At 44.5% G+C, this 485,523-nt stretch overlaps 6 protein-coding genes and 1 long non-coding RNA gene across 27 annotated transcripts; 5 read left to right on the top strand and 2 right to left on the bottom strand.

The window, feature by feature from the left end:
- The first annotated feature begins 58,210 nt into the window (after positions 1-58,210).
- VWA3B (von Willebrand factor A domain containing 3B) lies at positions 58,211-184,274 on the top strand. The gene is given in 28 exon segments (XM_045519631.2): positions 58,211-61,590; positions 64,346-64,576; positions 71,141-71,235; positions 73,065-73,315; positions 75,332-75,491; positions 81,437-81,606; positions 83,413-83,528; positions 100,354-100,479; positions 106,696-106,886; positions 111,592-111,746; positions 113,464-113,602; positions 114,678-114,809; positions 122,839-122,937; positions 127,803-127,985; positions 133,319-133,446; positions 135,805-135,962; positions 141,642-141,755; positions 143,187-143,274; positions 143,360-143,516; positions 150,926-151,044; positions 154,201-154,251; positions 158,179-158,362; positions 166,883-166,994; positions 170,866-170,990; positions 172,671-172,808; positions 175,375-175,475; positions 183,156-183,398; positions 183,400-184,274. Coding segments are annotated over 28 exon segments (3,972 nt in total). The 5' UTR covers positions 58,211-61,541; the 3' UTR covers positions 183,557-184,274.
- Positions 184,275-202,479: 18,205 nt separating this feature from the next.
- On the top strand, positions 202,480-237,382 carry CNGA3 (cyclic nucleotide gated channel subunit alpha 3). Of its 2 annotated transcripts, XM_045519632.2 has the most exons (8): positions 202,480-203,246; positions 210,054-210,190; positions 217,748-217,861; positions 220,110-220,289; positions 229,405-229,476; positions 230,770-230,877; positions 231,720-231,826; positions 234,346-237,382. In XM_045519632.2, the coding sequence occupies exons 2-8, from the start codon at positions 210,090-210,092 to the stop codon at positions 235,746-235,748; spliced, it is 2,085 nt and encodes a 694-aa protein (XP_045375588.1). In that variant the 5' UTR covers positions 202,480-203,246; positions 210,054-210,089; the 3' UTR covers positions 235,749-237,382. The 2 variants fall into 2 exon arrangements, with proteins under 2 accessions (XP_045375588.1, XP_045375589.1); XM_045519633.2 differs by lacking the exon at positions 229,405-229,476 and having other exon boundaries at positions 202,512-203,246.
- A 14,379-nt stretch (positions 237,383-251,761) lies between these two features.
- On the top strand, positions 251,762-369,069 carry INPP4A (inositol polyphosphate-4-phosphatase type I A). Of its 9 annotated transcripts, none has more exons than XM_074354451.1 (26): positions 251,762-252,021; positions 314,243-314,313; positions 315,237-315,445; positions 316,036-316,080; positions 322,574-322,692; positions 324,901-325,017; positions 325,285-325,364; positions 326,919-327,030; positions 327,819-327,909; positions 328,373-328,520; positions 330,920-331,050; positions 332,894-332,998; positions 333,504-333,612; positions 334,924-334,941; positions 337,438-337,621; positions 338,927-339,145; positions 340,132-340,270; positions 344,011-344,043; positions 348,177-348,349; positions 349,195-349,318; positions 350,189-350,315; positions 350,566-350,706; positions 352,844-352,941; positions 355,035-355,147; positions 357,719-357,873; positions 366,411-369,069. In XM_074354451.1, the coding sequence occupies exons 3-26, from the start codon at positions 315,340-315,342 to the stop codon at positions 366,541-366,543; spliced, it is 2,820 nt and encodes a 939-aa protein (XP_074210552.1). In that variant the 5' UTR covers positions 251,762-252,021; positions 314,243-314,313; positions 315,237-315,339; the 3' UTR covers positions 366,544-369,069. The 9 variants fall into 9 exon arrangements, with proteins under 9 accessions (XP_074210552.1, XP_074210547.1, XP_074210549.1 ...); XM_074354446.1 differs by having other exon boundaries at positions 340,132-340,387; XM_074354448.1 differs by having other exon boundaries at positions 314,243-314,370; positions 340,132-340,387.
- A 10,199-nt stretch (positions 369,070-379,268) lies between these two features.
- Positions 379,269-388,068, bottom strand: COA5 (cytochrome c oxidase assembly factor 5). Of its 2 annotated transcripts, XM_045519636.2 has the most exons (4): positions 387,850-388,068; positions 381,959-382,042; positions 380,214-380,323; positions 379,269-379,798 (listed from the first exon to the last, which is right to left on the bottom strand). In XM_045519636.2, the coding sequence occupies exons 1-4, from the start codon at positions 387,946-387,948 to the stop codon at positions 379,732-379,734; spliced, it is 360 nt and encodes a 119-aa protein (XP_045375592.1). In that variant the 5' UTR covers positions 387,949-388,068; the 3' UTR covers positions 379,269-379,731. The 2 variants fall into 2 exon arrangements, with proteins under 2 accessions (XP_045375592.1, XP_010957353.1); XM_010959051.3 differs by lacking the exon at positions 380,214-380,323 and having other exon boundaries at positions 387,850-388,058.
- A 37-nt stretch (positions 388,069-388,105) lies between these two features.
- Positions 388,106-396,100, top strand: UNC50 (unc-50 inner nuclear membrane RNA binding protein). Of its 3 annotated transcripts, none has more exons than XM_045519643.2 (6): positions 388,106-388,253; positions 389,394-389,677; positions 390,480-390,600; positions 394,217-394,356; positions 394,446-394,547; positions 395,732-395,913. In XM_045519643.2, exons 2-6 carry the CDS (start codon positions 389,398-389,400, stop codon positions 395,770-395,772), a joined length of 684 nt encoding a protein of 227 aa, XP_045375599.1. In that variant the 5' UTR covers positions 388,106-388,253; positions 389,394-389,397; the 3' UTR covers positions 395,773-395,913. The 3 variants fall into 3 exon arrangements, with proteins under 3 accessions (XP_045375599.1, XP_045375600.1, XP_010957354.1); XM_045519644.2 differs by having other exon boundaries at positions 395,565-395,861; XM_010959052.3 differs by having other exon boundaries at positions 388,107-388,253; positions 395,758-396,100.
- A 580-nt stretch (positions 396,101-396,680) lies between these two features.
- On the bottom strand, positions 396,681-483,814 carry MGAT4A (alpha-1,3-mannosyl-glycoprotein 4-beta-N-acetylglucosaminyltransferase A). 9 transcript variants are annotated; one of them, XM_074354459.1, is made up of 16 exons: positions 483,670-483,804; positions 478,972-479,300; positions 440,419-440,586; positions 436,116-436,256; positions 428,193-428,326; positions 420,889-420,935; positions 419,141-419,254; positions 417,642-417,717; positions 413,036-413,150; positions 411,803-411,933; positions 408,547-408,654; positions 408,234-408,427; positions 407,101-407,179; positions 405,695-405,761; positions 402,764-402,876; positions 396,681-402,630 (listed from the first exon to the last, which is right to left on the bottom strand). In XM_074354459.1, the coding sequence occupies exons 2-16, from the start codon at positions 479,063-479,065 to the stop codon at positions 402,604-402,606; spliced, it is 1,608 nt and encodes a 535-aa protein (XP_074210560.1). In that variant the 5' UTR covers positions 479,066-479,300; positions 483,670-483,804; the 3' UTR covers positions 396,681-402,603. The 9 variants fall into 9 exon arrangements, with proteins under 9 accessions (XP_074210560.1, XP_074210562.1, XP_074210563.1 ...); XM_074354461.1 differs by having other exon boundaries at positions 440,446-440,586; XM_074354462.1 differs by lacking the exons at positions 396,681-402,630; positions 402,764-402,876 and adding an exon at positions 402,883-403,677.
- LOC123618053 (uncharacterized) lies at positions 404,742-406,905 on the top strand. The gene is made up of 3 exons (XR_006726403.2): positions 404,742-404,776; positions 404,924-405,027; positions 406,139-406,905. It is a non-coding gene; the product is annotated as an uncharacterized LOC123618053 (long non-coding RNA).
- Positions 483,815-485,523: the final 1,709 nt, after the last annotated feature.

Here is a 485,523-nt window from a genome sequence, read left to right as displayed (position 1 = left end):
GACTTATTATTAATCTTATGACTTTTTGAGATGTTTCGTGTGGTTTGGTGGTCTTTTCATTAAAAGGAGGGAAATAATGTTCTTGAGGGGAGAGGATACCACCAGTATTTTCCCTGTTCCTCCCACCTCCTCTATCATTGTCCTCCCTCGTACTCAACGAGAACTTTGATACTGAATTTTAGGCTGCCCTGAGTTTCTGAACTTTCCTAAATACCATTATTAAAGAAGCCTACTTCAACCATCCTTCACCAGTATTTCAGATGTCATAGTTGGGTGTGAATTAGCAGCCCTGGAAAGCCACTTGGGGGGAAAATAACATTGAACGAAGTATCGACAGACTTCGGTGTTCCTACCTCTCCCTATTATTTAACTGTAACTGTCAAAATTTTGGAAATACTCAGGAAAGGTGAGGACCAATATATTTAAGATGCTCAGATGAAGACAAGAAATGATTAAAAGATTAAAATTAAAAGATTAACGTACGACAGTAAAATAATGACATTTGCTGAGCTGAAGATGCAGCAGGAGAGACAGAAGTCTCTGTGCTGAGTCTAGCGTGAGTTCCCTAAATGAGGAATTGCCATTGTGTGTGTGTGTGTGTGTGTAGCCAGTAATGGTGGTTGGAGAGCAGGTATCACAGCTATGACACATACACACACGCACGCACGCACGCACACCCATGCATGCGCCTAAGCAGTGTTTCCGTAAGGTGAATTCTACCTTCTCTAAACGTCATTACTCTAATTTTCGATATTTTAAACGCAAGTTAAATTTGGTATTTTAAGTCTGGTATTTTAAAGCCACACAACGTGGCTGGCAAAATGTCTCTATGACCGTGAGTTAACAAGTCTTTGAATTATACTTAAAAATGTCAGCAAAGAAATCATCTGTGCAAGTTCTCAAGGGGAATATTTATGTTTCAGAGTTAGAATGCAGAATGGTTGGCATCTGTTTTCTATCATAAAGGTCTGATGCTTTGAATCTCTTTGATAGTACACAGGCCAGGGAATATTAATAGCAAAGTCCTTGGTCTTCATAAAATATGTGTTCTGTCACACAATGGAAAATGTGATTGCAAATAAAAACAATTCTTTTTGTTGGGGAAAATATTTTCCTTTGGACAATATGGTTTTACTCTTTGTGAATAACCTCACACCAAAAAATCCACAGGATTTTAGAACAAGAAGTGGACCTTAAACATTTAGTTGAAGCTGGCTTTGGAAGTATCCCCTCCTCTTCCAGCTATAGTTTGACAATTACGCAGCCTCTCTGTTTCCTGTTTCATTTCATGTTAATGGTAAAAATAACTACCAAAAGCCAGTTGTAAGGACTGAATAAACTAAGCTCCATGGAACTATCTGGCACACGGGAGATGCTCAATAGTGGCACTGTTGTAATAATGATTATCATTACAGAAAAGGAAACTGAGGCCCAGAAATGAAGGGAGCTGTCCAAAGTGATGGCCGGGCAGAGACATGACTCCATTTCAGGCCAGGATTTCATCTTTTGTTTCATCTTCAGGTCCATTTAATATTTTATGTATCTCCAGTGTTTTAACTGGAAGAGTGCTCTTTGAATTATGGCATTCACCTTATAATAATGTCAAAGTCTGAAGAATTAAAATTCCCCTGCTCTGTCTAAACCATGGCACAGATCAATTCAGTAACATCATAAGAGGTGTGTCCAATGATTCCTCAAGAGGGCTCTCACTAAGCCAGAAAGAGAAAGAAAAATGCCATATGAAATCACTATATGAGGAATTAAAAAAAAAAAAGGCACAAATGAACTTTTTTACAAAGCAGAAACAGACTCGGAGACATAGAGTTCAAACTTACAGTTACCAGAAGGTAGAGGGGATGGGAAGGGATACATTGGGAGTTGAAATTTGCACCTGTTGGGGAGTGATGGAAATGTTAGGTATCTTGGTTGTGGTGGTGGTTTCATAGGTGTATTTATCTATCAAAATTCATCAAATTGTACATCTGAATTATGTGTAGTTTACTGTACAGAAATTATACCACAATAAAGTTGTTTAAAAACTTAAAAAAAAAAAAAGTAAAGTGCAATAAAATGAAAAAAAAAAAGGAGGGGGCTATCACGTTACGAGGCATAGCTTGACCTACCCTGAAATCACCTGCTCCAGCCTAAGCACTTTACATAAGTCAGGGTGGGCCAGGTTATGCTGTGATAACATACAACCTCAAAATCTTAATGCCTCCACACGACAGATGTCTCTTTTCCACTACCTATTTATCCAGGCCCCTGGCTGATGGAATAACCTGGGTCACTATAGCAGAGTGAAGAGCATGCTCCAGAGGGGCTCATAATGACATTAAATTATCTGATGAGAAGTGACGTTTCATCACTTCTGCTCACAACTCATTGGTTAAGAACAAGTCACGTGGCCACATCTCACTTCAAGGGACTGAGGAAATGTAACCTTTCCTGCAACTGAGAGGGGAGTGGGCAGGGTGATTTAATAGCCCTAATGACTACCTCAGGCTTTGACCTTTTTTCTTTATTTCTTGGAAAATAAGAAACAGCAACCTGAGAAAAGATGATGGAAACTGATTTCAGCTTCTCATGAATTATCCAGCTGTAAAGAACAACTTCAACTTTTTATCATTTATACTTTTTTTGGTTTGGTGGTCTAATATATTTTTATTGTCAATATTGCTGCCAGTGAAATATGAATGCTTTTAAAAGCAGTTAGGGGAATTTTAATTCTAATTGTTAGAGTTTGTACATTAAAAAGGCAAGAACAGGGACTATTTGAATGCTGCCTGAATTTTTTGATGAGGAATTTTTAGTTATCTTAGGTGTAACAATGGTTATTGATTTTTTTAGAAAGAGACTTTATTTTTTAGAAAAACATCCTGAAATACTTATGAATGAAATTATATGGTGGAATTTCCTTCACAATAATCTACAGGGTAAGTGGGGACAGTGGGTAGGGTTATAGAGAAAAAAGATTAGTTGTGAATTGATCAGTTGAGGCTGGGAAATTGATGCATAGGTTTCATTATGCCAGTCTCTCTACTTTTAGTTATGTTTGAAATTTTCCATATTAAAAAAAGCAATAATAGGTTTTCAGCTGCTTCAGCCCCAGGTCTAGCTTCTCTAGGTATGGCTAAGAGGGGGTCCTAGACCATCGCTGGTGCCAGTAGGGCCTGGCCAGGGAGATCAAGCCATCCATCCCTGGGAAATACTTCATCCAAAGAGTTTTTGGATGTGCCAAACATTTGAAACAACCAAACTTAGCCCAGGGTGGGAGCAGATAATGCCCATGCTTTGCAGCGTCTCGTGGGACCTCAGAGCCATCTACTCTTGCCCTTTAAGGAGGCCGCATGCTCAGAGCCTTCTGGCACCACGGTTGCTGGTACAGCCTAACACGTCAGACTTGAGTCCAATTCTGAGCTAAACTCCTCTTCTCAGGTTACTCTGTGACCCTGGCAGGACACGAAAGTTCCTTTGGTCATTAACACAGTGCACAGAGACTTTCGATCTCTTTGAGGCATGCAGAAATGTGTGGGGCATGAGCCTGGGCCACAAACAGACCCCAGGAAGACACAAAGGCTACAGTGAACGCTCCTCCCTGCCCCCTGAGGCCCCTGGTCTTCATCCCAGATCTTCTCCCCAGAGCCAGGCCACTCTTAGCTTTAGCCAGTGCCAACCCATTCTGACAGAAGTGCTCGTTGTGAGCGTCGCCAGGGTGACATCTGGCATATTACCTGTCCTCTCTCTGTGAGCACTGCTCCCTTGCCCACAGGGGTGGCCCTCTGGTCATGGGCTTATTCTCCATGACCTTGCTTTCCCTGCCATAGCTGACTGGCTATGAACTCCTATCCCAGGCTGGTCCAATCAGATTCTCTCGAAATTTTTTACTAAGAAATATGGACATCGAGGATGACTTCTGAGTGATGTAAATGGCAGAGCTTACACATGACCATCTACAAACTTCTGCTGCAGAGTCTCCAGAGCTGCCTTGAGCCCCACTCTCCTGAAGACTGGTTGCTCAGCATTTCCAAGGATGCCATGAAACAATCCTGTATCACCAAATATATATTTGCATACATGTATAGATATTGAGCCTTCTTTCTGAGTTGAGTGCCTTGAAGGGTATGTAGGATGCCTCTAAGATGACCTCCAATTATCTCCACGTCTTTTATTCACATCTTTCTGTATCTTCCCCACCCTGACCTTGAGTATGCGCTGACTCTAATAACACTTCTAATGAATAGAACATGGGGGTGGGGTGGGTATAGCTCAGTGGTAGAGCACATGCTTAGCGTGTATGAGGTCCTGGGTTCAATTCCCCAGTACCTCCATTAAAAACAAAAAACAAAACAGTGAATAGAATATGGCAAAAGTGATATGACTTTATTTCAAGACTAGGTTACAAAAATCTCTGTCCCCACAGTTGGAAGAAAGCTGCCATGTTGTAAGTACCCCTGTAGATAGGCCCCCTGGTCAGGGCTCTAGCCCATAGCTAGCAAAGACCTGAGGCTGCCAGTAGCCACATGAGTGAGCTGGGAAGCTAACTAGGAGCCTTGAGATGACCTTGACTACAGGCCAGGTTTCGATTACAGATTTGTGAGAAACCCTGAGCCAGAAGCACCCATCTAAGCCATGTCCAGATTCCTGATAACTGTGTGTTGTTTTGAGCTGGTAAGTTTGGGGGTAATTTGTTACACAGCAATAGGTACCTCATACAAGGGGTTGTGAATATTCAAAATAAAAAGGAAATCTTAAAAACTGATGAAAATGAAGGGAGAACTAGACTAACCCAAAGTTATGATGCTAATTTTAGTACTCTGCTATCAGTATTTAATAGAAAAAGTAGACAGAAATCATAAGAACAGAGATTTACACACAGAAGAACTTGCCCTAACTGATGTTAATGGGACATTCCAACTAAGAAGAGCAGAACACAGAGTCTTTTCAAGTGCTTATGAGTTCAAGAGACACCATCTGCTGGGCCATAAAACAATCCTTTTTACGTCTATCAGGACTGAAATCATACAGTGTATGTTCTTTGACCACAAAAGAATTAAAATAAAAATCAACAACAGAAAGATATCAGGAAAATGAAAACCTTAACATGTTTGGAAATTAAACCCTTTAATGCATGTGTCAAAGAAGAAATCACAAGAGAAATTAGAGTATATTTCTAACCGAAGGACAGTGAAAACCTGGCATATCAAAATCTGTAGGATGACATTTCAGTATTGCTTATAGGGAGAAGGATAACTTTAAATGCTTACGCTGGAAAAGAAGGAAATTTTCAAATCAATGATGTAAGCTTCTGCCTTAAGCAGCTATAAAAGCAGAAAATTAAACTCATAAAAATAGAACGAAATAATTTATGAAATTAATGAAAAAGAAAACAGGCAAATGACATAGAAAAATCAGTTAATCTCAAAATCGGTTGTTTGGAAAGATCATTCTCCTGGCTTCCTGCATTACTCGCTTTCACCTTGGATCTCATCTTGACTATAAGACGTGATATTCAGCTCTGTCCACGTGACTAAGACTTCAGCCTCTATATCCTGTATCCGCTCTAGCTACAGGTATTAGAAAAATCACAGTGTCCTTAGAAGAACTAAAGGGCCATACTGGGCTGAGCTTTTAGGGACATTGTCCACAACCTGTTCACAGAACCAAGCTGGAAGGGAGATCCTCCCCAGAACCACACTGCCTCTCCCCTAGCACACAGGCAAGGCCATTGCTCTGGGTCCTGCCCGTTTCCTCTGGGAGTTGGCTTCCAAATGGTGTCTCAGACTGATTTTGTATGATTGTGGAACCCAAGTCAAATATCTATGCCCCAGTGGAAATGGAGGCTGAGAAAGTTAGGATCTGGCTTCTACAGTTGAAGGTAAGTTCACAGTCTGGGAAATCATCAAAATACAGAGAGGATGTTTAGAGGATTTTGGATGGACTCCCAACTGCCCACATATACGGCTTCCCCCCTGAGTATATTCTCTTGGATGACTATCTCCACATTCCTTGTCATTACATCACAAGAGAAATTAGAATATATTTCTAACTGAAGGACAATGAAAACTGGTCATTCCATCACTACAAGGATCCCTCATGCTACAGTCACCTCCCTCGTTTGCAGCTGAGAGGAATCCCACTTTCCATCGGCTGTACTGTCTGTTTCCCTATGGAAGCCTGGGAAATGGTGGGACCATGAACTTCTAAACCTTCTCTTAACATTTCCAAATCAATACGTTGATTTGGGAAAATACTATTCGGAAAGGCCAGCTGGATAGTTTTAGGTAGTTAGATTTTGTCATAATCTTATTCTTTGGTTGAGTAATTTTACACATGTTTTAAGGAACATTGTTTTGAATGGAAGCCCATGTCTGCTGTGGCAGTTTTTATTTTTCGGTCAGTTTCTCTGTTTTTCAGTGAAGATATGCATCCAGGTGGCGTTTACCTGTCTTTTAGAAGTCATTTGATTTAGCCTTAGATTGTGGCAGGGCCCTGGGTGCACTGCCAAGGGAACAGTCCCCCTGCTGTGCCAGTTGGCTGATTATCTGTGGTTATCATGTGTATAAAGCATCTTTATAAGTTCACATAGCTCTCTGCTCAAATGTCAGCTCAACAGACAGGCCTCCCTGACCACCTCTAAAACAGCATCTGTCCCTCTCATTCCTCTACCCTGCTATATTTATCTTTGGAGCACTTGTCGCCACCTGACACAGTATATATTTATTTGTTTACTGTCTGTCCTTACCTTCAGAATACAGTCTTCAGGCGAGAAGGAACTTGTCTCTTCCCTGCTATATTTCTGTTGCCTCAAGTGGTCTCTAACACACAGTATCTTTAGACTGAATGAATGAAATGGAGAGAATGAATGAATTCTCCTGCTGTTAATGGAGGGAGGGATGTGGGGGCAGTTTATACCTGGAGAAATGGAAGGAGGGATGGTAACGTGAGCAGGAATGACAGCAGGGATGGCAGTAACACAGGTATTGACAGCAGCTGCTCTGCAGCAGGGATGGACCGCAGGCCACAAACTCCAGTGTGCGAGCAAAACAGCTTTATTTTCTATGATCAGCCCAATTCCCATTTCGAGACTTAATTTTGGCAGGATGGGGCACTTAGCAGCAGTAGATGTACTGTCCTGTCCAGCCTTGCGCAGAGGTGAGAGCTGGGGGTCCTGTGTATCTTCCCTGCGGTGATGTGGAGGGTTGACTTCACTCACAGATGCCCGAGAGAGTGCTGCTGCCTCTCTGCTAGGACTGGAGAGACAGGGGCCCTTCAGTGTTCTCAGTCTGTCCCACCAGGATTTCTCATTCATCAGCTCTTTCTGACTCACCCACTGGGTTCTGCTACAGGGTGATTTCCCTACAGTTATGTTCTGCTTTTTAACCATGCCTGTAATTTCTGTTCTCAATTCCACAGTAAGTTTCAGTTCTTTATTCTCATCCCCAATATAAGAACTTTCCTCTGATTCTCAGCCTTAAAGGTTTGGTAATAAAATGAGGTAGTTTTGCTTGGAGACGCTTACACTGCCCTTTTTCATCATGAACGTTATAGAGCATCTCCTAATTAAGATATCTCATTTATTGCAGTAGATTCTTCCCAAATCAAGCACTTAGTTCATTTAAATGACGGGTATGTATTAGAGCCACATAGATTAATAAGGCATTACTACTTGGGTTTCTTTTATCATAAACGAATTACTCATCTGAATAAAATGTCTCCTGGAGAAAAATAAAGGATCCCAGTTTAAATGCAATCATAGCCAAAATTTCATGAGAGAAATTTTAGCACACTTATTAGACAGGTTTTACTTTAAGCACACTGGGGATGTTAATATAAAAATGTTAGGAATTAAAAGAATGCAAGGCAACAATCAGCAGCACACATTGGAATCATCATGTAAAGCCTTCCTAAAGTATGTAGGCCTGGGTCCTACCCTCAAACACCCTGATTTGATGGGTTGACCATGTGGCTTGAACATGTGAGTATCCTTTACTGCAAGCTAAGGGTTGAATCCAGCCCCTTTATTTATTTTACTGATGAAAAAGAATTGAAGCTCAGAAAAACGAAGTGATTTGTCCAACCTCACACGTGTGAAAGAAGTGGTTTCAAGGCCGTGACTCCATGACCAGGGGTAAAGCTTTCCCGGGTAATGATATTGAAAACTCATTACAAAACTCCACTTTCGTCATCACCTTGTAATTCTGTAAGTAAAAATGAAGAAATTCTTAGTTCCTATTGGAGTCAACCCTCAAATATTCAAGTTAGTGGTTCTCAAAGGTCATACTTGTGTATGTAAGAGTAAGTTGTCTGAAAAGAAAATGACTGGCAGCCCCATCAGAGAAGAGGCTGAGTTTACAACAGGGATGCAGGACGGGCAGTGGACACTATCATGGTTCCAAGAGGATGGAGAGAGAAGGGAACCAGCAACTATCACAGACGGTTGAACCTAAAGGGACTCAACTCAGAAAGACACTTGTCATATCCTAATGGCACAATGGCTGAGTTCCTTCAGGACAGGAGATCTGCCAACACAGGACTCATCTGCATCATTGATGTTACTCTCCTGAGAGTTTAAAACAAGAAACTTTGACCCTGCTGCCTCTTTCCAGGCAGTTAACTTCTTATATCCCTTTTACTATCAATTTTATCACAAGAATAGTGCAAATTTGCCATCTTAATCTCCTCAACCCCTACAAGTCATCTAGTTGGGCCTCACCCCACTATCTCTTCTGCAAAATAACATTGTTCCTTCATTCATCAAATTAATATTTATAAAGTGCTGAATTTGTGCCTGGCACTGACCTAGGCTCCAAGTGAGTATAAAAGACAGTCCTTATCTCATAGACCTTCCTTTCTGGTGGGGAGCACAGATCATCACATAGCTACCTTCTCTGATGGTGCCATCATGGAAAAGTACAGAGCATCAGGAGACAGTACCATGGGGACCTAAAGGAAGGTCTCTTTAAGCAAGTGGATGGTAAGCTAACACCTCACAAGTAGTAGCAACCGGCTTGCAAAAAGGGAGGAAAAGGTGTTCAAGGTAGAGGAACAAGAGTCAAGGGCCCAAGCCAGGAAAGAGCATGGGCAGGCAATTCATAAAACTGAAGGAAGGTGGGCCAGTGTAGCCAGAGCTGGGTAATGCATAAGTGGTGCCAAGTGGGCCTAGGGAGACAGGGCGGGGTGAAGTCACGGAGACCCTCAAGGGCCAGCTGAGCTCTTTGATCCAAATGCACAGGAAAGTCATTGAAAGGATTTGAGCAGGGAAGAGATATGCTCAAATTATATTTTAAGAGTATTGCTGTCTGTTGGCTGGAGACTGGATTAGAATGAAACAGGAAGATCATTAGAAGTCCACTGCAGTGCTCTAGGTGAGAGACGATGGTGACTTCGAGTAGGTGGTGGACTCGGGGATGGAGGGAAGTAGAAAGACTCAGGATGTATTTTACAGGTTGACAGACGCTGATGCACTGGATGTCTGGGAAGTATGACCTGTAGATTTCCGGCTCTTGCAATTGCATGGTTTAGTGGTGCCATTTACTGAGGTTTAAAAAATTGGAAGAGTAAAAGGTTTGGAGAAAGGACAAGAGTTCCTCGTTTAAGGTGTCTGTGAAACATCAAAGGGGAGAGGTTAGGAAGGCAGTTTGATCTGTGGGTGTCAAGCTCAGAAGCGAGGTCTGGGCTGAACGTAAATGCGGCAGTCTTTGGTGTATGGTTGGTATTGAAAGCCTCAGGAATGTGGAAGATCGTCTGGAGCAAGAGAGAAAGTGACAAGACAGACCTCGAAGAAACTTCACAATATAGATCTCAGACAAAGAAGGAAGATCCAGAAATGAAAACAAACAGACTAGAGGAGGTAGAGGAAAATAAGGGGGTATGATGTCATGGTAGCTAAAGAAAGAGACAACTTCAGAAGGAGGCCATGGTCAACTCTGTGTAGTACCACTGAGGGCTCAGCTACGCTGAGGACTGCAGAGGGACTACTGGACGAGGAGGTCGCTGGTGACCTTCACCAAGAACAGTTTTGATGAAGTCATAAAACAGAAGTCAGACTGGAGTGACCTGAAGAGTGATGGGAGGTTTGGTCAATCATAATGAGCATTTAAGAAAAAAGAGAAATAAAGAAGGATGAAAAAGATCAGAAAATCAGACTACATCCCTTATGTTAAGCATGAGAAATGTTTTCTGAAACTTCTGTTTCCAGGATGTGAGACTGTCCCGCTGTGGATCATGATCAAAGAACCTGAGAAACAATGGGAGATTGATTTGGAGACAGTTTTCATTGTCACAACTGTGGGTGGGGTTCCTTCTGACGTCTATTAGGTAGAGGCCACAGATGCTGCTAAACACCCTGAAATACAAAGAACAACCCCCACAGCAAAGAATTATCTGACCCAAAATGTCCATAGTGCAGAAGCTGAGAAACCCTGTTCTAAGATCATGGAGTTCAACTACGGTACATTAGAATCAGCTGGGAAGCTTTTCAAGCATGCACATGTTGGGCCCAGCTGGGCATTAGTATATTTAATATTCTCCCCAGGTGATTATTGTGTGCAGCCAGGGCTGCAAAACCCTGCTCTAGGGTTTATACACATGAACTAAAAAGGAGGAGATGGACTGCAGATGATTTAAGATTCCTGACGTCTCCCCACCGCCACCCTTGCCCCTGCCGTGAAAGTCCACGCCTGTATTATCATCAGATCTCAACAAAGAAGCCTTGCAAAGTGGTTTTAATTAAACTAACACCTTCTTTTGGACCCGATCTTTCTCTCAAATCTCTCCCCCATTCACTTGGAGAATAACTGTCTATTTCTCAGGTCTTGCTCCTTTCTCTGGCTAGAAGCTGAAGATCACCAGACAAGACAGGATGTGGCTTCTCAGTAAGCTACTTTAGTTCCCTTTCTTAAGAAAATCTTAATGTCTTAATGATGCTCCTTGGTTTCTCTGACGTGACTACAGGTAGATTTGTCTTCACTTATCCTGCCCATAATCCAGTGTGCTTTTTTCAGTCTGAGCCTTCATCCTTCTCCAATTCTGAGAAATTCTCTGCCATTATCTCTTCAACGTGTTGACTCTCCTTCTCTCTCTTCTCTCCTTTGGAACTGCTAGATTCATACTGGAGTTCATCCTTCTATTCTTCACATTACACTGATTTAACTTTCACAGTTTCTGTTCTCTTTCTCTGTCCTTCAGTGTGATTTTCTCAGACCCATCTTCCAAACCACTAGTTCTCTCTAGAGTCTAGACTGGTTAATTCATCTATTCAGTTTGCAAAATTTATGACTATATATTCCATTTCCAAAATTTCTACTTGCTTCCTTATTCTCCCTAATGGTCTCTTCCTGCCTTGGGGTTCTGTTCTGCCTTTCGAACATTTAAAATCTCTCAGACTATTTGATCATCACTTGTTCTTGGAGTGTTGAGTCTCTTCCTTACGATCTCATGTAGACGTGTGTAGTAACCTAACACGCCTGCAGTGATGTCATCCCAATGTTGCAGCATAATATTCCCTGTCTTCCTACACTTACCATTCACTACACTTCCTACACTCAGTTGAGAGTATTGTTCCCACTGGTGTCTAGATCTCCATTTTGTATGTGATAGCTCATGTTGTTTGAAAGCTCTGATCTGAGGAGAGCACTGTGGGCTGCTTTGTTTATAATGAAGCCTGGAATGGAGAAAAGGAGGCAAAAGAACCTTTCCAAATCACTTGGTTAACAGTGATTTGACAAAAGGTAATTTGATAAAGAGCCTCTTACTAAGCTGTTGTAGCTATGTCACCATCAAGGCTAGGTTTTAAAGGTCAGGAAAAACTCTAACCATCTCTAGTAAAGGACATCATAGTCAAATGTCAAATGTTTTCTCAATTGAATATCTTCAACTTTTCCAGCTGTTCATCTTCTGGTGCCCTCACTTCCCTCCTTTGCATGTGTTTGGGAATGCCACGATCCATCAGTGTGCAAGGATAAAATACAACCCGTCACACTAGCTGGGAGGGCACAGAAATCTTGCCCTTGTCCTAGACCCTGTCCTCTGTTCATGTAACTCAAGACCATCAAACCTTTTTAGATAACACATTACACCACTGACTTACAATGTTCAGTTATCTAAAACCTTGAGTATCTCACACACAAACCTACTGTCTCTGTTCTTTAGGCAGCTGAGAGTATGTAACCTCTGCTGTACAACCACTGTGACCCCAAAAGGCATCTACAGAGGTGGTCTGTTGCCCTACTGTACTCCAGATAACCTGCAACAGCCCTTCCCTGGGTCTTGAGTCTAGGAGGCCATCACAGAAGGAAACAGAATGAGCTTAGGCCCCTTCCCAGAAGGACTGTACTCTTTCTTGAGGAAAGGGTACTTACATATATGAAATAATGGAAGTACACAGTCAAGTGTCAAATCATGTGAACCATTCAAGAAGAGAAGAGAAAAATTAAGAGGTGGTAAAGCTCTATGGGCAGACTCAGATCTAATCTGGCCTTGAGGGATGGACTGGGCTATGCATAAAGCATCCTAGGTAAATGCATGCCAGCAGATGACGACTGCTCATGCTGCCCTTTAGGTATGAGCTGGCACACAGGCTTTGGCAAGGGGTGGTAGTAACAGGTAGAGGGTTGGGTGGGTAAAGAAGCTGGAGGAGAGAATGCTGATAATGGACTGATGCTTAGGAGGGGAGGCGGTGGCAAGAAGGTGACAAGCAAGAAAAGGCAATAATATAAACAGCCACTGCTCACTGGGTCCTCTCTATGTGTGGGGCTTTGTGCTACCTATGTTACATGAACCTCTCATTTAATCCTTACACAGCCAGTGAGGTAGAGTGTGCTAGTATTCCCATTTTCCAGATGAGAAGTCTCAGGCTAAGGAACTTAATTAAGTTGCCCAAGGTTACACAGGTAGCAAGTGTTATAGATTTAAACCCTGGCAGTCTGGCTCCAGAGTTTGTGGTCCAAATCACCAGGAAATACTATGTCTCAGAGGACTGGAGTGACTTCCCTGAATGCTACTAAAAACTGGAGTATGTATCATCTTGGTCATTGCTTTCCATTGGTTGTCATCTTCTGTAGTAAGATATTGCTCACCCAACAAATACTTACAATGCTGCCACTCCCTCTCCTTGCATTGTAGGCTGAGGACATGAAGATGAGTCAGATTGATCACTTACTTCAAGGAGGTGACAGTCGCCATAAGGAGGTCACAAGAAAGAGAGTCATGCAAACACATAATTATAATGCAATATGGCAACTGATGATTCAGTGGATGTTTCTGCTGAGTTCTAAGGAATGTCAGAAGATGGAGTAGCTAATTCTATTAGAGGGAGTTTGGGAAGGCTTCAGAAGGAAGAGGATATTTAAATTAAGTTTTAAGGGGCAAATAATTAGAAGGATGTGGATGTGTGAAAAGTTTCAAAGTAGAGGAATAGTGTTCCAGGGCACAAAGCTATAAGAGTGCATGGAAGTCATGGAATGAGGACAGGTAGGAAAGATGGGTGTATAAAGTCCAAGGGTAATCTTGAAATACGTTCTGCAGACCACAATTCCTGGGTGATGCGAGTTCTACAGTCAAGTATGTATGGAAACCATTATATTTTGTTTATTCATATGTGTATAAGCATATTAAAGACTTTAAGAAGTATTGCAGTAAGCCAATCTATTAAATTCTTCTAAAATAAGATTCCTAATTTAATTGTTTACATAATCTTTTTTTTAAAACCTCAAAATGTTAATTTTACTTTTCACTTCAAGATTTTCCATTTTTCATAGTTTGCATTTTTCTGTTGAGATTCCCTATCTGTTCACTCACCAAGATCATATTTTCCTCTAATTCTTTGAACAGAAGTTTAACAGCTACTTTAAAGTATTTTTTGATAATTCTTGCACATCTTAGATTTTGTTTAAATTAAGTGCTTTCCTAAAAATGTTGCTATGGATCATAGCATCCTGTTTATATGCCTAACAATTTTTGATTGTTTATTAGCCATTGTGATAGTACATTTTAGAGACTCTACTTTTATTATTTTTTTCTGAAGAGTGTTTGTTGATTCCTGTTTTAACAGGTTCATTAATTAATGAATGATCACTGTGAACTTATATGGGTTTAGTTTTACATTTGGTTAGCACTGATGGAACGTGCAAGATGTTTCCCAAGCCATTCTAACTTGGCAGGACTCAGCCTCTAAACTCTCTTTATTCCATGTGAACTTTGTTGGGACTTGGCTTTATATTTTGTTGGGGGTGAATTTCAAGCAGATGTTACTCTACAGCTTGGTCCTTACTCCTGAAGTGCAGGCTTTCCAGTGTTTCAGCTGGTTGCCAAGGATGTTACTGAGGTGTAAACAAGATCTCTTCACTTCATCAGGGCTGAACTCCAGTGTCCTCAAGTACTGTTCAGTTGCCACTCTCTCTGTTGCACTCTCAAAATCATAGCAGTTACTGTCTGGTAAGTTTCCAGAAGTCTTTCCCTGCACATGGACGGCCCAGCCCTCATCAATGGATGCATGAGGGCTCCCCATATGGACTTCTAGGGTCCCCTCCTTTCATAGGTCCCTCCTTTGCTATGTCCCACCCCACAGATTCAGCCTGCTTCAGCTTCCCCTGACCATTATCTCTACCTTCGCAGTTCAGATAGTCCACAGTGTTCTGCTTAGACTCCAGCTCTCTGCTGTCAGTTGGAAAACTTTCTCAAGGCAGATTTGGGCAATCAAGAGGCTCACTTTGTAAGCTTCCTTTTTCTCTGGGATCACAGTCTTGTGCTATTTGTTGTCCATTGCCTACAAACAGTTGCCTATCTAGTTTGTCCAGTTTTATAGTTGTTGCTGGAGGGAGGGTTATCCTGGTATCATTTACCCTATCACGGTCAGAAATGCAAATCCAATATAATATTAAATAGCACATGAAACTAGCAGTATGTGAAATATACTTTGAGAAATACTGAGATAAGTTTATGTTTAATTTTAGCTCCATTCTTAGTAATAAGGACTTCTATATTCCAGCAGCTTCCTTTAAACTGCATTTGGATCTCCAATAGACCTCTTAAACTTACCACAACCAAAACAAGTCTTCGTTTCCAAAGACTTTTTTTCCAAAGCTGCTCTTTCCCTAATATTCTCCCCACTTCAGCAAATGGCAACTTCACTTGTTTAGTTTCTCAGCCCCAAATGCTTGTTTCCCTTGACTGTCTTTCTCTCATACTCCACATTCAATACATTAGCAAACCCTATTGCTCTATCTTCAGAATACATGCAGAATCTGACCACTTCTCACCACCTCCACATACCACCTGAGATCAAATGACTATCATGTCTCCCGCACTATTGCAATAGCTCACAAACTGGTCTTTATTTCTTTCTTGGTCTCTTTAGTCCATGACCCTCTTAAAATGTAAGTCACTCATGTCATGACCTTGCTCAAATTCCTCTACAGGCTTCTCATCACATTATGAATAAAATTCAAAGTCCTTCTCATGGCCTAAAGAGCTTTAATTGTTTTGAGCCCTGGATATCTCTACTTCCCCTCCTCCTTCTCTCTCCCTCTGTCATGGTCCTTTGGCCTTACTAGCCTTCTTGATGATGTCTACTGAATATCCAGGCACACTCCCATTAAAGGGCCGTTGTATCTGCTGGCTCCTCTTTCTGGTATGCTCTTCCTCCTAATATCCACATGGCTCACTCCCTCACTCCTCATTTACATCTTCAGAGAAGCCTTCTGAGACCACCCTTTGTAAGATCCTATCCCTTGTCATTCTCTACTGCCTCATTCTGCTTCATTTTCTTCATAGCATTTATCACTGCCTGACATATATCTTCATTTATTTATTTTCCCCTACAGTGCCTGGCATTTAGTAAGCTCTCAATAAACCAAGTCAAATAATAATATGAATGATAATAAATGTATTTAAGTTTAATTTTTGTGAGGCAGTTCAGAGTGATAAGGAAAAACTGAAAAAAGGTATCCCAAATTGCAAATATATTGGAAAAATCTGCATATTTTATTGATTCTTGTGAACAAAGGCCATCAATGCAAAAGTACTTGTAGGCTGTTGTACATCACGGTGGGGAAATTATCCTGTTTATCTTTATCTAGGTGAAGTTTCCTAGGCTCAGTCATCTTCTCCCAACAGGTCAATTTCAATAAAAGTCCAAACAGAGGAATATATAAAAATTTTTTTTAAATGTAGCACCTTGGGACAATGCTATCACACCATCCATATCTTCCAGAAGAATCTATCTTTCCTCCTTAAACAGAAACAATGGCATTCAGAGCCAAAAATAGCATCTATTGCATGAAAAATTTGTTATGCACAGGTTTGATCTGGAGTACGAAAAAATGTGTCTGGAGAGGAAAGCCTCTTGTGTTTGTGTCCACATAAAACAACCAAACAACTATAGATCCTTACAGGAAGAGATTATCTGATGGAAATCCGCCAAGGTATTTCAATCCTCCTACGTACTGGAGCTCTTGTAAGGCTAAAGGCATCTCTTGAGGCAGAGATAGGGCCAAAGAAGCAAATGCATTTTAATCACTGCCTTCTTTGATGTGGATTCTCACTTAGGGCTGTTCCATTTGCTCAGTATTCCAGGAGGACATACTGTGGTAATGGTGAACATATTATTCCACATAATGGTGGACATGTGATCCACAGTTCCAAGAATATTGGTTTCAATTCCCATAGCTTCTTAAAGATCAAGAAAGGCCCTTAGGTACTTCCATTTTTTGAGTTTCCTGATACATTAAAAAAGGATGAAGTTCCAAAACAGGGTTACAAAAGCTATGATATAGTTTAAATGCTTCCACTTAACAAAGTAATACTTCTAAAATAAGAACATAGAATGTGGTTTATTATGCCATTTGGGTTATATCTGTGACTGTATAGAGAACCTTAACTGGAGATAATATCAAAGATCTAAGCTTGAGTTCCTTCAGGAATGTAAATCCAGTCTAACTCTCCTGTGATGGATCCTGACCACCTCCTGGGTGTTGCTAAGGTCTTTCACTGGTCAGCTAATAGTTCTGAGTTTTAGAAGCTGTCTCTTTAATTCTCACTCACTTCATATCCGCTTGATGGATAAATAGATGCCTCAATGTAATGAGGACTGCCTTTTTTCTTATCCAGAAACATTAATTATTTAACCAAATTAGTCAGTCTCAGGAAAACGACCAACTGATTTATTAACAAATCTATTCCTAAAATTTCACTACCTACTATATATATCATAAAAGTGGACAAAAGATTAAAAGCAGGACTTATAAAAATAATATTTCCCAGGGTGTTTAGGATGTGTAAGGTAAACCTCAGTGAGACCATAGCTGTGTACACACAGAGGCTTGTGGAAAATGTTAAGGCTTGGAGTAAGAGAGTGATCAAATAAGGGAGGGGGGGGAATCAGGTGGTGCAGCACTGACTGAGGAGGTTAAATAATTAGTTCATCCATCTGTCTAACAAATGTTAATTCCATTCATCACTCATCCACTTCAATATTTATTTACAGGGTGCCTGTTCTGTGCAAGGCACTATGCTAAGTGTCGAGAATACAGAGAAGAAGGGGACAGGAGCTCAAAGAACTTAGTCAGGTTGAAAGTAGAAACACAAGCCACAGTGGCAGCCCAGGTTGTGAATGCCCTATCCCATGTGAGTAGGCTGCTCTGGTGCACAGGGGACAGACAGCTAGCTTAGCCTGGGGAATGAACAAGAGCTATAACTCAATTCCTGCTTTGCTTCCATTTTTGCCTTTCAAGAAGAACGTTCTTGGAATTCTTCTTCAACAGAATATTGGTAAGAAGAAACTGAAGGCTAAGATTTAAGAGGAAATGAAGGAGAGGCTCATATTTACCTACACTAAACAAATTTAGATTTCTTTGAATGGTTTATGGAGTCTTGGGGGAAAGATGTTGTATTTATTCTGTGTATTTCCAGGGGGCAAAACTAGGACCAATAGGAAAAAGTAAGAGGAATGGAGACTATAGCTCAGTATATAAAAGGGCCTTTAGGTAAACATGCCTTTGTGTTGTAGAAATTATGTATATATCTTGTAGAAAAATTGGAGTACATAAGTAAAGTATTAACATAAAGATAACTAAAATTAAGCCTAATCTCACAATTTAGTCATAAGCATTGTTGACAGTATGGTTTTTTTTCCATCCTGTTTTGAGATGCATTACATGGTCAAGATTATGTAATATAAGCAAATTATATTTTTCTTTTTTACTTGACATCAAGTATTTCCCACAACATTACAGATCTTCACAGAAAGTATTTTCAGAGCTCTGGTTCCAGCCAAGATGGAACAGTTGCATTCCTCCCAGGATTTCCCTCTTACAACTAAAAAAGTCCCTGCATATAATACAACAAACAAGCATAGAAGACTCTGAAAGGAAGGAAGAAGGCAGACTTCCTAAGGATGACAGGACTTGAGGAACAATATGGAAGTGAGTTCTCCAGGTTTTCTTCTTTCTCCCACATGTTCTGAACAGAGTGCTGGAGAAGCCTGCAATATGGAACCACCAACAAGCACACTGAAGAAAAAAACCAAAAAGCTCCAAGAAAAGCCTATTCCCCCTGAACAAAGGACCAAGAAAAGAGATGCATAAGACAACAGAAAACCTTTCTGATAACTCCCATACTTCAGCCAAACATTAGTGGACAAGTATCTCCACCCAAGCTTTCTGCCAGGTCCAATAGGGAGCAAGTCTTCCATTTCCCCATGACAGCCTTAAGAAAATGGGAGTGAAGTTCTGATTTATCCACCTGGTGGTGTTGGCAGGAAGCTAATATTCCATCTGCACCCAGCAGAAGCAGGTAGAGCTGTGATTTTCCTGCGCTGGAACTGTCAGTGGGGCCCAAGGGGTAATTGAACATCTACTTCCACTTGGCATCAATGAAACTGAAGGAGGCAGTTTGTGGTGGAGCCAGTCAGCCCTTCACAGCCCCTCACCCTGTGTCGGCTAGGCATAGCAGGTAGCTGAGCTAGTACCCGGCTTGGAGACAATGAGGTAGAGTGAGTCAGTGTTAATAGGGTTACTGAACTTTCACCCCACTCATTTGCAGTCATAGGCAGTACGAGTCACTGCTCATCCTTTGTCAGAATGCTGTCAGCAGAGCCCAGCAGGGAGCTGAAAACCCACCCACACCTAGACCTGTGGGCTATACCTATATGCTAAAATGGGTGACTGTCTGCTTAAAAAGATTAAATGAGATTCAGTGTCTCACAGTAGTCAGAATGTCCAGAATACAACTGAAAATTTCTCATCATACCAACAACCAAGAAAATCAAATTTTGAGAGAGACCATCAACAGATGCTAACACTGAGATGACTCAGATGTTGAAATTATCTGACAAGGACTTCAAAGCAGCCATCACTAAAAAAAAAATGCTTCAACAAGCAATTACAAACATGTTTGAAACACATGAAAAAATTGAAAATCTCAGTAAAGAAATAGAAGCTATTAAAAAAGGAACCAAAGGGAAATCAAATTATAGAACTAAAAATACAATAGCCCAATTAAAAAAAACCCTGACTGAATGGACTCAGTGCCAGAAAAAAAATATATGAGAGAGGAATGAATCAATGAGATTGAGGATAGGACAACAGAAATTACTCAATCTGAACAGCACGGAGAAAATACACTGCAAAGAAAAAGAGTCTCAGGGACCTAAGGGACTAAAATGAAAAATACCAACATTCATATTATTAGAGTCCTTGAAGGAGCAGAGAAAGAAAATGGAGATGAAAAAATATTTGAAGCAATAATGACTGAAAATTTCCCAGTTTAAGCAAAGAACTTAAAATAACACATTCAAAAATCTGAGTGAACCCCAAACAGGATAAACCCAAAGAAATCCACACCCAGACACATCATAGTTGAACCAAAGGACAAATTTAAAAATCTTGAAGTATCCAGAAAGAAATGGCACTTCATCTATATGGGAAAAACAATTTGAATGACAGCAGATTTCTCATGAGGAACAAAGAAGGCCAGAAGGAAATGGCATAACATTTTTTAAGCTAAAAAAAGAACTGTCAATCATGAATTCTACACAGGGCAAAACTTCTAGGTTGAAGAGGAAATCAAGACATTCTCAGACAAAAAAACTGTAAGAACTTTTTGTTAGCAGATCTATCAAAGGAAATTTTTCAAGGAATAGGTAACAGAAGAAGGCTTGGAACTATAGAAAGGAAACAACAATGACAAAATGGATTTTTTTAAAAAACCGATAAAGGTGAGAGGGTGATAAATAGATTATCTTACTCCTCATGAGTTTTTAAAATAATATTTAATGGTTGAAGCAAAAATCATAACATATCCGATGTGGCCCTCCATGCATTTAAAGGAAATACCAAATAATTATATTTTTTAAGTGGACAAATAGGAGAAAGTTTTCTATATTTCACTTAAAGTGAAAAAACAAAGAAGACAGGCAAATTGTCCCAAAGGTATACAAAGTGATGACCAACATCACTAATCATTACGGAAATGGAAATCAAAATCACAATAAGATGTCCCCTCACACCTGTCAGGATGACAATTATCAAAAAATAATACTGGTTTCTGAACTTATTTACAAAACAGAAACAGACTCACAGACGTAGAAAACACACTTGTGCTTACCGAGGGGAAGGGGTTGGGAAGGGTTAAATTAGGAGTTCCAGATTTGCAGATACTGACTAATATATATAAAATAGATAAACAACATGCTCATACTGTATAGCACAGGGAACTATATTCAATATCTTGTAGTAACTTATGGTGAAAAACAATATGAAAATGAATATATGTATGTTCATGTGTGACTGAAGCATTATGCTGTACACCAGAAATTGACACAACATGGTAAAAAACAAAAATAGTGTTTTCACTATTAAAAAAAGGTACTGACAAAGATGTGAAGAAATTGGAACCCCAGGATACTGCTGGTGGGAACATAAAACGATGCAGCCACTATAGAAAATAGTATGGAGATTCCTCAAAAAATTCAAAATAGAACTATTATATGATGCAGAAACTCCATTTCTAGGTATTTATTCAAAAAAATTGAAATCAAGATCTTGAAGAGATATTAGCACCCTCATGTTCACTGCAGCACTATTCAAAATAATCAGGATGTGGAAACAGCCTAAATGTTCATTAATGTATGAATGGAAAAAGAAAATGTGGTATATACATACACTGGAATATTATTCAGCTTTTAAAAAGAAGGTGTTGGGCTGCACCCTGCAGGCCTGCAAGCCTTGTCGTTGCCCAGCCCTGAGAAGGAAGAAAAAGCCTGGATATGGGGACAGAGACATCAACGGTTTATTGAGTAGGGAATCATACCAGTCTGAAGCAAGAAGTCCTGGACCGACACCCCACCAAGTATGACAGATGGCAGGCAGGACGCGGCAGCTGTCCCCACTACTCAGGAGAGAAGGAGGCTACCATTCATAGGAGGAACTGATGTCAGAGTGGCTCCTCAGTTACCAGGGAAACCAATGGCTGGGGCAGGGGGCAAGTATGTAGGCAGTTACTGACTAAGCCCTATAATTAAGAGAACCAGATAATCATGTGAGTGATGCAGGGACTGGTCAAGCAGGGGACATACAGAGAGCAAGAGAACAGCCATCTTGAATGGCCTGACCACACAAAGGGAAATCTTGCAACACGTGACAACATGAATGGACTTTGAGGACTTTATGATAAGTGAAACAAGCCAGTTACAGAAGGACAAATCCTGCATGATTCCACTTCTGTGGGGCATCTAAAATAGTCTAACGCTTGGGGCAAAGAACAGACTTGGGGGTTGGATGTTGAGTTGCTAATCAATGGGTATAAAATTTCCATCATGCAAGGTAAGTCCTAGAGAGCTGCTCTACAACATGCTTGTAGATAGCAATACAGTTCTGCACATTTAAAAATCTGTTAAGAAAGTAGTTGTCATGTTAAGTGTTCTTACTATAACAAAAAGTTAATTAATTAAAAATAAAAACAAAAAAGCAATTAAACATCACTAACAATAGACTGTGATAAGTTATGTATATCTATAGTAGACAAATATTACAAACAAATCCACGAATATACCTGGGCTGCCAACACTTCACTCTCAGCAAACGATAGAGCTACTAGAAAATCAGCAAAGATACAGATGATCTGAACACCACCCACCAACAAGATCTAATTAACATTTATAGGACGCTTTACCCAACAATAGCAAAATATACATTCTTTTTTAAGTGCCCATGAAATATTCACAAAGAAAGACAGACCATACATACCCTGGGCCATAAAACAAACCTCAGCACATTTAAAAGATTTGAAATTATACAAAGTAATTTCTTTGAAGATAATGGAAACAAGGTAGGAATCGATAACAGAAAGTCAACAGGAAAATCTCCAAACACTTAGATGTAAAACAACAGAATTCTAAATTATCCATGGGTTAAAGAGGAAGTCTCAAAGGAAAAAAGTCCATGTAACTGAATGAAAATAAAATATAACATATCGATATTTGCAGGATGCATCTAAAGCAGTGCTGAGAAAAAAAGTAATACAAATAAGCCAGAAATCAATGAAATTAAGAAATGTCTGCAAAAATGGCAGAGTAAGGATAGGAAAAACTCCATAAAAGCAAAGAGAAAAATGTCAGACTTTTCAGAATCAATGTTTTTCAGAACTTTGGAAATTAACCAAAGGCTTTTAGCAATCTTGAAGTGTTGATTTCTTTTTTTTTAAGAGGCTGAATTAGCGTAAGAACAATGATTTTTCTGGCATTTTAACTTGCCCTATTTCCATTCATCCACCTCCCCCCACTACCTCCCAGCTCTGTGGCAGCCTTGAAAACCAAGTGCCCAGAATCATGGTGATAATGATTTTAAATCAGCTATTTTAAGTATGTTCAAAGAACTGAAGGAAACCACGTTAAAGAACAAAAGGAAAGTATGACAATCAGGTCTCCCCAAATAAAGGCTATCGATAGAGAGAAAAATTATTGGAAAAAAATAGAAAAGTGCAATAATGGAAATGAAAATTCACCAGAAGGGCTCAACACATCTAAGTAGGTAGAAGAAAGAATCAGTGAACTTGAAAATGGGTCAAATGAAATGATCTATTCTGAAGAGGAGAAGGAAAAAAGAATGAGGAAAAATGAACAGAGACTCCTAGAATCTTTTGGAGTTCCAGGAGAATAGGAGAAAGAGAAAGGGGCAGAAATAATATGTTAAGAAGTCATGGCTCAAACCTTCTCAAAGGTGATCAAAAATAATCTACACATCCAAGAAACTCAACGTACTTCAAGTAGGATAAACCTAGAAACATCGCAATCAAACTTGTCAGCTAGACAATAAGTGAATCTGGGAAGCCACAAGCAAGAAGCAACACATCACGATCATGAGATTGTCAGTAAGATCTGTTGATTTCTCATCAGAATCCACAGAGCCAGAAGGCAGCAGGATGAAATATTCAAAGTCCTGAAAGAAAAAGACTGTCGACCAGAAATTCTGTATCCAGCAAACTGTCCTTCTAAAGATAGTTTTGAAAAATGAAGGTGAAATCAAAACATTCCTAGATACACAAAAACTGAGACAATTCATCACTAGCAAATCTGTCTACAGGAAATACCAAAGGAAGTCCTTCAGACAGAAGTAAAATTTAACGGTGAACGTTTCTAGAGTTAGTCACTGTTGCCAAAGCACGCATCTCTCACTCAGGCACTCTCTGATATACAGTCTCCCTGGGACCTTAGCCCCACTTTGTAGGCCCAGCATCGCACACATTCCCAAGCTAATTAGGACTCAGAGTCTTCCCCGCAGCATGTTTTGAGTTGGGGTCTGTATTAGTTTCTCAGGGCTGCCATCACAATGCATCACAAACTGGGTGGCTTAGAACAACAAAAATGTATTTTCTCATAGTTCTTGAGACTGGAAGTCCAAAATCAAGGTGTTGGCAGGGCTGTGCTCCCTCTGTAACCTCGAGGGGAAGGATCCTCCCTAAACTCTTGCTAGCTTCTGGTGGCCTGCTGGCGATCTTTGGCGTTCCTGGACTCGCAGGTGCATCACTCCAATCCCCCATCTTCACATGACCCTCTTTCCTCTCTGTGTTTGTCTCTGTGTCCAAATTTCCCTTTTTCATAAGGACACCAGTGATATTGGAACCCTTCTGATCTCCTTTTAACTTGATTGCATCTGCAAATATCCCATTTTCCAATAAGGGGCTGGGGGTTAGGACTTGAATTGAGTTTTTAGGGGACACAGTTCAATCCATGACAGGGTGCTAGGACACAGATTTCAGTTATATATTCTCGCTTCCGGCACTTATGGAACGGGGAAGGCTCCGTGGTACTGCCTTCCTCAGAATCACCTCCATCTTTGGGCAACTGCTTGGTCAGGCGCTTCCTGGGGAAGCCTGCCCAGGACCCTGCTGCTGTGACATCGTGTGCCTTGGACCCCAGACGTCAGCACGGGCAGGGATTCCTCCATGTGAGTAACGCAGCTGACAGCTCACCAAGGATGGAGACAACCCAGAAGCCCTCTGGGTTCATCTTACTAGTTGTCCTTAATTTCCCTTCACTCTGAGGGCTTTCTATTTTTATTCTATTGTGCTCTATATTTGTTCTTACAATCCTCCTTAACTCTTTTGGGGATGAAATAAAGTATAAAAATAAATTAAATGAATAGCAATTCCCTACCATGGTTTGGTGGCTTAATTAAACAGTAGCACAAAGGGTAGGCTGTGATTTCCAGGGCCTCAGTGTCTCCATGGCAACCACGGGGTGTAGCCTCCTCCACTTGGCCCTTCCCCAGCCTCCCTTACTAACTCCAGCTCATCCTCACGCCTCAGCCCAGCCCCCACCCTTCCGAGAAGCCATCTCTGAGCAACAGACAGGACCACAGGACTCTCCACGTGCTCTCACAGAATCCTGGGTTCCTTCTCTTGCTGCACTCACCTCGTGGCATTCCGGGTGCCTGTTCAGTTCTGTTTCTCTCTCTCTTGAGGACAGGGATCATGCCCCCTTCATCATTTATTCCCAGCAGCGTCTAATTCGGACCCTTGCCTTCAGGCATTTGCCATAGCAGTGGCTGGAAGACCCCTGACGGCCTGTCTCTGGAGCTGCCATCATATGTCACCAGATGTACCTATTTAAATTTAAATTTAAAATTTAATTTAAATTAAAAATTCAGTTCCTCAGTCCCACTAGCCACATTTCAAGTGTTTAATGGGCCACATATGACTAAGCTGGACAGGAGACCTGAGAACATTTCCATCCATCATCACAGAAAGCTCTACTGGACAGGGCTGGCTTAAGAAGGTCCTGTAACCAGTGCCCCCGGGGGTACTTTTGGTGTTTGTCCCCTGCACTCCTCGCCCAGCACAGCCATGCCAACTAGTCTGAGCCCTGGGAACAAAGGAGAAAATGTAAGCAGCATATCTTTGTTAGGATCATGAGCTAATGCCCTTTCAATAAAGAGAGGAACACATGGCATGACACAGCCCTCGTCAATTCCTACACAAGCCGGGACCTTTCTGCCTCTGTGCTTCTGCGCTTGCTGCTCCTCTGCCTGGGATGTCCACCGTAACAAGAACTCCTGACGTCGTGTGCATTCTTCAGGTGTAAGTGCACGTGCCTTCACATACATCAATCCTCTCTCCCACCCCTCCCCCTCAGTTGTGCGTGCGTGCGTGCGTGCGTGCATGCGTGTATAAAATCTTTCTTCTCACACTATATTCTATGTATTATTATGCAGTGGCATCAGAATCTATGAGCAGATTATGTTCTGCAGTTAGTACAGAAGGCAAAATCAAGTAGAACCAAAACCGCCCACAAAATTCTCTGAAATCTGCCGTACAGCACAAATACTGGGTTTCGTTTACATAACCCTACACAGAAATCTTCAGGGACACCGAAGTGTAAGTACTACTGAGTTAGACTAAGAAGTAAGAAGTGGAAAGAAGGCCCAGGAGCAGATATGGAGGCATCTAAAGCAGCTGCCCGTAGAGACAAGCTCAAAACCCCGGGCAGGGAAGGGGCATTCAAGATGGACCCTGATGGCCGGCAGCATTTTCTCCAGTGGTTCTCAAAGGATGCTCCCTGGGGCCAGCAGGATCAGGATCAGCATCACCTGGGAACTTGTTAGAAATGCAAATTCTCAGGCCCCACCCCAGACCAGTGTAATCGGAAACTCTGAGGACAATCCAAGTTCTAACAAACTCCCCACATGACTCTGTTGTGTGTTTAATTTGAGAACCACTGGTTTACTCCTTCTGTAGCTTATATACTACAGATCTGCGAATGGGTTTGCTGTGTGAGGATGAAACAAGACAATAACTGTGAAAGCAGCCAAGTCAGGACCTGGCACGTAGTGGGCCCTCAACACATTTGTGCTGGACTGTAATCTGCACACTCTGACCGTTGCACTCTTGGACCAGAACCCTCTCAGGAGCTGGAAGAGAGCTTGGCCGCCTGCCTGTGTCTTTCCCGGGTGGTGTTTCCAGTGAACAGTGTCGTGCCTGCCTCTTTGGACATCAGTCTCATCTCAGAGGAATGAGGGGAAAGAATTAGGTTTTAAAGTCTTCTCAGAATTGAAGGGCATTTTGGCTGTACCACACATTCCAAGGCTTTCCCACTCATCCTCGCCACGGAAGGCTCTGTGTGAGGAAGATGAGGTCATTACTGCCGGCAAGAGGGGCAGGAGTGCTGACTGTTGCCAGCACTCTTTGCTCCAAGGGCTTTCCATGTACCCAGCAGCCCTCACAACCATCAGCAGGGCACAGATATCATTCCCACCTCACGCAGGAAGAAATGGAAGCACAGGGGAAGGTTCTAGAGCTTGGGCTTGGTTATCAGCTGGTTTGAGGTAGAGTCGCTATTTGAACCCAGTCTGGCTCCAGATTCTGGACTCTAAACACCAGTCTCTGCTACCTCTCATAAAGACAGGGTCAGGTGAACTTTAAAGAGATGTTCAATGGACAATAAGGAGCATACTAATGTCCGGTCATGGGGAGAAGTTTAAGTAAACTCTGCGGGATTCAGAAAATGACATACTACGTGGCCATTAAGGGTGCTGCTATGGGGTTTACTTGATCACATAGGAAGATGCTTTATCTAAAAACAGTGTATACACATACATGCATGTATTAAAGAAAAGTGTGTATGTATAGAAAAAAGACCAGAGGGTCACTATAATAGTTTCCTAGATTTGCTAGAACAAATTACCTCAAACTTGATGGTTTATAACATTGGAAGCCTATTCTTTGACAGTTCTGGAGGCCAGAAGTCTGAAATCAAGGTGACATCAGGGCCACGTCTGAAGGCTCTAAGGGAGGCTCCTTCCTTGTCCCTCCTGGCTTCTGTTGGTTGCTAGCCATCCTTGGTGTTCCTTGGCTCGTAGATGCATCAGACCAGTCTCTGTCTTCACGCTGTCTTCTCCCCTGTGTGTATGTCTCTGTGTCTAAGTCTTCTCCTCTTATAAGGACACAAGTCATTGGCTTAGGGCCCACTCTGATCCAGTATGACTTCATCTGAATTTAAGTAATTACATCTGCAAAGACTACTTCCGAATAAGGTCACATTCTGAAGTTCCAGATGAATATGAATTTCGGAGAGACACTATTCCGCCTCGTACAGCCTGCCGCCTGGCATCTGAAAGGTTCAAATCTGTTCCACATGCAAAATACATTCACCCCATCCTAACATCCCCAAAGTCTTGACCTGTTCCAGTATCAACTTTTAAGTCTCAAATATCATCAAAAAGTTCCAAATCTCATCTTCTAAAACATCAAAATCAAATATGAGTTAAGACTCTGGGTACGGTCCAGCCTGGGGCAAAACTCCTCTATCTGTAGACCTGTGAAAGCTAGAAAACAAGTTATCTTATCTTCTTCCTAAATACACTGATGGAACCAGCACAGGAAAGGTAAGGAGCATGCCCACTAGAGCACTGGCCCAAACGCCACAGCTGCTGCCATCTGACACTCGCTGTGTAAGGTGACAAGGACCAGACAGGAACGCCTCCACCAGCTGTCCCAGAGGACCTAGATGCCTCTACTGCTGCTTTCCAGTTGATGCCAATCCCTGTGCCTGGCTGATCATCCCCTGCTGCTGACTCGTGTTCCAGTTCTTCTATTGATGTCTGATGAAAGGAACTTTAGTCCCATGCGTTCTAGCTGTTCTGTACTAGAAGTTGACCAAGGTTGTGCTGAGTCAATATGAAGCATTGATTGCATTTTATTATTGGAGGCACAGATATTCACAACACTTCATTAATTGCACAATTTTGCTATCATGAAGCGCTTTTCTTTAGCTTATAAATGCTTTCTGACCTAAATTTTCATTATATCTATGATAAAGATCGTGATCCTGGGGGGAGGGTATAGCTCAGTGGTAGAGTGCATGTCTAGCATGCGCAAGGTCCTGGGTTCAATTCCCAGTACCTATGTTTAAAAAAAGTAAACAAATAAATAAACCTAAAATTACCACCACCCCCCCCAATAAAAAAAAAAAAAAAGATTGTGATCCTGCTTTCTTTTTCTTTCCCTTTGCACTAATTTTAGGCTTTAAATTTTTTTCTTGCATTTTTATTATGACATTGATTTTGCTCTTTATTAGGTTCTTCATTCTGTTCCTTCTGGTTTTATATTTATGATCTTTTTCTAGTTTTCTTGAATTTGTTAATAGATAAACTGAGATGATTTAAAAATTTTAAGCATTTATCTGAGTAAAAACTGATTCGAGGAGGGCCCCACCAAACCTGAGGGGGTTAGGAGCATTCCACAACAGGAGCTAGGAGAAAGGCTTACAGAAGAGACGCAGAAGTAAAGCCAGGACATTTTTTTGATTGGCGGTGCCTGAGCATTTGCCTAGTTGGCTGTTTGTGATTCACTGTCCTTAGGTTTTGATTTCGTAAGTATTTCACGCTTAGGTTTGGTTGCTTACATCATAGGTAAGGTATTAGGCTGATAAGGTATTAGAACCACAGTCTAATGGCCTCCTTGTTTGATTAACATAACAAAATGAATGCTTACATAATTAACTTTCAAGTGTTTTTTTTCTCTCATCTATGCATTTAAAGCTATAAATGTCCCCCAAGCGTAGCTTTAGTTGAACGTCACATTCTTTATTTTCATTGTCATTTACTTTTAAGTATTTCATATTTTCCACTGTGATTTCTGCTTTGATATCTGAGTTATTTAGAACAATTTCATTTTCCTGTAAACTGATCTTTTTATTACTGTGTAATGTTCTTCTTTATCCTTAACAATAGTTCTTGTCTTAAAATCTACTTTGTCTGATACTGGTGTAGCTACTACAGCTTACTTTTGGTTATTTTTGATACCATATATTTTCCTATGCCTTTATTTTCAACCTTTCTGATTCTCTATACTTAAAATGTCTCATTTAAGCAGTATAGAACTCGATTTGTTTTAACCATGCCTGACAGTATTTTTGTTTTTTAATTACTTAATTTCTTTACATTTAGAGTAATTACTGGTGTATTTGGGTTTAAATCAACTAATTTACTATTCCTTTTTCTGTCTTATATTTTCTTTGTTTCTTTATATTTCTCCTTTCTTAACTTCCTTTAGATTAATAAAAATTTCTTGGTTGTGTTTTGTTATTTTATTCCACGCTGCTTCCTTTATTGTTGGCTAAACATTCCTTTATTATTCATTCATATTAGGAATTGCAACATGCTTCTTTGACATTTTTGAGTCACCTTTAAATTTTCACCATTTCTCAGACAGTGCTAGGACCTGAGAATACTTTAATTCCATTACTTTCTTCCTGACTTTGTACTATTGTTGTCATATATTTTAATTGAACATATATTTAAAACTCATCAAGAAAAAATACTATTTTCAATTCAATATTTATTCAAGTTTACCCTCACTTTTATTTTCCAGTTTTCTGCATGCCTTCCTGCGTCTCCAACTGAGATCAATATCCATCTAACTTAAAAAACAAAAAACAAAAAACAAAAACCCTCCTTTTACTTCTCAGGTAGTCTGCTGGTAATATAGTCTTTCAGGTCTTGTTGGATATTTTTGTTTTTGTTTTGAAAATGACTACGTATTTCTCTTTCATTCTTGAATGCTATTTTCCCTGGGTAGAGAATTCCAGGTTGGCAATTATAATCTTTCGGTACTTGAACGATGGCAGTGCATTTCTTTGGGTTTTCATAATTTTTGTGGAAAGTCAGCTAGAGGCTTTGAATGTAAGGTGCTTGTATTATCTTTTTCTATTTAAAAATGCTTTTAACATTTGCCCTTAACTTTGGCCTTCAGCCTTTTAATGATGAGCCCAGGTGTGGTTTTCTTTGTACTTATTCTACTAGGAGTCTTGAATTTATGACTTGATACCTTTTATCACTTTTGGAAAATTTAATAACCAGAATTCTGCAACCACATTCCATCTCTTCTCTTTCTGGGACTTGAATTCCATGTATGTCAGAATTTTTTTTTTCCATGTCCCATATGTCTCTTATGCTCATTTCTCCTATTCTTTTATTTTTCCTTTCAGAATTTCAATTTGAGTATTTCCAACTGACCTATTTTACAATTTCCTAATTCCCCCTTCCGCGTGTAAACTGCTGTTCTCCTGGGGGAAAGGTTTATCTGATATAAACTACTCCCTCATGGCTGGTGATATCTCCAAATCATTTAAAATTCTTTGGTTATTTTTATTTCACTTGCTCACTTTTCTCAGTTCTCTCTTCCTTTTCCCTTACTGTGTTTTCCAGCTAAGTCTCCTCTCTGTGTGCTGCATGTGTTTTAGTCTTTGTCTCTGCAGTTGTTTTGCTTTTTATTTCACTGCTTGCCTATGCTCTGCTAACTCATATTCTGTCTTCCTTATCTTTCCTGGGCTCTTCAATCTGTGTTTTGTGCTCTTCTTTTTCATGAGCAAATACTTCGCTCATTTCTTTCTAAAATTCCTGGAACTACGTTTCATCAACTTTTCATCTGTTCTCTGGCAACAGCCTTTTTGGTAATTGTTCTTTACCAGCCACATCCCCACTGTTCCTTTCATCTTTTCCTTCATTGTGCTATCTTTGTGGCGACTCGGTGACTTTGTAAAAGAAAATTAATACTTTTTAATAAAGAGATGGATTCTGCCTGGAGGTTTAGATTGCAGAAGGGCTCATGCCATTTCCCAGGCTAAAGATGGTCGGTGTGTGTGTTGTTTTATCCTTTTTTTCTTCCTCCCCACTGCTCACACCATCCTGCTTCGCTATCAGAATGCTAAACGTGGCCTGTCTGTGTCCTTCCTTGTTCAGTTCCACCTTTCTTATTTGTCAAGACTTTGGATTTACCCACTTTACAGAATCTCCAGCCACAACCTGTACACTGGTTCCATTGTTCCAAAAAGAGGTTGTTGGTTTTGTCCTTAGGGTGTGTCATTTACTTTGAGGAACTAGGCTTTCCTGGATCTGATTGATGTTTCCAAGTTTGGACATCCTCTCTTATTATCTTCCCACATACCTACTTGACCTTTACTGCACTGCATCTATTTTGGTTCAGGGTTACAGATGTCTCTTCATTTCTTTCAAGATAGACTTTTGTTCCTGTTTCTTATACTCCTTCTTGCTTTTGGGTGATTTCTCAGAGAAGAGGGAAATTGCCCTCTTTAGGCCACATTTTAAAACCAGAAGTCTCACCCTCAGGGAGTCTTTTGCATGTGACACTATTTTTAGTTTCAGTTCTGCATCGCATATAATCTTTCAAGAGTCATATTAAGTGGTGCTTAGGGAACTGAGTTCAAGTTTAAATTCAATCTTGCCTAGTGCTACCAATGCAAATAACTCAACTGAAGAGACAATCAAATCATCGGAAACTGTCCTACATGGCTAAACTGGCATACGTGCAGGCAGTGACAACCTCATCACAGTATACTCCTCTGTCTGTAAGCTCATTTTAAAAAAATCTAGAAAAATGGTATATGACATTTAAGCTGGGCCTGAAGAATGGTTAGAATCCAACTGGCTGGTAAGAAAGGTGAGTTTCCTCCATGGAGAAGCATCAACTTTCGCAAAGGCTGAAATTTTAGCTTGTGTTCAGGAATCAAATAGTAAATAGTCCAAGCGGGAAGGAAAACAGAGTTCTAGAGTATGTGGCATTTCTTTTATGTGACGTTGAATAGAATGCCAGTTCTCTCTCTCTTTTTTTTTTTTTCACGTGCACCTTTAATAAACAGCTGTTGGATCGTGCTCCACACCATCTGCAAAGCTATCTCTAGATGGGTGAGGCCAGGGGGTGGTCAGCATGGGGACTTCACAGGCCTTCCATCCCGGCCACTTCTGCCCCAGGTCCACATGCCGCCTGCAGAGCCTCGCTCCCCATAACCACAAGGACATGAGGGGATGCCTGAGGGCAGAGCCCCAGTGCCATCAGGGGGTGCAGGGTGAGTGCTCAGGACAGGCATTGGGGGATGCGACCAGGCAGGAGGATCGTGGAGTGTCTCTACTTGACCCTGGGGGGCTCCAGAGGATAGACAGTGCCCCAAAGACAGGGGGACCCACCTGGAGACAGACCAGGCAGGGAGAGGTGAAGCACCCCACACCAAGGGCCAGCTGTTAGCCATGGAAGAGGCAGCGTGGCGTCCATTGCTGCAACTGCAGCCACTTTGTGAACATCTGTGTGCCCAAGGTCAAGTTTCCAGTTTTGGGGGTCTCTCAGGCACCCTTTCCTAGGGGAAAGAGCAACACCTTCTGGGCTGCCTGGGGTCTCCCTGCTTGAAGGCTCTGCCCTGGTGGGTCCCAGTGCTGCAGGGAGCTTCCAGGGAACCCTGGAAAGGACTGGCTCATGGAAGCACCATTCGGGCAGCCAGACACAGGAGGATTTCACCTGAGGGACTCAGGGACATCTCCCGCAGACCCGTTGCTTCTCTGGTCTTCACAGGATTTCTTTTTGGTGGAGGGGATGAAAGTCCTTTTCAAGATCCTCTCCTGCTCCACAGACCACCTGCCCACAGGCAAAAAGTGCAAGAACAGGAGGGCAGTGGGGGTGGGGGGTATCCGGGAGAGCTACAGACCATCACATCCTCATGGTGCCTGCCCTGTGGGAGAGCTTGCATCTTAGATGGGGTGCTGGGGCCCTAAGAGGTACCCACCCTCCTCCCCATCTTAGGTCTGGGTGCTACGGGGCCATCACTCCTCACTCAAACAGGGCCACCATGGGCGGGGGGAGGAGACTGAACTCCCCTATCCTCTTCTGGAAACTCTGGGGGCCCCCAGTTCACACGGAGACAGCAGAACCAGAGGGGTGGGTTCCCTCAGCTCAGCCTAATGGGTGATCAGTGAAGCAGGGCCCCAGGTGAAGGGAAGGGAGGATGGGTGGACTGGCCCTTGGCTGCTGAGCATCTCAGGAAGCCCAGTCTGGGCTCCACAGCGATCCGGCCCCAGGAAAGAAGCCCTAGGGTGAGGGGCATGCGCACAACCCAGATCTGACCCTCAGGCAGGGGCCCTGCCCGCTGAGGCAGGCGGTCCCTGTCACAGCCACACACCATGGGCAGGCTGCGTCCCCTGGGGTCTCTGGGTGCTAGGGTGCGCCTAGGCCAGGGAAAAGAGAGCCGGGAACCTGCTTCTGGGACCCAGGGACCATGTCTGAGGTGTGCCGGTCAGGCGTCCCCTGGAGGACCCAAAGGTTTAGAAAGCCTGGAGCTGGGGGGTGGCGGGGAGCGGTGTGCGGGAAGGGGGCACGCCCAGCCGAGCCTGCAGGCCAGGTCAGTTGGAGTAGGCGGCTGCAGGGCGCAGCAGGGACACCTTCCCCACCTGGTGGATGTCCCGCTCCAGCTCCAGGCCGGCTCACTGCCGCTCCTCACACTTCTGCTTCAGCCAGGCGCCCACCTGACGCAGCCTCTGGTTCGTGCCACGCGGACCCGGCTCTGCGGGTCGAGCTGCTGCCCCTGGGCCCCGGCGTCCTCGGCCCTCCCAGAGGGGCCTCGGAGGGTCTTCCCGGGTCCTTGGCGGGCACCGCCGGCACATCCTCCAGGAGCTGCTCCACCGTGGGGGGCGCCGGGTGGTTGGGCAGCACCGCGTGCTTCTCAGTCTCAGAGAGCATCCCTGGGCGCGGCCAGACCGGCCACCCGCCCGGCAACCACTTCCGCTTCCGGCCCGACCAGTGACTCGCCCTTCAGCTGGAAGGCCGGTTCTTTACCTTAGACGTGAGGTCTACCCGCAGCTTTCCAACAAACTCGTCTTCTCACTGTCCACAGAGCAAGGCTGAAATGCTACAAGCTGGCACTCAAAGCCCTCTGCCTCATGAAGACAAAACTAAACTGAAGGAATTGGGTTAAATGACCAATGACCAGTGCACCCTTAGGGGACTCAGGATGGAGAAAAGGAGGATACTTGCCCTAGATAGGTAAGGTGCAATCAAAAAAATGATTTCAGTGAGCAGAGACTCTTGCATCTTCCCACATATAGAAAAGCGCTAAATGCAGTAACTTAAGAAGTCTGGGTTTTGTTAGTTAGCAGTAGTCTTTGGATGTTTTGACTACCTAGGTTTTGTTGCAAAAACTCCCATATACCCTGACTCCTCCCTTTACCTCTCTGGAGCAGTCCCTCAAAACTATCTGAGAGGCTTCTTCCAGGCTTAAGTCCTCAGTTTTGTCTGCCGAATAAAACGTAATTCTCAACTTTTAGATTTTGTTTTATTTTTTCAGATGACAATTTTATGATTTGACAGCATTCTCCTCCCTCCTCTCTTGCTGTATCTGACGGTGTGTGCATCAAGCGTGCCTCACACCTTCCCATATCTGTTCATCACTCATTCTGATACCTCCACTTGGAATTCTTCTCTGCCGATAAAAGTCCTGCTTATCCTTCAAAGCCCCACAGGCCTTTCCTGATTCTCCAACCAGATATGAAATTGCTTTCTACGTCTTGGACTGGACTTTTCACAATCTTTTCAGACCAGGTACCACTCCCCAGGGAGGCAAGGACTATTACTATGACACCTCAGCTCATCCCTCTGCCCTTGGGAAAGTGTCTCTAAAATCAGCCTTCAAACGTTTGCTCATGTTTCCCTCTTTTGTGACCTAGCCTTGGAAGTGAAATAACATCATTTCTGACATAATCTCTTGGCTCCACAGACCAATCCTGATTCAATATAGTGTTGCAGCAAGGTGTGTTGCAGCTCAGTTGTGACAGCAACCTGGAACCAGGAGAGAGACCAAGCAGCACTCAGAGAGTTGGAGAACTCAGGCTTATTATGCTAGCGGGCCCAGAGGAGTTAACACTCCAAACTCTGGACCCCATCTGTAGGTTTACACAGCCTTTTATAGGCTACCAGTCTAGACTTTGCAACATTTTGTAACATCATATGCAAATAAGGTGTAACAAAGGTGACTAATTAGGATCAAGCTTGGTAGAAATGGACCAATCGGGAGTGAGGGAAATGGGCCAATCAGGAGTGATTGAAATGGACCAATCAGGAATGAGCTCCCTGCAAATGAAGCACTACAAATGAACCAATCAGGAGTTAGCTCAGGGAACCAATAGAATCTTAGGGGTAAGTTCCGCTTTCCTAGAAGTAAGCCATTTCAGAGTTTAAAAAGTGAATAAGGCCAGGGAACTGAACGGTGCTGGCAGGAGGATAGTGGCGCGGCCTGGGGGTCCTGCCGTCTTTTTCAAGGGGCTTCCCACCTCAATAGGAGGCTGGAACCACACAAGGGCATGAATTCCAGGAAGTAGGGCTTACTGGAGGCCATCCTAGAGGCTGCCACACCTACTTACCTGGGGTGTGTCTTTGTGAACCTTTCTAGGCCTCTGTTCCCCTCATTTATACATAATAATACTTACCTCACAGGGATTTGTGAGGATTGGGTCCTCACTTTCCACTCAGTGTACTCCTATGTCAGTCAATGCCCACAATTTGTTCCATTTGGTTTAGCTATTTTAAAAAGTCACTCTGCACCTTCAAAGTGACTGTTCACTATCTTGTGAGCAAAACTTGCCCATGGCTGAAGGCAGATTTCACACTGGCTGCCATACAGCAATTTAGGCAAGTTTGGAGAGACTTTGTTCCTGTGAGTATTATAAATATTTTCAAATTCATTCAATCTTTCAACAATCCTTGAGTCTCTACTGCATGCTGTAAGATGAAACATTCCACCTGACTGAGGACTTACTCACCTGGCTTGAAAACTTGAAATATTTGATATCTTCAGGGAGATATTTTAGCTCAAAATACTTTTGTCTCTGTGTATTTCTTTCCTTCTAGCTTGACTCTTTTTCATTTTTTAAACAATTAAGCATAGATAATGTAAAAATTCATTCTAAATTAGAAGTGAAATTTCCTCTTCCAAACTCATTACTAAGAAAAATATTATCAGCTAGGAGCCTCAGACTAATGAAGGAAAACTCGTCTTTGTCATAGAGATGCCATCTCACTTTAAAGAAACCACCAACACAAGTTTATTTTATTTGATTTTTAAAGAGGGGCATAGGATGATTCTCAAAAACAGTATGTCAAGCAAAAGAAGCCAGGCACAAAAGAGTACCTTTATATGAAATTCCAGAAGACTCAAAACTAATCTACAGTGACAAAAAGCAGATCAGTGGTGGCCTGAGGCTGGAATAAGGTGTAGAATTGACTGCAAAGAGTCTAGAAGGAAATTTGGGGGAGAACAGAAATGTTCTATATCATGATTGTGACAGTAATTACACAGGTACATACATTTGTCAAAACTCATCAAGCTATACATTTATTTATATGTAAACATACCCCAATAAAATTGATTTTTATAAACAGAAGGACATAAAGGCAATCTGGAGCTGGGAGAGGATCTGAATGGATCTGAATGGGAATTAATTCTTAAGGGAGTGAGAATACATATGCTTCTCTTTTTTTGTTTTTTCTTAAAAGAGCTTTATCAAGGCATAAATTATGTACCATAAAAGTCACCTACTTAAGTACAATTCAATGGCTTTTAGCAAAAGTACAGAGTTGTGCAACCATTACCACAGTTCAATTTTAGAACCTTTCCAACATGTTGGTGAAGTCCCTCATAGCCATTTGCAGTCGGGCTCCGTTGGAGCATATGTTTTATTGTGACTTTTGAGGAAGTGAGCTAAGCAAGTACCTTAGGTTGTCTGAGCTCGTTTGCCAAGACCCATGGAAGACTCTAGCCATAGTGGGCTTGGCTGTGGGTGCTGCCTCCCAGTCCCTCAGGGGCCCCCAGGGAGGCAGGGTTTTCATTTGTGTGTTAATTCTTTTTGCAAATCAAGTCATAAGTGTATTCTCTGTGTCCCTCCATGGACCTGGATGGACAGGCATAAGGAAGGTTGTGGTTGTCCTTTGAGTGCATCCTGCTGCCCTCTGTGCCCCGAGCTCTGCCAGTCACAGCGCGGCAGAGCCCCCTTCCCCCAGCTGCCCTGCCTGGCCCACCTGCTTCCCTTCCGTGCCCAGGCTGCTGCTAGGCAGGGCTCAAGTGCATCACCCCTGCTCCTGCCAGCTGTCCGAGAGTGGACCCAGGAGGAGCCTGTCCTACCGGTCAGCTGTTGCTGGAAGCAGCTACAAGATCAGGGCTGAAAATCCCCAGATCAACACAAATAAGTGGAGAGAACGCAGCAGTGATCATGGTAGACTTGGAGCAAAAATTAGCTCCACTTTGGACTGCAATGGTGTTTAATCTGAAAAGGCTGACACGTACTCCGGAATACGGAGTAAAACTGCAGCCTTCATCTGTGGAAATCAAGGGTAAAAAGCTGGCGGAAAGTGGAGGACAACTTGAGCATCTCCTCCCTGCTTCCAGAAGATTAAGAGATGAGCTCAAGGCTGCTTTTTATTTGCCTCCCCTGGAGTCTACTGATGGAATTTAACAAAGAACAAAATTAACATGATTTATTCATACATAGACCATCACAAATCGAACAGCATGTGTTCCAGCTCCTTCTCGGGAGAGGGTGAGCTGAGGCTCACTGTGAGGGAGTCTGTAGCTGGTTTGCATATTTCTGAGATGCAGAGCAATCCTAGGACTCGAGGGTGTTTGAGAGCAGTCTCTTTGGGGTCTTCAGATAGATTATGTGATAATGTAATTCAAATGAATTTTTCACTGCTTTAGTAGCCTGTAGACATTGATGATATTTGCTATAAAGCAAATAACTTTAATGTCTTAGCCCAAGAAGTAAGTCAGCCAGCAATTGCAGAACTCTTAGAGACACTGGGGGAGATATTTACGATTAGCTGAGAACACTGAATAATAGACTAGGGCTGGCCTGCTTTGGGGGAGAAGAATCTTCATCCCAGAGAACAGCTGTTACGTGAAGATCAGCGTGAGTCCGCTGAGTACCTGGAGGTTTTCTGGGCCAGAAGTGCAATTTTCAGGCACAGAAGCTGAATTTGGCCCTCTGGCAGGCCTTACTTAGCTAGCATTGCTTGGTTTTCGACAATTTGAATGCAAATGCAATTAAGTGGGGTCAGCCTCTTGTTTACTGGAAGCCCCACCCTCCCTGTTGTCTGACTGCCTCTTCCTTGGTTGTCATTAGTCCACATGCTCTTTTTAGAGGTGAGAGGTTGGTTTGGTTACTGAAAGGCCAAGGCCAGAGGGCTCTGCCCTGCCCCTCAGATCCTTTGTCAGTTTTTTGAACACTGGCCCAGCTGTGCCTTCACTCCCAGTAGCCAATACCTGGATTTAACCTGCTTGTTGTATTAGTTTTTAAAGGGTGTAAACTGGATGGCTTGAAACAACAGAAATTCATTCTTTCACAGTTAAGGAGTTTGAAAGTCCAATATCAAAGTGTCAGCAGGGTTGGTTCCTCTTGGAGACTCTGCAGGAGAAATTGTTCCGTGCCTCTCCTGGCTTCTGGGGGGCTGCTGGCAACACTTGGTGTTCCTTGGCTTGTATATGTGTCACTCCAACTTCTGCACCTGTCTTCACATGGCATCCTTCCGTGTGTGTGTGTGTGTGTGTGTGTCTGTTCTCTCTTCTTATAAGGGTAACAGTCATTGGGTTAAGGCCCACCCTAATCCAGTATGACCTCATCTTAACTGATTATATCTGCAAAGACCCTATTTCCAAATAAAGTCATGAAGTTCTGCTGGGCATGCATTTTGGGGAGATATTGTGCAACTCAGTACCCCTGAGCTAAAGAAGAACCCAGAATGTCTAGGAATTTACATCCTTCCAATTCCTTTATCGGGGGAGGAGGTATAAATACTCTTCCACCAGGCAGCACAATTTGCAGGACCCAGTGCAAAATGAAAATGGAAGGCCTCTTGTTAAAAAATTATTAAGAATTTCAAGGTGGTGGGAGCAGAGCATTAAACGAAGCATGGGCCCTTCTGAGTGTGGAGCCCTGTATGACTGTGAACTCCCATGACACAGGCCCTGCCCTTGCCTCTGGTTAGGACAACTCAGGGGGGACACACTCACTGTTTCCACTGCTCCCTGAGGGCTCAAGCCAAGGTTATTCTTTGTGGATAATTCGCCTTTGTTGGCTTCCTTCACTTCCCAGTCCGGCTTCCTTCACTTCCCAGTCCCACTTCCTTCTCCCCTACTGCCTATTTACTGCCTAATACAACCCTTTCACCTAAATCCCCATCTCAGGTTCACTTCTGGGAACTGAGTGTCAGACAGGCAGCCACAGCTCTGCCATAAATGGATGACCATTGAGAAGATCACTGCGAGGCAACAAGTTCTTATGTGAGAAAAGTTAATGTTTCCATTTCTTTTCTCCATATAAAAAATCTTCCAAAATAAATCTTAAAGATATACCAGGGAAGACAGAGTAGATGTAATTTACTTATTCCTCCCACTAAGTGTAACCAAAAGCCATTGACATTATATTCAAAACAAACATAAGAAAACTCTGAAGGGTGGAGAGGAGAAGGCAGACCAGCTTGGGCTTCAGGATTCAGGATCCAAGAAATGACATAGTGATGAGTTCTCCAGATTTTTTTTTTTTTTGCCTTATATATGCCAGACTTAGAGCAGAAGAAGCTGGAAGCCTGAAAATGCCAACGGTGCAGACAAAAAAAAAAAAGAAAAGAAAAGAAAAAAAAGAAAGAAAAAGAAAAAGAAAAAGAAAAAGAAAAAGAAAAAGAAAAAGAAAAAGAAAAAGAAAAAGAAAAAAAGCCTTAACAAAGCCTTCTCTTTCTAGCCAAAAGACCAGGAAAGGGACAGCCTACAAGACTTCTAGGTAACACCTGCTCTCCTCCAGCTAAATGCTACAGAAAACACCTGTGGCCCATTCCCACTGATTCCAGCAAAGGCTGAGCGCGAAGCCTAGACCTGCACCCCTACCAGGTGGGAAGAGGTGCCAACTCACCTGCTCAGGTGGTGTTTCAGAAGCCTAGTGGAGAATCAGGTTGTTCGCTACTGCCCAGCAATGACAAGACCACTCCCAGATGGGGACAGGGATGTCATGTGGGGAGCAGTAAATGACAAACTCCTTCTCCTAGCCAGGGAGGTACAGCCTAGTGGGGAGCCAGAATTTCCACCCTCATCCATTAGTAATGAGGAGCCCCATCACCCTTGAGTGTCAAAGGAAGCCAAGGGTGGAGTCTGGACTCTACCCTCACCTGGCAGTAAGAAAGTGGCAACCTCATATCTCCTGAAGTGGTTCAAAATAAGCCAAGTAAAACAAGGTTTAAATAAGATCCAGAGTCTTATGACATAATAATTAAAATGTCCAGGAATCAATTTTTAAAAATCAGTCATCGTATCAAGAACCAGAAAGATCTCAAACTGAGTAAAAAAAAAAAAAAAAAAGACTAAAGATGCCAACATCAAGATGACAGAGGTGTTAGAGAAATCTGATAAAGATTTTAAATCAACCGTGATAAGAAGCCTCAATGAGCAATTATGAAAATGCTTGAGGCAAATGAAAAAGTAAAAATTCTCAGCAAAGAAATGGAAGATATAAAGAAGAAACAAATGGAAATTTTATAACTGAAAAGTACAATAACCAAATATGTAATAGATAGGCTCAATATCGAAATGGATGAAATGAAGGAAAGAATATGTGAACTTGGAGACAGAAAAAGAGAAATTACTCAGTCTGAGCATCAGAGGTGAAATAGGCTGAAAACAATCAACATAGCCTCTGAAGCCTGTGGGATTATAACGTAAGATAAAATACTATTTCATTGGATTTCCTGAATGAGAGGCCAAACAGGGCAAGGCTAAAAAATTCCTGGAAGAAATAATGGCTGAAAACTCTCAAATCAAGAGATGGAAAATGACAGATTAAAGAAGTTGAGCAAACTCTAAATAGAATTATAAAGAAATAAACTCCAGGACTCAGTATAGTCAAAATCTAAAAGTCAAAGAGAAAGAAAAAATCTTGAAAGCAGCCATGAAAAAAACATCTTATCTATTGGGGAAAACCAATTTGAATGACAATAGATTTCTCATTAGAAACCATGGAGGCCAGAAGGAAGGGCCACAATATTTTTCAAGTACTGAAAGAATTGTTGACCCAGAATCTTATATCCAGTAAAAAAAATTCTTAAAAAATGAAGAAGAAATCAAGACATTTTCAGATAAAGGAAAACTGAAGAATTTGTTGCTGGTAGGCCTAACCTAAAATAATGAATTGTTCTTTAAACAGAAAGGAATGATAAAAGAAGAAACTGTTGTGGGACAAGGCGCTATGGGCTGGTAATGTGGGTTGGTGAAGGAATTTACCAGAGGTGAAGGAGGAGAATAGAAAACAAGTTGATTAGGGTGTGCTGCCATAGATGACAATGGGCCACAAAGATGAGAGGTGCCTCACATCAGACAAGGGTTGGTTGTTGGTGTCTTTTATAAGGCAGGGTCACCAGGTGCCTGATCGGCTTGTGCACAAGTCTGTGAAGGGGCGGTGGGGCTTCTGACTCTGATAAAGTGGAGACGTGGGCTGAAACAAACCAGTCTGAGCTATTGTGGGATTAGGCATTACCTAGGGCTATTCATTTGTTAGGGCAAACACACCCAGTAATGAATGTGCTTTATCTGTTGAGGGATCACAGGCAGACATCTGACAGCCCAGGAATGAGGGTGGTTGGACTTTGAAGGACGCCAGTTGGCCCCACAGAAACCTTGGAAAAGTAGGAAGTAAGAAAGAACACAGCAAAAATACAATATATTCTTCTCTTGACTTTCCTAAATCATGTTTGATGATGGAAGCAAAAACTGGAGGACTATTTGATGTAGTTCTAAATGTATGTAGAGGAAACTCTGGAGAAAATTGTTAGAGGAGAGTAAAGGGCTATAACAGGAAATACATTTCTATGCCTCACTCGGCTGGTGAAGTGAGAACAGGACACTGTGACAATTTATGCATATATAATACCTAGAGTAGCTACTAAAAAAAGCTATGAAAAGAGATACACTCAAAAGCATTATACATAAATCAAAACAGAATTAAAAAAATACACAACTAAACCAAAGGAAGTCAGGGGGGAAAAAGAAGGAAAAAGAAGACAAGGAAATGAAAAATAGAAAAAAAATAGAAAACAAAAAATAAGTGGCAGACTTAAGTCCTAAGATTTATCTTAATACCATGCTAATCAAGGAAACCTGAACGAATTAGTTTGCTAGGGCTGCTGTAATGAAATACCGTATGTAGGTGGCCTGAACAACAGGAGTTGTTGTCTTACAGTTTTGGAAGCATGAAGCTTAAGATTAAAGTGTCAGCAGGGCTGTTTCCTCTGAACATGCTAGGGAAGGATCTGTTCCAGGAGTCTCTCCTAGCTTCTGATAGGTCCTTGGTTTATGGCAGCATAATTCCAGTTTTCACATGGTGCCGTCCCTGTGTACACATCTGTCTCCAAGCTTTCTCTTTCTATGAGGACACTAAGGTTCTTTTGGGTTCAAGTCTTACCCTACTCCAGCATGACCTCATCTTAACTAATTATATCTGCAACAACTCTATTACCAAATAAGGTCCCATTTGGAGGTACTGGGAATTAGGACTTCAACGTCATTTTGGAGGACATAATTCAACCCATAACACTGGAGAAGCCATGTTAATTTCAGATAAAGCAGACTTCAGAGCAAGGGAAATTATCATGGATAAAGAGGTGCATTACATAATGATGTTGAAGTCCCAACTCCCAGTACCTCAGAGTAAAAGAGGAACTCTCAGGGGAAATTTAAAAATACATTGGATTGAATGAAAACATAGCTCAACATGTGTGGGACACAACTAAAGCAGTACCGAGAGGGAAATTTGTAGCACTAAATGACAACGTTAGAAAAGATGAAATGCCACAAATCAATAATCTAAACTCCCACCTCAAGAACCTAGAAAAAGAAGAGCAAAATAAACCTGAAGCGAACAGAAGAAAGGAAGTCATAAAGATCAGAGCAGAAATCAATGAAATTGAAATAGTAAAAAAAATACAGAAAAATCAATGAAACAAAGAGTTGTTTCTTTGAAATGATCAATAAAATTAAAAACCTCTGGCAATATTGACAAAGGGGGAAAAAAAAGATAAGGCACAAACTACCATGATCAGAAATGAAACAGTGGCTAACATTATAGACACTGTACATGTTAAAATATTAATAGGAGAATGCTACAAACAAGTCTACCCATATGCATTTGACAACTCAGATAAAATGGGCCAAGTTCTCAAAATACACAAACGGCCACAACTCACATTTATAAAATAGCTCAATTGACTAGCCATATAAATTTATGAAATCAAATGCTTAATTTAAAAATCCCTTGCCCCAAAGAAAAAATTAGTCCCAAAGAATTCTACCAAAAGCTTGGAGATTTTACACCAATTCTACACAATTTATGCTGGAAAGCTGAACAGGAGGGAACACATCCCAGTTTGTTTTATGAAGCTAGTATTACCCTGATGCTAAAACCAGACAAAGACATGCAGGAAAAAAGTTTATACCAATTCCTTCATGAATATAGATGCAAAAATCCTTAACACAAGATTAGCAAATAGAATTCAGCAGTATATAAATAGAACTATACAACACAACCAAGTGGGGTTTATTCTAGGGCTGTAAGATTACTTAATTATCCAAAAGTAGTCCACTATAATACCAGGCTAAAGAAGAAAATAGCGTGATCTTATCAACGGAAGCAGAAAAAGCATTTAAAATCCAATTCATGGTAAACCACTCAGAAAACTGAAAATAGAGAAACTTCTTCAACTGAGTAAAGAACACCTACAGAACCTTATAGCTTAGACTTTACTTAATGGGGGAAGACAGAATGGTTTCCCCTTAACATCAGTAATAGACAAGAATGTCCACTCACCACTCTTATTCAGCATAGTGCTAGAAGTCTAGCCAGTGTAATTAGGCAAGAAAAGGAAATAAATGGCATACAGATGAGAGAGAAAAGAAATAAAACTGTCCCTATTTGCAGAGGACGTGTTTGTCTATATAGAAAACCCAAGGAACCTACCAAAAGATAAAAACCAAAATATTATAACTAATAAGTGAGTTTAGCAAAATTGCAGGGTGCAGATCAACATACAAAAATCAACTGTATATTTAGATACTAGCAATAAACACATGGAAACTGAAATTTAAAATACATTATCATTTACAGTCATTAAAAAAGAGAGAGGTGTAAATAACACAACATGTTCAGGACTTGTCTACTGAAAACTACAAAACACTCCTAGTTTATTCTTCTTTTTCAGATTGTTTTGGATACTCAATTCCTTTCCCTTTCCTTATACATTTTAGAATAAACACTCATATATTGCTAGTCGGGATGTAAAACGGTACAGTAGAAAAGCAGTTTGGCAGTTTCTTAAAAAACTTAACATGCAACCACCAAGCAATCCGGCAACTGTACTCAGACATTTTTCCTAGGGGAATGAAATTTATATTGACACACAAAAATATATATGCATGTTTAGAGCACCTTTATTTATAATTGAATACTTCATTTGGAACTTCATTCCCAAAACTAGATATAACCCAGATATCAAAAGAGGAATGGTTAAGTAAACTGTGGTACATTCGTACCATGGAATTCTACTCAACAATAAAAAGGAACAAACTATGGGTACGCTCAACAACTTGGATAAATCCCCAGGGAGTTACGCTGTTTGTAAAAAGCCAATCCCCAAAGATTACATACTGCATGGTTCTATTCATATACTATTCTTGAAATGACAAAATTACAGAAATAGAGAACAGAATAGTGGTTGGCCAGGGTTTAAAGAATGAGTAGTTGTGGGAGGGAAGTAAATGTGGCTGTAAAACTGCAGCAAGAAGAATGATGGAGATGCTCTGTATTTGACTGTATCATGTCAATATCTTGGTTTTCATATGGTACTATACTTTTGCAAGATATTACCTTTGAGGGAAACTGTGTAATGGTTACAGGGGATCTCACTGTTTTATTTCGTACAAAATGCACGTGAATCTACAATTATCTCAAAATAACAATTTAATTTAAAAAAAAGGATGCGGTAAGGATTTTCAGTAATGTTCCATTCCAGGCTTTATTGTAAGTAGCCTTGATTTTTCTTTTTTTCTTTTCTTTTCTTTTTTCTTTTCTTTTTTTTTTTTTTTTTTTTTTTTTTTTATCTTTGCAGCCATTAGTACACTTATTCTGTGACTTCTTGGACAAGAATTTCCATAGGAAAGAGGTAAGAAGTCCACCTTAAAGAAAGAAGTCTATTCTTGATTAGAAAAAAAACCCCCAAAACTCCACCCCAGTATTTGTAAAAATGCATGCTTCCCAAGTATCAATTGCTCCAAAAAATTTGAGAGTTGCAAGATCTTGTCAGTGTCCCTATTATCACTAGCCCCTGAATGGCCTGGCCCTTTGAGTTCTTGTCAACCAGCTCAGGCAGGCAGAGGAAACTTCTCTGCTTCTCTGGGACAGGGGCCAAACTCTCACAGAGGCGACAGTCTCATTCTGGATCCACTGCCTGCTGCCAGGCCACCAGTGGACTCTGCGTGTCCTGTGTGGTGGTTGGCCTCTGGGTCATGACCAATTTTTATGCCAAGTTCACCTTCCTGTGCCTGATCACGAAAGCACTGCCTTCATCCTGTTCTCACCCTGAGGTGTGAGGCTCTGGGCTTCTCTGTGAAGGTCGGCCTCGCCCCATGGATGCTGATGGCTTTCCTGAGTGCTGTAGGCTCTTTCCAGAGATGGCAGAACTTGAACTCTATTATGAATGCTGTCCACTCTCCCGCAAGCACACTTCAGAATGGCCACCATGAGCTTTTCTTTGTGTTTGAGTCTCCTGAGCTTTTTTATGGTAGCAGCCTCCACAAAACCAAATAGGCCACAAGTCTGGAGGCCAAGAGGTAAGTTTCAGACTATATTTTTTTTTCACTATAGCAATATTCTTTTTGGTCTTTGGACCTTGCCCACGTTTTTTTTTTTTCCCCCCCTTAAATATCTTTTGGAAAGTAGGGAATGGGAATTGGATTTCTCTAAGAACTAGTAGCAGTTTTTTGGGTTTGGTTTTGTTTTCTTCTGGGCATCACCTTGCATTTGATGATGTTTGGAAACATATTAGATCTCGTGTTTTACATTCTGATTTCCAAAAACACTTTAGAAGCACTGAGGGCCTCGTCTATGTCTGTCTTCCTGAAGAGGCAGCATGAAGGCACTAGAGGAAGATTCTGCCAAGGCCACTGTAAAGTCATAATATAGCATTTCTCAAACTGAGATCCCCGGGAATTAGGAATTTATAAGAAATTTAACATATTTGTGTTTTTATTTCAATGTTAACGTAATGATACCTGATATAAGTATTAATGTAAACACATTGTGGATCACCCAGATGACCCCCTATGAAGATATGGCCATTATTGCAGTGTCATTTGGTGCCATATTATGTTACTTTAACAATAGATGGCTCAAGAGAAAAGAGCAAAGGAGGACATACTACGTAAACAGTGCATTCTTCCAAAGTAAAGGGCGAATGATGCCATGGCTTTGAAGAAAGTTTCACAATAGTTCAGAGGGAGAGAATGACGGGAAAACTGAGTCATCAAATCGAACACAGTGGTAGAGGCAGTGTTCTGGAAAATTATATTCTGGTTGTGAGCCGCAATTTCTGTCCAGCAAACCAGTGTTAGCTATCCTACTGAGTTAATAATGTCAATTATTAATGAATAAAAGTAATTGAAATTTAATAATCAGATACATTGGTTACAATTTTATTGGATTTGTTGTTTTGCTTGTTTCCAATCTCTAAAATTATGTGCCTAAGGAGTTTATATCTAGTTCTAAGTTTACATATTTAAGTAATGTTTTGATGAAAATAATAATTAAAAAAACCAATAGTGGAAGTCCATAAGAATGCTTTTCCTTTAAGCCCTATGCCGTCATGCAGAATCATTTTTGAATTGGAAGGTTCTTCAGACATTTAGTAGAGAGGAAACTTAAACCCCAAGAGATTAAAGGACTTTCCCAAGGTCAGGCAGCTAATCCTCAGCAAGGCTGGGAGAGCACCAGGTCTCCTGGTGTCCAGCCCAGGCCCCCTTCCAAGGCACGGCTGTTCAGAAAAGTGATCCAGGAAGCTGGATTATCCAGCCTCAGACGGTTGGATGGAGATGTCTTCTCTGAAATAGAGGCTGGATGCTTTCCTTTTTCTTTTGCAGGCCGCTGACTCAGAGAATACATCAACAGTGGGCCAGGACAGCTGAAAAACGAGAAGCTTAGAGACAGGATTGACTAGCAAGCCCCACCCTCCGGGCCAGGCATTACCATCTCCTCCACCTCGATCACATTCAAGTAAGTGCAGACATGACAGGTGATGTGCTGAAGTGCTATTTTTAACATTTCTAAATGGGTGCCACAGATTGTATGCAGTAGCAAGCGGGCTATGCCATGGTTCTTTGCTACAAGTTTCTCTTCTGCTTAAAAAAAGAGGCCTACTCCTCTGAGGGCATCGTCTCTGAAGCAGACTGATAAATTCTGAAATTTAAGTTTTTAACTTTGAGTAGACGGTGAAATGTTAGATTTTCAAGCCTTGGACTTATGCCGTTTGTAGACGAAACCCACCTGAAATAGTCTAACATGACATATGTTTCATTTGTTCATAGCTACCCACCAAATGATACAGGAATGTCCCCAGGTAATTTTTCGGGGTGCCCAGGGGTACTTTCCAAGTGCTTATATAGACATCTAAACATCCAGACAGTTACCAAATGGTGCTGGCCATTTCTACAGTTTAATTTCCACTGTACTGGCCCTGTCTAGCAGGTCAGCCCCATCACCTCCACTTCCCAACTGTTTCTTAGGCCCACTCCTGCCCTGCTTCCTGCTGACAATGCTACTGTTTCTCTCAGACCCTTATTCCTCCCGTCTCAGCCAAGACCCCTGGATCTGCAGCCTCTTCCATGGTACTTACAAGTCCCGGCCTTCCAGAATTCTGCAGTTAAACCACCTATAACCTACTTTAGGATGATTGAATTCAGGAAGTCTGTCTCTTTGGATGGGAAAAAAAAATTACATCTTTACTTTCATTAGCCTCTGACTGAAAGACTGCATTTCCCTCTACTGTGAAAGGAGGTGACCAACCGTGGAAGAAGGAAAGTACCAAACCCTCTGCCGCAGTGGGTACCTCAAGTGTTTACTGATGCTCCAGCTGTCGCAGACATCCCCAAATAAGGTTCATACTCATCATTACTTTAAGGTCACAGTAATTATTAGACTTGCCACTAGATCTTGTTATTTAAAGTGCTAATGACACTAATTAAAAAAAGTTTTTGAGAACTGTATTTTAATAGAATTGGTTTTCTTTACAATCCTATGTAGTTTATTTTGTTCATTTGAAGGCTTTTTTCCCCCCCTCGGAATGGGTCCATAGGCTTCCCAGGCTGCAAAAGGGGTCCAAGGTCAAGAAACCTTGCCCTAGAGGATTAATTAACATAAGAAATGTTAGAAATTATTTTTCTCCCATGTAATCAATCAGAGTTGTTCAAGTTATGAGTCTCCCAACTCCATCACGAGGGCACAGGAATCAGAAGACCCCACAGCCTAACCACTTGCCAGTTAGACCAACGTCTCGGGCCCCACTTGGTCTACCCTTTATAAAGGACGTTATTGCCTGGCTTAATCAGAAGCCTGGCTGGTCCTGCAGTCAGGACATCACTGTGTTGGCTTTGGAGTGACCCTTTCTGGCAAGGTGTGTGTCCTGGATGAATTGTGTCCTCCAAACTGATGTGCTGATGTCCTAATCCCTGGTACTTGTGAATGTGACCTCTTTGGAAAAAAGGGTCTTTGCAGATACAATCAAGTTAAGATGAGGTCATACTGGAGTCTAATCCAGTCCAGTATAACTGGTGTCCTTATAAGGGGAGGAGAAGAGGGAGAAGTCCATGTGATGACAGAGGCAGAGGAGGGAGTGGGGCAGCTGCAAGCCAGGGAACACCAAGGATTGGCGGCCACCATCAGAAGCCAGGGGAGGCAAGGAAAGATCCTACCCAGAGTCTCAGAGGGAGCAGGCCCCACTGACATCGTGGTTTCAGACTTCTAGCCTCCGGAACTGTGAGAGGATACATTTCTGTTGTTTTAAACCACCAAGACTATGGGACTTTGTTAGTGCAGCCGTAAGGAGCAAGCCCAGTGTGTGTCAGAGTGTCTGATAAATGGAGAGTGGAAACCCCACTGAGGTCACAAAACGGGTTGTGTGACTTTTGGAGCCTAGTTGCTAATCAGGCTTGTATGTGTGGCAGAATCCAGCCGGAGCCCAGCGCAGACTGTGTCGACCCATCTGGTTGTGAGGTTGTGGGGAAGGGCGTACATAGCAGCCACCCACTTCCAACTGGCAGAGCCTAGAGAGACGGAGAGTAGCAGTGCAGTTGTTGGGCCTAGGGGCTAGCTTAGCTCAGTTGAAAACAGAATGCTTCTCTCCCTGTGTTTCACTCGGCTAAAGCTGCCTTCGTCTCACAAACACGTCACGTGTAACCAACTCCTTACATTTTTACTCATCGCCCCTTCTTTCCCTAGAGCTCAAACACAAGTGTGGGGAAGGTGGGGTGAAGACAAAACTCACAGGCAGGACCTATGCTGGTTCCACATCACGCTGTCTCTCTCTCTTCCTTAGAATGAGTTCCCTCCCCGGGGAGCTCAGTCCCTAACACAGAGACGTGTGCAAGTCTACCTAGTGTTTGCCAGCCCTCCACCTGTCTACTTCCTGGGAGTGGGCAGGGTCCCTCTTCTCCATCAACATAATAGCCTATTTACCAGATAGGTCAAACTAGATTAGGGTACCAGTTTGGACCCCTTTATAGAAGATGCTTTGAGCTCTCAAGCAGAAGCATTCTGGGTCCTTGAACTTCTTACTTCCATGATTTGAGTGCTTAAGGAAGGGATGGGGAGGATGAGGAATCTGTAGGGGCAGGGACATTTCAATGCTTGGAGCTCCTTGTCTCTGAAGCTCCAATTTCCTTCATAGCTCTGAATGTCTCTATGTCCCAGACGGTCCTTCCTTCCACTGAGACCTCTGCCTTCTGCTCTTGCCTAGATGTGTTTTCAAGTCTACTTCTGCTCACAGTATATACCTAACCTTTAAAATGTATATCCAGATATATTTTATTTTAAAAGATATATCATATATATCTTATATCATATCTCATATATCTCATATATACATATATAAGTGATCATGTATATATCATTTATATATATCATTATATATGTATATATATATAAAGTACACTTTAGAGAATTCGTAAGAGCCACCCAATCTTTCAATAAATAGTTTCTCCCATACCAAGTGCAAAGTCAACATATTTGTCAACCTGCATACATTTGTACTCATGTAATCTAATCTTCAAATATCAGGCAACTAGCCCTTAACCGTATCCTCCATTCCAGACAGAGAAACTATGCAGCTCCTTTGGTCTCATTAAAAGCATCTTCTAAATGTCTACTTCTGCCCGCAAATCAAGTTTTCAGTTGAAGAGAAAGCTGTTCCCCCACATGTCTGTGAACCAGCCCTTCTTGTTACTAAACTACCCTCCTCCCTCTGCTATTTTTAACCTGTGAACTAGCTCCCATTTATTGATTGATTGAGATATCACACACTGTAAAATCCATCTGTTTAAAGTGTACAATTCAGTAGTTTTTTTTAGTATATTCACAGAATTGTGCAACCATCACCACTAATTCCAGAACATTTTCATTTCCCCCAAAAGCCCCCGTGCCCATTAGCACTCACTCTCCATTCTCCCTTCCCTCCAGCCCCTGACAACCACTAATTTAACTTCTCTTCCTTTGTGTTTGCCTGCTCCCTGTTATTTTTTTCGGCCCTTTTCCAATCCCAGTTCTAGAAAATTAGCACTTCTTCAGTGAAGGCCTACCATGCAGGGAGGCTCTGCACCAACTGTATTAAAGTCTCTTGACTCATCATGTAAAGAAAGAGGAGCAGGTGGCTATACAGACGGCAGGAGAGCCAGGAGTCAGGGGTTAAGGAGGTGTGGTGGCACACCACAGTTCCAGTGGAAGAACACCCAGCCCTCTGACTTTGTCAACTTAAGTCACGCATGCTTCATTAGCAAGATGGCTTTGATAATTGTGGAGAATGTTTGCCAAGCTCAGGAACCTTTGTTTCTAATTCCTGGAGAGTTGCTGGGGTGGTTGCTAACTTTCAGTGCGAATAGAAACAAACTTAAATGTTCACTGAATGCCTGGAAACTTGATTCCCTTGGGCACAGCTCACTTGGGCCCCATCTGTCCTCACAGCAACAATTTGTTGGCTCTGGCATTGCCCAATTGACATCACCTACATTCTCCTTCACGGCAGGGCTATTATTACATCACCAGCTAACTAAAGCCCTGCAAGATGAAAATAGTTTTAAAGACACCTTTGAAGAATACAATTTAGCCTTGAAATATATAAAAGAGGTCTATTCATTTTGCTAAGTTTTTTTCCCCCCTAAACTAATCTATAGTTATTTTAAATATACTTTAAATTGGGAAGTATAATATGCATTTTCATATAATAATATAAAAGGGCATTTGTTTGTTGTTTTAAAATAAAATTCCAAACAATTTTCAGCAGTGATTTCTTCTTTTGATAGTACCTACTACTAGTACATAAATGGTAAATATTTTTACCTCCGAATTTTTAAAATGCATTTTATTTTCCTGTACTTTTTCATATCATGGCCTCATTTATTATCTTATATACTTATAACAATTTATGCATTTTACACTTATTGATATGTACCATATTGTAAGTTGACTAAAAACTTTAAAAATATTTTAATTCATTAAAAAATAATGGTAAACTTATTATATGTTAACATAAACATATTTTTAAGAAAAATAAGGATATTTTCTAAAACAAAAATTTTAGTGAGAAGAGTGGCATTGTGTTACATCTTTGCAAATCTGTATGATGACTGTCTCAGTAGAAGGCAGCCAGATTCTCATATCTACTTTTTAAAATAAGAGCTTTATTAAGATATAATTCACATATCATACCATTCACCCCCTGAAAGTATACAATACAATGGTTTTCTGTATGTTCACAGAGTTGGGCAACCATCACCACAGCTAATTTTAGAACATTTTCATTACCCCGAGAAGAAGCTTTGTACCCATTAGCATTCATTCCTCGTTTCCCTTACTTTCCATCCTTATGGCCTTGCCCTCGGCAACCACCAGTCTGCATTCTGTCTCCATGACTTGCCTATTCCAACATTTTTTTATAAATGGAACACATTATGTGGTCCTTTGTGTTGGCTTCTTTCACTTAGCATAAGGTTTTCAAGGTTCATCTATTTTGTAGCATGTTTCAGTGACTCCTTTCTTTTTATGGTGGAATAATATCCCATTGTATGCATATAACACATTTTGTATATCCCTCCATCAAGTTATGCATATTTGGCTATATTTCCACATTTGGACTATTATGACTAATGTGGCTGTGAACATTTTTGTACACGTTTTTGTATAGATATCAATTTTCATTTTCTCTTGGGTATATGCCTAGGAGTGAAATTGCTGGGTCATATGGTAACTCTATGTTTAACATTTTGAGGAAATGCCAGATTCTCTTCCACAGTCTATTTTATATTCCACTAGCAATGTATAAGGGTTCCAATTTCTCCACATTCTCTCCAACACTTGTAATTATCTGCCTTTTTTTTTTTTTTTTTTTTGCCACTCTAGTGAGTATAAAGGGTTATCTCACTGTGACTTTGATTTCCTCACTGACTAATGACAAACATCTTTACCTGTGTTTGTTGGCCATTTGTGTGTTTTCTTTGGAGAAATGTCTACTCAGATCCTTTGTCCATTTTTAAATTGGGTTACTTGTTTTGTTGTTGTCATTAAATTATGAGTTTTTATATTCTAGATATAAGACCTTTCTGAGATATATGATTCGCAAATATTTTCTCTAATTCTGTGGATTGTCACTTCAATTTCTTGACTCTATCCTTTTAAAGACAAAGTTCTTTAATTTTGATGATTAACTACTTACGTATTTTTTCTTTTATTGCTTGTGCATTTGGTGTCATATCTAAGAAACCATTGCCCAATACAGGGTCATGAAGTTTAAACTATGTTTTCTTCTGAGAGTTTTATATTTTTAGCACTTGCATTTAGGTCTTTGATCCATTTGGAGTTAAGTTTTGTATACAGGAACTTCATTCTTTTGCGTGATGAGATCCAGTTGTCCAAACACCATTTATTGAAAATAATATTCTTTCCTCATTGGGTGGTCTTGGCAACTTTTTTGAAAATCAATTGACAATAAATGTGAAAATTTATTCCTGGACACTCAATTTTATCTTATTGAATTCTAATTCTATATGTCCAGCCTTATGCCTGTATCATTTTGCATTGATTATTGTAGCTTTGTAGTAAATTTTGAAATCAAGACGTATCAGTCTTCCAACTTCGTTCTTTTTCAAGATTGTTTGGCTTTTCTGCATCCCTTTCATTTACAAATGAATTTTAGGATCAGCCTGTTAATTTCTGCAAAAGCCAGCTGGGATTTTGGTAGAGATTGCATTGAATCTGTAGGTCAATCTGAAGAGTACTGCCATTTTAACAATATTTAGTCTCCCAATCCTTGTACATGGGATATCTTTCCACTTAATTAGGTCTTCTTTAACTTCTTTCAACAATGTTACACAGCTTTCAGAGTATAAGTTTTGCACTTTTTCCCCCTAATTCTACTCCTAAATATTTTATTCTTTTTGATGATAATTAAAAGCATCGATTTTTCTTAGTTTCACTTTCAGTTTATTTATTGTTAGTTTATAGAAGTTAAGTTGATTTTTTTATGTTGCTCTTGTATCTTGCATCTTGGCTGAACTTGTTTATTAATGCTAGTAGGTTTTTTTTTGTTTTTTTTTTTTAGTGACTTCCTTATGACTTTCTATATATGATCATGTCACCTGAAAATTGAGTTTTACGTCTTCTTTTCCAATCTGAACACCTTTTATTTCATTTTCTTGCCTAACTGACCCGGCTGGAACTGCCCATACAATGTTGAATATAAGTGTTAAGTAGACATCCTTGTCTTGTTCCTGATATTGAGGGGGAAAGCATCCAATCTTTCACTGTTAAGTCTGTTGCTAGCTGTGGGTTTTTCACAGATGCTCCTTATCAGGCTGAGAAAATTCCCTTCTGTTCCTAGTTTGTGGTGTTTTTATCATGAAAATATATTGGATTTTGTCAAATGCTTCTCTACACCTATTGAGATAATCATGAGGCTTTTGTCTTTTATTCTATTAATAAGGTATATTATATTGAACCAATCTTGCACTCCTGGGATAAATCAATTTGATTTTGGTGTACAATCCTTTTTCTACATTGCCAGGTTCAGTTTGCTAATATTTTATTGAAGATTTAAAAATCTACATTCATAAGGAATATTGGTCTAAAATTTTTCATTTACTGAGATGTCTTTGTTTAGTTTAAATATCAGGGTAATACTGTCCTCAGAATAAGTTGTGAAGTGTTCCCTCCTCATCAATTTTTTTGGGAAGAAGTTGTGAAGAATTGGTGTTAATTTTTTGAATGTTTGTTGGAATTCACTAGTGAAGCAATCTGGGTCTGGACTTTTCTTTGTCAATAGTTTTTGATTATTAATTCAATATCTTTAATTGTTATAGGTCTGCTCAGATCTTCTAGTTCTTCTCAAGTCAGTGTCAGTCATATGTATACTTCTAGGAATTCTTCCATTTTATCTAAATTATCTAATTTGTTGACTTATTGCTGTTCACAGTGTTCCTTTATAATCCTTCTTATTTCTGTAAAGTTGGTAATAATGTCCTTTCTTTCATTCCTGAATTTAGACTTCTCTCTCTTTCCTTAGTCAGTCTAGCTAAAGGTTCATCAGTTTTGTTGATCTAGGCCCACCTCGAATGCACACACTAAAGTTCATCCAATTCCTGCCCTAGAGATTCAAGTTCAGATACACGGTGTTATTTTAGTATTCAGTATTTGAGAATGGTAGTTTTGTTTTCTTTCACATTTGTACCTTACAACACCCAGAAAGTATGAAAGCATGTGTGTTTTATGACCCCTGTCAAGTGAGGCCTGTCATATGAGAAAGGTGATCAGAGAGGTTAATTACCTGGCCAAGGTCACACAGCTAGTGGGTGTGTTTTATTCAGTACGCTGGCCCATTGGCCCATTATCTCTGATTCCTATACCCTTCAAACTTCCTCTTTGTACACTTTGGATAGGATAGGTGTGGCCCAGGGGCAGAAATTATTTTATATTTATCTGTTTTCTGATGTTTGGCTTATAAGCCCCCTAATTGTAAGTTTTGTTTAAAACAAAGGGCTGTTATGCTACAATAATCAATTATGTAGTCACTGAGATACCCATGTGTCTCCAAATAGATGAGACAATAAAGAGCAATATGTCTCCATTCATGGATACATTTCAGTAAAGGGAGACACAATTATCTTTTGCTTCTCTTTTTAAAATAAATTTATTCTTTCACAGAATGGTTCTATGGGATTTTGTTTTCACATTAGTCATAATTTACTCCTTGTCCTGTTCTTTCAGGAAATGTAGTTGAAATCTTAAAGACTGAGGTTTGCATCTTTGCAAGGGATTAGAATTTGGCCTTCATCAGGAGGTTGGAAAAATCATTCATAGAGGGAAGGAGCCTGCTAATTACATATTCTTTTAAAGCCACCCTTTCCATTAAAGAGATCTTCAAAAGACAAAAAGTGGCGTAATGACTTTCTGGCATTTTGCTTACCGCAGTTAAAAATCAACAGTTCTCTGTTCATGATCTGTTAATGATTCAAGAACAGGGTTAGTTCATTATTCAGGAGGAAGGACAAGTGTGAAGCTGAGTGGAAAAAGCCAGGCTCTGGGGCTTGGAGAATGGAGGCAAGTTCCTGACAACCTGAGCAAAGAGGTGGGATCAGGGGGTCCCTCCTGTGGGGAGCCCTCCTGTGGGGGGCTCAGGGTGCCTCATGGAAGCCTTGTCATAGTGGGATTCTCTACCTCCTGCAGTGTGGGGAGCTGGGGCAAGGAGCCTCAAGTCTTAAGAAAAAGGCAGAGGCCTTTCCCCCCCGAGTTTCTGACTCTGAAATTGAGTGACCATTGGCCTCTTCCTGGAGGTGGAGGGGTCACTGCACCCCCTTACCTTGCAATTCCTGCTCAGCCCCTCCTAACAACTGCACAGGCCTGGAGGACATCATAAAAAGATGCCTCCATTTTTCTCTTTGAGGTATTATTTATGTCCCTGTAACTTCTTGAAAGGCACTCAGTTACAGTTCCCATATGCACCTACACAGTTGTTGAGATCAGAGAATAATACCAGTCGAAAAGCAAAAAGCAGGGAGGGAGGCTAATGATCTCAGACAGCTCTCTACATGAGCTTAACTTACAGTGGGAAAAAAAAAAAAAAAGAGGCACACATTTCCACAGCACTTAACTCCTAGAGAAGTTTGTTGGGCATTTGAATTGAGACTTATGACAACATAATTGTATCTTTAACAGATCCTTTAGAACATATAATCTTCAAATGATAATTATTATATTAGCATTTTGCAAAAGCCCTTGGCATATAATATTATAAGCCCTGTCTCTGTGACAGTTTCTATTTGAGTAGGAAAATCTTATACAGTTTTAGATGGAGCTAAACCATGTGTGTGTGTGTGTGTGTGTGTGTGTGTGTGTGTGTGTGTGTGTGTTGCATTTCTGTGTATTCCACATGGCCTTGTGAAGGCCATGTGAGTCTGCAACTCTCTGACGGCTGCTCCCCAAAAGCCCAAGCCTTGGTTTAAATGGCCGAGAGGGATTCCCACTGCCCAGGGATTATCCTGTGCTCCCCATAGTCACCCATATCTTAGTAATTGGGGGGTCATGTGACTTGCTCTGGCCAATGGGCTATGAGTGGAAGCAAACATACGAATGCACCAATTGTGTTTGTGTGTGCTTTAACATAAAATGCTTGAATTTGTTTTGCAACTTGATTAAAAACACAACTCAACAATGTATCTTGGAGATCTTTCTACATGATTGCAAATAAACTTATCTTATTCTTTTAAACTACTATCGTATCACAGTGAGCATATACTATAATTTCAACTGCTCCCTTACTGATGGACATATAGATGATCACCATTATTTTGCTGTTATAAGAACACTTTTATGTATTCTTAAGGAAACCAAGGAATGGGATGGCTTGGTGGAAAGGTAAGTACTTTTACAATTAAAAAAATGATTAAAATTTTTTCTGTTAAATTCAATTTACTGGTATTTTACCTGGAATTTTTACAATTATATTCAGCAATAAGAATGTTCTAAATCTTCTAATGTTATCCTCTTCCTCTCTCTCCTCTTCACTCCTCAAGAAGTATGAGTACTGATCTAATTGGTCAGATTCCAGGATGCTGATGGTGTCGAGTTTATGAGTGTGAAGTTACCCACTGGGTTTGTTTCACCATCTGGTACTGAGCGCTTTCTCAAAGAGGGCAGCCAAACAGGCTCACTTCTTCTTCTGGGAAGACCCTCTTCTTTCTTCCTCCTACATAGGCAGGGTCTCACACTTGCCCCTCCAGCCTTGTCAAGGAGCTAGCAGAGAGAGCTGAGCTCAGAAGGAGAGAGAGGCCCTAGCCTTGTGCTTGAGTCCTGTGCCCACATAAGGTCGCCAGGCCACCCCACCCTAGGGTTAGAGGGCCCTAAAATAAGGAAATACCTTGTTGCTCACTGCTGTCGTCCAGTGTGTCTACTCCTCCATAGGAACCACATGAGTGGATGACCCGGCCAAGGCAAGATTCAGGCTCATTCCAGAACAGCATTTCCATGTGATCAAAATCTCATCCTGGGGGTGTTGTCTTTGCAGCTTTTAGGGTAAGTATCTATTCTGAAGAGTGATTTAACATTTTCAAGTGTTTGGGATTTCTTATTTAGAAAAAATATTGTTGTTCAAGTCTTAATTCAGCCATTGGGATATGATAGTAGACTCGAAGGCATCCAGTTCCTTGAAAAGCGGCAGGGCAGAGGGGTGGACTAGCAGGAAGTGTGGGCGGATGGGTGATTTGAAAATGGACCTCTTTATGCAATTTAAAATTGAAATGTGTTCTGTTAAAAATTCATTCAAGTCCAGTGAGGTTTTCATTGTGGCATTAACATCCAGTTCTGAATGAACACTGTACAACGGAGATGGCAGAACATTTCTTTTGGAGAAAAATAAATCCAAAAGCTGATCATCACAACACGTCATTAAGAGGGCGGGGTGGTGAGGCAGGTGGCCTGGGTTCAAATTCAGAGCCACTATTGATTTGCTGTATGGCCTTGGAGTAGTTTCTGTCTCAGTCTATTTGCCTGTGAAATGGGGAGAATCATGGTAGCTCCCTCCTGGAGCTTTTGTAAGGATTGAATGAAGTGGTCTATTTAAAGTGCTTAGGGCCTTGTCTGGCATTCAATAAATTCTAGCTATTTTTTTTTTAAATGTTGATTAACATTGGACAGAGTCATTGCTAATGGGAGAACAGTTAGGCCTTCAAGCTGTTCCTCATGAAAGATATTAGATTGAGAGCCGCAGGCCTGCATTCACGCCCCCAAACAAAGAACAGTGAACTTCAGTTCATACATACAAAGGTCTGTTTGGACTTTGCCTGCCCTGATCGTCCCCTGCCTTCACGCAGCGCCAATGGCAGCCAAATACCTGGAACAAGAGTGCCAACCACGGTTCAAAAGAACTGCTGTCTGATTTAGGTCTTCACGCCCCACTTCCCTCTTCTTCTTCAGGAGTGCTTCTGTGCTAATTCCCTCTCAAAATCTTTCTCATACATACATACAGTTTCCTCAAATCAACACTCTACTTCTCTGGTTCCCGTTTTTGCAATGGGCTCGGGAAAGTCGCTTTTCCTCCCTTTGTTTCATTTGTCACCCTCCCTGCCCCTCACCCACCAAGATTCTAATTATCACCATACACCCGGTAGTGCCAGTGATAGACTTGTTTAAAGAAAGAGAAAAACCATTCAACCTGAAAAATAAACAGCACAAAGGTCAAATAACAATGTAAGGGCTGTCACAAGGCAGGACACTGTGCCAACAACTGATGCTTTGAATCTGGACAGGTGGAGAGATATGGTTGTGGCTGGAGTGTTCCTGAGGGCCTAGTGAAGACGGAGGAGTTGAGCTGGTCCTGCAGGCCCCAGGGGGCTGTGGTTCGCAAGCTGTGGAAATTCAGGCAAAGGGGGGTGTTGGAGTAAAGGCATGTGTGGTCAGAGGCAGGGTCCAGGTTAGTCTTTCCGCTGGAGGGTTTGACTTGTGGGCAATGAGGCTGAAAGTATAATATAGGCCCTGAATGATAAACTCGGGTTAGATATTACTTAAAGGATGGGAGTGATAATATTAAATGTTAATTACTGAGGTTGATACAAAATATCTGTAAAATGTAAATTTGAAACAGATGTGTGAAAGTTCAGTACAATGGCATATCGCAATTGCGTTAAGGTGTTCTTATTCCAGATCACTTAGCAAACAAAAATGAAATGAGCCCTCCTGTGGCTAGCTGGACTGAAGTCCATATCAGCTACGCAGTACTTCAAAATGGCCCAAACAATTGCTCACTTATCTGCCTACAATTTAAATAATTAGGATTTAACATTTTCCTAAGAATTTATGCTTATTGGCCCATAAACATAATTGATGGAAGCACAGAGTCATCTGCAGTGACTTGCATATAAGTGACAAGTGTCCCAGGGAAGGGAGAATGCTGGGAGTGAAGGAGGGGACAGGAGTGCCTGGTGTGGCAGCATGAGGCGGTGGGCTTGGCTGTGTGGATGATGCTGTGTGCTCTGTCTCATCCACGTGACCCGGGAATACATGTCTGGCAGGGTGTGGACAGCGGGGATGAATGTGGCTTTGGCAAACGTGGGTGTGGCTGCCGTACTACTGGCTTTCTGAACAGAATCTTCTGTACTGTTGAGTTTTTGTTTTTTGAGGGTGCAGTTGGCAGGTGTCATTTGCAGGGCCAAGGGTATACAACCTAATGACTTTACAGAATGATTTATGCCCTGAGATCAAACTCTTCAGTATTTTTAAAGTTATAAAGGCATCAAAAGAATGTAGGAAAAGTAAGCTGTAGATGAAACAGGATTTTTCTGTTGGGGGCAGAATTATTCTATTTTAATATTAACTATGTTTTAATTAGATCTTTGACTCAAAAACCTACCAATAATCTGGTCACTTCTTGAGTTTTAAAATCTAAAACATAGTTTAATATCCCAATATAGTAAAACAGTACTTGCCTGTGGGATCTTCTATTAAGGATTTAAAGACACTTTTCATAAGCACAATTTTATTTCCGAGTAACTGAAAAATCACAGGCATACATTTTGAGCTCCTTGCTTACTTGTTAAGGTACACATAAAATAAAAGTTTTTTTAAAAGGCCGAATCGAGAAAACAATGCTTATAAGAATACTCGTATCTAATAGATAGCAGGAATCTTGGTAACTGCGGCCCTGCCTCCAAAATTGCAAATTTACAAAAGTGCAGCCCACTGTTCCTCTTGTGTGTTTTGGCTCCAACCTCATTTCACTGCCAACCGATTTACCACCAACTGCCCCACCTCTTGAAGCTTCCTTCCCTCAACTGTAAAATTAAGACGATGTCTCTTCACAGAGTTGAGGTGGAAATTAAGCAAAATTCCTCAGGGGTAAGTGCTCTGTATCTGAGTCAACTGTAACGTTTCCCACAGTGTGCGGGCCTCCCCCTCCTCGCCTTCACCAACCGCTCGTGCTCTCGCCCTTACCAGGGCTCGCCTGTGTATTTATTTGTTAATTAAATTAATCAATATTCGCCATCGTTCTTAATCTTCCCGGTGACAGCTGCGCAGGGGACAGCCATCCGCCCAGTCCTCCTGTCGTCGGTCTCTCTGGGATAGTAGGCACCCAGTTCCGTGCGGCGCCCGGGAGCCGCCTCGGAGCCCCGCCCCTAGCCCCGCCCCCGCCAATTACCCCGCCCCTCGTGGTTGCTCGCCTTCGTGGGCGGGGCCTGCTCGGGGAGCCGCGCCGTGATTGGCGGCCTCCGAGCAACCGCGACGACGCCATGGTCAACAGGTCGCGCTCGGGTCACAGAGATATCGAATCGCTGGAATCTTTTCGCGCCAAACGTGACCCTTCGCCCGCGGGAATCGCTTCGCTGCTTTAGCAACCAACAGGATGCGTACCTCGCCCGTCCTCTCGGGCCCCACGGCCCCTAGAGGATGGGACGGTGGCCGCTGAACAGGAACCGCCTTGCCTTTCATCTGACAGGTAGCCTAGTAAGGGTGGGACGCCACCCTCTCCGCGTCAGAACCTCTGAGGTACCGAGGTTCCACCAAGCTGCGCAGGGAAACCTTGGAATTATATAATTCCCGAGCTAGACAACCCACAAACCCCCTCCCCTCCCCGGCGCCGCTTACAGATGTGGAAATAGGCCCAGAAACGCTCGGCGACTTGCCCTGACTCACTTAATTAATTGGCACTAGGGTCAGGCCAGAAACAAGGTACCCGCCCCTCCTACTTCGGAGCTCTGTGCACCACACCTCGCTCTCCGCTCTGCTGAGAACCAGCTTAGAAAAGTTTTTTGTCTATACTATAGGCCAACAGTAGTAAGAAGGTGAAGCAGGTAGAGGTTTACCAGATATTTAAAGTGAATTAATGGCCTTTAAGTCACGCACTGTCTTCCAGCCTCTGACCATATAGAACCTGCTCTCTTAAGGCATGAGGACTTCCACAGGGGCTCACCACAGGACAGCCCTGGGGCATCTCTTGGCTGCTAGTGTGGGCAGACCCTAGCAGCCCCAGGCTGGCTGTACATGGAGCCCCTAGTTACCTTGGTTGGGGCCTTTGGATTGTGCCAGCTTAATCATCTTTCTCTTTCCCCCCAGAATTCTGCCTGCCCGCCTCTGCCTTCAGCTTAGGCATTCACCACCCCCCAACCCCGCACCCTTTTTCCATTTATACATCCTCTTTCTATTTAGGAAACCCCTTTCTGTTTCTCCAAACTTTGGCTCTTGGGGTAGCTTTTAAAACTTAGGGCAGTACTCAACTGGGATTTGTTGTTTCTGACTTCTGGGTTCCTCTAAATTGTAGTAACCTCAGACGAAGAGACTCTCAGTTATAATAGTCATAATAATCACATCGTAATATCTGGGCAATAAAGTCTCTTTAAAGAGACAACTGTTTCCTGAATCTTTGCCTTGTTTGAAAAAGTCAGGATTCTCAGTAATTGTGCATAATCAATTTAATTCAGCTCAACACCTGTACAAAGTCCCTGCTGCATATAAGGCACTGTGCTGAGGACATTCATGTAGTTTGTCCCTGTAGTTACTGAATCTTCTTTAAGTCTAAGAACAAACCTGAAGTGGCCAAGGCCCTATGGGTGACGTATCAAAGCAAAAACTGGGGCGTACCCCAGGGTAGGGGCTGCAAAAGGTTGGTGAAGGGATCTGGAGAGACTTAATGGAGGAGGGGGGTATGAAATGGGCCCTCACGGCTAAGATTCCCTGCAGGAGAATGACCTGAGACCAGCTTAGAGGTGGGAAAGCAGGTGGGCTGTGTGGAAGGGTTGCTTTCTCAGTTCACTTGGCAGTGTTGCTCTGGAAGGTTTCCTTGCTCCAACAAGAGTAGCTCTTATCCCACTGGAGTAGAATGATCCTTTCTGTTGGAGATGCCCTTTCTCTCCTTCCTTCCTTGTTTTCTTTGGATAAGTTCAACTTTCCGGTTGCTTTCATTTCCAGCAATATGACTGTTCTCAGGCTGTAAAGCTGAAAGGTCAAGATCCGAATCAGAATGACTCACAGGTTCTCCGATCTGGTGGAGCCAACCAAACTTCTTAAAAAAAAATTTTTTTAAAGAGTCATTTGAATGTAAAAGAGACTGGGGCATACACCTGAGCTGAAGGATTCAGTTGCCTTTTGTCTGGAATTGAGAAACGTCCCTTTGGCTTGAAAACAAAGCCTATGACTCTTCTGAATTTTTCTTTTAAGTTTCCAAAATCCAGTTTAGTAGTCTTAGGAGGACAGTTTAGGTAGCTTTGCTCCCTTTTTAACCTAGGGCATTCTAGTAAGAAGCCTACAGCAGGTGGCTGGGTGTTTTCAGGAAAGAGAAAGATTAACTGGAAATGATGAAGTAGTAAAGAATCCTGTTCTGAGCTTCCTTTTTTGTTTGTTTGTTTCTATGAGAACCATTGGCCAAATTTAAAAATCCTTCAGCTGGCAGTCTCTGTTGGACAGATCTCAAAAAGAAAGTAGAAGCATGTTAGTCTCCTTGTTTTCATGTTCTGTGATTCCAAAGTAGGAGGAGGAGGAGTCCAAACTTCATAGCTCTGGGGACTTGGGGGAGGTTGTCAAAAGATGGTTGGAGAAAAATAGGTATATGAAACAAAGCATAGTTACTAAAGGATACTGACTTTTAAGGAATTTATGTGTACACAGTTCTTTCCAGTGCATCAATCGCGCATCCACACCCTAACTCATGTGTTGCCACATTTATTCTTTGCAGTAGCCGCAGGAGTTAGGGTGTGCAGATGTGTTACAGGGTACAGAGGAGGAGTCATTTGCCTAAAATTTAGGATGTCATTTAGAATTTCATTCTAAATTTTCCACTCCTACACAGTGCTCTCCAAATACTGTTGTAACTTTCTTATCAAACTGAGTCCTTGTAGAAAGAAGATCTTCACCAATGAGTTTGTGTACCTTTGGATTTCAACATATATGGAGAATACAAATTCACGTAAACCTTGAAAAATGGAAATCATTATCTTTGAAAACATAAAAATAAGCCAGGAAGCTTCTTGAGCCTGAGCTCTGAGAATGAAAGTTAGTGCTCTGTCTTTGGCGAGGGCCCAGGAGCCCTACAGAAAAGCAGGACCGTAGGACCACAGGCTGGAGGTCACTCACTATGATAGCAGAGTGGTTAAGAAATGGCTTTGACTTCTGCTTCTGCTTTACTGGCTGTGGTTCCTGGACAAGTTCTTTAAATTCCAAGTTCTCAGAAAGTCTGATTTTGACAATTGACCTTACAGGAGGTCCCTGTGACTTGGATCCTCATTCAGAGATGGAGATACCAGGTTCATCTTCTACCATCTCTGAGCAGCAGCAGCGGGAGAGGCGAGAGGGTCTGAGCGACACCAGAAAAGACCTGGCCAAGCAGAGTCTCATCTCATCCGAGGAATGGCTTCAACTGCACGGGCTTAAGAGCAACAAATTGACCTTGAAACAGGTTTTGTCGCAGATTGGATTCCCACATTGTGAAGGTATAAAACTCACAGAGGGATGCTGGCTGGAAAACCCAACCAGCAGGTTGCCCTTTAGCTTTTCAGTTCTGAAGACCCCTCAGAAGCACAAGCCTCTGAATTTGTTTTGATCTCACATCCTTAGCAGTAAAAAAGATTTGCGCATGGACCCCTAATATATGTATGTTATACAGATGTACAGTCATCCACTCGCATATTAAATGTTAGTAATTTCATACTTTTTTCTTTTAAGGATGAAATTAAAATTACATAGAAGTTATACTCGCAGATTCTTTCTCACCCCCTGAGATGTGCAAACCCCTTTTGGAGGCTGTTGATTAGGACAATAGCTGTGTGCAGATTCAGGGAGAAGATAATGTTTTTCTTTTGTGGCCTGCCTATGTTAATGGTACAGTGTTTCTAAGTGCCTTGGTTACAATATTGGTTTTCAACTCCCAGTAGCTTGCCCTCCAACAGGGAGTATGGAAATGTGTGAGGGTATGGGTTTTTGTTTTCTTTTCTTTTTTTCAATTACACGTTGTCTTGGGTTGCTACCCAAATATAGGGCATGGGGACCAGCGATACAGTGTGCCATTGCCCGCCCAGCGAGGCTGTCCTGTCCCACATTTCAATAATACCCTACCCTAGGAGCACTCCTTCAATCAGGGCAATTTTCATTACTGGGATTTTACTCAGTAATTCTGAATTTGTCCATCAATTAAACATTTGTTGAGCAGCCATTAATACTGTGTTTTTCAAGTTTTTCGGCATTTCCCTTGGCAGCTTTGTTCTATACTGTTAGTAAGGAAGGTCTGGGGGATGTGGGTGTTACAGACTCATCTGGAGGCCCACCCCAATGGCAAGGCTTTGCTCTTCAGGTCTTAGGTTTTGCTTTCTTATTTATCCTTCCACAAGGGCTGGAACAGCCGGCCCTGTATCATCGAAAGACCTTTTGAACGGGGTCTGTCAGATCCAGGGTGTATGGGATTCCTACACAAAGAAACAAACTGAAAGCACTTCTATCTTATATTTCAAGTGATCATACTTCAGTCATTACTGTTAGCAAAAATAGCAATTCTTCGGGGAGGGTATAGCTCAGTGGTAGACTGCACGCCTAGCATGCACGAGGTCCTGGGTTCAATCTCCAGTACCTCCATTTAAATAAATAAATAAACCCAATTACCTCCCCACTCAAAGAAAAAAAAACAAAACCCAGTTCTTTATACTTTGTCAAGGACTTTTCCACTTAAGATCATGAAGGATTTGACTCTGTAATTTTCTTTTCTTTTAATGTCCTTGTTAGGTTTTGGCATCAGGATTATGCTGGCCTCATAAAATGATTTAGGACTCCCTTCTCCTCTGTGTTCTGGTGGTGTTTGTATATGTTTGGTGCCATTTCATCTTTAGATGTTTGATAGAACCCACCAGCGAAACTTATCTGAGCCTGGAGTTTGTAGGAAAAGTTTGCTAAGAAGTTCAACTTCTGTAATGGACATAGAACTATTCAGATTTTCTGTTTCATCAAGCCAGTTTTGGAAAGTTGTGTTTTTCAAGGAATTTATCCATTTCATGAGTGTTTTCTAATATATTGGGAAAACATTGTTCATAACATTCCCTTAACATGTTTTTTTCATGCCTGTAGAGTCTGTAGTGATGTTCCTTCTTTCATTCCTAATATTGATGATTTATGTTTTCTCTCACTTTTTTTGGTAAGTCTTATTAGGGGTATATCATACCTCTTTTCAAAGCATCTAATTTAGGGTTTGTTGATTTTTTCATATTCTTTGTTTTCTATTTTGTTGATATCTGCTTTGATCTTTATTATTTATTTCCTTCTCCTTATTTTGAGTTTAACTTGTATTTCTTTTTCTAGCTTTTAAAGTGGAAACTTAGATAATTGATTTTAAGTCTTTTTTCTCTTCTCATATAGCCATTTAAAATTATAAGTATTCCTCCAAACATTGCTTAGACTGAATTGCATACATCTTGATAGTTAATATTTTCATTGAGCTCAGAATATTTTTTTCTCTTGTAACTTTTTTATTTGATTCATGTTTTTAAAGAAATGTATTGTTTGGTTTTCAGGTATTTTAGGACTTTTAAAGATACCTTGTTTTTGTTGGATTTCTACTTAATCTATTGAGGTCAGAGATTATTGCCTGTAAGATTTTAGTATTTTGAAATTGAGATTTGTCTTATGGCCTAATGCGTATCTTGGTGTACATTTCATACATGCTTGAAAAGAATGTGTATTCTACAGTTATTAGGTGACATTTATAAATGTTAATTCGGTCAAGATGCTTGATAGTGTTGTAGAGATGTTCTATGTCTTTAGTGGCTTTTTTTTTCTAGTGGATTTGTCCATTTTTCCCTTTAGTTCTGTCAGTTTTGTTCTTTGAGTTTGAAGCTCTAAATGCATACACGTTTAAGATTGTCATATCTTTCTGATGCACTGGCAAATTTAATAATTAAAAAAAATTGAACTATAGTTGGTTTACAATGTTGTGTTAATTCTAGTGTAGAGCATTGTGATTCAGTTATATGTGTATATATATGTTCTTTTTCATATTCTTTTTCATTACGGGCAATTACAAGAAATTTTTAATAATTCTGAAATGTCCATCCTTATCTCAGATAGTAGTCCTTGTTTTGTCATTGACTTTATCTAATATCTATATAACCGCTACAGCTTCCTTATGCTTCATTTTTATGTGGCATGTATGTTTACACTCTTTCACTTTCAAACTGTCTGTACTCTCTGTCTTTAAAAAGTGCCCCTTGAACCCAGTCTCACAGTGTCTGCCTTTTAATTGTAGCCTGGTTCTCTGCATTTAATGTACTGATTGACATAGTTAGTTTTAGGTGTACCATTTTACTCTTTTTTCTCCATTTATCCCATCATTTCCCTTCCTCTCTGTTTCTCCTTTCCTGCTCCCCATTTGGGTAGATTGAATATTTTTGTATATCATTTAATTCCATTTTTATTTTCCATTTAAATTTCAATAGGATTTTTAGGTATACCTTTTTGCATTATATTTTCAGTGGTTGCTCTAGTGATTCTATCAAAGTGACCTTTGTACTATGTCCTGTAAAATGCAGGAATCTTACAGCAGTGTAGTGCTACTTATCCCCTGCTCCTGTCCTGGGTGTTATTGTTTTAACATATTTTATTTTTACATATGTCACAAATTTCATAATCCGGCGTTATAATTATTGCTTTAAAAAGTCATTTTCTTTTAAAGAAATTGAGTAGGAAAAGTAGCATTTTAAAATCCACATATTTACTATTTATAATATTCTTTCTTCCTGTAAGATTTGAAGTTCCATCTGGTGTTTTTCCTAAAGAATTTCTTTTAAGCATTTCTTGTCATGCGGGTCTGCTGCTGACAGATTTTTCTCAGTTTTTGTTTATCTGATATTGTCTTTATTTCATTTTCTCTTCTGTTGGATGATTGATTGATTGACTTATATTTTTTATTCTGAAGTGATATATTCACAGGAAGCTGCCAAGATAGTATAGACAGATCTCAGGTACCCTTCACCTAATTTCCCCCAGTGGTTACATCTTATAAAATCATAGTATAATATCAAATCGAAATAGTGTGTGTGTGTGTGTGTGACTGATTCTGTGTAATTTTGTTTCTTATGTAGATTTGTGTAACCACCACCACAATTAAGACACAGAACTATTTATCACCACAAAGATCTTCCTTGAGATATCCCTTTATAGTCACACAAACACCCTATCTCCTAGCATCCTTAACTCCTGGCAACCACTCGTCTGTTTTCCATCTCTGTAATCTTCTCATTTAGAGAATGTTTATATATATGGAATCATATAGCATGTGACCTTTTGAGATTGGCATTTTTTCCCCTTGGTATCATTTCTTTGAGGTTCAGCCAAGTTGTTACATGTGTCAGTGGTTCGTTTCTTTTTATTACAGAGTAGAATTCCATGCTATGGATGTACAGCTGTTTACCCACTAAAAGACATCTGGGTTATTTCCAGTTTGGGGATATTACAAATAAAGCTGCAATGAACAATTGTTTACAGGTTTTTATGTGAACGTAAATTTTCATTTCTTTAGGATAAATGTCCAGGAATGCAATTACCAGGTGGTATGTTAAGTGTATGTGTTGCTTTTTATTTTGTTTCATTAAGAAACTGCCGTACTGTTTTCCAGTGTGGTTGGTTGGACTAGTCACATCAGTCATACATGGGGGATACAGTTTTCCCACATCATACCAGCATTTGGTCTTGTCATCATTTAAAAATTTGAGCTATTCTAACAGTTATGTAGTGATATTTCATTGTGGTTTCAGTCTGTATTTCCCTAATGTCTGGTGTCATTGAACATCTTTTCATGTGCTTATTTGCTGTGTATCATCTTTGGCAAAATAAATGTTTCTAAATGTCTTTCGATTATTTTCTAGTTAGACTGGTGTTTTAAATGTTGAGGTTTGAGAGTTCATTACATATTCTAGATATGAATCCTTTGTCACGTGCATGGTTCGCAGATATGTTCTCCTAGTCTGTAGCTTGTTTTTCCATCCTTTTAATTTAGTTTCTCAGAGCACAAATGATGAGGTCCAATTTACTTACTTATTTTTTCTTGTTTGGTTCTTGTAAGGTCTCAGAGTTTTTCTTGTATTTTTTTTCCTGAAAGTTTTATGATTTTACATCTTACATTTAGCCTGTGATCAATTTATGTTGGTTTCTGTGTAAGATTCATTTTTTTGGACTATGGATATCCAATTTCTCCAGGACCTTTTATTTAAAATGTTACTGTCTTCAGTACTTTTATTTTAGTATAGTCACAGATTTGTGTAACCATCACCGCAGTCAACTTGAGAATATTGTCATCACCTCTGAAGGACACCCTGTATTTCTTTGCTATACACCCTGCCCATCGGCCCTCAGCCTGAAGCAGTCTACTCTGTGTCTCTAAAGATTTGCTCGTTCTGGACATTTCATATAAATGGAATCATATAATATGTGGTGTTTTGTGACTGGCATCTTTCACTTAACATGATGTTTCTAAGATTCATCCCTGTTGCAGCATGTACCAAAACTTTTGATTTTATGGCTAAATGATATCAGGAGATGAATTGTATGGATATTCCACAGTTCATCCATTTAATCAGATGATGCGTGGCGAGCTGGTGCTTATTCAAACAAGCAGTTAACTTGGCTGGACTCAAACGCCAGACTGTCTCCTCTGTTAGATAAATGCAAATCTCACCAATTTCCTTCTTTCAAGGATTAATGCCACTCCAGTTTCTGCCTGTTCTCTCGTGCCTTCAAGCAGCTATTTTTATATTTTGTGCAGAGTTTATAATTTTTTCAGTGTGAGAGTTGACCCATAAAATCTACTTCACCATCGCTGGATGCAGAATTCCCACTGCCTTGCTTTTACCTGGCAATGCAGCTCATAGAGCCTCACACAAATTCACCTCCTTCCGTTCTCAAAAGACAAGTCTCCCCTGACTCCAGATAAACATCTTAGGTGAAGAAAGAATGCAGCTGGTGCTCTGAAGTTACTCTATAAATGTCAGTCACGATGTTGAGATCTTGGAAATGACGATTTTAAAGTTTGAGAGGTTTACTGAGTGAGGTTATTGCTGATGGAATTCAAGTAACCATTCTTTGCTCTTTACTGTAATGAACATTGAACTTCAAGACGTGTAAATTTGATTCTTCCTGGTGATTTGGGACTGAGACCGACGTATAAAATTCAGCCTTGTCCTTTCTGCCTTTCCACAGCAGGCTGTTACCCTGCCTCCTGAGAGAGGCAGAGGAAGGAAGGCACTGCATCCAAGGGTACCATCCCTCTCTCTACCACCTATGGCACTTAATAATAATAAAAACAACAACAGTAAAATAATCCTCGCAATGAAAACATCTCTGTAATGCCTTACCTCATCTCTGTCCTGCCAAGTCATAATTAGTCCTTGAAACCTTCTGTTAGTTCAGTGGAGGAGTAGACTTATGTGTCCGGAAGCATTGTACCCCTATCCTGTGAGCACTGTGCCAGCACAGAGGGGTTGCTTGATTAGGGTTTGTGGAATAGGTGCTGAACAGCTGAGCACATGCTCTGAGGAGAAGGTGGGTTTGATGTTGTGTTTGAGTGTTCTGACTCTATTACCTGCTGGCTTCATCTCACTCATTTATTCACGAATCCCCACTTGAGAAAACAATAGATAATATCTAAGTTTAATTTTTAAAACTCTGAGAACTAAGTCCCAGTCCTGAATAACAGACTTCCGGAATTACACACAACTTCTATGTCATCTTTTTGACCTCTGCCTTAATCATCCTGGACAAAAGAACCAGGAAACCAAGAAACTAACCCTGTTCTTCCTCCCCATTCATTCATGCATTAAAGGATTACACATGTCACAAAGAGTCGCATTTATCTTAGCACCTAGAAACACTTCATTATTTGGAACAGCATACTAAGCATCACAGATTGTTGGTGTCCCTAGGAATATAATTTGAATGATGTCAGAGAAAAGCATTTTGAAATAGAAATAGGAAGCACTGATAATGCAACTTTTTGACTGTTTTTCTTTAAAAACATGCAGAATATGTGACTTCTCTGGGGAGACCTGTGGCTTCCCGGTACGCCGATGGCTTGTTTCCTCGGACCTGCAGAACAGAAGATGGAAGGGTATATAATGTAAGTCGGAATCCCCTCGGTGACGAGGTCCCGGGATAAGCTGCTGGGTCTACCTGGGGAGGTTCCCTCTGCTTCAGGTTGGAGGAGCTGGGTCATGGTCCTATCAGGGCTGGAGGATTTTTTCTGACAGCGTGGATAGTGAGGAAAGTCATGGCCAAGGATCTGGGGAGGGAAGCACTTGACCCATTAGAGATGAGTGCAGGAAGCTCTTGACTAGAGCTAAAAACCTTTGCATATCAACACTTTGTCTGGAAAATTAAAAAAAAGCAGTATGACAAAGATTTGCTGAAGGGCAAAAGCAAGCTTCTATTACCTGACAGATGCCCTAGGAGGAGAGGGCTGCGGGCGGATCTAGTAGTGGGCAGAGAGCAAGCTGTGCCCTTTACCGGGGTCCTTCCTTCCCAGCAACTCAACACATGATTCACATGTCAGGCCCTGTGCCCACCTGGCCACCACAGGGAGCTCCCAGAGACGCACGTAAAATCACTTTGCTTTACGGACACTTGTTCACGTCACCGTACATCCGTGTACCACCTGGACTGTTATTTGTTGCTATTTTAAAAATTTACATTCCTTTTATACTTAGCCTGGTCCTAAGCGATAATATCCATGGAATCTTACTTTTGGTGCACTAAATGTATCTTTTATCTGAACCACATTAAGATCAATGCAGAAATACCGAAAATGCCTGCCTTTGCCATCTAATCCCACCCCCACAGCCCCTGTGACACAGTCTGGCCCTGGTTTCCATGTTGTCCTGGAGACTTGCAGGAAGTGCTGTGAACTCCGCTGAGGGAGTTAGGAATTCTGCCTTAAGGAGCCATGGAAAGCAGCAAGAAGTGATGCCTGAGCTTAAGGAATAAGCTTAAGAGACACTTGGGGATGAGAATGAGAGGAGTTGAAGGCAGAGGGGCCAGCACCAGTCAAGGCATGAAAACAGTTACATGATGTGTTCAGAAAACACATTTTTCTTAACAATTAGGTGTTTGGGGGTGTTGTGAGGGTTGTTAATTTGTTTTCAGGACCAGATCTTCTAAAATTTGATTCTTCACAGAATAGGGCACAAGTTTTTCTTACTTCTTTTGTGTGTCTCCTACCTCCCTCTGCTCTGAAAGGCCCTGGGTGATGGTGCACGATCTGTGTGAACAATATTTTAGTTGTGTGTGTGGGAATTTGCAGGACTCTGTCACCTTTCAGGGGCAGCCCCTAGAGTTTTGGTGGCAGCTGTGGGTGATCAAGTGATCCAAGTCCAGAGGAGCTGGGCCTAAGACACAAGAGGACACAGGACAAAGGCCATGGCAGGAGAATGAGTCACTAGGGTGGCATCCCTTAGAGGAAGGCAGGCAGATGTGCTGACATTTTTAGAAGCATTTTCAGAAATACTTTCAGCATGTTGTATGCAGGCAGATGTTTTCATGAGACTTTTTTTTTCTTCTGCCTTTGCTGATGTCTCTTTTCTTCTACCTAATTTCTTTAAAGTACCCCTGAGCACTTTTGGATAAAATAATTCTGTAACTATAAAGATTGAACACAATCTGGAAACACATTTTTTTTTAAAGAGGGCTATACTTTGACTAGGTCACATCATTGTCTTTTCTTATTTGGGGAATTATCCAAGGGTTTTTCAGTTAAAAGATTGGAACACTTATTCCTGGATTATGTGGGGTTTGGAGGGTCATCTAGAAAATTATTATTAATGCACAGTTCCTGATGGCAAAGGCCATGACTCAGTGGGCCCTATTATTCCTGGCTGCACTGTGGTTCAGGTGACTTATTTTGGTGTGCTTTTATTTATTTTATTTTATTTTGTTACTTTCATTTTCATTAAGTTGACAGCCAAATCAGAACTACTCCATCAGTTTGTGGAACATTTAACACAAGCTGTGGAGAGGTACAAGCAGAGGATGGACTGGCTCACCAGCGAAAGCCGGCAGATTTTTGGTGTCATCTTGGAACAGTGCATCGCCATAGTGCTGGATTTTGGCAACATGCTGGAGGAGGAACTTAATCTGTGCCGAGATGCTCTAATCATGGTCCTCCAGGAGCAGGTGGCTCACATAGCCAAGTTCAATATCATATGGTGAGTTCCCATAGGAAAGGAGTGCTCCTCTGAAACTTCATAAGTATTCATGTATCTGGAGTTAAGTAGCATAACTAACACGGTTAGCTCTGCAGGGAGGGAGGAGCTATTACTTTGTAATTTCCTAGAATATATCATTCCAGCAGAAAACCCACAATAAGTAAACCTTAAAAACTTTTATCTGTTTTCCATGTGGCACCTTAGTTTTCAAATTAACAGAGATTTTAAGACGTTCTTTTCTTCAATATATGGCAAGGTCAAAATATAAAAATATGGATTATATTGACTGTATATTTAAGGGCATAAAATTCCTTCACATATTTTAGACTTTAGGTTGGATAATGAACCCCAGTGTCACAAGTTTCACTGTTTTTCAGGCTGATTTTGCAGCTCAAGTTGATTTCCCCTGTAAGTTGACCCCCTTTAATCAGAACAACAGGTGGCTGGCTTTATAGAATTTCCCCTATTTTGGAGTTTCCACAATTGATTATTTACAGATTCTTGGATTCAAGAGAACTTGGACTTCAGCGCCAACTTCTCATGCTGAAGAGTGGCCACACCTCCCTGACGGAAAACATCTGGATGAGAGGGGCATCTGCCTAATTGAGTTTTTCTTTTTTAAGTAAAATACTTTCAGCTAAATAGATGACATCGTTGAGGATGCTGTAAGGATGTGGCCTAATTGTGTCCTCTCCCAGGTTCCTATTCCTGTCACAGACATATTGTTGGAGGAATTAAGTGATTACATCTGCATTCCTTTAGTTTTCTTGGAAATGTGTGCAATAGCATATAGCTGCTCAGCCAGACTCTCTACCCAGAGGGCCATACGGAGGTGACACAGAGGTGACAGCCTCTGCCTCTGAAGGTGGGCTGTGAGGGACAAATCAAGCTGATACACTCAGTCCATGATTCACAGAATTCTTTTTATTTTATTTATTTATTTATTTTAATTTTTTTCATTTTCAGTTTTATTAGGTAGAATTGTTACAATTTGACTGCACACATATAATATATTACATGTAAATACATATGCACAATATACTGCATGTATTTTAAAAAATACACATATATGTACTGTTGACTGTTTCTAAGAACGCTTAGAGCTTTAGCTCTTTAAACTTACATAGTTATCAAAGGAATAAAGCCAACCACAAAATAAGAATTAGTTCAAAAAGATACATACACCCCGCTATTAACAGCAACGCTATTTACAATCGCCAAGACATGGAAGCATCCCAAGTGCACATCAGCAGAAGATGGACAAAGAAGATGCAGCGCACACATGCAGTGGGACACAGCTCACCCATAAGAAAGGAGGATCATTTGCCATTTGCAGCCCTTCATTCACTTTTTTTTTTCACTTCAAAAACCAGAATTTTATAACCATGATTCACAGAATTCTTATAATTACAAATTCTAATAATTCATTCAATTATAAACACGGAGATAAATTCAAGTGGCTGTTGTTTTGGGGAGTGGTCCATCACATTTCCAAGCCCAAACTAGATGATTTCACCAGAATTTCCCAGGATTTAGAAACTTAGGCTCTGCTGAACTCAAAACAATACTGTTTTTAATCCAAAAAAAGGTAACTGATGGGAATCTTTCAGAACCATGAAAACAAGGCAATAAAAGAATTAGAAATAAAATTTTGGAGTAATAAAATTGCTGCTGATTTGCAAATCTTGAATCCTTAGAAACTCACTGTTCATAGAAAAGAGTTGCATCTAAACCTACCTGCTTACGGAAATAACTTTCCTCAGTAATTTGAACGTACTTGTTAATGCTCGAATGTTTGAGATTTTAAAATTCTCCTGTAAACGTTGCTTTTTCCCAGTCAGGACAGCTTATGGAAGGTCACGGTGCTTTGGAAACCTGCCTTAAACAGCTCACCCACCTTCTCAGTGACTTTCAGAGGGACAGGGTCTGCCTTTCCTTCCTCTCTGCTATGGTGACGTCGGGTGTCTTGGGGCTCATCCTGTGAGACTGGGGGGCTGACAGCTGTGGTTCTTTCAGGGTTTCTCAAGAGCCTGTGAAATGGCAGGAAAATGCTGTTCCTGTGACGGAACAATCCCTAGCCGCTGCCATCAGCTGGATTGAGAAGCTGCCTTTTGCTCTGGCCGTGAGCCAGACTAGCCACCTGGACGCTTTGCTCGAGGCTGGGAAAGACGAAAGCGTAAGTGTGTGTCCGTGCCGGGTCCCAGGTCACCAAGGTGGCTCCCCACTTATTCCTGCACACTCAGTGTCCTACCACCTTTCAGCTGAGCTCGTCCCTTCCCAGTGGCATCCCGCAGAGACCAGATCATTGGCCTTGACGAGCCCCAGGCATCTTAATCCTGTTCACCTCTGAGTCTAGAACCAATTGAGAAAGAGAGGACAGGCCCCATATGGGATCAGTAGAGCAGCTTTGGTGATGGCTGAGCTGGACCAACCAGAATGAGACTCTGCCCTCTGGAAGCCTGGGGATTCTGTAGATTTCAAGCTTTATTCTGCTGTATTAAGAAGTCCTTACTTAAACAAGGTCATACCCTACAGGACCGGGAACTATATTCAATAGTTTGTAATAACCTATAATGAAAAAGAATATATGTGTAACCGAATCACTATGTTGTACATCAGAAACTAACACAACATTGTAAATCAACTATACTTCAATTAAAAAAAAGAGAAGTCCTTTCTTGTGCAAAGAGGCCATGTATTGGCACCTTGAAAGGATAGCCCCCAGTGGTCAGCACACTGTGTTTATTGATATTGAGGGTGATGGTTTGGCATTGGAAACATACTGTTTATCTTCCCAAAGCCAAAGGAACAAATGTTTCCCATTAAAGAAGAACAAAATACAAGCTACTCTGTTCTTTGGCCTTTCAAGTTGGTTTTCACATCTGTAAAATTTCAAATGTCTGGACACCATAATAAGTATTCAAGAGATGGAATAGTTCACAGGTTCTTGGATGCGTGCATGTTTGTGTGCATGCGTGTGTGTGTGTGTGTGCGCGCGCGCATGCAGGCACAGGGTGTTCTCCTCCTTTGGCTGTTTACCTGGCTACCCTGGTCAGAGCTGACCCTGCCTACCTGATCTGACTGCAAGATTTCCTGGTGACCCTGATTTTCTATTTTACTTCCCTCTGGTTGGTGCCTCTTTCTCTGGGGTTTACCCCTTGCCCAGGAAATACGTAACCCTTTAGTGAGTTCCCGGGAAGTCGTACAGAAGAGAAAGGAGCGGAAAAGAAGCTTACAGGCACCAATCCTCAAATGCCACTTGCAAACTCTTGAGGAGAGACTGGGGTATGAGAAATGGGAAGCGTATTCAGACCACTGTGTTCTCCGCCTAGAGCTTGTACCTGGGTGTGGTCTCAAGGGAAACTGTAGTAAATGCTCCTGCCTTATACATAAAAATGCCAGGCTCTGTGTTTTATGGAGTAAAAAAAAAAGCACGTGTTTGTGTGGGCTGGGGAGGGAGGCGGGTTCCCATAAAGGCCTGCTCCCCTGCTCTGTGGCCCTTATGTCCGTCCACCCCGGTGAGTTGATCCATGTAGTTGCAGTTTGCCATGAAAAGAAAAGATTTAAGGCTTCAGAAACGTTTTGAACAGTAAATCTAAAGTCCCAGGCTTTTTTCACTCACCTTAACCTGCTGTGAGTTCACATCTCCGTCCGTGAGTGAGTCCTGAGAGGAACCAGGAAAGTGGGTATTTATTGTCTTGTGTCCAAAGATTAACACAGAAGTTGGGTTTTGGTACCAGTTCTGCGTGAAGAGGCAGGGCTGACTAATATGCTTGGTTCCCGTGAAGGAGGATGCCCAGAGGCCACTGGCCTCCTCCAGGACTGGGCTTTGTAACCATGGGTGGATCAGGAAGATTGACTGGAGAGAGCCCACTGAGGGTGAGCCCTGGAGTCCAAGACGAGCCTGGGCAGACTTTAAATCGTGTGTCTCATAGTGGCAAGTGAAGAGCGCTATCGATGAATGAATTACTGGTGGATCCTGTGACAAAGAACCTAGCTCATGAGAAGGGCAGCCTGCAGAGTATTGAGGAAAAGTTTAGAAAGGCTGCTGTTGTCCCCGGAACCCAGGTGTGTTGTCTGACACAGGGTTTCTACTCTACAGTACCCTCTGGTCCTGGCACACGTCTTTTGGAAGTTGGTAGCTTCCCTGGCCTTTCTGGGAAGGGGTGTTGTGCCTGGAGACCCTGGAAGGCCTGTTAATCCAAGATGGAAGGTATCTTTAGGAAGCAGAGGGCTATTTATCCAAAGCCTCGATTCCCAGTTGCCCAAGAGAGGGGCCCACATTCTGCTGTCAGATTTCTCTCTGTGTTCTCTTAACCTCACTTCCACCCACCTGATAGGCACACTTTTCTTTTTTACTTTAAAAAAAAATCATATTCACTGGGAGACTAAATGCATGAATTAGAGACAGACCCAAGTGATTCCATAAGGGGTCTTCCCTGCTGGACCGTAAGCTGCAGGACTGGCCACATCAGTCATGAACCTGGCATTTCACTGACTTCCTTGCTGTGGTTCAGAGAGGCATCACATCGTCTCATCTTTGCCTTGGCACTGCCTAGCAAGGGCTTGATACATGTTTGTTGAACACTGAAGGAATGGAAAGAAAATAATGTTGATATTCTTGAGGTTGGGGGTTGGATGTGGGTCTAAGAGATTCCCATCGCCAAGCTATGATACTGATTTGAGCTTTTTGAATTGGAGGGAGGTGATCTGCATGGGACCAGGCAGGTGAATTTGCTGAGCCTTGTATGACTGTGATGGGGATGGTGGGTGGGGACAAGGACCCTAAAGCCCAGGAAGCCAGAAAATTGGTGGTGATCAAGGGTGTTAGGAGGCATCTGAGAAAGGAAGCAAATCAACACCAAGGGGGCAGTCACCACCTGGGTGTGTGGATCAGAAAATCAAAATGGGCTGAACAACGAGAGGGCTGCCCCAGGTACAGGGAGGATCTGGATGTTAGATCCAAGGAGTGGAATTGACCAAGACTGTTGTAATGGTCAAAATGATGTGAAGGACAAGATGGGACTTTGCTGGAGCTCTCACTGTTGTTCCAGTTGACTTTCATTTTTGCTTCCTTGCAGAGTGAGGATTTTTATACTCAGAGGCCTTGGGGGCTTCTGATAGGCCACAGCAGAGGGCAGGCAGGGCTGAAGCAGCTGCTCTCAGCCTGGTTCTTCTCTTCCCCCAAATCTGTGGCTGGGAAGATGGCGGGGCCTCCATGGCCTGGCAGAGTGCAGGTTGCCGTGGGAAGCCTGCAGAACACATGGCCTGGACAGAATAAGACATTACAAGTGAAAACATAGAGGCTCCACCCTATTTTATTGGGTATAAAGTGGCAAGACTTTTTGACTCATGGTAAAAGAGCTGAATGGAACCCCACTGTCTTCTATGTTGAACGTTACCAAATTCAGTACGAAGCAGCCTTTAGGGCGATGCTGGTCAGGCAGGAAGCTGCTCCAGGTCCCCGTGTCCTCAAGGAGCTCAGAGGTACTGGTTAAGGGATGAGGATTCCCACAAGAATAATTCCCTCGAGCCAGACAACCTTCTGGACCCAATTTTTGGTCAGCGGTAATGAGATCAGGGGTAGGAGCCTTGGATGGTGTGGGAGCCATGGGAGTGAAAACTGCCTGCCCCTGGCCACCTTCTTGTCGCATGATCTCGCCTTTGCAGTTCTGGGATGCCCAATCATCTCTAACAGGCGAGGACCAGCCTTGCCATGATGAGCTGATGGCTGAGCACACGTGGTTGAAAGCAAGCACAGATGCTCGGGGGATCAGGCAGGCTGGGTTCACCAGCCGCTAGCCCAGGTCAGTGAAGTCAGATGCACCTATCTGGGCCTCAGTTTCTTCATCTGAAAACTGGGTGTGGTAGCAAGAATTCCTAATCTATCTTAGCTTATCATCCCAAATAGCAGACAACCTCAAAGTCATTTCACTTTAAAGGGCGTTTTGCCAATTTGGGGAGGATAGTGGTAGGTAGCATTTATATCTTCCTCTGTGTTTTTCTAAATGTCATTATGTGAGCAGAAGGAAGAGGCAGAGAGGCCGTGTGCACAGGCATTGATATAGCCGGTCTCTGGGAAAGCACGTCCCAGGAAATCTGGAGCACGGATATCTGAGAGTTGATCGAAAACATAGGCAGCTAAGATGCTGAGGAGGGACCTTGATGAATAGTGAATAACCCTGTGCGGAGCCTTAATGAAGGGAAGGAAATCCTGACTCACTGCTGGCTGCAGCAATTTTTAGTTTGATGGAATCTCGAGGCAAGAACATTTCTGTACAAGGGTTTCAGACTCTTGGGTTATCGCCAGAGCAAAGAAGCTGAGTTTGCACGACGTGCAGCAGAGCTGCGAGGTTTCAGAAGCTGCAAACAGACCAACGAGAGATGTTTGTCCTCACTTACTTCCTTGTTAATCTACTCAACCCTGGAATATACTTCCCATGTCTGTTCCCCTGACTCCGGCCATGTGTGATTTTAGACCCTGTGAGATGATGAAGCCGTCCTCATGCTAAACCTGACACCGACAGGGGGGAGAGCTGGTAACCGCAGCTCGGTGGAGCCCATTTAAGGTGTCTTACCTAAGGTAACATACAGCACGAGGCAGAGAGTGGCCCAGGATGCATTTGCTGAAAGATCAATATTCGTTGTCCAGTTAGGAATCTGGAGAATGCTGTTTATTCCTTCTGTCATCTTTTCTGCCTCTCCAGTGACTGAAAAAATTTACAACATTCCCCAGGCTTTTCTTCCCATGATGTACTTCTTAAAATCAGGGAGTTGGTCTTGAAGGGCCTGAGAGAGGGAGTCGTGGGGGCAGGTGGCTCTTCTGTGCCCAGTTGGAGGAGGGTTGTTGCTGCAGTAGGTTGGGCTCAGCTTCCACCCTGAGCTCCCCTAACTCCCAGCCCAGGCCCCCCACCACCCTGGCCCCACTTGCCTCCTTGGGTACTGTCTGCACCCTGCCCACCAGCCCCACCAGCATGCTGCCATAGACAGGGCGTCTTAACCAGCTGGGAGCTGACTGTCAGCCCACCTCTCTCTGCACCAGGTGAGCTTAAGTTCCAGCTTTGAAGTCGAGGTGAGGTCATTGACTGTTTACCTTCAGCCAGCAAAGGGCTGGTGACATCTATTTATCCCTTAAAACTCAGTATGTTTGCTGGGGCTTCTGCCCCAGTTATCTGTGGAGACAGTCACTTCTGGTGTTTTTAGGGGCACGTTTAGATGGCTCGTGTTCCTGGCTCTCCCTAGGTTTTCACTTTCTGAGGGTTCTGTCCATACATACCTATAAGTCATGTTTAAGTTCAATCATGAAGTAACCTGCAAAATCTCCCTTTTCACAAGTAAGAGACTGAACTGAACTCATTTGCCTGAGGCTATAAAACTCATTCGTGGCCAGGGAGACAAACACTATTAGAGCAGTGTGGTTAAGGATGGGGTGGGACCACAACATGGGGCCCCATGGATGGAGCTGACACCTCTCTAAATTAAGCAGGGATCACTTTGGCATTGTCTCCTACCTGGGTGAGATATGCATCTCCGAGGTCCCTGGTTTAAGGTTGGGATGTGTGTGTGTCTCCTGGCTCTAGGGCCTGGCATGGCTCCTGACCTACTGTGTGACATCAGAACAGCCTCAGCTCCGCAGGCAGGTGTTTCCTGAGTTGAGAGCACATGATGAACGAACTGGGAGTGCGCCCTCCTGCCCATGTGCCGCCTCAGCCTGAGGATGCATGAGTTTGCATCATGGACTCCTGGCACTGCCAGGGGGAGTGGCCAGGAAGCTTCCTGCCCCCAGTGGCTGCGCCAACACTTCCTTCATTCCTGGACTTGAAACGAGCCACTCCTGAGCTGTGTAATGTATTTGTGGGCTCGGAGGAAGCTATTCTCCAAATCCGCCAACCATATCCCTCCCTGTAAAGCCTGCGACTTCTTGGCACCAGGCCTTGAGAATCTATCTCACTCCCTGACTTTGGCGCCCACACATCCTCATAAAACATCAGCAGTGCTGCTCTTCTTTCTGCCCATTTAATTTTTTAAAGAGGCAGTTTTATAGAGAGTATATTGCCGATGAGTCTGGTTCCAGGCCAGGGTGTGTCGGGGAAATAAACTGTTGGTCCCACTGTTTTGCAGATTGAATCCATTTACTACTTTGTGGTGGGGGACATTCCAGAGGAATCCAAGGAGCTTCTCCTTCAGAGGGCTTTGGAGACTCCACATCCTGTCTGCACAGTGTCCTTCAATGCCAGAGGAGAGGGCACAATAGCTTTCTTAAAGGACCTGAGTGCCAAGACCCGCAGCAGGTAGGCAGAAAACGTGTTGTTGAGTGACAGAGAGTGAGCTGCCTGCTCGCATGAGATCAGTAGGGGGTCTTGGATTCCTAGTGGTCTTCCTGGCCAGTCGGTTGTGTGTTCTGCCCCTCTTTCCAGTAGTCTTCAGTCTCCAAGCGCCTTTGCTTCTCTGCCTTGTGTTAATCCTTTTTATATTCTGATGCTTTGACATCTTGGGGCCTTTCTGACCCCTGGAGAGACCGCCCCTCCCAGATTAGCTGATTCCTAGAGACAGTAAAAGACTCATCAGGAAGGCAGTGCACCTTTTACATGCAAACTAACCAATCCAGAGCCCAGGCTCTCAATCCAGGCTCTCATACTCTAGGCTACTTCCCCCTGGACCGGTCAGGTACCAGCTGAGCATCTCAGCTTTCAGGGAGGCTAGCCTCTGGATGCCCTGGTGCCCGAGTCTGTGTCTGGGCAGAGCCACCAGCTCTCAGGCACAGTGCTGTACTCTTCAGACTCTCCAAAGAGCCTGTCTTAAATGGTGATTTGCTTTCTGCTCAAGTGAGGCTTTATTAGCCAGAGAGAATGTCTGCTCTGTTTATTCTTCTGATCTGGAGAGAAGATCAGAAGGTGGAAAGTCGTACGCAAAGGCCTTGGGACTCAGGACATGGGTCCTGTCTGGTCAAACCTTGGCCATCCGCTGTCTGCCCTGCAAGGAGGTCATGGGATGAAGGAAACCAGTCATTTCTATTCCAGAGGAAGCCCCTGTCGGAGGCAGGCACGGCCGTGTTAGGAGTCCATCAGCCTCAGGAGGGGCAATTGAAATGAGGCTGCCTTGTTCATTGCTATCAAGTCATTGTCCCAATATCACCTGAAACCCTTTGAAAATAGACAAGACCGAGGCTTTCCAGGGCCCGGGCAGGGTCCCCAGGCCTCTCCCAACATCTGCCCATCCATCTGTGCATCCTACCCCGTGTTTGCTTCGGGCAGGGGTGGAACTCTTGAGAGGCTGGAGGAGCATTACTCAGAGATCTCCTCTGCCATCTGGAAGAAATTTCCTGTTCTTCCTGACTTTTCAGATTCCAGACAATGGGCTTTGAGGGTTTGACTTAGCCCATCACCCAGTACACTCTACTTCTTGAACTCCGAGGTGCACACAGATGCCCTGGGGCTCTTGTTCAGGTGTATCTTCTGATTCAGCAGATCTGGGTGGGGCCCGAGAAGGTGCATTCCTAGCCAAGTCCTAGGTGGTGGTGGTGGTGCTGCCTTTGGGACCACACTTGGAGGAGTCAGGGCTTCAAAACCTGCCCACACAGACACGTTCTTTCCATCAGTGCTTACGTGTAGGTCCTGGGGAAGTGTGTGTTTGCTGAATGAAGGTTGAAGCCCATCAGCAGTTGGCAGATGAGTGAGTGGTGTCTGTTGTCACCAGCTTTCAATAATGAATCCACAGGCCTGTGGGCACTGTTGGGCCCCTCCTTAGCCTCTTGGTTTGTCAAAACTGTGTTGACATGATTGAATCCTGGGAACAAAACGATAAATGTAAGCACCGGGTTTTTTTTCCAGGGTCAGTAAGTACCATTTGGTTGAGCTAAGTACCCTCTAATGAAGAGACGAGTCATCAGTTAAAATCCCAGTGCATCCTCAATTCTCTGTCCTCTTCCGCCTCCCTGTCTTTGGTTTGTGGGAAATGACAAGATACAGGGGAAAGCAGTGAACTCTTGGAAGCTGCTTAGCACCACAGAGGCGCAAGTTCACAGTCTGGGGAGAATGAATAGACATGTGCAGATAACCACTTACTAGCCTAATGTTGCAAATCTCTTCCTGTTTCAGATTCCACGCATTTGCAGAGAGAACAGAGTGTGTAGAATTTCCTGCATCCCCCGCTAAGGATGGTGACAGTGCAATTACTTGGAATTCAAGAAAACTGAAAGGAAAACTCCCTCCTGGTATGTGGGATTGAAAAGAAACAGTATACTTTATATCTTAATAACCACAGATGATCCCTAGCCTTAAGAAATAAAGCCCTCAGGTTGGGACTAACTGTTTCTTTTGTATTATTCATGTGGTACAAGGGCAGAGTTCATGGATGTTAATGGTGAATTTGGCAGTTTAGCAACCAGGGAAGTGGCCTCAATGAGATGTGTTGCCTAACTTGGGAAACTTCTGGAGACGTGGCCCCAGGCGTGTAAATATACTCTTTGTTCTTGGCAGGGCAGGGCTGCTCTGTTGCCCAGGTTGGCTGGACGGCTGTCATGAGCACATCCACACTTCTTGGGGCTTTCTGCTGCCTCTCCGTCAGTGATGGCAGTGCTTGTAGGTACACAAGCCTCTTGTGAGGGCCACAGCCATGCGGGAACCTCCATGGAGGCTGAATGAACTTCCCTTTTTATTGAAAAGTTGTGATCCAAGAGTGTAACAGGCCTAGAGAATGAGATTACAAAAAAAGTGAGAAATAGTACTGTGATTCAGGAGATCAGTAAAAGAAATTTCCTGGGAAAACAAGAGATGGGAGTTACTTGGGGCCTGATGAAATTGTTGAGTGCCAAATGCACCGAGTAAACACCTTCAAGAAGAGCAGGGAAGGAAGCTCCTGTTGGACTGTGAGATGACGCAGTGTTACCAAATCCAAACTCGTTCTGCTCGCCACACAACAGGCTAGCAAATCGGGAGACAAGGTGTTGGGGCAAGGAATCACAACTTTATTTGGAAAGCCAGCAGACCGAGAAGACGGCAGAAGAACCATCTTCCCCAAGTCAGAGTTCAGGCTCCTTTTATACTAAAAAGTGTGTGTGTGTGGGGGGGGTTGGATGTTGCAAACTCCTTTGTGTCGGAATCCTTTGTTCTTGCAGCTGTCCAAGAGGGTCAGTTCATAATGTTCCTGTAAACCTCCAACAAGATAAACGTTATCCTCTGTTCTGCAACTTTTTATCTCTATAGGAATGGAAGAGTGTTCTACCCTTAAAGATCAGAGCTTGAGAACAGGCTATCCTGTATATTTCAGGCTCTAGGCAACATTTTCTTTTTTTTTTTTTTACAAAAAGTGCAGAACAAGCATGACTAAGCACGGGAAACAGACTACAGGGTTAGAGCTAAAGGAACAGATCTAATACGGAGTCAGATTTGTTCTTCCCCATTACAGCAACACAAGGGGTAGTTAGAAGTCTGAGGGAGCCCATCTCTACCTCCATCTTCCTGCTCATTTTTAGTAACAGAGAAAAATTTCTAGCTGCAGTACAAGGCGGGGACTACTCTTTTGGGGGTTGGGGAGATGCTGCAGTGTGCATGTGCTTGCAAGCTTCCTGTGTTTACATAAGAGTTGCAAAGGCTCCGGGGAGAAGAGCCCTGGGACTGAGTAGGAGACACTTGCCTTCCCAGGCCAGAGGGGCTCAAGTGGACACCAAGGCAAAGGGCCCAAATCGAGTCACAGAGTGTGTCCTTGTCACACTTTGTGGATTCAGATTCTTAGTGCCCCAAAACGGAGCAGGGGAGAGGTTCCACTAGAGCTCACCAGGGCCGCTGCTTTAGGTTAACTTACACCTTTGCTCTGACGGCGAGGTGGACATCTCCAGGGAATTTGAGAAGATGTCAGCTGATAAGCAAGATTGATGCTAATCTAAGAAAAAAGAAATGAATTCAGGGTATAAGTCATGCCTTTGAAAGTAACTTATAAGATTAAGCCTGGTGGGCAATGAATCAATCAAGGTGAAGAACGGGAGATGTCCCCAGCCCCCTGGTGTGCCAGTTACCTTAAATGGGATTTAGTTTTGGCCTCTGTGTTCCTTGGCATCTTAGTTATAAAGGGAAGCCTATCTGGCTGCATAGCGTATGTTTTCAGCAACTAACACCTTTCCAACCCCGTGATGCATACAAATCAAATTATAGACAAAAACATTTTTCTTGGAATGAAATGCTCAGAGTGTGGCTGGCCATTCTACTGCCATTTCGGTGATCACATGTTCTGAATTTGGGAAGAGAGTCCCAGATCCCTAAGTACACGTGGGACCTTCTCTCCTCGATCCATCACAATGTCCCAGAAATGCCAACATGTCAGAGCCTATCTCTACCACTCAGAAACTGCCCAGAAATCCTGAAGACTCTTTTGCTTTGGAAAATAGGTGGTTTTCAGCCTCACCTGGGCACCAGAGGCACTTCTTCAACCTTCCCCTGATCAGGTCCCCCTCCCCATATCCCCGGACTTTTGCTACCCGCCTTTGTCATTGAGATTCTGGCATCCATTGTTGCTGACCAGGCTCACTTTCAATTAGGTGGGTCCCCTACTTCTTAATACCTGTCCAGTTCTCTGGACCAGTGGCAGGTGCATGTCCTCTGTGCTTTCTTCTGCACAGCTCCTGCCCATTTGGGCTGCCCTTGTCAGCCCTTGTCTGGATGTCACGTTCATATCCTAATTTAGTAGAAGAAGGCATTCATGTTTGCCTTTTCATCCCCACCCCCTTAATTTCTAGGAAGTAGGGAAAAGGTATTGACTTATATAGCTGTCTTTATTCTGGAAGTAAAGACTAAATCCTAAATGTTCAAAGGAGGATTAAAGTCAGCTCTAAGACCAGTGTGAACCCTGATGTCTTCATCTACTGTGTGGGATGGACAGTATCTTTCATTTTTTCTTGTCATACATTTATGTGTCTTACATTATGTTGCCACTCAGTGTATTTACATAAAATTAATTATCATTTGAACACTTAGCCCTCTAATATCAATTTTGCAGATTCCCGAATAACTTTTGGTAGGTTGGTATAAAATTCTGCTGTTTTTTTAGAAGAGAATATAATTTGTCAATGTTAAATAGTAGCTTTTATTGTCATCTGCTTTTTCTCCCACTCTTACATCAATTATTTCCTAGACACCATGATATCACTTCTAATTACTGAATGTGAGTGATGAAGTGTGCTAACCATCTATCTGTTCAACTTGTCACTTGAAAGGATTTTTTTTTACCAAGATGGCTAAAGCTTGGGGGGGGGGGTGTATGTATGTTGTTAGGTACTTTATATACATTATCTCATTTAGTCCTCACAACCAGCACGTGAAATGAGTGATATTATTGTCCCAATTTTTCAGAAGTAGAACATCCTTGGGGTTATTTTCTGAGCTTACATGACTGGTAAGGGGCAGAGCTGGAGGCCATGAACACTTGGCTGTGCTGTATCTGTAGAAATAGTGGAGACAATTTAGGAAACATGGAGAAGAAAGGAAAAGAAGCATTGTTGCCACTCAGAGATTTTCACTGTCGAACATACTGGTGAATTTCTACCACTCTTCTCATTACATGCTTATTAAAATATTAAAATATACACATCATATTATATACCTATTTGAGTATTGCATTTTCAGCTTCATATTATAACAAGCATTTTTTCCATGTTCCTATAAAGCTTTTGTAAGTGACATTAAAAAACACATAACACTTAATCAAAGTGGTATGTTATAATTTTAATGACTTCTTATTGTATATTTGGGAAATTTTTAATTTTTTTGCCACTAGAGATATAGACCACATATCTTTTTTGGTGGCATATTCCCACCTGTAGTTTAGACTTTTTTGGGGATAGATTTCTAGTAGTGAAATACTAGATCAGCATGATTGAACATTTTGAGGTAATTGCTCACATTGAATTGTTTTCCAAAAAAGGTTTTAAGACATATAACTCACATCAACAGTGTATATGAAATACTCATTTCACTGAACCTGAATTAGCATAAAAATAATATCTCATTGTATCCATCTGAATTTCTTTGATAAAGAAATTAATGTCAATTAGTAGTGAATGGTAGTGAAATTGAACATTTTTGTATTTAAATTCTTTTGCCTATTTATCCGTTGAGGTCTTGTATTCCTTGTCATATTGTGTGAACTCTTTGTATATTAATGACATTAACTCTTTGGTGTCATTAATTATAAATAATTTATCCTGTTTATTCTTTCCCTTTTCATTTGGGCTGTATTTTACATGCAACCTTAAAATTTGCACAGTAAGTCCAGTCTATAAATCCTGTAACTCTTTTGTGATTCCATCCCTTTCCCATTTATTCTTTAATGGCCCAAGTTTGAAACAAAAATTAAAGTCTTTTTGATCCCTCTGGATTTATTTTGAGGTATGGTGTGATAAGAGGATATAAACGGATTTTCCCTTAAACGTCTAACACCTGTATTCACACCATTCACTTACTGACCTTTCTTTCTCCACTGCTGTATGTGGCTTCCTTTGTAATATATTACATTTCTGTATGTGATGGGCTTGCCCTGGGCTGTCTACTCGGCTTCATTGCCCTGTCCCACACTAGTCCTGATTGATAATGACCTTTAGACATTCATTTGCTTTTCTATCTGCCCTGTATATTTATTGTAGATGTGAAAAATGGGTTTGATGTTGTCCAAATAAACCTTCAGTTTGTGTGTTGCTGGACTGAATCTTCTGAGGGGAGGGCACATTATTCTTGGTTTCTGTGCTGTCTTACTGGATGCACACACTTGTTTTCTCATAATATCCACTGACTTTTAAAGCTTTTTATTTTTGCCTTCCAATAAATTTTCCTTCCTTCTTTTCTCTGTTCCTCCTCCACCCTGTTTACTAGTATAGACTTGGGTAGGTCCAGTGGTACCATTTGAAAGCAAACAAAAAATTGGGCTGCATCAACAATTGGTTTACTGCAGCTTTCTTTGTCAACGTTGTAAAGCCTTTACAAATTTGGAACAATAATACTGCATTTGTACTCATCATCACTTCAAGTTCAGAAGGCTTTCATCGTCTCTAAAGTTTCTGAAGTCCTTTGGACTGTTCCGACTTAGATTAGCTAGAGACTGGATAAATGAGATAAATACATAGCTACAGATTATTATTCCATTGAATTTTGATGTTTGATACTCATTGGTAAGTAGATATTTGTAGGAATCTACATTTCTTGTAATAGGTTTGCTAAATGAATTATAATAGTACCTGCAAATAAGTTAATTATGAGGCATCGTATTTTAAGGGTAATGCCTTACATCATCCTCTTCCTCTTAGAAAGCAAAGTCGTTGTAGACCAAGAGCAATTTTGTCTTGTTCTCTGCTTCATTGCAAAGACAATAGGTTATCATGTACCATCATTTATTTATTCTGCTCTTGCTTTAGATTCTTATATGTACTGTAATTCCTTAGAAGGATTTCCTCCCAGATTGAATTTTTTCCTGTTTGCTTGTTTCCCCAGGACAGCTCTTTTCGGGTAATGGAAAGCTTTTCCAGTGTTTTGACACAGGCCATGGGTGCTACTTAGGGTGGTACATTAAATGGTGCATTACATTAAAATTTTTTTCTCTACATTACCTCCTAAGAATTCATGGTCAATCTTCTTTGGCTGTCAAGAATATCTAGAGAGCGGACAGGTCTAAGGTTCATGGTTCCTACTGCATCAGCTCCACTGGGCACCTGTGCAGACCGTGGTGCCTGCCCACCTCACAGATCAAGAGTAAATTGCCTTTGACCTCTGATTCCATGGCCAGTTGCTGTCCAAAGTCCTTGCCCTGGATTTCTGAGAACTTTTAGGGGAGGGGGCACACCCTTATGTTTCCCTTGCCCTCTAGGATCCTTTGTCTGCACCATGTCTGGTTTTTCCAATCTAGTCTGGATGAAAATTCAGCTCCTCTGTTTATCCCCTCCCGCCATCCTCCTCGCATCCTCTTCATTAGGTGTGATTTATTTAATAGATGCTGCTAAACCACCGGAAGAGAAAAGACTGACATACATCTTCCCTTGTTCCTCCCTTCTGTTTCTCCTTTTGCCTTCTGAAGCTTCTCACCGATTCTTTTCAAGACCAAAACATGCCACTGGTCTCTTTTCCAATCCTAATGACTTATTTCTGGTACTTGGGGTTCATTGTGCTTCTTGGACCTGTTAGTTTATAGTATTCATTAAATTAGGAATAATTCAGCCATTATTTCTTGATCGTAGGTCTACAAGTCAACTGCAGGCTTGATTAATTGAGGGTGGACTCACACTCCTTTAACTAGTGCTACCCAGGATATATTTTTGTTGTGACAAATAGTATGAGGACAAGCTCCAAGCCAAACCATGCAGCCATATTTAAGGCCTCAGCTCATGTCACATCCACTAATATTCTGTTGGCCAAAGCGAATCACATGATCAAGTCCAATATCAATCAGATGAGGATGTCTACTCCACTCACACTGAGATGAGGAGGGAAATAAATATTTGCTGAACAATAATGCAAGCTCTCATGATATTTTGTTCTTGTGTGATTCTACTTCGGCTCTGGCAAACAGTGTTTGCTGGAAAGTGAATCAACTTTGGAATCAGACCTGGATTCAAACCCTAGTTTTGCCACTAACTACGTGTATGACTTTAGATAAGTTATTTAACCTTTCTGAGCTATGTTCTCTCAGTTGTGAAAATAGGGATACTAACATTTACCTCATATGATTGTTGGGGAATTAGAGCATATAACACACACGGAAATGTTTAGAACAAAATTGGCATTCAATTAATGTTAGTTTTCTTTTAGGATTCCAAGTGGGCTTTTATTGTAGACATTGATTCTAAAAAGTAAAATAGTCCAACAAGATACTGAGCATTTTCAGACTAGTTATTGATACTAACCAGTTTATTTGCATGCATAGTGGTGAATGGGATCTGGAATTTGGAACTAGGAAGTGAATGCTATACTGGTAAGGGATGTCCTGATTGGAGATGAGTCCATTTTCAAGGTTGATACTAAGGGTAGGAACCTGGACCTTTCTAGCAGAAATGAAGCGTACCTTTTCTACTAGGTGTGGTTCATAGGATTATACTGTGGGGCCCTTTCTGGGCATGACTTTCCCCCACTTCCCTATTGTCACATTGGGCGCAGTGAGAGGTGTGAATGGTGCAGGAGTATTTGTCCATCGGACATGGTAATTTTCAGTTCTCAGAAGACTTCATGTAGGGATGGATTATTCTGCATAGGAATTGGGTTATTGCTGTCCTGGGAAGGAACTTTAACTGCTGGTGCTTTCTAGGGACTGTATCTTTAAGGGGTACAGTCCTAATCCCATAGGGAGCTGCTCCTTAGGTTAAGAAATGGGCCCAGATGGGGGGTGTTTGTAGTGGTCTGGGGACTCCTCTTAGGAAGGAAAAAGGCTTCTGATCCCTTGGATTTGGTGCAGACCTCATCTTTTACTTTGGTTTTCTCTTCCTGTTTGGTCCTCAAAAAATTTAATTATGTAGTAAGGGTGGACTGAGAAAATCACATCAGAGTAAAAATTTTCACCAAAGGCCTGGCACCAGGCTAAACAGAAATCAATAATTTTGGCATTGACGCAGCTAGCTTGAAATCCAGACTCATCGGTAAAGCTGACAGTGGACTTATTTTGGATGCCAGGCCCTTCAGAGCTGGGAATGCAAGACATCCAGCGGTAGGATGAGCACCCAGGTCAGAGCTCTGAGCTCCCACTTCAAGCCAGAGCATCCTGTTTTATGCTGGAGGACAAGGAACAGGAGGGGTCGGGAGGAAGCGAGGAAGGAGGAGGAAGGGGCAGACACAGACGCTCAGGCAGTCTCAACTTGAGTGTGGTTTCATATATACAACCAAAACCCACAGCTCAGGACCCCCTCATGGGTCCAGATCAGGGTTGGGCCATTCAGCACCTTTCATTTCTAGCCCCCAACCCACCACCCTGCCACTAGCCGTCACTAATCAATCCATGATCGCCCCTTCCTTCTGAGCCTGGACCCGCCTTGGCCTGCTCAGCCCAGCACGCTGGCCAGCCCTTGCTCATTGAGCAGAAGCTGTGAAGAGAGTTTAGTGTGCTCACTGCCCTATTTTGCTCATGGGACAAGAGAAAGACTTTGCAATGAATAAATTAAAAAGTGGTGAGTTTCAGGTAATAGGAAACGCAACGTTTTTCTGAGAGTGTTTTCCTTTGTGTCCAGTACTGCTGACAAAATGGTGTTAGGAAAGCTGTTCTGCTCCACGGTATTATTCTTAAATCCAAAAATGGTGTAGCTGTAAAAATTTGGCTGATTTCTACCTCTGGAAACTGCACTTCTTTGTGCGTTGGTGGAGAAGAATGCATAAACAAAACTAAATATTACAAAGCCAAAGTGTATTTAAGATATGTTCAGGCTGTTAGGCTTAAAGAGAAAAAACAACCAAGCTCTCATTCTTGGAAGAGACTTGTGATCTTTAATTAGATGTTTAAGTTTACTGGCCCATCCCTCAGGCTTGGCACTGCTTCTTTGTTTCTAATCTCTAATTTAATTTAGAAGCACTGATTGGTGCCTGTTTAGAGCTGACTGAGAGCAGTTCTCTCAGAGGGCTCCTTCCTGCTCCCCAGAACTCAGTTTAATCCCGTGGATGGAGCAGGAGCAGCTGCACGTCCAAGACTGTTGCCACAGTGCAATTTACAAGGCTGAGACTTCAATTATCTCAAAGTCTTGCTCCTTCTAATCATGGCTTGCCTTGGATTCCTTATTACATCTATGAGACAATCCGTTGGTTAGTTAAGCATTTTTTAGTGCCTTCTGTGTGCTTTAGAGTCTCATTAGGGGTGAGGAGGAGATTCAAAAGGAATAAAAGACAGGTTTCCCATTCAGGGAACCCCAAACTCTTATGATGTCAGTTAGACTTCTGCTTGATGCATATAAATTGCTCCTTCCCACCATAACTCCAGGATCTCAGCTCAGGAGTTAAGAATTGCCCATCTACCCTTCACCCTCTTCTTTCCTTAGTTCACACCTTCACCTGATGTGTGCAAAGGTCTAGTTCTCCCAACGAGCGAGTAAGTCTCTTTAAGGGCAGGGAACCCCTGTATTCCTTCCCCCATAGTGGGTTTATATTCTGAGTTCCCTGTTTATTCTTAGCTCCAGGCTGCTATACAGCCATATAACCGGGACACCTGCCCTGCTCTCTGGAGCCTTCTCTTGGCCCCTGGAAGTGTGGCGGGCTCAGCCCAGTTCTTTGGTACCAGCATAATCAATCTTTTAGGGTTACACCGAAATAATTGAGTGGATCCACATCCCGCATCACTTAACAAAACATTGAGAAGTCTCTCAAAATTCTTTTAAAAATTAAATTGAATTACTAGGAAACAGACCTAGTGTGGACTTCTGATTACATTTGAATACACTTGTTCTGATTTTGGGATGAGAGATCTGCTCCACATGTGTTATTTGAAAGTGGAGCATTGTACTGAGCTCTGAGGATACAATGATGAAAAACAGAGGAGGTTCCTTCTCTTCTAGACACTTATGTTCGGGAGCAGCCTGTCTGGACTTGCCTACCGGGTGTCAGAGACGTGACAGGAAGAATAGTTACGAAAAGGGGTAAACGTAGTTCTATCGTCAAAGAAATCACAGTTTGATAAAGGAGATAAGCATGCAGCTAGAAGAAGCCCAACACTGGAGACCTCTCAGACTTAGTAACCCCATCCTGCCTGTCCAATGGTGACTGCCAATCCCAGTGCAGGTAGATCACAGCTCCTCTGGCAGGTGTGTGCTGCGACTCATCAGAGTGTCACATTAGGCCCTGGCCTTGGGGATACAGCTCACCAACCATCATCACCTACATAGCAGAATTGCAGACTGGGTGGTTTCTGTACTGGGAAGACATGGGCCTATAAGGCCCTTGAAGGAAGCAAAAAACAACCCTTATATAGCAGATGAGGTTTGCTTACACAGATCCTGTGTTGTGATAATTTTCAAGGATACACAAGGACAGTGTTCCACATGGAAAGAGTATGGGGGCTTTGGAGACGGAAAGAGTATGGGGGCTTTGGAGACAGATAGACCCGAGGCTGAAGCCTGACTTCATCACTTGTTAGTTGTGTGGCCTGGCACAAGTTCCTTAATTTCTCTGAACTACAGTTTTCTCATGTTAGATGGGAGTGATGATCCCTACTGAGATGATGGTTCTGAGAGCAAGTTTGTTTAAGTGCCCGATGCAGTGGCTGGCACGTAGCAGGTATGAAGTGAATTTTGCTTTCTCCCTTTTTCTCTCTCTTTATGTATCAGCAGGAAGCAGCCATTATAAAATACACCTAAAATGAGCAACACTCTTAGAAGTAGAACGTTAGGAACCATATCAATGAGAATGACCTGGAACGGGAATCTAGAAGATGGTTATGTCAGGGACTCTCCAGGGCTTTGAAGGGAAAAGAGCTCTGACTTCTCTGAGGGGTGTTTTTTAGAGCAGAAATGGGGACATCAGGGTATTAGAATACTGTTCCCAGAAATCATGCAACTTTACTTTTTTTTCTCCAAAAATATGCTAGATAGAAATAATTTGTTTACATGCCTGACTTACCTAAGAGACTAAAGCTTCGCAAACGTTTCTTGCGAACTAATCACGGGGGTGGCTTTAAGAGTACCATTTCCTCAGAATGAGTCTGGGGGGTGACCTGGGAACCCGCATTTGGATAAGCTGGTCAGAGGGTTCTGTCACAGCTCTGGGGACCACACTGTGGGAGGACCACACTGGAGTGAGAGCCTCTTCAAAGCTCACGCTGTTTCCTGTTCGCTCCGTGTCTCCAGTGGCCAGACAGAATGGACACTGATGGGGTTTTGTTGAATAAATGAGTGAATGATGATTCTCCAAGAAGACATCCTGTTGTGAAGAGGATATTTTTAAATAATTGGCTTCCTGGTTTCTAGGTCAGTCTCTTGTGAGTTTGAAGAAAATAACGAGTCCCCTAAAGCTTGCTCATTCCTGGATGACCCGGCAGAGCTGGGGAGAGACCTCACCATGTGAGTGAGACCCAGGCCCAGTAGCCCACGTGACCCGCTGTCACTAAAGCGGGCTTCCATGGAGGACAGCAGATGCTAGCGTGCTGTCCCCACCCCCACTGCCCTCAAACGGGAGTCCTAGCGTGTTATTTCTCTGTCTGTTCAGGGTTGGTTGATAGAAATCAGGGAGTAGCCCTGTGACCATCTTGCATTCTTCTGGGGGCATTGCAGGTCCCTTAGAACCAAGAGAAGTTCAGTTCCTTTTTTGTGATTGGAAAAACTGAAAAACGAAAATAAATTAATCAATTTGCTTTAAAGGAAGCACATAAAGCTCCCTTGAATTTACCATTTCATTAAAATACTTGCCTTATGAGTTGGTGTCTTTTAAATGGTAATAGCTATTCTAAATAGAATTGATTTATTCAGTGGAACTTTAGCTCATAGGCATTTGGGGCATTTTTTCTTTGGCTATTCCTTCTTTATCCTTGTGTCCAGTTCTTTATCACCTGCTCTCCAGAAGCACCCAGGGTCACGCTTCTTCCTGGGTTTGGTGGAACACTTGTTTACTGCGTGGGGAGAAGAGTGGTGGTTTATATTCAGATTTTCCATGCGAATGTCAGACAATTAGGCTGCATTACATTTGCATTTTACAGTGTTCCACTTAGAAGAGACAGGCCCCAGGAGAGAGCACCTTACCCACCCACTGCAAGTTGCCCATACTTGATGTTTGAAATTGCTTTTAAGACATGATGCTTGTGAAACACCTATATTCATTGTCCCAAGAAAACATGAAGACATTTATCAAGATGGTGAAATGACTCTATTTGCTTTAAATCAATTAGTGGCTAATTTCCATAGGGTGAGACTGAGCAAAACATCTCCACTACATAATTTAACACAAGGGACTGGGAATTTTTCCATTACAACAGAAACTACTGATTCCACTACTTTCAATCCCTTGATGGATGTCATATGCCCCCTTTTACCAGATCCATGTTGTAATTTTTGGTTTCTGTGAATTTTCATCACTTCATAGTTTGTTATTATTTTTAAATGTCTCATCGCTTTCTGAAAATAGATGTGCCGAGTTTTCCTGAAAATACTGCCTTTTGATGGTTCTGTTCAGCTCTTTCAGAGCCTCATGACCAGGGAGGAGTTCAGGGCTCAGGCAGACAGCAAAGTCTCCACCCCGTGGGGCCAGATGTACCTCAGGAATCCTGGGTGATGGGGAAAGGGCCACAGTCAGATGAGCCCACAGTAGGACCAGGGGATGGTCTGGGATTCATGGTTGCCGAGGGTGGTTTTGATTTAATTTACTTGCTTTTCCCCTCCCGCCCCTGGCATGGCTAGTATGTCAGATACGTGGGCAGCTGTGGCACAGGATCTAAAACGAAATGACTTACTGCTGTAGGGTGTGTCACTATTAATGTCTGGGACACCTCAGGCATAGCCATTTGCTCCAATGATATAAGTCTGTTACATACCGTTCGGAAGAGTTTCTTGCATTTTAGGGGGCTGTCAATTATGAGACAGGGCGATTCCTTGAGGAAAGAACGTATTGAATGTGCGGTCATTGTTTCTTTGTAATGAGGACAAATAAAAAGAAGGAAGGATAGGAATTCTTACTGAAAACCCCGGATCCTGTGCTGGGTGCTGGGGAGGATGCAAACAGAGAAGAGACATTGTGCCCACCGGCAAGACATTTGCAAGCCATTGAGCAATGCCAGCCGGTGCGGACACACACTGTAAGCCAAGACTGCGGGCTCGTTTGGTGGGAAGGCTGTAGATCACAGCTCCGAGCCGTGGACACACCGCTGAGTGGTGAGCTGTCTTGTAAGCAGCTGCTTACTAAAAATAAAGCCTCGTGTTTGTGAAGGATTGACTTAAATTAGCCTGGATTCAAGGTCTCAATATACTAATTCGGCACCCCCGGCTAGTGCTTTTTCTGCTCTTTGGAATTATTGGAGGCTGGGGAGCTAGGCTGCCAGGGGTTCCATGTGCCGCCCACCTGTCTCATGGCTAGGCCCGAGAGTGTGTCCTGGCAGCAGAAGCACTGAGAGCAGTGGCTGTGGCTGGTTCATCCCTCGGGAATTGGGAGGGAGCAGGAGGCAGATGGCTGTTTCCTGGGGTGGCTGGGCACAGCTTTGTGGTGGAGTCAGGCTGGTGCCTTGAATGGAGGTTGAGGCAGGGTGGGGGCAGTGGAGGCCTGTGAGTCCCCGATAGGGAGGACAGTGGGCTTGCAGGGGCCCTGGGGGGCTGGAGGGCCAGTGCTCTGGCTGGGTTCATGGTGGCAGAGTATTACAGGGGGTGTGATGGGGGGCCTTGAACCCTGGACTTGAATGCCAGCACAGGGAGCAGGGCCCTGTTCACTGCTGTGCCCTTAGCACTGGCAGGGCCCACCCACGCCACGGTAAGTACTCAACAAATATTTGTCAAGTGAGTAGTTGAATGAGTTGGACTCTGACAACTGGACTTTATCTTGCAAGTGAGACAAGGAAGCTTTGACAGGGAGGTGGCATTTTGTGGCAGGGACCCTGTGGGCTGTTCCCCCGACCCATCGAAATGTACCTGACTGGGGTCTCCTTCATTTGTTAAACTAGCCAGTCTGTGAAGTCAGTCCCTGGCGCTGAGGGAAAACAGCAGCTTAGTGTGGCACGCCTCCCAGCAGGTGTCAGCATTCTGTGAGCCTGCGAAGTGTTACCACACAGCACATGGGGGATGTCAGGGGTGGTATGGGAGGGGCCCATTTAGGTTGGGGGATCTTTTAGGTCACCTGGATGTCTCTATGAATAGCCATATCCGGTTTCTGTGCATGGCAGGTCTTGGCTGGCTTATACCTCGATGGTCAAGGTCCACGAGGTTTCATCGTGGTTTCGTCTCCTCCCTGGCTGAGCCTGGAGACTTTCAAGCTCACAGCACTCCCAGAACACTGAAATTTCCTGTGACTTCTCCTCCCTGCTCGTCTGATCCCAGTGGGGCTGCCTTCCTTGGCTGCAGCTGTCTGATTCCCCAGCTACGTCCCTTGGACGTGGCCCAGATGAAAAGGGCAGCCCTTCCTCACTGCCTGTAGAATAACTTAAATTAAACCTCTGCCTTCTGAGTTAGGCTTTTTATTGCCTGTGGTTTCCTCGTTTACTTGCTGGTCTTGTATCCTTTTGTTTTGCTTTTAAAGCAGACCTCTTTAAATGGATATCGAGTTGTTTTGTTTTCTGATCACCAGCGTAGGAGTCTGCAGCTGCTGAACTGTGACGACTAACGCAGTGTAGTGTTAGTCTAATTACTACTTGCGCAGGGGAGGCCGTCCCAGGTCACTGCTGCTGCTTCAACACACTTTCGTGTCCCTAGATCAGCGAGAGTCAACTGTGTTTCCTTGGAAGTTTTCCTCTGATGCTGACCAGTGTCTACTCCTTCTTAAGATATTGTTGACAAGTCTGGGGGAAATGGAAAGCCTTGACTCAGTTGAAACTTCTTTAGAGAGAATTCTACTGCTTAACAGCTCCAGGCTGAAGAAAGCAGCTGGAAGTCTGTTTTGCTTTCCCAGGGTCAGACAGTCCTGTGGGCCCCAGGTTTGCATTTGGCAGCAGCCTGCGATATTTTGGGAGCTCTGACGTGGAGCTGGGTTCACATTGCATTGTAGTCCCTGGTGTGTTGATGGCTGCAGAGCCCTGGTGGCCATCTATCCCTGTCAGGGCTCGTCACTTGCTTCTTAGTGAACACAGATATTAATCCTCTCTCAGTTGACCTGGCCAATTTCAGGAGCTCTGGTGTCCCATTACTTCTGCCCTGCCCTCCTGGGCAACATTTCAAAAGTCAGAAGCCTCGACCCTGGTCTTCCCCTTTCTGTTCTGACAGCTTAAGATCAGTCCTTTTTGGCCCTGGGGAGGTGAATCTCCTGGGGCAGCCCCTAGACCTGCTGGTGGCCCCTCACTCTCCGTGCCTGTGGGATCTCATGCATCTGTGACCTGTTATGTAGACGCACTGGTAAAGTGGATTTCATCAGTGGCTGGAGGAGGGTGCTGCAGGGGTCCCCTGGAAACCAATCATCCCTTTTCCAGGACAACCGGTCAGGGTGTCTGAGTTGGTACAGTCACACCAGCTTGGACTTGGCACCCTGCTCTGTCTCTCATTGACGGCGTGAACTTGGACAAGTAGCTCTGCCTCAGTTTACACAGCTGTAAAGTGGGGACAGGGCTAGTATTTGCCTGCAGAGTTGTGGTGAAGAGAAACAAGAAAATATTTAGACAAGTCTAAGCACAATGCCAGACACATAGCAGGTGCCTTAAAGGGCTATTTATCTGAGAATTTGAACTCAGCTTACTTAAATACTAACAGCATCGGCATTCTTTGAGCCAACTGTATACGGTCTGTGAAATAGATTTGTTGTGCGTGTCTTTTTAAATAGACTTTTATTGGAATGGAATCTTAAAAAATAGAGAATACGTCTGCTAAATTATTGTCCGTACAAGCTTTTAGTAGCATCCCAAAGCAGGGACTCCCCTGTAGCACCCATGATGCCTTGAGTGGGGCCAGGCCGGTGGCTGGGCCCACAGATGCCACTGAAAATGGGTGAGTGGCATCTTTGGAGTCACCACTGTCCTCGTGTGCACAGCAAGTTCTGGCAGAGAGACGTGCAGAGAGAATTGTAGGTTCACGTATAGTTGTAAGAAGTAATAGAGATGCCCACGTGTTCTTTACTGAGTTTCCCCAGAGCAACATGTTACAGACTAAAGGCCGATGTCACAAGAAGGATATTGATACTGATGCTGTCAAGATACAACTGCAGGTTCCCTATGTTGCACTTTTATAGTCACACTTCTCTCCCTCCTGCTCCTTCACCCTCCTTAACCTCTGGAGACTGCTGATCTGTTAGAGGCAGGGTCTTGGTGGAGGAAGAGCCTCTATCCCAGCCTTGGACCTCTTACCCATGGGATGAACTTTGATTGACTGATGGATTGCTAGAATGATATAAGTATCTATATTAATTATGACATACTGTTGCAGCAAAGTGTGTTACAGCTCAGTGTTACAGCTCAGTTGTGACCACAACTTGGATCCTTACAAGAGACCAAGCAGCACTTGGAGAGTTGGAGAACTCAGGTTTATTACACGGGCGGGCCCAGAGGAGTTAACACTCCAAGCTCTGGACCCCATTTGTAGGTTTACACAGGCTTCTATAGGCTGCCAGTCTAGACTTTGCAACATCATATACAAATAAGGTGTAATAAAGTTGACTAATCAGGAATGAGCTTTTTAGAAATGGACCAATCAGGAGTGATAGAAATGGACCAATCAGGAGTGAGTTTTATGCAAATGAGGTGTTACAATTGGACCGATCAGGAGTGAGCTCAGGGAACCAACAGAATCTTAGGGGTAAGTTCCGCTTTCCTAGAAGTAAGCCATTTTATAGAGGCAAAAATCGAGATAATGCTGTTGGGCCAGGGAACCGGATGGCGCTGGCAGGAAAGTAGTGGCTCTGCCTGGGGGTCCTGCCGGTCTTTTTCATGGGGCTTCCCACCTCAATATCATTAAAAAAAAGTCACACAGCCAAACCTAGCCCTTAACTGAGACAACAGAGGTCCAGAAAAAGAGACTAAAGAATTGTTATTACATTAGGGAAAAAGACAGCTGTGAAGGTGGTTTCAAAGAAGCAGGAAATCTCAGCTAAGTCAAGAAAGGTGAAGGGGTGTAACTTTCCTATTCCATTGAGTTCCCCTTCCCCACCGTGGTCACCTTGGCTTTTATTAGGTGCTTTTGAATATTTGTATCCTTTATCTTATTTGGGGGGATTATCAATAATTCATCTTAAAATATCCTGGCTCCTTAGAAATATTTACTTTATGAGGATTTATTGCATCCTAAAGTCTTGAGGATTTCTTGAGATGACCGCATTTTCTTAGGGATTTCACCTCTGAATCTCGGAAAGATATTAGTGGGGAAAGTGGAACTGGATGTTCAGAAATGTTCTGGAAACTTGGCCAGGGTGTGCCAGGCCTGCTAGGAGCACCAGATGGTTCTGGGGCCTTCCACAGACGCCTGCTCACATGCGTTTCTCTTCCAGGAGCTGGGGTCAGAGAGGATGTGTTTCTCATCTGGAGGGAGATGGAGGAGGCCAGTAGCACGCTGGCCCAGATCCAGAGGCTGGTGGCTGAGCCTCCCAAGACCGACATGGCCACAGCAGACCGTGGTGGGTACGGTTTATGGTCACCAGTGTAAAAGAGTCATTCTGTGGCTGGAGGGGATGGGGCTGGTGCCATGTCCTTACCAAGGACAGCTCCTTCGCCTGGCTGTGAGCGCTCGTGGGGGGAGCCTCCAGAGCTCTGCTGTGGTGGTGGGGGGTGGGGGTGTCATATGCGTGTGTGTATGCACATGTGTGTATGCAGGTTGTTCAAGCCATACCAGAGCTGGACAGTCAAATGGTAAAAACAGGTTCTATTCAGAGACTATCACAAGAGGGGAAAAGAAACCTCAGTGTGGAACTGGCTCAGTTATAAATAAACATGGACAAGTGCAGGTTTACAGCCACGGAGCAGCATGGAAGGTTGGCGGATGGAAAATTCCTGAGAGGAAACATCAGGGTGAAAAGGGGATTTCTGGCTAAACCCACCTGACAGGATTCTTGCTGAAGGCAGGCAGGTGCCCAGGCATCACCTGGCCAGGGTGGGAAGGTGAGGGATGGTAATGAGGAATTTGCAGTTATGGAGGGTGGGGGATTCTGGATAAACTGTCTTAGCAGGATTTTTTGCTAACGTTGGGCAATGCAGAGACAAACACAGAAGTCCTAAGGTCAAGGTCTAGTTGAAAAGAGGATTCAGAGGAGCCTGAGTTTGGAGGGAGAGAGACCTGGGTGTAAATCCCAACTCCTTCACTAGATTAAGCTGTATCTGTCTCGTTTAGCCTTAGTTTATTCTTCCATTAAATAATTATAATATTGGCCTTGAGAGATTATTGTAGAAATTCAGTAAAATAATGCATGCTTTGCACCCAGCAGGTACTCGGGAAATGTTAGCTCAATCTTTTCCACTTTCACGGTTAGGGGAGTGAGTATATTAATTCTCCTTTCTGAGCTCTTGAGTTAGTGATGGCTTTTCCTCCGAGCGCCCTGGTTTCCTTTCAGGCCCCGCTAGTGAAAATGGTAGTTAACAAGGCATATACCTTACATGGCAGGTGCTGTTCTAGGCTCATCATGAGTATAAACGCATTTAATCCTGACCACCATCGTATAAGATAGATGCCACTGTTATCTTCATTTAGGGTTAAGTAACTTGCCCAAGGCCACACTAGAAGTTGTGAAGCTGGGATTCAAAACCTCCTTCCTCCGGAAAAATACTGATGTCTGGCTCCCAACCCAAACATTCTGACTTAGTCTATAAATGATGCAATCTGGAGACTGGGAGTTTTGAAAGCTCCCCAGGCAATCCTAATGTGCAGCAAGATTTGGGAACCTCTGCCACGCTGTATTGCCTCCTGGTACCTACCCTGCCCGTATTACAGAGTCTTAGTGTGGAAGGAGAGCAAAGAGGCCTCCTTGCTAGGGACAGGCATGCAGTTGAGGAGGAGAAATGCGGAGGGGGACATGGGTAGAGGGAGGAAGAGGTGGAACCAAAGGTGAGCTCACCCTGTGTGACCTGATGAATTTCTGGTGACAGTGACTTTGTCCTGTGAGTGGGTGTCCTGATGGGGGACCGGAGCGGCAGCAGCTGCAGTTGCTTTGCCAGGACCAGCTCTCTGGGGTTTCCGAGGAGGAGCTGAATCCGGCTTGTCTGGAGGGGGCCGCTCACTTGTAGTCACACCCCCTCAATGTGAGCTTAGCGTTGAGAACTCAGAGAGTCCTCTGTCATCCTGAGAGACTGCAAGTGAAGCAAGGGACCTGGGATATAGTCAACATCCATGCCAGGCAAACAGAATGGTGACCCTGCTGCAAAGGTGTGCATTTAGGGGGGCGCCATGGGCTGAACTGTCCCCCAAATTCATATGCTGAAGCCCTAACTCCAGTGTCTGTGTTTGGAGATAGGGCCTTCAAGGAGGTAGCTAAAGTTAAATGAGATCGTAAGGGAGGGGCCCTAATCTAACAGGACTGATGTTCTTATAAGAGGAGGAGAGACGACGGAGACCTCAGTGAGAAGGTGGCTTCAGCAGAAACCAAACCTACGGGCACCTAGATCTTGGACTTCCAGCCTCCAGGACTGTGAGAAAATGACTTTCTCTTCTTGAAGCTGCCCAGCCTAGAGTATTTCGTTATGACAGCCCAAGTAGACGAATACAGGGAATATTTAAGCCTGGGGTAGTTAGTCTTCTGGGTTAATGGAAGGTTTTATATACTATTCTAAAGGAAACAGAAGAGCTGTTTGCCTCTGTAGTCTTTAGAAGGATAGATCGTTATCCTTTGTTTCAACCTAATACACGCACCCCCCCAAAAAACTAAAAACCGAAATGACTCCAGGTATAAAATTTCAAAAGATGCTTTAAATGTACCACCTCTATTTGAAAAGGAAAATTTGGTCAGGACCTTTCCACTGTTGGGTACCCACTGAAGCTTTTGTAACCTTGCTGTGGCTCCCGAGGCCACATGTAGTGTTTGACTCGCTCCTCTTGCCCCCCACAGCCCACGTAATTGAGGCAAAGGCCGTGTCAGCCCAAGCCCTGGGTCTGCTTTGTGTGAAGGCAGCAGCCATTCTCTGAGTTTGGCTGCCCAAAGCCTGCAGGTGGTGATCAGGGAGCCATCTAGGAGGGGAAGGGCCAGGATGGAGGCCATCAGGTGGGCTTCCATTGCCCATGAAACCTTTATGTGAATTAGACAGCCTCCCTTCCTGGGCATAGCAGCTCCCACCGGCCCCCTGGGCTGCGCGCACTGGTTCAGAACCAGCTGGCACCTCTAACCACAGGACCAAGAGGGAAGTTTCTGGCAGATGCCAGTAGCCTCATGCCCGGAATAAGAAGATGGTGAGGCCACACACTCTGGCCATTGGTTATTTTGACCTCTTTTAATTACCAAGAGCAGGACATGAGAATTCCCTGAGGGGAAAAAAAAACTGACAAAAATATATGAAACATTGGTCTTTTAAGACACTGGACATCAAGCAACAAAGGCCAGTGGTCCCTGGGGTACAGGAAGATCCAAGGTGGACTCTGCTTCTCCCAGCTTCATGCTTTGAGAGAGTTTCCATGGTGTAGGGAGAAGGGCCCCAGGTGGAGCACAGCAGGCTTCCAAGTTTGGGAGATAGAGCTGAGAGTTCAGGGAGGTCAAGCAATCTGTAAAGTTAGTCTCACTTTAAAAAACCTTCACAGAAACATCTAGAGTATTGTTTGGCAAAATATCTGGGTAGTGTGGCCCGGCCAAGTTGACACATAAGATTAACCCTCACCATGGGGAGGGCAGTTATGGTGGTGGTAAACCCTTGATGGCTGTGAGCCTCTGGGGAGGAGTGGGCACTGATAAACTGTGTTCAATTCGCCTTTTGGCTTGGCAGTAGCAGTGATGTTTCAAAAGCATTGGCTGGTAGGTCTCACTCATTAAAACATGTTCTGAGATTGATCAGTAGGACAGGAGGACTAGACAGGTTAATCCTGCAGCATAGGTGTGATTTGCTGTGTGAGTCTCCTGCCCGTCTGTGAGAGAAAATCGTTACAGTCTGGCGCATGGAGTAGGAAAGCCCTGTAATCAGGATGCGCTGTGAGCTCACTTCTCTGTCATAAATGAAGGTGTTATCCTAGGCTCTGTAGGTGAGAATATATGTGACACTTTTAATTCAGATAACTGCAGGAAATTGGGAAGGACCCCTTAGTAAGTGACTCTAATGAACACATGACACCCTCCCCTCTCCTCTCCCTGGGAATATGAGGCTCAGACACTGGTGGTGTAATTAGCACTGAGAGTGAAAAGATCTCCGCCTCTCTCTCCCTTCTTCAGCTTTGTTTCCTCAGGTTCTTTGTTTTCACAAGATTGACTGCCCCTTCTTTCCTTTATGAAGTTCAAGTTGCTTTGGGGTCTTCCTCCCAAACCCCTTTTCAGAGGGTAATTGGGAGCCTGAATCATGCCCTCAGGGTGACTACACTGCCTGGTCCTGGGTGAAGCGAGGAGTCAAAATTAGTCTCTTCTTAGAACTAGATGTGTTTCTAGGTTTGACGTGTTTCTAGGAGGTTCTTTTATGGTCAGCTCGAGTTTATAATTGATAAAGGGCTCTTGTCTTTGTAAAACAAGGCAACCTGAAACAGAGCGGAGCAGGTGCCAGTGTGTATGTTGCTATGGAAATAATTGAAAGAAAAGTTTATTTCCTGCCACACCTATTGATCATAAAGAAGGGAGGAGAATAATGTAGGAATAGAGAGGAGACAAAGGTATAGAAGATAATCAACAATCATTGAGGAAAAATAGTCACCCAAAGGGTTTCTCCAAGGAGGCCGACCCCACTGACAAAAGTGGCTCCATTCTCTTTTTGCTGTTTCCCTGTGATGCAGGAGAACACGCTGGAGCACCTTGAGTCAGAAGTGCCGGGAAGCCTCTGATTTCAGCCCCCGGTCGGTGCAGGGTGAAAAGACACTTTGTGAATCACGTAGAAACCAACTGCTGGCATTGGCGATGGTGCCCAAAGGGGCTTTTGATGCCAGATTGGCTTAAAGTTCAAAAGCAAAAATCGAGCTTCTCTGAGAAGTTCCAGCTCTAGTAGATTTCAGAGTGCATTATTTAAAAGCTCTTCTATTAAAATTTCAGGACGTGGCTTGTATGTAATATTAATGGACAGACCCTTTATATATTACTGAGAAAAAATTGGCCCTGAAGTATTTGATATCTTCAAACATTATTCTAACTATAAATCCCCTTACATATACTAATGGGTAACTGTGGGTAATATTTTTGTTTCCCCAATAATGAGTGCTACTTTTTAATTAAAAATATAATTTAACTCGAACCTGCATTTGGTAGAAGTGTTAAGTCATGGGATACCCAGGTTAGCATTTAGAAAGCTCTCATCATCTTCCTCTAGGTGCAGAGCTTGGCTGCACAGTATAATCACCTGGGGAACTTGGAAAAATCATTCAATATCCAGATTGATTAAAACAGAATCTAACGTGTGAGGCACAGGCATCAGTATATTCTAAAACTCCTCAGAGGATTCCAATGTGCAGGGTTGAGAACCACTGACCTAAGTAAAAATGTACAAACTCTGTAGGGCCGGTAGATCTCATGTCTGGTAGCACCCGTAATCAAAACCACGTCTCTGCCCAGCACCGCCTCCTGGTCGTCCTAAGGCTTTGCTGGTCCCAGTGGGGCCAAAAGCTCAGGGTCCTTTCTGCCTTCCTTCCAGGGGCATGCAGACACATGTTATCCAACGCCCTCTGGAGTAAGAAAATCCTAATTTGTAGCATCTGCTGATTTTCAGATTCTGTAAATTCTCCCGGCATGGTCAATTTCACCTTACGACGTGCTACCACTGAATGTGAAGTCGGGAAGGGCCACACAGTCAGCTCTCAGGGCCAGCTCCAGACACCCCTGCCTCCTCTGTGCCCACCCCCAGATACCCCGCTCTCCCTTAGGTGGCAGTAGGGGTTTTGAGCTATCTAGATAAATACTTTGCTGTCTGTATCATAAGCTGGAGTCTGTGGCATGTTCTGCTCAGTTAACTAACACCTCCTTCCACTTAAAGAAACACCAAAGGAATGTGCCTAAGGCTAGGGATATTTGGGCAATTGGCCTTCTAATTGAACCTGTGACCCTGATGTAGGTGAGTCGTAGATACAGCTCCAGGCACCTGAGCTGATAGGAGCTTCCTGAGCCTGCAGAGTTGAGAGCCAGGCCCTGAATCAGAATAAATTCACCACGGGAGAGCTCGCGGGAGGCGGCCTGCCAGCCTTCTAGGGTTGCCTGACTTCCACCTCAACGCAGGCTGTATGCCCGTGCTTCGCCTGCCCCCTCGTTACAGCGCACTTTCACGTGGCTTTTCATGTTGATTCACTTCCACGCACTTGGGAAGGCCGAGCAGATGCTATCTGCAGGGGAAGATTTCTGCCGAAGCTCAGGGGGTTCAGTGGGGTGACTCACCCAAGTTTGAGCAACTTGCCCAAGCTAGTGATTGATGGAGCCAGGACTTGAACCCAGAGCTTCTGACCCCAGGTTTAATGCTCTCCTGACACACTGACTGGTCTATCAGCCACCTCCACCCAAGCATGGGTCCAGTCAACTTAGGTAGTGGAGGAAGTAAAGTGAAAACTAGCAGATTCCTGCTTTCCGGTCTTGTGAATGAATTCTCTGCCAGTCCTGCTTCGGAACGCATGCTTCCTGAACCGAATGTGATCTGACAAAGAGCATGTTTCAGCTTGGGAAAAATACTAAGTTGAGGATGACATATGAATGTCTTGTGTAATATGAATGGTTGATGAACTGTGATTCCCAAAATACAATCAGGAGCAACCTCTGTTGAAAATGAGTCAAATCCAGAGGACACCTGGGACTCTGAGAAGTGGCTACAGAAATATGGTTTGAAAGCCCAGAAGCTGTCATTTTATGATGTCATCGCTGACTGCGCCTTCCGCCATGCTGATGGAGTTGTTGATATAAAAGCCAAACCAGAGGACGAGTCCCTGCAGACCAGTGCGGTAAGTGAGGTGAACTCCTGGGTGGGGCTGTGGCCTTCCCTTGATGCCCCAAGTGAGGCATCAGGGGCCAAGGTTGGACCCAGAGCAGGACCAAGGTTGACAGGAGGATGCCCTTTCTGCTTCTCTGAATGGTACTTGTGCGAGTGGAGATCAAACCTTGAGAATGGCTTCTACTAATAAATGAGTTAGACAATAATTATACATAAGCCAGGAGCTGCGCTTGTAGAAATGCAGGCATTATGAGCCATAGAATTATTCCACATTATGTCAAAAGGATGCCCTTTGTTCCCCCCATACTGAATGGAAGAGAGAGACTGCTGGTGCATGTACCCCAAAGCAGGCACTTCTGTGGTCCCCTGGTATTGTCACTGTCTTGGAGGTACATTATTTTAGTGACTATCCGCCAGCATTTAGTGGATTCCCAGTAAATATAAAATCATATTTTCTAAGGGGTTATAGCACGAGAAGGGTCTGTATTGTAAACTTCTGGAAGCTGCAGTTCCATTGTGACAGTGGGTCTGAAAGTGGCTTCTCAAGGTGCCCGACTCCAGCTCACGAAGGAGGGATGATGACCTGTAGTGATGGCTCCTCCCTCTAGCATGCGTGAGTACGTGGGTTTGAGGCCAGGCCCAAGAACCTGCATTTATAACAATGCCCAGTGGACGCTGAAGCCGCTGGTCCAGGGGCCACACTTTGAGAAACACTGATGTGTGAAACAGGACCCAGAAGACTGTCCAAGGTTTAGAATTAAGGAAAGACTAAAAAGCATTTCAGTATGAAACGGAACATCAGGATAAAACGAATATTCTGAATTTGTAAAACTGTAGGAAGTCTCTTTTAGGAGGTTACTACCTTCTAAGGACCCAGATAACACACTGTGAGCTGACAGCTAAAACTAAAAGCCTCAGAGCAGACATGCCAGTAATGGAGAGACTGCTGGTGGAGGAAGTCAAGGTCCTTCCCAAAGGCAGTACCCCTTTTTGTATTCAGTGTCAAGATCATCAGTGCAATGTCTCTCAGCCCTGCAGAGGTGGAGCCCCTGTCTCTTTGACGCTCCCTCTGAGGCGGGCTGGCCCCTGGGCTCCGCACGTCCTCCGGAAAAGAGGCTGTTTTCTTCGGGGCCACATTAGCCACGTGATGCTCTGCTTTACCCTCTTACTGCCATGTGTTTACAATGAACTGCAGGGAAGAAAATACTGAAATTGAATTAGAAAAAAAATGCAGAACTGACGCAAGACTGGCTTCCTGGCTGACATATTGGGACCCAGAGTAATTGTTCTGTTGCAGGGAAATCTCATTTGTGGGTTTCCTCCCCCACCACAGTTTTCTGATTTTGTAGACATCATTCGGTAATGCTATTAGTTTAGGAAATCATACCTAATTAAACTCTCATTTTTAAAATATATTCGGCCCTGGATTTTTAAAAATATTAATTCCTGTCCACTTGAACACAGCTTACAGCCAGCCCCTGACGGTGTGGGGTGCTCCGTTCTTCTCTACTGCTGATTTTCCCCTTTCCTTTCTGGACAATTTTAAATGAACTTTTACAGGGGCAGTTTGAAGCATTTGGCTTATCAGTGGGCGATTTTACCTCAGATTTCTGATGCTAACAAATAATAATATAGTAAAAGCTGAGAAGGGTACCGTATAACTATCAACTTTCACAAATATTGATGAAAAGGGGACAGTTTTATTTTTAGTATTTCGGGCTACCTGTCTCAACTGGATTTGCACCTAAAATGTATATAAGTTGCATATAAGGTGTATAAGGTGGAGAGAAACTGAGGCTGTGAAATAGGTTGATTACTTGGGGTTCCTGCAGACTCCCACTGGGAAGGACCCCCTAAACTTTTAACTATAAAAACTGGGTTGGAGGTACGGATCCAGGAAATTCATTGACTAAAAATAAATAAATGACTGAAAAAGGTCTTGCTCTGTGCCATTTCTAAGATGAGTGAGCAGGTGAAAGGAGGAGATAAAATGCATTTTTTTAGAGTTTATATATATATATATATATATATATATATATATATTTTTTTTTTTTTTAACCTTTAATTTCATGGCCATTTTTATTATAAAGGTGAACCCTGGTCTTCATAGTGGGCTCATTGGTAGGGTTTCTGATAGTGAGCACGGGCACCAGGACCTCCAAACCTTTTGGATTTGCAGCGACGGGGAGCAGCTACCAGTAGGATCTGGCCATTTTGGATGAGCATGTCTTTGATCTCCTTTTTTGTTTTTGTTTTTTGGAGGGGGAGGTATTTAGGTTTGTTTATTTATTATTTATTTTTAATGGAGGTACTGAGGATTGAACCCAGGACCTTGTGCATGCTAGGCACATACTCTAATACTGAGCTACACCCTTCCCTCCCCACTAAAATGCAATTCTAATTAGGGAATTTCAAGCAAAATCTAGTAACTTGATACCTGGGGGCACCCCTGAAGTCACCTTGCATTCATGGCCACTTGAACACAAAGCCAGCCCTGATGTTCAGAAACTCACTCCAGTCTCATCATTTATTCCTCGAACAAATATTTATTGAACCTTCACCACGTACCAGTTAGTGTGGTGTGGTGGAAAGTGAGCTGGATTTGGATGAGAAGACCTGGGTGTTAATGCTTCCTTTTACCAGTTTCTGACTATGAATTGTTGAGCAAATAATTTAACCTGTTTGAGTCACACTCTCCACATCTATAAAATGGGTGGTGCAAAGTCCATAAATTTAAAAATTGTATGTCTGAACCCAGCGCCTGGCACTTAGGAGATGCCCAGTAAACTTTACTTTCCTTGCTTTCTTTATTGCAAACATTTTGAGTCAGAAAGGAGCATACATTCTCGAAGTGATCTTGTCCGGCCCCGTGGCTTTTAATACTGTGTGCATACTTTCGAATACTTTTAAATATAAGTCTCCAGCCCAAGTCCTTCCCTGACCTTCACCTGACTATTTGCCGCGTTACTGGGATGTCTAATAGGCATCTGGAACCTAACAAACACATCAGACACCAAATCCCCATCTTTCCCTTCAAGGCCGCTCTCCCAGAATCTTCTATCAATTTATTGCCACTCCACTTTTTTAGTTCTCTGGGCCGAAAACCCCTGTCATTCCTGTCTCCTCTTTTATCTCACACCCACATCTGACCTCTCATTAAATCCTATCTATTCTATCTTCATAATATTCAGAATCTGGCCACTTCTCACCATGTCTGTTACTACCCCGGCCCAAGCCTCCGAACTGACCTCCTGACTCTGCCCTTGACTGTCTACAGAGTATCCACAGTAATGAATCAAACTTTCAAATTATACGTAACACTTAAAGCTATAAATTGTGTCATTTCTCTAAGTGAAGAGATCTTTAGAGTTCTCATCACAAGAAAAAAAATTGTAACCAAGTGGTGATAGATGTCAACTAAACTTATGGTGATCACTTCTCAGCATATCCATGTATCGGATCATGGTGTTGTACACCTACAGCTAATCTTAAATGGCAATGGGAGCTCAGTTTAAAAAAATTAAAAATATTAAGACCCTTGGGTGGTTCCTTTTTCTCTTGTGGGAAAAGCCAGAATCCTCTCCATCAGTGAGGAGGCCTTACAGCATCTGCACCCTGGTCCTCCTCCTCGTGTTTCTTGGCTTCATCTTGCTCTTTCCCTGCTCCCTCTATTTCAGCTACACTGGGCTTCCCCAAATTCTATAGACCCGCACAGGCTTACCTCAGGGCTTTGGTACTTGCTCCGTCCTCACACACACCCCTCCACTCCCCACCTCCCCTTCCCTCCAAAGGGCCACACTCTTCACTCCTTCAAGTTTTGCCCAGATTTCACCTTATCTTTGAGGCTTTCCCTTGTAGGTTTTAACTTGTCCCCACCCTTCCCCTCTCCCCCGGTACCCTCTGTTCTCCTTCCTTGCCTTATTTGTCTCCATAGCATTTGTCATCATCTGAACTTCTGGGTAATTACTGGTTTATTATCAGACTCTTTTCCTGTAATGTGAGCTCCATGACTGCAGGAATTCTGGACTTTGTTTATGGATGGTGTTCTTGGTGCCTAGAGGAGGGCCTGGCGTGGAGCAGTGCCTGATACATTTCTAGACCGGTTGGACAAGTGATAGAGAGCAAACGGCCTTATGAAAGCTCTCCTTGGGGGAAGACATTTGTCCCCGGGCCAGTGCTGTATGTCCAGGAGAGGGTGCTCCATGTGGACTGGGTTCTTCGCTACTTTTCTTCGTTTGGGGCTGGGAGTAGCAGTGGAAAGATGTTTTGTGTGTCTCAAGTCCCATCTGCTTTAGATCTCCCCGACCCTCTAGTCCACTGTGAACTTTCTTCTTTGCCAGAACTTCCCCTGTCATTACTGTCTCAACCCAGGACCAGGTACTAGGTATCTAGTGCTCTGATTGCTACTTTCTATGTGTGTGTGTGTGTGTGTGTGTGTGTGTGTGTGTGTGTGTGTGTGTAGTGTCTCCCCACTGGAAATGTTAGCCTCTCTCAGATGGGATTGCACATGTTTTTCTGACCATCATTCATGACGTCCAGCACAGGGCTCAGTGTGGAGCAGGTCCTGGTATATGTTTGGTTGAACCAACTGCTAATTTTACAGTAGGAGTGAGTACTAGGAGCTGGATAAGTAAGGCAGAGGTGGAGGCGTCATCTGGGGACTGTTCTTCTTTGAATGGTTTCTGAGTGGCTACTGACCTTTGCCTTCTCCTTAGGAGACCAACAAGAAGACAGTCCATGCGAAATACTGCAGCAGATTTGTCCACGCTCCCTGGAAGGATGGGAGCTTGGTCCACGTCTGCATTACCAAGGAGAAGTGCATGTGGTACAGTGAGAGAATTCACGTGGTCCTGGCCCGGATCCAGAGGAGGTTGGGATATTTGCGGGGAGGTACAAGTGGTCCAGTCTCTTGTGAAATTCAGATCTGCCTGCCCTCTTGGTAGAGCTCAACCAAGAGAAATGGCCAATGAGCGTTGTTATGTCAAAGTTGCCATCTGATAGTTAGTTTGTTGGTGGCATTGTTGTTAATAACATAAGGGGATGTTTGGATGCAGATTCTGAGCTGCCTTGATGCCAGTGTAGAATCTTAAAAACAGCAAGCAAAGCTGTAGTTATCAGGACGATTGTGCATCACTGCTGAAGGTGAAGGAGCGCCTCTGCTTATGTCTTGCATTTTTTTATGGGCCTTAGGCATAGAGAAGACTGTGTTATACCTGTCCTCTGTCCTCTCGAATATTACTTTTCAAGGCAACTATTACAATGTTGTGAAACATTTGAATACAAAGGACTTTTATATATAATTATATATATTTATTTGTTTCTAAATGTATATATTTTTTAGTAATCAGCTAAAAATAGCTTGATGTAATCCCTCTCAACCCTGATGGTTCTTAAAATCTGGCAATGCTCATGAGCATCTAGTGTTCTAGTCCTGTGACCTCAACACCAGCTCCGTGGGGTGACCTTCCTTAATGCTTTTACCTCCTGGATGCCAGGGGATCCATGCTCTAGACCATGAAGACCAAGTCCATTTAGGTGCCTGGGTTCTAAGGTCAGATAGAGCTGGATTCTAATCCCAGCCTGCCATTTGCTGTGACTCTGGGCAGGTTAGTCAATGTCTCTGTGCATTAGCTTTCTCATTTATAAAGTGGGAATAATGTCATTTATAAATGTGTTCTGTAGGTTAGATTAGATACTAAATCTAATGAGTTTAGGCTAGTACCCAGCCTGCAGTAGCAACTTGCAGTCAGAACTCCTGCCCTCCTTCCATGTTTTCTGTTATACAGCCACAAGCTGCAGACACCTGTCTGCCCCTATACATACATACTCTGCAGAGCCCAAGTTTCTCAAAACTCTGGCTGGTTGGAAGATGAAGTATTCTCAGCCTTGTGCAAGCTCTGAGGGGTCGGTCCCGCTACTCCTTTTTTTGGTGATTCGTTCTCTGGCTTCAGTAGTATCTTCGCAGGCATTCCCTAATCATTCTTTTGCCAAAATCTCCAGGGCACCCTTCTGCAGATCTCTCTCCGTTTTGCTCTTTCCATCCCTCTCCTACCCTGTTTCTTTCTTTTTATGCAATAATCTCTTCTTCAGTGTTTTGCCCTATAATATCTAGTTGTCTGGGCCTCACTGAACTCTGAACTCATTTTAAGCATTTCTTTTGGTCTGCCCCACCCTCTCGCCCAGGCATTGCCAGCAGCCATGAACTTAATTTTAAGTCCTGTGTTGGGATCCTGAGCCTGGACCACAGAAACAGCCCTGCTCACACAACTACCTAGCGCTTGGCTATTATTGGGATCTGGGGTTGCTTGATTCTGTCCATAAGCATCATTGAAGCTTCAGGAATGTGCTGGCATTACTAGCTTGACTGTAGTCAGCAGGGATAGAAGAATAAATGGTATGAATTCATAGCTGAGGGCCTCAAAATACCAGATGATTGGAAGTCATTTACTTTTGGCTTTGGAGCCCAGTATTGGATTCATTTCTCTGTCCTGTTGATTTTCCTTTGTAGATGTATCATTAAGTTCTTAAGAAATTACTCTCATTGCCACAGGCTCTAACCTTTCGCTTTCAACCTGTTTCCTGCCTAGAATTAAGTGGCTACAGGATGGCAGTCAACTCCTCTTTGGAAAAGTGCGTAGTGATTGTGTCTACATCCTCATCGACACGTCTCACTCCATGAAGGCAAAACTGGAGCTGGTGAAGGACAAGATCATCCAGCTCATCCAGGTGAGATGGAGCCCTCGGGTCTGTGCATCTGGGCGCCTGTGTGTCAGGAGTGCGTCTCCACCCGTCATCCCCTGCAGTGGTTATGAGAGTGCACAGGCCAGGTGTGCTCTCAGAAACCCACAGGGAAGCCACTTCAGGAAAAGGCTCCCTTTTGCCAGTGAGAGAATCGTCAGTGTCCTTTGCCAGCAGACCCTTCCGTCACTGGGTCCCACCTGTAAGGTTGCTAAGGGAGTTTCTATGTCCATTGCTCCAGGCTTTCTCTGTCCTGAATCTGTGGCGTGCACACAGCCGTGTTGCTTTCCCAGATACTCTGTAGCTCAGCGTTTTTATTTTAATTTCCACTACGTACTAGGGATGCCACGTGCCCTGGCCCCAAAACTGACATGTGGGAGGAGCACAGGCCGATGGGCAGGAGATTCCAGTTCTTTTTCCACCTGTGCTGCCTCCGAGTCGTGCAACCTGAGGCCGACTGCTTATGACCCCTAACTATTAGTTCCCACACCTATAAATGGGTATCAGAGTACTGTCCTGAGCTGGTGGTATTGATGTGAGTATTAACCACAGAAAACAATCGTGGGGAGTGTTTGACAAACACAAAATACAATTTTTAATTTGATGAACTTCTACTGGAGAAACGTGGGCCAATGGAAGGCAAGTGAATAAATCTGCAACCGAATAATAGCCTTACCGAAAAAGACAAGGACCAAAATGACGACACTGTTTTGGATTTCTTTTTTTTTTTTTTAAAGCAAATTTCATTTAGTGTGCATATCCAGCATACCATTAATGTCAGTATTAAAGACAAGATTTGATGTCACATTATACATACAAGCTTATACATTTATGGGATATATATGTTCATACATATGTACATTTGTAAAGATTTAACATCCAAACTGTAAATTTTATTTAAATGCCTTTTGTACTAGAAGAGATTTTCTCTATCGAATGTAATTCTTAGCTTCTAGGACTGAAATGGATATCATAGTGAGTAAAATGTATCAAACCATGGCCTGTACTAATCTTTTCTCACATTTGAGTGGTTTTATGGCTAAATAATAATTGTCTCTTACAGGAACAGCTGAAATATAAAAGGAAATTTAATTTTGTGCAGTTTGATGCTCAAGCCATTGCTTGGCGGGAAAAACTTGTTGAAATCAATGAGGATACTTTGAAAGGGGCCCAGGCCTGGGTTAGAGACATGAAGGTAAGGAGGAGGCTGGGTCTGGGAGAGGAAGCAGGACGTAATCCCCTGCTGAGATCAGGATAGAGATGCTTGAGAAAGTGCTCTGAACTCCAAGGATGGCCTGTCTTTGCCTAGGCATTCATTTTGTCTACAAAGGTCACATAAATCCAGTCTTTTTAGTCAATATCTTAACTTTTATTTATTTTTTTTAACATTTTTTATTGAATTATAATCATTTTACAATGTTGTGTCAAATTCCAGTGTTCAGCACAATTTTTCAGTCATATATGGACATACACACACTCATTGTCACATTTTTTTCTCTGTGAGCTACCATAACATTTTGTGTATATTTCCCTGTGCTATACAGTATAATCTTGTTTATCTACTCTACAATTTTGAAATCCCAGTCTATCTGTTCCCACCCTCCGCCCTTCTGGCCACCACAAGTCTGTATTCTCTGTCTATGAGTCTATTTCTGTCCTGTATTTACGCTTTGTTTTTGTTTGTTTGTTTGTTTGTTTTTGTTTTTGTTTTTTAGATTCCACATATGAGTGATCTCATATGGTATTTTTCTTTCTCTTTCTGGCTTACTTCACTTAGAATGACATTCTCCAGGAGCATCCATGTTGCTGCAAATGGCATTATGTTGTTGGTTTTTATGGCTGAGTAGTATTCCATTGTATAAATATACATCTTCTTTATCCAGTCACATGTTGATGGACATTTGGGCTGTTTCCATGTCTAGGGTATTGTAAATAGTGCTGCTATGAACATTGGGGTGCAGGTGTCATCCTGAAGTAGGGTTCCTTCTGGATACAAGCCCAGGAGTGGGATTCCTGGGTCATACAGTAAGTCTATTCCTAGTCTTCTGAGGAATCTCCACACTGTTTTCCACAGTGGCTGCACCAAACTGCATTCCCACCAGCAGTGTAGGAGGGTTCCCCTTTCTCCACAGCCTCTCCAGCATTTGTCATTTGTGGATTTTTGAATGACGGCCATTCTGACTGGTGTGAGGTGATACCTCATTGTAGTTTTGATTTGCATTTCTCTGATAATTAGTGATATTGAGCATTTTTTCATGTGCCTTTTGATCATTTATATGTCTTCCTTGGAGAATTGCTTGTTTAGGTCTTCTGCCCATTTTTGGATTGGGTTCTTTGTTTTTTTCTTATTGAGTTGTATGAGCAATATCTTAACATTTAGATAAGCTTCTATTGGCAGCACTCCATTTCCAGATATGCCCTTGGCTCAAGTCTAAGCACCTTTATGAAAACAAATTTCAGAATATAATTTTCTTTAACTCAAACATTTTTATTTGTTTCTTTTGAAACTTCATTATTGTTTCGAACGACATATTACCGCTATTTTTAACAGTGGACTTTCTTCATTATACCTGTTGATATAGTGAGTTACGTTTATTGGTTTTTTAAATTCTGAGCCAGCCCTGCATGCATAGAATAAATCCCATACAGGAATGGTATAGTATTCATTTTATACGTTGGATTAAATTTGCTAAAATTTTGTTGAAAATTTTTGCATCTAAGTTCATGAGAGATGTTGGTCTGTAGTTTTTGGTTCTGTCTTTGTATGGTTTGGGTAACAGGGTAATGGTGGCATCATGAAAAGAGTTGAGAAGTGTTCCTTCCTTTTCTGTCTTCTGGAATAGATTGTGTAAAGTTGGCATTCTTTGAACGTTTGATTAAATTCTCCAGTGTAACGTTTGATAAAATTCTCCAGTGTAAAGATTTCTTTTTGAGGACTTTTTAATTACAAGTTTAATTTAATAGGGAGAGAAATACTCAGATTATCTTTTCCATCTTGGTGGAGTTTTAGTTGTTTGTGGCTTTTGAGAAATTGTTCTATTTCTTCTAAGCTGTCAAATTCATAAGCATAAAGGTTTTTGTAATACTCTCTTATCCTGTCAGTAGCTGTAGGAGATACTGTGATACCCCCTGTTTTGTACCTAATATTGGTGACTTGTGTCATTTTTCTTTTTATCTTGTCAGTTTCACTAGAGGCCTGTCAGTTTTATTGATTCTTTTTTGAATAGCCAGGATTTTGTTTCATTAATTTTCTCTATTGTTTCACTGTTTGAATTCCAATGATTTCTGCTCTCACCTTTATTATTTCCTTCCTTCTGCTCTCTTTGGCTTGATTTTGCTCTTCTTTTTCTAGGTCCTTGAAACAGGGACAGAGATGATTGATTGAGATAGTTCCTCTTTTCTAATGCAGGCTTTGAGTGCCAGAAATTCCTTCTCAGCACTGCCTCAGCTGCATCCCACAAATTTTTATCCAATTCCATGCAGCTTTTAATTTTCTTTGTGATTAATTTTTTGAGCCATGAATTATTTGAAGCATGTTCTTAAATTTTCTTTCCATATGTTTGGAGATTTTCATGTTGACATTCTGTTACTGATTTCTATTTTGATCCCACTATGGTTAGAGGACATACTCTGTTTGATTTCAATTGTCTTAAATTTGTTAAAGTTTGCTTTATGACTCAATTTATGGTCTGTCCTTGTGAATGGTCAATGTTTGCTTGAAAGTAATATGTATTCTGTTGTTGGGTGGAGCATTCTATAAACGTTAATTTGACGTGGTTAGTTTGTTATTCAGCTCTTCCGTATCCTCGTTGACAGTTAAGTAGTGCTATCAACTGGTAAGAGTGGGGTATTGAAATCCCCAACCATATTTGTTGATTTGTCTATCGTTCCTTCCAGCTCCATTAGATTTTACTTTACATGTTTTGAAACTCTGTTTTTTGACACATACATATTTAGAATTGTGGTCTTCTTGGTGGAGTGATCTTTTTATCATGTAATGTCCCTTTTTGTTCCTAGTAATTTTCTTTGCTTTAAAGTCTACTTTATGTGATATTAATAAAGTTACTTATTGTTTTTAAAAATTAACATTTACATAATGTATTTTTCCCATTCTTTTACTTTCAACCAACCTATGTTGTTATGTTTGAAGTGAGTTTCTTATAGACTGTATAGAGCTGGTCATGTTTTTGTCCTGTCTCCAATCTCTATCAAGTAATTTGTATATTTAGACCATTTATGTGTAAAGTAATTATTGATATTTAAGACTTAAGCCTCTTGTTTTGTTGTTGCCTGTGTATTTCTTCTGTTTCTCATTTCTCTTATTTTTTTTTTTTTGCCTTCCTATGGATTATTTGGAAAAATATTTTAGTCATCTATTCTGATATATTTATAATTTTTTGAGTGTATTGTCTTGTATAGTTTTCTTCCTGGTTGCTCTAGGTGTTTCCATATATATGTATATATTTCATATATATATGTAACCTGTCACAGCCCACTGATATTGATGGTTTACCACTTCAAGTTAAGTGTACAAAACTTCCTTCCATTTAGGTCCCTTTACTCTCACCATTTAAAAACTGGAATTGCCTGAAGTATTTCCTTTACGTACATTATATACCATGTTATATGATGTTAAACTTTTGCTTCAATCGTAAAACATGGTTAAAGAAGCTCATGAGGTTATAGGTTGTCTATTTTGTTTACTTTTATATTCACCCATTCCATTGTTCTTTTTTCATTTCTGAGAGTCCAACTTTCTTCTTATTTGGAGAGCTTCCAGGAGCTATTCTTTCAGAGTGGGTCTCCCAGCAATAAATTTTCTGTGTTTTCCTTCTCCTTCAACCCTGGAGGGTGTTTTCACCAGATCCGTGATTCATGGTTTACAGTTCTTTCCTTTAGGCGCTTGAAAACTGTGCCACCTCCTTCTGGTCTCAATGCTTTCAGATTAGAAACTGATGTCATTTGAACTGGTGTTCCTTTATAGTTGGTGTTATTTCTCTTTAGCTGTTTTTAGGATTTTTCTTTGTCTTTAGTTTTCATAAGTATAATACAACATGTCTTGATGTGGATTTCTTTGGTTTTACCCTAATCTGGGTTTAAAATAAAAAAATACCGTATCCATTTACAATCACCCCTCCAAAATAAAACATTTAAGTGTAAATTTAACAAAATATATACAGGACTTGTATGATGGAAGACTACACAACACTGATGAAAGAAATCAAAGAAGACCTAAATAAATGGAAACACAGACTGTGTTCATGAATTGAAAGACTGAGGATAGTTAAGATATCAATTTTCCCCAAATTGATATACAGGTTTAATGCAATTTCTATAAAAGTAACACCAAGATAACTTGTAGATGTATACAAGATTATTCTAAAATTTATATGGAAAGGCAATGGAACACAAAGAAAGACAATATTGGAAAAGAGGAATAAAGTAGAGGAAATAGTCTAATTGAGCTTGAATTATTTTATGGCTGCAATAATTAAGACTCTGTGATATAGGTGGAGAAATGGATATGTGGATCAGTGAAACGGTGACAAATAGAGCTGGAGCAACAGGATGTTTGGGCCAAAAAAAAAAAAAAAGAGAAAAGAAAAAAAGAAGCCTAAGGGTCACAGCTTGTACAAAAATTATCTCAAAAAAGATGATGAACTTAAGTGTAAAACACAAAAGTATAAAATCTTTGAATACTAGACATTTTTGTTTTATGTTATGAGACTCTGGCTATTATTCTGACCTTCTGTTTAGTTGGCTCTGTCTGAAACCTCTACGTCAGGGGATGGGTGGGCCCTGCCTCAGACTTCCAGGTGAGGTTTGAAGTTCAAGTTCCCCTGAACCTGTTGACGCCTGATAGGATAGAGCACCTTGTCACTGCTGGGTGAGAGTGTTACTGAAGAGTAGGTTCTTGTCTCTTTGCACAAAGAATTCACAGATGAAGCACAAAGGTCAAAAAAACAAAGTGAAGATTTATTAAGTTATACTACACTCTCAGGAGAGAGAGTGGGCAGGCTCAGGTGAGTAGCTGCCCTGAGTTCCTTTGGCAAACTGGTTATATGGGGTGTGAAAATGATTGGGCAGAATATTCTTTGAGGAGGGAGAGGTTTGGGGTTGTATTTCCTGATTTCCATCCCAGCTTCACCTTCCCTAGGGGAGGAAGGATTTTTGTCCTTATTTAGTCTTGATTGGAAGTGTCATGGCGTCAGTGCACGATGAGTACTTCTTACTTGCAAGACTCGTTTAATTGTAATGAGAGCACAATGAGCAAAGAGTTACATTCAGATACTGGAGATTCCTGCGTTTTGCCACCTTTCTTTCTCTGCCTCTTGGACCCCTGTTATTCACAAGATGTGTGGTTTCCTGCCACGTGACCTGTGCCCCTCTCTCTCTGCTTGTATCTGGCTAACTACCTTCTCTAACGGGAGTGGACATCACTGAGCGGGGAGGACATGCCATAGTCAGTGGGGATGAAAGTCCCAGCTTACTACTTGGCCTTCTTAGACGCCACTCTGGCAGGAGGGTTAGGTCATTTTATTTTGTTTATCCTACTTGGTGTTTTCTGACCTTCTTGGATCCTTGGGGTTGTGACTGTCATTGTTTTTGGAAAATTCTCAGCCATTATTTTTTCAAGTATTTCTTCTACCCTGTTTCCCTCTTTTCCTGTGCTTCTTATTAAGTGTATGTCAGACTGTTTGATGTTGGTCCATGGCTCTTTGATGCTCTTTTTCATTTTGATTTGTTTCTCCCTCTTTCTATTTTAGTTTAGATAATTTCTATTGCACTATCTTCATGCTCACTACTTCCTTCCTTGGCTGTTTTGAATCTACAGTTATCTTTCTGTATCTACAGGTTCTGCACTCGCAGATTCAATCAACCTCAGATGGAAAATACATTTAAAAAAAAAATTCCAGAAAGTTCCAAAAAGCAAAACTTGAATTTGCTGCACACTGGCAACTATTTACATAGCACTTAAATTATATGAGGTATTATAAGTAATCTAGAGATGATCTAAAGTATATGGGAGGATATGCATGGGTTATATACAAACATTATGCCATTTTATATAATGGACTTGAGAATATGCAGATTTTGGTATCCATGAGGGGAAGGGGGTCCTAGATCAACCCCTGTGAATACCAGGGGACAGCTGTACTTCGATCGCTTTGAAAAACTTCTTCTTCTTACTACTGTGTTATTTTTTTAACTATTTTTAAAATTAAAGTATAGTTAATGTAGAACGTTGTGTTAGTTTTAGGTGTACAGCAAAGCGATTCAGTTATACACATATATGTATCTATTCTTTTTCAGATTCCTTTCCATTATAAGTTATTACAAGATATTGAATATAGTTCCCTGTGCTGTACAGTAGGTTCTTGTTGTTCATTTTATAAATACTACTTGTGTTTTTTATCATTAGCATTTCCATTGTATTACTTCTTATTCATCTCTGCTGAAGTTACGCATCTGGTCTTGAATGTTCACCTTTGGCATTAGGTGTTTTAATGTATGAATCACAGTTATTTTTAATTTTCTGTCAGGTGGTTTCAGCATCTGTGTCATATCTGAGATTGCTTCTGATGAGTACTTTTATCTCTTGGTAGTATGTTGTTTATTCTTCTCTTTAATATGCATTCTTTTTGGTTAAAAGCTGAACGTCATATGCAGTAGGTAGAAACTGAAATAAATATATTTTTTTGCCTGGAAATGAGCATGCCTTTCTTTTTTGTGGTGTGGGTTAAAATTAATCTACTTAGGATCTGGGCTGAGTTTGAGGTTAGTTTGTTACTGCTACCTTCAGTGCACTACCCTCAAATTCTTGCAGTGGTACTCTGTGTTAGGGGGGAAGGTGATGTGCTAGAGGATTGCCTGCTCCAGGCTTGGCTCTTTTTTTTTGAGAAGGGGGGCAGGTAATTAGGTTTATTTTATTTATTTTGATGGAGGTGCTGGGGATTGAACCCAGCAAGGCAAGCACTCCAGCACTGAGGTATAGCCCCCCCATCCTTGGCTTTTGATTTTTCCCTTTACGCTAGGTCTCAGAGACTCTTTCCCTTGCAAGTTACTTGTTAGTTGATGTTTCTAGGGAGTGATGGAGGTGGGTGATCTCTGAATAAGTCTTAGTAGTTAGTCGGCTTGGTGTCCAGGAGTCTCAGGAGTGAGCCCAGCACCCGGCCCTGCTCCTTCTGCAGGGGTAGAGTTTGTTATTTCCTCTTCCCTCCCCCAGCCATTCTGGGTTTTCACCTGTGTTTGTTGCCTTCCCGCTCCCCCACCGCCACCCTACAGACACAAATGAAGGCTTTGGTTCTGCAGGGGGGAGAGAGGAGAGGGTCTGGAGGTTTGGTTCACGCATCGCTGTTCCCCTCCCCCAGTTCTTTCTCTAGACTCTCCCGACCTATTCTGGGGGCACCCTATGGGGTCAGTGGTGAAACAACCTTCAAGAGAATTCAGATTCCCCCAAATCTGTGGCCTCTCACCACTATACACGGGGCCAGCCTCTACTGATTCACTAGTCACCCCAGCCCAGCTCTTCTTGCTAGTGTCTGGCTGCATCCTGTCCCAGAAAGCCAGCGCTTGCATCTCGCCTGACTGCAGGCGCCCATCTCTCCCCAGATTTGGGGCTAGTTGGTTGCCCTGTCACCTGAGCATAACAAAAGTCGTGCACTTGCTGTTTGTCCGGCTTTCTTTCATTATGAGTTTTGGAGTGACACTCCTCCCTGTGCTCGACATCCCTAGGCAGAAACTGCAGGAGTATAAAATTTTTTAGTTTCTTTCCTATGCCCCTAGATTGCCACACGCAACTTTTGCCAAATATCGGGTGTCACAAATAACTCCTGGTGTGAAACAAACATGGTCCCCACCAGGGTGTCTTCAGGCTGCATGTTTAAACCATGCTGACAGCTGAATGAACAGCAACTGAGTTAGTGCCTCCTACAGAAACACGCAAAGATACGATTGAATTAAGAGCTCTGTCATCAGGACAGGAAATCCATCGTCCTGGTTTCTAGCCGTCCTGAGACTGTCTGCAGAGACGCTTTTATGACACATCCAGGGATTCGGCTTCTTGGAATTACTGGGCTTAAATTATTATCTCAGTATAATTTTAATTTATCTTTTCTTTCACCAGGACTTTTCTTTTTTGGAAGCAGAGAATAAATAACACTTGTTTGTGAGATCTTTTTTTGAGATTCGAGTATATGTCTCTCTCTCTTTTTTTTCTGTAGATTGGAAGTTCCACAAACACCCTGAATGCCCTGCAGATTGCTTTTGCTGATAAAGAAACACAAGTAATCTACCTTTTGACAGATGGGAGACCTGATCAGGTACTTATCAAAGTTGAGAAGAAAGAGGGACTCACGCATACCCTGAAAGTGAACAGTGGGAGTGGGTTTGGGGGACCTTTTCATCTGCCATTAAAAACCTGTTGAAAGATACTTGCTTGGATTAGGGATCCAGAACTGAGGTTAGAAAAAAAATACACTGAGGAATTCCTTTGTCTACTACAACACTGAGGAGAGTTCACGTGACAGGAGTGTTGTCTGGTTAATATGACACATACCCAGAGGCCTGGAGACCAGCCCCATGAAAGGAGATGTCTGCCTCCCATTGAAGACTAGTTTGTATTTTATTATAAACTAAGAGTGAGGAGATTCTTTTTGATTTTTTTTTCCTTTGGGTACTCTGAATCTAAACATGTCACTGCACAATGTCCTTGGTTTTACCCCTAATTTTAACTTAGTCATCATTTAAACAAAGGCATGCCTTTCTGGTGAAATGTTCTTTGTTTTGTTTAGCCTGACTGGAAAATATTTGAAAAGTTTTAGCGGAGTCTGTTCATCTTCTTTTGAGCTTTGTGAATGAAAGACTAATGCTCTGGGCATTAAATAAATATACGGATGTGCAGGCCAGTACAATGTAAATTAACCGCTAAAGTGAATTAGCATCAACTTGCTTCCTTCATTGTGAAGTGTTTGCATGTGAAGACTGCTAGGCAAATATTGTAAACCATCCTGTGTCAAATGGCGCAGGGCTTACAAACCAAGGCAACTGGATTTTACAACAGTGTTAGATTTATGGCAGAGAAGTTGTATATAAAGTAAAATTTTATTTTGAATGATTTTCTTATCAACTTCACTCTACTTTCTATTCAGAGGCAATTTATTGTGCCTTGTTTATGCTCCTTGTGTGGCGCTGAGGTTTGAGGCTACAAAGATGAATAACACGCCGCCTTAGGGAAGCTTGCACGTTGGGGGATGTGCTAGACGTACACAGTTAATTCTGATATGACACAGGGAGTGGGGCTGCCTGTGCTATGGGATGTCAGGAAGCCCAGTGATGAATTCTGCTGCACCAGATGGAGAGAAGACCAGGCAGGGCCCCACCGAGAAGGGGACACTTCAGCTGTGTCTGGAAGGAGGAGACGGTATTTTCTAAACAGAAGAGATTACTGGTACCCTGGGCAGAAGGAACAGAGGTGTGAAAATAGGTGGGCCACTCAGGGGAGCAACCCGAGAGCAAGGGCAGTGATGGAAGAGTATCAGGGCTGAGTCTCAGGGGTTAGGTTCGGGGAGATTGTGAAGGTCCTTAAATGCCACAAAGGAAGGGTAGGCTTTACCTCAGTGGGGGCTCTCAGAGAAGCAGATGGTCCCATCCACCTGTACTTTGGAAATATGCCTCAGTAGCACCAGGGAAAGACTAGATCTTGGTCTGGTGAGGACCCACCTCAGGTAAGAGCAGCAAAAATGGGGAAGAGACAACGCTTCAGAGCTGAGATCAGAGAAGCAGCATCAAAGGACTTGGTGGCCCATCTGGGAGCAGGCGGTGGAAGGCTGGGTGAGAAGTGGGAATGACGGAGAAAGGGGCCGAGATGACTGATTTCTGGTTTCTAGTCATTGTTATTAACTGATTTAAATTTCAAGAAGATGCGGGCTGTGGGGTTGATGGTGAGGGAAGCTGAGTGTGAGCATCTGTGGTTCATGGCTGTCCAGAAGCTCCCAGAAATCTGGGGCTGCCATCTGGGGAAGATGTAGGCTGGAGATCCTGATTTGCAAGTCATCTGAACAAGGGGTCTTTTTCTTTTTAATAAATTCTAACTGATTTTATTGCCATTTAGAGCATATAGATAAGCATAAGGAAAAATAAGACGTAAATCGTTCAGAATTCAATTTTGTGTTCTGCTCTTTCTCATCTAATATATACAATTTTGCCCAGTCATGAGAAATTCTTCAGAAACAACATTCTCAATGACTGCATCATATTAAATTACATAGATTTAATAAAACTATCTTAAAATCGATTTTGTTTAATTTTTGAATAGTAATGCAGTCATATAGTACAAATTAAGAAGGTACAAAAGGATCTGTAGAGAAAATTCTCCCCCCCCCTTTTCATCAGCTAAGAGGCAGAGTGTACTACCAGTTTCTCTCAGAGACAGTTTGTAGGCAAACAGGTATGTGTTTATATATATTTCCTTTTTAAATACATAAACGGTAGTGTATTGCACATACAATTCTGCACCTTTATTTATAAAACAATATACTTCGGAGATTGCTTAATCTCATTTCATAAAGAACTTTCTCATTTTTAAAAGAGCTGCCTACTATTCCATCACACAGCAACTTAGTCATGGTCCTTGGAGATGAACCTTCAGGTTGTTTGCAATCTTAATGTTATACACCAGGTTGCAAAAGGAACTGTGCACATCTATCATTTTGCACATGTATGAGTTTATCTGCAGCATAAATTCGGAGAAGTGGACTCAGTCAAATGGTACGTGTTTTGATAGATACCACCGAATAGCCCCCAGAGAGGGTGTACCAAGTAACACTCCCGCTAGCAGAGAGTGTGTTGAGAAGGATTCTTGGTCTAGAGTTCATCATAGACTTCCGAGGGTCTGGAATCTCTCCAAAGTACATAAAATTGCACTCATACATTTCTCTGGGGAGAAGATCAATAGCTGTCACCAGATTCTCAGAGAGTCTGAGGTCCACTTAACCATGAAGGACTAGCGATGTGGATGACAGCTAGAATCAGAAATATGCAAATTACTGGAAGCGTGATTTACATGCTCTTCCTCTAGTATTTCATATTCATACCTGCCCTTTCCCCACATGCAATCTATTTATTCTGCATTATCCTTCAGATGCTCTCAGAAAGGCAAGTGGATATTTGATATTCATGTTCTTTGTCAAGGACATTAAGATGGACCACTCAATCTCTATTTGGTTTTGAATTTTCATGGACTTTGTAGGATCCAAATATGTAAGGCCAATGTTATTATTCCTGATATTCAGCAGAATTTTCTATCTGGAAGTACATACAGAGACGCAGTTCAGGATTCAAGTCCATAGACACCAGCTCACTATTTGTTTATTAAATGTCCAGGGCAGAAGTATATAGAGGACATGTCTTTAAAATTAATCAAGTTAACAGGGTTCTAGTAAAACGAGTTTTCACTAACATGGAGTTGATGGGGGTCCTTTGGTGGGCATCTCTAGGTGTGAGTGAGCACCGTAGGGTCTCTGCCAGAATCAGCCCAGCACATCTTTGGCTGCAGTTTTGGGGGGACTTCTTTCGAGTTAGGGATGGAATCAAGAAGATGGGAGTGAGGAAGCATGTGCGCCATTCTAAACAAGAACAAATGGATGGTATAGCCTCACGTGTGGTACGAGGGGTGGGGGCAGCGGAAGGCATGGGTTGAGCCACCTGGGCAAGCAGACCTCCTTCAGGCAGTTGGGAGACCCTGTCGCTGCCTCTCTTGCCACCCAAGTTGACCTTTGTGGTGAAAGGGCCATCGGGCTGCACACCTGTTTAGACTCAGGGAAGACATCACTGGGGAGAGTGTCTCAGGTGTTCATCTTAGGGACTGATGGGACCTCTGAGGGGAACACGCTAAGGAGTCCTGGACTGAGAAAATCTTCCTTGGTGTCCTTTGGGAGTTCCCCAGGGCGTGGCCCCCACGTTCCACAGCCCACCGGAGCTGAGCTGCTGCAGCAAGCGGCCGGGTTAGTCAGGCTGCAGTGGTGAAAGGTTTACTTCAGCGTACCGGGTCTCTTTGCAAGGCTGTGTGGACGCATACCAGTGAAAGGAATCCCTGGGGGGTGCGGGGGTTTGTGGCGGGGTCGGGGGGGCAGGAGGACAGGAATGACTGCTTGCCATGGCAGGGATGGAGCTCATTCTGATCAGGTGCAGCCCCGCCCTCTGCCCAGCTCTCCACCACCACCCTGGGCACTAGAACATCATGCCAGCTTAGCAAACACTGCCTGGGGCTGCCATGGCTTAGAGCTAATGCTCCTCCTCTCAGGGTTGCCGTGAACAGATGAGATGATGTCCTCGTGAATGCATCCCACATATATTTACCACGCACCTTTTCTGTGCCAGGTACTGCCATCTTGGACACAGTGGGGAGCAAGATAGGCAAGGTGCCTGCCTTCAGTGAAGCTTCTGTTTTATGGGGAGATAGTCAATGAGCAAATAAGTATATGAAATAATGTCAGGTAGCATATGAAAGATGAAAATGACACAGCACCTGGTACCCACACAACAGCGCTAAATCAACCTTGGTTTCTTTCCTGTCCCAAATGTCTCAGCTGTAAGTCAATATAGAAGTAGTTTCTAGCCGAAATGAACAGAATTTAGGTCCAGTCTGGTGTATGGGGCTGAGGGGCAGTGGCCAGAGGTCCCTGGGAAGAAATGAGGATCATGATAGTACCTTCCTCAGAGCGTTGTAGGGAGGATGCAGGGACAGAGCCCAGGCAGAGCCCTGAGTGCCTAGCACGTAGTACATGCTCAAAATGGAAGCTAAGCTGATGAAAAGGAAGGTAGCAAAGAGGACTTTGCTCTGTTTTTGAAGTTGACAAGACAGATGGGGTCAGCCCTTCAGCTAGGTTAGGTTGCTGTTTGGTTAGTCAAATCTTTCTCCAAGATTTGTCCCACCAAAATGTGAGCCCTCAGAGGACAAGAGCTGAGTCACTGGTCTTAATACTCTCACCATCTAATAGTGTTTGTTTTGTTTATTGAATTGAATTGACACCTCCCAAGAAGTCACTCTCCACTGTGTAATGAATTCCTAGTTGAGAGTTTCACTATCTGTAGCAAATGCTGAGGATTTTCATCTTTTTTTTTTTTTTGTCTTTTCCTCTCTCTTTCTCTATCTCCACTCCCCCGCTCTCAAAATGTATCATTTTAGCCACCTGAAATGGTTTTAGATCAAGTCAAAGTTTTTCAGAAAATTCCAATTTATACCATCTCCTTCTGTTACAATGATGAGATTGCAAATGGGTTTTTGAAAGAGCTTGCATCTTTGACTGGAGGAGAGTTCCATTCTTATCATTTTGGCTGCAAGGATCCCTGTCCACCAGAGGCTGTTCAGGTAAGAGCTTAATGAACTGAGAGGAGAGTGTTCACTTATGGCTATAGACCCACAGACAGTACCTTAGTTGGGAAAACAGCAACCACGAAAACGACTAAATTGAGAAAATGAATTCCTTGAAAGCAAGTGTACCACAAAATGTGGTCTAAGGACAATCTGAGCTAGGGCACCTGTGAAAAGGCAGATCCCTGGGTCCCACTTCAGAGCTACTAAATCAGGCTGTAGGCAAGAGGCCCAGGAAATTTAATGTATTTTGTTTTTCTTCTAAGTTTTTTTATTGTGGAACGTTTCAAACAAACACAAAAGTAGAGGCATAGATGGACACCATCCCAAGTACTTATCAGTCACATTTAACAATTGTCAACATTTTGCCAAACTGCAGGAATCTGTCATTTCAACAAGCACCCCAGGGAGTCCGTATGTGAAGTTTGTTAGCTGCTGCTGTTTACAGACCTTTGTGGGAAACTCAGAAAAATTCAGACACTAGGTAGTTGCCTTCTGACTTTTCAGGCTGTATAATCATGTGACCATCTGATAAAGCATTTCATTCTAACGGGTTAATGGGAGAAAGGAAATAAAATTCAATCCTTCAGTCCTTCAGTCTTGGCTTGAAGAAATGCATTTCAAGAATGCCCTTCTAGAGAGTTTGTTTCTTATTGTCTGTTCTGAGGAATGACTTTAAATCCAGGACAAGCCAGAGTACTGATCAGTGCTTCCAAATGAGGAAACTTCCAGAGCCCGGAAGATAGTCGGAGGGAAGAGCACTCTAAGCTCACGCAGGGCAGGGAATAGTGACCCCTTCCACTGGCTAGACTGGAAAACCTTATCATCTTTTGGGCATTGGGTAGAGTTTAAAGAAGGATCTTGCCTCAGTAGTGGGAACAATCAAACACTGCTCCAGTCCTGTCTAGAAAATCTTAAATGTAAGACTTGAAAGTATCAATCCATTTCCAAGCAACTTAACTACATCCCTGAACAAACTTCAAGAATAATTATAGGAAAGCAAAAATTTCCACCACTCAAGAAAGTAAAATTTACAATTTCTAGTATCCAGTCAAATAGAACCAGGTATGTGAAGAAGCAGGAACATACAGGTCCATAATGAAGAGGAAAAGCAAACAGAAAATTAAAACATAAGTGTAACTGACTCAGATATTAGTATTAGAGCATTAAAACAGTTATTTTAACTGTATTGGTTTGTTGAAAAAGTTAGGGAGAGACATAGAAGATACAAGTAAGACACAAATCAAACTTCTAGAGAGAAAAAATGCAATGTATGAGATGAAAAATACATGGAACAGCAGATAAGACATTGCAGAACAAAACATTAGTAAACTGCAAGGCAGCAGTAGAAATATCCAAGGTGTAACACAGAAAAGAAAGAGAATTAAAACCAAAAAACAAACAAAAAATAGAAAAGAAGGCATCAATGAACTGTGGAAAAATTCAAGTTGCTTAATAAACATAACTGAAGCAATAGTGACCAGAAATTTTACAAAATGGATTAAAACTGTAAACCAGAGATTAAGCGAGTTCAGAAAGTGACTGATTACAAGATCAGTACATAAAATTCAAGCACATTTTGATAAAGTAAAAATGAACATGCAGAAGTCAAAATTAAATTTTTAGTACCGTTTACAATTGCTTCAAAGAAAATGAAATATAGGTATATATTTTTAAATATGTACAGAATTGTTATGCTGAAAATCACAAAACGCTGAAGAAAGATGTCAAAGAAAACCTAAATAAATGGACAGGCATATACCATGTTTATGGATTGAACGAGTGAACATGTTAGAGATCTATTTGATCTATAGGTTTGATTCAATTCTGATCAAAATCCCAGAATTGTTTTTTACAGATGTAGTTGAGCTTATGCTTAAATTTATATGGCAAGTCACAGACCCTAGAAAATATGAAAAAATCTTGAAAAAGAAGAATAAAGTGGGAGAAATCATTGTTTGCAATATTAAGGCTTATGATATAGCTGCATTAATCAAAGCATTGTGGCTTTGGTGGAGAAATAGACACCTAGACCAGTGGAACCCGGAACCCGGAAGTATACCCAAATTGATTTTTAACAAAGGTGCAAAAGCAGTTCAATGGAGGAAACGAACCTTTTCTAAAAGAAATGGTTGGAGCAATGGCCATTCAAATGCAAAATAATGAACCTTAACCTAAGCCTCACCCCTCTTGCAAATATTCACTCAAAATGGATCATGGGCTTAAATGTAGAACATAAAACTATAACAATTCTGGAAAGGAATATGGAAGAAAATCTTGAGGACCTTGGGCTAGGCAAAAAATTTTTGGTCTTGAGACCAAAAGCATGATCCATAAAAGAAAAGGCTGATAAACTGGACCTCAGCAAAATTAAAACCTTTTGTTTTGTGAGAGACCTTGTTAAGAGGATGAAAAGACAGGCTACAGACTGGTATAAAGTATCTGCAGTTCCCATTGGGGAAAATCGGGTAAAGAGTATATGGAATCTCTCTGTATTATTACAGCTGCATGTGAATCTACAGTTATAGCAAAATAAAAAGTTTAATTTTAAAAACCCAATTTTCTGGTAAAGCAAAAAATAATAATAAATTCAACATCTAAAAGATGCTGCTCAAAAAGTCACAAATTACCAAAACTCTTTCAAGAAGAAGTAGATAACCTGAACAGCCCTACATACATTCAAGAAATTGAACTTGTAATTGAAAACCTTTCTGCAAAGGACTCAAGTCCAAGAAGACTTCAGTGCTGACTTGTATCAAACATTTGAAGGAGAAAATAATATCAATTCTACACAAACTCTTCCAGAAAACTGAAAGGAGGGAATGCTTACCAGCTCATTCTAAGAGGCTGATACTAACCTGATACCACAATCTCACAAATACATTATAAGAAATATATTGTGTAATATCCTTTAGGCATACAGATGCAGAAATTCAGAACAAAGTTTAGCCAGTTGAAATCAATAATATATAAAGAGTCCATGCATAATTATCCCAGAAATGCAAGGTTGGTTTAACATCTGAAAATCAATATGCAATTCACCATATTAATATACTTTTTAAAAAGTTTGCAATCATCTCAATTTATGCAGAAAAAGTTTTGACAAAATCCAACATTCATATCTAATGAAAGCTCTCAACAAAGTAGGAACTGAATGGACTTTTTAAATCTCAATGGCACTTAGGAAAAACCTACAGCTAATACCATACTTTAATAGTATAAGATTATATGCTTTCACCCTAATGTCAGGAAAATGACAAGGATGACTGTCACTATTCCTATTCAACAGTATAACAGAAATTCTGGTTAGCATGATAAAAGCAAAGGGCAGGAAGGCCATTGAGAAAGAATGAAGTAGAACTCTATTTTCATTCCACATGGTTATATGTGCAGAAAATTCAATGGAATATACAAAAATGCTACTCGAACTAATAATTGAATTTAGCAAGATTGTAGAATACAAGGTCAACATACAAAAGTGAATTTTGTTTCTACAAAGAACAATAAAAATTGAAATAAAATTATTGTTTGCAATAGCATCAAAAATATGAAATATGTAGGGGAAAATTTGTCAAAATATGTGAAAGGCCTGTACCCTGAAAACAAGACATTGCTGAGAGATGTATCTTGTGTATGGGTCAGAAGACATCACAATGCTAAGATGTGCTTTTTCCCTCAGTTGATCCATAGACTCAATAAAATTCCAAACAAAATCCCAGCAGATTTTTTGTAAACATTGACAAACTGATTCCACGGAAATGCAGAGAATTCTAAATAGCCAAAACAGCTTTGAAAAAAGAAAATCAAAGTTGGGGGACTAATACCTAATCTCAAGACTTATCATAAAGCTTTAGTAATCAAGACAGGGTGGTATTAGTGTAAAGATAGATACACAGATCAACAGAACAGAATATAAAAGCAAGAAATAAACTGACACTTACATGGACAACTGATTTTCAACGAAGATTCAAAGGTAATTTAGTGGAGAAAGGATGTAGCTTCCCCCCCCCCCCAAATGGTGTTGAGACAATTGGATATCCATATGGAAATAAATACACTTTACTCCCTACATCACACCATATTCAAAAATTAAAATGATACATGGACCTAAATGTAAAATCTAGGGTTCCCTCCGTCTAGAGGAGAACATATGAAAAAGCCTTTAAGGCATTGTGTTAGACCAAAAAAAAAAAAAAAATTAACTAGGTTATCAAGAACATGGTTCATATAAAAACTAATTGATAACTTTGGTTTGATCAAAATTAAAAGCTTCTCTTTGAAAGACAATGGCAAGATAATGAAAAGACAAGTTGTAGACTGGGAGAAAATGTTTTCAATTTGTATATCCAATAAAGGACTTAAATGCGTAATATATAATGATCTCTCAAAACTCAAGGAAACAAAAAAGGGGCAAAGGATTTGAACAGATACTTCCCAAAGAAGAAATATACATGGCGAATAAGATCATGAAAAGATGCTTACCATCATTAGTCATTAGGGAAATATGAATTAACCTTGATGAGATACCACTATGCAGCTATTAAAATGGCTAAAATTATATAACTGACCACCTTAAGTGTTTCCAAGTGGAGGAACTAGAACTCTCACACATGACTGGTGGGAATGTAAACTAGTACAACCATTTTGGAAAACAGTTTGATAGTTTCTTTAAAAGTTCAGTATCATCAATCATTCCACTCCCTAGATACATACTTAAGAGAAATGAAATCAGATGTCCTTACAAAGACTTGTGCACAGATGTTTCTAGCCTTAGCATTTATGATAGCCCAAACCTGGAAACTCAAATGTCCATCCACAGGTGACTAAATTTTGGTATTTGGTACACGGTAGAATACTACTCAGCCATAAAAATGAATGTACTATTGACCAAAAAAAAAAAAAAAAAAAAAAGAAAAGGGGTATATACTGTATGATTCCATTTAAATAAAATTCCAGAAAATTGAAACTAATATACAGGGACAGAAAGCAGATGAGTAGTTGCTTGGCGGAAGAGGTAAGAGGGAGGGCAGATTTACAATGGGACACCAGGAGACTTTGGGGGATAGTGGATGTGTTTAGTATCTTGATTGCAGTGATGACTTCACAGGCTTGAATGTCAAAACTATTCAAGTGGTACACTATACATACATTGTTTATTTTACTATAAGTGAATTATACCTCAGTTAGGCTGTTTAAAAATAGAACAATATAAGAACTGCATGAAATTCTTCAGATTCTTCATTTCCTGATACAGTTGGCTTCCTGTTAGAAATGTTTGAAATTTGAACTCTCATACAATCTCGTAATGTACTCATTTATTATTTTGGCAGAATGAAGACCTGACTCTTTTAATTAAGGAAATGGAGCAGGGATGTAGTGACCTGGAGAAGGTACAAGACCTTTACTCAGAGTCCTTGGTCATGGACTGGTGGTACAACGGCGAAAAGGATGGAGACAGGTGCGCGTGCCAACGAGCCCAGTCGCCCCTCGCGGGGGGCTCCGCTCTGATGCTCTGCTCGCTCTCCTTGCCACTTCTTTCTGCAACACTTTGTGAGACTTCTTTTAAAGAATCACATAGCATGATTGCGTTAGGAATTTTGTTTAAGCAAAGGCAAGTCAGAATCTAATAATTTAATAACTCTTGGCTTACAGAGGCCATGTATTCACTTCTCTATGTAAGTTCTGAAATCCCTGCAGGCCCCAGAGGATGGCTTATCACCACCCAGTGTGGACAGGCCCCCCAGTCCAAGCTGTGACAGAGCATGAGCAAGAATGCTATGTGGTGAAGGAGGTTTGACTCTGGGTCTGGAGGTTCGAGGTCCAGACTTCATTTTGTGCATGTGACCTTGGTGAATCCCTAACTTCTCTCCACACCTGTTGGTTGCTCTAGGCCTCCATTTCCTCATCTTTAAAATGATGGCTATGGTGGTAGGATTTAAGATAGATTTCTCAGGCCTTTTCCCACCCTATATTCTAATATGTTTCTAAGTAGTCCTTAAAAATCAAAACCACCCCAATACTCAGAAAATGTAATGTCATCTTATTTAAATGATTTCACATTGTACAGATAATCAAGTGTGCCAGCTTCCTATAAATACCCTAAAAAGAAGATGTCTTTTTATTTAAAAGAGTGATAACAAGATGGAAAAAAGTTGAGAATACATATTAATCAGGATTTTATCTTCTCTGAAACGTACTGTCTTCCTGTTAGCAAATTAAGCATTTAATGTGTGTGGGCACAGGGCATGAGCATGGAACCAGTAAACAGAGATAAGTGTTATACCAGGCATCTCTTGTGAGATGTTACAACACTATTTTTTAAAAAAATATTTGTTTGGGAAAGCTCAGATACATCTAAATCTGGAGATTTTGAGCAAATAAACTAAGAATCAGTAAGTGGGCAGCATATCAGTGTAACTTGCCTTCTCTGTTCTCTCAGCCAGTGCCTTACCTGTCTTCTTCCCCTTGCTTAATCAAACTAAAATACCCCGGGACAAAATAACAAGCTGTTGTATGGAAGTTGGCGTGGTCAGTTGACTGTATCTGCTACTGATTGACTAGTAAATGTATTCGTGGTTTTATATACATATACTTATATATTTTGGGGGCTGGAAGGGGCAGGTTCTAGAGTTATGCAGAGGAGTGTTTTAATCCAGGCTTCCCACCATTACATGTTAGCTAACTTTGGGCAAGTTACTTAACCTCACTGAGCCTGGGTTTCATCTATAATGGGAATAATGGTAGTCATGGGGTTGTTGGGTGGATTAAATGAAGGTGTGCCTGGCACATAATAAGAGCTCTGAATTAATATAAAGGAAAGAGTAAAATGCAGGGCCTCATTCTACAAATATCATATTTCCATATATCCGGGTAACTTCCGTATCATTAGGAAAAGTTAATTCACCCACTTAGCTATAATTGAAAACAAATCGCTTTGTTCGAGCTTTCCACCAGGTGAAAAAAATGTTATAGACCCCAGATCTCCTCTCCCTTCTTTCTTTTTTCAAACATTCATTGAGTGCAAATCATGCACCAGGTGAACTGGGATGCACAGATAATGTAAGCCTGGTCCCTTGTCACAGGATGCACGCACAAAGGATTAGGGAACACTGGGTGGGTAGGCATGGGGGTGCGGGGTGAAGGGAGGATGGCGTGCTTTCCAGTGTTGGAACAGGAGATTGTTCTGGAAAGTCCTTCCTGTGGCTGCTATGTTCAGAGCTTCAAAGCTTCGGAGAAGGCATGTCTGGGAAAATACTCAGGCGTTTTGGGGATCCCTCCTGGCCCGAGATCTTCACCAGAATGGCTCACCATGATCTGGTGCTGGCGGGGGGGTCTAAGGCTGGGGTTTCCCTGGCTTTTATAAGAGCAAGCTCTTCAACTCTTTGGTTAGAGAAAAAAGGTTTGTGTAATGCTTTCTGGTTTACAGCAGGCTCTCTCTGTGTTAATCCTCACATCAGCTCCATTCTGTCAGTGCCCAGCTGACATTTCCTGCAGTTCATAGATGAGGAGCGTGACAAAGTTTAGAGAGGACTGAGTGACTTCACTTAGTCACGTGGCTGGGCAGGAACAGAGCTGCGATGTGAGCCGTATCTAATGACTCCAGGGCTGGGCTCCTGTCCACCCTTCTGCGGGGAGCAGGCATAAATGGCTATTCTTCTGTTAACTAAATATAAGGGGAGAGGCTCACTTCCTTAAGTTTGCAGCATTCAGCACGATTGTATTGATCTAACTCTGCCTTCTTGATGAAAATTTTGTTTCCCTCTCCTTTTTGTCTCTTTTCCTCTTCTTTGTCTACTTTTTATCTAAATCAAAACAGGCATCAAAAAGAAATCTTTTCTATGGCTTCAACCCTAGAAAAATGTGCAAAACCTCATTCTGATGTCGAATCAACACGAATGTCATCCCCAAATATGTCGAAAGTAATAGAGGACCTTTCAAGTCAAAAGATTCAGAAAAAGAAAGTTCTCCATGCAGGTATCAGTGAACAAAATGGCCTAAATCTCATTACTGGTTTTCCTTCAATGCAAGAAGTTAGAACAAAACCAAAGCCACATAGTATTTTAAAAGAAGACCAATCCTGGTTTTTTTTTAATTGAAATTTTCATTGTATATTCACAAGCAGTTGTGAGAAATAGTACAAAGAGATCCCATATACCTACTCTTTACCTAGTTTCCCTAAATGTGACATCTTGGGGGGAAAAAAAGTCCAATTTTTCAGCTAGGATAATGACATTGATACAACCTGTGATCTTACTCAGATTGTCCCAGCTTTACATGTGTTCATTTGTATGTGTGTGTGTGTGTATTTCTATATGATTTTTTTTTATCACATGTGGTTTCTTATTTCCACTACCACAGTCAAGATACAGAATATTTCCATCACCACAGGGATCCCCTGCATTGCTCTTTTATGCTCACACCCATCTCCCTCCCAACCCTTGGGAACCACTGAGTTCTCCATTTCTAAGATATGTTAATTTCAAAATGTTATATAAATAGAATCATACAGTATATAACCTCTGGGGTTTGGCTTTTTTCACTCAGCTTATTTTCCTGGGGATTCATCCAAAATTTTTTGCAGGTATCAACAGTTCATTCCTTTTCATTGCTGAGTAGTATCCTGTGATATGGATGGACCAGACTTGGTTTAACCATTCATCTGCTGAAGGACACATCTGGGCTGTTTCCAGTTATGGGACTGTTACAAAGAAAGCAGTTATAAATATTTATGCAAACATAATTTTTTCATTTCTTTAAGATAAATGCCCAGGAATGCAATTACTGGGTCATATAGTAATTGAATGTTTAGTTTTATGAGGAACTGCCAAACTATTTGCCAGAGTGGTGTGCCATTTTTCATTATCACAGCAATGAATGAGTGATTCAGTTTCCCCACATTCTCACCAGAACCTGGTACTGATTGTCGCTATTTTTTATTTTAACTGTTCTGCAGTTTGTCTTTTCATCCTCTAATTAGGGTCTTCTGCCAAGCAAAAACTTTTAATTTTGATAAGATCCAGTTTATCACTCTTCCCTTTTATGGATAATGCATTTGGTGTCAAATCTCAGAACTCTTTCCCTAGTCCGAACTCCTGAAGTTTGCTTTTACGTTTTCTTCCTACAATTTTTGTAGTTTTATATTTTACATTGAAGCCCATGATCCACTTGAGTTAATTTTGTATGAGGTGTGAGGTTTAGATCAAGGTTCTTTTTCTTTTTTCTTTTTTAACCTATACCTGTTGCTTCAGCACCTTTTGTTGGAAAGGCTATACTTAGTCCATTGAATTAATTTTGCATCTTTGTGAAAAATCATTTGGGCGTATCATTGTGGGTTAAATCTGGATTGCAAGTTTTGTTTCATTGACCTATGTGTATATCTCTCCACCGATACAATGTCTTGATTAATGCAGCTGCATGGTAAGCTTTAATATTCTTCCAACTTTATTTTTCTTTTGCAAAATTATTTTAGCTATTTGAGGGCCTGAAATTTATGCTTAAATTTTAGAATATATTTGTCTATGTTTATTAAAAAGCCTCTCTGAGATTTCAGTTGGAAATGAATTAAACCTATAGGTCAATCTGAGAACAACTGACATCTCTACGATGTTGATTCATCCAGCCTCTGAATGTGCCATTACCCAGGAACATGACCCATGAATGTGACCGTATATTTAAGTCTTCTTTGATGTCTTACAGCAGCATTTTCAGCTTATGCCTCCTATACAGGTTTTGTTAAGTGTATACCTAATTATTTCATTTTATGTGGAATAATTATAAATGGTATTGGTTTTTAAATATAGGTTTCCATATGCTCATTGTTAGTATATCAAAATGAGATTGATTTTGTGTGTTGATCCCATAACTGAAAATCTTACAGAACTCATTTAGTGGTTCTAGGAATTTTTTTTTGTTTTTTTGTATTTTGGTTGGTTGGTTGGTTTGGGGGGTGTGTGTGTGTATTCCTTACGATTTTCCGCGTGGACAATATGTTATCTGCAAGTTGGGACAACGTTGTCTTCCTTTCCAGTCTTTCTGGCTTTATTTCTTTTTCTTGCCTTGTTGCAGAAGCTGGAACTTCCAGCACTGTGCTTCATAAGAGTGATGAGACCGGGCATCCTTGCCTTTCTCCTGGTCTTAAGGGGAAAAGATATTTAGTCTTTCACCATAAGTATGATTTTAGCTATAGTTTTTTTTATAGATATTCTTTATCAAGTTGAGGAAGTTCCTCTCATTCCCAGTTTTCTGAGAGTTTTTATCATGAATTGAGTACTGGATTTTGTCAAATGCTTTTTCTGTGTCAGTTGATACATCATCTGATTTTTATTCTTTAATCTGCTGATATGGTAGATTACACTGATTGCTTTCAAATGTTGGAGCAGGCTTGTATGTCTGGCATATCTCCTACTTGGTCTCAGTGTATAGTTTTGGTTTATTTGCAGTGCTTTTGAGTGTAACTCTTTGTATGGTTTTGTAATGGTTTCTCTGGGTATAACAGCGTATGTATGTGACTTTTAACAGTCTTCTGGTATCAACATTTTACCATTTTATGTGAGTTTGGAAATCTTAATTCAATTTAGGTTTCTTTACCTTCCCCAGTTTTAAATATCATTGTCTTAAGTATCAGGTGGTGCTATAATTTTTATTAAAATCATCAAATATGGTTTATAAATCTCATGAGGAAAGTGTAATCGATTGCATTTACTGTATTTTTGCTCTCTTTTTTTTTCTTCCTTTCTGATTCCCCCAAATTCCTTCTTTTATCATTTCCTTTCTGTTTGAAGAACTTCCTGTGTTTAGTCTTAAAGGATAGATCTGCCGCCCACAATTATTTTTTACTTTTTCTTCGTCTGGGGATGTTTTTATTTTCTCTTCATTCCTGAAGGACATTTTTGCCATATTCAGAATTTGCAGGTGATTGTTCTTTCCTTTCTGTAGTTGGAAAATGTGCCTCTTCCTTGGGCCTCCTGCCCTGTAAGTGAGAAATCTGCTGTGGTTTGAGTTGGTGCTTCTCTCTATGTAATGCATCCTTTCTCCCCAGCTGCTTTCAAGATTTTTTGGTCTCTAATTTTCAAATGTTTAACTACAATGCATCTTGGCATGGATTTCTTCGGGTTTATTCTGTTTGGGATCTGCTCAGCTTCTTGATCCATGTGTTATGTCTTCTGCCAAATTGGGGAAGTTTTCAACTCTTATTTTTTCGAGTGGTCTCCCAGTCCCACTTTTTTTTCTCCTTGTCCTTTTGGGACTTGGAAGATATGAATGGCGGATATTTTGTTATTATTCTACAGATCCCTAAGGCTCTGTGTCTTTTTTCATTGTATTTCTGTCATTTTCACTCTGCTACTGAGTTCATTGAACAAGTTTTTTGTTTCTGTTGCTTTATTTTTCAGTTCTGCAGTTTTCACCTAGAAATGTTTATAACTTCGTTTCTTAGCTGAGATTTTCTGATTGTTCATTTGTTTGAAGAAAATTCATAATTAATCGTTGAAGCGTTTTTCTAATGGCTTCTCTGAAATCCTTGTCAGATAATTTCAACTTGTGATTCATTATGGTACTGGCACCATTTGATTGCTTTTTCTTAATTAAAGTGTGATTTTATTGGTTCTTGATACGATAGGTGATTTTCTTACAGTATCCTGAGCATTTTGTCTGTTATGTTAGGGACCCTGGGTGCTATTTAAGTCTTTTATTTTAGGAAGTAGTTGTCCTGTTTAAAGTTAGCACATAGGCCTTGGCCTGCTTTTATGAGCTCCGGTTCCAATGGCAATTTCCTTTTCACAGCCTTCATGGTATTATTTTGATGCTTGATTTTCTGGTGTCACTGGGGCTCCTCCTGGTCCCTGCTGGTGCTGCCTGAGAGAGCCAGAATGCTAGATGTCTCTCAGTGCTGGCAGAGGGGGTAGTGGTGGCTTCCCCCATCACACACACAGTCTCTTGAGGGTCCCTGTGTCTCTGGGCAGGAGAGGAGAGCCTCAAACCCTTAAGAACCCAGAGCTGTTTGCTGTAGCTTGGTCTCTTGTATGATCTGTCTACTTGTTCTGATACCTCTGGTCAAGGGAAGAATATCTTGGGCCCATGGGGACAAAGAGGATTCCCATACTGGCCACTTGTATGGCAGCATCCCTTCTCTGAGTTCTGCCCGCCCATTCCAGTAAACCTGAGTTTTGCTAGAAATGCTGCTTGCTGTTCGTCCTGAACGTTCTAATGGCCTTTTGTTGCTTCTACCATTTCCCTTAGATTCCCAAAATCTAAGGCATCCCTGTACTGAATTTTTATTCCATTTCAATTTTTAATGTGGTAGAGTGATGAAATGTGGGGACTGACTGTACAGAGCCGGGGGAGTAGTTAAATGCTTGAATCCACTGCCAGGTAAATGTCTTTATTCATTGTTTGCAGAGTTTGCGAATAGTACAGTTTTTGTGCTTGGGGACTTTTGGGGCTAAATTCACTTTCATTTTGACACACCTCTTGTTTTTGCCCAATGATTTTGATCAAGGTGGCTTGCCCGTGTAGTCAGGGGCAGGAGTTCAGCTCTCCTGTATGTATCATTTGTCTCTCTTGCTCACAGACGTAGCTCCCAAGAAAATTTATCCTTCTTAATTCTTTGTTATAGAGGCAACCAAAATAGGAATCATCCTATTTGTTGCCTAGAAAAGCAAGGAATAGCACATAGCACACTCCTTACCTTTCTGTGCATAAGACAGACAATTTGCAGATCATTAGCTAATTTTCACACTAATTATCTAATTTCTTGTAAGAGAGGATAAGTCCCTTCTTGTAGAAAATAGGACGCATTTCATTTATGAATATGACATAAAGCCTTGGGGTATACATAAGGCTTCTGGATTGTGAAGTACAGAACACTTTTACAATTAGTGCGGTTTCTGTGATCACGTAGGAAAAGTAATTGGCATGTTTTGGTGCAAAGTCATTATCCTCTAGAGCACACGGATTAAATGTCAGTATTTGCTAAGTGTCTACTTGCTAGTTGAAGGGACTCAACAGAGGGTAGAAAATAATACAAAGGTCTGGACAGCAACTGAGGTTGGCAGAGTCTCTTAAACGGTCTTCCGATGACGTCCCACTCTAAACCCCGCAACCTGGGAATATGATAAGGCATCACTTCCGTGGATGTGTTATGTGGCCCCAAGCCAGGGTTGTCTGGGAGAGCCCGGTGTACTCACAGGAGCCCCTAACAGCAAGGGCTTTTTCCAGCTGGTGGCAGAAGAGGAAGTTAGAGAGACTTGGAGCCCCAGGGGAATGAGTGTGCCATTGCTGGCTTGAAGGTGGAGGGGGCCAGTGAGTAGGAATGTGGGTGCTTAAGGAGCTGTCAGGCCTCCCCCCCACCCCAGCCCCCGATTGACAGCCAGCAAGGAAACAGGACCTCGGACCTGCAACTGCAAGGAAATAAATTCTGCCAACAACCTGAATGAGCTTGGAAGCAGGTTTCTGTCCAAGAGGGGTGGAGCTGGAGCTCAGATCAGTGGCATAAGCCCTTACTGCAGCATTTCCTTGGTGACAGAACTATCCCTCGAGGCTTGGGAAACTGAACCGGCTTTTTTTTAAAATAGGGTCCAAGGAGATATTTGCATCTCATCAAGTACCTCCTTCCATGCCAAATTTCTTTAACCCTTCTCCCTGTGTTACCCACAGAACCAACCAAAACCAGCCTGCTCAGAAGTCAGATGTCTGCCCTTAGGAGCTCAGCTTGCAGTGGGAGGAAGGATGGCCCATCTGATGCCGGCAGGAACATGCCAAGTGACAAAGGCAAGCCAACGAGGGTCTCTGTGTCAGGAAGCCCAGGCTGTCCCCCCTGAGCCCAGTGTGTCTGCTCCTAGAAGAGCTGGGGAGAGATACTTTGAGGGGAAACAAACCATTTTTAAGTGAGTCCAAATTTATTCCCCTTCAAAGGGCTCCCTGGTAAATTAGGTCTGCTTCCTTTAGTGAACTGGATTTCCTTAGGGCCAGACGTGCCTCTGTCGTGCCTGAGTGGTTCAACACACCGCGGCTCTCACATAACTGCGGTGCTGGTGGTAATGCCTGCCACCACGCCATGGTTTGAATTGTAAAACCTAATACTTCATGGCTGGTTTATTTTCTTCCCTTCATTCACAAGAGGCGCCATCGGATGAGCCCCTCTCTGATCCATATTGTCAGCCTTTTGGCGGCTAAATGTGAGGAAAATATGATTTTTCCACTCAATTTTTATTACTATTGATAAAGATCATTATTCTTAAAATAGGAAAGTTCTAGACATTTAATTCCTGTAGTACTTTTCCCTACGTTTCAAAGAGTTGATAAATAATCAGCCCCAGCTAAACACACACACACACCCACACACACACACACACACACTCAATCCCCTAAGCAGTAGGAAGCACCTGAATGACAAATTTGCTCCTGTTGTTATGGGTCATAGCTTAATCAAACCTTGTGTTCTTCAGTGCTGACTGGTGTGATGGCTTTTCCTCAGTTTCAGTTAACCTGCCGTCTCTCCTACGTCTGCTACACGCACTGTCCTTTAAAGGGCTTGTCATCTGATGATTAGAGTATGATTTCTCAGGCATTTAACCAGGTCTCTCCCAAACACCCCTCCGTCTAGATGCTGCTGATTCTACTGGCTAATACTCCTTTCATCTATAAATCCAAGCTTATGTAAGGATATACACATAAAACTCTAAATAGTAATGTGAAAATCTGAACCTACAACTAAACAGGACCTAATAGGGATTTCAGTCTTCCACACAGAGCTGAGGAATTATGGGTGGGTAAGGGGGAACTGTCAAAAACTGAAATGAGCAAGGCTCTCCTGTGTAATTAAGGGGGAGTCTAATGAGGGCGACTCTGAACGATCAGTGGTAGGTGGTGTTCTTGTTTAACATGTTAAAGGTGTTTTCTGGAGAGAGAGAGGAGGAGTGCGTCTCATCCTTCCATGGGGAGAGATCTCAGTTGGTATGGGGTGTGGCAGATGAGGGAAACAAGAGTAGCACCCTGCTCACCCACACGCTGGTCTTTAGTGTCAACTGCGAATGAATCTTGCCTGAGAACCCGTGCTGACAGATCGGTGTTCTCCAAAATATCGTCCATTTATTGGCCCTCAGTCACAGCTGAACTCAGAGATAAGTGTGGAGTGGTCTGTATTGTGATATGAACCTCACAGATGAGGAAATCATACAGCCGCTATTTCCCTTTCCACAGAAATGGGCCTCCTGCTGACAGATGAGTTTCCCGATGACAAGACATTAGAGAGATTGACCCGAGAAGGAAGCCAAGTTTCTGACCAAGAGTGAGTACTTGAAGTTTTCCTAGAACAGCTTTGTTATGTTTTTATTTGATTGAAGTTTTAAAACGTCAGAGTCTTGTGTTCTTAGTTCTTCAGAGATGTCTTCAGCAGACTGGCTCAAGACCCATGGCTTGGCTGCCAAGAAGCTCACCATCATGGATGCTTTGTCAGTGACAGCGGTCCCCCACAACCCCACCTACGTCCCCATCCTCGACAAGCATGTCGTTTCCAAGGTCTTTGATGAGGTAAAACTGATTTTCTGTATGTGCTCTGCTTAAGGTGCTTTTCATTTCCACCTTAAATAAAAGTAGTCCATTGAGTGTCTTGTGTAGTTGTAATGGATTTCAGCCATTGGGGAAAAAATTATTTGCAAAGGCAGTAAAAAGGAGAGAGAGAATATCTTAAGCATTTTGGCTTCTAAGCTGAGAAGAAATTGGCCTTTGTTGGCTTGGCAGTTCATGGCTCGTTGTGATGGGTGGCAGTGTGGAGCTGCAGAAATGTCTGAGAAGCCTCTAAGTCAGGGTCATGAGTGAATGTCATTCAATATCAAAGGACAGGGAGAACACGTGAGACATTCTGTCTTTCTTTTGCTTATCTTTTTTTCCTGAATATGGTGGCATCTTTTTAATCATAAAAGTCTCCAAAGGAAAAAGACAGAGAAAGACGGATGGAAAGAGAAGCAGAGACAGAGACAGAGACACAGAGGAAGAGAGTGGTTGAGAGAGAGACTGAGAGTGAGTCATCAGAGTGAGAGTCCTGTCCTAGATCTAAGGAGAGAAAGAGCTTCCGGTAGGAGGGTGTGGTAGGGTTACTGTGGAGGAGGGCCCGTAGGTACAGTAAAGTTTGCCTTGAGTTGGGCAACCGGAAGGCACTTGCCCTGAGCAAGAACAGAGCCAGGGGAGCAGCAGTCAGACTGCGCGGGGATGAGAAACACAAAAGAAACAAAAGAACTCTGTATGAGGATTGGACCTTGATGCTTCCTGGCAAATATAGCAGCAATGAATGATTTAAATAAGAAATAATATCCTTCAAAGACCTTATCTCATACTGAAATATTTACAGAGGAAATGAAGGATATTTGGGATTTGCTTCCATATAATCTGGGGGTGGGGGTAGTTGGGGGGAAGGGAGGAGTAGATAAAGCAAGATGGGCCATGAGCTGATAATTGCTAAATTTGGATAAGAAGAATATTGAGTAGGAGGAGGCTCATTCTACTATTCTCTCCGCTTTTTTATGTATTTGGATTTTTCCATAATAAAAAGTTGAGAAAAATCGAAGGCAGGAAAACTTTTTTTTAAAAAAGGGCTTTATCTAACTGGTCTTATAATAGCTGAGATTTGATGTATTTGGAAGAAGCAGATGAAGTGGTGGACTCCTTCTACTGGTCACATTTAAGCAGTTATACCCATGGAGTTCAACATGCGTCCTGGTTTGACATGACCAGCAATTCCTGTTCAGGAAGTTGGGTGTGTGATCTCTTAGACTGGGTTCCTGATGACTTTGCCTCAGGGTGAGCAGTCCTGTCCCTGGCTGTGACCTTGTGACTGGCAGATTCTGTTTAAACCTCCAGTGAACACTAACCTGATTAGTCAGATACCAGCTTATCACTTGAACTTGTCTCCTTCCAGCAGCAAGAAACTGAACACTGATTTATTTCATCTAGGAAGTGTGGTGACAGCTTCTCATATTCTCTGCATTTATTTTATTAATATTCTTGAGTTTTATTTGAAAGAAAATATATTTAGTGAACTCTCCCCAGAAACAGAATTTTGTTGTGCTTATCACGTCTCCTTCTAAGCTTCCCAGCAACCTGAGATACATTGAAAAGTAAATTCTCAAAACACAAATATGAGAAGTTAGGAAAGCAAACACATAAAATCAAAGGAAAGATTTATATTAAAGTGTTATTAAAATTAAATGTTATTAAAAATTAAAATGTTATTTTTGCATAAAGCATATAAATAAAAAAAGGCAGATCTCAGACAAATATTGATAACATATACAACAAAGAGTTATAAGAGTAATATCTTAAATATGTGTGTTTGTGTTTGTATCCGTGTAAGGTAACAAGTGCGCATGGTATGTGTGTATGTAAGTCAGCACTCAGTACACACACAAACATACACCCATATCATAGAGGAGTAAGAACATGATAAATATCCTAGTGGAAAATCTAAAGGAAAAAAAGTCAAAACCGCATACAAAAATATTTCTTACTGATAACCAAATATATGCATTTTTGAAAAAATGCAAATTGAAAAAAAACAATTAGACAGCTTTCCCCCATTAGCAAATTTGTAAGGTTAAAAACGATAGTAAAATAGTGATAGCAAAAAATAGGATGAAATTAGAACTTTTACATCCTGCTGGGCAGAATATAAATTGGTGTAACCTTGGCAATATATTCAGAGGTGTTAAGGGCTACAATCTTTCCTCCAGCAAATCCATATGTAGATATTCCATAATCTCCAGAAGGAAATAATCAGAAATACTGAAGAGTATGTTCAGTGAATAATTACTGTTGCCTTATATCTAACAGAGGGAAAGTTGGAAACAACCTAAATGTCCAGTAGGTACATCCATGTGATGGAAGATCGTACATTTATGGAATGTCATGTTTCTGAATGCCATGGGGGAAAGCTCTCAAAATAATGCGAAATGAAAAACTCGGGGCACAAAACCGCATAGATAGTATGTTCATTTGGTTACCCTTTGCTCTTTTACCAAAGTGATACTAGTGTTTATCTGAGGGGTGAGATTATTAGTGATTTGGGGGGTTTGTTTGTATAACTTCTCATTTTTGTTGTAGTACTTTCAACTCTGGACATACATTAATGATATGCTGGGGAGAAAAAGTTAAGAAAAACAGATCGAGAGTGAGTGGTAAAATGGTGCAAGTGTAAAGGAAATGACATTTAGTTTATTTAGTGGTTTATTTCTATTTGATAAGTAATATATGAATACATTCTCAGTACAGAATGACCATATAGAAGTCTTTAGAGGGAAATGGGAAAGCTCTCTCCACCACTCTTAGTTATGAAGGAAACACTCTGAATAGTTTGGTGAATAGCTTTCCAATCCTTTTCCTACACACACAGACACACAAATACATACGTGTGCACACATACATACACATTATTTATACATATATACACATAACAATTTAAATATACAGAACAATTCTAATAAGGCAATACCATATGGATTTGCTATTTTATCTTTCAAAATTATATCTTAGAGACCTTTCTGTGTGTGTAGATATGGGTCTGTCTCATTTTTGTTGGTTGCATTATTAATGGACATTTACATTATGTCCTTCTTTTCCTTATTACAAACAATCCTGTGATGGATTTTCTTGGACAGAGATTTTTGGGCACACGGACAAGTCTATCTTTGTGATAGATGGATTGCTAGACCCAAAGGATGTGTACCTTTAAATTTTTGGCAGGGTAAACCAAATCCACCTTCCAAATAGATTATATGGTTCCACTCATTTATATCCCCAAGGACAGCCTTGTTCCTAAGAAGAACCATGTATAATATTTGTGGATAAGCTCTAATTCTGCGAGTATAGAGATACTTTGGAAACCCCAAAAATAGTATGCAGACATGGAATCTTATTCTTATTCAACTGGTCTTCCCCTCATATTTGGAAGAAGAAAACAGTAACTCACCCCAGCACTTAGAAGTCTGCTCTCCAGGATGGATGCAATATACCTGTAGTCTGGAGATGATAACATACTTACTCAGAGACTGTTACAGGATATGTAATATACTATAGATAGATAGATAGATAAATAGATAGATTTATATAAAAGAAGTAATGCATTTAATAGACAGCATTTGGCAAGCACTCAATAAATGCTGGCTTTAATTATAAAAATATTCAATAAATATTACATGCCTACTGTATGCAGTCCCTGAGCTGGGCTCTAGAATACAGCCAAACAAGACTGCCAAATTCCTGCCCAGTCACAACTTACAGTCTCATGGAGGAAACAGCAGTTAAGAAACGAAGTTCTAGTTAAACGTAATGGGTGGGAAGTACAGAGTGAAGATACCCAGGGGGCCCCTACCAGCTTCATTGTCAGAGAAGGCTTGGGACCTGGCCTGGAGAGTTCAGACCTGGGGGTTCTGTTCAGTCCAGGTGCGGACCCCAGGGAGGAGGAGTTGAGAAGCTGATGAGGTAGAGAGGACCGACCTAGGCAGAGTGGGAACGTGGGGGGGGAATCTAAGGGTCAGAGAAAGTTCATCATTCCAAAGAACATTTAGTCTGACTGGAGAAAGGTGTGAAAGCTAGTGAAGGAAGGACCTTGGTTGAGTTAAGGATCTTTTGAAGGTCATCCTGAGGGAAACGGAAGGGTTTTTAGCAGAGGAGAGAGAGAAGATCAGTGTGGGCTTTGGCTGCTATGTGGGGAACAGTTGGAGAGGTCCGAGGCTGGGATGCCGGGGGCAGTTAGGAAGCAAGGATTAGGTGGCTAGCATCCAGGTGACAACACTGGGGATGGATCCAGGGCTGTTTATAAAGTCAAGTCGACAGGACTAAACTACGGGGGGCTGAGAGACAGAAAAGTGTCTAGTGGTTTCCAAGAAGGGAAAAATAAAAGAGCAGTGACAGTCTTGTTCTTCTGGAGAGCAAACTAGTCTTCTGACTCTAGAAAGCAAAGCCAAGGAAGACGATGTACATTCTTCCAAGTGCATCCTACCGTGGGCCCTTGTGCTCCGTGCCTTTTGTGGCATGGTAAATTCTCATCACAAACCTGTGGGTAGGTAGCACCCTGCCCTGTGTGCTCTCCCTCCTCCTTTGTTGTGATTATCATGAATTTGGTAAGGCTTCTAAGTTAACCTCAAGAGAATAGAAATAGGTAATACCTTGAGGCTCCCTTTTGTTATCAAATATTGCCCAAAAGGGTCCTCCATTAGTTGGTAATGCTTGATTTGCATTATAAGAGGTCATAAGTAAAACATTTTGTAAGGAGGTGTGACCAGGTGGTTTCATCGCCTCTCAAACAGAGTGTCATTTCCTATTAACCGCACTCTCCTCCCCACTTGTGTCCATACAGAAGCTGGGCGGCCATGATTCTGAACCCCCAAGAATGCCCCTTATGACCTCATAGTCACACTAAATTTGACATCATAAAGAGAATATCCCGTGGGACCTTCACCTGACCATCATGTTGTAAAACCTAAGACCACATACTGAAGGTGTGGAGTATGACTTTGTCTTTCCCTAAATCTGCACACAGAAAGGAATGAGAGTGGGTGCACACGAGCCAAATTTGAACTCCTACCACACCGAAGTCCGCGATGGCCACTCAAGGCATGAAATCCAAATCCACGAAAGAGGGAGGTAGAAGATTGTTTAAAAGCACTGGGTTTTCTTTTAGTCCCTTTCATCAGGAGTCAAGCGGATCCTGGTGAAATGTTACAGTGTTGTGAAATATTTTGTGGTGTTGATTTGTAATTGAGCCATAAGTTGATAACTTGAAGAGCTATTTATAGACTTTTAGTCTTTTTCCCAGGGGAGATAAAAATGTAAGGGTCTTTCATTTTGGTGAGACTGATTTTTTTTTCCTCTGAAAGTTTATTTGACATTTTGAGAGATGGTGGGGTGTTTGTTTGTTTGTCTCCACTTCTGCAAGTTTCATTCAGTTTTCAAAGTCCAGTCAACCCACTTTTTAACCCACTGTTCTGACTCCTTTTCTTCGATGAAGAGTGCTTAGAAGCCACGTGGTGAATTCTTGTGTCTGACAAGTAGCGAGCTTTGACTATTCAGCTTAACTTAATTCCTTCCTTTTCAGTTTTCTGAATCTGGCTATTTTTTGTTTGTTTTGGTCTTGATGTTTTCATTATGAAATTAATACATGTAACTTTCCATTTCAGTGTCTGTTTTTTACATGATTTAGTTTTATTGTTCAAAACGTTATTCTTTTTCTCATCCGTGTGTTCTTATGACGCATCTATTTGTTCTTCTACTTTTATATGACAGTTATATCTTTGACCAACCTAAACATAATTAATTTTAATCGCAATTAGTATAAAGTTATTGTTAGATAGCTCATAAAATTAGTTTCTTCTCAGGTGAATTGATGGTTTGCTTATTGATTTGTTCAGCTATCATTTTTGGCATTTTTGGGGTGCATATTTTGAAATTTTAGTATGCCACCTCATTTGAACAAGATTTTTAAAAATCTGTTCTTTTCTTCCTTCTTCTGTTTTGCAGTTGCCTCCCCTCACCCCAGTCACTGGCATTTAGAGCTCTTGTCCCATGGTGATACTGGGATAGTATAGATTGAGGGTGGCCTGATTTCGTTCTTGGTTGGGAGGCTACACCAGTGTCCTCTCTCACCAGGCAGGGCCTTCTTTCATGGGTGAAAGGACCTCATTCTAGTGCTGGCTTCAGGCACTGAGCCTGACTCATGGTCCCACTCTCTTTCTGGGCATTGAGCTTCCATGGTCCCTGCCATCTTTGGACACAAGAGTTAACATACCCAGAGCTTCAGCCCTGCTGCCTTGTTCAGTTTTTTGTCTATAAAAATATATCAACCATGCATATTTCTTTTTCCTTCTTTCCTTCTTCATTTCTTTCCTTTTTTTTCTATGCATTTTCCCCCTTAAGTGACAATACAATTTTTGTATGATTTTGGAGGCAAGGGAGAACATAAAAGCATGAACTCCGTATCATCTGGATTGAAAGTAAAAATTTACTTCTTAAAAGTAATTCCCCACATTTCCAAAATGCCTGTGCTCCTTGTGGTTGGGTCACACACAATATCAAAACGCTGTTATACGTCAGTATTCTCCTGTTAGGCTTTTTCTTTTTTTATGTAAATATTAAGATATGGACTATATCTTTTTGTGAATATACATTTATTCATTAATCAACAAATATTTGTAGAGGGCCAGGCACTGTTCTAGGTGATAGAAATACAGCAGTGAATGAAACAAAGTTCTGCTCTTAGGGAGCTTACGTTCCTAGGGAGAAAGAGGTAATACGCAAACAGGTAAGTGTGTATTACAGGTACTGTTAAGAGAGCATGGAATTAGAGGCGTCCCCAGACCCAGAAGCAAGTGTCAGATGCAGACAGAAAGAACTTAAAAATTTTCCCTCTCTGGTACTCTGCGGTTCTCACAGAACATGGTTTCATTGATCACTAAGCCTTCTCTATTTGATGTGTATAAGAATCTCTTATAAACTGATAAAGGAAGTAATCAAAATCAATAACCACATATTCTCAAAAGAAAATCAAAATTTAAGTAAATATACAACAAAGATGTTTAACCCAACTAGAAATTTACAAAGTAGCTACAAATGAGATCCTGTTTCTTATCACTTACACCCATCAATTTGACAGAAGCTTATGAAGATAATACTTGATTCTGACTAGGGTTTCCTGAAACAGTTTTTGTTTTTGTTTTGGTTGTGGTGATTGTTTTTTAAAAGTTATGTAGTTTTAAAAATTGGAAGGAAAAGATTGGCAATGATATCTGATTCTCATTTTTTCTTTTTGATTTTCTATATTTTCTAATTTTTCTACAAATATAATATATTGATTTTATCATCAGAAAAACATACTGTATAGCCATGAGATCCGTTCTTGAAGGCCTGTAGTAACCTATCAAGTGACACTTTCCTTTGGCATTGGTGTATAGGTCTTTCCTCTGGCACATGTGTGCAATGACACAAATAAGATGACTTTAATTAACCCCCAAGGAGTGAAGCTGGATATCTACAAGCAAAAAGTGGAGCAGGCAATTAAGTCCTATGAAAAGTGAGTATCACCTGGCTTTGTTCTTCCACGGATGTGGAATTTGGGCTTGTTTTCCCTTGTTTCGGCTTAGATTTTTCATCAGGAGAAGCTATGTAACAATTGTCCATCAGAGGTATTAACAGCCGCAGCAGCAGCTCACATAAGAGGCTTCCTCTGCCAGCGCTGCGTTAAGTACGTTTCCTGAAAGTGTCCAACAGACTTAAGGAAACCATCATCCCTTTCCAAAATCTGAGAAATCTCATGCTTCCGTGAACTCTTTGCAGCTTTCCTTTTAGCAGCATGAATTGGGCCACTTTAGCATCTAACATTCTGTACAGTGACTAATAAAACGCCACAATAATGAGATAATGGAGATAATCTATGTTATTATTTAAATAATTTTTATATCAAAATCAAGAAAAGGACCCAGTTGAGTACCATGAAAATTATACTCTTAAATAGTCTCTGTGTTAGTGCTGAGCTAGGAGCCTCTTTTCACAAGGGCAGGTAACCCCACATCCCCCTTGCCCAGCTCTCTAATCCCCTCCCCTCCCCCCGCCCGGCCCCCTGCACTTACTAATCCTCGGTGCACGTGCTGCGTTGAACTTGAGCTACCCGGCTCTTCCAGGCCAGCCTGTTCTTGGTTCTGGCAACTGTGCAGTTGGGTTTTCGTTTACTACCGTGTGGTTGGGAAAAATGAAATAAAATAGACGAAAGTGAATGACGTGGCCCAGGCCAGCATTTACTGGTCTGCTGTCATTTTGCAGAATGTCTAGTGTGTGTGCAGAATGATATAAGGCCTGACTCCTGCCGCTTGGAGTGCATGGTCCAGCCCAGTGGCTGGCCTTCCCTCAGGCCGCTCCGGGTCTCCTCACACTCGGGCCTCTTCCACCTCAGAGCTGAGGCTGTCTCCTAAGACCTGGTGCTGTCAGTTCCTTCAGCTGCCTCCAGGGGCTCTCCCGGACTCCTCTGAGTTCCCTCAAAGGCAGGCTGAATGCTGCCAAGGCGAACCCTCCTCCTCCGGTCTGAGACTTGGCTCTGGAGTTACCCTCTCTCACTGGTGTATCCCCCTTTCCCTACCTCTCCCCCTGCACCAGGCAGGACTTCTCTTGCTTCCAAGCTCCACTGCCCCCTTTCTGCCCCCTAGCTGTCCTCCTTCATCTCTTCTGGCCTCAGCACCAGTGGACCTCCCTAGAGAGGCCTTTCCACGGTGACTCTCTACCTCCTGCCTTGCGTGGGGCCCTTGGAGCGCTCACTGCTTCTGCCCAGCTGTGCGCATGTTGGCCCCCCAGGGCAGGGGCTGGGCTGCTGGCTTTCCCCTGCTCTCTTCTTCCTAGCAGGGGTAGCTATATATATCTTTGACTATTGGAATTTAATTTGAATTTGATCTAATTCAAGTTTAGTTATTCAAATTCAGTTATTCAAAGTGTAATATAATAATAGCATTCGTATTATAATTGAATTTGCTTGAATCACTCAAATGTTTGAGTGCTCTAATTACCTGGTCCGTGAAGGCCTGGTGCAGGGCTACAAGCTGGGGCTTCAAGGGTTTCATTCTTGGTAAGAAAACAGAGTTTCAAAAAGTTATGTAACAGGATCACACAGCAGCAAAGTGGAGACACAGATTTTTTTTTTATTAACAGATGTATTTAATTTATATTGTACTAAATTTTTATGATTATTCTTCCTTTTTTATTGACATATAGTCAATGTTGTGTTAATTTCTGGTGTACAGCATAGTGATTCATTTATACACATATATATATTCCTTTTCATATTCTTTTTCATTGTAGACCATTACAAGGTATTGACTATGGTTCCCTGTGCTATAGAGTAGGACCTTGGTGTCTATCTATTTTATATATAGTGATTGATATCTGCTAAATCCTGAACTCCCAGTTTATCCCTCCCCAACATTGAGATTTGAACCCAGACCCCTTGGAGCTCCCAAGTCCTTGTCTACACTCCCAGCCTCCCAAGTGTACTGCCTACACTCTCAAAGTTTAGATTTAAAAGGATTTTTAAATGGTTTTTTTTTTTTTAGAAATGCACACACGTCTTAGATGCCCTGATCATTGTTACATCAACTACATGATTAAAGAAAAAAAAGAAACCCAATTTCCAAATAGGCCCCAAAGAACCAAAAAGCTTCAAGTGAGACAGAAGCAGAGCTGGCATATTTCCTGCTTCCTGACTCTTTCTGTCACAGAGCATTTACCTGCATCGGACACAGTTCTCTGTGCCGTGCACACACCTGCTTGTTGAGTCCGCACCGCAGCTCTGGGAGAGCGGTGCTGTTATACTCCAGGAAGGTTCAGGAAGCGTGCCTCCTGGGGAGTGGCGGCATTCTCCCACCTCATCTTACTGAAGCTTTTTTCCTTCCTGGAACAGCAGCTCACAGCCCGTGGAGCCAGGTTCTGTGCCTGGTACTCCAGGAAGCCTGATTTGGGTAGTGATGTAGCAGTACAGAACTGGGCTGGGAGCTCTCAGAAAAGCACCGCTGGTTAGTATCAAGAAAAGGCGCTGTCACTACCTGATAGAAAGCACCAGTTTCCTTCCTTCCTCTCGGATTGCCGGCGTCTCTCTGCAAATCCCTTCAGTGACGAGCTCTAGTCTCAGTCCTGCCAGCTTACTGTGTTGGATGAGTAAGGCGCTTCATCTGTCTGCCCCTCTCAGCGGCCATATTTGGAAAACGAGGTCACACTGAGTGATCTCTAAAGTGTGTCCCAATCCTCTTATTTGTGACCCTATAACATTTTTTTTTCTTTTTTTTGCTCTGAGCAACCAGATAGAAGAATGTCTACAGAAGGCAGGCTAAGGGCACACTTATATTTTTCCTTAAGAAGAAAAACGGTAGGTGTTTAGAAATACCTCCATGCAGAGATAATGAGGTCCAGCTTGCTTATTGCCTTTTCTCAGCCTGGGTTTACCTGATGGAGCTGAGAGCTACGCCCTCCTTTACTATTTAGCATGGTTGCCACAAAGCCATGAGGCTTCTGCATTGATGCTGAGGGAGGGAGATGGTCACATCCAATCTCTTTAAGCAGGTGACAGGGGTGTGGTCCAGTGGTGGTGGGGGGGATGGTGCTTGGCTTGGGCTCTCCCTGCCTGGAGTAGCCTTTTTGTCATGAAATGAAGTATTGCTACTAAATAAAATTGTTGATTTTTTTTAAACAGGCGCTTGAATAAAATTGTTTGGAGAGCATTATCTCAAGAAGAAAAAGAAAAGTAAGCCAGTTCCTTCTCATTTTTTAAAAAAAATTTGGTGAAATTCATATAACCTACAATTAACTATTATAAAGTGTTCAATTCAGTGGTATTTAAGTTATTAAAAATATGCAAACCACCACCTTCCTCTAGTTTCAAAACTTAAAAATCACTTCAGAAAACACCTTGTGCCCAGTAAGTAATTCTTCCCTGTTCCTCTCTCCCCCTCTGATAACTGCCGGTCTGTCTTCTGTCTCTGTGAATTGGCCTCGTCTGGATATAACATATGAAAGGAGTCATACATCGTGTGCCCTTTTGTGTCTGGCTTCTTTTACTTAGTTAATGCAAAAACTTAATGTTTTCAAGGTTCATCCAAGTTGTGGCATATAAAGTATTTCCTTCTTCTTTCAGTATCTGTTGTATGTATACATCAGTTTGTTTTTCCATTACCCTTTTCTCCCTCATTTCCCTTTGACACTCTCATAAGACATATGTTGGTAAGCTTGACAGTATCCCACGTGTCCCTTAGACTCTGTTCTGCATTCATGTATTCTTTCTGCTCTTCGGACTTTGTAATCTCATTTGATCTATCTGTGAGTTTGCTGATTCTACAGCCTGCTCAGATCTACTGTTAAAACCATCTAATGAATTTTTCATTTCAGCTATTGTGCCTTTCAGAATTTCTATTTAGTTCATTTTTCATAATTTCTCTCTCTTTATTGATATCGTCTAGTTTCTCCTGCATCATTCTCTTGATTTCTTTGGTCCTTGGTCCATGGTTTCCTTCACCTCTTTGAGCTCTTTAAGATGGTTATTTTAAAGCTTTTGTCTACCAACCCAGTGTCTGGATCTGTCCATTTCTTTTTTTCCACCTGTGGATGAGCTCTGCTTGCATGTTTCTTTATATGCTTTGTAATTTTTTGTTGAGAACTGAACATTTTGGACATTGTAATGTAGCAACTCTGGAAATCAGATTCTCTTTCCTCCCCAGAAATGGCTGGTGTTATTTGATGGAGGCTGTGTTTGTCTCTCCACACTGTTTTTGTAAAGACTATATTCCTTGTCATGGGGGCTCCCTGAAGTATTGTCGTGTCATCTCTGTGGTTAGCCAGTGATCTGACAGAGATTTCCTTAAATGCCAGCCTCTCTCTTCAGCAAGCATTCTCCTGGGTGCTGTATCCCACTACATTCCAGAATTCCAAAATAGTTCATTCTAGCATTTATTGCTGGTTCAATAGTTGTTTTGGTAAAAAGACTAATTCCTTGATTCTTCTACTCCATTATCTTTCATGGCATCACTTCCCTCCTCACTGTTGAAAGCAAGGTGTGAGTGGGCTATGTGCTATCAGTCTGATGCCCATTCTTTCCTTGTTGAGTGCACATAACTCGTTGGCTCTTCTGTCCCACCTTTCCAGAAAGCTGCTTATGGCCTGGAAGGTGAGAGCTGAACCAAGTAGGGGGTTTTCCCTCAGAGAACGCCCTGCTTTGTAATGATCATATTTTGTGCACATAGACAATAATAGTACAAGATCAAATGAGAGAGAAATACTTACGGAAATTGGTGTTAAGGGAAATGAAAGATCAAAGAGAGAAATCTCTTAAGCCTTGGATGGACTCAGGCTTGTTTCTTTATGTGTGGTTTGTCCTGGAGAGAATGTTCCATGTGCACTTAAGAAGAATATGTATTCTGCTGTTGGCTGGTGGTGTGTCCTGTATTTGTCTGTTAGGTCCAATTAGTCTAGAGTGTTAAGTCCTCTGTTTCCTTATTGGTCTTCTGTTTGGTGTTTCATTATTGAAAATGGAAATTGAAATCTCTTCCTTTAATTCTGTTGTCTATTTCTCCCTTCAATTCTGTTAATATTTGCTTCTATATTTGGGAGCTCTGACATTAGAGACATTATGTGCATATATATTTATAATTGTCATATCTTCCTGATGGATTGACTATTTTACCATTATATAATGTCCTCCTTTGCCTCTCGTAACAATTTGTGACTTAAAATAGTCATAATTTGCTGATTTTTTTCTTCTGATTGACCAAGTCTGCTTTTGAACCTCTCTAGTGAATTTTTCAATTCAGTATTGTGTTCTTCAGATCCAGAATTTCCATTTGGTTCTTTTTTATAGTTTCTATATCTTTGTTGATCTTCTCATTTTGTTCATGCATCATTTTCCTGATTTCATTTAGTTATGTATCTGTATTCTGTTTGAGTTCACTGAGCATCTTTAAAACCGTTATTTTGAATTCTTTGTCAGATAATTCATAGATCTCCATTTCTTTAGGGTAGATTTCTGGAGATTGATTTCATTCATTTGATTCGTCCATCTTTCCCTGTTTCTTTGTATATTTTAGTATCTTTAGGTGAGATTTGGGCATTTGGGTAAAAAACAGGCACTCCTCCCAGTCTTCACAGATGGCTTCTTACAGGGGAGACCTCCGCCAGTCACCCTGACTAGGGGTTCTGCGGACCTCGCGTACCTTTCCTGGGGAGATGTCTTCTCTAGGTCTGTGTGTGTAATTTCCCAGTTAAAGAGGTTTGCCCTTGTTTTTTTCTCAGGAGCCCATGAGTCTTTGCTCTTGCTAGAGTCTGTCTTTGGTACTGCAGAATACCTGGTGGTATAATTTGCCTTTGTTCTCAGCTGCCCCTAACCTGGCATCCAAAGTATACCGCCATTCTTATTAGTGCTCTGAGTCAGGCGAGACAGATGCCAGTCTCTCGGGCAGCTCCACAAAAGACCAGAATGTTGGATGCATGTTCCGCTCTTCTCTTTCCCTCCCCAGGGATAAGCCAGGATTTAAGAGTTTTCTCCCAATTGCATTACAGTGTGCCAGGGAAGGAGAGGGGCTAGGCCAGGCAAGATGCAGTAAACTTTCATACTTACCTCAACGCCTGCTCTTCTTGGCTTTGTGCTCCTGGAGGGCTGTGACCTCTTAACTGGCTTCTGGAATTCTCACAAAGGCAATTTGGTCCATGTACTGTTGCTAAGTCGGTGTCTCTGTAGGAGAACGAGGGCCTGGGGTTTCTTACTTCACCGTCTTGCTGACATCACTCCAATTTAGATTTTTAATAAGAATTTTTGCTGTCTTCTGGAGACAAGTTTGTTTGTGGATTGAGTCATGTGGTTGTACTGGGTTTACACTGTGCTCTTCCAACATCCGATATCTAAAAAAAGGAAATGTCACCTTCAGCAATAACAGAATGATAATTAGGAGATGCTTTTCCTCCCATATCTCTCTCAGTTGATCAATCCCCCCACTTCTTCCAGGAGTGTCTGACTCAAAAGTAGCTGGTACTGAAAACAGAATCCAGAACTTGGGCCCTCCATTCCACACTGGCTTCCCCTGGACTCACACATTCTGTCCATCAGCTGGTAGAAAGTCTGGCTTCTGTTTTTTGTGCACCAAACAGTGAAGCCAGAAAGTTTAGGCCTATTTAAGCTTACAAGAGGAGAGGAGATAAAAATAGCTAAAATGAGCTAGTATGAGAATTATTGCACTGAGACAAACATTTGGGTTTAGGTGTTTTTTTTTTTTTTCCCCCACTTTGTTTTGTTTTCCAGAATCACTGCTAGGCATAGTTGTGTGAAATCTCTTTGAAACTCACTTTTGGTTCTGCCAAATGTTAGGCCTCAGGAGAAAGGAATGGGTTCCAAATATGCTGAAAAAAATTGTTGAAAAAAAGTGCTATGTATCAAACTTCTATAAAATCAGACAACCAAATTAGGTAATGGGGAAAAGTGCCTACTCAGACTCAGAGATGATTTTTTTCTCACTTGTGCAGGTTGCCAATGCCCTGATGGACCAGAGGGCACGGCTGAGATTCTGTTCACTGACACCTAACTTCTGCTTTGACAGGTGTTTCTCAGGGGAGAGTTTACTGAAAAACCATCTTCCCATATTTTTTTCTATTAGAGTCACTTTCTGTTTCTTCCTCTTCTTTTTTTTAGGTTAGATGCAAACAAACCAATGCGGTACTTGGAAAACAAGGCAACTTTAAACGAGGCGTTAGAACGGTTGAATTGGCCCATTTCATTGAAGGAGCTGTCAGTGCTAGAGAATGAAATCCTAGCCGGGAAAATGTATGTGCAGCAGGCCATGGAGCTCCAGGAGGCTGCCAAGAAGGAGAATCACGTGAGCAGGGCGCTCGGAGAGGCGCGTGCTGTGGAGATGTGTCTGTGTCCTCCCTCCCCTCTGTCCCAAGTCATTGCCATCCCTGCGCCGGCCTCCCCCCACCTCTCCCATCTCTCACCACACTGCTTTCTAAGAGTTAGAATGAACCCGCTTACGGTCTCAGGACTTCTTTCAACAGAAAGGAAATACCATTTGATTTTAATCTGGCCTGGTTTTTTAACAATACATTTTTTAATTGAAAAATAAAACTAAACAGAAGTATAATGTAGTGATTAAAAGCCTGGACTTTGACACGAGCCAGACCAAAGTGCGGCCTCAGATCTGCCACCTAATCTCTGCATGATCCTGGCCAGTGACGCTGTCTCTCTCAACCTTAGCTGTTGTTGTTTTTAATCTGAAAAATAAGAGTTTTAACAGTAGCTGCCTCACAGGGTTGTTATGAGAGTAAAATGAGCATTTTAAAGTACTTAGTATTGAAAGCCACCCATAAGTATTAGCAATTATTATTGCTAATAAAACAGACCTTCTAAAAAGAAAATTTAATATTTGACAGCCTTATTATTTATTACCACATTGGATCCTTTACTTTTTTTTTTCGTAGTATAGTCAGATTATTTAGATCATTTACTTTTAATTTTTTTCGTTGAATAGGTTTTATACATAGATGCAGTCAGAATGACCATAATCTTGTTGTTACATAATCCTGCTAGTGGAGGAGATGTACTGGAATAGAACATAACCTCAGTGAGGGCTGAGATCCTGTCTGGCCTTACTCATAGCTGTATCTGTAGCACCAAGAATGATGACAGGCATGCAGTGGGCACTTGACAAATGCTTATTGAAGAAATGAAACCGAAGTCCTTATAGCAGAGTGTTGTAAATATGACAGCAGAGGCACAGTCATAGAACTGCTGGAAGATGGGGGTTCTGGCTGAGGAGTTGAGGAAGTCTTCATGGAGGAGGATGATTAAACTGGGTCTGGAAGGACGTGTAGGAATTTGAGGGTGGAGGTGTGAGACATGTTCTGAGTGAGAGAAACAGCTTGTGCAAAGGCAGGAAGGTGGGAAGAACATGGCATGTGCACCAGGGGCATGGCAGGAGACAGTTGGGAGAGGGAAGATGGCCCTAGAATACAAGGAACTTGGACATCTCTCCTAGGATCTGGGACTTAAGCCTGTAGAAAGTGGATACCAGCGAGGGATTTTTGGCAAGCAGAAGACTTGTGTCTTGGTAACAGATTTGTGTCTTGGAAAGATTATTCTGGCAGCCAGATGAGGCTAACGTAGAGGGGAAAGACCAAAACCAGGTGCGAACTCCATCGAGAGGTGCTGAGTCCTTGAGGCAGGCCAGTACAGTGGGGAGGGAATAGGTAAAAGAGACAGGAGTTGGTGGAAAGTAAGGTGTGGGGTGAGCCAGAGGGCAAAGTTGAGGATACCCTCCAACTTCCTGTCTTGGACACCTGGGAGACAGAGGCATTGCTCATAGCATATCCATCGCACCTCTGCTCCTCAAGGAGACAGCCCCTCGAAACACTCTGTCATTCTCTAACCCCTTTCCACATTTTTGTTTTCGTCACAGCACGTTTCACCACTGGACATTGTGCACATATTTGTTTATGGTCTGTCTCCTCTGCTAGAATGAGGCTGGGACTTGGTCCATCATGTTCTAGGTACTCCTGGTGCCTGGAGTATTGCTTGGCACCTTGTAGGCACTTCCAAGCATTCAAATGAACGAATGAAAGAATGAGAGGAAGAGGTCCCATGAGAGGAAGAGTGGGTTTTCAGGGAAAGGTAATTCACTTTAGGTCTTCTTGATTCTTGGATGTCCACAAAGCATCTGGGTGAGAAAGGTCAGCAGGCAGCCACATGTTTGGCGCTTAGGAGAGAAATCTGAGTTAAGGAGATAGATTTGGAGGTCATTTGAGGTGCTAAGGGAGGAAGAGAAGACTGTGGAAGGGGCCAAGACAGGAAAGTCAGAGGAGCAGAAGGCCCGGGGTAGGGAGCTGTGGTGCCAGAGCCCGAGGAGGAGAGGCAGCAAGAGCCCTGGGCCTGGAGTCAGACAGACCCCAACGCACGTCTCAGCACTGCCACGTTCTAACCGTGGGACCTTCTCAGGCCCTCTAAGCCTAGGGCGCTCATCTTTAAATTAGAAGAAGCATTGCCCACCAGAAAGATGGCTGTGAGACAAGCACACAGACTGTGCTCAGGATGGTGTGCAGCGCTAAGCGCTCCACAAGAACTGCCCTCAGCGTACATCGCCCATGACTCCTGTGTCCATTACGAAAGTACGACCGAGGAGCTCTGAGAAGTCCTGCGGGGTGATGTCGGAAAGCCGCGGGCGTTTCAAGAGGGAGATCGTTCGTGATCTTCGCCAGAACAATTTCAGTGGAAATTTAAGAGTGGAAACCAGTTTGCAGTGGGTGGAGGCATGGATGGAAGTTGGGAAAGTAAAGGTAGAAAGTGAACACTTTTGTTTCAAGATCTTTGTAGGAAACAAAAGAGAAAAAAGCTAGAGGGAACTTGACCTGTGTGCCAGAGCAGGAGGAGACATTTAGTTTGTGTAATGGAAGTGATGGGTCCATTGGTGCCCCCTTTCTCAGTTGGGGGCTAAGGCTCTCCTTTCCCTGCCTGGCCCCTACCTAAGGTGTCTAAGGCCCCCACTGTCTGTCCAGGGCAGCACCCATGTCCCCAGGATAATTGTCTGTAGGTAATGAATGGGCAGGGAGAGATTCATAATTTGACAGTTTATCTACAGAGTTCTTTCCTCTCTTTGAGTAATCCTCTATGATGAAAGACTTTGTATATTATTTTCTTAAAACAATACTTCTGCTCACCATTTTTTTTTCATGCCCAGCTGATTTGATCCCATGACCCACTAACAGGTGTCAACCTTCAGTGTGAAATACGGTTGGAACCAAATCTCAAGATTGCAAGGCTTTGAGATCCTGGGGTGAAAATTCATCACAGATGGAAGTCATCTTTAATGATTCATACATAAATAGGGTCTCATTTTAAATTCTCTTGGCAAAGACCAAAGATTTTGATCAAGGATGGTGATTTGGAGAGGAAGAAACCTTCCATTTTTCATTAAGACACCCTAGAGTTTACTGATAGCACGTAGCCAAAGGTAATCAAAGTTGGTTGGAAGGGGACCCCATCAGAAATGCCCATGCACGTTCAGAAGGGAGTGGTCACGGGATTTGATCCACTCCAGGGCGCCTTGTGGAGTCTGGATGTTGGTGGCTCTCTGATAACTGTCCTCTGTCGCATGTTGGCATTGAGAGTAGCTGCTACAGTGGTTCCTGAGTTTGGGAGAGCTTCATGATTTTTCTGTTGGTGAGGATCAGAGATGGGGAGAGGTGGCTACACATGCCAGTGTCTGGCTAGTCTGCACCCTGATTTTCCACTCCGGCTTTCACTAGCAGTCCCTTATTGGCCCCAGGATCAGACATAGGTGAGAACTATTATCCACATGCTTTGCCCAGCACCCTACATGGGGCGCATTCCATGCTTAATTGTTCCCCCTTATTTCCATAATCCACTGATTTTGTGGCATCCCTGGAGATGGGTGCTTAGCTTACTGACTACAGAATGAAAGGAGAGATCTTAATTCTGAAATTTTACATTCCCCTTGAAAACTCCCTTCACCAGAGCCCTATCGTTGCCATGATTGTAGATTTCAGCATCATTGGCCAATCCTGAGCCCTCAGAGCTGCAATATGGTGGAAGTCACCAAGGGCATCTGAACTATAATTAATCTTCCCTAGTTCTCTCCGGGAGCCTGATCTAGGGCAGCCCCTGCAATGTTGTCCTGCAACATTTCCTTCGTCAATAAGGATTGTTCTCCAGAGCAAATCCCAAAAATCCAGGCCCAGAAAGATCCAACAGGCTCTCTGCACCCATAACTTTGACTGCCTTGAAAAATGTTGGAGGCAGAAAATCTTGTTAAGCTGTAAGCAGCTATAAGCAGCACTAAAAGAGGACTTGGAAATGTACTGACACAGCTGACTGCACGTGGTTACTTCTCCAGGTTGTGACTGGCAAGGAATCTGGAGTCTGTGGCCTTGAGGGAAGGCGACTTGAGCACTCCACTTCATGAAAAACCATCCAGGAGGAAGGGTGGTTAGGAAAATGCATAGCGGGAGGGAGGATGGGGGTGAGGCTGGGGAGAATGAAGAAGGGACGACCAGAGACCACTTGGATTTGAAAACATTATCTTGGGTTGTGACTTAGTTGGGGAGACTTAGGAGTTTCTTTGAGTTGCATAAATGAAAGTCAGGATCAGCAGAGTTATATTTGCTCCCGAATAACATTTGGACCAATTGTCATTCCTGCTCTGTAGCTCATCCTTTGACAGTTCTCAGTAGCCCCTCTTTAAAGGGCCAAGGGAGGCATCACACCTCAACCCCCTCTGACTAGTCAGCCTTTCTCATCCCACAAGTAGAAACTTCAGTCTCTCCTGCTGATTCCTGGGTCTGGTAGGAAGACTAACTCCCTGGTGACTGTGACCTGTTCTCCAGGGACACTTGAGACCCCCTGAGGAGAAGGTGGGGAATTAGCCAGTCTGGGTTGTGTATCAGCGATGCCGTCACACAGAGAATGACACTTGGAATGAGGGTGGAAAGAAGGAAAGCCTATCGATTATATCCAATTCTGCATAATCACTGAATTTACTTATATTTTAAATGATATTAGAATCAACTGTATGTATATTTCGTATCATTTCTTATTTAACATTATATCTTAAGCAATACTCCATTGAATTAAATATTATTTTAAAACATGAAAAAAAAAAAGAGACACATGCACATTCAGCCAGTACCTCGGTGATAAGTTAACATCTGGAAATGGGACCTGAGGGAGGATGTACGACATGTGACCAGGGGGGACTGAAATCTCAGAGAGAGAGGTGCCCTGATGGGATGGGTGAGGATGCTGGAGGGAAAATGCTGCCAACCTCATGATTGCACCACAGTTAGCAGGGATTTAAGAGAGGGTCCAGCTCAGGAACACCAGCCACTGAAAGAAATTCAACGGGAGGAAAAACTCCCACCAACTCTAAATATTATCTGAAAAGGTGTCTGTCTAGTATCTTGATGTTCACGAGTGGAAGGGGGGTGGAAATCAGCTCTAGGGACAAAGATCGCGACCGGATTGTCTTTTCCTTCTAAAGCTAAAGACAACCCTCTGGGCTGGAGATTTCAGCTGGGTGGACCCCAGCACCCTCCTGCCATGAGGCTTATCTTTTTTCATTGGCTAAATTCTACTCTAAACAGGTTTGGGGATGGTCACTGACCTCCCTGTTTGGAGTAGATGAAATGAGTGCAGGGGGGCTTATCCATAGGGTCCAGGCAGGAACAGCATCCCATTTAGTTGCTTCAAGTGAAGACACATGAATGAAGGGACTATTCGCAGAGATGGAGGCGGCCACCAGGGGATTTCACCCCCGCACTGGGGATAGCGGGAAGTTGTCGTCACCCCTAGACTTGAAGGGTACGGGGGAAAGTGCAGGTACTGAAGCTGGTGAGAGTGAAGCCCACCAGCAGGAGAGGGAGGTGTTCCTAGAGAGACGGAGGGAGGGAGTGAGGGAGCCAATACCCCAGTCTCCTCCTGCTGCTGCCCTCTGACCTCCTGCCTCCCATTGGCTCACCCTATCGGGAAGTCAGCCAGCAAGGGAGACTGGGGCGTGTTGTCCTTGGGGGTCCTGGGGCGTGGAGCCGGACAGGGCCGGGCAGAGAATGGACCTGGTGAGTGACCCGAGTAACCAGCACAGAGATCTCTTGAAAAATTTTCTTAAAGCATTTTTTTTTATTTTAATGCCATAGCCTCATGCGAGATGTCTGTATACAACCATAGTAGCCAGCTGGTGGTGGTCCACACTGCAGGCAGTGACACAAAAGTGGCTCCAGAGTGTGGCTATTGTGCACCCCTGGAGTAGGGATAACTGTAGCAGTAACATCCGAATGACAAATCGCAGAGCTGTAGTGATTCTCAGGTTTAAATAACTTAAAACATTTCATCCCTCAAAGAACAGTAAGGGAATATTCCCCGAGAAGATATTACAAGTTTGCTCTTCAAGCTCGGGGAAGCAAGCGTTTCATTCAGCAGAATAATGCATATTTATGGTTAGGGTCCTTTGCTGCTACCAAAAAGAGAAAAACTAACACCCTCCAAAAGTTCCCCCTTTCACAAAAACCCTTTGAGTTGCTATTGGTTAAGGCTGGATTGGAGCTTTTTGCTTTCAGGGTGGTTACCTCTTCCCCACAGCCCAGTGCTGCTCTGGGCTGGGGACTAGAATACCGTCTGGTAATTCAGGGCTTCATCCTGTGATTGTTTCTTGTGCTTCCTAATGGGCCACTCGCACAGCACCAGGGACCACACTGGGCTGAGGGTAAGACTAGACAGCTCTGCTCGGGAAGCAGCCCCCGCAGAGGGAAGTTGGAAACCACGTAGAAGTTTTGGGGACGTGTGTTCATCAGACTGTGTTTTCTAAAGTGATGACAGACGTTCCCCAAGGAGGAGGGGAAAAACAACTCCACAAAAGCAAGTCTGCTTTGGATTTTAAAGCAACACTAAATGCCCAAGGCTTCTTAAAGGGGATGATAACTCTCTCTGCACGTCCTCCTGGCCAAAGCTTCCCCCTTAAGCCTTAGGCGCACCCAGTGTCCTCATTGTCCCCGTGATCCCCGTGCCAATGTGCTGTGCTTGTGAGAGGTCTTGCAAGGAGATTTAGCTTCCTCTTCAAACAGGAGGGGCTGAGGCAGGAAATTCCACTTGGAGCTTCATCCTTTGGCCTAAGGTTTTGACTCCTGATAAAATGCAAATACCCTGGGAAGGAATGCGCTCTAAGCCTTTCATTTCTCTCTCACTTTTTTAATTGAAGTACCGTCAGTTACAGCGTGTCAGTCTGGTGTACAGCACAATGTTCCAGTCATGCATATACATGCATGTACTTGTTTTCATATTTTTTTTCCATTAAAGGTTATTACAAGATAATGAGCATAGTTCCCTGTGCTATATACAACAGGAACTTTTTTTTAAAATCTATTTTTATATACCGTCGGTTACTCCTCACTCTGCTGCCAAGATGGGTTGGGCAAGAGTTTGCCACCCCTGATTTACATTTTCCCGTGAGGATTTTTTCTCATTTTCTTTCAAGGGCTCATTTCTAAAAGGGACGCAGACCCTGGATCCTCTTGTGGTAGAGAAAACCCCTCCAAATCTGAATAAGGGGAGAGACAGTGGAGGTCAGAAAACGCTCCAGGCTGGCCCTGATCTCCTCATCAAGGTTTTAAAAAAGAGTTGAATTATTCACAGAGACAGTTTGCGAATGTTCTGGTCTAATAATCAGCAATCCTAGCCAGAGAAAAGGTCAGAACATGCCTGCCACCACATGTATTATCCTATTACAGCAGTCACAGACTTTCCTCGGCTTTAGGGACAAACATGGACAGACAAGCACGTTGGAGCCGCCGCTGGTACAGCTGAGAGGCTGCATGCAGCAGAGTTCAGTGATTTGGGTCAGGAAAATACATAGTGGTTTTATAACAAGATTCCAAGCCAAAGACTAGTTCTATTTACATCACAGAAATGCATTCTGTACCTGATGTGGAAACGTTGTTTGTTAAATGGAAAATTCGAAGGTGTCAAACACTGAGTGATTTCACCCCGCCAATGCAAACATGAGAGCATGACCTTGGAGCTAAGTAATGAAACGAAAGGAGGGTGGCACCATTTGGATCCTGATCTACATCCCTTGGTAATGGAATCTGGCAGAGAAGTGAATTGGATTCTCTGAATTTTGGAGACAAGGCAAAATCGAATGGCCCAGTGGACAGCATCCTTACTGCCTGTGTCCTTGCCCACCTGACTTCCTCAGTGAAATTGGCATGCAGCTACCCCCATGCACCTAAGCCTGGAGATGTGCTGGTTTATTGGTTTAGTGCTAGCATGTCTTGTTCTCATTCTCTGACTCTTATCCTCTATGGATTCTTTTTAAAACCCAGTGGCATCCTTGTATTGCACATGGCAGGAACGAAACAGGGTGGAGAGCGTTCTCTGGCATGGGCTGTACATACATGTATGTATGTCTCTAAAGTCTTTGGCAAGATTCAAAAGCAGCAGGATATCGTCTTCCTGGACAGGTGCTGTCAACCTTGTGACTGAAGGGATGGTGTGTCTAGCTGCCCTGACTGATGTCCTTCCATCCCGGGAAAGTGATGCTCTGTTTCTGTGAACGAACCGTTGTGTTTGTTTTAACAAAGCTTGATGAGATTTAGGCTGCAAATTCTGCCTTACTTTCTATGTACAGTGGTCCCCATATCAGTTCAGTTTTTAAGAGCCTGTTCCCAACAGCATAGAATAGAAGGTACTCAGAGTGAGAACATAGTATGTGCACATTGTATAATTCTTCAACAGTGTGATTCAAGTAGAGAATCCCAAGCTATCCTGTGTGGTTTTCACTGTCTGCATTGAATTTTTCTACCAATTATTAATGTTTTATCTTTTTTTTTCTCTTAAGCAACAGAAAAGTCAAGGAACTCCAACAAAGAAAATCAAATCCAAAAAACTGGATCCACTCAAAGGCCAGAAGGTGATTGCAAGATGTGATGAAAATGGCTTTTATTTTCCAGGTAGATGTTTTATTTTGTAAGATTCCTTTGTTAAGTAATGTGGTATCAGGAATTAGAATTTCTCAAACTGTGCTTTCCCTAAAACACTGACACTTGATGAGCTGTATGAAGGTACTCCACTTCTAAAATGAAATGATGGTGAGGTTTCTCCTCATATTTGTGGGGAAATAATAGCCAGAAAAACTTGTTTATTTTAAATCTCTCATTTAGTAAACACATTTTTACTACATATCTATTATGTTCCATGAGTGTAATATTACTAAGTATTCTAGTGTAGTGAGGAAACAGAAGAAAATTCTTGTCTTTGTGGAGCTTACTTGCTAGTGAAGGAGACAGACAAGCAACCAAATAAATAAAATATGTAGTGTCTCAGATCCAGGGCTGTGAAGAAAAATCAAACCACAAAGGGAGTTGAGAGTGTCAAGGTGAAGGTTGCAATTCTAAATATGGTGGCTAGACTGGGATTTCAAAATTGTAGAAGAGATAAACAAGATTATACTGTATAGCACAGGGAAATATACACAAAATATTATGATAACTCACAGAGAAAAAAATGTGACAATGAGCATGTATATGTCCATGAATGACTGAAAAATTGTGCTGAACACTGGAATTTGACACAACATTGTAAAATGATTATAAATCAATTAAAAAATGTTAAAAATAAATAAATAAATAAATAAATAAATAAATAAATATGGTGGCTAATGAAGAGCTTCTGGGGAAGGTGGCCTATGAATAAGGACTTGAAAAAGGACAGGAAAGCCATGAGATTCTTTAGGGGAGAGAGCTCTAAGCACAGAGAACAGCAGTACAAAGTCCTGAGGCTGGAGTGCCCACGACATCCTCTTCCCGGGAGCCAGTGTGGCTGGATCCAAGAGGTTTGCTGAAGACATCTGGGGCAAGTGATCCTGAAGGAATCAGCCAGGTGAGGTTCAGCAAGAGCTCTATGGATAGTGAAAATGGTATGTGTGAAGCTCTAGAGGTGAAAAAAAGCATATGTCTGGAGAAATAAAATAGATTATGGCTGGGACCTAGAATGCAAAGGAAGGGTAGACGGTAACAAAGCTCTTCAGAGAAGGTGGGTATGGGGCTGTTCATAATGGGTCATGTTAAGAAGTTGGGACTTTATTGCGGAGCCACATTTAAAGCAGGAAGAAACATAATCATACTTGAAGTTTTGAAAAAATCTCTCCCATTGCTGTGTGAAGAGTATATACAAAGAGGATTAGGATGTCACTTAGGTCCCTGGCTTGGGCCATAAGGTAAATGATGGCACCTGTCGGAGATGGTGTGGACAGGAAGATAACGAGGTATGTCTGGGACATGATGAGCTGTAGGTGCACCATGAGGCACTGGAGTTCTCAGAGAGGCTGTTGGAGATATGGGTCTAGAGTCTGGAGAGGAAATCTGTCTGGAGATAGAGATTTTTGACACTTCAACACAAAAGTCGTCATTGAAATCATGGTAAAGTCCTACTGGGAAAAGAAAGCTTAGAGAAAGAACCCTGAGGAAGAGCTGTCAAGAGATTATACTTCGAAATATAGCTGCTCTTACATGTAGGCATTATCTGTCAATCACCAGTTAAAAAATAATTATTTATTAAGCATAATTAAATCAAATCTGCCTTTGAAGTGGGAAAATACTTCAACAGGAGTTTGGGTTTCCTGCAGGCACATGTGTACAGCTGACAACTAGGATATTTCATTTGAAACTGGGTAAATGTGCTTGGAAGTTGATGGGATGGGAGTAAATACGGATCTGGATGTGTGAGATAATGAAACTCTGCTTTTCAAGAGCAGGGCCTGAGCACCTTCCATTTCTCTGGGGCTCAGATTTGCTGAGAGGTGATCATAGGAGGCCAGCCCTGCTTGGTTTTCTGAATCTGAGCCGTAGCAAGGGATCCAAGGCTAATTTGGCAGTTGAATGGAAATACATGAAAGGACTGGGTTCCCAATGTGCCTGGATTAAGGCTTGGGATCAGTTTGCTGGCCAAGGTCCCAGGAAAAAGTAGTATTGCTCGAACTTTTCCCCAGCACCTTCCCTGTATGATAAGAAAATGCAGAAGACTAACTGCCGCTCACCCGGGGAATCGGGGAAACGGGGCTCACACTTAGCCACCGCAGTACCTGAGGCCACGTGGGCAGTGATCATTGCCCCGGTGGTTTTAAATATGCAGCTAGAAGCAGGGGACACGCACTCCTAATAGCTCCATGGGATTTGGCCATTTGGGAATTTTTAATTTGTGGCTCAAATAAGTCATTTTAAAGTTAATAAACATTTGAATTTAGTCCTATACTCAGTTATTGTGATTAGTGGCTAGTTAGTAAATATTGACTCTGCCGAATTAAATGATGAGGCCTGGGTAACTGGATGTCCTTAATTTTTGTTCCCCTCCCCTCAGTCCTCCTCCCTTTGCACCGAAGTCAATGAATCTTTTCTTTAATTGGGAATTTCAACTCTATTTTACCCTTATAGAGTTTTTTTTTTTATAAAAAATAATTTTACACTTACAGAAAATTTGCAAGAATAATAAACTCCCACATACTCTTTGCCCAGATTTACCAATTTTTAACATTTTGTCACATTTATTTTACCACCGTTATTATTTTATTTTTCTATTCTCTCTCTCTCTGTCTCCTTCGCTCTACCCATAACACACACATTATTTTTTCTGAACTATTTGAGATTAGGTAATGTCATCATGCCCCTTTGCCCCTTAATCCATCAGTGTGTATTTCTCAGGAACAAGGGTATTCTCTTAATAAAACCACAGTTGAGTTATCAAATTCAGGAAATTCAATATTATTATATACTCTTTTAACTATATATTTCAATTATCTTAATTGTCCCAATAATAGCCTTTATAGCATTTGTTTCTCTCCTACAAGGTCTCAATTCAGAATCGTTATTAAAATTTAGTTACCGTGTCTCTTTTGTCATCTTTAATCTAGAATCATTTTCTAGCCTTTCCTATCATCTGTCATGATACTGACATTAAAAAAAAATTGTTTTCCCTTTCTTTGGCCATTTAAAACAAGACACGTGAACTTGAGAATCGAAAATCAGCAGCTATTTCTTTGCCACATGAAAGGACATGGGATTTGTCAAAGCCAGCATGGGAGCTGGAGCAGGGGTGCCAGGCACTCACACCCTGGGAGCCCAGTGGGGTCGAGCACATTTCTGTCTCGGACTAGGGGGTCCAAGCGCAGCTGTCACTGCCAGGGAAATGTCATGTCAAAACTTCCCCCTAATACTTATAATCCCTTTTTAATGGGAAAAGAAATTTCAACTAGGATAAATGACAAAATACGTGCACCTTAACACCAGTATTTTCTTTTCCTGTTAGAATAATCTCTATGTATATAACTAAAAGACAAGAAAACTTGCTGCTTTTTCTTTTCTTCCTTCACTGATTGTATATTTTAGGGAAGCCGTTGGGTGTGTAATATTAGCTGATAAGTTGATGAGGGGAATTCATATTTCCTTTCACGTTCACAACGTAACAATAACGATTTTCTATCTCCAAGTGTTACAGAAGGAAATATGGCTAAAAGAAACAAACAAGGGAATAGGATGCTAGGACGTGTCTGGGGAGAGGACATTTCTAGGAACAATGTTCCCATCAGGACGGTGCTGGTGATGCTGGTTGAACGGGCTTCCGTGTGTTCTCTCAGCTTCCCAGCTCAGCTCCAGACCACTCTGACCGAGCAGGCATCCCACAGGATCCAGTGTTATGTGGTGGAGAAATGAAGTGGCACACTGATTGAAACGGGCAAAGTGTTACAGCTCAGTGAAGTCAACAAGCTGGGGCAAGCCTAAGGGAATAGGCATTGTCTTTATATTTTGTTTTAAATCTGACTCCTTACAGGGCTTGTGAAGAAGTGTGTGAGCCCCACCCATGCGCTCGTGGGCTTCCGGTATGGAGACACCAAGGTCGTGCCCATCTCATTCATCACACCTGTAGGGGGCGCCATGCCCTGCCCGCTGCTCCAGGTACCTGCTCCAGCCATCTCTTCCCGGGCCCCTTTTCACCATTCCCAGAGCTCTGGATAACAGTGGCCCCTGTTCCTATGACCTCTTGCCTAGCAATCTCTTTGCTCCTGACCCTGATCTGCTAACACCCTGTTAAGGAGCTCAGGACAGCACAGACCTGTTTGCATAGCCCCTTGAGGCCCTTGTCACTTAACAGACACTAGACAGTTGGGGGAAAGGATTTGCTATGGCTGCTGGTACTCATGAACTGCAGAAGTTGATACTAAAACAGATTTAATAACAAGAGCAGAGAGAAACTGTAAACTGACTATACTTCAATTAAGAAAAAAAAAAGCGCAGAGGTAGCACGTTCCTTGACATCGTAGTCAGCTGATGCCAGACCTTGATGCCTAGAACATACATTTGAGGGGTGAGCCAGGCTGATGTGCTCTCATCTGCTTATAAATTCGTCAAAGCGGTGCTGTGTCTAGCCTGTCCCCTTGCGCTATCCTCATCCCAGCACCAAGGCCAGAGAGTAGAAAAAGCCCTCCCCCATCTCCACTGCTGCTGTTTCTTTGATACTGTGAGCCAGGGCAAAGAGCACCCTGGGAGCACTCACAGGATTCCACGTTGGTGTCTGTCCCCGCCTCCCCCGGGCAGACTTGGGGCACACATCAGTGCACTTTGCCCCTGACCATTAATCCTCCCCACCTGACAGATGCCCAGCAGCCCTGGGTGCCCCTTCATGAGATTTGCTTTCTACTGGAACTTCTCTCTTGGTGACTTTTCCCCATGTATGTGCTTCAGAGCCACATTAAACAAACCTCGTCCTTTCCTCTGCCCTGATCACCCTTCAGATGTGTAGGGCGCTGTTCATTCTCTCTGTGGTCCTCGTGTGAAACTGTTACTGACCCGGGTTCCTGGACCCTTTAATCAATAGAAATCCATAAGAGGCCAGAGGAGGAATTCAGGCAAGGCTTTACTGGGACTTGTGCTGCAGCAAAAAAAAAGTAACAGGCGCCCTTGCTCACTCCCTGGGGGGTTGGGAGGGACCAGCTGGTTCCTAGAATGGGGTGAGGGTAGGAGCAGGTCAAGAGGTCGGGTCAGAGGGGTGGCTCAGGTAGTCTGCCCACCCCCTTGGTGGTGCTGTGTGGCAGTGCCCTGCTTTTGCTCCCCGCACCTCAGAAGTGGCAGTTGGGTTTTTGTTCTTATTATATCTTATTGCTCATAACTCACCCCAACTTCACATGCACACAGTTACTTTTGGCCCCTTATAGTTTCTTTGTATTCTGTTGCTCAAGGAAACATTTGTCCAGGTGCAGGCACTGCAGCAAAGGGCCCCAGGTCCCAGGTCCCAGGTCCCAGCCTGTCTCTAGACATTCCAGGTTCCTTCAACCAGTCTTTGTAGGATATGGTTTCCAGACCCCTTGCCATCTTGCTAGCTGTCCCTGGGACCCTTGTCAGGTGAAGTCCTGCTAAAAATGAGGCTTTCCCAAACTGATCACAAGTTTCTAGCTGTGGCCCAGTGAGCCCAGAGAATTTTGGAACTAGTGACTCTTTCCAATTGAGAAAAAAGAAATATTTGAATTCTAGCATTAGTACTTGCTAATCATCTTGGGGGATGTAAAACAAGCTTATATTGATATTGTCTATAACATCTGTAAGCAAAATATTTGCTATGAATTATGTTCTCATCTACAGGTTGGAGATTACGTGTTTGCCAAAATTGTGGTACCCAAAGGATTTGACTTTTATGTCCCCGCCATTGTCATAGCCCTTCCAAACCAAGATGCAGCTGAAGATAAATTCTACACAGTTTTAAAGTGTAACAACCGGAGAGTAAGTAGACTTTCATTTAGAAAAGAACTTTCTCTGTAAGCAGAAAGTAGCTTCTTTTACCCCTGCCTTTCTTGTGGGCAATGCTTCTCTCTTTCCTGGCACTACTGGAAGTCTCTAAAGTGATTTTTTAGCTGTATCTATCCACCACCACCCTGACATCCACTCCCTGTGGTTAGAGATCTGTTCACTGTGCAACACAGAATCTGCCCTCACTAAGGTCGCCATGGCCTCCTAGCACACCTTCACCCATCAGATGGTCTTTGGGGCTCTCATTCCACATCTGATGGCTGGGGAGGCTCACTCCAATCCTGGCCTCGGCCACAGCCTCCCCGGGTTCTTACTGCACCACTCTCTCTCTGCCTTCAGTTGAGAAGGCTGTACCCCCATGAGCAGGGGTTTGGACAACATCCTGGGGACAAAGGGAGCTAGGTGAGCAGCACTTTGAGATAAGAGAGGGCAGGTGCCAGGGTGGCAGGCGGTGGAGTGGGGCTGTAGAGGGGGCCCAGGGAGGGCTGAGACGTGACCTGGGTCTGCCCTCAGAGAATGGTGGTGCTGTTACAGATCCTCCCGTTCTGCTAGAGGCTGAGACCGAGCGTGCTGTAAGGGAAGCAGGAAGCTGGACCAGGAGCTAGGGACTCAAGGATCCCGAGAGGAAACTTCATTAACCCATTTTAGAGATAAGACTCAACTACTGCGGCTGAGTCTGCTGTCCTTCCCTGTGTATTTTCCCTGAAATTCTAGAAAACAATCTTTATCAGTTTACTAATCTGATGATATCACTTGCCTGCCTGATGTACCCTCCCTGCCCCCAAACTCACTTCTCAGAAAACTCAAGGAAAAGCACAATGTGACCCCAGCCCAAGCCCAGCCTGCCCTGTGAGCTTGGCTTCCAGCTCTGTGGAAGGTTCACTGCTCCATGAACACGGGGCTTTTTCAAGCCCCTGGGTGTTACCTCTTCCTGAACCACCTCCCCATCTTCTTTCCATAAGAGCTCCTGCCACCCCAAGACTCTGCCCAACTTCTGCCGAGACCCTCAGGTTCCCCCGCACATTGTCCTGCCTTCCTCCCACGCTGGCTGCCTCTCCGATCACCCCACTCCTTAAAGGCAGGGACTGCATCCTAGTTGTCTTTGCATCCCTGGCACGGCTCCTGACGAAGAGCAAGGTCTCACAACTGCTTTATAAAGTACTTGAATGCATGATGTTTCTAATGGAAATAACATCATTTTGATGGTCCACTTAATATGCCTGAAAAATGTATTGGCAGCACCGAGCAGCGAACCAAACAGCAGCGCTCACTGTGTTACACACTTCTTACGCAGCACAAATACTAACCCGAGTGCCTCCCACGGTGAACAGCTGAACGCTCACAACTCTGTGAGGTGGGGGGTGGGGGTGCAGCTCAGTGGTAGAGCGCGTGCTGGGCAGGCACAAGGTCCTGGGTTCAGTTCCCAGCGCCTCTGTTAAGGGGGAAGAAATAAAGCTTAAAAGGTCTGTACTATTATCCCCATCCTCAGATAAGAAACCTGAAGCAGAGAGGTGCACCACACCCAGGCTAAGCGGTGGGACGGGTGTCTGAGCCCAGGCAGTCTGGTTCAGTCGCCTGCACCCTGAATGTCTGTGCCCAGCTGCCTGTATTTAAATAATATCCAGTCAGTCGTTGACTGTAGCGCAAGGCATGTCCATCAGGGAAGTGGTCATGGTGAATGGATTTTAGGATGAAGGGTTGAATTTTAGGGTGGATGAGTGGAGACCATCGGAGCCAGTGGCCCCAGGAGCGCGGTATCCAATCTAACAGAACAAGACAGGGAAAGGGCGTCTTCTTACCAACCCAGGAAAATTCCCTGAGAGACAACGGGCTTTCCTGGAGCTGTTTGGATGGCAGTGAAGAAGCAGCCTGGAAGGGCAGCGGGTGGGAACATCTCAGCCCGGTGGCCCTGCTCTGAGGCTGTAGACCAGGCAAGAGAGGAGAAAGCAGAACAAGGGACGTTAGAAGGGACGGGGCCCTGGGCAGGTCCCAGATGTGGGGAGAGATGAAGCAGGGGACCCAGGATCCCTGACAAAGAGCCTCAGAGCCCAGGAAGGACCTTGGAAGTTACCCACAGGGCAGTGGGGCCCTGGACCGGATGGCATGGTCTTAGGGAGGGACACTGAGGACAATTCTGATAGAAATTCTAGGAGACTCGAGCTGATGGTGGGACATTCAGCAAGGGGTGGCGGTGACAGTTTATAAGTCTAGGAAAGAGATGGCCAAGGCTGAAATTAAGATAGACGGGAAGGTGTGTACATGAAGGAGTGTTTGTGTGTGCTCACACAACGTGTACACACACATCTTATGTGGGCGGACTTGGCAAATAATCCAGGATATGGGGAAATAACAAAGAGGACCAAATGATGACTTTTATTCCGTGTAAAATCATCAAGCATTTAAACTGCCCTTTAAGTACCGCCTGGAACAGGATAATGGCCTAGTAGCTGTTCTAATGGGTTGAGCTAGAATAAAATTACATCTGAATTGTGGACATTTCTGATTTAAATTTGAATGAACTCTTTTGGTATTTTTACAGGAATTTTGCCCTCGGAGTGCACTTATCAAGATCAGCCAAAACAAATATGCTCTCTCTTGCTCTCATATAAAATCACCTCCAATTCTGGAAGATTCAAAAGTGTAAGTGGACCCAACTTTTTTACTTTCTGAATTTTATTTAGATCTTTGCACCTTTACTCTGTTTCTGAGTTGAGATCCATGATCTCTAAATACCTGGGGAGAAAAGCAAGGGTGGGGGACCTCCTGCTTAAAATGCAGCTCCGTGACGACTGTCCCTGCCTTCAGCGTCACACCTTATACCTGCTGGCTGTTTGTCTGTCTGGTTCTGACCTCAGATTCAACATTACGTATTTTACTGACCCTTCCAAAAAGTGTTCAATCCTGCCACAAATCTGAGGGATTTATTTTCCTTTTATTTGTAAGGATTCAAATAATGAAGTCTCACCATAAAGTACTAGTTAGATTAAGTTGCAGTTGGGACCAGTCACCTGTCACCTCTCCCTTTTCCGGGTGAGAGTGAGGTGCTGGCCCTGGCTTGCCTGTGCCCAGGTGAGTGGCGGGGATGGGGTGGATCTCCAGGGGAGACAGCAGGGTGAACACATTTTCATCTGAGGCAGCAGGATTGCTAAAAGCTGGAAAGGTGGATTAAAGCAAAATCAGTACGAAAAAGCTGAGGCCTGGAGAGCAGGCAAAACCCCAAGTCCCTGGGGCCAACGAGGGGCATCAAAGTTGGAATCCGGAGCCCTGACCTTGGAGGTGGAGGTGGGTTTTGAGCATGAGCTGGGGAAAGGGATCCAGGAAACACCTTACAACTTCACTTGGAATTTGCGGCCATCTTCGGGTGCCAACATCCATCTCCCAATGGCCTCACCTCGTACTTCATGAACAGGAACCACCAGACATTCTCTCCCTGAGCTTCCTTCCCCAGCCCTGGGCTTGTGCAAGCCTGTATCATCCCCGCAGTGTCAAAGTCCCTCCTCTCGTCCAAGTCTGATCTGTCCACCAGGCCCTTCCCCTCTGCCCGTGTCCTGGACTCTCCTCCCCTCTCACCTTAGCTCCTCTCTCCCAATGCCTTCACCTCAGCGAAAACCCACAGTTGCCTCCCCTATTACACACGTGCACACACCTGTGCACACACATCCTAAACAAGTAGACATCCCTGCGCTCTGCAGGGCAGTCCAGCACTGCCTTTGCCTTCGCCGCCCGGCTCTGCGTGCAGACTCACAGCCCGTCAGCTCAGCTGTCTCACCTCCTGCTGACTCCCTAAGCCTGGGGTGTGGCACCCTGCCCCCTGCAGGAACTGCTTGCACAAGGCCCTCTCAGCACCTCACACACTCACACCCACCATCTCCACTCATGCTGACCTGCCTGTCGGCCACGCCCTCCTTCTCTAAGCCCCACCTCTTGAGGCTGGTCCTCTCTCTGGACATCCTCCTTGCCTGATTTGACCCTCATCCAATGCTTCATGGCTCTGTTGACACTGAGGACCTCTTATCTCCATCTCCAACCCAGACTGCTCCTGTGCTCTTGCCTCAGAATCACAGTTTGAGAGTGGGACCTGGGATCAGGTTGTTTAAAGCTCCCTGAGTGGTTGCAGTGTGCCACCATGGTTGACGACTGCAGTGGAAAAGGCGTCGGAAACTAAGACCTGGGCTCTTGTCCCAGCCCCACACTCACTCAGTTATGTGTCCCTGGCAGGTTGCTTATCATCTCAGAAGTTGTGCTTCATCGTGAGGTTAGGGTGGTGTGAGCACTGGAGACGGCCATTGCCATGCCTGGTGCAAAGCAGGTGCTTGACACACAGTGGGAATCGTCTCGTTCCTGCTACCAGATCGAACTTGGGTCCGTTGGCCTGCGTGCAGCAAAGCCAATCTACTGACACCAGGTTGTGGTGAAGGAAAGTACATTTATTGCAGGGCACTGAGCAAGGAGAATAGGTAGCTAATGTTCAAAACACCCGAACTCCCTGATGGCTTTCAGGGAAGGGTTTTAAATGGCAACATTTGGGGTGAGGGTTGCATAGTGCATGATCAGCTTGTGGACTTTCTTCTGATTGGTTGGTGGTGAGGTAACAGGGTGGTGTTTCAGGAATCTTGATCATTAGCCTTCAAGTTCCAACCAGTCTGGGGTCTCCGTGCAGGTGGTCGGCATGTAGTCACCACCCTCCCCCTGGGTCAGTGGAGGGGGTGGTCTTAATGTTTGCAGAACAACTCAAAGATATGTGTCAGATTGTTATTTTTATCCCTTGAGGAAGAACTAGTTCTCTGTTTTGTCACTAAACTGTTGTTTGCGTTATCATCACTTTTCTTGCTTGACTGATTTCCCTCTGTCTCTGCAGCCCCTCACTCCCCAAATTAGTAACTGTTTGAATCTCTCCTGGTTCGTAAAGAGGGTGGTACACAGTGAAGGCAGGAAGGAAAGTATTTGGAAGGGGAAGGGGTTCAAAATTGTCAGAATATGGCCACCGCTGATGCAAATTTTCATTTTCAGTTCAAAATTTTGACACTTAAATGATTCTTCAAGACTTATAGCAAGGTTGGCTTGTAAAATATGTTACCTGTTTCGCTAAATGCGAAAGAACTAATTCTTAAAGGAGAGAATTTTAGTATCACTGTATTTGTGGTGTGAAATGAAGTGAGGCTGTTGCAGTTTTCTCCTTCCCTGGCAACCTGGTGACCGCGTTCTCTAACACCTCCTGAGAGAGCTGTGTCTCCTGAGAGGGTGGAGGGGAATGATTGCTCTTGCCTCACCTTCAGGAAAGTCCGTGAGCTCTTCTACAGTTCGTGGCATCAGAGATGTCTGTTCTAAACGAAAATATTCCCTAACGTGTCTATAACTTTGTCCATTTAGAGAACACACGTGTAATTTCTCCTAACTCCAAGAAGCGAGTGGACCAGAAGGAATTCTCCCCCATCTTGGCCTCCTCCCTCCTCACCAGGCTGGTGATTCACAGCCCCAGCTCCTCCCTGACTACCTCCTGCACCCTGAGGTCCTGGTCACGTCAGAAGGCTGTGACCTCTGGCCCCTTCAGGGGAAACATCCTGGTGGGCTTCATGCTCTGACTTCTGGTTTTCTCCAGTGAAGGGACGTGCCTCAACCACCCGCAGGCGGGGACCACATGCTTCTGTGGGCAGGGTGCCCCTGGCAGGCCTGGGCTGAATCCACGCGGCTGGTGCCGTGTAGCGGGCTGGGAATTCCTCCCAGCAGAGCTGGAATCCATTCTCCCTTCCTTCTTGGCAGAGCAAGACTCGGGCAAATTACCTTCAAGTTCCCTCTTTAAGAAGATTTGCCTTAGAGGGAGTTTGATTTCTTGAAGAAATGAGCCAGCTTCTAAGTGTGGTCAAAGCGAGGCCAGACTGGACGAATCGTTTCCTCTGTGCTCCGGAAAAGTCACCGGGCATCTAAAGGAGGCTGTTGGGCAGTGAGCTCCTGAAGACAGGAGTGTTCTTTTGCTGATGTGTGCCGGTAACTGTGTGGCATTGGGGCCAGGGCTGGGCATGAGAGTCCTGGAGAGGAGACCCCGTCCCGGGGCTCACATGAGGTTTGTCTGGGTCTGCGGCCAGCTCTCAGTTTCTGTTACACAAAATATTCGTCTCTCGTTATCTTTCCTTGAGCAGTTAATTTTCCATCAAGCTATTTGGATTTAGGAGTGTGCCTCCAAGGAAATTATAATTCCCATACTGTTGGATACCCCTCCCCTTACTCCGTGTCACGCGGCCTCACGTTGCCTTCCCGACAGCACGGATGTTAAGTCATTGATGAAAACTTCAAGATTCAGCGCGGCCTCTGACATTGCATGAGATGAATCACTTCTCATAATCTCGCTTGGCCACTACTGACTATTTTCCCTTAGAAGGAGCTGTGCCTCTGAACCCGTTAAGCCCATGTATGTCACGCGCTTCCTCGGTCCCTTCTGGTCAGGTCCTGAGGCTGGGAAAGCAGGCATTCAGCATTTACCCTGTCTGTGTGTCCTACCTTATCCGGGGGGACAGATGCTATTGCGTCTTCAAAAAGCGTGCTCGGGCTTGGGATGAGAACGCAGAGAGTCGTGGAGATTCGTTACTCCTGAGGGCCAGTGGGAGCTGTTTGGATGACAACAGCCTTTTCTCATCAGCCTCTCCATTTTCTGCCCCTGCATTGCTAAAACTCGGGGGCCTCCTGGTCCTTATCAGACACCTGTTCGGTGCTGACTCCATAGTTTCTCCTGTTCTTCATGTTCTATGAGACACACTTAGGGCAGAATAGAAGCGAGCCCTGGGGGCAGAGTACAGCTCAGTGGTACAGCGCATGCTTAGCATGCACAAGGTCCTGGGTTCAATCCCCAGTACTTCCAGTTAAAGAAAAAAAAAAAATGCCTGAATGGCTTAAAACAAAACCTGAGGCCTCAGGAAACGAGCAAGAACAGGGCCAAGGGGACAATACCTGATCAAGCGAACCGGTGGGTCTAGCTAGACACAGAGAGGGAGCAGGGAGAGGGTGCTCAGCTGTCTCTTCCCTGAAGTGGAACCAGCTGCTTCTGAAGAGCCCGAGAAGGTAGCGAAGGTCACAAAGGTACAGTGCCTGGCTCCCCGCAGTGTTGGCCCATTTGTCATGTTATTTAACCAATTCTGTAGCCTAAAGTTTTGCATAGGGGACTTAACTTAACTCTATTGGGCATGAGATGGGGCAAAAGAAAGCCATTTAGCAGTGCCTTTCCAAGCCTGCTGATGGAGACGGTCCACCAGCCCACCAGCCGGTGTCAAAAGGTCGGCCACCCCTCCCCTTCCCACAGAGTGGGCTGGGACAAGCAGAGGGAGGGTGCCTGGAGGGGAGGGCGTGGCTAAGAGCTTTCACATCAGATCGCACCTACCCTGCTCCCCCATCCCATGAGGGGACATTTCCTTGTGGAATATCTTCAACTTGGTCAACTTCCGTCATTCTGGAGAGTAAATAGGGTGGCCCAGCAGCGTATGCTTTGTTTATGTAAATAAAGGCTTTTCCTTTTCCAGGATCAAAATCCCGGCCCGTATTTATTCTAATCATGACAACTTATGTGGTTTTCTTCTTATTCCAAAAGTAATGCATAGTTAATAGAATTTAGGAATTAAAAGCAAAAGGGATATAAAAAAACATCTACAGTCCCTCATTTCAAAAATAAACGTTTATACTTTGATATGTATGTCTTTCTAGAGTGTTTTCTCTGCTATGTTGATTCTTTCTCCTCAAAATAAAAAGCCTTGTTTCTCATTATTTATGACAGTTGAGAAAAGATTGTTTAATATGGAGGAAGTGAGAATTCCACTGGCCTCCATTTCCCTGAGGCAACGATTAAGAGATTGAATCAAAGGTTTCCAATCATCCCATGCATTCAGTCTTAAAAACAGAAATGAAGCTGTACCATACATTCTGGTTTGCAGATTTTTTTTCCATATAATATATTATTTGCATCTTTGCATGACAAGGGCACCTCTGTTTCATTATTGCCTGCCTCCAATGTAATCCTTCAGGTTGTTCATAACTTAGGTGACAAACCCCCTACTGAGGGCCAGATGTGCGCTGCTCTTGGTCTTAGAGTCTCTTCTTCCTGGGTTCCTCCCAAGATCATCTTCCTAGTGTCCTTCAGGTGGGTTGGTAGCCCCTCCTCTACCTTACTCTTTGGGTACCTCTGATGCACCTGAAAAATTCTCTTCCCACGCCTCCTTCCTTGTTTCTCTTCTTTCTGACAGGTTATAGCTTGTAAACTGGACTGGGACCAATCCTAATACATGGGAGATAGAGAAAAACCTCTGAGAAGGAAGTAGTATATATCAACTTGGTCTGCTCTGGAGGGAGGTAGCAATTTGAGGGATAAGTTGATGGTAGTGTGGTGGATAAGACTTTAGACTTCGAAGAACAAGGCTGGTGATTACAACCCTGCAGTGTGATTTCAAGATGAGTCTCCGAGAACCTGGCCTCACAGAACTTAGACATCCACACAGGTGCTGGCATTAACATTTCAAGATGATCTTGTTGGTGGTCTCCTGGGAAGAATTTTGCCAATGCTACTGCTACTAGTCAGACCATTTTTTAAAAATTTACAGTCAAATATACCAAACATAAAATTTAACCGTTTTAATGCATGCAGATCAATTGCATTAAATACATTCACACTGTTATACAATCATCACCACCATTCACCTCCAGAACTTCCTCCCAAATTGAGACTCTGCACCTGTGAACTCTGCACCGCATTCCCTCTCCCCGCTACCCCGCCCTTGGCAACCACCATGTTATGTTCTAGCTCTATGATTTTGACTAGGGACCTTGTATACGTGGAATCATAGTGTTTGTCATCTTGTGATGAGCTTATTTCACTTGGCTTAACATTTATCCATGTTATAGCAAGTGCCAGAATTTCCTCCCTTTTTAAGGCTAAACAATATTCCATTGCATGATTTTGCCATATTTTGTTTATCCACTTGTCTGTCAATGAACACTTGGGTTTCTTTTACCTTTTGGCTATTGTGAATAATGCTTCTATGAACATCAGTGTACAGATCTGTTTGGGTCCCTTTTTGTGAGTATGTAACCAGCAGTGGAATTGATGGATCATATAATTCTATTGTTACTATCTTGAGGGACTGCCATACTGTTTTTCACAGCAGCTGCACCATTTTACATTCCCACCATCAGTGCACAAGAGTTCCAATTTCTCCACATCCTTGCCAACACTTGTTAACTTTTTGGTTTTGTTTTTTCTTTTTTTCGGCAACAGCTATCCTAGTAGGGGTGGCCAGTTTTTTAATCTCTCTTGGAAATTACCTCCTGGGTCTTTGAAAAGTATCACATGTAGATGACTCTTAATCCTTGGAAGAGGGATTTGATTGATGGGATTTTCTGTTTAAAAATAACTAAAAATCTTTTCTCACATCTGCTAATTTTTTCTTCACAATTTCCAAAAGGTTCTGAAGCAGCCATGGTCACATTTATTCAGAGTGAAAGCTGGGTGATCCAAGATGGCAGATACCGATTATGGAAACAAAATAAGTTTTAACACTAGGCAGCTGTTGTCCTTAATTTACCTTGAAGGCTTTGAAAAAAGCAAGTTCCCAAAATGGAGTGTCATGATGGCATGGCTAGAATGGGGTCATGGTGTTCCCAAGATGGCTTTTTCGAAGGACAACACTTCTAGATAAAATAAACTGCCCAATATATTTTATTTTATTTCTTATACCCTTTGACCAACATCTCCGCGTTTCTCCCACTCCCCCAGCCACTGGCAACCATCATGCTATTCTCTGTTTCTATGAGTTTGGCTTTTTTTAGGTTTCATATATGAGTGAGATCTTACAGCATTTGTCTTTCTCTGTCTGACGTATTTCAATCAGCATAAGGCCCTCAGGGTCCATCCATGTTGTCACAAATGGCAAATTTCCTTCTTTTTTATGGCTAAATAATATTTCATACATATCACATTTTCTTTATTCATTCACCCACCAACAGACATTTAGTTACCATATCTCGGCTATCGTAAATAATGTTGCAGTGAACAGGGGAGGGCAGATATCTCTTCAAGATACTGATTTCATTTACTTGGGCTTTTTGACCCAGAAGTAGAGTTGCTGCATCAGATGGTGGTTCTATTTTTCATTTTTTAAGGACCCTGCATACTGATTTCTGTAGTGTCTGCACCAGTTTACCTTCCTACCAACAGTGCATGAGGGTTCCCTTTTCTCCACATCCTCACCCACACTTGTTACCTCTTGGCTTGGACATCTCTGTAGACAGATCAGCTGTCAAGACCAGGGCAACCCTGATCTCTCTCTTTCTCTCTCTTTCTAGGGAAGACATGGACATGAGAAACTCTACTTTACCAGTATGGCCAATCCAAGAAGCTGACACTGGGGATTCACAAGCACTAAAACAGGAGAACTCTAGAAGGAAGAAAAAGAAAGCTGCCAAGAGGCTGCCTCTCCAGGAGATGGCATCCTCGGACTCAGACGACTCTTCCCGTGGCAACAGGTCCCGAGAGTCCTGCCCCAAGAGACACGGCAAGCCCAAGGTGGGAGGGGGACGACATCGTTTGTCTCCGGAACACCCTGAGACCTCTCCCAGGGATAGTGCACATGCGGTCACTGCCCAGGTTCTGGGCCAGTTTAGGCCACACCACAGCAAAAACTCTAACACCCTTAAGTAACGCTGACATCCACTTCCCAGAGAAGGTCCTCGGCCCTGGGGTCTAGGAGTCAACCAGCTACACCATCGCTGCCACGCCTCCACCTGGAGCAGTCCCACCCTGCCCTTGTAAAGCAGCAAAGGGCTGAGGAGCATCGCTGGGAAAGCTTAAAGCAGCTGGTGGCAACCATGTAGGAGAGAGCCAGTGTCCCTCCAGGGCTGCCTCAGCCACCGGACACTGTGGGACTAGCCCCCCTGCTGAGGTAAGGCCACCCTCCCCCCACCCTCCCCGCCCTGGTTGCAGCACAGGCGGATTCCCTGCCGCCCTCCACCCGGCTCCCCTGCCTGTTTGAGTTTAGTGGTTCTGGCTTTTCCGGGCCATTCTTTATCCCGTTCTTCTCCCTGTCCTCACAGAACTGTACTCAGTCTTCCGGTAAACTCCCCACGCCACCCAGAAGTTTGATCTGACAGATTACTGTCATGGGATTTTTAAATTTTTTGAAATCTGTAGTTCTAATCTTGAAATGATGTAGTTCCAATCCAAGTCTGCCATCTTATTTTAAATTGAGCATCTCATCTGGATTAGGAATTTTATCATTTAATGTTAGGACTGAAATTAAGACCTAGTAACTTGTCTGAGAGCTGCAAGGCTGAACATTACCTATCTTACTGTTTTCTGGAAATTTTTATTGAGCCCTCCCTAATTATTTTTGTCTCTAGTCTGTTGTAGGTCCCTCTAATCGAGCGTGGAAGCAGAATAAAAGCTCTTACACTGGGAACATTCCAAAACTGTCGGGCTGTTTGTTACTGTTGTCTTTGAACACATTTTAACAATGACATACAAAATTATTCACTTCTGTTCAATGATTTTTGGTAAAATTAGCTTCATTAATTTCAAAAATGAAAAAAAATCCCCCCAATTCTCTTCTTCTTGTCAGTAATAGCCCTGGGGCTAGATAAGAATAGGGTACAGATTATTAATAAGGAAAATCTTAGTTGCTTTTTGCAAATAGAAAAGGAAAGGCAGCATTGTGATACCCTCAAATTCACAACCTAATTAAAAGTGATGCGTACATTCCCAAAAGCAGGGGGGTCACCAGGATTATGACAAAGAGCTTAAAGGAGGAATCCACTTCCAAAAATATGAAAGAAGAAGAGACATCAGCTCAGCATCAGACTAAAAGTATTAATGCAGGGAGGCAGGAACTGAGGAGTAAGGGAGGGATCTAGAACAAGGCAGGAGACTGTGTGGGGAAGCACACTGTCCCCCAGAACTCTGGAAGGCCCTGGAGCAGGTATCTGGGTTTGGTCTGCACGGTGGAGAACTGGTGGGGTGGGAGAGAAGCCATTCATCCAACCATAGTGATTCATTCGTACATGCATGCATTCATGTAAACCTGCATGTGTTCATTCAGTTATTCAACAAGCAGCTGAGTGCTGACAGTGTGCCAGGCTGCAGAGAGACCATTAGACTGTTCTGTCCCTCTTCATCTCCCCGGGGATGCAAGGCTGGACTACAGGACAGATATGCATGCTAGTTTATCGATATTACATTGCCATGCATGTTATGTTCAATGACATTAAGTGATATGTTCAATGATAACGCCCAGTTTCTGTGTGCTGGGAAAAACTGCAGTAATGACAGTGTATTTCCACTTCCAGCCAGTATGGAATAACAGGAACTGGATTTCCACCCCCACCCCCTCCCCCACCCCCTGCCTGAAACAACTAAAACACCTGATAAAAATGTATGTCACAGTGGTTTCAAAAACACTGGACAGAGGCATTGATCTCCGAGAAACAAATGAGCTGAGCTGCAGCAAAGGGAGGGGATGCATTTCCATCCACGCTGCACGTGCATCTATGTGCATTGCCTCAGGTAATTTGTGTGTTTCATTTTCACAAATGTATTATTTGCACTTTTAGCATATGACAGAAAAAGTAATAAAAGGGGTTCAATCTTTAAAAAAAAATTAATAGTAGCTAAATATCCAGATTTTATAGCCATCCTATGTGATTGGCCTGGACCTTAAGCCAGGGGCAGGAGCGTCAGAATGGAGTGACTGACAACCACCCAGAACTATGGGGAATGAGTACAGGGCGATAAGCCCTTGCCAGAAGAAGGGGAACAGATAGTTCAAGAGGAGACCAAGTGACGGCTTGAGTGATGTAAGAAAGATCCATGCGTCAAGTGACAGAATCACTAACATGACCTCTGAGTTCTTTCTAACTCCAGGAGTCTATGAAACAATAACCTAGACCATTACCAATTTCAGATCAGTTCCATATAGATGAAAAGCCAGCCTTATGAAAGCAGGGAGGTGTTGTAGCTAACACAATTAGATAAGAAACACTAATTAGAGGAATAGAATTGAAAAAGAAGTAAAATTATATTTGCATATGATAAAAAATTATACCTGAAGAAACTGAGAGAATAAATGATACTCATTCTAACCAAAAAAAAAAAAAAAAAATTCAGTGATGTGGCAAGATAGAAATTTGATACACAGAAATCAGTAGACTTCCTGTGTGCACAAATAGCGATCAATTAGAAGATATACTGATAGAGAAAAACCTCATTTATAATAGCAACAGAGAAAATTAAATACAGTCATATTTGTATGTTATGTAAATGAAAAAGGCATCTGTGCAATGGTCCCTCGGTCGTTTATTTCTTCACTGCAGGCTGAGACCATTTGCTCAAGAGCCTCCCGGCACCAAAATCAGAATTTCGCACTTTAAGTTATTTTTAAAATAGTCCAAACAAGTGTATTTTTAGTTATTTAGACGCTGCCTGCTTTTCATACCCATGAAACCTCACTCAACAGCTGTTCCCTACACATTGATAAGCTCGGGCCTTGTGGTTATTAGTTACCAGGCTCCAAAGCAGCTGCTGCCCTTCAGAGCTTTCTCACCTGGAGACTCCCTGCCTTGCTGCTGAGTGACGTCACCTAGACACACAGGCCGTCTCTCCCGCCTTCCTGTCCCCAAGCAGGTCCCTTGCCTGCCTTCCAGAAGAGGCCGTCACTGTAAGCCTTTGAAAGTCCTCATGCTGTTAGGGACTTTCTCTCTCATTCAACCCTACCCACATGCCACCCAGTAGTTTGTTGTGGTGTGTTACTATCTCACCCAATATCTTTTCTTGATCAGTCCCCAAAACCCTCAAACCCCCTTCAGATATCTACAAAAAACAAAACAAAACAAAACAAAACAAAACAAAACCTACAGCTACTATCACACTTAGTGTTGAAGGAATGAATGCTTTCCCTTACAACTGAGAGCAAGGCAGGGGAGCTCACTTCCACCACTTCATTAAATATTATACTGAGGTTCCTAGTCAGTGGAGTAGGCAAGAAAAGGGCATAAAACTCATAAGGATCAGAGAATAAGTTTTAAAAAATTCTGTTTTAAAAATTCTATTCAAAATAATGTTAAAAACCACAAAGTACTTAATAATATAAAAATTTAACCCAAAAAGTGACCACCTCTATGCTGTAAACTACAAAACATTCCTTAGAGAAATTAGAGAAGACCCAAATAAGTAGCTATACCATGTTTATAGTTTGGAAAAATCAAATTTACTAAGATGTGAATTGTCCTCAAATTTATCTATAGATTCAATGTAATTCCACCCATAATTCCAGCAGGTTTTTTGATAGAAATTGAGAATCTGATTCTAAAATGTATATGGAAGTGCAAAAGAATTAGAATTTCCAAAGCATTCTTGAAAGAGAACAATGTTGGGTAACTTAAATTACCTGATATCAAGACTTACTCTAAAGCTACGGTAAACAAGAGTGTGGTGTCGGTGAAAGAATTGCCATATGTATCTTTGGAATGGAAAAGAGAGTCCAGAAATGGACTCACACACATATGATCAATTGATCTTCAACAAAGGTGGCAATGCAGTTCAATGAGAATAGAAGTTACTTTCACTAAATTACTGGAAATACTGGATATGCATGTGGCAAAAGGTGAACATCAACCTTTACAGCAAACCATAAATAAAAATTAACTTGAAACGGGTCATAGACCTAAATGTAAATTATAAAACTATAAAACATCTAGAACATAGGATAAAATCTTTGTGACCATGAGAGTAGGCCAGTACTTCTTTGTCAGGTCAAGATCACAAAAGCAATAAACATAAAAGAAAAAAATGAATAAATTGATTTTCATCAAAATTTACAACTCCTGCTCAATACCAATAAAGAAATGCATAAACATGCCACAGATTAGAAGAAAATGTTTGCAAAACATGTTATCTAATAAAGAACTGGTATTTAGGATATTAAAGTTACTCTTAAAACTCAATAATAAAAAAGCAGACAAACGAATTTTTTTTTTAAAGTTTAAGATTGTATTGCATACTTCACAAAACAAGATATATGACTGGCCACAAGTGCATGAAAAACTGGTCCACATCTTTAGCCACTGGGGAACCTCTGATGGTCTTTTTTTGTGTCAATTTGGCTAAACTACAGGCCCCAGTTATTCAAACACTAATCTAGTTGTTGCAATGAAGGTATTTTGTAGATATGAGTAAAGTCTACAACCAGTTGTCCGTAAGAGAGATTATCCCGGATAATCTGGGTGGGCCTGATTCAATCAGTTGAAAGGCCTCAAGAGTGGAACTGAAGCTTCCCTGATGAAGAAGGACTTCTTCCTGTGGACGGTAGTGCCCAAGAGTTCCAGCTTGCCCTTCTGACAGCCGGCCCTTTGCACGTCAGTTTGGCTGGACTGGAGAGGGTGAAGGTGAGCGCTGGGAGGGGTGTTGTCTGGCAGCCCTTCAGAAGACCCTAGAGGACGCAAGATGTTGCACTGTGATCTTTAGATCTAGAACAACCAGGGCAGAAACACCACATATCCTGCTGCATTCTGGGGCTGCTTCTCTCGTGTGGGTTGCCTGGGACAGTAGGCTCACCATCTTCCACAAGAGGGATGACACTGGGCCATTCAGGGTTCCAGGAACATTCTGGGACTAGATGGCCAGCCTCAGAACCTTGCCTGTACCCTTTTACCAACCCCTAGCCTCCAAAAGAGAATGGTGCCTGAGAAGTCTTTTTCCTTTACTTTCGCCAAGGGCTAGGATTTGGAAGACAGTGGCTCTGGGGACATTCAGTTCCAGGATTGCTCTGGAAGGTTAATTGAATAATGCACTCCCTCCTCCGGCTTTTTCACATCTCCTCTCTTTGTTGATACGTTTAACCTGAGCCTTGCGTCCAGTAGAGAAACACCTTATGTGCTGTTTTGCTGTGACTGAGATCCTGGGAAACACATCAAGTTTTACCAACAGGTCAGTTTCCAAGGCACCTCCCATACCTCTGCTCCCTGGGCAATGGTCTATTTCTCTCTGAATTATCTGTATTCATGTTTGAATTATTCTAGACACCTCTGGGGAGGACTCTGCAGTTTCTTCTTACTCCCCATGACACACCCTTGGGTGTCTGGGCCAGGTGGCATTTAACCAGGAGTCTACATCAGGCAGGCCTTCTCTGACCCCTGCAGGAGTGTGTCACTGCAGAAGCTTGGCTTATGCTGCAAAGGCTGAGATGCCCTGTGCTCCTTGAGGTGGCCCTTTTCACTTGTAAGTAACTCTGCCATCATTTGGATTTATACTCTGCTGGAGAGCGTCATGAGGTTTCAGACTTCTCTGTCTGGGATTTTTTGGAGGCACAACCTAGCAATCCGATCTACGTTATCAGGAACCTTCACTGGTGTTCCTCTTCTGCCAGAGTAAATTTGAATATAAATGATTCACCTCCTGCCAGGAACACAAAATTATATTCCTTATAGGTGGGTCTTCCCAATACTTCAGTCTTTCCCGTAGAGCAAACTACCAACCGTCCAAGGTACGAATTACACCCTACAGTGAAAGTCTGTGACTTTAATATGTCTCTAAATCGCCCTGTAGAAGATGCAGAATCCTGGGTTCCACTGCCAGAGATTTGAATTCAGCAGGCTTGGGATGGAGACTGACATTCTGTATTTTTAACAAGCTCCTGAGCAGGACCTCAGCAAATCATACACAGGGACCCAGTACCAGGGCACTGCACATGATTGCTGCACACAGCGCCACCACAGGGGTGGGCAGACCTAAGCCACCCCTCCAGCCCCATCTGCAGATCTGCCACCATGCTGACCCGATTAAGGGACCAGCTCACACCCCCTCAGGGAGCAAGCCGAGCCACCGGTTACTTGTTTTTGCTTGCTCGTGCTACAGCACGAGTCCCAGCAGAGCCTCGCCCGAATTCCTCATCTGGCCTCTGATCAATTTCTATTGATTAAAGGGTCCAAGGACCCAGGTCCGTAACACTCCCCCCTGTTAACCTTCCCAGTGACTCTGCAGGGGGTCTGGATGGACTGAGAACATCACAGACAAGTCAACAACAGTTGTTGTGGCCTGAGGGTTCACACCCCTCTGCCTGGGTGTCTGGTGGGAGCGTTCTGAGTCCCAGAAGGACTTGGGGGCCCAGCCTCCTGGTGTGACAGAGATCCCAGGGACCCAGCTTAAATGTAGCACCACTGGTGCCAGCCTAGCTCTATGGTGGTGGACACCTCTCCTGTGCCTCAGTTTCCCCCATTGTTATTATGAAAAGTAAATGACTTAATTTACAAGTGCTTTGTAGTGCGTGGCTCAGAGTAAGTGATGAGAAGGTGTTAACTATTTTAATCAACAGGGCTCAAGTTTTCTCAGCATCTCTCTCTAAGCAGCAGGCAGATTTCATCCCTGCAGGATTGTAGCTTCTGTGAAAAAAGCAAGCTTTTGCTCTCCAAAAGCACAAAGCTGTCAGTTTGTTCGACAGTTCCGCAAAATTCTGTGCTTTCTTTTTCATAGGCTGAACGTGTAGCAGGGAACGTGAGGGGCAGGAGTTCTGGCTAGAAAGATAGCCAGAACCTGATCACAAAAGATGGTCCTGAGTGAGCAGCAAAACAAACTCTTCATTTAACCTGGAGTTAGTTACTGCCCACTCTGAGTCTCAGTTTTCTTTATCTGTACAATGGGCAGGTTTGAGGAATGGGGTCAGGTGCATGAGAGGGGATCTACTGCATCCAAGGATCCCTAAAGAATGTGGAGATACAATTGTCCTCAAAAGGTAGGTGGAAGCCAGGGTGGGGAGGGGGTGGAATGGAGAAAAGGAGTGGAAGGGAGGGAGAGAAAGGAGAAAGATTGATAGAAAAATAGTGGAGGGAGTGGGAGGAAGGAGGGGAGAGAGGAAGAAGAAAAAAGATAAATTCCTTTCTGTATGCACTTGATAAGAAATCAGAATTCGATAGAGAAGAAAAATTCAGATGGAAATGTAAAGTATCCTTGTCTCCTCTGAAATATGTTACACATTGCTCTGTGCCACTGCAGATGTATGTGTCCACTACAGATAAGCAGGATGCATTTGCATGATTTAAATGTCACCCAGATCTTGTGAGTAATAAACTGTGTGAAGTCATTCCAGAGGGTCTGAATCACTTGCCCTGGAAACCTTGACTTCATCAACTCAGCCTCCGCGGGAGGGTTTGAAATTCTAGACGCCTGTGACTTCTTGTTGCACTGTCTCTTTAAGAGGCCTCAGGATCAAAACAAATCATGTTCCCTTTGTCAGCAGCTTTCAAACACCTCTAGTATCTGGGGCCACCTCCTCCTCATCACAAATCCGTTAGACCTAGTACCTGTCGCCAGGAATTTTTATGTCCAGCACTGACATAGGCAAGATACACACATCTGCAGGGTGAGAAACAAGGAAGGTGGTTATTGATGTGTAGGGAAAATGAGGACCTTCCAGAGTAGCATTCACTGGAATCTGAGCATTTTGACACATCTTATTCCCATGATCTGTGTGGTAGAGAAAATCTCTTCCCCCTGCTTGTATTTCTGGAGCTTGGTATCCAAACCTAGAAGTCACACATTTAGCAAGTATTTATTTTATCTTATTTTAAATTGAAGTATAGTTGAGTTACAATATTGTGTTAATTTCTGGTGTACAGCATAGTGATTCAGTTATACACATATATATTCTTTTTCTTATTCTTTTTCACTGAAGGTTATTATAAGCTATTGAATATAGTTCCCTGTGCTATACAGTAGGACCTTGTTGTTTATTTATTTTATGTATACTAGTTTGTATCTGCTAATCTCAAACTCCTAATTTATCCCTCCCCCTCCCCAACCTTTCCCCTTTGGTAACCATAAATTTGTTTTCCATGTCTGTGACTCTGTTCCTGTTTTGTAAATGAGTTCATTTGTGTCATTTTTTTAAGATTCCGTATGTAAGTGATATGATATTTGTCTTTGATTTACTTCACTTAGTATGATAATCTCTAGGTCCATCGATATTGCTGCAAATGGCATTATTTCATTTTTATGGCTGAGTAGTATTTCATTGCATGTGTACGTGAGATATATATATATATCTCACACCTTCTTTATCCAATCATCTGTCTATGGAGATATCTTGGCTACTGTAAACAGTGCTGCTATGAACATTGGGGTGCATATATCTTTTTGAATTAGAGTTTTCTCCAGATATATGCCCAGAAGCGGAATTGCTGGGTCATTTGATAAGTCTATTGTTAGTTTTTTGAGTAACCTCCATACTGTTTTCCATAATGGCTGCACCAATTTACATTCCCACCAACGGTGTAGAAGAGTTCCCTTTTCTCCAGCATGTATCGTTTGTGGATGTTTAATGACGGCAATTCTTACTGGTGTGAAGTGTTACCTCAGTATAGTTTGATTTGCATTTCTCTGATAACTAGTGCTATTGAGCATCTTTTCATGTGCCTAGTAGCCGTCTGTCTTCATTGAAGAAACATCTGTTTAGGCTTCTGCCCGTTTTTTGATTGGGTTTTTTTTTTTTAATTGAGTTGTATGAGCTGCTTGTATATTTTGGAAGTTAAGCCCTTGTCAGTTGCATCGTTTCCAGATGTTTTCTCCCAGCCCATAAGTTGTCTTTTTGTTTTATGATTTCCTTTACTGTGCAAAAGCTTAAAAGTTTAATTAGGTCCCATCTGTGGACTGGTGTAGTAGAAATTGCTACAATTTATGTCAGAGAATGTTTTGCCTTTGTTCTCTACTAGGAGGTTTATGGTGTCTTGTCTTATGTTTAAGTCTTAAAGTCATTGTGAGTTTATTTTTGTGCATGGTGTAAGGGAGTGTTCTAATTTTATTGATTTACATGCAGCTGTCCAGCTTTCCCAACATCACTTGCTGAAGAGACTGTCTTTTCTTCATTGTGTATTCTTGCCTCCTTTGTCAAAGATTAATTGACCATAGGTGCATGGATTTATTTCTGTCCTCTCTGTTCTGTTCTATTGATCCATGTGTCTGTTTTTGTGCCAATAACCACACTGTTTTGATTACTGTAACTTTGTAGTATTGTCTGGGGTCTGGGAGGGTTATTCCTCCAGCTTCATTCTTTTTCTTCAGTATTGCTTTGGTGATTCTGGGTCTTTTGTGATTCCTTAAAATTTTAGGATTATTTGTTCTAGCTCTGTGAAAAATGACCTGGGTGATTTGATAGAGATCACATTAAATCTCTAGATTGCTTTGGATAGTATGGCCATTGTAACAATATTAATTCTTCTAATCCAAGAGCATGGAATATCTTTCCGTTTTTTTATAATCATCTTTAGTTTCCTTTATCAGTGTTTTATAGTTCTCAGCATAAAAGTCTTTCACCTCCTTAGTCAGGTTTATTCCCAAGTGTTTTATTTTTTTATGTGATTTTACAAAAGATTGTTTTTTTAACTTTCCTTTTCTGATATTTCGTTGTTAGTGTAAAGAAATGCAACAGATTTCTGTATGTTAATCTTGTATCCTACCACCTTGCTGTATTTGTTTATCCACTCTACTAGTTTTTGTGTGGAATCTAGCAAGTGTTTTTTGAGTTGTTACTACATGCCAGACTTTATTCTAGGCACTGGAATAATGTAGTAATAAACATAGGAGATAAATATCCCTGTCCTCATGGTGCTTACAGATAGAAAATAATATATATGGTATGTCAGGGAAAGTGTGATGGAGAAAAATAAATCAGGAAAAGGGAGATGGGTAGCCTGGGCAGGTCAGAATGAGGGTCTTGAAGTTTTGAATAGGGTATTCAGGAAATGTTTTCTTAAGACATTGTATATGAGCAAAGACATGAAGGAAGTGAGGGAGGGAGCCACATGGATGACTGTACCAGATGGAGGGAAGAGCAAATGCAAAGGCCCTGAGGCAGAAACTTTCCTGGCTGTTTGAGGATTAACAAGGGTAGGAGCAGTGGGACCAGTTGGGAGGCAATTGCAGTGATGCCGGCAAGACACGGCACAATGGATAATGTTGGAAGTAGTGAGAAGCCATCAAGTCTAGAACTTATTGAAGGTAGAACAGGTGAGATATGCTACTGGAGTGGATGTGGGTTATAAAAGAAATAGAGGCATCAAGGATGACTGACTCTAAGATTTTAGGCCTGAGCTCCTTGAAGGCTGACATTGCCTTACCAAGAAGGTCTTTAGTAATGCAATTCAAACTGGAGAAGGAAGCCATGAGCCTTTTAGCATAACGCTCCCCAGGAAGTGAGTCACGGAGGAGGGAAAGGCTGGGACCAGACTCTGGGGAATGAATTCCCACCTTCTTCACCCATCAGCGCCAAACACCCATCCTCATCCCACCTTATTTCCCTTTTAGTGGTCACTGATTTTTTAAAAATGTTTAATACAGTTTTTAAATGAGTTATACTTTATATATAAGAAAATGCATAGACCTTAAGTGCTCAGTTCAATGATTTTTGACAATTGTATACACCCATGACAACACCACCCAAAACCAGATATAGAACATTTCTATCACCCCAGAAAGTCCCTTCATGCTGGGTTGCAGTCATCTCCACCCTGACTCCCAGGGAGCCAATGTTCTGATTTCTCTGTACCATGGATCAGTCTGACCTGCTCTAGGACTTCATGTAAAGGGAATCAGGCTGTGTGTTCTCTTGTGTCTGAGTTCTTTTCCTCAACACAATGCTTTTGAAAACCATCCACACTGCTGCCTGTTTCAGTAGTCCTTCATTCTCATTGCTGAGTTGTGTTCCATGTTTGAATAAATCACTATCTGTTTATCCCTTCAACTATTGATGGACATGTGGTTTATTTCTAGTTTGGGGCTCTTATAAATACAGCTGCTATGAATGTTTGTGTACAAATCATTTTGATGACATGTGTTCTCATTTCTCTTGAGAAAGTAAGAGTGGAAATGTGGGGTCATGAGGTAAGTGTGCATTTAACTTTATAAGAAAATGCCAAATAAAGTAGTTGCATCATTTTACATTCCCACCAGCTATGTACGTGTTACTCCATATCCTGTCCAGATTTAGTGCTGTTGGTCTTTCTAACATTAGTCATTCTGGTGGGTGTGAATTACTATTTCACTGTGGTTTTAATTTATATTTCTAATTCGTAATTTGATTACTAATGACACTGAGTACTTTTCATTTATGTATTTTTCATCCATATTTATCCTTTGATGAAATGTCTGTTCAAAGATTTTCCCCATTTTTTAATTGGGTTGTCTTTTTATTGTTGATTTATATAAAATGTTTATATACTTAGGAAATGAATCATTTGTCAGATATAGGTATTGTGAATAATTTGTCTATACATTTCCCTTTTAATGATGTAAGACTTACAGAAAAGTTGCAAAAGTAGTCCAAAGAATTTCCACATGTCCTTCACCCAGGACCCATAAATGTTAACATTTTACCAATTACCATGTTGACTTTATCAGCCTCTGTCTCTCTCACCTTCTCTCTCTCCCTCACACATACACAGTAATTTTTTTTTCTGAACCATTATCCACTAAGTGACAGAGTTGATGCTTCTTTATCTTTAATACCTCAATGAATATTTTCTAAAAACAAGGATGTCTTCTTACTTAACCATAGTACCATTGTCAGAATTGGTAAACTAACACTGACACACAACTGTTGTGTAATTACAGATCTTGTTCAAAATTCATCATTTGCCTTACAGTGTCCTTTATAGCAAAAGAAAACAAATTGCTAGAGTCAAGAATCCAAACCAAAATCATGTTGCATTTAGTTGTCATTTATCTTTAGTCTTTCTTAATCTAGAACAGTTCCTCAGCCTGCTTGTCTGCCTGTCTTTCAGTCTGTTATTTATTTATTGTCTTTCATGATCTGGACAGTTTTGAAGAGTACATACCATTTATTTTGTAGACTGTCTCCTTCATGTCCTTAATGGCATCTTGTGATAAAGAGAAGCTTTTATTTTGATGAAGTACAATTTATAACGATTTTTTATGGCTAGTGCCTTTTGGTCCTAAGAAAGTTCTGCCCACCCTCGATTCATGAAAATATTCTTTTTGTTTGTTTGTTTCTATGCATTTTGGTTGCACCTTTTATATTTAGGTCTATCTATGGTCCACCTCAACTAAATTTCCTGTGTGGAGTGAGATAGGAGTTGAGATTTGCTTTTATCCATACATATCCTAGTTGTTTTACCATCATTTCTTGATTCTTTTGCTTCTTGATGAATTTCCTTTCCCCACTGAATTGCATTGGCAACTTTATCAAAAATCAACTGACCATATATACTTGGGTTTTTCTTTCTGGAGTTTCTATTTTGTTCCACTAGCCTGTTCTTCATGTCAACACCACACTGTTTTAACTACTGTAGTTTTATTATGTCTTGAGATTAAGTAGTATAAATCCTCCAACTTTGTTCTTCTTTTTCAAGATTATTTTTATCTAAAAAAAAAAAAAAAGAGTAGGGGAACATGGTAAATGATACCACAAGGAAGCAACCAACCAAATGTGGACTGTAGGAAATGCAGCAGGACAAACAACCTGGTGGTTTTAACAAGTAAATGAGGTGAAAGGACATGAGGGGAAGGGAGACCGTTAGGGATGGAAAAAAACCTTAGAGACAGTCAAATGCAGTGTATGGAAGTTACCTGGACTCTGATTTCAATTAACTAACCATACAATGTTATGTTTGAGACAATCGGAGGAGTAGAAACCCAAACGGAGTAATAGATGATACTGAGGAATTGTTCATTTTGCTAAGAGAACATTGTACTGTGGTTATCTTAAAAAAATCTTAGGATGATATAAAGTATTTATGGGCAAAGGATATAAAATATGGGATTTGCTTTAGGATACTTTAGCCATCATTTCCAAAAAAGTATGTGACTGAATGATAAAACAAGATTTTTTTAATGTTGCTAATTCTTCAGCTGATTATGGTTTATATGTCTATTCTTTCTGTATTTGAGTATGTTTTAAAATAAATGTCCAGAATAAAATGCTTACAAAACTTAAAAAAAAAAAAAAAGATTATTTTATCTAATGTAGGGCCTTTGCATTTCCATAAAATTTTAGAATCCAATTCCTTTTTTTAAAAAAAGCCTGTTGGGGTTTTGATTGGGATTGCATAGAATCTACAGATCAGTTTGGGGAGAGAGAATCTTTACTGAGATTTCATAAACATATACCATACCATTTACATTTATTTAGGTCTTCTTTAATTTTTCTTAGCAGTGTCTTACAAGTCTTGCACATAGTCCTAGACTGATTCTTAAGTAATTATGTCTATGATACTATTGTAAATGGTATTTTTAAAATTTCACTTTTTATTGTTTGTTGCTAAACTTTTAAGTACAATTGAGTTCTGTATATTAGCTTTGTTTCTTGCAATCTTATTAAATTCACTTATTAGTTCTAATATTTTTTGTAGATTAGATAGGATTTTTTATATACACAATCATGCTGTCTTCAAGTAACAGCAGTTATGTTTTCCTCATCTTTATGCCACAGGGTTTATTTTCCTTTTTTTCTGTATTGTATTGCCTAGGACTTTCAAGGCAAAGGTGAATAGAGGGGCTGAAGGTGAACATCATTGCCTTGGTCGTGAGCTCAGTCTTCAAATCAAGCATGATGTTAACTGTAAGCTTCTCTAAGATGACTTTTATCAACTCGAGGAAGTTCCTTTCTATTCTTTATTTGCTGAAAGATTTGTTTTTCTTTTTTTAACATGAATGAGTGTTGAATTTTGTGACAGAAACCATTTGGCCTGAAAGCCTAGAATACTTACCATCCAGCCCCTTAAGAAAAAGTTTCCCAATGGAATACTACTCAGCCATAAAAACTGACAACATAACGCCATTTGCAGCAACAAGGATACTCCTGGAGAATGTCATTCTAAGTGAAGTAAGCCAGAAATAGAAAGAAAAATACCATATGAGATCACTCATATGTGGAATCTAACAAACAAACAAAGCATAAATACAAAACAGAAATAGACTCATAGACATAGAATACAAACTTGTGGTTGCCAAGGGGGCAGGAGGTGGGAAGAGATAGACTGGGATTTCAAAATTGTAGAATAGATAAACAAGATTATACTATATAGCACAGGGAAGTATATACAAGATCTTACGGTAGCTCACAGAGAAAAAAAATGTGACAATGACTATATATATTTTCATGTATAACTGAAAAATTGTGCTCTACACTGGAATTTGACACAACATTGTAAAATGATTATAAATCAATAAAAAATGTTTAAAAAAAAGTTTCTGACCCCTTCTATAGATAAAAATATAAAACATACCCTGGTTCAAAGCATGTATAGCAATATGGATCTAATCAAGAGACAGAACCCACACAATAATTCAAACAGGAGAAGGTTAATATCAAGATCATTAAACCGTGATAAACCATAAGATGTAGGAGAATCTCCATGACAGCCCATGGTTGAAGGAGAGCAACCAAGGAAGGATAAACCTGGAATGGGGACCCCCTCCCCAAGGCTATCATTTAGACCTTGTTGGATCTGGTATAACTGCAGCCCAATGGAAGGCAGAGAGGTTCACTGGTTTGTACAGGCCTGAGCTGGTCTGCAGTTGCTGGACCAACAGGATGGGGTGAGCCACAACCAGCGGCTGGCCAATACAGGTGTGCAAAGAAAGTGAGGGCACCAGGGTGAGAAGGAGACCTGGAGCTGTGGTGCTGTGTGAGAAGGGCTGTGGCACCAGGAGGTCCCAGGAGACAAGCCTGGGGGATGGGAGCACAGGGAAGCACACGGAGTTGGAGCAAGCAGGATTGACTGCAGCATTCCCTGTCCATGCTGAGAGAGCTGCAGGAAGGTGACCAGCAGGTCAGACTGGGGCTGAGACACCATCAGGGACCCCTGTGTTCTAGGCATATGATGGGGGCAGAGCACCACTGGTCATTCATTCTCACACCCTCATTCCAGACCAGTGGTGTAGCCGCCAGAAACAGCAGGAGAGTTCCTTCCCGTTTCAGTATCACTTCTGCTTCCTCTACTGAGAAAGCTGAACATCTTGCTGCAAGCTGTAAAGAAGAAATGCTTAAAGTCATACTGGGGAGCAGGTAATACTAGGGAGCTGAGAGGTAATGAATTGATAATGGACGCAGCGTGGTTGAGGACTGGTGTATGATGGGCAGTTAAGTATTTGACCCACCCCATATTCTATTAGAGGATTTTGGAATAAAAGTGGCAAGTAGTATTTTTTTTTTTAAACAAATGAGAAACCTGAGTCCTACATTAACTTAATTGCTCAAATTTATGGAGGTTTTAAGTAAAATTCTAGACTTTATGTTAAAATAAGTCCAATTATATTAAAGAGTTAATATTAAGAATAAAAACATATAAGATCATCAAAAAATAGTAGACATCATATGTGTAGTGGAATTATGCATTCTTGGCTTTCAATGGATTGAATGAATCTCAGTGGGAAACATTTGCAAGTCTGTAGAATAAATCTTATAACTCAAATAAAAAGGCAAGCCAGCTGAGAGAAATCTTTTCATCAAGTAAACCAGAGAAAAGTCTCACCATTGAAAAAGCTCATGAAAATTGAAGGGAACAACATTAACTTTAATGTAAATAGAACAAGGACGTGAATAGGTGAGTCACAAAGAGGAAACACAAGTAATAGACAGACATAAGAAAATGTTCAACTTTACTACTTCTTATTGAGATGCAAATTAAAATATAATGGGGTAAAGTTTTGCATGAAATTCAAAAAATAAAATAGAATGCTGGTGAAAAAAAAATTGTGGAACTGGTAAATGATTGATGGCAATAGAAATTGCTAAAACTTCTCTTGAATCCAGATGTTTATATCTCTGGAGTAATCCTACTTCTGGGAATATAATCTAAGGAAATAATTACCAAAAAATAAGAAAAGATTCTATGCATGTTTCTATGGCAGTCATTTAAAGGATTAAAAAATGGGAAATAATTTAAATGTACATTAAAAAGGTCAATAATTATGTAAATCATTCTCTTAATCATGTAATTCATTTGGCCATGATCATGGCCCGTGATAAATGATTTGGCCATGACCAAAAAGCATTGGAAACTAATGGATCAGCACCACAGTCCTCCTCCGGCTCTTAATGCTATTTGGATGGAATTCATGACTTCAAATTTCATTAATTTAATTTTAATTTCCTTCTATTCTCCCAACCTCCAGGTAAGTGAGGGAAACAGATGTGATCATCTTCATTGTCTGCAAAGGAAGCAGGCAAACTGGGCCTTAAAAATTAAAAACCACTGTTTCTCCCCACCTTGGGGACCCTTTCCCCCAGACTTCTTTGCACTGACCGGGAGAAGTTGTGCTGGGGAAAGTGATGCATCGTTGCTTCTCGTGTGAACCTTGCCTGCCTCTGCATAAATATTTTATTTCCCAAAAGCCATTCCTACCAATTGCCTTGTCATTTACCAAGGATCTGGACCACCTGCCAAGGCAGGCCCACACCCTCCCTCTTACTGATAAGTGGGCTTACCTGTTTGAATTTCTACTTCTCATCTGCTAGTCTGGTTTATCTCCTTGTCAGATCGCGTGTTCTTTAACACACTGGACACCAGATGGCCCCAGCAGAAGTGGCTGCTTTGTTGCCCACCCATGGGTACAAATTATGTGCCTTTCGACACTAACCTGTAATTATCAGCTCCCCAGTACACTTGAAATTTGCTTGGACTGGGCAGATATTACATAATTAGAATAGCAAAAAATTAGTTCCCTTCCCCAGTTTTAAAAATCAAAGTGTATCGTGTGCACCCAGAATAAATAAGAAATTGTATTTTTCCAGGGTAAAACGGAAAGACCGATACCTACAATAATATCATCACTGAATCTTGACTGAAAAAAAAAGCAAATCCCAGAGACTATATAGACCATAATCATACTATTTATAATTTTTAAACAATTAAAACTGCATATCACTGCGGAGTCCCCTAAGTCACACCTGTGCATGCTCAGTCATGGGCATGGTTAGCATTTCATTTCTGGGGCACTGAAGTCACAGGTGAGTACTGGGCCCACGAGGTTCCCTGTGGCCAGCCTTCCTCAGCTCCTCATAGTTGGGTACCACCCTTTTCCCCACAGACCCCTTCTCATTCTTTAGTGAGTCCTGACAGAGGCTGAAGCAACCTGGGATTCACCTAGTCCTTCCCTTCTCTTCGTCTCACCTGCCCCATCAGGATGAGGGAGAGATGCCTTCTCCGTAGCGTCCTTGGCACTGTGGTCTCCCTCTTCCGGCACGAGGCTTTGGGTTTCTGAAGATCCCTCTGCTGGATCTCCTGATACCATGAACCTGTTAGGACATCCCACTAACTCATCAGGGATTACCTGGTGCTGAGTGTGTCCTGCAGCTTGACAAAAATCGCTGCCCCTTCCACACTGCGCCATACATACCTGGTTGTACCTCTGATGAAGCTGAGCAATAGGACAGGCCCCCAGAGGCCACCCCACTCAGTGTGTCTTTGGCCAAATCTGGAGCCTCCATCGTAGGAGCCCAGGATCTTGCTGCTGGATGCCTTTTCAGGCAGATTCATAGGTACATCTTCTCCAGGCTCTTCCTGCTCATTTCCAGTCTCAATTCATCTGCTTCCACCTTTCAGGTGCCGAAAGTTCTCCAATGATAACTATCGCCACCCGCATAATTTCCCACAGGCCAGTTATGTGCTGGGTCCTGTCACGGATTCTTTGTTTCATCAGACTCATGTACTGACCCATGTCACGGTCAATTCTGGAAGTTCTTGTTTTCCCTCTCAGATCTTAGAAAAGGTCAGCATTTCAAATACAAAGTCCAAATGGATTTTTCATTTTTTAGTATTATGCCTTAAAATTGTCTATGACAATGACTACATTCTCCAAGATCAGAATTTAAGATTCTTTAGAAACTCTGAAGTATTTCTAGGCAACAAAGGAAAACCACCTGCTTCCTGTCTTCCCTGAGGACAAGTCAACAGGAAACAGCTTTAACTTGTATCATAAATTATGGGGATTAGAGGAAATACAACATTTCCCAAGAATGAGGACTGTTCAAAAAAATTTGCACAGGATAACTGTTGTATGTTGGAGACTCTCTGGATTAAGGAGATGAAAGGTCTTGATGAGGCCCTTGTCTCATGAATTATCTCTTCTCTTGTGTTAGATTCACTTCGGGTTTCTTCCAGGAACCCAAATGATAAAACAAGAACTCCCTCGCCTCTGCCTTTTGTAGCTTCAACTTTGTTTTGTTGATTTACTGCTTTTATTCATTTGCTTTCCCAGGACCAGAATCCTTTGACTCCTAACAATTAAGTCTGACTTTTCTTCAGGGAAATTTTTTTTCTAGGCTTTGCTTCCCTTTTTAAAAAAGATGAATGTGTGTACATGTGTGCATGTGCCCATGAGCCATTCTAAATCTTTATTTCTCCAGTGAATAGTATACACCTCATCTCTCCCTTCAAGGGTTGCATGAACTTGAAAACTTAGACAATCTGCTCCATAAATAGAAAACTTGATAGTTATTTTCAAGAAATACCATGTACTTCAAGTCCTCAGGGAAGCCTCTCATTTTCAGGCTGCTGGGAGATCTGCTCCTGCAGAGTTTCTTCCTCTAAGAGTGTCATTCACAGGAATCTGGAACCCAAGAGGCCAAAAAGACTTGATTCCTCCTGGAATCTGTTCCTTCCCTCCAGAACCAGAGTGAGAGGGTGGTGAGATTAGGTCATCTCTCCCGACGTGTGTGTCCATAGATATATACCTCCTGTGGAGAAAGTGAGGTTGGAGAAATGTGGAGGCTTTGTTATTTCTATGTTTTAAGTTATTTTCTTCAAAAAGAGTTTAAGTTCCTTTGGCTTCCATAGAAGGCAATGAATACCAGCTGGATTAGTGGGGTTTAGTTTTTAGTTCAGGGAGTCTGGTGTTATCTGGTGTGGTAGAAGGAAACAATTTCTGCAAGGAGAATACACAATATCCCTGAGACATTTGTTTCTAAAACCCTCCCCCTAAGATTGTCAACGAGTTTAAGGGGATGTGTATTCCCACCTTTAGACTCAGACTCCCGCATTTCCGCTGTGTCCTCGTGTAGCATGGATTACACTACGGGCAAAACATCCCAGGGAAGTGTCCAAGGAAGCCGCTCGCGGCTAGGAGAGAGTCCGTAGTTGACAAATGGACTTTCCTGCTTTCTTGCTCCTGGCTCGCCCCCTCTTCCCTTGGAAGGCACGGTGATACGAGTGAGTGGCTTCTGCCTCTTCCGGGACCGCCTTTGAGGCTCCAGAGCCTCACCTGACTTTCCCAGAGAGAGGGAGGCAACCGGCTCCTTCCGCCGCCCGCAGAGGAGGGTCCTGGGGCCGGAGCGTGTGGGAGGGAGTGAGGCCAGAGACGCTGCCCAGAACCGGGAGGGAGCGAGGAGGAGACGCTCTGCCAGACACAGGCGCGCCGCGAAGAGCTCAAACTTTGGTGGGGTAAGGATTTTAGGGGCTCTTGAACTGGTTGTTCTTGGGGCGCTGGGAGGTGCGCTGGGGACGCAGACTCCAGCCTGGAGGTGGATTTGAAAAGTATGCGCAGGGGAGTGGGGTGGCGGGGCCTGAGGGCGGGCGTGGAGCTGTCCGCAGCCCCCGGTGCTGAAACGGGCCGCTTCTCTGCGAGAGAGAAATAGGCAGCAGAACCAAGGGTCAACTCCGGCAGTTGCTCCCACCCCAGGCACACACACACCCACACCCCTTCAGCCGGTATCAAAGGACTAGAAGCCGTCCTCTGTGCCTCCCAAGTCCATCGCATCCTCTTCTACTCACGTCCCGCAGCCGCGCTGGGCCGAGTCTTGTTGAGCCGTCGGGGCAGGAGGCAGAAGTAGGTAGGCTCCTTCAGCAAAAGGATGTCCAGACTGACAACACCCCCGGGACACCTCCCCAAGATTCCTTGTACCCGGAGGCCGCGCCCCGCGCCTCCTCGGCTGCCCTTCTGGGAAGAAGCTCCTAGCCGCCTCGTTTGCTCGGCTCCAGATCGGGGTCCTGCGCGGAGTTTCCGCGAGTACGCGCTGCGCATGGGGAAGTTGTGTTCGCGGCTTAGAGGGAGCGGGGGCTAAGAGGAGCGCGGACGGGGGTTGGGGGACTGTCTTGGCCTGACCCTACTCAGCCCTGGGGATCCAAAGAGACAGGTGAGCTGAGGAGGAGGCAAAGAATGAAAATTCTTTTGGAGAACGAACAATCACTCTCTCTTTCATTTATTTATTTTTTGTAACGATAAAATCATAATCCTCGATCTTGGCTGCTCAGGCCTTAGGGGCTTAGTGCTCAGGAGGGAGGAGAAGGGGCGGAGGTCCTCTGATCCTTTGCAATCCTCTAACCGGATACTCACACGGGCTTTCTGTCTTGTTCTCAGGCTCTTCTCCCCAGCCCAGCCTCCACCCCCACTCCCAATTCCCAAGGGGGCTCAGCCAGCTGCCCCTCACGCTCTGACCATCTTGTGCAAGGACTGGGTGACTGGAGGGAGGGAAGGGCCGATTCATTTTTGCTCCTTGTAATTCTCCAATTCACAATTTCCCTACTTTACTTTATGCAAAGACTTTAAACTTTGTCATTCTGAAGAGGGTATCTCTAACTAAAGGCGACATGTGGCCGAGAATGAGGGGGACAAGAGCAGAGAGAACCCAGAGCCAGCGGCTGGGCCTCCTTGGCAGTAGACTGGGTGCAGGGGACATGCAATTCTCGTGCTTGGGACTCTCCCTGCGAGTAGTTCTGAGGGCGCAACCCCTCTCCTGGAAACGCGACAGCTGGGTGCTCCTCACCAAATCTTCCAGAGTTGTAAAGCTGGGGTCAGCGTCGTGCCTGGTACCTCAAACTCTGGGGCAATGGCCCCCCACCTGGGTTGCGGCTCTATCCCAGAGTGGTCAGCCTAGACCCCCGTCTCTAGGGACCTGTCTGCCAAACCACTCCCCCCACCCTGCACACACACACACACACACACACACACACACACACACACACACACTCTTTCATTCATAAAAATGGGCAAGATATTGTTGCCTGGGCATATGATCACAGACCCCTTAAGTTAGAAATCACTGGAGGGGGCAAAGGAAAGTTGGTCAGGGAGAAGGGAGGTGACCACTCCCTTCACAGCCACTCTCCAAGCTAAGTCTTGTGTACGCCAAAGTCCTGGATTCTTGAAAATTCTGCCAGGTCAGGGAACCTAGTAAGGACTTCACTGAATTAGTGGGAAATCCTTTGGCCGGGAGGGGGTGTGGCAGGGAAGAAAAGAACTTCTCTTACTTCATATGAACCCCCAAATGCACACTATTTTTCCTCTTCAGCCTCTGTTCGGCTATAAACAGACATTTGTCCGGGGTGAGATGCCAGGAGAGGGTGAATAGCGGCTCTCTGGGTGACAGACTGGTCAGTGCAAGATCTCAGTCACTTTAGCTGGAACTTTGGCCAGGACTGTGTGTGCCTCTTCCCTTTGATGTGCCTGCGTTTATGACTTTTCTGTCCTCATTCACTATCTGCCAGCAGTAGTTGCATCTGGTTAATAATGGAGTTGCCATGGAGACCAATCTCCCGTCGCCATGGTACCCAGGAGGTAAACAGTTGGAAGCTATAGAAGCTCTTCACTGTCTCCCCCAGATCTTGCACAGGCTGCGGGTTTCCTGTGGTTGTGAGGGAGGGATGGCAATGACCAGGTCTGCGAACCTCCCCCGACCCCACCCTATCCCCCCAAACAAATATACACTACCTAGCTGCCTATTCACCTGAAATCCTATCAAATGCCAGCCAATCACTGCAGCCTCCAGGTTGCAATGGGTCAAGCTTTTATCTCTATCCCCCAATTGTGTACACTGAGGCTGGGGGTGAATGATTTTCCTTCTGACCTAATTCATGTCAGCTGCACACTGACTACTCCTGAGTACAAATCACTAGATGAAGCCCTGTGGGAGACAAAATTAATTAAACAAACAGCCCCTGGCCTCTGGACATCACGGTGTAGAGGTGACCTCCCCTCTGGGCTGAAACAGAGGTGATAACAGTGCCAGGAGAGTAAGGAGAGGTGGAAGCGACAGACTCCCAGGGAGGTCATACTGGAGTTGGAAGTAAGGAATTTCAACTGGCAAGCAAAAGGGAAAATGTCTCTCTAGGCAGGGGGACTAGCAAAGGCGAAGATGTGAGTATTACACAGGGGAGGATAGGCCCTGCTGTGGTAACACATAGATTTGGAACTTCTGATGGCTTAGTCCATCGCTTATGCAATATCTGAGGTTCTGAGGCTTTGGGGAACCCTGCATCATGGGGGGAGTCTGCTGGTCAGAGCCTGTCACTCAGCCCTCAGCTGGCCTGGAGGGGAGACAGAGATATCCAGCCAGCACAGGGCTTTGGTGAGCAGCCTCTACCAATAGGTGGGAAGAGAAAATTCATGCCACCCTTGAGGAAAGGGTGAGTAATTTGGTTTAAATGGAACATCCCTTAGGCTAATATGATCCAGGTTTTTAAAAAATCTTGAATGTTAAGCTAAGACCACATGCTGGAGAAAAGAGGCAATCTCTGAAAGTTTCTGAGTGACATGATTAGAACTATCTTTTAGAAAAACCCTGGTGTTAGTGCAAGAGGTTCATTCATTCTTTCGTTCCACACTCACTGAGCCCCTTTTAAGGGCCAGGCCTTGAATGGATTGCAGAGGTGAGACTAAAGATGAAAGATGAGCAAAGGGAGTTGTTTCAATAATCCCGGGGAGGGGGGCGAGGGCCTGGACAAAGATGAAGGCAGAACTCAAGGAGGCCAGGAGCTGCTCTGGCTTGTTCACTATTACACCCCCACTGCCTGGCACAGTCCTGGCACATGGTTAGGGCTCAGTCTATCTCTGAATTAGTGAATGGATGAGTGGCAACAGAGAAGACAGAAAGTTGGTGGTGTAACGGAGGGGACTTGGTGATGATGGAGCCTAGGAAGTGAGGGAGAGGGAAGAGTATACTGAGTCTTTGCTAGGTGATCTGTTAGCTCCAGGCGGCATCCATGGGGCATTAACCAGGACAGGACTTGGGAGAGGAAGGGCGTATGTGGGAGCAGTTGGAATGGTGCCATTTGGGGCAGTTGGTTTTGTACCAACAAAAGCTCTCCCCAGGATACACTGCCTCCTCACACAGCCCACACCCTGGACCTCTTCCAACCCCCAGAGCACTTCTTGTGTCTGTCTTTGAGGAACTGCACCCACTCCATCTTGTATCATAATAATGCAGTGTAGGGGTGAAACCCAAACAGGCTTTTATTTCCCAGTCCTGCCACTGGGTGACTTTGAAGGAGTCATTAACCATTCTGAGTCTCAGTTCCTTCATGTGTAAATTGGGAGCTAGTAGTTATAATATCCACCTCCTTGGGTTGTCTTGTTGGGAGAAGTAAATGAAGCAACCGGAGTGAATTCCTCAGCACAGTGCCTGCATGGCAAGTGCTGAAAGTTGGATATGACCATCTTATTATTTCCTGTAATGACAGTGGATTACTTTTATAATCATATCCCAATAGTTAATTAAGGAAAAAAGAAACACACACTTTACCCCCTGTGCCTGCAGCTAAGCTTGGTGAACTAGGTCCTTGGGGAAGGAAAGGAGGTCCTTCGCCTGGCTTTGTTGACTGTGTGTGTGTGTGTGTGTGTGTGTGTGTGTGTGTGTGTGTGTGTGTGTGTGTGTGTGTGTGTTGGAAGGTAGGGGATGCAGATGGAATTCTGGGGAGCAGCATCTGTAGGGCTGGCTACAGAAATCTGGGTTCTCCAGCTCTAGCAACATCTAGAAAGCAGTTTCATCCTCTCGGAATCTCACCCTGAGCAGCTGAATCTTATTGCAAAGCAGTCATCTAGAGACTGACTGCACTTGAAGCAGAGGAAACCAGAGTCCTGTTAACTGTGCGTCATCTGTGCGGAAGACCAAGACACTTTCTAGGCAGGAGGCAAGCCTCTGTCTAGTGGTTGAGTAACATAATTGATAACCTTGTTACGATTTCAGTGCATTCTGTTTCACCCCAAATTTCTTCCTGTTGGGGGTGGGGGGGGTGAAGACGTTAGCTCTTCTTAGGCAAGAATTGAGAGTCTGCAGCTGGCACCTGCAGGCTTCCCTTTGCTTGTGTTATAAAAAGGCATGGAGTCCATGGAGTCCATGCCTCACAGACATTCAGAGTCTGCCCTGGGAAACAAAGCGCAGCTCCCCTAGATCAGACCAGCCTTCCTGTCTTGGTTCAGTGACGTCCTTGGGTTTGCCTAGCCTCCACTCCACAGAAAAGGGAGAATGGGGATTCTGGCCTCCATTTCCCTGCATCAACCTGGAAGCTCAACTCTAAGTGTCAGTGGATAGAGACCCCTCCAAATTAGAAAGCCCGCCAAAAGTGTGGGGTTCTTGCCTGCCAGTTAAGAAGGAATTCTCAGCGGAGGCAGAGGGACAAAGCGAGAGGCTGCTTTATTGCTCAAAAAAAGGAGAAGACACTCGAGTGGGGGAACTGTAAGCCACAAGCCCAGGTGGCTTGACGGGAGAGCTCCCACTTTTGGGGTCACAGCTGGGTACTTTTATCTGTTCTCTTTGGTGCTTCTTGTCCTCTTTTCATTGGCTGCCCTTCTTGTGCTCATTTCTCCAGCTCGTTCTGCTCTGTGGAGCAAGCACTTTGCAAAAAACACGATTTAGCAAGCAGGCCCCACAAACAATGTGGTTATATATATTAAATCAAGTCAGGGCTTTGTGTTTCCATGAAATAGCTTTTTCCATTACCCAAGCAAAAGTATTTCCTAAGGCCAACTATAGGTTAATTTTAAACCTTTAAAAAGGTCTCTAGACAATAGATCTGAGCTTCAGTTCCCTAGCTCCCTGCCTCCCTCATGGGCACAACTGGACACACTCTCTGTGGTCAAAGACCTGAGCTATCCTTTCAGAATTTTTCTTGGGCAGATAGAGGGTACTTTTAGACCTCAGTGGTCCCGGAGGCAGAACTACTCCCCGCCACCCACATTACTCCCCATCATGTCTCTGTCTCTATTTCAGCATTTTTCCTTCCTCTCCCTCACTGCCTGTTTCTCCATGAAATTTTGTGCTTTCAAAGACAAGGATCCATCTCCAACTTCATAGTCCTCAGGGCCAGGTGCAATGCCTGGGACAATAAGCATGTTGGTGGGAAGAAAACATGTTGGGTTTAGTGATGCTGTAAAGAAAATGAGAATTGTCTGAAATGGCATCTTCTTAGTTCCCCAGTCAAGCCCTAGAAAACACAATTGTTTGCGAGAGGCTCACAAACCACTCAAGCCTGGGATCCACTTCAAGGTCACCCTGGTCGTTGGCAGGACTCATCTTCCAATGCTTGAAATTTTAAATTATATTTGTGCACTTCTAATCTCCTGCAGTGGGTGTGATAAACCAAACAAACTGCAACACGGGCTTCAGGGTCAGACAGACCCTATCTTGCATTTCCTCATCTGCAAAATCAGCACCACTGTGACCTCTTGGGGTTCCTGAGGGTTAACAAGTAATGGATATGCAAGTGCTTCACACGCGGGGGCCCTGGCTGGATGGGAGTTTTCATTTTCAACAGAGCCTCAGGATCACTGATTGTAATTTCATGATCTCATTTGTGAGTTCTCCTAGAGTTTATGGGGCTAAGAGATGTGAAGACACTCGAGTGGTTGGGGAATCACTTAGGATGTCATGGCTTAAAAGCTGGTAAATAGGCAGAAAGAATTAAGTGTTTATCCTGTCTTTTCTGTATGAGTTGTACCACTGAGCAGCAAAATAATAAGTCAGATTTTCTTTCTAAAGAATATTTCAGCTAACTGATGAAGGAATGATGGAATATCACCAATTTGCAACTCCTTATGAATCAATTTTGGCTTTTTATGCTTTGTTTTAAAATAAGATTTGGGGAGATCCTAAAACATTGCAAAGTTATAAAATAAAAAAGTAAGCAAGAAAACCAGAGTCAAGAGGGACATTGCATGATCAAAGAAAATCATAAGGGTTTTAGCTTTCTTACATCAGATATCAACTTGGCCATTCGTTTGTGAGATCAGCACTTAACTTTAAGCAGCTCTTAGCGTGCGGCATATCCAAAGGAGTGAAAGAACTTGTTTGTGCTTCAGGCTGGAAAGAAGAGCCCGGAGAGACCCAACTAAAACAGTGTGGCAGGAACTGTGAGAGAAAATGGAGGAGGGCATGTGTGCCCAGGCTTGCCTGGGGGAGTAGCCCTCCCATTTGAGCTGCGTTTGCAGTTACTCCCTCGTCCTGATGACATGTATGCTTTGTGTTCATATTTCAGCAGCCACCTTGGGGCTGAATGTGACCAAGCAAGAAGATGGCCAAGATTAGCACCCAATACTCCCAGCCCTCCGGGACCCACCTCGCTGTAAGGACCACAGACAGAGATCTCAATCACATTGAGAATGGCCTCAGCAGGTACGATGGGCTTTTAATTTCATGCCTGGAACAGGCTATTCCCAAAGCAGATCTAGGCCGTGGGGGGAAGAATGACTTAGCCTGTGACCAACCACAGGGTGGAGGGCGGGGGCTATTCACAGCACTCCTCCTAACTTTACTTTTCATGTCCCTTACTCCTCACAACCCACACTGCAGTAGTTTTTATTCTCATTTTAGAGATGTGGGGAAATGAGGCTCAAAAAGTTACATAACTTCTACAAGGCAAGAAAATGAAGATTCAAATGCAGCAGATTAAATTCTACTATAAAAATGCCCCCAGACTGCCACCGTTTCCCGTGTATACATCAAACATTTATCAGGCTCTGTCTGTGTGCTGGCCACTGTCCTGGGCACTGGGGATGGAGTATAAGCAGATGTGCTGTCTCTCACTTCAACTGTGCTCATGGGCCTGTGGGTAGAGGGCCATGCCTTGCCAGCAAAGCCATCAGCCCCATCAGTGACATCCCGACACAGGCAGCCTCCTGGAAATCTGGGGCTTCGTGTTCTTCTAACCTTGTTCCTAACTTACTTGGAGACCTGGGAAAACCCACATTTTTATGTTTCTTCAATTCTCAATGAGTTGATTGAGTTGGACCGGGAGAAACTTTATTTCCAATATTTACGTTATTTTTGTTCTACATATATAACCCTGAAAACTTCTCCCTCCTATGAAAACTGCGTATTATCTGGGTGGCCAAAAATGCAGTGACAGTCCCTCAGCCCTCACATCCCTGGCATCGGATCCTCATCCATCATTTCTCCTCACTCACTTCCTCTCTCAGGCACACATTTGGTTTTTTTTCTGTATTTAGGGTCTTTATCCTAGTTCTTTAGCAAACTCTGCTAATAAGTGATGGATGACAATGTCCCTACTGTTGCAAACTTAGGTAGTCTTTGGACCCCCACCTCCTAGGATTCAGGCAAAGGAAGGAAGATCTCAAAGCATATCAACAGATATTTATTTCTGCCAACTATTTTAAGTTGGTGCTGGGGCCCCAGGAAATTTGATATGACTCATATCATCAGAAGGGCATCAGAAATTCTCACCGTACTCAAAGCTCTCCCTTCTAACTGGCCCATTGTTAATACCTGCGTTCCACTGCTGGGGACCTATTCCCTTAGGTTAAGGTATTGCCCCTTATTTAAAAGAAAAAAAAAAAACAGTATTAGGACAGTCATCTGCTATTAAGACTTTGTTATGCATTAATATTTCTTTCCCACATCTGAGCTAATAAACCCCCTTGAAGAGGGTTGTGGTAGAGGGGAGAAAAGGCCCCAGCTGGGGACACAGCAGGTAAGTCAGGATCCTAGGGTCCTGAGCACAATGGGAGGAGGACAGAGGCTGTTGGGATCAGGAAGCATTTCAAGAAAAATGGAACTTTTCCCCATTGCCCCCTTTTGCCTCAAGTAGGACATAACCAGAGCATCTCCTGGAGCTTCCAGACTCCCTGGGGCTCAGAAGGTAATAGCAGGGTCTCAGGCTGGCTCCTTCCAGTGGGATATTCAGGAGAATGCAGGCCCAGAAGGTGGGCTGGGGGTCCTGCCCAGAATGCCTGCTTGACCCAATGTGACCGTGGTCCAGCTCTGCCTGACTCATCCTGGCTCTGCCTCAGCCAGCGGCCTACAAGGCCAGTCGGACTTGTGGGCTGTTGAAGAGCATCTGGCTTCCAGGAACCTCACTGTGGACTCACACCGGGTCTATGCACAGTCAGGGGCTAGGTCAGCCACACAGCCTGGGGCTCTGAAGTGATGCCCTTTGCTATCTCATGGGTGAGAAACTGTCTTCCCCTCCCCCTCCCATCCCCATGCCACTGACCAGCATGGTGACTAACAGCACAGGTCAGACCACTGGGTTTGAAAACTGGCTCTGAAAAGCTGCTCCACAGCTCCAAGCCTCAGTTTCCTCATCTGCAAAGTGTACTAGTAGAGGACCTCAGAGGGCAGCCATGAGGTTAAAATGGATTAAAGTTCTTGGCACAGCCCCTGACATGTAGTCAGCACTTAACCCATGCTCACTGCCAGTCTTGGAGATGCTGCTTCTCTGGTGTCCCAGGCTGGAAGCCTTCTCCACCTTCTCTGAGCTCAGACAGCCTCAGCTGTCCTGACATCTGGAACCATTGTTAATTCAGCAACAAATTTTTGGCAAGCCAGCCGGGAGGGCAGCCTTGGAGCTGCCATTCCGTCCAGTAATTCACCCAGGGTTTGCTAGCTGACCTACGGTCGACAAAAGCAGGCTAAATAACTGGACAGTTTGCCCCAATCCTTGACCTCTGGGCCAGCGAGGGCTACTGAGTTCATTCTGAGATCAAAAAGCAGCCAAGGGTTAGGTGGAGAGCTCCCCAAGTAAAGACCCCACACTCACCCCAGCACGTCTACAGCCAGGACTGCAGACAGGGGTAGCGCTCAAGGGATCTTTGACCCAGCCATTTCCTGCCTTCGTCTTTGTCATGCTTCCTCAGCGTGACCACTAGCCCAGTCTCAATGAGCCCACCTTGGAGCCATGCCCAACCACACATGTGGTAAATTCTTGTTGACAGATTAGTACAGAATCCCATGGAAACACCATAGAGATTTCAAAAGGAAAGAGAGGAAAAATGCTTCCTTCATAAGAGAGATGTTGGGTTTATCTCATGGAGGCAATAGTGGGTTAACGGACAGAAGTTTCCAAAATGGTTCCTTAGCATCACCAAGGATTGAGAATATGAGTTCATTTTGGGGGCAGAGCAGCCTTGGGCCCAGAGGTTGGGTCAAGGGCCCTCTCCTGCTTCCCAGAGAAACCCAACATCTGTTTATTCACAGACTGGTCTTCCCTGTAAGATTTATTTGAGCAAAGGACTCTGGTAAATACACAAAAATTTTTAAGTTTCAGATCCCTATATTAGAGGAGGAAATGGTGTTTGAACACTTCATAGATCTTTGCCTTGAAATTCCAATCCTTTTAGAAAGCTTTTGGGAGGAACAATTGCAAATGTGTGTCCTTAAATATTAATCACTCTTTATCCTCAATGATATCAGGCAGCTGTGCTGGGAACTGGGTGTAACTGTGGCCCTTGCTGAGCCCCAGAAGGTGGGGGGAGATAGTGTGTCCTCATCCCCTGAGACATCCCTGCTCCCAGGTCTTACACCAAATTAGAGACCCAGGTTCCTGTTTCTCTTCAAATTATTGAGGTCATTTTTCTAGCGAGGAGTCATAAGGAGGGATGAAAATGTTTCATTTAAACAAAAAATTTAAGTTTATACCTTGAAAAGACCAGAAATAAAAATGTCTTGAATTTTGCTTTTTCTATTTAGAGCTGTTTAGTTGACTCAATTACTTAAGAACTGTCTGGCATAATTTTTGAAGATAATGCAATAGAGAAAGACTTTAGAATCTGCTTCTGAGACTTGCAGCTAGGACCAGGGCACCCCAAGCCCCAGGTCAATCTCCTGCTGTAGCTATGTTAGGTATGCTTTGAGGCATAGGCGTTTGTGTCCCATGGACGAGGAGACTTCGTGCTGCTCCCGGAGCAGACCTCAAAGCAATTATCACAAAAGAAAACCATTTTCAACCTGCTTGCCCAGAACCAAAGACAAAAATGTACCGGCTTGAGTTCCTCAGTCACATGGGGCCAGGGCAGTGCCTTTGATCAGTCTAGTTCCTCAGGGCTTGGGAGGAGGAGCAGAGAAATAAGGTATTGTATTCTCTACCCTTGTTCTGAAAGGTCACTTCTGTTTACTCTCACGTCCCCAAAGTCACCGGAGGAAGACACCAGCTCCACGGAGCGCAAAGTTAATTACCAGTTCCCGTTCTGATGAGAATCTCTACTCTCTCCCAGGGACAGAGGAAAGCTTGACCTCATGGACAGTAATTCCTCTGTATGAAAAACTTAGAAGATGAGCTTTACAAATTGAAAAGGACCTTGTCTTTCAAAACAGTCACTTCATCGTGTTTCACCAGCCGCCCTGGTCCTTGCTAATCACCAACTTCACAGGGCTTCTTTCTGCCGAGACATCATCACCACTGAGAACCCGAGCCTGCAGGTTGGAGGCAACTTCAGGTTGTCCTGGCCTCATCTGCTGGTTTTACAAAGACCGATGCCTGTTAAGTCCTCAGCCAGCTCCAGGCAGGACAGGGCCTGGGCCCCAGTCTCTCCTGCCTCTGTATTTCCCAGGGAGGTTCTAGATCCCCATTCTTGCACTGATTGCCAAAACTTTTTTCCGTTTTAGCAGCACCTGTGTGTCCTTGGGAACACAAGGTGTCACCTCAGACATTCAGTTCCTCTCCTCTCTTCTGTCTCCTCTTCGATCTACCTGGTAAAATCAGTTTCTCTGGGGAGTCACTAATTGGGTTTGCTATTTAAATACTCACAGGCATTTAACAAAGGTGGAGACTCTGGCGTTAGAAGAGAGACATCGTGGTAGAATGTCAGGCATCAAGAAACAAGTGGGGAGATGCGTCGCAAAGAAAAGACCCCTTGGGTCCCTTGAACTTAAGTCATAGAAGACCCTCCTGACTCTTCACTGCTAAATGTGCCTTTCTGGACTTGGGTGTTTGAACAATACTTAAATCAATAGGAAATCACCAATTTTTCCTCTTTTTTTTTTTCTTTTTGAAGACCAGAAAACATAAACTTCGGGAGGGGAGGGTCAGCGGCCAGCCCACAGTATACCCGGCTAATCGGTGCCGGGTGGTGATCAGAACCCAGGCCTCCCGGCTCCCCACTACGCTGCCTCCCCTTCACATGTCATGGGCTCAGTCCACACTTGGTAGCTCCCCCTGCTGCCAAGTGCAGACCTGCTTTGCAGTTCTGAGTGAGTTCTGCCCTCCTCACCCACCCACAAGCCCCGCTGTCATGGGCATTGATTCCTTTGCTGCTGATGCAAATAAATCTGGTGTCAGGATGTGCCCTCACATAATTAACAGAAAGGAGACTAGGCAGAAGTGCTGGGCCGACTGCTCGGTGCCCAGAGCTCCCTGAGGAGCTGCTGGTGGGAACGGAACAGCTCCATCCTGGGGGTTGCCTCCAGATCTTCCGGGCGCAGAGGCTGTGACAGAGCCCCAGCCCAGCTGTCAGTTGCTGGCCCCCACCTCCAACTCTCCACCCCTAAGCATGCCAGCTGCTAAGATCCAGGGACAGGAGAGATGAACTCACTTGTCCCCCTGCCTACTACCCCCCCGTAACAGACCCAGATGCCTTGGAACATGCAGCGCACCTCTGTAGTACACAGAGTATCAGTAGAAGGGCAAGGGAATCGTAGCTTCTTACTTGCAGCTGGGCTTCTGACTGCATCTCTTATATGTATGAGGACGAGTTGTGAGTGGTCTCTTCCGGGTCTAGAGGAAGAATTCAGTTAGGCGGTTTGGAAACACAAAGCCATGCCCACATAGTGCAGCCATGTCTCTAGTGGAATGCCACAGGGCTCAGTCCTCAGCCATGTCCTATTCAACTTTTGCTTTAATTGGTATATATGAAAACACAGAAGGCAGATTCATGGGGTAGGTGAGAGCAAGTTTTGAAATGGGAAGGAATGGCATTCAAATCTCAGCTTTGCCTCTTGGCTGTGTGACCTTGAGGAAGTTACTTAACCTCTCTGAACCTGTTTCCTCTCTAGCAGGGTTGTTGTGTGGATTAAATGATAACATGTGTGTGGCTAACATACAGAAAGCAGTCAATAAATGGCATATAGTTTGTGTATGGCACCTGTAAATGAGACAGAGTTGGGAGGACCCTGCACACCAAGGGTCCCCATACCTCAAGCGACTCAGATAAATGGGGAGGTCCAGTACTTACTTCCAACAAATCAATTTTACTTGCATAAGATAGGGCCTTCTGGCTTAGCAGCAGCGCATGTTAAAAGACTTTGGGTTTTGGATGATGGCAGTTGGTGACAGCAACACCAAAAGCACCAGTGGGCTCCAGTGATAGCAGGATGGTCTCAGTTTCCAGGCACTGTCAGGCAAGAGCACAGGAACCTGCTCACCGGACAATGACCATGACAGGGAAGAGACTTGAGCCTGGCGAGGAAAGATGATGAGAAAGATGAGAACGACAGGCAGTGCCGGCCTGAGAGCCGGCCCATCGTGGAAGGCAGTCATTTAGAAGATGTAGTGACTCCATGTGGTTCCCGTTGTTATACATTTTGAGTATTTAGATGAGAATGTTATTGGAATGGAATGGAATTTTCTTAACCCAACAGGTAATACTTATAATGCATAATCATTGTAGTGAATTGTTTAAAGTTGTTAACACTTATTTCAAATTTTTTTACACTATAGAATTTATACAATGGTTTATAAAATTCATGGGATTATTTTTATCAGTATGGAAACTAATTAAAACTTGGAATCTTCTTTTTGTTAAAAAGCAAAAAAAAAAAAAAAAAGAAAAAGAAAAGTATCCTTGATATGGGGAATCTGAGGGAGAGAAGAACCTGGAAGCAGTCAGGACTGTGCAGAGACGGCCTGGACCGGCCACGGCTCGGGGGTGAGCCCCCTGCCGCTGGAGATGGCAGCTGGGATTCAGGATTCTGACTTCTAATCATTCACGGCCGAGAGAGAGCCTTTACCCTGACATTAATTCTTGCTTACTTCTTCAGCCGTGTTGCTGCCTTGTTAAGAAGACTAATTAGGTTGGAAGAGGTCATGTGATAGAATTAATTTGTCTTGCCTGGGCTCTTCAAGGCTGGAATGAAGCACAAATCCCCAGAGGCCAATGCCTGGATGACTTTTAATCAGGCTGATCAAACTTCAGCTCTAGGAGGTTTTAAAAGAAAGGGAAAGAAAGGTCTTATTGCAGGAAATTCAGCAAACGCCAGGCTCCGCTGATGCTCAGATTGAGCAGTGGGTGCCTGTCTTAGGCGTGCTCATGATCTGCGCCCTGAACTGCACAGGTGAGGTCCCCGCCCCCAGTTACCTCTGCAATGCAGGGGTCAGAGGTTAGGGCTTGGCAAAAGGACACAGTGGCAGTGGATTTTCATTCACAAGCACTGTACCAGTGCACGTGGAGAGCTATGCCAATTCCATACCGTATTCCAGGGTCGCCCTCGTAACCAGTGGGGTCCTGGGAAGGCTGCCCAGTTAATGTGACTGCGGTGCACACACATTAGGAGAGGGGCGGGGAGGTGTCTTGAAGGAGGTAGCACTTGATTTGGCCTTAGAAGAGAGGATTTCAGCATGCAGAGATGTGTTTGAACCAAAATCCTTGTTATGGAATCTTTGTATGGAAATGGCTGCTCTGGCTCCAGATGCTGACACGGAACCTCCCCTCCCGATGCTCTAATAAGGACCACTTTCCTATGGCTTGCCCCTTTCACCTCGCCCATGGGCAGCAGCCTCTTCGGTCAGGCTTGCCATAAAGGAAAGGCCACGTTTATTCTAAAAGCCAGGATCTGCTGGATCCAGCTGGGGTATGAACTGAAGTGAGGGGCCCTGGGGTGAGGACACGTGACGTCAGCTTTCCTCTTTAAGCAGGACATCTGGCCGTCTCAGTCCTTAACATGTTCAGGAGGTGGACGAGCTTGAAATCAATTTTGCCTGCTGCACATTTGATTTCCTAGGACCCACTCTCCATGCGAGGAGACGTCGTCAGAACTGCAGGAAGGCATCGCCATGGAGACCAGAGGACTGGCTGAATCCAGGAGAAGCTCCTTCACCAGCCAGGGGCCAGCCAGGTAACTGACCCATTTCAGCCCTTGCTTGGGCAAGGGGAGACTGGGGCAGAGAGAAGATAGATACGTCTTAGGAAGAAATGGTGGGTGAGGGTGGGGTTTGGAGAAGAAAGCAGTTAGAAATCTATCATTTGGATGGGGGTTTATAGCTCAGTGGTAGAGTGCAGGCACAGGGTCCTGGGTTCAATCCCCAGTACCTCCATTGAAAAAAAAAATCTATCAGGGAGTAATTTCCTCCTGGGGCAGGTGTTCTGAGCTCAGAAAAGTCTAAGAAAAACTGCCTTTACCTGAAATTTCTCTAATAAAAAGTAATTTTGAGGTCTTTGCTCAATCCTGAAAGAATTCAGAAAAAAAAAAAAAAGCCAACCAGGGAAATTTCAGAAGAGAATTCAGAAACAAGACCAGCCAGCTATGGGAAGCTGTTGGGTGGCCCAGAGTGGCACGCAGACAACAATCATGGCTTTGGCAGGTCCTCACACATACGTACCTAGACTTCACAGCATACTTGCAAAAGCATTTGGAAGATTAACTAGGCTCTGAGTTCTGTGTTCCTTCTGATGACATCTGTCCTCTGGCTTCAGTAGCTGCACCACCTGGAGGAAGTCATTGCACCTTTCAAGTCTCATCTAAAGATGCATCTCACAACACAAGGGCTGCGTCAGAGCTTACGGCTGACTCACGATAAACACTCAGCAAATGTGTGGCACAATATTTCCCTCCACCAGTTTTCCTACCAGAGCCCTAGTTTCATACAGTCATGTGTTCTGCAGTTTCTGCTTAAGATTATTGAAAAAAATGAATTTATCTAGTTCTTCTTTATGTTTTTCACTGCAGAGGATTATTTATTTCACTAGCCCCTTGTAGCTGGTGTTTAAGTGATGTTCAGTGTCTTTTGTCTTACAATTAAAATGCTGTATTAAGGCTTGTTGATTGCCAGGAACAGAATGCCTGCAAACCAGCTCAAATTAAAAGGGTAGGGCTGGGGCAGGAGCTGGGACAAGCTGAGATCCAGGCCACCCCATGGGAATGGAGCCAGTGGGGCTCCTGACAGGAGCTGGGGAGGCAGTGTTTCCTGGTCTTTGTACTTTTTCCTGCCTGTCTCCTCCGATTCTGCCTTTCTCTGCTCACACACCAGCAGCCACACACAGGCTGAAAACAGCCGTCACCATATGATCCTGAGTTGAAACGCCCAATCCCATCTTGGACTGGCCTTTAGTTCTGAGGCTGTGGGTCAGTCGTCCACCTCCGAGCCTGCTGGCTGAGGCTGGAGCCAGGAGGCTGACCTTGGTCCCACTCCCCCAGCAGAGGGAGGACGCGGGTGGAGGGCTGGACAGGCACCCACATATGTCTCCAACAGCAGCTGTAAGCTTCTCTGTTCCTGGGATGTTTCGTTGCTTCAACTTATTCCCTTAGGCTATGGTCACAAGTGTGTGTTTGGGATCAAAGTATGTGACAATTCATGACTGCGTGCCAGGTAGCTCAGAACTGATTTTATTGAAGACGTGGCGTACACAGCAGATGCCAAGTCAGGGAAACCAGACACCAAAAAACAGAGTTGAGTCTCTTCCTGTTCCCCTTGGCCAAGATGAGGAAGCTGAAGACAGGGCTGCGGGCAGGTTTCTCATGGAAACTGGATCTAAGATGAGCTCTGGGGACATGGCTGCCTGGCCTTAGGTGCTGGAGGCCCCGGGTGGGGTCTGGCTCCAGAAGAGAAGACAGGGCACATTGCAAAGGAATGTCTGCACAAGCCTGGGGAGAAAATAAGAGTTTGTCTAAGAAGCAATTCATAGGGCAAGGGCCAGGGAAAGATCCTAAGTTGTATCTGGGTACTTGTTCCTTTAAACCTGGCCCTGAATTGACTCACTATTTGGAAATTATTTTTTTTTTATTTTATTTTATTTTTTTTTTTTTTTGCTGTTTCTGTATTTACCAGTCATAACAAAGAGTTCCACGTGGGGCAACAGGAAAGATGGGCAGGAAAGCTTGCTAACGCCCCACTGGAAGGCTCATGCCTTTGATGGAGTCCAGGTGTCAAAGGCACGAAGCCATAATGAAGACAGTGTCCCTTATGGAGGGAGCTGTGTCCCAGACTGCAGGTGGCAGAGGAGACGGGAAGAGGCTGGGACGAGTAGGGGTGCAAACCCGAGCCCGGGGCCCCCTGGACCCGCATGTATGCCTCCGCCCCAGCCCTCGGGTAGGGGGCTTCTGTCACCTTCCGCTCCGCCCGCGCTGCCTGTCTGTGCCCTTCCAGGCTGTCGCGGCTCATCGTCTCGCTGCGCGCCTGGGCCGCCAGGCACTCACACCGCGAGGACCAGAGGCCCGACTCTTTCCTGGAGCGCTTCCGCGGAGCCGAGCTCAAGGAGGTGTCCCGCCGAGAAAGCCACGCCCAGGCAATCGTGGGCAGCCAGGAGCCACCTGACCGAGGCAGAAGGTAAGGGAGGCAAGGACCCCCGCACCCGGCGGGGCGGGAAGCATCTGCTGCTCCTTCCGTCCAGCTTAGATCCACCTTCCTGGTCGTCTGGAGCACCGGTTCCTTCCGCGGTTCCTGGAAGGAGTCTGTCTGGGGGGAACACTGCGTGCTCTACCAGTTTCCCCCCGAGTGCAGGAAGCCCCAAGGGAGAGGAAATCCTTTAACCAGAGTCCCCAACCTCGTTTGACCGTTGACCCGGTCCTTCACGTGGCTCCCACTAGCGCCCCCTGGAATTGTTGCGCTCAGAATCGCACCTGGGGATATGGGCCTCGCCAATCTCTCTCCATCAAAGGACCCTGCGATGTGACCCACCTTGCTAAAAAACTGGGGCTTCTGTCCCATGAGCCTCGAGGAGTACTTTCTTTGTACCCACAGTTTTATGGCTAGGGGTACGTGCATTCTTCTGGGAAGACAGTCTAAAGGTTGGCTAGAATTTGTAAGGGGAACCATCCACATCTCAAGTTAGATTAAGAACTATGGGGGGCAGAGTAGGTGGGAGTAGGGTGGGGGATGGGGAGAGGTAGGAGAAGGGTCTGCAGAACGTCAGCTCTGCGCCCCTGGCACAGCCCATGAGCCCAGTGCGAGCTTGTGGCCAGTGCTGTCTGGTGCAGACATGTAGAGAAATCTGCGGGCGCCAGGCTGACATCCCCCCACTCCGCCCCACCCCACACACAGAGCTGTCTGCTCCCTCCTCTCTTGCCGTTGAGAAGTCCCCCCAGCCTGTGGTCAGTGGGGAGACCACTTGGCCACCACTGGGTGAATTAATTGCTGCTGATCAGCAGAGGGTCTCGTTAGGACTGCGGGGCAGTTGGGGAGAGGAGAGGAGAGGCGGGCAGGGGACAGGCCTCCTCTCAGCCTCACAAGCAGGAGGACTCTGGCTCAGAACCTGCCCTCTGAAAAAGGGGGCTTGGAAAAGATCTTTTGGCCAAATTCTCTAGGTAATGCCAGGGTTTAGAAGATGGAGAGGGTGGAAAGAACATGATTGTTGCAGAACAGACAGTCCCTATATACTTTACAAGAGAAAATGCTGTCTGTTTTGATGTCAAATGAACCGAAACACTCAGATGTGGGCGCCTCATACGGGCCAAGGGAGCCCCTGGGGAGTGAAGGCCATGAAGCCTCAGAGGGAGCAGGAGGGACCCTCCTGGAGCTTCAGTTTCATTTCCATCTTGGGGTGCGGGTAATTTTTATTATAGGTTATGCAATGCATTGTGAAATGTATAAAATATGCAAACATGTTTAAGATAAGACATGGGAGTTCAAAGAAAGTCCTTGCTAGTGACATTAGGAGACCCACACCAGTCTTCTCTGCCGGGGGGAGGTGTGAGAATTGCAGGCTGAGAGGCGAGGTCCCACTGGAGCTGCATTCTCCAGCTCCCACTGCACATGAGCTTTGACTATAGACCCTCAGGCTCCCTGGGCTTGGGAGGGGGATCCTGGAGGGCCTGGGTGCTGGCTGGACATGTGTAGGGCCACCCCAGGTTCCCAGGGCCGGGCATCCCAGACTGTGAGGGAGTTCCAGGACCACGAGGCCCGCATGCTGTGCACTGCTGAGTCAGAGAGAGGAGGGATGGAGGCTAAGGAAGAAGAGAAGATGGATAAAGAGGAGGAGGAGGAGGAGGAGGAGGAGGAGGAGGAGGAGGAGGAGGAGGAGAGGGAGGGAGGTTTGCCAGCAAGCCAGCCAAGCTGGTTCAGTTCCTTTTGGGCGAGCAAAGACTTCCTTGGCTTAATTGACCAAACTGTCTTCTCTACAACTTTACACTGATGGAGAGGAACATCAGACTTTGTCTGTTTCCCTATGGGACCAGGTGAGTGGAGGGTTGAGCTAGGACCCCATCAGGGCCAGTCCCCGACTATACCACTAATGCCAGGTCACTCTCTAGAAGGTTCAGAGTGGGCAGGTGAATGCAGTGGTGCATGATGGGAGCTGATCAATCAGGGAGACTTCCTGGGGGAAGAAGACCTTGAATTTTGGAGGCCAAGTCCCATCAGCAAAGCAATGCATAGGCAGAGATGGGTCTTAGTTCTCCTGTGGATTTGGCCCGACGAGATGATGTGCTCAGGGGTGTGACACACCCGGGCCACTGCACTCCAGAGAGCTAAGCTTTCCTCATAATCACATGGGAGTTTTGATTCCCCAGGGGATTTTCAGGTGATCAGAACCAATCCTGAAACAAGCAGTTAGAGCCACTCCCTGGATGCAGAGGGAGGCTCGGGCGGCGGGGAGCAGAAGTACCACAGAGGCATTTGGCTGGATGTTCAGCATCATGGAAGAAGTGCCCTGAGAGTCAGGCTGGAGTGTCACCAGCCACCGGCTTTAGTCCCCAGGGCCTCCAGTGCTGTGTATGATCTGCAGTGACCATGGACAGGCAAGCCACCCTCCAGTTCTGTGAGGCCAGACTTAAACCAGCTGTCAAACATGTGGACTGGCAGTTGAGCTTGGGGAGATCACACCTTTTCCTAAAGAACGTCGTCAAGTACTGCCCCGGCCGGCTTTAAATAAAGAGTTGGGTTGGAAACCGGCCCCTACCTTCTGCCAGATTCTCACATGGATTTGGGGTGGCAGACCCTGAAGTTTTAAGATGAATGTGGGAGCAGGGGACGGAGGAGGATAGACTGAAACCCAGGGCAGCTCTGCCCACGGTCTGTTTTTCGCCCCGAGTATTGGAAGCGGCCCCAATGTGATGGGGCTGCCGAGGGAGGGGCCCCGTGGGAGTCGTGTCTCTGCAGAGCGTGCCCACTCTGGTAAAAGGCGCTCGTACCCCCCATAGCAGCACCTGGCACGCTGCCTGGCACGGGCTTAAACTGACGGAAATTGAGAGGAGTTTAAGGCTAGGATGCTGGGTGGGATCCAAAGAGTTTCTCCCTGTTTATTCAGAAGCCTCAGTTTACCTGCGTGCTCATCCTCTCTTCCCCCAAGGCTTTCCACCAAGGCTACCTCATCACACAGATGGTTTGTCCTGGATAATAACAACTCCCTCTGTTCTTCAAGCTGTGTGGAAAGGCCCGGGAGACAGGGGTGGGAGTCCCAGAATAACCGCCTGGGGCGAGGGGTCCCCCGCAACGGCACTGAGCTCAGATTCCCAGGCTGCGCTCTTTTACCTCCTGCAGTGACTGGCCCCTGGCCAGAAACAATACGAACACCTGCAACAACTCCGAGAAGGAGTGAGTACCTCTGCTCCCCAGCAGCGCCCCGCTCGCCCTCCGCTCCCGGTGGCCACCCCACTCCCCGTAGACACCCCAGCTTAGTACCGCTGCTTCCCCAGGCTCCTATAGACCGTTCTAGACTCCTGCTCCTTTTACTGGAAACCCATCCCCGTGGACAAGCAGGGGGTGGGACCTGGACTGTGTGACTTCGTTGGGCAAGTCATTTTCTGTCTCTCATTGTTCTCATCTCTAAAGCGAAGGGATGGGATCGGATCAACGTTTTCAGCGCGAGCGCCGTCTATTGCTCTCTATTGGACGGTGCAAAGCTGGAGTCCCTTTACAGTGGGTGTTCTCTTGCATGATGAGAATGCATTTTCCATCCTACATCCTCAGACTCCTGTGTGCCAGCGAAATGCCCTTGTCATAAGGCTAATTCGGGCCAGTTTGCAGGGTGTAATCAGGGTAGTAGAAAGAGGAAATTTAAATATTTCCAGAGAGTAGCCTCTTGAAACGGTGACCCGTTGTAGTTACTCCCACCACCTGGTGCTGAGCTGGCAGAGCGGTCTGATGTGTGATCCTGGCAAAGGCCACCCAAGAGCCCAGGGAGGAAGTGTGCGTGCGTGTGATCACACGTGTGTGTGAGCGTGTGTGCATGCACACCCTGTTCTCCAGCTTCCCTTTACAGAACCATCGTGGGGGGAGGTTGGGGAGGGGGGTCTCAGTTGGAGCTTAGGGAAAAACCATCGATATCAGTGAGAAAGGCCCATTTCTAGAGCTCTAGTTGAAAGAGAAATGTATCGAGGCCATTTCTTATTTCCCTTTGTTCCTCTGATAGAACATTTTTCCATTTCCCTCCATGAACCATAGCTGCATGTTGTTTACGTAAGTTTGAACATCAAATCCAAAGACCCAGATGCCAATAATCAAGAAAAATGAAATGACCGAATCTGAGAAACCATAGCTGTTGCGATATGTGCTGGATTTAAAGGCAAACCTGATATTAACCCCCCCTGGAAACCTCGTGCTGAGTCCTGCAGCCAGGCTAAGGCTCTGGCCCCAGAAACCATGGACAGAGGTCCTGTGGGTCCCCAGGCTTTTTCGTCCTGGGGCTGGGATGTGGGCAAGGATGGGAGTGGACGGCATCGGCTGCATCAGGCTCTTATAAATCTTTTCAGATGGGTTCATATCATAGGTCCACACTGCAGCCAAGGACCGAGGGACAGAATTGGGGATTGTCCCAAAATGAGGCCACCTGGGCATAGAGATACAGAAATAATTCTTATGGACACTCTCCCCCATCCTTCCATCACACTTCTGGCATTTTCTGGCATTTTCATGGGTCCTGAATAATTTCTTTCTCCCAATCAAATTCTCCCAGCCAAAACCAGCATCGTTTTATAGCTCGGGGTAGGTTCCCTGGGACAATACTGGGTGGATTTGGGGACACAGCTGGACGGCGAGGAGTCTTTCCTAGGCCCTCAGCAGGTTGGTAGCCAGAGGAAAGGCCAAAGCTTATAACCTGGGGCCACAAATCCTGAACAAGAGTGGCAAAGCCAGGTGTCATTAACTCCCAGCAGGGCTGTGTGGGCCCATAAGCTCGTGGGCAGTGCCCTCTGCTGGTGTCTTGACATTAAGACTTCAGTGCCAGAAAGACCAGTGGATTCAAGAGAACAGGGGATGATGCCCTTCTCAGTTAATGATCCGAAAAACTTCTTATTACTCATATATTAATATACTTATTACTTATTTATTAATATACTTCTTGTCAAAAACTTGGAAAACACAGAAGAGCACCCACGAGCATACATCTGCAAGAAGTACGCTTTATATTAACAGTTGAACCCCATTATCAGAGACAACCCCTCTTAACATGATGGCAAATGTCCCTCCAAGTTTTCTCCAGGTATCTACATTGAATAGATAGATGACAGATAGGTAGACAGATAGATGTGATATATTTAATATATGTCCTGGTTAAGAGCTTTTGTATCCCAACTCGGCCACCTAAGAGCTTTGTGACCTTGGGCAAGTTACTTGACCTCTCTGTGCATCAGTTTCCCGACTTGTAAAATAGGGATTGTAACTGGTGTCTTACTTACAGAGCTGTATTAAGACTAATGTGAAGTGCTTCCAACAGCGCCTGGTACATAGTAAACGATCAATACATATTGATGAACGTGGGAAGCAGAACAATCTCACAACCACAACGCAGCCAAAGATATTTACATACTAATCCCTGGAACCTGTGAGCAGATTACCTTACGAGGCAAAGGAGACTTTGTAAATATGATTAAATGTAAGGACCTTCAGATGGAGAGATTATCTTGGATTATCAAGGTGGCCCCAGTGTACTCACGTAAGTTCTTAAAAGCAGAAGCTGGAGGCAAGAGAGTGGATCAGGGACAGGAGATGGAAGGAGAAGGAGAGAGACTTGGCCCATCACAGCTGAATTTGAAGATGAAGCAAGAAGGACACGAGCCAGGAACGCAGCAGCCTCAAAAAGCCAGGAGTGGCCCTCCACTTCCAGCCAGCAGCAAAACAGGGACCTTGGTCCTCAACTTCAAGAAACTGAATTCTGCCATCGATCCCAGGGAGCAGAAAGTGGATTTTCCCCCAGAGCCTTCAGAGAGGAACATAGCCGGATGACACCTTGATTTTCATCCAGTCAGATTATACCAGACTTCTCATCTCCAGAACTGTAAGATGGTAAACTTGGCTTGTTCTAAGATGCTACATTTGCAGTCATTTGTTTTAGCAACAATAGAAAACTAGTAACACAGCTTTCGATCCCAGAAGTGGGCTGTTGCTATTAACAAGTGGGAAGTGGCTTTGGAATTGATCACTAGGCAGGATCGAGAAGAATTTTAAGGAGAGTGTTGTTTGTTTGTTTGATTTTTGCCAAGATTGCTTTGAACAGGTTGTTAAAAACAAATGGGTGTTAAAGACTCTACCAGTGAGGGTTCAGAAGGAAATGGGGAGCTTTACAGAGAAAACCTAAATGGCCTACATACCTAATACCTAAATGGTCAAAACAGGCTACTGGTAGAAATCTGGGCTTTAGGCATGCTGATGGTGAGGGTTCTTAAGGAATGAGGGTCAAGCTATTGAAAACCAAAGGAAAGGGGATGCTTGTTGAGTGACACAAAGCTGAGCAGGGTGATGTCCTGCAAGGATGCAGACAGCAAACCTTGTATGCAGTGAGCTTGAATATTTACCTGAGGATGTTTCCAAGCAAAAGTACTGAAGGTGCAGCCTGGTTTATGTTTGCTACTTATGGTGAAACTTGAGAGGAGAGAGAGAAGTTGAAGGAAGAACTGTTAAATGAAAAGGAAACAAGACTTGATGATTTGGGAAATTCTCAGCCTGCTCAAATGGCAAAAGATACTAAGTTTTTAAAACTTACTGGCAGGAAAGCGTGCCTTGGGGAAAAAGCTGAGGGTGTGGCTAAACTTTTGCTAATAACTCAGAAAGATCCAAAGTTCTGGGGGTTCAGTCCCATAAAAGACCCCCTGAAAAGACTGAGGGTGTGATGTATGGCTCCCCTCGGCCATCTCAGCAAACACAGAGATGAGATTTCTCAGATCATCTACGAATGAGCCTCCTGTGTAGTGGAGTGAATCCCTCTGGTATATGGGACACATAAACTTCTAGAAGATTTTAGACCAGCAGAAACACTGCCAGCTTGGACCGGAAGGGACAGAAGCAGTACAAATGAAGGAAGAATTCTGGACCCCTAAATTCTAGATGAGGGAAGCAGGCTGATAAAGCTACTCAGCTACACACAGGTGCTACCTTTTCAAGAAAATGGAAGGATGGCTTGGAGGGCGGAGCCATGAACTACAGAGGGTTGTTTTCAGGTCTTGAAACAGTGGCGACTCCCTGCTGAATTTCAAAATTGCTTGGAACCAGTGACTCCTTTGGTCCTCCCATCTTCTGCCTTGTTGAACTAGAATATCTGCATCTGTTATCCCATGCCTGCCCCTCCACTGTGTTTTTGGAGATGATTTGTTTCTTTAATGTCACAGGTCCACAGGTAGCAAGGACTCGTGTGTAGGATGACTCACACCACGGTCCACACATTTGGATGATGAGATTTGGGACTTCTAAGCTGTTGAGACTTAAATGATATTTTTGGACTCTGAATTGATGCTGTAATGGAATGAGGCTGAGGGATCTTGGGATGGGAGTGAAGTCATTTTGCCCACAGGATGCATGTAAATCTTTGAGGGCCAGTGATGACCGTAGTAGGTAGAACAGTGATTCTCTGAGATGCCCTCAGTCTTAATCCCCACATCCTGTGACAGTGTTATCCTACATGCAAAAGGGACTTCGCAGATGTGATTAAGTTTAAGGACCTTGAGATGCGGAAATTAGCCTGGATTTATCAAGGTGGGCCCAATCTAATCCCAGACATCCTTAAAAGTGGAGAACATTTCCCAGCTGCAGAGAACCAGAGAGCTGGTGTCTTAAGGACTCAACCTGCTGTTGCTGGCTTTGAAGATGGAGGAAGGGCACCAAGGACCATGAACCAAGGATGCAGCAGCCCTTAAAAGCTGGGAATGCCTCCACTTACAGCCAGCAAGAAATGAAGATATTTGTCCCCCTTTTGCAAGGAACTGTATTCCGCCAACAAATCAAATGAGCAGGAAACAGATCCTGCCATAGCATCTTCAGCAAGAATCACAGCCCTGCCGACACCTTGGCTTGACTTGGGTGAGACCCATGTCAAACCTCTGACCTACAGATCCGAAAGATAATGCATTTGGGCTGCTTTAAGCCACTAAGTTTATGACAGTTTGTTCTGGCAGCGATAGAAAACGTGTACAGCTATGTTGTAGTCTGCTTTCTACTGTAGCAAAATACAAGGCGCATTTCCCCCATCACTGAATATGCTTCCCCAAGCCCGTTGTAAGTGGCCTCGCGGAATTCTGCGGCAGATGGCGAATCTCCTCTGTTGTGTGACCGGACCCCTTACGCGCTGACTGTCAGGAATGATGGTGGTGATTGTGCTCCTGGCGTGTTTGCTCACGTCTCTGATTGTTTCCTGAAGAAGCATCCTGGTCTTCATGGACAAGTGTTTAATTAGGACTTATTCTCAACCCTTCCCTCCTCCAGGGTGTGAGCAGGGGAATCTGACCAGGGAGGCCCCGAGGCAAGCGGGGTTTCCTCAGCAGATCGGTGGGCAGTAACGCCCGCCTGGCAGAACCCCTCTAACTAGGGCTAGGTAACCCTCATCGCCATGCGCGTCCCAGGAAGGACACACGGAGCAAAGCTCTGTGCGGAGGAGACACCTGCCCTCACAGGCCCTGCTCTGCAGAGGCAGGCAGGGGGCCCGGTTCCACCCACAGCGTTACAGCCAGCGAAGTCTGGAGGCGTCCAAGTGTGGCTGCCTTGGCCTCAGATGACGCGAGGATGTGCCTCAACACGGCCCACCCGTCCTGCCTGCGGGCTCTGCTTCCCTTCTGTCCCCTGGCTTCCTTGTCGAGAGCCAGGGTTTCATTTGACCCAGAACAACAGAAAGTCCTTCCCCTTTCCTAAACAGAACAAAGAGCTTTCCATGTGATTCTGAGTGATTTTCCACCCAAAAGGTGTAGATTTGGGTTTATTTCCTGTTACGTCAAAAGGTCTCCAGTCGCAAGCTGCTTGCGGCTTCCTAGGGGCTCATGAAAATAGGTCGGAAATCCTAGAATATTAGACTGAACCACCATGCACACTTCAGTGTTTACAATGTACACTTCAGCGGAGGTGGTTTATCTCACCTTTTAGGAATAATAATAATACTAATAAGATCAGTAACTTCATTTCATCCCAATGTGCTGGAAAGATCCGTTTCCCGCACCAAGCCCCCTCTCCCCCCTGTGGCCTGCCCTCTCCCCCGGGCGTGTCCTTGGTATGTCACAATTGCTGAATGTCACCCCGTGTCATCCAGTGACAAGGCGAAAAAGGAGGAGAAAGAGAAAAAGGAAGACGAGAAAAAAGAAAACTGCCCCCAAAAAGAGGAGTAAGTACTAGAGAAACTGCCCCCGAAGAGGGGGTTCCATGGTCACCGCGGGCCGGCCCCTCCACGGGGAGGAGAGGGGTGCCATCAGGATTTAGCATGTGTGGGAAAGGGGTCGGTCCTGGTGGGGATCAGGCCTCCTGAGACCACACGAGGGGCCTGTTCTGTGGGGAGAGTCCAGCCCCAGCTCGGGGGACCCAAGGCGGGCTGCAGGCTGGGAGGCTGTCCCCAGCCTCGGGTGAGCCGTTCGGGGCTTCCCTGGGAGGCTGCTCCGGTGCCCTCCCCTGGGGCGCTCTGTTTGCCAGAAGGCAGCTGTCCGCACCGTCGGGTTAAGCGGAGGCCTTCTTCTGGGCACTAGAAAATACTGTATTCACAAACTTTAATCCAAGGCCCGTGGTGATGAGTGTTGGGCACTTCCAAAGCCCCGTCAGTGAGCAGCTGATCTGGCACTTGCTGAATCGGGGTGAAAGCAGAAAGGCACCCCAGGGTCTCCTCTGGGGCGTGGGAGCAGCTCTGCAGGCCTAGGTGGGCAGGGGGAGCAGGTGGGGTGGGGGAGGAGACACATGGACCCAAAGAAAAGATCTCCAGTACTGCCTATAAACTCAAATCCTCCAAAAACCCAGCAAATAAAATCAGGAAGTTCCCTGAGCTATTTCTTCCGTTCAGAGTTGGCCGACATCACCCAGGTGACTCCCAGGGTGGTGGGTTTTGATGGAGAGGCAGGATCCCAGGGCTTGGAAATGAGTCTTTAGAACATCTGCACAAATGCAGTTAGTAGGGTGGAGAGAGAGCGTTCTCAAGGGAGTGCTCCGGGGCTCCCAGAGTCAGTCCAGAGAGGAGCTGCGTCAGCACCACCCAGGGTGATGGTTAAGCGCACACTCCCAGGCCCCGGGGTGCTGCTGGGTGGGCCTGGGAACCAGCATTTTCACAAAGCTTCCCGAGATGGTTCCAACATCACCATGCTCCACGCTCCTCCCCTGCATCCTGAAGGGCATGGATGATACCACGTGGGAATGTCATCCCCGTGGTTTTATAGTCCGTCGTGGCTTCCTGGGGAGCTGAGCTGGGAGGGAGGGTCCCCCAGAGGCTACCCTGCTCCCAGCCTGTGTGGGGGCACCCATCCAGGGACACCCATGTGACCTCCCCCCGAGACTGACAGCACCCTGTCTGGGACAGCCATCTCTTTAGCTTCAGCCTGTAATTGCCCCGGGGTCTCTAAGCTGGGCCAGGTGTCTGAGCCCCTCCCAAGCTGTGCTCTTCCAACACACTGTGCTGCTTGTGTGTCGATGTTTCTAGAAAGAAGAAGGACTCCGTCGTGGTGGACCCGTCCAGCAACATGTACTACCACTGGCTGACCATCATTGCCACGCCTGTCTTCTACAACTGGTGTCTGCTCGTGTGCAGGTCGGGGCGTGGGGGGTGCTTCCACCCCGAGGGGCAGGGGGAGCCAGTGGGAGGGAATCAGGGCAGCCTGGCCTCAAGACAGACCTCTGGGTCCCCTCGAGGCCACCATCCTGCTGTATGTGCCTCCGTTTCTCTGTTTACAAGGAAAGCCCGAGAGAGGGCTGCTCGGGTTTCCTGGGAGCACTGGTGGGGACCCGTGTCGGAGATCCAAACAAGGATCCGGGCACCTTGGAGACTTTTTAATGGAGTCACTGCTCTCAGAGAAGACATGGGAGGGGCTGGGTCATTCTTGAGCAGACCCGCAGGATAGGGATGCAGGCAAGAGGTGGCGTTCTCTGCTGCGAGCCGTGGACTGTGGGCTTTCCGCGCGGTTGCCGTGGGTGGCTGCGGGGCCAGCTCCTGCTGCTCCCAGCTGGCCTGCAGGACAGAGACAGCGAGTGAGCTGCTGCTTTGTGAGGGTCGATGCGGCTTGTTCTGTTGTTAATCTCTCAGAAATTGTATCTTTGGGGGGCATTTGGCCCCAAAAAGGGCAAGTTCTCAACCTGCTGAGGCCTGGAAACTTCCACCCCCACCCCAACTGGGGTCTTGGAGCTGAGTGCTGAGAGGCAACAGGGCCACTCTTTGGGGTCAATCCCAGCTCCTCTTAGGAGCTCTGTGACCTCGGGAGAGAGAAGTTGGGGAGTCTGGGTCTCCTTATCAGAGCCTGGGGTGATGACACGGGGGTACAAGCCCTGCAGGCAGGGCTGTTAGTGGGATGAAGTGACCCAGGGCTTGCAGCACAGAGCTGCTGCCCACGTTGGACCCTGCCCCAGATACACCTGCCCCTTCTTGTGCTTGTTCAGGGCCTGTTTTGATGAGCTTCAGTCCGAGCACCTGATGCTTTGGCTGGTCCTGGACTACTCGGCAGACGTCCTCTACGGCTTGGACGTGCTGGTGCGAGCCCGGACAGGTGAGCATGCGCGGGGCCAGGGTCTTCCCTGGTGCATCCGGAGGGGGACCTGGGGGCCACGGGCAGGTTCAGGGAGATCAAGAACGGGAGCCTTGGGAGTTCCTCTTCTTGGGCAATCAGAGGAGACAGGACATGTTACCCCGTGGCTTTGAGAGGAGTTGTAATAGACAGAGAAATAAAATCTGAAACAGGGCTTGGGCACAGGATGACTTCCTTCAAATGAAGATAGGCTGGGACCTGGGACCCTCTACCGGAGCATTTGCACCTGCAACTGAATGAACGAACGTCTTGAGTAACAGAACACAAAGAAACTACAAGAGACTGAGAATAACTCATGTAGGCGCAGACCACCTAAGCCACCCCTCCCCTCACCCCATTTAAAGGACCAGCTTGCCTTCGCCTCGTAACAAACAAGGGCACCTGTCGCTTGTTTTCGCTCCCTTCTGCTGCAGCGCGAGTCTCAGTAAAGCCTCGCCTGAATTCCTCCTCTGGCCTTTTATGAATTTCTACTGATTAAAGAGTCCAAGAACCCAAGTTCACGATCACTTCTGGTTGTGAGCAGGGGCTAAAGCCCCGCTCATGTCTCAGGCTCCAAGCTGTGCATCCTTAGGGTTCCTTTTCCTAATTTGCATAAAGATATCACATAAGCTGGTAAAGGCTCTACTTACCACTTTCAAGATTATTAAACAAAAAACCTTGTCATGGTGGTGGATATAAACATCAAAACCTCCGGGTGGCTTCATGGTGTACAGAGCATTCTAAGCACTTCTTTTCTCATCAGAACTGTTCAGTGAGACCAGAAATGTGGGCAAGATTATCTCCGTCTTACTGCCTTAGAAACTGGGGGCCGAGAGACGCTGAGTGACGGGCCCCAAGTCCATGGTCACCACCCAGCAGGCCAGACGGGCACCCCCTCTGCTCCTGAATTAGTGCCCGGCATCATGACTTAGAAGATCTCAAGAGCACAGCTTGAGGCTTGCATGGGTGACTCAGCCAGCCCTGGTGGTCTGCTGCTCCACAGTCACGTGAGCCTGTGGAGATAAAAGAGCCCTGCGAGTGGTCAACTCACTGGAGTGACCCCCTGCTTCACTCAGGCTTCAGGGACAGGCCACTGACACTCAGACGTTGACCCCACTCTTTTTGTGCTTACTGCTGTCCTTGGCAACCTAAGATGCAGCGAGAGCGGGAGGTAAAGGGGACAGGGGAGAGCAGACACCAAGAGGCCATGGATCATACTCCAAGGGGAAAAACCATCAGAACTGAGGGAAGATTATTAAGGAAGGAGCGAGGGGTCCCAATGCACGAGAGTACCATGTCATGATCTAGGCACTCAATAAACACCATGTAACCAAAGTATGAAACAGGAAATGGGGGCTGGGGAGCAGGGTGTCCCTAACATGTGACAACAGACTTGCTGTTTGCTTTTCACAGAGGGGGCAGCCCTACCTCAGTCCAGCCTCAAAGTGTGGCCCTGGACCAGCCATCACCCGAGAGTTGTCAGAGGTGCCCCAGACTGGGGACAGGCCCAGCACTCTGTGTCTTACAGAGCCCTCGGGGTGGTTCCGATGCTCACCTGAATCTAAAGAGCCTCCGTTGTATTATCTCTCTCCTGTTGTGCAGAGAGATGGCAGATTATGGCCTATTTGATTGATTTTGCCAGTAATAACACCTCACCACTCCCAAGGTCCAGCCCATCCCCAGACCAGGCTGGGTCCCAGGGGGTGGGCTCCAGGCTCATATGTTTTAAAAGCCCCCTGGGTGACAGTATTGTGCAGCCAGAAAGAACTGCTGTGCCCCTGAGCCAGGTTTTAAACAGATGGGTCGTGCCCCATTAGTGACTGGTGAAGTCAATTCGATAGTCCATGACCAGTGTTTTAAAAATTTTTATTATTAATATTTTCTAACATATATAAAACCGAGAAGGTAGCATTATGAATCCGCCCCCCAACCCAGCTCCAACCGTTATCAACATTTGCTAATTTTCTTTCATTTTTCCTCCCACACCCTGTTCTTGGATGGAGTTTTTTAAGGCAAATCTTAGATAGTAAACATGTTAGCATGTATCTTTAATTTTAAGGGACTCCTTTTTAAAAATATAACTTCCATTTATCTCTGAAAATTTAATAATCATTCCCCACTTCCAACGAATACCCAATCCACATGCAAATTTACCCAATTGAGCTATGTTTTTAATTGAATGAAATAGATTAGAACATCATTGAATGGAAAATACCAGAGTGCGTTTCCTGCAGTAGGGGTAAGTGTGTTTTTTTTGAGGTTGTTTCTGTTATATACATATAATTATACCTCATGTAGTCTCGAGGTAGAATATGTTTCTGTGAGCCATGGTCATAAATAGGCAGCCTCTTTTTTTTTTTTTTTTTTTTTTTGATGGAGGTCCTGGGGGTTGAACCCGGGACCTTGTGCATGCTAAGCATATGTGCTCTGCCACTGAGCTGTACCCTCCCCACAACAGGCAGCATCTCTGATGCCCAAGTGATCTCTGTCTTCTTCGCTAGGCTTCCTGGAGCAAGGCTTGATGGTCACAGATGCCGACAGGCTGTGGAAGCACTACACAAAGACCTTGCACTTCAAGCTGGACATGCTGTCCCTGGTCCCCACTGACCTGGCTTATTTTAAGCTGGGCATGAACTGCCCGGAACTGAGGTTCAACCGCCTCCTGAAGTTGGCCCGGCTCTTCGAGTTCTTTGACCGCACAGAGACACGGACCAACTACCCCAACATGTTCAGGATCGGGAACCTGGTCTTGTACATCCTCATCATCATCCACTGGAATGCCTGCATCTACTTTGCCATTTCCAAGTTCATCGGCTTCGGGACCGATTCCTGGGTCTACCCAAACGTCTCAATCCCAGAGTATGGGCGCCTCTCCAGGAAGTACATTTACAGTCTCTACTGGTCCACCTTGACCCTGACCACCATCGGTGAGACCCCACCCCCCGTGAAGGACGAGGAGTATCTCTTTGTGGTCATAGACTTCCTGGTGGGCGTCCTGATTTTTGCCACCATCGTGGGCAATGTGGGTTCCATGATCTCGAACATGAATGCTTCCCGGGCCGAGTTTCAGGCTAAGATTGACTCCATCAAGCAGTACATGCAATTCCGCAAGGTGACCAAGGACTTGGAGACGCGGGTGATCCGGTGGTTTGACTACCTGTGGGCCAACAAAAAGACAGTGGATGAGAAGGAGGTGCTCAAGAGCCTCCCCGACAAGCTGAAGGCGGAGATCGCCATCAACGTGCACCTGGACACTCTGAGGAAGGTCCGCATCTTCCAGGACTGCGAGGCGGGGCTGCTGGTGGAGCTGGTGCTGAAGCTGCGGCCGGCAGTGTTCAGCCCCGGGGACTACATCTGCAAGAAGGGGGACATCGGGAGGGAGATGTACATCATCAAGGAGGGCAAGCTGGCTGTGGTGGCCGAGGACGGGGTCACCCAGTTCGTGGTCCTCAGTGACGGGAGTTACTTTGGGGAGATCAGCATCTTGAACATCAAAGGGAGCAAGTCAGGGAACCGCCGGACGGCCAACATCAGGAGCATTGGCTACTCGGACCTGTTCTGCCTTTCCAAGGACGATCTGATGGAGGCTCTCACCGAGTACCCTGAGGCCAAGAAGGCGCTGGAGGAGAAGGGACGGCAGATCCTGATGAAGGACAACCTGATCGACGAGGAACTGGCCAAGGCTGGGGCAGACCCCAAGGACATCGAGGAGAAGGTGGAGCACCTGGAGTCCTCCCTGGACACCCTGCAGACCAGGTTTGCACGGCTCCTGGCCGAGTACAACGCCACCCAGATGAAAGTGAAGCAGCGTCTCAGCCAACTGGAAAGCCAGGTGAAGATCGGTCTTCCGTCTAACGAGGATGCTCCCAGGGATGCTCCGCAAGCAGAGACTGCACAACAGTGAAGACGCGGATGCCTGTCCCCTGCTTCCCAGAGTCAGTGGTCAGTGTGCTGCTGTCTGTCTGCAGCCGCACAGTGTGGGACATGGCCGGGGTTGAATTCCAGCTTTCCTTACCCTTTGTGAGCTGTGTGGCCTCAAGAGAGAGCCTCAGTTTCTTCATCTAGGAAACAGGACTCAGTACGTCGGCCCCAGTCAGGTGGCAGGTTACCGTGAGCTGCGTGATGCGGGGCTTTGTAGAGTGTGAGGTGTCCCCAGTCCACGGGTATGAAAGTGCAAGGGCAGAACTCATTTTTTTTTATCCATGAGGAATTTTTAGACTTCTGAGCTTCATTTTTTTTGTAAATAGAAGATTATTTCATCACCCACCCCCTCCCGCAGTACACTCCACCACCGTCTGATGAGGGAGAGGAAACAGAAGTGGAAAATAACTGTGGTAACAAATTCGATGCAAGAGACAGTCTGGGGCATATTTCTCACTCTGGTATCTCCTCGTGTGCTCTTTGGGACCCAAGGAACCCTGGCCTTTGGTGGTGCTGTGACAAGCATAAAGTCAGGTTGCCCCATCTGAGGTCACTTCAAGTCTGACAAACAAATCCAGGCTCCCAGCCATCTGGCCCCTGTGACACCGGAATCTGTTTTATAGAAAAGAGTATCTCCGTTTGGGAAAGACACATCTCCAAACTTGCCAAGAGGGTTCAAAGACAGTCTCTCTCCTGGCATCCCTGACTCGGGGATCTGGGGCAGCCTGTTCTGGCTTTGAGTGAGAGTTATGTTCAGGGGAGAGCCTCTCGGTTTGGAGGTTGAAATGGGGTCCCAAGCAAAACATGCTGACCACTAGGATTTTTAGGAGTTGAGACCCTGAGTCCACATCTTTGCAAGCTGCTCCTCTTTCCGCCAAGAGGAAGCCTCGCTCTCCCTTGGAATTACACCCTGAGGCAAAGCTCCTGGCTAGCCGAAAATGTGCAGAGCGTAGAACCTGGCTCTTTTTGTTTAATCCAGTCGCTAGAATTCCATGGACATTTTGTAAGATAGCTATAGATTTGGGTTCTACGATTGTGCATTATAACCTTGATGGTCCATCCTTGGCTTAATACACGTTGTCAGTTACCCAGAGATGATTCGCTTGCTTGATGCAGAGAAGCCACAGAGGCAGGTTTCCCGGCTTTTCTCTTCAATCTCCCTCTGTGTCTCCATCTCCCCTCCCCACTTCTTCCTTCCTTCTCTTCTCTTCTCCCTACTTGTCTTCTCATTCTTTTTTTCTCAGACAAGATGCCCCATTTGCTTTGGCAACTTTCAGGTCTCTGATGTTACAATCCATACACTATGTAACGGGCCCCTGATGTAGTTCATACAAAAGGTGCTGCATTTTCAGGGATGTATTTTGGATCTCTGTAGGTCTCCTCTGTTTTTTTCTTTTTCTTTTTTTTTTTTTTTTTTTTTTTTTTACTGTGGACCATTTGACCATTTGAACTTTTAAAAATGAATTTCAAAGGCCTATTAAAGAAGAGTGTGATCCAAGCTCATATCATCCACAAAATGTAACTGGCCATGTGCATATATTTTAAAAGCCTTAACGATTAAGTATGCCTACATCCATATTTGCACAGGAAAAATAGAGACCTGGATTTTAAAAGATATTGAATGACTCCTGTTTCATATTTTGTCATAAGGGAAGATTTGGTCCTGGGGTATGTTTCCAAATGAGCCTGGCTTCCCCAGAGGGTGCAGGCGCTGGTGAATAGGGCCAGCACACGCTCCGTGGGGGGCCGGGGGAAGGATGTGCACAGACGCAGGTAAGAAAGTGCGACCAAAGCTGCAGCATTTGTCAGAGCAAGTGATTCAAAGCACTCAAATCTATAAGAAGGGTGTCCCAGGCAGCCTGCTAAATTTCTTTTGTCTAAGCTAGCCACGTTCGGGCAGTTCAGGGAGGCGTGCATAGACAGGAGGCAGGGTAAGCCTTTGCCCAGCTTTTTCCAATGCTTATGCCCTAGGCGTTTGGATGGTAAGTTAGAACGTGGGCTTCGGGGAGTCAGGGCTGCACTTGCTCAAGTCATAACCCTGCCACTCAGGCAAGTAATTTTACCTCTCTAGACTTCATTTTCCTCGCCTGAAACATGGGAATGACACTGCCCACCTCACAGAGCTGTTGTGAATAAACTTCTCAGTAACACAGGATAATGGGGGTGGCCCATTCAACTTCTTGGGTGCAGAAAACATCACATTATTTTTCTAGAGGAATAAATGAATGCAGTTTCATCACGTTGGCTGCCAGCTGCCGAGGTTGTTGGGAAGTTGAGTCTCAGGTTGTTCGCTGTCTGGGAAACTGGGACAGAGTCTGTGGTCTCCCAGCCGTGGTGCCGCTACCCGATGCCACCTCTCCCTCTGCCCCGGCTTCAGCCATGGGGATCCAGGCTGGGAGACAGCTTCTCTTTGTGCCTTTGTGGGGATCTAAGCTCATGGAAGTCCATGTTTGTGTGTGTGTCTCAGGAGAGAGATTCCTCGAGACAGGAAAGGAAGAAAAGGTTGGTGGGCACCACTCAAGGTATGGGCTGATTGCAGGTTCCGTGGCAGAACCCCAGGGGAGGTAGGAGGTAGAGGACCTCCGAGGAGAGGGCTGGAAGCTTTGGCTGTGGGGAACCCAGCCTGGCAAAGGTTCCAGTGCCTCAAGCTTGAAAAGTCCCAAAGCTACCAGACCTCAAGGAACCATGCAGAGCTGGACAAAGGCTATCTTGGCAGTGTCTGAAAATATTTGTTACTCCAATGATTGAATAAGGGAGTAGCCTGCTCCATCCCGCTGAAGCAGTGGCCCTCGGACCTGTGATGCTACAAACTCCCAAAGCTAAACCAGGCCAGGGATCTATTAAAACTTTATCAGGCAAACTGTGATCCCTTCTGCTAGGGGTCTGTCACACAGAAGCCAAGGCAGCTTCCTGCTCTGGGTCTGGGGGCCATTAGTAATACCCTGAGGAGCGGAAGGTGATGAATGAAATGGAGAAAAAATGCTTCTCTGAAGTGCAGGCAGTGATTTTGTTTAGTAAAGTTGAAGCCTCATACCTGTAACCTAGCGACCCAACCCCTAGTTCCATATGACAGGAAAGCTTTCGCCTGTGCGTCCCCAGAGACACGTACCCATGCTTACTGCAGCACTGTTCTAATACGAAAATGTGCAATGTATTCATTCTCCAGTCTGTGGGTTGCCCACCCTCGGGGTATGGGGCTTGATTGTATCACGACTCTGCCTCTCCTCCCTGTCTCATGGTTCCACTTGACGCCAGAAGACCACAGAGTAACACATTTAATATATTCCAAGAAAGGAAGTATGAACCATAAATTTTAGATCCAGCCAACCTGACCTTGAAGTGTAAAGACCACAGACAGTTACCGACAGGCAACAACTCAAAGAATATTATTTCCAAGAGCCCTTCCTGAGAAATTTACAAAAGTATGTCAAGTGTCTGATGATGAGAAAGAGAAGATGTTGACATAAGGACCTGTGTGTGCTCTGTCCATAGAAAAAGCTCAGAAACAATGATAATCCTGCAGTGTGAGCATCCATAGACCCCAGACTGTAATCTCTAAACACAGTTTCACAGTTAGGAAACCAAGATGAGCCTGGAACATTTTGTTTTGCCCGAAAGCAAGGCAGCTATCAAAGACTACTCACTGCGGTGATGAAAGCAGGACCCAGGAGCTGACCTGAATGAACTTCCACTGGGCAACAATGGGAGACTTTGAGCATCAAACAGAAAAGGAACTGCAATGATTTGAACTAAATCGAATAGCTAGATAGATATTTTAATCTGCGAGTTTATAATTATCCTAACAAATATTTCATTGGTCACCTTTGCAACAACATTCTAAAAACCACCGAAGGGAAAGAAATCCAGCGTATATCCTGACTTCCCCGTGTGAATTATATTTCAGAGCAACCTAAACAGTTGAGGAAGGAAAGTTCTTCTTCATAGAAGAATTTCAACTAAAAAATATCCCCTTATGAAATATTGGATCTAGGCAATAATATAAAATGGGTGTCAAAACTGCTGGTTGAAAAGTTGATGGGGGACTTTATCATGGAAGGATCAGGCTGAGAAATCTGTATTCAGTGATTTCATTTGACGTCACTCCAGGTGGGTCAATCAGGCATCATGGCCCCTGCCCCATTTATGTTATAAAAAGCTCACACCACCAGTGATGAAATGTTTTTACCAAAAGTGAAAGGAAGGGAGCAAGAGGAGGGAGGCAAGGAAAGAGACACCTCCTCCCTACCACTTCATCCCCTGAAATATGATAGTGTTTATAGAAAAGATGACCTTGGAGATGTTCTGGCCCCTCAAGCGCTGTGCTCGGATCAGGTGAGTGAGAATATGCGGTTACAGCAAAGAGGACAGTCTCAGAAAGGCCTGGCTGGGTGCAGGGGGCTTTCTCCCACCACCTGCACTTGCCACCACTGGGTGGTTCTCCTGAAAGAAGGAGCAGGAAGCAGCCTTGCAGAGAGCTTGTTCAGGGATCCTCAAGCCATGTTCCCATGGAATAGGAAAGTGATGCTTGTACTCTGTGCTGAGATTTAGAAGGGCTATCCTGCACCAAATAACAGAAAACAGGGATGGCCTTAGTTTTTCATTTTCCTCCGTACAGATTGCTGGAACTTACTGTTAGCAGACAAAATACATTAATTAATTAGCAAATCATATTAAGATAATGCTAGCCACTGTAATAACTAAACTCCCAAAGTGTGGTGACTTGAGGCAGTGCAAATTGTTTCCTCTGTAACAGTGCAGTGTGGGTGTTCCCGGCTGGCAGGGATGTAGGCTGTGTCCATCTGGGGGTTCTGTCTGCCTCTTGGGTCTCAGAGCTCTGAAGCCTGCAGCTGGGGCAAGGGAGATGGAGAAGACACCTCTACTTTCATCATCACTTCAGCCTAGAAGAGATATACTTCTGTGGGTAAAAACTCATCACATCTAGATGCAGGGAGGGTGTGGAAATTGTGGTCGTTGACTAGGCAGACCCTTCCTGGTGACACCTCTACACTCTAGGAAGGGGGCACATTTTTTAACAGACATATAGTTGTCCATGGAAATTAAAATTAGCTGAAAAGTCCTTCAGAATTCACGCAGTTCAATAGTTTCCTTCTATGTCCTCATACTTGCTCTTGAATTTGATGCAATTTCATGTACATGTAATAGAATCAGTCCTAGTCTCTGCTGGCTAAACATGCCAGGGAAACAGGGTCACCCTTTGTATAAAGGCTGGGTAAGGAGAATATCAAGTGTAGTCAAAATTACCCTGGGCAATCTCCTGACTTGCCCTGTGGGTACAGTCTAGAATCGTTAAGTCCAGCATAGCCAGTACTCCCTTCAGTGGAGCGGATTGCTCACTTTTTGGATGGGAACCAGAGGAAGGATGTGGCTTGTATTTAGTGACTATGTTCAGGGCTGCCACATAGGGTTGGTCTAGGGTCTGCCCTAAAGGGTCCCTTCTAAAGAGGTATCTTGCAGTGTCACCATCCCAGTTTTTTGTACTTATTATGACAGATTTCCAGCAGATGGCAGTAGAGGGTCTTATGCGACTATGGTAAGTATAGTATGACGATTGTCCAACAGGGGGCGGTAAAGAGTCTCGTCTGAACAGGGCAGCAACGCATCTTTCCTTTCTATGTAACTGTGCACCATTCTGCACTAGGATTCAGGACCGCATTTTCTGGTCCAGTGTGTAGCTCAGTCCCGGGCCGGGGCTCAGTATTGCAGACTGAAGTGGCTATTCATTTAAGCTCCCGCTGAAGAGTGAAAAGTGGCTGCTGCCTGCATTGCCTTGAGGCTTGGCTTTCTGGAACCTCTCCTCCTTTGTGGACAGAGATGCTGGGACTATTGAAATAGGTTACTGAAAGCTCAGTGTCTGACCTTTATTTCATGCTACCAGCATCATTCCTTTATTTATTCATTCATTCTACAGCCTGTAACGCTAGAACATAAAAATTGAGAGTGGCTTGAGATAAAATAGGAGGGACAGGCAAGGGTTGACCACCTTATTTCATGACACATCTCCCTCCTCCCAACCGTCACTGCTGATGATGCTTCTCCCAGGACATGAAGCCAGCCCACTGATAGTCTCCTGAAGATTGGCATGCCAAAGAGTTTGACTTCCCCTACGGCACTAAAGAGATCCTGGCAGGTTCTGAGCTGCCTCCTCACTCAGCCACTGATGACGATTTGGGAGTTGGATTTGGAGACCCAGGGAGTCCAGTTGGGAGACTTTAGCAGTGGTCCAGGTAGTGGGGATGGCAGACTGAACAGTGGAGAGGCAGGGAGAGAGTCAAAAAACTTTGAAGAGGCCAAGGAGTAAGCGGTTCTTTTAAAGCCTGGGGAGCATCACCATTTTTAAAGGGTAGGAGAAATAAGACATGCCCACAAAACCTGCAGAGAATGAAGGGACAGGCACGTGGGTCGGGAAGTGGTTTAAGTCAGAGATGGAAATTCAAGGAGGAGGGTGTGATCGCCGATGTCACGTTCTGGGAAGAGTTGCAAAGTGTGCATTGAATTTGGTAGCGAGGACATTGGTGACTTTAGCAAAGTTCTCTTGTGCTCAGTCTCATTCTTTCATTCTCAAAGAGTTAGGAATGATAGTGAAAGATGGAAAGATACACACACTGCATCCTTAACACCATTGTCTCCCAGTAGAATTGTAAGTGATTTTTTTGTCCTTCTTTGCTTATTTGGGCCTTCCATTTTTTTTTTTAATCACAAGCATGTATTTATTTTCTTATTTATTTCTGATAAAAAAGAGACATGAGGAAGGCAGAACCCCAGGCCAGGGGCCCTCAGATCCTTTGATAAGCAGCTCTAGTCTTCCAAGTCCTGTCTTGGCCAGACAGGATCCCATACATCTAATACGCTATTCTCCAAGTCTTCTGTTTTCACACTTTGCTTTAAGGTTGTACTGCTAACCCTCACCATGAACACAGAGAACAGATCAGTAGGTAAACATGAATGAAAGCATTAAAATTAAAAAGATGGACTGATTTATTTTTTATATGCAAGAATTTCATGATGATTGGATTTTACAGAACCACAAGAAAACAAGATTTTGGGGAAGAATAAAATCCATGCCTATGGCACTGTACTTCAAAAGCAGCCTTTCCCTAAGACAAGGCAGACAAGGCTTTAATTTACATCTAGCAATTGCTACAACGTGTCGACTGCAGTCCACAAGCCTCTGATGACAATGACCTTGAATGTAACCATGTAACCTTGTGACTGGCTCCCCAACCTGGGCAGTGATGCTTTAGATACCGAGGATAAACTTCTTCTTTTTTTTTTTTTAAATGAAGCATCTGTCTTGAAAGAGTGGGTTCTAAAAACTTCAAAACTCTTTTGGCAGCTCCTTTGAAATAATCTGAGTTCTGTTTCACTAAGCCAAGGATTTTAAGATGAGAATTTCAAGATGGTCTTTGGAAATTTTTTTCAACTTTAGGTATCCTTTCAAATATTGAATTTAAATTTTGGTCAGTATGTTAATAGACATCTTGTATTACCAATGAAATTGCCTAAGATTAGACAGTTATGAATGCCACATTATGAATCATTCAGGTAGCATTTCCCCCTGGGGCTTGGTAGAACCACAGAAGCAAGCTCGTCATGGCTGTTGGCAGCAGTGGTTAACCTTCGACCCAGATGACAAGTCTGCTTTGATAGCATGACTTTATTCTTCCATCCATTTCAGGTGGGTATGCAACATGCATGCTGTTGATAGAAATCAGTGTTTACGGAGTTGGCAATGTTGAACTCTCATGGTTTAAGTACAGCCTATATCTTTCCTAAATGCATTAGAGGAGAAATCATGTATGTGTAATTGTTGTACACACAGTTGAGGTTAATAATCAGGGAAGGGAGGGATCCAGTGGGAATGTCTGCCAGCACTTGGGGTGGTTTTCCAGGGGAAGCATAGGCTGAACCAGGCACACATTCCCACCCAATTAAGTCAAGATGCCAAAGCAAGAATGTGCTTGACACCATTTGTAGAATTTAAGATCCAATGACTGATAATAAATAAACACCTAGGTGTTTGTTCCTCTCCCTGGGTGGGTGGCATCTGACGACAGTGGCGATGATCACAAGCAACTTCTCTTCTTCCTCATCTCTGTGGTGAGGCCATGGTGAGGGCTCACTGTCAGACACTGAAGCCCTTCTCTGCCTCCCTTGAAGTTATGCTGACTAGGGGACCAGCTGTGGCCAGAGTCGTGTGAACGGAAATGGTGTGTCTGTGTGTGCCCGCCCCATGCTTTCCTCCTCCTCCTTGGCAATTGTGTAGACCTCAAGCTGAAAAGGCTGCATCTCCAAGTCATTGCTGCAGCCCACTGTGATGTGAGTGAGAAATAAGCCTTCACTGTGTAAAGCCAATGACACTTGGTGTCTATTTTTAACGTTTTATAATATTTGCCTTTGAATAAGGAAGGAAGCATTTTACTTCCGGTGCGAGCAGATTGGGGTTAAATTTCTATATAAGTTGTTTCCAAACCTGCCTCTTGACCCATGATGCTCCTGAAGGCTCTGTCTCCATCCCAGTCCTCCTGCAGTGCCTCTCTGCCCAGTGCTGCCTAGAAAGCCTTGGGTCCAGAGGCACCTCGGTTATTGTTTACATGTGGGATGGCTAAGGTTGAGCTCAATTTTAAGACAGATTTAAGGAGGAGGAAGTGGCTATAATTATTCCCATTTTCAAATGAGGAACTGAGCCTGAGCAAAATGAAATCACTTGTTCAGAGCATACAGCTTTGAAACCAGGCAGGGATTCCGGAAGCCACGTGTTTCAACCACTGTGCTTAACTGTATCTCAGGAGCTGGATCAGCTTGACAAGTTCAAACGGAGTAAGTCCAACTGCTTTCCTTGCAAATTTACTGTGATTCTGTGAAAAGCATTTTTTTTTCCAAATTGTTGGTTGTAATCCATCATTGGGTCATGAAATCAATCTAATGACAAATTTTCGGGGAATATAACAGACTGTAACAGACCACACTGTCGTCATTCACAGGGGTTATTGCTCCATGAACATTGTGTTCATTATGCTCACATGTCATGTGTTTGATTGAGACATAAAATTCCATCTTTTGCTGCAGACTGTGGTCAACAGAGTCTGACAGCCCCACAGGAATTAGGCCCCAGGTGTTTGTGAGTTTAATGGAAAAATGTTGCATTTGTAGGTAATCTGTGATGCTTAATAGGCCAGTCCTCAAAAATGCCCCACTATACTTTGATTCCAAAAGCACAAGGTGAGTGAACCTGCTTTATTTAACCTGTAGGGAAGGCACCCATGGCAGCATGCTCCCTGGCAACAAGATGGCAGCCCTCCAGCACACCTAGATCATTCCCAGTGAACTGGCAGTGTCAGACAGGAGTCATCCCTTCCAAACAGCCTGTGCCTGAGGCCTCCCATGAAATGCTTCCATCTCTTTCTCTCCGAGGGCCAGCCTCACCGTCCCTCTTCCCTCCCACACATGGGGAATCCACTGTCCACCAGCTCATCGCTCCCCTGCCTGGTCTCAACCTGCTTTGTGCCAGATGTTCCTTTTTAGCTGGAGAATAGACTAGAATAGGGTACTCCTTTTTACAGGAAAGAAAATCAGAGTAGATTAGAAACAAAATAAAATTCACAGTGAGCCAGCAGTTTGACAATTGTATGATCTCGACAGCACTGTTTCCCAGACCTCAGTGTGCACGTGCGATCCACCTTGAGGACCTTGTTAAATGCAAATCCTGAGTCAGTAGGTCTGGGATGGAGCCTGAGATTCTGCATTTCTAACATTCCCTGGTGTAGCAAGCTTGTGTTGCTGGTCCACAAAACACACTTTGCTTAGCCAGGGTTGGTCTACACAGTGCCTGGCAGAATAGGCACTCAAAAAACTTTGCTAAATTGAATTAAATTTCAGGAGAAGCTGGTTTTATGGCAAAACTCACCAGCGAGAGCAAATGTGATAAGATGAAGCAACCAATAAAACCGGTGGTTTGCAACCTTGGCTTCAGATTAAAAACGCCAGTGCTTGGGCTCCATTCTCAGAGGTTCTGATTTAATTGGTCTTGGGGAGGAGCCTGGACAGCTACAGCTTTAAAACCCTCTCCAGATGTTCCTAATATGCAGCCAAGTTAAAGAATTTCTGGGAAGAAAGTTTTGTTGAATGCATGCTATGTGTCTGGCGTGCGCTGAGTGAGGCACTAACAATAGGGTTGAGTCAGACCAGGTCCCTGCCCCCAGTGAACTTGTTGACTAATAGGGGAACTAGGTCTGTGTGTGACTATAATGCAAAAAAGTGCTATAGTACATTTGTATAAATTTGTTTAGGGAATACAGATAATGGAGGAACTGATTCAGTCAGAGGCAAAAACAACTGCCCAAGAAGTAATGCTATTTGGATCTTAAAGGATGAATGGGAGTTCACCAGGCAAATAAAGGGAGTAGCTGTCCCAGCCTCTCTCTGTTCTTCCTCATCATTAGCCATAGGGAGAGGATGTTCGGCCAGGACCCAGGATCCCAAATTTTGGACCAGCTGTCTACTGCTTCTTATGAGATTTATGAGGAAGATCTATGTGCAGAGAAGAAGGTCAGTCAATGCATGTTCTTTCTTTTTACCAGCGAGGGGTATTTGAGAAGCCCTATGTAATCTGCCAGCATATACTCTCAGTCAGGGTGCAGTCAGGAAAACAGCCCACATTAGATACTCCATATAAAAAAAATTTGGTTTTTTTTTATTTTTATTTTTTATTATGTAGTTGATTTACAATGTTAGTTTCAGGTGTGTAGAAAAGAAATTCTGATATATATAGATAGATATCTATATATATTTTTTCAAATTCTTTTCCATTATAGCTTATTACAAGAAATACAGCTTTCTGTGCTATACAGTAGGTCCCTCTTGTTTGTATATTTTCTATATAGTAGTGTGTCTCTGTTAATCCCAAACTCCTAATTTACCCCTCCCCCACCACTTCCCACTTTGGTAACCATAGTTTGTTTTCTAGGTCTGTGAGTCTATTTCTAGTTTGTAAATAAAATGTGTATTTTTTTTAGATTCCACATATAAGTGATAATCATGTGATATTTGTCTTTCTCTGTCTGACTTACTTCACCTAATATGATAATTTCCAGGTCTACACATTGTTGCTGCAAATAGCATTACTTCATTCCTTTTATGACTGAGTAATATTCCATCATATATATATATGTGTGTGTGATATATGTATATATATCACACACACACACACATTTATATATATATACCACATCTGCTTTATCCATTCATCTGTCAATGGACATTTAGGTTGTTTCCATGTCTTGGCTATTGTAAACAGTGCTGCTATGAATATTGGGGTTCATGTGTCTTTTCAAATTAGAATTTTTTCTGGATATATGCCCAGAAGTGGGATTGCTGGATCATACAGTAAGTCTATCTTTAGTTTTCTAAGGAACCTCCATTCTGTCCTCCATAGTGGCTGCACCAATTCACATTCCCACCAACAGCGTAGGAGTGTTCCTTCTTCTCCACACCCAATAGAGAGAATTTGATAGAGGAACTAGTTACATGATAAGAGTTGCTGAAAATCCAAACAGGGAACCATAAGGTAACCCAGAGATTAGCAGGGAGCCCAAAAGGTGAAGGGCTGTGAGGATGTGGTGGAAATACCAGAATCCAGGGATCTGAGTTGTCTAATGGGAGCTGGAAACACAGCAAGGACTGCACAAAGGGAGCTGAGCTGACCCAGGAGAAGCAGCCACTGCCAATGATGCAAAGATGACACCCACTGGTCAAAGGACACAAGGATGCCTAGATTCCCCCTTCCACCTGCTCCCCAGTTTCCTGATAGTGCATGCCATTGTGAAAACCAAACAGAGGTCAGTTGGCAAAGGAGCCTAGGAGATAGCTTTCAGGGGTCAGCCCTTGAAGGTTGGGAAATGAATCTGGATGTTTACAGGCTTGATTGATACATTCTGGACTTCTGGCCCACAGCCTAGACCAAAATCAGACTGAGAAGCCTCTTTTACATCTAACACTTTATCTTGGCCTGGAGCAGAGACGCTCAACTGAGATGCTGGAGACATTTCCATGACAGGGTCTGGGGAGGTGAGAATCCCTAAGCAGCTTACCTCCAGCTGCAAGGCACATTTCATTTACTGAATGATCCTAGAAAATATATTTTCTGGGTAACAAGGAATAAAAATATCTTGGAATACTAGGAAGAAGCAAAGAATGGAAGGTGTTGGAGGAAGCCCACACTTAGGAAGAGAAGGTGCTTCTAGAGCAGAGGCCCACCTTGAGGGTCCAAGGTGAGACAGTCCCAGACGCATCCAGTTGTACTAGCAAGGAGAGAAGCAATCAAAGGATGGAGCCAATACCCCAAAGGAGAAGTATGACCAAAATGCACTCTCCTCACGGAATCCTGAAAGTGGAAGACTTGAAATGAAACCAAAATTTCTCCCAGCCTCAGATTTTGAAAGAAGTAACAGGATGCTACAGAATGTTCTACATCTTAAGCAGCTGCTCCTCTCAATTCCTATATGCAAAGAAACAGGAAAATGTGACCCATACACAGAAAACAAATATAAACAAAAAATAGGCAATGGAAACTACCTGGGAGAGAGCCCAGACTGTATTTCACAGACAAAGACCTCAAAGCTATTATTACAAATGTATTCAAAGAACAAAAGGAAAACATGCTTAAAGAATTTTTAAAAAAGATTATGATAATGTTTTGTGAAATAAAGAATATCAATAAAGAGACAGAAATTATTTTTAAAAATCAAATAGGTATTTTGGGGTTGAGAAGTATGATAATTGCCATGAAAGATTCACTAGAGGGGTTTGACCGTAAATATGAACTGGTGGAAAAAGGATCAGTCAACTTGAAGCTAGAGATGATGCAATCCAAAGAAAAAAGGGAATAAAGAATGAAGAAAAATTAACAGCATCTCTTCGTTCCTTTGTTCTTTTTTCTTTTCTTTCTTTCTTTCTTTTTTTAATATAGGTGTTTCCAGCCATAAATTTTCCTCTAAGCACTGCTTTAGCTGCATCCCAAAAGTTTGGTATGTTGAGTTTTCATTTTACTTTTTCTCAGAATATTTTCTCATTTCCCTTTTGAGTTCTTTTTTAACCTCTTGGTTATCGAGGGCTGTGCCATTTAATTTCTACTTATCATTTCCTTCTGTTGTTGATTTCTATTTTAATACAACTGGGGTCACACTTTGTGTGATTTTAATTCTCTTTAATTTATTGAGGCTTTTTTATGGTCAACCAACTCTCTTTTTGTTGCTCTCATACTTTCCTTTAACTTCTGAGACATGGTTTCCTTCAGTTCTTTGAACATGCTTATGATAACTGATTAAAAGTTTTTGTCTAGTAAGTCCAACATTTGTGTTTTCTCATGGGCATTCTATTGACTACCTTTAAGCCTGTGTCCTTTCATTTTTCTTTATGTGTCCCATAACTTTTTGCTTAAAACAGGACATTTTAAATTATACAATGTGGCAATTCTGGAAATCATATTTTCCTCTACTCCAGGGTTTGTTGTTGCTTTTTGTTTGTTTGGTGACTCTCTCAGGATGATTCTATAAAGTCTGTATTCTGTGTCATTTATAACCACCAAAGTCCTTGCTTGGTTAGCTTAATTCCTATCTTTTTATTGATATTCTTTGTGTAGATTTGTTAGTTATTATACAAAGATATTCTCAAATGCTAGAATGAATAAGTTTTTATGGAGGGCTCTCTGTGTACGCTGAGGCATGTCCTCAGTGCTCAGGTAGGGAATTTAAACTCTGCCTTAGCCTTCATTTCTTGCTTGCTCCAAGCCTCAGGGTCAGCCAGAAGTGAGAGATCATGGCCTTCTCAAGTCTTTCCTGGACATGTGCACAGTTGTACACATGTGTGTATCCTTTCAGATTCCAAGAAATACATCAGCTCTTTCTAAAACTTCCCTGTGTACATCTTCCTCATTCTTTCTTCTTAATTGGTCAGCCTCTTGCTAGATCCACTGGTATTACCACCTTGGGCAGCCACACTGTTAAATGATTGCCACTGATTACTTTCACCAATGCTTTGTGGATAGAGCCATTTGCACCGAGTAAGTGCTGAGTCAGGTCAATTAAAAACAAGCCCTGAGAATGAAGTTTCTCCAGTAAGCTGCCAGACCAGTGAAATAGTGACAACTCTCTGGAGATAGGGCTTTCTGAGTTGCACCAAATCCTTTTTTGCCCCTCCAGTGGGCACTAGGCTGCTGTTTTTCACAGCAGGACTATTGGTTTTCAATGCTACATATATTCTCTAATGAAAACACATATAAACATTACTATATCATGTTTAATGGCCCCCAGAGAAATTCTCATGTAGGTCCCCAAAATAGCACTGCTCAGCTCTTAATTATCACATATAGATGATCTAAGTCAGCTTGCTTATTGTATATAGATTATCTAGATCCATATGTTTATCAGAATCCCTCAAGTCTTGTTAAAATACAGTTTGCTTGGTCCCACTTTCAGAGTTTCTAATTCAGCAGGACTGGCAGAGGGCTGGGAATTTGAATTTCTAGCAAGTTCTGAGAGGATGTTAGTGCTGCTGTTTGGGGACCACATGCTGAGAGTTTCTAAAGGACAGGGGATATTTTCCCATAAGCACACTTCTAGAATACTTCTATCATGTTGTGGTGCTTAGAGAATGCATAGCACCGTATTTACTCACAAACTTGGCTCCTTTGATAATGTTCACTCTATAGTTAAATTGGGGCCCCATTCCTCGCCCCACAGAAAAGGTGATTAAGCTTTATAAGATCATCCTGAATTACACAGCAGTCAAGTGACAAATGTTATTGGGAGCCTGGTCTTCATTCAGTGTTTGTTACTATGCTAAATGAATGAATGGTTGAATTTAGACTGATGCCTATTTTTAAAAGTTAATTTAAACTTGTGTCTTTTTTTAAGCTAATGATTTAATAACTCCCTTGGTTTGATTAAAGTTATTGTGGCCATAAAAATGCATTGTCTGAACCCTTTTGAGAACACTTGAGAATGAAAGGGGACCATCTTTATTCCAGATTGTTGTCCTCATTAGGTTTTTGGTGACATAGGGAAGGTCAGATCTAATTGTACATGATATTAGAGAATTTTTGTTTAATTTTCATTTCTAACAGGTTAATATCTTTTCTTTTTAAAGTATATTATAAATGCTTCTTTTTATACCCGAGGGATGTGAGCTCTCACTGAGAAGTGTTCTGGTTTATGAATTAAAATAGTTTTCGTTTAAAAATTTTTAAGGAGAATTTTTTTATGATAAAATTCATACACTTAAAAATAAATGTTTATACTCATTCCAGTATTTACCCTTGCTCAAACAGAAATATTAAGGTTTAAAGTCATATTATGGTGAATTTTTTCTTCCAAAACTTCTAATTCTATTTTTTCCCCCTATGGAAAAATAGAACTTTGGGACAGAAGTGTAAGTAGCTAATATTTGGTGAGAGTTTATAAATGTATATATTTATACAATATGCCAGAACAGTCTGGAAGGATGTTAGCAATTTCTCCCTTCTTTTTGCTTATCTGCATCTTCAAAGCACTATTTTAATTTTTGCTTGTTTCTGGGTTGAATGTTCAGTCCCTAAGCGTCTCGGAGCGCCTGCGCACGTTAGCACCGGGGTAAGCGCGCTCAGCCCGGGGGCAAAGGGCCGGAGAGGCTCCCCGGTCGCGGCTCTTCCCAGAAATCTTTTTCCTTGGGGATGCGTCAGGGCCCCAAAACCCTCAGTATTTGTGAGGGCGAAAGTGGCATCGTCCAGTGAACTGCAGATGTTCAAGAACTCTTTGCAGGCGGGCGATTCACTCACAGCTGAGAGTGGGTTCTCGCAGGGTCCCAGGAGAGGTCAGCGTGCGCAGCTCTGACGCCGGGCGAGGAGAGGCAGAGGAGGACCCGCCGGGTGGGGGCGGTCCGCACGGGGCTCGCAGAGCGCGCATGCGCGGCGAGGGGCGGGGCCAGGGCGGGGCTGGCGGGGCCACCTGAGCGGCGGCGGCGGCGGCGGCACCGGCGGCACCGGCAGAGGCGGGTCTGGGGCTGCGGCGCGGACGGCGGGTTCGCGGCTGAGGTGGGCGCCGCGGGCCGGGGCAGGAGGACCAGCGCTTGGAGCCGGGCCGCAGCCCACGACTTCGGGACCGGGCGGCGGCGGCGCTGCTGCTGCCGGACTCGGGCGCGCGGCCCGGCGGGACCGAGGACGGTGGGGCGGCAGGGCGCGGGCGCCGCGGGCCGGGACGCGCCAGGTAGGTGGGCCGGGCCGGGCGCGACGCGGCGGCCGCTAGCCGCCAGGTGCGGGGATGCTCCCCGGGCGGGGCGGGGCGGGGCGGGGCGCGGCGCGGCGCGCTTCCAGACACCCGGCGAGCCGGACGCGCACGGCGCCCGCGGTTGTCATGGAAATCCTTCAGTCTAGCGGCTCCCGTGCGGTTGCGTCTGAACCTTCCGACCCTGGCGACCCCTAGCGAGACGTCGCCGCGGGCCTCCTCGGGCTGAGGGCGGTGCGGCGCTGGAGCGGGCGGCGGGGAGCCGGGATGCGGGACGCGGCGCCCCCGCGGCCAGGTCGCGGCTCCTGCTTGGTGCGTCTCCAGGACTGGATCCAGTGACTCCAGACGCCGAAGGCCTCGCGGCGTTTCGGGTATAAACACAACCGGGTAGAAATAAACCTGTACCTCGGTGCAGGGAAATCTGGTCCCCATCCTCCCAAACTCTTCCCTTTTTTGCCGGCCCAGAGCCCCCGACAGCATCTCTGGCATCTTGTTTCTGGTATTTTATTTCTGCATGGCTTTGCCAGTCGATTAACTGAGGCCTGAGAAACCTGCAGGGATCTGTGACCGTCTCTCTAAAAGCCATTCATGAGTGTGTAGGCCAGGCAAGATTGAAACACTGAAAACGTCAACGGTTAATTTACGTCTTTGTGGGCGAAAGGAGCCGTAATAGGCGCCGCTTTCCCTCCCCTTGTCGCCTGCCCTCTGACATTACATAATGATGTGTTCCTCCTGCCCCGAGTTCATCCATAATGACAGATCATGAAAATATTCCTCTGGGTAAAAAAAAAAAAGTATGAACCCATCTTCGTGTCTTTTGCTTTGCCACTAAATGTATTTTGTTTTGGGAGACTGCTTAAGAGTTGAATTCTATTTGCCACCTGCCCCTTAGGGCGTCTGAAACGAGGGAGTAGGGGGTGGGGTGGCAGTTGAATGTTGCAGAGAAATTCTGCCTGATTCATCTTCGTGGTGGATTGTGTGGACTGTGGGTAAGCCAGTGAGGTTGGAGACTGAACAGGCTGGGATGTGAATCCTGAATCTGCCAGTTGCTAACTCTGGTTCTCACTTTTCTCATCTCCGGAAGGAGAGAACAGAACCTACTTCGCTGAGTTTGTTTTGGAATCTAGATGCTGTTATTCACGTAGAATAGCTAAAAGTTGTCCTAGAATTAGACCTAATTTTTCTTTGGTTCAGAACAGGCTTTCTTTAACAGTAATTTTGTCTTTGGATCTAGGCTAGGGGCCTTTGGGGGCGTTGTTTTCTGAAATGCTTACTCCTGGAAGATTCAGTTCACTGGTTTCCTTGAAGAAAGTTGAATGGTGGTGCCCACGTGGGAGGGTCATTGTGGTTGTTGGAGGGTTGGTGTCGGAAGACCATGATTCTGTCCCAGGGGTGGTGGTGTGCGTGAACAGAGCCCACAAGGCCTAGTACCTTGTGGTGTCTTGCAAACAAGCCTCTGTAGCAACAAGCCAAAGTTACAGGGAGAATTTGCCCTGAAGACAGGGCTTAAAGGAAGGGATGCTGAAAAAACTCAGAGAAAGTAGATCTCTATTTCTACTGAGCTCAGTGGTAGCATTCGTTGTACTAATCCTACTAGCTACTTGTCTGTTTTTCATTCGGCTTATGCCGTCTGAGTGTTTATCTGCTCAGTTACAAGTCCTGTCTTCCAACTAGACTCAAGGGTAGACATTATATCCCATTGTTTTTGGAAACTGGATATTTTGTTGTAATGCTGTTAAACTGAATGCCATTGGGGTTTTAAAAAAATCACTTTAAGGAAAGGATGAAATAAAATAATACACCTGAGAGGTAGTGGTCAGCTGTAAAGCTCTGGAGAGACAGGATATGTATGACAGAACTACTGACCCTGCAAGCCTCCTTAGCCAGCAGCCCACCTGGGAGTGTCCTCCTCAGCCACCAGATCTGCAGATGCACCAAAGAAACGGAACAAGAAGGCGCTTGGGACCAGCTGACCACCAACCCCCACCCGATGGCTTAACATTTCAAGAATCCAGTAAGAGTAGAAGGGGAGACTTTGGACCAAGACTATTTTATCCTGGTTTCTAATGAAAAAAAACCCCTTTATAGATTATTCCAGGAAGGTCCCTATAGCATCACCAGCTGCTCATACTATCAGGATGCTTTGGCTTTGGCCAAGGGAAAAATAGCACAAATTTGCAGTGATGGCTTGATTATGTCTGTGCCTCATCTGTGGAACTTGATTAATAATGAGCTATTCCTGAGAGATCCTTCAAAACAGCTTTCTCCAATGCCCTGGAACAGAAGCTCTGTGAGGAGAGCATATTCTGGGGAGACCAGGATTAACGTCAGGGCAGGCCTGCTTCATTTTGTCTCTCTGTGCTTTTAAGGAAGATACTGTCGTCACCTTAGTCCCCAGGAATTTACTTGTGTTTCTAATCATATGTGCACCTTGCTTTCTTAAGGAATTTTTTTGATGTTATTTCAGATTTACTGGAAAGTTGCAAGAATAATCCAAAGAGTTCCCAGATATCCTTTACCTAGATTCTCCAAATGTTGACATTTACTACATTTGCTTTATCCTTTCTCATATTTGTGTGTGTGATTACTTTTCTCTGAAATGTTTAATGGTAAGTTGCAGACTTGATTCGCCTTTACCTCTAAATACTTTATTGTGTATTTTGTAAAAGCAAGGACAGTCTCGTATGAAACAACTGTATGATTATTAAAAATCAGGAAATTAAATGCTGATGTAACACTGTTGTTTAATCTGTGGGTCTTTTTCAGATCTTGCCAGTAGCCCCTTTAGAGCAGAAGAAAATCCAAGGTTATGTGTTGCATTAAATCGTCCTGTCTCTTTAGTCTCCTTTAATCTGGAGCAGTTCCTGAGTCTTTCTTTGTATTTCATGACTTTGGCATTTTTGAAGACTACTGCCTGTGTTTTGGATAATGTCCCACAACCTGGGTTTGCCTGCGGTTTCCTCAGGCTTAGATTCAGATTATGCACATTTGGCGGGTGTAGTACAAGGTGATGGTGTCGCCGTCTTAGCGGGTCCCACAGTGGGGGCATATGCTGCTGATTAGTCCCATTCACTGGTCATATTAACTTTGATCACTTGATTAAGGTGCTGTCTGCCAGGTTCCCTCTCAGAGAGTTACCATGTTTACCTTTGTAATTAATATGGATCTTCTAGTAAGATAACATGAGACTATGTGAATATACCGTTTTATTCCTCATTCTTTCACCCACCAGTTTTAGAATTCATTGATGATTCTTACCAGATCAGTTACAATAGTTGACAGATGGTAATTTTATAATACCATGTTTCTCTCTACACTTCTTAGTTGGAAGTGTACTAAAAGGAAGAACTTTCTCTTTCCCTCATTTACTCTTTGATTTACGTATCTGCACTCATGAATTCCTGCTTTCTGCAAGAGATTATAGTTTGTTACCCTCATTGTTTATTTTGTTGCTTAAATCATCCCAGACTTGGCCTGCAGGAGCCCCTTCCAGCTGGCTCTTGTGACCTTTTGACGTGTCCTCATCATTCTTTGAGGACTTCTTTACTTTCTGGCACAAAACTGTCAAGACTGAGCTTGTACTTTCCAGCCCTGGAACCAGCCATTTCTGCGAAGAGTCCCGGTTGCTTTTAGTGGAGAGTGGTTTTCTAAAAACCCATATCTGGGTGCTTAGGTCGGCTCCTTGCTGCCTCTAGGTTTTTTCAGTGGACAGTTGCTTTCACTATAAACATAAATGGAGATACATTAGACAAAATTCTGATTTGCTTTTTAAATTGAACACTATGTCCCAGAGGGCTATATGTAGTAATGTAAAAAGTTTGGTCTGTATTCCAGAGTGAGAGTGTACCATAATTTACTTAACTATCCTTTATTGATGGACACTTAGGTTGTTTCCAATATTCTGCTCTGAAAATAGTTGGGAATCTGTGAACCACATCACTGTCAACACTCACAAATATTTTGGCCTTCTATATTTCTGGGTAAAAGAGTAATATTAACTGGACAGCTTTACTGAATTGGCCCCCAATTCCAAGAGACTTTAATCCCTTTGTGCTCTTTTCATTGGTGTGTAAAATTGCCTTTTTCCTTTAACTCGGTCGACACTGAAGAGTTAAAAATCTTATTTTTGCCAATCTAATAGATAAAGAAGACATTGCTGTTTTAATTACATTTCCCAAGTTACCAAAAATATTGAAAACCTTTTCTTGCTAGTTTATATTTTAGCTTCTGTGAGTTACCTATTTATATTCTTTGCCCCCCCCCCTTTTTTTTATCTTATTAGGTTGTGTATCTTGCTGGATTGTGGAAGTTACTATAAACTTTAGACTTCATTCTTGGCAGCCTTAATCATCTCCTTTAAATGTGATGCATTTTCATCCTAAAGGAGAAGGAAGCTAACATTTTCTGAGCACCCCTACATACAGGCCCTGGGCCAAGTGTCCCTGTGCATCCGCGGCAAGGTCCTGGGAGATGACCAGTGCTGAGGAAGAAGCTGAGGTGGTTATAACCCCAGGTCTGTCTGGATCTAGTGCCATTTCCATGAAATTACATTGCTTCCTTCACAGGCTTTTAAATGAATGCTTTACTTTATGTATCAATGTAGGGATGAGGATTACTTGCCTGGAGTCCCCAGTATCCACAATTTCTGTTTTTAGTATTTTGATATATCAGTAAGGAACTTTTTTATTCGGTCCTGTTGGTTGAGCTCACACATCTCTCCAAACCATGTATTTGTATTCCTGGAACTACTGTGGACTCTGGAGCCAAACTTCCTGTGAGCCTCCAACTAGCTGTGTGACTTTAGGCAAGTAGCTTAATCTTTCTGCGCCCGGTTTTCTTATCTGCAAAACCGGGCTAATGGTAGTGTCTACCCCAGAGGCTTGTCGGAGGGGTCAGATAAGTTAATATACGTACAGTGCTTGGAATGGCACCTGAGGCCTGCTGCGCCCTCAAGGAGTGAAGCTTTGTGGTGAGTTCATATGGAGAAAACCTGCAGGCAGCCCACGTGGAACTTGGAATGAGAGCAGCCTTTTCTCATTGGGTTTATTCTCTTAACCATCCCTTTCGTCATAAGCTGGCAGGGCCGTGGGAAACCAGGCCCCCTGGCTGCTGTGCGCTTGTCTCTTCTCTATGGACCTTGCTCGTGCCCTGTCACGTGCCCTCATGTTTGTCCGTGGTCCCCAGCCTGGGGCAGGAGAGACACTGCAGGCCTTTCTATGTGGAGTCTGCTCAGTGGAGTTCTCCTGGCGAAGGCCTCAGAAGCAGCAAGTGTCCGGTGGAGGAGGATCAGGCTGTGCTGAAGCAGATGAGCTGTCCGTTTTCTGGAATGGGGTCAGGAAGAAAGAGGGATGTCCTCTGGCCTCCAGGATCTGCAGAGGGGACTGCTGGAGAGGTGAAGCATTCATCTCCCCCCAGCTTCTTTCCTGGGACCTCTCAGAGCCTTTCCCTCAGACTTCTGGTGAGTTCCTGAAGCACCCCTTCCATTACACTTACAGGTAGGATTCTGAGCTCCTGAAAAACCCCGCCTCTCTCCCTACCCCCATGCCTCCACCATTGCCCTTGGACAGCTGGTGTCAGCTGCTGTTACAGTAGCTGTCTGATAAAGTTAACTCACTCTCCAATGTGCAACTTCCTTTCTTTCCCTGTCCTCTGTTGCTTGCATTTCAAGTGGTACATTCTCTAACCCATTAATTAGAGGTTTCAAGAAGGATAACCTAGGTGTGCAAATTCTGGGAGTGTGAGGGAAATGCATGTAGGCAGGTGGGTGTTTCTGGTGAACAGGTCCTATTAGGAAGTGAGGATGCCCAGTTGAGGAGTCTCCCTGGGGTTATGGATTATGGGGTGTGTCATTTGGGGTGCTTTGGCTGCCAAGTAAACAGTAAGGCCATTTATTATCTTGCAGAACTGGAGTCCTGCTCTGTCCATAGTTTTGCGGTTTTGTCAGGACTCTTCTGCCTCACTGCTGGTTTCATCCCAGGGTCAGCCTCCTCATGATTATGAAATGGTTCTTAGCAGAAGTGAAACTGCATGTTTCCCTTCTCCTGATGGGACAGGAGACACGCCAGCCAGTCCCCAGCTGTCCTCCCTCCAGTCTACAGGAGCAGTGAGAATCACGCGACCTCCCCTGGAGGCTGTGAGTGCCGTGTGCCGAGACTCTGAGGTGGCCCGCAGGCCAGCAGCCTCAGCGTCACCTGCAACTTGTCAGATACAGGTCATGCCCCACCCAGCCCGCTGAATCAGAAACTCTGGGTTGGGGCCCGGCAGTGTGTTTTTAAACAAGCCCTCCAGGTGATTCTGATGCAAGGTCAAGTTCGAGAACTGCTTTCTTAGTCTAATCAAGACTGTCCTCACTCCTCTGCTGGAGGTGGGGCTGGTGTTCCTATATCCAGAGAGGAGAGTTCTCAGAGTAGGCCTAAAGGAGAGTGAAGTTGGTGGTCAGCCCCCCATGTGAGCTGAGGGGCACACCAAATCATTCAGGAGCCTGTGTGCAGCTCAGCTCTCCTTGGCCCCCTGCCCTGTGCCCCAGTTAATTGGCCCAGCTGAGCATCCCAGCTGCCATGCCGGCAGCCTCTCCAGCTCCCTGAGCATGGCCCACATCCTCCCTGTGGGGCTTGGCGCTGAAGGAAGCAGCGCTGGTGACACTCCTGCCCCAGCTTCTCCCTCTGGCCCAGTGGGGATGTAAACTTTGGGCCCTGCTGACTCCTTCCTGAAGCTGTTCCCCAGGCGTGTTCCAATGGGTAGGGTTTGCACACTCTACTTCTCAATCCATTAGGAAAAAATAGAGAGCAGTGCAGTTAGCAGGGGCTTGAGATGTTTAAGGAGGTGGCCTGGAGGGACAGGAGCCTAAGGGACTACTTTTAATGGCAGTGTGTACCTCTCTGGCGCTGCTGGTATGACCTGCTTTAATTGTCCCCTTTCAGGAACACAGCTCCAACTTCATGTTTGGGTGAAATAAATCAGCCACCTCCCCAGTGTAATTTGTGAGATCAGAATAGCCCACTGTTCCAGATTTTCCCTGGAACTAGTTTCTAGATTTTCTTGACTCTGCAAGGCTTTAAAGGTTCATCTTAATACATAAAAATGATGTATGGGAAGCACCTCGCTGAGTGCTGCCCCATCAGCTAATTGCCCAGGAAGGAGAGTGCGTAGCTGAGGAGGAGAAAGGCCAGGAAGGGTCCGGAACAGTGTTTCCAGACGGCAGTGGTTTGTGAAATCGATTTGAGGTTGTAACCAGCATTTAAAATTTTTTTTGAAGTAAAATAGAAAATATCCAAGTATATTTCCTACAGGGAGGGTAAGCATTTTTTGATAAAGCATGTAGTTATTTGCATGTGGTGTATATTTGAGTATTGTATTAGCTTGAAGGTTTCTCACTGTCGGTTTTGGTAAAAATGTGTCAAATCCCAAGGGTTGAGCCCAGGGAGGAGTGGGCTACACTGGACGTGTACACACATGGGGTCTTTTCCTGAGAAGGGGGCTCCGGGGGTCTGTGGCTCATGCTAGGTGGAGAGCCACTTACCTGAAATGAGAGGGTCCTTTGAGCCGTGTAGGCTGGGGCAGTGGGGCCAGAGACACGAGGACAGCAGGAAAGAGGTCTAAACTCTGGTCTTGCTCTGGTTTATTGTTTGTGGTGTTTGACCAGCTGGACCAGGTCCTCCTGATGGTGTTGGGGGTCCTTAGCATGGCTGCTCTGAGAGGTGGGGTGGCAGTGGCAGGGAGCGTGGCAATTTGTCAGAGGTTGAAAATTTGACTCTGGACCAAAATTTGACTCCAGACACCTACGTCTTCATCCATCCTTCTAACAGGGTGGATGAGCGTATATCTACCTACAGAGATTGGGCGGAGGGGAAGGAGGCAGAGGTGGAGATAGATGTAGACGGATGTCTCGAGGCTGGCCCCATTGCTGCCTGGAGTCCCCCCCCACACTCCTTTGTGGCTTAACAGTGACAAGTCCACTCCCAAGTCACCTTGACTGCCTTTGGGATGGTATGATATACATTATTTAATGCAGAGGTTAGTCTGGTTTGTGTCACAAGCAGAGTCATATGTAATGCAGGGGTGTCTGTGTTTTTTGAGGGGGGCAGGTTGGATTGTGGGAAGAAAAAACGCTGGACAAAAGCCTAAGTCAACTTCTCATCCATAAAACGGGGAAGATGCCTGGCTTACAGAGGCAGGTGAGGGGGGCTGTGCGGATTCAGTCATTCAGGCAGGAGGGTTCTGTGCGCTGCGGGGCTCTGGAACAGTGTGGGTGGGGGTTACTGTCTCACAGGAGGCCCAGTGTCTCCCCTCTCAACTTTCACACTTGATAACTGTCTTTCCTACAGTGCCCCTATTCTAAAAAATGCACTGAAAAGCCTAGAGTACCTCTCATCTCTGAGTCCTGCCCAGGGCACCTCTGAGGGGAAATCTTGCAGAGGAAGGTATTTTTGAGAGGCCAGGGACAGCTGGCAAAGGTCAGAGGAGAAGGATGTGGGGGGCCAGGGGGAAGTGGGAGGGGCCTGGGCGCCTAGATATTTACTCAGGTGGTCAGTGACCCAGCTGTCTTCTATTGACACTTTTTTTCTCCCTAAACCACATAGAAACTTGTGATTGTGTGCAGTGGAATGTTAAGTATTTTTGCATTTCCTCATTTATTGCTTTGATTATGTTCTGCAAAAACAATTGTTAAAGAAAATGATCACATTATACATTGAGCGATAATCAAATCAAATGACATGGAACAACTGACAGCACCCAGTTAGGATGGGACTGTGCGCCAAGAAATGTCAAGATGCCCCAGCTTCTTCCTAGCATTGTTACTCCGCTGGTTTGGAAGAGAAGAGATGGGTGAATGGGTTGGCCTTGGGGAAACACCTTGCTGGTCTGCAGTGCCCTCCTCGGGTGGAGGAAAGGGGCGCATTTGGGCTTTGCCCCAGCTTGTTGGTGAGTTGGTGAAGTCAGGCCTGAATCTTACCTCCTCCTTCCTTATTCATCTAGTGAAGATCAGTCCCTGCACTTCCTCCCGCCTCCGCCCCCACTCCTGTCTCGCAGCGGAGTGGTGATGGTGCCTGAGGGCTGCAGGGGTTGTCGTGTGTGCTTGATTTGGTTGACACTGGGCTCATACATGCACACGTACACAGAGGCTATTTAGGGAAGTGCTTCTTGAGTCTGTGGCCTTGGAAATCACCCCCTGCCTCTGTGCTCTTTCGCTTTCTCTCCCCTCTGCCATGACTCAGCAGGAGCTTTCTAGCATGAAGACGAGTCAGAGATTCTGGAGGACCCTGGGTATGTCCGTGGAGATGGAAGCTGCTTGCACATCATGCAGACCAAACCCCTCCTGGTCCTTCCCTGGCGGCTCCACCCTGTGCCCCTCCCCGCATCCCTACTCTGAGGCTCTTTGCGGAGAGTCCCCCAGTACAACTCCATTTTATGTTGAAGCCCAGATCCTTGCCATTCTCCACTGGCTGATGGAGACCACTCTGCTCCCTGGTATTTTCCCTGATCATTATGCTCAGCTGTTGTCTGATTCAGCTGTGGATTCTCTTTCTGGCAGCTTGACATCCTTCTCTGACTTCTTTATCTACCTCTCTGATCTCCTTTTACTTTATTTTTGACCTCTTTTATTCCCTATTAGCCATTCCTGACCTTCTACATAAAGGGTACATGGAGTTTAAGTTACCAGTCAAAGCACAAACTGATTAAAAAGAAGAAAAGAAAGAGCCTCAGATGGATCCACCTCTGTGAGTACCGTGCCTTCAAGAGGAGTCTTCATATCTCAGGGCTGCTGCCATTCATGAAAGCCTTCACAGTCTTCGTTTGTGTGTCTTTCTCCTTGAAACACGGTGGAACCCATGAGAACAGGAACCTGTCTTACTTGAAAGCACAATTTGCCTTGCAAGTAGTTGGTGTTCTATGAGTGATTGCTCCAGCACATGTTTGATGGTTATCGTTGTAGATGCCTTCAGAGTGTGTGGTATTTTGAATAACTTCAGTGGAGGAAGGAAGATCTTTGCATTTTTGAGTCAACTTAATTATGTAATCATTCTTTAATTAGTAACGTATCTTTACCAAACTCGGTATTCACCTCATTGGTCAAGGAAAGAAGAAAAGCCAGCAGATGGATCAGGAAGCAGTGAGGGGCCCTTTGTAGGGTTGGTTCACGGGCTCAAAGAGGAAGGATGCTTCCGTGACAGGAGCTCCACCATCTTGACTGTTAAGAAGATCCAGGTTTTAAAGTTAATCTCCATCAGTTTTGAACCTGTGGTGACATAGGCCTTTTGCACTGGACACTTGCCTGGTGGACTGTGACCTTGTGTGCACCCTGGTCCTGTTGCTCTTGGAGCCCCAGGCCACCCTGTCTAATGTGCAGGTTTGTCCTTGTCACAGCAGCCAGTGCAGCCTCAGCCCCTTCTATGGCACAGAGGGTTCTAAGCTCTGGATGCAACTCATTTCAAACAGTATTAGATGAGATATGATCAAATTCCAGGGCAGTAATCACTGTATCATTCCTTGGAACTGGGCATGACAGGGTCTGACCAGTGTTATATACCCATAGGTTGGCTGTTTCATAAACTGTTAAGGATTGTACCAGTGTTTGCATGGCAACGGGCAGCCCGTGGCTTAGACTGTGGACCAAATTTAATGGATTGACTGTAATGGAAAAAAATGGGCTATTTTTACTTCATAGCTGGATTCATCTGCTCTAAATATGTAAGCCAAGCTATTAAGTGTTTGGGGCAGTAAACAAGAATTTGGTGTAGTAAGGCTTTTTGAACTTGCCGCTCAGGCAGGCCTGGAAATAGGATTGGTTAGCTTTTTTAGGATTAGAAGTGTTGGTTATATTAGGGAGAAACCATTTTATAAAATAACTACAACAAAATGAATCTTCTTATGCTTATAAGGCCCTGTGAGAATGTACTCACTCCAGCCTGGAGCCCAGGGTAAATTTGAGAATGCTTTGTTTAAAGGCCTCTTTCTGGGAAAATGGGATTGTTAATGAACTTAAATCTAAAATAACATCCCTCGTTATTCCCAGCTCTCAGCATCCCAGGGCGGTGACCTCCTCCACCATTGGGTGTACGTGGGAAATGGTGAAGTGCTTGGGATTGACATCTGAATGTTTGTAGCAGAGCAGGTCTGGGGGAAAAGAGGCTTATTCAAGGCAGGCATTTCTTCCTCTTTCATGTAGTGAGGTCTGGAGGTAGGCAGGCAGAGCTTGTGGCCCGCCATCGCTGAGCCCAGGCCTCATGTCCAGGACGGCGGCTAGAGGTCCAGCCAGCTCGTGGGAGTTCCAGACACCAGGCTGCAGGGAGGCAGACTGCCTAGGAGCTCATCAGACCAGGTCCTTATATCCTGGTGGCAAGAACTGAACCGCTGGCCACATCTATCTCAAAGGGAGGGGGCCATGCCAACTGGAAGTCAGAGTCCTGGGCTTGTTACTAAGGAGGAAGGGGACTGGCTGTGCCTTTTCTATAGGTTGTTGTCTTTTTTGGAAGATGAGTTTTGTCCTTGTTGGGCAGATGTTGATAGAACGTTGGGAAATTTCTGTGGGGAAACTAGGTGTGGGCAGCCAACTGAAAGCCGAGGGCTTGAGACCTTTCTCACTTCCACATGGGCCTTTGTATTCAAGCCTGAAAGAGGTTACTGATCCCTCTGTGCCTTCATTTCCTCATTTAAAGAATAGAAATGGTAGAAGTCTAGTAAGTTCTCAGGGCCAGTGCTGAGGCTCGCAGACCCGAGTTGCTTTCCCCGGGAGTCCCCCTGGTGTTGCCGGACCCACGGGTGTGTCTAGAAAGCAGGGGCTGCCTGGCGCAGGGACGTTGGGTGGAGGACAAGATGCCCTGAGCAGAAAGGGGCCTGGAGTGGAGGCCCAGGAGGGGCAGACGGGTTTCTCCCACCAGATTCTCCAGGCCTGGCTCGTCCACCCCAGCCTGAGCCCACCACAGACGGCCCCCTGCCCTGAACTGAGAGGCATCAGGGTCTGTTTGTGTATCTCTCCTGCCGCTTTCCCTCCTCAGCCTGCTTTTCCTTTCAGAAGGGTGATCCCCAGTGCCCACTCCCTGACAACCATTTCACTCTAGGTGTCAGCGAAATGGGATGCACCCTGCTTTTTGAGGCATTTGCATTTTAAGAAGGATACGTGTGCTCACAGGCCCAGATGCTCGGATGGCAGGCCCAGGAACAGACATGGGTGGGGGAAGGCTGGGGCCCTCCTTGTGCCACCGACCGCTGGGCATAAGCATTTGTCTGTGGCACATCCGGGTAAAGCTGGCCAGGCTGGCTGCTCCTGGGACCTTCCCTCCATCCCACCGCAACACGTGTGTGCTCACACACCATCACACCACTCACACCTGCCGCTTGCACACGTGCACCCTTTGCGTGCGTGTGCACGCACACACCCACCCCTAAGGAGGCAGTAGCCCCCAGAAGTTGAACTCCTAGAGGGGCCATGTGTTGCTTTCTGGCTGACTGGAATCCCTGAGAGTTGGGGGTCTGGAGTTGCATGTATTCAAGAATCTTTACAGAGAAACACTCCTTGAATTCATGCCTCTAAAATCAGGAAGTTCCTTTTTGTGTTTTCTACAACTAATGATGAAAATGTGCTCACCTGTAACAACAGTTTTTCCTAGCCTCTAAATTTAGATTGTTTTAACTTCACATTTTGAAAATGCAAAGATTGTCAAATGGCCTTTTCTCACCTCCTCCACCCTGGAAGCGGCCACGGCGGGCAGTGCGTGAACTCGGCATCTTTCCTGGTACCCGACGTGTGTCTGCCGCCCGAGCTGGGGCTCACCTTCTAGGCTGTTGTGCTGCCCAGTTCTTTCTCAGTAAAAGCATAGCTTTTTTTTTTTTTTCATATTTGAAGGTGAAATATTTTGCTTAAAGTGATGACCATCAAACTTCAGAGAACCACCTTTCCTCCCCCTCGCAGGTGTGCCCATCCCTGTGTTACTTGGGGCTTGCTTTCCTATCCCACAGGTGCCATGGGTGGGCGTCTGGCCCCACTGACCAGATGCTGCATGTGTTTTTCAGAGGCAACAGAGACTGTTGGGACATCCTAAGGATGCAGCGAGAATGCAGAAAGTGAGGCCCTGGCCGGGAGGGAGGTGGTTCTGATTTCCATGTTTTGTCTCCCACTCTTAAAGGGGAAGGCACTGTCAGTGGTGTGGAGCAGGGGAGAGGAGTGCGGAGGAGGTGGAAGGCCTTGAAAGCATTGCTGTCCGTGGGAGGTGGCTGTCAGCACACATTGTGTGGCCCCCAGCTTGGTGACCCTTGTTAGGGATGTCACAGGCACTGGGGGAACATCTGAGTTCAGGATGGCGACATCACAGGCCCAGAGACACCGGAAGTGTGAATGGAGCATCCATGGGGCACAGAACGTGGTCCCAGGTCAGGATCATGGAGCGCTCAGGGGGAGCTGTGTCCTGTGGGGTTGATGCTCCCTGTGGGACAGACAGTGCAGGTCTGGACTGGCCCAGGGGTGGGTGTTACACTGACTGAGTGGACCTGGGTCAGGTCCCTCACCCTTGATGTTAAAGAACTGGACATTCTGATTGCCTGGCATGGGTCTTTTGACCACCCCTGCCCGGCCAAGCTGAGTGGCCTGAGACAGGGTGAGCGGCGTGGTTACTTGAACAGAGTGCAGGCAGCTGTTATCAGGAGGAAGAGGGTGAGTGCTGGGCAGCCAAGGGGAAAAGCAGCATCAGAGTAAAGTAACCTGCCGCAGGCCGCTGCAGGGCTGGCCGGTGTGGTGCTGAGCGGCTGGGTCCTGTGCCCTGAAGGGTCTGGAGGAATCGCTGAAGCTGTTCTTTTCTGCTTTACTGCGTCTCATGGGGACCTGTGTCCCACATGGCATCTGCAGATGTGCAGGTTGTTCTCAGGGGCCATGCCCAGTGGACATAACGGATCCAGGGTGTCCTAAGACATAGGTGTCCTTCAGGATAGGGACAGTAGCTCCATTTTCTTTGTATCCCCAGGGCATCCTTCAGTGCCTGGCACGAAAATAATCAATGTTTGTTGAGTGAATGAAAGAACAAAGCTACTACGTCATTGTTAGAAGTGCAAGAAAAACCTCAACCTCTCCTGGGAAGGTAGCCTGTTCCCCAGAGGTTAAGATGGGGTTCAGTCTAACTTAGGAAAGGGAGGTGAGAGCAGTGCCTGTGGCCACCCAAGTAGGTTCTCTAGGTGACACCAGACCCATCAGCTTGTCCCCCTGTATGGATGTGTCCTCACTGTGCAGTGATGTTTTGTGTCCTCTGCACACAGCCCTCTCATCCAGCTGGCTGCCCCCCGGGGCTGCTGCTGCTCCTCGGGGAGGAAGGAGCCAGCCTTAGGGCTTGGTCATCTTGGATGTTTTCTTTCTAAAGTTAATCAAACTAAGAGAGGAATAGAGTTTCCATCTGCACAGAGTTGTGAGTGTGGAATCATGGGGACTAAAAGACTAAGAGAAGCCAGAGAGGGTGGGGTGCATAGAAGAAGGGGCTTCCTCCTCTCCTGGGCCTTCAGGGGCATCGCAGGGCTTCACGGAGAGATGTCAAGTGTCGGGTGGAGGTGATGGCTTGAGCTGGGGGCTCAAGAGAGAAGTGCAGGCAGGACGGCTGGGGGTAACCCATCGGGAAGGAGGCCCAGGAGAAGCAAGGCCAGCTCAGGACTTGGGATTTCATTCATCCCACACTGGAGTTTCTTCAGACTTTTAAATTCTGTTTTGCTTGTATCATTATTATTATTTTAAATGACAAAAGCAACTCCATAATCTTCAGTGGTCTGAGGACACCCTTCCTGAGGTTGCAGTAGTTCTTACGCCCACCTCTGTGCTGTAACCGGGTTTGGGGCCAAAAGTGGTTTCCTCCTCTCCACTCAGGGTTGGGCCAGCAGACGTGGGCCCCGCAGCTCTCCGAGCCCTGCCTGGCGGTGGGCCTGGTGCTGGTGGCCGGAGTGAAGTGCCCGGCCTCAGGAGGGGTGTCCCCAGAGTCTGCAGTTGGTGGTGGAAGCCGTGTCTCCTAAGTGATAAAAATGAAACCAGTGCTGGGGAAGAATATTCTAAACTGCTGGGAAAACTGGGCTGTGAGGAAGCAGCAGCATTGGGGTGTGATGAACCCTAGCATTTCGGGTTCCTAGAAGTGAATTTAGAGTCCCCGGGTCGTCTTCCTGCAGTGGAACAGCTGAGCGGGCAGCTTCGGTTGTCCCCAAGTTCTCCACTGTCATGCTCTCCCCGTGACCTCGTGGGGTCTCCGCATGGTGAGTGCAGAGCTGCCGTGAGACACAGTCCAGCCAGCAGTGGCTGGGGAGGGGGCTTTGGTGCTGAGTGATTATTGGGACAGGGCTTGGCAGGGCTTGGCTTGTGTCCTCTGAGGCACATTCCGGCTCTAAGATTCTGGGACTTGGAGCCTAACTGTCCCTGTGCCATGTGATGTAGTGAGGTCATCAGGGAGAAAGACATGGTGGGAGGTGCCTGGTTGGAGAAGAGGGAAGTGAAGGCAGAGCAAGGGATGCCGGCGGTGGAGAGGTGATGGAGGTCATTGCTGGAAACAGGCAGCCCTCTCCTCGGTTCCCTCACCTGCTGGGCCGTTGCTGCCTCACAGGAGGGCCCCCTGATGTCCCGTACCCTCACTAATGTCACTTGGTGGGAGCCCTCAAAACCTGCCTGTACTGAGCTTGATTTGGTACAACTTTGGTAACATTTTATGTAATATTTTACAATAGGCATTCATTTTTATGGTTCAAAAATTATAAGGTGTCCAGCAGGATGAATTGTAAAGTCTGCCTCCTGCTCCACCCCCCAGCCACCCAGATCCCTCAGATCCCTCCCCAGAGACACCAGTGCTGTGTGCTTCTTATGGATTCTTCCTGGGGGATTCTGTGCATAAGCCAGCAAACGTGTGTGTTTTATGTCAAGCATGTTCACATTGACCTTCTTTTCGCACCCATGGCGTCATGCCCCATGTCTGTGGCGCCCTCACCCTGCTTCACCCTGACTGTATCTGGTCCTCACCTCCCTGGGAAACACAGACTTTCTCTTTGGCCCAGCTGCACAGCATCCCCCTGCCAGGCTGGACTGTGGACTCTCTCAGCAGAGCCCTCCTGCTGCCTGATGGGCTCTCTCCAGCCCCTGCTTGGCACTCGTGTGTTAACTGCACCGCCTTGTCCTGAGATGTGGATTGAATGTTGCCCTGGCTGGAGGGACAGCGTGGGATTAGATGATGTCTGGATGTTCCTCCCCATTTACTGCAATTCTCGTCTGGCCTGTGACTGTTTCTTGGTTAGATATTATTATTTGTAAGATGTGCTTCTTGAAAAAATTACCTTCTAGTTACACGCAGACCTTTCAGGCTAACTCGTAGCATCATGAGTGAGGCCTGTCAAGGCTACCTTGACCTCAGCTTCAAGAGCAGTGGCTCTCAGGGGCTCTCCTCTGCTTGGCCCACCACAGGGCCAAGCATTGGGTTCTCCTGGTGGTTCTGGGAGGACGTGTCAAACAGCCAGGCGCAGGTGTGCACAGTGCCTGGGAATTGAGCCGGTTCCTAGCTGGGACAGCATCAGGCTGAGGCTGGTGCTGGCTCTACCCTCCCAGCATGCCAGCTGCTCCCACCATCATGCCTGCGTCTGAGAGGGAAGGGAAAAGTCTGGACATGGGACATTTCGGAGTCATGTTGTATGGTCCTCATCAGCTTCTAAGTCTGAGTCGGCCCTGGGATTTTATCACTGGAGTAGGTGTGTAGTGACATCACACAGCAGCGTGGTACTGGCAGGGAGGTTTGCAAGCCACCCCTATCAGGCCTGGGCGGTTGGGTTTCAGAGGCTCTGGGTTCATGCCTGCCTGTTTGCGTTCCCTCCGAGGACATTTCAGGCATAGGGGAGTGAGTGTGGCCATAAGGTCTAGCCCCTGGCCCCGGGGATGCTTCAGAGAGCAGGCCTGGTGACGACCCCCCACTCAGAGCCTCTGGGAGGCTGCTCACAAGCGCCTGCTGGGGTTTAGCAGGACAGGTCCAAGCTGCGAGGCCTCTGCAACGGAGTGAGCAGGGGCACGTGTTAGATGTGAGCCCTGGGTCTGCTGTGTGCGGTGCCTGTGGCCGAGGAGCACTGAGGTGGTTCTTCCTTACGGCCATGGCTCAATCCGTACACACCGCTGTCCCCTCTGGCCTGGGAGTGGCCTGTCAGCTAGCCCAGGGCACAAGCCTCCCCGGAGCGAAGCCAGCCCTTGCACCCGTGCAGGTCAGAGGAGGCAGCTCAGAGGGCCTGTAGATGACTGCTTTCAGGAAGCGAATGGGCTTCCTCTTTCTGTTCATTTTTTCTTTAAAATGCTCGTGAGGTTTCGAGGCTCCACCCTGGGCCCTTTGTGGCTGAGGGTGGCTTGGCCTGTGAAAGGGATGGTCTTCAAAGCTTGTGCAGGCGGGAGTCGGGGTGGTGGGGCCCTGGGATAGCACAACCTGACTCTGAAACCAGGAGCAGGGGAGGGGCAGAAGAGCCACCAGGATCTGGGGGCCACATCTGTGCGGGGCAGAGGGTGGCCACCAACACCAGAGGAAGTGGAATTATTGCACATGGTGCATTTCAACATTGGGACCCAACCCTCAAGAAGGAAAACCGAGAGCAGGGCTGTGGAGCCAGGGCTGAAGAAATGAAAAGAAGAGGGCAGAGAGCCAGATGTTAACCACCTGGTCTTTTGCTGGCCCAGCCTGCCCTTCTCTTGGGTTCTTAGGGTGGGGCTCTCAGGCCCCACATCAGGGACCCGCCTCCAGCCCCTCCTTTGGCAGCTGCAGGGCCTATGGCTGGGAGAAGTGCTTTTGCTGTGTTTATTCAAGGTAAGGGGGCCCTGATCACAGCTCAGGATGCCCAAAGTCAGGAGGGCCCACTCTGTGAGAGGTCAGCAGAGGTCAACTGTGAAATAGCTGAGTTACTGTACTGGGTGTTTAAGACAAATGCCTGTGGCAAAGTTGTGTTCATATATAGGATGAGCTAAGAGTTTGGGCAGCCTTGGAAGTTCCCTTCTGGGACAGAATCAGGAGAGAATATATATGAAAGAGGTTTTGAAATGTAAGCAGGATAATTGCAACATAAGGCTGTAGCTCTTTGCATAGCTTGAAAGACAGGCTGGTGGTCCATCTTGGTTGAGGCTCTTGAATTCCTGGTGGCTTCACCTGTACTTCCCATGTAATCCCCTGTGGCAGTTTCCTAGGGCTGCTGTCACAAATTCTTACAGACTTGTTGGCTTAACACAACAGAAGGTTATTCTCTTGCAGTTCTGGAGGCTAGAATCCAAGTCGGCATCCCAGGGTCAAAATCAAGGTATTAGCAGGGCCAGGGTGGCTGTAGAGGAGAACGTATTCCTCGCCTCGTCCAGAATGGCTGCCCGCATTCCTTGGCTCATGGTCCCCCCCTCCATCCAGGCCAGCTGTGTAGCATCTTCTCTGTGACTACGCCTCCCTCTGCTTTATATGGCTTTCTTCTCTTCTGTCTGAAGTCTCCTCCACCTCCTTTCTCTCGGGACATCTGTGGTTGGATTTAGGGCCCACCGTGTGATCCGGGATGGTCTCCCTGCTCAGGATCCTCAACTTAATCACAGCTGCAAAAGTCCGTGCCACGTAAATACCACCCGCAGGCTGCAGGGCTTAGAACATGGACATCTTTTTTGGGGGGGGGTTGTTATTTGACCTCCCACATCCTGCAGCAGCCTGGTGAGGATGGCACTGCAGACGTAATGGGGAAGTCGAGGCTGAGGGGCAGTTGGGCAGACATGGTCCTTCCTCTCCAGAGCGGCAGCAGGGCCGTTTTGTGATGTTGCTGGACATGCACTCAATGAACAGATAAGTCCTGTTATCTTCCTGTGGTTACATTGGTTTGAAAAAAATAAAAGCTTTGGATGGGGCCATGCTGCACCTTGCTAGGGGCATGTTTGTTGATAGGTTAATTTGTTTTCATTGTGGCCAGGTGGCTCCAGGCAGCCTCATTCTCCTCATCTGTGTGTCAATGACTGAACAGCCTGAGGATTAGATGGTGTCACCTGGGTGAATGGCCCAGCAAGGGTCTGTGTGCCGGGTCCTTATTCAGTGTGAGTTCCCAGCAAGGGGTAGTCACATGAGCACGGCCACGTGACGTGAAGGATGGATTGTGTTAATACCTGAAAGAAGTCATGCCCTGGGAGGTGTGCAGAGAGTTGACTCACTGATACAGCAAATGCTTATTGAATGCCTGCCGGCGCCAGGGAGTCAGGTGGGCAAAATGGAAAGAAGAGCAAACAAAACAGAGGACACACGTCAAAAAGGTCATTTTCCCAGCTGTGGACTGAGACAAGTCGTCTTTGATGTGAAGATGAAGAGACATGCGTCTATTACATGTTCATTTACACTTCTGTGTTGTAAATAATGTGATGACAGTTCGTGGTGGTCCCTGTTCATGAATCTTTCCTGTGTCTTCAGCTTGTCTTCTTTTTCTCACCCACCTTGGTGGCTCGTTGTGGGTCACCAAGGTCCCTCAGTGGCTGGTCAAAGATTCCCCGAAGTCCCCTAGTTGCTGGCTTTCAGGTCCCTGATAAGTGACTAGGCCCAGTTATCTCTTTCGCCAGGGAGTGGGGCCTGCTTCCGACCCCATCTCAGGTCGGGGCCTGTGGCTTCTCCTCCTGGTGTAGCCCTGGCTTCGGCCCAGCCTTCAGGGGGACAGCAGCTCGGCCCTCGGGCTCTGGTCTCCCTCTGATCCCCTGGCTCCGGGCCAGTGTCTCCCACCTTGCTGAGTCTTCCTCGGTCTCTCACAGGTCCTGCTCCCATCTCTTCCCCCAGCTACTTAGGAAGGGACCTGTCCTTGTGTTTCTTCCCTTAACCTTACTGAGCACCAGGGCCTGCTGGCTCCAGACGGGTGATGCTCATTCCCTGTCACAGATTCCCTGAGCTGCGGGGGCTCCCGGAACCTTGCAGAGTGTGCACGGCTCCCTTTAATACACCCGAGTGATGCGTGTCCATCCTCCCACTTTTCAGATGAGAAGTGAAGTCACCCAGTGGTCAGTGGCAGAGCAGGATTCGCAGGTCGTTCTGTCCACAAAGCCCCTCACTGTTACTATGCCAGGTGGGCCTGGTGCAGTGATAGACCGGCCACTAAACTCACAGGGTGACAATGTCCGTCTGTGTTCTTTTGGATGGAGACTCAGCTTTACTTCCATCTCTGTCTCTTTAGTCCTTGCCTCATGCTGGCGTATGTTCCCCTCGGGTGCCTTGTGCCTGTGCTGTACATACCTCCCTCCCCCTTGTCTGTTTACTGCTCACCGTGAACTTGGTCTCTCCACCTGTTTGACTCCTTTCCCTTCCCTGTGTTACAAGTTAACACTGAGACCTGCTAGCAATCCTAGTGACTCCCTGACATGAGGCACTGGGTTTAGAGGTGAGACTCAGCAGTTTTGGTGTCCTCCCCCTTGGAAGAGAGCTCTTCTTGGTTCTGTGTGCCTGAGGGAAAGCTTCTCTCCCTTAAGTAACGAGTTTTTGCATACACCCAGTGTGCATACACTCACATTTGGGTTTTCTTGTATATGTAGATGCACATGCAAATCCACATTTTATTTTCTTGTATTATAGTAACATTTTTCTTATTTTAAATTAGCAAAAGAACAAATGAGTTAAATAGGCATTTTCCAATTAGCTTGGGAACTTAAATCCCAATTTAATGGTGATTTTATATGAAAAGAAATAGTCTGTAGGTTCCAGATAACTTATACTTGGGTTTTTGGAAAGCAAAACCATGGTTGAACTGCCCATAGATTCACCTTCACCTCTGTGGGATTCTAGAACTGAGTTTCAGAGTGATTCATGACTGGTAGTGCTTTGTTTACCTTCCACTGCAAGGAGACTGTGAACTAGATTAATACATGATGACTCTAAGTAAGAGGGACAGTAGTAAAATTTTGAGGTTTGACAGTAAGGAGGTGAGAGCCTTAGATGCCCCAATTTTGATGTCTCAGAAAACATAAAATTTAAAGATTCCACCAGGGAGGGGTAATAAAGGAAGGAAGGGGAATAAAACCAAACCAGAGTCGTACTGTGCAGTGAGAGGCTGGCAGGCCACGTCCCCGCTCCTGAGACCTGTGGCATTGCTCTTTTGATGGTCTTGACCCGAACCCAGTGAGACTTCAATTTGTGAAGGCGAAATGGCACACTGGCTGGTGAGGGATCGAAGTCTGTGACGCCTCCCGGGTTCATGAGGGTCATAGTTCACCTGAGACCAGATGCAGAGCTCATGGCTGGACATCGAGGGCTGGGGAGACCCGCCACCACACCTCTGTCCCTGGTCACTGGGAGCTCCCAGCCCAGGAGGCTGGGTGGGTTGGTTCCTCCTGACGGCATCGCTGAGATGGCAGAGGAGATGGCCTGACAGGACAAATGTGGGAATTCCGGAGAAAAGGAATCACTGGGGTGGGAGTGGGGTTGGGGGGAGCAGAGCAGTGATGGGAAGTCCCCCACCCTGGCTACACATTCTCACCTGGGGGCTTTCTACCCTCTTACCCAGACTCAAGGCCAATAAAATAATGTGGGGGTGGGGCCAGCACTGGCTTTTGTTACCTTTTCCACCAGGTGATTCTAAGGTGCAGCTGAGTTTCAGAGGTTCGGAACTTGGGCTTCTGAACTGGACCAGCTTGTTTAGAATCCCCGAGTAGCTGTGTCGAGCCGGTCTCTTACCTGCTGAGCCTCTGTGCCCCCGCCTCTTGGAGGCTGCAAAGGTTGGGGAGGGATGTATCCAGCGCAGCGGGCTCTGCTGGGTACCAGGGCCTCCATGGCAGGAGTGGCTGATTGTCACTGATCTGAAAGGGCTGGCAGCAAAGGGCCTCCCTGTCCCCTCTCCCTTTTTGGTAAAACCACAACCCTGGTTAGAGCTACTTCTCCATGCAGTGGAACGTGACTGGAAAACCCAAACCACGTTGACGGGTCTCTAAATTCATGGCCACAGAGCGTGGCAGGGACCTCTTGGCACCCAGAACATGTTTTCCCCCCGTCCTAGACCAGGGCCAGACAGGTAACGTTTCAGGCTTTGTGGGCCAAGCAGGCCCTGCCCTGGCACCGCTAAGCTGGCGTAGCGTGAAAGCGGCCCCAGGCAGTAGGTAGACAGACAGACCTGGCTATGTTCCAGTAAAGCTTCGTTTTACAAAAGCACAGTGGGCGGGCTTTGCCCAGTGTGCCGATCCCTGTCCTAGAACTGTTACTTCACACTTTCTCCTCAGCCTCATCCCGCCCCCCTCCCTACTGCTGGCCTTGTTTCCAGTTTCCTGAGGAAACAGGCACTTCTGTGGACTGACCGGCCAGCATGTGCACCATCCACTTGGCCTCCCGACCTCCCTTCCCCTGACAGTGGTCAGTCCCCAGGCTTTGTCCTTGGTGGCCTGTCAGCAGCATCTCACCACTCCCACATCCTTTAGGCCTTCTCCCCTCAGTTCCTGGGACCCCTCACTTGGCATTGCCCCCCTGTTTCACTCAGACTCCGTGGCTGATTTCTCCTCCACTCCCAGTCCTGGGACATCTTCTCTCTGCTCCCTTCCTGTGTGGTGTCATCCATTCTGGAGCTTTACTCACCATGTTTAGGCTGACAACTCCTGGCTTTATTAACCCAGTGCAGACTTTTCCCCTCAACTCCAGGCCCTTACATCCACTGCCTTCCTGACAGTGAGCAGCTCAGACCTGCTTGTTCAGAACCAGACTCCTGCTGGTACCTCCTTCCTCACCCTGTGAATGTCCACATGCTCCTGCTCTGCTTGGTGTCCAGGGAAACCTCGAATCACCCCTGGCAGCTCTTCACTGCCTGTGTCGGCTCTGTCAGGAAGTCCTGCTGGCGGCCTTCGCACACACACTTCTCCTTTCTTGGTGTCCTCACCTCTTGCCTTCATTCTTGCACTGTCTTCAGAGCACCTGGTCTCCCCGCTGCTGCCCTGGCCCTGTCAGTCTGTTTCTAGCAGAGGAGCCAGAGGGGGCTTTTGAGACCAAAGTCAGACCAGCTCACTCCCCTGCTCAGAACCCTCCAGAGGCCTCTCGCTTGTGTAAAGCAGTGGTCCTGAGGCCCCACATCAAATCCCTCCCTGCCCCATCTCTCCTCCGGTCTCCTCCCCCATCTCCTCCTCCTCTCCCTGCTCCAGCCTCAGGCCGGTTGCCCTGGCTTGCCCTTCTACATGGTAGTCTCTTCCCTCAGACACCTGTGTTGCTTACTTGCTCTCATAGCGTCTCTGGGTCTTTGCTCACATGTCCCCTTCTGAGGAAGACCCCTTCTGACAACTGTATTTAAAATTGAGCCCCCGTCCCTCCCCCACTTTGCCCTGCAGGCTCTGCCCGAGTGGCCGGGGCACTACCTTGGTGCCTTAGGATCATGATGTTGGCTCAGGATGGGTCCTTCCTGAGTCCCTCCACCCAGGCACCTGTTTCCAGATCCCTTTTAGCAGGGTGTGGCCATATTTGCAGCACGCGTCGTCCTGTGAGTGGCCTGGCTGGGTATGTCCCTTAGCCAAGTGCCCTGCGTGGTGATGGGAGGAGGGGGTCGGGGGTCAGCTACAGGAAAGCCCTGCTTTCTTCTTGAGAACAAAGGCTACTTGACTTTTTATTAAGAGCTTAGGATTTACAGCCACAAAGCCTTTTTAATGACATTGTTTATTAAAGTCATGTTCACCTTAGACATGAAAAGGGGTAACGTGGGCTGAGGGTGTGAGGTGTTAGCCCATCTGGCAGGGTCAGTCTCAGACCAGCTGCTGTACATAGGATTTGTGGCTTCCACCAAGACTGCCCAAACTTTTTCTTTTCTCTTTTTCCTTTCCTTTTCTCTTGAGATTTCGGAGTACTACTTTTCGCTTCATTACACCCCTGGATATTAAGGAGCCCAGCTCAGGACCAGGTGGTACAGGTTCCAAGAGGTGGCGGGTGTGCCCCACCCCGGGTGCCTCCTGACCCCCTGCCCTGGGCACCTCCTGACTGGAGCTCCCGGTTGTGGGAGGGGAGGGGAAGGGTGAGGTTCACTGGCTGCTGATTCTGAGCCATAAGGGGACCAAGGGCTTGCCTGGCAAGTCTGTGTCCCTGAGTGGACAGCCTTTCCCTTCCCTCTATCTGGAGCTGGAGACCAGAGCCTCAGCCCATGGGCCTGTGGTGTTGCCTCTGGTCAGGCGTGGATCAGGGCCACACCGTGGGAGGAGCTGAGACAGTTCCTGAGAAACCTTCACTGGCTGCCTTTGAATAGGTTTCAATATGGGTTTCATTTTTGTGACAGTCCACTTGATCTGTAGTCTCAGAAACCAGAATTATTTGGGCAAACTTTTGATTTGAGGTCATGTTAAAACAGTTTGGCCATGGGTGTTAACGTGCGTGTGTACACGTGTGTTCCTGAGTGTGCTTGCGTATGCCTGTGTCTGTGGCTCCACCGCGGACCTGGACAGCCAGCAGGAACAGTGTCCAACCCGAGTCCTGTGAAAACACCGTTTCACTACTTCATAGTCACTACATGTAGGAGAGAAGGATGACACGGTGGGGGTTAAAAAGAATTTGAGTTTTGAAAAGCCTTTTTTCCTCTTTAAACTTGGCAGTCTCTCTAAGCTATCAGGGGAAAATGTGGAATTAAAATATATAACAGGTGGGAGTGTGTGTGTGTGTTTTTTTTTTTTAAACTTACATTTGCGATTCCTATGGTATCTTATCACATGTGGAATATTTCTCTTCGGCCATCTGAGAAGTTAAGCTGTGGAGGAGGGTGAGGAGTTTCTGCACAGAAGCTGAGGCTTCTCGAGGCTAAAAGCCTCAGGCTGAGCTTTCAGGGAGCAGGGATGGAGCTCAGTGTTTGCTAAGTGGACTGTGCACACTTGAAATGCTTAGCCCAGTGGCCCATGAGCTTTTTAAAAAAATAGTCCTATAAATGTTGAAGCTCCCCAAGATGTGATCCTGTACATGGAATGGATTTCGTGGATATCTGCCCCCCACCCCCGCCCTCTCCCTTCCCCCAGGGCAGCTGCTGTCCCAGATGGTGCCATGGAGATAAGGTTATAGATCTGGGATTTACCTCGTACAGGCAAACTGTGCTGGAGGACCCCGCCCAGGTGTGGGCTGATTTAGGCAGGAGCCATAGTGGGTGACTCTGAAGGCGCTTGGATGGGGGCTCCCTCTGACTGTGGCCTTGGTGTTGGGTTTGTCCCACCCTCTGTGCCCTGCAGGGAGTGTGTGGGAACCTCGAGTGTTGCCTGGGCTGTGGGCGGCTCCAGCAAGGCCCCTTTTTCCATCTCTCATGTGAGTCCATTTTCTCTTTCTCTCCTTCAGCTTATTTCTGCCCCTCCTGGGCCAGCAGCACCATCTGCACTGGTGGAGAGTCGGGGGGCCTGGGTGGTAGTGAGCATGAGCCATGGGTGGGGTCCTCAGTGAGGAAGGCGGGTGCGTGGTACATGGCTGGCTCAAGCTCAGCGTCTCCCGATAGCTTCCTCAAAGCATGTCCAGAGTGGAAAGGTCAGAGGTGTGAGTGTCATGCTGGCGGCAGTCCCCAGAGCACTGATTCCTCCAGCAGGTGTGCACTTCTGTCCTGCGTGCCAGGCTCTGCCCCAGCACCTCTGGGTGCTGTGGCGGGGATGGGAATGGAGGCTCCCGGCCAGGTGGAGAAGCTGACCCCAAGTGGGAGAGAGGAGCATTGTGGGAAGTGACCCAGGAGGCAGACCACTCTTGCAGAGGGAGTGATGCTGGCATTGGTCTGCTTCTCCAGCTGTTTCTGCCGAAGTCCCTCTCCTTAGTGCAGCTGTTTCTCATGTGTCACCTGGCCTGCGGATGGTGACTTCATGGAGAGGCCATAGAGGACTTCTGTGTCACCTCCCCTAGCCCCAGCCTCACTGGTGGTCTCAATGGGCCCTTGGAGTCCATGCACTTCAGCCTAAGGCATCTGCGGAAGGGGCTGTGAGGTCCTCCTGTTCCAGGTGAGGGGACTGAGGGCCAGCAGGGTCTGGTGACTTGCCTGGAGGCTCACAGCTTAGCCAGGGCCCTGGTGCACCTGTCTGTAAGGGGCTCCTTCCCACTGATCTGAGCTGCTTTTCCACTCAACACGGAGTGGGACGAGGGGAGGGCATTGTAGATGGGTGTGGAGGATGTCTCCCTCTCCTGCCCTGGACCCTGACCATGACCACTGCAAAGGGAGTCTGTGGTGGGGTCTGCACCTCACCTGGGCCCAGCAGTGGCCACGGGGCTGGGCACTGTCTCTCAAGCCCTGGTGAGCTGGTGGGTGGCGGTGACACTCTGGGCCTGCTGAGTGGGGCTCCTTCCTTGGGTCAGCTTTGTGCTCAGCACCGAAGGGTTAAAGACAAAGATGACTCAGTTCCTTTCCTTAAGGAGCTCAGGGGAGGTTGGGATTTATAGTATTAAAGGTTTTTTCTTTATGGTATAGAGACGGCTGTGTCAGGAAGAGCAGAAAGTGTGTGTTTCTGGCTGGGAAAAGCTTCAGAGAGGAATTGCTGTTTAAACTGGTCGTGAAGCATGAACAGGAATTGCCCACAGGACAAGAGCTGAAGGGTATTCCTGGCAGAGGGGACAGCCTGAGCAAAGGTGTGGAGAGTGCAGTTTTGTGTGGTCCTCAGTGAGCTTGGGGAAGGTAGACCGGTGAAGGACCTTGGACTGCATCCCGTTTGTGCTGAGAAAGTCACAGGGATTTAAGCCAGCTAGTTGGCCCGTCAGATTTACAGGTTACAGAGCTCGCTAAAACCCCGTGGTTCAAGTAGCAAAGTCGTCCGCCTCGCTCAGTTCCTTAAACTCGTGTCTTGTTCATCCAGGATGCCAGGTGAGATAGGAGAGGAAGGCCAGGCTTTGGACAGAGCAAAATCGGGATAACACAGGCGTCAAAACGTAGTACAAAATGAGTTTAGTCTGCTTCAGATTACATTTAAAATTTAGCAGCACACTGAACTTTTACAGAAATACTGTTTTTATACCTTAAGGCTCAATATTGCGCTGTATGACTGAAAATGGTCCTGATCCCTGTCCTTGGTTGTGGCAGTCGGGGCTGTGTGGGGCAGGCGTGGGACTCGGCAGCCCGCTCCCTCCACATGGGGCAGGGGGTGGGGGAGCAGCGGAAGGTCGGGCCTCTGTAGGGGGCCCTGTGTGTCCCCGTTGTTGCAGTAATTCCAAATAACTGTGTGGAGTGAGTTGTAATAGCTTTTCACCACCACAAATGCACTGTCTTCTCATTGTTTACCGAGGCTAATCCACAACCCACCCACGGGTAGTCAAGATTTGAAGGCAGGATCTTACTAAAATCAACTCCAAATAGCTTTGTGGTAACCACATTCTCTGCTATGAGGTTTGCCCACGTTTCTCTCTTAAATATAATGAGTCAGACTTGCCACCTGAGCTATTTTTAATCTTAACCTTTTTGGAGAATTTAATTAGAATGGGTGCACAGGATAATGAAGATTCATAGTGTAGAAACTTTAAAGGTTTCACTAGTTCCTCGAGTTTCAGTTTTGCTTGTTCAGAGCTAGGTTGGAGAGCCAGCGCCCCGGGTCTTGGGTCAGGTCTTGCTGGGACGCACACGCTGGTGCCAAGTGACTGAGCTCTAAGTTCTGTGTGAGGGGACCTTGGCAGGAGTCTGTGGGTCTGCACAGTTGAGTGGAGTTGGCCCTGCTTGCCTGCACCCCGCAGCTCCCCAGAGCAGGACCCTCTCCAACTGGATCCAACTGGGCTGGACCCTGGGCTCTGGGGACGAGCCGCCTCCCCTGCTCCCACCTTTGGTGTCCAGTCTCCAACCCTGGAGTCAGGGTGGCCCTCACGAGGCGCCTTGTGTGGGGAGGAAACGCCGCAGCGAGAGGGTGTGGATCCCGGAGGCCTCTCTGTCCAGGGAGGAGTGAGGCCCCGCTCCGTCTGAGGTCCTGGTTACCAAGGTTGTTTCCCTGGGGCAACGGCAGCCAATTGGACTTGCCTCGCCCCCCTTTCTGCCTTCCACACATGCTCCTGGGGCTCTCTGGCCCATTCTTCTCACCAGGTTTTTAATGGGTACTTTTAGTAGGTTTATTGACCTTCTTCAAGGCCCTATTTCCTGTTGTAAGCTGTCCGTGTTCTCTGGGTACTTAGAGCCCCTTCCCTGCTGTCCTTGATCCCGCGGCTTGGCCTGAGCACTTCCAGAACCTTGTTCCTGAATGGGTAGAAGAGGCCCAGGGCCTTGGGAGTGTCAGATGGGCTTGGGAGTAGTGCTGGTAGTAACAACAGCAAACACTTACACTGCGCTTCTGCGTGCCAGGTGCAGTCCACAGGCTGGAACCATCCAGTCCTTGAACAGCCCGCGGAGGAGGGTGCTTGTTACGCCCACTTCGGAGGGGCAACTGAGGAGCAGAAGGGTGAGCAGGCTGCCCCTGGCTATTTGTTATCTGGTGAGTGGCAGGGTCGGGACTGGGACAGATGGGCTGGCTCGGGCTGTGCTCCTGCCTGTGAGGCTCAGACCCCTTTCGGGACAGGAGGCACGCAGTGCTGCCCCACCTGCCGACCTTTTCTCCCTGAACTGCCCGCATCTGCAGCTTCTTGACCCTTTGTCCTGAGCAGGTGTGGTAGCACATCCTTGTCCTGCCTGGACTGGTGAAGCCACGGCCCTACGGCGTCCCAGTTCTCAGCAAGTGACAGCTCTAGGCCCCATTTCCAAATTCTGGGGGCATCTTTGCTTCAGCCTTTCTCTATGTGAGGTGCTGGAACATGGTGTTCCCAGAGCACTGCCCAGTGAGCGAGGACTTACCAAAACCTCCATCTTAGCAGGTCCCTGCCTGGCCTGTGTCTCCAGGACATCATTTTGGTGATGAGAGAGAGAATCACCCTTTGTGAGAGAGAATACAACTGTGGCAGCCCCTGTCCCTGTGGTGGTGTCCGTCGTCTTCAACCCGAAGCTCAGGGGTCTGAAGAGCAGGGGCTTTCTCCCCATGCCCCCCCGACCCGTATCTCTCCCTGCTCGGTGCCTGCTTCCTCAAGTGCTCGTCCTGCCGGAGACCACAGTTGGATGAAGGAGGGGATCCCTAGGGCCCCTCTGACTTGACGGCCCGGACTGCGCAGTGGACGAGAGCTGCGTAGGAGAGGCGGGAAGAAGAAGGTGGAATCTGAGTCAGGAGGACTCAGGCAGCCATTTTAGCTCTTGGACCTCAGTCTCCTGGTCCTTAAAATGGGGCTGGAGTAGGAGGTGGTTGAATAGCATGCCCATGCCCTGCAGCTCCCAGCCCTCTGTTATTACACAGTCTTGATCTTCCAAACTCTGGGTCTATTTTGCGGCCCATTTAGGAGCTGCCTTTGATCTTCCTAAAATAGAATATTCTGTTTTGGACATTGCTGTCTGGGAGAGAGATGTGTGTTTAAAGCTAAAATAGGCTGTACTTTTAAATTTGTGGGTGTTTCCTTTTCTGTGTCAGCCACCCTGTGTTCAGGTCATAGCACCCCTCCCTCCCACGTAGGAGGACAGCCGCAGACCCGGCCGGGGACGGCCTCCCTCCTCAGGGCGTGCAGGGAGGGCTCCCGCCCGCTTCGGACCCAGGACTCCTTCACATCTGGGGCGCTCTTACAATGTCTGTTCTTTGTCCGCTGACCCGAGGACCAGTTTATTTGCCCAGGAGCCTGAGGGAGTCTGGGGTCTTAGGTGGCCAAGTGCCTTTCATCCAGTTGAGCTGCTGGGTGGTTTCCCACTGGGCTGGGCTGCAGCTCGAGTCCAAGTTGGGAGTGAGGGGAGTCCACAGCCTGGATCCTGGGTTAACCGCTGTCAAGTGTCACATTTGCGCGTGCACACACCCTTGCATCAGATGCGGAGACCTTTCTTTTCGGCCTTTCTGATGGTCACCAGTGTGACTGTGAAGAGGGTGCTGTCCCTGTAGGGGAGGGGGAGGGGGTGGGACTGCTGAGCAGGGCGCGGCTGTTTGTCCGTTCTGCCTGGCTTACCCTGCCTGCAGCTCTGCTGTCGGAGCGTGGACACAGCCCACACCCTGTGTTTCTGTCATAGAGCTGATTTTCAGTTTACAGAGGAGGGAGGCCTAGTTTTCATACATCATTGGGACTTAATTGGAAACAGTTGTGTAAAGCTTCAGGCCTCTTTCTAAGACAGCAGACTAGACACAGCTTCTCCAACTTCAGTGCCTGTGAATCACCTGAGGGGCTTGTTCCTGGGACTTCATTGGCTTCACCCCCAGGTGGTCGGCTTTAATAGGTTGGGCGTTTCCTACACGCTTCCAGGTGATGCTGCCCTTCCGTGCACCACACTTCATGCTGTCCTGGGGCCCTCCGTCCTCTTCCACCCCCCACTCAAGGTATTGGCTTGTTTATATTGCCTTCTTTCAGTGCTAACTGAGAGCGCCTCTAATTCCCAGAGCATGGAGGGCTTCCTGTCCCTGCTTTAATTGGCAGCAGTTCTGATGGGGGACAGAATTGCTGTGCTCCAGCCAGGAGCTCCTGCCTTGTGAGATGCCACAAGTCTACCCCAGTGCGATGCGTGGAGCAGCGTGTCATAAAATCCAGGAGCCTCGCTGTTTCATCAAAATAATCACAGGCCAGGTCTGTTTTCTGGAGGCTGCAGAGATCAGTGTGTACGCGTTGGTGGCGTCTCTGCTTGAGAGTCACTGGTCCCACCACGGGGGCCGGAGCTGTGACCCTGCTGTGTATGAAGCAGGATCTTCAGGAGGCACGGAGCCCACTTGTAGCCTGTCATCCATGGTGTCTGTGACGGGGCAGTGAGGCTGATGGGCAGGATACTCGTTGCAAATGGAATTTGGGGACAAAGGATAACAAACTTGTTCTTCCGTCTTCCCCAAGAGATGGTCACTTATAAAGAAAACTGAGCTCAGCCTGGTCTCCTTGGTTCCCGTTTGGCTACTTGGGTTGAGCTGTTCCCACGAGATGATCTTTGGAGGCCTTCATGCCTGGCCTGGGCTGAGCCTCTTCCTCAGGTTTTGTTTGGGCTCTGTCTGAATCTCATACTGCCCCAAGTCCCAGTGTGTGACTTTCTCAAGGCCTTAGAAATTGCCCCCAGACAGCCCAGCGGGGTGGGGGTCTCCCCGCTTGCCCTGCTGCCCTCCAGCAGCGGGGCAGTCCCTCGGCCCTCAGCCTCTGCTGAAGCAGCAAACCTTTATTCCTGCTTCTGCAGGGCACCTGCTGGAGCCCCTGGGAGGGGCGTGGCTCTCTCGTCGCCTTGGGCAGGAGGAGAGCTCACCCCAGAGGTGGGCTCCCGTGCCGGCCTTGTGCGGGTGTTTCCCGGGAGCAGTGTATGACTCCCCGGCTACCCGGTGAGGTGATTATTATTTACTTCCAGGTGCAGGGGAGGGAAGGAAAGCTCGGAGCAGGGTCCAGTGTCTTGCCCAGATTTGATCACGTGTCCTGTCCTGTGTCCCTGTGATTCAGCTTTTGTGTCATAATCTGGCCCGTGAGGAACATCACTGTGTTGTCTGTCAGTTCTGGGGAGCAGGGTTTGAGTCTGGGCCGGCTCCCTTGTGGCTCTTGGCCTTCTCCCACGGTCTCAGGCCTGGGTGGGCTGTCTGGGTTCTGGAGGGTAAATGACCCAGGTGGCCAGCCAGCTCTTGTGCGTTTGGTTCCTCGTTCCTGGCTGGCAGAATGGGCCCATCTGCAGCCTCCAGAGTGGCTGGCAGCCTCAGGCCCCGCAGGGCGCTGAATCTGCAACCACCCTGCCCTGCCAGTTGCGCCTGCCCTCGTCCCCTGGAGCCCGTGTGTCTGTCTCCCCAGCCCAATTCCCCTGCTCCGGCTGTGGAGGGCGAGCGGTGGGCAGGGCCACCACGTGCCTGGGGCCCTTCCGGCCACGGGAACAAGTGCTGTGCCCTATCCTTATGTGCTGGTCAGGCCGAAGCTGTGTGGGGAGCCCCTTGTAGCAGGCAGCGTGCCACTCGTGCAGATGAGGAACTGAGGCCCAGAGAGGGGAAAGGAGCGCATGGGAATTGACACGGTGTCAGCTGGGTCACAAACGTGCTGCTCGGTAACCTGCTAGTTACCCTTCAGCTCCAGAACTGTTTGAAGATGGCGATCCTAACAAACCAGAATTTAACCAGTGACGTTTTCCTGCATCTGGTGCTTCCATCGCAGGGTCATAGGCGTCCTGGGTGTTGCTCAGCGTAAGCCCTCGCCCCATGGAGTGGCCAGGGTTCAGATGCTCTGGAGGGAGGGAACTGTGTGCTTTTCCCCACAGCCTTGAAGTGTTGTATGTACCAAAGCCAGCATTCATGTATTCTGACCTCCAGTGACCCCTGGAGAACCCTCCGACCTGGCGAGGGTGCTGGTTCTCTGTGGAGCTGCTTTTGGCTTAAGGTTGGCATGTGTCTTACATGACTAAGTGGGTTTAGGTATAAATTTCAGTGACATAATTTCCCACATGATTTAACGCCACAGTTCTCCATATGAAATGATCTGACTGAACTGAGCCTCAAGAAAAGAATCACAGGGAAGCTTTGTAGGTGATGCAGTGTAAGCAGGCAGGCTTGTGTATGAGGCTGATTCTAAGGTTTGACTGTTCCCCCGACTAACTGTGCTTGCAGAGTCCCGGGAAGATGAGGGAAGCCGCTGCAGCCTGCAGGTGTGATGCTTGACTGAAGCTGAGAATCTGGTCTCAAGAGTGCGCCCCACGTCCGCCTCCTCCGGGCTGGGCTCTCTGCTCTTTGGGGAAAGATCTCATCATCCGTACTTTTTGCTTTTCCTTGAAAAGTTTAAACAAGCAGAAGCAGTGTTAAAGCGGCGCAGCAGGTGATGTGCGGGGCCCTGGATTCTGGTCCCTTTCCTCTCTGCCTTTATACCTGCAGCCACTGCAGTATCACATTTTGGGGCTAAGACTTGGAGGTCTGGGTAAAATCGCCCCCAGGGACCACAGGTGCAGTGGTTCCTTGGACTGTCTGGGACAGGTGTGGTTTAGCTTATTAGCACAAGTCACAGGAGGGCCTTGATGGATGTCAAAGCTCAGTCACACCTGGTCCTAGGGGTGGGGCCCTACAAGGAGGGCAGCCTTATGGGGGGCAAAACATGGGAGATGGGCACCTCTAGACAGGTGAAACCAGCTCTAGCAGAAGGTGGAGAGGGGCAGGCTGTGGGCAAGAGGGAGGTGGCCCCTCCACCTGTCATCTCGCCCGAATGGGGTTGTCTCCCCAGTGGGCCTGTTGGTGGGGACAGATGCCAGCAACCAGCTAGTCAGTGCTGACAGTGGGCAAGTGTGGCTGACACCCAAGGATGTGCTGGACAATGATAGGTATATACCCTCCTGTTTAAAAGGAATGTGTGGCCCCTGATCTAAACTGAAAAAAAGATTTTTTATTATATTTACGTTGCTTTTTTGAAAAGAAAAATTAAAAAAGTCAAACTATAATAGACAGTAATTTGGGGATATACTTTATTTTATTATAGTAAAAATATTTATTAGGTGATACTTTATATGAAAAACCATGGGAAGAATAACACAGTAAATGACCACTCGGCTTAAGTTCTTTTCATTCCCAGTACATTTGAAACTGCATACCTTCACCCCGAGGTTACCATCATCCTCAGGTTGTGTTTTGTTATTTCTGTTCACTTAATTCTTTGTATTTTGTGACCCAATCTTTACATATTTTTTCTGCTGTGGGATGGGAAGGAAGTTAATCTCAGTTTCAGTCTTGTGATGCTTAAGGTCAGAGACAGCTAATTCTTGAAATTGGGCTTGTGGCACCTGGGTGGCCCAGGTGGTAGGGGAACAGTCAAGTTCAGGGTAGGACTGGGTCCTGGTGGATTATGCTCCCTCCCCCTTCTCGTCCTTCGGCCTGCCCTGTGGTCGTGGGCCGGTGTGGGTGGGCAGGGACCTGTTCTGGTTCCCAGCACAGAGCACAGGCTGGTCTGTGTCTGCCTTTGCTGCAGAGTTGGTTTCATTTGGGCAGGTTCTCAGATCATGTGGTCTCTGTGCCCTCTTCCCGGGCCTGCCCCACCTGCCTGTAGGCCACTCCGTTCCCAGGGATGGTGTGCAGCTGTCCAAGGCCTGGTGAGCACACACGTCTGACAGGCAGACTTTATATAAAGTCTTCTCTTCCTTTCCATCTCTGCCTGGAGTCTTTACTTCGGCATAAAGAAGCCCCCGCCCCCCTCCGCGGCCCCCTGCTCCTTTGCTCATGCCCCTTTTCCTCCTCATAGAAACCCAAACGTGCCTGGTTCTCCCAGGAGAGCCAGGGGCCTTGCAGCGGTTGAGTCCTTTCTCTTCTCAGCCTACATTTCTGCATTTCTTCTCAGGAGTTTGCTCCTCCTTGACCCACGACGTGCTATCCTCTCCACCCCGTGTCACTGCCCTCTGTCATCACCCCACTTACCCCAGTCTCCAGAGAGAACTGGGCACCGGCCTCTGGAATCCTGTCACCTCCTATGACTCCGTGTCTGCAGGGTATCTGGCGTCACCAAGCCTGTGGCCTTCAGCTTCCTGTCTCATGGTCGTTCCTGAAACTGTCCCCTAGGTCTCCCCCCACCCAGAAGATCCCAGCCTCCAGAACTCCCACCTCCCTCCTGTGTGTACATCTTCTTGGCACCCACTTTCTCCCCATCTGTCAGGTCCTTGGGAGCTTCTTGTCCGTTGGCACAGGGATGACCAAGTCCCATCACTGCTCCCATAGCCGGGTGTGAGATGTGACAGTTTTCCTGCCACTTGCTGGTGGAGAAGACACGCAGAGTGAGTGACTGGGGGAGGCGGTGTGGGATGTGAGGCAGCCTCTGGGAGGAGGGCTCTTCTGGCTGAATCTGGAGGGTTGTAGGGAAAGGCATTTGCCCTGGAGTGAGGTGGGAAGGGAGGCTGGAGCACTGCGAGGGGGCACCAGACCACCTCACCTCGGTGCATTTTTCCAGCAAGTAAAATTTTATGTACTTATTGTGAAGGGTTTAGAGAAATGTCCAGTTAATAAAAAAGAAAATCATGGTACACCTACTATCAGTGTTAACATTTTAGTGTTGTCTTCTAACCTTTTCCCTGTTTTTTTGGTGTGTATGTGCCTCTGTGTATTTATGTTGGTAGGTCTTATAATTTTAGGTTTTCATTTGACAAGTTATTATAAGCGCAGTGATTTCCATTTCAAATGTCTACATAGTATTTCACCATATGACTGAACCATAATTCGCTGTTTCCCTGACAGGCATTTAGGCTGCTGTTAAATCTTACAGCTCATGGTATGAGACACGTCGCGGCAAAGGTAGTACTGCAGTGAACATCCTTGTCTGAGGTCAGTCTTCGAATCTCACTTCTTTTAGCCAACATCCTGCCTCCTCTCCAGCGACCCCAGTGGCCAAGTAAATTCTGGCTGCTGCACTTCTGTCCTGTGGATGGATGGCCAGGCCTGAGTGGGTGTGACCTCATTCCACATAGAGGTCTTGTCTTCCTGCCGATGGAGACCACGCCTAACCACAGACAGGGGCCTAGCTACTGTGCCAGCTGGCCCATGGCTGCTTAGGAGCTGAAGAAGATGGCCACGTGTCATCTTTGTAGGATGTATTTTAGGTTAAAAAATGCATGAAGATGTTGTTGCAGTCTTGAAACTATGGTAATCATGCAGCCTGGCAACAACAGGAACTGTGTTTACAGTTTACCATTCAAGTGAAAAAGCAGGATTCTTCCCTTTTGTACCCACTGACCTCATCTGTGTAAAATATGCAAAACCCTGACGCTAGTTAAGGTGTGATTATGGGTGGGATTTCCTCTTTTCTTTCCACGCTTGCAGCAAGGGAGCTATGGGGATCATTTTTCTTTTTCAAGTTTCTGTGCTTTCTGTCCTTGGCTGACTACAGGGTCAGAATCCTTGAAAGCCCCCAGGGTGGGTCCTGGGGTGACCTGACTGCCAGGCGGGCGGTGTGTGTCTGGTCCCCCCCCTGCACTTGGGACCAGCGTCCCTTAGGGACCCCCCGGCAGCTCTTCTGGTGATGAGAACCTACTTGCCAGTTCCTTTGTTTTGTTGATTTCCGAGTATCAGCATCTTACTAATTTGAAAGTATTTTGATTTTTAAATAAGACTTCTGAGAACTTTTTCATTCATCATCCTTTGAATAGTTAATCCAGAGTTTTGTTGTTAGACTAGAAGACTCTTTTCCTGGGTTGACTCTGCAGCTGCGCTCACAGGAATCTGGTAGAAGCCCTTTGTCTAAAGCACTGCAGCGTGCTGTTTGCTGACCACCTACATGGAATGCTTCTCTTCATAAAAATTTAAGTTTTATTGAAAAGGTTACTGCTTATTAAAACAAGGGGAGGGAGGCCTTTGGATGAAAATGTTAAATTAGAAACAGGACTGTTTAACAGTTTTGACTCTCAGTCTTCAGCTGAAGATTCAGCACAGTTGCACGCCGTGGACCACAGCGGCTTTCCCGGGTCCCCGGCAGGCAGTTCCTCTGCCCTCATTCCCCCCTACAATGGAAGGCTCCATTTCTGACTTTACCTCTTTTTTTTTCTGGGTATCGTCACCCGGTACCGTAATTGCGTTGATGGGGTTGTGTTGTTTCCTGGAGTCTCGTTAATAAACTGGGCTGAGCTTAATGGAAATACACTTACGTTGCGGGCGCTCTTTCAAGATGGTGTAAGAACTGGATGCGTCCCTGTGATGTTTGTGCTATGAACCCTCCGGTCCTGAAAGTCTGGGAGGTTTGACGGATCTTCCTCAGTGTCCAGGCCGGTTTCTTTTCTCTGGTCTCCTCCTTTCCTGTCCTGCTCCTTTCCTTGCCCTTGGTCATCTTCTGAAAGAGGAGACCCTTCTACTTCCCCTACGTTTTTCCCAGCCTGTGCATCCTTTCTCCCCGCGTGTGCATCCTTTCTCCCCAGCGCAGTGCTGCCTCGATGACCTAACACAGTGTAGAGACCATTGGATCTGCAGGTGAGCCAGAGGAAGGGAGACCGGATGAGGCCAGGCCAGGCTCCCAGGGTTGCCCAGAGGGCCTGCAGTTCGGCAGGGAGGCAGACCACAGAGCTCTTAGCTCACTGGATGCCTGCAGAAGAGTTACGTCAGAGGAGCCCAGGAATAGCAGTCAGTTCTTAGAAGGCTGGGTTGCATGAAGGGCAAGGCAGCTGCTTATCGGGTGTCTGATGGCTCTGATACTGATGGCCTCTGCCTGGAGGCCACTGTCCTGTAACGGGTCTGTGTCAGTGACCTCAGCCAACGGCTGGAGGGGGCAGGGGAGGCTGGAAGCTGAGTCCTCTGGGGAGATAAATATATCAAGTCTAGCTTACCATCTTTGCTCTTTTTTTTTAAAAAAGGAAAAGTGAATGGATTCAGAGCTAAGATTATTTTTTAAAAATAAGCTTTAAAATTTTAGAATACTTTTAGATTTATAGAAAAGTTGCAAAGATAGTACAGAGAGCGCTTCTATATCTCCCCTCCCCCCACCTGCCCAGTTTCCCATGTTGTTAACATCTTACATTGTGGTACATTGGTCACAACTAATAAACCAACACTGATACGTTGTTATTAACTAAACTCCACACTTTTTTTGGATTTCTCTAGTTTTTTTTTTTTTTACCAAATGCCCTTTTTCTGTCCCAGGATTCTGTCCAGGACACCGTATTATACTTATTTCCTTAGCATCCTCTTGATTGTGAGGTATTCTCAGACTTTGCTTCTTTTTGATGACTTTGATAGTTTTAAGGAATAATGTTCAGGCATTTGTAGAATGCCCTTCATTTTGGGGATGTCTGAGGTTTTCCTCGTGATTGTACTGGGGTTATTGGTTTGGGGGAGGAAGACCACAGAGACGAAGTGCATCCTAGTCACATCCTAGTAGGGTACGTACTGTCAGCCTAACATGACCACCTGGCTGAGATGGTGTTTGCCAGGTTTACCCACTGTAGAGTTACACTTCCCACCTCCCCTATAATGTTCTCTTTGGAAGGCAGTCACTATGCGCAGCCCACAAGTAAGCACCCTGCGTTGTCTGGAGGTTGGCGCAGGGAGCTGCCCCTCATGCTGTGTGGCGCATGGGCACAGGGTGCCGAAGCACAAGCAGAAGCCGTCATCCCCACACCACTGCTGGCACCAGGTGCCAGCTGGTTCAGGGTCTCTTATGTCGGGGATTCTGCATTACTGTGCTGCGACCCCGAGGTGCCCAGCTCCTTTGACAATCTCACGCTGAGGGAAATTTAACCCTAATGTTTTCTTGGCAAAGCAAACCCTACTCCTCCCCTTCCTGGGGCTGCGAGGATGCGTGAGAATGTGCTCCTCCATTTGATCATGGGTGTGTAACTTGTTTCCGGGAGGGAGGTGGTGTGGGGGCCTCTCTAACTATTTGTTGTGAGTTTTGTCCTTGGATGACACGGTATTTTGTGTAGGGTTTTTCTGTCATCCCTCCACGTGGCCATGAAATTCTGACTGCCTTTTCCGCTCCTTCTGTAAGGAGTTAGCATCTTCGTGGGATCCACGTCCCCGTGGAAGGATGTGAATAGTCTAGAAAGGCCCAGGGTGATGGAGCTTATCCAGAACTCCTGTGAGTTATGGAGTGATGGCTGGGACCAAGGTGGGAGCTGTGGTGATGGTGAGCAGGGCTCCAGTTCTGGGTGTGTCACCAGGACTTGGTAGGTTGGATATGGGGGAGGGAGGGACTGATAGGAAGTGAGGAAGACTCCACGTTTTTGGAGGATGGAGATGGAGTAGAGTAGGTGTGGAGCTGGAGGGAAGCAGGGGCCACATGGACGGTCCCAGAAAGGTGACGATGTCCTCTGAAAGGGCTGGGTTCTTCTGGTTTCCTTTTTCTGAGAGTGCTGCTTATCATGCGGGAGTCTCTAAAAAGGGAGAAGATGGTTTCAGGAACGGTACCTGGCTCCGGAGAATGGAGCCCATGTGAAGTGAGGATGCCCACATGGGAGGGGCTGCATCCATCCCGTGATAGTCCTCTCAGTTGGGCTCACAGAGGTCCCCCAGGTCCCTGGCCTGTGACGGTTAAATATGGAGGAGGAACTTGGTTTGGGTGAGGGAGTTTGACGCTTCACTGGTTTAATACTAGGTGCTTCTGGAGGCATTTGTGGCCTGGTTCGGTCCTGACCTGTTTATTGTCCTCATGGGGGTGCCTTCCTTCCTCTCGTTCTGTTTGAAACTAGGATTCCACATCTCTTTGCCCCAGAATCACATTCACCTGTAACAGCAGTGCCTCGGAGTGGACGGGTGGGTGGAGTCTAGGGTGACCCACCTGCTGCCCGTGTCGGCGGCGACAGCTCGGCGAGGGGTGGCGAGCTAGTGCCAGCATCTGGCAGGAGAACACACGGAGCTGAAATACTTGGTCCTTTAGGTGTTGGAATGGGTCATGAAGGGTTCGTGTTCCAAAATCACTATTTTGCAGAACGTGGACTCCCTCTGCTTAGAAAAAAGTACAACACTTTCCAAAGAAATGCATTTTAATACTAAGTTCTTAATTTAAAAAATTGCAATGGGGAAAAATAAAATGAGGTTGCCTTTTTTTATGGTGATGGAGAAAAAAAATCAAAACCCGAACTGGGTCAGGCAGACAATAGTAGGAACAGTGAGTTCAGTCCGTATCTAATTGCAGCTGAGACCCAGTTAATCAAAAACAAATTGTATTTCCAAAAGGGAGTGGGAGGTGAGCTTCCTGCACTCTCAGAGGGTTTTCACACAATGGGTAGTAACATGTCAGAGAGAGTGGGTGTTTTACGTTTGGGGTAAGGCCTCTGTTTTCAGCATTTGGCTCCCTGATAAAGGAGGATCTCAGGAGCCCCCAGCCATAGACCCAGTGCTGGGTAAACCTTGGAGCCCCCAAGGCCTTACCCTGGCTATGCTCTCTCAGGTGCTCACACTCACTCACGCGTGATCTCTCTGGACGGTTTGGTTTCCAAGGAGAAGTGGCACATTTCCGTCAATGAAAGCTGCTAACCTGATTGCAGATGAAGAGAGTAAAGCCGTCATAACGAGGAGATGGAGAAGGAGCAGCAAGCCAGGTGCATTTCACATGGAAACAAGGGAGAAGGCACCTTTGTGCGCAGTCACGTCCCTAGTGAGTGGAGTTCATCCTCCTCCCCAGTCTGCAGAGGGGAAGGCAGCCCCAGGGCCCATAAGTCAGGGACGGGTCAGAGCTGTGTGATGCATCTCTCGTTCAGAATAGTCCTTAACACCAGGGAGGAGGGTAGTACATTTTACAATAGTTTTCTTCTAGTGTGGTTTGCTTTTTAAAAATTACCACCCAGGTGATCTCTCACTGGCCAGAAGCAGCTACCAGAGGTGCCCTCCTGGACCATCTCTCATGTTGTGGGAAGGGCAGGCCCTGTTGATACGCTGTCCTGGGGGCCAGTACACCATGTCCTTTTCTCACTCACTCCTGTCGTGCTCCTAGAATCTGGCCTACCTGCAGCTGGCTGGGAAGAGATCTCAGAGGGCTGTGCAGGCAGGACCCCTGTGATGCCAGGGGTGTTCACGGGGGTGAGCACAGCTGGGTTCCAGGGGAGGTCCCGGCAGGGGCTTCTCTGAGAGGGTGCCCATGGGGCCTGTACAGCAGCATGATCCTTGGAGCGTTTAGTATCTGGTTAATGGGGAAACAGAGCCCACGAGGGCCCCTGTCCAGAATAACGTTAGTTGCTTGTGCTGACTTTGGGCTTCATAGGTGTCTGGGGCTGGAGGGGGATCCAAGGTCCAGTCCAGTTCTCAGCTCCTGCATGACAGAGCCAGCACTGGGGCCATCCTACCCGCTTCTTCACCCTCACCCTGCCCATCGGGTGGAGATCCTTGGCTGGTGTCTTCACATTCCCAGCCCTCGCCTCAATTTGGATTCTGAGAATGCATCTGTCGCCCATGGGGAGTAGGCCACACTTGGTGGCTTCCAGGAATGTGCTGGCAGCTCTTTTCTCTCCCTTGTCTGGTTACCCCAAGCCAATTGTTGTTTTGAGAGGGATGAGTACCGTATTTGTTTTGAATATTGATTAGAACCCTTTTGGCCTCCCCAGCTGAGTGGCCCAGAGTGAAATGAGCCCATTTATGTGGAGGGGCTCCTTGCGATGGGTTTATTTATGAGGGATGTGTGTGGCTTGTCTGAGATCACTCTGACCTGTGATCACACACCTCTCATGCATGGTAATATTTCCTCACATTTTACAAATGACATGCTGATCAGGATATACATCTGGGTGACTTTTTTTTTTTTTTTTAACAAATACAATGTATTTTTCAAGACATGGCTTAGTTCCTCCTGGGGGGACGTTACCTCATGTTGTGTAGAATTCACGTTCTGCTGGTTAATGCCAGCTTCCCTAATGTGAGGTGTCAGACAAAGAGGACCTTGCACGTAGTATTTTGTTGATTGTTAGAAATTACGTATAAGTTTTATTGGCATCCACTTCTGGAATGGTAGTATTAGGAGCTCCATAGACTTGTTGCTCAGCAAAACAACAATAATTGGTGAAAATTGTTTTTAAGAAAATCAGTTAAAATATCCAGAAACTGTCCTAAGGATGTGCAGCAAATGAGGAAACATTTATTTAGGAAAGCCTACCGTATATCAGTAACCACATCAAGGGTCTGCAGCCCTGGAGCCGTGGCCCACTCCCTCCTGCCCCGCTTGGTATGACAGAGGCTGTGCTCTGGCCGGGTGTGGCCGAGGACATGTGGCTCCCTCGCCCTAGTTTCCATCAAGGGCTGCAGTAGCGCCCTCGGATGGGCAGGCTGCCGGCGCTTCTCATTCCCCTCAAGCTCCGTGTTGCAAAGGCTGAATTCCAGTAACGTGCACCCAGCTTCTCCTCATGGGGTGGAGGCTCTATACCAAGCTGAGGATACAGGGGCCCCAGTTGTCCCCTGTCATGCCAGTCTGCTTGTAGGCTGGAGGTTTAATTTCAGAAGAGTTGAGATAAGGTCAAAGATGACTGCCCCTACCCAGCATTGTGTTCATAAAGTGAAGGTGTCACTCTGAGAGCAGTGAGCCACTGTCCTTACCCCAACTCCAGAGCCGTGAGTCAAGTTTTGCCAAGGAGAAGAGACAGGTCATAAGAACAGAAAGCTCTGAGGCTTTCCCCAAAGGTACTGAGTTTATTTATAACAGAGTGTGGGGACGTTCGGGCCTAAGCATGCTGTCAGATACAATACCAGGGGATTTTGGTGGTAAGCAGCTAACAAGAGGCTGGTAGCTCCACCAGTGCAACAGTTGAAATTTTTGGCTAGAGAAAATCGGGGAAAGAGACAGCCAGGAAGAGCCCTCGGGGGTCAGAACAGACCTCAAGCACCGACATCAAAAATTATTCCTGCAAAAAGCCTGCATTTCTTGATCAGGCTGTGCAGCTGTTGGTGTTCCAGGATGTTGTCACGAACAGTAGAGAAGTCAGCCAGCAATTCATGGAGCCTAATAGCTGGGTGTGATAACATCAGAGCAAGCACCTTTACAGAGAGAGCAGAGAAAATAAAAAGAGAGCCCTTCTAAAACGACTGTCATCCCAGGGAGACCACACACCCAAGGCAGTGCCCTCTGAGGACCGGCATCCGAGGCTGCACACTCTGGGGGAAGTGGGCAGTGGTGGGCTGAGACTTCACCAAACTGGGTCAGCCAATTCACTGAAAAAACAGACAAAAACAAGCCCTTACAGGGAGAGGATCAGTATTCAGAACTGCTACAATGTATTATCTTAAAGGTCCAGTTTTCAAGAGAAAAGGATAACATATAAAGAAATAAGCAAGTGTGATGGGATTTTAAAAAAAGTAGCAAACTGCCTGACAGGGCCCAGATGTTGGATTTAACGGGCAAAGACTTCAAAGCAGGCATTATAAATATATTCAAAGAACTAAAGGAAATCATGCTTAAAGAAAGATCTGATGACAGTACAGTGTCTGATCAACTGAAGAATACCAGTCCAAAGACAGAAAGTATGAAATGAACCAAATGGAAACTTTGGAGTTGAAATGTAAAATAACTGTTACGAAGAATTCACTGGAGGACCGCAGCAGTAGATGTTAACTAGAGGAAGACAGAATAAGTAAACTTGAAGGTAGAGTGATGGAGATTATGTAGTTCAGATGACAGAGTGAAGAAATGAAGAAAATGAACGGAGCCTCATGGGACACAATTAAGCACACCAATGTCCGCATAATATGAGTACCACGAGCAGAGGAGAGAGAGAGAAACAGAAGAAAATGTTAGAAGAAATAGTCTTGAAACTCCACAGATTTGATGAAAAACAGTCTCCACATCCAAGAAATGCAATAAACTCCAAGTGGCATAAACACAAAGAAGTCCACACCCAGGCACATCGTAGTAAAACGTACTGACAGAGAACTCTTGAAAGCAGCAAGAGAAAGATGTCTCGCATTGTGCTGAGAATCTCTGAGAGTAAGAGCTGACTTCTCATTAGAAGCAGTGGAGACCGGCAGGTAGGGGGATGGAAGGCATATTCCGAGTCCTGAAAGAAAAAAAAACCTCAGTTGAAGATCTTATATCCAGCAAAACTGTCTCTCAAAAAATGAAGGTAAAATAAGGATATTCTGAAATTAAAAAATAAACAAAAAACCCTCCAGAGAGGCTGTGGTCAGCACACCCACCTTACAGAAAATCTGAATTTCGTTCTTTGGGCTGAAAGCTAATGACTATAGATGATTATTCAAATCCATATGAGAAGACGGAGAATGCCAGTCAAGTGTAGTATATAATTATAAGAGACAGCGTAAATGCATTTCTCCTCTTTCTTAACTGATTTAAAAAGGAATTTTATAAAATTATATGTATGTATATAAAATTATGTTTTGGAGCCAGGACATTTAGAAAAGTGATGTATTTGACAATAACAGCGTAAAGGAGGGGAACGAGCAGAACTGCACTGGAGCAGGGAAGTGACACTGCGTTAATGAGGTCACCCGAGTCCACAGGTCAATAGAAAGAGAACCAGAAATGGGGGGAAAAAGTCAGTGTAACAAACTCTGTAGACATAGACTTGCTTTCCTTTTCTTATCTCACTTCTTTAAAAACTTGAAGTTAAATAAATAATAGCAATAGAATTTGGGGTTTGTAATACACATAGGTCTAATATGTATAACAGTAATTGAAGAAAAAAGAGGGAAAAGGAACAGAACTGTATAGGAGGAATGTTTCCATAGCTCACTGGAATTGTGTGGGTAAAGGAATTAAAGTTACGCTAGAAGGTATTCACTTAATGCAAAGGAAGGCAGGAAATGAGGAAGAGAAGAATAGAAAAGGCAGACTTCTCTGCCCTTGCCACCTTCAGATGATCTTTATTACAAGGTTATAAACGAAATATTAGAGTTTGTGTTTCTTTAATTCCACATGAAAAGAAATTTTATTCGCTTTCTCTGGATAGTGCTCTCATCTGTGTGCCATTTATTCTGGGTCTTTTTGTCAAAGGTGAATTTTAAATGTGCTCAGAGCGTATGCACACCCCACCAGGAGGCTGTGCAGGGAGGAGATGCTTGCGGCCAGGAGCTTACAATAGGAGGTTGGTGTGTCCTGGCTCTGCTACGGCCCGCCTTGTGACCTTGAACTGGTCACTTTTATGTCTCTGACACCAGGCTCAGATGTTAAAAGGTCACCTTGAGCACTCAGTGAGACAATGACTGGGAAGTGCTCGACCATAGCCCCCCCCTCTACCCCGCACCGGCACCCCAGAAGATCACATGTGGGGAGGCCAGGGGAGGGATTCAGGTTCTCTGCCTCAGTGCGAGGGCTGTGTTCTTTGTAAGGAGAAATTGGGGGGGAGGTGGAGGCTGCTTTACCGCCTCTGGTCCTTGACCTCTTGACCTGTGGCAGCACCCTTGAACTCAGATGCTAGGCTTGTGCGATGTATTAGATTAGAGGATGCCAGGCTGTGCAAAGCGTGTTGTTATGGACTGGATTGTGTGCCTCCCCCGCACCTACCCCCCACAACCAAATTCAGATGCTGCAGTCCTGATCCCCAGTGTGACTGTATTTGGAGACTGCATCTCTAAAGAGTTAATTAAGTTTAAACAAGATCATAAGAGTGGGCCCCAATCCAATAGAACTGGTGTCCTTATAAGAAGAGGAAGAGACATCGAGCGTGCCCATGCAGAGAGAAGAGTCCACGTGAGGACATGGGGAGAAGGCGGCCGTCTGCACGCCAAGGAGAGAGGCTTCAGGAGAAACTCAGCCTACTGGCACCTTGCTCTTGGACTAGCAGGCTCCAGAACTGCGAGAAAACAGATCTGTGTCAGTGTGTGGGGCCGAGCAGACTAGGGCATGGCTGGGGTAGAATCTCAGTGTTCATTCTTCATACCCACCACCATCACTGCCAGGTTGGTCCACTGAGGAGCTGCGAAAGCAGTCCACTCAGAATTAGATATGTGCAAGATAACTCCAAATAAAAAGACTGTTTTGGAGATTGTCTTCTCTCTGTCCTCCTTCAGATCTATTTAATGACCAGCCTGGTGACAGAAGCTATCTGAGTCACCCTGGCTGAGGAGGCTAGGGGTCTGGTGTGTGCCGTGGTGCCAGAACAGGGTTGCATGGCAGCCGTTATCCCAGAAATGCCAGGTTTGCCTTGGATTTTGATGCACTCCCTGTTTCTCCCCCAAAACCGTGGTGGTGGATAATCACGCGGTATTTTTAGAGCTGCTTTGCAATTTCTCTGTGCAAACCTTTCCTCGGGTACATGGTTTAATCCTCTCATACAGCTTGTTTAAGAGCTACAGAGTGCTATATTTATTTGACTTTATTTGAAATTTCAAGGCTTTTCAGAATGTAGCTCCAAGAAATCTGCTGAATACGAATACGGAACTCTCGAACTTCTGCCTTAAAAGGCTTAGCTACTGATATGTGTGTAGTTTTCTTATGACTTATTTCCCCCTTTTTTTCTAGAACATCTAGGGCAGGGCAGCTAAAAGCCCCCTTGGAATTAGTGTCAGTTCTTTTTAAAAGTTAATTTTATTTTTTTAGAGTAGTTTTGAATTCATAGCAAAAATGGAGCAGGAAGTACAGAGAGTTCCCACATATGCTCTGTCCCCACACAGAAAGTTTCTTGGTTGTGCTCTTGTAACTTTTCAAGGACAAAAGGGAAATATTCTCCTTTTTAAAGAAGTAGTATGTTTCTTGGCTAGATTGACGACCTTAAGTGATCGGGTGGAGGGCGAGTGTCAGACTGACCATCTCAATCTGCAGCTGCAGAGACCTTGGGCCTGACACCCAGCAGAGGCTCCCTATGCCCACTGTGGGCCCGATGGAGTCACGGGAGGTGTGACTGGCCCACCCAGATCTAATTCCCAGGGAGGCCTTCCCACTGCTCACAACTTCAAGCTGTATGTATCATCGTCTGGAAAGAATATGTCACTTAAGGATTTTTTAAGTCCTAACTCCTACCTTTTCAAAGTGCTTTTGCCTTTGTATCTCAGGTGTGTCTTAGCAAGGCCCAGTGTCACTTACATTTAACTGAGTAACTTGTGATCTACAGAGCCTTCACACACACTTAATTGAGATTTGCAGGAAACCTCCAGGGTGGAAATGTCTCCCCCACTAGATGACAGAGGACATGGGCTCCCAGTGGAGCCTTCTCGCAGTCAGTGGCTGGTTGGGGGCTGGGGACAGAGGGGGATGCTGTGCCCTGGGCCCACTGTCCTCTGAAGGGGCGTGTGTACCACTGGAGGGTTGCATGCCAGCCTTATATCTGAAGAGTTAAATTCATTTCTGTGTACACTTGAGTGTTTAACTAGTTCAAAGTATTATGTGTTGTAAATTAAGCTAAAACACTTATTTAAAGAAACATCAATGAGCTGCAGTAGACCACGGTCATGGAGCCATGCCCCCCGAGTGCCTGCCATTCAGGAGGTACCGAGTGTCTGTGCTAACTCTGTGAGGTGCCCAGAGGAGCAGTCAGAGTCCTGCTTTCTGGCCCAGCCTTGCTGGTTGTCTGCAGGATGACTTGGGGAAGGCGCCCCTCTTCTCTGAACCTTGGTGTCCTCACTGAGTCAGGGAGCAATGATTTCCCTGTGGCTGGGACAGGCCTTGTGGAGAGCAAATGACAGAGCAGAATAAACACAGTTTGTACCATTTGGGGCACTTGACTGGTATAGGATGGTAGATTGGGGGGAGGGGATTGGGGGACAGGGCTACATCGGCACTGGGGACATCGAAGTGCCCAGTTTGTGATTTGCCTGAGATCTGATAGCTGTTTGTTAAGCCGGTAGTTTTAATTAAACCCGAAGCAGACCAAGAGGCGGACTATGTGTCAGTTACGTTTCCTTGAACTTCTCTCCTCCGATTCACGGTCGCGGAGCGTGCCGGTGCACCGGCTGCTGCTCGGCTGAGTGGCGCCCCGACAGCTGGCCGCTGCGTGGCTGCTGTGAGCCTTGGCCCGACGCAGGGATCTGACGGAGCCCAGAGTCCAGCCGGGTCTATCAGTGGCTGCTCCCTCCGGTACATTATCGGAAAGATGTGTATTCACGCCTGCCCGACGGGTGTGCCCCTCCAAGAGCTAGTCCTCACTGAACCCCGGTGACGGGGCTAGGTGATAGTCCTGGGGGCGTTGGGTGGTACCTGTGTGAGGTTGTTAGACTTTTGTTCTCTGATAACCTCTGAGTCACCAGAGGAGGAGAACGTTCCACCTGCTGGAGGCCTGGCTCGCTGTCAGTGTCCTGGTGGGCTCCGAAGGGGCAGGGCCTGAGGCTGGCCGGTAAGGTGGGGCTTGAGGTGGCCTAGAGGGTGTACCTCTTATACGCCAGCTTCCAGTTTTTAGTTCTTCTACAGATTTCTTCTAGTAGGAGATGGGAGCAAATCTAAAAAATGAATTTAGAAGGCACGTTTTCCCTGATCTCGTTACTCAACTGCCAAGAATGTTTAAAAAAAGATGTTAATGCACAAGTAGAGATTTTAATTAGTTTTCACTGTCACTGCTCTTGGTGGTGGTAATTTTACATGAGATACGTGACCGGAAGATGCTTTACGGGGGCTTCGTTCTCAGTGTGTTCTCTACACCAAGGGACTCAACTATGAATTTCAGAGAAAAATAATGACAGAGGTATCTCTTGACACTTTTCTGATTATTAAATAGGTGTTCTGACTCATTAGCATTCTTTTTCTAAACAAAAGCACAACCAGCCTATGAATGTTTCTGGAACAATGGGACAGCAAAAGAAAAGGAAGATGGTTCTGGCAACTTTCTTGAGTGGTCTCACTCTCCCATGGCTTAGGGTGAGGTCTTCTGGGAGAGCCTCTCAAAGGCGAAGATGGCCCTGGTGTGAGGTATTTGCTAATAGACCTGAAATTGCTTGGTCTTTTCAGTTACTCAGTGGTTTTAGTTCCTTTTGTGGTTGTTGCCTTGCTGGGTTTCACTTTTTATTTGCAGAGTTGAGTAGTGCTTCCTTCAGAGCTAGTTAGCATGTCCTGACTTCAGGGTTAGTTGTGTTGATGACACAAAGCATGGCCTTTGAACCCCTGGAGACCTGCCAGGACAGGAGAGCTGTCCTTTACGTATTGGTCATGGACGTTTCCTGTCTGTTCTGGGGCAGGTGCCGTCTTGGTCCAGCCTTGGTCCAGACTCAAACCAGTCTGAGCTGGTTTGTACCCAGTGAGCAAAAGGTTTGTTTTCAAAAGCCCAAGACAAGGGTTCAGGAGAGTACAAGAGAGCTCTGGGTTGCCTACTCGCTCAAGCCCAGTGCCATGCTCTGGTTTGGTGCCTCCCAGAATTGACCCTGTCCTGACCCTCCAGCCTGTGCCCTCTGTCCCCTACAGCAGCAGGACTCCCTGTTCCCTGAGTGAGCCTGTACCTTTGAAGTCGGATCTGCCCACATGGCACCTAGACCACCTTTGGCCAGATTTAAGGATTCCTCCTCACCTCCCCACAGCCTGGGCAGGTGTTTCATTTTGTCTGGGTGTTGTCTTGTCTGAATGTCTGACTCCATCGTTATGCTGCTAGGTAACAGAACCAGCAGGCAGGGGTCACTTCTGACTCACCTTGTGTTCCCTTGAAGTGCCTGGCTCGGCACCTGTCAAACCAACAAATGAGCAACTCCAGTGCCAGGTTGCAGGCTCCTATGAGCCCTCAGAGGGTGTCAGGCTGTCAGGCCAGGCTGGCCTCCCAGGGACAGAAACACCTGCAGAGCTGCTCTCTGTCCCTTGCCCCCAGTCCCCCCCGTGTTGGCCTCATGGCCACTGGTGGCTGGGGAGGGGTGCCAAGTAGATGTGCTTTTGAGCGCAAACTGGGTAGCGCCCCCCCCCCCCCCCCCCCCGGTCTGGTGGAGCTCGCTCACCGCGCCTAGGCGGGCAGCTTGAGCACTGCCTGGAGAGATGCTGGGCCTCCAGTCACTGCCTGTGGCGCTCCCTCTAAAATTACTTTCTTGGGTTCTCATCATCCCTGCCACCATCAGCTTGGCAATAGGATCTGTGACCAGGCTCCCATGCGAGAGGGCCCTGGAAGGCCTCCCATGGGGGTCCTCTTTGCCCTGGTCAGGAGGCGGCGTCCTGTGAAGGGGAAACACTGATGGGGGAACCGAGAACCCTCCCCACCGCCCCCACCCTCCTGGTCATCTCTGAGAGGGAAGGGTTGGAAAAGGCAGACTGGGAGGGGACCCTGGGGAGGGATGCTGACTTCGGTTTGGCCGTGCCCTCTCCTCCTGGCACGAATGCACGGATGAAATGCAGGGAAGAAAGGACACGCCCCTTTGTGCCAGATGGACCTCCCAGCCGATGGGCCGCAGAGCTGACCCCCCATCTCCGCTGCATCACAGCACTGCCGAGCAGCACGGCTGAGCAGCCGAGGCTGTAGAGCTCTCTGCTTTTTATTTTTGTAAGAGGACGGGGGATACTGAAGTCCTTTCAGAGTCCTCTCTGTGTCCCCACACAGTGATGGGTTAAAACAGGGTTCCACTAGAGCAGCCAAAGCAGCAGATAATCTTCACAGAGATTGGCACGTAGTGCAGCTCACAGGAAAGTGCCCGCTTTGTGTTTCCACGGTATGTAGAAGACCAGGGCTTCTCTCATCTGGGTGTGTTGGTGCAGGAGCTAAAAGCAGCCAGGCTGGGTGTGGCCCACTTGGAGGCCTTGGGCTGGCCATCCCTAGACTCCTGGCTCCCTGCCTTGTTCCAGAAATAACTTTGTCTTCCCGGCATTTCATTGATCTGTGGTTGTTGCCTCGCATTTATAGCCCTTTATGGAATTCTGTTTCTGCTCAGAAAGTTTTATGTTCTCTCATGAGTATAAAGCCAACTTTGACACTTCTGGATTAGAAAACAAGGTTTCTTAGTGATCATAAAAAGAAATGGAACCCACCTGACTCAGTCAACTGAAGCACGTGGGACATTCAAATTATTGTCAGTCCCACTCCGGCGATGGCAGCCCAGAAGGAAACATTACACAGTGTGACAACTGTGACAGTGGAGGACCCTGCAGAAGGTGCTGGCGCGAGGGGTCCAGGAGGAGCCAGGCCGCCCCTAGCTGTGGCTGGTGGGAAGCTCTGTGCGGCGTGATGCCAGCGCACAGACCCAGAGTGGGGATGAGCCCTGGGAATTGGATCTTCCTTTGTTTTGCCCAAGCTCCGTTAGCATGGAGTTTGGAAAGTTAAAGTCCTGCACTAATTACCTGTTTTCTAATAAAACCAAAGCCTGGCTTCACGGTTGCTGGCTGGCCAGCGGCACGTGGAGCTGCACCCGGCCAGGTCTGACTCGCTCGCTGTGGGCTGGTGTGGACACCCAACTTCCCTGCCAAGAGTGCACTCTGCCATCAGAGGACACCCTGATTTTTTTTATTTGTGAAAAATACTGGGCAGGTCTTTGGGACTGTGGTGTCTCCCCAGCAGTCTTGCCTTGGTCAGGGCCTGTGTGTCCCCACATCGGGCCCACCACTTTCGTGTCCAGCCACTGTCCAAGCAACGAGCTGCTTCACTTTCCCTGCACTGCGTCCCTGAACAGACCTGAAGGAGGACGTGGGCATTTTCTAAGAAGGGGGAGGATGAGTGTGCTATTCTTGAGTTGTAGAGTGTGTCACCAGTGTGAACTGGGGACAGTGCGGTGACTGTTTCCCTAAACTCCCTGACACATTCTGCACTCACTTAACCAGGATATTCTACAGTGAATGAATCAAACCTTTTGGAAACAGTTCAAAGAAGGAAATGGCAAGAAAGCTCCAGCAGTTGTGCAGAATGAGCATAACCTGCTAACTGGGTTAATGTGTCACCACTGAAACTAGGTCTTAGTGACAACTCGCCGGTGTGGGGGTCAGCACATTTCCCATCCTACTTGCCCATTGAAATATAACGCGTCTGTACGATGTTCTATAAGCCCTGTCTCTACCATCAAAAATGCAGAGCATTATGTATATATTTTTTACTTCAATATTAGTTGGTGTTATTGGCTAGATTTTGTCTGTTTAATCCTTTTCACAAATTTTTGTGTTTTTTGAAAATGTATCTTGAAATATTTTGACAAAAATATTGACTGTTTTTGTCATAGAGCTTAATTTCAGCTTAGGAAAAGAAAATCAAACATGAATTGATGTGAAAAAGAAGCTGCCCTCATCCTGAAGTTCTCTCTCTTGCCTTCTCAGGGAAGGTCTGTTTCCTGCCTTGTGTCTGGTGGTGCTGATGTGAACACCTGACATGGGGTCAGGACCGAGGAACCAGAGGGGGCACTTGTAAAGATTGTGGGTGGTGACAGAGGGAAATATTGTTCGTGTGTCTTGGATCTGAACTGTTTTCTTCCAGGGGGTCCTGAAAAGGAATGTAGGTAAACATTGTAAGAAGAAAATAACATTTGTGAAAGTGTGAGGAATTCTACAAGTGGAAAAGATTGTGCCTTCTGCTAACGTTTGTTTGTAGCTTGAATTAATGTGCTCTGCACTCTTTTGCGTTTGGGAGGTAACCGGCCTTTTCAGCCTTACACTTTCCCCTGTGACTCTTTTGATTTCATGGAAAAGAGCAGAACACCATGTTGGGATGCCCTGAGGTCCGGCGCCCCTAAATCCCTTTCCACAGTCCAGGGAGTGGCACTGCGTCCCGGCTCCTCTCCTGCTCAACAGCTCCCTTTTTGGGGGGAACGGTGGCTGCTGGCCATGGTTATTTTGACCAGATGGCTGCTGGGTGGATCGAAGTGGCCATGGTGGGGCGTTTCTGGCCTCAGACCAGACAGGGGTGGAATGGAAGGGGTGGCAGGAGAGGCCTTCAGAGTCACTCAGGGTCATGTCTGTGTGATGGTCTCTGTGCTGCAGCCTCGACTGCCACGTTAAGTTAAGGAAACCCGAGTTCATTCGTGTTGAGGTTCTGCCTCTTCATAATTTGTTGATCTTTCTTAGTTTTATGAGTAGTTTAAAAGCTCTAAGAAAAAGAGTATACCTAATTTTATGTGTATGTTACCTACTTTAAATAATAGAAAAAACAGTGAGCCCTGGGAGTTCTTTGACTTTTCTCTTTGAAGTTTGAGAAACATCTGCTGTATGTGTTGTGGGACATGGATGGCCGGTGTCGCAGGCGGTGAAAATTCAGCGAAGTATGAGAATAGAAAGAGTTGGTTAGGTTTCATGGCCACGGACAGCAGCGGGCCACACAGAGAGGTGGCTGTGTGAGCGCTGAGGGTCAGTTGTTGGGGTCTTTTATTGGGGGGGGAACATCAGTACCGCACAAGTTTTTGATTGGTTGTAGGTGAGATAAGAAGTTTAGGGTCTGTGAAGGGGCGGTGGGGTTTGCAACTCTGATAAGGTGGAGATGTGACTGTTGTGAGATTAGGCATTACCCAGGGCTCTTAGGGGAGACCTGCCCAGTAAAGAATGTGCTTTATCTGTTGAGGGATCACAGGCAGACATCTGAGAGCCCAGGAATGGGGGTGGTTGGACTTTGAAGGACGCCAGTTGGCCCCACAATAGGGTCTCCCGTTGGGCTGCTGAAAGTTGTGGATTGAGCCTATTCTGTCCAGCACCCCCACCCGCCCCCTCGTGTGGACATGCTCCCCCACCAAGCTCAGGTCTCAGGGCCACACCCGAGCTACACTGTGTCCCCTCTGCCCCGGGGGGCACCTGGCCCAAGCAAGGCCCACAGAGAGCTGGGCTGGAGGCTCGGGAGGATCCAGGCGTTCCGCCTCCTCAGTGGCCACAGCCGGAGAATTTAAAGTGGGGGCTTCGGCCCACCTTGTGCATGGTGGGGTGATGACATAGGGGAGCAGAGGGAGCCTGGAAGAGCTGTCTGTACTGCTAACGTAGGGGCCACAGGCCAGCTCAGCTGGTTTTCTGCTCAGGTTTTGTCAGTCAGCCCGCAACTTTTTGCTGAAACTCACCTGAATTGGATTCTCTGACCTGCAGCAGAGATCCTGTCTGTCGAGGATAGTGTTTCGCCAGGATAGGAGTGCCCTGAGTGCTCGCTGCGACAGCCCCAAGGACTGGGGCGGGGGAGCCCCGTGAGCAGGGCAGAGGGAGTTGCTGTCGCTGGGGTGTAAGCCACTGCCCTGGGGGCACCCTCTCTCTGCACTGTGATCCTGAGGGGCCTTGAGCAGCTGTGTCCACACCCACAGTGGCCTTTCCTGTGGGTGAAAGAACAGACCTCTCCCAAAAGGGAAGAGGACAAAACCGGGTCTGGGGTGACTTCCTTCCTGGTAGCTGGAGGAGGTCAGGGTCCAGCTTCCTGGTGGTCAGTTCTAAGCAGGGGGAGGTAGAAACAGGCACCAGGCCAGGCCCTACAGCTTAGATTTTGGGTGGAAAAGAGAAAAAAGTCTCAGGTGATGATGGGGTCCATCCCAGCGGGTGTTGGAGCAGAGCCGCCGGCCAGCCCTGGAGGAGCCAGGGTTCTCTGCTAGCTGCCCTCCTGGAGCCCAGCTGTGAGTGAGTGCCCGGGGGTGTGTGTGGGGCATCTGGATGTGGGTGACACCTTCCTTCACTGACTGGTGGGGCGTTATGGAGCCCTACCTGGAGATGAGCTGAGCCGCAGGTCACAGGAAAGCCGTTGTCCTCTCCTCTTTCTCTCTGAGTTCCCCGGGGGCTGCGTGTCTTCATTGACAGTGGAATATTGGATGGTTTCCTCAGTCCTTTATATACCTGTTTGGAAATTTCTGCGGTACTGCTGAGAGGCGAACACACAGATGAACTTCCAGTTAATTATGTGAGGGCTTTGAGTGGCTGTGTTGACAATGGAGCAAGACACGAGGCTTGTCACAGTCGTGGGCCTCCTGGGAGCGAGAAGACCGGCCTTGACCCTGGAGTACATTGTCTCCGGTACTGACAGGCGGCTCTTAGAGTGGACGCGGTGCTCAGGGTCTGCATTGTCTTTGTGGTGTCTGGGGAACTTATGTGGTAACCAAGTGACAGCTGAAGCCTTGGTGCATGGGAGTGAGAGGGGTGATGTGTAGAACACTGGGTCCATTCATCCCAAGAAAGAGCCTTCAGAATCCCTGGTTCCAGCACCGGGGCGCCCCTGCTGGAAAGGGGGTGAGAGCGGAGCAGCCCCTCCCGCAAGGAGGTCTCGGGAGGGGCTTCACCAGCACCCGCGTGGCCCTCAGATTGTCCTCCCTTCATGTTTCTGTTAGATTTCTTGTGGCACACTTCCTGACCAAGCCTCCCTGTTCATCTTGTGTCCATGACAGACCCTCGCTGTTGGGAGATGGTCAGTGTAGAGAAGACTGCAGAATGTGGGGAAGTGAGAAGGTGTCGGTGCCTGAGGAAGGCACTGGGGTGCGGGGTGGGGGTGGCTGGTCACGGCAGGGGGGCTGGGGACCCCCCCAAGCTGCTGCTGGCACTTCCCCCATGTTGCTCTTGCTTGTTATTAATGGGTCTCCTCTCCCAGGGGTGTGCACCCCGACCCACACGGCTCAGCACAAGCACTTCTAAGCACTTCATTCAGGGTGACTTAGTTTCAAACTACTTTCTACAGAAAGTCCCCCAGAGGTTCATGGTTTGCAAGTGAGCCTCAGGGGCTGTGCCGCACGCAGTTTTAAACACGGCTGTCCCCAAGGCCCTCTGGAGAAGCCAATTTTTAGGAAGCATGTACAGGAGGTGAGGGAGCTGCCGTGTTGTCCAGGGAAGAGCAGCTGTGTGGAGGGTCGCCGGCCGGGGAGGTCTCCATGGCTAGGAGGCCAGGGCAGGAGCCAGGTGAAGGGGGGGATGGAAGGTCACGGGGCGGCGGGGTCCTGGCAGAGCTGGGGCAGTGGGGCAGGCGTGCCGAGCTGGGCTGAAGTCCGGCTCGATGGGGCAGACACAGCTGGCAGAGTTGCTGAGGGACTGGGTGGGGTGTGCGCGGAGAAGGATCCAGGGCCTGCACTGACTTTGTTTCGTGGCTGGAGCAGGGGTGGACGGGGCTGCCGTTGACAGGGTGGGAAAACTGAGGGGCTGGGAGACAGGGCGAGTCTGGTCATGCTCGGGGCGCTGCCCTGCTTGTCGTCCCTCCCCCGCTGTCCTTTAGAGGAGTATCCACGGGCCAGCCAGGGATGACTCCTCCAACTGGAGTCCAGAGGTGTGCGTTTGAATCTGGGTTAAGGCGCTCAATTCTGTCAGCTGCCATGTTCATTAAACGAATGAGGAAGGTTAGTTAATTAAATCCGGTGAACTCGCGGCCACTGCTCCCAGTTCAGCATCGCTGGCGGAGAGAGGGCTGGAGGAAATGGGAGCAGGAGGTGAAAGATGGACTGTCTCCTGCTGAGCGCAGGCTGGTGGGGCCCTGGGTTGGCTTGTTTGCGTCTGCAGGTGAGAACATACACCAAGCTGCAGCGCATCTCTTGTGCTTGCTTTTCGAAGGCTCGTCATTCTCCGGCATTTGAATACCAGAGACACTGGACCAGTGCTTTGCAGCACGCTCCCAGGCTAGGCCTTGTTCTTTGAGTCTTCCTTTTTGTGAATGAAAAATATTTCCTGCCAGTAAACAAAAGATGGTGCGGCCATCAAGTCATGACCCATTAAGGGCCAGGCCCTCCCTGCACTGGGGCTGGAGCAGGAAGTAGAGGAGAGCTGGGTCCCTGCTCAGAAGTGGAAGGAGGAAGCAGGCCTCCCTACAGGCCTTCTCCAACACAGGGACCGGTGCCACCCTCTGGAGAACAGGTTCTAAGGGATGTCCTGCCCGGGGCATAATCCTAGTGGCTGGGGCACGTCTCCTTCAACACAGGGGGTGGGGGCAACGTGGGTTCCTTCCACTGGAAGTTGTATCCTCATCTGACAGATGAGCTGAGGCGCAGAGAAGGTGCCTTGCGACGGTGACATGGCTCCTTGTGGTTGACCAGGTCTGACACTGGTGCCTAGGCTCCCCCACCAAATCCCATCACCTCCAGGAACAGTCCTCTGTTCACCTGTTCCTCCTGGCAGCAGCCTTTAGGCCTAATTTTTTTGGGATATTGTTAGAAAACATGATCACTATAAACTGAAGCACGAGCAAAATGCCATGGACCCCGGTGAAGAGTTCTGGTTGGAGAGGCTCAGTGGGGCTGGAATAGACTTAACAGGAGGGAAGGCCTTCCAGGCTCACAGATGCCCCAGGACAAGTGCAGTGTGGACCAGATGCCTGGGAGGTTAGGAAAAGCCCAGGTGAGAAACTTGCCAGGTGCTGCGTGGACTTGTCAGCGTGTTTCTTTGCATCTGTGCTTGCTCCTTGGTGCATCCCAGCGAGGTAGGTGCTGTTACTTCTGTTTTACAGATTATGAAACTGAGGCTGGGAGCTCAGTAGCTGTCACCTGTGCAGGAGGAGGAGTCTTAAGTGACATTAACCAAGTGGGTGCTTGGACACACGAGCCGGGCTATGGGCCTCTGCAGGTTGAGTCCAGGCCCCAGAAGGGCAGGTGTTAAGAGTCCTGTGCACCAGGGAGTCAGGGGCCTGGTGGGCTTGGGGCCAAGACTAAAGCCTCTCTCTGCCTCCTTAGAGCCCTCTGAGATCCTCTCTGCCCTTGTCTCTGTTCCTGGGGCATCTGGCCTTTCCTGCCCAGTTAATACCTTTACCGCAGGCCGCCTTCCTCACTTTTTATGGTGAGGAGGCATACTTGAAAGACGAAAATCTTTCCTAGGCAGTTGGCTTGTTTAAACAGAAAAGAAAAAAGGAAGACCTGCTTGCTTCTGCTATTCTGCATTTTAGGGTGGGGAGAGGAGCAGAGGACTGGAGCATCCAGTGGGTGAAGAAGTCCCCAGGTGGGCAAGTCAGAATAAAGGAGCCCTGACAGCAAAGCCCACTCCTCCTGCCCCACCTCCAAGAACCTGTCCCTTTCGATGACTCGTCCCCACCCCGCAGCCCCTCTCTGCTTTATATCAGATGGCCGTGTTCCCTTTTGTTTAATGTTCTATTCTTTGACCTTCTCGGCAGCCTTCTTGTGTTTGTCTTATTTCAGGACAGATAAGTTTGGGTGTGTCCCCCTTACCCCGGGAGCACGCTCCTCTGTCCACAGCTAGGCTGTCATTTTCTTTTCATCAGAACTTGCTTCGTAGCATTTAAATTTCTGAGTCATCGCGTAGAAGCACACATTCATCCATGCATTCCAAATATAAGCCAGAGGAATTTTATGCTGCCATTGGCTGTTGCTCTGGAGCGTTCAGAATCCAGGCCTTCCTGGTCCTCGCCCATATGCTGAGTCTTCCTTTGCTGGAGACTGACCTGGGCAGATGTCTGGGAGCAGGAGGTGAGCTGTCTGTGGGTATGCTGGACTCCACCTGGGCCAGCGCTGCCTTTTCCTGGAGCCTCCAGTTGGCTGCTCACCCTTGCCCTTGGCTGTTCTGAGGACACTGCCCATGTTCCTCTGTGTTGGCCTTGCCTGTCCCTCCTATCCCAGCCACCATGGCTCTGACCCATTTGATTTTTTTCATTAGCAGCTGCACCCCCCCCCCCCCCCCCCCCCGCCTACTCCCAGGTTTGTGCCCTGTCCTGGAGTTTGCATCCATGCTGTGGTCGTTCTCTTATTTACTAGCCTTCAAGAAATTGGTGGCCCTGAATCCCCAAGGGTATCAAGTTTCTTGCTGGGTATAGACTGGGTCTGGGTGGCCTCAGTTTCCAGCTGACTCCAGGGAACCCATGGGACCAGAGGCTGATTTGGGTGCCAGTGGTGGAGATGCGTCCCTTTTTCTCTCTTGGTTGAATTAGCAGCCCTAGGGCCACCTCAAAGGGGAGGGGCCTGACCTGGAAAGGAGAAGGTGACAGGTTTGTCTGGTTGGCTACCTGCTAAAGTGGAGTTTTTTCCTTCTCTGTCCTCTTTGCACTTCCTGGAGCCCTGTGGTGGTGTCCCAGCCACCTGTGGGCGCTCTTCTCATGAACTGGGCTACCTCCTCCAGAGCACAGAACACCCTTCTTTCCCAGGCATTGTGCAGTAAGTTTTAACTAGTGGTTGTAATTTTTACTTTCATCATAACCATTTATTGAGCGCCTGAAACGTGCCAGACTTGAGTCAAGTAGCTAACATTAGCTGCTCTAACCACCACCTACCTCCCAAGTCTCAGTGGCCTCACACAGCAAAGGTTTATTTCTTATTCAGGTTAAGCTCAGCGTAGGTTGTGTGTGGGGAACAGCCGGGAGCTGGGGCTCTGCTCCTGCTGCGCAGTCTCAGGGACCTAGTTTCCTTCCATCGCGTGACTCCACCTTACCCTGGGGCCGTGGAATTACCCACCCATCCCCGAAGCCAGGAATCCAGCAAAGAGTGTGGGAGGCTCCCATGAGCCTTTGCACCGTCTCCATCTGTGGTGTGGGGCGTCTGCACTCACCGCTTCCCTGCACTGGGAGGGGCTGGGAGGGGCTGGAGGGGCTGATGGGTCGGGGAGCCTGGCGGGCAGGTGCAGTCTGCCACGCACCTCCATGGTGTCTTTACTCTGTAGGTGTCATTAGACCCTGGGTCCACGTTTAGGCTTGAGCTTGGTACCCAGGAGGATGTGGAGGAAGCAAGGACTTGAAGTCTAATGTTCACGAGACACAAGGTGCCCAGCCAGTCATCGCACTGCTACATGGGATGGGCATCGCCCGAGGTAGTTAGGGATTCTCTGTGAGGCAGGGCTCTTGGCTGCAGGGATGGCTTCACACGGGAGGGATCCGCTGTCTCTCTCAGATTATAGCTAGTCGTGATTTTCGGTGCCGGTGAGCAGTGTGACGCCACATCCACCAGAGACTCTGGCCACCTTGGATTGCAGGGGTTTGAGAGAAATCGCGTACCCTTTCGACTCCTGAACTAGCCTCCTCCTCAGGGGCTGCTCTGACGCACCCAGCGTTGGCCTGATTTTCCCCGGCGGAGAGCAGGGCACCGTGAAGGTTGCCCTTGGCCTGTTTGCTGCTCACAGGGACAGCGATGGGGGCGGAGGGGTGGGGAGAGCAGCTGTATGGGGGCTTCCTGCTTGGGGTCAATGTTGATAGTTCAGCCTTTGCCTCCGTGTGACCTTGAGGAAGTCACCCTGTCTGGATTTCCGTGACTTCCTCTGCAGCTCCTTTTTAGGATGATTTTCAGGAGAACCTCAGTGTTCTGACAGATACACATGGAGCTGTCTGGTTAGTCCTCTTCCCTCAGTTCCCAATCAGCAGAAGTAACAGAGTTGGAAGGGTCTGCAGACCGCTCCCAGGCCTGAGACTCCTTGAGGAGGAGGGCAGGCCTTTCCCAAGACCAGTTCCTGGAGAAGCTTCCGGATAGTCATTGCCGACCCTCATGAATCCCATGCACTTATCCTAACATTCTCTTCATCATGCCTATGCTCCCCTCGGCCATATCTTCCTGTCCCTACAGGGTGGAGGGGACGTTATCGGGATGGAAGAGACACATGTCTTTCACAGAATGAGAAGATGAGGCAGTTTTATGAGTTACTGCTTCTTTCTTGCCCCCAAAGAAAAAAATTCCAGCCCCCTACACAACTCTCACACACCACTGTTGTCCTCTTTAAGTGCAATTTTTCTTGCTAATGAGCTCTGGTCTTCATTGGGGCTAGGAGGAAAGACAAGGACCTTGGGAATGTAAGAATCCTTGGTGAATTACCTTAAATTAATGAGACTAATAAGGGAAGTTGAGTTCAGCTGTCAAATTAGCTTTATGTTTTGGGTCTTGATGACTTAAATTGCAGATCCTAATTAGATGCCCCCATATAAGCATGAAGCGGCTTTTAAAGTGCTTTTGACCTAAAAGCTTCTCTGATCCATGAATTCTAGCAAGTATAAAATTAGCCTGTGGGTGTTCCCCTTTAAGCACGTCTATCTGGAGTCTCAAGGTGCCTCGAAGGGGAAGGGGCGGGGGGTGTAGGGGGGACGCCCTGCAAGGGGAGGAGGGTTGGGGAACCTCCTTGAGGGGGACGTTGGGGTACCGATGTTCCCCTCTGTTAGGTGGCATGTCCCCACTGTCCTGTGTAAAGAGGGGTGACTGCAGCTCACTAGCAAGCTGAGCAGGACAGCCAGGCAGAGTGAGAGAATGCTGAGGACACAAGGGGAAAGGCCAAGAAGCCCTCCTGGAGCCCCTTCAGGCCCAGGGTGCCGCCTCTACCTCTGGCCAGCATGGGGTGCAACTTTCAGTGACACAAGAGGGTGATAGCTAAGAAAGAAAGCGGTTCCCCATGGTCACGCCCCCAAACATGGCCATCACCTCAATGCCATCTCCTACTGGCTCTGTCCCTCTCTGTCCTGTCTTTTAGAACAGCATTAGCCGAGCACAGGTAGAACATTTCATTAAAAACATATAGGATGCAGAACTGATGTAAACACTTTTTCATGCTGTGTTGTCTTTATTATACTCATTAAAAGAATTAAACTTTTTATTGGGTATAAAGATCGTTCACGTACAGCTTGGTGAGTTTTCCCACAGTAAATCCACTCATGGACTCAGTGCCCGCATCGGGAGACAGAGCACCCCAGAGCCCCGCAAGCCCCCTCCCGCCCCTCCCCCAGTCAGCCCTGCCCCCAGAGGTGCGGCTGCCCTGACTTCTGACACCACAGACTCATTTGGCCAGTGCTCGGACGTCACAGAGACGGGATTGCCTAAAATTGCCTAGAATAAGGGGTCTGGCTTTCCCCCTTGACACTGTTCTAAGAGTCTCCTGTGTTGTTTTGTCCATTCTACTGTTGACAGACACTTGGGTTGTGTTTCCTGTTGGCAGTTCCGGTCTGAGCTGCACACCGGTCATGGGGTGGGTACAGGTGCAGGGTGAGTAGGTCCCGCCGGTTTCCGAGCATGGCTGAGCCATCTTACGCACCACTAGCAGTGTGTCGGGGCCCCCGTTAATTCCACAGCCTGTGCCAGCACTCGTGTCTGTCTGCCTTTCATTTTCGCTCTTCTAGTGGGTGTGCAGAGGTATCTCATGGTTATAATTAGCGTTTTCCTGACAACTAATGAGGTTGAAGAACTTTTCATGTGTGTATTGGCTTTGTTATGATCTTTTTAACAGCCGTATAATAGTGTCTCATAGACGTCCCAGAGTGCACTTACCCGTAGCTGGGCATTTAGGTTGGTTCCAGTGTTTGTCATGACTGGACTACAGGCAAGAATTTTGTTACTGTTTACAGATTTTGATAAATAATGTCAAACCGCTTTCTGAAATACTCCCACCTCTCTAAAATGTTACCAACAGTATGTATAGAGTTTCCCCTACGTCTGCCAGCAAAGCGTATTCTCGTTAGAAGAAGGAACAAACCTCTTTGAGAAGCCTGCTTAGGTGACTATAGGTACATTTAGCATTGCTTTCATTAGTACAATTGAGTTTGGTCACTTTTCCAATATATTTTCCACATGTATTCATCTTATGAACTCATACCTTTTGCTGCTTGTGTTTTTGGTGTTTTGGTGGCTGTTCATTTGTATAAGCATCACTGAAATACAGGGGTTAGAGCTGCAGGTGCTTTCCTAGTCTCCCCCGTTGTCCTGACATGTATGCCTTCTAAAGTCAGCAAACAAGTGAGTCTTCCCCTTGGTGACTTCGGCTGGGACTCCCCAGTCAGGCTGCTGCCCTCCCTGCTCAGGGCCCCAATGGGAGGGGAGGAGCACAGCCCGCAGGGGAAGCCTGGGTTGCCTGAGGGCCCCGCGCGCTGGTCCTCCTGTCCCCTCAGTTTCAGATGGCTCTTGCGCTGGGCCCTGCCATCTGCCAGACAGCCCCCCAATGGTGCGGGGACAGAGTCAGAGCCTGGGCGTCCTGCTCCACGGAAGGCGGGGTGGCTGGCGTTTGTGAGCAGGAAGACTGGGGCTCAGACTCTTCCCTCCACATTTCCCCGAACCACATCGCAACTGCCTGGGCAGCTCTTCGGGGCAGGCCCCAGTTCCCCTGGGTCACCCTGGGAGGGGGACAGGAATAGGTACTTTCTGTCTCTCTTTTGGGCTTTGTGCAAAGACTTTGTTTTTGAGCCAAACGGCTAGATTGATGTGTGGAGCTCAGGGGAGCACGTGGTAGCTCTTGGCTTCCCGATGTTTCTAGGCACTGACATGATTACATACACATTATAATAAGTATTCCTGAGAACTTCGTGTTTGACCAGTTTGTTTATAATTTTCTATTTTTAGATGATGGATTTGGATGTGCTTCTATGAAGAAATGCCACATGTCTCTACTGGTCCAAGAACAAACATGTCCAGTAAGTTGTTTGGTGAATTAACTGAAGAGCAGGACCATAGGCCCTTCAGGTGCAAAGGTGTGTGGACACACTTTGAGAAGACAAGGGTGTCTGGATATATGGGGACCTTTGAGAGGGGTGTTTTAAACCAATCTTGTTGCTCACTCTAATAATCTAAACTTCTAAAGTTTGGTCCTTTTGAGAGCGAGCAGGAATTGTAGCATATCGATTCGGGAAAACATGACACTCATTCCTTGCTGCTTATTAATCCACTTAGAGCAACATGTGAGTTCCGAGCTGGGCTGGGGTGTCTGTCTGGCTCAGCCAGCGGTGGCCCTTTGCCCAGAGACCCCTATATCCACACAGAGCACTATCCACAGTAGTGATGCGTGGGTTGTCACTTTTGGCGGGAAAGAGAGAGCCCGAGGCTGACACACGTGAAGTTCCTGTAGCTCTGGGAGGAAGAGGGCAAGGTCCCCGCTGCTCAGCCTTGCTGCCCTGGCCCGCACGCAGCAGCCTCTTCCTGCATCCTTGTCCTTCCAACAGAGATGGGAGTGAACTGATTTAAGACTTTAAAGATTCTCTGAGACTTGCTGATGGAAAAGCATAATAAAGCAAACAGGAAAATCTCAAGAGTCATAGTTTACGATTTAATTTAAGCCACTGTTTAACGTGGCATGTCTCTGTTGAGAGCATGATTTCTCTATGGGATCCCGTGAGCGGGCCACGTTGGTGTGTGTGCGAGGGCAGAGGAAGAGGTGATTACACGGGGCCTAGATCATCAGGCTCTCCACCCAGCTGCCTCATCTGCCAGAGGACCCTGGCTTCACTGCATCTTGCCCGTGGAGGTCACATGCTCTCTCCATGGGAGCACAGTGTCTCTCTGTCACCACCCCTGTGTGTGTGTGTGTGTGTTTTAACCGGTGTTTGTTCCTGTTTCTCAGAACTGCTGCCACTTTAGGGGACTAGGGCTTGGTGACAGTGCTTCCCGGGGAATCAGGCGTGGTCTGACCCAGGAACAGGAAGCACAGCATCACCAATGACACCATGACAGCAAGAGAGCACAGCCCTCGCCATGGCGCCAGGGCCCGTGCGATGCAGCGGGCTTCCACCATCGACGTGGCAGCTGACATGCTTGGCCTCTCTCTGGCAGGTGAGCCTCACGGGGCCTGCCCTGGGCTCCTGGTGGGAGCTCTCAGTGTGCGGGCCCCGCACCGTGGCAGCGCTGGGAGGGCCGGGCCTGGCATTCCTCTAGTTGAACAAGAATAGGTGGAAGTCAGCCCTCTCCCTGGGAATTGCTTCCGCTGGAACCTGCCAGCCATCAGTTTTTCAGTTTGCGTGGGCACCTCCAGGGCTCATTTGCGAGTAGACAACATGGGAACGTCCCCAGTTCCTCTCTGGCCAGTGCCCTGGCCATAGTAAAAGCCCTTTGTGTTGTGGTTGTGCAGACCCAAGCGGGAGGGGTTTGATCTCGGGGTCGGAGACTTCTGAGGAATTGCTAAACAAAATGTCTAGAAAACGAAGAAATCAACTCATAGAACAACTTGGGAGGGAAGAGAAAGTAGAGTGCTGGGTTCCCCCAGTTTTACTTGATGTAAGTTTAAAATGTACAGCTTGCTGGTTTGGTTTTACATACATTGTGAAATGATCCCCACCAGTGGGTTGGGTTTTTTGCATAAAATCTGAAAGCATGGAAAAGTTTATCAAGGATGATTTTTCCTGTCATTTCTTTTTTGAATACAGGAAATATACAAGATCCAGATGAGCCCATTTTAGAATTCAGCTTAGGTAGGTGCCTTTTTCCATTTTTTTGTCTTAAACTAAATGTTGCTTAAAAAACAAAAACCCCACGACTGGCGTGAGTTTGTCTCAGAAATCTTGCTGCTGCCACCACTGCTGCTAAAGTGTTTCTGAGATGGTGACACCACCAGGCTGCTCTGCACATCCCGTGGGTGGGAGCAGACCCTGGAGGCTGCCTGCCCTCAGGACTCGTGTCTCAGCTCGTGCCCCACCCAGGCTGGCAGTGGGGAGCAGGGCAGGAGGTGAGCCCATCCAGAGCAGGGAAGACAGCCTCCCCTCCCCTCCCCTCCCCTCTCGTGCCCTTCTGGGAGGGGCAGGGAGTGGGGAGAAGACGGGGTTTCTGGCCAGCGTTGTCAGCCCCTGGCCGCAAGGTGCTGTAGGGGTGTGTTTAGCTTACCGTTGCTCGGCTCTCTACTCCATGAGTGGAGGTGATGGCACGTGGGTGCTCCCCTCTCCTGAGCATCACATGAGAGAACATCCTGACCACTGTCCTGGGCTGTGCCGGCTCCGGGCTCAGGAAGTGGGCTTCTCTGTGGCTTACCTGCAGAAGCTCCTTCTCCAGGATTCGGCGCTCTCTGGTGTTCCTCTGCCCTCCCCTCTTCCTCTCATCCTAATTCTGCCAGGCAGGAGGGTCTCTCTCTGGAGAAAGTAAACCACCCACTCTCACTCCCCACAAAAAGACAAAGAGCTGCTGGCCTTCTGGAATCAAAGCAAGCCGGCCAGGCACCCAAGTCACTGTCATGGGAGCTGCCTAGCCCACCCATGCACCTCAACCTTCAGACACCTCATTCTTAAAAATGAATGGGTATTTATTGGTGCTCACAAAGATCGGTGCATGCATGTTGATTGCAGCTTTATTCATAACAGCCAGCTCTGGAAACAACCACATGTCCATCAGCAGGAAAATTAACTATGTTACATGCACACAGTGGACAGCTGCTCAGCTGGGAAAAGGACTGACCACTGATACACACACACCCCATGTGTGCATTGCAAAGGCACTGTGCAAAGAGCCCGTATGTTGTGTGATTCCTTTTATGTGAAACTCAGAAGGACCAGTCTGTAGTGAGATAAAACAGGCTAGTGGTTATCTAGGAGTGAGGGTGAGAACTGACTGGAAAGGGGTTCAGGGTACCCTTTGGGTGACAGAAGTGGTCTGTGTCTGGACAGTGGTGTTGGGTACATTTTACATATAAATTATACTTCAAAGTTGATTTAAAACAAAATGAAAGAGTAGATCACCAGACCTTTGTGGAAGGCCCACAACATGAAAAAAAAAAAAAAAAGAACTTGGAAGAAACAGAGATATTGAAGAAAGTAGAAGAAAATGTCAAAGAAATTACAGTGTGTGTCCTCAAGAGAAGATGGTATATCCTTAAAACAAAAACAGGAAACTATGAAGAAAAAAACAATTGAAGAACCCGTACAATCTTAGGAATTTAAAATATAATATAGTATTTTATTTTTTTAAACTTTTTTTTACTGAGTTATAGTCATTTTTAATACATAGTATTTTAAAATTCAGCACAGGTTGGAAGATATTTGAGGAATTACCCAGAAAGTAAAATTTTAAAAGCCAAATAGAAAGTGGGAGAGAGATAGAAAATTAGCAAATTCAGGAGGCCCAACATTTAGAAGAGAAAATAAGAAAGAACATAATTGGGGTGGGGAATTAGCAAGAAGCAGTACAAGCAGTCTCTCAGAACTCAGAATGTGCTTCTAGGTTAAGAATGCCCACCAAGTCCGGGCATAGTGGTTGAGAAGGGCCTGTAACGAGCTCAGCATGGTGAAATTTCAGAACACTCGGAATAAAATGAAGATCCTAAAAACTTCCAGAGAGGAAGAAACCAACAGGTGCTTCCTAAGAGCCAGGGATGGAGCTGGCATGGAGGGACTCAGGGACACTGGAAGCTTGAAGACAGCGAGGCAGTGTCTTTAATCTGAGCGGAAAAATGTTTTCCGTCTACAGTTCTCTGCTCAACTGGATGATGTGTCAGTGTGACACTAGAAAGAGGTTTGTTTCACTATGCAGGGTCTCAGATAAGTTTAGTTCACCCCACATCCTTTTTCTGGATGTTAGTGGAGGCTGTGCTCTGCCCTGAAGAGGGAATAAACTGAGAAGAAAGATCGAGGAAACAGGGCGCAACACAGGAGAGATGGAGAAGAAATCCCTAATGAATAATATTTGCTTGGCTTTAATAATGCAGAACACGGATTTAACAACAACAACAAAAAAGAGTGACTGAGTGTAGAGAGAGAAGGAGAGTTGGCATAACTAATTTAAAAATCTTCACCTCTGTAATGCGAATCAGGACTTCTCTGAATCTGGCAAAGCCGGAGCAGTGATATAGTCATGTTAATCAGACAGATGGAGAAAGAAACAGTTTTAAAAGGTGAGGGCGAATTTTATGTAAATGAATTTTACCACAGTTTTTTTTTTAATATGTGAAGAGTAGGAGCCAGATGATTGGTCAAATATTTTATCTTAAAATAAAAATAAAAGTTTAAAATTAAGAAGTACTTATTTAAAAACCTGTAATACAGAAAGAAAATATTAGAAGAGAAAACCCATCAGAGAGAGCTAATCACAATTGGCATTTTGGTGTATTTCCTTCCACATGTTTTTTTACACCCACACAGTGCTGTACAGAGAATTTTAATGATTTTTGGTTGCGGAGGTGATGGAATTATTTACAAAAATGTCATTCTAGTGTTCTTAACGTGATTTTTTCATGTAGCAAAAGATCACTGGCGTCTTTTCATTTTAGCCAACGTTGCCTCATCGTGGATGCCTGAACAGAGTCTATCGTGTGGCTTGGCCATGTTTATTTTAACCAGTCTCCTACTGTGGGACACTTAGGTCTTTCTAATTTGCCATTATCACCACCACTACAGTGAACATACTTATACACAGATCTTTCATATATTTTGCTCCTTATTTCCTTGGGGTAAACTCTTGGATATAGAATTGCTGAGTCAAGTGGTATGTCTTACCTACTGTTTACCTCAATAGCATCGATTCAGCTGGGACTGCATATGATCTGGTTGGTGCAACAAGGCATACCTGTCAGAGATTAATGGTTTCTGTGGAAATATGCCAGTGGAGTGATGTAAGTGATAAACAGGAGACAGGACTGTGGGCCACTGAGAGAAAGCCTCCTGGAAGCTGCGGAACGTGAGCTAGGAGTTGAACCTCGGGTGATACTTATATAGGCTGGGTGGAGACGAGGCCAGGAGAGAATGTCACGTGTAGGAAGGTGTGTCCTGAAGGTGGCAGTTGGCCCATTAGCCCTTAAACTGATCTCTATCTTTCCTGCCTTTGGCCACCTGCTATGTCTCAGCCTATCTGCCATCACTTGTGCTTGAGAGACTCAAATGTCCTAACCTTGCATGATGAAAAGGCAGGCCAGGAGGGACTAGACCAGGGTCATGTAAGGGTGTAGCTTAAAGAAGGGAAAGCAAATGGAACAGTCAAATCTCTTGATTCCTGTTGAGACAGACATCATAAAAGAAATAGAAGAGAACTTTAAACATAATAAAACCTTGAAGCTTCTGGAAGAAAACAAAGAATAATTCACAACTGCAGCTTCAGGGTAGGCAAAGATTTCTTGTCAGAAAGCACTGACTCTATGCTTTAGTTTGCTGTTGCCGCCATGACAAATTACCACTGTATAACACCTGAAACCAACCCAAACTTACTATCTTACAGTTCTCTTGGGCCAAAACCCCAAAGGGCTCAGCTGGGTTTCTACCTAGAGTTTTATAACACCAGAATCAAAGTATCAGCAAGATGCTCTGGGGGCTCTAGGTGGGGATCTGTTTACTTGCTCATTCAGATTGTGGGCAGAATGACTTTCTGGTTTTAGGTCTGAGTTCCCCATTCCTCCCCCTAACCCCAGTATCTTTGCCTTTTAAAGTAAGATTTGTTTTCATCATTTCTGAGTGTAACATATTTCTTCTGAAAATAGAGCTCTTTGCTTGTTCTGAAACTCCTTAACTTTCACTTGGAGGTGAAGGGGAATGACTGTAATTCTGGGGTGACACTGTCAATGTTTCCTAGCCACGGCTGAGGTCCCCATTTCTTTGCTAGCTACCAGTTGTGCCCTGTTCTCAGCTTATAAAGGCCATGCACATTCCATGGCTTGTGGACCCTTCCTCTGTCTTCAGAGCCAGCAGTGGCAGGTCAAGTGCCTTTCATGCTTAGAATCACTCCTGCCTCCTTTTTTTTAAAGTTATTGTTATTGTCGCATCTAATTCACTCTTATACCTTCCTCTTCTACTTTTAAGAACTCATGTGATTAGATTAAGCCCACTCAGATAATAAGGAATAACCTCTCCATGTCAAGATTCCATGACCTTAATCACATTTATAACGTCCTTTTTGCCTGTATATACTCACAGATTCCAGGGGTTAGGACGTGGATGCTTTTTCAGGCAGAGGGACATTTTATCTGCCTGCCACTCCCTAAAATTAAAAGTCTAAAATAAAAACATCAAAAAATCTTTAAGAAAGTGAATAAACCACAGACTGGGGAAAAAAAATACAACACATACTTGACAAAGGACAGAGCCAGAATAAAATGCTTACAAGTCAACAGTAAAAAAAAAAAAAAAAATTCAGTTTAAAAATAAGCAAAAGACTTCAGCAGACTCTTGACAAAAGAAGTTATAAAAATGAACAATAAGCACATGGTGAGAAGATGCTAAACGTCATTAGCCATCACGAAAGTGCAAATTAAAACAACTGAAAAAAAACTGACCCCACCAAATGGTGGTGGTGTGCCGAGCAGCCGGAACTCATGTAAACTGCTGGTGAGATTGTAAAATGATACAACCACTTCAGAAAAACTAGTTTAGAAAACTGTTAGTTGCTTACAGAGCTAGGCGTATACTCTACTATAACCCAGAAATTCCACTCTTAGGTGCTTATGCAAAAGAAATGAAAACATGTTCAGAAAAAGACATGAATAAGAATGTTTATAGCACCTTTATTTATAATGGTTCAAAACTGGAAACAACCAGATGTCTGTTAACAGTAGAACTGGTAAGTAAATTTTGATACATTCTTAAGAAGGAATATAATTCATCTTTTTTTTAAAGAATGAATTATCAGTATATAAATATGCAATATATATGACTCTTAAAACCATTCCATTAGAAATTCAAGAACAGGCAAGTGACAGAAATCAGAAAGTGGTTGCAGAGGTAGAGGAGTTGACTGGGATGTATGAGAGGGAACTTTGATGGAAGAAGTTATCTTGTTTTGATGATGGTTACATGGGTGTATATGATCATCAAAATCCATTGAACTGAAAACCTAAGCTGTTTGTATTTTATTATATCCAATATGTAATGAAAGTCTATAAAGACGCATGAGAAGATAGGACAAAGGGGTTAATTTTCACAAGTAAATGAATTTGCAGAAGTAAAAACCAGTTTCTGAATTTTAAGTCACTAGCAAGCATTTAAAAAAATCAATGTGAATGCTGAGAGCAGGAGTAAAGACTGCTAAAAACCCTCTCCTCCATGAAAGCAGTGAAGACGTGGTCAAAGTCACTGTTTCAGAGCCCTGGGAATTAACCACAGGCTTGCAGCACATTGGAGCGTGTTGACTGCCCCTCCAGAAAGGCTGATTCTTTTTACTAGTGTTGAGCTTTGATTTACCGTGTATTTCGTCAGTTACAGATGGATATTTTTTCATCTTTTAATATCTCTTTAATCAGAAAGTATCTTATAATCACTGGCATATTATAGACTAATGGCAGTGGACCTTTTTTTTCCCCCTCCCTAATGTATCTTACAACAGCATGTCAGATTCAATGAAATATGATCGTTTTTCCTGTGGGTCCCTTCTATGATAGGAGTATCTGAGTCTTATAATCTATTTCAAAATGCTTAGTACAGTACATTTTCTAACTGAAACAGTTCTACAGGGTACCTTTTGTTCTAAAAAAAAAGTCACATTTTTAGTAATCTTGCATTTGATATGAGTCTTCTAAGGAGAATAAATGAACACTGACTTCCTTTAAAGAAAAAAAAAGCTTTGTTTATTTTGACATAGAATTTTAATTTGCTTCCAACATACATCACACAGAGACCCGGGGGCACCATAAGCTTACTCTGTGGCTGCTTAGCTCAGTTGGTTAGAAGTTCGATTAGTTATTAATGTCCAACTTTATGGGTCAGGCCCTTCCTGTGTCGTCCCCTCCATGGATCTAGAAATAGAAAGCCCCTTTCCCCACTGCCCTCCGTTGTCAGTTAAGGCCGTGCTAGCCTGGGGGCCGGCTGAGGAGGCGGGGAGGCGTGAGAGGAGGTTGCTTCCAATGTAAAAAATTCCCTCCCTGTGACAACTGGCAATGCAATCGTCTCAGCCCTTTGAGTGTCACTTACTTTTTTTTGCCTTCTTTGGGTGCGTTTGGAGCGGAGAACTAACTAGAGGCTGACTTTAGAGACTGACTTCTTTCCTTTTCTAATTCTATAGCTTGCAGTGAGCTGCATACCCCATCGCTAGATCGGAAACCAAATAGCTTTGTAGCAGTGAGTGTGACCACCCCGCCTCAGGCGTTCTGGACGAAGCACGCACAGACGGAGATCATCGAGGTGGGTGCTGGGGCTCCCGGCAGCTTGGCGGTGGGGTTTTCGGCCCCTGTGGGCCGGCTCTTCAGTGGCTGAGCACCTGTAGCTGCTGCTATATTCCTGTGAATTGTTGCTGTCTTCCCGGGGTTTTCAGTACATTAATATTTTTCATCACACTTACTCACCTGGGTGGCATTTACATTTGCCATTATCTATTGCAATTATCTATTGACTAGCTGTTTTTGAACAGTGATCCTCAAGGTTGATTGCCGTTAAGAGGTAAGACCCAGTTCTTCCTTGTCACCTCCCGCTGGCTGCTGCTTTTGGAGAACTGTGCTCATTAATCATAGTTTGGAGAGTGTTAACTATTAACCCACCCTCCTGCCAGACGTCCCTTTATTTTTATTAGTTTTTATTTTTATATCCTTTTGAGAGATGTATTGTATATTTACTTTTTACATTCAGTGAAATGATATGCATTCACTCACCTTGGGGATTTTACACAATTTCCTTAGATAGTTGAGCACATTATGTAAGTTGTGAAGCTAAACTGTAGGAGTTGGCTGGTGTGAGGTCCTACAGGATTTTGTTGGTGACACGAGCCCCTGTGTGAATTGCCCCCTCGCTAGCAATCTCAAACAAACAAACTGCATTTCCTTTTTCCCAGTTTCACATTTTGGAAGATAGACCCTTTTTTTGTTCTCTTGGAAATTAATTTCCAAGTTCAAGCCAACAATTTTGTTTTCTAAGCATTTGTCCAGCCCTGCCTACACATGGAGTGCAGTTCTGGGTGCTGTGGATGACACAGACCCCTGAGGCCCCGGCCCTGCCCTCAAGAAGTCTGCCATCCTGTGGCGGGGTGTGGTGGAGATGAATGTGGCTCCATCCAGGCACAGCAGAGTATGAGCAGTGTTAGAGCAGAGAGTCGAGGACGCACCCGGAGGACAGGGTCCCCTCCAGCTCTGGGGACCAGAGAAGGCTTCCTCTGGTGGGGCTTAGTGAAATTCTGACCTAATAGGGCTGGGGTGGGGCCCAAGATCCTGCATTTCTCACAAACTCTTAGGTGATGCCCACGCTGCCAGTCCACGGGACCACATGTAGAAGAGCACGTGGAGTTCTGTGGGAGTTGTGCAAAGGCCTGTCGCTAGGACAGCGTTGTGTGGGTTTGGAGGGTGACTTGATCCTAGGTGGTGCAGGCACCAGGCACAGGCAGGAGCGCAGGGGAGGGGGCAGTGTGTGGCGGCCAGTGCAGGCTCTTCCGCAGGGGAGTCACCTGACCAGGTGTGTTTCAGAGAGGTCCTGAGTCAGAGGTCACGGGAGGAGGGAGAGTGATGGGGGACCTGACTGGTGGCAGGAAGGAGTGGAAAGAAGGGGACAAGTGAGGGAGGCTGTGGAGGTGGAACTTGCAGGGGGAGTTCATCGCTGGGTGGCTGAGAACAGCAGAGAAGACAGCACTGAAGCAGATGCCCAGGTTTGTATCCTTTTTGGAAAGAGTGTCAGAGGGGGTCTGAACCAATGGATGCCGGGAGAGGGTGGGTGGGGCTGTGGCCCCAGCAGGCCGCCCGGGAGGGGCTGTCCAGCAGGCATTGAGACAGTGGATCCAGAGCTGCAGGTAGTGTTGGGAACCGTTAACTGTCTGGCTGAGATAGCGAACCACTGCCCGGGGAAGAGAATGTGATACGGTGGGGCTTTGGAGGGCAGGGCCCAGCTGCCAGGAAATAGCTACCTGTGATCTAGAAACTAGCAGCTGTCCTCAGAAAAGGATAGCCTTAAAAAAGTCAGACTTTAATTACTCCAAACCCAGGATTCTAGAAATAAGAAACGACTCTAGCCATTCATTTCCTCTTCCATCTGCCTTTCTACATCTTAAAGGAATAGCCTGCAGTAGTAGATCCAAATAAGTAACTCATATAAAGCTGTGAGGCTAAGAATATGTGTGGACATTTCCCTCATTTTAGTTTTAGAAAATCCTTCCTACCAAATGAGAAATCCTTAGAACGAGCCCTTGAGTCCAGCTTGTGTGGTGCCTATTGGTTGCATCTGGACCTATAAAACTGTCCTTTTTGGAAAGCAGTGTTTTTGGTTGTATGCATCCACTTAAGCCCCATTAGCCTTTGTGTTGATCCAAGTTGGTGAGAATGTTAGTTTCTCCTTCTGAAAATGTTGGTATATTTCAAAACAACCATTTACAAAAAAAATCCGACTCTGTATTCTGATTCTTTTCTTTTCTAGGGAACCAACGATCCTATATTTCTAAGCAGTATTGCCTTCTTTCAAGACTCGCTTATCAATCAGATGACACAAATCAAACTCTCCGTGTATGATGTCAAAGATAGATCTCAGGGAACAGTTAAGTGCCATGTTGTGGTTAGTGGGATAGCCTTCCCTTTGTTTTTAAGTTATGTAATCATTTTGGACTGGCCTCCCTCCTGGCTCACCAGTGAATGTCCAAATGTGCTTGTCTTTGGGAAATTCTTCTGAGCCTCCCTGTTGGGCTCCGGAGATGAGGAGGTCAGACATGTGGAGGGAACCAGCCAGCTGGGCACCCCAGCGCCTGGCAGTTGGAGCAGAGGCAGAGCACGTTGCACTAACGTTATCTCTCCCCCTCTTCCTCAGATGTACTTACTGGGCTCTGGAACGTTCATTGTCAAAGATCTGCTCCAGGACAGGCGTCATAGGTTGTATTTAACGCTAAGGTTGGTATTTAATTTTATTCCTGTGAAAGGATTGGGAATTATGAGGTCCAGGGCCAGATAGAGAAAGGCCCTACTTCCTGTACTGAGAGAGCATCCTGTCCCCACCGCCACCCTCCCAGAGGCCAGTCTCGGGTGGCAGGTGGTTGTCACTGAGGAGAGAAAAAAGCCCTCAGCCAGTCAGAAGACCTGTCACGAAATGGAAATGTGCAATTTTATAGGAGGTACTCAGACCCAAAGGAAAACCTAGATACACATCTAATAATGCCAGCGCATTTGTCTGTTATCCATCCCCTCCCAAATAGGACGTAACCTGCCAGGGAGCAGGGATGTTTGATGGTTTTGCTTACCAAGCACCTAGAACAGTGCCTGATGTTTAATAAATATTTGTGGAAGGGAAGGGAGAAAAGAAAGGGACAACTCTTCTATGTTGGGGTCAAGATGTAAGCCTTTCCCAAATTCATTTTAGGGGCAGTTCCCACCCTGACATGGTGACATGGTGTTCTTTTTTTTCCCCCTAAAATGGTGTAAAAATTGTGAAAATAGTCCAAAATAGCAAAGACAGTTTTGACAAGGAAGATGAATTCCCTGCTAGTAGTGTGACATTTGGAAAGTGCAGGGAGGACAGCGTTGCAGGCACTGGGCAGGGGGAGCTCTGCACTGGTCCCCTGTGTGCACTGATCCTTGGTGCGTGTGGGAGCCTGAGTCAGTTCAAAGGGAGAGCCTCGGAGGAAACAGGACCGGTCATGTAGGGGGAGGGCCTTAGAGAAAAACACTCAATAAGTCATGTGCTGGAGCTGATTCTACTTGGATTAGAGGCAAATGTAAGAAATCATCAATTTTAAAAGGAGCTAGAGATGACCGTTGAACAGAGAGCCTAGGGGAGCTTTTCCAGGCAGGAAAACAGTGAGAGTCACAGAGCAAATGGCCAGTGGATGTGACCACATACAAATTTAGAATCTGGCTAAGTCCCACCTCTTAAATAGCAAGCCTGTGGCTTCTCTGAATGAATCAGGGATTCACTGGGGCTTCCCTAGGTGAATCAAATGGGCTCAGGCAGCCAGCAGCCACTCTGAGGGGCCTTAGGGGCGAAGTTCACTGGGGCTAGAGTGGCATCAGCTGTATCGTGCCAGGATTCAGAGGCTTTGGGAAATCCTGGGCGGCATCAGCTTACTTGGAGTCCAGCCTTAGGCCCTGAGGCTAATCAAAGCTTGAGGGTGGGTAGGAAGGGGCAGAGAGGGGTCCAGTGCCAGAAGAAGATGCTCTCAGGTCCTGACTCCGAGATGTGTCTCTATCACTCTCTGGGTCAGGGTCAGCCCAGGGCTGATGGGCAGGCCCCTCTGGCCTCACCAGGCATGTCCTTCCTTCCACTCTCATCCCTTCTCTCTGCCCCCATGGTTTCCTCTTCTGCCTCCCCTGGAGCCTGTGTGTGCAGTAAATGCTGTCTGACTGACCAGCTGGCCGGATCCTGGTGCCCCCAGGACCCTGAGCTTGGCGTTTAGCAGAAAATGAAACTCAATCACGGCATTTCTTACCGAAGCCTGTGGCTGGTTGCAGGTCTGCGGAGAGTGACCGCGTGGGTAACATCACCGTGATGGGCTGGCAGATGGAGGAGAAGTCTGACCAGCGGCCTCCCGTGACCCGGTCTCTGGACACCGTCAATGGGAGGGTGAGTGTGCCCCCTTCCTCCTGTCTGTTAGGTGGACTTGGCCTCTGAGTTCAGGCGAGAGTAAGGCAGGGCCTGCTGCTTAATGCAGCCCCCTTCCGGACAGGCCAGCCCCCCTCCCAGGCACTTCTCCAAGTAGAGAGAAAGGGGTCCCCTGCCTCCGCTCCGGGCCACATTGGTCCCTCCAGGGAATGGGGGCTGCAGTCGGGAGGGGAGAGGTGGCCAGTGGGATGTGGAATGAGACCAAGGTCACCTCTGATAGCTTGTTACTGTCCTCCTGTCCCAGACACTCGTGTGCCCCAGAGCCGCCTTCCCCACGTCTCACCTGCACCCCTGTCCTGCCTCCTGCGCCCCACTCCTCCCCGTCTCCCTCACTCTCTCTCTCTCTCACCCCCTTTCATGCACAGTCGCTCACACAGACACAGTCTCCAACAAGAATTCTAATTTAAGAGCCCAAACACTGGTAAGTAGTCATTGTAGAATACGGAGATCTCTCATTTTACCCAAAATAAGCCCAGAACCTCAGCTGTGGAAGTACTTCTGGGATCATCTACTCCCGCCCTTTCATTCTACACAGCAAAACGCCAAAAGACAGTGGAAGTGACTTGGTTGAAAGACACGCATGTCTAGAAGAGTGTGTGTGTGCGGAGTACACTCAGCGTATGGGTGGCGGATTCGTTTGTCTGTGGCTAGGGCGGTGTGTTTATCATGGTGGATCCTAGTTGCAAGAGTTCTTTTATGATGCCGTGTGTATGATGTGCTCCGAGTCAGTTTTCTGTCCCTGTTCTTAGATGGTTCTGCCCGTCGATGAGAGTTTGACCGAGGCTTTGGGAATCAGATCCAAGTACGCTTCGTTGCGAAAAGACACTTTACTGAAATCGGGTAAACAGCTTCCTCCATTGGTACTCTCGCCACTCTTGTGAGTGTCCCCTCGGGCCCGTGGTCCCCCTCTCCCCGCCTGCTCTGATTGTCAGGGCCACGTACCCCAGTTGTCACCTCTCTCCGCACGACAACGTGCTGTTATTTATGTCTGCATATCGGGAGCCAGGAATGCCCCGAGGGAGGCGTTCTGTCTCCTTGGGTTCAGGGACTGACAGCCTCCCCGCGCACCCGGCCCCGGCACATTAGAGCCAGTTACACATTCTGGGACCACAAGATTGCACGTTGTAGGAGAGGAGCGTTCAGACTCGGTCCCTTGATGGGTTTGGGTTTAAATGTTTTAATTCCCTTGAGATGAACAGTAAGAAGCCTTGGGGGTGACGGCCCTGTTGAGGGCCTGGGCGGAGGGCCCATGCAGCGGGTCTGCAGCCAGCTCACCGGCGGCCTGTCCCCCTCCCCCACCCAGTGTTCGGTGGTGCCATCTGCCGCATGTACCGGTTCCCAACCACTGAGGGCAACCACCTGCGGATCCTGGAGCAGATGGCGGAGAGCGTGCTCTCCCTGCACGTGCCGCGGCAGTTCGTGAAACTCCTGCTGGAGGAGGATGCCGCCAGGTGAGGACGCCTGGAGGGACCAGCCCCCCCGACCCCTGTCACCTGCCTCTTCCTTTCTGGAAAGCTCTTAGATGTATGGGTGGAGCCCTGGCATCAGATGGGCCAGACTGCAGACCCAGCCCCCACCACTCACCTGCTCTGCTGGGGCCGCAAAGCCTCATTTTGCTCATCTGGGTCCTGGGGTTCGCGAGCAAGGACGTCACAAGAGAGCACGCCTGACGCAGCAGCTGCATGCCTGGCACTGAGTACGGGTCCCTTCCTGTCCCCTCCTTTCCTCCCATCTGGCCTTGAGATGGTTAGAAAGAGCTGGTCCCTCTCTGGCTCTGGCTGCCTGGGTCACAGTTTCCTGGGGTCCAGGCTCCAGAGGGCTGAGGAGGACCGTCAGGGCGCCCTGGTCCACAGCGTATTTCACTGGTCCTGAGGCAGGAGGAGCCTGAGAGGCGGTGCAGGCACTGCTGAGCGTCTCTGCCTGTGTCAGGGTCATCTCTGCTCCTCGTCAGGAAGCGACGCTAATTATAAACAGCCCAGCAGGAGCAGGAGGGAGAGCAGTGCAGCCAGGTCCCACTGCTTTTCATTTCTTTTAATCTTAAATTCAAACTTAGAGAAAAATGGCAAGAATGATGCAAGGAGCTGCTTTATCTCCCTGTGTATGTGTATTCTTGTAGTTAATTTTTTAAGATTCCCTTTCAGCTTTTCTGCACTTGTATCTATTTGTGTAGCTACCAGCTGCTTTTCCACATATCTTCAGTTTTCACATTACAGTTTTTAGTGTTGCATAATTTCCCCCTGTTCGGTGTACTGTAACTTGGAAGGGTTCATTCCTTGCTGTGGTCGGGAGGGCTTTGTTGTTTTCCCCACTGGCCACGTGGCCCGTGCTGTGCTCACTGCAGGGGCGGGGGGGTTGCTGATGAATGAGACAGACTGTGAGAGGCAGTCAGTAAAGGGACCTGGGGCCACAGCGGGGCCCCGGCCTTGTCAGCAGTGTGTGGGAATTAAAGGAGGCAGTGAGGGAGGAGGAGGGTGGTCCTGGCAGGCTGCTGAGAGATGGCGAAAGCTGAACCTGAAGCATAAGAGGGAGCCACATGACACATGGGCTGCGACCCAGAGACAGAAGGGCCTGCAGTGGTGTGGCCCGTGGCCCGTGTGCGGACCCGAGGCCGCAGGGCCGCCCTGCTAGCTGTGCGTGGGGTCGTCGCCGCCCCACGGCCTCGCCTGCGCGGGGGTCTTTTACATTGATTTTGCTGATTTAAAAATAATAAAATGGTACAACGTTTGTAAAACCTCAGACAATTTAAGTAGATTTTTTAAAACTTTTATAAAATTAGCTTCCCCCGCCCCTCAGAGAAAAACATGCATAGTAAAAGCCAAAGAACACAAAGGCTTTTCACAAAAAACGTAAGTCTTGGGATGCTCAACTTTCTGATCACTTCCCTATAGAAACAACCACTTTTAGCCGTTTTACTGTTTTCGGCTGTATTTCTGAATATATGTAGAGGGTGCTCTCTTAATTAATCAGTTTTAGGGATTAACTGGTGACTTCCTATGATGAGAATTTTAGGGCTTTTATACTTTCCCCCCAGTTTCCTAAGTTTCATATAATGGTTATCCCCTTTTTAAAAAACCCATTTTGCATGTTCGTTACTGTGATTATGTCGCTGTCCTTTCCTGTTGAGCTGAGAAGTTTGTATTTCAGTTCTTAAGCAGCTTTCATTTTTGTGGAGATAATGGATTTCTCTTCTTTTCTAGTCCTCTTCTCCCCCCAGTCCCTGTGTACTTTTAGATTTAGGCGGTTCATCACTTATCACGCAGTGAAGGAAGCAAAAGCCAACGTTGCCAGCTTTCTGGGGTCCTTGTCCCAGACCCCAAAGGGATGACAGTGAAACACGAGGGTCCGGGCAACCACAGCAGGAGTCTCAGGACCCCCGTTGTTGAGCCACTGGCTGCAGACTTGCAGGACAGCGTTGTATTCTGCAGCGCAGTTCTGGGGAGGGCAGAAGGCCCCACACCTCCAGCACCTGGAGGCAGGGACAATCCCTGTGGAGAGAGGAGAGGCCCAGGTAGCAGTTGCCCTCATCCTCTCGTGTTCCGGGAGGGTCAGACTCCGACGGGCTGCAGCTCAGGCCTTCGGCCCTGTGGCCTGTAGACATGTGCAGGGTTGCCAGGGTGCCCTGGTGGAGCCACGCCTCTCGCCACTTGTTCATCTATTGTCTGCCCTTGATACAGTCACTCTTGGAGCCACCTGTTGTCCTGCCCCATGGCTGGCCCTCTAGACCTGCAGGGTCATCTCTGGGCAGCAGTGACATGTCCACCTCCATTGGTTGTCCTGACTGGTCTGGACTCCTGTGCCTCTGCTGGGAGGGAGCCGGCGCCACCGCCTCACGTGTGTGTCTTGCCTGCAGAGTGTGTGAACTGGAGGAGCTGGGGGAGCTGTCCCCCTGCTGGGAGAGCCTCCGGCGCCAAATTGTCACTCAGTACCAGACCATCATCCTCACGTACCAGGAGAACCTGACTGATCTCCATCAGTACAGAGGTGAGTGCCAGCACTTGTCCCGCCGTGGCTCGCACACTAGTTTTCCCGGCTGCAAATCTGGAACCCAAGGTCCCACACATCTTCTTGCCAACAGACACTCTAATGGATTTTTAAAAATAGATTCTCATGTAGGTGTGAATTCTTTCAAATACAGAGTTTTCAAATCTTAATTAAGAAGACAGATCTGTGAATTGCATTGAAAATTCCTTCTGTGGTGTCATCTGCTGAAACAACCACTGTAGGGTGAAATTTCAGAGAGACAGAGTCACAGGGTCATGTTGTTATTTCTTCTTCTTGGTATAATATTAGTGAAATGACCAAAAAGATGCAGACCATTCGCCTTGAGGCAAAGCAGGGCAAGATTTTGTAGATTTCCTAGTTTTAACAGTTTTGTGGTCCTTGTACTGAACATATGAATTGAGTGAGACTCTCCATTTTAAGGTTCAAAAGAGAGAGTGAAATAGAGACATCTTTTCTTCTTGAAAAATGCCAATTAATTAGATTTTCAGAACATTCTCAGGATAGCGTATTCTTAACTCATTCCCTTTTAATTCAAAATGGAATGTTTTTTTTTTTACTTTTCTATTACTTCATTCTCTATCTTCAGATTCCTTCCTCCTTCCCCTCTTTATAATGGCATTTCATAGTTTAAGGAAAATCATAAGCCCTTAATGTGGTTTTTGACACAGAACATAGGAGCATGTCCGTGAACTTGACTGAGAAGACACCAAATACAGGGAAGATGACAAGATGATGGTGCCCTGGGTTTGGTTTGAATCTGAAGGATTCTTAGAGTATTTCTAAGAGAAGTGGCAATGTTTGCCTGGAGGGAACTTAAGGACCTGCCCATGCTGGATGCCTGTTACTGGGAAAGTCTGAAACCTGCACACCTTGAGTTTTCTGGAGCAGAACTTTTCAGCTGTCAGTGTGCATCTAAGTCCCCAGAGAATCTTAATCGGCAGATCTGGGTTTTTGATTTCTAACAGGCTCCCGGGATGCCAGTGCTGCTGGTCCATAGGCCATCCCGTCAGTAGCTCAAGAACAGTCTCATGTGACAAAGACAGACAGTGCATTTTGTATACTGGCAAAATAAATGTGCCTTTTTTCACCAGTTGGAGTGTTTATTTCTCTGATTGTCAGTAGAATGTATAATCCCTTTTTTAGGCATGTAGTTCTTCACTTAGTTAAGTATTCCGATTATAGAAATATGATTCTGCATATTTGTAACAAAACATGGTCCAAACTCCTGGGCCACCCAAGGGTGAATGAGGAAACACACTAAGTATGTGTCCCAGAGGGCCAGAATCGATGCTCTGTGGCTTTCACTCATCTTGGTAGACCTGGGGTGATGAGCAGACCATCTCATCACTTCATAGTTGGGGTGTGTTGCTCTCATCGAACCAGTGTCTTAGACCTTGGGTGACAGCGGTCTCTAAGAGGCGTCGGGACAGGCCTTCCTGGCACGGGCCCACTTGCTTTTCATAGCAGTTCTGACGTCGTGCTGCCCCAGCCCTGTCTCTGTGTCATGCCTCCCACCTGCGAGCTGAGTGATGGGAAGGCCCAGCGTCCTTCCTCCGCCCTCTGAAGGTGGCTACTCCTGGCTCCAGTCAGCACCTCAGCATCCAGGGCCCATCCTCTGGCCGGGAGCTGCTCTCCCTTCAATGTTTCACCCACCCCCTGTCTGGGAATGAAACGCATTCATGGGCAACTCAGAATTTCCCAGGCCGCTGTCAACATAACACCTGCTTACCTGCAGCGGCGTCCTCAACATGCCCCTTGTCTGCTCGCCGTGCCTGTGGGGTATGGGGTGACCGGCCTTGTTTGTTCCTATTCTGTTTCTTAGGTCCCTCGTTTAAAGCAAGCAGTTTGAAAGCCGATAAAAAGTTAGAATTTGTTCCCACAAACCTGCACATACAAAGGATGAGAGTTCAAGACGACGGAGGAGCAGGTAACTTTTTCTGCCCCATTTGCCGAATCACATTCCACTTCTTTCCCCTGTGTGCTTGGTCCCTGAGCTGCCCCACATCTGCCCCCACCTCCCCTGTGTGTTGTGCTGCTGGATCCTCAAAGAGGCACAGCACAAGGACCTGTGTAAGGCCTTCGTAAAGAGCTCAAACCCCTTCTGTTTGTCCTCCTTCCGGTTTCCCTTTATGTTTGTGTGGCAGAAAATTGCCCGTCCCAAATTGTCCTGCTGAAGGAGAGATGCAAACTGAGTGTAGCTGGTAGTGGCCCCGGCCCTGGGGGGCTCCACCCTGAGACATACAGAGCCCTTCTTTGCTGAGGTGCTGGTGCTGGGCTCCCAAGGCCGCAGACAGCCCGGCCGGGGAACTGAGGGAACATAGGCTGCTTGGAAATGGGCTGGCGGGGACCCCACAGTTGTGTATGTATCCCTGTAGCTGGCTTGTCCACAGGCCTGAGCCCAGAGTAACGGAGGAGAGCTTTCTGTCATTCAGATCAGAACTACGACGTTGTCACCATCGGGGCACCAGCAGCACACTGCCAAGGTTTTAAGTCAGGAGGTCTCCGCAAAAAGCTGCACAAATTTGAAGAGACCAAGAAACAGTAAGTTCTTGGAGGGTGTTCATTGTCCTTGTACAGCTGTCTGATGCTTCCGAGGTTAAAAAAAAAATCAAAATAAAACCGCAAAAACACCAGCATCTGATCTGCTTTTGTATGGCAGGGGGACCCTGTGCTGCTCTGTGCGTGCGACTGAGCTGGGTGGGTGGCAAGGTGCCTTATCCGTGGTCCTATCCTTGCAAAATGACCAGCAGGTTGCAATCCTTCTCGGGAGTGGTTTCGTGGGGAATGTGGGGATGACTGAGCCGGACTGGAGCAGTTTGGAGGCGGTGAAACCAAGGCCCGGGAGTATCAGGAGGACCCACAGAGCAATCGGCTGGAGCCTTGGGTCAGAGCCTGGCTCTGTGTCTCTGGGGCGGGAGTCAGGACGAAACTTGAGAAAGTTCACCTTGGACAGCGCGGTCTTGGGGAGAAAGGCAGGGGCGGTGGTCTGTGGGCTGAGCAGTGAGCAGGTTGGGGGAGAGAGCACACTGGGAAGTTGGGGTTAGAGCTGTGCACTGGTTCGGAGCCTAGGAGTCCTGAGACAGGAGAGGGCAGAAAGGGCCGTGGGAGGGGGAGTTTGAGCCTCAGCCTGGGCAGGTTCTCTGGGAGGTCCCTGGCAGCCTCCTCGACCTTGTGTCATCCCCACCAAGGGGTCCTCCCTGTGCAGACAGACCAGGCCGTCAGGCCCCCAAGGGATTCCCCGACTCGGTGCTCCTCTGGGAATTAGGACAAAAGCTAGCTTCTTGTGCCCACCCCAGCTCTGCACAGCCAGCCGGGGGTCGTGTCTGTCGCTGCATCGCATGTGGCCACGTGGAGGTGTGAGTGTGCGATGTGAGGCTGGCGTGGGGGCCCCGGAGGGGAAAGTCAGTCAAGTGGGGCGCCCTGGCTGTTCTGTCCACGGAAGGTCGAAGTGTTGACAGCTAATTACTCTGCGTGTTAACTTAAGAACTTTTTCTTCCCCAAATGCCTCTGTAGTACTTTCCTAACGTGTAATGTGCATTTTTGTTTATTTCCCACCAACGTTATAAAACCGCCTGCAGGAATGGTTTGCACCCTGTGAACTTGCCCTTCAGTGCAGACGTAACTTGCCCTGGGTGGGCCGTCTCCCCGGGCGTCGAGCGCACGCGCGCGCACACAGATGTTGCTCTGACGCGTGAGCACGTTGGGCTCCTAAGTTTTATCGTCCCTGTAGTCAGGCCCTTGACAGGTCATTCAAGAATTTTGACAGAAGATAACTTGTCTTTCAGATTTTTTGTTTTGCATTTGGTGTTTGCTAACAGACTGCTAATACTTCGTTTTGGTTCTTTTCTTTAGCAGTTTTGAGGAGTGTTGGTGAGTTTTCTGTCTGTGGAGAGAGTGTGTGTTTGGGTCTTGCTCTCATGCAGAGAAAGCCTACGCTTTCCCTCCTCCGGGAGGCGCTTCACCCTCTGTGCCGCCCTGGGCTCCCGGTTACAGCCTCGTAGACAGAGTTGTCCCTTCCATCTGCAATGTTCTTTGGCAATGAATAGCCCATCTCCAGTCTGTTGTTTAAAACCTTTAAAATCTGACAGCAGCTCAGGGGTGCGCTTACTCTGAGGAGACCCAGTCTGTTTCTGCAGGATGAGGAGGTGCCTAGGCCGGGCACGTCCCCCACCTGGGTGCTGGGATTTCGCATCAGCCCAGCGGTGCGTTTGGGAGTCCCTTTCCAGCTTCTTCTACAAGAATCTAGGACTCTTCAGTTTTCACTTTCACCCCCTTGTAAGAATGAAGCCAGCTTATATTTTTATGATATTAGCTAATAGAGATTTTAAAAATAGTGTTAGTTGGGTCAGTTTTACCCCTGGAGGGCAAACCAAGAATTAAAATGAGTTTTCCCAGCAAAGAATTAGACGGCAGCCAGAAACCACCGTGTCTGCTGCCTGGGGTCCCCAGTGCTGCTCCAGGCCTCCCCAGTCATACCCAGAGTGCTTGCTCTGGTGCTCCTGGAGACATCTGCAGCCCTTAGGAGCGGGGCCAGCTCAGGGCTGTGGCTGTCCTGCTGGAGACGCCCCGTCTCTGCTGGGAACATCTGACCACAGGAAGTCCTGAGGAGCACCTGTCCCCCACAGCTGAGGCCTCTCTCAGTTTTAGACCTGTGTGGGTGAGCTCACACGCTCGTGTGTTCATCCCTAAACAGCAGCTCTTTGAAATGTATTCCTCCTCACTTGCGCCATATTCTTCCTGTGCGTACGTCCCTGGACTGCTACTAGAGTATGAGCCGTGAGAACGCATGGTGAGTAGGGGGTGATGCCTTCCCTCCGGCTTCGGGAGGGGGTGTGTGTGCTGAAATGTACACAGCCGCCTACACACACACACACGCACACACATACGCGCGCGCGCGCGTATCTACATGCAGCACACAATACGTGTATTAGGGCCTGGGAAGAACAGATTTGAAAAATTCGATTTTGAGATTGTATTCTTAAGACTGAATTGTCTTCAGTAGCGGCTATTCATTTGGAAGAGCGATTGCAGATTGGAAAGCCGTGTGTGCACCTTGTCTGTGGAATGACTCTGGTCGGACCACGCTGGCTTGACCGCAATCTGCTGCATGGGCTTCTGGCAGCTCCATCGTTTTTTGTTGTGGTGTGTGGGCTCGGGGTGTTGTTTCCCTCTGGGATGCTTCGATTTTCATTTTTGCATGTTTACCCCATAGTCCGTCAAGGGAAAGGGCAGGGCAGTTTTTTCGTGACCACCTTTGGGTGACTCTGGAAAGAGCCCAGCAGGGAAGGGTCTCAGCCCTGACCACGTGACCCTCACCTCCAGGGGAGGTGATGGAGGGTGTGATCCTCCACCTTTGCCCTCTTTCCCCAAACTCAAAGGGCAGCCCTTTTAGGGAGCCAGTCAGGGCCCCTCATTCCATGAAGGGTAGGACAGCCATTTCAGCCAGAGCTTGCAACTTCAGATTGTAGGAGACACCCTCACTGGTGCCTTCTACTTCTCCTTGCTTTCCTCGGCTTCCTCAGACAGTCTGAAAAACAAATACTATATTCGATTGATTTGGGATTTGAGCTGAGAGACATGCAGTTTATCATCTCTGTGTGGAAGAGCCAAAGAGGCTGGCCAGGTGCCATGCAGCCGGGGACATGGAGTTGGTTCTCTGGAGGCTGGTGTTCATGCCAGGCAGTGGGTGGGCTGTAGCTTTGACATTAGATCCCAAGATACACACGCTGCTCAGAGGCAGGTGCGGAGGAAGGAGGAAGGACAGGTTTTCAAAGCCCTCGAGGTGCCCAGGCCTGGCATCTGGCTTGGCCTGTTCTCCACCTCCTCCTCCTCTGATGGAACATTATTTTTTAAGTGGGGGAGTCCTGGAGCAGGGGAGAGGGGACAGAAGCCCAATTTTCTGGGGACTTGCTGGGGTGGACATGCAAAAAGTTTGAAGTCCCGATTGGCCTGATGAAAAAGCAGGTTTCTTTTGGCAAAGTCCAGCCCCCACTGCAGTCTCCCTTCACTGTGATAAACCGACTCCTTCCGGCGCTAGCCAACCCCGTGTCTCTTCTTAGGTACTGCGTAGTCAACAGAAGAGGTTCTTAGCTGAAACATTATGAGTATTCGGGTAATTACTGGGTTTAGTATCTGTACACACATATATAAGCACAGTAAAAATACAGACACATGCAAATATAAATAGAGACTTAACTGTGTTTTAACATTTCAGGCCTCTGCCATAGAAACAGAATGGATCTCCTGAGATTTACTCTTGCCCGTCAACGACTAGACTAGGCTGGGAAAACATCCCTGAGTAACAGGAGACACTGTTTCGTGATTGATTTAGGAGAGCCCCTTAGAATCTGTTCTTATCCTTTTCAGTACATCGTCCAACTGCCAGTCCATAATCTACATACCGCAGGACATTGTCCGAGCCAAGGAGATCATTGCCCAGATCAACACCCTGAAAACCCAAGTGAGTTACTACGCAGAGCGGCTCTCGAGGGCGGCCAAGGACAGATCTGCCACCGGCCTCGAGAGAACACTCGCCATCCTGGCAGACAAGGTAGGAGGGGCTACCCTGCTGCATGTGTGTGTGTAGGGGGTGCTCGCTTGGGTTTTTGAAGACCCCCAGACACCTCATGTGTGTACAGAGCTGTCCACACCATTGGTGACCTTGGGGTGAACTTGGAGGTCTGGCTTCAGATACCGTTCTCACAAAGGCCCAGGTCGGGGTTGGGGGCAGTTGGTGATTTGCCGCTGGTCGAAGAGCTGGATTGGGGCAGGCCAGCAACAGAGCCTGGGCTCAGGGCCCTCAGCTCTGGCTCCTGTGCTCGGCTTTCTAACAAGTGCATGGTGGCCATTGTTGAAGCTGGGGCAGCTCCACAGCTTCCCTGGTAACTGCCCACTCAGCGCATTTTGGGCCACATTTCTGTTGTCCTTGAAGTTTGAAAAAAGAAACAATTATTATACAGACATGAGATAAGAAAAGTATCATTTTATTGGCTTACATATAATCTGTAAACCAGCTTCTAACTATCTTTTGGTCCTGATTAGAAATATATAAATATTATTGCATACTTGGGGAGTGGGTACAGCACATCCTTTTGATGGATGATGCTTTTTCATATGACTCAGTGTCTCTCTCTACATCCCCCCCCCCGACCTACACACACAGGCACAAGTGCACACAGAAGCACACATGCGCACACAGATTTTGAGCACACTTTACCACTCACACCTGCTTGCCTGGGCTGAACTGCTGTTCCTGATCAGAACGTCTTGCAGCCTTCACATGTGTTTATGCAGTAAAAAGATTGAGAGCTGGGGTTTAGATCCACTCATGAAGAAACATGTTGTTGTCAGAAGTAAAATTATGAGCAGAGAACCCTTGTCATGTGCAGAAGTCCCCAGAACCAGAAGGGCTGTGCCAGAGCCCCCGTCCCTCCTGCTGCCCAGAGCCGAGGGCTTCAGGTGTTAGATGCAGAATGTAAGACTTCAGTGACCAAACAGAAGTGAGGCCTTCCCCCTGGATTCGAGGGACAGCCCAGAGAGCCAGCGAAGGCTGGGTGCTGGGCTTCCTGCAGGCCCCTTGTCTAGCAATGCTGGGCTCCGGTGGGGCTGGAAGAGTCGCAGAGGTTTCTCTTCCCTTCCTTGTGTTCTGTCTTCTGAGGGAAGTTCTTGCTAAGCTTCAGCCGGCACGTCAGGTGGCAGCCTTTGAAGTGGGTCGTCCTGAGGGCTGCAGCTCTTGGGTGGTTTGCCTGTGGAGGAAGCAGGGGGAGGTATGCTGGGCCTTGGCAGTGGGAGAGGCCGACCCCGCGGCCCCCACTTGGGTGCTCAGTGGCCGTTTGTGTGTGTGTGTGTCCCCCAGACCAGGCAGCTGGTCACTGTGTGCGACTGCAAGCTGCTGGCCACTTCCATCCACGGGCTGAACGCGGCTCGGCCCGACTACATCGCCTCCAAGGCCTCACCCAGCTCAGCCGAGGAGGAGCAGGTGATGTTGAGGAATGACCAGGACACCCTCGCGGCCAGGTGGACGGGCAGGAACAGCCGGTCCTCCCTGCAGGCGGACTGGCACGAGGAGGAGTGGGTGAGTCTGCCACCCGTGCCCTGCTGCTGAGCTGGGCTGGCATGTGTGAGGCCTCCTCCCCTCCGAGGTGCCTGGGGCGGGGTTAGCCCCTTTGCAGACAGGCCCCAGGTCTCACCACTGGGTGGCACTTGGGAAGAAGATGGAATGTTCACGCCTCACGTCCATCGGGGAGTAGGGCTGCTGTGGGCGGGGCCAGTCAGGCCTGGCTGTGGAGGGCCAATGCCGTGCTTGCGGGCTTGGGGCCCGCTCGGCCCCTGCCTCCTTGGTCTCTGCGGGCCGCTGGCCCTTCCAGGGCGGTGTGGAGAAGTGGCAGCTGGGTGTGGATTTGGGAGATGTAGCCCCGACCCTGTACCACATCACTGCTTCCCGAGTTGGCCCTGAGACCAGGGTATGTCTGTGTCTCCTGAGAGAGTGACACATCACAAACTGGCTTTCGTCATCTGTTGGAACTGCTCTTCAAAGGCATTGTTCTGGGAGGCCCTGAGTTAGCAGCCAGCAGCACTGGGCTCCTCTGGCTCTGCTTGGGCATCCTGAGCTCTGGGTGGGTCTCCACAGGCCCCCCGCCCCCTTCCTGACTGCTCAGCTGTTTCCATTCTCCTCCATCCACAAGACCTCAGTCCTCAGTGATGGCTGAAATAGGTTTGCAGTGGAGGGAGAAGAAGACAAGGCGGCTCCCTGGGCCCTGTGGCCCTTCTGGGCCCTGGGAAGTCCTATCTGGCCTCCACGACAGCTACTAGCAGACGTCTCCCTCACTTTAAAATTGACGACCACAGGACATTGACTTGTCTTTGGAAAAGCAGATATAACTCTAGTGGGGAATCCTGAATTATCTTGATATGTCTGGACCTCATGGTGTTTTAATGAGCACAGTGGCTCTGGTGGGGGTCAGTGTGTGGTGGGGTGGGGTGTCTGTTGTGGGGGTGGAGTTCATGTTCCGTTTCTCCCACTGGGAGAGCTGACCCACGGGGGTGCCTTTGATTTGGAAGGAGAAAGTGTGGCTGAACGTGGACAAGAGCCTGGAGTGTATCATCCAGCGGGTGGACAAGCTGCTGCAGCGGGAGCGCCTGCAGGGCGGGGGCTGCGACGACGTCTTCCCCTGCACCAGCAGCTGCACCAGCAGGAAAGGTAACCAGGCCAGCCACGCCTACTGGATCCGGCCGGAGGACCCCTTCTGCGACACCCCCTCCTCGCCATGCCCCTCCACCACGCCCCCTGCTGCATGCCGCCCTCCCCCGACCACACGTGCGTATGCATCATGCGTCCCGCCGCCTCCACTCACGCTGCGTTCGTCTGTCCATTTGTGTGTCTGACTCCATGACCCCTTCCCCACGCAGACTGCAGGGAGCGCTGTCAGCAGAGCGGGGTTTGCAGTGCACGGGGCAGTGGGCGAGGAGGGCGGAGGTTCCTTACGTCTTCGTGGCCGTGGAGCCCACGTGTGCATCTGTGGGTCCGGTGAAGGCAGGGCCTCAGGGCCCTCCTGGGTGTCACGCTGCTGCGTGCGGGAGGGTCGGGCTCCTGGGCTTTTCTGGTTTGTAAACCAACCTGAGAACCTGGAGGAGGCTGTAGATGCCATCTGATGAGATGGCTTATCGCATCAGGAATCAAAAAGGTGAATTGTGCAGGGACAGAGCCAGGTGAGAGCTGAGAGCAGGCCAGCAGACTTGTGTAAAGGCTGGTCGTCCTTGCAGGGTGCACTTTTATCCAGCAGAGGCGTGTTGCCTTGGGCCTTGTTGGTAACCCAGTCCGATGGTGGGTCCCACTCCCGAGACTGGGTCAGGTGGTTCCTCTCTTCGGCACCACCTCCAGGGTGGGGCTCTCAATAGATGACAGGACGTTGGTGTGAAGCAGCAGGCTTCAGAACCAGCTGGCTGTCTGCAGATACCCAGCGTAAGCAGACACTCTGCCCTGCTGGTGCCTTAGAGCTGGAGGACATGTGCTTTCTAAACAGGTGGGTGTGTGGTCCCTGCTGCTCTGGCCTTTCCCTGGAAGAGCTGGCGGGATCGTGGCCCGTGCAGCTGAGACCTGGCCTCAGACCCGGCTGCTGCCGCCTCTTTGCTCCCCTTTGGGAATATTAAGCTGTAGGAAGTCAGGCCCAGATGGGCCAGGGTTGGTCCTCCTGCAGCAGGGCTTTCTGAACTGGGCAACTTTCACTCAAGGCAGAGTCAGACTCCTTGATCATAGCATCTTGGTAAATCCTTCTTTGTTTGTCAGACACTCCTCCCCTCATCAATCTGCCTGCAGTCTGTCCCCCGGGCGCTCTCTCACTTGAGCCTCTGTTTTCACAGTGTTCTGTCCTCCACTCTCCATCTGCCAGAGATTCGGCTTTTAGTTCCCCAGATCTGTGATTGGTTCATGGAGCTGTCTCGTCTTTGTCCGTGTTTTCATTGTTTAGTGCAAATCGTGTCTCTTTAAAAAATTTCTGAACTTTCATTGCTCATTTCTCTTTAATATTGTCTTGCTTGTAATTTAAACAGTTTTCTGCAGATTCAAAAAGTAATTTATTGGGCTTTTTTTTTTTAATGCAGGAGCTAGTTGATTTAATCAGGCATACTGTTGTATTCATAACTTCAATGTCATCTTTTTCTAGGTACATCCTGTATTGTCCAAATATATAGACAAATTTGAATGCAGTTGTAAAGTTATTTAAATGAGCATTTATTTAGGACATTTAGGGCTGGACTTGGAACTGGGTGCCATACAGATCAGCTCTGTTGTGCTCATGGGAATAGGAAGCGTGTCTGAGAGAGTCTGACCCTGCTCACCAGCACTCAAAGAAGTATGTGAAACCACGTGCCTCTAAATTAACTGCAGATGATCCTTCATTTAAAAATCCAAGCACAGCCAGGAAGCTGTTCAGACCTGGGCATGATCCGGAGGATCAGAAAGAGCCAGACTGTGAGCCATTCATTTCACTTACCCTCGTCCTCTAGGGCCAGAGCCGGGCCCTGCCCCGGCCCCTCCTGCCCATCCAGGTTTCTGCAGCAGGGGTTTCGGCCTCACAAGCAGGCTGTTCACATCAGTGTTTATTACCTGTGAACAACTCCATTCCTTTTTTTCCTTTTTTCTTCTTTTTTTTTTTTTTTTAAACTCTGTGCCTTTTGAAGGGCATTTTATCACTTTTCATTCCGATTCTCTACCCTGTCCTGAGTCCTTGGTTTTCATCTTTGATCAAGGAGTTGCCCAGCCTCAGCCTTGCCTGGCGGGCAGTGATAACCCAGAGCCAGGGCTCTGCGCCACCCACTGACCAGCCCCTGCCAGAGGGTACCGCAGAGGCTCCGGGAGCCTCCCTCTCCTCCTGGTTTCCCCACCAGTGACCCTTCTGCACCTCCCACCCCTGCACCTGCCAGGATTTGGTGACTTCATCACCTTCCACATACACACTCCCTTTCTCTCCTCATCCCAAAGAGTTACTGAAATCCTGGACCAGGTTTTTCTTAACTTGAGGTCTATGCATTGCACCCCACGTTCGTGTGCCCCTGTGATTACATGCTAAAATTTGCATGTGTATGGAGAAGTCATAGTGGGTCATCAAATCTCAAGGGATTCTGTGACCTAAGACCACTGCAAGAGACCCCACCTCTCCCCATTGACTGAAAGATGAAGTTACCCCACGGGTTTAACCCCGACACCTCCTCAGCCAAGGTCCCAGCCCAGCTGCTTGGGACCACCATGGAGCATGAAAACAGGCTTTCTAGACCCTTCTCCTCATACAGACTCGGGATCTTGGAGCAAGGGTCACAGGGAGGCAGAAATCTGTGTCTTCCCAAGGCCTGGGGTAGTTCTGACAGCCAGACAGATTCTGAAGAGTCACTGCTCCGTGCCACACTGCCTCACGGTGGTTTGTTTCCCTCTTGGTTAAGTAGATGGTCTCAGGATATTTGAGCTTCTATGAAGAAGCTGAGGGTTCTGACTCTCTGATTTTGCTCTATTTCTGTCCCCGTGGCCAGTTTAAGAAGTCACTGCCAAAGATGATTAGAGAGAAGGATCCGTCGCCCCCAGCCTTCCAGCCGTCAGGTTGTCCATTCAGTCTCCTCCCAGCTGGTTCTGGCTATTCTTGGGGATCTGAAAATACCTGTGTCAGTATCCTGAGACCTTCTTTGAGCTGAAAAAAGTTCAGACATAAAATAAAATAAACTTTCCCTCTAAACGATCCCTTTTCAAACTTGCTGCTTTCAGGTGGCACACCCAGTTACCCAGGAATTTTAGTTTTTAAGGGAAAGGTGAACTTGAAATGAGTACCTCCCAATATGACTCAGTGTAGGTGAAATTGGATTAAACGTGGCATTCTTTGAGGGGCCTGGAGGGAGGTTCTAACTCTCCACTTCCCTCAATCATAAAGGTTTTGCACTTGGTTTACATTTGAAAGTTGGGCACAGAGGCATTAGGTATATGGGTCTCATGACCGGATCCTAACCTTTTGGATCCCAGTGGTGGACCCTTAACCCAGTTTCCACAGTCAGTCAGGGCGGTGGGCTTGGAACAGGCCGCTCCATTTCCTGGTCAGTCTCTCTCACTACGCGTTTGCTTCCAGACGTTGTGAGCCAACACAGGCCCCGCCACATACAGTGTGATGGGCGCCGGGCCCTTCTCACATTGTTACCCGTCAGCTTGCTCGTCCTGAAGAGCATTTTATGTTGAAGTATTGGCAACATGAATGCTGACGCCGGTGGATCGGGCAGCGCCCTGGGCAGCCCGACCACCTTGGTGTGGCTCGTTGGGAAGCGGCAGGCGGGCCTGGCCTCTTCTCTGTCCAGTTTAGCCGCCTTCCTGCAGGCTGCGGATGCAGCTGCTCTGAGCGTCGAGTTGTCGTGTTTGAACCGTGTGCTGCTCCCTAATCATCCATGTCGCCCTCCATTTCTGTGCAGATCGCAGCCCCCCTCCTGAAGAGTCCAGCCCAGGTACGTGGTTTCCGTTCAAGGCTTCTGCAGATGTCTTTTTAACATTCAGGTAGTGTTTGTGGCTAAATTGTGAAAGATGACTGTGTACTCCCAGAATTGGGAAAATATTTTAGGAGCTTTCTTCATTGTGAGGCATGTGGCAACTTTTCTTAGGTTTGGTGATGGGCCAGTTGGGCTGGGGGTGGTGGCCGGAAGCAGGCTCCACCTACAATTTCCTACTCTCCTGCCCTAGAACCTTTTCAGGTGGTTAACATCCGTGAGCGCATTGGGCTTCCTGAGGTGGGCAACCTATTCAGAGGGGTCCATGTCTGTAAATGGTGCTTCCTGTGATCTCACCTGAACCACTAGTGGCACCCGGAGGGGATGGTCAGATAACACGTGGCCGTCCAGATATGGTGACATTGTCACATGGCATTCTGTGTTCTGGGTCTGGCTGCAGCCTGAGAAGTCCTGTCCGGCATTGCTGCGGGCGTTGGCTGGAGTTAGCAGTAGAAGTGGGAGTCAGTGTTGATGGCTCTAGTTCAGGGGTCGGCAAACCATTTCTAAGCTGAATCCCACCCCCTGCCTGTGCTTGTAAATGCCGTTCTCCCAGAGACAAGTCATGCCGAGTGTTCACGGATGGTCCGTGGCTGCTGCTGTGCGGCAATGCCGGGGTCGGGGAGTGACCACAGAGACCCCCATGGCCTTCAGAGTCTAAAACATTGACTGTCTAGCCCTTGACAGAAGAAGTGTGCTGACCCTGCTCTAGTTGTGCATATTGAATTTCCTGGTTGTGGCTTGTGGTCTTCCCTGAGAGTGCATGAGACTCCCCCAATACAATTTTTCTTTCTTATCCTTATACTCCAAAAGCAGCTACCTAATCAGCCTGCGGAGCCCGTGTTTCTGACGGGCGTAAACATGACCCGGCAGGACACCTGCTTTCTGTCTAGTGCGCAGCCCCCGGTGACTGGGGTTTACGGGACTCTTCCCATCAGCTGGGAGATGGTCCGCTCTGCTCCCTGCACTGACTCTCGGCAGCACCCCCGGAACCCCATTTGGAGTTAGCTCACCAGTGGGCCAATCTGACTGGGTACCTTCTAGTCCCCCCAGTTTTCTTTTAGCCCTTTCAGTTTCTCTCTCCGAAAAAGTCAGTTTGGTCATGAGTGGATCGCCAGCTCCAGTCCCCTGGACTTTCAGGGTCCCCGAGGCCTTGGAGCTGCACGGATGTTTCCCTTAGTCCCTCCTCTCCTGGCCCGTGCCTTCTCCTCCACATCTGTCCCTGGACCCCAGTCCCCTCCAGCTGACTTCCATGGCGGGTCGGTGCCTGCACACTGGGCTGTCTCCCGAGCCCTGAGGCGGTGAGGTCCGGGACCGTCCCCAGCCCCTGAGACCAGGGAAGGTGTTGGGGGTGGCATCACGAACCTGCCTCTGGAAGCTCGGGGACTCTCCTCAGCAGTTTGTAGAGCTGAAGCCAAGCGGGCTCCCAGGCAGCCCTGGGGCAGACAGTGCCTGGCTGGTACCGCTCTCCTTGTCTTCTGTCAGCTCTGTCACTTCCAGAAGCTCTGGTGGCTTGTCCACAGTTGATGTCAGATGGACTAAAATGGTCCCCTGCTGAGAGTTCCTTTAGCTTTTCCCACAGAGCTGTGTTTTGTCTGAGTTAGAACATACATTCTTTCTTTCTCTCAGTCTCCCTGCTTCCTTCCTTCTCTCCTCTGTTAATGAGGGAAAAGAAATAAAAAAGCAAAGTGCTTTAAAGTAGTATGTCCTGGCCTGGCCGCCAGGCAGTGCGTCAGGTGGGCCGCTCGGTGAGGAGCTGGTCTCTCAAGGGGAATCAGCTGGTACTTTCCTTCACAGCGAGACCTTCTCGATGCAGGAGGCAGAGTAAAGCCCTTCACCAGCCAGAACATCCCAGATGCCAGTACTTAACTAGCTTCCGGTAGAAATCTCGTTACTGTTCCTGGAATTAATTCTGTTTGCAAGTGTAAAATTTTAGTTTCTCTTCACACTGACCCAAAACGTATTATCCCCAGCCAGTACCTGCTGCAGAGTCAGACGTGTGTACAAATGGCAGATCTTTTTGTGTGTCTGGGGAGACACTGAAGCTTTCTGAGCCTGTCTCCTTACCCATATTAATAATGGGTTATAATTAATAGCCTTATGTCTGTGGGTTGAATGAGAAAACAGTTACAAAGTGAAGCACTGACAGGTATTGCATGGCTGGTGTTTGACACTCTTCCTGAGCTCGGTGGGGTCGTCCAGATGTGTCTGAGCCCTTCTCCGGGCGGACGGTGGAGTCACCTCCCCTCCAGGCTCTCTCTCTTTTCTCCAGGACACACTCCAAGCGCTTTTTAACCATTCTTCCAATAGTATAGTTTTTTTTGGTGTTGTTTTTTCCCTCCTAATATAGCAAAACTGAGTCATTCTTAATTGATTTTGTTTAAACAGAAGTAGGCAAAGTCAAAACCTGTTGTGTGCAGAGGGCTTGCTTAGTCAGATGAGACCACTGGTATATTCCAGTCATTTTCAGGTTAAGATGATCATAATTTGCATATTAATTCATTTACTTCTTGGTGAAGAACAGTCTTAATGACTGCCTGCCTTTCCCCAAACTACTTAACTGCCACCGGCCTTTTTTGATAGTTGCTGAGTATAACCAATGTGCATTCAACAGAGTTCTTCAAAGAAACAAGGATGTGGTCTCTGAGAACTTTAGATGCAGAAGGAGACATGGATGTTACCTAGAACAGCAGTTTCATTTTACTGAGAAGGGCCCCAGGGCTGAGGGGTCGGGGGCCTGCCGGCAGCCCACCACTGCTCGGCAAGCCGGGGCCTCGAGTTTTCACTCGTCAGTCCAGTGTCCTTTGTCACCATGATTTGTTTGCTAAGACCTTTCTGCTGTAGACTTTCTAAACTTAAGCCTGCTTTTTTCCATTACAGATACAAATCCTTGTCCACGTACAATTTGCCTGCGTATACACTGAGATCTTTTCCAAATTTTGACTCCCTCTGTAGACTTGAAAATCTGTGTTTAACCAAACACTGAGTGTAGGGAAGTCCTTTGCAGGTTTTAGGCGTTTCTCTAAATGTTTCTCAACAGAGTAGGAAGCACACAGTTGGAGAGGGCAGAGCCACAGTGACCTCTCTTTTTATGATTCTGTTTCTCTGAGCTGGAGCTGACCATCCTCCCAGTGCAGGGGCCTGTCCTATGTGTGGTGACGGTCATGGGCATTCTGTGACTCACACCCCATCCTCTGAGGGCGCGCTGACCGGGCTGCACTCCGTTTGGGGTGGGCTCACCTGGTGGTGGTGATCCAATGCATGTTAAAAATATGACTGATGGGGGCATGTCTTTTTTCTTTTAAATGTCCTCTAAATAAGAAGGAAAAAAAGAGCCCAAACCAAAAATACCTTTCACTCTGCTTTTCTCCCCTGAGGTTCTATCTAAAAAGTTGTTTTGGTACAGGGTCAAAGTTTCCTTATATTCCTCCCACCAACCCTCCCCACCCCCAAAAAATAAAAAAAAAAAAACTAAGCTAGAAATAGAGGACACCAGGGAGAAGGAAGCTGGGGGTGGGGAAGAAAGTGCAGGCAGGATGAAGGGACAGAGGGCTGAAGACAGCGGCAGCCATGGGGGAGGGTCCTTCCCCAGACACGGGGGGGGGGGCCTGAGCACAGCTGCGCGAAGGCTCGGCGAGGGTGCGTTGTCCTTGGCGTACGTGCACAGGGCTCTCTGCCTTAGTACCTGGGTCAAGAGGAGCAGGATGACCCATCTCCCAGTGGAGGAACGGTGGTGCCGTGGAGGGGGACCTGCCTCTGCAGACTACTAGAATATTCTCTTGCTCATTCATGCCTCCCAGGAGTCTTTTTGTCATTTTCCTCAAAAAGGAGTAGTCGTGAGTGTTGACGTGGAGAGACCCCAGCGGTTCGGGGGCCGGGTGTGCGTTGCGGTCCCCGGGAAGGGCTGATGGTGGTTTGGTTGGAAAAGCTTCAGGCTAGAAGGTCAGAGAGCAGGTTGCTTCTGGGCAGAACTTGGCCCCAGTTCTGGGCAGGGGGGCTGCGAGGAGGCAGAAGCTGCGGATGGGGTGGCAGGGGCTGCGGTGCAGGGCCGGGACCTTGGGAAGCCTGCCTTCTGAGCCGACTGTCCCTCATGCCAGGTGAGTGGAGCGAGGCCTTGTACCCGCTGCTGACCACCCTCACGGACTGCGTGGCCATGATGAGCGACAAGGCCAAGAAGGCCATGGTCTTCCTGCTCATGCAGGACAGCGCTCCCACCATCGCCACCTTCCTGAGCCTGCAGTACCGCCGCGACGTGGTCTTCTGCCAGACTGTAAGCCCAGGGCCCCCGCCCCCCAAAACAGGCCTAGAGGTTCTTCCCTCTCCCACACGTTGAGCAGACCCATGACGGTGGCTCTTCCCTCCTCCTGTGGCTCTGCCGTGTGTGGCATGAGGCCTCAGGGCAGCGGGGAGGGCGGAGACCTCTCCGTCGCGTGGGTTCAGGAGGGGCGGACTCCACACTCACTCCCCCAGGAGGCAGCCCGAGGAGCCTGGGGCGGCGCAGGCCCCTGTGCCACCTTTCTTTCTTCCCTACAAAGGAGTTTATCTGTTTTCTTGTTCATAAAACAGCAGGTGATCAATCTGCTCGTGTGCAGCTCTGCGCTGGTGGTTTGATTTCCCTGCAGAGAAGGGAAGAGCTTAAACGGGCACCACCAGTGTGCAGAGGCGGCAGCCTGGGCAGCTGGCTGAACGCTGGCAGAGGCGGCGCCGGTTCCCTGCGTTCCCTCCCAGCCCCGCGAGGCTGTCGTGCCCAGGGAGCCTCCTGCCCAGGAGACTTGGGAGGGACGTGTTCTCCCCTCCTGCTCCTCATTGTGAGCGCCTCGGTCTCCAGCCAGAGCCTGTCTGGATCTCTGGGCACAGAGGCCCTTCCTTTCACTGTGGGGAATTAATCCTGGGCTTCCAGAAGGTTCTGGCCCAGGAGGAACTCCAAGGTTGGGTCAGAAGCTGAGCCCAAACCAGACTGACCTTCGGGAGCCCTCTGCCCCCGTGGTCCCTCGTGCCCGTGGCCTCTGCCTCCCGGCCCCACATGGGCGGTCCCCCACATCCCGGGCCCCAGGGGAGAGGGGCTGTGGCAGTGAGCGCGGCAGGGCGCGGGCTGAGGCGCGTCTGTCCCCGCAGCTGACAGCACTCATCTGTGGCTTCATCATCAAGCTGAGGAACTGCCTGCACGACGACGGCTTCCTGCGGCAGCTCTACACCATCGGGCTGCTCGCCCAGTTCGAGAGCCTGCTCAGCACCTACGGTGAGGCTGGGCGGGTCCGCGGGGGCCGTGTGTGCCCATCCTCCTGCCCGCGCCGTCTCTGATGCCAGGTGTAGTGGCCGCCGACTCAGATGTGGGCAGACACCCCCAAAGTGTGCCACAGAGAGCCAGATGAAAGCCCTGCGTGGTCCCGCGTGCACACACGCACACACACACCTCTGTTGGTTTTGTTGTTGTTTGTTACACATCTTGAAGATCTTTCTATTTGAGAATGGATGATTGTTACTAAAGCAATAACTTCCTATAGGACATTCGGGCCATTTTTGAATTGTTCCTATTAAAACATCTCTGCATGTACACTTTTGTGTGCCTGTGGCCCATTTCTGCACCCGCTAAATTACTAGAAGGAAAGTTGCTGGGTCAGAAAGTAGAGATATTTCAAAAATCCACTGATACTTCCAAATTACCCTCTAAAAGGCTCTCTTCTCCTTACCTTCATTTTCTGTTTATTTCTTCTTAGGAGGTAAAAGTGGATAACTTTTTTTAAAGTATCTGTTAATCATTGGAGTTATAAGACATTAAAGAAATAGCAAAAGACCTAAAGATTATCAAAAGATCACAATATCCAAAGAGCCAGCTTTGCCTCCTGAGATTCCCTGCCTGTCAGCCCTCCCATCCCACCCCACGCCACCCCACCCCACCCTCGCCTCCTTCCTTCACCAGAAAAGAGCCAGGAAGGACAAGGCTGGTCTCCACCAGCTGCGCTTTCTAACGTGGCTGCGGGAGAAGCTGGGGCGGCCCCTCCAGCGGTCTCATCACAGCTGCCCTGACCTCGTTGCCTCTGTAGCCTTTCTGGGTCCAGGGTTGCGCGGGTCCCCTCCCTGAGCACCCCCTTGCCTCTCTTGCCTCCAGGGGAGGAGCTGGCCATGCTGGAGGACATGAGCCTTGGGATCATGGACCTGAGGAACGTGACCTTCAAAGTCACGCAGGCCACGTCTAATGCATCGACTGACATGCTGCCCGTCATCACAGGAAATCGGTAGAAATATTTTTCTGATTCTCAGAACTAGCACAGTGTTTTAGTTTACATTTGTTGTATGCAAGGCATGCTTAATTTTTGCTTTATTCCGTTTCATTAAGTTAGAAATGCTACTCACAGCCTCTCCATTAACCTCACAGCCCTTCACGGGTCCTGCCCAATAGTAGGGAACCACGTGTTTCTGTGTCCAGGCAAGCTGGGCTTCCCTCTCTCATCTCCGCGTCCCCTCTCCCTCTCTCTCTGTTGGCAGTGACGGCTTTAACGTGCGAATCCCCCTGCCGGGCCCCCTGTTCGACGCACTGCCCCGGGAGATCCAGAGCGGGATGCTGCTGCGGGTGCAGCCCGTGCTCTTCAACGTGGGCATCAACGAGCAGCAGACTCTGGCTGAGAGGTGCGCCGCCCTCCGCGGGGGACATGCCCCAGCAAGTGTGCGCCGTCCTCTCTGGGCTCCCAGAGCCACGTGTCCTCCTTCCTCCCTTTGGCCAACATGCTCTAAGTGCAGCCACGGACCTGGCCCCGGCCCTGGTGCCAGGACACAGAGACGAACCGGACATGGTCTGTGTCCCTGAGAGACTCGGGCTGGTAGCAGAGAGACAAGGGTGCAGGGATGATTTTAAATGCAGGACATGGGGCTCTAGCGAGCTCTCAGAGTGTCTGAGAGGGCTTCCTGGAAGGGGTGATGGCTGAAGTGGGTTTTAAAGAGTAAGTAGGAGTTGGTCAGACGAGGAAGTGGAGGAGACCTGGTGTCCCAGGTCAAGGAGCCTGAGCAAAAGCAGGTGGAGAGAAACCACATGGAGCCAAAGGCCCGGGTCCCAGGCAGGGATGGACAGAGGTGAGGTTGGAGAGGCCTGGATGCCAGGCTGAGAGCCATGCCTTGATCCAAACGGCCTGTGCCTCGTAAACTCCTCTAGGGTCACCTGCCAGGCAGCAGGGAGGAGTTGTGTGCCCACGTGTGTGCATGTGTGTTGGAGAGGAGGAGGGGGTGGATGTGTGTAGCCTCTAATGACCTCCTAATGGTACATGAAATACTTCCCTGTTGTATCATGATGTTCATGTGATATGTGTATTTTAGAATTAAAAGATACATTGCTGTTAAAGACATTTAGTCTCTAGGACACAATATGCCACATTCCTGTTGGGCCTGTTGAGCTCTGTAGTCAGTGTCCATCAACCCCTTAGTGTGGGTCATCCCCATGTGGCACACAGACCTTTCAGTGGGGCTGGACGTGATCCGACTCACACTTGCTGGCCACGTACTGGAGAGATGTGAGGGGGACAGAGGTGATAAGGAGGTTGTCAGGAAGAGTCCACGCCGGAGGCCATGACCTGGATCAGGCAGGGACAGTGCAGATGGCGAGGGCCGGACCGGGGAGCTGTAAGGCACGGGCCTCAGCCGGGTGGTGTGTGGGGGTCGGCGAGCAGAGTTGCAGAGCCGGGCCGCTAGTGGGTGGTGAGTAGCTGGTCCTCAGGAACCAGGAGGAGGGTCACGCTGGGGGCAGATGGCGAGCTGGCCTCAGGCTGAGGGCACCAGCCCAGGAAGCAGAGGCCTGGAGGGTGTGGGCAGAGCTGAGGGACCCACTTCAGGGAGAGTGGGCAGTGTCAGGGCCCCGGCAGGGAGGTGTCCTTATGTCTGGCAGCTGCTGTTCCTGACCCTGCGAGAGCGGCTACAGGAAAGGGCATTTCTGGGAATGTACCGCAAAGGGTTGAGGCGAGGCCAGATGGCAGGGAACACAGGGCCAGGTGGAGGAGGATGAGGCTGTGGGGCGGGGGCTGAGGGGAGCAGGGTCTTTGCTTGCTTATCTGCTCCTGGGATGCTCTCCCTCAGCTTACCTGTATCCCAGGGAGACCCCGAGGGAGCAGGTGCCTAGAAAGCCACTAGGCATGGATGGGCCCACAGGAGGGAGTCCTGCCCCAGAAAGAGTGACCTGGGACAGTGAAGAAGCTAATGTGCATGGTGATCACTGGGTGGAGAGGTGGTAGAGGGGATGGGCATCCAGGCCTGGGGCCCCAGGGCTGCGTGTTTCAGTGACCACATGTGCCTTCTTGTGGGCGGCTCTCCTCCTCAGCCCCCTTACACCTCCGGCACGTCCTGGCTGCCCGTAAGGTGTGCAAGGTGAACCTGCATGGCAAGAGGAGGGCTGGTGCCTCATGCAAGGCCCAGCAGGGACAGCTGGTCATTCAGCAGCCCAATGACTTCAGATTTGAGAACAGGACTGTCCTTACTGCCCAGCCATAGCCCCACTGCCAGCCCCGCTCCTGAGCACTCGGGGATGGGAGGACATGGGGTCTGGCTGTCTCCTGGCGCATCTGTAACAGATCATGCAGGGTTCCTGCTGATGAGACATATTCAGACTTGTCACCAACCCAGGAGAGACGACCTTATGCTTGGGAGGAGGAACGTGGTTAGAGTTTAGACGTGCGCAGTGAATGATGGAGAGAATCAGCCTCGCTAGTCCTCATGCAGGCGCGTTGTTGCTAGAGGTAAAAAACATTAGCCAGTTAATGGTGTCCCCTTGCGACCTCCGAAGGTTTGGCGATACGTCTTTACAAGAAGTTATCAACGTGGAGAGTTTGGTGCGGTTAAATTCCTACTTCGAGCAGTTTAAGGAAGTCTTGCCAGAAGATTGTAAGTATTTCTTTACTCACAGTGAGTTTCACTTGTCTTTTGTCCCTGAGGGTCTTTGAGGTTTGCTTGGTGACCCTCCGGGTGCCGCTGCGTACTGGGCACTGATCTCCCTTGCTTCCCATCCCCACTGCCACCTGGGCACCTGCTCAGGCCCCTCAGCTGGGCCTCCACCCAGAGAAGCTTCCCTCAGGCCACGGCCCTTCCTGCCTGACCCTCCTCTCCCTGTGTGGCGGGCTTCCTTGCACACCGTCTTAGTCTGTGGTGCTCACGCCTGCATTCAGTGGCCACCTTGTGCTTTTGCTGGTGGGACAGGTAGGGTTACAGAGGCAGGACCCCAACTCGACCAGGGATTGGGGATTGACTTGCCTCCCCCCGACCATGAGGTGTGAGATCCCCACAGCCCCTTCCGTGGCTCGTAGAGTAAGATGCTGGGCGGGCACCCACTGCTGGGTGGGGGCAGGTGGGCTGTCCCCATGTCCCTGGAGGCAGTCAGAGGGACAGCGGCACCCCTCACTGACACACAGCCCCGTGCCGCCCATCTCAGGCAGGAACCCGGGGCTCACTGCGCTGTGTCTGCATGGGGGATTCTCTCCCAGACTCACCGAGCACCGGCCCCTGTCAGGCATGCACTCTGCCTCTCTGTGCTGGCGCTGCTCCAGCCCCTGGGGGTCCTCTAAAGGGGTCCCCGTGGAGGGAAGATGTGGAGAGGCGTCCGTGGCGGTCTCAGGCCTCTGATGCGAAAGTGATGACATTGAAGAAGTTCTGAGGACTCAGCTGAAGGTCACCAGCACCTGGGCTCTTGGGATCCCAGATACGTGAGTCGGCAGTGACTGCAGTGACGAGGGACAGACTTGTCAAGTCCCTGCACATGCCAGGCCCTCTACACGGTTTACATGAGTATCTATCTGATCCCACAGCAGCCTTGGGAGAAGGCCTGGTTTCACACCCCTTTGACCAATGGGGGCACAGAGGGCGAGTCTTCAGGAGCCCGGGTCAGGCCCAGGCAGGAGCAGCCGGGGGTGAAAGGCCAGGAAGGGCGGGGCCTGTAGGAGCAAAAGCAGAGCAGGCGTGGCCTGTCCAGGGCGGCCAGCAGCACTGCCCATGAGCTGGGATGCTGGGGGAGCCGCCGCCCCCAGGGCCCTCGGCCCAGAACTTCTGGTCCCTGAGGCTGAGCAGACGGAGCCCACCTAGTGAATGGTGACTGTCCCCTAGTCTGCTTAGTGCATCAATGCCGGGTGTTCGTTGACAGGGCGGCAAGGAGGTGGGGGAAGCTACAGTTGATCTCAGGAGGGAAGGCTGTGCATCTCCTGACCAGCTCACCGCCTCGGGGTTCCCACGGCCCCATCACAGACTGCGTCCCACACGTGCAGGCGCCTCCTTCCCGTTTCTCTGCTTCTGCCCCCGTCCTCTGACCAGCGTGGTGCTGGGCATGCTCTGGGAGGGTGAGGTGGTTAGCGGGGGACGCTGTGTGCACCGGGGAAGGCTGTGTGGTGGAAATGGATGTGCAGTGAGATCCCAGAACGCCGTGTCGTGGGTTTTGATTTGTGGATTCAGGCACCCTTGTTGTTTTCCCTAGACATGACCTCGAGGCTTTTTCTCTGATGATCCTGGTGTTTGAAAACCTTAGGTTTCTGAGGTGAGGTGATCTGACTGATCTAGCTCAAAGGGTCCTGAAGGGCCTGGACACTGTCATGGTGGAGGAAGCTGCCCAACCCTCGTCCCCTAAGAATGGCTGAGCCCTCTCAGTGTTGAGACCTCAGCCCTAAGCATCCTCCATCCCTGACGGCTCTCCCTTATCCCTCTCAGCTCCCTCCTATCCTCAGAGGTCTCAGTTCCCTTTCCAGCCCCTGAGCTGAAAGGAGGCCAGGTGGTTGCCGTCTGCAGGTGGCACTGCAGTGCTGGTGGGAGCAGCGGAGGGCTCCGCCCTGCTGGGACCAGGCGGGGCCCCGAGCACAGCTCTCCCTTCTTGCTTTCATCACCCTGAACGTCCACTTGGCCGGGCCTCGTCACCTGGCTGTTTCCAGGCTGCAGCGGCTGACCTGGGCCAAGTCCCTGGGCATGGCCCCAGCCCCACGACCCCTCCTCTCTCCCAGGCCTACCTCGATCGCGGAGCCAGACATGCCTGCCGGAGCTGCTGCGCTTCCTGGGGCAGAACGTGCACGCCAGGAAGAACAAGAACGTGGACATTCTCTGGCAAGCTGCTGAGGTACTGGCCGTAGTGAGGACACAGTGTCAATCATGGTGATGATGACACAGCAGAGCCTCAGCCAGGGTGGAGAGGGCGCGTTTCTCCACACGGAAACCAGGGAGTCACTGAACATGTTGCCAGACTCTGGAAGGTGCTGGAAGTTGCCCGTGAGTTCCTGACTTTAGGGCTGCCTGAATTCTCGTAAGCTGGACACAGGATCCACCCCCTGGGGCATCTAATAACTGGGCTGAGGACAGGTGTCACCTTCAGAAGCCCACACAGTCGATAACCAGCTGAAACTCACTGCACCTTTTGTCAGGTTCAAAGGGAGACCGCGGGAACCTTTACCTTCTCTTTAAACAGTGTTTCTTCTACGGTGCTGTTCAGATCTCCTCATTTCCCCTGAAATGAAGTACTTACACTTCAGATAGTTTCTCATGAATTTAATTCTGGGGTTCCAAGTCCCTGCTCTGAGCCCGTAGTGGGGCAGGTTCAAAACTAGTCGCCCGCTCACCCACTCACCCTGGGTCACCCGTGGTGACCCAGCCGGTCCCTCCACACAGTGGCACAGGGCGGGCACTCATGTATCTCTCTCCATGTCTCTCGGAATAAACTCGCAGGTGGCCTTACAGAGAGTGCATGCAGAGCCCTGGGCGTGCCTCGTTTGGGACCTGTGGTTCTGTCTCACTACAGGATAGAAAAGCCGTCAGCTGTGGGGGTGATCTGCCATCCCCTGTAACCAGGTCAAACAAGCAGTTCATCCAGCCCCTTATTTTTTGTCCCCAGCAGAAATACAGAAGCAGAGATTTAGAGGTGGACAGGTCTCAGAGACCTGTGGACGCGTTGGTCCTCATATTGTCCACCTGGGGCTCCTAGGGGGCAGGTGGGCATGGGGGCAGCAGTGCCCAGCCACTCAGCCACCCATCCCACCCATCCCTCCCATCCCCAACCCGCGGAGAGCTGCCCTCCCTTCTTGGACCTTATTTATTTTCACTTCTGTGTATGAACAAGGGTTCCCTGGCTGAACAGTTGGAATATTGCTAGGTCTGACCCCTCGTTTCACACATCAGGGGACCAGCCAGAGCCCCAGAGCGGCTAGGGCTCCCCCAAGACTGGAGCCTGGTGCTGCAGACAGCTCTCTTGGCCAGGACACTCCTCTGGCCCTGCCTCCTTCCAGAACCTCACATGGCACCAGGTACACTGTCTATGGATGTAACTTTCTTTGACCCTGTTTGCCCTTCCGGCTCATTCCATGTGTCTGGGTCATGAGCTCTCCAGCTGGTGGAACTGAGTGAGTGCATCCACTTCATCAGTTAGGATTTTACAAATCTGGATTAATTCACTCTCCACTTTGCTCTGGCTACTTACAATCTTTTTTATTTTCTTTTTAAAATTTTTTTGTCTGTTCTCAGAAGCAGCCCATCCTCTTCCTGATGGTCTTGGCTGAACTTGTTGAGGCCTTTTCTGTATTGTCCCTCTCTAGACACGGTGCTTAGGACCACACTGTGTCCTCTGCCGAGTGGCATCCCTGGCAGTGGCCACATGGTCCCAGCTGAGACCCGCTGGCTGGAGAAGCTGGCCTGGTGCTGTCTACAGGGCAGCCGGCAGGCCTTGGGGTTTTTTCTGTGAACAGCGGGGTCACAGAGCCCAGTGTCATGCTTGCCTGACTCTTCGTTAGATCCCAGCGGTCTCACAGTGTGGGATCTGGTATGGGGCCGCAGGCCTGCATCTGAAGCTCTGTGGCCATGTGTTTTGGAATTCACAGGTTTCCGTGTTTGAGAAAGGCGATACAGTGCACAGCTGGCCACAGGTGTGTGACGCGGTTGTGGGGTATCACTGTGTGTGATGCGGCACACGCAGACGATATCACAGCCCCAGGGGGTCTGGGGCAGCCCTCTGGTAGCAAATGCACGAATATTCTTTCACTGAAAAGCATGAATATTTATACAAATGGGATAAATAAAAATTATAAATAGTCTGACATCCACTCAGATGGGGTCATGCTGCCAAATGCCACAAACTTACAAAAAAAAAAAAAGGTCTTTTGTTCTGGGGCTTTATGGATTTGGGGGCTGTGTACCTAGGATTGTACCTAGTGGTGCAGGGGAAATGCTCCCAGATGTCCTTCCCATTGGGAAAGGAGGTGCCCTAAGGTGGCTGCTTCACACAAGCTCGTCCCTTGGGAGGGGAGGTGCACTGGGACCTAATCCTGTGCCAGGGCCCCAGGTGGAGCTGGAGGGTGGCCTAGTGGTCAGGAGGGGAGTCAGTCCACTGAGCTGTTCCCACTCATGCAGACAGTAGAGTTGAGACCGGGGTTCTGTGCTGTGCCTTCCAGAAGCCCCTAGAGACTCGCTGGGAGCTGGGCATCCTGGGAGCTGCTCTGACCTCCCTGAGTTGGGGGGGGTCCTGGGGCAGCGACCTGTGTTGGTGACTGGCTCTGGCAGGAGTGGAACTAGGGTGCAGGCGCAGAGGGAACGCCAGGCCTGGGAGTTGAGTGCTTGCCCCCAGCCCGTGGGATGTCCGGAGCCCCTGCCCTGTTTCCATCCGTGGGGTCTCCCCTCTAAGCACAGCCTGTCTTCCTGTTGGCAGGTCTGCCGCCGCCTTAACGGGGTCCGGTTCACCAGCTGCAAGAGTGCCAAGGACCGCACGGCCATGTCGGTGACGCTGGAGCAGTGCCTGATCCTGCAGCACGAGCACGGCATGGCCCCGCAGGTCTTCACGCAGGCGCTGGAGTGCATGCGCAGGTGAGTCCCTGCCGCCGCCGCCGCCGCATGTCCACAGAGTCAAACCAGTGGCACTGTCACATGGAGGCGGTGTTCTCTGGAGTCAGGGGGAAACAGGCCCAGTGGTGTCTGTGAGCAGGACCAGGCACCTGGGGCCGGCCGAGGTGGCAGGAGCGTGCGCGGGGAGCTCGGATGCAGCCATGTGACCGTCCTCCGGCACACGGCGTCCCCGGCCCCCGCCGCCTCCCTCCTGGGGTGATTCAGGGCCCGAGCTGAGGACATCACCCATAGACCTCTTTCCTGTCTGGAAGGAAGACACTGCGTCTGCGGGCCGCGCTGGTGTTCTCCGCTCTGCTCCTCCCCATTGGCCCGCAGGGTGTGCTCTCATGAGCACAGTGTCCAGGGAGTGTTTTCTGGTCACGGCAGCAGCCCTGTCTCCTGTCCCAGCGCCGTGGCCACCTCACCCTAATGATGTTCTGATTCCGAGGCAGCAGGCGTGTTTGCAGAGTGAAACCGGGGACTAAACTCTGTCCGCTGTTGAGCGATGCCTTGTTTCCAGCAGTGCTGGGGAGCACCTCACCTCGCATACCAAAAGAAAGGATAAGAAACTGCTTTCCCGTCTCCTTCAATGTAGCCACCAATGCTGTTCAAGTCTCGTTTCCAAGTCATTTCTACTGAATGTTCTCTATCATTTGTCCTCTCACCAAATTCTTTAAAGCGTTCAATTCTCTTATCCTTTCTGTATGTTTCTGCTGTTTGACCTTCTCACAATCATGTACCAAAGCGATGCCTGAGCCCCTGCCTCTTGACAGTAGCATTTTGTAAAAGTGGAACCGTTGTGTCCTGTTCTGTCTTTCCCAGTTCATCCAAATCTTGTGACCACAGGGCCACCTGCTGACGAGAGCATCAGGGAGGCAGAGGCGGCTCAGCGGCCCCGGTGCCCAGGGGAGGCAGGGCCTACACCCCGTTAGCTGCGAGGTGGGGGGAAGGACCGCTCTGGTGAGATGCGGACCTCCGCCAGCGAGGAAGCGAGACAAACGGAGGGCACAGCTGAGGGTGTGGGAGCAAATGTTAGGACCAGGTCCGTTCAGGAGACCAGGCCCTGAGACAGCCGTCCAGTTAGTACACTTCTGTCAAGGCTTCTATCTAGTCTTGGCTCCCGGAACAGACTTGATGAGAACAGCTGCTCCTTCTGACTGCATCTGAGCACAGAGGTCTCCTTAGAGAGACAGACACGTGGGCGGCCCTGCCCGCTGGCCCGCAGCCCGCCCAGGGCTGTGCACGGTTCGTCTGTGACAGCTTACAACACGCAAAGAAAGCACTTTTACAGCTGGTACCACGTGAGTGATGGGTGGATATTCCTTGTAGGAAAATGAGAAAGTACAGCTAAGCCCCCACCCCAGTGACTCTCACACCGACCTACACCCCCGCCAGGCCCCCGCGGCTACAGGGAACCACTCTGGCATGTTGATGCCTGCTCTGTGGCAGGTCCGCGCGCACGCGCCGTGTGAGCAAGGTTGACCCGCGCGACGGTTAACCAGTTCCTGAATGATACACGAAGCAGAGCGCACGTGTGAACAGACGCATTTATGTGTGTGGCTCTGCCCGTTGCTTTGGCCTGCCCGTCTCACTTAACTGTCTCGTGAGCGTTTTTTCAGGTCAGGAACCGCAGGCCTTGCGCCCAGCACACCGCGATTTGCCCCGTTTGCTGTCACTGAGTACGCCAGCTGTCTCTGGTGTTCTAGCACTTTAGACAAGGGCGCAGTGGGCACCCCTGTGTGTTCTCTTCCCCACGTTTGCCCCACTGATTCCTTAGGTTAAAAGGTGTCCGCCGTCGGAAGGCTTTTACAGTTTGACAGGATGCTAGTCACACTCCCACCCAGTGTCCCAAGGGCCTGCTCACCTGCCCTCTGGGTAGTCGTTCCTGTCACCATTCTGAGTGCTTCTGAGTCTGGAAAGTCGCGTTGTTTTCCTTCATGACGGGTAAGGACCCAAGGAAGGTCCTGTGCTGGGAAGGACCTTCCTGCCATGGAAACAGGCCTCTCTCTGCCTCCCTAAATCCCCCACCTGCCTCCAGTTACAGGTGTCTCTTTAAAGTTTCTTGTTTATGTTGTCCTGGACTTTTTGAAATCTCTGCTGTAAATACATATTACTTTAGTAATCACTGAAGAAGTTATTCAAAATGAAAACAGAGTTCAGTGCCATGTCGCCTCTGCCGCCCCAGGGCCCCCCGGTGCCTGCCGCTGCCTTGTCCCCCTGAGCTCACAGCCTCTCAGGCTCTGGCCTCGTGCACTTTTCTTAATGTGACACTGTTATGCCTGACCTCAGTGTTTTCTGGATTTTCCCATGTGGGGAAGACGTATCAGTTCTCAGGCTGCCAGCCCGGGGTGGCCGGGTCAGTGGCCGGAGCCCCGAGGGGCAGCACGGATTCGGCTGTGCCCCTGCGTGGAGGGATGCGCTTTGGTTCTCGTGCTTTCTGGCTTGCATCTCACGAGGTGGAAGAGTGGAGCGTGCAGGCAGGGGGTGGGGCGGCCGGGGGAGGGAGGGTGGGGAGGAGGGCTGGGGGAAGGGCAGAGCTGACACTCGGCTGGCTTTGTCCTGGGGGCCCAGGGTGAGCAGTGGCCAGTGATGGGCTAGCAGGTGTCTGACAACCAGCTCTCTCTCCAAAGAAGCAAACAAAACCCCCAAACAAACAAAAAAAGCAAAAAACCACCTGATCTGCTGTGCTTGCCAGTTTTTATGGTCATTTCCAGGGTGTAACTGCTCCCACCGAGCCCGAGTCAGGATGACACCGTGGCACGCGGAGCTGGGAAGAGATGTGTACGCTTGGCTCTCGCCATCTGACTCGATTGTAGCTCACTGCTGGTGGGCGCCCTCTGTCCCCAGTCCCAGTTCCCAGGCAGCCACAGCGACCCCCGGCACTGCCCCGGCGGGGGACGTGACAGCCAGCACTCACAGCAGGAGAAGGGTCCCCAGTCAGGACGGCACATCCCGCAGGGTCCTTCCAGGGCATCCAGGGTCCTCGGGGAACCTCACCTCGGGACATTTCTTCATGGCATCAAAGGCAGGACCCCAGATTTCCAGTGAGCTGGGTTGGACTCCATTCTTGGTCTATCCCATCATGCAGTGACTGACCTGCAGCTCCCAGCTGGCACTGCTCAGCCTGAAGCCCAGGTGGGTCTGCGGGAGGCTCCGCCTCGGGGCGGTCCTAGAGCTAAACGGGCATCATTCGAGCCCTTACTTGGGAGGCAGCTCTGGCGAAGTACGCTGCAGCGCGCCCGGCTCAGGCATTTGTGAGAAGGTCAAACCCCCAATGGTTCTTCATGTCCAGCCTGCTTTCTGGAGTCTGCGTCTGGCCGCATGTGAGCATGGCGGGGCGGCATGCGGGGCGCCGGGCCAGCCAGACAGTGAACACGGAAAACCATTTAGTCAGCCTCCACGTGTTTGTTTTCAGTAGACTACAGTATTTTTTCTTATTTTCACTTCTCTTTCTCTCCTTTTTTCTTGTAACTGTGCTCGTTTTGTTTTGGTATTCTGTTCACACCCTTTTCTGCATATCATCTTTTCTTTCTGTTGTGGCCTCATTCCATTTTTTTTTATTATCTTTTGGTTCTCCTACTTTTTTCCCATACTTTTGATAAAATCCATTGCACGTGTCTTTTTTTTTTTTTCCTTTATTTTTCCCCCTTTTTCTTTTCCTTTCTCCCAACCTTCTTCCTTTTCACAGCATTGGAACACGGGAGGTAGTCACCCAGAAGAACTTGAGCGGCCTGGTGCCCATCCGAGACTTAAGACTAGACCCCAGCCTCCTCTGTTCCATCCCTTTACTCGCTCTGAGCCCCAATTTACTGATTGTGTGGCTCTGCCTGAGTATAGCATACCTCGTGGCCAAATTGCGTTGTAAATGAGTATCATTATGAAAAATAATTCACAAGAAAAACAAAAGTGCCAGAACACATCCAGCCACCGTGTACCTAACTGGACAGAAGGAATGTGTCCAAGCATGGTCTGCCAAGAAATATTCCATGCCTTACAGTTTGACATTTTGTTGTTCTGAAATGTAAATACCTGCCAAATCACTTTATCAAGAGGGTGTGTTCATTTAAATTCTGTAGAGTTTTCAGCGCTTGTGACATGTTCTTACAGTACAGAGCCCTGTTACTGCTATGTTTAGCTGGCCTGGAATTACCTGTACCAAATCTTTTCTTTCTGATGTAAAACTATTTATTATCTGTATATCTCATGTGCCCTGTTTCCTAGAGAAAGGAATTCTGTCTGAAAAGAATTTGTATATTTGACACTATTTAAATGTACGGCTACCCTTTCCTTTCCTTTTGAAGAGAAATGAGTAAGACAGATGCTTTCTAACCAGCTCTTCTGGATACACCTATTGACTAGGACATGTACTTTCTGCTTTCATTTCAAAGCGTAGTCCCTGAAATTACAGTAGCAAACAGTTTGCAGAATCATAACATTTCCTTGCTTATGTTATTACTTCCGAGTTGGGATGACACAAAGCTGTGACTACAGTGGCTCATTGTACCAAGTTAGGCACATAAAAACAACATATCGCATGTGACTTTAGAATTACTCTTTTATATCTTCAAGGATCATTAAACTGATCCAGGAATTAATGCGTATAGTAACAAAAGGCTGTTAACATTATATACATTTATTTTTCTTGAAATAGCATTTTTCATTTTAAAAACCTGCATCTTTAATTCCAGATTCAAGTCCAGATAGCTTTTCTCTCTCACAAATCAAATATGGTTAGTAACGAGAAAAAAATTACCAAAACATGAGGCCTGCCTTTTGAGTGGTTGTGCCAGGCGGAGCCGAGAGAGAAGCGGTTGCTGTGGTTTCTGCCATTATCACTCTTAATTTTAACACGGCACTGTCCATAAAACGGGACAACTGTGATCTTAACAGTCGCGTGCAGAAGGGAGATGACACATCTAAGAAGGTCGCTGCACAGACTGCGGGGAAGCCCCCAGATCTTCTACGAGCAATGGGCGGTGGCCTGTTTTCTAGCTCGAATTACGTTGTGCTTCTGTCTTGGCCTCCCGCCGGCGCCCCATACACTGCATTTATGGAAATGTGTTTCTTTTCACCAGCTTAGAAACACTGCAGTGAATTTAGAGAAGCTGGCTTTTTCAGAAACTTCACACCCAGGCAGACACACAGACTCAGTCCAGCACGAAGTCTGGCCTTTCCATTCCCTTCCGCAGACTTCCAGAACCTGTTCTGGGGTTTCTCTGCTTTGGCCTCAGATCTGAGTCCGGGTTCTGGGAATTGTAGAAGCGGTTAGCAGGGGATGACAGACGCCAGACGCAGACCTCCAGTTCTAAGACGGGAGGCCGTCCTCCTCATACCCCCGCATCCCAGACCTCCTGGGCCCTGCAGGTGTCACACCTGCAGGTGAGGCCACTCTCCTCACAAGTGCAGTGTGGTCACCCTGTCTTTTCTAGAATAAATGAAGTGGCTGCTCTGTGGCACAGCTGCTGACATCCTTCGGGAGGGCGTCTCTCACCAACTGCCAAATGATGGGTGGAGTTAAGTTGTAGCAAAGTGACACTGGTCACAGGCAAGGTTCTGTCAGGCCTGTGATCTTCGAGAGGTGTCCTCCTTCACATTGAGGTGCGCCCGTCAACTCTCTGCAACCATCTTGTTGCTTTATTGGAGAGTGGGCAGGTAGGGTCCACGGTTCACAGCCCACCGCCCCAGCCCTGCTCTGGGCAACGCACTCCTGCTGCCCGTGGGCTGACACACACTGTGCCCACCTCTAGGCCGGCAGAGACTGTGTGCGGATGGCCACACACACACAGCACTCCCTCCTCTGCCCAGGATCCCCCTCCCAGTAAAGGGGGGCCATGGCCAGCTAGACAAGCCCCCCGGGGGGCCTTGTGGACACCACGACCTGTCATGGTGCCAGCCAGGCCTTCCTGCCCCTTGTAGGTCTGGCTGCTAAGATGAGAGAGAAATGGATGGAAGGAGAGAGGGTAAGGGTTTGGGGGTCTCTTTTCAGGGGCCATTCAAAAGGCAGTACATTCTAACTCTGTAGTCACGAGGCTCGATTGAGAAAGGACACTGAGATCAGCCGAGGCTGTGGGTGGTGGTGGTTCTTTAGAATATCTAAGAAAAGAAATTCAGGATGCTCACCCTTGAGCTGAGTTTAATGTCACTGAGGCCTTATGAAATCAGGCTAAAGATATATTTGAAGTCTTTTCTGCTTTAGTAGAAACAGGCAGGATAAAACAAAGACAGGGAGATGATTAGGAAAGGGGAGTCATTGATATTTGGTGGTGGTTTTCGGGTTGCTCCTAAGCTAATGCTGGCGCTTGCACACTGGCAGCAGCAGCTGACTGGAGATTTTCAGGATCACTAGACGCTGACATGCCCAGATGCGTTCTAAAGTGGACGGTCCCCACTGGAAAGGGAAAACAGGGGTGGCGCTAAAATTAGCTGCCACTTGGGGTTTCAGTTCTAATTTTTAATTTAAAAAGTAGATGTCCTTGAAATAATTTATCGATATAATGAAAAAATCTTATAGCTTTGAAATAATTAAATCCCTCTTTCTAAAATCTATCCAAGACCTTCTCCATGTATTCCTGACTCCTAAAAATTACACAGCCAACGTGATGTATGAAAATGTCCTACCTGAGGGTGGAGGCAGGGCTCTGCAGCAGGGAATGCCAGTTCCCACAGCATGGCCTCCCCTCCCCACACCTCCTCCCAAGACCAAGCTGAGCTTGGCTAAACACTGGGTGCCAATGTGTGTGCAATCAGCCTCATTAGTCAGATTTTGTAACTTCAAACCAAATTCAAACATTTGAGGGAAAGTAAACACAATTTAATTTTAAAATTTACTTGAAATAAAAGTGTAATCTTGATTATAATTTCACATATAGTATATTCAGCCAGCTAAACCAGTAATTAGCCTCTAACGTGTAAATAAAAGAGAATGTCGAAGTTCACAAATTATTTTTCTTTGTTCCTCAAAGCAGTTTGACTTTTACTAGTTACTAGTGGTTTTTGAGAAGTGTGTGTATTTCTATGTCAATGGAGAAGCCATATCTGAAATAGTCTGATAATGGAAGAACTTCCAAAGATTAAAGAAGAACCGATATAGCTTCTGTTTTAAATGGAGTGATATTTTTATCTGATCATTGGATGTTAGACGAACGTGATCTTCACTTACTCTAGTGGCTCCCTGCTCACACGGCCTAGGCGATCAGCTCAGATGACACCCATCCAGCTGAGGGCTTTGCAGCTCTGGCGACAAGAAAGCATATTTGAGTTACTAACTTACTTATTAACAAGCAGGTGGCTACTTTTCTAAAATACCTGAGTTTATCTTTTGACTAAAATTACTGTCTTACCAAAGTATTTTACATATTCTTGATAATGAAGTTGTCACTTTCACTTTAAAAGGCTTGAGCAATTGCCACTGATATTTTTTTAAAATGCATGACACAATGGTCTTCATACAACTGGAAATATTTTTTTAAACCCTGTTTCTTGGTAACTGCAAATTTTACATCTCATGAAGGGGATTTTGTACTAAATTTAATAACTAGTTGAATTAATTGCTAGATTGTCTTAGAATAATATAAAACTATAAAGATACTGTGCTATAGGAAGTCATTTCTATTTAGACTCGCTTTTGTCTGTTACCTTGATGTCTACCAGAACATGTCCCAGAGAGCTCCCCTGATGCTCCCACCTGGGACTGTGAGGCCTGCTTGACGGCTCATCCTCCTGTTCAGCATTTGCTTTGCCCGCTGGGTTGCCATGACAACCCTTGATCAGTGCAGCAGGGGAAGATGCTGGTAGCATGCTCTCCAGGGAAGGGCACCCGTGGGCTCTCACCGGCTCAGTGGCACTCTTCTGAGGTGACTGCAGCGAGGGCAGCTTACCTGGAGAAGGCAGCCTCAGTGGGGTCACTCCTTGACGCCCTGGTGCTCACGGCCGTGCAGCCATCGCCCAGGCCCACGGGGCTGCTGTGCCCCCAGGACAGCTGCGTCCTAGGTGGAGACAGCATGTTAGAGCAGCCTTTGGAGCCAGATGGTTTTGCAGCATGTTCAATTCTGCAAGGAAAATCAGCATTTTGAACTTGCGATGGTCAGCAGCTGTTGCTAATATAGAAAAATGCAGCTCTTTAAAGGCTTTGGGTTAAGAGCAGCACTTTTCCATTTAATTTGCTGTGTGACAGAACTTTTGAACTATAGTTATGATAGACCTCTCAGATAACCAGATGCAAAGTAGTTGAAATCATTAACTTCAAAACAGAAAAGCTGTCCTCCGCTTGAACACAGCGCTGCTTTCGAAGCGGACCCTCGCAGTCGCTCACAGCATGTGTCCATCTCTGTGCTTCTCAGCTGCCTTGTTCAGAAACTGCCATCTTGCGTGTGTATTGTTGTAAATGAGTCTGGCACCCATTTAAACTAATCAGCTTTTTTTTTTTTAATGCTATGAAAATAGTTCATTTCATCTGAGTTTAAGTCTTTTCTTTTTTCCTTTTTTACTGCTGTCATTTCTTGTGCTTGTTTTTTCCCCAGTGAGGGTTGTCGAAGAGAAAATACAATGAAGAATGTTGGAAGTCGCAAATATGCATTTAATTCCCTGCAGCTGAAGGCTTTTCCCAAGCATTACAGGCCTCCTGAAGGGACTTACGGAAAAGTTGAAACATGAACACACGGTTTCCTCTAATTAGCTGTTACGTAATACATGTGGGTACCCTCTAGTGTCGTATATGAATTCTTCAAGAAGACCTGAAGGATTGGTTTTTATTTTGTGTTTTTTAAAAAATATCTCACTAAAGAGTCTATGGAGCATGTTTTTTGCATTGGATCCATAGCAGGTGATGTTGGGCCCAGCAGTGCGGATGGTGACGACTGCCCGTTCAGACAGCCTCGGCCGTAACACACGGTTGTCAGTGGTTACTGATAGCGATCAAGCTAAGAACGTCTGAAATGCTAGAAAAACTTTTTAAAATGCCCACCTAGGCAGCTGCTTACCTAACTGTGTTTTTTTTTTTTTTTACTGAGTAACTCAAAATTGAGCGTTGATTTACAGTCTACTTTTTAAAAATCTCAATGTAAACCAGTAATAAGTTTCACTGATTAAATCCTGGGCTGACCACTAAATGTTAAATCTTAAGAGAGTTTTGGGGAAAGCAGCTCACTGTCTTCTGATGCAGTGGCCTGTCTGCAGCTCCGCAGGTGGAACCAGGAGCTGACCTAAAGGCTGACAAATCAGAGATAAGACTATTAGATCACACCCGCACAGATGCCCACACTGCGGGGCCAGTTCTGTCCTGAAAAACAGGGTGTCTGCTTGAGGACTCGAGGCCCACTGTCTCCTGTTCTCACGCCCATGCCTGGTCCCATGGTCCCAGGGCACATCTCCCCCTCTCCCGGTCAGGACCTCCCGCAGGGTCTGTACAACACGTCAGTCAACAAGGGGGGAGCGTGCATATAGTGGAAACCTAAATATTTGCAGAATAGGTGTCCTTTGGTGGGTTTCCCATTTTTTCATCTTTTAAAAGACAATACAATCATGTTTGAATGTCTGATGAAAGTCTTTCAGGTCTGCAGTAACTGTTATTATCCTCCGTTCATTCTGTATATAAGACTGCTACTGAGAAAGCTGAAATAGCTCCTAAAATGAGATTTTGAAAGGGATTAGTGGGCCATAAAACTTAGGAATTTCATAGAAAATTATGTCTGGTCATCTATTATAAGATGATGATGAGTCTTATCTGCGCATAGCAGAGTTTTTTTCTTAGTTTGTATGTTTTAACAGTTCTGTTTTTACCGTTACTATGTTTACCTGTTATTTAAAGGCTGTAAAAGAAATACCTGTGGCATATGTTCGTCATGCTGATCCTAATGACTTGTGAACCCTGAGGAAGTTCCTTTGTCTAAAATTCTCAATGTTATTCTTCGGGCTCCTTGAGAAATGCCACTTGGAAACATGTAACAAACTTGGGCCTGGGGAGCTGAAGTACAGCAGGACCGGCCGTTGGCAGGGACACAGGGTGGGTGTCAGGTAAGGGTGGACCCAGATGACCTTCCAGACCCCTTCCTGCTCAGAAGCCAGGCACAGACGGAGCCTGCTGTCTCCTGATGCCCGCCGGGTGGGGAGACCCCCACGGTCTGGTGTGACCTGGTGTGGAGGGCGAGTCAGAGGGGCGTGGGTCGTGGTTCGTGCTCCCTGGCCCTCGTGCAGCTGGGCTCACTGGAGGGCAGAGGCAGGGAAACCTGTCCGCCGAACCCACTGCACAGGTGGCGGCAGCTGGTGTCAGAGTCTCCTGTGTGTCAGTCCCTGTTCAAAGACAGTTTCCAATACGGTCTTCACCTTGCCACCATTTCATTTATTTTGTAATTTTCTGTTATCTATATATTTCCATCATTTCTCATTTTAGCATCACTACCTTTTTAAAAAATCCCATGTATTTTGAATTAAATGTTACTCATACAGCTTTCAGAATTTTTTTTTTTGTCTGAAGAGCATTAAATACCTGCATTTATCAAAAGGGAATATAGCAAATGTTGAGTCATTTGTTAGCAGTTTTGCATGTGGCACCTTTATGTGAATTATTTCCCTAATTTTGGCTTCATACTATGAATCACCATACAAGTCTAAGACTCGGCTAACCATGTAGGAAATATTCAGGTTTCAGTATTAACGTGCACGCCACTCCTGGGCTCCTGTGTGATTGTCAGCCTCCCGGCGGCACGGTGGACCTTCCAAACTTGCTGAGCGGGGCCCACGGCCCCCCGTCGTGGTGGCCGCAGCTCCTCAGGTCACATGGGAGCTTGAGTTTTCAGTTGGAGAAGGCAGGCAGTTTTACAGGTTCCCATAAAATGCAGATTCCATCCAGCATTCCTTCTAAGGGCCCCTCTAAAAGAAGCGCTGAGACACTGAAAATGCCGATGTGATGTGGATTCTGTCAAAGCACCTGCAGCACAGTTGCCTTTGGTTTCCTTTAAAAATGTACAAATGTTGTATAATACAGTTTCGTCCCTACACAATTGTATTTGCCAAGCTTAGTGCATTAAGGTACTTTTATTTATTTGTTTTTGGGCAGTATTAATATATATATAAACGTATAGTTACTGTTTTATATATTCTTAGCTCATTCGAAGCCATGTATGCTGTAAATGTGCTCGTCTTTAGAATGACAGACAATAAACAACTGACAAGAACGGTAAACCTGGTCTGCCTGCTTCATTCTGTTACATGAGCACTAGGTCTGCGGCTGGCATCTGGCTGGACTGTCACTGAGGGGCACTGCATCGAACACTTGGTATTTGTAAACATGAGAGATTTCTGTTTTCTAACCTTGTTTTCCGTTAATTGGAAGCAGAGGGCAGTGGAGTGTGGGATTAAGAGTGTGGACTTCAGCTTCAGATGGACCCAGACCCCAGTCCCCAAACCTGTGTGCCTCTCACTGGCTGGTGACGGAGCAAGTTGCTTGCCCTCTCAGCCTGCATGTGCTACGTGCGGACACAGCGGTCCATCCTCTGTGCGGCAGCGGCAAGGTGACTGGAGTTCAGCGTTCCTGAGTGTTACTGTGGGTCCTGCCCGGCCACCGCCGTGAGTGTGGGCAGGTCTTCTCTGTGGGCTGCGCTCCATTCATGGTCTGATTGTTCGTGACTCTGCATCTTATGCTTGGTGCGTGTGCCCTGGGATCTCCACTGGATAAATTCCTGGCAGCAGAAATGTACAAAGGATAATTTAAATGTCCTGAAAATTTTGAACTTTTAATGTTACCAGGTTACTGGTAGCAGAATACACGCTACCACCAGAGCACCTGCCTCCCCTTAGTTCTCCTTGGAGCTGAAGAGGACACCGTATTGCACTGTCATTCCTTTGATTACACAAACTGAACATCTTTTATACTTTTATTCCTGTTTCTACTTTTGTGATTTTGAGTATTGGTCTTTTTCACATGCATTAAGTATTTCTAATATATATTAACCCCTCTATCGTAGTTTGCAGTTTCTTAAGATGTATTTGTCAGTTGTCTTTTGGTTTCGTTTATAAGTAGGGGTCTACAGAAGTTATAAAATCTTATGTAGTGAAATATGCCTGTCTTTCTCTTTTTGATGTTTGTTCTGCAGTCGAGTCCTGGCCTCCCCTCTGGAGGTGACACAGATAGCCCCCCATCCTTGTCCACGAGAGGGTGTCATGCTGTGCCCTCGCTAAGGGATGGCACTGGAACAATCAGCACTGCACCTGGCACCTTGTACACTCTTGGTTTATTGATACCATTCCTGGTTTCTACCTTTGTTCTCATACTCTGAGGTTATTTTTAAAACATTAACCTAGTCTTATTTCTAGTACCTTTATGATTTCAGTTTTACATTTAGACCCATTCATCTGGAATTATTTTTGGCATAAGGCAAGTGTTAGAGTTTGCTATGGTCGGCAGGACTTCCTCCTCTAACGTTGCTTTATTTATTTATTTAAATTTAAAAAAATTTTTTAAGTTGAAGTAGTGTCAGTTACATACAAAATGTCAATTTCTGGTGTACAGAAAAATGTCCCAGTCATGTGTGTGTGTATATATATACATATATATACACACACACACACATACATATAGTCATTTTTAATTTTTTCATTAAAGATTATTGTAAGATACTTAACAGTTCCCTGTGCTATACATCAGAAACTTTTTAAAAAATTATTTTTATATATAGTGGCTAACATTTGTAAATCTCAAACTCCCAAATTTGTCCTTTTCCCACTCCCTTTCCCTGGTAACCATGATTGTTTACTATGTCTGCAAGTCTGTTTCTCTTTTGTAGATGAGTTCATAGTGTTTTTCTTTTCTTTTTTTAATTCCACTTATGAGTGATATATGGTATTTTTCTTTCCCTTTCTGGCTTACTTCACTTAGAAGGATGATCTCTGGGTCCATCCACGTTGCTGCAAATGGCATGATTTCATTCTTTTTTATGGCTGAGTAGTAGTCCACTGTATAAATACACCACAGCTTCTTTACCCAGTCATCTGTCTATAGGTATTTAGGTTGCTTCTGTGTCTTGGCTGTTGTATATAGTTATTGCTGCTTTAAAGATAAGCAAGTGGAGACGTTTCAGGACCTGCAGACACTGTCACCACACATATCTTCCTGTCTCTTCACTCTTCTCAGGAGGTTTTGATCAGAGGAAGGTAAGGAACTGGTGGTTGGAGTTTCCTTGTTTCTGATTTTGCTGAGGACAAAAATGATTAGCTGATGAAGGGCCATTGCTTTTGTTACTTCCTTGCAGGTGGTTCTGACAGGTCTCCCTTGTTCCTTACTGACAATATCAACCAGCAAGTTGGAACCACGTTTGAAGTTTTTTTGCAAGATCCTCATCAGCCTTGTGTGCTCCTCGTGTTGCAGTCGTGAGGCTGACCTTCCTGAATGGGCACACACTGGGTGTAGGACAAGCCTCAGTCATGTGGCAGAGCTGCCAACACGGCCATCTGTTCTGGCCCAGGAACTGCCGGGAGCCTGGACCCGTAGAAGGGCCAGACCTCACATCTGGACATCCTGTTGTGCACCAGGGATGGGCCCTTCCAGGACTGGCACCTTCCAGCAAGCCCTGGTGGAACTCTCCATTTGGAGATGGACAAACTTTTTTTTCCCCCAAAATACCTTCCCTAACAAGCCCTCACAGAGTCGATTTTTTGGTAAGTTGTAGTCTAGGTACTGCTCTGCATCCAGGAAACCCCAGTGTAGAAGCACACGGCCCCCTGGGAGGGCACAGCAGGCTGCCCGACCTCACCCCCGCTGCTCCGATGGCTGCCCAGAGGCGGGACAGGCTGCCTATAAGGCATCGATGAGTATTTTTATACTTTAAAATGTACATTCCTCTCAAAGGCCCTTTCCAAAAGTAGAAGGTAACTGAATCTACAGTGGATAAAATCCAATATTTGAGAACAGTAAGGAAATAGATAAAACAATGAAATCCCTGAGAAGTATATGTCAATCCAAAAGAGCTTTCTTTCATTCCCGTGGGCACCAAGCAGCCCAGGCACTGGCAGAGGGAGGGAAGTGAACTGGAGAGATGGAAACTCCTCTCTCACATGCCCCATGCTCCCACCAGGGTTCTGGAAGCAGAAGAGCGCTGCCAGAATTGACTGTCCAATGCTTGCTGACGCTGACCACGGCCGGAGACATGAGCATAGCAGATACCAGCCCAAGGGGCAGCCTACAACGTGTGTGGAAGCCAAGGGAGACTTTGAGGAGGAGAGTGTGGGTGGGGGCCTCGCCACGCTCTGAACCGCAGCGGGCCCTGTGAGTCTGCCTGCACCGGCGCCCTCCCCGCTGCGGCCCCAGGGAGACCCCTCCAGCCCCGAGTGACTGCTGGCCTGGGCCGCCCAGGGGAGAACGCCCTTCCCCAGTCTATGCTGAGACTGGGCAAATGGGTAGTAACTTTGCCTCCTTTTTTTTTTTTTCAGTTTGAGAATTTTTTTATTGACATTTACTTTATTGTGCAATGCTGTGTTAGTTTCTGGTGTACAGCAGTGATTCAGTTATATATTACTATTCATATTTTTTCATTACAGATTATTGTAAGATACATAGTTCCCTGTGCTGTACATTAGGACCTTGTTTTTCTATTTTATATATGGTAGTTTGTATCTGCTAATCCTAAAACTCTTAATTTATCTCTCCCCTCTGCCCTTTTCCCTTTGGTAACCATAAGTTTGTTTTCTATGTCTGAGTGTCTCTGTTTTGTGAATAAGTTCATTTGTATCATTTTAGATTCCACATATAAGTGACATCGTATGTCTTTCTCTGACTTACTTCACTTAGTATGATAATGTCTAGGTCCATCCTTGTTGCTGCAAATGGCATTTTATTCTTTTTTATTGCTGAGTACTATTCCACTGTATATATACCACATCTTTATCCAATCATCTCTCCACGGCATTCAGGTTGTCTCCATGTCTTGGCTATTGTAAATAGTGCTTCTGTGAACGTTGGGGTGCATGTGTCTTTTAATTAGGGTTTTCTCTGGATATATGTCCAGGAGTGGGATTGCTGGATCTTAAGGTAAGTCTATTTTTAGTTTAAGGAATCTCTATATTGTTTCCTACAGTGGCTGCACCAGTTTTCATTTCTACCAACAGTGTAGGAGGGTTTCCTGTTCTCCACACTAGCATTTATCATTCGTGGACTTTTTAATGATGGCCATTCAGACGGGTATGAAGTGATACCATATGGTACTTTTGGTTTACATTCTCTGGTAATTAGTGATACTGAGCATCTTTTCATGTGCCTGTTGGCCATCTGAATGTCTTCTTTGGAGAAATGTCAATGTAGATCTTCTGCCCATTTTTGATTGTTTTTTTTTTGTTACTGAGTTGTATGAGCTGTATATTCTGGAAATTAAGCCCTTGTCAGTCACAGGGTTTGCAAGTATTTTCTCCCAGTCTGTAGGTTGTCTTTTCGTTTTTAGTATCCTTTGCTGTACAAAAGCTTGTAAGTTTGATTAGGTCCCATCTGTTGTTGTTTTTTTGCCCCTTGTTTCTATTGCTTTGGAGGCTGACCTAGGAAAATATTGCTACGGTTTATGTCAGAGAATGTTTTGCCTACGTTCTCTTCTAGACGATTTATGGTGTCCTGCCTTTTAAGTCTTTAGGCCATTTGGAGTTTATTTTTGTGTATGGTGTGAGGGAGTGTTCCAGCTTCACTGATTTACATGCAGCTGTCCAGCTTTCCTAACACAACTTGCTGAACAGACTGTCTTTTCTCCACTGTATATTCTTGCCTCTTTTGTTGAAGATTGACTATAGGTGTGCTGGCTCACTTCTGGGCTCTCTGTTCTGTTCCATTGATCCATATGTCTTTGTTTATGCCAATACCATGTTGTTTGATCACTGTAGCTTTGAAGTATAAAGTCTGGAAAGGTTACGCTTCTAGCTTTTTGTTCTTGTTCCTCAGTATTGCTTTGAAAATTGAGTCTTCTGTGATACTACATACATTTTAGGATTGTTTGTTCCAGCTCTGTGAAAAATATCATGGGTAATTTGATAGGGAGTGCATTAAATCTTTAGATTGCTTTGGGTAATATGGCCATTTTAACAATATTAATTCTTCCAACCTAAAAGTGTGGGATCTCTTTCCATTTCTTTAAATCATCATTAATTTCCTTTATCAATGTAATACAGTTCTCATCCTGTGTCTTTGACCTCCTTGGTTAGTTTTTCTTTTTTAATCTATTTTTTTAAATTGAATTAGTTACAATGCATCAGTTTCTGGTGTATAGCACAATGTCCCAGTCATGCATATACATACATATATTCATTTTCATATTGTTTCATTAAGGTTATTACAAGATATTGAATATAGTTCCCTGTGCTTTATAGAAGAAACTTGCTTTTTTAAAACCTATTTTTATATATAGTGGCTAACATTTGCAAATCTCAAACTCCCAAATTTATCCTTTCCCACACACTTTCCCCTGGTAACCATAAGATTGTTTACTATATCTGTAAGTCTGTTTCTGTTTTGTAGATGAGTTCACTAGTGTCTTTTTTTTTTTAAGATTCCACATGAGTGATACCATATGGTATATTTTCTTTTTCTGGCTTACTTCACTTAGAATGACAATGTCCAGGTCCATCCCTGTTGCTGCAAATGGCATTATTTTATTTTTATGGCTGAGTAGTATTCCATTGTATAAATATGCCACAACCTCTTTATCCATTTACCTGTTGATGGACATTTAGATTGTTTCCATGTCTCAGCTATTGTATATAGTGCTGCTGTGAACATTGGGGTGCATTTATCTAAAGAGTTCCCTCCAGATATATGCCCAGGAGTGGGATTGCTGGATCATATGGTAAGTCTGTTTTTATTTTTTTGAAGAATCTCCACAGTATTTTCCATAGTGGCTGCACCAAAATACAATCCCACCAGTAATGTAGGAGGGTTCCCTTCTCTCTACACCCTCTCCAGCACTTATCATTTGTGGACTTTTGAATGATGGCCATTCTGTCTGGTGTGAGGTGATACCTCATAGTTCACCTCCTTGGTTAGTTTTATTCCTGGGTATTTTTCTTTTGATGTTATTTTTAAAGGTTTGTTTTTTTTTTTAACTTTCTCTGATATTTCATTGCTAGTGTAAAAAAATGCAACAGATTTCTGTAAATTAATCTTATATCCTGCCACCTTGCTGAATTTATCTTCTAGTAGTTTTTGTGTGGCATCTTCAGAGTTTTCTATATATAATAGCATATCACCTGCATATAATGACAGTTTTACCTCTTTCCTTCCAATTTGGATCCCTTTTGTTTTTCTTTCTTTTCTGACTGCTGTGGCTAGGACTTCCAATACTTTGAATAGAAATGGTGAGTGTGAGCATCCTTGTGTTCTTCCAGATTTTAGCAGGAAGGGTTTCAGCTTGTTAGGTTGGCTGTGGGTTTTTCATATTATGTTATGTTCCCTCTACTCCCACTTTGATAAGAGCTTTCATCATGAATTGATGTTGCATTTTATCAAATGCTTTTTCTGCATCTATTGAGATGATTGTGTGGTTTTTGTCTTTTTTGTTGATGTGGTATATGATGTTGATTGATTTTTGTATGTTGAACCATCCTTGTGACCCTGGGATAAATCAAATTTGATCGTGGTGTATGATCTTTTTTATGTGTTGTTGGAGTCGGTTTACTAGTATTTTGTTGAGAATTTTTGCATCTGTATCAGAGATGTTGGCTTGTAATTTTCTTTTTTGGTGGTGTCTGGTTCTGCTATCAGGGTGATGGTGCCTTCAGAAAGTGTCTTTGGGAGTGTTCTCTCCTCTTCAGTTTTTTTGGAAGAGTGAGAAAGATCAGTGTAAGTCATTCTTTGTTTGTTGGTAGAACTCCCCCAGTGAAACCATCCAGTCCTGGACTTTTGTTTGCAGGGAGTTTTTTGTTCTGTTTTGTTTTGTTTCTTAGCCATAGATTTTATTTCACTTGTGATTGATCTGTTCAGATTATGTTTCTTCTTGATTCAGTTTTGATTAACTGCATGTTTCTAGAAACTTGCCCATTTCTTCCAGGCTGTCCAATCTGTTGGCATGTAACTGTTCACAGTATTCTCTTTTGGCTTTTTAAAAAAATATCTGTGGTATCAGTTGTTATTTCTCCACTTTCATTTATTTTGTGTCTTTGGGTCCTCTCTCCCTCTTTCTCTTCTTAATGAGCCTGGCCAGAGGTTGATTTTGTTTACTCTTTTAAAAAACCACTCTTAGTTTTGACTTTCCACTATTATTTAAATCTCTATTTATTTCCTCTCTAATCTATTCTTTCTTTCCTTATGCTGACCTTAGGTTTTGTTTACTCTTCTTTTTGTAATTCTTTTAGGTGGTAGGTTAGGTTGTTTGGGATGTTTGTTTTTTGAGGAAGCCCTGTATTGCTCTGAACTTTCCTCCTAGGACTGCCTTTGCTGCATACCATGGGTTTTGTGTGGTTGTATTTTCACTGTCATTTGTGTCAAGGCATTTTTTCATTTCCTCTTTGATGTCATCGTTGATCCATCAGCTATTTAGTGGCATGATGTTCAGTCTATGCAGTAGTTTTTTTCTCTTTTCTCTTTCTTGGTTGACTTCTAGTTTCATGCCGCTGTGGTCAGAAAAGATGTTTGAAATAATGTCTATCATCTTAAATTTGTTGAGGCTTGTTTTGTGTCTGTCCTTGAGAATGATCTATATGCACCTGAGGAGAATGTATATTCTGGGGGGTCTGGGGGTAATGTGCTGAAAAATAGCAATTGAATTTTAGCTGTTCTATTGTGTCATTTAGGATCTCTGTTGTCATGCTGATTTTTTAATCTGGAAAATCTTCCTATTGATGTTAGTGGCATGTTAAAGTCTACTCTTACTGTATTCTCATCAGTTTCTTCCTTTACGCCTGTCAGTACCTGTTTTATGGATCTAGATGCCCCTATACTGGGTGCATGTATGTTGATGAGCAAGGGCTCCTCCTCTTATGCTGATCCTTCTACCATGTCATTCCCTTCTTTAGCTTTCTGGCCTTTGTTTTAAAGTCTATTTTGAATGATATGAATATTGCTACCTCTGCTTTCTTGTCATTTCCATTTGCATGAAGTTATCTTTTCCCATCCCCTTGCTTTCAATCTAGACAAGGTTTAAAATGGCAATACATTTAAACATACATACCTGTCAATAACTGCCATAAATGTCAATGGACTAAATGCTACAATCAAGAGAGAGTGGCAGACTGGGTAATAAAAGAAGAACAAGAGACCCACTTCAGGGCGAAGGACATATACAGTTTGAGCAATTTATTTATTTATTTTTCAACTCTGATTTTTTTTCATGAAGTATAGTTCAACTTTGTTTTCTTTTTTATTACAGCTGTCACTACCCAAGTTCTGACAGAGTGTGGGAATAGAATATCCTCAGATCCTCCCAGGGAGCCTTTTCAACCAGTCCAGGCAGGTCTGCAATCATAAATCTTCATGGTGCTATCAGTCTGTTGTACCATTTAACAGACCAAAATGCTGGGACAGGTTGGAGAGGATAGGAAATGTGCTTGTGTTTCTACTTATGCTAGACGGATGGAGAATACAGCACTTTATCGTGTCCTCTTCCCTGCAGCTCATCCCTCCCTTGGCTTCTGTGGCCTCATTCTCCTGGTCTCTCACTGTCTCTGACCATCCCTTCACTCTGACAGGGTTGTTGACCCCACCCACCACTAACACCGTGCTCCCCAGGTTTGCTGTCCATAACTTCTATCACACTTAACTCTTCATATTTGCTGATGACTCCCAGATTTCCAGGTCCATTCTAGACTCTACGTCCAAATCAATCTAAATATCCAACCACATCCTAGGCATTCTGCCTGAGTGTCCTGTGGGTGTCCCAAACACAGCATGTCAATACCAAGCGTGCTCCTTCCCACCTCCAAGCTGACCCAGCTCTCCTCTACTGATAAATGGCCTCACCTTCCACCCTGGGGTCACCTTCCTTCCCCTCCACATCCCATCAGCCACTAAGATCATCTCTCTTCAACCCATTCCAGAATTTAAATCCATACCCATCCCAGGATTTAACCATCCCAGAATTTACATCCCTGACTGTGTCCATGTTCCCTCTGATCTGGATAACCACCCCTCAATCTTCTTATTCCTCCTTCAAGAACTGTCTCACACATGCCTTCTTTTATTGTGATTTCTCCACAAAATGAGCTGGCCCTTAAATCAAGTCACACAGGAGCTACTCAAAAAAACCTATTTACCAGCCTGGGCAGGTGTCAAAGAGTCCTTCCTCCCTTCCTTCCAGGAGAGAAGGAAGAGAGAGAGAAGAAAGAACAGGTGCCTCTCTCTGCCTGGAATCGAACCCAGGACCTCCTGCATGCTAGCCATGCACCCTACCACTGAGCTCTAGCCTCTCTCTAGCTACCTTAGTTTCCCCAGACTCACCTTTATGTCCTCAACTTGGGAGTATGCTGGCTTCCAGATTCCTCAAAAAAAAAAAAAAAAAAAAAAAATCCATTTTTACATACATGCACTCAGAGTCCTGTGTACCTTTCTAGGTTGCTACCTATGCTTATGAAATTTCCCAAAAGGTCTGAATTAGGAGTCTGATTTCCTCAACAGACTTCTCTGGACTTGACAGGTGCTGACTGACTCTTAGGATCAAGGGTTGCAAATAATTCATTCTTTTGCTCAATCACAATGATCAGAGGTGGAAACATTCGTGAATGCATAATTCTGGCCTCTTTTTGCCTTGCCATAATGCCACAGAGTGGAACAAACACTTGTCAGATTTTTAGGCTGTAGTCAGCCCCTGGAAGCAGAAGCCTGACTGACCGTAAAACACTCTGCCTCTTCCCCCTTGATTGTAAGGGTTATCACTATCCATAAAGTTAATTCAAGTCTTAAAACCACTTCATTTCAATGGCGTCCTTCACACAGATCACTTTTCATTGTAACTTAAGATGTGGCACAAGGAAATCCATTAATTTGGAGGCGTGGCTCCCACTCTGAGATGAATCCATTGCACTGAGTAATGAGGAGGAATGATAAAAATCAGGCCCAGCAGACACTCTTGCTTAAAGTCAAATCATGTGTTTTTGTTTGTGTTTACTTTGGCAGAAATTTCATCCCACTTAAATGGGGCATATAATAATAACACATCCATGAGAAGGGAAACCATTCCAGTGTTAGCTCTTTACCTGCTTTTCCGAACTGTCCAGAGTGGGTCCAGCACACCTCTCCCGCTGCACCTGTCCGCGGACAACGTGCTCCATGAGGACCAGGCCACCCTGCAGACACAGCCCGCAGTTTTCCCTCTGTATTTCAAGGCTCCCCAATGGCTTTTAAGATTTTGTCTTTATGTTTGGAAAAGATACAATATTTATACTTTCTTTCTCCCTCCCTCCCTTCCAGTGCAAATCAAACATTTCTTCTCCAAGGAATCAAGCACAATTTATTTTAGAACTAAACAGTACAGACTGAATAAAAGAATCAAAGTTTTATCCTAAACTTTCCCAATGGACATTTTCTCACCAGCCTCCATGGCACATCAGTGGCCTTCACAGTCTTCACAAAGGATGTACCAACTGTGTCATTTGGTTGAGGAGTCAAGTTTGAAAATAACAATCTTTCCATTCTTTGTGCTTCAGAACAATTCTTAAAACACATCTATTGTGTTTCCAACCCATAACTATTCAATTAAGTTTTCCTCTAAAAATAACTTAGAGCAAGAGAATCATTTACTTTATAACATATTCAAACCAGAACTTATCCATTTTCTTCAGTGTCCATGTAGGGAAAAACTGGTCCAAGTGAACAGATGTAGCAAAAAGTATGTTTCCAATTTTGGCTTCTCTGTGTTAAAGACCAGAGAAAATCCTTTGTTGTTTTCATCTTGGTTTCAACATAGTCGCATCAATATCCTTTTCTTCCCCTGAATCTTGATCTGGCATCCAACTGAAAATAAATATACAACTAAATCATGTTTTGGACAACAAAATTAAACATAGCTTTGGTAAGGTTTGGTAAACTGGTTCACTACATGAGAGAAGTAAACCAGTTTCCAGCACAATCAAAAAGGCAACTGTCACCATTACCAAGGAAAAACACTAATAACAACGAAGATGGTGTTAAAAACAAAAGTCTTATATAAGGTCACCATAAGGATTTTCTCAAGTAGAATCCAAATTACATTTATCTTTCTCTCTGAAGTACACTCAATATATGTTGTTCTAACAAACTTGACTTTCTAATTAAGTTCTGTTTGGGTTAACAGTCAAGTGTATTTAAAACCTTTAAATAGCAACTGAGAGAAGAGGAAAGAGCCCTGAAAAATGTTCGGTAACATACAGCCATTTTGGGATTAAATTACCACCCATAGGTCAACTGCATGTCCTTTGACCGAAGCCTCACAGTGCAGCCACTTCTTAAGGGTGGTGTGGTGGGATGGAGGGTCCAAAACTGCAAAGTCAGCGTCACTCCCTAGAAGTTCCATACGAAGGAGTTATTTTAAAGCTAAAACTTACTAATGAAAACAACAGAGCCAGTGAGGGACAGATGGCTATTTCTTCACCTCAGCACTAGATACAGTAGCTAAGGGCCCCATTTTCAACAAATTAGTTATTTGTCTTTAAACTTGGGAATCATAAGCAGGATGATGAGATGCCTGCACTACGAGAGATCAGCCGATTCAAACTCACCTCGCCTTCACTCTGGATTATTCACTCACTGTTTGAAATATTAAGCAAAATTACCAGCAAAATTGAAACTGTTACATTTCGAGTTTTTGCCAAGAGTGCACAATTAAAGTTGCATTAGTTAAGTGTGACAGGACTCCACTATCTTGGAGCACTAACAGTGAATTGGTCTTGGAGAAAGGCTGTAAGAATCTCTAAGTCTGCTAAAAAGTTCCTTAGGCTGCTCTTTCCTGGTGTCAAAGTATGAGTGTAGCTCTGCTTTGTGCTGATATTTAGAAATGGTCAGAAGCACTTTTACTTTTTATTCAAGACTGTTACAAATTTCTGCAGAAGGCTGATAAACTGAAAATTTTTACATGTTCTGATTTTTTAAAGTTCTTTGAGATCAAAGACCGAGCTTTAGGCAGGGAATCAGAAGGAGGTTATTACAAATTCAGTCATTACGACTAAAAAGGACAACTCATACCTCCTACACCAACTGTTCTTTCTGACTTCTCAATGATTTAAACATGATTTGAAATTCCTGAAAGATCTAAAGACTTGCATTTTACACAGGTAACAAAACTATATGAAAGAAGGCCAGAAAATCCTCTCTTCTTAGGTGAAATGACAGAAAAATCTGGCAGAGAACTGTGTCACTTGAGAGAAGAGCATGGCTGAATTTCACCTAACTTTACATCTCCCGGGATCGGATCAGTTAGCAAACATGCTCAAGTTCTTGTTTGGCCTCCCCGGTATCCTGTACTCTCTGCTTCTCCTATCAACAAAAGGGAAGGGATCTGAGTGCTGTTTCTCCACAAAAGCAGGTTCAAGTTCAAGTTACTGCTGTTTTTAAAGGGATGTTCATTTTTCTGATTTCATATTTTTTTCACAAAGAGAAGGCTTTCAGTTTCTATTCCAAAGATCTTTCCAAAGATCTTTGTAGATCTTTGAAATCAAAGATTAGAGGAGAAACCATCTGAGATTTCTAATGTCCTCTTAGGCTGTCTTTCCACAATCCATCATTCTAAAACTTTACACACAGACACTAACACTTTCCCCTAGTCACGTCAGCATGCCAAAGCACAGTGCATACACCTTAAACTCCCACGTTGTGGGTCTGTGTGTATTTGCCAAGTGACCTGAATACACAGTGACCAACATCAACTTTCCCCCTTTTATACTTGCCAAGACTACTCTCTTCCTCTTTCAGAAATTCATGAAATTCAGCAGCTATGGTTAACAGCAGAACAATAGAACAATCAGCTGTGGGTTTTCATGAATGTTAGCTAACATTAATTCACTGGGTAACAAAAAAGAAATACATCCTTTTTTCCAAGTGATATGACTGCAACCTTTTTATAATTACTAAGTCACTCACATATTTAACTCCACAGAACTAATTTTTAGCATAAGCTTTTAAAAACCTTTGGCCACTTACCATTGATCTTTTACATTCAAAAAATGAGTATTTCAAAGCTTTGCAGTTTCCTTCCTTCAGACACTGCCGAGGGGATTTTCCTTCCTATGACAAATAAAACAATTTAAATGCCTGGGAAATTTTCTCACAAAGTATAAAGTAACTGTCTTTCTGGAAACAGTTCTTTTTTTTTAAAGTTAAAAGAAGAAAATATTAAATTATATAAGAAATAGTTTGTAATTCATTTTGACTGTTGGTACTTAAGGGAAAAAAAAGAGGACAAAAATACGTAAAATAATTTGGGGGCACTGTTTAAGGGTTCCCTTGAATTCTTGAAAACACTGGTTTCCATGGGATACTCTTCCTTAAAATGTGTATATAAAAATCTAGCCAGCTCCTTCAAGCTCCTTATATGTAAGAAAGGGAAAGAGTAAAGTTGAAAGTAGTAATGGGGTTTCTTCTCTGCAAAACTTTTACACTCAAGAAGTCCTACAGACAGACAAGAAAGCAGTGTGCGTGGCAGACACAGTGAGACAGAGAGAGACAAGACAGAGAAGGAGCGTGTGCGAGATCAGGCATGCTGCAGTGGCGAATGGGAGGGTTTATTCTGGAAGGTAGTATCAAGGAGCTTCAAAGCCTCCAATTATAATACCATTTTAATGCAAGCAATTTTACTTCCAACACATCTCAGCATTTCCCACCCGTTATCCCCACAGTCAAGTTCACTATTCTGGGAAGCTCAACTGGAAGAAGAAAGTGAGATTTTTAACAGAATTTATATATACTTGTGAGGGAAGATCTGCCTGGGCCCACTGTCTAATTAAGTCATCTTTAAGCAGTGAAAGCGCAAAACAGAGCTTCAGAAAACTGGATTAAACCATTTCCTTTCTGCCACCAAGACAGGATACCTCTACAAGAATATTCACAGGGGATGAGCTTTTTATGAATCTTAACAAACTATTACTTCATTATCTTAAGATATTCTGAACAAATATACTGCCATCAATTTAACTTAACAAAAAAGCACCTAAATATACTGGACACATGGAAGCATCTACAGAAGAGTATATTTCACAATTCAAAGAAGCAAGATTAAAATTTAACTGCTGTGAAATCAAAACCACAGTGAGGCACAGCACCTCACACCAGTCAGAATGGTCATCATTAAAAAATCCACAAACGATAACTGCTGGACAGGGTGTGGAGTAAAGGGAACCCGCCTACACTGTTGGTGGGAATGTAATTTGGTGCAGCCACTATAGAAAACAGTATGGGGAGTACTTAAAAAACTAAAAATACAGTTACTATGTGATCCAGCAATCCCACTCCTGAACATATATCCAGAGAAAACTCTAATTAAAGATACATGCACCCCAATGTTCTTAGCAGCACTATTTACAATAGCCAAGACATGGAAACAACCTAAATGTTCATTGACAGATGACTGGATAAAAAAGTTGTTACATATTTACACAAATATTTACACTACTCAGCCATAAAAAAGAATGAAATAATGCCATTTGCAGCAACATCGATGGACCTAGATGACCATACTAACTGAAGTGAGACAGAGAAAGACAAATATATCACTTATATGGAGAATCTAACAAAACTGACACAAATGAACCTATTTATGAATCAGAAAGGACTCAGAGACAGAGAAAACAAACTTAGTTACCAAAGGGGAAGAGGGGAGGGATAAATTAGGAATTTGGGATTTGCAGATACCAGACACTATATATCACACAGATAAACAAGGTCCTACTGTATAGTACAGGGAATTATATTCAATAGCTTGTAATAACCTACAATGAAAAAGAATTTATGTATGTATAACTGAATCACTATGCTGTATATCAGAAACTAACACATTGTAAATCAACTGTACTTCAATTAAGAAACAATTGTAACTGCTGCAGAGTTTTTTTGAATGCTTTACCCGACTAATCTGTCTAGTAACTAAACACTCACAAGGACTAATTTATTAAAAAAAAAAAAAATCAGGACTGTTCAAGATCAGTTAAGTGGGAGGTTAAAAAGTAAATACAAGATATTCCTGCCTACACAGAGCCCTCAACAGCAGGCAGGAGGTGTACACATGCAAATGTTCACTGGCAGTGTGAGCAGGCCACAAAGTGCAGGAGGTGCCAGAGCGGGAACAGGGAAAGGCACTGAAGGGGTTCCCTCTCCAGGGAATGAAAATGTATAAAGTAACATCTGAAAAAAGGAGACTGAACTTGAATTTTCTAAATCAAGGTTTAATGACATCAAACTGATTTGCAATACGTGAGGGAAAAATATCAAAACCTTACATTTTATAACTATTAAAGAAATAATAATAAATTAAAAATTAAACATATACTGCTTATAAACACCTAGCTGTATGCAGTGCTTGACAATATAAAGGAAAGTCATGAAATCTTCCCACTCAAGGTGAGCTCCAATGCAAGATGAGTCAAGCAGTTTTGTCCGGGAATAAAAATGACCCTTTTCAGCGTTAACTTTAAAAGCTCAAACAGCCACAATTAGGTACCCTAAAATCTGAACAGTTTTGATTCTCAACACTTTAGAAAGATGTTAACAACGTTGCCTAGAGTACTACTTAAGTAAAAACAACTGGTGCATCTATGCACCAGGAAAAAATGTAACTTAAATTTCACCTGCGCTTCACCCTCAAGCCAGTTTCAACAGCCCAACCCAACAACTGGAGTCACTCCCCCAAACCTTTATTTTGCAAGTGCCAGTCTCACTCCTAGCTTTTATAGTAAAACAAAAAAGCTACAAGGTACCACGTCTGCGGCATTCCGCATCCCCAGAGTCCTGGCCACATTCTAGTCTTTATGTCTGCTTGGGCCCTAGATTTGAATCTACATCAGTGACTCTCAAAAGTGAAACAGAACAGAGTAGCAAGCTTCTCTACACTATTACGTTCCTCCCTCAAACTTCGTAATGAGGCTGCCCACATGAACAATGGAAAGAAAAAAAAAGACTACAACTGTGCAAAAGACTTTAACTAATTTATAAACTGATGCTTCCTCAAACTGTATCTAAGATGCCATCTTTTCCACAAGCTTTCAACCCATACTACCATCTGCCTGGTGGGAAGATCCATCTAGGTACACTAAACCTGAGAGAGAAATGTTACTTCATCTTCTTCCACCTCCACCTCTAATGGCAGACTGCTAACTGTCCCTTAATATTCACTCTTTCTTTTTAGTGGGGCATATGGCTGGGCTAGATTTCCCAACCATCCTGCAGCTGGGTATGGTCACGTGACTTAAGTTCTAGACAACAGAATACATAGGGAACTGAAATGAAAATGGGTTGGTTCTTAAGGGAAAGTGGCTTGCCCCCCTTTCCCACTTTACTCCATCATACTACTTGCCCTGATGGTGTGGCAGCCAAGCAATCCTGACCATGAGTGTGAGAATAACAACCTAGCTCCCTGCTGTCATAGCACCTAAGACCATAGATCAACAGCTTCTGGTTCATAGAAGACAGCATCAGTCTAGCTCCTACTTATAAGCACAAGAGCAAAAGAGAGAATTCTCTATCTTGTTTAAGCCACTGTTATTCCGGGCCTCTGTAACATTTCCCTAAACCTATAACCTAACTAATACACTGCCAAGCTTATTTGCCTTCTGATTGGTGATTCCTAAATATGGCTGAGCCCAAGAATCAACCTGGAACACTTCTAATTTATAAGGGAAAGGAGAGCAGTGGAATCTGTACTTTTGAGCTCCACGCCCCCATCTCCAGGTGATTCTGATGAAAAGTCAGCAGGTCTGGAAGCTGTTAACAGACACAAAGGAGATGGCTTGTAACTGAGGTTCTTGGGCATAGTTTCAACCTTTTTGATCTCCTAGGAGTCATAAAATTCTAAGAAGTTTATCCAAGAGATGCCCTTTAAATCTGCCTTTTCCTTGCTTCTCTTTTCCAGCCCCTAATGAGGATAAATTTACATCCTCATCACCATTACCCTGAGTTTCTCTGAGCCCCTACAGTTCTTTGACTATCTCTCATTGCAGCCCTAGAACGAATTATTTTATGTTGAATTCCCCCCTAAAGTGAGATCCAGTAGCCTTTCAAGTGAGTTAAAGAGAGACTACAGCATCACCTGCCAAAAGATCAACTTCTGTATTCAAGGAGCTGAGGAATCAAAAACCTTATCATAAATGAGGTGGCCATACATAGCAGTTACAGACCTCAGCAGAACTTCCCTTGGTCTTGAGTCCCTAGTGGAGAGTGGTGGGTGCCAGCGACACCTTCCGAAAAGGTAGGATACCATCCTGGATTTGCATAACCCAGTGTTTTACCTCAGTACTACTTTTATATTCCAGTTGAAGTGACCATTCGGGATGACTTTAACACAAACTTTAAATGCACTTCCATTTAAGAGAGTATTTATAAACATCATGTTCTCCTAGCTAACCAAACTCAGCCACAAAAAAAGCCACATACTCAATGGGGGAAAGCAACATCTGTGCCACGTGTCCTGCCCATTCCGCATCCCCAGCTTTCGAGCTTTCCAGAGATCCAATTTCTGCTCAGGAGCAAATGGTGTTCCATTCACTTGCATGTCCCGTGAATTAGGCTTGGCACGCAAATGTTTGCTAAATCAATCAACCACTGCAAAAAACCAACTTGGTATTCTCCCTGCCACCAGGATCCTCTATGCTGTTCTTTTGGATTCTCCCCACAACCATCACAGCCCTTTACTTGATAAACTACTACTCAACCTTTAAGACTCAGATCAAATGTCACCTCCCCTGTGAGAAGTTTCCAAATTCTCAAACAAAATAAGCTGCTCTCCACTGGGTGTCCAAAGTATTTCGTTCCTCTACTCATTAAATATTTATTACATTCTTACACAGCATTTATCACAAGAAGCTGGCCCCTTACATGTCTATTCCTCCCATCAGATCAAGCTTATGTAGGTAATGACTGTAAATGATTCATCTTTGTATCACCAGCACCTGGCACCGTGCCTGCTACTTAGTAGGCATTCACTAGGAGCTGGCAGAACATTTGCACCAATTAAGGAGCAGAATGGTAACAGCCTTGGACAGGGGAGCCTGAACACAGTGTATCCGTTTCAACTGTGTAAGCTGGACTAGATAACCTCTTACATTCATAACAACTCTAAAGTTTTACCAGACACCCGGAGGCCAGTCTGGCTGACTGCCAAAATCAGTGAAGCAAGTGTACATCATGACTCAGCAGAAACACCGATGTAGCCTTATGGCTGATGTCCAGTTGGGGGTAGCTGTCTTTTCTTTGAAATAAGGGCAACTTTCTGAAGTTACATCTCTAAATGCAAAAATAACTGATTGACCTTTCATCAGGCCTTTGTAATTGGAAACGGTACTTGCTTTGGTTGGGTTTAAAGCCATAATCCAGGACTCCAGTCAACTTTGGACCTCACTGCATTCAGACTAGTAGTGAGCTGAGAGTGTGAGAGTAACCCCTTATCTCCCATCAAAGCACCTAAACCCACAAAATCAACGGTAGGGGGAGCAAGATACAAAGTGGTGAAAACACCAAGCTGCCTTATTAACAACTTACCCGAGAATGCATAGAACTACAACTCAGCAACATGTTCAAACTAATACAAGGTAAGTACAGTATCTAGTCAGCCACAACCGAAAAGAGACAGGAGGAACCATCAGCCAATACAGTGTACCAGGTTCATGTAATTCTCTGATAATTTTATCTTCCTTATCACACCGTTGGGGAGTGAGGCTCCGATTTGAATTTGCCCGAGTTCATTAATTTGGAGCTGTGCTCGACACCCAGGACGGTCAACTCCGAGGCCCGTCTCTCCACCGCCACCGCAGGTGGGCCGGGAGCCCTTCGCCAGCCCCACCTCCCCGTTTCGCGCGTCTGGTCACCCGAGCGCCCGGCCGCGTTACCTGGAGCACGCAGTCCGACTGCAGCAGGCAGGCGCCCAGGTCCTCCTTCACGCCCGCGCACGCGCCGCCCTCCGGCTTGTCCTCGTAATACCGCGGCATGACTGCGTCTCCAGACCGTGGCGGCCCGGACCCACTCGGGTCAGCAACGACTCAGACACGGCAGGACGCCAGGGACGCCGCGGCGGGCGGGACCGGAAGCCCGCAGCAACAACTTCCGGCGGGCGCGCGGCGGATGACGGGAGTCCGAGAGGCTGCGCGCGCCGAGGAAGTGGATCACGTGACACGTCCCGCCCCGCCCCCTCAGCTCCCGCGACGTTGCGGGAAGGGGAGTTGGCCCCGCGGCTGCTGCGCGGAGGTCCGGGTCCAGTTTGGAGCTGGTGGAGGCCGCCGCCGCGGGGCTCCAGGTGAGACCTGCCGACCGCCCCGTCCGCTCGCGGCTCCGGCTCGCTCCGGGGCGTTTTCCTCTGGCCGTGGACTCACCGCGCCCGAATCGGGCTGCTCGGCCTGCGGTAGGGCTGCCAGACAAGATCAGGGAGGCCGGTCACAGCTGAATTTCGGACAAGAACTGATGTTCTGGTTTGCGTATGTCCACACAGTGTTTCGGATCTTCTTATACTAAAAATTACTCCGGTCTCTGAGATTCACATGTAACTGGCCGTCCTGTGTTTTTATGGGAAACCGGGCCGCCCTGGAGCTGCTGGGCCCGGGAGGCGCGGCCGGCGTCGCGGAGGCCTGGGGAGTGGAGCCGGACTGGGCTGCTCCGGCGGGGCTTGGGGGCCGGACGGTGACCTGCGCTCCCCTGGCTTCACACTGGTTCGGCCGGACTCCCACACTGTCGTTCTCCTGCTGAACTGTTCAGGGAGTAAAACACGATGCATTGGAGTTTTGCTTTTGTTTTTATATCACATTCTAGTGAACGAGTTGCTTGCTGGTCATACGCTGATGGACCTGTGTGATAGGCCATTTATTGCATCTCTTTGGGAACAGCGTTTCTTGTTTTTGTTGTTGTTTGTTTGTTTTGGCGGGGAGGAGGCAATTACGTTTATTTATTTATTTATTTTCAGAGAAGGTACTGAGGATTGAACCCAGGACCTCAGGCGTGTTAAACATGCGCTCTAGGCTTGATGGTTAAGAGCACAGATGACAGATGGAATTTGGAGCAAGGGGTTCCTGAGTTCAAATTTTGGCTCTGTCACTATCTGCTTAGGAGGGATCACTTTAGCTCCCACGGCCTCTTTTCTTTCTGTCTCAACCATAGTCACCTGGGAGGGCAGCCTGAGGGTTGAGGGAGGTGAAGTGTGGAGAACATGTGGATCCTATAAAAAGTGTTATGAAGGTTCAGAAGGGTGTGGGGCAGTCCTTGCCTGGAGTGCAGTGGACAGTTCTTGGAGCCCCCAAACCAGCCTGAGAACCAGCTCCACTTGCTTTGGAACCCTGCCTCTTCTCAAGGATTGGGCCGAAATGTAGAGTGACTTGGAGGGGTGCTAGTAGTCAACAGTTTCTTCAGATTACTTGTAAACAAATTTTTTTTCCCTTCCATCCAGGAAGATGTTACCAAGCACCACAGTGAATTCCCTAGCGCAGGGGAACGGAGCATTGAGTTCCAGGGATGCAGCCCGACACACAGCTGGAGCAAAGCGCTACAAGTACTTGCGGAGGCTTTTCCGTTTTCGGCAGATGGACTTTGAGTTTGCCGCCTGGCAGATGCTCTACCTGTTCACTTCCCCACAGAGAGTTTATAGAAATTTTCATTATCGAAAGCAGACAAAGGACCAGTGGGCCAGAGATGACCCTGCTTTCTTGGTCCTGTTAAGTATCTGGCTCTGTGGTAAGTGTTCGTGTATCTGCAGTAGTGTTGAAGAACCGATGATGTGTTTCAGGTTGGACTTGTCATCTGGAGAATCTTACGTTGTCAGAGTATTGTGGGTCACAATTTGGGGATCTCTGAAGCTGTTACTTTCTTTCTGAAGCCTCAAAAATATCCTCACATGAAAGAAGGCTGTGTTCTTCTTGGTTCTAAAGGTCCTGAGCAGATGCTAGAGTAAACTGTTTCCCTGGAACTTTAAAAAGCAGAGGGCAGAGTTACTCCATGTCTTTTAACTACTAATGATAAATAAGTTGATATACCCCAGTGCAAACTTACTGTGAAAAATTACTATCAAGATTGGAAATTGCATTTCACAATCAGGCCAGTCCAGAGTGAGAGTTCTGAAAGCACGGATACGAGCTTGAGAAACTGCTTTAAGTTCTCCGGTAGTGTAGTGAAAGGGTCTGAACCACCTTGAGGGTGCTGGAGTGTGTCAGGATTTTTCTCACCTTCACTGGGACTTAAATAGATGAGTGCCTCTTCAGTACTAGTGGTTTTCCATATGCTGGGGCCATCCTGGTGAACCACAGACAGACAGGGCCTCCTCGGTAAACTTCAGATATCTCAGTGGCTATTCTGTGTTCCAAGGTGGTCTGCATTTCTTTATCAGTTTCACCTGATACATCTCTGGGGTTTGTTTGTTGTTTTTTTTTTTTACATCCTTGTCTCCTGCACTAGACTGGGCATCTGAAAGGCAGAGACTGCCCTGTATCCCCAGAAACTAGCAAAGTACCTGAACGCATCTTGTAAATCTTTCTTTCAGTGTCCACTATAGGATTTGGCTTTGTGCTGGACATGGGATTTTTTGAGACAATAAAGCTGCTCCTGTGGGTTGTATTCATAGATTGTGTAGGCGTCGGTCTTCTCATATCAACTTTAATGTGGTAAGTACCATGATTTTGGTTTTTCAGCTACTGCTTGCTGTAAAACCTCTGTTTGCTTGGTTCAGAGAGTACCTGATGGAAATTGAAACTAGATAGATGAACTGAAAGCATCGATTGTGGCTGCCGGGACTATCAGACCTTGTCCTCCTGGGCCAGCACCTGTGTCAGAAAATACTCTAAGGGGGTGGTCTGCTTTGTCAAAGTGCAGCAAATAAGTGAACTGAAATAATGATTCTGTCATATTAACAAAAACCCTGATTTTGCAAAAATATCACGGTTCTGTTTCAGCTGTCTGGATGATGGTAGTTTTCTATGTTTGTCAGTGGGTCACTTCTCCATGTGCAGGATGTGTAGATGGTTTTCTCATGGAATCTTACTGTGAACCTCTGACATTAAATGAAGTATGCTTGAAAAAGGACTTTTTTGGTTAAAATTTCGGTGCCTTCTGAGACACACGCAGGTTTTATTGACCGGTGTCTCGGCCTGACTTTGCTGGGTTTGCTGTGACAACAGTAGTGTACTGCGGAAATCTAGTGTTTGGCTTTTCAGTTTTTGCCCAGGTCAGTGCTCCTGTGTGGCTGGCAGGCTGGGTGTAGGGGGTGGATGTTGTCATGTATTAGAGAAAACACTGTGGAACCAGAGTCACAGAGATACCTGGGTTCCAAACCCAGGTCAGTTGTTTACTGTGGACTTCTCAGTTCCAGTCTCCTCTTTCAGAAGATGGAGTTAATTATTTTATAAAATGCAGGACACTGGAGAAGACTGTGGTATGAAAAGTGCCTTGCATGTAGTAAGTGCTCAACAAATGCTATTAATATTTTAAGCAGAATTCTGAGACTCTAACCTCTGATGATACCAACCTTTCATTTTCCTTGGTAACTTCTGACTAGTGCAGAACAGGTTTTGTATGTGGTAGGTAGTCAGTAAATGCAATGCATCGTTAGTCTAAAATTCTAAAATCTGGCCTTAAAGTAATACTGTGAACTATTGTAAGTCACATATACATGATCAAAATTTCCAGGAAAAACATGGTATATGAAGAAATTTCAGTAAGGCTTCCAAACAAACAGGTTGTAGCAGGCATTCTGCCAGGAACACATTGATCCTGGAGGGCCTCAGAAACCAGGAGTTTAGTCCCTTTAGTATAAATCTGTATCCCAGTTTGAATTAAATAGAAAAGGACTCGGTGTATTTTTGAGAACTGACGTGTGTGAACTGCATGAGGAACTAGAAATAGAAATAATGTGTGATGTTGGTCATCCCAGAGGCGCCACAGAAGCCAGCACGAGGTGTCTGGGCAGACGGGGTCGTTAATCCTGGTACCAAGTGCAAAGGCAGAGAAGCGGGGCACAGCACGCCGGGACTGGGAGACACCGGGCGGCTGGGGAAGAGATGCGACTAGAGAAGTTGGCCCTAAACACAATTCAGAAAAAGAAGTCTTTATCTCACAGGCCACATTGTGGGTTTGGCGTGGGGAGAGGCGGGGAGCTTGGAGACTTCGAAGTAAGAAATACCATCAGATTCACACTGCAGGAAAAATCTTCTCTAGGGCAGTGGAGGAGGAGGGAGTGGCGAGGCTGGGTACGGTTGTGGGGTCTGCATTCGCGTGGAGGAGGCCCAGACCAGTGCGGGGTCACGGAAGATCATAGGGCATGATGAGGGAGGGAGGAGGCTGGGGCCTCTGGGGCGGCCTGCACGTTTCTGGCTTAGGACTAAGCAGCGGGTGCAGACGCAGCATTCTGTGTTGGGCATGTTGAATGCAGGAGGCTTGCTGAGTATTTAGTGGAAATAAAGGTTCATTCGACACTGGGGCTGGGTAACTGTGAAGCTGCAGCAGTCTGGCCAGGACGGGGGCGTGACTGGCATGATTAACATGGAGGTGGGAGGTGAAGGCCGCAGCTGTCTGCGCTCTCAAGAGCGTCTGTTCTAGAAGTAGTCCTCGGATGGAGTCCAGAAGCCTGGAAAGCACCCATTGAAGGACCGAGCAGAGGGGGAGGAGCAGCATGAGGACCACACAGTGGTCCTGGGTTGTGGCAGTGGGTCCTGGTAGTGGGTAGTGGGCTCGGTGCCTATTCCATTCATTTTAATGGCACGTTTTTGGCCAAGATGGAAGATGTTTTCATAAGTTCCAGTTTGTTGGAGCAAAGCAGTATTATCTTGACGTTTTCGGATAACTGAGTACAGGACGTTTGTGTTAGTGCTGTACTACGTCCTCCCTCCTTTATCTTTTCTATGTTTGTTTCCACTGTAGGCGTAGCATTTTCTTAACTGTATCCTTAAAATGAAATCACACATATAAAAGTCCACTGAATTTCCACAGCTGTGACACAAATGATCCTTTTCATTCTTTTCCATTGAAGATCTGTTTTTCTATTACCTGGATGTCTCTCTCTTCATTCGTCTGTCACTTAACGGAACTAGTGGGCCATGCTGTGGAACAGTGACATAAGCTTGAGTGGTCATTCTTGTGAATGGAGACATTACTGGCCACTCTTTCCTTACTGGGTCCTCCTTATGCCCTGAGCTTTTAATTGGGGGAAGTGGGGGGTGACCCAGGTCTTAGGCCTTGGACTTGCTCTCTGTCTGCGTTCACTCTCTGGGTGGTCTCGTTCGGGTTTGTGGCTTTAAGTGTCATCTACACATTGATGAGTTTCTATCTCCAGTTTGGACGTCTCCTCTGAACTCTAGACTCAGTGTACTTACTCCATACTGACAGGCTGCTTCAACATACAACAGGTCCATATCAGACTCCTGCACTCTTCCCCATCCTGAACCACTCTTCCTAGAGCCACCCCCACCTCAGTCTTCCATTTGTTTTTAGGCAGAACTCGCAGTCCTCCTTGACTGATCATCCTCTCTCGTACCTCAGGTCTAATATGTAGGCACATCCTGTTGGCTCCGCCCTCTGGCTGCAGTGTGTCCCGCACGCCAGCACCTCCCCTGTCTCACCCTTCCCACCTCTTCCTGCTAGCAGCCTCCCCTCTGGCCTCTCTGCCGCCTCCTCTCTCATCCCACAGTCTGTTCTCAGATCGGCAGCCAGGTGTCCATCCTGTCAAAACAGTAAGTCGGATGCTCTTCTGGGGACTCCACAGTGACTTCTTACTTCCCCAGGAGTCAAAGCCAAAGGCCTGACAGCGGCCACAGGCTCTGTGAGATCCGGCTTCTGTTTCTTTTCTGATTTCATTTCCTGCCACTCTTGTCCCTTGTTCCAGGCACTCTGGTGCCCTCACCCATCCCTCCACATCCCGGGCCCTCTGCCACCACCTCCGCCTCTGTGCTGGGACCCCCTCCGTCTGCAGTGCCCTGCCCTGGGAGTTCCCATCACTGCCCTTGGGTCTTCACCCAGACGGTGCACTCTGCGACCATCATATTTAACTTTGCATTTCAACTTTGTGTTCTCTGTCCGTCTGTGCTGCTTTATGTTTCTCCATAGTCCCACTGACAGGTATTTATGTTGTTGTCAGTCTACTCCCACTAGACTGAAGGTGGGACTTTGTTTTGTTGACGCCTGCATCGTCAGTACCTGGAGGCGTGCTTGGCACGTGGGAGGTAGTCCTAAGTGTTCACAGGGTTACTTTTCTTGGATCATGAGAGAAGCTTCAACTTTGCTCTTCAGGTTTATCTCTAACAAGTATTTGGTGAAACGGCAGAGCAGAGACTACGACGTGGAGTGGGGCTACGCCTTCGATGTGCATCTGAACGCGTTTTATCCTCTGCTCATCATTCTGCATTTTATCCAGCTTTTCTTCATCAACCGTAAGTAGCAAGTTACTTCTCAACCTATTATCAAAAAGTCTCCACTGTGTGCACTGAAGAGAGATTCACTGTCTGCATCTCTTCCACAGATGTTATCCTAACAGACACATTTATTGGATATTTAGTTGGAAATACCTTATGGTTGGTTGCAGTTGGCTATTATATCTATGTAACTTTCCTAGGATACAGTGGTAAGTAATTGATTTTTTTGGTTGACTGACAGCATAACAGGATGGGGAAGTTGTTGTTAACAGTAATAAAGTTAGTTTACTTTTATGGAGCTCTTAACAGGCGCTGCATTCTCTCTTTAATTTTCATAATGAGATGATACAGGTTTACTTCTCTGCATTTTTCAAATGAGGAAACAGGCACTGAGAGATTAACTTGCCCATTGTCACGTAGCTAGAAAGTGGCATAGCTGGTTTATAACAAGTTTTATAATTTCAAGGAAGCGTATGAAATCATACCGATGCTCTCCAAGTTAACTGCAGGAACCCACGACAAGCTTCCTCCTCCTTTTCTCCCAGGCTTTTGGTTCTGGGTTACCAGCAGTAGGTTAGAGTGAGGATAGGGTTGGGTCTGCTGTATAGGCGTGTTTAAAACCTTTGCCTCATTTTTTATTTTTATGGGGGTTCTTTTGTTCGAAATATTCTTTATTTTGTAAACATCTGTGTTTAAAATAGATGAACCCTGCTCACAATTCATACGTATACTGGACCCGAGACACAGTACACAAAGTTTGCCCATCCCAGGGAGATGGGGGTGCCCAGGAGCAGGTGCACTGCCTGGGGTGCACTGAGTCTCCAGGCAGCAGGTGCAGAGCTGGTGAGGAGTCAACAGACAGGAGCGCCTGCTGGACAGTCTGGGCCTCAGGCCAGGTCCCAGGCCACCTCCTGGACTGGAGAAGCTTAGGGGTGAGGGGTTCTGTACATAATCACAGACCAGCCCATCTCCTGCTGAGCTCAGGAGAGCTCAAGTAACGCTACTTACTTTAGGAAATCTCAAATAGCTGAAAGTTGGTTTTCCCCGTAACATCATCCATCTCTGTCGGCACGTTAGATGCGAGGCTTCTGAGGCGGTCCCAGGTTTAAGTTCACCACTGTGTCCTTTAACGTGGGTGATGTTTGTTCCTCACGCGGAACCGTAGTCCTGGGTTTGCTTCTCACTCGGCCTCTGTGCTGAGAAACCTCTTCTTGGTGTCGTCACAGCCGTTAGTTGAGAAGGAAGTAACGCAGGAGAGAGGTACCAGTGGTGCCTTTCTGGCTGCGCACAGCATCCTCAGTGAGATGAATCCGTGAGGCTCAGCCGACGCACGCCTCTTCCGCCCCTCGGGCCGCGGTGAGCGCTGTCTTCATTCGTGCGTTTCTCTCACCAGCGGGTCTGGATTTGCCCCTTTTCCAGCACTGCCGTTTTTGAAAAACACAGTGATCCTTCTCTACCCGTTCGCACCGCTCATCCTGCTCTACGGACTGTCGCTGGCGCTGGGATGGAACTTCACCCGCGCGCTGTGCTCCTTCTACAAGTACAGGGTGCGGTGAGCAGGGGCCGCTGCCCACGCGGCCCAGCCAGCAGGGCCAGGGAGGGGTGACTGCGTGTGAACCCTGTAAATAGCCTCCCGCTGTAGATACCCTAAAGGTGCAAAGTTTGCAGATCTGAGGAAATATGTGTGTGAACACTGTTCTCGACTACATTCCTTAAAACTAACTAAGTGTACATTGCTGTAATAAATATTTTTTAAACTAAAGCATGTATTTTACTCATTTTAGTATCTGCACACAGAGTGATATACAGAGTACTAAGGGCACGAGGAAAATAGATAAAATTTTCTAATATGAATTATTTTTGAAAGATGAGCCATTTGGAGAACGTGAGAACCTGATCATCACAAGCTGTCCCTCCTCCCCTTCCCCACTGTTACTGACAAGGTACAGAGTCCACCCCTGTTTCTAATGTTAAACTTTTACATAAGCCACAGGATCCTAGTCTAACCTTCAAAAGCCTCCTTAACTTGTAACTCAAATAGGAAGAATCACTGTACTGCAGGCCCTAAATACCATTAACAGCATTGTCTGTGCAAAACAAAACCCATAAAATCGACAAACAAAATACGTTAGGTTGATGAAGCCCATGGCACACACACAAGACATGAGTGAACTATGCATCGCACTGATAATCGTGGTCTTAACACCAAGGCTTTTGTTCTTTCTGTAAAGACTTTCCCCAAAACCACATATAAAAGTCACTCATGTTTCCTAACTTAAAACAGTTCCAGTAAGCTATTATTATATGTGTTAAAATTAACAATAAAAAAACCTTGGTACTCATGCAATTCTCACCCATCTTTATTAGAAGGAGTCTTGAATTCAACATGGCTTTTTAAACGTCTTTACTTCAAATACACACGGACCGTCGTGGCACAGAGAAACGGTGATGAAAGGCACAGTCAGCGGGACCAGTTATCAGGTTTTCAATTATAGCAGCAAATTTGAAAATAAATAATCTGCCTTTAAAAATCCAACCGGTACCTAAAGTATTACTACAGGCATTACCCATTCAGCCAATGAAGACGCTGTGAGGAAAGTACAGACGGTACATTTAAGGGGAAGAAGACACCTGGCACAGACTGGCAGAGCAGCTCGTCCGGCAGCGTCTCCATGAGCCGCTTCCAGAAACGTCCCCAGTGGCGAAAGCCACCTTTCCAAAGTGTTCTCAAGGAGAAACGCTTCAGTATTTCACTCCATAAATGAAACAGTTGTTAACGTTCAATCAGCTGATTTCTGAACCTTTCTTGGAAAACATGACTGTCCACACTGAAATGGAAGGTATCAAGTTGGCTGGCAGTGCGTCTTACGGTGCTGTCGACACGGCCATTTTTAAGGCTCAGAGAATACGTCCAAAGGTATTTCCACCCAATTCCAGCAAACACTGAGAGCATTTCAAATAATGGAATGCTGATTGAACTAAAGTTCCAAACCTTTGATTCCAGGGTGGTCGGCTAATTACCAATACATGAACCCCTGGGGGCCAAGTGACCCCTTAAACAGCCTCCCTGGTGCCCAAGAGTATTGAATGTTCCCCACAACAGACAGTCCTTATTTCAGAACAATTTTAGCACCACGGTTCCTAATGTTTTTCCGCACCAAGTGTTCCCCATTCACCAGTTTACTTTTTTGAATAGCAACTAAATCCTCCACTTCCACGCACTCTAGAGCACCAGCTCTTCCTGGTTTGTCCCTTTGGAAATGCCCTAGCTAGCGCCCAAACAGGAGGAGTGCGTGTTTCAGGTAAGACGAGTTTCTGTATAGGTATTGATGGTATCGGTGTGTATGTATGTGTATATATAACAAATCCTTTTGTTTCTTTTTAGTAATACTGTGGAGGTGGTCTTTTCAGCACTGTACGTTCACATGCATTAAAAAAAATAAAGTAAGCATGTGAGTTATCATGGCATGTATCTGTTAAGATTAATTACTAAAATTTTACAACTATCAAACTAAATGCAGCACACTATAAACACTGCTGCATAGCTTAGAGAAGTTGCCTTTTCTTTAACGGAAAGAGATCAGATGTCTAAGCTCCTTTAGAACGCTCAGATATTATGACTCAAATTTCCAACCTTTTGCAAATCTTAGTCTCTCATTTTCTTCTAGCTCAGCTTTTCTTACCTCAAGCCTATGGCAATACAGTAAAAAGAAACTCAAAAATTAATGGACAAAGCAAAATAAAACTTCATTAGCAATTAACGGCTTGGAAGCAGAGTATTTTGGAATGTATTTTGGAAGCAGAGAAGTATTTGGCTAGCATGTATAGGATTTGATCTGTGCTTAGACAGTAGAATAAATAACTTTGGTTTTTTAAAAAAATGAAGTTCTTCAATACAGAGTAGATTATCTGATCTCTACATAAAGACAAATTTAATTTAATATTCAAAGTACCATTGTTCATTCTTAAATAATACACTGATAGGCTCAGATCAGCCTAAATCAGCATAAAGTGACACCAATTCCAGGAAGAAAGACTCCTGACATGCTGGATGCTACTCCTGCAATCTCATGCTAGCAGCTTCTTTATGAAAAGCTACCAAGATGCTGCAAGTTTTTGCCAACAACCTTCCACTGAGGATTAATTCAGGTCTCTGGCAGAGAATCCCAGATGAGGTGTATGATCTGCTAGTGTAAGACTTCATTCATGTGTTTATCAAGAAATACCCTGCATACCAGAGGGAACCAAGCAGGAAGACTTTCCCTCCTCAGCTCTTTGAAATATTGTCATTTTCTATTGCTGCATAAAATCACTGCAAATTTAAAAGCTTAAAACAACACCCATTTATTATCTCTCAGCTCTGTAGGCCAGAAGTCCAGGCAGGCGGGACTGAGCTCCCTGAAGTCTAGCAAGGCTGGAACCAACGTGCCGGCGGGGCGGGGCTTTTCGCGGCTGGAGGAGAGTCTGCAAAGTCTTTCAGGTTGTTGGCTGAACTCAGTTCCTGTGGCTGCAGGACTGCAGTTTCCATTCGCTTGGCTGTCAGCTGGGACCTCACAGCTCCTTAAGACCATCTGCATTTCTTCTGGAAATGCCCCCCATCTTAAACTAGCAATGGTGCCTTAAGTCCTTCTGCTTTGAATCTCTGACTTCTGTTAACAGCCTGAGAAAACTCGCTGCTTTTAAAGGGTTCCCATGATTAGATTAGCTGTCCCCAGATAATCTCCCATTTGCTATGTAACATAACATTATTATGGGTCACACTGTCACAGGTTCAACTCACCAAGGGGGAAGGGGGGTCACTGGTAGAATTCTGGCTGCTACAAATATACAGTGCTATCAATTAGAGCGGTCTCTCCAAACGTGCCGTCTCCATACACCTACACTTGTTTTTGAGGACAGCATTGTTGGGAGACAACTTTTTTCATTATTATGACAGATTTTAAAAAAGCCTTCAGAGTGTTGCTCATGTTTTTAAAATAACACCTTCTAATTATTTGCCGATGCAATGACTGATTTGAAAAGCTATGCCTTTGCTCAAAGACATCTCCGATGGTTGAATCAGCATACACATCCATGTCCAGAGCCTGCATGCTATGTAATCTATTTGCATTCCCCTTTTCCAAAGTTTGTCAATCACACCAGCTTTGGAACCCCAACCTCAAGCGGTTGCTCTTTTCTGACTACCTCGCAGGGGACGGGGGATGCCGTGAAGAATGCGTGAGACTTATACCAAAGAACTTAGAAACTGGATCTTAACAATCCTAGAAACAGGTCCACAACCTTCTCTTCTCACCCAAAATACTCATCATCATCTGCATTATGATATATTCTGCATGTCTGCTTTTAACTTCATAATCAGAATTCATTATTCTGGTTTCTCAAATGTTCACATTAACACTCTTGACACAGTGTGGTCCAACAGAATCTGTGATGATGGAGACGTCCTGTATCTGTGCTGTCCAGTCCAGTGGGCACTAGCCACGTGGAGCTGGTGTGACTGAGGAGCTGAGTGTTTTATTTTATTAACTGACATTGAAGTGGCCACCATGTGTCTAGTGGCTACTGTGTAGGACAGGGCAGCTCCAGAGACATCATGCCATGTATATATAAAGATAAAATTAGTCCCACCACGTGACACTTCTTCCCACTCACTCTTCGGGTAAAAGTGGTTCAGTGTCCACTCAAGGTCAAGTATTTACTTTCATTTCCAGGCTCCCTCATCTCCTGTCCCAGCATGACTCTCCAGGGCAGCCACTATAACTGCTTGCTTGAGGAAAGCGTGGCCACTTCCACTTGCCTCGTGAAAACTGGGGGGAAGGCGAGCACAACTAACACAAGGCCCCGGGAGCACCTGTGCAGCAGAGGGCAGACAGGGAGGAGGAGGCACAGGCCTGCCCGCAGGAGCTCGACGTTTGGCCAGAGTGAGCACACGTCTGTGCACACACACTCCCCAGGATCAAAAACTAGACAGCTGAGTGTGTGGCAAGGACAGGAGGTAAAGAGGGTTAAGAAAAAGAAAGAGGAGTATGGTTGGAACAGGTAGCCCCTCAGCCCGACGCTGCCTGGGCACCTGCCACAGGTCAGGCACTAGTCTAGGCTCGTCTAGGCACTGGGAACAGATTCCCAGGGAGGAAGGAGGCCGCAGGAGAGTCCTTGAAAGATGGATAAGATCTGGCTGAACGTATTCTCAGGAACAGGAGGGATGAGCTCAGCCTGGAAGGGGAGACTGAGCATGCAAACAGGAAAAAGCTGGCAAGATCTAGCTCAGTCCAAAGACCGTGATGCCCAGACCAGTGGCAGGGAGTCGTACTGATGTAACCTAATGAGTAAAGTCACCGCAAGTGTCCCCTCCCGAGAGTCTCTGCACATGGCCTTTCCTCCTCAGATCAGACCTGGCCACCTGGGGGAGCAGGGAAACAAGGGGATTTCTAAACCCACCTCCAGATTTTTACCTCCTGATATGTAACTGTTAGAGCAGTAATCTATCACGGTAAGCTGGTGCCGAAAACTTCATAATGAAAGGTTATGCTTTTCAAGTGAAATCTGCTTGTTAGTCACTGGGCCAAGGAGATTTGAGAAGAAAATAAGATGTAAATTAAAAAATGTTTAAAAAGTAAATTTCAAAATCCCAATAAAGATTTTAGCCGGACTTTGCCATAAAAATCATTATTGGCAATATGTAACTTTTTAATCAAGAAAAGTAACTAAGAACTATTCAAATAAGGAGTGATGGAAATACTTGTACTTCATCAGTGTTTCCCAACCTTTTCCGCTGCATAGCACTGCAAAGAAAACAAGGCTGTTTGGAAGCTATCTGTTCAGCCTACTGGGTAACCAGGTGACAACCCCCAGGCTACAGGCAACCAGCAGGAACCTCCAGCTGCCCAAGGCCTCGACCACTGGCTCCTCTGAAAGCTCTGGGGATTCAATCTTTGCACACCTGTAACCCACCTGCAACCCACCTGCGGACACCAGACTGGCTGGGAACTGATGTTGGTAATTCGTAATTTTGTAAAAGTAAAATACTTTTGAAAAGAAAAAAAATTTGCTAAGGCTGATTATAGTAGTGATATCATTTGGAATTGCACGTTTAAGAGTAATAAGCACTCTTCAGATGTGAATTTACTTATAAGTTCATAATGCAATAGAATAAATTACTTTGCAAAAACATGTAACTATTATAACACCTTTCACCAAAAACCAATATTACAATTTTGTGTCTCTTTAAAATTAAACCAATGACGACTCATACAATAGCATTTCTTAGAAAACATTTCGTCAGAACTCGTAGAATGAGCGCAGATATAAAAGTGGCAACAAAAGAGAAAAATATATCTAATTCATGGATTAAAGACAATGATTAAAACAGAAAGAAGAGTCTGTCATTCTGTATATCAATGGAAATGTAATGACTTCAGTCTATGATAATTTGGGTTGAATGCATCACCCTGCACGTTAAAATTTATCAGACTGATTTTTTGGTGGCTGTACACTGTACACAGTATAGTAAAATAAACCTCAAGAAGGACATTGGTCTTTAAAATCTTGGCTTTAAGGAATGACAAATGCCTTTGAAAACAGTTTGTTCAGAATCATTGATTATAAAAGTACTTCAGTTAGGAAATCAATCTAGAATCACTCTTAAATGGCAGTGCATTTGAGAAATGGCATTGATTTGTAATGTTTGCATTTTCAAAGAAAAATATAGAAAGAACTTAAAAAAGCAAGGTAATTGGTTTTCAAAAAAAGTATTGGTTCAAAAATTTACTGCACAAAAATATGTACTTCTTAAATGTTTCTAATAAGTTAACTCCATAACATTTTATGTATATTTATAATATTTATATATACATGTATAATCCCTGATCATCTATAAAAGAGGGTCTATAATAGTAAAATAAATGAACTTCAAAAGTACCCCCTTCATAAAATGTATTTAACATTAATTTTTCTCAAATTTAAGGAATGTAACAATATGTACAACTCTTATGTATTAGTATAATACCAAAATAGTACAAGTCATATTAACAGGCTGTCATAACTGTACAATGTTTGAGTCAAGTTAAAATTGGAGGACAGCTTAGGTTCGAATGAATACAATTATCCAAGGGAGATTCACTTTCCGAGTGGAAATGACAATCATCTTATCTACAGTAGATTTCACAAGAGGTAGAATTCAAGTTTAAAAAAAAAAAAAAAAAGGACATGCTCAGCTGTCTTTAACAAATTCACAGGAAAAAAATGTGTTGGTTTCTTAGGAGATGGTCAGTTTGTGACTTTTTTAATATGAATCTGAAATACAAGAGAGTGAAAAGTGTGATATGACAATTTTCAATTCCAAAGAGGTCTTAATTACGAAATCCAAATGTTGTAAAAAAAAAATGTAGAATTTAAGCTGTTTCACTGATTTAATATCTTATCTTACCTCATTAAGAATGGCCCAAACAGCAGAATTCTGAATAACTGAAAGTCGGAAGGCTGAAATGGGATTTAGGTTGGGATCTACCATTCCTTCTGCAACACCATTCTCAAATTTCCCTTCAAAATAAAAACCAACACTCACTGAGTAGACTGAAACAAGCACACAGGAAATGTCACTGACTTACATTGAAATTACACTGACTTAAAGACACTGAAATATTTCTGGTGGGTGTTTTTAGACAAAGCATGGGTGAATTTTTTTCCTTCTTTCTACTTTTATTCAACTTTTAAATTTTTCATGAAGTAGTGCACGCTTCAAAACATTAGAAGCAACATCTTTAAAAAGGCAGAGCTATGCATTTTCTTACTGCAAATTAAAACAAATACATTTGTTCGTACATCAACCAACAGACAAGTTTTTAGCAAAAGGTGACTTATTAACCTTACACAACATACCCTGTACCATCACTCAGTCTGACCACTTTGAGGGTTAAGTCAACAGTAACAAATTTCAGTGCTTTAACTAGATACACATACAATGGCTGGCCTTGTACTGGGGCTCAGTCTATGTGTATTCTTTCCAAGGTCAGATCTAGATCTAGAATTAAGAAGTGATAACCTTCTCGAGGCAGTCCCAATATAAAACACCACAAATGATAAGCTGAAAAAGCTCTCCTGTAAGGACAAGGAGCAAGAACTTCTATAAAAGATAACATGTTCTGTACTCAGTTTCTCTTGCTGTGATGAAACAGCAAGAGAACAAAACAAAAACGCTGTTGAAAAAGTGACAGGAAAATGCTTTGCTCTCAGCCACATTTCTCTAAGCCAGGGATTGGCAAACTTTTCCTAAAAAGGGCAGATAGTAAATAGTTCGGGTTTTGTGGGTCAAGAGGGCACTTGAGGATATCACGCAGGTACCTGTACACAGAAAAAGAAAAAAGTGAGATGAATGGAGGTTAGGTGGAGGAAGGGAGCCTCAGATCTCGAAGCTGCTGGGACAGAGCTTCTGCAACAGGGAGCTGGCGGGGGCGGGGGGGGGGTGGCAGATGCTGGTGGCCTACCCTTCGGGGTGAGATACCGCAGCCCTGGGGTGGCAGTGGGGGCTGCGGGAGAGGCAGGCAGTGTTCTTGGCTGGACCTGCAGAGCAGGGCTTCCCTCTCTCTGAGCTTGGCCGGTGTGGGTGATGGAGCGGGCCAGGGCTCCAATGACACAGACTCTTAATGCTGTTACTGAGATTCAGACTTTAAGAGTAAATGTTTCTCCCTTTGTTGTATTAAAAAAGAAATAATAATTTCACCAGCGATGTTTGTTTTCACCAGGGAGAAGGTCCATGAAGCCCCTCACACACCACTGCACTAAAGCATACTTCTTAAGGAGGCAGAATTTTTTCTATGCAGTTGAAAAAAATCAGTTGCTTTTGATTCTGATGCACAGTTCCGTTACATCAGGTCGCAGTGCCAATCATCCATCAGTTCTCTACTGGTTCTAAGTGTGTATGAGTTGACGTTTTAGATGGTCATTATCTTCAAATTACTTCTGAGATATTTAATCATATAAATGTCTCTATTTCCCATGCTACTTTCATAACCTAGAACGCAACATTCTCAGAAATTAAGTAACTAACAGGTAATAGAGTTAACAAATGTCTTGTATACTTGGCTAATTTTATCTACATTTTTAGAGTGGGCTGAGATATAACCTGAATATGAAAATAATTAAACTCATCTATACACTAAAACTGCACAGAAATTAGTCAGGGTTACTGCACAAGCCTTGCAGCAAAACCTGAATGACACTCACCAAATATGAGTTACAGCGACAGTTGTAAGAATGTCTCTGTCCTGTACACCTACAATATTAATGCACCGAGAGTCTCTTTTGCCTACCACTAAGAAAAGTGTCAGTTTGTTTTATGTGAAAGGAAATATATAATCATTCACTGCACTGATGTCTATCAAGTGACAATCCCTATGTTTACTGCAGGAGACGCCTGAGCTCAGCCCGCCCCCTTTCCAAGGTAAGCACACGGACCCGAGCTATGAAACAACGCAATTACACAGCAAAGGTGCACACAGAGTGCTAAGGAGAACAGAGGAGGCAACTAAGCTGGTTAATAAAAGATGAGAAAGTGTTCTTCAGGAGAAGTATCAATTCATCATTTCAGGCAGGGAAAACGGCCAGAGACGCAGCTGCACAGAAAGACACGGGGACTTAAAGGAAGACGCCTTGGGACTGGAGAAATACAGGATAAGAGGAAGTAATGAGACGGTAAGGAGTCTGATCATGGAAGGTCACTGAGGGTTCCACCCAGGTCGTGGAGGCGCCAGCTCTGCGGGTGGGCTAGGGAACAGGCAGAGGGTCTGTAGCACCATTGCACTAGGGTGACTGCACATTCAGACACAAATGGACATATTTTATGCTAATGGACAGTCAAGCGGGCACGGGGGGTTCACGGTGTCTCCCAAGGTTAGATTTAGGCAGCTAGACAGAGAGTGACAGCGAAAACCATGCTGATCAATAAATGTCTGTGTTACAGACGCTTAGGGTGGATGGTGACAGCCTCCAGGGGGCCATGGCCGTGGGCATCTCCGAACAGGTCTTGGGAGGGAGGCTCGTGACGCTGCTGACACCATGAGAGTGGCTCACTAAGGACATCCACCGAGGGGCTGCAGGAGGCAGAGCAAGGCAGGTCATCTACCAGGGACAACAGTGGAACGGCAGGTGGAGAGAGAAAGAGGAACCAGTGAATGAACCTTTGATCTGAAATCCTAGTTGGGTCAGGATAATAAAAGTATGTAAAACACAGGAACAAATAAAAGATTACACTGGTATTTATAATCCTAAGGCTTTTCCACGTCTGAAAAGAACTGAACATTACTTTAGGACTAAGTCCAGAAAAGTAAAGGACATTTTACTAGTTTAAAGGAGGTATTACCTATTCTGAAATAACCATCTTCTAATCGTTTGTCTTTGGTTTCTTTGCTTATTTCCAAACCTTCACTCTAAAACAGAAGAAAAACATTTTATAAATAATGACTTCTATTTAAAACAAACCTAAGTTATGAATATATCTTAATAAATATAAAAGTGACATCTGTGGCACAGCTATCTCTGAAACGAGAACACACCATCCCAGTCCTGAATCTTCAAACGCTCATCAATATATAAAGTGCTCCTTTTCTAAACCATCATCTGAATCTGTATAGAATGTATTGGTGATTCGAAATTATACATTTTAATTAATTTCCAACTTAAAGCAATTTAATACAATACTGTTTTCTATGAAGACCATACAGAAGTAAAGAACTGTATGTTAACTTGAAAGAAATCTAAGCATTCCTTAGAGGCTGATAAATTAACTTTGTGTATCATTTAACAGGCATGAAAACTACATGGTATTTTGGGACTCAAAATACAAACAACAGGTCATATGACCCAGGAATCCCACTCCTGGGCATATATCCAGAAGGAACCCTACTTCAAAATGACACCTGCACCCCAATGTTCATTGCAGCACTATTTACAATAGCCAAGACAGGAAACAGCCTAAATGTCCATCAGCAGATGAGTGAATAAAGAAGATGTGGTATATTTATACAATGGAATACTATTCAGCCATAAAAACTGACAACACAACGCCATTTGCAGCAACATGGATGTTCCTGGAGAATGTCATTCTAAGTGAAGTAAGCCAGAAAGAGAAAGAAAAATATCATATGAGATTGCTCATATGTGGAATCTAAAAACAAAAACAAAAACAAAATAAAACATAAATACAAAACAGAAACAGACTCATAGACATAGAATACAAACTTGTGGTTGCCAAGGGGGCGGGAGGTGGGAAGGGGCAGACTGGGATTTCAAAATGTAGAATAGAGAAACAAGATTATAGTGTATAGCACAGGGAAATATATACAAGATCTTGTGGTAAAAAATGTGACAGTGAAAAAAAATGTGACAATGAATATGTGTATGTTCATGTATAACTGAAAAATTGTGCTCTACACTGGAATTTGACACAACATTGTAAAATGACTATAAGTCAATAAAAAAAGTTAAAAAAAATACAAACAACAGGTAAATACTGAAATAATGATTCATTTATTTTCCCAGAACAAACTTCCAAGTTATTTTCCAACAGGAAACAAAATGAAGGCTCTTTCTATGAATAAGGCAAAGGAGACAATATATTAGGTGTCCCACATTTCCTAAAAAAGTTAGTATTACTCACCACCCAGGCCCTGCAGTCATGAGAATTTTCCTTCATAAACAAGAATAGCCTCACATCAGGTCTATTAATACTAGTTCTTAAGGAAAATTAAGAGGAAAAAATAGTCGTACCTTAAAAGGCAAAACTTCTACAGTTGTGTTGAGCAGAATATCTCCTGGATGTTCCTGGTTGCCACTATGGAACAAATAACTGAAAATACAAACACAGAAATAAAATATGAGTCAGACTATAGCTGACAAAGATTCAAGAAGGCGGCCCTACCTCAGAGTAGCGTGGACAACGCTAGAGCCGGCGGTGACTGATGGCGTTTTTAAGTGTGGCAGACAATACCTCACGGTGCGGAGTATCACTATGTAGGATGCAAATGAACATTATAAATAACAAAACCAATATTAGATACTCATATAAGTGCAAAATACTACTCTGAAGTATTTTAGTATGTTTTCCCAGTGATCCTTCCATTGCTTAAAAGAATCACACTTAAATTCCTCTTCAGAATCACGTCAGCGTAACAGAAGAAAATTAACAGCATCACATTTAGCTATGCATTGTTTTCGACCACCTAAAATAGAATTATTCCAAGTGATTTTTTGGCAGATTCTAAAGACCAAATGGCTTTCATCAGAACACATAACATCATATGCTGCAGGCTAGGGAACTCTATTCTGTTCTGGGGATTACATTTAAGCATGCCACAGTCGGGGGAACACACCCATGACTGAGCAAAGATTGAAGGAATCATGACGATTAAGCAAAAAACAGGGAGAAAAAGTCCCAATGTTTGTTAAGTGAACATACATGCTGAAAAACCTATAGGGGTTGTGAATTCCTCCATATTGTACTAAAAGTAATCCAGCACCTACAAACCCACTGACTAGGAATAGTGATAGTCTGTCAAATTTATCATTTCAACCAAATTGCAGGGTCACCAACTAGCTCTCAGTCAAATTTTAAGGATAGCCTAGCATAAGGATATGAAAACTGATTTCAGATTTCGAGGGAGAGTTCTACATAAAAGTATTAAAAATACTAATAGCATTTATCAAACATGCTGAATGCTGATATTATATCTGAAAGCAACACACCTCTTTTATTACTGAGTTGTAGGAAATGTATACTATAATCTCACATCTGAGGCTGTCTCCTCACATCCGTTAACCATACCAGAAAAATTCCACCATAAATCACATTATGAGTAAGAGGTCTGAATTGTAAGAGCAAATATATTTCAGTCATGACCAACCTTTCCACATTGACTGGCTTGTCAAATTTAAACAGGATGTAGTCTCCAGCTACCGGGGTTATAGCCCAGAAGAAATCCTCCCCCATGTAAGTTTTCTCCAGTGTATGTCCTTGGTAGACCTTCAAGGAAGTCGATACTTCTGCAGGTGGGTTTACATGGATTTTAAGAAGCAAAGGCTTCATGTAATCTTTATCCTAGGAGGAAAGACATATTAACAACATGTGGCTTATTTATACTTAAGAAGAACAATGAGTGTACACTAAATAAAAAGTTGTATGTATGTGCATGAGAAAAATAAAACTAAACCACCAACCGTGAGTTTCTGAATTTTTCCTGTTAGTGAAGAATGCAGACCAACATGCTGGAAAAGGGAAGGTCTGAAGCGAATTCTCAGATTTGCTTTCTGTCTGTCACAATGTTTCTAAACATTAAAAAAAAAAAAAAAAAAGTTAGTGTTACATTTTAAAGTGAAATCTTGTCCTCATCTGAAAAATGAAAAGTCCTTTATAAGAATAAATATTGAAAAGAAAATCCAACTTCATCTCATAATTCCAAGTCGCATGCTTTTTTAGGGTCTTCTCCGAGGCCTTAATAGATTTGCTACCTACTTGATACACAGACAGGATGCGGGAACTAAAAATAAGCACATCTAAGGGAGGGGCTGAGTATTTAACTTCAACCACCTTTCAAAATACGTCAATACAGATTTGCCTTTTGATATTAAAGTGCACAAACTATAAACTAGAGGTTGGTTCCAATACACAGAATAGCTTCACCTGGATAATATAATGAAGAATCTGCAGATAAGAAAAGGTGCATTTTGTTGCAGAAAAGCAGTGTGAAAATGTGAGGCAGTAAGCTGACCACTACAAGCCGGTGAACAACATCAAGGCAGACAAATCCATCCCAGCACAGGCGAGGGACACCTAAGTTTCAGCTCTGAGTGCCCCGTGGCCCAGACTTCAGGTCACAGCATGGGGAACCCACAGTGCTGGCGGGGGGCCCAGTGTGCATTAATTAGCTCAGTGCTTCAGGACACCCAAGGCCACCTGGTCACACTCTTACAAACTCTTTCCATTTTCAATGACTTTTTATAAGATTTGGGCCAAGAACATACTGAAAAAGACAAATTTATAAGATATTTCCACTTTGAGAGACCTCCAATAATTTCCTGGCTGTTAAAATGCCTAATTTTTCTCAAGAGATTTTACTTCATTAGCATTATTGCTAATGCTAGGGTAGAGGTGAAGCAGTAAATGTTATTTACACAAACAGAACTGCTCATGTGGAAGCAGAGGGAAGGGGAGGGAGGGAGGGAGAGTGCGGAGACGGCGGGGTGGGCAGAAGCAGCAGGGCCTGAGACCAAGTCCACCACGCAGGCAATGTGCGATGCATTTGGACCTGAAGAGTCAAAGCAGGTCCACAAACCTTTGAAAGAATAAATGAATGTCTTTTTTTAAATGTGACATTGGTTTGTAACATTATGTAAGTTTCATATACACAACATTCTATTTCTACTTCTGTATACACTAGAGTGTTCTCATCACCAACCATTCAGTTTCATCTCCATACAGTTGACCCCCCCTTCACCCATTTCACCACCCCCACCTCGGCCCCTTCCCCTCTGGTCACTACCATTCTGTTCTATATCTACATGTTCGTTTTTCTTTGTTACTGTTGGTGGGAATGTAAACTGGTGCAGTCACTATGGAAAACGGTATGGAGATTCCACAAAAAACTAACAACAGAAGTACCATGTGACCCAGCTATCCCACTGTTGGGTATGTATCCAAAGAACACAAAAACACTAATTAGAAAAGATACATGCACCCTTCTGTTCATCACATTACTTACAACAGCCAAGATATGGAGCCAATCTAAGTGTCCATCAGCAGGTGACTGGATAAAGAGGTGGTGTGTATACAGACATACAACGGAACACTACTCAGACATATAAAAGATGAAATCTTTCCATTTGCAACAACACGGATGGATCTAGAGGGTATTATGCTAAGTGAACTAAGTGTGAATGCTTGGAAAGGCTTCATGGACCACTGTCTAAGGGATGTTATTCTGGAGGCCAGCAAGTATGCGGTGGCATCCCAGTGGAAGCAACTGAAGGACTACAGGCCGTAGAAAGAAGAGTGGAAGAATGGGTTTTCGTGATTTTATTTTTTACTCTCAGAGAGTTCCACCTCACAAACTCATTATAGAATCTAACTGTAAAACTGCACAGGACCAATTAAATGAGAGTATGCTGTGCGAGTGTAAAGATGACTTCATTGTTCTGTGTCCTACAATAAAAATTCCTGTAAATCAGGAATAAGACACAGGTAAGGGCTTCCATCATAAAAATGAGTTGATTGAATCAATTTACATGTTCAGCCAATGTTGGAAAGTAGATATTCTGCCTTTTAACTATATTCCATGATTTGCTCTAAGAAAGTGGTTATTTTAAAAAAGAGAGAGAGAGAAAATACAGTAATAATTTATGACACCAGAAGATAGTGTCCTAAAAACTATTTGGCAGGTAGGGTGATCAAACTATCCTATAGGGAACTATAAGGTCATGAAGTCAAATTAAATGTTTATTTGTGAGAATGAATGTGAAGTTAACCCTATAATGACATGCTTGCAATAAAGATTTCCTTGTTATTACATGTCAAAATGGACTTATTCACTTCAAAGGATGTGTACATTCATATTCTATTTATGCTTACCCCCAATAAATAAAAAATATTTTTTCCCAGAGGTACAATCCAAATTGGACAAGGAAAACATACTAGTTACTTTTTACAATAAGATTTCTATGGAGATAACCTAATATTTGAATAGTCAGAGCAAAAATAATCATTTACTTACTTACCTGACACCAACACCCCAAAGCCAGCATCTTAGTAGGAACACTGGTTTCATGCAAGTAATACAATACAAAAAAAGGTCCTTTTTTGACTTGCCAGTTTTTTAGTCTAAATATTACTTCCATTTTATTTCTTATATCCAGGTGAGCTGGGCTCTGATATTGTCCCCAAAGTATTTGGGGGAAAAAAGAAAGCTGACAAGAGCATCTGAAAAAAACTGAACCCCCCTGCCCTCCTCATACAGGACAGATATGGCCAACAGCAAGGGCGCACCAGAGCCTAAAGACACAATGAACATTCATCAGCAACATTTAGAAAGGTAAAACTCTAGAGGGGAGGGAATAGCTCAGTGGCAGAGCACCTGCTTAGCATGCACAAGGTCCCAGGTTCAATCCCCAGTACTTCCATTAAAACAAATAAACCTAATTAGCTCCTCCTTACACACACACAAAACAAATGAAACTGATTTTTAAAAATAGAAGAAGAAAAAAATCGACCTTAAAAAAATAAAAAATAAAAGACCCTCTAATACAGGAACTTTTTGTAGCTGAAGGAAGAAGTCAAGCCCTTGAAATGTTAAATGGAAACACTGTTTTCTTTCGGCTCCCTCCCTAACTGTTCCTTCACAAAATCTGGTTCCTGAAGAGTCACCACTTTCACTAAATACATAAAAGAAGCCTCTTCCACCCTCATAAGAAATTAACTTACTGCATCTTTCTCAGGGTTGCAGACTTTCACCCAGAGAATATGGTCCAAGAGCCAGTCAATGGGTTTCTCCTTATAGAACATAAATATGAATTCCACAATCAGCGTGAGGTCTGGTGACTGGAACATTTTACCTGGAAAGATATTCCCAGTCAATAAACGTAATACAGAAACCAAGCATCAAAATGGCTTAAAAATGAGTAAACTCCATACAACAAACACACTAAAGCTTGTACTTTCATCTACAAATCATTATGAATAATCTCCCCAACTGTCTTATCAGAAGCAAATTTGCTTTAGCTAAACATTCTTAGTTGTCAGCTGAGTAGGAACGGAAGTTTTATTGAACTCCTGACTTTATTACAAAATTTATCATATAACTACCAGCTCAGAGGATTCAAGCAGCAAGCTGGAGACGTTTCCTTCAAATCTTATTAAAATTCTTCCCATAAAAGGAATTTAAGAGGTTGAAGTGAAAAAAAAAATTTGCTAAATCAATAAATGCAAAAAACAAGGACTCCTAATTCTGTCATCACTAAAACTTCCCAAGTAAAGATATTTTTTATCTCTTAAATTAAGTTTTGAGATAAATGATCAGCAAGGTCAAAGCCCCAGCCTCTCCAACTTATGGGATTAAAGCACTATAGGAACTGAAATATGATTCTCTGAGTGTTTTTTAAAACCTGTAAATTTCCTTCAACTTTAAACATACTCTCTTTAGTTGGATAATTTAGGAGTTTTAATGAAAAAAGAAAACTTTAAAAATAAGCATCCTGACTAGTCCATGAAAGCAACGCATGAAAACCAATTAACCACCAAACGAGAACGTCATGTACTACATCAAATACCAGGAACTTCTATTAGGAAACCATTAGTGTGGCGTTCTTTATAAAAGAACCCTATCTTATCAAAGAAAAGAGGAAGTGGAGGTATCTGAGGAGGAGGAGGAGTCAGACGTGCTCCCCAGGGCCGTGGTGGGCTCCGGGTGACATGAGAAGCCAGCAGGGTGGCCCTGCACGGCTCCAGAGTAAATACTACAACCTTACGAGTCTCCAAATACTATTCTGGGTTGACTTTCAACATTTTAAACGTAGATGTTTACCGAAGTGGAATTTCCCTGAAAGCAACCCATTTCCAGAGGAAGAAAAGACAATTTTCAGGTTAAAAAAAAATAGTTTAAGATCCTAAGAGTCACAATTATTTCTGAAAAGCAGATGAATCTGACACCGTTCTTACCAATGAAGCCCAGCTGGGAGAACTCTAGTATCATCCATTCCTCAGAAGAAAGTTGAAGTGCAAAATTTTTTATGGTGTTAAAGTAATTCTGTTTGACAATAATGTCATCTTCAAGCTGGAGAAAGTGGAATAATCATATTAGTACATCAGAAAGAGAAGGAAAGATTTAGCTAGAAGGACATTCTTTATTATGGAAAAACTGAAGTATACGTTTATAATGTAGATCAAGAAAACAATGGTCCAAAATGATGAAAATATAAAAATAAATTTTGTTAAAAGAAAAGGAGGAAAACAAAATGGCAGGTGCACATAGCAAGTCAACTAAAGCACTCTCTTCCCGTGGGGATAACCACGCCATTTCCTGCATCACTCCTTTTGGATCTTTTATGATGCCCAACGTGATTTCACACTGTCCTGTTTTCTTTACAAAGGAGAAGAATTTTTCTAGGACTTTTATTTTTATTTTTATTTGCTTTTTACATAACACATGTAACAAGGCAAAGGAAAAGCTAGCAGCTTTCCTTCTCTGCCCTCCACCCTGCAAGCAGATGTGGCCAATGTTAAAAGCTGGGTGTGCACCCAGGTGACACCTTCTATATGGACATATAGCACAGATAGACTTATAACTATTTCAAGGTTCCCATCCACCTTTACATTTTTATTTAAAAAAAGGATCATATTATGAAACTGGCTTTCTTCTCTTAACATATTGTGAATGTTTTTCCAGGTTAATAAGTATTTATTGAAAGCATTCTCTTTAATAGACACATTCCCTGGGATCAATGGATAAATCATCCAGCCACTCACAGGCTGACACCCAGGCTGTTTCTCATTCTTTGTCAACGCAAACAAGCATGCAATAAATATGTTTATACTTCATGTCAGTGCTACTCATTTCCGTAGGATAGGCTCCTAAAAGTTTTCTTCTTACATTTTAAAAGATACCTGCAAAATACTTTAAAAAGCCGTAGCAACCCAGAGTCCTGGTTAACCCCACTGCTCTGCCATCACCACGTGTTACTGGAATTTTTATCAGATCAACAGGGAGTTGACAAAAGACTGGAGATCATGAGCGTGTGCAAAGACTTCCTCCCCAAACCTCCTTTCATCAAATTTTAAAGTCACTAGATGATTTTAATATCCTAAGAAAACTTTTCCTTTTCTTAACTTCACATCATTTCTAGTTATCTGCTAAGTAACTTTCAGTTATTTTAGTATTTAGTGTTTTCGTGTATTTAAGTCCTTAAATAAGCTTTCTTCCTAACCATGAAGAAACAGTAGTAGTATTTTGAAAGATATGATTCTGACTCACCAAGTATTTATGAAGCTTTGATTATGTTCCAGATACAGTACTAAACTCTACGAATCCATCAGTGAACAGAAAAGAACGTTTTATGCCCTCAGAGCTTATGGGGAAGCTGGAGGGAAAACCAGACCTAGCACAGAGCCATGCCAGTCCCTAATCGTGCTTTCCCAAAGAAGAGATGTCGGCACCCGAACCCAGACATATACTGTAGACACTCAGTGAAAGATGACCCCCCAAGAGCAGGCAATTCCAAGTTTTACCAATAAGTGATTAAAAAAAAAAAGTTGGGGACTGATTTAAATACATAGAAATGTAATGGAATAACCAAATGCCTACTTAGAATTTAGTACACTAATTTTGGTTACCACGTATAAATTTTTTATATTAAACTAGAAAAATTGCTTTGTTCCACTCTTAACATCTCATCAATAACTTCACTTTTTAAAGAAGGTTTTAAGATACTTGCAGATTCACATGCAGCTGTAAAAAAATAATACAGACAGATCCCAAACACCCTTCCCTCAGTTAACCTCAATATTCAACCTCCAACGTAACTACAGCACAGGGTCCCTACCAGCACAGACTTGATACAGTTTGATTCTGATTTCACCAGTTCTACGTGCACTCAGGTGTGTGTGTGTGTCTCTCTGTATTCAGCTCCATGCCGTTTATCACGTGTACATTTGCAGGACTACCCCTAGCATTAGGATACGGACCAGTTCCATCACAGGGATTTTCCTGCTGCCCGTGGTAAGCACATCCAGCTCCCGCCCCTCCTCCTCTTCCTAGCCTCTGGCAACCTGTTCTTCATCTCCATAATCTCATCATGTCAAGACTGCTACATAAAGACTGGCTTTTTAAACTGAGCATAATTCCACTCAGATCCAAGATGTTGTGTACCATAGTTCGTGTCTTTCACTATTTAGTACTCCATGGACCAGATGCACCACAGTGTGTTTAACCAGTCACCTGCTGAAGAACATATGGGCTGGCTCCGAGTGTCGCTATTCCGAATAAAGCTGCCATGAACCTTCCTGTACTGGTCTTTTAGTGAACACATGTGCTTCACTGACATCAATGTTTTATCATGGCAAGAGCCAGTCTTTGAAAAATCTAACACATATCTCATTAGTGACCACCAGTTTATAAAGAGAGGCTAAAAAACGAGATGTACAAATTGCTTTCACAGTGTACAAATGTAGTCTCTGAAAGAGGTGGACTATTGTATTTACACTTTTGCTTAAGTCTTTAAAACATACAAGGAGAAACTAAACACTTACGATAGTTACCCATAGGGGAGGGAGGAAACACGGGAAGGTGGCAGGGATGAAAGGCAGACTTCTGTAAATATATCTTGTTTTATATCAGTTTTGATTTGGAAATGTTATTCTTTTATAACCAACAATGAAAAAAAATTACAAAAAAACTGAATACACATTGAAACAAAGGAATCCAGTTTCATATCAATTTGACAGCATGGTGACACAGGATAAAGAACCTGGTCGAGTGACTTTCAAACAGAATTTTGACTATACATTTGTACCAAGATGTATATACTCTTAGGGGGGAAAACGGACAAAAAAGATTTAACTGCATTTAGTAGTCTAATTATTAGTAGTGATGCTGGTATTGTTATTTGAAACTATTTTAGGTTTACTATGGAATAAAAGAATTATGTTATTCAGATAATTTTACTAAAAGCCAAGACTTTCAATGTAAGAAGAAAATACATAAAATCTAGAAGTTAAGTAAAAATCTGGTAATCTTACATTTGAATTGGGAGTATCAATATAAACATGTGATTTTTCTTCCTCTGAAAAATAAAATGCTCTTTTCCTTTTGAAACGCCTAGAAGCAAAGACACCACGATAGCCATGAGCGCCTCAAGCACCCAGACCATGGTTCTAAGTACCATGTACCTCTCAAATGAGCAGGGCTCCTTAGAGAATAGCCAATTCTAGATCAGGGATAGGAAATGTGCAAGATGGGCCAGTCAGCAAGGAAGCGGTCAAAGATCACCAGACTAACATGGAAGGAATACAAGAGCAGATCTGAAGAGATTCCCCCACCCCGGCTTATGATGTGCCCATACACGCATCAATATGAATGATGATTGCGAGCATGAGGCAAATCGAACATATTTTAAAAATCCACGAGTTCATAATGATACTTCAAAACGGCCACCACTGGAGAGCACTAGGGTACCAACTTTAGAAATTTTTTTTTCCTCTGATCATCTGAGTGAAAGTGTTTTTCTTTTTGTTTTGTTGTTTTTGTTGTTGTTGTTGTTGTTTCTTAATGTTTTTTATTGAGTTACAGTCATTTTACAATGTTGTGCCAAATTCCAGTGTAGAGCACAATTTTTCAGTTATACATGAACATACATATATTCATTGTCACATTTTTTCCTCCGTGAGCTTCCACAAGATCTTGTATATATTTCCCTGTGCTACACAGTATAATCTTGTTTACCTATTCTACATTCTGAAATCCCAGTCTGTCCCTTCCCTAGAAATTAACAAAGAGAAAGAATCAAGCATTTATTCTTCCTTTCCTTTGTGAACTATCTTTTCAAGATAACCAAATGCTTAGGAAGGGAGACTCCTTTACAGAAGAACTCTACTTATAAGATCATTACAAATGACAGAAGTAGGGAATCACCACTCGGCACCTCTAGTGGAATAAGCCATCTGGGGGAAAAGAAGCAATGGAAGCTGAAACCACAGGGGGAAGAGCAGCTGGGAGCTGTTTAATCAAGGAGAGATAAGGCTGACACCACAACACCCACTGAAGGGATCTTAGCGTCATTAAAAGTGGGACAAGACATAATGCGGACAGTTGGACCATGAGAACTAAATGTCGGGTTTGTTATGTTCATATAAATGTAAACGTACTGCAGCATACCAAAACACTACCTACCGTCAGACCACTAGGAAAATGAGAAGGAAATCCTCCTTTAAAGTCTGCCAAATAGTGAAATCTTAGTTCTTGTTAACAGTGGGGAGAGAGGGGATGAGTGAGAAGACGGAGCGACGGGAGAAATGGAAGGAGGAGATGGGTGACCTGTCCACTATCGGACCAGAAAGTGGAAACCTCGTGTTTGAGCTCAGACAGCACGGGGAGCCGCAGAGCCAGCTTTCTCAACGATCTGACAGACCCCTCTGCTCTCCGATATACTCTGGTGGTCTTATACACTTCAGAGGGTTTACACTTTCGAAACTTCATTTTAATGAAAATATACCCTTGATAGTACTTTTTCTTTGAAAGTGTGAAAAACCTTAAAGGAGAAACCACACGTACCTGGATGTAATACGTGCCCTTTTCCTGAGCATACATCATTAGGAAGCAGTAATCTAGGTTCTGCTTTGTTCTCCATCTGAAATAAAAATTTTCAAAATTAAGCTAGGAACCAGACTCAAATCTAGCAAGATAAGAATAAATGTACAACAGCTTATAATATATAATAATATTTTATAAGAATTACATGTTCTCAATATATGGTATACAATAAGTAACATTTTATAATATATACATACACACTCTGTGTGATACATATACACAAAGTATATACTATGTGTTAGGTGTACACACATACATGACACACCCACTTAGGAGGGAGTGAAAGAGAAATTCACTCTTCTCTAATGAAGGCTTTAAAAAAAAAGTATTCTCAGAAACACTAATCCTTAAGCTATACTGAGGAAAACAGGAGTCTAATGTCAAGTAAGTTTGGGGAGGACACCTATCACCCTTTTAGAGATTTATTAGTGTAACAGAGGCATTGAAACATTCAGCAATAAATATATTTGTTGGAAAAAAGTCTTTAATCCAATATTTTCCACATTTTCTTGACCACAGACCCTTTTTTCAGTACTAGTGTTTCCCATACAGGTAAAAATTAATAAATGTGCACTGAATGCTTAAAAAGCACAAAACATTAATATTTACAATATTAAGCCCTTTCGGTGAATTCTTGGTAGCCTACAGAAATACACTAACCAATGTTAAATAAGAGAAATGGCTCTAAAACTTGGTTTAAAAAGAAAAAAGAAAAGATTTGAATCATTTAGTAAATTTCTCCAGAATATACCTCACAGGCTGTTCTCAATGAGTCTATCTAGAGGGTTTTTGGTTTTGTTTTGCTTTGCTTTTTATCAAATTCAACCTAAATTTTTAAAACTAAAATTATATTTATTGAGAGACAATTTACCATGAGAGACAATTTACCAATGATACGGACATATCTGTTTTTGTGACCAATTAATAACTCAAGAAATACAATGACTCTCTTCCCAAACACTATTTTTCCTTTTTTCTGGTTATAGAAAAATCCAAAAATGAAGCCAATGTCCCTTAGATTACTTTGTTTTTAATAACAACACAATGGAAGTTTCTAATTCTTTCAACTTTGGAGTTTTAGAGACAAATAAATTAATCCAATTGACTATTTTTACAGTATAATTCTGCAGAATATTATTGTTTATCACTTTCATTCACTCAGTCCTCACTTATGTTGCAGACAGACATGAGATCTCAATCTAGACCAACTTTCAAGTTATATTGACCATGCTCTTAAGAAAAGTTATAACATCACCAAGCAGTAGTTATAAAAATCATTAAGTTTACCAAATTCAACTTCCCATCAGAAATTTCATAGAATTTCCAATAAAATAACCACAAAGCCATTAGCTGTAATAATTAGCTCAATGCTAACATGTGTTAGGCTTTGATAAACAAGAACAACATTTATTATACATTATACTCATCAAGGTGGGGGATTTTAAACACCACAGGCTCACCTCACTCTTTCTTTAGAATCTCCAAATGTCTCCTTTAAGTTTGTCAGGTCAGGATAATAGCTTTCAGGGGGCGATATTATTTCCACCAAGCCAGAACTGATTTCTTTAGAAAATCTATCATGAAAAAAGTTGGCTGAGTTATTTAAGTTCTGTGGGATTTACCTTAACAATCAAATTACTGTGTTTAACATAAAAATACATCAGTTAGGTACATGCTTATAGTCACAATGGGTTAAATGAAGCAGCTCATCATTGATTTTATTTGCCAGAAAATACAGATTTTTCCAATAGCATAGGCTTAAAAAAATGCTTAAAAATCGTGTAAAATATGAATATCCTTAGAATATCAGAGAAATCCTAGGCAAACTACAGGTATTAAATTCCTAAAAAGTATCAGAATTAAAAAAAAATCAAATCAAGGTGGCACAGAAAATAAGGAATTACAGAAAAACGAATGAATGTATGTGTATATATCGATAGACATATACTTAGGCAAAAATTCAAGTTCTTCAATTTTCAGGAAGGCTTACTTGCGGGTGATAGACTGTATGTCATTCTAAACTAGTATTTTCAGCTAGGGGCAATCTTGTCCCCTGAGGGTACATGAAGAAATGCCTGGAGATTGTGCCAATGTTGAGAAACTCTGTTCTAAAGTTTTTTAAATTAATCTTTACTGACTCGAATGTAATTTGTTTCACATTTGCATTCTCCCTTACTTCATTCTTGCAAATCTCTACAAAATGCTTGTGCAACTACCTGCCTTTGTACAAACGTTCCTGGTGCTTAACCGCACTTTTTTTCTGGGCTTGGTTTTTCTGCACACTGAGGATGAAGGGGATCAACAGAACCACTGCATGAGCCCACATATGTGTGTGCGTGGTCGTGTAAAGGGGGCCAATAATTATTGCCTCGTTCCTATATTTAAGGATTCTATACTAATCTGTACTTGTATAAAGGCTGCCAAGACACTGAGCACTTGAGGAAAAGCCTAACAAATGCACAATGTAATCCTGAACTGTGCATAGATTTTTTAAAATCTCTGGATTTAGCATCTTGATAGATGAAAGATACAGCTACATTATCTTAAACTAGAGTTGGCAAATAATTGTTGCTTCTCATATCTTTCCTTTTTTAAGTAGAAGATTTGTCTTTTGGCGGTGGGGGGGAGGTAAAAAACAGATACATTTCAATGAAGAAACCCCCATCAGGACTAATTTTTATATCACTATTAAAACTGCAAAGGCAATATTATAAAAACTAATGGTACCTGCAACTTACTAAGCCTTCCACCTGTTACCTGCTATGCACCCTGCTCATGAGAAACTGTTAACAAATCTTTGCAGATTTTTAGACACAGCTTAGCATTGAGGCTTGAAGCTGCTACCTGACTATCTGCCCTGACAAAAGAAAAATTTTTTCTTGGTAAACAGAGGGTGAAAGACTTAAGTGATCTCCTGTGACTCTCTTTACATTCACTGTCTTCAAAATTAAAGACTGTTGTTTGATAGTGTTACACATGTATGACATTCAAGTCTTTTCTATAATGAAATACACCAATGTATTCCACCGGAAAATCTGATATACACACATATACTTTATAACAATGGATAAGACCAGTGATGGGTGGTCCAATGAACACCGAACTCCAAAAACAAATGTACTATAAAAGAAGATATTTTCTTTTAGCAAAAAGCCAAGTGATCATAGCATCTAAAAGATTTTCATTTGCATAATTAAGAAAAACTTACTCTTTCTCTAGGTTGGCTACAACACCATGTACATAATCAATATCTGTCTGGGAGAGAGGAAAAAAAATTGTACCTTCATTCATGTTTTTATATTTTTATTTAACTTTTAATTCTGAATCAAAATTAAATAAATGATTGAAACATTCATTGAAAACATTAGGTTTTCAGACAACTTACAAGATCTGCATTTCTGTATTCTCCTTCATTGCACTGTTCTATATCACTGAGTACTTACTATTATCAGAAGCAGATTTATAACTGTTTATTGTTTTCAATTGTCTATGTTCAATTCAGGAGAAAAAACTGAGCACAGAAACTACTTCTACGTTTTCTGAAATATCCAAACTGTAAGTAATGCACAAATGGCAGATGCTGTATGACATAGGGAAAGATTTTTCCACTTGGAATCATAAAACTCAGGTTCAAGATTTGCCTCTCTAGCTACTGGCCTGTGTAATCTAAAGCAAGTCACTGCAGAGTCTCAGTTTCCTGTCCTATTAATAATAATAATAATAAAAAGGTGGGAGGAAACAATACCTTAGAGATTATGACATTAAATGCTAAAATTACATAATAAAAAGCTGTGTTATTATTCTGTATTGTTATTATTACTTATTAGGCTTATAATGAAAACCCAAGTCAAGAGCACTTTAACCACAGTCAGAAATAACCATTTATCAGGGTTGTTACTTTTAAATTATATACAAGTGAAGAGCCAATATTCTGTATCGATTTTAAACACAGTATTAGCTTATAGTAAAATGCTCAACTCTTAAAAGGATTCAATAATATACCTAATACAATCTATGTTATAAAGACTGCTAAAACACTTAATACTGGAGGACAATAAAACAAATCAAGAAAGATAAAGCTTCACCCTGGAAATGACAAAACTAGTGAATAATAAAAAGTTGTTTTAGAAGAGCTTTTCTGGAAAAGTATCTTAATTTCCACTAATTGAAAGTAATTTCTATTTTTATTGTAAAATTTCAAGACTTAAGAATGTGAGACAGCTTCCTCAGACCATATCCTTCAAACTCTTCACAAAGAACTCTGTGGATATAGTGAGCACACAGCTCAAAACCCTCAGTGCTTTCCTTTCATAAACCCCAACACATCTTCCCACTCATCAGAAGGTAATGATCCTTTTAAAAGATAAGATCTGTTATTCTTGCCAAAAGTATGTAAATGCAATCTGATCATGAGAAAACATCAACAAACTGTGACATTCTACAAGATAACCAACTAATGCTCATGAAAAGTCTCATGAAACACACAAGAAACCGAGGAACTGCCCTGGATAGGAGGAAACGAAGCCATAAGAACAACTAAATGCGATGTGGTGTTCTGGGCTGTACGCTGGAACAGAAAAGCGGCTTCAGGTGGAAAAACGGGGACTCTGAATAATGTCTACGGCTTTGCTAACAGTATTACAATAATGTTAATTTCCTGGGTTTTGATCATTTTATTACGGCTACAGAAGTTGGTAACACTAGAGCAAGGGGAGTGAAGGGAATACTCTGCATTATTTTTACAACTTTTCTGCAAACCTAAAATTATTTCAAAATAAAGTGTTTTAAAGTGCCTTAAAAGAAAAAAAAAAAGTAAGTCAAGCGTCTTCTCCACTGGAAACCATCGAACGGCTTTCCATCTTCATTAGATCAGCAGTTTGCAAAACAGACCCACCCCCTATTTTCATAAAGTAAAATTTTATTAGAACACAACCCCACCCTTTCATTTACATATTGTTTCTGGCTGTTTTGGGAACTACAAAAGCAGAGTTGAACAGCTGCGACAGGCCTGCAAAGCCTAAAATATTTGTCGTGTGGCCCTTCACAAAAAAACAAAAAAACCTTTGCCAGTCCCCTGGCTTAGGGCTAAAGTAAAGTTCTTGCAATGGCCTGAAGTGTCCTAAGTGATCTGGCCCAACCCGTTCCTTCTCTGCCTACCTCCTGCTCCTGAACCCCTCACCTTTCCTGCTCCAGCCACACAGGCCTCTCTTTGCTGTTTCACAAAATTTCTTCCTGATCAGCATTTGTGTGATTTATAACCAATGCGTAAGTGAACATTTTTAAATGTTCTAGCTGCTAAAAAATTATAAGCCCAAAATAATACTGAAGCATCAAGACAGTAATCTGTAATTTAAAATCAGGAATAGAAACAAATGACAACCAGACAGATAATCTGCTGATTAGTCTACAGAAGCCTTGAACAACACTATCACCAAGCCTGACCTAACAGACATCCACAGACACTCCCCTCGACAAGAGCAGAATCCATCTCTTTTGAGTACACGTGGAACCTTGTCCAGGACAGACCAGGTACGAGCCCATAAACACATACTGGTGAATTTAAAAAGGTCTGGAATCATGCAAAGTCTGTTCTCTGACTACAGTTGGAGTTGAATCGGAAATCAAAGAAGAGGAGGAGACTTGGGAAGCACACAAACAGGTAAAAATTAAACAATACATTTCTAAATAAAGCATGAGTATAAGAAGTAAATCACAAGGGAATTTAGAAAGGATTTTGATCTGAATGAAAAGTTAAACTTGACATATCAACATTTATGGGAAGCAGCTGGAGTGGTACTTAAAGGGAAATTTATAGCTTTAAGTTGCCCATATTAGAAAAGAAGGTCTCTAACTAATAATCCAAGCATTCACCTAAAAAAAAAAATTCTAGAAAAAGAAGAGTAAACCAAACTAGGAGTAAACAGAGGGAAGGAAACAGTGAAGAGTGGAAATTACTAAAACAGAAAAATAGAGACGTGATGAAAGTAAAGGTCGATTCTTTGAAAAAATCAAAAAATGATAATCAACTGAATAGCATCACCGGGAGGTTTTTTCCTGTTTTACCTGATGGCCAGCCAGATGGAGCTGACCTCAGAGGGGGAGGAAATGGGGAAGAGAAAGAAACGGAAACGGAGTGGGGGTAGGAAGAATGAAGACAGAAGGCTGCTGTTTCGCACAGACCTTGTGGAATTGTTGGGCTCTTTAGCCATGTGCATATATACGAAATATTTTTTCAAAAAAAAAAAAAAAAAAGACACAACTATAGAAAAAAAATATTTCTGTGTAATGCCAGACTACAAGTTAAGGGCATAGTCTAGTATCTAACAGATTCTTTTAAAGATTTTTTGGGGAAAGGGGGGAGGTCATTAGGTCTATTTAAATATTTATTAGTTTTTTTTTAATGGAGGGACTGGGGATTGAACCCAGGACCTCATGCATGCTAAGCATATGCTTTATACTTGAGCTACACCCTCTAAAGATTTTTACTTTCCTCCAGTACTTTCCTCACCTTAGTACTTCAATAAATACTTGTTCAGTGAGTGAAAGAATATTTATAGAATAGAACAGAACAGAACAGAACAGGTAATTATGAGAGTTTAAGAAAATATCACTATAGAGAGGGCTACCATTTGGGAGGCTACTGTACTCCTCAGGTGCTCTGGAGTAGAAAAAAGTTCCAAAGCACTCAGGTAATATAATAACCCCAGGCTGAAAGAAAGCACACTCAAGTGTCTAACCAGAAAAGACTAAACCGCTTATACAATGTTCACCGAGACACAATCATCAATGAGAAACAAAAACAAAAACTGCAAACCCCATTTTCAGTAAGACCAGTATTAATAACCAAAATTCTCAAGCTCAAAAGGAAACCAGTTTGGTTCCAAACACCAGAAGTAATATGAAGAATTGTGCAGATTTGCTACATTTGCAGGAAGCAGCCACCCTCTGCAGCAGCGACAAAGACACGTCTTTGATCAAAAAAGTAATTAGTCTGGAACGCTACTCTGTTACTCCTCCTCCTGTAAACCAGCAGCTTAGAGACAAACAAACAAAAAAAGGCCATTTCCTTCAATGATGATTCATTTAAAAAGGAACCAGCACAGTAACTATCCAAAAATGTAAGAAAAAGGGTAGAGATTCAACAAAACCTATGAACAAAAACAAAAAACTACACTGATAGCCACAAAACAGATAATAAATTGTGACCAAAGATACCCTCATCAATTTAAAAGAAAAAAAAAAACCAATTGTGATGGTTCTAAAATATGAATGGAAATGCAGAGGACCCAAAATATCTAAAGCAATCCTGAAAAGAACAAAATCAAAATTGGAGGACTTAATCCTGCCTGACTTCAATACTTCATTCAAAGCTATGGTAATCAAGATGGTGAGGAATCTGTATAAGGATCAATCAGCCCACAAATCAATGGAACAGAAGAGGAAAAAAAAACAAAACAAATCCACATTTAGATGATCACTGGATTTTCAAAAAAAGTACCACAGCAATCCAACAGGAAAGGAAAGTGTTTCAGTAACTGGTAGTGCAGTAAGTAACATCCATATATACAAAGCAGCGAACTTTAATACCACCAAAAAATTAACTCAAGATAGATCATAGACCTAATGTACAAGTTAACACATCAAGTTTTCAGAGAAGAAAATCTTTACAATTTGGGAGAAAGTACAGGTTTCTCAGGTAATGGAGAACACGAGTCATAAAAGAAAGCGTTGATATATTAGACTTCATCAAAATTAAAAACAGCTCTTCACCAAGATGATGTGAAAGCATGAATAAACTTCCACAGATAGTTACAAAACACAGATTTGACAAACGAATGGTATCCAGCATACAGAGAACTCTGAAAAACTCAAGCCACCACCACACAATTTCTTTTTTATGGGCAAAGTTTTCAAGACATTTTACAAAAGAAGATACACAAGTAAAATGGATTAATGATGGATAGAGAGATGTGATGAACAAAAATACTAAATCTATTAGATGAGTAGAATCTAGGTGGTATATATACAGGTATTCACTATTAAAATGCTTTCAATTTTGTTGTATGTCTTAAAATTTTCATCATAAAAAATACCATTCAAAAGTTCTTTCTTAAAATTAAAGACTTGATTTTATATACCTAAAGACCATGGAGGGGGGTGGGGGGTAGAGGGCAGGGGAAGGGGAGGGAAGCAGGGAGGGAGGCAAGGAAGGAGGGAAAATCAGAGAGATCATATGTAGACACATATATGAACACTGCAGTTCAGGAGAGGAGTCTTCCGAGCTGAGAACACTGCGGACACTTAAGCTGCATTTTCAGTTTATAGCATCTCTCCAAGTGTGATCTCCTGAAACAGTGTTATGCTCAGAAAGCTCAATGGCATTGTCCTCATTTTAGAGTTGAAGAAACTTAGGCTGAAAGAAAAAACGACCCACTCAAGTGGGAGAATCCAGACCGTGAACACAGGTCCTGTGACTCCAAACCCAGTGTGATCATGTTATCAGAGAAATGGCTCCAGTAAGAGGGTCTTGAAAATTCACAGACACTAATCTCTGTCTATAGGCTGAATCCTGTTTTTCAAATACATACAGTTTTTTATTTTGCAGTTTTTAACTTTTAAGGATTTTTTCTGATAAAAATACGCGATTCTAATTTTATAAAACTGTCTGGAATAGAAAGTATCTCCCCATAATCTCAACTCTCACGATATCTGCTACTAATAGTTTAGAGTCTATTCCACAAGACCATTTTCTCTATCCATTTCTTCAGTGCACATTAGGAGCTGTACAAATGTGTGATGTGCTTGACTATATTTACATACTTGCAAATGTTTCTACTGGATCAATTTTTAGAAGCAGAATGCTGGATCACAAAGTAAACTTTACATTTTAGCAGATACTGCCAAATTGCTTTCCAAAGAGTTTGTACCAATTTCTACTGATAAACAATATGTAATTGACAAATTTGACTGTAAGTGTAAAATTTCTATAAAAGACAGAAAACATCATAAACAAAGTTCAAGAGAAAGACAAACTGAACAAAATATGTCAAAGAGTTAATTCCTCTCATACATAAAAATGTCTTACAAATCAAAAATTATAAAAAAAAAAGAGCAAAGACTATAAAACTACTTATAAATACAAATGGCCAAAATACAGATACACCAACATCTAATTCCATTCAGTAAAGAAGTCCAAATTAAATAAAAGCAACGTATTATTTTTTACCCATCAAACTGGCCAAAAAAGATGTAAAGGCTAATATCATCTCACATAGCATGGGACAGGGAACCAAGCTCTCTCACAGACTCCTGGGAGAGGGATTTTAACTGGCTCAACTTCTGCAGGGCATCCTGCTCACGTGTGAACATTTAACGTATGTGGACTCCATCCAGCAATTCCACATCTCACGCCAGCAACTATACAAGCGCACAGCAATTTATTTACAGTAGTGTTCCATGCAGTGTTGAAAAGAATAGCAAAAATGTGGAAACAGTGTAAATCAGTTTGGCAATCAGAAATTAAATAAATTATGTTAAAACCATACAGTGTAATATTTTGTAGCCGCAACAATGATACTATGATAGCTATTCTTTTTAGCATAGAAAAATGTCCATGATATTAAGAAATATATGGAACAATTCCATTTATATATACGTACACAAGCCATAGAAAAAAATTTCTTAAGATATTTGTATTTCAGAATATCAACAGTAGTTTTATCTACATGGAGGAATTATAGGTAATTTTTCAATATACCTTTTCTATAATTGTTTTAAACAATGTATACACGTTTACTTTATGTTAAAGAAAGCATAAGGACATTTTCATTTAAAAAGAGACAGGAAACACTGAAAAGTTGGGACTCAGTGGGTCAGAACCATTTGAGATTCTAAATCCTCTCATATCCCGAATTCTACATAATAATCAAGGAAGTATTTACTCCAGGGTGCTTGTTCCTCATTATTTACCAAAAAAAAAAAAAAAAAAAAGAACCCCTAGCTCAAGACTTATCCCTTCCCAAAATCTTTCGACAAGATTAAAATACAAGAAATATAGTATTTCTCATTCTCATGATATTTTGACTTTTTCAGTAATAATGTGGCTACATCTTGGGAGTACAGAGAAGGGGTGGGGAGACTAAAGATAAAATAGAACCCCAGTCTGGGCCAAACCTTCCTCAGGTTTCAGAACTACCAAGGAACACCAGTGCGAATCTCCAAATTCAGGTTCTAGAACAAGAATGGGGACTCACTGTTCTTAAAGATCTATGTATATGATATTATCCTATTGACAACAGATGACCATTCCTGGATTGCAACTGCAGGAGAGAAGTTAAAGCAAACATGACAAGTTAGACTCACATTTAACTATCAGATGGAATATATCACCTAACTTTCACCCATCGCATTTTATTTAAAAAAAAAAGGTTTATAAATGCACAGTCAAAATATGATTTCAACTCTCATAGATTATATGTGGTAAAAAAAAAAAAGCAACAATTAAATAATTACCTCGCCTATGAAGACTACGATAACACAGTCCAACTTCTCTTCAGGATACAGATTATCAATAAGAGAATGAAGAGTTTCTATGAGGTAAGATTTAACTTCTCTTTTCACTGTGGGAATTCCCATCACTATTGAAACTGAAACAAAAGAATGATAGTAATCATATAAAAAGACTTTGCAAAGACAAGACGGCAAAATCACCATTTCAAAAGTATCATACCCTCTCAAATTGATAGAAATAAATGGTGGATCAAAATATTCCATGTTTCAGAAAGAAAAATAATCAAAGGATATGAGGCATACCTATAATACAGTAATTCTTTTCCACGTGGCTTATCCATTAGAAAAGAAATGTCAAAGAAATGATAAAAATGAGTCATTAAGCCGTATGTTATAAACAAATACTGCAAAGTGTAAACAACAGATTTTATTATACAGCTAAAACTAAGAAACACTAGATACATCTTAAAAATTAATATCTCACATGTCATGTATAAGGTGCACTGAAGAGGACATAACATTGCTTCTGTGGTTTCCTTCTCAAAGTCTCAATCTAACCATGAAGAAATGTCAGACAAATTCAAATGAGGGGGACAGGCCACAAAGATCAGGAAAGGCAAGGAAAGAATGAGGAACTGTCCCAGACTGCAGAAGACTAAGCAGACATGACAATTATGTGAAATATGGGACCCTGAGTTGGATCTTGGAACAGAATAATAATAACAGCAACAACAACAACAACATCTGAATAAGGTCCAAGGTTACCAGGGCAGCATCAACATTAATTTCCTGGTTTTGATCACTGTCCTATAGCTACATAAGATGTGAACATTTATGGAAACTGGGTGAGGTATATGGAAACTGTGTACTATTTATGCACCTTTTTTTTAAGTCTAAAACTACAGTCAGTTCTACTATAATGCATGTCTTGAAATGCAAATTGTTCCTACACGATTAATATATTAGAGAATCATTTGAGCATAACATAGATTTCACATTTGCTTATATGCAATTTCTCCTCTGGGACAGACACTCACTAGGTGAACACAGAAAACTGTACCCATTTGAACTGAGTTCAGAAAATGGAACCAAGCTGTTTAGAAATACTCAAAATGCACACGTGTCCAACATTTACCCGCTGCTGCAGTTCCCTGCACCCTATGAATCATACCTGTCCACATCTGGTGTGACAACTTCCCACCAGATTTCAAATAACCCATCTGGTACCACTTCACAAAAAGCTTCCAAGCTCCAGTCCTTCTGAAGCCCACTTTTTGCAAGCAAACCTCAAGTCTTTTTCAAGGTAGAGCACCATATCCATTGTAGTATTTAGGCATTTCTCAATGATTTAACATGTACAAAATTGTGCTACTGTTTCTATTAGGTTCTTGTCTCTTTTTAAAGGGATAACTGACAAAGTTTTTGAGTGTTGTGACCCTAACCCCATTTTTCTCCTTTTATCACACAGTTTTCCACAGCACAGTAATTTTTTAGGAACACGTGTATTATATTACAGAAGGACTGTGTTTCACAGTAAGTTTTAAAAATAACATCTTCAAAAAAAGTTTTAGTAGCATAAATGTTACATATCAGTAGGGAAGTATTTTGCAAATGTTAAAAGTAAGTCAATTATGTAACAATTTATTGGCGATATTACAAAATACTTACAAGTCACAGAATTCTAAAGCTAGAAGGAAGCTTAAAGATCGTGGATCCATGAGTCTCCCGCTACATTTCCACAGATAGGAAAACTAAGGTCCAAGGAGCTTAAGGGATTCCCCCAAGTTTCCACACCACATTCCATTCTGGAATGAAGAGGTTTCAAGGGTTCAAACAAGAGGTTTGCTGTATTTGGTCTGAACATATGCACTGAACACCTATTAAATGCAAGGCATGATTCTAGGAGCTAGGGAGACAACAGTGGACAACACAGACAAGGTCCCTCCTTCGTGGGACCATCTTACATTCTGGGAGAGGGGGAAGGATAAATAACTAATCTTAGAGGGTGATATGAACTGTACACATTAAAATGTGCCAATATTAGAAAGAGTGGGTGGGGTGGGGGATGGAGAGGTACCTCTCTAGACAGTGCAGTCACGGAAAGTCTCTGATATCAACTGAGCTGGTAATTAACGATAAGAAAGAGCAGAAAGAGGAAGAACGTGAAGAAACAGCTGGCACAGAAGAGAGAAGGATCTTCACACAGTCAAGCAACAGCAAAAACAGAACGTAGCGAATGCAGACTGAGCTTAGAGTCAAAGAATTAGTTGGGAATCAGATCACAGATAACCTTAAATTTAGTTTTGATTCTGAGCACAAGAGAAAGCCATTGTAAGGTGGTCAGCAGGGGAGCGACAATATTCAATTTGTAACTTCAGAAGATTACCAAATTTTATGGAGAATGGACACAAAAGTGCTAGGAGCATAAAAGGCTTTTGGAGAGATCTGTTAGGAAGTTACTGCAAGTGATTGAAGGAAAAGATGGTGTTGGAATCAGGATGTCTGAAGACGGACATGAATGAGTGGATCTGGGCTATAACTGTGGAGTCCCTCCCCAGAGGGACTTAAGACTGGGAGAAACAAGGAAAGAGGAGGGGTGAGGAGGACCCCTGTAAGTGGATGGGGGATCTTTTACTGAGAACAACACATGGGTAGGGGAAACGGGCCCAACCGAACCAAGATTTCTGTTCTGACCACGTTACTCTGAGATGCTTAGAGACAGGATGAGTTACTCCAGAAGCAAATTTCCATATACTTGAATCTACCTCAGAATGTTAAAATATTTAGAATATAGATTAAAAGTGTAACAACGAAGATTTGAAGCATTCCTATGAAATGTTAACTCATATGGAATTCAAAACCTTTCTACAGAAAAAGCAAAACACATGCCGACCCCAGCATATGCGAAGAAAAATGGTATCAAGTGACAATGCAAATTCTCAATACCCTACCGCAGTCTGAGGTTGTTTTAAGGTTAGATGACATTTACAGAAGAAGCTATTTCCCCCTAAATAGACTGTTTTGGACCTGAAATTTAAATTCTTTAGTTTAAACCAAGGCACTCAAGGATTCCAAAGGCACTGAAAGGAAAATACTAATTTTGGCTAAATCTAGAGAATGAGGGTCTCCATGCTTGTGGTAATTCATAAAATGCCACAAAGAGATGTTTTTTCCCTGCCTCTGGGCATGTCACAAGGTTGGACTTCTGGTCCCCTTAGGGGTGGGGCATGTAGGGGGAGGGGTGTAACCAGTAACAGACAAGTCACCCTCACGTGTAACTCAGGTGCTGAGCACGTGTAACTGTGGCGTGAAATCCTTCCAAGGTGCCCTTTGTCCTCAGCAGAGCAGCTGGTAACCTTCGAGATGGTGACCGCCCTATCAGCCTGGCTCCCTGAGTGGTCAGTGATGTATGTACAAACCCCCCTGCTAACCCTGATGAACATGTACAAAAAGTAAATAAACCTTAAATTGGGGGGTTGTTAGTTACCACCACATAACTCAGCCTGTTTATGTCTGCTACAACTGTTCCCCTTTGGCTTACAATCTGGAAAATGTAGGTTAATTCTAAAGGGGTTAGAGTTCAGAAGAAACACATCGGCAATGTGAACAAAATGGCCATATCATCCTTGTAGAAGGAGAAGACAGATCAAGGATCCAAACAGAAACAGCCAAAGGGTTGGACTAAGTACTCTGTTCCACTGATTCATTGTCCAATATTTCCTATTCAGGTAATCACTGTGCATGGACAATACACCTATTGTGTACTAGACAATCTACATTACGGTCATAAGATAGGTAAGGCCACTACCTCATGCTGTTTATAATCTGACAGAGCTATAACTGTTATTTCAGTTTTCTCCAACTTTCCTAGGAAGTCTTCAAATTCTGGTACTTACTTCCTTTAAAATCAAGATAAATTTACATCTATGCATGCTGCACCTGCACTGTCTGTTCAGCTGTTGATGTGCACTCAGGATGCTTCCATATCTTGGCACTTACAAAGAATGCTGCTGTTAATAGCAAGGTGTATGTATCTTTTTGAATTTAAAAAAAAAATCAAGAGAAATTTAGGAACAATCTTAATCTGGCATTCTCAATTTTCAATTACTCAGTCTACCTTCAGTTAAAACTAAACTATTTCCCTCTTTAAGTATTCATTGCTAGTCAAGTATTCTAGCCTACCATGCTTCCTTTTGGTTTTAGTCATTTAGTCCTCATTTCTTCCCCTATATCCTATGACAACTTTTTTTTTTCTCTCCTACTGCCTAGTTGTACCCTCTGTGTCTCTGTCTTCTTTGGCTTCGTCTTTCTCTTTCCTGGGCATGAATGGCTGGAGAGCCTTCGAGGCGAAGTCCTGCCCCGAGGTGACCTCATTCATCTCCATATTCTCCACAACCAGTTACTTGCAAATGATGACTCCAAAAATTAAATCTAACTCAGGTCTCACTTTTGAGTCCTAGATTTATATATCCAACTGCCTGTCTCCAACTCTAATAACTCAAGATCACCTCCTAACATATCCAAATTTAATTAATGAACTTCTCTTGCAAACCATTTTCTGTGGTCCCCAGATCAGCGAGTAGCAACACCCATCCATCCAGTTACATGATCCAATCCAGAAGCCTAGGACTTACCCACAAAACCAGTTCATCACTGTGTCCTCCCATGTATGTCCCCATGCATTCCAAACCACTCCAAATCCACCTTCGACCCAGCTCTATCACTACTACCTGGTCCAAGCACATCCTCCCTCAAGCAGACCACTACAACAGCCTCTTATCAGGTCCTTTCCATCTGCTCTTTTTTGCACATCCTCAATCATTCTTCCCGAGGCAGCAAAAGTGATCTTTGCAAAAATTTAAATCTTATAAAGTCATTGTTACTACGTCCTGCTTAAAACCCTTCATTGGCTTCTCTCTGCTCTTAGGATAAAAGCCCAGATCCTGTAAGTGGCCTGCAAGGCTCTGAGCTGTCTTGCTACAACACACCTCTAGCCTCATCTTGTTTCACATACCCCCTCATTCTACACTTCCACTGCAGGGGCCTTCTTTCATTTTCTAGAACATTCCACACTCAATTCCATCATAGGGCCTTTGTGGTGGGTGCTCTTCTTGTTTCCCGAAGTACTCTTTTCTCCCATGCGGTAGACAGCAATGATGGCCCCTCCAAAGACGTTCATGCCCAAATTCCTGGAACTTGTGGATGTATTACCTTACATGGCAAAATGACTTTGCAGATGTGATTAAGGATCTGGAGACGGGAAGGTTACCCTGAATTACCTGGGTGAGATAAGGACCCTTGTGGTAAGAAGGCAGGAGAGTCAGAGTGAGAGGAGATGTGATAATGGAAGCAAGAGGGTCAGAGAGAGACGTGAAGAAGCTATGCTTTGAAGATGAAAGAAGGGGCCATAAACTTAAGGATGCAGTGGCCTCTAGAAGCTGGAAAAGGCAAGGAATTGGACTTTCCCCTAGAGCTACAAGGAACACACCCCTGTTGACACACTGATTTTAGGACTTCTGATCTTCAAAACTGTAAGATAATAAATTTGTATTGCTTAAGTCACTGGGTTTGCAGTCATTTGTTACAGCAGCAACAGGGAACTAACACACCCATCTTGACCAGTAAACTACATATTCCTCTGATCTGAGGTCAAATGTATTTTTTAAGACTTCCCTAAACTCCTTAACTAGGTCAGCTACCCCTTTTATTCATTCACAAACCATCCTTTATACTACTAAATTTATAAAATTATTTATACCATTGATCACCTAACTAAAACTGAAAAACTAAAGCTCTTCATATAGTTCTTAATGCATTCTCCTTCAGTAGACTGAAGCTCACAAGAATAGGACTCATGTCTAATTTTGTGTAACAAAGTACCAAGTGCCTGGCACACAGCAGGTGCCTATGGATTTTTTTACGACTTCAGCAAATACTTAAAGAATTACCTGCTGTTCTCTACCCATCAGTAATGCCATTTTTGTAGGTAACCTGTGGAGGGTCTTTTCTCAGCCATTCTGCTCAGCACTAAATGGGTCCTTCATCTGAAGACATGTCTTTTTTCAACTCAAAGAAATTTTCTTCTATTATTTATTTATTCCTTCCATGCACTTTTCTAAGTAGAAGGCTGATAGCTTTCCTAACATACCCAAAGAGTTTTTATTACTCTAAAAATGTTAAGAATCATTGCCTAAAGATTTAGGAAGAAAGATTTTTTAACATAAATCTGTGGGTTTTCTTGTTTTTTTCCCACCAAGGTGTCTGCTTTTTCTACCTTTAAAAAACAATTTCAGCTTAATAAGAATGTTAACTACTGAAAAGCTGGTTGACTAAGATTTTTTATTATATTTATGATGGATAAAGTCATAAACAAATGGGACAGAACAAGTATCTTCAAAAGAGAGAGAGAATGTCACATTCATAAAACAAGAAGAGCCTAATTAAAAAAAAAACCTATTAAAGACCTTGCGTGTTTTAAATGATGTTAAAAATACTCTGCTTTTTTTTCGTTTAATTCTTATTAATGAAGAAATATTCTAAACCAACAAATGCATGAAACTGGCTAAGGCATCTTACCCAAATGGTGATTATTAGAGGGAGAGATATACCATCAACCTCAGATATAATTAATGATCATTGTTCTAAAGAAAATAATTTAGAATACACTACACATCTTATTAGTCTTTGTATACCCAGCACCTGCTGTATAAATAAACATTTCTTGGATCAATAAGGAAATAGAAGAGTGAGTTAGCCTGAATATGGTAACTTAAGAATTATCACCTCCACAAGAAAAGAGTGTATAATTTTAAATGATTCATAAAATAGATGACTGAACTAAAAAAAGATGAGTATAAAAGCTTAAACTTATAGATCAACTAATAGGAGAAAATGTTAACCCCAAACCAGTAAAATACCTAAGAATCTCACTGAATCAAATGAAGACTAAATCAGCTTTTCAGAAACATGAACAGCATTTCAATATCTATGAAGTAATGACTTTGTCATTTGTTAAAGATTTAGAAAGGAGCAAAATAATATTTTGGTATGTACATTTAAAAACCTACAAAGATTAACAAAGTCAAACTGGAGAAATAAACTATAAAAGAACCATAAGTAAGTCCCACAAGGAAAACTCAAGAAGGCCTGTTAGCTCTAATAAGAGGAGAAAAAAATGCTATAAAGTACCCTTCAGGTTTTTAGAAACAAGAAGCAAACCAAAGTACTTCTATTATTGCATGAAATGTTAAATATAAATGACTATATATGTATATTTCTGGAAGAAAAAGTAGGGGCAGACATATGACAAACTTGATTGACACGACTGTAAGAGCTATTAATATTGAAATAAGATGCAAGAAAAAACCAGTCATTTCTCTACTTCCCAAATTTTTAAAACAGGAAAGTTAAAAAAGTTATAAGTATTGTTTTGCCTGGAAGAAGGGCTTGAACAAGATGTCTTCATGATCCTTTTCAGCTCTATTACTCTGGTCTTTGGAGAAAAATATCCAACTCCTTTCTTTTCTTTCTTTCTTTTTTTTTTAAAAAAAATTTTAGTATAGTCAGTTACAATGTGTCAATTTCTGATGTATAGCATAATGTTTCAATTTCAATCATACACATACATACATATATTTGTTTTCATATTCTTTTTCATTATAGGTTACTACAAGATAATAAATACATTTCCCTGTTCTACACAGAAGAAATTTGTTTTTTATCTTTTTTTTATTTAGTAGTTAATATTTGCAAATCTCAAATCTCCAACTCCTTTCAACGTGGACTTCTAGAATGACTCCTAAGTTACTATGCACAGGTCAAGAAGCTTTATTGTTTGACCTCACAGATTTCTAATGGTCAATGTAATACTCCAAGACACAATTAAGACCAGAAGTCCAAACACAATAGGAAACAAAATAAACATACCTCCTTTTCGCCCATTACCAATCTGCACAGCAGGTTGAAGGCTTCCTTCATTTTGTAATAAATGAGGCAAATGATAATAAATACTTGGCACTTGAAGAGATTTTTTGCTTGTTAACTCCTTTAATAGCTTTAGGGTATCATCTGAAATACAGAAGTGCAATCAATCCATGGTTTTACCTTACTTATAGAAGTTGCTGATTTTACAAATAAAGCAGTAAAAAATTTATGAGAACTAAAATGAAAGAATTTCCTTTCCTAATTTCATACTTTGGTGAATAACATTTCCATGGACACTTTTGCAACCAGAGTCTCACAGACTCATGATGTTGATAACAGTCTGAATAAAGTCCAAGTACCATGAGAAGGTAGGATGTGAATCACTCTCCTTTATAATATGTCAGAACTCAGGCCCTGGGGACACATAACTCCAAACACACTAGCTATCTGTGAAAATGTAGTAAGTACACTGACCACCAATAACTTTCACTTTTTTATGCTATTATGCTTTACCAAAATTTCACATGGAAGATTTTTTTTTTTAATTCAAGTACAATCATTTAAATAGTACAAGTTGAGAATGTTAGGTACAGTTCATAACTTTCAAACTGTTTTTCAGTTTTTATGAGAGGAGCCAGTGAACCATTTAATATAATATAATATCAAACCTTGACAGGATAAGCAATATTGTTTTAAAATTCCTCTGAACTAGAGCATAAACTTTTAAGTAAAGAAGTTAGCAGCAAGGACTTGTGGCCTCAATAGCAATTTCATACCAAACAATATGAAAGCTCAGTATGAAATATCCTGAAAATTCAGAACCAAAAAGTTACAAAAGAAATGCACATGACTATCACACATGAACTTAAAGTTTAATCTCATGCTACAGAAACTACAACTCACAGGACAACACTATCCACCTGTCAAATTAAATTAGCAGATTAAATAATAACATTAAATTTTGGTGATCAGGTGATACATGTTTCAGCTATTCAGAACAACGTCAAAAGCCCTAAAACATCCTTATCCTATTATTCAGTAATTTCCCTTTTAGAAATTGAACTTTTATGCTTGCAATAAATATTTAGTCGTTACCTTTTTTGTTCCACCATGCTGTGTGTCTGGAAATCAACAGTCATCAAAACACAGATTCTGTTTTTAAGAAAGTCATAATCTAATGAAAATAATGTAAGGCCTATTCAGAAATATAATCAATTTATACACAGAGATGTTCTTCACAGAGTTATAAGTCAGGGGAAAAAACCACCCAGAAAAAATCTTATTTGCATAATCATAGAAAAATTTTAATATATTATGGTATCTGATTAGCTGGCATATTACACAGCCATTAAAAATGGTATTTTAAAGAACATTCAATGCCACAGTAAAATGCTAATAGAGTAATTTCAAATGTAAAAATTAAGGTATAAAACACAGTCACAATTTTGAAGGAAAATATATATATGGAAAAAAGACTAGAAGAAAATAAAGAATGCTAACCATTCCATACTTTCAAATGTTATTGTGCCACAGTATAAATTTTGTAATCAGAAGGGGAAGAAAGGAACACAAATCTTTAAAAATAAGGTAAGGTAGTGAATCTCATGATGAGAGGAATTAATGACAAAGGATTATAACAAGTAATGTTTAATGAAAAAGTATATTAATCTTGGAAGATTATGTAGATTTGGAGGCAACTGATTATACAAGTTTAGCAACTTAATTATGAGAATAAGAATAGCACAGAAACAGATGATTGCATTCATTTTACTCAGGCGAGGATTTCACAGAGAGGAAACAGGTCCGATACCCTCAAAAGTATCCATTATAAAATTATATCTTTTTTTTCTTATAAGTCATATTTAAGAGCACAAATTGCTTCAGATAGCTCAAAGATTCCCCAGAGCCCATCTGAAGTCCATACAAGTTACAACATAAACACATGCACTGCACCCCCCAAAACTAGGAAATACATTCTTTTCAAGTGCACATGGAACATTTTCTAGGATTGATCATGTACTTGGGCACAAAAGAAGCCTCAACAATTTTATGAAGATAGAAATTATCTTAAGCATTTTTACTGACCACAGTGCCATGGAACTAGAAATCAACTACAGAAAAACAAAGGAGAAAAAAAGGAAAGCATGGAGGTTAAACAACATGCCATAAAAAAAACCAATGGGTCCATGATGAAATCAAAGTTGAAATTAAAAAATATCTTGAGACAAATGAAAATGAAAACACAACCACACAAAATTTGTGGGACACAGCAAAGGCAGTGTTAAGAGGGAAGTTTATAGTGATACAAGCCTTCCTCAAAAAAGAGCAATCTCAGATAAACAATCTAACCCATCAGCTAAAAGAATTAGAAAAAGAAGAGCAAAAAAACCCAAAAGTCAGCAGAAGGAAGGAAATAATAAAGATCAGGGAGGAAATAAATATAATAGAGATTTTAAAAAACAATAGAAAAAAATCAATCAAACCAAAAGCTGGGTTTTTGAAAAAGTAAATAAAATTGACAAACTTCTGGCCAAACTCACAAAGGAGAAAAAAGAGAGAGCACAAATAAGCAAAATAAGAAAAGAAAATGGAGAAATTATAACAAATAACATAAAAATACAGAATATCATATGAGAATATTATGAATAACTATATGGAACCAAAATGGATAACCTAGAGGAGATGGACAAGTTTCTGGAAACATACAGTCCACCAAGACTGAACCAAGAAGAAACTGACCACTTGAACAAACCGATCACTAGAAATGAAATCGAAATAGCAATAAAAAAAACCTCCCTACAAATAAAAGTCTAGGACCAGACGGCTTCACCGGGGAATTCTACCAAACATACAAAGAAGAACTCATACCAGTCCTTCTCAAACTCTTCCAGATGATTGAAAAGGAGGGAATACTCCCAAACTCATTCTATGAAGCCACCATCACCCTGATACCAAAACCAGGCAAAGACACCACCAAAAAAGAGAATTATAAGCCAATTATCACTGATGAACATAGATGCCAAAATCCTCACCAAAATATTAGCAAATAGAATCCAACAACACATAAAAAAGATTATACATCATGACCAAGTGGGGTTCATCCCAGAGACACAAAGGTGTTTCAACGTATGCAAATCAATCGATGTAATACATCACATCAGCAAGAGAAAGGACAAAAATCATATGGTCATCTCAATCGATGCAGAAAAAGCATCTGATAAAATTCAACACCCATTTATGATAAAAACTCTCACCAAAGTGAGTATAGAGGGAACATATCTCAACATCATAAAAGCTATATATGACAAACCTACAGCCAGCATAGTACTTGACAGTGAAAAACTCAAAAGCTTCCCACTAAAATCTGGGACAAGACAAGGCTGCCCACTATCACCACTCCTGTTCAACATAGTCTTGGAAGTCCTAACCTCAGCAATCAGGCAAGAGAGAGAAATAAAAGGGATCCAAATTGGAAAAGAAGAGGTAGAAGTGTCACTTTATACAGATGACATGATACTATCTATAGAAAACCCTAAAACGTCCACACAAATACTGGAACTAATTGAAGAATTCAGCAAGGAAGCAGGTTGCAAGATTAACATACAAAAATCAGTTGCATTTCTTTACACTAATGATGAATCAACAGGAAAAGAAAGTAGAGAAACAATCCCCATTAATATAGCACCCAATAACATACCTAGGAATAAATCTAACCAAGGAGGTGGAAGACTTATACACAGAAAACTATAAAACACTGATTAAGGAAATTAAAGATTTTAAAAAATGGAAAGATATCCCATGCTCCTGGATTGGAAGAATCAATATTGTTAAAATGGTCACACTGCCCAAGGCAATCTACAGATTTAATGCAATCCCTATCAAATTACTCAGGACATATTTCACAGAACTAGAACAAATCATAATAAAACTTATATGGAACCACAAAAGACCTAGAATTGCCAAAGCATTATTGAAGAAAAAGAACGAGGCTGGAAGAATAAACATAAAAGTTAAATTTTAGTATCACTTTGAATTTTTTTAAAGGTGCTTGTTCTTCACTATTGTCAATGAAATTTATACAACTGAAATTTAACTTAATATTACTTGCTTTAAATCAAGTTTAGTAATTAATAAAATTGTTTTATAAATTTACCATAATAGAAAAAGTTTTGTGTGGTGACTTTTCTCTCTGTAGAGGGTAACAAACACTGGCTGATAAGCTACTCTAGACAAATTTCAAATAGAATATTTCACATAACCCTTTGAAAATATTATCTTTTTATAAAACCAAAAATATTATCTGTACCTGAAAATTTATTTAATGTATCCTTACTTCTGTTTGTTTCTGCTCCTACACGTCTGAACTGCTGTACAATGGCATTTAGCTCAGAGGAGCGCTGAGAGATTCTATGTTCTGCTATTCGAAGACGTTCCTTCAAAGCAAGAAATTCTCGTTGATAAGCAATCACTTTTTCTAGAAGCAAAACCAAAAGTTATTAGTATATCTCTAAATTAAAAAAAAACAGACACTATAATCAAAACAGAACCACAAGGTTAGAAATTTAAGTCGCATTTTTCAGAAACAGATATTCATTTATGAATTTACTGATACAACTGGAAATAAAAAGAGCTCCGACTAGTTTTATAACAAAGCCACCACTAACGCAGTGCTATTAATATCTGTAAGAATATGAGCTCTTTCTAGCTCTTAGCACTTCAGAAAGTTAAGGGAAAAAATTTTTTTGGAATTAACACTTCAAACACAATACCAACATCATTTCTCAAAAAGTACAAAGACCATATTTGTATGAAGACAGAGAAGAAGCACTGAAACTGATAATATATCTAATAATATAATACAATATAATGAATATAACATATTTTATAGTGTAACCATTAATTTCCATTGGCTAAATGTTTCCTCTGAACTTCCTAGTCTGCAAAAATTTCCCTAGGCCACACATTGGTCAAATTCCTGATCCCTAAAAATTCAATCAGGCAGATGTAAGATGACCCTAAAAGTCAATTACTTGTATTTGAGAGATCTACAGGTGAGGAATGCCTGGTCTGGGAAATAAAAGTAGATTTTATTAAGATAAATGTAGGCATGGAAACAACAGTCTGAGACAGCTCAGATACAAGTGCACAGTGAGCAGAGGCCCCAAAACAGAACTGGACACCAAAATCTAATGGCAGAAAAGGAACCATTCATTTATCTTGATCAGAAGTGCTGAAAGGTAGCTGAGGCTGTGGGAGTGATCTGAGCAATTTCCACAGCCTCATTAAACTAAGAGAAATCACAACATTGCTTTCAACCTCTATACCAAGCCAGATAGTCCAAGGCATCTATTTTGACATCTAAACTACACAACCCTTAGAAAGACTATTTTTAATTTATATTGTAATCTCTGCTTTATTCAAGGATGGACTTAGTAAGAAATAGACTTAAAAAAAATAAACCTGCATGTTTCCTACAAGCTAGTCTGAAAAACAGTCAATGGTGCCATTCCTTGTCCCTTATATAAATGCCCACACAGTAAATATCTCTAAAGAATTTTGTGGCAGGGAAAAAAAGTCTCCCCTGCTTAACTGTCATGTTTCCTTATATTGAATAATGTAAGCAGTCCTAGTCCCCTTAAATTGCTGGCTTTAGGAAGGAAGGAGGGAGGGAGGAGGGGGCTGTTATCAAAAAAAGGGGTACAGGGGACCCTCACAGCACCAAAGAGGTTCTACTTACTGACCTGGTTAGTGGTTAAATAAAATTCATTACTACACATTTCTGGCTCAGGCACTTGTCCATATACATATATTCACAGTAAAAAATGTTAAAAAGACACTATTGACAAACACAAAACTATAAACAATTATACCATAAACAATCATAACAAGAGACACAAGATTTATGTGGTGAAAACTATAAGCCTTTTGCTGAAGCATATAACGGAAGAAAAAGAAATGGAGTAATTTCTTAATCCTAAGTGAGAAAAACCCAATGCGGGGAAAAAAAAAAAAAAGATAAATTCTACCCTAAGTTAAATAATGAATTCAACATCTTTCAAAACAACGACTTTTTTTTTTGGAATCTGACATTTAACGCATGATTCTAAAGTTCATCTAGAAGAATGCTTTTAAAAAAGATCAAAAAAAAAATACTCAAAATAATAACGGGGAAATGTTACTGCTATGAGATTGGAACATACTGTAAAGCTACAGAAAAGAAAACAGTGTGGATTTCCAGGTGCAAATAGAGTGAACAAGGGCTGATGACACCAAGCAGACTGTGTCCAAAATTAGCACGAGCAAACTGTCCTGTGAGTTCTTCCCTCTGTACTTTTACCACTTCCACAGTGCCAAGACAGTGGTTTCTAGGCATCTGCCACTTAAAAAGAATCAGAACCCTTTGGAGAAACAACTTGAAGTTGAACCTGGAACATTCTTGTGCGAAGTAAGAAAATGTTACTTTTTTAAAAAGACAGGGCATGTCAAAAGTGGCACAGGAAGCCACCTGAGGGGCTCCCACTGGCCAAATTTGGGGCAATTTAAGTAATAAAGCAAGTATGGATAGTAATGGACTCTAACTTATTGAAGAAAAGAAGAATCCATGAATCCACATTAATAATAAGTAACAAACAACAAAGGAGAGAAAAGTGCTTCTCACAGTGGAATGCCAGCTTATAAATGATGAGAGAATGATGAATGTTAAAAAAAAAAATCACTCCTCTACAACTATCATAGCAATAAGTGATTAGGGCACGACTCAAAAACAGATGCTAAAACCAGTGACAGTGTGATAAGGGACAGGATGTATCATCTCAAAGCATCTCCCCACAAAGTACTTATTAATTTACCGGGGAAAACATGCTAAATTTACCATGGAGAAACCTGGCAGATATCATCTTTTTTTTTTTTGTATTATTTATTTTATTTGGGGGGAAGTAATTAGACTTATTTATTTTTAGAGGAGGTACTGGAGATTGAGCCCAGGATCACATGCATGCTAAGCATGCGCTCTACCACTCGAGCTATACCCTCCCCCCAGATACCATCTTAATCAAGTGATCAAAGTTCACATCAGCAGTGATGGAACAGACATCACGTGCTCTCTGATGTGATTCACAGAAGACGCATCTCACTGATGTGGTGCTCCTGCCAAAAACGCATCACTTGAACCTAATCTCAAGGAAATGTCAGACACATCCAACATGAGTGACAATGTACAAGACAAAAAGCTTGTGCTATAAAAAAAAAAAATGTCAAGGTCATTGAAGACAAAGGCTTAGGAACTGCTTCAGATTGAGAGTCTAAAGGAGACAAGACAACTAAATCCAAAGAGATCCTGGACCAGAAAAAATGAACACTAGAAAGAACATTACTGGGAAAAAAGTAACAGACTATAGAGCACAGGGTAGATAACATTAGGCCAAAGTTAAATTTCCTAAATTTGACACCTGTACTGCGGTAATGTAAGAGAATTCCTGGTTTTAAGGAAATAAAATTATTTAGCGGTAAAAAGGCATGATTTCTGTAATCTACTCTCAAATGGTTCTGAAAAGAGATATCTATAGACAGAAAAATGACAGGGGCAAACATTCACAATATGTGAAATGTATAGAGAAGTTATTTGTACCATCCTTGTAACTCTTCATTTCTTCATTTGAAACTGTTTTAAACATTAAAAAAAAATGTTTTTAAAGTAAGCAGGGGGACAGGATGCATACAGGTTCAGTCTTTCAGCTGCCCTTGAGAGGCAGGGAGGGTACAGAGCTAAGCGCAGTCTGCCCTACACGCATTTTCTTGGTACTTTCTGAAACCAACCTTCCCAGAGGCCAGCTTTACAAGCAGGGACAGTAACCAGCAGAGAAATACCCCACCTCTAATTCCAAACTGCCCCCCTGCCTTGAGGTGAACTGACCATGCTTTTGAAAAGATCTGCTGGGCCCATGGACTGCTGGATAAAGTCACATGTATTTTTTTTCAGGTTCAGATGATGTTGCTGCTCTGAGTCCAGAGCCCACAGCTATGAAAGGGCTCAAAATGGGTCATTTCCCATCTTTCTCACATCCATCCTTTGCTTTCAACTCCACCCTTCCACGTTAAAAGTTTTCTCTCCATGGCATCAGAGTTAAGTTCATACTCCATCTCTATAGAAAGCCAAGACAATGTGCTTTGTAAAGCCTTCAGCCAGTCCTGCCGGGAATTCCAGGGACGCGGCTGGCTCCTGTAAGCAGAGAGCAGTACACATGGTCTTTCCACGGCCCTCCCTCGTGGTGTACTCCATCACCCCAACAAGGATAGTGTTACTGGCGACTTCTAGACTTGTCTCCACTCATACGTCCCACAGTACTATCTTGCTCTCTTGAGTGGAGTGGTGTATCAGCTCCCAGAAGTTTACTTCAAACTTTAAAACAACAGACCAAAAAACTCCTTCAAATTAGCAATTTGTGTTTGACAATTTCCTATTTTCAGCATTAGTATCAAAATTCTTATTTTTTCTTTTCTTTGAATCATCTCAGTCAGTTTTTATGGGGAAACTGGGAGAGAACTCTGACACTGTCATCTTACTGGGAAGTACCAGGTTTTGTTTACTGTTTTGTTTTTACTATAGAGTGAATCTAACTTTATTTTAATTGTAGAGAAGTATAGGTTCTGATTAGACAATGAAAGTACAAATCACGTTCTGTGAACCTAAGAATCTGAAACATGTAAAATTTCAAAGGAAACCACTTTCATTTCTTCATCAAATAATCAAGTCAGTTTTCCAGTGAAAAGGGTATCTTTAGGCTTTCAAAGAATTACTGGCTGAACCATATGAAATTGCTGATAGCTGATCATTTTTAACAAAAATGACAATTTCACATGGCTCAGCAATTTAAATAATAGCTTTAGACTCAACAATTTAATTTAAAAACCTATATATATGCACCCCAATGTTCACAGCAGCATTGTTTACTTATTATTGTATTACTTAATTATTTTTTTATTTTGGGAGGGGTAACTAGGTTTATTTATTTTTAGAGGAGATACTGGGAATTGAACCCAGGACCTTGTGCATGCTAAGCATGCATTCTACCACTTGAGCTACACCTTCCCCCCTCACAGCAGCATTATTTACAATAGTCAAGATTTGGAAGCAACCTAAGTGTCCATCAACAGATGAATGGATATATACATACATACACACACATACACAAAATGGGATACTACTCAGTCATGAAAAAGAATGAAATTTTGCCATTCCCAGCAACCTGGATGGACTTGGAGGGTATTGTGCTAAGCGAAATAAGTCACAGAAAGACAAATACCGTATGGTATTACTTACATGTGGAATCTAAAAAATACAAATTAGTGAATATAACAAAGAAGAAGCAGACTCTCAAATAAATAGAGAACAAACGAGTAGTTTACCAGGGGGACAGGGAAGGGGGGAGCAGCAATATGGGGGTACAGGATAAGCTACAAGGATATATTGTACAACATGGGGAATATAGTCAATATTTTATAAATAACTATAAATGGAATATTACCTTTAAAAAATTGTGAGTCACTATATTGCACATCTATAACTTACGTTATACAGCAACCATAATTCAATTTTTTAAATCTATAAATAATGTCTATAAAAAATTAGCACAAAGAAGCACTAATAACTAACACCCAATGTGTAGTACATAAAAACAGAAAACTTCATTTTTCAAACAGTACACTGTTCTAGCAAGATGTGGGGAAAACTACTTAATTCTATGAGTTAACATTTAAAAACTGGACTTTTCATGTTGAAATTAAAATTCCCAAAAATTAAACCCACTTTAAAATTTCTTAATTTAATATTTAGCAAATAATAAAATTCTGGCACCTCAAAAAATGTGGACAAGTCATCTGACCCATTCTTCTGTCCTTTAGTATGACACTGAGCAATTTCACACACATAAAATTCTTTTTAAAAGCATGAATGAAGAACTCGCTGAGTAATAGATTCCAAAATTTAACAAGCTGTACTTTTCAGGAAGTCATTGCCCTTGAAAACATTTTCTTTCACACTCACCATTCTTATACAACCATTTTTAAATAGAAAGAAGAGGGCCTAGATGAAATTATGGACCGCTTCCCACTTACAAATCTCTTAAAGGAAAAATAAAAGAACTGGGTCCGAAATGTGGTTTAGGACGATGAAAGTCTAGAAAAGCCAAAAGACAGGAGTCCAAATGAAATAAGTTGAAAGAACAGAATTTGAACAGACAATTCTAATGAGAATGGGCAGATAAAATTACATACAAGACTAGGTATCTCATTGTCTCTCTAATTTTACAGTGCATGAGAACCACCAGGAAAAGCTTGTTAAATCACCAAATTCTGGACCCCACCTCCAGAGATTCTGATTTGGTACGTCTGACCATGGGGCCTGAGAATTTCTAACAAGCTCCAAGGTGAGGCTGAGTCACCCACCGAGTAGCACTGAGGTAGCCAATACAGTCCCCAACACAAGTCTAGACTCCAGCAGCCTGGAAACTCACTGACCTCGTCCTCTCCTCTGGTCTAAATGTTCAGAGATCCAGGGACAGGAGGGGTTCATTAAAACGTCTAGGTCCATAATTTTCAAGATTACATTCAGGGCAGAGAGGGGCTTTGAAATATCCAGTGGATACCTATTTCCAAGGTCTCTTTTAAGAGTCATGTAGAATTAACAAGACCATTCCGTCTTTGGAGTATCTCAGTCAAGATCCACAATCTAAGCATGAATCATGAAAAGACCTGCAACCCTTCTAAACTCAAACAGGAAGATGGGGCTCACAGACATACAGGATCATACGCTTTATTAAAATTACAACAGAGAATGTAATTCTGTTTGTTCCCCTACATGACGTTTTCACTATGCTTACAAAACAGGATCCTAACGAGTGAATACCAGATATGCTACGGATTAAAAGTTTCCTGGAACACAATCACTATTTGCAAGTTGTCCCGGATGTAATATAATCATTAACAATGCCATTCAAAACAAACTTCCAGGTAGAGATTTAATAAGTTAAAATCTATCCACTGATGTCATAAAGCTTAATACCATAAGATACGATGCTGCAAATACCTAAAACACATACTTTCTTAGAAATATTTTCTTAATCTACATAGTTGCAATCATTTCCCCTGAGTCCCCTAGAAGACAGGGCAATATCCTTTTAGTAATTTTATCATAAAGTCTCAAATTCCATTATCATCGTGAAACGAGAAGAAAAAACAGTGATTTGCGTAACCTAGGATAATGCTCACTAAAGTATACTTAGCCATAACAACAGTTCCTTACTTCCAAAAAACATAAAAAATGATTTTATGCAACCTGATGTTTTGAAATTCAGTAAGCCATAAGGAGGTTGGAGTAAAAATTATCGGATGATTATAAACTATTCTCCTTAAGTACTTAAATTTATTGGCAGACATTTTCCATAAAGGTGTTGCTATGTTCCCAAAAGAAAAACAAAGAACTAACTGTATTCTAAAAGATATAATAGTATGTATTTTCTTATGAAGCATTCCTCAACACAGAGCATTTTACTTTTCATTAGAGTCATCTCTGCTTAAAAAGCAGAAAACTGATCATCAGTTCTACACTGTGGACTAGCTCTACCAACGAACACGGTATCCTCTTACTGAATTTCCCTATTTAGACCTGGTTATTCCTTTTATGACTGATTTCATGATTTCTGCTTCCCTCTGCTCACTTTCCTCTTGTTCCTGTATCCCACCTTTCCTCCTTATTCTTCTGCAAAACACTTTTCAAATTCTTCTTCTGTGTTTCTTTCTGGACTTTTCATTTTCAACCATAAACTTCACTTCTCTCCTTCCCTCATATATTCACGCTCCCCCATCCATCCCACAATAGTCCCATAATCTCTGTTGTCTTTTTTTTTACTTCAGTTGATGATTTTTTTTTCCTTCAGTTGATGTTAACAGACCACTTGCCTAGAAACATTAACTTTGTAGTCTTTTGTAACTTTCACTGAAAACAGCTGAGAATTTAGGATTTTTCCTTCTTGTACCCATAATAGCAAACAGAAAGAAACTGACAGAAGAAAATATTTCACATTAAGATGAACCAGAAAATGAATGTAGAAAGACAAGCTGTCTCACTCTAAACTCTAATAATGTTGGTAAAACAGATCATAAAAGTGAAATCTCAGACTATGAGTCTTAGATGACAATATCCTACATGAGTTTTCTCGAGTTCAAGGTCAGGTCTTTCAATTACAGACCGAAACAGAGTACACACATTTCTCCCTATCCTTCCTGCTAAGTACAATAAAAACCCTGGACATTACATATTAAACAAAGATACAGAAAATGCTGAATGGTAGAGAGAAGTCAGACAGAAGAGATCTTGGGACCCAAGGAATGACAATAGTGAGTTCCCTGACTCATGCTTTCTGCTTCATATATTCCAGACTGGGTACTAGAGAAGCCAGCATCCTGGAAACACCAACAGGAACACACAAAAATGCCCCCAAGAAAAGCCCACTCTCTCTGACCAAAGCGTTAAGGATGGGGTGACTGAGCAAGACTGAAAATTTTTAGACAATAATTGCTTTATTCCAGCCAAACATCATGAAAAAAAAAACCCAAAAAACCAGAGTCTCAGCCCCACCCCACTGGCAAAAGCCAAGTAGGGAGTCTAGACTTCCACCCTTGCCCAACTGTAACAAGGACACACATACATACACACACACACACACACACACACACACACACACACACACACACACAGGGGTGATATCAGAGAAGACTGAGTAAGGGTCCAGGATGTTCACTACCTGCAGCAGTAATGAGCATCCCTGGTATGGCGTCAGTGGAGGCTACATGGAGAGCAGTATCGGGGTACCTCCCCCCACTGCCAACCAGTGGTTCCAGCACTGGACTTCTATGCTAACCTGGCAATAATGAGGCAGTACTTCCCTTTGCCCTCCCAGAATGGTGTCAGAAGGGGCCAGCTAAGACAGACAACTTAAGTACGACCCAGATTCTCATAACATAATACCCAAATGTCCTGCATACAACTCTAGTCACTTATTACACTAAGAACCAACAAAAGCTTAACACGAATGAGAAAAGAGAGTCAATATAAGCCAACACCAAAATGACACAAATGCTGGAATTATCTGATAAGGTCTTAAAGTAGCCATCATAAAAATGCTTCAATGGGCAAATTAAACAAACAGAAAACAGAAACCCTAAGCAAATAAATAAAAGATGTTATTAAAACAAATTGAAAATTTTAGAACAGAAAATACAATAGCTGAAACAAAACACTTAATGGATGAGTTCAATAGCAGAATGGAGAAGACAGAAGAAAATATCAGTGGATCTTGAGAAAAATAACCAAAATTTCCCAATCTGAACAACAGAGAAGAAACGGATTCAGGGGAAAAAAATAACAGAGCCTCAGAAGTCCTTGGAACTAAAACAAAAGATCTAAAATCTAACATTCCTGTCATCAGAGTCCCAGAAGGAAAAGAGAAAGAGGGTGGGGTGGAAAAAGTATTAGAAGAAATAATGGCTAGAATTTCCCAAATGTGGCAAAATACATAAACCTCCATAAAGATTCAAGAAGCCAAGAAAATTCAAAATAGGATAAACCCAAAGAAACTCATGCCGAGAAACCATAAATAAACTGCAAAAGAAACTAGCAACAAAGAAAAAAATTCTTGAAAGCAGCCAGAGAGAAACAACAGGAAAAAAAAAAAAAAAATGAATGACTGCAGATTTCTCATCAAAAAACCAGGGCAACCAGAAAAAGTGGCACTAAATTTTTCAAGTACAGATCTTCCTCCATTTAGAATTACATCCCAATAAACCCACTGTAAGTTGAAAATATTGTAACTAGAAAATGCATTTAATGCATCTAATCTACTGAGCATCATAGCTCAGCCTAGTCTATCTTAAACACGCTCAGAATACTTACAATGTCCTACAGTTGGGCAAAATTGTCTAATACAAAGCCTATTTTATAATAAAGTGTTGAATAGTTCATGTAATTTGTTGAATACTGTACTGAAAGTAAACAACAGAATGTCTGTACAGTACAGCATGGTTGTGAGTGTATTTGTAGCTGACCCTTGCGATGGTGTGGCTGACCAGAGCTGTGGCTTGCTGTCCTGCCACTGCTCAGCATCTCAAGAAAGTGAGACCACTTATCACTAGCCTGGGAAAAGATCAAAATTCAAAGTACGGTTGCTACTGAATGTGTGTTGCTTTGGCACCATCGTAACACCAAAAAATCATTTAGTTCGAATCATCGTAAGTCGGGGAACATCTCTACTGGAAAAAAAAAAAGAATACCAACCCCAAATTCCATATCTGGCAATATTACCCTTTAAGGAATGAAGGGGAAATCAAGATATTCTCAGACAAAGGAAAACTAATGGAATTTGTCATCAGCAAAACCATGGAATCTTACTTAGCAATAAAAAGGGACTACTGAGACACCCAACAACTTGGATAGACCTCAATTAGGCTGAGTGAAAAATGTCTATTTCAACTGGTCACATACTGTATGATTCTGTTCCTATAATTTTTCCAAAATGGCAGTTATAGTGATGGATAACAGATTGCTGGTTGCCAGGAGTCAGGGATGGTAGGGGATGGAGAAGCAAGTGTGACTATAAAGGGATGGCACAGAGGGAGACCTTTGTGATGATAAAATTATTCTATTTCTTGTTAGTAGTGCTAGTTACAAGAGCCTGCACATGTGATAATGTGGCACAGAATTACACATACCCATATTACAATGTCAGTTTCCTGATTTTAACATTGTACACTATACACATATAACTTAGCAAGAAGTAACCATTGAGGGAAAATGGGTGAAGGTTACACTGTATTTGTCTGTACTGCCTTGGCAGCTCCCTATAATTCTATAAAATTATTTTAAATAAGCAGCTTTTAAAAGGCAAAACAAAAAAGAATTGATGATTTTTTTAAAAAGCAAAACAAAAAAGAATCAATGAATAAACAATAATTTCTAAAGACAAAAAGGAAACTCAGCATTTTCACCAAGTTAGTCATTCAACTGGAAGGACCTCATCACAATGAACCATAAGAATCCAGGACATCCTGTTTTGCTAAAAGGATGGGTAACAGTATTCTTTTGTCTATGATGTATTTGTGCAACAGAATTTACTGGATAGGTTCATAAGTTGACAAATGATAAAGGCGTGTGTGCATACTAAAGTGACTAGAAAGAAAGGATGCAGAGATGAAAAAAGCTTCACTGGGTTAATCGTTCTAAATTTAATAATAAAATGTGTTCCAATCAAGGAGCAAAGAAGATGGCCATCCTCTCTTCAACAAAATGTATGAGCTACAAACATTTTCAAAAGTTTTGTTTTTAGATGACACAAGTGCAGAAGAACTATTAATAATGATAAACTGGGACCTATTAGACATGTATTTGAAATCTGGAATTAGAATTTACACACATGGGTCCCAGGTTCATGCATGAGAGTCGGTGAACAGTTAGTTGTAGTCAAAGGACATTGACCGTTTCAGTTTGTATACCTACTGCACCAGAAACATGTGGAATAAAAATTTGGCTTTGCTATGTTTAATTTCTTATTGAAATTTCCAATAGAGTTGTTTTTTACTGTCCCTCTATTTTTTATTTCTGTATTAATTTTAAAATTACTTATAACAAAAGTAAACAAAGGGCATTCACTGGACCCAGATGATAAACACGGATGTCTATTTTTCCTGGTATAATGAGGGTCTCCAGACTGAGTTTAGGGAAACTGCCACTTCCTTCCATCCACAATTCACCCCTTCCCACACGATCTAGAACAAACCTGTGTGTGAGGTTTCACGCTGCATAAGGTAGAAAGGGTCAGTGAGTTTGGCAAGTGTCTCATGATCTAGCCCTCTAACAGCTCCTAAAAGATCACCTACTCTGTGGAGCCAACTCCACATCTCCTGCATCTGGTGAGGCAAGGCGGACGGAGAGGATGGCCCTCCCCATACAAATATCAGAGGATGCAGGTGCTACGGAAAACACACGCACCCGGAAGCTCTCCTTCATAGCCCGAGCACCCTTCTCAAAAATTCCTTGGGCCCCAGCCATCCACCCTTATGAATGCGGAAGCTTTCCACACAAGCTGAGACTTCATCACATGTACTGACCAACCCTCCCTCCCTTCTTCACACGGATGCCACTGTTAGCCTCTCAGCCCTCCCCTGGCTTAGAACAAAACTGTTCTCCTTGCCTTCCTGTAACCCCTCCCATTACTCTCTGGACTATCACGTAGCCTATGTTCTCAGCTGGAAACCCTTCAATGACTCCCTGTGTAACTCTCCAATGTCACCTCTTCATGTTGCCCAGAACTATTTGTTTCTACATCACCAAACTGCTTGGAGTTCTTGAAACACACTGCGAGTTTTATCCCTCATAGCCTGTGCGGTTTGCTTATCGGACCCACACTTCTCTTTCAACATGTGATAGAATTCTATCCTTCCCTCAAATTACTCCTTGGTTGCCCTCCTCTGACGCTCTCTCCGGCCTCTGTCCTTCTTTATAGGTCCTCTTTATCTTATATCTATCTTAATTCCACTCCCACTTTGCACTGACTGCACTGCGCTAAAATCACACACCTTTTCCCTACTAAACTGTGAGTGCTCTGACGGCAGGTGTGCCAGGAGCTCCCAGGACCACACCCACATTCAGGAACTCTCTAGGACGCATGGGACTCAGCACACAGTTGTATCAGCAAAGGGGAAAGGCACATGGGTCTAAGTCTGGAGGAAACCAGGTACAAACACCCAAGTCTTCTCCCAGTGGAGTGGTCCAGGACACACTTAATTCCTCCAGCAATGAATTTTGACTACACACACAAAGTGCTGTCACCAGGGAAGCTCATTAAAGACTCAGTGTCACTGCCCAAGGTTGTCACTTGGGGCTGGTCATGCTGGCAGCCTCTGCCTAGCACGTACCAAAATTCCAGACAATGAGCCACTTCTGTCATGTGGGGAAAGTTTTATATCAGTGTTTACCAGCCAAGTTCCCAGAAACCAGCCAAGGGCCAACCTTGCAAGCAGGACTTTAACAACAAGCAGGCTCAGATCTGCTGTTAACTCTTTTCTTCACAACAGGAGTCATATTTAGTATTTTTTTCCCTTAAATGCCTGTGCTTTGTAGAATGCCAGGTAATTAACGCAGCAACACCACTGAACTAAGGCAAATCCTCTTAAAATAAAAATTTTTTAAATTTTCATTAGAAACTGGTATGTGTAAAATTTGTCATAGCATTATTTAAGGTTAAGCTAATGAAGGTAATTATGTAATGGAATATTATGGACCCACTAAAAATCATGACTCAGGAAACATTTGGGATATAGTAAGCAAAAATGTACATTACACAACATGTACGATATTGATGTCAATTACATTTCATTTGTATTTAGTACAATAGTTCTCAAACTTTTGGGTCTCAGAATCCTTTACACTCGTCAAAATTAAAGGATCTTCTGTTTATGTGAATTATAACCCATTTCATGTTAACATAAAAAACACGTTTTATCAAAAACTTTAGTCGAGTGAAATTGGTTCAAATCTCTTTAACATCTGGTTTAATAAAATACAGCTGAATTCTCATATCTACCTCTGCTATTTCTTATGAGAGTGAGAAAGGAAAATAACCAAATAATACATCAGTATTATTACAAAAAAAAGTCCTAACTCACATGAACCTCCTGAAAAGTTCTCAGGAATCCTCGTGGGTCCTTGAACCAAACTTTGAGAACCACTGGCCCAGAAAAACGAAAGCAAATATATCAAAAAAAGCTAACATTGCTCTGCTAGATTCCACTGATTAGCACTTTAAGATTTCCACGCACTTGCATTCAATTAAGTAAGAATTATGTAATAATCTCTCTCTGTCTCTCTTTTTTTTTTTTTTGCTCTTCTTGTCCATTACTAGTTAAAGGGTTCAGTGCACCTTCATCCATGCACTTCATTAAAAAATGGAGTCCAGGGCTGGGTGATTACTCATATTCCCAAACTCTGACTGGCACTATTTCTAAAGCAGCACAAAAAATTTGGTTAGCTAATGTTCTGTAATAACCCAATGTTCTCAATTTAGTCTCCACTAATATATCAGCCATGAATAATATCCTTTCAGCGTTAAGAACACATCGAGCAGAGATTCCAGACAACCTCTGAGCAGAGCACATGTGCTGCCTGAGAAGCTTTCCAACCTGGAGAAATTAGATTAGGAAACTGTTTTAGGAAATGGATGCTAGCCAACCAAGCTGAACATAAAATGATACCACAGCAAGTCCAAGGGCTAAATCTGCCAACGTTAATATATAAACAAGACAGGCTGCCGGCCAACTTGGCAGAAAACAGGTCTATATTGTAGCCCTGCTTTAGGTCCAGTGCCCTTATTTATAAAACTTCAGATACTAAAGACTTTTTTCTTTTTTTTAGGAAATTCAATAAGGCAAAAAAAAAAAAAAACCTTTGCTGTGCTATGATTTTATGTGTGTGTTTTCAAAGCCTGACTAATGCTAGGTGTAATGGTTCTCAGAGCTGGCTGTGTATCAGAATCACCTGAAGGAACATTTTTTAAATGCTCAGGGGGTTTCTAATTCCTGGCATAAAAGATTGCCATAAATCCTCTCTCCAAAAAGCAACTATAAAGCTGAGCAAACGTGGAAAAAAAAAAATTTCAGTGCTCTGGAAGTCAACCTAAGACATCCAACAGACTGAGAAGCCCTTATTCATGAAAACCACCACACTTCGGGTGAGAACAGGGTAAGTCTGTGCCCTTCCTGCCAGTAGGTGCCCTCCTGCCTTCCCCGCTCTATGGCTTCAGAAGTTCAACAAGGCAGGAGCGGGCCCTGCAACCAGCAGGTCCACTGCCGCTGCCAGAGGCAGACTCATTTGACTCGAATTGTTGTTGGTCAATGTGGCAGCCCAGAGCCAAAGGCGCAGGGAGGGCCAGTGGCTTGGCTCGCTAGCCTGAGGATGCTGTCCTATCCGGACCCAGCCATGGACTTGGGCACTGCAGACCAGCCAGAGGCTGAACAGCGAGACCCAGGGAGCCAGACAGCCACCAGGGCCCAAAGAGCTCTTCACCATGTTAACATCGAGGTCCTACTGTATAGCACAGGGAACTATATTCAATACCTTGTAATGGTCTATAATGAAAAAGAATATGAAAAGGAATATATATATACATTGCTGTACACCAAAAATTAACACAACATTGTGAATCACTATACTTCAATTAAAAAAAAAAGGTTCTTCGCATATCCCAGGTTGACTAGGAGCTATGAGCTTGCCCAGCAGAGACCAGAGAGGGCTCAAGCCCCACCCCCCGACCCCACCTGGCTGACCGAACCCAAGCCCGCGCACAGAGGAACTGAAAGAGGCTGAAGTCTGGCCACTCTAGCGTCCTCCCACACGTAACTGGTTTCCGGACTTTGACTACAACCTCTGACTGGTCTGCGGCTGAACATGGTGCTGTGCAAGACACAGATGCAACCCGTCAAGGAAACCAGGCTTAAAAATCAAAACAAATCAAAACAAAAATGTAGAGCCTCAGTACTCATACACGGTGGGAGAGGCAGACCCAGAGACCCGGTCCAGCCAGGTTACTAAACAAACGAGGGAACAAAACCACCACCACCACCACCTTCAGGGATAAAAAGTAAGAATCTGGAGTTGCATCAATGAACTATCTAAAATATACAGTCGTCAACAAAAACGTGTAAGACGTGAAGAAAAAGGAAAGTGTGGCCCGTACTCCCGGGGAAAAACAAATAAAAAGCTGTCAATTGAAAGAAATATTTCTGAGGGCCCCCAGACAGCTGGGCTTAGCAGATGAAGATTTCAGAACAGCTACTACAAAAGAACTAAATGAAACCACGCTTGAAGAATTAAAGGAAAATGTGATGAAACTGATGCAAGGAAGAAAGAAAATAGAGAGAAATTACAAAACAAGATAGACATTCTGGAGTTGAACAGTAACTAAAACAAAAAAAATTCACTGCAGAGGCTCAAGCAGATTCCTGGCGGCAAAAGAACCAGTGAACTTGAAGTTAGAGCAATAGAAATTATCCAGTCTGAAGAACAGAGAGAAAATAAGGCTGAAATAAAACTGAACAGAGCCTCAGAGTATGAGCTATTCTCAAGCACACCCAGGAAGGGAGGAGAGAAAATATGGGGAAGATGGTAGCAAAGAGTACATGGGAAAAGTAATGACTTTCCACAAACCAGGAATAGAGGGAACTTCCTCAACTCGAGAAGGAGCATCTAAAAAAATCCACAGCTAACGCTGCACTTAATGGTGAGAAACTAGACACTTTCCTATTAAGAGCAGGAAAAAGGCAAGGATGTCTGCTCTCACCACTCCTATTCAACACCATACTGGAATAAAACAGGAAAAGGAAATTAAAAATATGTATACAGATTAAGAAGAAAGAGATAAAACTGGCTCTGTTTGCAGGCGACAGTCGTCTGTGTGGAAAACCCCAAAGGTCAACAAACTCTTGGAATTAATAAGCAATTACAGCAAGCTTTCAAGATATAAGATTAATGTATAAAAATCAATTGCTTTCTTATGTATCAGCAATAAAAAATTGGGATTTGAAATTCAAAACACAATACCACTAACGTTAGCACTCCCCAAAATTAAATACTTAGATATAAATCTAACAAAATATACACAGGACCTGAATGCAGAAAACTACAAAACTCTGCTGAAAGAAATCAAAGAAGATCTAAATAGGTATTTCAAGATGCTGGTTCTCTCCAATTTAATCTACAGAGAAAAATCAATAAAGCGAAAAGTTAGTTCTTTGTAAAAATCTTCCCAAAGAAAAAACCCAGGCTTGGATGGTAATGAACTCATGGTCAGTTCAACAACCATAAATCAGTTAATATAAATATATTATATTAATAGAATAAAAGATTTAAAAAATGATTTTCAATGGATGCATTAAAAAGCATTTGACAAAATCCAACACTCACTTATGATTTTTAAAAACTCTGTAATTCACATTGCACTTAATATGAACAAGGCAATGCTGTCCACTCATGTCACTTTTATTCAATGCCACACTGGAGTTTCTAGGCAGTACAGTAAAGAACAGGTCGGGGAGGGGGACAGAGGGAGAGAGGGAAAGGGAGAAGGAGAGAAAGACAAAACAAAATTTTGAAGTTTCTCAGTGGGTAGAGGGAACAGGTAACATACCAAAATATAGGGCTCGAGAGCCACACTGGCTGCTGGAAGACAGTGAAGGCATTTCTTAATAATTCAGAGGAAATAATTTTCAACTCAAAATTCTTTACCCAGCCACCCGTGAAGTGTGAAACTAGGCTTTAAAATATTCAAGCTTGCACCTAGGCAGGAAGCTACTGGGGAACATGCTCCAGAAAAGCTAAGTCAAGGAAGATAAAAACTCGGGGCCCGCAAAACATGCCCCCAGAGGGAGAAAAAGGGAACTCCCGGGAGAGCAGTGACTGCAGACCCAGGAAGACAGTCCCGGCCGGAGGAGGACAGAGGTTCAGGAGGACACTAACGGGAAAGAAAATAAAACTGATGGGTTATTTGGGCACCTTAAAGCATTTGGAGAGAACGACTGATAGACGTATGACACAGAGAATCAACTGCAGTAAAACAGGCACACAGGAAATTACACAAGAATGAGAACTGTTAGTTCCAGGGAAGCCAAAAGTTGTACCATAAAGGGAAGGTGTGAGTGCAACACTTGACTCAAATCTAAGATGCGGGGGGAGAGGGTGTAGCTCAGTGGTAGAGTGCATGCCTAGAAGGCACAAGGACCAGGTTCAATCCTCAGCACCTCCTCTAAAAAATAAATAAATAAGTAAACCTAATCCCCCCCCAAAATTTAAAAAAAAATTAATTAAAAAAAAGATGCAATTACTTACTAATAAATAGTGTAAAAATGGAGTCACAATAGTGTAAATATGGAGTCATGATTTAGTTAAAAACTGTGACGGAACCATATTGGGAAAATGAAAAGGAAAGGGAATAAAAGCTAAATTTTCATCTACGAGAGTCCACAGATGAGGTCTAAAAGTTAAAAAAAAATAGTACACATACACATACATAATTTATAAATACGGAAATATCAAAAAGAGCCAAAAGAACTAAATACAGCTCCTTCTAGGACATGAGACTAAGAGGACAAACAGATGAAGCTGGACACTTCTTTCAACATGACCTTTCACTCTTATAGAATTTTTAAAACTATTTTTTATCGAATTTTTTAAAATTAAAAAATTTTTTAAACGATAAAAAAATTTATATTATACTTTAATAAACTTTTAACTTAATTTAAAAGCACGCAACACAAACATACAGCAATAAGACGGCTTTAGTTGAAAGGGAACTAGAAATCCACCCTGCTTCATAGGCGGACCAGAAGAAATGAAGAAAGTGCTGACAGTAGAAATGCCCTCCAGGGAACCGAGCACACTGGGGAGAGGAGAGACAAGCGGTACCAAGATGCCACACCCTGGGAGATACTGCTAGGAGGCTGGGGTTATTCTGTACTGAGTTCTAAGATCAGTTCCTGGCTATCACAGCACCCAGTTGACACGCTGGCAGGGTGTGCCCTGAGGGTCAAAGGAACAGCTAGAGATCACGGGAGTGCTGAGTCACTTAAGGGAGAGCCTAGGAACAGGTAAGGCTGCGGCAAGGAGGGTTAAAGGAGGAACATTCCAAGAGTAAAGAAGGCCAACAATTGTGGGTTAATGTTAAGTACCAGGATTGTGGTAACTTAAAAGATGAAGATGGGCTTGATCTTGGAAACCACTGAGAGATCAGGATGAGAAATTCAGTTGTACGTAAAATCCATCCATCCTTACCGTGTACAACCTCTCAGGTTCCACATGGTTGATCACTTCTCTCCTTCTTGAAACACTTCTCTCAGTTGATCCTTTGGCATCACAATTCCCTAACACTCCTCCTCCACCTGACCTCCGTGATGAACATGACAGGGCTCAATCTCTAAGCTTTCCCGTCCACTTCCCCCCCGACTTTCAATTCTGTATGTACGCCAATAATGCCATAGTGTCTACCTCTGTCCTGTGCATCTGGCACTGGTCACAGAACTCTCTTGCACACTCTCCACACTCGCTGTCCCTTGCTCTGCTCTTGCCACACTGACTTTCCTTTATGTCCTTTCAACATGCCAAGCCCATCCTTGTCTTCTGTACTTTCTACGTCTACTGTTGAGGCTCTTCACCCTACTTCTCTGGCCTCTTATCACTCAGGCCTCGATTCAACTGTTACCTCCTTAGAGACACCTCCTCCAATGACCTGCATCTAAACAGCCCTCCCTCCCACCGCTGGATTCTCCATCACATTAGCACATTTTCCTGTCGGTATTCACTGCTCTCTGAAATCACCTAGTCTGTTCAGCTGCTCAGCCATTCCTGTGTAACTCCCCTTCCCCACTTAGCACTTCTATAAACAGGCTCCGTGACAGTAAGGATGTCACCCACCTCGTGGTCACCTAGTGCCTTGTGGAACAGTGCCTCATACAAACTCAATAAACAGTAGGTGAATGATGAAACGAACTGAGCTGAAGGGAGAAAAAGGAGAGATATGAAGACAGCTACAAATCAAAGAGCATGGTGCCAATAAACCACCCATATTCTCTAACCAGGAGTAGTACATTTCCTTCAAGATCCATTTCACCCCCGAGCCATTTGAGCAGTAAGACTAATGAGGGCATCGTTCAATGACTCCGCGACAGTCTACCCGTAACTCCCAGCCAGTGTATCAAAAGAACACAGGAGGCAGAGCTCACGTGCAGGAAGAATCTTCCCTTATTAAGGAAGGTGACAGGGGGACATCTGCTGAGTCCTATTTCTCCCTTATCTTTAATCTTTGTTCTCTGATAAGGAAGCCCAAGTTATCTCTACTCTTTCATCCAATCAGGTCAGAAAGGGCAAAGCTTATTTCCCTCGAAAAGAGGGTTTATTAACCTTATAGATCTCAATCCGCAAACTAAAAGGGAACTTCCTTTCATTACAGCTTCAGCAGAAGCTGGCCACCGCTGCAAGGAGCCATTCCTTTCCTGTTTATATTTCCTTCTTAAGGAATTACTTGCAATCCGGGGCCAGTTCCACGTGTTTGATTAGCACAGTGGATCAGGCTCTCTCTCAGGTACATGGGCTCACGATGATTCTGAACAATGGATCTAGGTGACAGAGAGCTGCACTTCCCAGGGAATCAGTTGCCCTGTTCTGTCGAAATGCGGCCAGTTGTTTCCTACCACTGTCTTTCGCTTCATTAATAGGGTGACTACAAACTTACCTTTGCTTAGGGACAGTTACTACAACTGCTACCCCAGCATAACTGTTACTAGTAACAAAAATTACTCTCTAGTGCCCCAGTTTGGACAATATATTGTATGACTGATCACCCGAATCATAGAGGAAATAACTGATGTCCATTAAAAATATTATCTATAGTCAAACAACCGATACGCGATCATGGAATAGTCTGAACTTAAGGAAAAGCAACTAACAACAGAATTCCTATTGCTAGATACCAAGAACTAAGTGTACCCAAGTCCTGAAAATGAGGACTATAATGTGCATGTTGAAGACACTAATAAACTTAATAATACAGAGGTTATGATTTTGTGTCCCAGACAATATCTACCACGGATGCAGGGACAAGAAAGTCACATTGACTGTGCCATGACCTACCCATAGAAGGCAAGCTGCTGAATGAACAAGGATGAAAACATTACACAGACAGTTTAGAAGAACTCGGACCAGCCCTGCTGTGAACAGAATGGTGTAAAAAATGGCTACAGAGCGATATCTGCAAAAATGGTGCAGTGGGGTCCTCCAGGGCGTGTAGGGACCTCAGAAACACTGAAATGATTTGTTTAAAAGGGGCAAGATGTCATTATATAGAGAGAATAATACTTGCATAGTACTGCGACATAGAGCATAATACTCTTTGTGTAAATGTCTTTAAACACAAGGAATTATATATATGTACATACATACAACTTATGGATATTTATATACATAAATCAGTGTATTAAAAAAAGGACTAGAAGGGCACACAATCATGATGTGATTTGTCTCAGTAAAGGCAGGGGGCAAAGGTGAAAAGTGGGGGAAAGATTTTAGGTAGGTGTGTCATCTTTCATTTATCAAAAATGAGAAGATTGGAAGTAAATATGAAAATCTAGGGGGACCGTTTCTGTATTGTTCACTCTCTTTTCCTGTATACTTCTACACCTTAAAAATGGGACAGGGTGGAGTGGGGACATGGTCTCTGTCCTCAAGAGGCTTATTTTCTAGATTCACTCTTTGTTCATTTTTGCTGGCTGCCAGCAATCACTGCTTCTTCTTAGAACTAGCTATGCTTTCAAAGTACCCAACTAATGTCTGTCCCCAAACATCAGGTGCTGTAATTTTCAGGATCCACCTTTCTGTCCTTAAACCAAACCAAACCAAAACAAAACAAAAAAACCAGTTTGCCTGTATTGTGCCTTCTAGCGCTTTTTCTCAATCTTTAAAAACTCCATGATCTTAACAGTGAAATGAGACACAGGAAAAAAAAAAATACAAAAACAAACAAAGCCAGTCTCAAGAGAGCTAAAGTGACTTTTCCAAAATCAAAGAGCAAGCTCTAGGAGAACCAGGGACTCCAGGCTCTCATTTCTCCCCAGTGGTAACACTGCCATTATTCCTCAGGACAAGAAAACCAACAACAGCATCTTCAAGTGCTTAGTGACCTCCACCCCCACCCCGTCCTTCACCTGCAAACAAGGGTCACATCCTACTAGACCAGAGCAAGGCTGGCCATTTGTAATCTCTGGAGCGCTTTCTGGACCTTCTCTATGACGTTCACATATTTAAACATCTGCTGGAAGTAAAACATTTCACACATTCCATGACACACCTGACCTTCAATATGACTCACTCAATGAAAATGGTTTCAAAGTAGCTTAAGTTCCACACGGCAAATCTACATTTTCTAACTATAAATTTTTTGCCAGATGCCTTAGGTTTACCTTAATTGACTCTGCTGTAGACCAAAATATATGTCATCCTCCTCTGTGATTTATTCAGTGTCAAGGTTGTTTCAGTGAGCACCACTGACAACGCCTGCTTTTTTTAGGTCCATAATAAAAGGAAACATACTAAATTTGATATAGTCATGATTACGTGTTTTAGTTTAATCAAAAGCCACTAGATTTGTAAGTGTCCTCCTCGGCATCAAAGCAGTAAACTGAAACTCTGAAAGTTTAATATTCTGTGTAATTATTTCTGGGGGAAAAAAAGAGCTACATTCATCCTAAATTACAGCAACAAGTTGCTAGAAAGACACTTTAACGGTCGCACTCTGTAACAAAAGAGAAACTCACCATCATCACTCAAGTTAACACACACGTCTTCCAGAAACACCAGCAACGAGTAACACAGACACTTCAATTTAAAGGGAACTTTGCTCGCATACACAACAGATCATTCGCATGGCTGAGTATCCTTTAACTAGAGGCAGGGTGAACTCACTTTTTAACCTAAAAACAATCAAATTAAACTGGATTCTTTTCCCGAGATTTCTTAAAAATTGAAATCTCATACTTCAAAAAAGAAAAAAAAAGAAACATAAATGAACAGGGCTAGAACATGATTCAATACTGTCAAAGAACATACTGTTTTAGAAAAAGAAGATGAAGAAGCCATATTAGGAGATCAATAAAATAAGAATTCCAGAAGCTCCTCTAGGGAGGCAGAGGGCAGTCTGTCTCTAAGATCTGCTTCAGGTTGTACAACATCAGACATACCTGGGCTCAGCTCTCGGACTGTACGGCTCCCCAGTCATGTAAGAGTGGGATTAAGTAATTTACTAACTGCCCAAGCGTCTTCATGTCAAACAGGGGTTTAATTCTCACCTGATTCCCTAGAGCTGCGATGAGGACTAAATGAGACCATGGATGCAAAGATGGTCCACACCTGGTATTCTTTATCAAGTACCAACCGTATGCTTATTTTCAGTTTTGAAACTATAAGCTTATTTCTCCTGAAATGGCAGCAATAACAGAGGTCTCATCAGTCTTATGATTTCTCTGCAAACAAATAGAACCTTACCGGTGATCGAAAGTAAAATGGGGAAAAACAGAAATGGATAAAAGGTTGGGAGGAATGCTGCGGAGTTACAAGAGAGATAACTTGAGATAAACTCAAGTTAGGAGAGGCAATAAAAAAGAAACCTTACAACATATTTTAAGTTTTTGAACTTAACCTCCACTGACTTAATGTAAGAACAACACATACCAGGGAAAACTCCATCATGACTGCTAGCTACCAGGCATCCAGTTTAGGGATATTATATTTCCTGCAACATTTACCTCCTTTTTCCATAACTCATACACAGGATTTGTGAAGAAATTAAAAAAAAAAGTTTTTTTTCAGTACTTTGAAATAGCAATCAAGGTGCCAACAGAAGTCTCTCTGCACTGAAGCTTGCCAGGACTAACAAAGAGGTAAATTCAAGCAACAACTTGGCCGTTAGCCACCGTGTGAAGCAAGAGATAAACCAGTAGGCAAACTTTTCCTGTCCCACACAACTTTTCACATTCTCCTTTAAGTAACAAGTCCCAGGCTGCCCAGTTTCCCTACAAAACTCCAGTCCTATTGGAATGCCTCTCCGGAGAGCTGGGGTTCACCAACTCAGAACACAGTCTTAGTGATCAGTGAAACCTCAGGCAGAAAGGAAAGGCGGGTACAGCACAGGAGAGGTTCAACTGGAGAAAACCAAACAGTGACCATCTCCCAAGAACAGCAGCAACTCTTCTGTCCATCACAAGGCTCTTGGGCACCCAAAGTTTGGTGTTTAATACAATTACTACTGCAGGTAACTGGGACCCTTAAGGCATAACTAATTCCACATCTTCTGATAGGGAGAAAAAAATTAGTGTCTGCAAGCGTGGAAATAGGATAAGAAAGCAAGGATGCCTTTCAAAGATGTCAGGGAGAGTCCTAAAGAGAGAAAGACAACAGCCTTTTTAAAAGGGCCTCCAGTAGACAAGCTGTGACAATGTGGACATCTGGAAAAAAAAATATTAAGTGGATATACATTTATTTTGAAAAAAGAGAAGACTGTTTAAAAAAAAGGTTGAAATGCAATAAACGAGGTAAATAGAATATGATTAATTTGTTGTTAATTTAAATAAGTAGAAGACTTAGATAAAGTCAATATAATTGAGTGTTTGTTTCCTCAACAAGCAGGTCTCCTTGTAAAAGAAAAGATGTAAATTTATATCTATCTGAGTACACCAAGAAATGGGAGGAGGGGGTTCTGTGCAAGCCCTAGAGTTTTCAAACCAAGTAAGAAGTGTAACAAGAACAGGGGAGAAAACGATCAGAACAATAATCCCACAAAGAAATTGGCAAAAAAAATCAACGATCTGAACTATAACGATCACACCCCTAGACTAGATTCCTCATCTCAGAGGAAGAAAACTCTAGGTGGCCTTCTGAAAGGAAGATTCTAATCAGGTGTGTGTAAGACTGCAAACTCTCTACCAGGTCAGGGTAATGACAAGAGGACAATTAAGAATCTTCTTCCAGAGGGAACGTACTAGCGCAGAAAAAGCTAAAATCCATATGAACAAAGTGAGATTAAAAAGCCTTATTAACCTAACAATTCAGTTTAATTGCAAAAAATTACCCAACTAGATCACAAGTAGCCCAGATTTCAATCATTTTGGGAGAGGCAACCAGGTTCGCCAGTCCCACTCAAAACCCTCCCAGTTAATAACCCTGATCGTGTTTGGCCTGAGTCATCTCAGTAGACATTCACCTTTTTTTTCCAGTCTGGTAGGACTTCTAGAACCTCAGGAAGGTCTAAAAATAAGAATGACTGTAATGTTATAAAGGTTCAGAAATGAAGAAACAAAGCCCATGGTACTGACAATCTAGAAGAATTTAAATATAAATATGGTAGTAAGTTTTACAACAGTAGTACTGGTTTGTCTACTGATTGAGGTGTTTGAAGTTCAAAAGAATTGGATGTACTTTTAATTTTAAGCACAATTATGAGAAAAAAGAAGTGTGCAGGCACATGTATTAGGACCTTGCCATCACCTAGCCCCCAAACATACCCAAGTTTAAGGAGATGGTATTTTTATTGGAAGTAAAACTTAGAATCAAGTAATAAAGAAACTAATAATAAAAGATCATGGACTCCTCCCTAGCCCTTCAGATCTCTCACCACTTTGCTGACATCGTACCTGCTCTTACGGTGCCTGCTTCTGATCTAACAGAAGCTTCCAGTCCCTGGACTCTCCCACTCTCTCAGTCTCTTCCCACTCCCTTCCGTCCTTTATGCCCCTGGACCATTAGGTCAAACGCTGCTTTCACTCAAGTCTGCCACTAGCACACACGTTGGTTCCACGCAATACCCTCCCTCTCCGTTACTGCAGGGAATACATTTCTCCTCCCATCAAATGCCTATTTATCTTTCAGACACACTCAAACATCACTCCCTGTAAGAAGCTTTTACAGAACCCCCCTTATCAGAAGGAACTATTTTTACTTCCATGCTATCAGAGCACTGTGTCCACACCTGCTCGAAAGCATGAACAGTAACGCTTATTCCAATTACCGGTCTTGCCCCTGAAAGTAACCTCCTTTCCAAGGGCAGGTTTTGTGTCTTAATCATCCTTGCCTTCCCATCACTTAGTACAAGACGGGCAAACACTCAGCTTTCAGTACAATGCTGGGGAAAGACAGGTAGGAAGGTTAAATGCAACTTTAACATAGAAGAAATCCAGGATCTGGTTCCTTCAGAGAAGTACCATGAGAAAGACTCCTTTTTAAAAAGAAGTTGTTGATCCAGTAACCTCTAGGTAAAATGCCTAAAGATCAACGTACACAAAAGACAGGTAGTGTGGAACTGTTCACCTTCCAGAGTTTGTTACACGTGTGCCCACCTGGTGACAGTTCACAGAGAACACACTTACAATTGTGCGCTTTGATATGTACGTTATACTTTAAAACATTTGCTTAAAAAAAAGAAATTGCTCTGAAGACAACAGACATGGAAACCTGCTGAAACGAAGATGCAACACACAGGCCAACTCCCCATCCTCTTGGCTAGAAAATTATTTCTCATCATCTCAATTGTGGAGAAAGTAAATTGCCCAGCATGTGAGTATTTACTATTTTTTAAATTGGAAAAAATCAACTTTAAAAAATGAACAATGATTGCAATTTGCTCCACGTTACCTTCTAGGGTCCTGTTGAAAAGATATAGAATAGAGCTGCTAATTAGGTTTTGAAAATGAAATACTAAGTCTGACAGGCAACAAAATATACTTTAGCAAAAGAGAGAATCCATTTTTCCTGAATATGTCACTTAAATCTAAATGTTAATCAAATCAATTCTATCCCCCCAGACTTTCATGTTTATAACCTAAATGGCACTACAGTTTTCCACCAAAAAAATTAAGATCTTGATTTCCCACAGTTTGGATGAAAAGTTAAGGCTAAAATTAAACAAACAAGCAAACAAAAGTCCTGTAAATTAGATTTCCATTACTCAAGGCCCTGCACAATGGCTGGCAGAAAATATGTGCTAAAAAAATACTGAGTAAGTGGGATATGCATAAAAACCAAAGTGTCCTTAGAGAGGAGCGTGGTTAGACAAATTATGGTTCATCCACACAATGGAGTATTATGAAGCTGTTTAAAAAAAAAAAAGAATGGAGGGGAGGGTATAGCTCAAGTGGTAGAGGGCATGCTCAGCATACACAAGGTCCTGGATTCAATCCCCAGTATCTTCTCTTTAAAAAAAGAAAAACCTAATTATACCCCCCCCAAAAAAAAAACCCTAAAAAACAAAATAAAAGAAAGAATGAGGAAGATTTCTATGAAGTCACAGGGAGTGATTTCCAGGATACACTGCTAAGTGGAAAAAGCAGCGTATAAAACAGTACCTATCACGGGCTCCCCTTCACATAAGAAAGGAAAGGGTATGAAGAAATGCTTGTGTATTTGCTCAATCTGTGCAACAAGAACTATAGGAAGGAAAAAACTGAAAATAATGAGACTGAATACCTGTAAGTGATGGATGGCAACTTCTGACGATGGAGAAAGGCATGGAAGTGGAGAAGGACTGAGAATATTTCTCTCAGGACACTTTTTTTTTTTTTTTTTTTTACTGGTGAGTCTCAGAGCCAAAGTAATGTTCCATGTATCCAGAACACAAATGACTGTCACTACACAGGATATGGGGGGACCCAAAATAGAATAGTAACAGTAACTAATGGACCCACAAGTGTTATAAATAAACAGAATAACTACCCTGAAGAGGAAGTGACTAAGACAAGGAATAAGTGAAGGAACTTTATAAAACAGCATTTGACTGCGGAGCTGTGAGTGTAAACACAAAGAACAGTGTACAAATGTCACACCCAACCGGTTTCCTCTTCACTGGGGTATGGGTTAGCAATTCTGAAACTACTGTACATATATACTGAGGATGAGCAAATAATTACTATAGTGGGGTACTAACAGCCATCTTTTTTACGGAGACAGGGGTTACAAACAAGGAAACATATGAAGACTAGAATGAACACTATAGGATTGAAGTCAGAGCATCAGTATGAATTCATGGTGGTTTTTTTAAAGGATACAGATGGATACAGAAATAGACACAGATGTACGTACATACACATCTAAGTTCCTTGCACTGTCCCCTGAGAGGGACAAGAAGTGGTGGTACCACAAAGGACCAAGGGCATCAAGACTCCATTCTTCAAAGGAACGAGAGGCTCCTTGAGGAAATGATGACCCCCAGGGCTCAGGGAGAGGAAACACAAGATGAACCTGGAGCATCTTATGGCACCAGGAAATAAAAAAAAAATCACTAAAAAATGGAGACTATATAAAGGTGGTGGTTGCACATTACGAATGTACTAAATGCTACTAAATTGTTCACTTTAATACGGTTAATTTTATATTCTGTGAATTTCACACCTCAACAAATTTGGAAAAAAGAAAAAGACAGGGCATATTAAAGGCTCAGAAGCCAACTGGAAGGAGTCCCCATTGGGCGCCTCTGGGACAATTTAAACAACAAAGCAATTAATGACGGTGAAGGATTATAAGCCATAGAACAAAATGAATACCCATGAGCTCACAGTCTCATACAAAGAAATGAGAAATAAATGAGAGAGAGGAGACATCTCTTCCTTTCAGCAGAGTTCCAGTTAATAAATGCAGAAGAAACGAGGGAAACAGGAAATCATATTTGGCAAACACCACAGTCAGAACTGTTGCAGGCAAAAATCATCAATGCACGTTAAAATCTGCGAGCAAAAGTATAATGAGACACGAGGTATCTGCTTAGTTTTAAAGATGCCTCTATAAATACTTATTAATTACAAAGGAAAAAACAGTAACTTTACAGAGGGGAAGGCCTGGTAGACAACACTTTAACCAAGTGATCAGAGATGATACACCAGTGATAAGGCACACGTAGCAACATCACCGCACCTCTTGATACAGGCGCTCAGAAGAACACAACGTCATTTCTGTGGTATTCTTGCCCAAAATGCATTATGGCAGCCTAATCATGAGGAATCATCAGGCAAACTCAAATTAAGGGGCGTTCTACAAAATAAATGACCAAATAACTTCACAGGTGCTGAGGTCATAAAACATAAAGATTAAAGAAATTTCCCATAATGGAGGAAGCTAGGAAAATGACAACTAAGTGGGCTCCTGGACTAGATCCCAGAACAGAAGGAGGACATTAATGGAAAAACTGGTGAAATTCAAGGAAGGTTTATAGATTAGCTAATAGTCTTGCATCGAAGTTAATTTTCTGGCTTAGAAAATTGTACTCTGTGGTTATGTAAGCTGTTCACCTCAGGGGACATAAGTGAACTCCATGTACTGCTTTGCAAATTTGTTGTATACCTAAAATTATTTCAAATGAAAAAGTTTATAATACACCCTTATTATTCTTTAGTTTGCTGTTTAATTTATTTATTTATTGTGTTTTAGCTGTCTCTCCCCTTCCTCTTCCTCATCAGAGAAGGAATCTTTCTTTGATACGTTCACTAGTATAACCCAAATCTCTAACAGTGCCTGATACATGCAAGCCACTCAACACAATTTTGGTGAGTCAGAGCCATGACAGTATCCTCTAAATTCTAGATTTACTATTAATTTTCTTTATATTCTGTTTGAAAGGAGTATTGCTTATTCCATAAAGAAAAACTAAAAAAACTACAAGCTTTGATTCACTGTTTTTATTTACAATAAGAACTACAGTTTCAAATCATGTTTTATTTAGTGTCTATTTTTATACCAAACAGGAAATGACATCGGATCTTTTCAGGCACCAAGATTCTACCCTGTGTATGGGGTACTGAGAACCCTGGGGCCCCAGCAGCCCTTCCTCCAGCCAGCAAGGCGATGGTTCCAGGCCAGGGGAGGCAGAACCAAGAGAAACAAAGGCTACTGGCCCCCTCCCCTCACCCAGGGCTGGGCTCCCGCAGTGGGGGTACCACCAGAAGCCTGTCATTGTCCCCACCCCCACTCTAGAGCCCTGGCTCAGAAATTTTGCCTGGGGGACAAGCGGCTACAAAACAGGTAGCTCCTAATCTCTTCCCAAGGGAACCAGCTTCGCTTGCAAGAGAGCACGGAAGAGTTTAAACTAAAAGCCCTCTGAAAACCAGTGGAGGTTGTGGTGGAGGGAACTGGGAGAATCATGGATCTAATGCAGAGGCCGCCTAGATTGCAGGAGTTTGTGGCTAGTTTGCAAGAGACAACCAAGAAAAGTGACAACCAAGAAAAGTGACAGCTAGGGCAGCCTTCCTGGGGTCAGAACAAATCTCAAACACTGAACTCAGAAACCATTTCTTTAAGGGAATTAACAATTTGATTAGATGAGTTGGTAGCAGAATTCATGCTCCAGTGCATTGTTATAAACAGGAGGACAATCAGCCAGCAATTAGTGTAGTGGCCACCAGAAGAGTGGAAGAGAACCCAGCTGTAGTAACCAAATCCCAGGATGACTGTGGGCATACCCAAAACTGCGCCCCAGACCCAGGAGCAACAACAGAGACTTAACCTTCAGGAGGTGAGAAGACAGACGTCACTAAAATAATCCAGCCAGTCACTAACCAAACAAACAAGCTCAGGGTGGGGAAAGGGCAGTACCCGGCGTTGCTAAAATATATTACCTAAAATGTCCATTCCATTTCAAAAAAAAAAAAACCTATAAGATGTGCAAAGATGTAGGAAAGTAGGACCCATACACCAGGGAAAAAAGCAGGCAGCAGAAACTGCCTGTGAGCACAACTGGATGTAGGATTTAACAGGTAAATATTTCAAAGCAGCCATTATAAAAAGAAATAAAGAAAAGGTTCACTAAAGATATAAAGGAAGATATGACAATGTTGCATCAAATAAAGAATATTGAGAAACAGAAATTTTAAGAAAGAACCAAATGGAAACTCTGGAATTGAAAAGGACAGTAACAGAAATAAATTTACTGGGGTTGGGGGGTGGGGGTGTGCCTCAACAGGTTTGAACAGGTGAAAGAAAAGAATGAGAAAACTTCTGAAGACAGATCAGTAGAGATTATGTAAGCTGAAGAAAAAGAATGAAAAAAATGAAAAAGCCTAAGAGAAATTTTGGATACCATTAATCACATCATCCTATCTGTAATGGGAATACCAGAAAGAGGGGGGAGAAAGATGAAAAAAAAAATACTCAAAGAAATAATAACAATACTTCTCAAAGCTACTGAAAAGCAATAACCTATGCATCTTGGAAGCAAGACCCACAAACAGACATGTCATAGTAAAAATGATGAAAGTCAAACACAAGAAAATCTTGAAATCATCAAGAGAAAACTGATGCACCACTTATAAGGGGAACCCCAATAAGGTTAATAGCTGACTTCTCAGCAGAAATAATGCAGAGGCCAGAGGCAGTGGGATAACACAGAGTGCTAAAAACAAACAAACAAAAACCCCTGTCAGCCTGGAATTGTACATTCAGGAGAGCTGTTTTACAAAAATGTTGGTAAAATACACACAATCCAAAAACTGATGAAATTTAATGCTAGCAGACCTGTCTTACGAAAAATACTTAAAGAAGTTCATCACGCTGAAAGCAAATGATGCTAGGTAGTGATTCAAATCCACACAAACAGCATCAGTAATTATGTAATTATAATAGACACTATTAATGCAGTTTTTCTCCTTTCAACTCGTTAAAAAGTAATTTTATAAAATAATATGTATAATGTATTGTTGAGTCTATCACACATGGAAATGTAATACATTTGCCAATAACTGCACAAAAAAGTAGGTTGGAATAAAGCTGTAATGTCCTAAGGAAATAACAACATGGTAAAGTAATAATTACAATAATATATTGTTGGGTTTACAATTAAAAGATGTAATATGTATAACAATAATGCCACAAAACTGGGGGAAAGGGAATAGAGCTACAGAGGAGTAACGCTTCTAAACATTACTGGAATTAAGCAAGTATAAATCAGGAGCTGATTCTCATAAGCTGAAATGTTTATGGTAAACACTGTAACAACCACTAAAAATACTCAAAAAATAGTAAAAAAAAAAAAGTCATTAATGAAATTAAAATGCTACATTAACAAATATTCAATCAATGCACAAAAAAGTAAACAGGGAATATAGGTACAAAAGTGACAAGACACAGGAAAAACAAAATGTAAGATGGCAGATGTAAATCAAGTATACCAATAATATTAAGTGCAGATACATAAACAGTCCAATTAAAAGGTAAACACTATTACACTGGATTTAAAAAAAGCATGATCCAACTATATGTTATTTACCAGAGACACACTGTAGATTTAAAGACATGAATAGACTGAAGAAACAGAATGGAATAAAACACACCATACAAGTAGAAACCACAGCAAAGCTGGAGCAGCTATACTAATATCACACAAAATAGATCCTAAAACAAAAAATGCTACTAGAGGTAAAGAGGGAAATTTTAACAATTATAAACATATATGCACCCAATAACAGAACACCAGAACACATAAAGCAAAAATTGACAGAAATGAAAGGAGAAACAGACAACTCTACAATATTAATTGGAGACTCAAATACTCCATCTTGAACAGTAGACAGACTAGACAGAAGGTCAACATGGAAAAAGGAGACCTCAATAGCAATATAAAGCAGCTGGACCTAACAGACATCTACAGGACACTCCATCCAATAATAACCAAATGCCCCTTCTTCTCAAGTGTACTGTATAGGATGGGCCACATGCTGGGTCATAAAACAAATAAAAATAAATTTAAAAGGACAGAAATGATACAAAGTATGTCTTCTAATCACAATGGAATAGAATTAGAAAACAATAATAGGAAAAAAATTGGGGAGAATATTTGACAAAATCTAACACTTTTATGATAAAGACACTCAGCAAACTAGAATAGCAGGGAACTTCCCTAACCTGAAAAAGGGCATGTACTTAAAAATTACTTAAATGTAAAAGACTGTAATTTCATCAAATTTAAAAATGTTTGTGCTTCATAGAACACCATAAGAATATGAAAAGACAACTCACAGAATGGGAGAAAATATTTGCAAATCATATGTCTCATAAGGAATTTGTGTCTAGAATATATAAAGAACTATTCTTTTTTCCTTTTTCTTATATTGAAGTATAGTTCATGAACAATATTACGTTAGTTTCAGATGTACAATGTAGTAATCTGAGAAGCAAATACATTATGAAATGATCACCATGACAAGTCCATGACACTTCATCATACAAAATTATTACAGTATTATTGACTATATTCCTTATGCTGTATGTTACCTTATTTTATAATTTGCAGCTTGTATCATTGCTGAATATGATGTTAGCTGTGAGTATGCCATATATGGCCTTTATTATATTGAGATATGTTCTCTCTGTGCCCACTTTGTTTAAAGTTTTTATCATAAATGGATGTTGAATTTTTTCAAAACCTTTTTCTGTATCTATTGAGACAATCATGATTTTTATCCTTCATTTTTCTAATGTGGTGTATCACGTTGATTGATTTGTGAATATTAAACCATCCTTGCATCCCTGGGATAAATCCCACTTGATCATGGTGTATGACACTTTTAATGTATTATTGAATGTGATTTGCTAATATTTTGTTGAGTGTGCATCTATGTTCATCAGAATATTGCCCTGTAATTTTCTTTTTTTGTGACACCTTTACCCAGTTTTGGTATCAGGGTAATGATGGCCTTGTAGAATGAGTTTGGAAATGTTCCCCCTCTTCAATTTTTTGGAATACTTTGAGAAGGCTAGGTAAGTCTTCTTTAAAAGTTGGACAGAATTCACCTGTGAAGCTATCTGGTCTTGACTTCTGTTCATTGCGAGTTTTTTAAATTACTTATTCAATTTCATTATTGATAATTGGTCTGCTCAGATTTTCTATTTCTTCCTGACTCAGTCTTGGAAGATTGTATGTTTCTAGGAATTTATCCATTATTTTCAAGGTTTTCCAGCTTGTTAGCATGTAAGTTTTCATAGCAATTTCTTAGAATATTTTGTATTTCTGTGGCATCAGTTGTAACTTCTCTTTCATTTTGATTTCATTTATTTGGGCCCCTTCTCTTTTATTCTTGATGGGTCTGGCTAGAGGCTTACCAATTTTATCTTTTCAAAAGACCAGCTATTAGCTTCATTGATCTTTTCTATTGCTTTTTTAGTCTCTATTTCACTTATTTCCACTCTGATATTTATTATTTCCTTCCTTCTACTAACTTTGGGCTTTGTTTGTTCCTCTTTTTCTAGTTCCTTTAGGTGTAAGGTTAGATTGTTTATGTGAGGTTTTTCTTGTTTCCCAACATAGGCCTATATTGCTATACACTCCTTTTTTAGAACTGCCTCTGCTGTGTCCCATAAATCTTGGAATGGTGTGTTTCCATTTTCATTTGTCTCAAGGCATATTTTTTTTCCTCTTTGATTTCTTCAATGACTCATTGATTATGTAGTAGCATGTTGTTTAAACTCCACATATTAGTGTTTTTTTCCAGTTTTTTTCTTGTAGTTGATTTCTAGTCTCACATTACAGTGGTAAGAAAAGGTGCTTAATATGACTTCAATCTTCCTAACTTTATTGAGACTTGTTTTGTGGCCTAGCATGTGGCTTACCCTGGAGAACATTACATGTACACTTAAAAAGAACATGTATTCTGCATTTTAGGGGTTGAAAGCCCTATATATATTAAGTCCATCTGGTTTACTGTGCCATTTAATGCCAATATTATTGATTTTCTGTCAGAATGATCTATCCATTGATATAATCAGTGTGTTAAAAATCCTACTATCAATGTATTACTGTCAATTTCTCCCTTTATATCTGTTAATGTTTGCTTTACATATTTAGGTGTACTATATTTTTGCCTTAGAATATATAAAGAACTCTTACAACTTAATAATTTTTTAAAAACTCATTTTTTAAATAGGCAAAGGATGTGAATAGATACGTTTCTGAAGAAGATACACAAATAGCTAATAAGTACATAAAAAGATGCTCGACATTATTAGAATTACATATCAAAACTATAATGATCTACACTAGGATGAGTAGACTCAAAAAGCCAGATAACAGGTGTCATCAAGAATGTGAAGAAATGGTAACCCTCACACCTTGTCAGAGGAAATGCATACGTTTCCAGCTACTTTGGAAAACAGTCTGGCAGCTCCTCAAATGATTAAACATAGAGTTACCACACGACCCAGCAATTCTACTCGTAGAAAAATATCCAAGAGAAATGGAAATAAATGTCTACATAGAAACATGTACATGAATGTTACACGTCCCTAGGCACAGGGATGTAAGATTGCTTGCGTCGTCTTGCCCAGTTTCTGGGCTGTGCCTGACCAAAATAGGAGGTTTGATAGGAGAACCACACCCCCTCCACCACCACCAGTAAGACATGTAATCACTCTTGTGCCAGATTTAAACCTACTTACAATTTCCCCAACATGCACATTCCACATAATTGGAATTCTGCCTCATTTTAATGTAAGAATCCTGTATATCCTGCAGAAACAGGTACCCTAGCCTGACAACTACTCCAGCTTTCCTGGCTGAGTTCCTGACATCCTCCCCAACGTATGCCAATCCCAAGGACCAACTCATGTATCCTTCCAAGTGGTAAATGAAGACCTAGGACAGATATGATAGGAACTGCACTGGGATTACCAGCTAAACCCTGGGACAGTCTAGGAATTCTTTGTGCCAATCACAACGAGCATCTCATAATTCCAAAGCACAAATACTCTACACCCTTTCAGAACTTCACAGATGCATACACAGCTCCCTCCACCTGACATGCCCACTGTCCCCTACTCTGCCTGGCACTACCTTCGCATTTACCGTTCTCCTCTGTGAAGTGACTTGAGAATTAGCAGCTCCGTCTCTGCTCTTCTGGGCAGTAGACCAATAACTAAAGAGTGTAATCTCTGGAATCAGCCTGACTGAGTTCAAACTTCACTCTCCCACCTAATGTACGACATTGACAAGTTTCTCAAACACTCTGCTTTGGTTTCCTCATCTACAGAAAGTGAGTAATAATATTTCCCAGGGTTGTTAGGAGGATTAAATGAGACAATGTACAGCATGCAATATGCTTACAACAGCACATCCCAGCACTCTGTTTTTGCTTCTACCTCAATCTGTCTGATGGTATCACATCTGTTTACATGCATCCTCCGCTACTGGTCCTTCAGCTTCCCAAAGGTGTGACGTTTCTTATTCCTTTTCATATTCATAGCATGTAATACAGTGCTAGGCACAAGATAGGTACGTGAGACGGACCAATGAATGAATGAAAAATAAAACCTATTAGTCCAGTAACATCAGTGATTATGGAAACTATGCTTTCAATATAAAAAGCAGAGCTCATGGTTTATGAGTAAACAAGAATTAAACATCTGAAATGAGGCCAGCTCTAGAAAACTCAGGCTGTCTGACTGCCAGAATGATCTAGAAAGAATCCAAACGCTCAGCAGTTAGACTGGTTACATAAATGATGCCATTAAAGCACAGGGGATTTTACATAAGCACAACAGGAGACCTCTGCTGATAACCTGAAAAAGTCTGGACAAAACACTAAGTAGAAAAACAGAGCAGCAGAGCCTACACAGAAGGATTACAGAAATGTTCAAAGACTGATCATCAAAGAGAAGAGATGTTTTGTGTGTGTACCTAATACCACATGGGGAAAGAATATTTTTTGAAATTAATTTTGATTCTAAAGACAGCTTAACACACACACACACACAAATAATGCTTATAATGTCTTTACATAACAAAATTAATGGAAAGGAGATTCCAAAACTTTTAATCCCTTAAATAAGACACAGTGAAAAGGGTAAAGTTACTCTGTTGCTGCAACGCTCCTAACAGATAAGTTTCCTGATAAGAAACAAATCCATATACTTTTCTTAAGGTGAATTCCCTTAGTTCCTAAGTAGACCTTTAAGGCCAGTCATCTGGTTTGTTCATGATAGGGGCAAGCAATAGCTTGACTAACTACTCAAAGTTCTTCCTAAATAAGTCATCTCCTTTTGGTACAACTAAAAATGTACTCTAAAATGTATATATTTGTCTGCAAGGAAGGAAGGTCTCTAGCAAGTTTTTCATCCCCGCCCCCCCAGAGTTCCTTTCAAAATTAGAGCCCAACTCAGAGAAAAAAAGAAAAAGAATACTATATTTGTTTAAAGCACAGAGCATGTTTTTCTACCTATATCAGCTTATTTCATGTATTAAACAGATATACATACACTCACAGGTACATGCATATCTATGTATACATATCTGTACACACACCAGAGAAAAATCATGTCTTGAATACATCTTTTCAGTTATCCTCATACACATCAACAAAATAATGCCAGCTACAATACCTTCAAATAACCAGGTGACAATTACCCCACCTTGACTCTAAAAAACTAAAGACACACCTCCATTCTTTGTGCTATCAATATTCCTTAGGTTAATACAAGGAAAAGAGGTTAAGAAAGAAAACCATAAGCAAAACTAAATGACAACCTACGGAATGAGAGAAAATATTTGCAAAAGATGAAACTGGCAAGGGCTTGATTTCCAGAATAGATAAGCAGCTCATATGACTTAATAAGAAAAAAACAAACAACCCAATCCAAAAATGGGCAGAAGATCTAAACAAGCAATTCTCCAAGGAAGACATACGAATGACCAATAGGCACATGAAAAAATGCTCAGTATCACTAATTATCAGAGAAATGCAAATCAAAACTACAGTGAGGTGTCACCTCACACCAGTCGGAATGGCCATCATTCAAAAGTTCACAAATGATAAGTGCTCGAGAGGTGTAGAGAAAAGGGAACCCTCCTACACTCCTGGTGGGAATGCAGTTTGGTGCGGCCATTATGGAAAACAGTATGGAGATTCCTCAAAAGACTAAAAACAAACTTACCATATGACCCAGCAATCCCACTCCTGGGCATACACCCAGAAGGAACCCTACTTCAAAAAGACACCAGCACCATAATGTTCATTGCAGCACTATTTGCAATAACCAAGACACGGAAACAACCTAAATGTCCATCAACAGATGACTGGATAAAGAAGTTGTGGTATATTTATTCCATGGAATACTACTCAGCCATAAAAATGATAGCATAATGCCATTTGCAGCAACATGGATGTCCCTAGAGAATGTCATTCTAAGTGAAGTAAGCCAGAAAGAGAAAGAAAAATACCATATGATATCACTCATATGTGGAATCTTGGGAAAAAAAAGACAAATGAACTTATATATAAAACAGAAACAGATTCACAGACATAGAATACAGACTTGTGGTTGCCAGTGGGGAGAGGGGTGGGAAGGGATAAACTGGGAATTCGAGATTTGCAGATACTGACTGGTATATATAACATAGATAAACAAGTTTATACTGTATAGCACAGGGAAATACATTCAATATCTTGTAGCTCATGGTGAAAAAGGATATGAAAATGAATATATGTATATTAATGTCTGACTGAAGAGTTGTGCTGTACACCAGAAATTGGCACAACATTGTAAATTAACTATAACTCAATAAAAAAAAAAGTGGGGATAGGAATTTGCTGCAAATATTTTCTTTTAAAAAAGCAAAGAAATGCATTATCCCTGAATATAGTTCCAATCACTAAACAGATAACCTTCCTTAAAAACACAGTTCAATAGTCTAAACAAAATCAATTTCAATTAAACATTTTTTTCAAATCAGAATTCCTCCTCACCCACCTCAAATACTTTTGCCTAAAGAGCAACCTTTCAATACACGTGGTTTAAATCATTAGCTACAGAGCATCCAATCATCAGTATAATCAGCATGTAAATTTCATGAAGGCACTGATTGTGTCCTTTTCAGCGTTTTATACAACATCCAGTACAAGGAAGCTGATTAAACATTTATGATGTTTAATAATAAAAAATAAAATGCCAAAACAAAAGTCTTTATTATTCCGCTTGGCTGTCATTTATAATATTAACCATTGATGGGCACGTTTCTTCAAGTGCAATTACAAGAACTCAAAAACAAAACAATCCCCATTCAAATTAGAAATTCTGTCTCCTCTGTCCAAGAATACTGTTTCATTTTTGTGTCAGAAAGAAACTGGCAGGCAGCCAGCAGATAGCATGCAACATGCAGGCTTGTAGGGGCATTTAACTTAAGCTTTTATGCACCATTGACAAAGCAAAAAACCTACTACATTCTATGCATATTTTTCTTGATGTTTTCCTTACCTTTTCCATTTTGCCATGTAGTATACCAGGATAAAGTAAGGAATGAAGTGATAAATGCTAAAGCAGTGGCTACAGTTCCATTTCGGAGCCTCATCTCATTTCACCATCACAATGGTTCATAAGTTTATGATGATAACCAAGACTGTTTCTTTTTATCCTGAAGTCAACTGAATCCAGTCCCCCTGGCTCTGGGCCAAGGAAAACAATCAATAGCAGAGGTTCATTTCAGATGCTCGGCTGAACAAGTCTGGCAGCCTGCACCATCCACAATGACCATTCGGGGTTGTCTGCTCAGTCTTCATAGGTGGCTGTCTCAGGCTCCTTTCTTCCTATTCAGGGGAAAAGGAGAAAGAAAGACTTTCTCAATGCTGCAAAATACCCATTTCTTCATTTATTAATCACTGTTATAAACAGACTTTTGGCTGAGCTAAACTGTGTCCCTCAAGATTATCCCCACATCCAAATGACTCATTTAATATACTAGAACGACATGGTTCTTCTCTTCCAGGGAAAAAGCTTCCAACTATACTCCCTCCTCAGTGGTTTTGCTTTGTCTGTGGAAATGAAAACATGGTTACTTAAGTAAACAGGAAGTGGTGGGGCTCATTCAATAGGAAGCCATAGATTCCAAGCTGAGAACTCTAAACCATTGCACAATGGTTCCTGGGTAATACCATCTCCATTCTCCTCAGTCCTCTGATTGCACAAGAATAGTTACTGGTTTAAGAGTTTTTAAGAAAACTGATAACTGACAACGTACAAAGGTCAAAAGCCCTGGGTTCTGGATTCAGCTCCACCATTCCTTACATGACCTCAGGAACATCACGTAGTTCAGCCTTGTGGCTGCACCCATAAACGGGGAAAACTACCTGCCCTGGCTCCTCCTAACCTCATAAAGAATAAAAAGATTACACTTAGCACTGCTATTTATCATCATCATAAAATAAATGCACTTTTCCCAATGATTAACCTACTCCCAGGGGGTAAACTGGAATCATTCAGGTATTTTGAAAATGCAGCAATCCACACCAGGATACTATCTGACCCAGGACTGATCACTTAGCATTGGTTTAACTCAGGAAATCTGGAGATCACCACCCACCTAGCAAAGCTGCTCAGAAGAAGGAATAAAATCAAGTCTTTCAAAGTACTTAAGCACAACTGCCTACCACATAACAGGTTCTCGATAAATGTTAACTGTATTAGAAAATAAAACCAAACAAACAAACAAACAAAATAACCTGCAGCCAGCCACTGGTTCAGGCTGCTCTGTGCAGAGCCAGTCTCACCCCCTTGGGGCATGTCAGGCTCTCCAAGATGTGCAATGAATCCTCGTGGCCTCAAGGGGACCACAAGATGCATTTGGCAATACACTAAGTGACACTCTAGTGGGGTGAGTTAAAGCAGCTCCAAAAAGGCCTAGGAGGCCCAAGGGACAATTCCCTCTGGAGAAGAGTGTGCCTGATTAAAGCAGCCATTTGTAGGCAATTCAGAAACTACCATCTCAGCTAGTTTGTAAAACTGAATGTGTTTCCACTAGTGAAGAAAATCACTAGGGCACAGTATTAACATACATATCTAATATATATCATATAATAATATTGACAGACACTACAACTCATGGAATGTTTCCTAGGTTCCATTACATGTTCTAAATCCTCACAAAATCCAATGGGGCAGGCATTGTCAACTCTATTTTACACATGAGGAAATGAACCCAGAGACAGAAACCTAATTTGAATCACTCTAAAGTCCAAGCTCTCATCTCCCACTCTTTGCCTCTCAAGCGGGGCCACCTGCACCATGGCCCTGGGAAGAGAAGGGCCAGGGATATTCAATTCTCAGGTTACACTGCGGAAATATTCCCAGGGTGGTAACCTTACCCAACCAACAGTTTAGGTGTGAATTAAAAAAAAAAAATTATACTCTACAACAAACATGTATCTATCATGTAATAAACTACCAAATTCACAGGAAATCTCTCACTTCCTGTACCTTACCTAGGCCCCCCTCTTCCCCGACTCATACCCATGTCTGTTAACCCTCCATGGCCAGTGGTTCCAACTGTAGTATATCCTAGAAGCACTAAATTCTTTCACTTGCTTTCCCTTACTCCCTGAAAACAAGAACTCCAAAGATATTCTCGGGGAGGGTATAGCTCAGTGGTAGAGAGTGTGCTTAGTATGCACAAGGTCCTGGGTTCAATCCCTGGTACCTCCATTTAAAAAAAAAAAAAACATAAATAAAACTATTTACCTCCCCTCCCTTCCCCAGAAAAGATATTCTCACGTTCAACTTATGATTGTTTTCTAAAACCAAAGTTAGATACCTTCTAACATGCCCATATCCGCAGTCTTGGTGAAATCCTATAATTTCAACTCAATTACATAAAGTGCCTAATATCTTATATCAGTAAGGACTCAGTGATTAATCCTGATTATAAGAATAGAAGGGGTAACTCAGTGAATTATGTAACTTGGAATTTTAATCTTATTGTGGCATCATATTAAAATGCATATAGCTTTCTGTTGCTATATCATTAGCCCTACCTTACTTCAAGCAGGAGTCTGTCCTGCTAAAAGATCTAAAAATATACAGGTTATTAGAGAAATTGTTCAACTAATAATTAGGGGGGAGCGGAGAAGCAGAGAATCATTAAAAAAACAATATTTTAAAACATACTTCAAATACAAATAAAGCCCGTAAGATAAAAGATAAAATTCAAGCCCGTAAGATAAAAGATAAAATTCAGCATAAATGAGTAGAGAGACAATAAAAATGAATGAACTCTATAATCAAAGTAGACTATAGCTTGATAACATGTGAAAAACATAAGGAATATTAACTATTGGATCCAGGAAGTCATTACTCTCTGGTTTGAAGAAGACACTTACAATGAATTCTACCAACAAATAAGACCTGAAATTCGGCAAGAGAAATATGAGAGAATTTTAACTCAGTAAGAATGTAGTCATACATTTTTAATTAGGGTTTCCACACTAATGAAGTTTAACTTCACAGCACAAGTGAAGCCTCCAGACAAGAACAAAACCAATGATCCCTAGGCTCTCAAGCCAGGAGAGGTAGTTCACAGGCTGGAGAGCCAAGAGCCCTCTGGACTGAATGACTACCTACAGCAAGAGGAGAAGTGACCCATATTTTTCTCAGTCTCCACCTCTGTGAAAATTTCAATCTAACACCTTAACACTCTCTGAGATGATCACTTAACACATTTGAATCCTTAACAACAAAAAAGGTAGTGGCTAAAGATACTGGTCATCTTCTCCATCCTGACAAAGACGAATGGAATTTTCAACTCTCAATCTCAGACTGAAAAACCTGTTTCATTAGCAGTCCTTTAAGGGCTACAGTTCTACATTTTATTATCAGAGACATAACCTTTGCTTTATTTTAAAGTGGTTCCTGAAACATTCAATACGTTCTGTGGCTGAGAACGCCCTGCTGAACACTTGACATATTGTTTAATTACCACTCCACAGACAGGACAGAGGTGCCCAGACAAGCCAAGGCACGGACATGAAACCCATGATGTAAGCCATACAACTTTATACACCGCGATTACGTTAAAACTCATTTGTTTTACATTTACAAAAGGATTAATATTTTTCTTTAATACAGCTTACATAATTTCCTCGTCCTCCACGTTTTCGTCCTTTGGGCTAAGTAAACCTTTGTTAGGAGAACCTATTAATGAAACTATCGTTTTTAAAGAAACATAAACCACCAGATGCATATTATTCACGTGTAAATTTAGGTTCTAAATTCAAACGAATGACTTTGTCACTATCTTTTATCAAAAGCCCTCCGACAGCAAAAGCACAACAGCAAAACACATGGGAAGCGCTGCAAACACAGATCGCGCCTGCCACCGTTTCCCATTTCGGATTCTAAGCAATCAACGGGCTCCAGAGAAACACACGCTGCGAGAAATAAAAAGCGGGCGCGTGAGTGGTATGACTGCCAGCTCATAAAACACGCCTTCGCGATGTCACCTGGTTCGCTCAGTGGAAGCACCCAGACCCAACCGGAGGGTCGCACTTGCAGCTTCCTCATTAAGGGGGAACCGAGGCCTGGGGATGGGGGTGCGCTTGCACAGCGGACACGCAGGTCTCGACTTGGTAGGAAAATTCGCTACGACGGTGGCCGCCTCTCCGCCCGGCCGGAGCAGCCCTGCTCTTGCACCGCGAACCCCTCGCCTCCGGCCCACCTGTCCCGCGGCCCCCGGAAGCCGCTGACTCCGGAGCCGCCGTGCGCCCTGGGGCAGCGGGTCCCCCGGGCAACTCTCCTTCCCCCTCTGCATCCCCCAAACCCACACTTTCTTCCACTTTGCCCCAAAGTCGACGAGCCCCAACGCGCCAGGAGTGCAGAGAACGCACCAGGCGCCGGGCAGGCCACCGGGAGAGCGCGCGGCACCGAGGGGCTGCGGCGGCGGCGGAGCGGAGCTGACGACTCGCCCAGGGCGGCCCGGCCCGCGCTCCGCCCCTCCCCGAGGCCCAGCCCGCCCGTGCCCGGAGCCAACCCCGCAGCAGCCGGAGGCGAGCGAGCTACCAGCCGGGCCGCGGCTCGGGCAGCTCCGCTACCAGCAGGTGGATCTCCCGCGACCCGGCGCCGCAGAGCCGGGCAGCTGACGCCGCCTCTCCATCCCGCGCCCTCCGCGCAGTCGCCCTGCGACCCCACCTTGAGGCCGCCCGCGCGCCGCCGCCACAGCCGCCGCCGCGAGCCCCTCACCGGCGCCGGCGCTGCCAGTCCTGCCGCGGCCGCCGCCGAGGCTGCTGTGGCCGCCGCCGCCGCCGCCGCCGCTGCTGGGCGCCCCGCCTCCCCGCCGCGGCTCCGCCCCGCCGCTGGAGCGCCGCCGCCCGGCACCCGGCCCCGCCCGCGACCCCGCCGGCCATTGGCCGCCGGTGCAGCGCGCGGTCCACCGGGCGCCCCCGCGCGGCCGAGCCGCCAGCCCGTGGCCAGGCCGGCTGTCACTTAGGGGCGCCGCCTCGCAGCCTGTATCCTTCTCGAGACATCTCCCCGCTTCATTTACTGTCACGGCGGGGTCGGGGGCGGCGTCTGGGTCTCCGGTCCCGGGCTCTGAGCGCTTGGCGTCGCCCGGCCGCCACATCTGGCTTTAATCCTCCCCGGCGTGCGCGCGGAGGCCGCTCAGACTGCCGACAAAAGGCCCCGGGGAGCCCCGGGCCTCCGCCTGGCGCGCGACTCGACCACCCGGGTGCCCCGGCAGCAACGCCTTCCCCCAGCTCCGAGTCCCGTTCCCTGCCGTCCTGGTAGGCTGCATTCCCGGTGACAAATCCCCGGGGCAGCCCCCGCCCTAATCCAACAAGGCCCCGCAGGTCCAGGCATCTCACTGCCTCTGGCCCTCGCGGCATCCCCAGCCACAGGCCTCGTTATCCCCAGTTTACCCTTGAGGACCCCCACCGGGACTCAGACGGAAAGACTCGCGTAACTAGGATTTAAATGCAGGTCGTTTGGGTGCTAAAGCCTCTGATTTTTCCGCTACACCACGGTGCACTGCTCCTTTCTCTTGAGCCCCATCTCCTAATCTATCACCATTTCATAAAGGAGGTTAACTTCGGAACCAGATAGCTAATCATCTATAGAAAGCTTGAGTGGTCCGCCCCAGTTTTTCTTAGAATCCATTTGTACCATGATCTGGGTTAGTAAACTGGCTTGAGAACCAGATTTCCTGTATTCTGTGACAAAGAGACATTTCCTAGTAGCAAGCTGGCAACAATTTCAAGACCAGATGTAAGCAATAAAGGCTGAAAACATTCTCGGATACAACTTTGATACATTGTTTGATACACCGTGCCTAAAATATCTCTTGGGAATGGAAAACCCTAGGCCTTGTCGTGCAATGCTCTAAATAAAAGACAGGCAGTCTCCTTGCAGGTGAAGAGCGCCACCAAGCCACCAGCACCAGATAGGCCAGAAGAGGAGATAGCACAGGCAGCTGCTGCCCCAATTCTACAGAGGAAGAAACGGAGGACCTGAGAGATTAACTGTGCAGATGGAATTAGTCTTTTGAGCAGCTAGTAAGCAATAGAACCAGAATTCATACCCAGGTCTCTGATTCCAGGGCGCTACACCAGGGCCCCGACAGCCCACCACACTACCTCTCTGCTCACGCCTTTAGCAATTGACAAAACCTTGTTGAGTAGGTGAATACTAAGAAGATGGGTTTCCCTCCACTTTTTCCATTTTTGTCTCAGTGAGGGAAGGAAATGAAGGCATTCACAAGCAATCTATAAGCAGAGGCATAGGTCAGAGAGAAAGGAAAGTCTTAAAGAACAAGCTTCAACTGCAGGCTCAATGGGCTTATTCAGGAAGAGGGCAGAACCCCCACCCCATGGGGATACGTGGTGAAACTCACAGCAGAAGACAAAAAAGGAGGAGAAACACAACTTCCTTTCTTTGGGGGCCTTTTGGATAGTTTTTTGCTACTCCATCTGGCAGTAGAAGGGCAGGTTTGGGAAGAAATCTGCTGATACAGTTAAACTTGTCACAAACCCATCACATTTAGCCCCCAGA

Source organism: Camelus bactrianus, chromosome 28 (assembly GCF_048773025.1).
Source record: "Camelus bactrianus isolate YW-2024 breed Bactrian camel chromosome 28, ASM4877302v1, whole genome shotgun sequence".
Lineage (NCBI taxonomy): Eukaryota > Metazoa > Chordata > Mammalia > Artiodactyla > Camelidae > Camelus > Camelus bactrianus.
This window is presented reverse-complemented; position numbering and strand designations above follow the sequence as displayed.

Coding starts and splice junctions, on each gene's coding strand:
- CNGA3 (XM_045519632.2), top strand. CDS start 210,090: ATGGCCAAGATTAGCACCCAATACTCCCAGCCCTCCGGGACCCACCTC. Junction 220,290..229,404: donor CCACCTGACCGAGGCAGAAG/GTAAGGGAGGCA, acceptor CGTGTCATCCAG/TGACAAGGCGAAAAAGGAGG. Junction 229,477..230,769: donor AACTGCCCCCAAAAAGAGGA/GTAAGTACTAGA, acceptor CGATGTTTCTAG/AAAGAAGAAGGACTCCGTCG.
- INPP4A (XM_074354446.1), top strand. CDS start 315,340: ATGACAGCAAGAGAGCACAGCCCTCGCCATGGCGCCAGGGCCCGTGCG. Junction 325,365..326,918: donor AGGTTGTATTTAACGCTAAG/GTTGGTATTTAA, acceptor GGCTGGTTGCAG/GTCTGCGGAGAGTGACCGCG. Junction 339,146..340,131: donor ACTGGCACGAGGAGGAGTGG/GTGAGTCTGCCA, acceptor TTGATTTGGAAG/GAGAAAGTGTGGCTGAACGT.
- COA5 (XM_045519636.2), bottom strand. CDS start 387,948: ATGCCGCGGTATTACGAGGACAAGCCGGAGGGCGGCGCGTGCGCGGGC. Junction 380,324..381,958: donor TTGAATGTAAAAGATCAATG/GTAAGTGGCCAA, acceptor TGGAACTTCTAG/GGAGTGACGCTGACTTTGCA. Junction 379,799..380,213: donor ATGCAGTTGACCTATGGGTG/GTAATTTAATCC, acceptor ATTTATTTTCAG/TTGGATGCCAGATCAAGATT.
- UNC50 (XM_010959052.3), top strand. CDS start 389,398: ATGTTACCAAGCACCACAGTGAATTCCCTAGCGCAGGGGAACGGAGCA. Junction 390,601..394,216: donor CTCATATCAACTTTAATGTG/GTAAGTACCATG, acceptor TTTGCTCTTCAG/GTTTATCTCTAACAAGTATT. Junction 394,548..395,757: donor AACTTTCCTAGGATACAGTG/GTAAGTAATTGA, acceptor CCCCTTTTCCAG/CACTGCCGTTTTTGAAAAAC.
- MGAT4A (XM_074354456.1), bottom strand. CDS start 479,065: ATGAGGCTCCGAAATGGAACTGTAGCCACTGCTTTAGCATTTATCACT. Junction 413,151..417,641: donor AGGGCACGTATTACATCCAG/GTACGTGTGGTT, acceptor CACTTTCTCCAG/CTTGAAGATGACATTATTGT. Junction 408,655..411,802: donor GCAACCCTGAGAAAGATGCA/GTAAGTTAATTT, acceptor TTTAATGTTTAG/AAACATTGTGACAGACAGAA.